Source organism: Seriola aureovittata, chromosome 15 (genome assembly GCF_021018895.1).
Source record: "Seriola aureovittata isolate HTS-2021-v1 ecotype China chromosome 15, ASM2101889v1, whole genome shotgun sequence".
Classification (NCBI taxonomy): domain Eukaryota; kingdom Metazoa; phylum Chordata; class Actinopteri; order Carangiformes; family Carangidae; genus Seriola; species Seriola aureovittata.
The window spans coordinates 18,927,102-19,430,987 of NC_079378.1; the positions used below are offsets into that span (position 1 = coordinate 18,927,102).

Consider the following 503,886-nt stretch of genomic DNA (forward strand, 5'->3'; position numbering starts at 1 on the left):
AATTTTCCACGGAACTTTTGAATTGTTTCATACTACAGTTTACCTAAAAACTCACCCCTCCATCTTCCACCATGACCATAAAACATTAAATGAAACAACATATAAACCTTATTGCACTGCACAACCTGGAATTAGGTTAACTGATCAAACAACATAATAAACATTTCCTAAAGCTAATAGTCTATACATGTGGATTACACAGCAGTTCTTTGATTGTAATAGTAATAATATGGACATTCTGGATGTCATGTAGTGTGTGTTACCTTTTATGAAGGATGCTGACAGTATGGTCACATTAAGGACATTGTCTTAAAGTCTACATATTATATTGCAACCATTCTATACGATTGAAGTTTGGGATTGATCTAAGTATTACATAGAAACATCACAAGTTACAGAATAGTTAGATATTTAATTATATATTCTTCCTCAGATCTGTGTCTGTGAAGAGAGTTCTGCTGGTCACTACCCAGGATTGGAATGTGGGTTGTAGTTTATGACTCTTATCTAGAGGGGGACAGAGTTTGTTTGTTTGTGAGAGAAGGGTCCTTTGTCTCGGTTTCCTATGAATTTGATAGTTTGGTGGTGGGAAGAGTAACAAAGTGTCAATTTTGGGTCCATAACTCCGCATGTCCTTACAATGAATGCCAGGCCAGGTATGTCTGCTATAGAACTCTGTGGGGATTTTCAGTAGATAAACCATTAGATTTCATCATGCCAGTCTTTAAGATCTCTTGCAGTGGCCTGACATTTTAAAACTTGATTAGTATCCCTCTCTCTTAAACAGAGCAGCAGTAAATACTTGCCTGTGCAGAAGAGACTGAACAAAGGCACAGAGGATGTTCTTTAAATTGTTGAGTCTTGTAACTAAATATGTTTGATAGATGGTGATCTTTCATTCACTAAAGGCAAATGTTCGGGTAGTTGGTCTTCTGCTCAATGTAGCTACCTGCTGATCTTAAAATCTCTGCTATTGACTCTCTTGACCGTCTATCTGCAGACTGAACCAAACACAGGCAGTCAGATCAATGGTGTCTGTATAACAGTTCAGCAAGAATGCTGGCGTTCTGATCAAGGCACCTGAACCTGAAGGACACATTTATAACTTCTGCTAGATTCAGGAAAGCGAGGATTTTATTGACTTCCACCTGCAGCTGCAGTAATTGAAGCAAGTGATAGCTGGGGAACTCGCCATCCATAACATATTGAGAAGCCCTTTGGTATCTCAAGCAGGGCATTTTACCGTCTCATCAAAAGACGCTTGGAAGCTATTTATCAACGGCAGCATTGCTGAGGAGGTGCTTCACCTTGAGGAACGGAGAGATCAAACAAAATTAATTCTGTTACTGGTCTTCTTGAAGTAAAACTTGCCTGCTCTCATTCACGCACACATACACACACAAACAAATTAATGTTCTTTCACATTCCAGAGTGTACAGCCTCCATGGTCACTGAGAGCCATGACAAATATACCATCCAAGACTACTTAAAATGTTTGAGAGTAGAGATATTATATGGCAACAAACTGCTTCTTTTTCTTTTCAAGGGCAGGCACAATTTATCCCCTGCAGAAGGCTATTGAGATGGGATGGATTTGAGTTCTTGTATACAACCCAGCATCATAATTCTTTGCAGTTTAAAGACTGCTGGCACTATATCCTCATAGAGAGGAGCATGCATCTTTACGCAAATTTAGACCAGTGGTCCATACAAAACATCAAAGTTTCTCAATTTTTCTATAGTGGGGAATCGATTGAAGGATTGGGTCATGTGGGAATGTAGCCAGAGCTCATGACAGATGCGTAAGAGTTTTCAAAGGAGCTCTGGGACCAAAGGAGGCAAGCATACAAATATTGAAAAGAATACAACAGGACAACAACTGGGTGTAAATAAAGGTGTTTATTTAACTAAACTACTATCTACAGAGTAAATGCAAGGTGTAATAATCATAAAGATGAAAATAATAATGAAATGAGCAGTGTGATGAGTTGGCAATGGTGGGAGAGAATATGTTATAGCTATACACTATGGCTATACAGCTAATGATACTATATCTACGAATTAGGTTTGATGATTAAATATTGCTACATTTTGACATGAACCCATTAGCGGTTCAGCTCTGGTGGAGTTTGCCAGGAGACTTTGTGTCTCGGGCACTCTTGATTTCTGCTCGGCTTCTCTGCAGGCGGTCGTGCAGATGTTATCTGCTGGTGTCTCTTGCGGGTTGATGCGAAATAAACTCTAATGCTCTTCACTTTGGCTGGATAACTTTATAGGAGACTGGCGTTGACCAGATGACTCTAAAGTTGTCAAAATCTTCAAAAAGGAAAACTTGATGATGATTTAAAAGTTACAAAATTACTCTGAGGCACTTCTGTTGTTTTGGTTCAGTTGGTTTTGACTTGGCTTATAAAAATAAAAGATTGCGCATGTAAACAAAAAGAATGGTACTTGGAGCCTGTGGCAAAGAAAAATAAAAGACACGAAAAGTGCAAAAATGACTAAGAGCCATGAGTTTGTGGCTAGCAGCTTAGAGCTAAGAGTTTACATGGCTACAGAGCCGGGCTTTGAGCCGGGACTCTGAGCTTTGAGCAAAGTTCTCAGGCTCTAGTTTCTGCATCGTTTTTCTAGCTTCAGCTTTTCAGCCTCTAGCTTTTAGCTTCGTTTCTCGCATCTTCTTCCTTCTTAGCATCTCGCCGAGTTTCTAACTTTTTCTCGTTTCTAACATTTCTGACCCCTTCTAACCTTTTTCTGTCTTCTCTGACTTTGTGTGAATTGTTCAAGACTGCTTTATGCCCTGGGTTGCTGGCGCATGTTTCAGGGGCGTCACCCGAATTCTCCTGTGTTTCCACTTGGAGAAGAGAGTAATTTTCCACTGAACTTTGGAATAATTTAATTCTAGAGTTTACTTATAAACTCGCAAAACCATCTTCCACCATGACCACAAAACATTAAATGAAATAACACATAAAACTACTTGCACTAATAATGGCAGAGAGGAGTCATAGGAGTGTTGATTTCATATTACATCCTTCAAACCTGGAATTAATCATGAAACAAGTGGTTAATTGATCAAACAACAATATAAACATTTCCCAAAGGAAATAGTCTATAAATGTGGATTACACAGCAGTTCTTTGACTGTAATAATAATAATATGGACATGCTGGATGTCATGTAGTGTGTGTTACCTTGTGTGAAGGATGCTGACAGTATGGTCACATGAAGGACCTTGTCTTAAAATCTACATGTTACATTTCAAACATTCTATTGGATAGAAGTTTGGGATTAAACTATTACATAGGAACATCTCATGAGTTAGAGAACAGTTAGATATTTAATTTTACATTCATCCTTTGATCTGTGTCTGTGAAGAGAGTTCTGCTGGTCACTACCCAGGATTGGATTGTGGGTTGTAGTTTATGACTCTTATCTAGAGAGGGGCAGAGGAAGGGAGGCTGGTGTGTGTGTGTGTGTGTGTGTGTGTGTTCATGCATGGCACAGAGAGGCCAGGATTCACACCTTAGTGTTAATCAGTCCTTTTGTTGTTACTTATATCATACTATATCATTAGACAGAGTCTTATTGTTACAAACTGGAGATTTTGCCTATATTCTCCAGTTACCTGGTGTCGATTGGAGCTGACCCTTTGACCTTTGGTCTGGTTCTGTGTCGTTCGGACATGCTAACAGCATGGTCTGTTTGTGGGAGAGGGGTCTTTTGTCTCTGTTTCCTATAAATTTGATAGTTTGATGGTGGGAAGAGTCGCAAAGTGTCAATTGTGGGTGTGTAACTCTGCATGTCCTTATAATGAACTTCCTTAATGGCTTGTGACTGATGCCAGGTATGTACGCTACATGCAGGATCTTTTAATTTTATAAGCCAAGTCAAGACAGCCACCTGGGTTCCAGCTGAGGGTCTTCAGCTACAGCGCAACTCACAGTAGGCCGGTCTTAACACTCTGCTCATGACTGGGTTGATGTCGAAATATAGCAATATCTAATTATCAAATCTCATCCATAGATGTAGTATCATTAGCTGTATAGCCACAGTGTATAGCCATAAAATATTCTCTCCCACCATTGCCAACTCATCACACTGCTCATTTCATTATTAGTTTCATCTTTATGATTATTACACCTTGCATTTACTCTGTAGATAGTAGTTTAGTTAATAAACTCCTTTATTTACACCCAGTTGTTGTCCTGTTGTATTCTTTTGACGTAGAGACTGGAGATCCATTGAATCGAGAAGTCATGGCTTCTGATATGAGATTGATAAATTTATCAATGAAGCAATTCATTGTTGTCCTCCTAGAGGACTGGTGCCCCATTTCAACGAGAGTAAATTCTAAATTATGGCGTTAACACTAAAACACTGAATTAGTACAATCGTGATAGAAATTAGTGAAGCAGATCATCTGATATTCATAATATTGTAGGAATGGCACTGCTTCATAAGCAGCTTTTTGAACTGGCGTTAAAAATGTGATGCGGGTCAGTTCACTGTACCACTGTCCGCCCTCAGCCAGTATTGTAGAAAATGTATTTACTAAGGCTAGAACTGTCAGACTGAGTTCAACCAGATTTATAGCCACTATATGTTACAATATAAATCTTACTTGTTGTCCCTGAATTGAAAATATCTAAAAGTAGTATACTGTATATCTTTATGGTACACAGAGTGGTGTACACGATTAAAGATTAAAGATGTAATGTGAAAGATCTGGCCAGAATTTTAGTTTAAAATGAAAGAATGAACTAACACTATCAATACTATGTAAAAGAGCCACAGTGATGATGTCATGACCAAGACCTCCATCTATTGTATTTCAGAGATATCTATTGAGATGAGTATGCTAACCATTTACAAGTAAATGTGGTTTCCCCCGCTGGAGACAGCTCTTGGTAAAGAGATGCGGTTTGATGCTGAACTCACAACTTTTCTTTTAGACTGGTGTCTAACATCTAATGTTGGTCTGTAGCGAAAAGTATCATAAGTGCAAATGACAAAACCATACTGACACACATTTCAAGTGGCATAAATGTATAATTGATGATGATGACATACATTTTAGTGATTTAGTAGAATTTAGCCTGTTCCTGCAGCTGTTGTCCAGCTACATGCGTCAGTAACTTTTTTTACAAGACAAAGAGACTGTTTGATCCAGAACCAGGAGGTTCAGGATCCACTGCCTAAAACTGTATTTCTCTTAGCATATTCATATCTATCCTCACTATTTATTAAACACACACAACAGACCTAACATGTCTGAATGTAAAGAACGTCTATGATCTAAACTAATTGTCCTATCACATGTTTGTCTGTATCAGGACCAGATTTCCAGTGCAGTCATCCCCTGTGATGGATCAGCACCTGCTTTTTCTTCTGCGTCTGGCCTCATCAATCATTAACAACCACATTACAGTAACATCTTGGAGTATTATCCCTGCACATTATAAATATTGTCTATACTGTGATATTTTGCACATGCTGCTCAGCAGGAGTTTTACCAACACCTTTGTACATAGTTTGTGATGATGTCATCATCCCTTCCTAATACTGCTATAGCCTGACACCCATGTGTCATGCAGTATCCCTTTGCCTTCATATTTTTATGGGTAAATAAAAACATACTGTTTGTATTACAAGTACTCACAATTTGTTTCAGTACTATCAACAATTTTAACTATCAACAATAAATGCACATATATATAATAATTTATAAGCTACATGGGGAAACCGACTGGACAGGGCCAAAGAGGTGAAATCCTGCCCCCTATGGAGGAGGAGCAAGTAGCATGATCTTACATTTAAGATAAACACAAAGCTTGTGCTACAGAAAATGGACCAGACTCAGTGAATAGCTCCCTAAGCTTAACATGTCCTATGATAACTATTAATTTAGCTATACAGACTAATGAGCAGTGATAACTAACATGTCTTTGGGGTCATCAGGTGGGAACCTCCTTTCACCAGTGTTTCGTCTAGTTGGTCCCACGACACCTCCAGGAGGCTAGACAGTGATCACTGGCGTCCCAGAGTCACTCCCCTAATGCCAGCCATCACTGCTTCTCACACCAAGACTATTTTCTTTATCTTGCCTATGCTACCACGAACAACACCATCATCAACTCTGACAAAACACACTAACAGATTAAGCAGATTCAGCAAACAAACTCCCCTAAACAGTTGGAGAAAGTGGCGGCCATTTTGAATGAGGGAGGTAGAGTCAAGGAGAGATGCCTTTTTGAGCTAAACTCTCCCCCGCCGGGTTAGGCTGTGCTCTACCCCCCTACTCCCCCACTCTCCAAGACATCAAACAAACAAACAAACAATCACACTCACCTAAACAGCCAAAGACACACTGCAAACCAATTCAATACAAGCAAACAATACAGGCCACCTCACCTGGACTAACCGCATGGTCTCAAAGAGGCTCAAACAGGCCACACCCCCACTTAAAAACACTTCCTCTTCCTGGATTTCTTCCTTGCTTCTCCTAAGAGTCTGTCTATCCTAAGTGCTCCCCCTGCTGGGCCCCCAGCTACCATTACTCCTTCTCATCCAAATCCACTGACTGGATCTTGCTGCCTCATCTGACATGTCCTTTACAATTTTCCTCACACTCTGTCCACTTGCTCCTAACTTCCTTACCAAAGAGACAACAGACCTTGCTACAAATCCTCTACATCCTACTTCCACTGGACAAATCCTAACTTTCCATCCTCGCTGCTCTGCTTCTGCCCCTAACTCTGCATACCTGAGCTTTTTCCTTTCATATGCTTCTTCAACTAAGGCCTCCCACGGAACAGTCAGCTCTATGAAATATACTTTCATTCTACTCCTAGACCACAAGACTATATCAGGCCTTAGCTTTGTAATGGCTATTTCCTGGGGAACAACAAGCTTTCCTCCTAAATCTACCTGCATTTCCCAATCACAAGCACCTTCTAAGCTGCCTTGCCTTCTTGTTGTCTTACCAACTTTCTCTCCCTCTTGAACAAACTTGATTGCACCTTTCTTTGTTTTAGGTCCTCCTAAATTTGCCTGCCTCCGTAACTCTTCAATTCCTGCAGCTAAGCTTTTTAGAACCTGGTTATGTCTATGTATTAGACTTTAATGACAGGATGATCATCACACTTACAGCTAATGCACACTGACATTAAATGCTAATAAAATGAGATTTGTTGTTTCTACACTACTGTAATCTGCATATTTCTACTGTGAATGGCCCAGATATCAAGAGGCTTACAGAAGACAGAAGACAAGTATCTTGGCTTGCGGTTTGATGACAAATTTAAATTAAATACCACATGAGGAAAAAAAAAACAAACAACAACAACTTTCATTTACAGTAGGGGGATTGTTGAAACAGTTTTCCTACCAGTTCTGGCCTACGGGGATGTTTTCTACAGACATGCTGCTGCTAGTGATGTGTAATACCACTGATTTCCTTTCTGATCTGATACCAAGTAATACCCAGGCTGGTATCATCGATAATGATAAGATACTGATACTTTCAACAAAAGCTTAATATGTTCAGAGAAGGAAAATAATAAGTAGGCAATAACCATTTCAAATAAGACATCAGACTACTCTTTCTAATTCTTTGATATAAAGAAAAATACATTCAGTGCACCATTCAGCACTTTCAAAAGATCAAAAGAAAATGAGAGATGTCCTACATGAAGTCCTATCAAAAGTTTCTTGGTCCGTAGGACATCTTCTTTTGATCATGCATTGCAAGAAAAAAAAAGTTGCATGCTAATTGACATTTCAGCATTTGGATCAGGCTCCATTGAAAACGCTTACCTCAACCTTTTTACAAAACATTCCAGATTCACATTTATTTTTTTTTAAGACGTTCCACACACAACTTTGTTTGCGTTCGGCCATCCTCAATGTCAACACTCTGTTCAGTGGCTCATGTAGTTATAGAGCCGTAGTTCATAAGACTATGACAGGTGGAAGGAGAAGTAGTTCCTATCAACCAGGTATTATTTGGACTACATCCCAGTGATAGGGTTGTTACTTTCCACTGTGTCCCTGTTGATAATAAAAACACATTTACCCAAAATAATCGAGTTAAGGAATCAATCTTTTAATGTGACAGAAACGTTTGATCCGTATTGATCCGCACACCACTAGCTGCTGCCTCTCAACTTAAGCCCTCAGATTCTCTTTACCATTCAGCCCTGAGGTTCATTATTGGTGATAACAACAACACTCATCATTGCATCCTCCACATTGGTGTCTGTATATGTATAAAGCCCTACCACTATACATCTATGTTGCACTGGAACCCTGGTCCACTTTCACTTCTTTAGATACCCTGTGCTATGACTGACCCTTGAACGACTGCTCTATATATGAGTGCAGCAGAAACTTGAAATCTCTTGCAATGTGACCTAAAACTGAACACTGTTATTCTGTATGGACACTTTAGGAATCTACTTAATGACCATCCATTACCAGCCTGCAACTGATTTTGTTGTATTTTTATTGTTGTGCCACCTATGGTGATTTTGTTGTATTTTTGTAATCTCTGCATTATTGTAAACGAGGGTCACCCTCAATGATTTCTCCAACAATCTTAAATAAAAGTTATAAATAAATTATTAGCTGCACACATCTTCTCTGTTGCTATATTCTTTATGAAGATGTAGCCTATTAAATTCTTCTTTTTTTAAGATACTTTTTGGCTTTATTTGACAGTTAGTGTGAAGTTGGAAGAAGAAGGGCTCAGACATGCAGCAAAGGTCTGTGGCCAGAATCAAACCATGTGACGCACACTATAACCAGCCACCCGAGCACTTGATTGAATATTTCTCTTGTCATTTATTTTACCTGAAAACATGCACATTTGTTTCATTCAATATTAAAGGATAACTGGGATTTTTGAACCTGGGCCTTATTTTCCCATTATACTGGTACTCTGAACCTATCAGTGGTAAAAACAAGCACATACTGTACATTGCAATTGGTTCACAGCTGAGCAAGAATGGAATACATGGCAACTGCTAAACAGCTGCAGCAAAGATTTTTGTCCCTTGTAATTGTTTACATCCAAAGACATAGGAAAATAAGGCTAAGGTTTAAGGTTTTGTAACTCTGAACACTGAATATCCTGTAGGGCTAACTTAAAATTATATAACAAGGAGGTTTTTGCACCACTTATTTTGTTTGAACAGTGGATATGTCAGTCTCTTAATCCCCATCAAAATGCTGTGGATTTACTCCGTGCCCTAGTTTTATCATTGCAGTTGAAATACAGTCCATACAACCACCTCCCTGCTTTGTGGTATTGCAATGTGTGGAGGAAAGGGCCTCCTTTCATGGATTATCATGTTAACTGCATTAGCTCACATCAAATCAAGCTGTGTGAAGGACTGGTGGTGATAATGTCTGGTTGTCGTTAAATACTAATTAAGTAAAAAAACATTTTGATTTCAGCAAAATTGTTGGAGGCAGTAAAAAACCAAAATCAAAAAGTAATTATATAAAGGAACAATTAAGAATTTTAGCACCTCGAGTGTGGCGGTATTGCATCTGCCTGGGTTAAAAGGATTGTTTATCAGTGTTGGGGACTCAATCTTCACTTGATGCGCCTTAGGCATTTAGTTCCAATGAACTTTAAAACAAGAATAGGTATAAACCTATAGTGCACGGCTGGACCGTGTACGAGTCTGAACAGTCGGCCATTGGGCAGTCACCCAGCCGGCCTGGCTTCCCGGCTACTCAGGAGCTGCAGGGAAGCAGAGCTGTGCTTCTAATTCACTGAGCCTCATCTCCATTATGGTAAAAAAAAAAAAACTGCATTTATTGCGTGAAACCTTAGCACTAAAGGTGGCAGAGGAATAACTAAACATAAGACACATCAAACGATGAGAGAACGAAGCCATCAGTAACTGCTACGATAAAGAAACTCTGAATAGTATGTAATCAACAGAAATGCCAGCAACCGGACATGATATAATACGCTTCCTCCAACACAGCAATAAAAGCAATACACTTAAATGTGAACATTAAGTAAGTCCAGACAGTTTATTATATGTTTATAGTTTATTTATGAGAGATGATTTTGTTTTTGATTGATTGAATTACAAATGTCATGAACATAATTAACTTTAAATTGGCAAAATAACAAATCACCTTTCAATCTTTTTGGATTGTAGGAGGAAACGGAGCAGAGTAAACCCACATATGCAAATTTAATAGCATTAAAAGGGAATGAGAAGGGAAAGCTGGAGGGTAAGGAACGGAAGGGGGTGGCAGGAGAGGGCAGATCAGGCTGGTCAAGATCATTCATTTTTGGAGTGACTGCATTACAGATGGGCAGGAGGCGGGTGCTTGATAATGCTGCAGAGGCCCGCTGGAGCTTGCAGGATTTGGAAATGGGTGGGAGGCAGGTTGGCCTCAGGTCAGCCTCACTGGTTTCTTTATACCTGATTGGCATGTTCTTTTGTTCCTGACACTTTAGATTCTGAGAGCAGGCCCTCACCTTTTTTTTCCACTTCCCTGCAGTATTTTTCTGAGAGTCACATGACCTTGAGCTTCTTCAGCTAATTCTTGAGCTCATTGCATACGTCTTTGCTGGTTTTCTATGGTCAGCTGATCAGGTTACTTGAAGATCTCTCTGCATCTGGCTGTGGCTGAAAGAACACGTTCCCTCATCTGTTGTTGGATGGTCTCAGCATGTCACAGTGCTTCCTGATGTTGCTTCTCCTCTTCCTCCTTCTGTCTGATAATTGCTTCCTGCTGCACCTTCAGCACCCTCTGAAACCGGACATGATATAATTACAGCCCTCTCCAGGCCAGCCTCGATCGACAGTAAGTGCTCTTTGTAGTGAACCTGGTCCGAGCGAGTCAACATCGCTTCCTCTTGTACTTTCTTTATAGCCAGCTCTTTCTGTTTTCTCCTTCATTCTCTGTCTGTAATTTTTTGGATCCTCCTAGCATGGAGCACATCCTGCTCTGCCATGTGGTCGTCTGCTTTTTCTTGCCGGACCGTCAGCCTGGCCATCACCAACTTTCTCACGTCTGCCACACCTGCATGTAAGGCATGTTATATCTGTCATAAAAATTAGCCTGATGCTTCCCTTCCAGCACCTGGTCTATTTCCTGCTGACAGTGCTCTGAGAGATGCAGAAAAAAATTAATAATAAAATAATGATAAAATAATAATAACAGTAACCTAAATCTCCATAGCAGCATTCATACAAGCTCAAATTGCTTCACAATAAAATAAATTTCATGCAGTTTTGCATGAGTGTTTCACATGAAAATAAAGATAAAACTGACATTAAAACATGAATTAAAAATGTCATTATCATTTATTTTTAAAGTTCAAGGGTAAATTTTAACTTAAAATAAAAATGAAATCCACTGAACACTAGTGACGACACAGACATGACAAAGAAAACTGAAGAGTAACTTTGAAAAACACATCATAATGCATCAGTGGAAGCTTTTTCAGTGCCAGTACAACTTTCATTTCCTTTTACAGTTCAGGTTTTGTTTTCAATGCTAAATTTATTTTCAATGCCAAAATTTTATGTCACCATTCTAGCCTCATATAAGCATCCCTCCTGAAAGAGCAACAGCCACTGGTGAACCTCCAACTTAGTCATGTGCCATTCGGCTGACTAATGGTGGAATTGTAATCAGTCTTTCAGTCAGCCAGTAACAGACATTCGCAATTATAGAGATGTCCCCACTGTTACAGTCTAGCCAAAAATGCTACGGGCCAAAAATCTGCGTAGTGATTTATAATACAATGAGCAAGGATTTTACAAGTGGAGTTATCACAATTTGTGTCTCCAGTGACCACTTATGATCAGATCTCACATCCTACTTTATGTGGAAATAAACAGGTATGCGTTGTTGTTTTTAGAATGATGGCTCTGTTGTAAATGTATGTGTGTATGTGTGTGTGTGTGTGTATGTGTCAGTCAGGGAAGGAGAGAGAGCGAGCCAGAGAGAGAGATATAGAGTGCAGGGCACGGAGTGGTTGAGTGAATCAATGCCCTGCACACAGCTCTCAAATGAAATAAGGTTTTATCCATTTGAAATAGTAAAATATTTTCGTTTCATAATGAAGCTGTGTTTGCGACTAATCAGACTGTGGCAGAGGATGTCAGTAGAGAAGGCGGTTCTTCAATGTGGCCAGGACGCATTTGCGTTCATATTGCTAAAAGAATGTGGCCACATGTGCCCCAGACCACCTCCGAATGTGATCTGAGTGATCGGATCTCAAATGCGTCCTCAATCCGTCTTGGGTGCATTCACTCCTGAACTCAGAGCTGTCAACTTGTGATCGGATCACCCGAGACAGATATTAATACCAGGTCTGAACAGAGCCTCAGATTTGACTCATAGGACAGAACCAGCAGGAGGTGTCCCGGACCTTCATCATCATGGAGACAGTAATTAACATGTGGTTAAGGTTATGGAATAATGTTTGCTCAGGACCGGGGCACAACAGCTACTTCGTTAGGTCTAGGAACACACAGTTGTGGATAAGAGAAACAACTGGCTGTCGGTTTCCCACAGTAAAACAGCAGTTAATTTCTTTTGTGAAAGTCAGCTTTGTCGACCCATCCATCCACCCCAACCTCCTTCCAACATGACCTCTGTTGCTCTTTATACTACTTTGCTCCCATCATAATACGGTCAAAAAAGGTCACCTAACAATAAAACATAACAAAATGGGTTGTAATAAGCTGCTGCACAGATGACCTATGGGGTTGCTTCTTAAGTGGACTCATGATGTACTGTAGACCAAAATAGCAACTGCACAGCACAAAACAGAGGCAGGAGAGCGTGGAGGTATTAATTAATTATGCCCATTTTATTGTAAGAAACTCCTCAATATGTTATTAAAAATAGGTGCAATTAGCCAACAGGGCTTTAAATCTAATTGTCTGTGCATGTGGGTGTTGGCAACTAAAGGTTAACACATGGATAATTACAGGAAAATTAAAGGTTTTACTGAGAAAACAAGTTAAATGGGAGCTTTTTTTTAAAAGGACAGGCTCATGAATGTGATGTTTTCAAAATAGCCTCTAACATGAACTTGAATATAATTGTTGGGGAAAAAAAAGAAAAAAGTAGGACTTTACTGATGAATAATTTTCACTGAAAGAAGACTTACACTGACAATGGCCTCCAAAAATCCAGCGCATTAGGCTGTAGCAATGGGAGATTCAAGGAGACCTTTTAGATTACTTTGGCTCTGGCTCTACAGCAGATTGATTCTATGAAAGGGAAAAAATATGAAGCAAAACTATATATAATTTATCTTTTGATACTTCAAGCGATTAAGAAACAAAAAAGTTCTTAATGATTTAAAGTATCCCTAAATACAGTCAAACAAGAACATTATAGATGACAACCCTTCAGTGGTGGTGTATTAGTGAACTGAACTCTACTACCAGGGCGAGTTAATGTGTCTCGCTGGGTGTGACATCCTACATGGACTATTTTGAAAATTACTTGCCTAATGTGTCCTTTGTCATTTCTTGCCTTTATATATTTTTTTGCCAGTATTTTTTTTTGTCACCTGTGTCTTGATAGCCAATTAGTTTCTATATATATAGTTCTTCCACCTTTCAGTTACCAGATTGCCTTTGTTGTTGTTGACTGATTTCCTTTGTATGACCCTTGGCTTTCAAGTAACTACTTTGATTATGAACTTTTTCCAGATCTCCTGTGATCCCTGCTCTTGAGTCAGTTCTTGTTTGAAGATTATTACAGTGAAAGAGGCTGACTGTGATTTTAAGAAACTCCTCCTCTGCAAAAATCACATATACCTACAGTGAGTTTGTGGTATCATACATGAAAACATCTATGCCCAAGTCCCGATGGGACACACCACTACAAGTGGTTGAGAACATAGAGCTAAGATCCTGTGGGACTTCAAGTTCCTGACTGACAAGCAGCTGCTGGATAAACAACCAGACGTCATGGTGGTTGACAAGGAGCAGAAGTGGGCAGTTGTGATAGAGACAGCTGATAGTAACATCAGAAATAAGGAGCATGAGAAGATAGAAAAGTGCATGAGGGTGAAGTAACAGTTGGAACATGGAAAGTGAAGTCAAAAGTGGTAATAGGAGCATTAGAGACTGTGAAGCCCTAACAGGGTACAACATGTGAGATTTTTGACCAGAAGAGTGCAGTCCTAGGAACCGTATTTGAAAAAGTAGTACAACACACATCACTGTGCTTTCTTTGGATTCCCAACCATTAGAATGGATTCCAAAGGCAACAGGTTGTCACAGCAGACAACATCATTAGATCATCCATACAGTCCACTTCATGCTTGCTTTCTGTCTGTATGAATACTTTGTTTTAAACAATCATCGTTTTAGCAAAGTAGGACTAAATTAACTTAAAGCTGGAGTAGGTAATCTGGGAGATGCTAGCCTAGATTTGGAAAGTATCCAACGGAAAAACTCCAACCCCTTCCCTTCAGGCATCCCTCCAAAGCCACTCCCCCTAAACACACGAGTTGACGAGAGAGAGAGAGAGAGAGAGAGAGAGAGAGACAGAGAGAGACAGAGAGAGCGGAGAGGAGTAGCGTTGATTGTCGTTGTGATATCCCAATATGAAATGGCTCATTCACAAGTAAGAAAACATATAATATTACCATAATGAATGTAAACAACCAACATGACTATTGATCATACTCAATGCTGTCAAGCTAGTATGTTTGGTAATTTATTGTTGGAAATACAGTTAGATGCAATAACTCAGCTAGTAGCCACCTTTGGTAAGGTTTGATATCAGGCAAAGCTAAAGTCATCAGCAAAGTTAGATATACTACTAGTACAGCTAACATTTCTTTTGAACATTTACCTTGAATTTTTAGCGGCATGTCTATGAAAAAACTGCAGCATCTTCCTAGCTATACTGTCATTTTTTTCTTTCACCATCAGTGACACATCACATTGTTTTGCATTTTAGAGCTTCCACTCCAGAGCACTTCATATCACAGATGCCAGGCTTGGGGGCGAGGGTGAAGCAGAGGAGGTCGTGAGAAAGGGAGAGCAGGTGTAGATGAGCAGGTATCTATAGTAGCAAATTATTTCAGTTTTTTTTTCTGACCTAAACCACCAACACAAAATTCAATAAAGCTCTTAATTCTATAATAATATCTAATCGTGTTTGTTATCTGTTGCTGCACAGGCCAGAATTCGAAAACTGGAGTTCTGTGACCCAAGACTGATGTTTGAAATGTTACAAATGACATCAGCAGATGCTCTTCAAACAGGCCCTCTGGTTACAGGTCATTCTACCTGGTGCATTAGCCAGAATTGCCGGGAAATGTCCACTGATGTGGAAAGGACACCATGACGTCACACCTCCTTTGTTTCCATGCTGCCACAGGGGGGGGCTGCTGGAAGGGGGTCCTGCGCATTGCCAGACACATCTGGAATGACATGTGGGCAGTGGCTGATGATCCAGATCCAGGGGAGAGCTACAAACAGTTCAGCTATGCAGCTTTACAGACTGTTTGTTGTGTAACAATACAGAGCGCTAGGACGGGGTCACAGTTGTTGTCCCTAGTTGCTATGTCTGGAAAATATGTGACCAGTACCTGGATCCACATGGACAGTTTCAAGGTTTAAACCCTAGTAGAGTGTAACCTGCAGTAGCACTGTCAATAATAGTCACATAGTCAATAATTTGTGCATTATCATTCAATACATCAAGTATTTTGGTGTCCTTTTTCCCAGGAGGATGTAGCAATACCAAGTAATATTTTTTTCGTTTCATACATTACTTGTGTAAATATTTAAATTAGTATTTAAATTATTATTTTGTATCCTTATTTATCTACATAATCTGTTGATTATAAGCAGAGGTGAGTGTTGGCTGACAGGTCAGGCGCTGCATGTGGCATCATGTGGGCACTGTGGCAATCTTCTGTTTTGGCAGCGACTGTCCTTTAGAAAGAATATCACAATTGGCCATCATCTGGCCAAAAATTACATTTAAATCTTAATCTCTTTATAGGACACGTAACAACACAACAAGGACTATTGCTACATAGAAATACAAGTCTCAGGTTACTTTGACTGAGGGGAAGATGGTTTTGTGACTCCATGGAACTGACCAAAATGTAAATGTGACCTCAGACCAACACCAAGGAAAGTTGTAGGGATATTAAACTTTCCTACAGGGATGACATCCAAGGAAGCAGAGGTGGCACAGCACCTGAAAAGATACATCAGGGAACTTAATGAGGAAAAGCTTGGGAGATTTCGAGGTTCTGCACTGGCTCTGATTTGTTGGTATCTGGTGTTATTAAGGTGGAGTTTACAATTCAGACCAATTTCACAAGAAGACCAATTGGACGTACATGTGGGATGATCTTACAACTGTCTGACAGCTACAATCATTTCCCTGACTTCCGCAGTGAGTTCAATACCATTCTAGAGAGCAATGTCTGGGTAATGGACATTGTGTAGTCAGGAATTATGATGTTAAGTGTTGCAGTCTGAATGCTTTCACTTTTAAATAGGGTGAAACAATTCTCATACCTTCGTACACACTGCAAACAAATGCTTTCATTGAACCCAATACTATATGCTTCATATAAACATACACATTCAACCACACACGTTTGTTAAATTATAAAAGCTGTTCTACGACACTCACTGTTCACTATCTCGATTACAGAGAAATTGAGTGAATGTTCAGTTAGGTTACGTTGCTAATGATTGAAGCAGGTAAATTTCATTCATGGTCAATGATTAGAAAAACATTTCACAGACAATTAGTTTTCTTCAGGTCATTTGCAAATTCCTTGTGTAAGGAAGTTTTATAATGAATGTCCATTTTTTTGTACACTTAAAAAGTTTGTAATAAATGTTTTTAATATCATTGTTTTATAGTTGATTCATTTCTTAATGATAAAATTTAAAAGTACTTTAAATGACAATTTCCATTGCATGCTACTTTATACTTCAACTCCACATCGATCCAGAGGGAATTATTGCATAACAACTCACGGGGATCATTTCTTTTGCATTACGAGCACTTTTCTGTTTGATACTTTAAGTACATTTTTCTGATAATACATACTTTTACTTGAAAAACAAAAATAAGGTCATTGCTAATCTTACAGCAACTCGATATAGATTTAAAACCGCGTTAAATACAATGGTTAAGCAACAGTTACAGCAACAGTTTTAATAATGAAGATTCCATTGTACTTACATTGAGCTTTAGGGAACTCACAGAAAAAGATTGATAGTCGGACTGTTCTACCTATATAATAAATGCTTAGCCCTGCACTTCAAACTCCAATTAAATCCAAGTTGCTGTCACAACGGTCCCCAGGCCTTAGTGTTTTATGTCTGTCTTGTCATTTCCTCTTTTATTTTGGTAGTTTCCCTCTTGTGTCTTTACTTCCTCCCGTGTGATTACCTGACTTCTCCCTAATGTGTTTTACTTGTGTCTCATTATTCCCAACAGTATTTATGCCCTGTGTGTCCCTTTTCTCTTTGCCAGTTTGTTTTCTTCCCCAGTGAGTTACTTACCAGCGTTTTTCCTGACTGCCATTCAGAGAGAGACCGTTTCTGTTTCCTGAGATCTGCCTGTTCCCTGTCGGTACCGTTGCCTTCTTCTGCCTGTCTGTGTTTTGACCCTGCCCGCCTGACCACATCTCCCAGTTTTCCCCCCATTGAATTCTTTACCTGTTTCCTTTGGGCTTGCCAGTTTTTCTGGAACGCCGTTGTCAGGATTCATTGATTTAGATCAATAAACTGCCTTATTGTTAATTGCCTCTCTGGTCGTGCTTTTGGGTTCAACCTTTGCGTCCTGAGCCTGACAGTTGCATTGTTTTCATTACTCCATCCTTTTACCAAATGAAAAATTGGGAATATTTCATGTTTCATCTATACACATTCCCATGAAACTAAGATGTCATATTTGGAATAATATAGATTTAAGATTAGTCTTTTCCTGGTAATACAAAAACAGTGTGCACATTGTGAAGGCCAATTTAAACATTTTCAAGTATCTCATTTCTTAATAGTGAATACAGCTCTGCTGCAGTATATGCATCCAGAAGAGCATTCCAACCATTTTCACCCATAAGGAGAATGCGGAGCTCAAAAACAGTTTCTTCACAGGGGTACTGCCCTTTTGGGGGGCACTCCTCCTTGCAAACAGCAACCTCTTCTGGCAGAACAGGCTGGAGTTTGTCCTCTGCTGCTCCATAGAGTTGTGGCATGCAGAACATGAGAATGGGGCGTCCTCCGTGCATCCCCAGGGCAGGCCTAGGTCTTATTCGGTGTGTATTCCATGTTCTTACAACCTGCTCTATGAGAGCAACTCTAAGGTAAACCAACACAGTGTATTTGCGTGTATTTGTGAGTGTGTGTTGATGTGTGGTTCTTTCCATAATTGTGAGGACAATTTTGATTAAAAAAACCTTATTGTGAGGTCATTTTGTCCAGTCCTGACAACTTCAAAGGGCTGTTTGAAGGTTAAGCTTAAGAAGTTCCCAACACCACGCACACACATACATTGAAAGACACACGAACACCATGACCACCATATGGATATTAACTGTATAAGTGTCTCAACCTGGTAACACAAGCTTTTTGGAGGCTCTAAGGTAGACAAAAAAAGTAAGAGCCGCAACCAGGTAAAAAGAACTTACAGGAGGCTCTGGTGAGCAGCTCTATCATTACACACACACACAAACACACACACACACACACACACACACACACATACATATATATATATATATATATATTGACAGAAACACACAAACACCATCTCTACGATTTGGATTAACCTTCAGAATAAAAATCTTAATATGGTAAAAGGGAATTATTGGCTCTGTTGTACTAAACCTTATGCAATTTATATTGCCAAACACAGAAGCACAGACACTTTCAAATAAGAGTCTCAAGTAAGGTAGGTCATAAAAGTTCAATCTAAGAAGCTATCGTCTATATGGGGATACAGTGGTATAGCTTTATTGCAGATCAACTTCTGTTAGGGCATGTACATGTGTGTATATATGTCTTGCTATGATTGTGGGGACAAATTTGGGTTTGAAACCATCAGTGTGAGGTTATTTTGGCCAGTCATGACAGCTTCAAAAGGCTTTTTGAGGTACACCTGCAGTGACTGAGGTCAGTGCCAGGATCTACGACATGAATGAGACTGAAAGTAACGTCCTTTGTACTGATTGAAACGTGAGGAGTGAGGTACACGCACCAAGGTGCAGGCACATTCAACATTTCTCCAGGAATTTTCTAGTTTATATTATATAATTTCAGAAATTGTAGAGAGGAAAATGCTGGCTTCTCGTCAGTACTTGAATGTGGCTTGTGATTTATGATTCTGTTCTTCAAAGAGTGACAGAAAAACAGCAGGAAATATTATTGTGTGTGTGTGTGTCTGTGTCGGTGTATGAATGTGAGTCCAGGGTTCACACCTTACAGATAATCAGACTCCTTTTGCTGTTATTTTCTCTAGATAAGTGATATTCAAATGTCAATTCAGAGATAAAGTCTTGTTACTGAATTGAGATTTTGGTTGTTTTCTCCCATTTTGCCCCCTTTGGCATATGAACTGGTCATACATCTGACATGCTAGTCTGTTTTTGAAAGCAGGACTCTTTGTCTCCGTTTCCTATTCATTTGATAGTTAGATGGTGAGTAGGCTGGAAGAGTAAATTCTTTTGGGTCCATGATCTTAACATGTTCTTACCATGAAGTCTTTTTTAGCTTGTGACTGATGCCAGGCCACGGATGGCCACAACAATACTGTGGATAAAATAATTATTTTTATTTTATATTTTCATTATTTTTATAGTTCATGTTGGTGAATAGAGACTGAATAATTTTACAGAACAGCAGATGCTTGAATGAACATTCAGTCATACTGTACTTCTTCAACAGAGCAAAAATGACCTTTTTACATCAGTGGGGGTATGCGTTGATTTATGCCAGTCATGCCACTGTTACATTTATAGCTGCTGAGATGTCAGTTTTTCAATGTTTTTTCTCTTGACTCTCGGGTGCAGGAATTGAACATGGCAAATAGAAAGCCCTGGTCTCCAACTATGCTCCAATCACCAAGTTGGAAGGCTTTATTCACTCAGGCTTATTGTCGGTGTTCAGCATCAAGTCCAACATGCTTGGTAAATGACACCCAACCACACTCTACAGCAGGGACCAGCAATCGACAAGGTTCGCTTTAGTTGTTGTCTGCTCTGCCTCCTGCCAATGGATGTATGGCTGTAGCTGCTCCTCGTTAGACTGTTAAAATGTGTAACCTTCATCTCCACTTTCTCACAGCAGCATTGGCGTCATCAGCCCTGGGCTTCCAGTGCTTTAGCCGGGAATGTTCTTTGACTGGACCCAAATCCTTCTGACAAAGTAAAAAATTTATAATCATCATGAAATGTAAATAATTAAATTCCTGACCACCCCTAACCCTTGCTGCTGCCTGTGTGTGGCTGTAGAAAGACTGACAGGGTGGGCAGAGAGCTGGGTAACATCCTTATAAAAGCTCAGTCAGTCCTTTGCACAGCTGTTTTTGGTCTGAATCCCTGCTAAGGAAATGCATCCATCACACAAACCACAACTGTCCACACAGTCAGCAGCCATTCAGAGGAAACACATTGAAGAGCAGCTGCATATCATAATTAGCAGTGGCATAATGATCAAGAACCGGAATATGCCCACAAGAAGTGGTATATGACAGTTTTAAAGTTCTGTAAGCTGATGTGTGTTGTCTGTTTCCCTATTGATATGATTCACCTCACCTTAACCTAAACCTAACCATATCATAAGTGACATACCAGTCAGAGTCAGTATTTACTGCAAGAACAATGGTGCCATCAGTATTTTTGATTTCAGCGTCACTCTTGAATAAGGGTTTTTGCAAGATTTGAAAAGTCTTACTTGGAAGGTTTTGCCACATCCTGAATTTAATTTACAGTGTTAAATATTTTCTCTTGCCTGACGGAGGTAGTAATGAACATGTTTTTGTATATGGGAGCCTGTTCAATGCGTCGCAGTCAGCACCATCAGACCTGTAGCAAACACTATCACTACTGCTGCTTCAGTGGTAAGAAAAGTCACCAGCTGATAATGGGCAAGTCAGGATTTTAATGATAAGAATTTCTCAGCCATCTGGCTGCTGGTTTATTTTATTTGTATTACATAAAGGGCCAAATATTACAGCAATCAAATAAGAATGTAAAAAACAGAATAAAAAAGTCAAGTGGCAATTAAACACTGGTGGCATGAGTTTGTGAATTCTCAGCTGTAGGTGTCCGTTTTGTCCACAGTAATTGCCTTATCATTATTATACATACATACATACATATTAAAAATTTAATTTTCAAATAAAATGTGATGTTTGCAGTAGTCATACAATGCAATAAAGTTAAATGAAATGTAGATAGAAGTGTTACAGGCAGAACAGCAGGGACCATCCAAAACAGATCTGGCGTGCACTTACACCCTGGCCTCAGCCCCAGATTGTCTGGGCTTAGCCCCAGAATTTGCATGTCAACTCCCAGAGACGCCACTGCACAGCAGTAGGCTTTATTGTTTCCAAGGCTTCTCTCCATCAGACAGGATGTTTTTTTATTCTACTATGTTGTACCATTCAGGCGCATATGAGACTGTGTACTTGGGCATGTAGCAGTTATGGATTCATTTATATTTATTTAAGTAGATGTGTTTGTGGTACCGGACGGAACCAGCCTTTAACCAACAAGTGAGCCTTAAAGGGTTTCATGTACGAAATACTGTAGTTACATATTGTAACTCCATATTCTATGAGTATAGGCACAGCCCTTAAACTGTGGGCCTCACTGGCTCCTTCAGTGGCTGAAGAAAAAGTTGTTTTTGCAAGATGATTGCCTGGTCTCAGTCTAATTTATTAGACCAAGGTGATGCCCACATAGTTTTTTCAGTTGTACACAGGATAAACCCACGAGCAGTAGTCTTAAAGGGCTGCTCATACACTTTGGGTATACAGTTCACAACTAATGTTCTAGTGCAGATGCTGAAAACAACTGCTCAGGTGGAACAGATGTCTGTGGGATGCACAAATACTGGTGCCATCTTCACTAGCCCAGGCGATCTTTTACTTTACCTCCAGCAGTAGAAGGGGAGATGTTGCTAGGAAGGCTCATAGCTTTTGTTTTCATGTTGTTGAAAATGATGCTATCCTTGATGTTAGCATCATGCTCTCAGCTATCTCAACCAATGCTGCACGGCCGGCAGTGTTTAAGATGTTGTTAGCTAGTTAAGAGGAGTTAGTTAGGAGGCCAGATTATTTTTGGCTGAACAGCACCAGTGGGAGTAGAGTTACACAATTGGTCAGCCAACCAAGTGTTGCAGTTTCCCCATTAGCTTTTGCTCTTTCAACACAAATGCAAACAGTTTCTATTACATCGTCAGGGGGCATTTACATGCAGCATTGCAAACTTAGCACCTTCTGCTACATTTAACCAATTTTCAGAACCCTTAAGCAACTTTTTTTATTAAAAGCACCCAATGACAAATCTAGTGACTTTTTTGACAGACCTTAACTGTTTACAGAGTCACCAGTATTGCAATGTTAGGCTCTCCCTCATTCAATTTACTGCATGGCAGCTGACATTGACATGAATGAGCGTCTAACTCTCTGAGTGATCATCTTACAAGTAAAAGCCAAAATCACAGCATAGTCTTTGTCTTTAACTTATGTGTTTGGTGAATTTGTCAGATGACGTCGCAAAGTGACTGCTGGTTAACATGAAGTTGTAATTACGTTGTGAGCACAGAGGAGAGAAGCAAACAGATAAAGAGCTGAAACCAGCTGACACTTGGCAGAGTGTAGATATAACACAATGATGTCATGAATATGCTAGTTAGCATCATCTAGTAACATTTAACGACTTTTCCAGCAGCTTTAGCTATTTGCCAGTTAAAGTTGTTGTTTACAGCTGTTTCACAATAGTTTTCAATTATGTCCTCAATTTCGAACATTTGCCAGTTTTGTTCATAAATGGAGAGCAGAGGAAGAGGGGCACACTCTTCTGCAACGTTAATAAATATATTTTTGATGATTTTTTATCATTATTAATGGTGATAATCAATCATTCACTGACAGACCTAAATAATAATAAATAATAATAATTCTGAGCACTTTTGTGTATTGAAAACAACAAATTCCATGTGACATTGTGCTCAAATGATAATTTTATTATAGAATGTTCATGCAGCATTGATTTCCAGTGCTTTGAATACATCTTACAATACAACAAAAAAATCTGAATGGAAGCTGCATTAAGTTGTAAATGGAAAATGGAGGTACAATTTAACTTGGTGGTATGTTTTTTTGGGCTGCCCCCTGCTGTGGCCACACAAAATAACAGCATGACATACCTAGCAACATTATAAGTAAAATGAAGGAAGCATTGCAAATAACATCCCCAATGGAATTAAGTCAGAGATAAAGATCCTCCAGGGTGCAGACACACAGAGCGAAGTCAGAGCTAACAGACAGCAAAAGCAGAAGACTGACTGTGAGCTTGCACTCATTTAAATAGACCATCACTACTGTGACATGCAGTGTCATCCAGGGACATGCCTGTCAGATCAGTGGTTCTCAGATTCTTTCTGGCACGTCTGTTCGTTTATTTTCCCTACATTGATCATATCCATTCAACTTAGTTTCACTCCATATTTTTCCCCTGGTCATTGACAACCCTCATCAGCGCCACACATACACACACATACACACACACACGATTTTTATCAATCATTAATAATCAATAATCAATCAATACTCAATCATTATAAATGATAGGGAGAAGCAACAAATAATTTTGAATTTTAATTAAATAAAGGTTAGCATCAGCAAACTCCTGTTTGTTTATTTTCCCTACATTGATCATATTTATTTAATTTAGTCTCACTACACATTTTTCCCCTGGTCATTGACGACCCTCATCACACACACACACACACACACACAATGGGATGGGACATATAAATTGTGTGTTTATGTGAGGAATTTAACTCTGTCATGTCTGATGTTGGACTAAACTCTATTATGGCAGAATGGGACAACTTTTGATAAAACTGCCACAGTATCGTATTGATATGAAAACAAGATGCTATTTTAATACACTTGCCTGTAGTTTAAATGATGGATTGCATTTGTCAAACAGTCACTGTGGACTATTTCTTCTGTTTTACTGACAGAAATACCTTCTGACGGGGGAATTCATGAATTCATGAATGAATTTAGAATTTTTATTTTATGACCACTGATGGCAATAGAAAAACAACCAGCTGTTATTCTTTATTTCCCTCTGCTTGTCTGTCATAAGAAGTTTCTACTTTTATTGAAGCTTGTTGGAATTCAGAAAAAAATGGGCTAAAATGACAGATGTATCAGAATTTCTTGTACATGTATACGATCATTGATCTGCTATTTGATTTTAAAGTCACCTGGTATTAACATGCGTCCTGTGTCATCCAATCACAAGTGGACAGTTTCATCTATGTGAGTTCATACCCACCTTTTGCACGTGTCTCATGTGGCAACTTGTGATCACATATCACTTGCAAAAAGTGGCGGTTCTAGCTTGTATGGTGCCCTTGGCGAATACCCCTTTCAGCATATGTATATATACATATACTGTGTATATATATATATATATATATATATATATATATATATATATATACACACACATACATATAAAAATATACAAATTACTAAACTGTACAAATCCTTCACCGTACAAATAGATTAACAAGAGAACCAAATTATTACACTATTACACACTTCAAACATGACACACACATTCTAAATTACACAACTGTCATCTAAAGCCTGACAAGCTTTCTTCCTTTCCTTGATGCAGTCATCAATTGGTACCAAAAGGATAAACAATCAATACCAACAGTAAATACCTAAAGTAACAAGAATAGAAACAATATAGACAGATAGATAGATAGATAGATAGATAGATAGATAGATAGATAGATAGATAGATAGATAGATAGATAGATAGACCTAACAAGACACACGTGGTGATGAGCGTAGTTTATCATTCTTAACAATTTCACACAACCCTGAAAAATTATGTGTAAGAAACTACAGGTCTGTATTCACAGTATTATGAATGAATTGAAATGATTTTACAAACTACATTAGAACTGTACAGAGATAGATGTGCGCTATTTGATAGATTGCCCCTCTCTAGTGGGGAGAGCTGTGGTCAAACTAACCCCCCCCCCCCCCCGAGAGTGAGAGAAGAAACCTTCACAGCAAGCAGAATTCTGCACAAACAAAGGGCCCCTGATCTGACCCACATGGTGACATGATATAATTGACGTGCATATGAGCATAGAAAACCAATCGCGCAAATGTAACGATTTTTTTATTTTATTTTTTTTTCAGCAAGTCCAGTGATTGAGTTAATGATCACTACAAACAGATGCAGACAGCTGATATTACCGGTATCCAGTCTGTTTGGCTTGTGACCAAGCGTAACCTCGAAAAACGAAGCCGATACAAAATTGCCAGAAACTGCAGTTCCTTTAATTGTCCACTTGACACTGGCTCCAAAAGCCAGTCAATCCCCATAGAGTCCGATGTTAAAAAGCCCTACTTTACAGCAGGAATAGACATGTTTACAGCCTGGTACAAAAACGGTTTTGGTCCCTACATCTAATTTCCCCCTTCATGACAACTGTACAGAGGGTGTATTTTCTATACCTCACCTACTCAAAGTTTTATAAAGGTTTAAAGTTATGTATAATTGAGGGCGTGCCAATTTGAGTGACAGGTGGGGGAGTGTATGCTTGCCACAAACCTGCAGGCACATTAGTCTCAGCTCCACACACACCCATTTTTGGATTAGCTGGGAGTTAGACAGAGTCAGGCACTGCGAAGACGGTCACAACCGTGCAGCCCACTCCGAGCTTCAAAACCACTCTTCAGTAACCTATGGATGATGTTATGGAGGTCTGCTACATCCGTCCTTATATACAGTCGACCTTTCAAAGTTAAGCAATATTGAGCAGTTCAACCCTGGTCAATCCCTTTTCAGTTTGTTTCATTCGACAGTTTTAGAAATATGGAGATGCAAAACCAGAAATAAGAGAAACTAGAGAAAAGTTAAATTGATTTCCCAATTTTTATTATACATCTTGTGATGCCTTAGATTTATTTTGTGACCCTGGCTGAGGGTCACAGTCTGGCCAAGAACCAGTCTGGTTTTAAATGCTAGTCACTGTTGGTTTTAGGGCTGGAAATCTTACTGGACTTGTTGCATGTTAAAATTAGCCCTGATAATGAATCATTATTAAGCCCACTCACTGGGTTCCACTGGAAACTGAAAAAAAATAAAGAACTCCTGAAATAGAGCCTACATGAAGATCCTGCGTCACACCTCTGCTCGCACTTAATATCTTGAATGAAGATAAATACCCGCGATAACTGAGTAAATGAGGTGGAGGGACTGCGGGAGGGCAGCGCCTCGTCAAGAAGTCACCGCTAATCGCCACTTTAAGCTCGCTACATACAACCGGGTCCGGACAGGAAGTGGGTAGATGTTTCCTTCAAATTAAAAGCGCTTCTACAGCTCGATGAATACACGACCATGTGAACATAGGTGAGTATCCTTTTCTTGAAGGAATCCAGACTGCAAGTGGTGCTGTTGAATGCCGCTAACTTGCGTGTAGCAGCGCTGCCAATAACCTCACAGTTGAAGGAGGGACTTTGTGAAGCGCTGCGTTGGTGGATGCTTTACAGTCAGACAGGAGCACCGGGTACTTGAAGAAAAAAGCACTTTTCGGGATTTTCAGAGACTCGCAGGCTATTCTTTCCTTGACGACATCACACAGCAGACAAACAGATCGATAGACATGAAGAATCCTCTGTACTGGGCTATGCTGGTCGGGATGACCATCCTGCTGATGGAGCAAGGTAAGTGATGGATTTTGTTCTCCTCGGAGCACTTGTTATCGCTGTCTTCGACTCTGTTCGGATGCGCCTGTTTGTTAGTTTATTAAGTGGCTTTTTGTGCATGTCGCGGACAGTCTTTGGCTCGATGCTTGCGCTCTAAACCGCAGCTTAAATTAAGCGATTAGTGAAGTGCAGTTGAGCTGTTTTGGCCAGTGGCGTGACTCTAAGTACCGAGTGTGATTTGAATGTATTTTTATACTGGTTATATTAGGCTTCAGCCTCTTCTCTTCTGTCAAAGTTTAATCCTGCCAGTGTAATTCTCAGCAGTATCAGTTTTGCTTCAGTTGTTTATTTTGCGTCAAAAAAAGATAAACAGGACTAATATGCCATTGATCATTCTGGCTTTATAGCCTCCAGTCACACAGCTCTCTACTTTAATGCACCTGCACTGTGCAATTGTCCTTTTTGCGCTTGTGGCTCCTGCTGCCCGCGGATCATAGAGACGCATGGTAAATCTTCCGGACGGGAGGTCTTTGCTGCAAAGTTGATTAAGCATTAGTTCTTAATCCATATTGACTGCGTGGTCAGGTCAACAAAGTTAAGCCCTGTATTCTCCGGGCAGGCAAGAGTTCTGTGCTGTTGGAGCGGAGAGCAGTGAAGCAGCTCAGTCTTCCTGACCTTGTTTACACCTGACATTAAAAATTCAATCCAATAAGTAGATTGTGGCTGGATAGAAGCGCGCCTAAAACATGCAAATAAAGGACACATAAGGAGAATGAAAACGGCATCTTTATCAGCCCTAATCAACTGCTTGTGTATTTGTCTTTGCTTTTCCTCTAGCTCCATCATCAGTAGGCTACACAATATAATGGGCACTGGAGGACAGATTAATGTTGTGAAATCCTCCCATGATAATGACCCTTGAGGTCTGGAGTAAACAGTTAAATAAATGTGTGAACAAACGAATGAAGTGCATGAATCAACGAATAGGATGGAAGGAAGGAGGGCTGTTTTTCCTTAACACCTCACTATATTTAATTTGGCCAGCAGCCCCTTTGCTCTTTATAGATGCCCCCCCCCCCACCCCACCCCCCACCACATACACACACACACACCCGAAGTCCTCCCCAGTATGTGACAAGTCAAATTCCTGCATAATAAAATAGAAGAGCCAAAGATTTTTGCTTAAATAGCTAAAATTATGATACATGCTTACAGAAATGAATGTTGAAAATAAATATCGATCTGAAATAGAATCACATAAAAACTTTATTGATCCCTGCAGGGAAATTCCTTTGTTACAATTCTTCAACACAAAGTTAGGAGGGAGGAGGTAAATAAGTAAAAGAGTATAAACTATAAGTAATGATACAGTAATAATTACAAAGACAGAATGGAATGTACATATTTGCAAAAATAAAAAAGTAATCACACAAAATCATAGCAAAAATGGAAAAGTGAAAAGTAAATTAAAAGTAGATTAACATTAATTTAACAGTAAATTAACCATAATGTACCAAGTTAAACTGAATGAAAAGTGTAATGTTATCAGTACTTTGATAGCAGAGCACTGATGAAGATGCCGAAATGAATAGATTTACATTATTTTAAACAGAGTTAGAAGAAGTCGCAGTAGAAGTTGTAAAAATTTAGCAGAAAGGGGAGGAACTATACAACTGGATGTCACAGGAAGGAAGCAACTGCTGTGGCATTCAGTGCAGCACTTAGTCATTGTGAGTCTCTGTGTGAATGTGCTCCTCTGGCCAACCAGAGCATTGCGTAGAGGATGAGCGATGTTGTGTATGACGGAGAGTAATTTTGACAACATCCTCCTCTTTACGTCTACATGCAGTCCCAGGACTGAGCCGGCCTTCAGAATCAGTTTGTTGAGTCTGTTCGTGTCTGCCACCCTCAAGCTTCTACCCCAGCAGACCAAAGCGCAGAAAATGGCGATGGCCATAAAAAATCTGCAGCACAGTGCCACAGACATTGAAGGACCGGAGCTGTGGTCCTTTATGTTCCTGGTCCAGCCCAGTTTGCTCCACAAGTGGAGACCCAAGTATTTATACTCCCCCTCCCAATGCATCCAACAAATGCAGAGTCATCAGAAAACTTCTGTAGGTGGCAGGTCTCTGTGTTGGACCTGAAGTCTGATATGTGTATAGGGTATAAAGAAAAGGTCGTCTGTGGAGTTCCAGTACTGCTCCCCACTGTGTCTGACAAACAGTTCTGGAGACGTCTGGTAAGGTAGTCCATGGTCCAGGACGCCAGAAAAGCATCAATCGACATGACAGTAATTTTCTTCCTCAGTATGGCAGGGTGGATGGTGTTAAAGGCACTGAAGAAATCAAAAAACATGATTGATTAACACAAACAGATATGGTCACAGCTTTACCTCCTTGATAATGATGTTTTCTAATTAAAATAGAAATAGAAATTTAAAAGAACTGCCTCTTTTCCCATATTTTATTCCATCTCCAGCAACGCTAAATGAGGGTTGCGCTGAATACAGTGAACCACTATGGTAAACTGAAACTGTGATGTTATGTGGCACACTGTTTTAGCATATAAAACTCTGCACTTTTCAACCTAATTATGTATTTGAGATGTGTCAGTGCTAAGAGAAAGATGGAATTAATCAAGTGACTCACTCTGTGTGGTTTTTTTTTTAGACCAGAGAGAACTTGCTTTAACCCCACTTAATATATGGTATTGACAGTGACAGTATGTGCTGAATTACATTATTACTTATGTTGCAAAGTAGCGTAGTCATTATTTTGCAGGCAAGAAGAAGTGCCAATTGAAAGAAGACCTTTACTTACCTGACAATATTTTGAAAAATACACAAATTTCCACTGAAACAAGCAGCCAGGGAGATGCCGTTTTGTGTCACATTGCTGCACCATTAAAAAATTCTGCTTTTAATACACCTGGATAAATTGTCCCTTCCATTTCAAGTCCAATCCATTCTTCAGACAGCATCGAAACTGTGCTGAAGTCATTTGCATATCAGCCGATCTCTTGCAGAGTCAGAGATGTGTTAGATTCGATTAGATGAAACTTAAATGGTGCCCATGGGGAAATTGGGTCATTGCAGCAATAGAATTGGGCACAGATAAGGAATGAGGCAAATTCTGATAAGATAACAAATAAACAGAATCAAAGAACATATGGAGGATAATAAATCATGAATGAATTGAAAAAGGAGGATTTACAGGTGAGCAGAGGGATTCAGGGTGAATGAATCACTAGTTCTCATAGAAAAGGCAATATTTAATTCCTAAAGTCATTCTATGAGAATCAATCAGTCATTTTATGAAACCCCTATTAAACCCAATTGTTTTTACTTATTATTGTTGTTGTTGTTATGCAGAATTGGTGAGCTGAAATGAGCTAGAAACATGAAACTAGGCCAAATAAATTGAAATTATGTGCATGTGCTGTAATTAAGGCCAAAAGATTGAATTTTTGGAAAGGCCACGTCCCTCACAGAGCAAGTCCGATCGAATTGAAATTGGACACACAAGTCGAGCACAGTGTGCTCTTCAAAAAAAAACTTTTTGGGCCTTTTGGATCATAAATCTTGGCAGATATCTTGATGTCGTGTTTGGGAATAGGGGTTGTATGTACCAAAAATATTTACATCAAAACCTGGAGGACAGAATCTCACCAAACTTTCACCAAACAAGTCACCTTTTGAGAAGACATTCACATTCAGACACACAACAGTTTTCACTGGTGGCCTAATTCATTCAAGACGACTTATCTAGAGTGGGGTTTCTTTGCAAACAGACGATCAGTGGCAAGCTTGCAGAGAATAACCAGACAATGGCTACAAGTTTCATTTTGGCCCACGTTAATTATTTGCTGTATGACTAACATGCCTGCATGTTTGATACTATTGAGGTATTGTTGTCATCCAATATTAAATTGATGGATGATGGAAGAGTAAATGAGTAAATGTCAACAGCTTCAGTGAGCCAATCACCATGCAGCTTGCTAGGACCAAGATCTAATAATGCTGGTGATTGGCTGTTTATTTACATGAATATGTTTTAAGTGTGTAGAGACCGAGCTTCAAAATAAAACTAAAGTAAAACTATAATTTGTATATTAATGTGTATTGTAATTTTCTTTTTGTTAAAATGGATTTGTTAAAATTAATTAAAAAAAACTGGTATTGAAGTCAAAGTATTGGTATCAGTACCGATATCGAAAATGTTGGAACAATACAGCCCGTGTTGGAAATCTGAACGCAGGTAATGTAACAAACTGTCAGAATACAACACAAGTCATGTTAAAAGTTAATTCTTCCTATTCTGTAAGTAATTATTATGAGTACATTTCCATTACTAAGTTCAAGTACTTTGTATCAGTATAAGTTAAGCTGTCATGACTGTTGAAACATGCAAGACTGTGGGTCTGTTTTTAAAATAGAAAGTAGTTGTTACAGTAGCTCCTCTCATGATCTGACCTGATTATAATCAGGAATGAACGCATCTTGTAAACATTGTGACTGTTCATGAGAGAAGTAATGATGTTTTGGCTCATGTACAGATGTGTAGAGAGATATGCAGAGGAACCTGCCGGTCAGAAAGAAGATGGTGGGTTGGATGTAGAGAGCAGGGAAGATCACAGGACGAGAGAAAAACAATCCGGAGCGATTGATAGAGACAGTAAGAAGCGCCTGGGCTGAAGCGCTCTGCTAGTTGGCTGGCTGAGGCTCGAGCCACTGTGGCAGGAAGCACTGTACATCTGGATGGCAGTCGACACGAGCAAGTGCTTGAAGCGAGCGCACCTCAAGGGGATGAGCCGCAGGCTAAATTTGCTGTGGGGCTGCGTCAGTTCACTGAACAGAAGGTGGGAGACTTGGTCCAAAGTTAAGATTAGTTCAGTTTCCTGTTGATTTTCCACCTCTACTTCTTTTTCTTTCTTTCATTTTTTTAACTTCCAGGAGACAATGCAGAGTACATGATGGTATCACACTATCCTTTGGCTTTCTCATGTGCCATGGTAAAATATGTGTGAATGTGTCACGGTCAGCTTCACAGGGCCCCTCACAGAATTCAGCCCTGTATTATTTTCTCCCATCTAATATGCTTGGCACAGAAGGTTATATGCATTCACCATGAAAGAATTTATTCACACTTGACACCAGAGTCATACATGAAAAAAAGCACTTCTACATGGAATATGTGCTGGGAATAAGTTGGCCATATCCTTTTGTGTTGTCCGTAAGGTAAGCAATGGAGTTAATGCAGCTCAAACAAAGAGTAGCTCTTGCTTTTCTGCAGCTGGTTGTACTGTTTCTGTCGGTGGGCTGAATATGGAAGTAGCTTCAGAATGTTTGCTGAAAGCAGGTGGGATCTAAACCTCAACAGTTGATCATCCTCCACAAGAACAGAATGAACAAACTGCAACATGTGAAGGGAAGGTGATAAGCAATCAAACATTGACATCAGTGGGTGTTGTGTGTTTCTGCACAAAGGAAACAAAATTGCAAACAAAAAAAACAAAAAAAACTGGAATACAGCAAAACATTCCAACATGAAACTGCCCCAAAAGATGCAGAACATGTTATTTTCTTGACAAAGGAAAAAGGGCATTTCTTACTGGAGTATTAATCCAGCTTAAGATAAACACTGGTAATGAGGCAGCTTCATTGTCTAAGCGGGCTGCTTCCCTCCCTCTTTCTCTGTATGTGGCTAGGAGAAGACAGTGCTTGCTGTGTTGCTAGGGCGCAGCACAAACTCTTGAGGTTTTTTTGGCCGAGACTCTTGCAGGCCTGTGTATTGTGCCCTTGTCCTTCCTCCATCAGCCCGTGTCAGCCAAAGACGAGAATTATAGCCGGTTAGATCGAAATTTGGAGCAACAGCTGTTCTTGGATGACCAGCTGAGAGAGCAGAGATGGATAGGGGTGGTGGTAAGGGAGCCATGGTGTGCTCGTTGTATGCAGTCTTTTGTTAAAGACATTGGGATCATTGTTGATGGGTAGAGTGTGTTCTCTTCTTATCGCAGGGCTACAGCTATTCAGTAGGGATCTCAAGGAAAAAGAGGCAGAGCTGTTGCCATAAAAAATGTCCATGTTTGTGTCCGTTTCCCCTGGTGAACAGTCCACATGAAGTGCTGCAGAATATATGGACCGAGCAGGCAGATGGCAGACAATGTCAGGTAGCTATCACCATCTGTGTTATGTAATAAATGAGTATCATGTAAATTGGACATTAAAGAGATGCCATTAAAGCCAGGGGCTTCTTAGCAGAAAAGTAAGAGTTCACCCTTATCCTCTCTTAGAATAAAATGCACTGATGTTTGCATCTTTCTTCATCTACCTTTACTACAGATAGTGATTTACTACCCCTCCCTGAATAACCCCCAGAGACTGGCATGAACCTGCTGTATACAGCTGTGAGCTGCAGTATGCATATCATTGGCCTGTCATGAAAACAATCAAGTTTGAATGAACGAGAACAGACATGTAACTCCTTCAAAATAATTTAAATGTAGGCTAAATCTCCTCTGTAGAAGAGACGTGTTAATCTGCAGGGCCTCACTTAAACTAACAGGTGACTCCTCAGATTTGTTGTCATGGTAATGTTACTTTAAAGGGCACAGTGCTTTTTCTAAAAGTTTCTTGAGTGTTACTGACATTTGTCAGTTTTCGGTTTCACAGGACAGATACTAAGCTTCCACTTGTACAATGGTAGAAATCAGTACTGATACTCATATTGATTTCAAATGAGTAACATCTCAATTCATTGTAGAGTTGTGCTGTCAGTCTCTGTTGTGAATGTGGTTATAAATACCTAGGTGTGCACCTGGACAGTAAACTGGACTGGTCCCTGAACACGGATGCCATCTACCAAAAGGGGCAGAGCCGGCTCTTTTTCCTCAGGAGGCTCAGGTCCTTTGATGTCTGCAGTGAAATGCTGCACATGTTTTATCAGTCAATGGTGGCCAGTGTACTGTTTTATGCTGCAGTCTGCTGGGGCAGCAGCATGTCCGACATGAACACAAAGACTGGACAAGCTGGTAAAAAAGGCTGGGTCTGTGCTTGGCAGGAGTCTGGACTCACTCAGGACTGTTGTGGAGAGACGTATGCAATGTAAGATGGAGGCCATCTTGGACAATACCAACCATCCTCTCCACAATATTCTGGCAGGACAGAGAAGCAACTACAGCTGCAGCAAACGTCTCATCTCACTGCGCTGCAGAACAGAGAGGTTCAGGAGATCCTTTGTTCCCACTGCCGTCTGGCTATAAAACACCTCAGCCAAAGGAAGTGGACTAAACTAATTATTATTGTTTATTTATTATCAACTGTTATTATTATTATTATTATTATTATCAACAATGAGATAATGGACACATGAATTTCCCCTAGGGGATACATAAAGTATCTATCTATGTTTCTTTGTTTGAATTAGTCTATAGAATAAATGATAAATATTATTGTTTTATAATGCATATATAAGAAATGTGTAGCCTGCTAATAGTAATAGTTTATCACTATGAACAGAGTTGAAAGGAAGTGCTTTTATTTTGAAATGCAAGGAAGTAACCTGTCGAAGTTTTTGATGCTAGCTTCAGTGATTTTTCGAAGTCGAGGTGTTATTTAATTTGTTCCTTGTAAAACGGCAAGCAATAGTCTGTTGCTCTTATACGTTACATTGTATGAGTTGAATTCAGAAAAACAGTTACAGACCCCATCTTTAAGTTTTTCCATATACTACAAACGGTGGGATATTGAATAAAAAGGGGAGCCCTGGTGTGTAGATAGATAGAACATTAGAAATAGGATGAAAATAGTTTTTTGTGATGCTCCCTGCTCCTGAAATACATGCTCTCTCATGGCCGCATTGTATTCTGGTCTGTTGAGTCTGCTGTTACAGGTAAAATGAGTTTTTCTGCTTCTTCTACATAGGTTAAAAATCTGGACTTGCCATCCATGAATTAAAAAAAAAAAAATACAGGATGAAGCAACAGTGAAAGATTGATCACCAACAGCAATTTTTGTATTGTTGTTCCACAGCTGAGTCGAGAGGTTGTCGTATGAATATATATTTTTTTCAATTAAACTTAATGGTGCTTACTTTCACAATGTAATATTAAGGCAATTACAGACATTATGAGATGATGAGTGTCTGTAATTGAGAATTGTTACTCCTCAGATGTGAAATTGCCACTTTGCCTGTTTCATGGAAACAGCAAGGGGCATTATTTGTTTTCTGAAAAGGCAAATTGCAAATTGGAGGTAATTGTTATCCAGTTGTCTTTTTCATTCCTGCCATGGGAAGCAATTTCCGTGTTGCTTTCTGTTTCTGTATTCTGTATTGCTGCTTTTTTTCCCTGTTTGTTTGTGTGTGTGTTTGGTATTTTCACAGTTGCATATCCCAAATAAATCATTTCTTGGTTGTAGAAAATTTGGTGTAAGAGTTTAATGGAAGCCTGATTGATTTACTCATTCTTAGTTTTGGTCAACAGTCAATTTGCAGCACTGAAATTTCACTGAAGGCTTTTAGAGCCAAGGCTAAGCAGAGAAGGAAAAAAACAAATCTCCGGAGACGCTGATAGAAACATATTTTTTGAATATCATATTATTACTCTATAATTTACTTTTTCCTCCTAATGTATAACATGACAGACGGACAGACTTTAATTCTGAACTTTCAAATTTCGGAAATGCTGATATTTGAAATGCAAATAAACATCACCATGTAAACATATCATGGGCAGAAAATGCTACTCGAATCTGATTTTTGTTTATTTTTTATACTGTAAGTGATGGAAATGTGCTGAATAGTTTGCACATGGCTTCTGCTGAACTTCCTGGATAACAAATAATGCAGCATCATCACGCAGTGGCAATACCTACAGTTGCACAAAAGTAAAGGCAAAGCTTATTGAGAAGCTTTTTCTCCCCCACATAGTTTCCCAAGTCCCAGTGAAGTGATCATGTGACCTGGTGGCCACAGGGGACTTTGCCAGGGAGGACTGATTAATAAGCAACAGGGATAGTGACTTTAGACTGTGTCCATTCACCAGGTTGTCTTGTCTGAGGAATGCTACCTCCTTGAGAAACACAGCTTGCACATTGCACTGTGTGTTTCTCTGGAAGCATCTTTATAAAAAGTATGCCGAGTATGCCATGTTGATATACACTGTTGCTCATAAAGTTGGAATAAAATATTTTTTTACCTCTTTCCATGAAATGATTGTGACAATGTGATTTATTCTTGACAGATAAAGTGTATATCTTCTCAAAACTTTAGTAGTCAATCTCTTCCAAACATATCACAATGAAAATTAAACCACAATTAAACTGTAAACAATTATTCCAACTTAATGGACAACAGTGTATGTGTTCATACCTTTAATACAAAACAGTGAGGTGGAATAAAGGCACGGTTTTCTCACCTTGAAAATTCTGTTTACCTCATGTTTTTTCATAGAGGCCTGAGTATTGAAAACTTAACGATTCCTGATCAATTTTCTGAGTGAAAAAAAGTTTTTACACAAGTTTTTGGCATACAATCACACCTAACCAGCTTGGAACTGGTTCTCAACTGGATCTGGTTCTTGAATCCCATCCCTGGCCATAGCTGATACTTGCACTGAGGGAATGTTTTGGAACTGGAGTGGCCAGAGGATAATGAAATAAGTTGAAACAACAGATTATTGAGCAAGAAGCCAGTGGGGAACAGTATAGATAATGGATGATATCCCCAACATTAACCCTGTGGTGAACAAAAAATCTCAGTCTAGCTATGTGACCTGAGTGGTTTTGCCATGATATGGAAGATTCCATTGGCTGCATTATAATCAGCTCACCTGTAGTTCTTGTGTCTAGCTTTTGTAATAGCTTCCTCCGATGTGCAACAAAAATCCCTGTCTTGCTTACACTACCGATACAATCAACACGTTTCCTGCTTTTATTCTTTACCCACTTGATTGTGGAGGCTTCCCAATCTTTCAGGAGCATTTACAGCCTGTGATACTTCTCTAAAACTTCCATATGTTCTTTTTATCTGATTGAAATCTCAAGGGAGGGAAACAGATATATAATTTAGGTGGGCAGGCAGTAGGTACCCACATCCATCATACACCTTCACCTGCCCAGATCCTTCACATCGACACTGTGATAAGGCCTGCCCTCGTGCATTAACAGCAGGGAGGCATCTCACAGTGGGGGAGTTGTTGTGTACTGTGGGTGTTGAGCTGGTGCAGCAGTATGCTTGCAATTTTGGAGCAGATGTTCGAGTTAGTGTTTAGCAAGCGTGTGGTCTGTGGAATAATCTGTGTGCAATTATTGGGGGCTTGACTGGGCATTTGTGTGAAGCACAAGAGATAATATTTCAATTAGTGCTATCATTGATTGGGCTGGAAGCCCCTTGGCAAAAGTCTTTGTGGTAAAATCTTGGAGAGTGCTAAAAGGAAACAGGTGAGCCTCCTGAGAGCAGGAATCTTCATCAAAGATGCAGTTGTCATTTTTTTGCTCCTCCTGAAAAACCTCACAGTTGAGCTGTAAAGTTGTTTGACCAGCTCCTGCAAAAGCTGTTGTTTCTGTGTCAACTGAGATGATTTGTAACTACTACAAACAAAGGTGACATAATGCCAGATTTCCCACTAGGGGAGGACAGAGTATGCTGATGTTATCTGAATCGCTGCCTTAACCTTGTGATTGATGAATTCAAAGTTAATAGATTAATACAGCTGATATAGCTCAAAAAGGACCTAAAGGCTCTTGCAGTGTCACAGAGCTGATAAGAGAGCCGACAGAGAGGAGTTATGAGCCTTCGGAAGCTTTGTATCTCTGTTTGTTGTTCATGCATTTGCAGGTCCATGTCAGGATATGTAAACTCATGAATATTTAACTAGGATTTTTAACTAGGATTTTCCAGATTATGATTGTTATGACATTCATGTTTTAGTCTTGAGTGATGCAGCAGTCATAGGCCCATCCTGTATGTGAATATCAATGAATATGTATGAAATATAGATTGGCCAAGGAGCCCTGCTGTATTACAGTGTAAACCCTCACTATCGGAGAAATGTTGCTTCTTGGCATCTGGCCTGGTGAGTTGTTTTGTGTTGTGGTTGAGCGTCTGCACTAAAGTAGCTTTCTAATTGTAATCACATCAGCAGCAGCTGTCTAAGATGAACCCTAGTGCCATTTAAAAAGCTGATGAGAGTGAACACGTGCAGCTCAGTGAATGTGCAGCTTTCAGTCTGTTTGTGCTTCCTGGTGGTAAAACATCACTGATGACCAACAGCAGGTTTAATGTACCTGGCTGTGATAAGAACTACTCTCATTCAGTTTGCCTAATCCCTTTTACAAAAAATAGCAGGAGATCATTTTTATCTAGGTTTCACATCAGCATGAAGTAAGTGTTTTTATTAAAATAATGTTACAAAATGCTGTCTGTAAATGTCTTTGAGAAGATCTAATTGTTCAAAAGAAATATGCTTTATTTGTTATAATGACTGGTTGTATGCAATGACAGTTATGAGTCTGTATTTTCCCAGTATTTTTTTAATAATTGTGAGCAGTGAGTGTGTATGAATAACAAAATGTTTTCTGAAAAAATAGAAGAAGGTATCATTAGTATGTGCACTGAAAACAAACTTGGCAGGGAACGTTTAATGTGGCTGGCGTTTCAGGACTTTATTTACCACCTGATTCTCTACAAAGCTCCTTCCATTACTTTAGACTTTACAATGCTCATTAAATTTCATGGAAGCTTATGTAGGCCTGCTTTATAATTAATGCTCAACGCTTGAGTGGCAATCTTAATAGTCTTTTAAATGGTCAATACAAAAATGAATGTTTCTCATTAATCAAAATCCCATTGTTGTGATTTCTGCTAAGCCCTTTTCTTATTCTTGCTATAACACGCTATTTATTTAGGCCAAAAAACACAGTTCCAAATGTAAAAATCACTTTCCTCCCTGGTGCTGCTACAGTATTATATATATATTAATATACTTATATATAGTATGTGTATATATATATATATATGTTGTTTTCCTGAAAATCCAAAGTGTACTTTCAGTGTGAAATTAAGCTTTAATGATCTAGGCATCCTGGTCCCTTTTCAAAGCTCCAGGAATCCCACACTTCCAAATATGAGTGCAGTGAAAATATAATAAATTATCAGCGACTATTTTGTGATTCTGCCCTGACAATGGCCAACATACATACTCAGTTTAGAATGGTACTGCATTAACAACGTGCACGGTATTCCACCTGTTGTGAGAAAACAACAGCTCAACCTGTGAAAAAGAACAACTGAAAGATGAAAAAACTAAAGAAAACTCAAAAGTCAGCTACTACTGTCTGCTTGCCAGTCTCCGTACTCAAGCCAGCAATTCATTAGCAGCTGTTAGCTTAGAAAGTAGCTAAGGCAGTATAACTCAGTTTTTCTCTTCTGCTGCAAACCCCTGAGGGGGCTTCACAGGCTGTGAAGTTTTGTCTCCAGGTGACCCAACTGTGAACCTAGCCTAGCTATAAATTGCATATTGGATTGGCTTCTAAATTAGTTGCAATGTAATAGAAATCCTACATAAAAGTGTTGAACTCAAATTTAAGGTGAGCATAAATAAAATTCCCTCCCTTCAGCAGATGAATGCGAAAACAACCATTCATTATCAAACCTTGCACACATATCATTCTGCACAGTGAAGCCCAAACGTCATAGTTAAGTAACTATAAGAAAAACACATATTTGAATGCAGGAGGACTTCAAATGAATAAGTTTGTATTAAATCTGAAGAAGTCATTTTGATGCTATGCATGGACAGGGTCTTATATCTGACTTTTATATGTTCCAACATATAAGTTTGTAATGTAGACTTGTAATAGTTTATACAAATGAGTAATTGGGTGTATTACATAGTATAGACAGCTAGTTAGAGACAGAATCACAGCACTGGAACATGAAAAATCCATTTTGAATTCACATCTGCAACATCTCAGTGTGATGAAGCAAAAATGATTCTTGATTTACCTGCAGTGGGTTTATATAATAGCACAGACTCAAGTACCTGCAAGAAAGCTTTTGTTAGCATAATTTAAGATGGATTTTGGTCATTGAAGACTGAAGACAAGTGCATGAAATTTCATCAGTATGCAATACTTAGCTATATACAGCAGAGTTGAAAATGTTTAGTGTGAAAAATAACATTGAACCAGCCACAAGTTATTAGATTCGTAGGAACTGTTTGACCAAAATTCACATAGCCACAAAAGACATGTTTAAATTATTTGATAATATTCCTGCAGTCTGTTCCTGTACCACTGTGTTTCTGTCATGGAAGTAAAAAAAAAAATCCTTCTTAACCCACATTTTAGCATTGTGCTATAGGTTGGAAATAGCTGTTTATATGCTTCATATATACAGTGAATGAGTCACTGTTATAATGAGCAGCTAACCAAGTGAAATAGATTTTTCTGTGCCGTATGATAAGTACTGATGTCTGTTTGCAAGCCTGCACCGCTGAGTTTAAATGTAAATCTGACTTTTAAACTGCGGAGCCTGCAGAGATAAAAGCAGTGCACAACACACAACTGCTTTCTTCTACTTTATTGGAACACCACCATTTGAGCTTGTTTTTGGTGAGAACAAATGTCTAATTTACATAAATGCCAAGTCCATCTGGTTGTAACAAACAGATCGACTACTGTATGTTTATAGTGGAACTGACATGTTGCTACTCTTCAGTCACAGTTTATGCAATGTAGTGTTGTAATTATCTATTACTTGCTCTGTAAGTGTCAGCTACATACCTGAGGCATGCTGTGACAGGCAGCTTTCAACACGGTTTATATTAGATACAGCCTGTTGTTTTCAGCCTGATAATGCAAACATTTCAGCCTCAGCAAGAGCATCACAGTTCTGTATTCACAGTGAAGGGTCACTTCAGGCAGCAGAACAAAAAAGGATGTGTGCTACTTTATTTGGTGAGACTCTTAACTTTGGGACCAGCTTATAATTTATACAGTATATGCACACAACACATTCAAAATACTCTGAGAAAATCAGCATTTGCAATTCATTTTTACCAAGTGAAAAAATAGTTTTTGCTTCAAACTTAAGGGTGAGAAATTAAAAATATCCTATTGTCTTAACCTGTTCAAATGTTTGATTTTGCCGTTTAACTAATGTAGTATGCTGCGATTACATGATCTGCTCTCCCACACAGTAATTGTGAGACTTAGTCTAGTTGTCTTCTTGTGCAGTATCCGGTTGTCAGTGCACTTGAAGTGGAGCCTTTGATGCAAGACGTTTAATGTTGAGACAGCCAAAAACAAACCTGCCACAACAAACCTGCTGTTGGACTGTATGAACCTTTTATTCAGTACATTGTATTTCTTGCATAGTATGTCGTGCTAAAACTCTTAATAGCCAACAAATTTGTTTTGGGTTGGACAAAATGAGCAGTTTGAACATGTCAGCTTGGGCTCTGGGATATTGTGTGTGCATTTGTCGCTCCTCTGAGATTCAGTTTACTGTATGTACTAAATTAGTAAATAATCAGCAAATCAATGGTTAACAGAAATAACTAGGTGGCAGGTCCAGACCAGTGTGAGCTTCAGCTCAAGTCCGTCAAAATTAAGTCATGTCGCACAAATATAATTATTCTAATACTATTATTCAACAAATGTTTTTTAATCTACATTATCTCAGGGTGGTGTGTGAGGCTCTTTCTTGTTTCCATAGAGGTTTATAGATACACAATAGATATAAACAACACATATTATAAAGTACTTTTTGCAAATTACCATATTTACTCCCAATGGATACATAAATTGTCAGGAAATACAGTAAATGATCATAAATACAAATCATATGATATTACAGTCAGTCTTTTTGAATATTATACAGCAAATACAATCTTTCATCTTCACCAATCAGTGGGTAAAAAGCTTGACTTCAGTTTTTCAATTCAAAGCAGAAAATTCTGCTCTTTTGTTTCATAGAATCCTAATTTCAAAGTTAATCTATGAATGAACCTAACATGTCCATTCCTCCATTAAATGTCCTGTTGTGCTTTGAGAGCAAACACTGTATAATCCACTGGAATGTAGAGAAATTGAAGCTAGTCATTTAACCTTGAAACAAAAAGTAAAAAACAAAACTACACTGTAAAGACTCAAAACAAAAATAAAAACAACAGAAAACAAAGGATGATAAAATAATAAAAGCAATTCTCAAAATGGGTCAAACACAAGGGACTAAATGTTTTAAAATGGGATTTTGAAAACAGGCAGCGGAAGGGCAGCCTAATATGCAGAGGCAGCTTGAGGGCTACAACTGTAAAGGCACCATCTCTCCTGTGCTTCAGCCTAGATCCTGGAACAACCAGAAGCAACTGGTCAGATTAAGGCAAGAAAGCTTGAAACATTTGGTGACTAAAGTGTGGTGTGCTGGAGAGGAGCTGAGGACACAGAGTGTGTAAGCCGTCTTAGACACTGTGTTCCTCTGTGTTGACTGTACATGTCGGCTTGTGTCACCGCTCTCATAGAAGCGGTGGAGGTTGAATAAGTGCCACTTTGTTTACACAGCTCTGTATACATATGCTACATACACTTTCATTAAATTCACTGTTAAATTCAGTTGTCTACTGTCTGTTTTATACACATTCATTTTCTTGTTTTTAATATCAGACAACTCCTGCAGTAAAAAGTGACCAAACATATCTATCATGTCAGTGTTGTTATGGTTCTGCACTGGCGGCAGCCAGGGCCAAGTGGTAGTAAATTTGGTACGGACATTCAGTTGAACTCAAGGATGAACTGATTAGAATTTGGTGGTGTGACCTCACAAAACACGTTTTTGGCCATAACTCAAGAATTCATGGGCTAATTATGACACAATTCAACATGAAAGTCTAATAGGATAAAATGTTGAAGTGATGACATTTTATATCCAAAAGGTCAAAGATCAACTTCACTGTGACACCACAATGTTCTGCAAAAACACTTTATTTAACGCTGTAACTCAGGAAGGGCAGATTGTGATCAGATTTCTTGCAACTTAACTGGTTGGCGGAGGCATACAGCTGTGAGGTGGTAATTCTAGTTTATGAGTGGTTTAATTTTTTTTTCTTGTTTGTCATCATCATACCGGATAATATGTTTCAGAAGAAAAATACATTTAGTACAGCTTTGGACTTGAAGAAATAATATTTAAGCTTTTGTTGACCTACAGCCTATACCTGTCAGTCACATATTGTGGTATGTGCGCTCAGCTGTTTCAACCAGGCCCCAGTTTGTTGTTAAAAAACCCACTAGAGACCATGTTGTGATAGGATCACACTAGCTGTGACACCCATCAACATGTTGATGTTCTAACCCATGAGTACTGAGTAGTACGTTATTACATGAGTACTCAGTACTCAGGTCGGCCCACACCCATCGTTCATTCTTCATTTTGACCTCAACTACACACCTTTGACGTTTCATGACAGACAGACGTATAAACACCTGCCAAAGAACTCAAAACCACCTCTGTGGTCGTTCCTACTACAGTCGGTGTCTCCAGGACCACATTTTACCATGAGACAAACACACACACTCATGCAAGGTTAAAACAATACCACGTTCTCACGTCTGGTATAAACAAAGTGAAATACATGCGTCCAGTTTGTGAAAATAAGAGCTTTATGGTGAAGAATGTTAAGAGCAGACTCATCAGTCGGGTTTTACCGGCCAGCCAGCCAGCACGGCTTCACAATTAATTCTCTTTTTGTGCTCAGTATTTTTGTTTCAGAGTAGGATCACAACATGCTTTTAACAATTCATACCTGCTTCCTGTAATTGACTCAGAAGTGAAAAAAATAATGTGTACTCGTTTTAAATGATTTGTTTTGCACAGTTTCTTTTAAATAGAAATATTCTGATAAAAAAAAAATCATGACTTAAGTCATATCTAAGAGCTGAGAGCTGTGTCATCTCCTCTTAAATGGGTGACTTGGATTATTTGGCTACTTAGCAGATGCGATCCGAAATCCAGCTCCAAATATTGGCCTCCAACTGCTCCACCTTCTCCTCCAGCTCACCTGCTGCCATCTGTTGAGAGGCAGAAAGAGAGCAATAAGAGACTCGTTGTTGCAACCTGCCTTCTCTTTCATCTCTTTGTTTTGGAGTATATTAATTGCACATCCTGTGCTCATAGACCCAGTGTGATTTCAATGCTTCCTCTCTCCCAGATCTCTGATCTCTTCTCCATTACTTAACATCTTAATTAAGTTTTAACCAGCTAACACTGAGAACAGGAGAATTTTGGAGCAGCATGAATGTAGACAGATGCTGAGCCAGTTGTGTGTGTATTCTGCTCATGGCCTTTTGTTTGATGTACAGTACATAAATACAGGATATGTCTGTAGGTGCCATCCGCAATAACATGAGCAATAGTATATTAACATCTAACCTTTAGGAGTTTTCTTGCTCTTTTTTTATTTTGCTGGGATGAAATGAGACTCTCCTTCATATTAGAGAGCGCATTCAGTTGGAAGTGGCCTTCTTGGCTGAAAAAGTTACTGATTAAATTATAAATGAATCTGTTGATTATTTTTGTGATTTATTGTTCAGATTCTGTATCAAAAATCAGACCAGTCTATGGTGATTTCTACAAAAAAAAGGAGTTAAGGATCACACTGAAAGTGTCAGGGTTAGTGGTAAGTAGGACCCAAATGCTGCCAACACATGGGAGACGGTGCACACAGATTTATTAAACAAAAGAACGTAAAAAAGCACAGGGAACCACACGGAACAGCAGGGAAACACAGGAACAGGCAACATGAACAGACCGAGGGTAAAGCAGACATGAACAGACTGAGGACAACCAGACGTGAACAGGAGACGTGGACCGATGAGGACAAACCAAGAAATCAACAGACGAACCAACACAGACAAAGGGAAGCACAAAGACTATATAGACAAGGGAGGCAAGGGTGATTGAACACAGGTGAAACACATTAGGGCGGGGCAGACAATCACCACACAGAAACAAGACCACGACAGGAAGCAAAACACTGAGACACACAAGGAAACCAATTACAAAATAAAACCGGAAGTGAGAAAGTCCAAAAAAACAAAACCCTGGAGCCTCCAGGTTGAGACCATGACAGACGGACGTGAGGGAATGAGGGAATACCATTTGTTCATCCCTCCAGTAGAGTCTAGAAACTTGGAGAATCAATTGAAGCTGTTGTGGTGGTACATGCTGGCCCAACACCTTACTAAGACACTTAATGTTTTTTTCTGCCACCAATCTGCATGAAGGTACAGCTAGTGGGCATTTAGATTAGATTAGCATAGAGACTGTAAACCAGGGCAAACAGCTAGCCTGGCTCTGTCCAGAGGTACACCAAAGCTGGATTCTTTTTTGGCAAGACAACAGTTACACTGTATGAATCCTTTGTTCTTTATTTGTTCTCATAAATCAGTTACAAATCATGGATCACACTACATAAAATCCATTTTTCTATTTGAATTGTGGTCAGTGTGTTGGAACTGTTGGCCTTCAAGACTTGTGATGTGTGTGAAGATCTGGGCTGCTTCTATGAATTCTTTAGAAATATTCATGGCTATTTTACTATTGAAACTGTTAATTACTGATTGTGTTAAAATTGCATAATAGTTATACTCATAATTGCCTTGCTCTGTAATAGGCTAAGTGTTGAGTGTGGTTAGCAGAAGTTGATGTAGTTTTAAAAATGAAGCTTCATATTGAGGGTTGCACATTGTTTACAGTGGCAGCTCCCTCGAAACAACGGAGACAGGCTCAGGGAGAGAAAGAGCAGAGGGAGACAGCTAAAGGAAGTTTTTCAAAGCTGGTTTCAAAGACGCACCTGGCCCACAGCTGACTGAAATATCAAGCAGCCAGTTTTTACACATATTACCTCCACTGGGTATTTTTTTTTTACCTCAGCCAAACAGGTTATGTTTTCAACCTTGTCTATTTGTTTGTCAGCAGGATTGTTCAAAAAGTATTGAACCAATTTGTACTGAACTTTATAGAGAAACAGGGCAAAGGTCAGGGAAGGAACCATTAAATTTTGGAGCAGATTCAGATCATTTGCTATGAATTTGAATTTCTTTCCCTGAGGTCTGGTGTTTGTTGAAAATAGCCTTGGTGGAGGCCTGAGGTCTCTGAGTACCATACTAGTTGTCTTTGCATCTTGGTGAAGATGAAAGTACTGTAAGTATATTTCAATGGTCTGTAAAATAATATTATTAGGGTATATTTGATCTGCATTATAGCTTATTTTGTAAAATGTGCAATTTTAACAATGTTGTAATTGAACAATGCGTTTCCAAATGGTGACGAGTGAGATATTGTAACATTTTGTACTTCCTAATGTATTTTTATGCATGTGTTGCAAAATCAGGATGAGGAGCGGGGACACTTCAGAGGAGAGTAGGCCCTTCTTTCAACTGAGTCTTTGCCCCACAAAGTATAGTTGTGTGGTTGTGCGGCTCAGCTTTTACCAGTAATTCTGAAAGTAACAATAGCTACTGTCTTTTGAGGAATTATGATCCCATCCAATCAACCAAAAACAAACACACTGCAACAGCTCCAGAACTGAAAACCATTACCTGGTTTGGCCCATTGGAATCAAAATCATCTTTGTTTCAAGGCGTCGTACACACACTAACTTTGGATGAAAAATTCTTTAATTGTGCGTTTAACTGTCTTAGTCCATGCTCCTGCATATATTCAAGGAGTTTAAACTACTTACCTTTATCTGTCTCTTCTAAGTTTAAAAGTCACTCAACTGAACCATGTTTTTATAATTCCTGTTTAATAGTGTGGATCTGTACTCGGATGAGGCAGATTTATCATCCTCGCCAGCTGGATGGCACATGTGGAAATTATTACATTTTTATAGTCTTGCTCATTTCCAACAAAACTGTACCAGATCTGTTGCATCTGCTTTTGCAATTAATTTGTCAATGTTTACAGCTAAATTGTGAAATCTTGTAAACCATACATGCACAACTGCGTGTCCAACTCCAAATGTCTGACCTTTTTAACATGTCATCCTCTATCTCCTCCTCTATCTTTGCTGCTGCTTCTCACTGCATGTGATGTGTATACTTGAAATAGCTTTCAGGTGGAACATTTTTTTTTTGTTTTTTGTTTTTCAACAATTTTGTTATTAACCTCAATCCAAGTGCTGGTTGACCTTGAGTCAGCTCTCTACATCATCCGTCTGTGCTCTGACTCGACTGTTTGAGAGAACACACATCTAAACATGGTTTAAACATAGTAGCATCATGCAAATTTCCACTTCTGCTGTAAAGTAAAAACACTGGTAAGTGCAAAATCCATGAGAAAATTTTCAGACCCTATATTAAAGTTTAATAGAACCATTGTGGACCTATACTGTATGTATAGGTATCACTGGTGATAACATGAAAGCTCTTTTCTGTGTCCTCACCACTCTCTTGAGGAATCCCTGGATTTCTTTCTGAAAGTAAAAAAAACAAAACCCAAAAAACTAATAACGCTGATCCAGTAATTTATTCACACAGATATTTAAAGCAATTTAGAAAACGGCTGATGCAGAATCAGATTTAAACTTTCTCAGATTGGGACAGTCATGTCTTTGAGGCTACCCTGCGGCTATACTGAAGGCCATGCATTGGTAATGCCCTCTGGGAAAGTGGACGCCAGCTGGTGGCATCCATAATTTTTTTTTTTTTTGCTTGAGTGTCCCAGACAGGAAACACAGGAAAAAAAGGCTGATAGAGTCACCTTTTGTGTGTTTATCTAGCTCAATGTTGGAGATTGACAGAGGCCTATTTGCTATCACAGTAATAGCTGTGGTGCGTGTTGCTGTATGAAGGCTGACTGGCTAATGGTTTCGGCATGTCTGATTTCCTCCTACAATATGCTTGCACTCCTATGTCTCCCTATCATCAAATGTCAGCTGAGACCCATTCAGAGCAGCACATAGTCATATCATAAATGGTGTAATGCATCCTCATCGTCCATGCTTTTTGTGCCGCATTCCCCTGCTCGGTGTACATCCTCCCACGCAGAGCAGATACGGTGGACAGGTTCATTGGTATGTACACTGTGTTCTTAAATAAGGCAAGCCCACACTGGGATCATCAATAGGCTGACACACTGCTGTGGTGGTGCAGCCAAGAGGTTAAAATAATATCTAAATCAGGAAATTCTGGGAAGTGTGAGACTGAAATGAATCACTACTGTCTCATAGCATTTTCTCCCGCACCTCTTTGAGAATCCTTACATGCTGTATCTCTCCCACCAGATGGTGGGCCTCTTGGAAGTTGTTTTCACAGGGGTTCCTTTTGCTCTATAACTAGGTACCACAAGCCCAGAGAAATTATATCGCCATTAGTATGCAAAGAAATGCTAAGGCCTTCTTTTTTTTCATAAACCTTGGGCTTGTTTGCTCTGACTCATTGTCAGATTTCTGCCGAACCAAAGTGTGTAATTCAAAAGAAGCCGTCCTACGGGGGGAAAAACTGCAACATTAAAATCAATACTGTATAATATCTGCACTTATTGGGTTCTAGTATTTGTGTTGTATCCAGCATCCCAGGATACTTATACATTCAGTGTGAAATATGCAATGTATGACAGCTTGATATATACAAGATTACTGAAATTAGTAGGGAAAAAATGATGTTTGATAGCAATTTTAACACATATGTAAATGGAATGGAATGGAATGTGTTTCTTGTAAGCAGTGCAGGGACTGACCTTTTCCTGTTTAAAAAAAATATGAGATAAAACTCTTTAATTTCAGGACTGTTACCTTATTTTTCCAATAACGCCCTTCACTGTCAAAATAAGAAGAGAGTGGGACAGGCACAAAAGCAAAAGCAAAGTGGGGGATTACACCTAGAAAACCAATATCATGGTCAACAGACGTTAAACCATTATGTGGAGGTCTTTATTATGTTGTGATGGTTTAGGTCATCTCTCCTCAGAGGGCAAGTAAACACTGATAAATACTATATACCATTTCTGAGTGAATGCCTTTATTTTATGGTGAAGCATCTCTATCCACAAAATAAGTCTTGCTCTGCACAAATGTTTTGATGAGCGAGAGCAATCTCTTGAAAATTGCAGCCTTATATATGCTGTATATTAGGCCAAAGGTTTCTGGAATTTGAACTACTTTTGGCAGCACTCATTCTGATGGAACCTCTATAGAGTGCTGCAGGAATGAGTCCTAAAACCCGCAAATAAGTTAGCATTTTAGCACTTCACACATTGGGTTTTTTGATGGGCTGAAAGAAGGCCTGTGGTTAACAAAAACTCTAGAGATTTTATTGTACAAATAAAATATGTTAGTAAATACCCCAGTCATGATTTCTTAAAGATTTATACATCTCTTAAAAAAAGGCTTGTTGCCAACGAGTGTCAAAATGAGACTACAGAGGTTGTGGGAAACATTAAACGTCATCATGCCAAACATGAAAACCGATCTACTCACCAGTCCACCTTTACAGCCTTGTGTTTATACTCGCGCTTTTGGAAACTACTACTTGCATCATACACCTGTTGGGGTGCATACCGTAGCCTTCAGCCAGGAACAGATTTCGTCAGGTGGTACCCAACCTTCAATGACTGTTTCGGCCCCAACCATAACACCCTCCAATTGGTGGGCAGGCAGCGGTGGCTGCCCATCTGCCCCTGGCCTCCAACTTCCCTCCTCCCACCAGCCAGCAGGAGGCTCATTCAGCTTCTTCCCCTATCCTTCGAGCTGCTTGTTTCTTGCTCCTTTCATCCAGGCCCAGAGCTGATAAAAGCCACCACGTTGATCTGGCTGGGAAACCTCTGCAGCCTTTCTCCACAGGGAACAACCATGCCTGTCATCCTTTTCCCCTACACTCCTGGACTGAGGGCTGGTACTTCAAGGCCCTTCTCTCATGGGCCTCCTTATAACTCTCCTCTAATGGCACTGTCAGCTCAACCATTATTATTTTTCCGCTTTCAGTTAGGGCCGTACAATTAATCAAATTTTATTTTAGATTATGATTTTGGCCTCCAATGATTACAAAAACAAGATAATCGAGAGAAAGCGATTATTGTGCGGTGTTCTGTTTCACAACAAATTTCAGCCTCCCTACAAAAACCATCCGATGTTATTGGTTCCGATCTCAGTATTGAAGGAATTAGGAAAATACATTTCACATTTGATCTTGCAACATAAAAGTTCTCTTTCACATTCACCAACTCTGTTTCTGATTAAAACATTTGTCTATAATGCATTTTCGCTTTTCCCTACGCAGAAGTTCATCTGCATCTCTCTTTGACCCTGTGTGTGAGGGGCAGGGCAGCGCTCTCACACACCTTGGAGCACTGTGAACCACACACACAGACCCTGCACTTAGTGACAACGGAGACAGCTAAACGTTCTGAAGTGTGGTTCAGGCTTTTACACTAGAACCGCCAAGACAGTCTGACAGACCCTTTGAGTTTTTATTATGTGAATAACTTTGTTTGAATAAAAACTACAGGTCATCGACTTCCGTAGGTCTAGGCCCACCCTTCAGCCAGTCAACATTCGAGGGAAGGACATTGAGGTGGTGCATACTTATAAATACCTAAGTGTGCCTCTACATGTCAGACTGTCCCCCTCACTGCCTGTTTTTAATGTGTCTTAAAACACATTTTAGTCTTTGGCCTTTGACTCAGTATGAGAGTTGTCATTTCTGTCTGTTTTCACCAGTTTGTGTTCTTGCTGTTGTTTTTATGTTATTGATTGCCCAGCACTTTGGTCAACAGCTGTTGTTTTAAATGTGCTTTATAAATAAATTTGATTTGATTTGATTTGATTGATTATTATTATTACTATTATTATTATCAACAATGAGCTAATGGACACATGAAATTCCCCAAGGGGATAAATAAAGTCACTTTCACTTTCTCAGGACCTTAGCGAGGGGGAAGCTGATGGTTTAGTGATGAGGAAAGTCACTGTTGGCTGGTACTTCTGTCAGCATGTCCACTCATGACGCAACCACTTCGCAAACTTTATTTTGTGAGCACAAACTAGACCTTGATTTTGTAAATAGTCGGCTTGTAGGCTATAAACAGTAAGCAACATCTAAAATCACCCTCATAATGAATAAAGAATTATAATGCAGCCTAATAAATCTCAACTGTCTAGTCTACTGCACATGCCACACTGGTCTCTGTGAGAGCTTGTAGGCTAGGTCAGATCTAGGTGGAACAATTGTAGAGATCCGCTTTTGTCCAAGCGTCTTGGAACCTTGTTCCACTGCTTTTCACCTCTGCCTTTCCTCCTAATGAGACTGTATTTCTGCTTGATCATGTCTCGCCTCTTCCTTGCACCTGCATTTCCCCACTTCTGGAAGTTTGAAGGCCTTGCCGCCTGACCCTGGAGTTGCCAATGATGTTTTGCAGTTTTAGTGAGCTGATTGCCTGCTCTACAGCTACAGCTGTGTGGCTCCCCATTTGTGCCCTGATCTGATTGTGATGCCTGCTTGCTTTACCAGTTTGTCAGCAGAGTCTCTCAGGCTCAGTAGGACTCTGCATTCTGCCACCTTGAATTGCTCCACAACTGATGACAGGAGAAGTTGAAGTTGCCTTGATCGGATGAAAAGGCCCACCGAGGAAAGCTTTGGGAATTCCTAGCCATCTCCGCAGGTGCTTGTTGATTTTCCTCTCAGTGCCCTCTACAGCAGTCATGGGAAACTCATACACTGTAAAGAGCCAAAGGAGCCTGGGAAGAAAGCCATACTGGTACACAAAGGTCTTAAATTTACTTCTTATATTTACTTCTATTTACTTACTGGCCTCACCCAAGTAGCTTCATTGACAAGGGTTTCCAACACCCATCTTGCTTGGACATGCAACACAGTTGTTATTGTCATGTCATCCATGAACCGTCGTAATGCCTGCTGGGCAATGCCCAACTCAAGTGTGGGGCAGTGAGTCACACCTTCTGCTGCTGTTTTTAAGGTTTGTGCCCATTATAAACAAGATGGGAGAGATGGTGTACCCTGTTGGATTTCCCTTTTGGAGGTCCTGCCAGTTGGTTGCTGGTCTGGGGTGAACCTTCCAAGGTAGCTGGTGATCATGTCTTGAATAGCCACCGGAATGTAATAGTGGTAAAGTCCTTCCTTGATGACGTCGTGTGGGATTGACTCGTAGGCTTTCGCAAGATCTAAACAAACAACTGTTAGGTCGCCTTTCTTCGGCTTGGCCTCTCGGATCAGTTGACTGATCACTGATGTGTGTTCCAGACACCCTGAAAAGCCTGGGATACCACCTTTCTGAATGGATTTACTTTGTAAGAGGAGAGGCATTGTAAGTGGTGTTAATTTGTGAAGATTATCTTGATGAACAAAACGTGTCAGTATCATAAATTTTGTTTGTGGCAGAGCTTATTTTCTGCAGTAATTCAAAATCCAATGAAAAAATCTTGTTGGTTTTTTTTGTTGAGGCAACCAGGGTGATGCTAACTTCTGGGTTGGCCGACAAAAATACATCATCCCTGCGGCGTTTGTCAGCAAACAAACAAACAAATGAACAAACAAACAAAATAGAACTATATGGTCCCTGCACCATATTTCTGCAGGCACACATATAATCTGTAGTTTTATTGCTCTTGTTTAATTTTTTTGGGACACCTTGGTCCTTTTCAATCTGCTGAAATGAGACTGCATATAAGAAATATGCTTTGCCTGGGCAGCAGCTACAGAGAGAAAGCCATCAAGCAGATTATTGAAGAGGCTAGACAAAACGGTAGTAAGAGTCCTTAATAGCAATCAAATAAAAATATAGAAGATTTCTGGTTAACACTCCAAATCCAGGATCGTTGGATGGTGGGTCCAGGCGTGTTGTTCTGGGGGCATGGCTGAGGGCGGTGACTGTTTTGTGGTTATGTCACAAAGTCACAAAAGTCCTGACGGCTCATTTTAAGGCTCAGTTTCTGTGCCTTTAAATGAGCCTCTGGCCTGTGCTTTTCTCTGTGGACTGAGCATTTTCATACTCGCACAGTATTTCTAAAGCAGCTTTTTTATAAAAAAAATACAGTAGTGGGTGGAGAGCAGTCCAGTGTCCGGAGGACCGGAGGATCCAGGACGGGGTATAGGGGTGGAGGAGGTCAGGCAGGTAATGGGGTGTGAGACCACGGAGGGATTTGTAGGTGAGGGAGAGGATTTTATACTGGATGCTGGCTTTGACTGGAAGCCAGTGAAGTTGGATGAGGGTGTGCTCTCTGACTCTATAGCAGAGACCCTCATCCATGCCTTCGTGACCACCCGTCTTGATGACTGCAATGGAGTCCTGTTCGGGGTTCCAAGCAAAACCCTGGACAAGCACTAGTATGTCCAGAACTCAGCTGCCAGGGAACCATGGCCTGGATGAGTTAGTTTTTGAAGTGGAAGAAAGCAAATTTGGAGATGGACTTGACATGTGCCTGGAATGCGAGAGTTGAGTATAGGATGAACACCCAGGTTGCAGACTTCTGGGGATGGGGAGATGGAGAAGCTGTCAATGTCCAGAAGCAGATGTTGATCTCCAACCTTCCGGAGCAGGGCCTTTGCAGCCACAACCATGAGCTCTGTTTTATTGCTGTTGAGTTTGAATAGGTTAGATGACATCCAGATTTTGATTTCATGCAGGTAGCTGACAAGTGACTATGGGGGTAGCTGGGTGGAGGGTTTCGTGCTGAGATAAAGCTGTGTCGTCAGCATATGAATGGAAGCTGAAACCCTGCCAGCGGATGATCCGACCAAAGGGGAGCATAGGTTAGGCAGGTGAGGAGGATGATGTGGGAGACTGTGTCAAAGTCTGCTGAGAGGTCCAGGAGGATGAGGATGCTGATGTGGCCAGAGTCAGCATCAATGAGAAGGTCATTAGTAATTGTGATGAGAGCAGTCTCTGTGCTGTGGTGTGCTCTGAAGCTGGATTGAAAGGGTTCATAGAGCTCATGGTTGGACATGTGTTGATGGAGTTGGGCGGCCAATGCTCTTTCCAAGATTTTACTGAGGAAAAGAAGGTTGGAGATCGGTCTGTAGTTGTTGAGGTCATCAGGGTCTAGACCTGGCTTTTTAGGATGGGAGTGACCGAGGCAACTTTGAAGCTGGATGGTACCAAACCAGTTTCCAAGGAGGAGTTGATGATGTCCACCATGAGGGGGCACAGAGCAGGTAGACATGCCTTGACCAAAGCTGTGGGCATGGGGTCCAGAGAGCAGGTGGAGGCTTTGGCCTTAGAGACCAACTTGGCAACCTGAAAGCATTCCAAAAGGGAGAAGGAGGAGATGGAGTACTGGGGCAGATGAACAGTGAGGGCAGCAATGCCGTGATGCTGAGGTGGGTGTGGAAGGAGGGGGGCAGTGCCAGAAGCTGCAGATGGATGAAATCAACTTTTTACGTCAGAAAATGAATGACTAATAGTGATGGCGCAGCACCGCAACAACTGCTGATGATAGCTTAGTGCCGGAAAGCTACCTGTCACCTTGATACTCTTAAAGTGATCTGAGAAGATATTTTCCAGAGTGCTGGTTTCTTATGTATCTAAGTCATTGGCTCGGACCATGCACCTGAGGAAGATTGAGTGAGTGAAGTGCTTGTATCCACCTACCATTTTCTACATCAAACTATACCACTGCTTACCTCTAATAAGGTTTGATAAGATGGTGTCCACATCAATGGGTCCAGACTTGAAAGCAGGTCAGACAGAGTCTCATAGAGACATGGTACAATTTTCAGGAAGCTGGCACTTTGAGTAGTTGTTTTTCATCATCGCTTTACATGATCCTCTCTGCAGCCAGAAGGAACAAAGAAAATATTAATAATATTAACAACAACAATAATAATATAATTATTTACATCCTACTTAAACAGTGGAAAAAAACTAGACATTAAAGAAATTAAAAAAGAAAACACATAATTATTGATGTCAGCACTAAAGGATTTGACAAGTATGGGGAAAAAAAGCACATTTAAGGGCAGTACCAGTTCATAAGTCTATCAATTATATTTACTCACTGAAGCTGAGAGGTGGTAACGCTGACAACGAATCAGACAGCTGGCCATTCCGCATTCCTGCGAAGTTTGCAGCCTTGCAATCTATAGTTGCACTGTGCTGAGGAGAGATTTAAAAGATTTTGTAGTGTTAAAAAATGTATGGCTAGGGAGTTGGAGAAATTATCACGATAAATATTGAAGTCTATTGAAAAATCCAGCCTTTAAAGTAACAGAAGAGGTGGTTCAACTAAATAATAGCTCGTGGACAGAAATTTGTAGCTAGTTGGACAAAGTAATACTAGGGTGCAGCAATTTGTTGGTTTGAAAAAATTTCCCACAAATGAGGAATAAACTGACGTTGCTCCATCTCCTAAGCACTTAAATAAAAAACGTGGTTCATTACTCTGAAGTTTGCAATGAAGTATAACCTCTCAATGTCTGAACTGACTTGCCACAAAAATGGCAGCTAAACATTTTACCCAACAATGGGTAATGTTAGCTAACGACATGAGACAAAAGTCAACTCTCGACTCCTAAGACGGCCAACGTTAAGTTAACTTACCCTTAAATAAGTACTTTGCTTAGATAGTTTTTTCAGTGGCAACACAAAACTGCAGAAAAGACTCCGTTAAATTCAAAGTCAACTAGCGTTAATATTTACCTCAAGAAGAATCGTTGCAGCCGCAGCATTCAAGATGTTGCGGTATCGTCACGCGGTCGAAAATTCAAAATTCGTCCTTGTTGAAGTTGAGTCTCTTTCTCTGCACCGACTCTTAGTTCTGTCTTTCTCTCCGCCTGTCTTACTCCCGCTTTCCACCTGTCTGTATGTCTGTCCACTCTATCTTTCTCTCCCTCTATCTGACTCCCACTTTCAGTCTACCTGCCTGTCTGTCTGTCTGTCTCTCTCTCTTTCCCTTGTGCCCTGAACATTGCTTCAAAAGCAAGCAAAGGAGTTGGTGAGCAATTGGTGAATCACTCTGCAGGTGCATGAAAAAGAATATTTGTAGGCTGAAGAATAAAATATAAACCAATTCTTTTGCAAATGTTTTATGCAAAAACCATAGTATTATGAATTATGCCCACAAATTTTCATAAATTTATTTTAAACTGTATATTTTGATTTTGTTGGGGAGCTACAAGAATGTTGTCTGTTGTGTTGTTTTGTCATCCTTGCACATCTTTTCCTTTAAAGTGTCCTTTATTTGTTCTATCCCATTTTAAGACAGTATACTGTATTCAAAGACAGGCTATGTGTTTTACCTTATGGTATACCATATTTTTAATATGTACTTTCTGTAGAAATTAAGATATGTTTTTGCTGAATGGTGAAAGGTTTTGGACTGTAATTTTAAATGTACACATCGGCAAAATATGTAATTTAATCAGAATAATACTGTTAATTTTAGAGTAATTACATGCTTTTGAAATTAGGGTATTTTCTCAACAATTTTATCAATTTTTTTTTTTTTTGCAGTAAAACTGTGTTTTTTACATATTATGACAGTAAAAATTAACATGATGTACTGTGTCTTGGTTGAGGATAATATATTGTATCTACTTCGGTAATATACTATTTTAGATTTTATGGTCTTTTACTGTTGCTGTTTGACAGTTTTTTACCGTATTTTCTACAAATATTTTTTACAGTGTAGCCTACAAGCCGACTATCCGACAAAATCCTTTTATCCTCAGAGAAAAATCAAGGTCTAGTTTGTACTCACAAAATAAAGTTTGTGAAGTTGCTGCTGACAGATGTGCCAGCCGACAGTGACTTTCCTAATCACTAAATCATCATCTTCCCGCTCACTAAAGTCCTGAGAAAGTGATTCTTGCTGTATCTCCAGATCCGCATATAAAAATGTAGGCCTAATGTTAAATGAATACAATAAAAAATTGACCGCAAAATAGAAAAATTGTAATAATTACTATGGCCACAGCTTGCCACAGCTGGCCACAGCGGTCTATATGAGGAAAAGTCATGGGCTGAGAGACCTGTAGTTTTTATTTAAACAAAGTTATTTACATAATAAAAACTAAAACAGTCTGTCAGACCATCTTGGCGGTTCTAATGTTAAGGTACGGAGTTCAGTGGTGAACCAGGGGGCAGAACGAGTATAGGAGACAGTCCAGGTATTGAGGGGAGCAAGGGAGTCGAGGTTGCCGTCAAGGTGTTGGGGGGATCTGAGGGATTTAATGTCAGCGATGCAGTTTGGAGTGAAGTGGCAGAAGAAGTTGAGGAGCTGCGGTGATGAGTATTTTAGGAACACCATGTCTGGAACAGAGGAGCGCCAGCTAGCTGCTGGAGCCACAAGCTGTGGAGGAGGCACTCAGCCTCGGGCCGAAAGCAGCAGTGAGCAGTGTAACCAGAACAGAGAGACAGAACCAGGAGAGAAGTTGTGGATAATCCTGGGGTCATGGTATGGAGATGTCCAAACAGCAGAGAAGGATTGACAGTGTAACATCCAAAGTTGGGTGGTGGAGCCGAAGGATCACTTGCTAGCAGGGCTAGGCTAGCAGCTGTTCGGTGAGGCTGACATCTGGCTGGCGGTGAACAGCTAACAGCTGATCGGCCAAGAAAGTGAATACACAGAGCCAGATGTGTACAATCCACAAACTGTTAGCAACACCAGACTGGGAATTGTAGAGACAAGATGACTAGTTCCTACACGCAGTGAAAATATGAATAGAAAGCACAAAAAAAACAAGGTTTTGCCACAGAATGAGAAGCGGCGACATACATGCCGGCGTCCTCTCACATCCGTGACAATGACAACAATCTCTTTAAATATGCTTTTTCACAGCCTTTGATGATTACATTGTGCAGCGTGGAATAACAACAACATACACATCAACATATCAATTCATAAATAAATAAAATATTCAAAATAAATATGAAAAGAAAGATTCATAGATAGATTTAAAGTCAGCAATGATTCCTGAAACGGGTTCATTTTCTATTGAAATGTAATTTATTTACCATATAACACGGAGAGCTACCTTTGTCTTGTTTCTCCTGACCGATGTTGTGTTCTGGCCCTCCATACATACACAGTCCACCCACACACACTCAAAGGTTATTCAGTGTGGGAAACCTTCAGCATGGCAAATTTAAATTCATACAAGTCAAATACAGTCTCCATTGCTTCTAATTTCTTTCTTCATGGGGTGTCTCACCTGGCAAACAGAGCTTTAGCTCCTGCCTGTGCTACATGCCTCTGTTACATTTCATATTTTCCTTGTAAAAATGAATGGGGCTCTTGTAAAATTATGGTTAAAATGGCTTTTGTGGGGTTTTTGTGTGGGCTGCATGTGGGGTTGGGGTGTTTGCATGTGCTTAACTAAGCCAAGCAAGTTGGTTGTAAAGTTAATTAACAGTAACTCCTAAGTGGTTGTGATTTTAAATCCCCCAAAAACCCCCTGCAGCAAGCCGGAGGGGAGGCTTGTGATTAGGATTTCTCTTAAGTGGCTCTCCCGCCTACGTGCTCACATGAATCACTGCATCGTTTTGGCTTCACATCAAATCCTGCATAGGGAAAACTGTGCAGGGGCACACTACATCACTAATATCACATTTTAGGCTCAGGGAAGTCATATCCTCATCCATATGACGAGGTCCTCCATTGCAGCCAGTGCATGTTATTGGCACGTGGACCATTTACAGTGAATTTTTGAAGTTGTGTCACAGGCTTCCATCAGGGGGATAAAGTAAAAGTTGCTTTAGTGTAGTGCTTGGCAATCACCCTTCTGTCTGTTCACCAGCTCAAGCCAGAGGTAGAGGCTTGGCCATCAATATTTTGTCTCCCATGCTGTGCCTCCTCTTGTCCTTTCAGGCTTGTCCCAATCAGACACTTGTTTTATTAGATAAGGAGCAGTGGACTCACCAGATCTAAAACTGCACCTTGTTCAAAGTGGGAAATAGCATATTCCCAACTGTACAGGTCAACAAGCTCCAGAAACCTGTGAAAAACAAAATTTTTCAAACAGCATTTGGCAACATAAGCTTGCTATACGTAGAGTTAGCCGCTTTACAATAATAAAAACATTTTAGTCTGAATGCAGTTTTAATAAGCAGTTCATAAAGCAGGTTAAAGAATGCTTTGATAAAAATGGTTACATTGTACAGGGAAATTAAGCATTTGCATTTGACCTGGATGGATCGTGATGTGATAGAGTTAAGTTATTTTTTCAGTGTGGCAGAGTGGATCACATACACCAGGCCTACATCGTAACTTTATGTCAGAATGCTCATTTGCTCCATGTTTTAGCATTGGGGGTAGTAAAATTAAATGGACAAATGGTTAACATTTGCAAATGTACATGAATAATTTTGCATCCAGATTGCTCTATGAGAGATGGGCAGAAGCTCACTGTGCTGTTCAGCTACTGACCAGTGAAAGTGTTAAAAAACTTCATGCACACATATTCAGTTTAAAAGCTTCCCCCACCACTTCCTTTGGGCATGACTGTACATTAGAGTAGTGAAACTGCAGTGTTACAACAGCCAAATAAATTACATATAGATTGCATAAGTAATCTATTCAGAATTTAAGTATCGATGAGTACATCACCTATTAAAATCCATGAACTGAACTCAAAAAATACAAAACTATGACCAGACTCTAGATATAAAGTGGCTTCAGACCCCTTCACTCTTTATTGTGTTGTAATTTTAATTCATAATGAGCAAAATTGCAACATCTGCTCATGAATCTTCGCTAAATAATCCATAATGACTGGATTTTTAAAAATGTATTCCTGTAAAAATCAAAAACTTCACCAAAGTATTCTGGCCCTTTACTGTGGCTCCACACTGTGTTCAGGTGCTTCATCTTTGCTTTGATTATCCTGGGGATGTGTCTAGAACTTGAATGGAGGACAAAAGGAGGACCTTGATAGGACAAAAACCAAACCCAAGTAGTCCAAGTAACTCTGGTGGTGACCTATAGTGACCAAGCACAGATCAGGGGAATCATTTCTAAAGCTTTAACTGTTTCTAGGGGCACAGTGGCCTCAATAATTGTGATTTGGGAGAAGTTTGGAACCACCAGGACTCTTATAGAGTTGGTTGTCTGGTCAAACTGAATAAGTTGGTAAGAAGAGTCTTGGTCAGGGAAGAGACAAACAGTCACCGAGCTTCAGAACCTTCAGAACCTGTTGGAAGGTCAATCAGCAGCTCTTCTGCATCAATCAGCTCTTTATTGTAGAGAGGCTCAACAGAAGCCACTTTGAGTAATAGTGAGGTGTATGATAGCCTGCAACACGTAAAGGACTCTGAGAGCAGGAGGAAAAAGATTCTCTGGTCTGAGAAAACAGAAACTGAACGCTTTGGGCAGAAATCTAAACACTACTGTATTGAACCATGTTTGGTTGGTTTTTGAACTTACATTGTTATTGTTGCAACCATGACTACAATGCTCTCAGAGGACTGGTGCCCCCTTTCAACGAGAGCATTCTAAATTATGGTGTTAACGCTATTTACCAAACTTTAACTTTAACTATACGTATGTGTTTAATTGAAGAACCTGTTGCGATACTCTCTCCAGTGCTGAGTCAGCATCTAGCAGACACTATACATATATTGTCAGCTATTGATACAGCAGATATTGTTGGGTTTAAATTATACATGTTAAGGTGATAATTTCTTACTTCCTGTACATTGCTTGTACAACTTATTGAAAACTGACTAATTTTGCCTAAAGCAATTTTGACAAAATACAAGTAATTGGTATCTCTATACTGGCACTATTCATTCATTTTATGACCTTTCTCTGCAAAGATAAATTGGTTTGGTTGCGTGGTTTTCGACTTTTGTTTTATGGAAATAAATGAGTGTGAATCTGAAGTGGCAGAAAAGGTTTTCAAAAGTAGCTTACATGAACTTTGACTAATATTAAGGTCAGATAGTGATGAAAATGTACTTAAAGGTATATACTATGCAAGATTCGCCGGTTATTGTTTGGAAACACACCACTCAAAGTCGGCCCCTCCTCCCCTGCTTGAAAAGCAAGAGAATTGAAACTGCAAATATAAAAACCAGCAAGTCTAAACATGTTTTTAGGAACATCCTGCATAATATACCTTTAAGACTCTTGAGAATTATGAAAGTATTATTAAGTAAATGACAATCCCATTTTATTTTTCATCACACATCAGCTGTATTTCAGGTCTCAAAGCTGTGTGGGAGATCACTGTGGTATTGTCATGTTAGAAACAAGACATTATCTTGACACAGATGAGAGGAGAGAGGAGAGAAAGCCAGGGAGAGAAAGCTGGCTTGTTTTTCTGTTGGTAATTACAATCTCAGCTTCAGATCAATCCAGCTCTCACATGCACTCTGCTGAAAATGTTTCTGAAATAGGTCTCACACTCCTGAAAATGAGACGCAGGAGATTCTTGCATCGGTGTTAATATTTTGTTCAGCAACTACAACACGTTATAAATAATGATATAATAAACCATAATAAGCAGGAACTGTGCTCGTTGAATTCCCAGACTCAGATCACACTCAGAACAATTCAAACACAAATTATGGCCAATTTATCATCTTTGAAATACCAGCTATTATTTCTTATCCCCAAATGCTGAAGAAAATTACATGATATGATCAACATTTTTTCATTATGGTCTCACACACACATGCTGTCTTTGTCAAGCTGAAACTGAAAGTTGCCATTTTCCTTTTCTTCTTGGGAGAGGTACGTTTTTCTTGTTTCATGTCCCCGTGTATGTTGTATTCAGGCCTTCCACAAATACACCGACCACACACACACAAAGACACATGCTTGTGTGCACACAAACGCACACACACACACACACACACACACACACAGATACACACACACACACACACACACACACACAAACACACACAGACGGGAGCTGAACAGCATGTCTTCTAATCAAGTGTTAGGTTACACTGTTTTTGAATGAGAAGGCTTAAAATATGGGTTTATAATAGGATTTTGTTGCCATGCATACAGTGTCTGCAGTAGATAAAGTTGGTCAGTGATGTTTTAGGTCAAACACACACACACAGACACGCACACACACACGCTTTCGTGCGTCTCATGCTAATCCAGTGCTTTCTGCTTTTACCAACACAAAAGAGCTCCACAGCGTGCACTCGAAGGATGAAGCAGGAAACTGTCAAAGCTGCAGAATGGTAAACACAGAGCTCATCAGGCCTGGATGCTGAAGCTTGGTATTTTTTTTTCTGTAGAGGGTACCAGATCAATATCGCCAATTATCAGAACATGTTGAGGTAAACAGAGTTTCTCTGGCTCAGACTAACTCAGTAAGAGCTTGTTCTTCAGGAGAGCTATTTTGTCATTTTGTCATTTGGTGTAGACTCCAGTTTTTCTCTTAGAAGTTTACCTTTTTGGGAAGGTGGTGTGGAAATAATGAATACAGACGTCTTGTCTCTCATGGTACTTTGCAAAGACCTCGGAAGACACCAGAAATTAAACACTTTAAATGATAACCCCTACTCCTTGCATACAGGTAAGAAGCACACTTCTTCTAACGACATAAGTCACTGACAGCGTCAGTGTGCAGCTTTAGAAGTAATCCCACTTCTAGGGTTTACTTCAAGGTCAGTTTTTCCACAAATAAAAAAAAAAAAACTAATCACAAATCTAAATCCAAGGACTATAAAGCAAGTCATTTCTTAAAAATATGAATTTTAGGAATTGAATTATTTCACACACAGGTGATTATGTGAGTTGTCTGTGAGAAACCAAAAGCCATAAATAGTCACATGGCTGGTTGAGTGGAATTGTCATGAAGTCTTGGCTATCGTGACCACTGCACATACTCTGCTGCTGGAAATTAGTGTGATCAGAGCAATAACACTGAAGCCATAACAGTAAAGTTGTGGTGCCATAAAACCAAATCAAAGAGCTGAAAGAGGCTGAAATGCTCCAGAAAGCTGAGGGTAACTGCAGTCAAATGATAATTCTCTGCTGGGAGCAGTAGATTGGAATCACATTACACATAGTCATTTGGTTAATTTTTAATGTACAAATATTGATGCATGTAGCTTTAAATCTAAAGGAAAAAAATACTGACAATGACAAATGCCGTGGATTTACTCTTAAAGAGTCATGGATCATCTTCTGCTCCATCATATTTTACATGAGATGGGATGTTGTTTATTGACTTAGATATCATTCCTTACAGATGACTGCTTATCAAATAGGAGAGAATAGCTTAACCCCAAGAAAAATATGAAATGTAATATTTGAAAAAGCAATTTGCAAACCACGAGAGCACCTGTCTACAGCAGCAGGGCATAGCAAATGTTGTAATCCTATTAAAAGTGAGCAGACTTCATGCTGCAGATCTAATAGAGGGCACTCTGTGTGGAGAGTAAGCATTTTATATCTCACCTAACCGAGGACTGCTGTGTTTGCTGGGCGACAACAGTTTCTCTTCACTGTCCCATCTCCCGTTGAAAGAATTCACACAATGCACATTGCTCTTTGTCAGTTTGTTTATGTGGGATAGATCCACTTACGCTACACACAGTGGCTTCCAAGTGGCCTGCAATGTAAAATATGAGTTCAAAGGCTTTTTTTTAATCCATAAAAAGCTTTGTCTGCTCTGCATTTTATCAACAATTTTTACATTTTCCTCAATTATGTCTTTCCAACGCTCTGATGAAACTCTTTATTGTAATTTTATGTTCCTTTTCCTATCAACATCACAGAATTGTATTATCTTTTAAATAAGTGCCCCACAAATTTATCCCTTAATCTTCTAGATTTATGCGTTTCAGAGAGGGAATTATTCACAAATTTGTGTATTTGAACAAAGTAACGATTCTATTAAATAGTAGCTGAACAGCATTTCATTTTTCTGTTTTGTTGTTTTTGTTTTTTCCCAAAAAAGAAATTGCTGTGTTGGTCTACAGCAAGTGCAAGATAACAAGCTTCCCACCCACTGTATAATTGAATTACTAAATATAACAATCAAAAAACCAAGGAGATGACTAGATTGTTGTTCAAATGTGCATTTGCATGGAATATTGACACTAATGCTTCCCAAAAATACACAAAATCATTTGCAATGAAAGTATTTTATTTCAAAATATGCTGTTTGCAGCTCTTGCAACATGACTGGACATGCACAGGTGATTTAAACCTAGGTTGTACCTGTTGTTTTTGGTCTATTTTTCAAGGTCTCGTGGTTGAAAAAAGATTGTGCATGTTTAATTATTGAACCAAAATCTGTCCAATCAAAAATAAATCATCCATCAATCTTCAGTCTAGGCTTGGGTTGATATTTGATCTCATTGAATATTGCGACATTTCCCACCATATGCGATATTTTTTTCTTTTTTTGTACATTTTACTTCTTTTGTCAAGTGACAAATAAAACTTACTGAACTGCTGTTTGGTGGCAGCATAACGTATACAATAAACATAAAATACAATAATATCATAATGTAAAAAATACATGTATTAATACAATAATATCATAGATCTCAATGTTTGGACTGGACTCTATCAAGGTGTTATATTTTGGATATCTTTCAAGTCTACCTCAGTCAGTTTCCTACTTTCCTATTAGACTGAATCACGGCATCTTTCCTTCACATTTCGAAGAACCACTCTCACTGATGAGCTTTTCTGCACAGTGTGACTTGACCTGGGTTAGTTTACCAATGTGAGGAACAATATAGCGTGAAATCCTTTCCATCAAAAATATCATCTCTTGTCATTATCTTGGAAAGCCCTTTAAGTCCAGGTCTTGCTCACAAGGTTGACTAGCGGTTCACTGCCCAGTGGCATACAGGGGGATTAGACGGAGAAATTGAAAATGGAGTTGTGCAATTTCATACTCGAAAGACAGAGAGAAAGATAATCATCTTTAGTTGTGTACCCTGTTGTTGTTAATGCAATTCAAGCTGCATAGAAAGTTATTTTGAAGATCCTAATCAATCCAGTGTTCGTCATTTACTCCTCCGAGACTACAGGGAATGGATTACTGCCATCAAACTGAGAACATCTGTATGCAACAAGCGGACACGGTGCACATAGTAGCTCTACTGGTGTGTCCTTAAATTATTCCCACTGCTCCCACACACACAACCAAACAAACAAACAAATATCCACCCAGTTAACAGGCAAGTTAAGGTCATGGATCTCTGTGTGCTCTCCCGGTGCCTGTCAGACTAAAGAAAAATTAAAGCTGTTGGGAGAAAGCTGCAGAGAGGTGCTTACTGCATGATGCTGATAACGTCCTCTCGCCCAATGCTACTTGCTCCCTCCCACCACTCCTTTGTTGTGTCTTTTAAGATATTGCTCGACGGGATCAGGGGGATCCCTCACTTTCTCAGCAATGACACGTGTGCGTGTGACAAGCCTGCGCCCAAGAAATTATAGTTATATACAACTAATTTGCAACAGCAAATATGTTTTGTAGGAAACATGGGATTTTGGAATTGTTGTCCAGCTAGCTTAGTCTCGCCCTCATCAGAAGGGACCTCACAGTGCCCCCGCCTCGAAGTGCTTGGGTTCATAGCAGAGGACATTGAACATTTTGATCCAGACAACTCTGATCAACATATTGAACTAACATAATGAACTACTTTAGGGAGTTAGATCACAACCTAATAAATTTGCCCCATGCAACCCAAAGGGAGAAAACTAAAATTGTGTGGAAGACCAGCTCAAAAGCAGTCCACAAGTTTATGCAATCACTGCCTCCCAGTGTCAGAGATGACTACAAAGAGCTCCATCAAGCACGGACAGAAGAATTCTCTTTTGCTGCTGATGAGATAGAATCTGTGGTTGCAGCTTCTCAAATTAAACACTCCCGCCATGAACATCCCAATTACTTTTGCAAACGTTTGAGGCATGAATATTTTCAGGGTAGGAACACACCAGGCTTAGAGGAAAACTCCACCTTCAAGTCTTTGTTCCTGCAGAACCTCCATCCCTGTGTACTCACTCACGTTACACTGATGATGCATCAAGGTAAGCCCACCATGCAGGAAATAAAGAAGATGACAAAAATGGCTTGGGAAACCATGGTCACTTCCAAGGCAAGGGAGAAAACAATTGAGCCTGGCAGCTCAAACACCTTAGCGTCACACAGACATGTAACCTCAAAAGATCACCCTCAGAACAGATCGAAGAGGGGTGATAAAAGGCCACATATGGGTGCTGAGCGTAACCGCCACGTCCACCAAGTGCGTAGAGATAGGCAACCCCACAATAGGAGCAGGAGACGGCCTTACGCAGAAATTCTGGCTCAGACACAGGACCAGTCAACTCATGGATCAGATAATGACCACGCCATCTCTGACCATGTTATCACAGACAGTGACAATGCTTCTGAATATTCTTGTTTCAGCTACTCAGAGAGTTACAGATTTGTGCCACAAGTTAGGGAAAACTTAAAGCACCGGCGCTCCAGAGTTTGCCGCACCGAGTACTGACAGTAAGTAGGCTCAGGGTACCCTACACTCCTACAGATGGACACAATGGTTTGTCAGCAGCAGCAGCAGCAACAAACCAAATTCAGAATTGTATCAGACACTAACGTCAAATTCTGCAGGTAGGTAGGTAACTCCTTAGTCGTACTTTACAGGTGAGATTAGTAAGAATGTCCTGTCGTCTGATACAAGTTTAGAACATTGCATATACATGGCACACTCACCCAGACACTCCAAACCTTGTCATTCTAGGTGCCGCCCTCTATATCTCACCTTAACAAACTAACATCACTGACTTTCCAGTCCTCACTAACACCATGAGTAACTAGGAAACATGATAGGTGTTTTACACTATTCCATCATTGTGGTTATTATCTGAATTCTGCTTTGTAACCTGATTGTTCTTGCTTAGCCAAGATAGATAGTGTGGATGTAACCGGATGTAACCCCTTGAATGAACTGACAAATACATTACATTACATTATGCTATCAGGATGACACATCAGGTGGCATCCTCACAACAAAGGGGGGACTGTTGGGACTTATCATTCAAGAGACCAGATGTTTCTTTGCTCCAGTGGACAAAAGAACTCACAGTTCCTCACTGTTCACACCTGGGGACGACCCTTCTCCCCACGGACCTCACTGGCCAGCCGGTGTGGGTCAGCGTGTGACATGTGACCCCCAAGGGTTCAACCAAACAAAACCCGATCTCCTGCTTCTCTTCTCTCTTTTCTCTTCTTGGCTTGCTCTGGAGAGCAGCTCCTGCTCTGTCCTCTCGGCTCCTCAAAGGGCAACAAGGCCCCAGCCCGGGTCAGCCTTGCTACCTGAGAAACCAGCTCTCTTGCCGGCCTGCTCACAGCAGCCTGCAAAAGCTTTTCTCCTCAACAGCAGTGACCTGCTTCGTATTAACTGAGAGTGAACCAAGTTCTCTTCAGAATCAGCAGCTACGACACAAGGCCAGCTGATTTTCGCTACAACAGGAGTCATAGCAGAGTAAGCGTGGAACAGCTGTGAGTTAACAGAAAAAGCAACACAGCCAGACAGGACTTCACTCCACCAGGAAACCACCCAACTCACTGGACTTTACAAAAACACTTGAAAGGACCTCTTGGTTTGTTCCAAGGACTGGGTAAGGTTAACTGACTGGGCCTAACCTTTCCCAGCACAGCACAGCATAGCTAAACAGCAGAAGTCTTAACTTTGTTAATGTACTTGTTGATTGATGTCTTGTTGTTGTAATGTTTGCTTAGGTTGTGGTCAGTCATACAGTTAATCGGGTACTCGTATGTTCACACACATAGTACGTCTCAGTTCTAGAACCTGCATGAAGCTTACCTCCCCCCTCTAACCTGGTACCTTTAGACTACATGAGCTAGGCTAACAAAGAAACTCACACCTTCCTTCCCACACACACCACGTGGTCTCAGCAGCCATTTTGAGTAGTTTCTTTGTTTACCGCCATCTTGTGTTGTCTTTGTTCAGGTCATGTGGTCACAGTGATCACTTTGAATAGGCCATCTTGCCTTTGTTTGTGTCCCCACAGACACACACACATACCCCTACACACACACCTGTATATACATGATTAGACATTGAGTTTTACTCTGTTCCATTGTAAATAAATGCCTTTAAGTATAACTACTGGTGTGTTTAATGTTGCACAAGCGTGAATATTGCCAACCTCTACTTTGTAGAATTCTAGTCCTTCAACTTTGATTTACTGTTGATATGGTAATTTGGTTATAGTTAGTAAGCTAATGGTTAATCAGAGTTCCAGATTAATGGTAATAAATTGAGACTGAAACCATATTGGCTATTTTGCCTATTAGTTTAGGCTGGTGCCCCGCGGACTTTAATAAATTTCAAAGTTATTATTTAACATTAATGTTTTTAATATTGATATTTTTCTTAATTTATGATAGCCAATAAATTGATAGACAACCGAAATCCAACATATTTGGTGTCCAGCTCATGAGGTAGAGCTCAAACCCAACAGACGATACATCAGGGTCAAGTTTGGGGTTTAGGGTCTTGCCCAAGGATACTTCAACATGAGGACCGGAAGAGCCAGGAATCGAACTACCAACCCTCCAATTTGTGGGTGACCCACTCCACCTCCTGATCCTGAACTGGGAAACAGTTTAGCAGTATATTAAGGTCATTTTCAGTTGAGAGTGCTGGTGTGACATGGGTAGAGGCCTTTATTTAAATCAAGATGTTGAAAAGTGGGGAAAACCTTCAGAACCAGAGTTCAGTTTGTTTGCAGGGGGTTGATATTGATGTGGAGTGAATGAGGATGTACTATACGACCTGGTCGTATATGGTCTCTTGATGACATAAGAGGAACTTGGACGTTAGTGGCATATTAAACGGTCTGCGGTACGTGCTCATAATGTTGTGGGACTCCGGGTGGATCAGGTATAGTAAAGGAGACAGGGTTGTGTCTGCTTATTCTGCACTGCTGCAGCCAGCACTTTATACAACAGGATTTACCCGAGTGTTCAGCTGAGAGCAGTGTACTGTGCAGTTGTTCAGAGGGTCCCCCGCCAGCTGTTTTTTTTTTTCTGCATTTTAATTCATGTTGTTTGTGCAAAAAAAAGCAGACACCAGGTCTGGTAGAAAGGGAGCTTTAAATTATTTATGCCAGTTCAAGCTCAGAAAATAGAGACTAATAAAAATCTGAAACATAAACACCATGATCTTAAATATACAAAACAGCAAATGTACATGTCCAGGGGTAAAAGGGATTGTGGAATTCAGATTTTAACATAATATAGCAAGTATAGAAATGGATATAGCACTACATGTGGATTTCTTACCATCATATCATACAAGCCAGTCCTGGACATACTAACGCATATTTTTTGTGTTGGTGTACATTATCATTTCATGCTTGTGCTTCACTTGTGTCTGCATTGCATTGGTTTGGGTGGCTGTGTATACATGTGTATGTGAAAACAATGAAATGGTTGAGCACAGTTAGCCGTCCTGAAGCAGAGGTTTTCACGTGCAGAGCTGATTCACAGCGAGCAGGCAGACAGATCGGAGCACACTTGTTTAACACTTGATGGACTGGTAAATAACGTTCACTGCACACTTGGCAAGCTCACTGATTTCCTTTTCCTCAAGAGACAGGTAAGAGAGGCTGGCTATAGCCTCGGTAGAAAAAATGGCCATGTCTCTGGCTGTGTGGACATCGTCTGTGTTTGTTATTCACTGAGATGTGCTTTTGTATGTGATCAAAACTGAGAGAAGAAATAAAACAGCCTTGATTATTTGACAGCATGGTGCTTTTCTTTATGAAAAATAACATAGATTCTTTCTTATCTCGCTCCTCCTGCACCCCCCCCGTCACATATCATAACAAATACCCAATCAAAATGGCAATATACATTTGATTAAAAACATAAATAGATATTACTCTATGTCATAGAGGACTCACCCCTTGCTTGTATCCTCCAAATTCATTTATTTGGGCTGTGATATAGCTCAATAACCATAAAATACAGAATGGTAATGACTGAAAGGTCAGAGGCATAAGTCCTGGAGCTGGTGCCATTTGTTTCTTAATACCCAGAGAACTCTAACATTATTGATCTCTTGCACTGCATGACTTTGAAAAGTAATTACTAGGTTATATATGATGAGATCCCTCCCCCAAGGGACAACTTTATTACTACAATATAACATCCTCTCTCTACCCCTAAAGATATACAAGGTAGTCAATATTGCACGCCTGTTGTTTGCATAGAGAAAGGATGGGCATGTTCAATGACAGGACCAATTTATTTTTCGTAGGTATAGATGTAAAACAATGGAGTGTAGGTGGTGAAATAGGTAAAAAGGTAGCATTCTCTTTACACACGTTTTTTACCATAATGTTGTTGATCACCCGACCACTCCAGAGACAGACCATCGAGAGTCAGAGGCAGTGGAGAAGAAGAAAAGGGGAGAAAGGACCAGATGCAGCGGAGATAAAGAATGTGTGAGAAAAGGAGAATAATAGAAAGAGAGTGTTGAGAGAATGAAAAGGGAAAATGGGGTGGAGCAAGGCGGGCAAAAGCAGGGGAGTTGTGATTACTATGCTCCATGCTGTTTCGCATGGCTCCTCTTCCCAATAGCCTGAAGCGACCACAGGCTCAGATTTGGGCTGCCAACCAAAAGGTGGATATCAGCATTCCTTTGAGCCTTCCTGCCTCCTTCCCCCCTAACCAGACTTCACACACGCTGCTTCTATCAACTTAGTACATGCTCCTCTTTGAAGTGTGGGCTACGAGATGCTTTCATGCAGTTTTAAATTCCCTTCTGCAGGTTATGGCAGTGGTATTACAGTAATTGTCAGTTAGTACAAGGTCCTACAGAGCCAGTTGAATTGATTGCACATATGGCCATCGAAACCAGCTCAAATTGGCCACATTTTAGGAGGGATATTTAGAATTCAGCCCAGTTAAAACAGCTAAATGTTGCAATTTGAAACATCATTATAAATGACAAATTTATGGAAATGCCGCATGAGAAGGTGGCAGCTGTAATCTCACACAGCTGGTATTGTTGTAGACCAGTGTTTATCCAACTTTTTCATGTAAAGGACCCCTAAACTGGCACAAATTAGACCATGGACCCCATCTGATAAGACTTTGTCCCAAGGTCCCCTACTGATAAGATTTTTGCTTGTATTACAGAAAGTGTTTTTAAACCCCTTACCAAAACATTCATACATTCTGTCATTGTGTTACTTATGGATGGAATTATAGTGAAAATAAATGATTCCCATTTTTGCAGTGGACCCCCAGGAACCCCCCACAAGGACATCTGGTGGTCCACTTTTAGAACCACATTTCCCATACACCCATGTATGTATGTATGTCCCATGCTGCTATTTAACCCTTCCTCTTTGACTGTGCTGCTCAGTGTACCTTTGCTTTACCTTTAACTTTACTGACACGGGTAGACTGAGGCTTTCACTTCCATTTATGCAAGTAAAACAAATCAATCTTTGTTTGAGCCATAAATCAACATATGAGACTTCCCTGCAAATCTGATTCGATGGCATATGGTGAAAAAATATTTCAAAAACCAACCCTCTCTCTTAGAAATGGCATTAGCATTAACATTTGCATTTGCTGTTACTAGTTTGTAACAGAAAATGTATTTCTAGAAAATCATACACTCAAGATATATGTATTTTAATTGTATAAAAATATTTCCACACATTTGGATTAGACAGTTAAACTTATTTTGATGAATATTTGTCACTCAAACAAATGAAGCAAGATTGAATAAGATATATGTTATGTGTTAATAAATCGAATGTCTTTAGATGCTTAATAACCAGTTTTATACTACATCAACCAATAAAGGTTGTCTTCTTAATGATAATAATTGTTTTGATAATTCTTAAAATAAATGTAGTAACCATCACATTGTTGATACTTATATTATCCAACAAAAAGCTGCATGGATGAGGTGTTTTAGTATAGGCAAGAAGCAGTGTATAGTGGATGTTGCCAGCTTTAAGATAAACTGATATGATCATGTAACCGTGTTGTTAACTTCCTGGCCCTTGCTGGTATGAGCTCCACCTTTGTAAGGAATTACCAGTATTCATCATCCACACACGTATTGGATAAACACTCATATTATGAAGGTGTGTGTTGTTCTGCAACTGCCTCATAAAATCTCAGCTCTGCTTTGCTTTTCCTACACACTGCTCTCTCTCTATACTCATATTATGGGCTCATCCCCAGAGAATTCCAATTTTCCACTGAAAAACTTTGTTCCTCATCGTTAATTACAGTAGGCCAATGTTTTCTCTCACCCTATAATTACAATTCAGAAAACAATTACATATCATTCAGGCAGCATGATTACCTCCTGTCACTCCAGCCTTCCGTGCCATAATTTAATATTTTGCTCAATGATCACTCAGAGGATTCATAAAGGCAAAAGAGGCTCCCACTTACAGTGCATTTCCTAGTCATCAGCCACTCTGCTTGTTCGTCTGATAAATGCTGGGTAGAGGGAGGCACTCTGGTTTGACAATGTGCCATTAAGCCATCCACAGACCCACTCTTGCAGGCTCTGGGTGATTAATGTCTTCTCCTTCTCCCCATTTAGCCCTTCAATAATGAACCTGAATTAACAAGGCCTTGCTTCTGGTGACAAAAGCTGCAAACAGTGACACTTTCCATATGAACACAAATCCAGACACAAAAAGTTGAAGCACCTCTTTTTAAAGTGGATAGAAGTTATGATGGATGACAACATTGGACACAACATTCAACATTTGCTTTAATTTGTGATTTGAAGTATTAGATAAAAACAAAAACTAGGAAACTACACTAAACATTATTTGCCATCGGGCATGTAAGTTTGGCTTCTGGTCGATTTTTTTCTAAGCCATTAGATGGCGGGCCAGAACATAATCAAAGGATAATTTAAGACATTGATTGATAAAAATGCAACTGGAATTTACTGTTCACATGTGTGGCACTGTGACCACAGTCACATATTATATGTTTGACTGATTTACTGAACTGGTGTTGTTTTTTAATATCATATATGTCAAATGTCCACTATATCAGATCTGTCAAAGCAACAGAACCTTTGGAACTTCCTATCAGAACTTTTCAGAATAATAGCTTGCAGTAGCTCCAAATATGGCATTGCAGCAAAGAAAAAAAAAAAAAAAAGCAACCTTTATTTCATTTTTTTTAATTTTATATTCATATTATTTACATATATATTTTTATTTTATTTTATTATTAACACTTTTATTGTGTAGGCAAAATCACTACAAAGGAAGTGATTCTAAGGGTGACTGTTACACTCCTTCTATTCGCTCACACATCATTCACTCGCAACATGGATAAAAGCATAATAAGCATTCTTCAGGTGGCGGTAGATTCTGTGTTTGGACATTATAATTAAATGTGGAGAGATTATCAAAATAATATGACAGGCCAGATATTATTGCTGGTGGGCCAGTTTTGGCCCACAGGCCGCCAGTTGCCGACCACTGATATATGGTTTTGAAACTGAAATGTTAGGAAAGGAGACTGTCAAAGGATACTGAGGCAGGGTGATGTTTCCTCATCTGTTTACTTCATAAATAATTAAAAAGAAAAAAAGCATCCATGTGATTATTACCTAATCTGTACCAGTGTTAGAAAACTGAAACACCTTGGGCCTAATTACCATAGCAAAGCAACAAGAGGCTTCAGATGCACTGTGATGCAATGAAGACATTATACTGCAGTCAGGGAAAGCTGTAACAGAAACAAAGGTATTTCATCAGCGTGTGCATACCTTATTATTTGGAAGTTGACATCATGCACAGTGCAGGTGGAAATGTACATTTTATGCACAAAAAATTAAAAATGACATTAGCCTTCTCTAGTGAGAAGTCAGTAACAGGGTTTTACATGCTGTGACAATTATTGTTTCTTCCTCCATCATTTTTGATTTTGGCAGCACTTTGAAGCTGCTGTCAGGATGTTTGGTGACGCTGCATATGTTGAATGTCATGTTATGCATAAAATTGGATTACATTTGGCCAACAGGATTAGGTTAGATATTAAAGTTCCACTGCTCAGAAAGAGTATACCCTATAAGATAAACAAGCTGTTGCTTCGCTGTATTGTCTTACCGCAGTGCAGCTGATGTGTGGTACTGTGACCTAAGGTTTATAAAGCCTCCTACTCTGCACTCAGAACCTTCCGATGTGATAAACAAGCTCAGAAGTGAGAGAAGAAAGTTTTCATAAGCAAAGAAACAGCATGAAGTTGAAATAGCTGATGTACCGAGGTGTTTTCAATGCTGAGTGAAAGACTGTGATGGAAACAGGACCTTTATTTAGCAGCAATGTTTTTTTCTCCTGCAGAATAGGTTCTACTGGATGTATCAGATGTTCATAACGCTATGTGCTGTATTCACTACTAAATAATAAACCTCTCAAGCTCCTACTAGAAATCGTTTTCATTATTGATTAATCTGCTGATTATCTTATTTTCAATTAATCAAATCATTTTTTGGTCTACAAGTCATCCAACGCAATGACCATATTTGTTTGGCTGTACCTACGCATGGATACAACCCATAAGGGTTTATCAGTGGCAGGTGTACTGCACCTTTGTTATTTGTCATGAAGCACTGCCTTCTTTGTCTGACCTACAGTCCAAAACCCAAACATATTCAATTTACTTATAGAAAAGAAGTAAAAGCTGTGAAATCTTGTATTTCAGTCACTGGAAAAACTATATTTAGTAAATTTTTGCTTAAAAATGACTTAAATGATTAATATATTATCAAAATAATTGTCAACTAATTGTTTCAGCTCTACTGAATTCCATAACTTCACATATGTGTTTCCCTCTATAGTGACCAAGAGTCACTAGCCTGCAGTTTAACAGTTTTCACTTGCAACTGCATGGCCAGGCCACCTTACTTTACCCTGTCTCGCAATGAACAAAATAGATTAACTGTTAAAGACTTTATTCAGACTAGCATCTGAGGAATTACATTCATATTGATTGATTTCATCCCTCACACTTTATGTCTAAATATTCAGAATATTGCAGGAAGTAGTCCAATCCCAGTGAACGGGTATGTAGCAGGAGATTGGAGTTTGTTTCCTATCACAGACAATAAAAACTTTTGTTTATATAACATTTTTTTGTTAAGATAAGCCTCTGATGTCAGCAAATAATCGAAAGTATTTTATTGAATGTAATCCATTCACATCTCTCAGGACCTGTATTCTTACTGTGCTGCCTGTAATAATTCATGTTCTAGGGCTCCTCTGTCGCTTGTAACCTTCATGTCTGTAGTGAGGATTGCTGGGCTTTGAGGGATAGTGCAAGAAGAAGCTAATTTTCCCACTCTGGCCAGCCTCTCTGAAGCATTGGCCAAAGCCCTTTGCAGTACACCATTTGGAGGAGCCCATTATTAATGGAAAGGTCAGAGCAGGGTGGGTGCTTAGATAGCAGCAAGGAGATACTGTCAGTTCTCTTGCCTTCACTGTCCGATGCTGAGGGAAGTAAAGAATAAAGGAACAAGTCTGTAGAGGTGTTGTAGCACAGTATACCCTTGGTGTTCTTCAAGGAGGACTGGATTTCCATACATGCTGGATTGTCTGAAATATTCTTCAGCTGCCACTCATTGCAACGGACATGCACACATCTGCTCCTTACTGGCAAATTGATAGTGCCCATATGAAAAGTGCTGCTCATTTTCTTCCGCAACAAAGACAGTTTTTGTTTTCAGGAGTGCTCTCAGATGTTGTCATAAGTATTAAACTGCCTCTGACGCTAATAATTATTTCCTAGGTTTGAATATAAGGATCCTTGTGGTTTATACTCTTTCATTGCTCATTATGTGCCGCTGTAATAAAATTAAACTACAGATGTCAGCAGTTACCCTGAATAAAAATGCCCCCCCCCCAAAAAAAGAAAGTAACAGTGACTCAAAAAGAAATTCAGGACTGTAATGAATTCTCTGTAGTTCATTTGTTCTACTCAAATTCAAGGAGGTACTCAGATGATTGACTGATTGCTTCGCCAAGAAGGCATATTGACATTCACAGGAAATGAACGCATGAGATAATGGTTGTTTTGGGAAACACTGCAGCCATGGAAACTAGGAGGTATAATTGCTCAAAACAATATTCTGTCTCATATTTGCCTCTGGTTATTGGTGCATCTGTACTTTTGATAGGTTGAGAAAAAAAACAGCAGAAACTTATTAGCTGCAGCCTCACCCCTGTTACCCTGTGTCTCATTTGTCAATCCGTTGTCCAATGCATCATCAGATACCACAGAGAGTATCAATAACACCTTCATACACACCACTTCTGCAATTGCTGGATATGGACCAAGCACCTTTATGAATGTCATTTAAACTTTCAAAAATGATCTGTTCCCTTTGCAAACATCCAGCTGCCAGCAGAAATTTATCTTCGGTTGTCAAGTATCTTTCCATAGTGCCTCGCTTCTTTCAGGCATTTTAGGCATCCCCCTTATTTTATGTACTGCCATCTATTTTAACTGTTGTGACAAGGTTAATGGTCTCATAAATGTCTGTGTCTGAGCAAATCCTGTGGGCAAGATTTCTTCACTGGAGGAGTTTTCAGTTTTTTTTTGGCACTGACTGGTGCAGGAGGGTTCCCTGCTTTGATCTCAGTGGTTCAGTTGACTGGATGCTGAAGGCATGACACAGGGGATGGCAATACCATGCTGCATTCAGAGCTGCTTGTGTCAGGGTGTTTGAGTTACAGTGCATCATGGGAACAACTATTTTGCCCCCTCACTTGTCTGTAAGTATTTCTGTGATTGAGCAGCGGCTTCGACAAAAATCTATTTAGCTAGATATGCATGAAGTGCATCAAGTATGATGTGTTCTGTCAATATGTTTGTGTTTTTCACTCTCTAAGCAACAGGGAAGAAGTGGATTATACAAATGGCTTGCATTGCAGTAAATCGCTCTCAACTGTATCTTTCTGTCATTGGTAAATGAATAAATGGATATGAATAGGTTCCCATTTTGCGGGTGTATTAATCGAATTAGAGATGCAGATTACATCTCTACGTGTTTTTATAAATTATTCATGTCATTTTTATATATGGTGCACATTTTCAAGTAAACCATTGTTCTAAAACATAATGTTATTGGGGCAAAAGGGGTTTTCACAGAGAGGAAAACAAGGTATATATATATATATATCGGGTCAAATGTTTGAGACCACTTTGGGCTATACTGTATATACTACATGTGCAGGCGCGCATGCGTGCGTGTGTGTGTGTAATGGTTTGACCAGCTGCTTTTTGGCACACTGAGCTTCCAGACTCCCTCTGGTCCTCTCACACTGTGAATTGCTTCACCATTGAGCCACTTTGAGGGAGAATGTCCAGAGTAGAGGGAATACAAATGCAGCACTTCACGAGGTATCACCTTGGATTCAACCTTGTAAAAAAAAAAAAAAAAACAAGTTATGATCAAATGGTGAAATGGGACAAATCAGCAGGAGTTTGAGATAAGCATCAGCTGTCACTGACTGAGAGGATCCAGAGCGTGCCTCCTTTCTGTAAAGGTGGATAAGAACATAAAGCTGAATTTATAGACACATGCATTTCATCTTGAGACCTTCCTTAAATGTGAAACTTTATATTTTCATAGCCTCTTTTTAGGTTTTATAAGAGCTATCCTTTTTCTCTTGTAACTTCCCACTGGCTTGACATGACTTGAGAACACACAACCAAGCCTGTCACTCAACCACTGTCCTCATTCTGCACATGCATTGTTTTGTGTTATTCAGACTGTCATGTAAGACATTACTGTGCTGTGTATGAAATAGCTCATTTACAGTCAGCAGTGATGAATGTAAGCAAATATTTCCAATAGAACAAGAATATTAATGTTCGTTAGCTCCGAACCCTGATATAGGATATCCATCCATTTCTTGCCATCCATCTCTTGTGCTCAGGGGCTGGAGCCTGTTTCAGCTGTCACTAGGCGAGGGGCGGGGTACACCATGGACAGGTTGCCAGTCAATCACAGGGCTGTCACAGAGAGACATTTTTGCTCACATTCACACATACAGGTAATTCAAAGTCGCTATTTAAACTAACCTGTATGTCTCTGGATTGTGGGAGGGGAACCCAGAGAAAACCCACAATATAGGATGTATGCACATAATGTCTACTTAAATGAAAATATAACTCCAGCAATTTATGCCAGAGTGTTACAGTCATAGTATAAGAAAAAAACAAAAACAAAACATCAAATGTGGAAGATGTTCAGCCTTACATGAAAAAAAATGCCAAAGACAGCACAGTAAGAGTACTGGAATAAGCACAATGACAAAAGACAGATGCTATTTAGAGACTCACCTTCCAATTATTTTACTGCTCATGTAACACTCTGCATATTACGTTACAGTCATGAATCCAATGGAAATGAAGCTACTCGACAAAGTGTTCCAAGAAGACTAAAACCCTGCATCAGCAGCCTTTTATCAATTATTGAATGGTTGCTATGGCTCAATTTTCCATTTTAAAATAAGATTTTGCTTGGGTGTCTAAAGTGCTTTTAAAAATTTTCCTTTTTTAAGGTAAGTTTTGGACTATCTCATCACACGTAGACTGGGTGTATATCGCTACCCCAACAAAGACACTGTTAAAAAATGCTCAGCTGATGGTTTCGCTTTTGAACCGTCTCTGAACTGTCACAACAAGAATTTTGTCACGCACTAGGCTCGCAGATGCTGTGAGCGCATGTAAATGTTGCAAATTATCATGGTAGTAAAATCTTCAATTTAATATTTAAGGGTGGTATTTTTAATTGAACCACCTGGTGTTGATACTGAGAAGTGAACACAAAAGGGGAACAATCAAATTACAGTGACACAAAGAAGCCGGTGGGAAAAATAGTAAAGATCCCAGGGTTGCCTGTTCCTCTAGGATGTGGTTACTGAGTTCAGTATTCTCATTTAGAAATGCTCCCAACACCCGCTGTTGAAATCTGTGGTAACAGATGACCTCTAATCCCCACTGGGATGTCAGACCCAACACAGTCAATTGTAATTTGGTGGCGCTACAGGAAAAAATAAAGCTTCTTTTGTTAGTCTTAGCAGGCTTTATCAGTCTGTTTCCAATTACAGTTTCTGAGCCCTGGGCTAACATGCCCATAAGACAATCCCTTGCCAAGTTCAGTGGCTTCATTAAATGTATTAATGCTGTTGCTATCCTGTAAATCAAGTCAATGTCTGCATGTACAAATGCCGGCCTAATAATTCTGACAAAACCATCTGTTATTTTTGTAGATGTACTACTAAGTTTTTATTTCAAGGAGAGGGCTGCAGGACTTTTGCTAACAAGACAAAGACTCTACATGCTAGATGATCTGTGGGGCTGACCTTAGGTACAACAATGCTTGGGACCATGAATGTCTGTAGTTGTTGCAGCAGCTCGGGGTGGGGCTAGCTCTGGTCACAAAGGTGGGGCTCTGTCAGATAGGGGGCAGGGGTCAGTAATACAGTGACTGCCGAGGGTGGGATCTTTCATCACTAGCGTGTCCTTTTTCCCTCGTAGGGGCAGGACTGTGACTGTCACTGGGGTGGGGTCTGTTGCCATCTCTGGTTGGATGGGCTGTGTTGCTGTTACAGTGGGTTTACATCCTAGGGGCAGGTACAGATTCACTCCTGGGTCAGGCTTGGGCTGCATTGGAGCCTGATGATTGTTTCAGACTGCCAGATCACAGTATGTGGGTGAGGAGCGTATTACTGAAGGTCCTCCTTGGAAGCTAAATCCAATCCAGAGAGAATTTTTCCTGGAATTGCAACCTGACCTCTCAGTCCTCAAGCAGGGACCTATCCAAAAGGTATGGAAGCAATGTAATAAACTTCAGATCAGTGTAGTGTGGACAGTATGATGTCAATGGAAAGGACATGTGATCAAATAAAATTCTTGTTTTTTTTTGTTTTTTTTTAACAAAGAAAATATAGACTAATCTTATAGGTCACAGTGGTCACAGAACTGGTTCACTCATTTGGTCATAAAAAATTTGAAGGGTTTCTGAGCCTTAGATAGCGGCACTGTTTATGGCTCATTTGTATTCACAACAACAAATGAATGGTGAAATCATTGTATTTGTTATTTGAAAGAGATGCTGACCTTAGTGAGACCATATGTTAAAAACGCACAGTATGTGATTTTCTGTTGTTAGGGGTCTCTCAGTCAAAAGACGCACAAGAGACAGACTTTTATGATGTTGTGAAGTAGTGTGGGATCATGGAAGTTTTCTTCCTCACCTCCACTGCAGTCAGCTTCTCCCAGTTAGGATTCCCTGAGTGTCAGTATCGTTCAGAGGGGCTGCAAGCCGAGCTGCTGCTAATGATTGCTCAGCTTGTTTCTCTAATAGATGCTGATGTCCAATTCCTTCATCCAGTTAAAATATATATCATATGATATATAAAACGATCAAGATCTAAAATGTGTATCGTAAAAATGTGGCTTAAAACTGGGTAAAAGTTAGTTTTGATCCTTCTGGCAGACAATCACAACATATGTGCATAGGGGATGAAACAAAACCATGATTAAAAATCACAGATTTCTCCAGGTTTTGAAATTCATCTGGACATTTATCCATTCTTATTGTGAAACTAAAATCTTTTGAATGTGGAAAATCCTTACCAAACTACTGCATGTGCTTTCTTGAATGGCTTGAAAGGACAGATGTTCCCATACTTTCAAATTGCTCACAGTGACAGTGCTAACATGGTGATGTTTAGCAGGTATACTGTTTACCATCTCAGGTTAGGATTTTACTAACATTTGCTAATTAGCATTAAACACAGTTGTGGTATAAAGGAATGTCCTAAGTTTTGCAAATATCTGGTCATGAACTACAGAGAAATTTTGAACTGAGGATGTTGCTGGATGGAAAGTAAGGGATCTGCAGACCAAGAAATCAATCAAGAAATGTTATCCATTCAGTAGTTGTTGAGATATTTCAGCCATAGTTTTAGAGGCAGACTGAAAATCAGCAGATCATTATGACATTTTTATTTAGAATATTTCAACAGTACACCAATTCAATGTTGAGCATGAACATTTTAAACAACCTTAGATTTGGCTGTGAAACCTTGTCTCTGTTATGTTACTTTTTAACCAAGTTTCATTGGCTAATTAAAGAAATAAAAGATATAAAAATAAAAGGTTGTGGATACAGCTAAACATCAGGATACTGTACATATTTCCAAAGGTAGGGGAAATGGTGTAAAGTGTTATGAGTTATTTTTATGCGGTGGGAAGAATTTCACACCAATTTCTTAGTGCTTTTTTACCCATATCTCACATATACCAGGTGTGTGTATACGCCCTTCAAAAACTTTTCTTGCAATCTGCTTTACCTCTGGCATTGTATCAGATCTTCATCTGTATATACCAACTGCTGAAGTCAGAGTGTTATTGTGGGTAATACAAGAGCTGTTATAATGAAATCATGCCTTAGGTAGCAAAACTGTCAGAGCCCACTTGAGCCTCATTGTATACATAAATGACTAGCTACTGTTGCACCTTAATTGAGCTGTTATCTAAATTTGCATCAGTAATGAACTTTAACAAATGAACAGTGCTTTTTAATCTATACAGTGCCTGAAGAAATATCCACTCTATATTACAACTATTACGGGAGGGAATGGGAAATTCAAATATGTGGCCAAATAAATACCCAGCTGCCAATGCATGTTTGCAATTCTAATGGCAAAGGATATTACCACGGTCTCACTGGAAGACACTATTTTAAGCTGCCAACATAAACACGTTAACAAAATAATTCACAGCTATCTTGGGTGCACGGTGGGGCTGTGCGCTCAGCAGCAGAAGTGAGAGGGGGTATCTGCTGTCTACTGCTACAATAACTTGGTGGACACAGCAAAATCTTGGAAATGCAGGGGAGCAACACTGTGTTGGACCAAGGCAAAGGATCAAAATAAGCAGCTGCGGTGATATTTTCTTATTGTGGGTTCACGCCGCTGTGCCTGGTGGCTGAGTAGCACATCCATTCATCATGGAGAAAGTCTTAGCTGCATCGCTCTACTCTCTCTTTCCTTCTGCTCAAAAAGTATGTTTGAGAACAGGCCGCAGGAGCTGATGAACCTGGCCTGGATTTTTTTTTTGCCAAAGCGTGCTGTACACTTCCACCACAAAGGAAGACCTAGGACACCGTGATAGATGTGACCTTTCCAGAGTTCGTGAGCATTTTATGCAGAGGATTGCAACTTTAGCCGACAAGGACATCTCTGATAAGATCAAATGTGAAGCGCTTTACGACTCATGATATTTGAGTGAGATAATCGCTGGAAGGACAGCTGAGTGATAGAGATATCTTAGCAGCTCTCTCACTAAGAGGCCATATTGACCTTTCAGTAATGGTTGCTGCATGCTCAGCACAAAAACAGATGCCTTTCAAGAGCAGCACAGAGGGTCCTGACTTCCCTGCATTGTTGTGGCCCGGAGAGATGCATTACTTCCTTGCCGAACACAACAGTCTTTGTAGGTGATGTACTGTAACTTGCCATCTGCAGCCGGCTCTCGGGGTGCCTGCAAATTACTGATCATGGTTGTTCTTACAACTTTCAAACAAAAACAGAACTGGAGAGTTGTATCATGTTTGTATATTTGTATTATGTGTTTGTACTCTCATTGGTTGCTAAGTATGTAGGGGCTGTAAATACAGTAATGATAGTATTGATAAGATTTAGGGCCTCATAGATGTTTTTTAGTTTCAGTTATATTCTTTCTGCATGTATGAAAGTTCCTCTCCAGACATGTTTTAAACTATGTAAAAAATTCTCTACTATGATTAATGTTTTGTTTCCCACATAAAAAGTAATAAAAAAAGAGCAGAGAGTATCAGGATGGTCTGAGAGACATCAGATAGACTCAGCCACATGTTTGAGCTTCAATCAGACCCAGACTCAGGAGTTTGTTGAGGAGTTTGTTGTGCACCGAAACTGGCGACTTACTTGTTTATGTTGTTTGTTAGCTTGTAATTGGCAGTGGCTGACGCAGTGTTAGTGGTCGTGGTAATACAAACTCTCGTTCTGACGAGGTTTCAGGTTTATTTTGCCTGCCCTCCTGTCCCCGCAAGTTGATAGGATTGGTTCTCTAGGTTATATGACGTATGAATCCTTGGCTGTCTGAAACTGTTTCTATGAGACTGTCATTGGTTCACTGCAGTTCCGAGGTAGAAATATTCAGTCAGGTCGTTGAGTGCTTATTTCACTCTTATATGTCTTGTATTATATAAAAACCACCAAATGGACATGTTGACAAGGTTAAAAACTTTTTTTGAGATGAGTGTTGAAGTCTGAATTATGTGCTCAATGTGTCATGCACACTGACTAACTGCCTCTAGGTAACTCCTGTGTTTTGTAACCGCCTTTATTATAATTTTTGTGGACATGAAAATTCTTTATTTTTAGAATTAGATGCTAATCCGTGGGTATTAAGCTGTTGAGGTGTCACAGGGAGTGGTTTTAAATGTAGCCTGAGGGTACAGTGTAAGTCAGATTTTGAGGAAGGAAAGACACCATATTCATCCACATAAGGGGCTTTGCCAGTTATTTAGCCATTCACCCGAAAAAGCAGGGAGATACACTGTTAGTCATATATGTTTTTTTCTGTGTAGCCGTATTTTCGGCTAGCAAGTAAATGTCATGGTTCATTTTATCATTAGTGCTCAGAGCTGTCACTCACTGACAGTTATAAAAGACACGACATAAATATCGGTAGTGAAATAAATCTAATGTAGTTATTTCCGCTAAATTGCCACCCAAGAACATCAGTGTGTTATATAATAAATGTAGGCCGAGCGCTATCAAACGAGTGCTGGCTCTCCCCTGGTGTTCACAGTCATGTCAGTCAGGGTCAAACTGCTATAAAGGATGTGTCAGGGCTTAGCATGAAGACGGGCAGGGCCATGCTTCCACAGATCCTTACCAGTGGTGAGAGTCAGGCAATCCAATTCTCAATGAGATCCCACCGGAGCCTAAACTCTCAGCAATTCGCCTCAGCCAAGCCTGTAATTGATATTTGTCAGAGGAAAAGGGTGGTCCATGTGAGCTCCAAAGCTGCTGGGAGATGGAGAAAAGCAGAGGGGCACGCTCTAAGCCGAAGATAGCGGAGGGATATGTCTGTAAGGCATCATATGACAAGCCTGTTGGTATTTGTAGCACTCTGTTTTATCATTGATGTATTCATTTCTGCTTTCTTCATGGGTGTGGAGTGTTGTGATACAATTTCAACCTTTGTTTTATAGCCTTGTGTGATTCATACCTTGTTTAGGTAGTGGCTGCTATAATAGGTGGTGTAACATTTTTTAGCACTACTGTTATTTGTGCAATTAATAATAATAGTAATAGCATCAGCATTTGTAACAGCGCTTTCCTCTGCACATCAAACGAGCGCATTTATTACTATTCAGTTCCTTCGCTGTTAAAATAAACATGCCTGACATAAAAGCAATATTGTAAACAAGACTTCGCTCTCATTTGGATGAAGATAGCAGGGGTGCAGAAAACCTTGCAGGCAGTAGTACTATGGAGGAGAGACGGTCAGAGTCAGCTACAAAAGATACAAAATGGCAGGTGATTACAGAAGTAATTATACTGTTATTCAAGACAGGAGCGGATACTCTGAATGTAAATGAACTGGAAAATCTATCCTGAAACTTCACTTTTGTTACTACTTTGCCTGTAACTTCAGCTAATTCTCTGATTTTCATAACAGATCTGTATTCAGACCACCACACACCTGATGAGAAATAGTTTTTTTATTTTGTCAGTGAAAAAAAAAACAAACTGTAACTGCCTGTTGATGAGACTGAATATCATCCTGGAGGAGTTGGCTACCACTGCTGAATAAATGTGGAAAGTGAATACTAATTCCAGCAGTAGTAATGGCAGTGATAGAAGTGGTAGAGGTTGTATTAGCTGTAAAAGCAGTGGTGGTCCCAGTGGTGATGTGTACTTGCAGTACTCAGCAGTGGCAGTAACAGTGTTGGAGCTTTGTCACTGCTTGTATGCACATATAATCTCTTGGACAACGGGCAGTGCACTTTTTCAACAGCTCAACAGAGCCAGCATGAAGATCCGGGTGTGCTCCAAAAACCAATCCTGTCTCTTTGAAAATTACATTCATATTTCCTGCAAAATATGTTTTGAGAGAAACATAAACACTGCCTGGATTTTTCTGATTCTTAATAATCATTTTGTTTGTGTACCACACACAAATAACAGCAAGGAGGTCCAGGTGTATGATGGGTGTATGATGGTCAGAGACTGGAGTCAAGTCTGTGGTTAGATTAAGACAACAAAATTAATTTGGTTAGTGGTAGTGAAAGATTGTGGTTTCAGTTAAATGTTAATAAAGTTAACTTGTCCTGTCTCGTGCTTCATGTCACCCACAATCCTTTCCAAACCTTAAAGCGATAGTTGCGGTGATTTGATGTGGGGTTGTGTGAGGTACTCATCTATAGTGAGTGTATTATGTGCAGTAGATTTAGATTTTTACACTCCCACTTTGGAATCGCTGAAGAATGATAAGTACCTCACACAACCCCCTGTCAAATACTCAGACCTGTCACCTTAATCATCTGATTTCAGTGCCTAAACTTAACCGTGGAATCCAAATCAGAACTGTCCTCGGATGCTTTACCTCCTGAGCCACAGCTGCAGTCCTTATCAGAATGACCATGACAGGTCATTTGTGATGAACATGTAAAAAAAAAAAACACGAAAATTAACACTTATGGTCATGTGAACAAACAGCCCATGCTGTCTCCGGTACATGTTACTTACAGCTGTATGCCGGCTAACAGTATCATCAGAGAAAAACGCTGCAGAGGATGACAAGCTATGTTCTCCAGCTCCAGTGTGAAAGTCACAGCAGTTTCCAATTCTCTGAGCATCTACCTGTTCCATCACAAGCCTGTTTCAAACACTACACTCTCCAGAGGTCACATCTTGTCCTTTTGCTTCCCCCCCTCCTGTCGTTCTCAATTGAAAAACTCAATGATAGACACACTAGTGACTGACAAGCCAGTGGGAAAATGGCTTTGGGAAAGCAACAGGCTGAATGCTGAGTACTTGTTCTGCTTTTTGCTCTGTGTTGGTCATCCTAGTTATTTCTTTAACTGTTGACCTTGTGGAAATTGCCAGTTGCTCCCTAGAACCTCGGCGGTCTGGGGCACAGCAGACTGCATCTCATCGGCTGAAAGCCAACTCTCAATGGACACTACATTAAGTGCTGTCGATACTCCACAGACCACTCACTGTGGGGACCTAAGATCAGTGAGTGCTTCATAGGTCTGCGCTTATATGCATCAGAGTGAGAAATGAAGCAGTTCGGCATGAGTAAGCCACAGCAGTTTAAGTTCTGACACTAAAAGACAGAAAATGGTTACACAGAGTAGCTCTTTACTTCCACCAGTATTTTCACCACACGTTGCAAAAGAACCATGTTTTGTATTTTGTCACATTTTATGAAATAACATCTGAAATGTCTTTTGAAAAGTTTTTCCTGCGTCTCATCTCCGGAACTCCCGCGGTTTGTTTCTGCCTGTAACCCCTAGAGGAAGGTTTTGAGGCGGAGATGAACTGATGTCACAACAGAAGACGAAAGTAGCAAAAGCAATAAGTAAAAGTGAGGCTCTGATCAGTTGGATTATGAATAGGGTCATCTATGAGGGAAGCCTGCAAGATGGCAGAGGAAAGGTGATCTGCAGACAACAGGCAGGGAGAGAAATACATTTATGTCAGTGGCAACCCCCACCACCCACCCACCCACCCACCCAGCCTCTTATTGTCCCTGTCATAAATAGAGCAGAGCAGATAACATCAGAGAAAGTTTAGTGCAGATAGAGGCTCATCTCTTTATTTTCCCTCATCCTTATTACTAATGGCTGCCTTTGATACATATTGAAACAATGCACTCAGCGCTTGAAAACCACTCTGAATAATTCATGCAATTGCATCACAGAGTGCCAGTGATATACTGGTCCTACAAGGATCATTGATATCTCATAAAATTCACAGTGTTCAATCTCAGAGGGAACATTGTGAATGAGGCTCATATTTTTGAGTTAAACTAACTGTGGGCTCCTTTTGGAAAGAAGACGAGTGTACAGACCTAAGCAGAGGTGCGATGGTTGTGTAGTGCAAAGCTCTACTGGCACTGGAAAAATAATGGTGAAGATCATTAGTGATTTTATTTCTGTGTAAAATTGATGTGTCTGTCATTTGCACACTACAAATTTTACTGCAAATTGCAATTTGTGGAGGACATGTCATTTAGGAATCCCATGTGAAGATTAAGGCTGATTTGTTTTTGGCAACTCTTTCTTTTCTCCCTCCTCATGTTATTTCATCTTTTGAGGCAGCAGCGGATTCTGTAGACGATGCTTTTGGGTGCAGATCCGTCTCATCACTGTTAATTGTTGGAGGAAGGTGGAGCAGGAGACTTTACTGTCAAGTAGTCTGGCGGTGACAGAAAATACCTCTAGCATGCAGGTTAGGTTTCTGGTTTCTCACATTAATAAATGGCACAAATGATGCTTATATGAAATGTTGTATTTGAAAACAAGAGCAGTTCCTCCTTTCTGTGGTCCAATACCTAGGTAAGTTTCTAAATGGATTAGGAACAGGTTTGTGGTTTTTATTCATGAACCAATGTCTGAGGCACACAGCCCTTGAAACCTAACCAAAACAGAAGTGTTAAAAAGTTCTCGCCGTAGTCAATTTCTTAATCTAATCCTGTGCTGGTTTTGAACAGACTTGAGCAGCGACTTACTGTGAAGAATACAAATTGCTTGATAAAATGAAATGAATTTCTTGATGCCAGGTTATCTTCAACAGATAATTGCTAAATCCTTTGGCTGCCTCCATCAGCAGAAGGTAGTACAGGATGGATGTAACTTGCATTAAGACCACAGTGTCTGTGTCAGTTGTGTTTCACAGTAAAGTAATTTCATCTCTCGTTTTTTCAGCTGTCATTGGTGGCAGCGGGGAACAGTTCAATGCTGATGTCAGATAAATGTTACGTGCTTTGGTTGTGCAGACTAACCGTATATGAAAATATAAAACCTATTCTCCAAAGAAACAACGGAGCCTCATCAGTGTTCACCGCCTCCGGGCCACCATATGCGCCATAATACCAGAACCATTAATTAAAATTACATTAATAAAGTACCTTAATTATAGCTTGGATGTTTTCACAGTAAGAGATAATCCAATAAATAATTTGAGAATTCTTTGAGTTCTTGTAGTTTTTAAGACATTTTATTTAGATTTTCTCCCAATTATTGGTCATATTTAAAAAAAACAAACATTTTATTGGACATAGATACACATATACAATAATAAAATAAATTGCTATTTTCATTATATTCATTTTTTGTTGACATTGTGCGTTAGAGGCATTGACTCAACTCTACTAGTTACTGGTTTGTTATGCTGTATTTCTTTCAACATTATAGCTATTGGATGGCCAGAGCAGTAAGTCAAATATTAGTGTGCTGAACTGACTATACATTGAATTTTACATTTATGTTTCTATTACTCCTTTTTACAGCCAGGTACAACACGTGCCGTCCTACTCATAAGCATTCATCACCGGCCTTCCATGCAGACCATAAGGTTAGAAGCACTGTGGCATATTACAGACATTAATCTCACAAGAAAATGATGTATTGATCTTTGCTGCACCACAGGTGGATCATGAAATGACCCCTGACGCATAATTGAACAAATTCCATCCAGACTTTTGCTACAGTAGAATGAAGAGGTAAAGCTGAACAGTGGCTCATTGTTCAGAACTAAACCACAACAAATGGTACCTACTGTCAATCACAGTGACATTTAGCCTCTTAGCGACCAGCACTCTCAGTATGTTTTTGCCCATGTCCTAAATATCACATATACTTTGTCACAATTTACTTTTCAAGCAGCCATTTCTATGCAGTATATGAAACCAACTTGAATGGACTTGAGACTTTTTTGACATAATCCTTTACATTATTGTCAAGGTTACATTAAGCCTCATTATCATGCAGCAATAAAGTGCAGATAAATATTAGTCTGCTGTTGTGCTGTGGCTTGGGCTGATATTCAGTAATATCGAATATCACAATATTTTCCACCATATGCCCTGCTACTGAGTCTAACCCTCATTTCACTGCTTTGCACTCTACCTTTCACCTCGGCATGTAACAAATAAAACTTTGAGCTGCTGTTAAATGGTTGCTTCGCTTATACCTGCAACATAAAATACAATAATAAAGTTAATAATATAATATATATATAATCTTATATTATATAAAAATTAAAAAATATCAACTGTTACATAAAAATAAAACAATATTATAAGCCCACACAATATTGCGATATATCGCAATATATCGTGACATATTGCAATATTTGCACTGGGTATCGGCCAAGCCTAGTGTTCAAGTATGGAAGGAAATTCTCTAAGTCTTGATTCAGTCAGCTGTTTTACACCTTTTCATTCACAAGAACATCAAACATATGACTATAATCAGTAGCTAGATGTCTTGAGAAGCGTAGTGTGTGTTTGGTAGTTTCATTATCAAACCTTGCTGTTCAGTAGCCAACATGTCTTAGGTGCCAGACAGTATAGGTTCCAGATTGGGCATGGATGCACCACACTGCCAGATCAAAATCACTAAAAATGCATTTTAGATAGACGAAAATGATACTTTATTGGACCTATTATACCACTAATTTGACATTGGTTACCATATGATAACTGCAGTATACCAAGAGACAGAAGTCAGCTGATTGAGGGCAGTGTTGATTTTCTTATGGATGTGACAACGATGCAAATGTAATCATTTTACAATGTTTGAATTAGCAGTGATAAGACACTGTTGTTTGCTGCTCCCACAAATTGTGGTTGTGGATGATAATACTTATGTTACACAAACCTCCCATAATTTAGCCTGACAGGATTTCAGCATAGAGAATCTGGGATGCCATGGGCTTCTGCAGATCTGGCCATTTCTGGACTCATCATACCCAGCAGTACTAGCAGGATAGATTAATACAACAGTGACCCGTGAACTCAGGTTGTTTCCACTCTGCTCCCTTTTCATGGTGGAAGTCTCTGCCTTTCCTATGCAAAGAAAAAATATATACCAGTGCCCTAGAAAAAATTTAATTATTTCAGTCGGTGGAGAATCCCAGTGAGGAAAAAATCTCATTTCAGCAAGATAGCAGACCTCCTGTAAAATATGCCTCTCCTTTTCAAAATCCAGACAAATTGAGACAGTGAAGACCAGGTGCCACACGAGGAAACATTATAATCAGACACTCATTTATGATTGCAACACAAAGACATCAACTACATGTAACTTTTCAGTGGTGGCGTTTGGAATTGAAGGATCCACCAATTTGCCATCCATTTCTACATGTATTCAAAGCTTTCAAAGGCAGCTGTTTGTAGACAGCATATGACTTTTCTTAACTTTGATTTTTTTTTCTTTTTTAATGTTATGTGGTAAAGCCTGGTGTCACTCTCACATTCAATGTCCAATGGCACTGCCCCTTCCTATGTGTATACAGAAAATAATCAAATCATACTCATGACTTCATGTCTTCTAAGTAAAAGACTGTGTATTAAATCACTCTGAAGGATATCTGAGGATATGAGAATTTAAGAGAAGAGGATCCTGAAAGTTTTCCATCTGAGAGTGGCCATCGGTTCACATTAAACAGAGCTTAAGTGAACAAAGAGGAGTATAATGGTCTTCCTTGCTGGGATCCTGCAACGAAGGACATTGGACTTTAAAATTTAGTTGAGGATTAGAGCGGGATTAATGCAAGCATGGCAGATAAAAAGGAGCAGCATGTGAGTTGATTCGCCTCTATTGTACAGTGTTGCTATGTGTGAAATGTTCCTAACACCTCCCAGCTGTAATTCACAGATGCAAAAATGTGAAGATCTGTCTCTCCCTGCTATGAACAGTGATTTAGAGGCCACCATTTTCATTAAAAACATGTTGCCATATGATGATTATGTACTTCAGTGAAGCACTGTGGTGCTACTCTGTGGTAGCTGAATTCCTGTTTCTCTTCATTAGTTTCTAATGTACTGAAGTGTCGGATGGGTAATTTGACAGACTTGAATTGCTTTGTTCATTTACTTCAATATTTTTCACTGCTGCATTTTTGAGAAGCAGACAATCTTTATTTCCTCATCACTGGATGTTTGAGAAGCCTCACTCTGTTTGTTGTACTAATGGAAGGTGTTACGACTAATACAAGCTCTAACCTACATGCCTTCTCCTTTTTTGGCACATTAATAATGCAGTTCATCCACAACTGACTCAATACTTGACATTGAAACTCATGTGTTTTGTCCAAAAATGCAAATTAAGTGGTAAAGTTTGCATCTTTATCCAAAACGTGTCCTCACTACCTCCCATTTTTCAGGTCTGGTTGTGTGTTTTTGTTGATGATCACCCTGAAAATAATTATCTTTAAAGCTGCTCTCCTCCTACGTCTGGAGAACAAGCTGTGTCATGTAGTTCTGATCCTGTTCACCTTCCCCTGCATATCAAATGCCACCTTTAGGCCCTTTCCTTCCCATTATGGAGATATGGTATGGCAGACAACACACCTCAGCAACATTAAAATCACCTACTCCAGGCTTACTGGTGCTTGGCAGTGTTGTACATGTAATATTTTGTGTTTGCCCAGTGAAATTCTGCTCAGTTTTTGGTGTTGTGGGGTGTTACAGCACCAGTCTGTCCTTTTCACTGTATGTCAAAGGCCCTGCACGTCTTGCTGGTTATAACATGTTGAATCTGATTGTTTCTGACATTAAAAGGTCCAGGTGGTTGTTTTGAGGCAGCTGCTGTAAATTCTGTGCAGTCTCTTCTGTATTTTCTTTATTTATTTTGTCATTTGAAAATTGTATAGCATTTGAGCTGGCATTTACAATATATATACAAGCCCTTCAGTCATTACTTTCTTATTTTAAATCAGGTTCAATGCGATCGCTCCTGCTTTCAGGAATGACAATTCTGCTGTAAGAGGATATTTTCCCCAACTTTCCCAGTTTTAATGTTGCAGTGTGTTGGGTACACACTCACAGGAACTGTCTGTAGACTAAGGGAAAAAATAATAAAAATCAGCCATGCACTCAGAGAACGAATCATGAACTGTTAAATAAGATCAAATAAATTCGGTTGCCTCAGAAAGATTGTGTAAAGTTTATCTGCTCATATACATCAGCCTGAGAACAAAGCCTGCACAGAATGAGAAAAGAGACAGTTTTGTTCTCTGGAGGGGACCAGCACTAAACTCAGATATGGATTAGGAAACATATTCCCACAACACAGATTGTTATCATGGCATTATTAACTGGCTAATGACTTTTTGTCTTTCTGGCTATTTGCTTTCCGCAGTCCTGTTTCAGGGTGGCACTTCAATGAGCAAATAAATGTAAGTGCATATGCCTTCTGCTTTATCCACTGGGCTTTGGCTGAGGGAATTATCTGAGCATATTGAATTCATAGATCATTGTTGCTAGCTGGGGGCTTGAGAGTGTCATTAAATATTCTGATTCTGGAGATCTGTGAACTGCTCTCTCATTCCCTCTCTGTTATTACAGTGTTGTTCCCAGGTTGAAAAGAGACTCCGCTGGAGATTTTAAATAACTTTTTGTGTACTGACTTTGGAGCGTGCCACAGATAGAAACAGCAAACAACTGTTTTCTTTTGCCTTGTGAGAATGCAACTCATTGAAATGCAATTATTTTCAAAGCAGATGCCTTGTGTTGACTGGTGTGTAATCAATGCCCTGATCGAGGTTGCCGAAGTCCTGTTATATCTTCATGTAGAAAGTCAGGTCGGCTTAGGAAATGTCTCCTGAGAATCAGTGGCTGTGATAGTAGGGTTTGTCAGACTTAAGCAGACAGGATTTATCTCTGTGCTCTTCTAGGGATTTGAATTCATCAACAGTTCAGACTTTAGATTTTTATTTGATCTGTTTTAGTGAAATTAATTGTTATGTTCTTATTTTTGTTTATCTCTTGTGATAGAGGCAGTGTGTTTTTAACAGAAATGATGTAAATATATGAAATAGCAAAGTTTTTTCCCATGACAAATTTTCTGCTGTGCCATGCGTCAAAGTGGCAAACACATCTGGCTAACATTAGGATTATGTTGAAGAATGAATAACAACTGGCTTAATGACGGAGTAGATTTTTACCACTGCGGCTGGTATTTTTTTCACCTTGTGAGTCTCTCTCTCTCTCTCTCTATCTGTGTGTGTGTGTGTTTGTGTGCGTGTGAGTGTGTATGTGTATGGGTGTGGGTGTGTTTGTGTGTATGTGTGTGCCTCATCATGTCAAAATGTAGTCCAGGAGACACTTACTGTAGCAGGAACAACCACATAGGTCGTTTTTAGCATTTTGGCAGGTGTTTCTATGTCAGATTTTGTCACGAGCTGCAATATTAAGTTACGAAACTTTACAGGTGTGTAGTTGAGATCAAAATAAAGGCTGAGTGCTGAGAACTCACGTACTATAGTAATTATCATCACATGATGGTCTCTAGTTGTGTAAATGTGTATATCTGGATCCTTATATATTGCAGAAATATCGCTGACTCTGACTCAGAGTCTGTATTTGCATTTTTAGACTTTATTGTCATTTATTAGAGTTTCAGGACTTATATAAGATTTCAAGCTGGGTCAGATGAAATGGTCGCACAATCATCCCCTCAAAGAGAATGTAACAGAAAAGAGTGAAAAGAAAGTATTGTTAGAAATTTCTCTATCAAACAGAATATAGCTGGGATGAAAGAGGAAGAGTTTGCTGGGAATTATACATTCCTTTTAGTGTTTCTTTGTGGAACTGTTGTCTTGCTTCATAATGACAGCCTCAAACTGTCATTATGAGACAAGGCAGAGACTAGTTGAGTCCAAGCTAGTCGAGTCCAAGTTGTCCATAGTGTCCCACTATCAATGTGATGTAATCCAACTAAAATCCTGTCTCTGTAGTGTCGAGTGTTTTTTTCAAAATGCAAACTAATGGCAAAATGTCTTACTTGTTTTATATGTGAGCTGTTGCAATGCACTGTGATATCAGGGCTGAACAATTAACCAATATTAGCAATATCTCAATGTGGCCAAGTGCAATTTTATGATAAAGGTGTTACAACATTCCATTATACATGAATCACTCTCATGTTTTTTTTTATATTCTCCCCTTCAGATGTAATGGAATATGCTTGTGTGGTACAAATGAAAAAAGTCCCACTAAAATTGAATACCAAACCTGGACAGTTTAATAATCTTGACTACAACTCTGCAAAACAAATTCTAACTCATCCTTGCTCCACAAAAAGTGCTAAGAATTCGGAATGTGGCATGGGAGGTGTTGATCCAACTGAAATGTCAATGTTCATCCCCATAAAGTGCATCTTCCCCTATTCTGCTGAAGATCACACCTAACTTTGATTCAGTCCATGTCCATGATGGCGCTTCCTCTTCCTCAATCCTCAGATATTCCGTGACACTTCTGATTCACTTTGAAATGCCATTAACATAGATGTGAGCTCAACCCTTAGCTGTGAATGCTAAGGCTCTTAAATTTGTGAAGGGAGGAGTAGAGCTGAGGAGTGAGAGGAGGAGGAGGGTGGTGGTTGGATTCACTTCGACTTTCATCACACTTTTTTGGTTTTGCTCTTTTCCATTAATCCGTCAAAGGGAGAGAAAAAATAAGTTTTCTACAGGAAACAAGCTTCCATCATTTGGTACGTCGATGATGGCTCCCTTGTTCTCGTATTCTGTGGTATTTGGTTGGGAGACATTGGATTAAGTGAAGTGGCAGCTTACATGCCCATCACTTTATGCTGCTCTTTAAAAAAGGCCACTTCTCTCAGAAGATTAAAGATGGGACATCTCCCCAGCTCCTGACTCCCTAAGAATATCCTTTTGTATGTCACTTGATCGACACATGTGGCCACTGTCCACTGCAGAAGTATGTGAAGCCTTTAAATGATGATCAAATCATAAAATAAAAAAAAATAAAAATATATACACAGTGGCCTCAATTATATACATGCAGAGTTTATTTGCATGTTGTGATAGTTAAAGGTGAACAGCAGCACAGAAAAGGTGAGTTACAGGTTGCAGACAGCTGATGTGTTTGGTGTTGTTGGTGCTGTCTGTTACAGTTGCACAAACTATAAATGTTGTCTAATTATTACATTTAATCTGTGTGGTTCTGTGTCTCATCTGCATATTTATATCAGCCTCATTCCCGTCCCTGAAGTCCAACAAACATAATTAAGTCTATCTAAAAAGATTTCATTCTTTACTTGTCCAACACAAAAGTTTTTTAACAGTCCCTTAAATTACTGAATAAGGTTTGGAGATAGTTAGTGTAGAGTTGTGTTGAACAATTAGTAATGAAAGTATCCAGCTGTGCAAGCTGTGTGTAAATTGTGAAGAATTTTGTAAGAGTTCAAGTGTGAGCCACTGCACTACCAGTTGGTCTGAGCAGTGAGGAAACACAAGTGAACATTATCCACTAAAACACAGAGGGGGGGGGGGTTGCCTCCACAATATGCACGTGTACATGCATCTTTTTTCTTTTTCTCTTTTTCTTTTTTTCTTTATTCATACATTTAGCAGCTCTAAACCTGTATCTGATTACAGGTCAGGTCTTCTTTCAACAGGCCATGCTGGGTCTTATAGTTATAGGCTAACTGCAGCAGATGGATCTGTACTTTGCGTGAAAGACTATTTGTTAAATAATGAATAACATAAAATTGAAAATAAAATAAAAACACATTGATTGACAATACATTGATTCTTCAATCTAAAATGTCCATTGGCCACTAGGGGTCTGAAAACTGTTCATGGATCATTATGAAAGAGCAACACCCAATGGGAAAAGTTCAACACAACACAACAATAGTGCAACTTCATCACGCAGTCATACTCAGTCACACACATTCGGGGATGTAGCTCTGGACTGTGGCTGGTCCAGTACAGCAGCCACAGTTGTTGAACTAAATTGAAATTAAATGGATGTACTGCTTACCTGCTCATTAGGCTGGTGTATTTTCGTCACAAATTTGTACCTGCATTCATAGAAAATGAAAGGCAGCCAAGGAATATAATTAGAGTGTGAAACACCTTTAATTAAAGTGTTCTGAACAAAAAAATTAAAAGTGAAGTGACAGAAACTGCTACTTTATGATTCTCTAAACATCTTTAGAGGTCAAGGTATGAGTGAGTTTGTGATGATTCAGGTTTAAGTGGTTGTATTCAAAAGGAAATACATGTTAAGCCTTAAGCAGTGATGATCAGATGTACTGTATGTTACCCAACATCTGGTTGTTAGAGAGAAGTCAGTGGGTTCATGTTAAATCACAGAAATATCATTGCTATTAAGTAATGCAGTGAAGCTCTCATCACAGAGACCTAAAGGCCATAAAGGCAGAGAACTGCAGTAGGTTACTGTGCATGGACAGGATATATAAGGAATTAGGCCATCCACATAATCAATCATTCACATGTTGACTCTCATTCTCTACTGATTCCTATTTTGAATTATTATAATAATCAAAAATTAAAAACAGACATCAAACTCTAAAGATGTGGGTCAGGCCCTGGTACACTGAAGCTTCACACAGTACAGAGGCTATCTCCACTGTGTCCTCGGTGTCAGGACAACTGGATCAAATACTTTTAGAAGATGCAACTCAGCATAAGAATAAACCTTTTTTTTTATCTTTGAGCACATGGTAGTGACATGCAATCTGATGAAGGTTACAGGGAAATATCTCATTCAATGCCACTGGCCCTTGAAATGTTTCGGGAGAAAGTTTTTCAAAGATTTAAAAGAGTTTGCGCATCACTGCTGCACTCAGTGCTAAATATCAAACTTATACAAACATTAAACATTAACAATTACATCAATGCACAGCCATCATTAGCAGGCAGGTGCTGTTTGGTCACAGGAAAAACCAAACAGAACCACAACACTGACAGGACTTCACTGTGACATTTACTGAGAGCAAACAAAGTTAAAATGATATCATCACCTTCATTTTGGCATTTTTCAGTGTTTAAACATTTTAAAATTATAAACATATTAAGAAAGGTAAACAATTTCCAAAAACATGAGAATAATAATACACATTGTAAAAAATCACAGCATTATTAATGTTACTTGAGTTGCAAAAGTTATACTGTTTTGCACAATATTAACAAAATTAACTCCTATATACACAACTGGCTGCATGAAAAAAGTCCAATTTATTCACAGAGGTAGACTATAGGTCCGACAGCCGTCCCTTTACATCACTAAGTGCGGAACATATTTGTGGGGATAACAGCACCGACGACATTGACTTGAAACTAAATTGTTGGCATTGAAGATAAGATGATAAGAGTTTTAACTGTGCAGGTTTTACTTGTTGACTCATTCACTTATCCAGTTCCTCCATACAAAACACTGAAATATCTGTGGTTGCGTTGCATTTTGCTTTCATACAGTGACATGCTGTGAGTAACATGTGAATAGACTTCACACACAATGATAAAGTTCAGTCGGCTGAGTCGAAAACCTGCTGCTGCTGTTTGCCTCCATTGTTCTCTAGAAGTAATTAATGACTTAAGAAAGCCACAGAAGAATCCCAAGGAAAACGGGCAACTGTGGTTGTTTCAACTATTTTTAGTGAGTTGATAATATAATATGAGATGGTTTGAACATGGCAGTCATGCATGCTGAACTCCGTAAAGTTCCTTAATAAAAGTACAAAACTTTTCCAGCAGTGTGGCTGAAGTCATGGAGGCAAGTGTCTGCAGTTAGAATAATGAGAGGAATTATAAGCTTTAGAGAACCAAACTTATCGTACAGGGGTGATTTTTTTGACTGTGTGCTCATACTGTTATTTCCACAGGCCAAATTCCATGAATCCCATGAATTTGAAATGCTATTACAACAATTACTAAACTAGAGAACTACGGTCGCGCATTGAATACACACGTCAGGAGCAGCTGCAGAGACAGAAGGATTCATATACCCGCCACCAAAGTTTCATCTAGACACAGATTTTGTGTTTCTTAATCACTGAAATTAAAACTCTTAACCACCGCTCACAAACTTCACTTGTTGGGTGTTGGTTAATTTAGCTGTTGTTTATGATATGTTCAGTAAAATTAAACTGTGTTTATTCAGCAATATATTTTTGAGTTTTGAGAACAGCTCAGTATTTAAAGGTCCCATATTTTACAGTTTCTCTGTGTTTTAATTGAAGTGTTGATCCCTAAGAAGATATATTTGTGGTTTTAAGAACCAAAAACCATCTCATTGTAGTTTTACATCTCCTCTCTCAGGCTTCCAAATCCTGCAAAGTTGGATGGTGGGTCCTGGTGGACTGAGGTTGGGGTATGGCTGAGGGTGGTGACTGCTTTGTTGTGACATCACAAAGTTACAGAAGTCCTGGCGGCTTGTTTTAAGGCTCAGTTTCTGAATACAGGCTGTGTGCATTTCTCTGTGGACTGAGCACTTTGATACTTTCACAGCATTAATACAGAACTTAGACCTGCTGTATAATCAAAAAAGACATGAAAATCTCACTTATACAATATGGGATCTTGAAGTGCCACTTATGATACATTTCAAAAGCATTTACAATTTATAGCTATTATACTGTATGTATCCACCATGGATGCTATTGCCATTTCATTGCTCTGATCAGATTAAATGTTATTATTATTATTACAGTCATATTATTTCATCTTCTTCTGTAACAAATGCCTATAACTGAATCTCCACCCCTGCAGGTTATCTCTTCATTTTAACTTTGCTGCTCATCGTTTACTGTGCTGAGGTCACTCTGCAAACAGCATATGGATGCATGTCGGCGCAGGTCACTGCTCCAGATGTGCATGAATTTCAAATTTGTCCCTGAAGTAAATATTAGTAATTAGTGCCTCGCTCCCATCATGTTATTTGATAGTGTCACTTGAGAGAGACTGTCCTGTCAATTATGACATCTTTTGATCTGAAACAAAAAGAAAGAAAAGATCATCCATGATTAAAGTAAAAGTTCACCATTTTAAACTAATTTGCAAACAGCTGATTACAAGAGAAGTTATGAAATGAGGTAAAGTAAAGTGAAATATATATATAATATGTGAAGTATATAATATTATGTACACAGTGCTGCTGGCTATTGAACACAGCACTGATTTTGCAAGCATCTGTTATTGTTCACCACGATGTGTGGACTGCATTATAGTGCGGGTGGGTCATATGAAGTACCATTTGGATTCATTGCTGATACTCCTGCATTATCACCTGAGTGTACTGTATGCACATAGTGATTAGTAGGTCGCATTTGTATTTCAGGGCAGGTCTGTGAGCCTTCAAACTTTTTCTGGAGGTCACTTCCAAACTGAGATGATAAGAAAAGGAAACAGGGGGACAAATAATGTCATTAACTTTAAAATGCCTCGGTAGCATATGAACACACAGGAGTGTTCAGTTCGCAGCCCATACGCCATCCCTCAGCAAATTACTTTCGTAGTCTGAGTTGCTTAATTGTATTGATCCAGCTGTCTTTTGCTACTTGGGTGTTATTATTTTGGGCCAAATCGAGACCAAAAACGAGTCAAGATAATTAACGACAAGCTCAAATACCACAAATAGATTTTTTTCACAAGGCTGTCTGAAAAAACAAAATAAGTAAACAGAACCACATTCAGAATAGACTGATTCCTATAGTTTAACCAACCAAATGCCCTCCAACACCTAGCAACCCCATAGACCACTGTACTGAATTTGTAACCTGTGTGTTGCATAAAAAAAAGTGACTTTTGTCTGGTATATTTTTATTTGTGTGTGTGTGCATGTAAGATAGAATATAATGAAATTATATTAGGTACATGGCTGTTGTACAAGATTGTAAACAAGATTGTATGGTGGATCAGAGCACTCTCTGCAGTATATATGAGGTCAGTTGAAGTGAGGAAATGCTATCTATAAGGGCCCACTCATGTTGAGAGTCCATCAGTTAAATGCAGTGTGTAATGGCATTGAAGAAAGTGTAGCAGTTGTCTATATAAAAGTGGTAAGTGGCCAGGCATGGCTGTGGCATATACTGTTTGATAGTATGTATGTATTAACTTGGCAGAGTGGGTTCAGTTCGAGGAGTTCATGAGCTCTATAGCTACTGGGCAAACTGTCCATGGCTGGGTGGCTGGGGTCCATAATGATCCTCTGGGTTTTCACTCTGATCTTCTGGACCTAGAGGTCGACCAGCGAGATCAGTCCTGCCTTGGTTTGTTGTGCAAGGCAGCTGCCGTAGCAGGTTGTGACACTGTCAGTTAACCACAAACTTGGAGTGGAGTTCAAAGCAGAGTAGCTGTGCCAGGTTGTCAGACATTTAGAGGATGACTCCTAATCTTTTGGAGACCTGGACTTTAAGTCTGACTTTAATCAAAAAACTGAACCTGCCACTCGTAAACAAGTAATAACAAACTATAACTGACATGTCATAAAAATTCATTGTTCATGCTTGCCAGTGGATGATCACATTTTGGACAGTCACTGACCCTTCCTCAGGTACCAAAATATCAGCTTTACAGGCAAAATACTTTACAGTCTATCAGCCAGATATCCATGAACGTTACTAAGCATATTCATGCTCCCAGGAGGATGAACCTTTAGGCATTTATCATGCAGTTGCTTTTTCTTTCAGCAACATTCATAGGAAGAACATTTTTACTCTTCAGGGTTTGGGAATAGTGTACTTGAGAGTATATTACTTGTTTGCAACTGGGATGCAATGATGACATTTCAGCCTCTAGGAGCTACAGACTTTCACTCGTGAAGTCACAACTTTCAGTCATCTTCTTCACAGATTCTAAAAATATTATTCTATTCTTCCTAACCCCCAGCTGATCTCAGATACCGACTCTTAACAATACTTTTTACAGTACCAATTTCATAAGATCTAATTGGTCTCTTCACATACTTCAGCCTTGTTTGATGTCAATAACTATTAACAGGTCTTTGTCTATTTTTGCTGGGAGCCGCGTGTCACACGTGAAGAATAGGCACGAATCTAATCTCTAGGTCATGTGACTCAGCAGCGAGGCGTGAGACACAGGCAGTGTGTCTGCTGCAACCCGTTGACTTGGGCACCAAAACGAAAACCAAGATGTTCCGCAGCTGCCATACAAACGCCACGCAGCCAGGGTGTTCCCGGCCTTAAAGTATCAAAATGTGTGTATCTGTGTGTATGTGTGTGTGTGTTCACTACTCTCGGATGGGTTAAATACAGAAGTCAATAAAACATACTTGGACAAATAAAGAATTAAGTTCTTTTAAATTAATCTCAAGAGTGAATATTGTGAGGTCAAAACTTTACACTTGGAGTAGCAGAATATTCTCATTAATGTTGTATGTTTTTACTGAACATATAATGTTGTATTGAACTAGTTAAAGCACCTTTATCATAATAGTTGATGTAGTTTAGAAAGGAATGAGCTGACACCAGGTTCGAGTACATACTATAGTTAATTCTGCAATTTTTAATGTGACCTCATGTTAAACAGGTTTGAACAAAAAGATTATATTTTGATTGGATTTTACAATAAATCATAGAGGTGTGGATAGATTTGGCTGAAGGAGTTCTCTTGAAGATTCAGTTCTGTTCAGCTGTGATGTTGATTATTCTGCTCTATCTCCCACCTATCAGTCTTTTTCTATACACATGCTGACTGTGCTTTCATGCACTACTGATAATTCTCCTAAAGTACATAACAAAACATAACAATTTCCCAAAACAAATTATTCAGAAAAAGAATTAGCAGCTGGAATAGACTTTTTTATCTGACTGTGTGGTGGTACATTCACATATTTGAGCCATCTAAAGGAAATGCACTTCTGAAAACCTTTTCAGCAGTATCTCATTCACTCAAAATATTTTTGCTGGGAGTCAGTCAGCACTCTTTGGAACTCTTTTGCTTTTTTAACAATGGTGGCTGTTAGAATGGAGGTACAGTGCTGTCTGCTGGCATGTCGCACTTACTCAGCCACAGCCATATTTTCTGTTATAGCTTTAATTTTGACCAAAGAGAATCATTGAGCAGCAGCTGCAAACCATAAGGAATGTGACATAAATAAGTAGCATATGAGATAAAAGGGTGTCCTCTACATTAATGCATAGCCTTTTGAGTCCTTACTAAATATGGTATACGGTCATATGATCATGTCTTTTATTGAACAAATGACTTCTTACTCTAATTTATACAAGCATAAATTCTGAGCTGCATCTTGCAGCTTGTGATTTCTGACTTGCCCCGCCTTGAATTTGGGCTGTCAAAGTGAACATTCTCAGATTTTATTTTGAATTTATGAACCAAAGTTTGTGACAGATAACTTGAAAGTTATGCATTTCACATTTTATGTTGAAAGTCACTTGCACTGTGTTTTTTTGGAAACTCTTACCAAAGTAAGAAAAAAAAACAGGCGCTCGATTTCTGGGGAATTCCGAAACTTCAAAATACTTCCAAATAGGATTTTGATGTACGACTTTTTTTCCCTCCCTCTCTCTCTTCCTGGTTGCCATTTGAAAAAAAAAAAAACTGTGATGTAAAAAAAAATATATTCCTGCATATAATAACTCATGTACCTCTTGGTACCTCTTGAGCTTAATTAGCACCCAAAAATAGAGGAGGGTAAAACAGCACAGAGAGAAAGGGATGAGATGCTGAATTCAAAGAGGGATTCACTTCTATAGCCTCAGGCTTTTTTGCATTTGGGGTAACAGCAGGGTTCATTTGCAACACCCAAGGGATCTTTCAGTGGATTGCCAAGTCTCAGGAGAAGAGACTCTTAGAAGGGGAGTGTGGGGGTTGGGGAGGTGAGTATGTGAGTGGCAGATCTGTAGCTTTGCTCTCAAAAACCAATGATTAGAGGAAATTGTAGATACAAATATTGTGCTTCCAACCCTGCCACAAGGGCTCAGTGATTCAGTGTCAATGGTAAGTATAGATCAATGCACTGCAGAAAATATAGCTTTGCTGTACTCACAAAGTTATTTCTGCAACGACTGCATCCTCTGCCGCAGAGAAACACACAAACACTCTGCTGTAAACTGTCATCTAGGTGCATGCTGCAGCAGCACAGCAGCGCTAATTAAATAAAGCTAATAATCAATGCTCATTGTTAATAGCATTAATTGTTCTACTTGTTTACTTCATGACTAAGCCAGATGCACTGACCTATGTGATGGAATTCACAAAAGTGAGAAGACCTTTAGACAGCTGTTACCATTAATTATCATCTCCATCCTTTTGTGCTGTCGCTAACTTGCGAATCTGCATATTTATTCATTTATCAGGCTTATGTTTGAATCACATTTGAAAAGTGTTGAAAATATTCAGTCACATGTTGGTGTTACCCTAATTGAGAGGTTGTTCTCTGGAATTCTAACAATGTGTTTTTGTCGTGTAAATTTTTTGTAATGTAGAATCTCTTTATCCACACGGACGCTTAAAGACACAACCACACACACACACTGGGAAACCCTTGGCTGTCGTAGACTGATCGAGTTGGACCCTAGTGTGTCACACATCATCTGGCTGGTTTTCAACACAGTTCTCAGCGCAGTGGCAACATACGCGCAGTGACTCCTGACACTACTCACTGAATAACCACACACACACGGACACAAATAAAGGGGAAAAAAAAGAAATCTTTCTTTGCCCCCACCTTCTCTACCTCTCAGCTCTCAGATACTTCTTGTTAAATCTCACAACCCTTTGACCCACCTCACCGCCTCCACATCTAGTGCGCTTACCTAGCAACTTCGCAGAGACGCTAAGCCAGACCAGTGGGGATCCGTGATGGATGTGGCTCGACAGGAGTCAGGAGTTTTGATGAGTTTCCAGCAACTTGTCAGGGGAGGGTTGCGGAAAAAAAAAAGAAGAATGAAAAATGACTCACAGAGAACCACAAACAAGATAAATGTGGAGAAACGTCAGAAACCTTATGTACTGGTAGGAAGCTCATATGGTCATGAAAGCCTTATTTCCATACGCCTTAGTGCAGTGTCTTAGCTTCATGCATCATTTTCTATACTGCTATGTTGTGCATTTCCGTATCTGCTGGAGAGCTGAACAGTGCTTTACTGGGGATTACCTCTCCTAAGATGATCACATCTGAAGGTTTGGTTGAGTGTAAACTGCAGCATGGTGCTCTAACTGTTAAAGGAATTGTTATGGCATATTTGGAGGACACGTTTGTGAGTGCTCAGCATTGTTTTATCACTAACTGTAGCGACGGAAGTGGCATAGACCCAGAGTTACATTTGTGGGATTGTTGCTTCTTTAGGGAAACTGATTGGAAGTATGTGGTGGCTGCAAAGAGGGGAAACTAATCAGTTTTTATTAAACTGAAATGTCAGGATCCACTCGCTATGCAAATTTTGTTCCTAGTATACATTTAGAAATAAATGCTCTGGACTGAGAAATAAAAGTATTACCAGTGCATGTGGTTGTTAATGAGAATAAGTATGAGGTAGATTTTACTTAAAACATTTCGTGATTCAGAAATAATCTGTTCTGTGAAATTAGAGCTAATTTAGATCTAAATTCTCAAATAAAGAATTTCTCAATCTTCATAATCTCCTATTCATTATCAGTGAGTCATGCTTTTAATCAGTGATATCAGAGATCAAAGTCTTAATTCTCTCATTCTGATGTATGTTTTAGTGTGGACTCAGTTCACAAATGATAATTGAATTGTCCCAAAGACATGAAGATAATCATTTTGGAAATATTCAATTGTCTTTTTGTCAATTCTCTTCACACTGAGCTTGGTTATTGAAAAAGCAATTTGCCTTAGACTGGGTTTAATGTTTAATATTGTAATGTGGTAAAGAAATGCCAAAACCCCATAATTATTGTATGATGTGTGCTGCTTTCCTTAATACAAATAGCCATATGGTACAACTTTCAACTTCAACTTCAACCTGCAACTTTTATTTGTTCCTGGGGCCAAGCCTGCACAGGGTGCATCAAATGGTCAGAGGGGTTGGGATGTGTCTGTAAAAAAAGAAAAAAAAAGAAAAACAAGTAATAATAAAAAAAAGCATTGTCATGTTTCACAGATGCCCCAGCCTTCAATCATTCTCTCCAGATGTAAGGGAACATGTTTGTTTGTTTGGTACAAATCCAAGAATTGCAATATCAATATATATATCCAGGACTGAAAAATGAAGCCAACACGGAAGTGCTAAAAAGTGCAGTTCTTCAAATGACCACTTGAAGTTGGGTCTTTCAAATATGTCTGATGTCATGCGGCAATCATCAGTATAAAGATTGTAGAGGAGTGGTGAGAGGACACACCCCTGAGGAGACCCTGTAGAAGGATGATCTTAAACATAATTTCTCAGTTGTGGCATAAATCAATATGATGCTGATAGAGGATATAAGAGCCAGTGAGAATGTGAAGGCACAGTTTTTCTTTTAAAGAATGGATCCCATCTTTGCCGGTCTTCATTGATTCTGTGTAGCATATTTGACATTATCCTATGACATGCACTTATATTTTATTACCAGTACTTATAAAGAGATATCACCATTTATTTGCCACTATCAGTACAGAATCAATTCAAGCGTCTGTTATTGTGAAACCTAAGCTCAAAAGAATGGATTAGCCCTTCCATTTACTGACATTTACTACTTATGGGATTTTGAGATGACACTGATCAACAAACATTTTAATACTTTTATATTTTTAATTCCAACTTTGCATGAATTGTTGTAGGATTCACACTTTTGCTGAGGCTGGTTTAGAAGCTGAGCATTCTAAAATAGCTGTCAATAAAAAAAATGTATTTTCTCACATTGGTTTTCTAAAGGATCTATAGAAATAGAAGTTTCAGATACCTGGAGAAAATGTAATTATTGCTCAGGACATGAAAATTAAGTGATTACTTAGTCTCCAGTATTTGTTTTGACATGCTCGTTTTAGTTATTTTGCATTTTAGTAGATTTGATGCACACATGCCTGATGATTAGGGTCCGGATCTTCAGTGGCATACCCTCATCTGTATTCACAATGTGTATCATCTACACATTTCTCTGCTTTCATACCAGTAAGTACAGGATAATTTAAAAAAAAAAAAGCAGGCAGGAGAAATTACATTGGACACTGAATTATAGGATTTTATTGTATTGTGCATCCTTAATGTGATGGAACTGCCCACTCGGTGGGATGTGAAAGTGATAATTCAACACAACAATAAAGGCTACAAGGTTATAGCTGTCTTCCTCTTTGTTTGTTAGTTGGCTGCATAAAGACGAATGGATTTGTTTTTTAATGTTTTTTGCTATTTTTTTCCATGAAAATCAGCTCTCACTTAAAGTCACTATCTACATTTTAAAGTATTTTTTTTTTTTTGGGCTTTTATTTGATAGTATAGTGGAGAGAGACAGGAAACAGGGAGGCAGAGAGGGGGAATGACATGCAGCGAAAGGCCGTCCGATGCGGGATTTGAACCGGGGCCAACTGCAGCGAGGACTGTAGCCTCTACACATGGGGCGCCTGCTTAGACCACTACGCTACACGACGCCCCACTATCCACATTTTAAAGATCCCAGCGACCCTAGTGGCAACATTTTTGAGGACAGGCTTGCAAAATAATATTCTTGGAGGTTGAGATGTATTTATTTTCGTTGTCGTTCTCACTAAATGTTTCATTGGTTAATTGTTCGGTTTCATCTGTGTATAAGATATGCTGAATCATTTTGATGTCATTTTATTCTGTTGTTGAAGTAATCATGTCTCAATGGTTTGAGATTCTTGATGTAACTGTCTTATTGGGCTTTCAGACAGAACGCGAAAGCGGCACCACTGTGGTCTGAAACCCCTTATTTCCAATGGCCTGCGCCGCGCTACAAAGTTTAACCTAGTTGAACTCTGACTGCTGCGTGCTGTGACCAACACCCAGGTGGCCAATAGAAACGAGGCATCCAGCCAGGCAGGGAAAGTAAACAGAAAGTACACCTGAAACTAGTCGCTGTGGAAACGGACCTCCTTCATGAGCCTAAATTCCCCAAGTTGACCTCTGTATCTGAGGATCTAATGCACCCAAAGCCTCTTTCATGCTGCTCCCCTTCTTCGTATTATTAGCAGGGCTAGTGCTAATATTTGCTTATTAGCATGGGAACGATAAATCTTTGTTGCTGGAAACATAGACTCTAAACACAGTGGGAGCTTCCCCCTTTTGTATTGACGTCTCTGACTAGAAGATTGGAAATCTCCACCTATGTTTGCTTTGTCCTCCACGGCTCCCCAAACATTGGGCTGACAAATCGCGTTCTTTCTGAAAGCCCCATTATGAACATAGCAGGAGTATCTATAGCGAAGTCATTGTCAAGTTGCATTATGGAAAATGTAGGAACAATGGCTATTGAACCAAGTCCTCTAACCGAAATGACCATATACATCTTTTGTCAGATATGATCTATAGGGACATACCAGTGGCAGGTGTACCGAACCTTCATCGTCATGGAAACAGTAACAAGCACATAGTTAAGGTTGTGGAATCGTAAGGGTTTGGTGAAGGTTCAGGAATAGATTGGTGTCTGGGTTAAAATAAGGACTTCCTGCAAGTACAATGACGTCTGTTGCCATACTTACAATAATAATGTACACGTGTGTGTGTGTGTGTGTGTGTGTGTGTGTGTGTGTGTGTGTCTGCCTCCCAACTTTGCAGAACTGCAGTACTAGATTAAAACTATACAATAGACTATGATGTCTATTGAAATGCAGCATTGCGTTAGCTGGAGCCAATCAGTTAGTGCTCTGCCTGAGCTGTTTGCAGCATGCTTTACAATAATTTTTTCATTCAAAGCCGTATATTATCATCCAATCATACTCATTCAGGTGTACTTCAGACATTATAACCTGACACTTCCTCACTGTTACTCTGATGATCATGCTTTTATCTGCCACAGCTCACTACACCACACCAACCTACTCCTTATATGGTGTTTAGTATTGTTGATTTAACTAAGATTCATGTTCACGTATGGAGGATTAGCTCTCTCAGCAGAATCCACATGGCTGCTTCCCCAAACAGCTGAGCATTTCCTCCAAATCTAACTGTATAAGCATTTGCTATAAATGGTTACTCCCTCGATCTAAGTGTCTCTGACTGGACATGTGGTTAAAAAGAAGAAGAAATCAAACATATTCCAGTATATGTCTCAGAGATATTTATAGTATATAGCCCTCTTATATCTTCCAAAGTTCTTTGATTGGGTGACTATTGATCAGTCCCATTGCAATGCCATTATTTTTTTTATTAGACAATCTCTTTTGCATATGCAGTCATGGAGACTCAGCTGTCTGTAAATGATTTTTCCTTTTTTCATACCTTTGTAATGTAACTGTGAAGTCCGTGTGTAGGATTTTCTGCACAGGGTGGTGTCTTGGCTTCAGTTTGGATATACATCCTTTTAGAGGAACGCAACCTTAGCAGAGGATGGAGTTATTTCCTCTTCTGACATTTACAGCTCTACCTTACATAAAGTCACACCTTGTTCACTCGATTCGCGCTAACAATCCATCCAGGTTTTGGCCGTTGTCATGACCGCTTTAGCAAAGCCCAAGGCATTACGTTTTTTTAAGTTAATACTTGATTCAGTGGGGGGCTGAGAGCAGCTGAGACTGAGGCCAGAAAAACTTCTTCAGTAACAAATTAAAAACAATGTATGTCTTTCCAAATGCAAAAAAAACAAAACAGGTATAACGGCAGATAAATTCAGGCTGGACTCACATGTGTGCAACAGAAACTCAAATCTTTGGTCTCTTTTAAGCTGTCTGGGTTTCTGGTGATGAGCTCATGCACATTCTTATTCGAAAGCTTGTGTTTCTCCCCTCCTACAGATTTATTCAGTGACATTGATTAAAATCTTTCCAAACTCATAATGGAGGTAAATGCATATGGCTGAGCTGAGATCATTAACATTAAATGAGTTACTAGGCTTACAGGATGATGTGTGTCTTCATAAGCCAGCTGCATTTCCTTATCCAGGGTTTGTTGAGGTTAAGCTTATGAGACATTTACTGTTTACAGAAGTGGCTTTGCAGTACAGAAGCTGCTAAAGGCTGTATAGACTATAGTCAAATTAGTAAGGAAAAGCAGCTTTATAGTTTTACAGTTTATAGGTATTCTGTTCTTCTCTTTATATGATAACAAAAGGTAAAAACCAAGCAAAGTTTCATGAAATTTTAATGACCACAAGAATAAGCTGGATAAGCATTACAAGACATGTTTCGATCCACTGGTCCAAGGGTTATGGGACCAGCATGCATCTCTGCACCACAGTGCTGTACGTGGTCCCTAATTCAATATCCAGGAGCAGCATTAATGCAAGAGAGTGTGGTAATCCAACTCAAAGTCTCAACAAGAGCTGTTTGTATTATCTAATGGAATAAATTGTATAATATATGTATATTTCTATATATATACTGTATATGTACACAGTACCTGTCCACAACAACCATTTACAGTAATGCATGTGATGTGTGTATGTATTTTAATGCTCTCTAAACATGAAAGCCACACTAGTTCCCTCACAGGACTGGTTTTAGGTCTCTTTGCTTATGAGATTCTGAATTTATGAATTCACAATCATGTGCTCTGCATTTAATCTCTCATTTCTGTGCCTACATTATTCTAACACAATACCACACTCGAGAGAAGTGCTTTCCAATGCAAGTAATACTGCAGGCGTTGAAATATAAAGGGGGGTTCTGTTCCTCTCCTGGTGATTCACCAAGCTCTGCGACTGCAGAATTATGCTTGTTTCACAAATCGCATTCTTATTAGTCAGTTCTCACAAAAAGGGGGATATAAGAGTCTGACTCTGCCAGGTGATTCGACATGCTGGATGTCGGCCTCTGCAGACAGTCATTTTTCACTAATGTCTCCTAACTTTGCTTCGGGGGAATTTACTCTCGCCCAAGAAATGAGACCCTGTGTTTTTTGGCAAAAGAATGAAAATTATTCAGCAGCTCTTATAATGGGCCGTTTGCATCAAGTCACTGGAGTGTCCTGACACCTACGATCTGGGGAAATCTCTGCAAAACATGGCTGGTAATGATGAATTTAAATGCAAATGGCAACTTGACGGGGGAAACAAATTACACCCATCACTTGGCTAAATTGCTTCAAATTGAAGACGAGTCCTCAAACCTGAGCATATTGCACCAGTGGTTTATGAAAAAATAGAATATGGAAAACAAGGTAATAGCTAATTTCACCTCCTCCAGTTACCATGGCCTGGGGAAATAAATGGAAGGCACTGTTTTTGATGTATGATTACAGATCATACATACAAATTTGAATTGTTACTCTGGTTGTTGTAATGTGAGGACCAATGTCCATTTCCCGTTAGACAGGATGGGAAATCTTACATTTACATTGTCTTTTGTCTGCCTGAATATCAATGGGAGAAGTACAGGCTTGTGTCAGGATCGTTTCCTCTCTTGGGCACCCCATCAAAGTGCCTCCGCAGAGTAACGGGCAAATCATAGCCAATGTTTATAGTCACATTCCTTCTGGCTCTGTGCAAATGCAGTGGTTGTTGCAATGAAGGATTGAACAAGTATCTTGGCTTTGCCTGGTAGATCGACTTTGTGACACGTTGTTGACCTTTCTCCATCCCACTCCAGCTGCCAGTCATTTATTTCCTAAATGAGCGCTTCATTGAGAAGAGCTAACATGGGAGGGGAATATTGTCTCCTTTTCCCCATTAAGCCACAGGGGATAAAAGAACACCCCCCCCCCCTCACTCCTCTACTCACTCCATGTTATCCTCAGAGCAGAGAATGCAGGGAGACTTAGAGATCAGTGTGGGAGTCAGGTGCAGAATACAGATCAGCAGCAGTGAGAACTGATGCCCAGACTATTTAGCATACCTAATTGACCTCTAGCTCAGAAACCCCTGGCTGTGACTAACCCCACCCCCTGGCCCCAACACCACAGAGAAGCTTTCACTATAATATTATTTTCTGACTCAGTGCTTTCAGCCATTTTTAGTGATGAGTGAGCTTAATCATGGTTCAAGCCATCAGTATGTTTGTCTGCTGCCTGCATTGCAACAAAATGAAACCCTTGTGAGCCTGTGGTTTATTTTGTCCCCACCCCCCCACCCCCCTCCTGCTGCCTCCCCGCTGACAAACCGAGAAAAGAATCAAGTTCCCCCGAGCCTTGACTAGAGAGGCAGTTACATTCAGTTCATCTCCAAATCTTTCAAAGCTATGATTTGTCAAAAAATTACACAAAGTAAGAACTAGACCAAATCAGATTTGTTAGTCTAAATTAAAATATAAGCAGCGGTCCAACCGTAATTAATCATTTCAAACTTCATCCTGTGTTTAATATTCCAGCCTGTATCGATGTTTAAATTCAAACTCAGCGGTTGGAGTGAGAGTAGTTGGTTTTATGCTTAATGAAGAGATTAGGGACTGAGCAGTGTTTCAGTGGAATTATCAGCAACAGTCTTCCACTGTCGCAAATAGCCCAGCAGCGGCAAAGGGATATCCCAGGAGGCCTCTAAAAATATGCAGTAATTAAGTGCTCACCTCATTCTGATGGGATCATTGCTGTAAAAATATCCTAAGATATATTTTAAAGCTAAAGAAGAGAAAAGAGGAGAGGAGCTGATACCAGCTATTTCACTAAAGAAAAGATACACAGATGTCTCTCACCAAGACTGTTTGAGTTATAATGTAATTATATGTCAAAGTATAAAGAGGCTGAATTACTTAAAATTTGTCACTCAAACATTTACATTAATTGTAAATAAATTAAATTGTGGGTGTCTTTTTAGTCAGTTCATATGATAGTATGAATCATGAAATTCCTTGTTAAGATGAATCACTATGATCTACTCTAGTTTTCTATTCGATGAGAGACTATTTCCACTAGTCAAGACCCGCTAAGATCAAGCTTTTGTCAGCAATGGAAATGGTTATGACCACACCCGGGTAAACACACTAATTTTTGCACAAACACTGTAAAGAGACCTGTCACCTGCCCAGCAAGGTACTGTTAAACCAGGAAACACTGCGGCTACACAGCGCTTGGGGATGAAAGACTGAGCTGCAGCACCGAAATAAGTTTAAAAAGAATAACAATCACCCATCGAAGCGTCACACAGAGGCTCTGACACTTACAGGAGTACCAACCCCGGGATGAGATGCAATTGATCAGTTTTACCAGTCTGCAGAGCAGCTACGTCTGTGTGTGTCCTCTCAGAAAGGCAAACCCGTCTGGCAGTGTAAAAGGAGTCATTGCCTTTTCAGTAGGTTTACTCAGGTTTTATTAGTAATTTGTGATATTAGTTTCAGATGAGTTCACTTTCAGTTTGACCTCCAAATGAAGTGAGTTACATAGTAATTATTGGCTTGTTTACAACTCTGAGTTTCCAGGATCTCAGACTACAACTGATATATGGTAAATGTCTGGAATTACAAAAATAAGATCTGTCCTTCAATTCTATTTATGACTAACTCTGTCACACTTCAAACAAAAAGCTTAGCAAAGCTTAGCTTTGTGTCATGGATGTCAGCCTACCAGGGAGCACACAGAACACTCAGCTGAGGTTGGTGAACCAGTTTGCTGAATTCCTTCTTAATAATAGCAGAGAGAAACAAAACTGTCTGGTCAGTGTCTGCAGTTAACTACCCCAGCCTTCTTTCCACAGCTCTGAATGATGTTTTGCATGGGACACAGTGAGCATGTCCACTATTTCTTAATGGGCTGTCATCCCCTTTTTATGTGGTTTTGTGACATTACCCATTGCAATTAAGAGATACAGAAAAAAACACAGCTACAGTTGGGATAAGAAGCTGTGCATTGGTATGTACACAGCGATTTGCAGTAAGTGGTTGGTTACAGGGATGTCCTGGCCACTTGGGATTTATAAACTACTGGTTCAGATGTGTAGCAATACAAAGCATGACTTAATTGAGATGACATGTCAAAAATACTGAAATCAAGCCATACTTTGTTTCCTCCTGCTAAGAAAAAAAACTCATGAATCTGCCAGTATCACATTCATGACAATGAGCCACCAGTAAGATGGACAGTGAAGCCGTGGTTTGATGGACCCTGGGCTGTAAATCTCTCACTCTGATCCATCTTTGTAGACTCTCACACCTAAGATGTTACACAGTACATGCACAGCTTCATCAGTGGAACGCATACTGATAGCTGCATCATCATGTATCTCTCCAACTGCTCCATAACTATTACATTATGGGCTAACTTAAACCTCTTAAGGATTATTGTCATAATGGATCTGTCTCTAATTTATGCTTCAATGACATCATCACTGTCTTGACTCACCTCTTAGTCTTGGCTAAGATCACAGGAGAAGGATTATGGTTTGAAGTAAAATTTTTGAATGGATGGTTACGTGCAAAAAAAACAAAAAATAAGTGTGTCACCAGTGCAGCACACTTTGCACAACTGTTTTAAAGCTGGTTACTATACAACATTTGGGGATTTAAGGTGTCGATAGCCAATATTAAATATATCTCCTTTGATAATTTCCACATATCTACATTCTGAAACCCACAGGAATGCATGAATGTGGCTGGAACTTCAATCCTTTAGGTTTTGCTTTTTTTAAAGGACCTAATATGTCCTTCTTTATATACACACACACACACACACACACACACACACACACACACACACACACCCACCTACACACACACATATATGCTGTGTATATATGTACTTATATATATGATTTTGTTACTAATGTCCATTAACAAATCATCTCTGGAAACATTTTTAATATTACAACTACATTCACTGTAAAACGCAAGGTAGATGTGATGTAACCTCTTCCTGAAAGATTCAAATATAGTGATTCCAGCCAGGGCTACAGTCCATTTACCATAGGAATGACTGGGTTCTACATCCCGTCATGTTGTTAAAGCATGATGTATTCATTAGGGTTTAATTTGTTTCATTGTTCTAACACTAAATCTTTATGATACCAAACCTACAGTACCTTGAAATCAAACAGTAGCAACTAGGCCCTAAATAAGAAGACATGAACATGACATTAAGGATTGTAAGGCAACAAGTTTTTATGGTTTATTTCATGGAAAAGACTTATTTTTAACCTGTTGACATCAGATGATTGACAGTAAGCAGTGCATAATGTAATGTTCAGGCTGATTTGTGAACATCAGAACTAAGCCTAACAAAATTACAAGAATTACAAACTATAAGACTTTGTGTTTGCTGTGGTAGATTATAGGACTGTCACTTTTTATTCGAACACTTGTTTGAACATGGGGGGGAAAGTTGTATTTGAACTCTAATGACCTGTTTGTATTCAAAATGTAGCGTCTATAAGTGCAGCAAAGTGTTTGAAATAGTTTGTCCTGTGATCCAGCAGAGCGCGCGCTAAAGTGCGTGTCATTTCATATTCAAATTCATATTGAAAAAGTGATGGTCCTGTTATCTAGTGTAGCTTGAGGAAACAGCTTCTTGTAAAAGGATGAAAATAATCCATTATGTGCTCAGCTAGACTGCCTGTAGAGAATACTGTAAATGAGAGGGGAAACTTATGCCACATTTAAAACGGCGGTATCATGTCAGGCTGGTTAAGCCAAGTTAAGGTTTCTGAAATTAAATAGTTTTTTTATAAATTGACCTTGTCGTATGAAAGACTGTGATTTGCTGTGATTATAAGGCTCATTAGCGGGTTGTGTCTGTTTGACTCCATCTTGCTAAATTGTCCTTTGCACAGGGATTCATTGAAAATCCATGTTCCTCGAGGGACATTTGACTTTGGACACTGGGATTCAAGTTGTCTCAGTTATTTCTCTGCATCAATAGGCTGATGTTCCCTTTGCCTGTGCTTTTTCATACCGGATGGGGGATTGTGCTCCTGGTGAGAGAATCTACACTATAATTATAAATTAGGCTTTGAATATGCTTGACGTTTTCACCCCAGTGGTGAGTAGCCATCATGTTGTTTACTGCGCTCTAGCAGCAGTCAGTGAGTTTACTTTGATATTGTATTGATTGTGAATGGCCCCAATATAAAAATCATCATTCATTCCTCTCTGATATGCTGGATATGGTTTGTTTTATTCTGTTCATCACCGCAATAAACTAAATTATAATTTGAAAAAAATATTTTGAATATTCTAATATTAACATTAGTATGTGTCTGGATATACCAACTTCTTCACATTCAAAGATGGGGTGGGTATCAATAAAAAAAGCCTTTAGCACTACATCACGTTTTGGCTAAAAGCTTTCACAAGGGTGTAGAGCCAACACTCTGACTTGCAATATTAAGGGCTGTTTATTGTACCTAACAGTTGGAGAGCCTTGTTTTTTTTTTTTGTTTATTTGGGAAAAAAAGCCAAGGATTTGTCCTGGCATGCCCCATGGCCATTTTGACTCTGGCTGTAACGGCTCTAACGCCATTACTTTGGACAGGATGCTTTCCGACTGTGTTTTGTGGAACAAAGGCTGGGGGGTCGATGGAGCGTTTTAATCAACAGATGTTGCTGGTGAGCTTTCCAGCCATTATATGTAGGTTTGTAACAATTATAGCTTGGTTCCCAACCAATCCGCCCCAAATTCCCAAATGCTTGGGCCCGGAAGGGTTTAACCTAGACCCAGAGGAGTGTTGTTCTTGGAATACGCTGTCAAAAACCCTAAAGCCATGTGGAGGCTTTTTCAGCAGCCTCTGTGATGTCCAGCATTGTGAATGGTCTCTGCAGTCAGCAATGAGAGAAGCCTCTAGGTCCCACTTGTGTGGAAATACAGTAAAATCTCCTTTCCTGCCTCTGACAGTGCTCTACTTGCTCCTGATAGTCGGCCCTCTTCCCCTTATAGTCCTTCCTGATACAATCTTTCCATGTCTCCATTAGATCAAACATGATCACCTACTTTAAGGCTTCAGACAGTGGGACCACATTGCGCCTCAGTGATGTTAGTGTAGTGGTGTCAGGGAACTTGCAGCAGCTGAAAGTGGGTTCCTGTAGTGAGCAGGGCTGTTGACACCCTGGACTGTTGGAGCTGCCCTTCAGAAAGCAGAATGCTTCCTGGGTGGGCAGAGGTGCTTGCTTTCGGCATCTGGCCATGCCAGCAGCATTAGTGCCCTCCTTTTAAAGCCTCTGGGCAGCTGTTCAGTTTGTGCTCCAAGGGTCCTCCCTGTTGCCCAAGGTGTGGAGGTTTGATGGGCTGGAAAGCATCATACATAGCCTGGATCACAAACTCAATATGTTTAGGTTCTGACCGGCTAAATTTCAGTCCAAAAACGCTTGAGCTGCAGCTTCTAGTCCATGCTCTCTGATGCCACATACTTGCCACCCTGGTGGTCTGTATTGTTCCATATCAATGAAACTGTATGTTTCGTTGACTTGGAACAGAGCATTTCATCTGTTAGTTACTCGGAGATGAATTAAATCATCTGTCCAGCTGCCTACATAAGGAAGTGGCAAGTCTTTAAGTTTGTTAAATAACCTCATATTTCTGAGATCACAAACTTAAACATTATATTTGATTTGTATTGTTCTGCGGTCTGATGTTCCTGAAAGACATATTCTCAGAAATAGGAATTTTTACAGATAGTATAAAACAATAAAAGGATCATGAATCAGAGCAGAAAATAGTGGCGCCCAGACCGAGGAAACGTGGCATCACGAGCCCTCCCTTCATCACTGGCACATCCTCAGAAAAGACAGTGAAGAGGGTATAGTCAGTGCACAGTTCCTTGTCTCAGCCACAGTTTGCTTTCTAATTCTATAATAGTGTTTTTTTTGTATCGCGATTGACAAAGTGTCAAAAAGCTGATGTACCACACACACAGATACACATTTTGGCTGCCGACTTGCATCAGTCATCTCGCAGATCAGTCAGATGCAGTTCAAGTGTTGAGGAGTAGAGCGGGGATGATAAGTTGTGAAGGCTGGCAGCATGTCTGGCGATTAGCCTGGCATTGGTTAGCACTGTGCCATCAGAGGCTTTTCTCCTGTGCCAAAGCTAGCATCACACAAATAACAGAGCCAAGAGAGGCAGAGATAGCAGCAACTGGGAGATGGAAACCTGCTGAGCGATGCAGACACAACAGGAAAACAAACAGAGGGCCAGGAGGCTACCTATCAATCAATGCTTTGTCATGAATGGGATAGGCTCAAGTGTCGTTGAGCTGAATATGAACTGACAGGTGTGTGTGTGTGTGTGTGTGTGTGTGTGTGTGTGTGTGTGTGTGTGTGTGTGTGTGTGTGTGTGTGTGTGCGAGCGTGTGTGTGAGTGCTCGTGTATGTGCCTGTGTGTAGGGGACCGTAACACGACTTTCTGCAAAGGTGTACCCTGCCTGTTACTGTCAAGATTGATTGCATCACCATCCCACATGAAAGATGACCTCGCTCAGAGGAGGCAGACAGAAAATAACAATTGCGATAATCAGATAGCTCTCAGCAGACGTGGTCCGAACACGCACATTAAAAAAAACACACATGCATACTCTGTTTTACTTTTACCATTCAGTGTTTGTTTAAGAAATAATCTGAAGGTGGGGAAAACAATGCACCTTCTCCTCTCCTCCCCTTCACTCCTTTGTCCTCTGGGGATATAATCTCAAGGTTTGATCCTCAGACAAAATCAGCGCTGATCGCACAGACACCTCTGTGGTGCCCGTGTTTCCCAGTATGTTGCTCACAGAATATAAAACATGTGGAGAGCTGAATGATGAGTGGACACAGCAGTGGCAAGTGCTGTGTGGGGGCTGCAGGTAGTCTGTTATCTAATGAGGACACAGACATGCAGGAAAACATTACAGTGAGAAAACTTGTTTCAAAGCCCAATTGTTAGTTGTATTGTAGTTTATAGAATGTAAACATTCTGCTGTTGGTTTTTGCTGTTGGCAGCGTTGGAGACGTTACTGAATGACTTCTTACTCCCCTTTTATAGTTGCATTACTTCTCCCCTACTTTTATTCTGCAAAGAAGTTCATTTATTTATTAGTTGAAAAGAAACCTATGACCATATATCGGCAGCGTTCATCACAATAAGCTGTAGCTAAAGCACACATTGTCTGAAAGTGGTGCAAGTGTTAGAATTGCAACAGCTTTTTACCTTTTTACTTTCTTTGCCTGTAGGAGGCGACATCAACATCTCTATGTCTGCATTTCAAAACCACTGCTTTTACTTTCCTGTAGGTGGCACAGGTTGCCAGGTGTAGAAGCAATCAGACAACGATGTAACAGCTCCTTGTGGAGCGACAGTAGCCCGCTGAGTGTGAGTGAATGAGTTTGCGAGTGAGTTGTAAGAAAGTCCCATGAGGTGCTTAGCCAACCATTATATTTGGACAATAACAGTTGATAAGAGTGATTGTGTGCTGTACATATGTGACCGTGACACAGATTTTTGTGTAACCCTGCACACAATGGGCTATGCAAGTGCTGCTATAGCTGTAATTTAATTGCTCTTTTCCCGATTGACATTACCATACGCCCTCCTACACACAGACATACTTACAGATGTTATACACATTCTGCCCTTTGTTCAGTTCTTCATATAGCCTTGGCACACTAACAACCTTACTCTTCTTTTTTCTATATCAAATTCCCTCTGCTGATTTTCATCTGTAATAACCCAGTCTATGTGTATGAATGTGCAGGAACCACTGCAGGACACCTACTGATAACCCTGTCAAACAACCCAACTGTCTCTCTCCCAGCTCTCTCAGAAGCTCTGCTCCTCAGCTAATGGAGACTAACTCTGGCGCCAGAGAAAGAGGTGTGTAAAACACCCATTATCTTCTTACGAAAAACACTGGCACAGTACAGAAACTCTTCAAAAACAAAGTTTGAACATCTTCATAAAGAAGCAATAATTTACGAGTGAGAAACTGCTTCAGAACACTGTCCGATATAATTATATTTCAGATAAGTGAAAGATCTCATTAAGCCATTTAAATAAAATGCAGTCTATGTGATATGAGTCTACTGTCCGATAATTAATCAATTATATTAATTAATTACGTTGTACTAGAATATCATTGCTCAGACAAGGATTTGTGTTTGTTATAAGTGAAATAAGTTCCACAGTTAAAAGAAAGGATGATCAACTAACTTTTACGCAAGTGAAAATATTAAAGGGAATGAACTTATAATACAAGACTCCTTTGGCTACTTTAGTGCTTAGTGATGAAAAGAAAAGTAGATGAAAGATCGGAGTAGGCAAGAGTTCAGATTCGAGAGGAAATATGCACATCTTTTTCTTGGTTTAATTGCCAGCACTCCATCAGGTTTTGGACTTCTTGGATCTTGACATGATGAGAAGCTGCTTAGATTTACAATGATGTTGTAGTGAAAGGGATGTGCCTTCATAGTTTCTTTGTTTACCCTATCACAGGGCTAAATCCAAAAATGGCCATTTACTTAGTGTCCAAAATGCCAAAGGTGGCACACACACATTGTAATGTCAGTGATATTACTTAAAAAAAAATGAAATAAAGATGAATGAAAACATCAAGGCTGTTTCTAGTTCATGAAAGGTTTAAAAGGCACCACTATTACTGTATAGACAGTGCAACAAAAGCTGATTTCAAAGTGCTGTCACTGTCAAGGCATCATCACCTTGACCCTGTCCTCTCCACTAACAACCATACACCCAAATTCAATTCCATTGAGATATGTGAATTAAAACACAACCTTTTGATACATCCGCTGTACTGTTCTGCATAATTTGCAGATGTCCTTCTAACCTTGTAAATTGCTCAGACCCTTTCTGAAAACACATCCTGGAACAAAGTATTAAAGCGATTCTTTATCCTCTGCAGGAGACTGTCCCTGGACCTCATTAGGAATCCTGTACTCTCCACCCACATACTTTTCATATGCCCACCGTGTTCAAGCAGGCTTGATCGAGCCCACAGTATATCCTTGAAAATGACATTCATAGCACTAATAATGGTGGCAATTCACTGCAGATTGACAAGAATGAAGTGGTCTTTCATATCTGTTGACATTGGACCAAAGCATGCATATTAAGGCTGCTTTGAATGATTTAAAGCTGCCCCAATAATTGTGATTTTAATGGCTGAATTTGTGTTAGACACATGTTCCTTGTGTGTTACACCATATGATTTCAGACTTTTGGTTCGAATTTTAAAACCTCCTGGGATTTTAAGACGTTTAGTAATCTCACACTCTTGCAGTACTCATCATTGGTTCAGGATGTGATTTATAATCAGTGTTTAGGATTTATTTTACCACTCTCACTTTGTGTCCTCATTGACTTCTCATCCTCACCATTCAAAAGGTGTCATGGCAGCTCAGTGGGCTAAGCCGGATTCCATGTTCTCCGCAGTGCCATGAATGAAGCCTGGCACTTTGTCTGCCTTACTGTATCTCATCCATCTCACCCTTTTCTCTTAACTTTCTCAGTGTTCTGTCTTGTTTGATCACATATAGCAAAAAAAAAAAGTCTGCTCACTTTTTTTGCTGCAGAGGTCTGAGACCTCAAGCCTGGTCCTTTACAAATAAGATAAATATTTAAATGCACAGTATGTTATTTTCTGCCTCTAGGAGGACTACTAGAACATGGGTGTTGTCTTCTTCTCCATCGCTATCATTGCATTCAGCTTCTCCTGGTTAGGATTCCTTCAGTGTCAGGAGTTAGGGGGTTAATTTTGGAAGAATTCTCACAGGAGGTTTTGTGGCCTTTATCTAAGTGCAATAAGATCTGCAATCAGGCGTGGCCTTATAATGGATATTTGTAACTGTATGTTTACCTCAGCTATCATACACAGATTTTGCAAAACATAAGAAATTTGAAAACATTGTCGTTAAACATAGACAGACATGTCAATATCTGGCTAAATGAATAAAACAAACCCTGTTAATGAGAAGCATGTTTTTTTTTTATTATTATTATTATAATTTTAGCTATTGTGCCCATTGCTTATAGCAATAAGTCTTCCCCTCCTGGACTGACACTGGTATCTGCTGAACATTACCTTTATCTATAATGACACAACATGTAGCCTTTTGTAAAACATCATTATCAGCCACAATGACGGGGCTGCTATTGTTTTCACCTGTGTGTGTGTGTGTGTGTGTGTGTGTGTTTGTGTGTGTGTGTGTTTACATGTCTTTCTATGGTTGTGAGGACAAACTGATGTTTGAAGCCATATGAGGAAATGTGCAGCTTTGTGAGGGTGAGGGTTAGAATTAGGTTTAGGTTAAGGTTAAAATGCACAACCTGCAAGATGAAGTCATGAAACCCTACAGTGTATTTGAGATCAAAATGAAGACTGAGTTTGAGGAAAGGTGTGTGGTCCGACCCATGAGTATGAATACTCATGTAAAAAAGAAATAATAACTGCTAAGTCAATATGTTGATGTTGATGTTGATGTGACATGTTGGCGTCACGGCACCATGGTCTCTAGTGATGATTTTTAATGGGAGTTTATTGTCTTTTCCATGTGACACACTTGGTGCATGGCATTTCTTTGCTGTAAAGCACTTTGAGCTGCATTTCTTCTATGAAAGAACCTATACTAATAGAGTTTATTATTATTATCACTAATGTAATGACTAAAAATCAACTAAAATGGAGCAAGTGGGGAAGGACTAGAACAGGGGTCGGGAACCTATGGCTCGCGAGCCAGGTATGGCTCTTTTGATGATTGCATCTGGCTCGCAGATTTTGGCTTTTCAGATACAACATAAAATATTATCACTTGTTTTAATCCATCCATCGATTTTCCACTGCTCATGTCCCGTTCAGGGCTGCAGTTGGCTGCAGGAGCAATTGTCCATTATTTTAATTGGATGATAATAGCCTACGTTGGCCGTTGCTTGGTAAACAGGTAAACGCCCCCTTTTGAATCAGTCTGCTCGGTCATTAGCTCAAAGCTAACCCTTCGACGAAGAAGATGGCGAAAAGAAAAAAAGATGATGAGTGTCGTACATTTCAGGACGAATGGACTGAAGAATTCGCCTTTGTGGAGAGAGCAGGTTTCTGCGGTGTGCCTAATTTGCAATGACAAAATTGCATCGATGAAACGGTCAAATGTAAAGCGGCACTTCGACACACGCCATGCTACCTTTGCATCAAAATACCCTGCGGGAGACAGCAGGAAGAAAGCGTGCCAAGAGCTACTGAGCAGGGTGCAAGCTAGCCAGCAGCAACTCCGCGTATGGACCCGGCAAGGTGACTATAATTCCGCTAGTTTTGCTGGATCTTTAGCAATAGTGAGGAACGGAAAACCATTCACAGATGGCGAGTATGCTAAGACGTTCATGCTGGATGTAGCCAATGGACTTTTTGATGATCTTCCGAACAAAGACAAGATAATCAAACGGATACAAGACATGCCTCTGTCGGCAAGAACTGTTCATGATCGTACCATCATGATGGCAAACCAAGTGGAGGAAACGCAAGTGAAGGACATAAATGCAGCGCCGTTCTTTTCCCTGGCTTTGGATGAGTCAACAGACGTAAGTCATTTGTCGCAGTTCAGTGTGATTGCAAGATATGCTGCTGGTGACACACTGCGCGAAGAAAGTCTTGCTGTTCTGCCAATAAAAGGGTCCACAAGAGCTGAAGATTTATTCAAGTATTTCATGGAGTTCGCTCATGAAAAAAATATACCTATGGATAAACTTCTCTCAGTGTGTACTGATGATGCTCCGTGTATGGTGGGGAAAAACAAAGGATTTTTGGCGCTTCTCCGTGAACATGAAAATAGACCCATCCTAAGTTTCCATTGCATTCTACACCAGGAGGCACTTTGTGCTCAGATGTGTGACGGGCAGCTTGGCGAAGTGATGTCGCTGGTCATTCGTGTGATCAACTTTATTGTTGCCCGAGCCTTAAATGATCGCCAGTTTAAAACACTGCTGGATGAAGTTGGAAATAACTATCACGGTCTGCTTTTGCACAGCAATGTGAGTTGGTTGTCAAGAGGGAAGGTGCTCAGCCGTTTTGCAGCTTGCCTGAACGAAATCCGGACTTTCTTTGAAATGAAAGGCATCGAGCATCCTGAGCTAGTGAGCACACTCAAAACTTTGATCTCCACCAGCTAGCTGGCTTCACATCCAGTCTCCTACAGTCGTTCAAAGCACGCTTTGGAGAATTTCGTGAGCACACTCATCTTTTTAAGTTCATCACCCATCCAAACGAGTGTTCACTGAACACAGCCGACCTGAGTTACATTCCTCATGTCTCCCTCAGAGATTTTGAAGCAGGAGTGGCTGACCTGAAGGCCTCAGACATGTGGGTGAATAAGTTCAAGTCACTGAATGAAGATTTGGAAAGAATCGCACGACAGAAAGCGGAGTTGGCGAGCAAGCACATGTGGACAGAAATGAAAAAAGTTCAACCCGAAGACCAGCTGATTATCAAAACTTGGAACGCGCTTCCTGTCACATACGACACACTGAAGCGTGTGAGTATTGCTGTATTGACCATGTTTGGATCTACGTATTCATGTGAGCAGTCATTTTCACATCTTAAAAACATCAAGTCCAACCTACGATCACGTTTAACGGATGAAAGCCTCAACGCCTGCATGAAGCTTAACCTCACCAAGTACCAACCAGACTACAAAGCCATCAGCAAATCCATGCAGCACCAGAAGTCGCATTAATGGTGAGTATTATAACAACATTATTTAAAAGAATAAATTCAGAGGCTTATTATACTCACATTTAGTTGAATTCAGTCTTAAAATATATTATATGGCTCTCACTGAAATAAATTCCCAAATATTTTGCTTTCATGGCTCTCTGAGTCAAAAAGGTTCGCGACCCCTGGACTAGAACAACAATCTTATAATTTCAGCATAGTAAGTCACTTAAGCATGCATGGTACCAAATCATGCTAACCAATGTTTCCATTGCAACTAAGCTAACCCATAAAATAGCTTTCTGTTGTCCCTGAATCTTTCACCTCTCACCAATTACACAACCCTGGTTTGGTGTCTACATTAAAAGCCACCACTGAGAACAGGAAACAAACATGTTGAAAGCTATTTCAACTTTGCTTTTTAACTTGTTCCACCATTCTTCCATTAATTTATGCTAACAGTTTATGCTAAAGCTATCAGTCTGACTCTTTCTACCAAATCAGACCCCATGGTGTACAGAAGATGAAGCTGTGTAGAGGCTGGTGGAGCTGTGAATCCTTTCACCACTGGTCTCACTTTTACACAATAATGAATTCTCAGAATTAATAGGGCAATGGTTTCTTGAAATAGAAACGCGAAACAAAATATGTATATATAGAAGCCTTAACTGAATACTGAAACCCAAAGTTGCCCCCATTATATCATCAGTGTGTGAATGTGCGTATATGGTAGAAAAGCGCTGTATGAATGAGTGAATGTGGCTTCCATTGTCAACCACTTTGAGTGGTCAATATAGAAAAGTGCAGTCCATTAGGTACACTCACATCACATTGAAAGCATTGTAACCAAAGAGATGAAGGGAAACGAATGATTACTTCCAAAACAGGTTGCCATATGATCACAAGGAGAAATTGAAATGGAATCCATGTGGTGCCATTATTGGACCAGGTAATGTGTCATTATGAGCAAAAGCCCTCCAGGTATTCGCAACATTTATTGGAGGAGGGGAAGTGGGAAGGAAAAACACTTGTGTTCGCCAGCTAGTACCATCAGTCTTCTTTAACAAAGTATATTAGTAAGATTGAACAATCCATCATCACATCGCTCCTCTGTTCTCATAAAGTAAATGAATAAGTGCCTTTCCTCATTCTGAAGGTGTCCTTTCACCACGTTTTCTGCTGCAGTTGTTTTTGCTCTGATACAACGGATCTGTCATTGTTCTTCAGATGTTTTCTGTTGTTTGGAAAGCTGTGATGAAGCAGGGGATATGGATTAGTGTTCGTCTGTGGGCTAGTTACACTGTCACGCAGGGTATTCCGACAACTATTGATCCAATTTTGACCAAACCTGGATAAATGATGTGTCATGTCACTGGAGGCTTCTGTGACATTATGCACAATTCTGTCAGAGATAACTGGGCAAAAATGTCAAACGGTCCTTACTAAAAACAGAAAGAGAAAGGAGTGGATGTCCTGCTACATGTGTTCTATCATTTCTTTTCTTACATTTTCAGACTATAGGATAGTTTTCAACCTGAAATATTTTTTGTGATTGTACAAAAATTCACGTCACACACACGCACACACACATAGGCATACACAGAATTCTCCACTGAAAATAAGCTGTGATTACTCTGTTTCATCCATCACCCTCAAATAAACATGGACTGATTTTTGAGGCCGTTCACCCCCTTTAAAAGGTTGTGACAACTGCAGTTCAAATACTAATGCTGTTGCTCAATATTACCTGCAGCTCTGGCTTTGCAGAAAAGAGGAGCGTGTGTCTGTGTGCTACTGCACACAACTTTGTAAGAGGTAATCTAAGGCAACTTCAGATAATCTATGGTAAGACTAACTGTCAGGCACCATTTGGGCGAGACATCCCTGGCTTCTTTACTTTCCCTGTGTGTATTCCCTCCTAAGCTTAACACTGAACATTCATGAGCCAAAAAAAACCTTAAGATTTCAACGCACATTCTTGTCGGTTTCTGCATGTGTTTCTGTGAAATGCAGAACAGAGTTGACAATTCACAGCAACACAGTAGCTGTAAACTGCACTAACCTGTCAGTGATGGCCTTACAGTCCAACTAACCTGAATACAAATCTACTCTTCAAGTCAGTGTGTTTTTTCTCTAATTGTGCATCTGCTATAAAGACTACATTTACCCTTTTCTTCATAAACCATGATCTACATTTTTTACACCTCAAAGAATTTCACCTGTACATAAGTGCACATTTTTATTTAGCATTTGACACTTACTGTGGATTTTTGTAGATTTGTAGATTTCTTCTACAGAACATGACCCCTTTTTGTTTTTTTGTTTTTTTGTTTTACCGGTAATGCCAGTTAGTTAATGCAACACAGATAGTTTTATTTAGTCAGATACAGCCAAATTGGCCCTTGCTCTGCATTCAGAGACCCTTGTTTTAAATAACATGGTTTAATTTTTATTTTGTTTTGTAATGAATGAGTGCCTTTCACTTTTATTTTTGGAAAATATTGCCTCTTTGTTAGGCATCCACTCATTATCAAGACTAGAGGACACATGCCTAATTATATATGGAGTTGAAAAACCATCTGTACATGCTTACATACAGTATACTTGTATACACCCTAATAGTGACATTGGTTTTGTGTGTGAACCAGTTTAATAGTCAGCTTACAAATATAGCTGCAATTTCAGGATGCAATGTATGCCTCAGGATATATTCATTTATGTTTTATTTCACATTTTTTGCTCAATATTTAAACATTCTTTAGAGTCTTTAAGGCAGTGAAGCTTTTTTTTTATGATAGTCTGATTAAAACTAAACATCCCTCAGTGCGAAATGACAGGACTTTGACTGAAAAACAAATAATAAATAAAAGATGAAAAGGATTTATCTAACTTAACCACAGGAGATGCTGCTCTTGTGTGTGTGTGTGTGTGCGTGTGAGCCATGGCTATTTTTTTATTTTATTTATTAATTTTTTTCCTCATGCACTCAAACTTTTATAACTTCTGGCAGAGACATACTGTATATGTTAATTCAGTTTGGACCACAGTTATCTCAGTAGGACAGCTTCATGCAAGCAAACAAAAAATAAAATGGAATAATAAAACAACAAAACAAAACATTGCTATTTATTTATTTTAGAATCATTACTTTCTTGATAAGCTACCCTTGTTTTTCATATTCTTCTGGGTGTTCAACTCAGACAGCCTCATGTATAAAGCCCCTTATCTCTTCTTGTTCGTTGTTAAATATCTCAGTGGCCGTTCGCTCCATATTCTATTACCTCTTGAAAGATCTTTTTTTTCTCCTGAGACATGAGCAAGGCTGTTCATTATCTAAATAATCAACTGGTGTGTTATCTTGAGACCAGACCCTCTAGGGAGATATATGGATGATTTTCAACCTCAGATGAAACATTATACAATTTCATTAGCATGATTAAGATTACTTTATCTCTTAGCAACAGGTTAGGACATCTCCATAGTGGGAGAGAACCTCCAAACAGCCTTATGTGGTGTGAAAGCCCCAAATGGAAATTTAGAATAATTCCAGGAACTTATTATTGAGTTAAATGATGGAGGTTTTCTCCTTGACTAGCATTCTGTGTTCATTAGTTGTGTTTAACCCCAAACCCTAAACATTTTTGCACATGTCTGACACAGTGTGAGTCAAGAAATTCTTTAAACTGCAATTAAACTCTTTGGCTTTTCTGTGTTCCACCTTATACACATTTTGTACCTGAAAGAATGGCCTGGTCACTTGATTGGTGGACTGTCATATCCCCGCAGTGTGCCGTTAAAGTGTATAGCTGGAGAAGGGGAGCTTATTGGGGCAGTGACAGAACCGGCGGTGTAGCCAACGTTGGCTGGAGCTGAAGCACCAGACACAAAGTGGCTCTCTTCAGGAACACAGACAGACTGGCTACCTGAAGCAGGTGTAGATATGGAGCCTTGCTGTCCTCTTTCCAACTTTTGTTGGCATTTCCCAAATAAATCTGTTATTTTCCAGCATTTCAGAGACTGTCCTGTAAAAACCAAGCCCAGAGGTCGTTTGTGCAGCAGGTTTTTATGACACATAGTTATGTTTTGTTGTTAGGTGACATTTAGCAGCAGTAGTAATTGTGACACGAACAAAGAGGAAAGAGAAGTCTTCGTTAGGAGGAGATTGTGGTGTATGGATGGCTCAACAAAGACAGGAAGGGTCACATCAGACCTACGGTTGTTCAGGTCAGAGGACTTGTTGTTGGCATTTCAACATTCAGTAAAAGCTAACTAAATAAACAAAAGGTAAAGTGGCACATTCATTGTCTTAAAGGAGCAGCATTGGTATGTTCCGATTCACGACACATGACACAATTAGCCAATACATTATAAGATAACAACATTTGTTGCTTAGGGAAGCAGTGTATGATACATGTGGCTACTGATTGATCAGAATTTTTTAATGTTTTATATTCCAAAGTATACAGGGCCCGTGTTCAGGAAACAACAGGACTCTTCCTAGAGTTGACTGTCTGGCCAAACTGAGTAACTGGGCAAGAATGGCCTTATTTCACCTATAGAGTGGTCAATAATCTGAGTGATTGTGAGACTACTGGGATTCCCACCAACGGGATCTGATGAATTAGTAATAAGTACTTTTTTTAAAAGGGGAATATGAAGCTGTCCCATTGTTGAAGCTTTAATGACATGCATCTTGGCACAACGTGAAATGGTGCTGGCAGAAGGACAAAGGTGTCCTGATGTTAAATGTTGCTATTAGCAAAGATTTATAGACAGAGCAGTTTTGGTTTAAAAGAGGAGACTTGGCTGTGCACACTGATTGCCATTCTGTTTTATTAAGCACAAATTGCTGCACTCTTCTTTATCTCTTCACCTTTTCTCAATCAGCTGATTTTATCTTTTAGTCTAGTATAAATCAGCTGTCTTTATCTGTTGACCTGTTCTGAATGAGGTGTTTTTTATCTCTCAACCTACTCTAAGCTTTAAAAGACAAAGGAACATATCCGTCTGATACGTACATCACCTAAGATCTGATAGATAGAATTTCCAAAGGGAATCTTCACATTTTGGGATTTTGGGTGGGATTTAACAGGGATGCATTTTACAAAACCCTGTAAAGAAGAGCTCCTATATATGTATATCTTCTTAAAAACATTTTTCTTCCCTCTGCACTAAATCCAGAATATCAGCTCTCTTAAGCTTGGCCCAGTTTAGTTGTGATTGGTTAAATGTATTTAAACCAACTGACGTATCTCAGAGTGACTGATTTCACCCTTTTTGCTGGCACAGTTTGGATGAATAATGTTTGTTTCCATTATGTATGAACTCAACTCATTTATGAACAATATGAATCCACACCAAAGAGCGTTCAACTTCTGGCAAATTCTGTTGGGCTTCTTTTGTTTTGCATTTGGCATCAGATCTAACAGTTTAGTTCTTAAGTACTGAGGTGATTCAGTTGTTAAAATGTAAACACTGCGTAAGCCACTGCAGTAAAGAGAACTAGCCAAATAGGCAGTGACAACATAGAAATGGAAACAGACCTAAACATATATTAACCAGTAAAACAATGTAGCCTGCCTCTCTTGATTTAGATGTATTTATTTATGTTTTAATTTTGTATACCTTAAAAACAAGTTACGCATTGGAAAGAGGCCAGAACAGTAGTAATATTATTAGATCCTAGAAAAGGACCCAGTCTGCTCATCATAGACAGTCTGTGCCTGTAGGCACTAAGCTAAGCAAACAGTTATGCTTGTTTTTGCTGCCAAGTGACTTGATTGTGATGGTGCTGGGCCTGTGGTTGATTAGTGTGTAGACACATGTACTGAGCAGATTATGTGAATGTATCAGACTCCAGAAGCTTTTCACAAGGAGCAGCTCCATGACACACTCAGGAGAGGAGGTGATTAGGATTCATGTTTTCATTACACATTAGATAATCATGTCTTAGCTCATGCGCTGCCTGATTGGAAATTCCATCTTATTCTGAAATTCTTTTGGAGCTACTCATACACCACTGAACATTTCTCCGTGACTTGATCATTTACTTCACTGTACAGAGCCTGAATGCGGTTTCTCTGTTTCTTCCTTGTGGCAGCATTTAATTCCATTACAGCCAAGAGGACCACCTGCATTGTCCATGCTGAGTTTGCAATGTGCCATCCAACCGCGTACGGTTGGTGAACAGATTCTTCTGTGACTATGTGGCGATACCAGATCAAAATATGGTCTGAACCAATTTAAGCCAGTCGGCCCGGCGAGGGGAAGGTATAAGTTGTTACTCAGGGGTCACTGGTTGGCTGCTGCAGGGGGGGTGGCCAGATCAAAGCAAGCAGTCTGACAGGTTGAACAAGCAGAAGAGGGAGAAAAATACAAAAAGTGCCGTACTACTCTCCCGAAGCAAGTAGTGCTTGGTCTCACCAGGAGGTGAGGCTCTCTCTCTCTCTTTCTTGTTGCTGGGCTCCCTGGTGGTCAGTGCTGCGGGTGGTCTCTCTGCTCACTGCAGGTCACGTGAGGTTGTGATCAAATACAATCTCAGGAAAAAATAAAATAAAATTATATTAAATGAATTTAAGTAAAATTATATTGTAATGCATATAATTATGCATATAAAATAATATAATCAAAATTATGTAGCATTAATACGTTGCAGTAACCAAGAGTTACTTTCATTATTAATCTGCCAGTCATTTACTCAATTAATTTGTCCATTAAATGTCCCATTATATTAAATTCCCATTATAATTTCCCACAGGCCACGGTAATGTGTTCAGATTGCTTGTTTTATGAGACAACTCAAAACCCCATTTATATTCAGATATGACAAAGGACAGCAGTTTAAAAACAGCAAATGTTGGGAATTTTTGCTTGAAGAAATTACTAAACCAATTAATAGATTATCAACCAGTTTCTCTAAAATATTCTGTTGGTCAGACTAATCAAATGATTTGTTTCAGCTCTGGGGCAGTGCAATGATTAGCCACTCTACATAAAAGTCTGTAGTTTTGGGAAGCAGTAACCTTGGTGATAACTTTCTGACTTTCCGATAACTTTGACTGACCCCACAGGGATGGTTTAGTGCAGTGGATTCAGATACAGATTACCAAAAACCCAGAATACCCTTTTTACACCAAAATTAACAGGTATAAGTTGATTTTTTTTTAAAATCTGGGTATACCCCACTAAAAGGGGGAATGACTCCTTTTACACTGCTAGCTGAGTGTACTGGAGAGGACACACAACTGCAGGGAGCAATCACACACACACACACACACACACACACACACACACACACACACACACACACACACACACACACACACACACACACACACACACACACACACACACACACACATACACACACACACACACAGATGCAGATGCAGGGGAGAAAGAGTGAGCTGTTAGCTACCATAGACTGTTGAAACAGATCTGTTGCGTCAGATCCCTGGTTGGTGCTCCTGTCAGTGTTGGAGCCTCCGTGTGAGATGCTTTGATTGGTGATTGTATGTTTTTAAAACTTACTTTGCGGCTGGAACTCACTCTTTCTTCACGGAGTGCAGAGTAGCCACAGTATTTCTAGTTTAACAGCACTGTGCTGGACAGGTGACAGGTCTTTTTTTACAGCGTTTGTGCTCTGATAGATGCCACGGCTCAGAAAAGAGGTTCAAATTAGCATTTTCACCCAAGTGTTGTGTTTACATCAATGCCAATCAGAGCCGGAGCCGTTAAATACCCGCGTCTACTGCAGAGTCATTTGAGCGGGTTGTGAATGTCGATTGTTCCCTTTTTGCATTGCTGACAAAGGCCAGATCTTACTGGGTCTTAGCTTTTTTTTTTGACCAGTGGAAAAGGGGATAAAGACAGAGAGTCTGTCCTGTCTTCATTTTTATTTAAATTCATTTTAGTCTCCTGGTGGTATTAACATCTGCTGCAATTGACAGCAATGTGGCCTTTTTATCCCAGTCATAATTTCTAATAGAAGGTCTTGGAACCCTCCGTATTCTAATGCAGCATGAGTGTTTTCTTCCTGAAGCATATCAATTGGAACCAACTCTGACCCTCACATCAGACCAGAACACAAAGCACACAATCTGTAGGGCACAGGAGGTTGCTGTTTACCAGGCTTCTTAATGGTCAGTTGCTACAGGATCTGAAAACTTGCTCTAGCAGCTGAACACTGAGACCATGCTGAGGACCTCTAGTTTTAATATTTTGCTCAGATTAAATAGCAAGAAATGCAAACCTTGCCTGTCATCCTTGTACCTGCCAATGGCTTGTTGGTTACAGCAGCCTCTGCATGCTTTGCCTGTGGATGTAGTTCTCCCTCCCCCTGCCTTTTATCCCATTCACTTGGCTTGGGGACAAAAGGGACAATGTCACAGGCTGCTTCCCCCCAGCATCATACTGTCACCTGTCATTTGAGAGAGGGGCTCCAGAACACCTTTATTTGCTCAGCAAGAGTGTGTGTGTGTGTGTGTGTGTGTGTGTGTGTGTGTGTGTGTGTGTGTGTGTGTGTGTGTGTGTGTGTGTGTGTGTCTGTGTCTGTGTCTGTGTGTGTGTGTGTGTCTGTGTGTGCGCACCCTCTCTCGGGCCAATGTTCCCAGGAGTCCGGCTAGTGCATTGACATTAAGTATTAAAAGCCCTGCTGGGCAAAATAACATTAGAGGTGGAAGGTTTGCACAAGGCAGGGGGAGGGTAGAGGAAAGGGGAAGGGGGGGGGTGGGGGAACCCAAAGGCAGAGAGAGGGCAGTGGGCTGTGGCTTTCCTTCTTGCCTTCCCCTCATGGTGTGTTCAGGAATTCTACTGTGCAATCATAACTTTTTCTGAAAGTGTCCTACCACACATCCTCCACCAGGGACTGAAATCAGCACTCACCATGTGTCAACAAAATGTGTCTTTGGCAGATAAAAATCAATAGTGTCACATGCCATACTGGTAACGTTTTCCTTTTTCCACATTTTTTTTTAATTTGAATGACTCAGTGATTTAGAGTTTTTGGCCTTAGGGCTCTTGGTCTTGTTCTTTTTCTAACTTTTTTCCCTTCTGACCACTGCAACAGACTCTGATTGTAAGCCAATCAAAACAAAGAAAAACTATGGCTCTGTATCAGAACAGGCTCGTGATTGGCAGCCTGTTCTACTGGCTGCCAACATAGTGATATTTTCTTGTGTTTCAACACCGCCTGGAAAGTTAACTGGCATAACATTACACGATTATTAATATCAAAATGTGACATTTTTACCCTCGAATGGATGTGTGTGTGTGTGTGTGTGTGTGTTGTGTGTGTGTGTGTGTGTGTGTGTGTGTGCGCTATCATGCCTCAAAGTTCTCTGATGTGAAATCTGTTTCACTTCATAATGAGCTGGTGGATCAAGTTTAAAATATCAAGTTATTCTGTCTTTATTAAATGTTTCGGTCATAAGTGTCAAAGTGATTCTTCTCTGGGTTATTTTTAGTTATGAGTCCTTAGAAAGTGAGCCAAAAAGCCACCCACAGCCCACCAACACCAAGGCCTGGGTAGTTAACTGCCCCCACCTAGCAAACACACACACACACACCTAACTCCTATGTGCCATTGCCATATGCTGACTCATCTGTTAATACATCTGTCCTCACATAACATTCAGTTCCACTGGTGGAGGGTGGTGTGGGTGTGGGTGTGGGTACATCAGGGCTGCTGCTATTCACATCCACAATCATGTAAATTCTAACAGCGCTCACAGGTCATCATTGATCTGCCAATTTCACTCCATGTTTTCTTTCTTTTGATATTTGGTCTATCACTTTGTGTGCATCACTTTCTTGCTCCTATGTCCCCTCCTCCTCCTCCTCCTCCTCCTCCTCCTCCTCCTCCTCCTCCTCCTCCTGTCCTCTCCTCTCCTCCTCAACCATCATTCATTTTGACCAAAAGCACATTTTCTACATCTGTCTGCATTCACTTGCTGGAGCTCAGCTTAAAATTGGTCTAAGTGCCTGTGTAATGCACCATTTGCATCAGTTAGAAGTGACTCAGAGATCTACAGTCCGGCTTTTTTTCTTTTTTCTTCTCTTTGACAGAAATATAGAGAGGCATCAGATAATACAGTGAATCTGCTGAAGTGGAACGCATCATTAGAAGTAACTGTATTTATGTGCAGTACAATTCAACTACATTTTTCCATAAAATTGTATATACAATACCTGTGGTATGTCTCCCCTGTCACTCTTTCCTTTCCTTTCCCTGCTTTCTCTTGTGATTTTACACCACAGAGGTTTTACATTCATGTTATAATTTTTTTCCTTGCCAAGTGTTCACGTACAAACTAGACAATTCAGTCTTTGAGAACGGTTGGTATGTATATATACTCAACCTTATTCAGAGGCCACAACACTGTTCATCTCATAAAGAAATAATTACCACAGACACCTCAATGTGTTCTTCGACCCCTTCTGCTGTCTTCAATTTATTTTTGTCAACTTTTCTTTTTAGGTTCAGTCAACTTGATATCTGCTCATTTCTCCTCTATATGAAAATGATGGAAATGGAAAAGCAGAAGTGTATATTGTCATCTGTTTGCCTCATCTTGTTGAGAGTTGTGCCGCAGTGTGAGTGGTGTGCTGAATAGTCACAAATGCCTGGCTAAGGGTGCTCCCTGAAGGCACCTCACCAAATCAGTGTCAACATATCCGGGGGGGGGGGGGGTACTCAGTACTCGTTTAACAGAATACACTGTTATTTGCCCAGATGGCACACTCTCAAACACATATCATATATTCCTGCTGTTTTTCACAAGTATTGCGGCCCTGATGCATTCAGTGACATGTTGTGGTTATTGCTTTTCACAGGCTAGAATGGATGATCACTGCATTTTACCAGCATGCAATGCAGGCAACTTCTCTGACTGGCTGTTGGATATTAAACATACATCTACCTGAGATGCAGGGGATATTTCTCTTCCATATAGCACCACTGCTGCGTAGCACACACATTGACAGTTGCACACTTGAGCAGAGGGAGTGACTTTTACTTTTAAATTTCTGAGCGTGTGAGGGCACACACACAGCTAACCGTTAGAATGTAGAATACCTGCTTTGTTAAACCAGCTCTTTCCAAGTGAAAAAAAAATGACATCACAATTCACATTATCAATAATTCATGCAACTTTTTTTGATCAAGCTTAGTGTCTCTCAATGTAATTATGTAAATACTCTCCCCAAATGCAAACCGCTTAAGGATTTAGGTGAGCAGAGCTCAGAAGGTGTCTCTACACTTGGAGAAAAGAAAAATCTCAAAGTTTGTTGTGGCAGGTATTATATAAAGCCTGAACTCATCCAAACTCATCATGTGCAAGACAACATGGGACAAGAATGGGGGAACATTTAAGATGATAGTTGAATCTATACGGTAGCGCTGTAGGAAATGTGCCATACCTAGAGTATTTTCAGTTTATACCCAGCAGAGAAGAAAAATCAATGTTTTTCCATATGAAACGATTCTGTAAGACGGGCACATCTGCAGCTTTGCCATCAGAGAATCCTGTCATCCGGAGAAATTATCTTCAAAAAGGGGAACCGCGCTTGGGTATCCAATGTCTGCAAATCATAAAATACTCTGAGGAATATATCTGTAAATGGATTTATATCAATTCTCTTTGACTCTAGTAATGGCTGCACTATTGGATTAATCACTCCACTAATATGTGATTTGACATTCACTATTAGGAACTAAGAATTTTTTTTATTTTTTATCACAAATTACGTTTATATACAAGTAAAATGCAACAGCAAATACATTTTGTAGGAAATGTAATTGTGACTGTTACATTTGCTGTAATGAGGATATATTGTTAATTTATGTACTTTGGCAAGTCGCAAATATGTTGATACTGAATGTATGAGTAAAATGTTCAGACACCGTATTTGTTTTCCACCATAACATATGATAGACAGAACAATATCCACTTGTAGTGACTCAAGCCACAGCACTTGCTTCAGGTTAGAAAACGTTCACAGTGACTTCCTGTTTATTTACATTTAACCAAGCCTCTCATCATCTTTCACTCACCTGAACTGAAGAGCTTCTTTCATTCAGAAAGACATTGCCTCTGAAAATAATCCAGTCAGTAATTACATTGCCACTACAGTATAATAGGGGGAGCAGTTTATTTGTATATGAATGAAACTGGGTTGTCATATTCAATTGATTATACCAGTGTAAAACACAAAGGAGTGGGAGGTTGTTTGAACTTACACTATGTATCCGTCACATCAAATATAAGATTTATGGTCAAAACCAGTGGGTCCCACTCTTTTTTAAATCTTGGTCCATCTTCATAGGGATTTTCTTTTTCATATCATTCAACATAAATAACATATTTAGCTGTAGCATAACTGCATTTTACAGTGTATGTGTGTTAATAAAAATTTTGTTTATAATGTAGTTAATGTAATGTAGCCAGAAAACATGAACAGTCAAATGGATTTATTCATACAATACTTCTATTCATTATGTTGTTTTGCTTTTGTTATATATTTTTGGGTTATATATTGTTCTCCATATGTCTCACATTAATATAATATACTGTATGTTTGCTGTATATAGTTGTATGATTTGTATGTACTTGTATGTATAGTTGTGATAGATAGACTTAATGATCTGAGCGATGAGTGATTTAATGTTGGGAAGGGGCCTGAGAGGTTTGAAGTGAGATTGCAGGTTGATAATACATTCAATACACTCTGTGCTGCATTTACACAACTGCATTTTTTGAACTGGATTTCTTCTACTTCATGCAACTTTATACTTCATCAATCGTTGCCCATTTGATTCCTGACATGTTCTATCCTCTAAATGATATTATAGTTTCACAACTGCTGCCACAGGAGCGTTTCATTAAAATACAAATTAGTGAAACAGTTTATATCAGTATGACAGCTGTTGATGATTTCCTATATGTTTTATAGTGTGCTGTAGTATTTGTGGGAGTGTCAGAGTGGATCTGCCGTGGCAGGGGTCTTCGGTAAGGCCAGGAACACACTGGCTGTGTGGCGTGTGAGTGGCGGCTGGGGAATGTCTTGGTGGGAGGCCTTTAACATGTCCGTGCCCAGAGGCCTATTGTCTCATATGTAATTTGTCCATGGTCACTGTACAGTAGCATTAAACAGTGGGCTGTAGCAGCTGGAGTCAAAGCAGCTAATTCATTTCACCAGCATCAAACGGCCCAGTTCGTTACCTGAGGTTCGTTCTTGTGTTTGATTGAAGCTCCTGTGCTAAGCTTTATTGGAGCTTTGATATTGATACATTGAACAGTAAATGGCTTCAGATGGTCAGGCCAGCTCCACCATCACCTTTATACTCATCCTCCTGAACTGCAGATGGTTGGAAAGCTTTGAAACCCCCCCCCCCCAACACCTTTCCGACGTCAGATATATGGGGGTGTCTGTGTTCGACCATTTCTGTAAAACAGATAATGCAACATTCAAACACACTGTGATTATCCATCCGTGTGGAGGAGAGACAGGAGCCAAGACCTGACTTTCTCGCTTGAGCTCTCTTTTCATTTGTTACTATTTGTAGCTCTTTTCATGTCTACAACTGAGCGCAAAAGTGCAGTTATTCCCATTTTTAAGCGATATCACTGTAAGTGCTGTCCATTTGTCATTTACCATTTGACGTAACTGGGACTAAAAGCAGTGAAGAGAGGATGAGAAAATTCAACAATTTTTGACACCGCCAGTCAGACCTTGAACCCTCTTCTAGATGTAGATGGTGTCACCACAGTCCCTTGTTGCACTCTGTGGTGTTACCGTAGCCTGCAGAGGCTGCTGCAGCTGCCACTTAACTATAGAGACAATATGAGCAGGCTTCCAAACTCTAAAGAGTGCATACTACTAAATTAATAATTTATCGTCAGCAGCGTACTGGTTTGGACCAGATGAAATGATTCCATAAGTGATTTTACCCTTGTCATCCATGACAAAATCTTCCTTGATAAATAATAAATAGATAAAGTTTAGAAATTAGTTTTAAATCTGACATGACAACTTCCAGCTACCGTTCTAATTTTATTATAGAAAAAATAAATATAACTAGTTTTGTTTCTTATCACCTCCATGTTCATTGCAAATTCTCCTTTTGTCCACTGGCTCAGAGCTAAAACTGTGTCCATAGTGGGAACCATGATTAGACCTTTGGAACTCTACATACAGTATTTACACTGTTGAAAAAAATGAATCCAAGTCAAGTTAAACATTATGGAAATAAACACTAACATTCATGAAGAAGTATTTGTGTTTTATGACCCATCCTCTCCCTCTGTGCGTTCATCTTTCCTACTATGCCACCTTGCACCTGTGAAATTTGGAGTTGAGAGAGTGGCTGCGCTAAATATTACTCGGCAGCCCCCAGAAATGAATGAATTATTAATACACAAACACATTAGCGGAGGATTATTAGCTGTGCATTGTGCTGTCAACCGGCTGCAGCTGTGATTGGCAGATTAGTGCCCATTTGCCTGTGCAGGGATTATGATATTAGCCGGGCTGCCAGGCAGTGTATGCTGCACTTGGCAGACATGCAGATATGCTATGGTATGTTTACATTTGGCTTTTCATGCTTGTATGCGTATGAGTTACAGTTTCAATTTAGGTAATCCATTTTCTTTGTTTGTGCGGTGAGAATCTGACCATGTTTGCTCTCATGTAGACTTTATGTGTTACCTGCTGGTCTTCTCTGCTACATCTGGAAACTCTCTCTGATTGCCAGATACTGTTACTCCTTCATTGTATTGCTCCTGCAGCCACATGCTTTGAACTATGTGTGGGAGAAACAAAGGGCACTGGCAGTCTCCTCTATGAGTGTACTCTCATCACATATACCCCTGGAATTTTACCAGCTCTACTCCTGCAGTAGTCAAAATAGATACAGCAGATCTGATGCAATCCGATACCGGTTTCATCCTGGATTCATATCTATCCATAGGTGAACATATCTGTGATGTCTTTACTTGAGTAAATATCACAGTATCGCTGATAGAATCCTAGCACCTGGCCAGAAAAATCCTAGCTCCTCCTCAAAGGGGTGAAGCAGACTATCAGATACAGTCTGCCTGTGTGCCATTCTTGTCAACATGTCTTGTTATCACTCTCAGTTTGGGTTGTCTGCCTCTCTGTCACCACACACATCCTCGCTCCCCATCTCACCCTGTCCCATCAGACATGGAAACAGCATCCTGTGACAGCACGCTTCACAAGCTGAGAGGCACACTCTGCGCCTCATCCCTCCCCAGCATGCAACAGTGTCAACTGTGGTTCCATTCACGGCCCATTTTTCATGTCTCCTTCCAGGCTTTAACCTTCTCTTCTCTTCCCGCTCTGTGAGGTCACTGACACCCACTTTATGAAAGCCGTGTAAATGCTCGTTCATGGACCTCTGCGTGTCTTTTTCCATTCGTCCTCCCTGTTTTCCCTTCTCCTTCACTACATTTGTTCTGCTACAGTATAGCGGTGCAGTATTTTCAGAAATGGATCTGAGGAGGGACGAGCGGGGGTGTGTGTGGGGGGGGCTGAAGGGGTGGAAAGTGAAGGGAGGGGCAGGTTGCCGGAAGGCTCTGCTCTGTGGCTGGCCTTGTCAAATTGATTGATGAGAAAGGCAAGCCTGTGTTCTTGGCAGGCTGGGGATTCATCCTCCTGGCTGTGCTGATACACTTATCTAGGTTTAAAGTGGTGGCGGGAGGGGTTGCCATCACACTGCAAGGGTGTTAAGAAGGAGATTAGGTTGCTGCGCATCATGCCAAATGAGATCGAGCAGCGGCTGATGCACATACTACAATGTCATGCGAACACATGCACACGCTCGCCGGTTCTGTCGAACAAACGCCCAATCAAACGGCGTTGCTGAGTGATCGAGAGCCTGGTGGGGAGATAAAGGAGCGCATGTTGGAAGTCCATGTTTTTTTTTTTCTCCCTGACACTGGAGTTTGAGAGGAACACATCATCAGCGACCAAATGGAAGACAACAAAAATGCAGGAAAGCTTCTGTTTTGACAAATGATGTTCCACCTCAGAGGCTTTATAGTACTCCAGGTCCCCCTCAAGTTCATTTCTTCGCTCGTTTTTGCGGAATGACCCCGAGGTCTCTTAGTATCAGTAGAGTGAATCACAAACCACTAGAAGCCGTTCTCTCTTGTGTATGCTGTTGACAAATGCAGCATGAAATCTGTAGGACACATTGGAAATTCAGTGCAGCTGAATTTATGGTATAAGCCCGTGCTGGAAATAAACCAAGCTTATTTAATTTACCCAGGGCCTTAACCTCTCAATGTCAAGACCAAAGGAAGAGAACAAAATACACCTTGTTAGTGACAGACATCATTTCACATGAGGAAATTAGATTTTCTCTTCCTGGCTGGTTATTTTTATGGTTTACAGTGAGTCTCTGCGTTTCAGTTATTTCTGTATTCCACAGCGGCCGCCCTTAAAACAAACTTTGTACCACACTAAGAAAGCTTTGATATCCTGCCTGCAAACAATGGAAATTTGGAAGTCCTTAGTACACATGATCAAAGGGAATCTGCTTAGTGCAGTGATGGCAACGCACCCACAAGCACACAAATATGTGCTCAGACACACATACAGGCAGATCAGCACATACACAAACACACCCTTAGTCTTATTTTTTTAAGGGCATCAAAAACTCCAAAACAGTTGCACCGAACTAACACCTTTGTTTATGAAACTCTAAAACGCAAATGAAATAATATAAATGGTGGAAGCAGGGAGCAGAGTGAATATCAGGTGTAGCCTTTCATGGGTTTTAAAAAGTAGATTTTGCAGCATTTGGAAATGAAAACCTTCAACTTTCATCTCAATTCGACAGCTGCTGTGTTCACAGAACAGCACTGGAGGGAGAGGAAAATGTTCTTTCAATTCTTTCACCATGAAAGAAAGTTCAAATTGCATTGCCACGCCACAGCACTGAGGGGGAAGGGATTTGTCTTATAGATGTGACATTATCTTAATTCACTGTCCAGATCCCAGCGTGGAGAAAAAGATGTCAGTTATATTTTCATTCTTGCCATATTCGTATGACTTACCACAACATACAGTGCTATTAATGCACTGTCTGAGAGGGTTTGATGAATAGTGACTGCAGCTGACTACAGTGAGCTATGTGAGTTGCATCATGCTGAAAAGAAGAACACTTTGAACAGAACTTCTCTGTCCAAACAATCATTAGACATCTTGTATTTCACAGGTGCTTCTGTAAAAGCACAGAAATCAGAAAAAGGTGTTCAAATGTCTGAGTTTGACTAAAGGGAAAACCAAAAACCTTCGAGTACTGAGTGAAATCTGCATTGGTGCATCCATTCGGCTCAGTACACACCCCTGTGGCCGGAGTGTAAAGCAATGAGGTCAATCTTCCCACCAGTGATAAATGAATGAATGAGAGCTTTATTGCTTCCCATTACATCCAGCCCCGAGAGAAGAGCGAATAAATGCATACAGCAATTTCTTTTTCAGCCTTTATTTATCCAGGGAATGCTGAGTAGAATAGTATTTCGGTCTAGACTAGGCTCTTTTTCAGTATTGCCACCCTACACAGACCTTTAGCAAGGCATTATGGACCCTGTGCCCAGGGGGGGTACTGCAGACCCTATCCCACTTACCTCTCCTCTCTGCCACCATTACTCCAGCTCTAAAAAAAAAACATCAGTGTCAAACCGGCTGTGCCTTAAATACATAATAAAATATGTTTACTGATCAGTTACAGAGCAAACCAGACGTTATAGCCGCTTTTTCATCTGTCATTCCTTGTTCCTTTGTTTCTTTGGGTTTGCACATGAATAAATTAAATAAGTACATTTTGGTCCTACGTATTCTTGTTACTCAGATCATGAAATCAGAAGTATGAATTTTTACACACACACATTTGAGCAGAGTCGTACCGAGGGACAGACAGTTGTTACCACTATATGTAGCCCCAGTTACACTCATATACCAGTGGGAGTTGTCCAGTACATGACAAGGCTCCTACTGCTAGCACTGAGCAGCTCAGCGGATGTAGTTTTACACGGCATTCAACATTCATACAACATGAATAATTGAGGCTTTACATTATGATTCAGGGAAATGTAGGTGGAAAAAATGAGTCAGTAAGGGCCTTTAAGCATTTAACCCTCAGAAAATCTCCATTGGAGACGAGCAGCGGATACAGGATTATAGGAATATAGTTATTTGTGTGTTTTAATCAAAGGTCAAGATTCAGGTTTAGGATTGACATTTGGTTAAGAAATAACCTGAATAATTCATTTATTATACTTTATGTGCAGCAAAATCAGCATCATCCAGTGCCAGTGAAATTAGTCTGGTACATTGGTACAATATAACTAAGCACATTTACTCAAATACTATAATGAATCTTGTACTTTGCAATATAACAAATAATGTTCTGCATTATTATCTTATCACAAGTGTTCTCAGTTACTTTGACTTATTACACCTCTTGTCTGCTTTGAGGGGGGGTGGAGTCATTTTGGGTTTTTATGATGACACCAAACTCTAACTAACAAGACTGAAAATGGGGTAAGTGGTCCCGCCCTAACAGTAAGGGCGACCTAACAGTCCAGAGAAGAGGCAACATGAGTAAAAACCACATTGTGTAGACATGGGAGTGCAGAGGCTGCAAGATTTTGCAGACAAAATACATTCTCCTCCAATATGATGCAATATTATTGATAAAACTATGTAATTAGAAACTCCCATACCTACACCAGCAAAACATCAACATACTATTACATACTTCTTTATATATTTATATAAATATTTATATTGTGGTATTGCTACTCTTACTTCAGTAATAGTAAACTGTAGTGTCAATGACTGCTGTATTTTAGTCACAGAAACATTCTGATGTACCGATGTAATATATAAATGGGCATGGTAAACATCAATCAGTTCAGTGGTGTAGGAACACAAAGCTGGTTAAAATGTCAGCTAAAAATAATGAGTGATATCATCACTGCCATCAATCTTCCATTTGGGCCTCTTGACAACAGGAAATTGGTTACAGCATAAATTTGTTTAGCAGCTCAACTTTAATGACTTTACAAAGCATATAATGAAAAACATGAGCTGACATACAGGATTTTATTATTATTCAGTCCTAGTTTTTGGGGAAAAGGGCAGGACAGTTTATAGAAGTAGTACATTAAACCACCACAACAACTGGAGTGCCTAAAGTTTTCACTCCCGTGTACATGATTATACACCACACTGTGTGTATATATTCTCAAACTTAGAAACGTAATGAACACTGGTAGAATTAGTCATGATTAGTGGTTGAAACACCATGTATTCATGCAGTGAAATAGCAAATTTGGTCTTATTGTACTTATTCCTGCAACATAATTTTTGATTCATGGCTAGTCTGGCACATTCACATAATTCCTTAGAACTAACGGCAAATTTGCTGAACATTATGAAATCAAATGTAATTCAAATCTAATCGGTGGAGTCCAAATGTTGGCAAAGATTTGATTGGAGACTTGTGTTTTACTCATAAAAATGATTCATCCTGGGCATGGCTTCCCCTGTGGCGGGAATAATCTTATTGGTTGAGCTAAATATCAATTGGCAGAGCCAGAGAAATACAGGCCAAGTATAAATTCCAGCATTGCTGTTTGGAGATGTGGCATGTGCTTGAAGTAGAATGTGATCAATTAAGATTCACAGCTGGTTATTCCCATCTGTCTTGGATTGCTCTCTGCTATAGATTATAACCCAGTTTGCCTGTAATATATTTTTCATGGAATGAATGTCAGGGTTACCCGTGGGCATTTCCATGTGTTCATGTGTGCCAAATCATTATTTGATGTATCTACAGGAATCCCTTCAGCTAAACTGCTGACATTTTTATCTGTTCTCCATTTTGCATTCTTTTGTTTTGGATTGTGCTTGAGAACTTGCAACATGAAAAATGCAGGGTGCAAACAAACTGAGACTGGCACAATTTAGCTGCTACAAACTGATCTACACGTAGATAACTACAACTGGAAGATGCAAAACCTCAGATTATGTCCAATGTCAAATGTTTTTACAATTCGTTTTCTGGTTAAGGTCACAGTGAACATTAACACTTGCTCTTTGTCTCTGTAACGCTACTTCCTCCTTTGGCACTGAATGTGAACAGGTTGTGGTACCGTCCTTAAATACCGTGTTGCTTTGTATGGCTACACTGCCATAGTTTTCACCCAGAAGAAAGTTCATTTCACTTACAATTCCCTAAGAATATCACAGTAGGTGAACTGCTGCTGCTACTGCTGATGTTAATCTCTCAGCGAGATTACTACTTGAAGTTTTGCCTCACAGAAATATTTGTGTAACTAAAATCCCGATATGTGCAGCTCCACAGGCAGATCGGACCGCCGCATGCAGCAGTGTATTCGTGATCTCTGCTGAGAAAACTGATTGGCTGTGGTCATTGATGAGATGAGCTTCAGTAGTGGTGCAGCTGAACAACACTGTCATTCTCTCACTGCCTTGTTAATCATATTTTTTTTAGATATATGAGGAAAATGTTTAGCTGAAGGACAACAGATGCCGGTGGAACATGACATGTGTCTAAACATCCCATCTGTGTTATTTTCTATGTAAGTTCATGTGCCACTGCTGTCAAGATACAAAAGCAGCAGTATTATCACATTTGCTTGACTACTTATGTATGACACAAGACCAGGCTGGTGTGTTCTGCCCTTTATTCAAATGCTCTACCCCAATGAGCGTTATTCACTGATTTTAAAGACCTTTTTTTTTTTAAAATCAATGGATACATGATGCAATTAGAATTTTCATACCTGCTTATTCTGCTGGCGTTCATAAAATGGTTCATAAAAAGGACCACAGACTGCCTTTCACTTATCATCATATACAAAAAAAACAAAAATCTGCTTAGCAATAGTAATTTGGTAGTATTAGTAATTGTTGTTTGGGTAGATCTTTAATCTATCGCATTGCAGGGTCCAATAACAATCAAATTAACATAATTATTCATTAATATGCAAATGAGTCCAGATGTTCAACAAGCAACAGATGTGCACTTCTTGTACACAACAGCTCAATATTGAAAAATGACACAGACTAGAGTGGGTAATTTAATACAATGCACTTAATTCACACTTATTATTGTTTCAAACGAACATTAATATTGAGATCTACACAAAATTAGATTTCTGTTTCAGCACCAAATCAAAAAGCTCATCAAAAACATCCCGTAAATGATGATAAACAAACAAAGGGAAACAAAACAAACAAAGGATGATTTACATTTAATGTTATTCATCAAAATAATCTTTTCTTTAGTAACTATTCTTTAGATGTAACACATTACAGAGCAGCGAATGTGTACATACTACAGCTACTGTATATAGATATGCTCGGCCAGCCCAGTTTTCTGCAGCATTTGCTGGTTCACAGCTATGAAATAATGCTCTATGGACACAAGATAAAATAAACATATACCAGAAGTCCAGGCAATTATTCGTCTGTTCACTTCCTGTAGTGCTGCTCCAGGTCTGTAATCATTTGATTATAATAATGAAAGAAAAATTTAGGAGTCTTGAGGGTTTTGCCTTTGATGCAAAGTCTTCTGGGAGAACAGAAGAAGAAAGAGAAGAATATGTCTTCTTTTGAAATTGTTCTGTTTAAAGAACCAGAATGTAAATATGCATTGTTTACTAAAAACGCACTGTGTACTGTACGGTACTGTGCATTTGAGACCACTCTCCAACTGGACCCCACTGTACATATATTAATGTTATGGTAATACAGGGCCCTAACATACTGTAGTTCACTTAAACCAAGGCTTAATAGTAAAAACTGGGCAAAGAAGGAAACTGCTTCAGGTCCCCGAAAGCTGCACCATGTCGGGATGCATCACTACATCCCGACATGAACTGTAACAGCACCATCCTTAAATGTATATCCATATTGTAAGAAGTGAGACGTCCATGTCTTTTTTGATTATAAAGCAGGTCTACGTACCACATAAATATTTTGTTACTACCAAAGTGTGCAGTCCATGGACACAATGCACACAGCCCGTATTCAGAAATTGAGCCTTAAAACAAGCCATCAAGACTTCTGTAACTTTGTGATGTCACAAAAAAAAAACAGTCACCACCCTCAGCTATGCCCCCAGCACAGCCCACCTGGACCCAGCTTACAACCTTTCAACATATGATTTCCTTAAGGTATTCCCTGAAATCTGCTATTTATTTTTTTTAAATTTATTTCAAAGAGGAGATGTAAAACTACACTGAAATGGTTTTTGGTACTAAACAGCACAAATATATCTTCTTCAAATAAAACACCAGAAAAGTGTAAAATATGGGACTCTTAAGGTAGCCACTGCAATTTTGTCTAATGTTGAGGCACTGTTTTGTAGACACCAAAATCATGTTGTAAAATGATGAATATTTTAGTTGAAATGATGCAGTGGCACAGCAAACATGGGCGGGGTATTATTCTGCTTGGTTTGTGAGGCTCAGTTGGTTGGGATGCTTGATATGTAGCTCATTATTGCTATTGTTAATCTGGTCCTGCTTAGAGATGTTATATTTTCAAAATATTTTCCATGTTTTCTTCTTCTTCTTCTTATAATTGTTATTATTATTATTATTATTATTATTATTATTATTATTATTAGTGATAGTACAACTTTTTTGAAACAGATTTCCTACAGTTCAGCATATGTTGCCTTACAATAACGTACATTTCCAGAACAAGGATATAGAACTTTCTCCAGATGTACCTGAGCTACTTTTGCAGCTGAAGCGCTGAAAGTGCTGCACTGACCAATTGAGATGAACTAAAGATCACCGGAACGTTTTTTTTGGACCTCCACTTCTTTCCTAATTAAATGTCCCGTTTATTAATGTTCTCTTGACTCACTCCTATGAGCTCAAAGCAAAACAAGAAGACAACAGTAGTCTTTCCAAACACCAGCAACTCCTCATTCACCAGGACAGTGGCATAGATAGTATAACTCCTAGCTCATGTACATAGCCTGGCTGAGCTTCGAAGAGATGAAAGACTCCGCCTATTTTCTCGTCTGCCATTCTGTTTGAAAGTGATGTTAATATGCATTGTGTGGGGCCTACTGGGGTATTGCAGGGCATAACAAACAATGTGGCTTCCCTCAGGATTTTTTCATCTGTACGAAATGGAACTCATCAGGGGGATTTCGAATAACCACTGTAATACTACTGTTCCTGTTACACTCTTTTTCTGTCTTCTGTCTCTTCCCTCTTCCTCTCAAGCACCACCAATTATTTGACTGGCATTGAGCAAGCTGCTTTGTGAGCCACCTGCTCGTTATTCATTGTTACCCCGCTGCATCTCTCGAGTGCCTCGTCCCCTCTCGAAGAATTTCCAAGACCTCAGTCTCAATCAATGAGCTTTAGTGGCAAGAGGATGCATCAAGGAAACAATAGAGCATGCACAATGGTGCACTTATTTTATGCGTAAACAATTTCTAGGTGAAAGGATCCCTGCTGCCAGAAACAATTTGCATGCAATAAGAAAATACAAAGTGTAAGTTTCACTTGAAACCCTGAAACCCTGTCTTACATGTGGGGATTTACTTGAGCTGAAGAATATGCAGCTGATGGTTTCTGAAAGGCAGCGGACTAGGCAGAGAAATTATTTCAGCACCAGATAAACACATTTGAAAAATAGTGCTGGTTAATTTGTGTCCATCTGCATGGTAGATATCTCTCCCTGCCTGTGTTATACACACACACTGAGCAGTAATTCCTGTGGTGTATGATCACACGCCTAAATGGAGGGGATTGAAGTGTCCGTGTGGATCATTCTCTCACTGTTTTATGGGGACTTTTGTTTGGTGTTTGTCTTGTGATATCATAGATGTACTGCTCACCATCTTGAAACGCATGCACATCGGTTACTCAAGTAGTCAAATATTATGTTTTTAAGGCAACGCATGCACATAATTAAGATGCTTCGTGTGGCAGATCGGATACATATCCAGTCTCAAAAAGCTGCGTACATGAATGAATGCGTGCAAGAAACACTCAAGATAGATTGAAAAGCAATTGCTCAAACCACCTCCTGTGGTGGTGTCTCTCCAAGATGCCTTTGTAATCTGTGCTCCACCCGTAGTGTAGCTGTGTCAGTGATCAGTGTGCGGAAATAACCACTCACTGTCTGATTTTCTTCATACATCCACGGTCTGTCTACTCTGTACTTTTGATAACAGTAGCTTAAGTTCCACTGAAATGACAATAAAATGAGGCATTGTTCTGTCCCACCCAGGCAGCTCCAGCCATATACCAGCAAATACGAGGTGCACCAAGCTGCATTAGCATTCATCTGATCCCTGTTCAATTCAACCACTGAATGGTCTGTGTGGGTGAGAGACCATTGATCTGTATAAGTTGAGGTATCAGCATGACTTTGAGCTATGGAGATGATAAGATTTTGGCCTCACTGGTAGTTATAGTTGTTAGCAAATGATAGTTGAACTGTTGACGTAATTTAACTGCTTAAGTGTGTAGGCCTATGTTCTTCTTTAAAGCTTCAGGAAATGTTACCTATGCTTACTGTATACAGGATAAAATGGACTACAAAATAAAGGTTTGTACAAAAGAACCAATCCAATGAGATACTGTGGGTAAACAGACAAAAACTCAAACGCAACAGACGTAAACTCAATTAAAGCTGCATATGCGGGCCCTCCCCCTGTGCAGAGCAAACTTTGGTGAAGATTATTCAAGCAATTAAAAGCTACTTTTTAACCATTACGGTTTAATTATCATAGCAAGCTCATGATTATCCCTCCCCCTTTTTTAAAAATTATTCATTTTCATAATAGGCTTATTGCTTTAAAGTTGCATGTCCATTGGGGATAAACTCACCATTCATACACCAGTATTATTCGTGCTATAGCTATACTGGTGATCCCTCATGTCTAACAGTGATCAAACAGTGGACACAGTGGAAATACTGTGGATAATAATTGTAGTGAAATGCAGGAACCTACATAAAATGAGACTTCATGAATCCATAAATCTACTACACTGCTGTCACATGATAAGCTCTCAGCCAATCAAACAAATGCTCATCATGGTATCAACTCTCTACTCATTTTAAGTTCAAGCACAAGATTACTTCATCCAGGATTAACAAATAAATCTTCAGAGAACCAAATTCGCTCAATGAGAATTGATTATTTATTTTAGCCTGAATTAGTTAAGTCATATTAGAGGAAGCTAGTAGATCCAGATTACTGATATGTGCATGAACAAATTTCCTGAATACCCGATAACAGAGATATGAATGTGTATGTAAACGCATTCAGTGATAGAGTGTAATTATACAGTGCATTTAATAACATAACACCGTGATGGTCATAGTGCAAGGTGAGTATTTTAATTATAATCTGATAGTACTTATGTACTTATACTGACGTACAATGTTGAATGCAGGACTTTGTTGTTAATGTTTTTTTTAGGTTTCAGTGAGCGACATACACAGCAGAAATCACACTGTGTATAAAACACACCTATTGCTACTGCTATACAAGTAGCAGTGGAGTCTAAATAAACCCTCTGAACCAATTCTGTAAACATATTAAAGCATTCTGGAAAAACAGGTTATTCTGTGTGGCCGTGCCTGTGAGGCAGCTTTGAAAAGAATAGATAGAAAAGCACACTGACCAAGAATGCAATGACTGTCACAATCCCTCTCATTTTCTATTGTGTGCTGCTGTGTAGGAAGACAGAGCAGAAGGAATAGTTGAAGCATGACCAACTGTGGATCTATCAGGACATTGTTTGTAAAATTAGCTTGACCTTTTTACATGTAAGGACAATGCTCATGTCCGTGCAGTCGTCCACACAAAACACAAAAACCTTCTTGATGACAGCCATTGTGAACAGTACGTGGATACTCAGTGCCACATCTCCACTACCCATTGTATGAAGTTCAGGTTTTTTTCCTTTTCTCATTATGATCTACTACATGCAGGATCAGGCTGGCCTCATTTATCAATACGGTTTATTCTGCGTCATTAAAGCTTTCTCTCACAACAGTGAGAAATATATTGTAGCACATAGATCACTCTCCGTTTCCATCTTCATGATTGAATTGCCATTAGTGTTGTACAGATTACTTTGCCTTTCCATCTTAATGATCTAATGGAGAATTGACCTCTTAGAATGAATTAGCACATCAATGTAGTTCATTGCCACCCCAGCAAATTGTGTCAAAGAACAAAGTCTAGCGTTTCACTTCCTGCTGATTATGCAAAAAATAACCCTTTGTTATAAGGATTTTATACCTAATGCAAAGTGTTTGACATCCTCTGCTTTCATTTATGCATCTTAAAATCTATAAAAAACAGTTCTGACTTCTGTCAGGGATTAAATGAGCATGAATGTTAAGGTAAGATGAAAATCTGACCTCAACATAATAGCATGACTTTTGAAGGTATCTCAAATAAAGTTATCAGGATGAGCAGGTCACTTGGGTAATGCGAAAGATTATCATTTTTAATAAATCCTTCCTGTGTTGCCACGGGAAAATTCACACTGGCAAGATTTCAGGCTTAGTAAGCCAAACTCCAGCAGACTGCTCTGTCTGTCTCTCTGGCTGATCTTAAGAAGCTGAATATACTTCAACAATCTTAGGTAAAGTAAGTTTTGCTCTTCCCTCTTTTGAAACTTTTTCAGGTACAAGGCAATTATAAGCTAATCGTTAGTCATTTACCAGCTTCTAGGAAGAACCTTATTCATTTTGTCAATGTTCCTTGGGCCTTATTATTATTCTGGACATCTTACAGTCCCCATTTGACGTGAAATGGGTGTTTACCATCCTGAGGACCCTTCCAGCAAATGAGGTCAGTGCATGGTCCTCACCTGGAAATGGATTAAATTGTTGCTATATATTACAAATGACTTGTCAGCTGTCTTGTACCACACAACCCCTGTGTGACACAACTCTACCTTCTGGTCAGTAACACTTAAAGAAGCAGGAGGATTGTCGCTCGCTGACAATGTTTAGGTTGATTAGATTGCAAATCTCCTCTTGGAGGCAATTGTGAGGTGCAGCATTGGAGTTCTCTTATATGAGTTCGTCAATGCTGTATTGGTTGTTCCTTGACTGCAGACTTGACCCTGAAGTGAGCTTAAGAGAATATTTGATCAAGTTTAACTTACTTTAGCTGCCTGTGATGCACATAGAGGAGGCTTTGTTGATGCTTGATGGTAACACTGTCCTGCGCAGGTGAAAAATTTGTAAAGACAGCTGTTATTATTATTTTTTTATGTTTAAAGGTCCCATATTGTAAGTGAGATATTCATGTCTTTTTGATTATAAAGTAGCTAAATGTCCTTTACTAATACTGTGAAAGCATCAAAGTGTTTAATCCACAGAGAAATGAACACAGCCTGTATTCAGGAACTGTGCCTTAAAATGATTAGTCCGGACTTCTGTAACTTTGTGATGTCACAACAAAGCAGCCACTGTTGTCAGCCATGCCCCAAACCAAGACCCCCTGGACCCACAATCCAACCTTGAAGGATTTGGTTTCTCTGAGTGTTTACCTGAAATATTCAATATTTTTATTTGATTACCCAGAAGAGCTAGCCAATGTGGCTCACCAACCTGTTTTTACTAGGGCTCCAGAGAGAAGCCGGAAAGAGGAAATGTAAAACTACATTAAGATGGTTTTTGGTTCTTAAAACTTGAAATATACCTTCTTATGAATCAACACTTAAAATAAAACCCTGGAAAAGTGTAAAATATTGGACCTTCTGGCATAGTCATGTGACATGCTTCCCATCTGAGAACATTTTAATAAACAAGCTGTCTAGATTACTTCAAAGCCCCAACAACAAACATGGTGACCAGCCACAACTGCTGGTAACAAGGCAGAGACACACAGAAACAAACAGAACAGGATGCCGCTGTTCAAACTTCCAAGTTTTGAAGAGAAAAAATAAGAATAATAACTGGAGTAAACACACACAGCAAGCACACAGTGGTATTCTGTCCTTAGAAGAAGGACTAAGGGCGAATTCTGTCAAGCAACACTTCCACAACAATTTGAACTGTATATGCGAAATATGTAAAAATCAATCTTCCGGGGGAACGGCACTGATAGCTGCAGTAACTTATGGACCATCAGTTATAGTATAAAGGTTACCACCATTGGCCTCACAGACACATCGGCTAATATATGCTCTTTAATGGTGTCACTAAATGACACTGCTGCCATATTCATGATTTGCCGGCTGAATATAGGGGCAACATCATGATAATATTCCACCTGCAATAGCTGATGTTAATACTGTCATAAAATGACACAGTACAGGAAGTTTCCATTTGACTACAGCAATACAAAGAGTGAATCAGTAAAAGTTGTCAAGTTTAAAGTATTACCAATGGTCACAAGCACATTTGAGGGGTAATTTGTGGTGTTAATGTTAAATAACATCCTAAAAAAGATATATTTCTTTCATGTTACCAAAAGGTTTTAAGACATCCCCCCACCCCAATTTTTCACAGTGCAGTCAGATCACATTGGTTCAGTCTTCCTTTTATTTTCTGAGACATTTTATACAGATTTTAAAAAACATATCCCACCTTCCAGCCTTCTGTCTGTCTCCCGGTGATTGACTAAGCTACAGACTGTTTGTGGGAGCGGTTGAGGCCAGCTGTTGACTGTTTCTTATGGAAATGTGATAAAAGTGTATCTTCACTTTCATACTGTTGTCAGTGTTGTTCACAGTTTGTAGACACAAGTTGAAAATAACTTGTTTAATTCTTAAACAACTGATGTAAGTGGGTTTGACAAAACTGTAATGATGCCTGGACTGCAGTAATGGCTTAGTCATGTAATCGATTCACTGTGCTGTGTGATGAACAGTATGAAGTCTACACTGAACTCAGACGTCGAGGTTTTGATATAACACATTTTAATTTGTGATACATCCTGCAGGCAACAAAGAAAAAAAAGATAATTATCATCATTATTATCATTTTTAAATCTCTGGACCAGAGTCCTGCATGGATCCAGTTTTGTTTACCTGCTCGATTGCACCCACAAAGCTCAGGACTGGAACTGACCTGTTGCCCGCAATCATGTCTTAATTAATTCTGACCCAAAGCAAGTACCTGCGGCACCATGATGCCTCAGCTGGGCATTGTCAGTTTAATTTTCTATGCAGCCCCCTCACCTGTCTTCATTTCAGCAAGCAAGTAAACTTCCCTATATATATAAACAGAAAAAAAAGGTTAGTTAGGGGTTAATTAAGGGGTGTGAGACCCTCTGAGACCCCCTGTGTATCAAACTCTGGGAATCATAGCTATTTATAGTGGGTTTGATTTGGATCTTTATCTATGACATTAGTCGTAACTCCACCCTGAACAACCACATAGGTAATTTCCAACCCTCTTATACAACCCATAGCAGTGTCTGCTGAAATAGACTGGACCTTCGTTATCATGGTTACAATAATAAATGGTCATGGCTTGGTTAGGTTTTGGAAAAAAATTGTGATTTTGGTTAAAATAAGGACTACCTTAAGATTAGACAATCTTTGTTGTCATGGTTACAATAATAACAACGTGGTTGAGGTTGTTGAACGGTCAAGAAACAACATAAACTGCTGGTCTCACGCAGGAATTGAACACCGGTCTCCTTTGTGAAATTGCTGTATTTTGTTGACCCATTCATCCACCCCATCCTCCTCCTAATGTGGAATTTGTCATACTACGTCACCTGACTTCTTCATTTGCTCCTGTCATAATTACTACAGCCTTGAGAGGTCACTTAACAATGAAATGTAACTATGGCTCATAATAACCTGCTGCATAGACGACCTATGGGCTCATTTTTTTTTTAACAGATAGGAAAGTCATTGGAAAATGGTGAAATTAGACTTTTCTGGTTGTGACAAGGCAAGTTTGGTCATTTGACATTATTGCCTTACAGTGGAAATAGGAAGAGGAGAAATTTAAACTTTACAATCCCACTGTGGCATTAAAGGTTCCAAATAGTATAAAGTCAGATTCCCATGTCTTTTCTGATTATAAAGCAGGTCTATGTTCTGTATTAATACTGTGAAAGTATGGAAGTGCTCGGTCCACAGAGAAATGCACAGAGCCTGTATTCAGCAACTGAGCCTCTCTTCTGATTGGCTGAGAGAGGAAATGAAAAATTACATTGACACAAAAACAGTTCAGAGGCATAACGTAGGCTTTGGCTCACAAGATCATTGTCACTATAACTAGTTGACAATAAATACAGTAATAGTTGCTCTAACATGAATGATGAGATGCCCCTGTGCTGATTAAACATGGTGTAGTAGATTCAGCAGTGTGTCATTATCGGACCCTCAGCTGCCTCCATTTGTCTCAAATCTGTTTTTAAATCTTTCAAATGAAAAGAAATCTCCATCTCACAGGTCTCAGGTTCACATTTATTTTTAGTCTAAAATTGTCAGAGGAAATCTCTTACCGCACAGCTGTTAGATGTTTCCTGATGACGAATTAATTCATCCGAACCAGACAGGCTTACATGGCTCATATGCTGCATCTTGAAGTCAAATATTGGGTTTCGGCAGAATTTCATAAGCCAGACTTTGTGATGTTTTTCTTTTTCCTTTCTCCTGCTTTTTGTTTGCTATGCTCGGAGCCTGAAATCACAACCCACCAGGTCAAATTATTATCCAGAGTGTCATGATTGACTGACAGGCAAGAGTGGGGAGTGTGCATTCTCACAGTCTTCGGGAAAATACATTTTCTCAGGCTCTAAAATGCTTTATGTGGAGCTGTCTGTGAAGGGGCAGATCTACTACGATTTCCATCTCGCATTTCCCATCTGTCCTCTGTAAGTTTTGTTACAGTCAGGTGAATTCGGGCTGGTTTGGAATGTTTCAAGTGAGATATCATGGCTTTACATTTTGCCTAGCGGCTAAAACACACTGCACATTGCTTCATCTGGATTCATTTGTAATTCTGCACCTTGCGCAGTGCTGCCAAGTCATCTTTAACTCCCCCCTGTCTCCAGTCACCTCCTATCTTGAATGTATTTATCCTCACTTTACCATGCGAGTAGTCAGATGTGCACCATGCAGCTTCATTTCCCAGTGGCCACAATTCTGCTAACACAGTAAGAGAAGTCTGAATTGGTTATAGGTGAAGCATTTGTTCCATGAGAGTGTGCCTTCCTCACCTCAAGGCTTTTAATGCTTGGGTTTTTGAAGATTCCCCCACGCACTAATTACAGGTTTTTCAGTGAAACCACAATTGTGTATACATGCATTACATATACGTATACACATACAAGTCATCAGCCTTTTTTCAGCCTCCAAGCATCTCATGCAGCCAGTTTGTAGCTCCAGTCGTTCGCTGCTCTTTCACCATTTGTTTCCTGATAGTTCAAGTTGAAAGTTTGCCTCTCTGTTTGTTATCACACATTATCTTTGCTCCTGAAAAATGCTAATAGCTAAATACCTCCAACACAGACCTCATGAACCACCAACCAGTTTCTCCATTACAGCTAATTTGTTATTTCTTCATGTCTTGGTGTTATTAATGAAAAAACCTCTCTATTAAACAAGTATTTGCTCATCTCTTGAAACCGAATATTTGGCATGTTTCAAACATTCCTGCAGATGCAGGGAATGGAGATGAAACATTTCCACCAAAGGCCCCTCATATTTTCAAAAAGGGAACAGAAGGCTGGGAAATCCATAATGGATTATTACCTAAGCGAAGTGACTGAATGCCTCCACATGAAGAACCTGGTGCTGTGGGATCCGAAAGAAGCAATTTTCAATAGACACGCTTCAAAAATAGTGTCTCAAGGAAAGGACAAATGCAAAGAAAGCTTTTGTATTTGTCCTTGCCCTCTGTTCATGTTTAGAAAGATTCACAGTTTGTGTTATACCATTGAAAAAAATCATAGAAATCACAGCTTATCTTTGGCTCAAGGACTCCCTTCGACCTTTTGATGTATTTTTTTTTTTTTCAGTTTTTCAGAGTTTAAAACATATTTTAGCTTTACTATAACAATTTGTGGTCATAAAGGAGATCAGTATTATGCGTTGTTATATTGGTTGGTTTTATATATAGTTTTGTATTGATTTTAAGAAGCCTGAAAGGGTCCAAAGCACTTTGGGTAGCAGCCCTGTATGTGTTGTATCTTTTGCTTGTCAATAGTTTTAGAACACAGTTTTCTATTTGTGTTATTTTTTTTAATCGCCTTAGGGAAATGCACATACTACTACTACTATACAGCTTTAGGTGAGACTATCTTGTGCTTTGAGTGTGGTGACTGGATGTTTGAAGCCTTTAAAGTACACACATGCTGCCTCTTTGTCTGTTTCTCCCAATGTATTGAGAATTTTTACTTATGGTCCTACGAGTTGTGTAATTATCACTTTTCTTTCTTTCTTTTTTTATTTCTTGCTCTTATCTCTCAGACAGTCACAACAAATAACAGCATCTGCACTGATATTGATCTCTGCTCCCACACACATAACACACACACACACACACACACGTCGATAGCCACTAGTGTGTGTTCCTGCATGCAACAAAGCACTTCATTAAATAACTTAAAAACGTCCCCATCCTGAAAAAAAAAAAAAAAATGGCGGGAGGCTCTCAAGCCTTTGTTCAATTGATTTTTTTAAATTGTTTTTATTATCTTGTTGTACATGTACAGCAAAACATGAGTTGTGTGTTCTACGTCAACATTTCAACATTTCAGGGAATTTATATCACTATGTGGAATTAATAAAAAATTCCTTTTGCGATGTTGTTGATTCTCTCCGACTAAACCATCTTCATCCGTCAAGAATACCTCACACTCACCTTAGTTCAGCTGTTTCAAATATTCAGCTGAGACCGGACGTGTTGGTTGAGAGTTACCGTCATGTGTTTCCCCAAGCAACAAGGTGTGAGGAAAGGATCCTGCATAAAAGCAAAGACATTGGTATGTTAGCTTGTTAGCTTGTAATCTGGCTCATATTCAACAGAGCTCCAGGCTACCGGCCATCAGACTGTTAGCTGGTCATCAACAGAGCTAAGCTATATACTAACAGCCAATGTGTGTCTGCAGGATCATGGCGATGGATCATAACATTAGTGCAGTGGAGGGGTATTCAATTAAAATTCAGTAAGACAAAATTTACTCAAGCAAGGTCATTTTTTTTTTATAACAGCTGTAACACCTCCTTTTCTCTTTCTTTCCCTTTTATATTCCACTCCTCCGCTTTTCACACTTCTCTCTCTGACTATTGTCACTTGTCTCATCTCTAGCCTTTGTGTGTATCTCACCCACTGACTTGAGTCGCAGTGACTGAGTAGTTTCACCTGACATGATTTACAATGCGTGCAACCTGTCTGTCTGAGTTTCCAGGGCCGCTAAACCAGAGCTGTAAAAACTAGAAAATCTGTTCTGGTTAAAATAGAAACGCTCCATCAAAATTTAATAATTCTCAATAACTTACAGTTTATAAGTCTGGGTGGTCCCATCCTCAGACACCCTGGTCCCTGTAAATGAAAATACAGTTGAGAGGCTTGTTGTATTTTCTCCTACCTTGATATAGACTTTCACAGTATCATGAAGTCTGTGAAGTCACATAAAGAACCATTATTTCATGTATATGTTGTCAATTCCGTTGGAATTACAAAGCATTTGACTCTGTTGCTGTATGTGTCAGAGGGGATGAACAGAATATGCAGTCAATGCTATCTAGCGTTAGCACGAGTGGTTGCAATGTGTCACACAGATGAAAGTCAAAACCCAACTTGTGTGTTCAGGGTCAAGTGAAACGCATCCTAAGCTCAACGCCGGGTGCAGTTTATCCAGGGTTTACTGGGCTTGCCAAGAGTCATCGCCGTCCAAATCCCCACTGAAAGATGGCTTTAAATGATGAGCAAGAAGCGGAAGACACTCTCACAGAAAAGTCGGAATTAATAAGGCTCTGCTGCCCTGCAGAAATAGGTTCCTGCACCACTCCTCCCTCTCCTTATCCTGCCTGTCTATCTGTCCATATATCCGTCCGGCTATAATACCTTTCTGTGTCTCTGTTTGGTTCATCGGCCTCACACACTAAAAGCTCTTCAGCTGTGGGGATTTATATTTGATGCTGTCCAAGCATTGTCTTGCATGCAAGTTTCCTTAGTGTCAGATACTGTCTTTGCATCCCTGTGCAACCCCTGCAGCAACGAGTGGCCCCAATTTCTTTGGCCTTTGCCTGTTGTTTTCCTGATCTTACTAACAAAGGTTTTGCATTAGTGGCCAAGTTTTTAGTAGCAAGTTTTTCCAATCAGCTGCAGTGAGAGCAAGTCGTGTAGAGTGAATGGGCTGTGCTCAGGTAGCTCTGGGTTAAGTTATTTTAGCCGTACAGAGTTGGTAGTAGGGAAGTCATGAAACTTATACTTGTGTACGTATTAGGGACAAGTTATTGACGACCAAAAGCCAGTATGCAAATGGTGCTGCTGGAGGAAACACCTCAAAGACAGACATCCAGATCTGTAGTACACTAAGTTCAGGCTGAGTGAGCTTCAGTTGTTAACTTTATATTAACAATATGTTTAGTCTGTCAGAATATAACAGTGACTTTTTAAATTAACATTTTCACACCCAGTTAGTCAACTTAAACCACTGCTGTAGACTGATTATAGGGCACACACTGTGTGAGCAGATGCATCTGTTGTTTTCTATTTTTTTGATGTAATATTGAGAATCATGGAATTTCATTGGTATTGGTACCATAGTCCTGGTATCATGACAAGAGGGGCCACTACACATTAGAGCTAGCTAAATGTGGGCTTTTATTTTTTATCTTTATATTTTGCAAGTTTAAGTTGTATTTTTTTGTTGTTAGAGATGAGTATCATTATTGTTCGCCCATACGAGAATTTCATTTTGACACAGCAGCACAAGGTTTAACATCAAAGAAATACATTTACATAAATAACTAGGTACTTCAGAAATAAGTAAAACATAACATAATATCAGATAAAATAGGAATAAAAGATACAATGAATAGATTGGAGTGTATAGATGTGCAATTTTAACATGTATACACTGTATAAGCCAAGCAGCCGTGGCACTAGCCACTTTTGTCTTATGATGAGATAGAACCAAATGGAGCTAGGCCCTCACAATAGTGAGTTGAAACTCGATACTCAATAACCAGTTTATTAATTCTCATCTGACCAACGATGTTGTTCCTACAGAGAAAGCTGAAGCTGAGTAGAGGCAGAGCTGAATTCTGATGAGGCTCCATTCACATGCACAAAGCCAGCAAAGAGACTATGATCTGGAGAAAGCACTTGATGAGGAATGTGTTCCTATTGTGTGCAGCCGTCTGTGTACTCAGATAATTGTTTTACTTCATATAACTTTCCACTTACGGCTTTGATACGGGGAAAAACAATGCACAGGTTAGAGCCATCAGTCTGCGTTGAACAGAATCAGAAAGATTTTGCATCCAAATGAGCCAAAAATGAAGCCAAAACAAAGCAACTGCAGTCCTCCTTCATCTGTGAGCATTCAGACAGGTCATGCAGTGTTGTGTGGTAGCAGGCAACTAATCACCTTTACATTGTCTTTGTTTTGTCTCATTTTACAATCCATGTTTGCTTGTAGAGATTGTCAGATATCTCTTACTACAACCCACCGGTTTATATAGGCCTACTGGTGTATCACAGGACTGCTCCATATTGATGTAATTGAGGTAAATCATCATAAGTTAATTAATTCTTGGACATCGGTTGCTGTCTGTCTGTTCTTGCAAACAGCAAAACAGCACAGCTACAGACAGGTGTTATACTGAAGAAAAACACATCCACGGTTAATAACAGTAAGCTGGTCTGGTACACCACTCCATAAAGCCAGAGGCACAGAATACAAATAAACTGTAACAATACACTTCTTCACACTTACATCGTAACCCCCCGGTCTGAGTGAAAGATGTTGGAATAAAAATACAGAAGCTGTTCATCGTAGATAAGAAACTTTAAATATTCATGCTGTTTAAAAATCTCCAAACTGCGGCTCAGTTAGCGTGTCTACGTGGCTGGTTTGAAGGTATCACTCTTGCATCTTCATGACTGCTGCAGACTCTATGTGACCTTATCACTGATGTGTTTAAATGGTTGTCACTAACAAACACCACATGCCACAAAATTAGTCATGTTTCCCACCTGTCAAATCTTAGATCTGCAGGACGTTTTTATCTGTGATGTTGTAGGTTTTTAATGACTTCTGTTTTTATTTAGAGGAAACTATGTTCAAAGAGTTGATTTTTGACACTTTTGATTCATTTTCTTTTATTTAAATCTGTGATTTAATAGGCCCCCAGGCATCAACAATTTTACATTTAATCACTTAGTTTATTCTCATCTTCTGCCAATCTTTTGGTTTCTGCATTTAAAGACTTTTTCAGAGACTTCAGTTGGAAGTTTCTTCGCATTCAAAATCACATAAACTCATTGAAGTGCTTTGGACAGCAGCTGAAGTCCAAGTGGGCCAAAGTTCCCTGGCAAAGTGCATGTGTCGTGCCCCGGGTACACCACCATCAGCTCTGCATGTAGAATTGAATGAAAAGTGTTCAGTGATGAACAATGCAGATGTGTCATCCGTTTCCTCTGGGGTACACTGGCCTCCGCTTTCAGGCCAAAGCAGTTCTTAAAGGGATCTCTGTCAAAGGGTTCAGTGGCTGCAGGCTGGTTTTCAAATGTAACCAACCATGCCAGCCTGAGTGTATATGATAGAAATTGCATTTGAGGAAAAATTCATGGGAGACAGAGCTCATGCTGTGAAGGCTTCTTTAGAAATTGTCAGGAAACTGGGTCAGGGGGAATTCACAATCGCATGGCTTCTATTAAAGGGAAAATGATTACAGGGTACTGGTTTAGAAGGGAATAAAACAAGATGAACAGGAAAAGTATGAAAGGATATTTTTTTGAAGTTCAACAGGTTAAGCAACAAGTATGACTTCTTTTCATAACTCAGGTTTTACATCAGATGTGTTCTCACTCCTTAACCTTCAAAATTGCTCCTTATTGAATTTTCTATTTTTAAAAATCATTGGTTTCAGGGTTTGCAGGATAATCACCGACAAGACCACCAGCCTTGAGTGGGCGTGTAACTGAAGTTCACATCACATCCCAATTGACCTTTTTATTACCAGTAACCATGTTGTTTCTTTAACCTCAGCTAAGTATTTTAGTTGCCATGGTGAAGTGATCACAAGCTTTCGACAAAATAAAAGACGCCTTACTGTAAATCACGTGTGTGATCCCATGATTTTCAGTGCCCTCATTAACGAATTAACAGCTACTGCATAAAATAACAGCTGTAATATTAATGCAAAAACAGATAGTTTAGAATGATCTAAACTCCCACTGGATTGTTTTTTCCTTCCACCCCCATTTATAAACAGAGCCTATACTGTTGGTGAACCAGGCTTTGATTCTGATCAAACTTGGTTTCAATAGTATATGAAAAGTTTCTAGGCTGTTTAATATTAGTGTCTTTAGATGACTGTTTGCCTGCTCCGTTCCAAAATGATGGTGGCCGTGAGAACTCAACGCACTGCAACTTAAGAAAACACATGTAAATGCACAACAACATGTTGCAAATTCAGAAAACATTCTCACCGACTTTGACAACACATCAGCTGCAAAAAATCACAACACATGCCAATGAACAAACACAACACAACGCACTTATTCAGTGCTTTTAACTTTAACTGGGCATTGAACAACAAAACATCACTTTACTGTCCCCTGGAAAAACTTCTGTTGTGTTGTATGAATTTGCAGCGCATTTGTTGTCACATTGATAAAGATGTCTTCTGAATTTGCATCGCATTTGTTTATTTGCATGTGTTTTCTTAAGTTGCAGTGCCTTGAGCTTTCAGGGCCGCCGAACAAAATACTGTCAGACCAGACCAAAATAATAGAGGAACATTTTTTTTCATAAATAATTACAGAGCTTCTATGTAAATTAAAATGGTGTTATCCTGTGCTTTTAGTCTGATTATCTATAATGTGTGTGTTTCTCATTATGCAGATTTTTAATTTGTCTGGGACTTGATATTTCGATAATTATGTGACATCATTATACAGTACCAAAAACTAAAGAATATTTTAATTATTCAAATTGTGATTTTGTCAGTAAAAGTATGGTCAAAGTGAAGTTTTAATTTTAGGAAAATGTTTCATACACTCAGTATAAAGATTTTGCGGACGATCTAACTTTGGAATATGATCTACTTTTCAGATGAATCATACAGATTGCGTCATTAAAAGATGCTTTATTTAGATATTCAATTTCAAAAGTTCAATTACTACTAACTGGAAATCTTTTAACGGTGAAACAGCTAGCTCGCTAACTGCAGCTGGTGATGGCAATCCTTGTTTTGACTGACTACTGCCACTTATTGCCACTTTTGTCAGTCTACCAGCACTCACTTTATGCTTTAGAGGACATAGCTGTATTATCATCTGTATGTTTTATGGTGCCAGGCTTCACTGGCTCTCATAAACAAGTAAGAGACAGGTAAGGATGAGAGACGTTTTCAACAGAATGCAGCAGTGAGTGTGGAAACATGGCGCATCGTCGGAAACACACAATACCGGTGTTGCCTTGAGATGTTTAAAAAGAAAAACACACCTGTAGGAAAGAAAAATATCCAAAGGATATTCATGCCCACGTACCTGTAACACTCTGGACCAGACCGGACCATACTGACTTTCACTCTCTGAGATGAAATGATACATACGTCCCCATCGAACTGCACATAAATATTAAATGCATGAACAAAGATGAAGTAGCTCTTGCACAGTGCTGCAAAGTGCAAAACACTCTTGGGGATCTCTTACCTTTTCTGTGTTGTTCTTTCCTTTGTAAACCTGTGGTTTGAAGGCCACCGTGGGCTCCCCGGTGCCAGCTGAATAAAGGGAAATCACTTGCCCTGTCATCTAGATTCACCTCGCAGCACCCAGAAGCAGGAAGACGGGGGAATTCAGCTACAGTGTGTGTGTGCTGATGTTTTTGTGTTTTTCTTCAACAGCAGTGGCTCAAGTCAGAGAGAAAATCCAGTCACTTTAGCTCCTGCACTTACAGCTGATTGAAGAAAGCCACATGTTGTAACTTCTTGAGACAGTTTAGTTCAAGTTTATTTATACATAATTTTATCATCATTTCCTGTGCTGGTCCCATCCGTCTGTTTTCAGGTTGCTTATCCCGGTCAGTGTTGCATTGGCAAAAAAGGCGAGCAGAGTAGGCCAAGCGTTCTCTTCCCCGGCATCTTCCTCCAGCTCTCCATCTGGCATTGAAAGAGGAAACAACAGGAACAGAGAAATGTCAAATTAAGAGGCTTTCTGTTGTTCTTGCTGTGACTTTCTGTGCTTGTTAGCTACAACGTGGAGCCACAGCTGGCCACCTCCAACACAAGTAGTATGCCCGGAATCAATGGAAAGCCAATTCTAGGCATACTAGGGATTTGCACATGGGTCACACTGATGCTCAGGCTGATAACATACAACACATCTTTTTTACCATTATTATTATCTATTACACATATTATTGCATTCTTTCCATTTTCCCATGTGTATTTCTTTGACTTTCTTGCAAGTTCTTTCCAAAATGACATTTAAGTGAGGTGAACTCAGCCTTTAAATTGTCCACAGATCAGGATGATGTTTGTCTGTCTATCTGTGTTAGCAGTGTGATGTGGGCAACCTGTCGGATGTAGTCTCTCTCCCTTCCATACGCTTAATGCTGGGATTGTGCTCCAGTCCCTGATGACTGTGAGAAGGAACGGGCAGACAAAGACAAATGAATGGATGTTTCCTCAAATCCTGTTTACAGGGTAGTTGCTACTTATTTCCCACTTACCTTCTCTCTGGAAGGTTCACATCTTTGAAAGAGTCCGGGGAATGCTTTATAAATATCAGGTCAAGGCCGTTTCAGATGACCTTGACACAACATGCAGCTTTTTTTTCCCCACATATTATCATAATGCCAGTGAATACTATTGACCCATTAACCCTGATGAAAGTGACACTTACAAAAATAACAGAGCACAGATAAAGGTTTAGTCAGCATCGGTATAGTTACTAATGTGCAGCGATAGCTTCAAGCCTCATATAGTTAATCAAATCATATCAGTGCTTTCCTGCACTCGTGTATTAGCTGGGCTGAGCACATTTTTGTTTTGTTTTTTTTATCTAGCCATGGGAGTGGTGTGGTTGGTCATTTGGTCGGTCCATCTTTGCGGTCAGACTCAAGTATGTAGAGAAATATCTGATGCCATTTACTATGTACTGACATAAGGGGTGGATTTTCAGGGGGGCATGGAGAGAAATGCCACCCTCTACTATAGGATTTTTTTAAATCACTATCCTATCCAACATTGAGAGACAGGGGATTATCCTACACTTTTGTCAATATCTCAGGAATAATAGTTGGACCTTGATGTAAAAATGTGACATTTATGGTGTTTGTTTGGTTTGGTTCAGATCCAGATAATAATCCAGATATGGTGGAAGAAAATGTAAAAGGTATGAGGAAAAAAAGATGTCTAACAAAGTAATCAAAAGAGACACTGGATGGATATTAGGGTAGTTTTGAGTACTCACTTGAGGTAGAGTAAAAAACATTTTTTTGCTATAGGCAACCAAACATTACTGTTCTATTATTGGACTATTGAGAGAATTCAAGAAAAAATTGTGAAAATGGAAAAATTATAGTGTTTAATTTTTTGTTATTGGTACACTTGTGTAGCTCCATCCCCTCAGCAAACATTAATCTAGATCAACACACTCATCATGTTTCTTTACATCTCCTATTCATCACCTAATCTTTAAGTGACACTGATATTGCAGATGTACATTTTATCTTCACCCATTGAAAATGTTTGCTTGTTTGGGTTAATGGAAGGTGTTTTCTTTCTTTCTTTCTTGGAGGAGATTAACATGATGATATCTTTGTCCTTTGAATCTGACTCAGATTCTCAGGCAGGATTTTACTGTGTACAGTGCTAGGTAGAAGCATGGCTACAAGGTTTACTAATTTGACTGCAATTCTAAGTAGTGGAGGTGGTAACGTCACTGTTTTCAGAATCAAAAATATTATCACTAACGAAGCTCTTATATTGAACATATGGTGCAGTAGCATCCACACCAGATTCATTTTCCCAAGCATTTCTGAAGATCAAGCACATCAAGCAGATCTTTGTAATGCGTCTGTTTGACATCACCACCATGTGTGGACATACTATATGTGACGGTGACATCACATACTAGTCCTTGGGCTGGTGCCTACGACAGGGGGGTAAGGGAATACAGACACTTGGAAAGATGACAGAGGGAACCTGTAAACTTGGTTACTTCTGATGTAGTGAGCTACTGTTGCCATGTTGGTAGCTTAGCTTGCTACATATCTCTGGGGCTAGGTTCAGTGTAGTGAAGGCTGAGTCGGAGTAGAGTAACTGGAGCTGAGCTCACTACACTTTTCAAGTAGCTCACACAACACTGACTTTGAAACGTGATGTAAATGCTGCTGCAGTCATGTTGGAATTACTTCTCGCTAGTTGTTGGTTTTTATTTTGCTGCAGGGTTCATGAATAAAGCTGAAATGACAAACTTATTTTTCTAAATAACCCTGTCTCCTAGATATTATGTTTATATATCACAAAAGTGTCTCCCAATTATGTTGTGTTTGCAAATATAATCTCTGACTGGAATATTTTCTGATAGACGTTTTTTTTTTAATGAATAATTAACTGCATTTATGAACTGTAGCATCAGGAGGTGGTTGGGGTAGATGGCAGGAATACAGGACTGTAGCACCAACATGTTCTCACTCCCACCTCGTCACATAAAGAGACTTGGTCAGGACTCCGTTAGCGTAATTTTTCAATGTGCAGAGGCAACATGTTTTTTGAATGAATGAAGCACCACATTAAAGGCAGTGGAGTCAAGGGGGGGGGGGGTGAATGGCATACAACGCCTAAGACTTTCACACCAGAGAGGAGGGTTTGCATCTAGAGACCTGTCTATTGTTAAGTTTAGGCAACAGAAGAACTTCAGTTAAAGACATGTTTAAAGCTATGTTCAAATACTCTGCTATGTAAAACCTGGTTCACTTGTGCTGCTATTGGGTTCTCTCTATACCCGTTACACTTAATATTTTGTTTTAACATAGTTTTAAAACTGGGGCTTGAAGCTCATCTACACTTACTTCCCCAATGAGAAATTCTGGATGAGGTCTTTTGCAGCGCCCACCACCACTGCTTGCGCTAGGTTGACAGGTGAAAGAGCAGAGAGCATCAAGGTCAGCCACATGTTTGAGCCTCCATCAGACTCAGGAGTTTTCTGAGGAGTTTATTGTGCACCAAAATCAGTGACGAACAGGTGTAGAGGAATGTGTCTCACCTTTAACAACCTGAATTTGGCTTTTGACGGACAACTTTAGTCATTTGCCTTTTTAATCTGTCTCTGTCTAATTATCTAATCTCTTCTTTATAAAACCGAAAACCCAATTGTCTGCGATTTTACCATATTAGTGTGTGGTTCATGCAGCATGGTACAGTTCTAGCATGCATGCTGCTCAGCTTCACATTGGCTATGTGCACGTAGCTGACAAGCATTTAAAGTGTTTATTGGTGTCTCATATGAGAGATGGGGGAAGAACGTCTACAGCACTTGGCAAACACTTTCATTTGCTTTTGAAATATGTTTAGTCATATGGGATTTGTTTGTGTGGCTTATGCTCTGAGACTGTTGTGACAGCAGCTTGTCTTGCAAAAGGAAACTGCTATGAGATTATGTGAGGATACCTTTTATATTTTAAATCAAGAGGAAATGGTGAAAAGGAACCTTTTTGTTTTAAAGACATAGCATTTTTCCACACATGATGTATGATTAGACTCAGAAATCATGAACTGACATGATACATGTTGATTATAATTGCATTTTTATGGATTTTTTTAGGACAATTAGAACTTTATGTAGATCAGTGACATTGCTTATATCAGGGTTTCCTTAATTTCTTACCAGACACCCCTAATTTTATGCACAAGCCTTTAAGTAATGTTACCAAAATAAAAACATGTCAGTTCTTCAGTCCTTTTGATTATAGTCATAACCATTGTCTCCTTTGAAAGGAAAGTCTTTACATTTTACAACCAAACCAATTGAATGAGTATAAGAGATACTGAACCAAAGTTATAGAGGCACAAATATGGCAGAAATATCCATTCTTTTTAATTGTACTGGGAGTTAAAGTTGATGAGGTGTCACCTGTCGTAGCAGCGTTACGTACAACCAAGTCTGAACCAACAGATGTTGCAGTGGCATCATGATCCTCAAATGTTTTGCACAGATAGAATCATGAGACTGGCATAAATGTATAATTTGTCAAGGTTGTGGGAAGATTGAGTCTTGTACAGACTAAAATGCACCTAAAAGAAGGACTATCATGGTCAAAGTGTCCCATGGGTTGGTCGATGTATTTTAAAAACCTATTCCAGACCATGAGGACGAGGATCTGTGTTGATTGTTTTTACACCAAAATCACTTCTTACTTGTTTTCACCTTGCCCTGCAGGAAACTGCCTCTGCATCCTGCATTGAGATACTTCGACTACTCTCCCCAATGGGACCACCAATCACTACACATGTCAATACCCTTGGATGTGTTTTTCCACTCTCATTAAAGACATTAATGCATTTTTGCATGCTGTAATTAGGTGGTCTACTCAGTGCTTAATAAAGCCATTTTATTCAATAGTTGAATAGTTCTTCTGTTGAATAGTTGAATAGTTGCTGCGGTAGATAAGATAGAAGTTCCCTTCCTGAAGCACAGCTCAAGTTATTCATAAAAAGAAATTGGTATAAATAGAAGACATTTGACTAAAAAGTATCCCTTACGTCCTCGTAGGCGGGACAGCGAAATGAAAAATGAGCCTCATACTCAATTTCACCTACTGTGGCTCACACAACCAGCGCAGTCCTTCCTCCTCTGCAGTGGCTTTAAACCTGCTGCTCTCTATAGGGCTAACAATAGTGTTCCTCAATCTAACTGTGAATATTTGTTTTGTTTTTTTAATTATACTTCACATAAGTTTTTAGGTTTTACACTGTAGCTTTTGGTTATGAGACAATAGGTTTGTAATTTTTGTTTAGACCATAAAACATTTTGCACTCGATCTCCTGAATTTCACAAAGTAACCAGTTACGAAACGTGAAAGATAAATCATTCAAATAAAATAAGGATTTCAACTCATTAGCTGAGAGTCGGCCGTGTGAAGTGTTCCAATTAAATATCTTTTTATCTGGTGAGACATCCTCACAAGTATGTGAGCATACTTTGCATTTGAGATTTATGTCTGATGTTTGGAGGTTCCCATCCCACATCTCCAGCAAAGGCCAGAGCTCAAATAACTGTATAGACCCCCCCCCCCCAAAAAAAAAAAAATTGAATACTTCTTGATGAACAGTTTTACAACTTGTGTGTTAACCTCAAATACCAGAAGCATACACAGGACACACACATGAATCATAGAGCTGTGTGTGAATCCCAGATCATTGATTAATTTAGTTCAGTTCAGGTCCCACTGGTCTAAAACTAACAGCTTCTTTAAATGTCATGTGCTCATCTAGCATCAAGCCAAAATATCATTACTAATCAGCATGACACAGCACTACTGAACCAAGCAACTTCTCTTAATTTTTTTGTTTAAAATGTTTCTTTAAAATTTGTCTTGATTCACCACTAGTCTCAATTTTACTGCGCCAATGTTCAGCACAGTCTGCAGATCTTTTTCATGCTCAGGAGGGAAAACTACTTCATCCACATATCATAATAACATGCCCACGACCTGATCGTCAAATTTAACTCCAAGCTAGAAACTTTAATTTGAAGATGTATTATTGATATAAATGGAAAACAACTTTGGAGACAAACATCTCCCTGCTAAACACCAAATTGTTGGTTTTGTGTTCATTAATCTGAACACAGGCAAAAGGTGCTTGATAAAGGGACAAAGTAGAAAAAGAAAACTTCCCATTGACAGCAGAATTGAATCTATATTGAGGAAGATCCCTTCCAGTCAAACAAACCTGTAATATCTACGAGCCTATCTATCTATCTATCTATCTATCTATCTATCTATCTATCTATCTATCTATCTATCTATCTATCTATCTATCTATCTATCTATCTATCTATCTATCTATCTATCTATCTATCTATCTATCTATCTATCTATCTATCTATTTACTGTATCTGTCTGTCTGTCGAATCAATCAAGAATAGAAACACAAGACATAGCTTTTTATTTTTTTATGGAGGGGAGGGAGGATAGACAGGGAGAAGGAGTGAAGGAGGGATTAGCACAGGAGCCCAGATGGTAGAGGGAGGGAGTTGAGATGGAGTCCTGGGTAGCCAGAGCTGGGAAGGAGAGCAGAGCAGATGGGAGGATGAGAGGCCTCATAAAACCATATTACCACCAGCATTATCATTGTCATGATCACAGGAACCAGAGCAGCGATGAAGCTTATTATGTCAAACATTGGATGCCGAAAGACCCAGAGCTGACTGATGGGAGTGGAGGGGATGGGGGGACTCGGAATGAGAACATTCACTCTTTTGATCTAGTTGATGGGAATTATACAGAGACAGTTGGCAATAAGTGACTTCGGCGAACGTGATGCTTGAAAAACGGCCTCAGAGAGAGCATCTTCCTGCTCTGAGAAAATCTGTGGACTGAATGCAGCGTGGCTGTGTGAGAGAGCCAGGGTGCCGTGTGAGAGCAGGATGTGATGAGCAGATGTGGTTCATAAGTCTTACACTGATATCCTGTCTACATGTACAGGCGCGCCACATGCTCCAGGTAGCAGCGCTTCATTTTTTTTACTCACAGAAGAAGCAAAAGCAGATAGAATTAGACAGAAAAAGGTCAGGTTTATGTGATATATGTAGAACTTATTTTGCCCATGTTCAGTGGTTGTAAGAAAACAGGTTATCACACCTATAACCAATTGTGCCAAAAGCTTGGGGGCACATAATGGAAATGACCTCATACATCTCTCAAACATTTTCTAGATGATACCATTTCTGAGAATCACCTATTTCAGTTTCTCTTTTGCTCAGTAGTTGAAATCATGATTCTCAAAACACTATGTGAATCGATAGCTCATTTTCACACAGCAGTGAGGACTCCTTGTTCCACTGAAATCAGACGTACTAGTATAATTATCTTTACAGTAACTGACCCAGTTATTGCGCTGCTTCTCTAATGAGCTATGTTACATTCAAATATGTTTCTCAACAGGCTCTTTGTGTTAAGTCTCTTGTGTAAAATATGTCACAACCTTTCAAATTTAATGAACAGTATGATGGACTTCAGTATATGGTACAAGATGATACAAGATTAATCTCAAATGTTGAGTTTTTGGTGAATCTGATGTGTTTATATTCATATTTGACTTCACTGTTATTGTCTTTAATGTACTTTTGTAGTCGAACAAACACTATTTTAGTGGACTCTTGTTTTGACACCCTGCCTCAGACTTGAGGTCCCATATTGTATAGTGAGATTTCCATGTTGTTTTTGATTATAAAGCAAGTCAAGGTTCTACATTAATACTATGAAAGTTTCAAAGCACACAGTCCACAAAGAAATGCACACAGCCTGTATTCAGAAACCTTAAGCCTTAAAACAAACAGTCACTGCTCTCAGCCACACCCCCGGCACTGCCCAGCTGGACCCACTGTCTAGTTTTGCAGGATTTGATTTCTCTGTTCTCTGTTTACCTGAAATCTGCTATATTTTTATTCAATCACTCAAAAAACAGGCTCAGAGCCTTTCTTCTGAATGGCTCACAGATCTGTTGTTACTACATTGAGATGGTTTTTGGTGCTTAAAACCACAAATATATGTTCTTATGGATAACAGCACCTCAGATAAAACACAGGAAAAGTATAAAATGTGGGACCTCTAAAGGGCAAAGGGTATAAGTTCTGTTTTTTTTGACACGGGAATGAAATATGTTGCACATCAGTGGAAACGGATATGATGATTGATCATAATGTTTTAGAATCTGCACCAGTTTCAGCAAATAAAATGGAAGAGAACTGTAAATGAACCTTAACCTTATTAAAGATACGTTTATTTATAACACACAGAGTACTTAAAGTAGTTTTCACGCCTCCATGCCAGCAACAGCTGAGGGCGTTATGTGTTTGGGTTTCTTGGCCACAACTCAAGAATTAATTTGCTAATTATGACAAAAGTTCACAAAAATCTCTAATAGGATAAAATTGTGACATTTTATATCCAAAAAGGTCAAAGGTCAGCTTTACTGTGACATCATAATGTTCTGCAAAAACACTTCAGGCCATTATTCAACGCTGTAACACAGGAACAGAAGGGGAGGTTGTGACCATATTTCCTCTACCTACCTTGACCTTCTGGGAGAGGCACAGAACCACGAGGCGGTAATTCTAGTTCTGACATAAAATCGGTTTGCTGGATCTGCTAGCCTCTTTTTCATGGCTGTTACAAAATAGTGATTACGGTGGCATAACGAGATCATCGAAGCTATTAATTATCTGCTGCAGAACACTTTGGGCTCTGTATTTGTGAACCTGTGTGCACATGAGGCTTGCAGGGGTGTGTTCGATACATTTTTGGTTTTGTTTGGTGACAAGAAGCACAAAAACAAGTATAGTAGAAAGTCTGAATCCGTTTGATGGCAAATTTTACTCCTGTTTTTATCAGCTGAAATAAAATGGTTTCTTACTGTCGTCAAGCGGTTGTGGACATTATTTTTAATAATCACCAACTAATCTAAGTGAGTGCAACCCCTTTAAAATAGAATTTTTTTGTGCATTTAAATGTCTGAACTAGATGAAATTATTTCTATTAAATGAAAGAAGCAAAAGCAAACGTGATTTTGAAGAGGTCTGTGTTTGCTCCTCCACCAGCTAAAGCAAAACTAAGATCAGTAATTGCCGCATACTACTGTAATCCAAATCCAAGAAGTAACGTTCAAGCAGTGGACACACTGTTGGATTGCTTTGTGAGCTCTTGGCACAGCAATGGCAGCTTACCATCAAATATGATGACAGCTTAAGAGAAACTGGGATATTGCTTGTCTATGATGGCTTTCTGTCAGCCAGAATGACAATAAATTTCCAAAAGCTCAAGGTAAGCTTGTAATGAAAAGCAGCACAGGAGACTGAAGAGTTGGCACCTGTGATGTGACGGCATATCAGTGTAGCACTTGTGTATTCAAGATGAAGAAAGGTGTGTATGCGTGTGTTTCTTTGTATAGACGTGCTCCTGTAGCTTCACAAGGGTTGTCAAAGAATAATGGCTTTATATTTCCCTGACAAGGTGCATAAAACATGTGTGCCAATATTTAGGTATGCATATGACTTTGTGTGTGTGCATGTGTGTGTGTGTGTGCATGTGTGTATGCCAGAGAGACTGCATGTGCACACATCTGAGCGTGCAGCCTAAGCTATGCCAAGAACATATTAAGATATTTGTCATGTAATTGCATTGGGGCTGCGTTCAGCAGCATTAGAATGTGGATGGGGACATCCTCTGATGAATAATACAAGAAGTTCATAAAAGGGGCTTCCAATGAGCTTAGCTACCTAGCATTAACAGAGCAGAAAAAAGGAAAAGAAAGCTGGTGAAGGAAATGTTTGAGAGCAGAGTGTCATGAATAATTGAAGAGGTTTTTGAAAAATTCAGCACTATCTCACCTACTTGAAGGTCACATCCCTGTCGTGATGTCTGTGCCCCTTCAAAGGGGAAATTGAGTTACCGCTCATTGCCTAGCTTAGATCAGTTACCAGTAAGGGCAGTGTTGTTTGTTGTTGTGTACAACTGGGCGAGTACCAATGATGGGCCAGCACAGAGTGAACTGCGACAGAGACCTCAGTTTAAATCTGGAAACATTTTCAGCCTGTGGCCATTCGCCTGTCAAACAGCATGGAATCAATCAAATTAAGCAGAAGTCTATTCACAGGCATTACTGCATATATTTTGTAAAGCCACCTAGAAACCTCAATCCATAATAAGACTGAAGCTTGTTCTTGGATAAAAGCAGATTCCAGTTGTTTTAAACTTTGGTCTTATCTGGTCTGATCCCTCACCTCAAAGGCTTAAAGCTTCAGATTGAGACACACGAGGGTCAAACAGTGATAAAAGAAAATAAAGAAAAAGAAATAACTTCTTGCGTGTCTCTGACTGACTTCAACTGGTTGTTTCTGTCGTTGAATACACTCGTTTTTTTTTCTTGTCAATGAATTAGCAGTGTTATGATGAATGTAAAAGCAGTTCCTCTTTGAAAAGGCTGGTAATTAAGCCTGTGCAATTATTCATCTGTGCTTTTAATCATTTCAGCATGAACCTTAAGATGTCTTCTGGCAAATGTCTTACAAGATAATTACTAGTTTTGGAAAATGATCGATAAAAAGCAATTAGTAAGGGATTTTAGATCTTTTTAAATTATTGATCACTCTCCTCAAGGGTCTGTGCCACACATTAAAAAAGAATTTTGTTCACCAAATATTGTCACACAGAGCTGGGCCTCTTTAAATTCATTTGATTTGGTCAGACTGCTCTCTGGGCCTCTTTTTAATTGAATTATCAGTGTTTTATTCAGCCTGCATTCAACTGAGGCAGACTGCTAAGATCAGTTACAGTGAAGTGAGAATAAGGAGAGGAGACGGGTCGGACGCTGCAATCATCATCATGAAGAGAAGCGTCACATGCTCTGATTTGCAGAGGGTTCTCATCTTCCTGCTCCTTTTTACATTTGTTATAGAGGAAGAAGAGTTGTGATATTTTACGGGCGGGGATGCAGGCGATGGCAAGCAACTCGCAAACCGTCATTTATATATAGTCTCTTTTGTTATCGCTCAAACACAGAGGCTGAGGATCGAAAATAAATTACACTCCTACTCCATGCATTTTTTTGCTCTAAAGCATAGTGCAAAATGTGAAGCTTTTTAAAGGCCTTTCTTGCACCACTAACTTTGATTGCTTTTCTTTGGCCAGCTGTTATGGCCACTCAGTATCAGTTTTAATGATGGGTAGACAAAGCTGGGACGGAATAGAGGTTGACCACACTGCGGAGTCAGTCAACTGAAAACGTGGTACTCCATTGAAGGTCTGAATTGAGTCCCAGAGGAATGTTTTTCAAAGCCTTCAGTCTACAAAACCATGTCCCTCACCCTGCGCAATAGCAATTATTTCACCGCATTACGGTCCAAAGCGTAAATAGTGGTCTTGAAAACTACAAGCATCCTCTCAGTGTAACAGTCAGTTTAACAATAATCCTGTTTTATTCTTAACTGGAGTTAAAGGAAAAGTTCAACATTTTGGGAACTAAGCGTCTTTGCTGGTTTCTCTGACAGTGACATGAGAACACAGGTATCAGCCTTGTGTCTGTGCATGACACACCGAGCTACTATTCAGGATGTGGTTAGCTTAGCTTAGTTGAGAGAGCGGGCCAAGCGGGGGAAAGTGAAAGGATGGACCTAACAGCAGCAATAAATCTGATTAGCACATTTATTTAACCTGGATATTAACATAAATGTAAAAAGGACCATTTGTGGTTTCAGGGAGGATGGTTAGAACTATTTTTTGGCAAACAACAGCCAGCCAGCCAAGTGTTTGCAAAGCAATGACAGAGCTTCATTGTCACACTGTGGTTGCCAGATTTGGTACAATTGTGCAAAAACCCAAACCTGTACTCGCTGACCTCATATGGAAAATGGAAACTGTAGCTGGAGACACTGCACAGAGGCACAAGGTGAATGGATAAACTGTTTTTTGTTCATTCCTGACACATTCCGGCACATAACTTCCCTGAAATCTCAAATTGTTTTTATGTTTCTACACAGATACACAGTGGAAATAATTCAGCTGTAGAGGTGTTAGTATAGAAGCTTTTCTGAACTATAGACAGAGTCAGGCTAGCTGTTTCCCCCTGAACCCTGTACTTAAGCTAAGCTAAGATAATACATCCTGACTCCATATTTAATGTCACATTCATGTCAGATTGGAGTCAGTCATTTAATAAAACTTAGGAAACCTCTGATATATAAGTTTTAATTTAATAATATTGAAATGCCTTAAAACCAAACAAACATGGACGCCTCACATCAACCAAGGCTTGTGGTTAAATAAATTTAATGTGCAATATTTTCGAACCATCACACACCACCAAACCATCCATCTCCTTCGACATGAATGTGAAGACACCAGATCAGTTTCTATCATCTCACCTCACTCACTGATAGAAAAGCAAATAAACATATTTTACAAAAAATGTTAACACCATCTTTAATCTGATAGTGTAAGACTGTCTTTTAGTGTCCTACATGATTCTGAAAATGTCCTTAACCTGAAACAAATAATTGTGGTGCAAGTAAAAGCTAAACAACAGTTCTCTTTGTCTTTGTCTTTTACAGTTCAGTATAAGTTTAATAAGTAAGCATGAGCTCCCTTGTGTTATACTAAAAGCAAAAAAAAAGTAATCTGTATCTATTTGGAAAAAGAAAACACCTGAATACTAATGCAACTTAAGCAAAAGAGCTGAAGACTCAGCTAAATTGGATACATAAATGTCAAGTTGTTTTTCCAACCCATCCTGGCTATTAATAGATCGACCTTCCCACCCCCTGTTGACTGCTCAATTATATTTCATAGGTGACTTTACAAACAGCTATTGTTGCTAGTTGCATTCAGGGCAGAAAAAACAGTTTTCACTGCATTTTACAGTTGGCACCTCCCTCAGCCTGCGTACTTTTGCAAAGGCTCTTAAGATTTCACCTTGTGACGTTGTCTCCTTGCAATAATTTCTATGTGCATGAAAGATTCAGGAAATTGGATATGATTAGGGGAGACAAGGGATGGTTGTAACATTTTTGACATTTCTGTCTGTGGCTTGGAGCTCTTTTAAGCCAGTGTGTTCAAAAATGGAATACAAACTAGTTAGACGTGTCTGCTATTAAATGGTGTCGGTGGTATCTTTGCGACACAAACAGAAAATGCATGGTTACACAAAGAGGGAAATGTTACGATTTACCCCGTGTTCTACCTCCATGTTAGTTGTAACATATCCTGGGGTGAAATGTAACATTATGATACAAGGATTATGACACAAATGTGATATTTAATGATTTTTATTCAACACTCAAATGACTATTTAACATTGTTAGTATGCGTGTGTGTGTGTGTGTGTGTGTGTGTGTGTGTGTGTGTGTGTGTGTGTGTGTGTGTGTCAGCCAAGTGTGTTACTGTTATTGTTACTGTCAGTCCTAGTAGTGAAGTGATAAGACATTTCAACATAATAATAAAACTGAACAAAATGTGCAAATGTTCACCAGCTTCAACTGAACATTACTGTGTGTGTGTGTATGTGTGTGTGTGTGTGTGTATGTGTCTATGTGTGTCTGTTATTATTGTTAAAACTAACCAAGACTCTTGTAGCCATGAAGTATATTACCTCACAGCTAACAGCTGAAACTGACAACTTGCATGAAAGACATAAATACACACACAATAAACATGATTTAAGTTTCAAGAGTTTAACTACAAGCAGGGAAGCAGGTAGGCAATGCTGAATTGTTACAACTGACCCGTGTTAAAACCATCCTGGAACCAACTGGAAGAGGGAGCTCATTCATTTTACAGTCATTGTCATAGCTGCACACATAGTGTAAACCTCAGATAAAGAGTAGGCACAAGGTGTGAAAAAGTCTCAAATGGTCCATGTGCAACCATGGTTTGAAGAAAAGAAAGATGTTGATTGGTCGATGATATCTTTCTTGTAGGGGTGGTGACATAGCTGCGCCAATTCTCTACCCCCTGGGGATGCGGATTTGCAATGCTGGGAAGATAGATTATCCCGGCAGGTTCTGAAAACTGTCATTTTCCTCTACCTGGGGGCGATGTCACCTTTCTGTTTTGCTGTTACCTTATGGAGGCTGAACAACAAGGCTTATTTCTTGTGAGGCAAGAAGGTTGGCAAGGAGGATCCCCTAAGGTATGCGGATAAGGTGCTATGAATGAATGCAGTCACCCAGGAGCCAGCTGGGTTACAATTGCTATTGGGCATTAGAGCAGAGGCACTTAAGCTTTTTTTCTTTTATCCCAGTAACCAGAGAATATTAATTCAGTTTCACCCTGGGACCCATACTCATTAAAACCAACAGATAATTTTCTTATGCAATATTAACAGGTCGCAGGCACTAGTTTGGGTGCTGACCTCAAGGTGAAGAGATGCTGCAGCATCTTCTGTGAAAGTTTGTTTTGACACAAAGTAAATGTGAACTAATTACAGGATGTGGGGGGGGGGGGGGGGGGGGGGGGGTGGGTCTGTAATGTCCAGGTCATAATCCATATTGAGCTAATTAAACTAGCATAACTTTTGCAACAGGTGTCATCACTTGATGGTTGGACCAAACCAGCCACATGACACAGTTGGAAGACAATAATATTTACAAAATATACAGCTTTCCCTAACTTGAAATAGAATAATAATTTCGTGATTTACATGTGTTTTATTGTTAATTATTAAATTGAAATTAGTTTTGTTTCATTAGAAATGTATTGAGAGCTCAACAGGCTGTACCTCCTGTGGTGGCAGCCAGTTGGATTTGAGGAGGAGGGGTGCATCACGACATCGTGGATATTTGTATCAATTTCAGAATTGTTACACCCCTAGTACGTAATGTTACAATAATGTTACATGTTTGTCGAGACTGCATCAAAGAGGTGCTGAGTTGATTGCGTCACAAAATGCGTTAGTGTTGGTGTGAGTGTTGGTTAGAGTTGACTGGTGATACCACTTTCCCGCTATTTGTGATTCATGCTTTTGCCATAGATCTGAATAACAGCAACTGGGACTATTTGAGCTGCACTGACATTGTGCAAGTTTTTTTTTTTTTCACCAGCACAGCAGATAAAAGGTAAAAGGTGTTGATGTGTTGGAGGTGTGCTGCTTGGCACTAAGCACAGTACAGCATGTTGTCTGCAGCGCATCATCCAACAGCTCCTGTTAGCTGTTTCCTCTTGCACTGTTCCTCTCTGAAATATTTAAAGCTGATCTGCAGACTGAACAGCAGGGGTGGAAAGAGCGCTGGAGGAAATGTTATTGTCTTTTAACTGCCATCCTGCAGTGCCAATTCTACTGGTCATGTTACTGTTATAATAGTCACAGTGACTGATGACAGTGTGTTAGTGTTATAATGTGTTCATAACTTTATGATTTCATAACAGAATTGCTTTTCTGAGTGGCCATTCAAAATTCAATATTTCTTCATCCATCTTCATCATCTTCATTAATTAAGATTAATTAGGTCAATCACACTTTTACACACTCCAGTTTTCCACAACATGGGCTTATTATTGTGTAACAAGCTAACTATTCCAAATTGTATTGGAATTATGTATAATTATATTAATCAAATGCAAATTATATATATATATATATATATATATATATATATATATATATATATATAATGTTAATAACTTAAAAACCTGCACCATCATACTTATAATATAGTACCAGAGCTCTTTCGGTGTAGAAACAGCCAGGTCAATACAGTAAGCTAGTCGAGCTAGTTGTAAGCTAGTTGATACAGAACATTATCATGGCAAAAAAAATGCCTCTTTGGGATATATCTGTGGTAAATGTGTTGTTGTCAAGCCACATGACCTCATCTAAATGTGGTTGTGTGTAGGGATGTAATGTTTATAGATTTTGATGGTCATAGTGTGAGGAATAATCACAGTTTCACGATTATTATGCATTGATTTATTGAAGATGTGTTAAGTCACATGAGCATTCTTTAGAGATTTTAATGTGTTATTTATTGGTGCATTTTGAAACAGAAATAATACAGCAACCAAATAATACAGTACAAAATAATAAAGATTAAAAAAATCTTTTTAAATTATTTAAAAATAATTAATAATAATTAATTAATATAATTTACCATTAATTGGTAATTATTTAAATATTTAAATTATTATTATACATATAAGACTAAGATGAACTTTATTGATCCCCCAGGGGAAAATATAACTACTGTCAGTTATAAACTGAAATGTTCTTGTCATCAACTGTCATCCACCATTTGTTTGCAGTTTTAATAAAAAATAAAGAAAGAAATTGAGTATCTTATATGCAGTGTTCATAATAACTGACATGTAATTAATTAAAACCCATGGAATAATGCTGGAAGTTTACAAGGTCCTAGTGTTAAGTTAGTGTTTTACACCTGGCATATTTGCCAACCTGGCGTTTATTCAACACGGACGAGAGGAAGCAACATTAAATGGTCAGAGTGACTGAAGCCGGTTTGCAGCGTTTTTGTTTACTTTACTTCTAACCAAATGCTCACTGCTATGCTGCTGATTGTAAGTGACACATTTATATATAAGATCAAGTTTGATGTGTTTGACCCTTTAGCTGCACCTTTTTTTCTGGCAGGTTTTGCAGACAGAATAATGAATGAATAATCCCTGGTCATTCTTGGTGTTAATGTTGTCAGTGTCCATGTCTCCCTCTTCATTCTCTTGATAAGTGTGGGCACTCAGAGTTGGTGCACCACTGGAGTAACTTTTTTTTGTTCCGTTCAGGTTGGGCCAAAATTAATGTACCGCCATGATGTTCCTTTTTCAGGTGAAAACAGACACCCACTCGGTGTGGCTGAGCCTTTACGATCACATAACCGTGATGTTTTAAAGCGTGGTTAATGGTGAAACCGGTTAATCGCTGAATCCCTAGTCATGTGCTCGCAACGTTGAGAAATGTACATCAGTCTTCAAATTTTTTTGTTTTTACTGAGGCTATCCTCCTAAAAAAGGAGCCCAAAGGTCATCTGTGAAGAAGGTAATTAGGAGCCATACTTATGTTTTATTGTTAGGCGACATCTAGTGGCCATAGTAATTATGACAGGAGCAAAGGGAAAAGTGCGGTGGCACGGTTTATGGAGCAACAAAGTCTGTGGTAGAAGTAGCTTGGGATGGATGGATGGGTAGGTCAACAAAACACAGGAGAGCAATGTTCTATTCAGTTAAAGTAGCTGTTTATGTTGTTTGTATTATCCATTACCATTACCAAAAGAGTTAACCACACTGTAATTATTGTAACCATGACAACAAAGATCGTCTAATGTTGAGGAAATACTTATTTCAACTCAAATCACAATCTTTTCCCAAACCTTCATAAGCCATGGCCATTATTATAGTAACCATGGCGATGAAGATAGAGCCACTTTTATGAAGCACCCCTCAACTAAAACAGTTCAATGTATGATAAACCTTCCAGATAAGCATACATGTACATTATTAAAAAGCAAACAATGGTAATGTCAAGGAACATGAAAGTGACAATAAGCTTCCATTTTAAATCTGAACTAAATTATGTGTGTGTATTACCACTGGGAAGTCAGGTCAGAGCATTGCTAATGTGGCTGGTTCCACTCCATTGTTTTCTGCCCTGGTATGCAGGATGACTGTGAAAACATCAAGGGTGTCATTGTCTCACTTCCCCCGCACTCATTCTCATTTCTGCCTCTTCACACTGAAATGAAGAGAACTGATACAAAAAGGCAGTGTCCTTGAAAAAATGATGGGGTCAACAAGGCTGTCTTTGTGTACAATAGGAGATGACGTGCAACACTTCTTTACACTTTTTTAAAGATGCATTAAGTGATGCCTGCGTCCCACCGACCTCTGTCAGCAACCACTCCAGAGCTGCTGGAAGTGTCAGAGGATGAAGTTTTTTTTTCTCTTTCTTTTGGTACTGTTTTTAAATCAAAGGCTAGAAACCCACCTTTGAAAGGCACAATCTCAGAAATCAAATCTAAGCAGCTGGATACGAAACAGTTGAATCAGTGGTATTGAGAAACAATCCTGTCAACCCCTGCAGATATACTGAAGCTGTTTGTGCCATGGGGCAGCAAAGGTCCTACAATTTTCTCCTGTAACTCACTGCTGCTTTCTTTAACTCTTGTTTTCAGTGAGCCCAGGGCCTCTGCTTGCGCATTTCAGTTGAGTGACCTGAGCCCTCTAAATACAAAGACAATGATATTTTTTTCTCCATAAGAAGATAGAGGGCAGTGTGTCAGGAGGTAAAGCCTATTCTGAAGGTTCCTGCCTGTCGAAGTCACTGACCCTCTAACTACACATCAGTGTGTGAATGTCTTTGTGAAGGGGTGAATTTGACTCACAGTGAGAAATGCCTCGAGCGGTCGATAGACTAGAAAAGCACTATATAAACCCAGTCCCTTCACCAGTAAGATTATCTAATTACACTTCATTCTGTTGTTGAACATTTAAAATATTATTCTTTCATTAAGAAGATAATAAAGATTATAAAGGGGCTATGGTAAATAAGTGGATCGACTACTTGCATGTGAGAAGTGTCATCCATAATGACAAACCCATTGAGAATTATTCACTCTTAGTTAGCAAATAGCCGGTGAACGTAGTGGAGCATTTAGCAGCCAGATATGCATATGTAGTTGGTGGAGAGCAAAACAGAGGTAAAACGAGAATGGATGTTACAGTTGTCAAGTGGATACAAAACTAATCATCAGATGAGTGCTAATGTTTTTCTGTGTAGGCTGGATGTGTAAATAAGCAAGTTTGCTAACAAGTTCACATTATTCACTTATAAGGCGATGCCAGTGTTGTCATCGCAGCAAATCCACTAATGCAGGTTTCATTTTAATGTTTGGGTCAACGGTTCTGACATGTTTTAAACTATGTAAAATACTCTGCTCTTTTTGTTTGACATGATTTTGCACATAAAAAGTGAAACAAAAGGAAAACTTTGGCTGGAAGCATATCTACATGTACTTTACTTAAAAAAAATTCTGGATCAGGCCTTGTGCCCCACCCACCACCGGTACTCGCGCTAGATTGACAGGTGAAAGAGCAGAGTATTGGGGCGCCTCGGTGGCTCACCTGCTGGAGTGTGTGCCATTAAGGCTTAGTCCTGACCGCAGTGGCCCAGGTTTGGGTCTGACCCGTGGCCTTTTGCTGCCTGTCATCCCCTCTCTCTCCCCGACTTTACTGTCCCTCTCAGATAATGAAGGCATAAAAAGCCAGAAAAAATAACTTTAAAAAAGAAAGAGCAGAGATTATCAACATCAGAGAGACCTGAGCCTCAGTCAGACCCAGACTCAGGTGAGGAGTCTGCTGTGACCAAAATCAGAGAGACTAGAAGACGTATCAGAATGGTTAGCACCTTTTATTTGTTTATGTTGTTTATTAGATTGTAACTGGCAGTGGTTGACACAGTGTCAGTGGTTTTGCTAGTGCAAACTCTCACTCTCTGTACTGACATGGTTTCAGGTTTATTTTGCCCCCCCCCCCCCCCCCCATCCCCACAAGTTGACAGGATTGGTTCCTTAGGTTACATAACGTATGAAACCATGGCTGTCTGAATCTGTTTTTATGTCATTTGCACACATGTGGACATGTTAACAAGGTTAAACGCTTGATTTTCATTGGAGGGGGTTTTTAATGAAAAGGCGAACATCAAATGTAAGTCTGTTATTGGATGCAAACTCTCCTGCATGAAAGTCTGATTTGTTATTCACTCACCCACCACTGTAACCTCAACACACTTTCAAACACACCAAGCACACACTACAGTATGTCCTGCACTATCATTGAATGTTGACACTGGATATGCATGTAAACATGAGGTGTTGAATCATCTAATATGGAAGGTACTTGGCTGGTTTGGAGTTTTTATCTTGACCAACACACTCTCAGTCTGTTGCGCTTCTGCTATGTTGTCCAAATTTTGGATTCTGTTTGTTGAAAGTGGTAGATCCAAACCAAAGCTTCATTCAGAAACCTGTTGTTGATGTAAAGAGTATGCCCAGCCTATGTACTGCTGCCTGTGACCTGGCAGTGACTCTGATGCTTTTCATTCAAGCATATTCAAAATAATAATTCAAAGTAGTTTGCTTGATTACCCCTCGACAGTAAATAGACAGTAACTGTTTCTGCCCAGCATGAAGAAAATAAAAACATGTTTACGTGTGTAAAGCAGAGAAAAGTTAAGAAAATGCACAGGTCTGTTTTTTACTGTAAATCAAATGAGTGTCAGCAGGGAAACATTTGGGCTTCAAGCAAGACTGTAGAAAATGCAGGACATAATCAAAGCCACTGTGATGAAGGTGAGAGGTGTGACACAGCCCTGCCTGCAATTATGACTCCCACACTGCAGCTCTCAGTGGCACAAAGTTGATGAAATCCAATTTATCACAGAGCTACTGTGTGACAGCGGGATGAAAAGAATAGAGTCCAAGCAGTTGAAGAGTAGACAGTTAGCAATCCTGTCTCTTTTGAGATAGTAATCCAGATTAATGCATGTATTAAAGTGGGAATTAATTTTTCATACATATTATAATGTGAACAGGGGAAACTGCATAACATGGCTTGTGATGATAGGGTGCTGGAATTACAGAGTAGGATTGCAACAGGATATTTTACCCATGTTGTATGTGGGAACGTGGCATATTGGCTACTGAAAAAATTCATTTTAACTTTTTTTTTTGGCATTTATTTAAACAACTGAAAGTGTGGAGTCATCGGAAAAATAATTGAATGCAACAATGTGTAATGAAAGATTAATTCTTTTTTGGAATTTTGGTAAATATTATTATTTAAAAAGTAAGTTGCCTTTGGATGACTTCATTTTTCCAGATAAATTAAGATCTGAGTGTGCTGTGTGACCTTGTAGAAATGGTTAAACTAAAAAGCTCAATTCAGCTGATGGGCTCTGACTGTGGGAGAACAGCACACTGAGCATACAGCTTGTAACATATCGAGGCACAGATTGCGGGCATGTTGCTACCGTCTTTGTGAAATTGACTTTTAATTCGTAATGAACAACTGCATATTAAAGTACTAATAGCCTCTAATGGAAGCTAATTTTGTCCCCCTTGGGACACGATATTAAGCTGCATCAAATGTTATGGTGGAACAGGATTGAAAGGATAATATCAAAGATTCTTAAAAGTTGTAATTGTTTGATATAATCTGCCGCTGTGGTTTAGATATGCTTCTGATTTAAAGGATTATGGGTGGCTGAATTTGCTTTGAGACACCCACAGAGGACAGCTTAAGACAATTTCGCTGCAGGATCTGAGATACGGTATAAGGTCAAATTTAGACTGCTAGGGGTATGGACTAATTGAATGCACTAAAATTACAATAGCAGTTTAATAGCTTGATTAAAGTACAGTAGCCCCAACATGGATAAAATATAGCCCGATGCAAACAGAGGGAAATGCATCTCAGCCAGAGGAAGGTATTCTTCAGCAGTCTCAATCCCACAATAAACATAGATGATGCTGCAGCTTTGTGCCTGGTGTTGTTGCCTAATTTCACTTGTCATCAGCATTTCTCAGCATTTGTGCTTCTTTCAATGAGGGAAATGATTAATATCAACAAAGCTGGGCATGATGCTTCATAGTTAATGGTCAAAATCATGCGCCCGTGTTTCTGATGGTTTATTTATCAAATTAAATAAGAGTTGATGTTAAAGTGGAGGAAGAATGAACAACAGGTTAGTTACTCCTGGTTGAGGTATGTGCTACAGAAGTGAAATATGAGTGCCATGAATTACTGGTTACTTGTACATTACTAATAAAGGATAAAATATAATTTTTATGCTATATGAAAACATATCACTTTCCACATATAAAGGAGGAAATAAAAGGGTTCCTCCCATGAATCTTTCTCAGTCGGTGGTCCAGGGCTCATGCACTTGTCATTAATATGTAGCTTTAGCTGAATGGACTCATTCTTCATGTTAAAGGTTCGTATTATTTCCTAACTAGCTAATAAGTTAGCTTGACACTTATTCCATGCATTAATCACCTGCACTGGATGTTTCATTCAGTTTAACCTTGGCTGTGAGGAGAACAGAGGAAACTCTTGTGTATAGTTCATTGATGTTCCTGAACAAGTGATGGTCAAAAGGGTTTGTTACTGCACTGTCTGTCTGGGATGGGTGTTTTCTCATTGGTTAGTATATGCCTTAATAACTGTAAATGTAACCTAGACAGACACACATAAACCCCACAAAATAATGAAGCAAAAACCTGCAAAAGGTTTTGAAAGTTGAAGGATGACTGGGAGGCGGATTTAGTGACATAAAATGGAAAATCCATTCTGTTTAGTGTCCAGGTTTTCTAGATGTAACAAAGGATAATGTTTTATGTCTACTAAGTACCAATAATCAGAAAACTAATGAAAGAGGAATGTTGTTGATGTCATCATCAAAAACAGCTAACTTTCAGAAGAAAAATATATTTCCTGATTTTCTGACGACAAACAAACTCCAATGTGACGTCAAGCAGACGTTAAGTTTTGGTTGGAAATAAAAATTGGGTTGACATCTTTATGTTTTGCTCATGACCAGAATGTCTTTTGAATGTATTTTATGATGCTTATGTTGGCGTCAGACATTTGGAAGACGCTGGATTTTGGTTAACAACAACAACAACTTAAAACCAACAAAAATATTAACATCAGCTGCAGTTTTCTACATCAAATTGAAGTTTGCATTAGATGTTGTCCTGACATTGAACTTTGGTACCTAATTGGTCACACCCTAAAAATGTCTAACTACATTGGTGGCTACCTGCAGGGAAGGTGTCAAAATACAGCGTTTTATAAAAAGCATGTTAATAAGCATTGACAGCTAAAAGCCCAGATTTAGAATAATCTGATTGAAGTTTAACAGATGATATATAAAGGTTAAAGTTAAATGTGAACATTGCATGTATATAAACTTGTATTCTACACTATCTCTGAAAGTTTAACATACATTATTTTCATTTTCATTTCTTACCCCCAAATCTGTCTTGGATACACCTGAAACTGATAACCTGAAAGCAAATTTCCAATCTGAATTCACATAGAAGACCTTGATACTTCTTCTGCCAAGTGAAGCTATAAGGAATCAAAGTGGGAATGATGCCTGTCATCATTTAACCTTTCATCTAGAGATTTGCTTGACTGACTACAAATGATGTGTGAAACTCAACCTGAGTCTGTTATACACTGCTTTGAATTCCCATGAGACTGTATTACTTCTTATTTATGGCTCAGATCCACTAATTCAGGGAATGATATATCCTCATTTGAATTTCAATGTGTAAAGTCAAAGAGTGATATAGTGACAAAAAGCAACACTGCTTTGGCAATTCAAACATCATCTGACAAGAATATTAGAGATGTAAAGTGTATGAATGTTGCTCCATTTCTCTCATAAAGCTTAAGACCTCTTTTTATGCACATAGTTTAAACTGAAAAGGTGCTTTTTCTCTATTAAATAATATTAATATGCAGAAAAGAATCTCCTGCTTACTGCATAAGATATGACGGCACAAATGGAAATGTGCTGCAGGGATGAGCTAAAAATTGCTCCCTGCAAAGTTATGTTTGCACACTGGTATGATCTTTTTGGGGAGAAAATCCCTCCAAGATTAGAACCTTCAAACTACCATTACAAATCATTATGTTTTTTTTATTTCTGCCCACACACACCATTGAATTTCAAGTGGGGGACAAAAAGGGAGGACAAGCTTTAAATCCCTTTATTATTTACCGGATGCAAGTCACTGACCTTTAACAGGACAAATATCCCTTCCCCAGTTACACATATATGAAAATCATTGCTGTTGTCCGGTACCCAACAGATGAGATGGGTCCCTCTCCTGACACAGGCAGCCTCAGGTCCCGGTCTGACAAATGACCATTTGAGAAAAGGCTCATGAGGCTGAACCTGAAACTCAGCTAAGCATCTAGATTCCGTTATCGTAAGAAAAAACTGTTATTTCCTCTTTCAGGTTGTGAGAATCGGAGCGAGATGAAGTGGCTTGAATGTTGATGATATCAGCCATAGGTGCATTCAAGCGACAACATGGACTAAATCAGGCATAAAATTAATTTCAAGACTGCCTTTCAACAGGGACCTGTATAATAAAGTTAATACCCATTGTAGCTGGGATCTGTCATCTGCAGTGGGGATCTGTCACTTGATTTGTCTTTCACAATCATCAGATGTTGTTGTACATCTCCATCAGAGAGGTGCTCCCTTTGATGCACACATGTGGTTATAACAACGAGGTAGACTCCGTCTTGCCCTCTGTGTGTGAGTGGGTTGTGCTGCAGGTCGGCCAGATTGCTGCTCAGCATCCATATGCTCCTTAATTAATTTCTCTGTCCAGTGTGGCAGATGCTATTCATCTTATTTTGTAAGGATTCCAGGAAATTGTTTTTTGTTTTTGCTTCATGAATGATTTCAACAATTAATCAGTTTTTCAGATTATATTTATAAACGACAAATAAATGACAAATAATTAGCCATGCTAGCAACATGGCTATAGGGATGTTGGTTGGTTGGTCAGCCACTAATCGAAAGATTGCCATGCAAATTACCATTCATGGTGCCCAGTAGATGAAGCCTACTGACTCTTCCTCTTGCACCACCATAAGATCAAAGTTTTCACTTGGAAGATATCAGCATGAAGGAACAGGCACCAAGTTTTGCACAGACATTGTCCTCTGAGGAAGAATCCTAATCGCTTCAATGATCCCCTTACTTATCCTCTAGAGTCACCACACAGCCCTGTCTCCTAAAAATTAAGTTTCCGGGCTATTTCAGAAAATTATACTGAAATATTTTTTGTAAATTTTCCATTATAGTTTTTTACTTTTTTAAAATAAAAAATCATGAAACCACATTTTCATGTCTCTACCAAAGCACTGTGAATTTCAGACCATGGGCTGAGACTGATTGTAGCCACACCCCTACATTTTTGATGAGGAAGTACACCTACATTCCTCTTACTCACGGCTGCATCGGTAGTAGATAGGTCATAGGTTATTTTGATGAAAATCAGTATGGAACTTAGTAGTAATTTAGAATGTCACCTATTTTCTTTAATTAAGCTAATGTTTCTGGATGTTATTGCAGGATATCTTTTTTTGTGTGTACAACTGTCCAGAAATGTGCTACCTAAACGTGCTCACCAGCGTCTTTGAGATAGACTCAAAATAATCTGACAAAGGCACGACTGAAACATGTGGTGCCGTTTTGGTTTTGACATGGTTGTTAGAGAAATAAATCTTACACTTATGGAAAATCAAAAGTATTTTAGAATAACCTCCATCACAGTTAAAATTATGTAATGTGATTTGGTTTGAATACCAGTTGAAATATAACACTTACTTAAAGGTCCCATATTGTATGAAGTGAGGTTTCATGTCTATTTTGAATATAAAGCAGATCTAGGTTCTATATTAATACTGTACTGTCTCAAAGGGTTCAGTCCACAGAGAAATTCACACAGCCTGTATTCAGACACTGAGCTTTAAAATGAGCTGACAGTAACTTGTGATGTCACAACAAAGCAGTCATCGCTCACAGTCATGCCTCAAGCCCTGCCCACCTGGACCATCCAACCTTGCTGGATTTGGTTTCTCTGAGTGTTTATCTGAAATATGCTATATTTTTATTCAATCACTCAGAAAACAGTAAGCAAATCAGAGGAGAGGCTCAGAGCCTCTCTTTTTGTAACATGTTGTTACTAGAGCCCAAGGGGAAAACCTGACAGAGGAGTTGAAAAACTACATTGAGATGATTTTTGGTTCTTAAAACCACAGATTCATCTTCTTATGCATCAACACTTCAAATAAAACACCGGAAAAGTGTAAAATATGTTACCTATAAAGGTGCAGTCTGTGACTCCAGCAAAAAGTTGTTGATTCGAGATCAACAGCCAATCTAATTACACTCATCCCTTCCATGCTCCTGATTGGCTGGGATAGTGTATGGGTGAGGTTAAGTCACTGTCTCACATCTACAAAGCCAGGACTGTGTACAAACAGTGTTTTTGAGTGCTCTTTTTGTTTATGTGTGGATGTCATGGTTCATCAGTCATATTTTCACGATATAAGTTTGCTTGGTGGGCAAGAAAGCTCACAGATTGTTTACAACCGTTTGTATGGATGTTTTTGTAAGCTGAACTTAAAGTGGTACCACAGTTGTGGATTTGTGAGGCTGGTGTTGAACATGATTGTCAAAGCTCCCTTTCCCCTCCCTCCACTTTTTATATACCCTCACCCTCCAGCTACGCTGTCTCTCGAACTACAGTATTTGCCTTCTCTCTGTCTCAAAGCCTAATATTTCATAGCTGTCAAGACCCATTTCGACTGAGCCATGGTCTCCAAGTGGGATCATTCATGTTTAGCCCCCTCACAACTACCAACAACAGTGGTCTGTAATTCAACATCTACCCTTTGAGAACTTCAAAAACTGTGTTGCTTATGACCAGGTGTTCATACTTTTGAGTTAAGCAGCAGGGTCTTGCCCAAGGAGGAGTACTTTGACCAGCCAGACTTTTGTTTGCATAGCATTACATTTATTTGTGAAAGTGTTAGTCCATACCCATGATGAGTTTTCTCATCAGTGCCAGCATTGTGCAACATCTCCTGCAGTGTTTTTTAGTGGAAGTGCTCTGCCTTGCCAGAAATAAAGAGCCCCCCCTGCTACATTCTCAGCAGGTGACTGATTGATTGATTACATCGTCGACATTCATCAAAGCAGGATGTCATTATATCAGGAAATAAGAAAAATGTACCACGGTCAAAAGATCAAGAGAAACAGCTTAATCAATCAGCCTGAAGTGGGTTTTTTAAAACCATTAGTTGAGTAGTAGAAGTTCTGCAGAGAATTGACGTGTTTAAATTTTGTGTTTGACCAGCTGGACTTGTGTCTACCATGGCTGTGGTCAAGATGGTTGGGGCACTTACCTCTACCAATCAATTTCCTGTGGGAAAACCTGTTGTGAAAAAAAAAAAAAACTGGACCTGCCTCACAGTGGACATTATGTTTATAACAGGAAAGCCACATGTGTAAGTAGTGACATTAATGATGGCTCTGTTCAGTGTTGCAACACCAGGAACCTGCCAAGACACACCAAACTGGAATCTGGCCATTTGCTGCAGATGTCATCTGTCGCACATGATGGTATGTGGTTTGGATCTTGAAAGGACGTGAACAGCAGCATGTCCTTACACTCTGACCTGAGCATTTAAGAATATTATGTGTAATGCAGCTACACTGTAGAGTTTAGTCATTGTAATGCTGGTAATGTCTTTACATGCCTCAGTTCTTTCAAGTGTTCAGGAGGAACATTATTCCTATTCTATTAACACCTGTTCTTATGGTCTGTATATTGTCTACGCAATTACTCATAGCTTGTTGCCTTTACAGAGACATATGGTCTTAATGTATTCAGCATAAACAATGTTTACTCAAGTGAGTTAATGTCAACAATGAACAGATGGTGGAATTTAATATGGTAGTTCAATGCACATGATATAACTAATGGGCTAGCATACCATATGTGTGCATGAAATGTCACATCATGAGCTGTTGTCATTATTTCATGTACGTTGTTACAGCCCACAGTATTTCCCTAATTAAGCACAAATGGTTCCGTCTGATTCTTCAAACTGCAACTCTGCCAACTACATCACATGTGTAATTGTGATGCATTCAGACAGTTAGAGAAAATCAGTTGTTTTGTAATCATCAGTTGTGACCTCAGCAATATGAACAGTTAAAATTCAATCGGGGCCTGTTGGTAACAATAGAATCAGCTATGGCATATTTGATTACACTTGATTCCTATCTAATCACATTGTAATTATGTGAAAGAGCAACAATTGTTAATACCATCTGCATAACAATGCTTTTACCTCCAACTCTACTCATCACAGCACGCTCCCCACTGATTGTGTGAAAAAATGCAGGGAGGGAAGAGGATTTTTTTTCTCTACACACAAAATTGTCAAGTAGTGCTTCTGTAATCTGACAATCTTCAAGGACCCAGCCAAGACTGCATTTGACTTTTTGAGCCCCATATCAGGATGATGTCCAATTTCCATCACTGCCAACAATGCGGGTCGGCTTGAAGGATTTGATTATATCTCAAAAAGCAGGAATATCAACCAGGCTAAAAATAACTGCCTAGAAATCAGTGATGTTTGTTCTTTCTTTCAGCTCTGTCACAAGCAAATCAATGGATCAATGACAGACTATAGATGCAATGTGATAATTTATGTTCATGTGTGGCTCAGTACAAAGCAGTTGCTCTCATTATTTACGCGCAGTTGTATATGTCAGGATTGTTCATTTGTCAAGCAGCAGTGAGGCCACAGCGTTTCCCTGACACAGAAATGAACAAGTTAAACTATAGTTTTGTAGCCGTGCTGGTTTCAGTAGCCACCTGTGCAGTTTGACCGAGGAAAACTGCTTATTGCAGCACACTGAAGCTGCTCCACTATATATGTTAAAAATAGCAAGAGTCATACAACACTAAAAGCTGCAGGGTTGACTTGAGCATGACCCCATGACAGAGTGGGTAGATATTACAGTAGCCAGTGTGTGTGTATGTGTGTGAATATATGTGTGTGTATGTCGTACCACAGACAAAAAACAAACACAAAACCGAGTATATGATCAAATTCTAATTTTATAACCATGACATCGTCTGACAAAATGACCAAACACATAAATTAAAGACAAGGACTGTGCTGTGATTTCAGCCATATTAATTTATAAAATGATCACTCAGAGAGAAAGTTAGAATCAACAGAATATCTTTCTCATTTGTCTCTGACACAGAGCACAGCCTCCGTCTTGGATCCACAACAGTTTAGCCTTTATTTACCTGAACTCCAGAGCGTAACAGACTTTTATTTGGGGCAGGTTTTTATGTCAAACTCCCTCTGTTTGATGTGTAGAATTGGCTTCAGCGGTATTTTAGAACGAAGCCTCGTTTTCAGTCACTGCCATTTTGCAGTGTTAAAGGTAATGCATTACGTGTTAATACAAACTCAACACTTCATGAAATTGTTTCAAATTTAAAGCCCTCTCGCGTTTCGGTGGGCAGAAACCCTTTATTTCTTAACAGAGCTTTTATTGCTGTGCTGCAGTAAGCGTATGTTTCATTATTTTTCGTATTTTCGCTTTTTTATTTTTCATTTCCGGCTGCTGGTGTTTATGTTGTTTAAATGCTATTCAGATCTGTTAGTTTCTTTTGCAGTTACCGATGACCACTCACTTTCCCTCCCTCTCTGCTGCTCTCTCTGCTCTGTGTGTCTTATGTTAAGTTATTCCTACTTTCTTGCATGTAATGATACATACAATGAAAGTAGTTTATTTGCAGTAATGGAGGCAGGGCTCAGTTTATTGGAAGCGCTCCTCTGTTTGCCTGCAGTTTCTGCAGCAACTGGGAAACCCTGCTGTTGTAGTGAAGTCAAAAAAAACAAACAAAAAAACATGCAAAGCATTATAGAGATGTTGTTTAGACATATGAGCAAAACTTACAGTGAAAGACTTCCTCACCGTGTTAGAGCACGTCCCACATAGGTTTAGTCCTGACCGCAGTGGCCATGGTTTTGAGTCCGACCAATTCTCTCTCTGACTTTCTCACTGTGCTATCCCAATAAAAGCAAAAATGCCATAAAAAATTACTTTAAAGAAAAAAAAAAAAAAAAAAAAACTTGCACTGACAACAGATAAAGGTGAAAGAATAACATTTAAATCCACTGTGAGTGAAGTTATCTTTCTTGGCTAAAGTATTTGCCTTGCATAGCCAAAGATCTCACATGCCCAGTTAAATATTAAATATTCTCAGAGAATTGATAAAGCCCAACAAATATGTCCCACATCAACCAATAAACTGTAGGTAGTCTTTGATTAGTCATGTGACTTTCCATCTCCAGAATTCCCAAATGTCTATAAAAGGGCCTCAGATATACAACATGATGCCTGATCCTGCATCATTCTGCAGGGTTTGACACTTATTTTAAAAAACTGATTTTCTTGGACAGTTAATTAGGAATAGTTTAAAACTACTAACTGAACTTTTTTGGCCACTTGGGGGCAACAGAAACACTTTGTAAATGTAATATTATTGTCACCTTTTGAGTTTTTATGGCGAATTTGATAGCAAATAGTTGCTTATTACACATCTAACAGATACATAGCAACACTGGCATTCATTTGAAGTTGTATTCCTGGCCATCTTGCAAATATCCAGTATTCAAATCAGTAGGCCGTAAAACCAAAATATTGAGCTGAAAAAGGCTGAAAATCTTTGAACAGCTGAAGGTTGGGGTATAAAAAGTGTTTGTCACTATGATCAACTGCTTTCATATTTGATACATTGTTCATATGAAAATATTGATTAACAGCCTTTATATATGAGGAGGCTTGGGTTTGGGAAGAACTTTGTTGATATCCGATTGAACAATTCAACTTACTTTACTTTACCAGTGTAACAGCACAGTTCTATCAATACCATGACACAAGCAAATGGACTCAATGCACATCCAAATATCCAGCAACATATAACAAATACACACACCACAACAGTTACACATAGTGCATTAGAGGGCAGTGATTTATCACACTTTCCAGGGGGTAACAGTGGAAACGGGTGGTGAGATGGGTGAAAGGTATCATTTTAGATGACAGAATTAAATTGAAGTATTTTGTGGGTTTGACAATCTGAACTCTTGTATCAGATGATGTCAGAGTACTAACCATTTTAGAGTGTATAACGAGAATTACTCTCACTCATCTATTGTACAAGAAAAAAATAGAAAAGTCTGAGGCTCATTATTAATTTTATGTGACAACATGCAGGATAATAAACTCCCTAATAGAACAGCTGCATCCAAATGTCTAAAGCTCAGTGTCCATACCAACAGAAATTTGTTTTGCACCCAGCACCTGCTTCATCCTGCTTATCAGCCATAATTCTTTTAATGGGACTGTGATATAGATTTCAATTTCTTGAAATTCAATGATTGAGTTTATCTATGATATAATCACCAATAAATGAATTCATGACCTTGACAGAAAAATTGGAGGATGTAGGACGTTGCAGCCTTCTGCTTTCTGTGTTGCATTTTAAACACTCGGGCTTTCACATACAGTAGATCAGTTTATTCAGGCTCAGATAGCTGCGCGTCACATACTGTCACATACTGTCACATACTGAATGGCTTTTCAGTTTAATCAAGTTGTGAGTCCCCTTTGGCCAGTCAGTGCCAAAGCAGATTGCAATAAATCCACTCTTGGTGCTAATGCGGCAAACTCTCTGAATGCATGATGTAATTGTTTGTTTTTCTCCTTTCTCCCTCTCTCTCTAGGTAAGTGAAAGAAATTGCTGAGGTTGAATGAAAGTGGACTGCCTTGGGGTATCACATTCCCCAACACACCCGGCTCTGGTACAGTACCCAGCCTTCATACTGAGGGAGCTTTTGCTTCTCTCAATTAACACACAGCCTGACTGAAAATCAAAAGACTGAATGTTACACATTGTTTTGCTTTTTTGTTTTTCATGTTTGCTACATTTTGATTAGAGTAGTGGAGTGGCTTTGGAGGTAATTTAGTGTTTTTGACAGGTGATGAAGTTCATTGATTTTATTGGAAGTAGTGGGGCTCAAACTGTTTGCAGTGTTGTGATACTGCAGTGATTCAAATGGAAAAAACGCTGTCAGTACTCTTAACCAGAAGCTGCATCATAGTGGACTTTTATAGTAAAGTGTGGTACTTTAAATCAAATGTGTCATTAATTGGCCTTAAGTGTGATTAAAATGAGAGAGACTGCTTCTAACAGTCAAGGCAAATGAATTATCATCTTGAAATATAGTGCGTAACGTTGCTGGGCGTTCTGTCTTTACCACCCACCACTTGTGGTCAGTGTTGTGCTTTGCCCTATACTGAACAACTGAATGAGCAGCAGTTAAGATTTTTCATTATGTGACAAGAGTTTCCTTGGAGTTAGACTCTTTATTTTTTTTTTTCTTTTGGCACTTTAATTTTTTTATTCAAACAGTTATGCACAATTTGAGGTAGTGGTATGCATTAAGAAGTAGTTATATGGACAAAAATCTGAAGTTTTAGTACTCTGAACAGGTGTACACTGCTTAATTTAAATTGGCATTTTCTACTTATCTATTTAACTAGGAAAGTCTTGTTGATTTTTTTTTAGTGTCATGATCAAGATACATCTCATTAGAAGCAATGAACAGATTTTGTATTTTATTAATGTAGATTCTATCTTATACACAGTCTCAGCAGCATCTTAAAAAAACCCACAAGCTGTCTAAACCCCCCCCCCCAAAAAAAACAAGAACTAAGATAAAACATCAACTTAATGAGAATGACATCCAGATTCTAAAATAGCCCAAAACATCGACAGCCTGAAGAAGAGCACACAGTTTCCGCAGCAATGAGTTAAAGTCACAAACAGACCAAATACAATGCAAGCAGAAATTCTACAGACATAAATGGACTGCTTTATTGTCCATTCACAAAGAATAACAGCAGCAAGGTGCCGATCTGACCATCAAGGACACTTCAGCAGGAGAAGCAAGGGATCAAACAGCCAGCTCCGTGTTCAGTGGAGAACCTGCTCTACCTACTGAGATTCAACTACTCCATATTTGAACCTCCAGCTGTTTGAACTGCCCATATGAAAACCTGCAGTTGATATGAATGTAAAGGAGCAAGCTCATGGCCAGTCTTTGAGAAAATTCGATCTTTTTTTTTATTGTGTCACAGCAGTATCTCTTTCCTCTGGAAAAATGTCAAACAGTTTTCACTCAGTTCTACATTAGCAATCTTCAGAAAAACATCAGTGCAATAGTTGCAAAAGTTGTAAAAGTTGAACTTCTGTGTTTTGTAGCATTTCTGTGTTTTTTGGCTAAACTGTAACAATGGAGCTGGCCTTATAAACATGAATGTCCGTGACTGACTGACTGACTGATTGAGTTATGAAGTTACACCATTGGTCGGCCGGCCAGGTGTTGGAATTTCCCTATTGGTTGTTGCTGTTTGAAGATTATTTGCTGTGAACAAGCAGTGCAGCCAATTTACCACCTTTGTCATTAGATTAACTGACTTTTCAGAACCCTTTACTGACTTCTTTTCGAAAATCACCTAGCGACAAATTGGACAAACCTTTCCACAGCTGTGCACTGTGTGAGGTGTGAGAGAAAAAACAAGAAATATATTCTGTCGGTTCCAACTTTCTCTCTAAGTGATAATTTTTAAGTCTTTGTCTTTAATTTATGTATTTGGTAATTTTGTCAGACGACAACATAGATATAAAATCACGATTTTAGCAGCAGCAGAGCAGCAGCTTGGAAGTGACTGCTGGTTAACATGTAGTATTAATTAGTTGTGTGTCAGTTACTGTTTCATACTTGATTCATTGTCTGACAACAGAAACAAAAACCATGTAAATGAGAACAGCGAAATTGTGAATTCAGCTGTATTAAAATTGTAGCGTGAATACCACAATTTAGAATTTGCTCTCGTTGATAAGGGCGCACCAGTCCTCAGGGAGGACAACATTGGAGCATTTCATTGATTAATGTGATCGATCTCATATCAGAAGCCGTGACTTCTTGATTCAATAGAACTCCGGTCACTACTTCAAAAGAACAAAACAGGACAACGACTGAGTGTAAATAAATACGTTTTTTAACTAAACTACTATTTACAGAGTAAATGCAAGTCAATCATCAAGATCAAAATGATCATGGAATGAACTGTGTGATGAGTTGGGCAATGGTCGGAGAGAATATGTTATCGCTATACACTATGGCTATACAACTAATGATACTACATCTACGAAGGAGATTTGATGATTAAATATTGTTATATTAACGTCAACCGAGTCATGAGCAGAGTGTTAAGACCGGCCTACTGTGAGTTGCGCTGTAGTTTGAAACCCTTGACTGGAACCCAGTTGGCTGAGGTTGCCGTGGTAACCCTGGAGACAGGGGATCTAGGTGGATTTTCCTGGAGGCTGTGTCCTGTTGTCATGGTGACTCTGCCTGTGTCTCAGCAGTTCAGCTTTTGTGGAGTTTGCAAGCAGACTTTCTGTCTCGGGCACTCTTGATTTCTTGTAGGCTTCTCTGCAGGCGGTCGTGGGCAGATGTGTTATCTGCCGGAGTGTCTTGCGGGTTGATGCGAAATAAACTCTAATGCAATTAACTTTGGCTGGATAACCTTAGCAGAGGCTGGTGTTGACCAGATGACACTAAACTGTCAAAAATCTTTAAAAAGGAAAACGTAATGATAATTAAAAGATACAAAATTACTCTGAGGCACTTCTGCTGTATTGGTTCAGTTGGTTTTGACTTGGCTTATAAAAATAAAAGATTGCGCGCAAAGAAAGAACAGAGCTCAGACAAACAATAAAGGAGGAAGTGCAAAATGGCCAAGAGCCGTGCCTAAAAGCTCTTGCAAGAGGCTTAGAGCTAAGAGCTAATGAATAAGAGCCATGTGTGAGTTTTTCACAACTGTTTTATCCCCTGGGGGCTGGGGCACGTTTCAGGGGCGTTACCCGTCTTTTCCTTTGTTTCAACTTGAAGAAGAGTATTTTTGCACTGAACTTTTGAATTGTTGAGTTTACCTTTAAAACTCATCCGTCTCCCACCATGACCATAAAACATTAAATGAAACAACATATAAAGCTTATGGCACTAATAATGACAGAGATAAATAATCCACATGTGGACTTCATGTTACATCCTTCAAAACCTGAAATTAATCATAATACAAGTGGTTAACTGATCAAACAACATAATAAACAATTCCTAAAGCTAATATAATATAAATGTGGATTACACAGCAGTTCTTGGACTGTAATAATAATAGACATTGTGGACGTCATGTAATGTGTGTTACTTGTGAATGATGCTGACCGTATGAGCCATTCTTGAGAATAGAAGTTTGGAATTGACCTATTACATAGAAACATCTCATGAGTTACAGAACAGTTAGATATTTAATTATATATTCTTCCTCAAATCTGTGTCTGTGAAGAGAGTTCTGCTGGTCACTACTCAGGATTGGAATGTGAGTTGTAGTTTATGACTCGTTCATCTAAGAGGGACAGAGGAAGGGTGTGTGTGTGTGTCTGTGTCTGTGTGTGTGTGTGTGTGTCTGTGTCTGTGTGTGTGTGTGTGTGTGTGTGTGTGTGTGTGTGTGTGTGTGTGTGTGTGTGTGTGTGTGTGCAGTCACGCATGGCACAGAGAGCTCAGGAATCACACCGTAGTGATAATCAGTCCTTTTGGGGTTACTTCTCCTATACAGAGTGTTGGGACTCGTCATTCAAGAGACCAGAGCTTTCTTTGCTCCATTGGACAAAGGAACTCACACCCCACAGTTCCTCACTGTTCACACCTAGGGACGACCCTTCCCCCCGTACGGACCTCACTGGCCAGCCAGTGTGGGTCAGCAGGTGACATGTGACCCCCTAGGGTGTCACCAAACAAAACCAGGTCTCTTGTCCCTCTCCTCTCTCTCTTCTCTTCTTGGTTTGCTCTGGAGAGCAGCTCCTGCTCTCTCCTCTCAGTTCTTCAAAGGGCAACAAGGCCCCAGCCCAGGTCAGCCTTGCTACCTGAGAAACCAGCTCTCTCGCCGGCCTGCTCACAGCAGCCTGCAAACACTCTTCTCCTCAACAGCAGCTACCTGCTTCGGATTAACTGAGGGTGAACCAAGTTCTCTTCAGAATCAGCAGCTACGACACAAGGCTAGCTGATTTTCCAAGCAACAGGAGTCATAGCAGAGTTAGTGTGGAGCAGCTAACTCTGTGAGGAGAACAAAGGAGATAACAGCAAAGCAACACAGCCAGACAGGACTTTACTCGCCCAGGAAGCCTCCCAACTTACTCGACTTTACAACAACACTGGAAAGGACCTCTTTGTTTGTTCCAAGGACTGGGTAACGTTAACTGACTGGGCCTAACTTTTCCCAGCACAGCATAGCACAGCACAGCACAGCTAAGCAGCAGAAGTCTTAACTTTGTTAATGTTAACCCAACACAGAGTATTCTTGTTAAAAACTGGAGATTTTGCCTATGCTCTCTAGTTTGCCAGGTGTCCATTCGTTGATCCTCTGGAGCTGACCCTTTGACCCTTGGTCTGGTTGTGCATCCCTCTGACATGCTTAAAGCATGGGCTGTTTGTGAGAGAGGGGTCCTTTGTCTCGGTTTCCTATCAATTTGATAGTTTGATGGTGGTAAGAGTAACAAAGTGTAAATTTTGGGTCCATAACTCTGCATGTCCTTATACTGAACTTCTTTATTGTGACTGATGCCAGACCAGGTATGTCCACTACAAAATACTGTGTATGTGAGCATAGTGAGGAGGACATAACAGCTGAAACCAGCTGAGATTAGGCTGAATGTGAATATGACACAGACATCAGTCGTTTACAGTGGTTCCACAACAGTTTTCAACTACGTCCTTAGTCACTGACCATATGCGGTACAGCCATGAACCAGGATTTGATTTCATGTTAAACAAGTGAATATTTCTTTGTAATACCTCAAATCCTGACCAAAAAATGGGAATTTGACAAAGATAAGCTGATTTGTAATCCACTTGGGCCTTTCTCTAATGCCTAAGCTACACGCAGCCGAAACATTTTTGCAGCTTTTCTTGCCTTAATTGTTAGAAATGTCATCTCTTAGTCAGCTTTGCAGCCACTGGCTGTGAGGTGAAGTCACTGTGTTTGACTCCTGGCAGTGTGTCATGCAGCATAATTGAGCTCAAATTGAATATGAGCTACCAATCAGTTCAATTAATAGAGGATTGGAGTGTGTCTTGTGAGGGCACGGGGTAGACAAATCTCCCCAGTCCTCAGACACTAATACCTAAACACCCATACAAGCACAGGATGACTCTCCTCTGATTGGTCATGCTCACAGCGAAGAGAGGAATGGCTGCTGTAGGTATGAATTAATTACAGTCAATGCATGTGCATATTGTGTTTTTTTTTCATTGTATATTCCATGACTTTAGATAAAACAGCATGATTAGTAAGTGCACTATACACTTAAATTGTACACTATAGAAATATCTGTTTTCATGGCAACTTTCTAGAATATGTTGTCCATTACACCAAGTAAAAAATAATCAAAAGTCTTAGGTAATTCATGACTCATAAAATTCCTAGTTAGCAAGGATCAAAAAATATTGTATTTGGTAACTAATGAGGAATCCCCACAGAGAACATTTTTTGTATTAATTCATCCAGCACTGGCTGTGCTGCCACCTGGCATGCCACAGTATTTTCCTGAAATCCTTGTTTCAATTGCAGTCTTTGGCTCCTGATAACATGTTTGGATGTTTTTATTGAGGAGGGACCCACATTTAATATTTTTCCTCATGTTTATTATCCACTGTAACATGCTGTTATGTGACAAACAGTAATGTGACACACTGACTCACTGATTTCCCCTCATCTTATTTAGGTTACTACTGTAGCTTGTTAAAACCAAGCAGCAACCTCTGAGGCTGAAAAATGAAGCCAACACAGAAGTACCAAAAACTGCACTGTAACCACGACAAAAAAGATTGATTAATGTTGAGGAAGTACTTTAACCCAAATCATGATCTTTTCTTAAACCAAATCATGTTGTTTTTGTGCCTAAACCTAAGGCAAGGGCATGACTGAGGGTGGTGCTCGGTTTGACATCACAAAGTTACAGAAGTCCTGATGACTCGTTTTAAGGCTCAGTTTCTGAACGTGGGCTGTGTGCATTTCTCTGTGGACTAAGTGTCTTGATACTTTGACAGTCTTTATAGAGCAGCTTGACTTACTTTATAATAAAAAAGACATGAAAATCTCACTTTATACTGTATGTGATATTTACAGGCAGTAATGCAGAGTAAAGAAAACCTTTGATATGTTTTCCTTCACAACAGCATGTACAACAAGAGACTCATGTTTGTCATACCTATGTGTTGAGATTACATTCTTACATTGCACACCACAATTCTTAAATGGCCATTAGGCTGGAGGATTACTTCCTGAATGAAGCCTGTTTTTTTTATTGTAGGTGTTATATTCATTTTAATGTTCAGTTCAATTCTTCATTCTTCGAGTTTGACAGTGAGTTCTGGCCTATCTTTTTTTTTTTTTTTTTGGGGGGGGGGGGTGAAAATTGGTTCCATTACAGAAATGTGATTTGTCGTGGGGACTGGAGAAACTGCTTTGAGAGAAAAAGTTGATGATTTTTTGATGGTTACTTGCCTCAGTACTTCAGTCCTTCTTGTTCTGCTGCCATTATCACATTTTACTGTTTGACAAACTGCAGTAAACCTAAGGCGCTGGTAAGTTTTGCCACTGGCTACTTGTGATGAAAATAAAAAGCTTGGTTATTTCTGTGTATACAGTATGCCCTGCATTTTTTTCACTGCAGCATTACATCTTTGCATAGGTCTATAATAACTGTACCATCAACAGATAGCAGTGTTGTCAGGTGGAAAATCTAAAAATCTCCTCCACAATATATCACATTAACACAGACTATTGGACAAAACATCACAGCTTGGGAGAATCAGAGTACGTCTTCATGGCAAAACATGTCAGCATTTCACTTTTCTTCATCACTCTTTCCTTTTATCAGCTGTTTGTTTTCCGCTTCTGTTTTCTCTCAGGCTTTATGACCTCCTCCGTCAAAGAGGCTGAGTTGGCTCTGCTTCTTGCCATATAATAAGGGCACTTTGTTCTGCTTTATATCAGCATCAGAATATCATGGAGCCATGAGTCAGATGCCTCTGCTGCCCAGCACAAAGAAAGCATTGTAACCCCTGCTCTTTTGTTCTTGGCGGCGTGGTAAATATTGTGTCTAGGGCTTTTGCTGAAATCCCTCCATGCTGATTCAATGTGGATGTAAATGAAAAGAAATTATAAGAAACAACACAGAAAAAAAATAATAAATTGAAAAATAGATAAATAAATAACAGGCAGGTATTTGAGCACACACAGCCATCTTTCCATTATAATATAGTATGCTCCATTGGCACCTCCATTATGCTAATCTACAAGGCGATGGCATTGAAATGATTCGTTAGCGTAATGGGAAGAAGCTAATTGAGTGAATTCTCGCCAAATTACCAGACATGGTTAATTGTCCGCCATAAGCCTCAGTCAGATGTGAACATGTACACGCAGGTACACATGTACGCACAAACACATGCACTTGCACAAAATGCATGCAAAGGTGTCTACGAGAAGGGCGACTACACTTCATCTATGACAGGCACTCTATTTAGCAGGAGTGCTACACAGGTGCTCACTGCTCTACAACAGACAAGATCTTGGAGTGGAATTGACTCTGAGCTGACAAGAAAAAAAAAAAAAAAAAAGACATGAATACTGAGTAGCTCTCTCAGTGGCAATACAGCACAACAGTCAAAACCTAGTATGTCTTTTAGTTGTGTCATACACACAGGATGTGGTAGCTCCTTAAGGAATACTATCCAAGCCAGTGGCATTCACACAGCTGGCACGGGGACAGATAATACAGATGATTTTTGTTTCGAGGAGGTATGCAGCTTGTCAAGCAAATGCCTCAGACTTTACCAAAATAACTTGCTCATTTACACAGGAGCCTTTATGCCCGTTGCTAAAGAGCAGTGTTGATTAATCAGTAACAGTTACCTCCCTTCTCTGCCCTAATCTTGATATGTGTGTGTGCGTGCGTGTGTGTGTGCGTGTGTGTGTGTGTGTGTGTGTGTGTGGGTGGGTGTGTGTGTAGGTGTGTTGAGCAAGAGTACACTCCGGATAATGTCACATTAGCATACTTCTATGCCTGCGCTGTCACTCGGTGTAAAATAGAAGACATACCTGTAGAGTCAGCCTTATACTGACTCCACAAATATGTTTCTAATGTAATCAGGAGTCAGCCATGTGTTTCACCACAGTGGCTGACATAATAACCCTTTGTAAATCACTGCAGGCTGTGCCTGGATACATTAACTTTAATGGAATACAATAGGTATGGTTCAGCCAAGTAAAACACAATGTGGCTAAAGTTTCCATTTTCTGCTGAAATCATACAAAATGTTCGGCGTGAGTTGTGAATGCATCAGTATCAAAGTGAGACAAGCCAGAGGGACTGCTGCCATCACAGCTGAAACAAGCGAGAGAAACCTGCAAATTCCTGCTGTGAAATATTTTAGCCAGTTGACAGAGCAGCTAGACTCCATGCTGAGACACTGCCTGTGCAGACACCCCTCACCTTATCTGGTTAAGGCACAGTTTTCCCAAATGTGTATATTAATGTGAAATGATCATTCACATTGTAAAAGTTTCTAATATATAAGTTTATAATTATTGATGTTAAGGTTCTGATTCAACTCTTCAGTTGTCAGCATTCACCATAGATAGATTACTGTCAGAATTACTGGTCTCCAGGGTTGTTATCTGTACTGTCTGGAACTGAATGGGAGTGAATGAGCCTAAGAAGCTTAGCAAATGTGAATATTTTTATGTGGACGTAAAAACTGTCACAAGTAACAAAAATGGGGATAGAAAATGTAAAAAAAAAAAAAAACATAATCTCAAACTGCACCGAAAAGGTCCTTTAAATCCCTATAACTCCCTGGGCACGTGCTCAGCGGATGGAGCTGGTGCCCTCATACAAATGTCCTGGCAGGTAATGTAAATGTATGAGTGGTCAAGTATTCACATATTAAAATCCCACTGAGATTTTTTCAGGGATTCTGATATTGTATATTATGCTGAAGCATAAAATGAGGAAAAAAGCTTTAAGCTGAACCAGGCAAGATTTTTTTATGTAAAAATCCAGCAATCTTTTTGCAATATAATTCTCAATGTGGGGCTATAATAAGAACAGTATGCGAAGAGCATCCCTTCCTTATTAAAAGAGACCGTGTATAATCAACCTATTTGCCCCACTGAAATTCTCCTGTTAGGTACAGGCGCTTTTTTATTTCTCACAGGAAGTGACACGTTGACATTTTAATACTGTATAAACTCTCCTGAACAGCAGCAGGTGAGCCGTCCTCCCACAGAAAAGCTAGACTCACTAGATCCTTGGCCTCTCTTCTCTCTTTGCTAAAACATATCACGGACTGGCCAGATGAGTAAAAATGAGTTTGTGTGCGCAGTTTACAGATTTAAACTTCAAACAGCTGGTGATGCATCAGTGTAAAAATTAAGCTGCCTGTTACACTCATTAAAAGCCTGATATCAGGTTTGAAAGATTTGAAATCCTAATGAAAAATGACACTTCACATTGTCAGAAATAAAACATATTATAACAGACTCTAAACCAGTGTTAAACCAACGTATCATTTTATTTCAATTACAAATATTCAAAACATCAGACTTAACCACCCTCCCTGTGGGGCTAGAGGATAGCAACATCAGTCAGTCAATTGCTTTGGTCCAGTTATAATATCTCAGTAAATATTGGCTGGATTTCCATCAACTTCTGGACAGTCATTAATGCTCCCCAGTGGATTAATTCTATCCACATCCATCAGGTCCAACTCATCCAGTGCTTTAGTTCCAATGCCATTCCCATAAACCACAGCTGTACTTTGTGTTTACTGTTAATTAGCAAATGTTACCACGTTAGCACATGGAATTAAAGTGTAAAACATGATAAATACTAAACCTATTTATCATCACCTTGTTAGCTTTGTCATTGTGGGCATGTTGTTATGCTGATGTCAGCATTTAACTCAAACATCAACCTCACTAGTTGGCAAACAACAAGGTCAGACAAAATCGCTCATCTACTGTTGATGATGTGTACTCGTCACAAGTAACATACACAGGGGCTCGCCTCTTGGCTATTTGAGATCTGATTTAAAGCAAATTATATATTGCCTAATTCAGATGGATATGCTGTATACCACAGGTCAATAACAATAATAATAATCCTTCCTAGACCCAGACATATAACCTATATATTATTGAGAATAATCAAATTTTGATAGGGTTTCTATTTTAATTGGCACAGCATGTCTAGCCTGAACGCCACTTGTCATGTGATAAAATTCAGCCAATCATTGCGACTCGAGTCGGTGGAGAGATGAGAGGAGAGACAATGTCAGAGAAATAAGTTTGCAAAGTGAAAGTTTGGAAAGAGAAAAATAGGTATTAAGGCAATTAGATTATAAAGATCTGTAGAGATTGTTTATCAAAAAAATGGTTGAGACTGTTAAGATGTGAAATAGATAACAAAAGAAGAAAATGGGAAACTGGAGGTACACTTTTCAAGCCCATTCTTTTTAATTAAATGAAACACCATATTTAAAGATACACATTTATTAGCCAGCCTCCCAACACCACCACAACCACCACCACCAATATTCCTAAGGAAACTTTGCCCAACAGGACCTCTTTGAATTTTAATTGAAGACCCCCCACTGTGTAGAGTCCCATATCCTGACTTATCATCAGTATCATCTACTCAATATGTCCGGCACATCAGTGAATCAGTGAGTGTGAGATTTCTTCTTGCTGGGAGTCTTGAGGTGTGGGGGACCATCTGTGTGTTGACAGGAAGGTTAAACAAGAAGAACACTGTGCTACACCTCCTGCTTGCTTTGAATTGTGTAGCAGTTTCTGGCTGACCTGCTGTACCACAGTCGACAGTTCATTAGGTTTTCTAACGTGGCTCATTGTCATGGCAGGAGGTAAAGTACTGAATCCCTGTTAGAGGGCAAAGTTTGGCTGAATAGACTGATGGTTAGGAATGGTAAAAGTAGATATGTGATTGCATGCAAATAGAGCTGACGAGTTTTACATGTTGTTAAAGCTGAAGGCTCATGTTTTCACTGTTTGATACAATGTGGTAGAAGTTACATGGTTCCGCTCGATTAGCTGAATTTACAATTTTACAATTTTCAGTGTGCAGAAATGAGCAACCGCAGTCCTGTCAGACAGCTCTATACTGCAAGAAAACCATGATCTTTCACACGTTCACAGATATTTTCCCTAAGATCCAAAAGTAAAAATAATAAAAAAAATCATTTGACTGCCATGACATGCTGATAACATGTTTAACCAGGCAGTTTACCATGGTCCAAAACCTGACACAGAATCTCTCCTCCTAAAGGCCTTTCATTTGCAGAGCACTCAGGTACTAGATATGAATAACAAGGCTTAGCAGTGGGTTCCAGAGCTCTTGTTGGTCATACAACACAAAGCAAAACATCCATCCATCCATTTTCTGCTGCTTGTCCACAGTTGGGTCACAGTTGCAGCAGGTTCCTCCTAGGGGAGCCCAAGATGCAACCAGGCCAGATGAGATATATGGTCTCTCCACTGTGTTCTGGGTCTACCATGGGCCTTCTACCAGTTCAACGTGACTGAAAAACCCCCAATAGAAGGCACCCAGGAGGCATCCTGATCAGATCACCACCTCAACATGAAAGTGCAGCTCTACTCCGAGCTGCCTCCAGGCAGATCTAAGCCACCTCACATAGGATTCATTCAGGCCACGTTTATTTGCAATCTCATTCTTTTGGTCACTACCCGAAGCTCAGGGTCATAGATAAGTGTTCAACTGGTGAATCAAAAGCTTTGTCTTCTGGCACAGCTCCCTCTTTACCACAATGGTCTGGTATAATAGCCATATTACTGCTGACATCTGTCAATCGCAAGCTCCATTTTATCCACACTTGTGAGCAAGACTGCGGGATTCTTAAACTCTTTCACTAAAGGCAACAACTTGCTCCCAACTCCAGACCAAGAGCCCAGTCCCCCTCTAGGAATTTAGTTCCAGAGCCAGTGCTGTGCGTGGAGGTGAGTTTAACCACATCTTGTTGGTATCACCTCATGTTCTACAGCAACCCCAGTTCCTTCCATGCCCCAGGTTACACATCCCTAGGACTAGTCTACAATACCAGGGCTGGCACATCTAGGTCCCTGTCCTTGCTTGCCACCCAGGTTTGCATGGTACCCATTCCCACTTCCTACTCCTGCAGCTCCTAGCTATTTACACTAGAACCGCCAAGATGGTCTGACAGACTGCATGAGTTTTTATTAAGTAAATAACTGTTTAAATGAAAACTACAGGTCTCTCAGTCCATGAAATATATTTTTTGATGTTGAAGCTTTCTGAGTATTTATATATCCTCTGACCGCCAAAGTGGTCATATAGACCGCCGTCATATAGATCGCTGTGGCCAGCTGTGGCCAGCTGTGGCCATAGGAATTATAACAATGTTTCCATTTTGCAGTTCTTTTCACTTTTTATTGTTTTCATTTAACATTAGGCCTACTTTTTTATATGCAGATCTGGAGAGATAGCAAGAGAGATAGAGAAAGAGAGAGAAAGAGAGTGAGTGAGAAGTCACCACACTAGATTTAGCCTACCAGCAAAAACGGAAAAGACACGGAAAGAAAAAGAGAGAGGAAAAATAAGAAGAATATACAAAGTTCAAGAGGTTTTTGTCACTTTCTCAAGACCTGAGTCTGATGGTTTAGTGATGAGGAAAGTCGCTGTCAGCTGGCACATCCGTCAGCATGTCCGCTCCAGATGCAGCCACTTTGCAAACTTTATTTTGTGAGCACAAACTAGACCTTGATTTTATAAATAGTCGGCCTGTAGGCTATAAACAGTAAGCAACATCTAAAATCACCCTCATTTATAACGAATAAAGAATTATAATGCAGCCTAATAAATCTCAACTGTGCTGACAGCCCAGTGCACATGCCACACCGGTCTCTGTGCGAGCTTGTAGGCTACATCAGCTCCAGGTGGAATGAATGTAAAAAAATAAAACTCTGGCTGTTGATAATTACCAATAACAAAAAAATAACAATCCAATAAATCTCAGTGCAAACAGTGACAGTGGTTCATGATATGAGAGCGATTTTGACCTTTCCGTCTCAACTTTTCCAATGCCAACGCTTTGTCAAAATCCTCCTTCTGCTGCTCAAACTTTAGAGTCAACTCAGGCAGCTTCTGAGTCAAAGGATTCTCAGCCAACTCAGTGGAAGTAGGCAATGATTTTGGGGATAACAACATTTTCATTTCATTCAAATTTGCTTTTATAATTGCCCTCATGTTCTCCTTCAATCTCCTATCACTCACATATCTCATAGTAATAAACTATCTTAATCAGCTGCTCCCTTTTACAATGATCCAGAAACTCTTACGGCGGTGCTTTAAAGCAATCCTCTACCACTGTCATGACTCAAACAATCAATGCACCAATAGCTAGTCTCCAGTAACAAAAGAGTGTATAGTGCAGACCTTCCCAATGCACATAAAGCATCAGAGCAACCCCAAAAATTGAGTGTCCCCTCTAACTGCCTACCCTGATCGAGCTAACTCGACCCTGCTCTTCAGGGGCTTTGTGCGGTGGGTACTTATGCACCAAAACCCACTGACATGGCAAAACGAACAGAAAACTGGCAACCCTGCCAAAAAACACGGACGCGCTGAGACAATTGCTCCAACCGCTGCCACACCCCACTACACACCTTCCACAGCAAAGCCTAAAGGAGAAACGCTCTGTGCCAAACCAGTGAAAACAGCTTAATTGTGATACATTTCGATGCGGTCAGGCCAACACTTACCTTCCTTTGTCCTGTGACTCAACTATATATCACCACACACAAAACAACACAATCAATCTACCATGGTGAGCTTCCCACAAAAGCGCAATCAGAGGGAATCCCGGTGCTTATGTCACTACAAGGGAAACTGACTCCAACTATGTCACCTCTCAGCCAGCATCTACAGGAGGCGCCAACTTATGACAAAGTGCTCACAATAACAAGACAAAAAATTCCCCAATGTCTCAACAGCAACAAGATATCACTTACACAAAGTTAGCAACCTCATTTTCCAATGGGATGATCCCCCAATATATTGTGGCCCTGCTCTGAGACTGAGGCATGCATGGATGTAACTAAAACAAAGGAATTCTATTTAACAGAAATTAGTGTTGTTTTAACAAAGATAATGAAAATAGCAAATTCAACAAATGAAGCTGGCAGATGGACGTATAGCACGGGACTAACAAAATAAATACTAAATTAACTCAAATGGATAAAGGATATCCATACTGACATATTCATATATGTGCGGTCCAATGTGTCTGTGCTCTACTCTCTGAAGCTATTATTACTTTTAAACATAATTTAAAAAATCAATGAATATAAATGAAACTATTACATTACAGAAATGCACAGACTAGTGTATGTGGTATTTTTTTTCCTTTTTAATTTTCAGTAATTAAAAACTTCCATTAGATACAATCTCAGAATCCCAACCCTGTTGTTATATTACTGCTTTCCTAATTACATAGTGGTGAGAAATGTAATCCCAGGCTGGATCACATCTACATTTTTCTCTTTTCGAATGAATGAACCACCACATTTATTAACTTCAGTGGAGTCACTGGGAGGTGGTCAAGGTCGCACACAATTGTGAAACCAGCGAACAAGGTTTGCATCCACAGCAACAAAAGCACCACCTTCTTCAGAGCTGAATGACTAAACCAAATTACATCACATATATTTAAACCGTCTGGTGTACCACAGCTGTAATGGATATAATCTTATAGTACTGTACATACACAAGCAAGCATCATTCAACCATTGTGAACAGTATAATCTAGGGGAAATTTTATGTCACTCAAGCTGGCCGTATTACATTAAGTGCCAAAATAACTATCCTCTGAGAGCGGTGAATAATGAACGTAATCCTTACAGTTTGTACAGATCATATTATGAAATAAACACTTTTTATTCATTAATTTCTTACACTGAATAAATACAGTTTAACTGAAAATGCCCTTCATTGCAAGCTCAACTTAAATCCCTGGCACAAGATACCAGGAAATCCAGTTTAACACCTTTTCCTTGTTGTAATGAAAGTCCCCGAGTGTCATTATAGAAGTACAGTTACAGTGTGTACTGTTGTTCCTGGAAATTCATGTTAATCAAACTTGAAATGACAGCACTTAATTGTGCAAAACACTAATTTAGGGATTAAGTGGTACCTGCAGACTAGGGTATGTAGAGACATTTTTCAGGCGATTCTCCAGATACCTAACTAAACAGCACTGGGTGAGAGAGCTGTGTGACCTGACATGAAAGCCAGGGGATCAGTACAGGCTGCTTATTTTGTGGCACCAGAACTGAGTGCTTTCATTCTTGAGGATTCCTGTGTTAAAGAGGTTGTTTTTAAATCATCTTTTCAATCACTGTCTATTCAAACCATTATTCCAGTGTGCAGCTGGGAGGGCAGGGTGCACAGGCACATCAATTTAGAATAGGGAGAAGAAAAGTATTTGCTTGAGATGTCTGTTTCCATGTAAATAAAGGATAACCATCAGTCAAGTAGAGCTGAGTATTAACACAGATCAGACTGTCAGCATGCATTTCCTATTAAATGATGACTGATTAAATGACTGTATATAAAGATGGACAACGCTTGACGTCTCGACTTTTACCCATTGTGCAAAAATGAAGCCAAAACATCCTGGATACGATCGCTGCTGTCTTGTGCTGGTGACGTTATTTGGAGCTAGTGATCAGGGTGTTGGAGCCAAAGACAGTAGAGAAACTGAGAGACTTAATTTCCGTTTATTTCCTGTATCTGTGTGACGTGAGTTTCTCCACCGCCCTGCCCCTTTAGGAGACCGAAAGCAGGTCTGAGTGTATTCATTCCAATGGGCGAAGTGAACGAAATAGTCACCGTAATAAATATTGGACCCAGTTTTCACAAGCCACACGTCTTCAGAACATTCTGATATCAAAATGACATTTTTCATATCAACAGATCAGGAGAAAAATTTACTTTTTTGGAGACCTGCCTCTGTCCCAGTGCCATACTCTCGCGAGATCTGTCAACTGCTGAGATCGTTTGCCAACGGATAACCAGATGTTAAGATGGGCCAGAGTTATTTTAGGATTGACTTACTTATATGTGAAACCATGGATTAAACTTTAAACCTTAAAAGTTGTTTCATTGCTTAACAATTGCTAAAACAGATTATTAGCCTATCAATGTCAGGGTTAGTGGTAAGTAGGACCCAAATGCAGCCAACACATTGGGGACGGTGCAGACAGGTTTATTTAACACAAGAACCAGAGAACAACAGAGAGACAACAGGGATAAACAGACGAACCGATCATGACAAAGGGGAGCACAAAGACTATATAGACAAAGGAGGCAAGGGTGATTGCACACAGGTGAAACACATTAGGGCGGGGCAGACAATCACCACACAAACAAGACCAAGGAAACCTTATTACAAAATAAAACAGGAAGTGAGAAAGTCCAAAACAAAATTAACAAAAAGTGTCTGCCATAGCAAACCATGACAATTAAAGTGACTCTGTACTGGGCCGATCAGGTTCAAAAAAGGTGCAAATTTATCCAGGTTGTATCGTCTATTGTTGTATTCTTTTGGCAGTAACAAGTAATCCATAAATCGGTGTTAAAAATGCCCAGAGATTTGTGCAGCAACAGGCTGTAATAACAAGAAAAACGGATCTGTTTTTTTTTCCCCAAAGGATGCAGAGAGGTAAGTCTAGACACGGGTAGATTTTAATATTCGCTTGCGGGAGGGGTTGACCGACAGCGCCCACTTAGGAGACGTGAACTGTGTCCCATTTCATACCACTGGCACTGTTTGTAATTGGGGTATCTTCTGTACAGAGGATCTTTGTTGGAGTCACGGTATCAAGGTCCCGCCCATACACCTGCTCGACCCAATCACGAGTCAATCACAGCTGTCAATCCTGTCGTTAAACTACTGTTTTTATAGCATCAAATAACTAATCAAAACCAAAAAAATAAACACGAACAAACATCAGCGTGATAGGATTTACCTAAAATGACAGAAACCATCTTTGGGAAAACTTAATTTGATGTTGTACTTTGATTTGTTACTTTGTCCCATGTCCCATCAGCTTACATGGAAGGGCTGGGGTTTATGACTGCAGCCAGCCATCAGGGGCCACTCAAGATGTTTTGGCTTCACCTTTAAGCTGTGATGTCATCTGTCTTTATATACAGTTATTGAGACAGACCGACACATTTTATTGCAGTAAAAAACAGTTATGTAAATCAGCAACTTTGTCACTTCAGCAATAAGGCAATAAAGTAAACAGTCTCCCAGACCGTCATGTGTATTAACATTGTTTAGGTTAACAAGCAGTTATAAAATAAGTGTTAGTACTTCTCATTCTTCATATAATGTGTTGGGGGTCAAGAGGTGAGGGTGGGGTAGATTACGTTAGCGAATAATTGACTAGTAGTGACCCCGCAGCACCACCTGACTCACCTATAGCACACACCTGTATCTGGAGACGGTGTGCGCTCTCATGTCAAGAGCCGTTGGCTTTTTTTGGATTGTTATTTTTTGTTATTGTTTATTAGCCTATCAACAGCCAGAGGTTTTTTACAATCACTCCACTGATGTAGCCTATAAGCTCGCACAGAGACCGGTGTGGTGTGTGTACTGGACTGGACAGCAGCCGGCAGCAGAGTTGAGATTTACTAGGCTGCATTATAATTATTTTTCCTTATAATTGAGGGTGATTTTAGATGTTGCTTACTGTTTATAGCCTACAGGCTGACTATTTACGAAATCAAAGTCTAGTTTGTGCTTGCAAAATAAAGTTTGCTAAGTGGCTGCATCTGGAGCGGACATGCTGACAGATGTGCCAGCTGACAGCGACTTTCCTCATCGCTAAACCATCAGACTCCCCCTCGCTCAGGTCCTGAGAAAGTGACAAAGCCTCTTGAACATCGTATATTCTTCTTATTTTTCCTCTCTCCATTTCTTTCTGGTGTTTTTTCAGTTTTTCCTGGTAGGCTAAATCTTGTGTGGTGACTTCTCACTCACTCGCTTTTTCTCTCTCTCATTCTCTCTCTCTCTTGCTCTCTCTCCAGATCTGCATATGAAAATGGCCTACTGTTAAATGAGAACAATAAACAATGAAAGAAACTGCAAAATGGAAATAATTGCTGTTATAATTCCTATGGACACAGCTGGCCACAGCGGTCAGAGGAATAAATGCTCAGAAATCTTGTGTTTTTTTTATTTTAATACCTTCTAGGACTCAGAAAACATTGAAAACAAATATTTAGGAAAAGTCATGGACTGAGAGAACTGTAGTTTTCATTTAAACAAAGTTATTTACATAATAAAAACTCAGTCTGCCAGACTGTCTTGGTGGTTCTAGTGTTAACACACACTGCAGCTATCTGCTGACTTGTCAACAAGGATGTTGTGTACTTCTCAGTGTATATTAAATTGATTTACATTCTAGTCTCTCCCTTCCAAAATAAAACCAAGCATAATTGACCAGATTAACCATATTGAATTATGCTTAGTCTTCTTTGAAGGCCAGCTGCCAGTTTGCAAATAGCATCTGTCCTTATAACATCTGAGAGGAAACAGCAGCATGTGTTATTGAATGCATACTGAGCAATAAAGCATTTTGACCTATGAAATACCTAAACAACCAATATTTTTTCAGTACATTCAAAAAGAGAACTTTTTTTTTTTTTTTTGGTATTGCTATATAGTCAACATTAGCATTAACAGCTGTTTACTTACCTTTCTTGGAAGGAGCTTCAGCCATTGTTGTGTTAACAATAGGTTATAATACATCGTCTGAGCAGCGCTTCTTCTTCAGAGCAGACTAGACGCTACAGTGACTTGGTATCAGAAAGTGACAAGACAGTCCGACCAGGCCAGAGCTAGCTGGTTAGCGTGCTAACTTCAGAGATAGAAATAGAAGCAAAACTGCTTTCCACCATTGGATACATGCAGCTCTTAGTGAGTAAAGGAATGACATTTGATGCTGAACTTGCAATGTTTCTTCTAATCTAGACTGGTGAGTAAATAGCTGTTAATGCTAATGTTGGCTATGTAGCAGCAGCAAAACTTAATAGCTCCTTTGATATGCAGTTTCAAGATCAAGTCATGATTTATGTGAGGTATAATGTCAGTGTTGAGCTAACAGCTAAGAGAAAGCAGCTAACGGTTTGTAAAGCAAAATACAAACTGTGCCTGGTGACTTGGCTTTGTGTGAGCCAGTATAACAGATTTGACCTTTTAGTGCATTCTGACTTTGAATATGAGATGTGACAGCCAACACCAACATGGGAAATCTGTGTATACGTATATAGATAGTGAGATTCATTAGGCTTGTTGCACAAGAATAAACTGAAGATGAAAGTTGAAATACAGCATCAAAATTAAATTTGTACAGTGACCGAGAGGGCTTGCAGGGCAACACGCAAATAGACAAAACAGGCAGTAAGAAAACATAGGTATGATATGCAGAAATATGTTTGGGCAGAGCGTCTTCCACCTTGGAATCTGTTGCAGTTTCTCCAAAATTCATTTTCAGCTTTTGTACATATTAAAGACCCCCCCTCTGATGAAAATGAAATTTTTAACCTTGTTAACGTGTCTATATGATGTTTTCGATATAATAAAAGACATAGCAGGAGTGAAATAAGCAGTCAACGCAATGACTGAGTATTTCCACCTTGGAACTGCTGTGAACCAAAAATCTCATTCGATGACAACAGATTCAGGCAGCCAGGGATTCATATGTCATATAACCGAAGGAACCGATGCCATCAACTTGCAGCAAAATAAACACGAAACCTTGTCAGTACAATTGACCTGATTCAGGTTTTTCAATGAGAAAGTAAGAATAGATGTGCTTCCAGCCCCAGTTTTTGAATTTTTTTTTTCCCTTTTTATGTGGGAAAACGATGTTAAACTAAATATTAATCAGAGCAGTATTTTTTACATAATTTAAAACATGTCTGGAGTAGAAATTTAATTAAAGGCCGCGTGGACTTTGTGAATATGGACATTTTTCACGTTCATTTGTGTAGTTTGTAATGCTTAAATTCTTCATCTTGTAATTTCCTCCATGCTCCTAAAAAATCCCTGACTATAAATTAAGTGACACTTCACTGACTTGTACACAGAACTGCTCTACTACTGTGTAACTATTACTATTTCATGCTTTTATGATTTGACTTATTTCACAGTGAAAGAGTTAATGAGCTTTAACTAAAAGATGTGGCCCTCATGTTCTGTAGTTAAGTCATGCTGTCACAAGCTGCTCTGAGTTTCCTGTCCAACTCTTTTCCAGTGATGTATTATGCTGGATATTACACTAATATCATGCATTGCCAGAGAAGAGTATTTTGTAGCTCATAGGATCAAATCTGAGGTAATGCACCTTCAATTTTGACCAGATACACTCCACGGAATTGAGTGCAAAGCAGTTTTAATGTTTATATGCAAGAGAAAATACAAAATGCCAGAATGAGTTACCATGGCCCTCAGACTGTGGAGTGATGTTTATTTTGTTGCCTTTTCCACTCCTTGAAACAGTAACTGTCGTATACCAGAGAAATGAATGACTGCACTCTCCAAACAATTGGTTACACTAATGGGTCAATTTAGCTCAGAGGAGAAGTGAAAAACAAGCCACAGCTGATACAGGTTTACTGCAAAAGTGTTGGCAATTTCTGAAGTGATCACAAAATAACAAGAATAAGCTCCTCTGTAACTCTACACTGGCATTTAATGTGTTAGATACTAGCCACAAGTGTGTGTGTGTGTGTGTGTGTGTGTGTGTGTGTGTGTGTGTGGTAGTTGTAAGTCCGGGTGACCCATGTTAGCGTTTTTCATGTTATGATCTAATGCTTGCTTTCAGTCTCAGTAACCGTTTATAAAGCTTTCATACCATGAGCTGTTTTTATTCAAGCTGATCTCTGTAAAGGACCTTACTTTCCACGTCTTCCTATACTAACAGTAGGTTGTGGATAAACACAAGGTAGTTAATAGCTGCAAAGACATAACAACTGTTTGCACTTGAGGACCTCCTGTGATGTGGGATTTTAGTCCCCAAGTGTGTTTTGCTCTGTTCATTTGCAGAAGACCAAGAAAATATAATTCACTCAAATTGATCAATTTACTGATCTCAGCATAATTTCCCAATTGAGTCTCCATGCTCAGGGGCTCACATGAGCCTCAGGAAATTTTACACAAATTGCTCACTTTTAAAAATTTCTCCTGAAGCATTTAACTCTCAACCTAAAAATGCAGAGGAATTAATTGGTTCTGGTGCTGTCCTCTTTGGGTTCCGCAAAATCCGGTGAGAGTGTCAAGATGACGTACCATATGGAACAATCAACTAATAGCAAAACTAATTAGAAAAATCTACATAGTTAAAATAAGCCACCATGGCACAGAATAAGTTAAATTGCCATCTGTCAGTATGGCAAACATAACTAAAATCAAATGAATCGTAACTCAAGTTAGTCAAGGTTGAGCATTATTTTAAGTTTGACGAAGCTACACAGAGCATGCCTAATGTTAGCGGTGCTTTGTAGCCACCAGCATCGTTACCTCACAGCACATTAAGAGACAATATTCAACTACAAAGCTTCTGGGTTAATATCAGCTGCTGTCTTCAATTAATGACACATGCTATCATATCGTTAACTACTTGTGACCCTTTATTGAGTACATCTTTGTATCACTTATTTGTATTTATTTATCGTATTCATCAACTTAGTATTATTTCATTCGCATCTCAGTTTTTATCTCAACTCAAAGTGTCTCTTTGTGGTTGTTTAGTGTCCCTGTGGTTGTTTTGTTTCTCGCTTTTTGCAGTCGTTTTATCTTTGCAGTCGTTTTTCATTTCTTTGTGGCTGTTCAGCATCTCTTTGTAGCTGGTTTGTGCCTCTTTGTGGTCTTTTGGAGTCTGTTTGTAGTCATTCTACTTTTTCTTCTTAGTCTTTTCAACTCTGGACCAGGGGCCAAGGGAGGCCCCTGGGTGTGTGCCCAGTAGGCCTGTTCAGTAATCCCTCCATGACCACAATCTTTCCCTAACGTTAATCAAAGTGCTTTTGTTGCCTAAACTGGACCACAGAGTAGACTGTGGCTGCAAACTGCAGTTTCTGGTGTGACAGTCATTAGCTTTGCACATCCACCTCAAACACATCTGAGGTTCACTCACTCTGAACCTAACTGGGAAACAGTTCATTCATATATGAACCTAATTTCTAGGACAAATTCTCTCTGTTTCTAGGAGGCCTGGTGTAGTAATATGAGCAGTTCTACACATGCATTTTTTCAATCTATCGTTGCACCCACTTTATTAGAGCCCAACCGATATTGGATTGTCGGCCAGAGCTGATATCTGTATGAGGGAGTAAAAAAATTCCGATATTGATATATCAGCCGATATATAAACACTTGTGACAAAGATATGTAATGAAAGCAGGATATTTGACAGTTTAACAATAAACTTTATCGTCCAAAATGACATCAGTGCACTGAAACGGTAAATTTCATGGGGATTAAATACAATACCTATAAAAATAAATAACTATAAATAAAACACATGAGAACAAATATGTATGTATATAAATGTATATTTAACTTGAATGAAAACAAAACGAGTTTGTTATTAATATAGCAATTGCTAATTTCACTTGTAATGTGCAGATTGCTGGTAAGAGTTTCTTGATTTGTTTGGCCTTGGCCCATGTGAAGCTCTGAATCAGCAGTTTGTGCATGAACAACAAAGAAAACTGAACTGTAGGAGAGCTACTGATTTATGTAACACAAAACCAAGACAGAATTCATTCAGTCATTCACTCACGTATAGAGCTGTACTTATTTGTGCATAAGGAAAGGCAAATGTAAAAGACAAAAGCCAACAGGTTCCATCCATCTGTACCTAACAAAGGATTATTTTTTTTTACTTATTTGAATGCTGTCACAGTTTCTAATGCAAATGAATGAGCCTCTTTTGTTCTGGGCTTGCAAAAATGACTCAGTGAGCACAGGTGGGCCAGATTTGACAGGCATTAGCAGGGACTGAAACCGTAATTCAGGCCTGGAATTTGACTCCAACCCACCCCATGCCACAGACAGCTTGTCGGGAGCATTGTCCTGCTGTGAACAGTCAACACCAATAACATAGCAAACAGGAATGAGTTGACAGACCTCTCAGACTCAACGCATCAGGTGTGACTGTTACTCTCGCCACAGTGTCAAAAATGACATTGTCACATCTCTCGAAAAATGGACATCTATCTACACGCTTCAACATTTCAGAACATGTCACCTAGTGAAATGGACAGTTGTCATGGTCAGAAGAAAAGGAGAGGTGGAGAAGAGAAAAAAAAAAGAGAAAGGCCATTTCCACAGACATAGCTAAATGCTGTAAAATAACCAACATGTTCAAATCCAATTAATGTGTGAATTTTTTTGTTTGATTTGATTCTTGAATATAAAGTTAATGATTTTGAACATTTAAGCTGACTCTGTATCTCTGCTTTTTGTAAAAAAAAAAAAAAGTGTAGGCTAATTGTTTTGTTTGTCTTGCCCTGTACATTTGTACAGTTGTACATTTGTACAGTGTTTGTGTGTTTTTTGCAGATTCAGCTTTAGCCACTGGCACGTGCACAGATGGATCTCAAAGGGGCCTCGGCACCTGCTTTGCCTCCTAGAAAGAGAATGCCCTGTGGGGCACAGTCTGCCCTGGCTCACAATAAATCTAAAAAAATAAATAAATAAAAATAAAAAAATCATGATTTTATTATGATTTCCTATTTTATGGTATACGGTCGTGCTGCTTCTCCTCTCCTCTTTTCCCGAGGCAGGCCCTGCAAACTCATGCTCCAAACACACACATAGACACAAAGACTGGAGTGAAGAAAACTCAAAGATTACTCAACTAACCCTAACCCTTTATAATTGTGAGTGCAATCAAAAGTACGAAGTACTTTATCAAATCACCTGTTCAATAAGCACGTAGAAAAGCTACGGTGACCAGACGTACTGGTTTGTCTGAGATACGAGCTAGGTGTCCCGAGGCTGCCCCAATGCCCCAATGCCCCAATTTTTAACATTCACAACCAAATTGTCCTGGTTAACACAAACATTTAAATACTAATTATAAGATACTCGTTTTCAGAGATTAAACAGAAATTTATCATGTTCTGTCCCATTCATTATTACCTAACTCCGCATAAAAACAACAAAGCATCATGTGTCTGAATCAGCACGGATTGGTCTGTATGTGTCTCAATTAATCAATGTTTCGTTGTCAAGGCTATGAGTCATAGACAAGCATCACACTGGTGGCTCTTTCTGACAGAACCTGTCATTATGCTAACTGTTAGCTTCCACGCTGAAGAGACAGTCTGTCTTTTCTAAACAGCTCCAGGGGGCTTACTCCTCCTGTCGTTAAGTGGTGTTGAAAGGTGCGCTGTAGGTTGTGGTAAGTGCTAATCCCCCCCCCCATCATGATGAAAATGCCATTGGTGCACGATGAACAAACACACATGCTAACTCTAAGCCTAACCCTAACAACCTAAGTAAAAGGGATATTTACAGCTGTTTCAACCACAGGGCATTTTTACCTTTATGACATGCAGCAAAGGGCCGTGGGTCAGATTGGAACCCACGGCCACTATGGTTAGGACTAAGTCCATGTGGTACCAGTTGATCCCCCCCCTCTGCAAAAAACACTTATAAAGTCATCTGCCTGCTACCGCAGAATATCCATTGATGAGTGTTGTGAATGTAGTAGTAGCCTCAAATATGGAGATGAGAGAGGCAGCCATGCAGCCAGAGGAAGTGCATCTTTGTCAGTAGTATTAAGCTGAGCCGGTTGTCAGTGGGCAAGCTGAAGTAAGAGTGCGGCTGATTACATGTGAAGAGAATTTATTATACACTTAATTTGTTTGCATGTATCATTAATTAACTGTCATGTAGCAGTGCTTTAACACCCTCAGTCATAGGTTTGTTTTAGATACATACATTTTACTGTCCTTTTAACTGTGTCGCAAAGGTAGTCATTCTAGGCATTGGTTTATTTAATTATTTGTAAAAATTGCCTTCATGAATTTCAGCCCCTGCCCCTATAAACATCCTCTGCACGTCTCGACACAGCAATAACTGGTTACAACGCTTCACTTTTTGGATGATAAAATGAAATTAAACATTGTACAATTGATGTCCATCAGCAAAGTCAAACTCTGTGTTTAAAGACAGGGCTGGCAGGAGCAGCACTGCAGCGGCAATGCTGGCTGTGTGGACGACCACGGCTCACGTGTGTGTGAGCCGTGGTCGTTCAGCGAAGTCACGCACAGCTCAGGTAAGCAGTTTCATGCCTGAGGCTCATTCATCAACTCAGTCCTGCTCGCTGTATTAACTGTGGTCAAGTTGACTGTTCAGGTCAAGGCCAAAACGACCCAGAAGAAAAGTAGCTTCTGCTACTGTTAGCCATGTCTCAGCTGTGGGTGATTTTCAGAACTATGACATACTGTACATTAATCACTGCTGCACAAGGTTAAAATGCAAATCATTGTGTTAATCATGGTTATTCTTGGTCAGATATTATCTTCATGTAAACGTTCTCTACAGACAATTCTGCGATCCAAACTTCCTTTGAGGTTCCAGGTATGATGCATGCAGTTACATGTGCTCTGAGTTGTCGTCCAACCGAGGAAACAAAGGGATGTGATAGTAAAAATAAGCATTATTTATTTTGAAACCAAAGTAAATTTCCATCACAACAGCCAGAAAATAAACAATAAAGGTTCTATAGACTACGCCTCCAGATGGATTCCAGAAACTGACAAAAATATGCGGTCAAAAACCTGTGTGATACCGGTACCGCTCTACCTGGGGCCTAACTGAGCTCTGGAAACCTTCAAGATAAGGAGTGGTAAAGGGGACAAAGGGCGTGGACTCAGGCAAGACTCCATATTATGTTAGTTGAATGTAAAGCACAGTTATAATAAGAAATTCAATATCTTATTAGGCAACATTACATTCGCATAATACATTGATATTTGGCTCCTGCACATTCAAGTTTCATTAATATTAGGTGGCTAACTGTTATTATTATATTTATTATAATATATTATATTAAATTCATAAAATCAAATTTATATTTTTGCAATTGATTTTGAAAGCTATTTTGTTTAATATAATACTTAGTCATTGAGACTTATTTCTCCACTCCCAGTTCCATTACATGTAACAATATGTTTTCCACTCCTGGAAACACTGATAGGCATGAGAATGTGGCAGCACAGGATGACATTAAACATAATGAGAAATCTCTACAGTGTCGATTTGTAACATATCACGTTTTCTGTGGATTTATCCTAAAGGTTATAGAAAGCTGCTAATGACAAAAAGGGGCTCATTAGAGTTGGAAATGGTCACTATAGAGGAGGGGGGAGAAGTGGAAAAAGTGACTTGTTGTCATTTAGTAGCTGCTGCCATTGTGTCCTTGAGCAAAACTATGCAGGACAGTTGCTACTGTTCATCCCATTTCATTAAAACACATCAATTACTGACGTTCCTCAATTATTCATGTTCTGGATTTTGACAACCAATTCCTCAAATAACAGCAAACAGTAGATTTTTTTCACAGTTTTATTTTTAAACACAGAGTTATTCCTGCCCTCTTAAAGAGGTTTTAAATAACCCATGGAGGAAGGATTCAGATAATCTACTGAACACTACACCATTTAAATACTTAATTAAAAGTTAATGTCCAGAACTACCAGAAATAAGTGTGGTCACTTAGTTGTAAAGAAACAGGCTCAAATGTATTCAATTGGTGAAGTATCCATCCAATCCCTCCATCCATCCATTTTCTAACACTTATCCAAAGCCAGGTTGCGGTGGCAGCAGGTCAAGCTAAATCCATACATCCCAACGTTTTCCAGATCCTCCTGGGGGATCCCAAGGTGTTCCCAGGCAAGATGAGATATATAGTCTCTCCAGCATTTTCTGGGTTTAACAATTGGATGCGCCTGGAAAACCTCAAATGGAAGGCGCCCAGGAAGAAACTGTCCATGGTCAGAAACACGGACAACTTCACCCCCCACTCCATCCCTAATCTATATATAACTGCACTTAAATCACAGCTCTCCCTTGAAAAAGCTCAGGTTTTAAAATGATTTTAAAATAGAGTGAACATAATATAAGTCCAAATCCTGTAGCAGGGAACCACCTTGTCAAACTCGAAATGAAATGAAAGTATCTGAGCTGTCACTGTCTCTTTGTGGCCCTTAGAGTCAGTGCACGATGATCTCATACTGATAATGGTTAATTTACCTCCAAACTGCACATGTCGTAGGTCTATCAGAAAACTAAATGGAAATTTAGATTACTCCTCCATGTCTATTTAATAATCTTGGCAATCGGAGGCATTAATAAATCATGAGCAATCCATTATCTTAATTTCAATAAGATTCACAGGCTGTTCTAGCTTGTATTGTGCCCTGGGCAAATACCCCATTGAGAATATATGTATACATATATATGCTGTTTTGCTGTATATCTATATATAGATAGATAGATATAAAGATAGACATAAACAAGACACACATGTGGTGTGTGGTGTATTCTTACTCACAGCATTATGAATTAATTCTGGTTCATTAGCTTTTCCTGTTATGACTGATTGCATTAGTTCTGTACAGAGACAGAAGCTATTTGAGACCTGGGGTCAAACTACCCCCCTGCCTCCTCCCCATCTACCACTACCTCTGAAATTGAGAGAGGAGACCTTCTCAGCAAGCAGAAGCCTGCACAGACTAGAAAGGGCGTTGACATGGTGTCACTGACGTGTTGTGCAAATGAGCGATAAATGATCGTAAATGTAACAACCCTTTTTTATTTCTTTTTTTAAAAGTGCCCGTGCCACCCCTGACAAGATGTCACCCCGGGTGGCTGCCCATGTCGCCCCCATATCGAAATCCACCACTGAGGGCACACACATGCAACTGGAGTATTGCAAATAAAAATTATTGTTACTTTGCAGTGGGCCAGAACTCAGCCTGGTGGAAAACAAAATAAATCCTAGCAATTGCATTCTGCTGGGCTTAGAATGGCTCTTAAATGCAAGAATAATTTGCATTTGAATCTTCACAGCACCAATCACTCAGCGTGGTAACATGGTGAAATTACAAGAGGAGAAAAGGTACATAAACCCCACCTATAGTCAACACAAATCAATGACAGTTAATTAAATGGGGAGATGGGGTAAACAGCATATTGAAACACCTTTAAGCCAGCCCAAGCAGATTCTGCCGCTCAGGATGATAGTTGTAAATAAAGATTCACAAGCATTACAGTAAAGCCTCACCTCCAAGCAATGTCAGCCAACTGTTCTTTATTGTTTACAATGATTTAGAATTCTTATCTTGAGCCGTAAGTCCAAGGTATTGTGGCGCAAGACAATAAAGTCAATAAGTTTATAAATTGAACTAGATTCAGAGTTTGCTCAGCATGGTGAATAAACACTGCTTTCAGTAGCTTATCTGCAGTGTTTGATGGCATTGCGGTGTGTTTTAAAGGAAGAATGGTGGCACCTTCTCTGCTGCTGGTTTCAAATGCGAACGTGTTCTAACACCACATGCTGTATTAAATGCAACAACACTATCTCACTCCTTAAAAAGTGCCTCCAGCCACTACCACATTTTCCTGGAAACACGTAAATGCTAATGGTCCACTGAATACATAATGAGCTGAGTGAGTGGAAAATAGCATCTAATTGCCCTAAAACAATTAAACTGATTGCTCCTGCCTTACATATATTCAACTGCTTGTTGCCACCTCCAGGGTTTCTACTATTAATTGAATAGGTTGTAATGTAACGTGACATGTGACATGATATGGATATATTATGGCATAATATGACATGATATGACATATGTAGAGTTACAGTGCAGGTACAAGTGATTTATGACCTTTTCTGCATTACCAAAGAAATTAAAAGCAAATAGCAACCTCCAGGGCTGCAAAATGAATCCAACAACTGCAGTCCCTCAAATGGCCACTTGAGGCTGGTTCCAAAAGCAGGTCAATCTCCCTATTTCCCCATGTTTAAAGGCTACATCCATCTTTATGTCTATGATTCTCGTACATACATTTACAGTAATTCAGTGTTCACCATAGGTTTACTGCTTTTTATGTTTAGGTACATTGTTTTCAGGTTGTCACATCATGGTGAATGCAATATATCAGGAACGCCCAGAAGGAATTTCATTACTTCACAAATCACATTTTTGGCCATAACTCACAAATTCATACATTAATTGTGGCACAATTTAATTCAATTGTCTTTAAGTTAGATGATAACATGTTATATCCAAATTGTCAAACATCAACTTGACTATGACATCATAATGTTCTGTGAAATCACTTGTTATTCAATGCTGTAACTCAAGAAGGAGAGATTGTGACCATATTTCCTGCAACTTGGCTGGTTAGTGGAGGGATAACTGCGAGGTGGTAATTTAAATTTTTTTTGTATCTTTGTAGCTGTAACTGCAGGAGAGCTGCTAGGATACTCGCCACTGTAGCCAGATTGCATGTCTTAAAAAAACTGAGACATTTTGTCCTAATTTTCAGATGATCAGGGTTGATGTCTGTCCATCTTTGGTTTTATGGGGATGTCTAAACCGTGTTGGAAAGCTTCTATTGCACTTACTGTAACAAGATGTCAACCCTTGTCTCCTCTGCTCCGTGTGTGCACGGAGGGGCTAAGACACAAACTGTGAAACAGAAAGCAGAGGAGAGGAGAGAACCTGACCATAAACAAGAGCAAAACAAGTCCAGATAAATAAAATGTTTTGTTTGTTATATTGTTCTTTTAAGGGGAAACACTGATTTCCTTATTGTCTTAGTAGACTGTTTTTGCAATAATATACTGTTTTTGCATTTTATTTTTGCCTCATAGTTGAATTGTCGTGTAGCAGAGCTGTATTGTATGTAGCGTTAACGCCATATTTTAGGATTTACTCTCGTTGAAATGGGGCACCAGTCCTCTAGGAGGACAACAATGAATTACTTCATTGCCAAATTTATCAATCTCATATCAGAAGCCATGACTTCTGGATTCAATGGATCTCCAGTCTCTATGTCAAAAGAATACAACAGGACAATAACTGGGTGTAAATACAGGAGTTTATTAACTAAACTACTATCTACAGAGTAAATGCAAGGTGTAATAATCATAAAGATGAAGATAATAATGAAATGAGCTGTGTGATGAGTTGGCAATGGTGGGAGAGAATATGTTATGGCTATACAGCTAATGATATTATATCTACGAATTAGGTTTGATGATTAAATATTGCTATTTTTCGACATCAACCCAGTCATGAGCAGAGTGTTAAGACTGGAGTGCCTGAGACTTTCTGTCAGAAAAAGCTAAATGCATAATTAAGTGTTATTAGGGTATTTTCTATTTCATAGGGTGTTTGTAAATCTTTAAAGATCGCTCAGAATTCGTTTAGATTTTTCCAGCTGCAACCACATATCTCTTCCTTTTTTATGCAAAAATCTTCAGTAATGCATCAGACAAAAGTGTCCATGTACAGCATTCTCCAAATGAAGCATTGTTCAGTTTGAACACTGCACACTCAAAAGCTTTCTCTGTGCTATAGAGACAGTTGTCCCATAAAAAAAGACCCCATAAGTCGTTGGTACAAACAGCTTTTTATGACCCAGAGTTATATTTTATTGTTGAGTGTCATGAAGCAGTTATGTGAGACAGGATCAGCCTATTCAGTGAATGATTGTAACTGTTTTACGTTCACCACACAAAGCCCTCTAGTGGCTGTAGTAATTGTGACGGGAGCAGAGAAGGAAGTCAGGTGATGTTATAGAGACAGGATGTCTGTGTGGGGAGGAGGTTAGATGAATGGATGGGTGGATAAGGCATTGCTCTTTAACACAAGGGACCATTGTTCACTTCCCATTTCAAACCATGACCATTCTGTATCCGTATATGAGTTTATTATTGTAACTATGACTACAAAGGTCCTCAAACCTTAATGAAGTACTTTTTTGGAACCTGATCTCCTCCTAAACCTAGCCAAGTTTGTTTTTGTGCCTAAACCTCAGCAAACCTTTACACATTCTAGTTTATCAACTGCATTATCTCCTGCTGCTTTAAGGAAATGGTCCTATAGGTTGTATAAGGACAAGCAATGTTCACACTTAAAAAGAACTAGTTCAAAGTTCAGTTCAGACTGATGAAAATTAACTAGTTCACTTTCATAGTTCAGATATCATATATTCTTTTTCAACCTTCTACTCTTCACCAGCCTCAACTCTTTGCCACACCCAAACTAAATTAATTATTGTATTCCACTGAAGAATCACAGATATTAGTTACATTTAAAATCTGTATATAACTATAATCCATCTGAGTCTTCACTTGTTTGTTGCTCAAACAAACTGGCTTCAGCAGTAGTAGATGCGTCAGTACCGTCTGTACCGTTTGTACCGCTAGCATCAGCCAAGCTGGGCCGTGTCTACGGAGACGTGATGCAGCGTGCCGTAAAACATGAGCTAAAACTGGCGTAAAACGTGAGCAGCGTTCACTTTCGCAGGAGAGTTCACGGCCACCATTTGTAAACTGATTTGTTCAGTTCAGCGTTCACGAAAAATATGCATGTGATCACTGTTCATGCACAACACTGAGGACAAGCAACAACCTATATGGTCATTTAGGTTAGAGGACCTGATGCTGTAGTAAACTATTTGACATTTATTCTATGAAGTATACATTATGCACTGCTGATGAGCTCTGTTTTGCTAATTAAGGTAATAAACTGTTTAGTACAAACACTACATTATAAGGGCTTTGCACATTAATCAAAATGTGGCATCAGAAAATTGCTGCCACTTTCCATTTTCCAGGCCGAACAATAGCAAAATGCTTTTCCAAGGATTTATGTGTTTATTTTTTGTTGTCTGAGTTGTTGTTGGAGCTGTCCTCACATTTTGTGTCCTTTCATTCCAGCTGTGAGTACACGCTCTCTTTGTATTTGTACTGTCGGTCAATAGTGTCTATCCACCAAACCTCACATAAATAGGCTTTCGATTTGTGTTTATCTGCTTTTTAAGCATGCTTTATGTGGTCCCTTTTCCAGTGCCAAATACAGCTGGAATTAGAATATATTATGAATGCATAATTTTATTATTATCTTATTATCTTATTATTACCTTATTTACAATTTAAAAAGATAATTAAAAGATCATAATGATGTTCATGGGCACATTCTGCAAGAGTCGCCATTTGCTCTGAATAAGCCGACACTTGTTAGGAGACTGAACTGGTGGGTTATTCTCCTCTACAGCAGTTCTACATGAGTGTTTCTCAATGGCACCATTCGGGAAGAGGCTTGCTCTTATCAGAGCGGAGCATGGAGTGCTCCCCATGTGGTGGAGTAAAACTGTGGCTAAGATGACTTGCTGCAGTTGATGATACAATTACACCAGGCCCCTTAGGAAGCTGCCCTGATGAAGCACTGGCGTGACTTTGATTAGAATTACTGTAGCAGAGTTTATAATGAAGTCCGGGAATACGCAATTAGCATATGCCATTTGATGATGTGATATCAACATATTGTTTTATCAGCTGCAGCTTAATTAATATTTCATAATGCTCGGCGTACGCTTCCAGCTTGGTGTTCTTATGGGGGAAGAAAGAAAACATAGCAGCATAGTAGACTTCTTTCTTCTCTTCTGGAAGTGTGTTAGAAGCTCTGAAAACTGAGAATTCATAAGAGGGAGAAAATCTAATATTCAGCCGTTTTACCTTCTTTAAGGATTACTTCGGTGGGGTGGGCAGTTGGGGGGGGGGTCATTGAGTTAAGTCAGTGATCAATAATTAACTAAATGTGCTTTGTCCAAATTAGTTATTACTAATTAATTTGCACTTTTTTTTATTATTTAGAACAAACACAGAAACATTTGATTAATTACCATCTTCTAATTAAACTTTGTTGGAAGGATTAAAAACGATTTCATCTCCAGGAATATTTATCACATTTCCATACTGATTTTCAGATCATTTTCTCTCTCCATCTGCTGCATGCAGGCACACAGGCACACACATGGAGGTAAATCATTAGCATTATTAATTTTATTTATTTTTGTGTGTGTGTGTGTGTGTGTGTGTGTGTGTGTGTTGTGTGTGTGTGTGTGTGTGTGTATGTGTGTGTGTGTATTCTACTGCCTTGAATGGAGTTTGATATTGATAAGGAGGGACATCATATGATATGAGACTTCTACACATGCATAAGTCAATAACTACTAAAGCTGTGGGGCTGAAGGTCGGGGTCATAAATGTAACCAAATACATGTGCCATAAAAATGAGGTGACTCCCTTTGATGGGTCCTAAATGTGCCACTTTAAAGTGAAACACAGTGGAGCAGAAGGCATTGGATTCTCAGTAGGTGATGTCCTTCACTCTGATTTGTGTTGACATTGCTGCTTTTTATTGGAGGAGATGGGCTGATTGCCATTTTATGATCTCACTCCTGCAAACACTATTTTCAGAAGAGCCTTCAGTACAGCATGGACATCTGAGTAGTTTTTTTTTTTTTTTTTTAAAAACATTTTGGCTGCAAGCAAAAAAAATTATAAATACTTGTCCCTTTGGCGATGCTCAACCCGCCACAGCTATCATAGTTTTCTTTTTCAAATGTCACTGACACAAACAGTTTCACGGATGACTTCATTATTCGATTATGAGTAAAAGTAGAGGTGTGCTGGCGTCATAAACACAGACTCTGCTCACAAAAATAAAATTAAAAAATGAGCAGATGCGATCCAGCACAGAAAATGTATTTGCAGGTTACCACCCACGTAAGAAGGAGCTATGTGTCTAATCGCACCTCGTTCGGTGTTTTTCAACTCAGCGATCTCTTCATACATCTTCTCTTCGATTTTGAGATTTGTTGTATCTTGTTGCTGAGATACAGTTCTAGGAAAGTGTGTGCACAAAAAAAGGTATTCACTGTTGAAATTGTTCCATCACAGAATTCAATCAATTCACGCAAGGTCTAATTTGGTCCTTTGTAAATGGCTTTCATCTGAAATGCTGAGGTGCCTGTATGATTATATGCAGCAGGTATGACAGTCTTTTTTTAAAAAGTGGAAACAAAAATGCTTCAATGTAAAAACTCCTCTGTTGTTGATTAAAGGTGAAATGGTGTAAAAAAAAAAAAATGCAGTGGGAGTCCTAAACATGGGCCCTGAGCATCTTCTTTTCTTTTTTTAAATACCTGATTTGCCCGTTAAAAATTTACTTGTCGATAATTTAGTTTAGTTATTGAGTTCTACTCCGAGTTCTACTTACAAACTCTCAAAGCGACATCACAGTCTGTGTGACATGATAATTTATGTGTTCGTTTTTTTTCTTCACGTCGAGGAACATGTAGAAAAGCAGAGAACTGTTCATCCAAAAAAACTTCACAGTTGACAGTGAACTTCATCAGGTCCTCAGCAGCACATCCGCCACATCTGAAAGCGTTCGGATGAGCGGCTGTTGAGAAAATTGAAATACAGGCAGACAGACAGACAGACAGACAGACATATTCCTCCATTTATGGTTTGAGAATAAGTAATGAATGTGACAGGGGTTTTGAGAGAGTAGCCTGAATGATTCCTCAGTGCCCAGGTATTTACTTTTTCCGTGATGACCTGCCAGTAGCTTAACTATATTAACTGTGGTACAGTGACATTTTAATCATGCAATATTTCTATGGGTGGCTGAGGCCAACAGACAGGCTTGTTGTGAAGAAAAATCAGCTCCATTTTCGTCTGTGTTTGTTCAGCCATACACACTCACTACTCTTCTTCATGAGTTTAGTCCTGTCATCATCGTCTGTCTTGTCCAAACATGATGCGTCTATATCTCAGATCACTCAAATTAAAGCTGAATGTACAGTATCTGTAAAAAAAAACAAAAAAAAAAACGTGTTGATTATCATCGACAGTTCAGAGGAATTAGCACTTCCAGTGTAATTGTCAGTTTCCAGTCTCGTTGACGTGTTTAACAAAGATTTTAAAGCAGAGTGAGTTTCTTTGTTATGATGTTATGATCAGTGTTGTGTGTTCAGACGGCGCTGCAGGAAAGCTGACTCACATCACGATGCTCCTGAAAGGTACAGATTTGACAGATGCACAATGGCAATTTGGCAACCGGTTCTCTTTCTGCTTGACCTCGCTGTTGGCTGAATTCCTACGCCCTTGAACCTGACAACCACCGGATTAAATCCCAGCAAATAAAAGTGCATCGCTCTTTTTTTAACCCTTTTGCTCAGAAATCATTTGGCATGAGAGTGTACCATACACATTCATTTTTGATGGAAATGTTTTATGGAACTTAAAACATTTTGATTTCAACACATGGAAAATGGATGCTGTAAAGTCTGTACATGATTTTTAGAGGAGAATGTCAATGTTCCAGGGATAAGCGTCATGTTGCTAGGACAATGTGATGCCTAATTACAATAGGACAACTAATTTACATGTATTGTGTCACTCCTCTTGTTTTTTTTATTTTCTCTTACTTCTATATTTTTGAATGTATAGTATATCTAGTTAGTTTTGGCACTGCAGTTCCCATCATACTTTGAAATATGTAAATACAGCGTACCTTATGTTATTGAAGTATCTGTAGGTTCCTTTTTTTTCTAAGCTCATATCCATATATATTTACAGTACATCCTCCTACAGACATAAACCCTTTTGTGTTAATTTACTGGCAATTCATCCTGCCAGTCTCAATGTCTGAAAAAGCTCCCAAAGTCACTTTTACATCATGAAAGCAGTCTCACTGTTGATCGGACCTGTAACTTTAAACCGAGCACAGGTCTGAAGTGAAGTCAGATGAAAGGTCCCATACTTCACACTATTCTGGTGTTTTATATGAAGTGTTGAGATATATTTGTGGTTTTAGGCACCAAAAACCATCTCAATGTAGTTTTACCTCTCCTCTCTCAGGCCTCTGTCTAGAGCTCTAGTAACAACAGGTCAGTAAGGCAATCAAAAGAGAGGTTCTGAGCATCTCTTCTGATTGGCTGACTGTTTTCTGAGTGATCTAATAAAAATATAGCTTTTAAATTTTAGGTAAACACAGAGAAACCAAATTCTGCAAGGTTGGTCCAGGTTGGCGGGGCTTGGGGCATAGCTGAGAGCATGACTGCTTTGTTGTGACATCACAAAGTTACAGAAGTCCTGGCAGCTTGTTTTAAGGCACAGTTTCTGAATATAGGCTGTGTGCATTTATCAGTGGACTGAGCACTTTGATACTTTCACAGTATTAACATAGAACCTAGACCTGCTTTATAATTTAAAAAAACACATGGAATTCTCACTTTATATAATACTGGACCTTTAACATGAAGTCTGCTGCAGCAGCAGCACAAGGTGAAAGATTCAGAGCGAGAGAAAGAAATTAAATGTGTGTCATGTGCTTCCGTCCAACATCACTGTAATAAATTTCATTATTATTTCAATCAATCTCTCTCTCTCTCTCTCTCTCTCTCTCTCTCCTTCACCAGTTGCCAAGAGAAAGAAATAATCAAACAAGGTCTCTTTCTGTAAATCTGCTGTCATGTCTGAATGAAGCCTTAAAGATTAATAAGTCATCTTTGTCTGAGTGAGCAATGAGCAAGTGTCTGACAGATGAAACCAGTAATGTTACATATATTCTCTATCGGAAAAGGGCTTATATCTAAACCTATAATCATATCTAAAAGATAACACCCTCAATACATTATCATCATATTAAGATGCAGCTCTAATTGAAAAGTGAGTTGTCAAGCTTATCATTTTTTTTTTTGTTAAATAACCAACAGTCGGCGCATGGAGCAGTTTATAACCCTCTCAGTGTAGCTATTGAATAAATCTCCCTTTGTTTTTCTCTGCAAGAGGACACCTTTGGCCTCAACATGACACGAACCAAGCTCTTCTAATGACAGTGTTAATGGGCTTCACACTTGCAGGTGAAGTGCTGCAGAGTGTTAATGAAATGCACAGCACAGCCCAGACTGCTCAGCTCAGGGCCCTGTCGGCCGGGAGAGGAGAGGGAGAGCTGCCTCCTCACACAATAATTCATCCCTGTTTACCATAGCTCCAGAGTGAGGAGCCCAGGCAATTGGAGAGGCATAAATCCAGGCTGAAATCTTTCAGATTGCATCCGAATGGCCCTTTAAACAACCAGCATGGCTGCCACCGTGACTCCATCGGAGCAATCTATCGTCTAGCGGGAGCCGCGTGAGCCTCCTCTCCTATCACAGATAACAACAGAGGCAGGTACTCTGAGCAAATGATGTGAGGGGCTCCTTTTTCTATTTTGCCTTAGCACTTATAAGGTGTAATACACAAAGAAATTAATTGCCACACACACACACACACACACATCCACACACACCGTTCTATCTCGTTTTCTTGTCATCTCTCTTAGCGGAAAATTTGTCAAGGTCAGAGCTAAAGAGAAAGCAAGTGGGTGTTTCTCATGTAGGCAACAGTGAAGAAGAGCAGATGACAAAATATGTTAATGTTCCGCATATAATCATTTTGAGCGCCGCTGTGGATGCATCCCTGGCTCACTGACTTCTCAGCCTCTGGTGTATTTATGCACATCACACTTGTCTGAGTGTTTGAGATGTTACAGTATTTGAGAAGTTCACAGAAACAGCAGTGTCTTGCTGTTGTCATGTGATTTCAGTTTATTAGGCATTCTCAAGCAGGAGCTTGCTGACTTAACAACAAATGGCATTAAAGTGCACTGTTTGAGAATATCTTGTATTGCAGTTTAAGTCTAATTGAAATTTGAAAGTGGGTGATAAACTGAACTAAATATCTATTGGTGGCGTGTTGGAATGAGAAAGAAACCTATTAAAGTGAGGTAAATTGCAAGCCGGCGTTTTTTTGTGGAAAGAACTTCAGATGCCACGATCAGTGACGCAAGCATAAACTAAACGCTTTCTATGTGCTGTGACAGCTTGGTACGTTGTGACCAAATTTAAGAAAATACAGAATGTTTAGTAGGTTAACAACAACTTGTTATGCCTCTGCGCTCGCAGCAGCCATGGCCAGAGGAATTCGTTTTTCAGGTTGTCCGTCTGTACGTATGCATAAAACGTCTGTCCATCCCATTCTCATGAACGCAATCTCAGGAAAGCCCAGAAGGAATTTCTTTAAATTTGGCCCAAAATTAACTTGGGGTCAGGTATCAGACTTTAGTTGTCAAACAGGATAAAATGATGAAGTGGTGATATTTTATGTCCAAAAGGTCAAAGGTCAGCTCCACTGTGACAAAATAGAAGATGTGATCTGGTCGCAGTTACTTTTCCCTACAGAATGTATTTCCTGTTACAGTTTGATGTTTGGCACATTTAAGAGTCAGTACTCTTACTTAAGCAACTGTTAATGCAGCATCGGTGGGGCAGACACATCACTTCCTCCTCATTATTTATCATTTGTTCAGGACAAAATAAAATTTTGCCGAACAGAAACTGAAGTTTTGAAGTTAAACGAAATTGCAGACAACAAAATCCAACGTAAAATACAACACGGACAGGCAGGATGAGATAAACAAGCATCATTAATTTAATAGTTAAGTCAAGAACATGTAATAAGGTTATTATTCTTTCCGTAATATGGCATGAATCAGAGCCACCGCACCCAAGATAACTGAAGTCAGTGACAGGAGACGTGCAATTTGTGTTCTTGATAATGTTATATAACAAAAACTTGGCCTCCTCTCAATATAATTGTTAATAATAATGAGAAATGTTCTCAGTATAATTTGTCAAAAGTAAATGGTTTATGGAGGGTGGGCATGTTTTTTTATGTGCCCAATAAATCAGATAACAAAAAACCTTTCAGAATCCCTGGTACACACTGTGTAACTGGATATTTTCAGTGCTACATTTTAATGTCAGTGTTTTTATGCAATAATAACCAAGGCTTTGAATGTTACATTTCAAGGTTAGTTATGTTCAACAGTAATAAAACAGAATGTCGTATTTACTTTTAAAGTTTTTACTCCTGAAGCGAATGATCATCTAGACTTAAACAGCAGAAATACGTTTAAAAAAAGAAATACGCCTAAACATCTAAAATACACCGACACATGTGAATCACATCGAAACATCTAATCATACCCATATAGAGGATATCTGCGATATACCCAGTGCACACAGTTGCATTTAAAAGCAAATGGAGCACAACCATGTTGCCATTAGGGGAAAGCAGCCAGGAATCCGTCTGCCTCCACACTTGAACAGCTGCGTTCCTACTGCGGCTGTGTGCTTCATGTCACACTTTACCCGACTGCCATATGGCACAGACTCCGCCCCCCCCCCCCACCATTGAGCACATTTAATAGGAATAAATTGAACTCATTTATCTGTCCAGTTGGCGTGGTCCAAAACCGAGAAGACATTCTTATACAGAAAATTAATTACAGGGAAATTTGTGCCTCATATTTCCTTTTCAGTGATGGATCTTTGCTGCTGTGGCTGCTAATGGATGAGGCGGCACCAGTTTACCTCACCTCATTCTGTAGCGTTGCTTTGGTCATACTGTTGGTCATTTGAAAGCATGAGGTAGATATGATTTGGATCTATGACATGTATGAAATGATCAAAGGAGATATTATTCTTTAGTATGTGAGGTTTATTGCGGACCTTGGTCTGTTACTTGTCTTTCCTCCTGCAAAACGGTACTATGGGTCACATCGTCTTTACTGTCTAATCCTTAAATATTGACGGGGCAATGAGACTGACCGCTTAGAACTTTTTATCTTTAAAGATCAGACCAATTCATACCTCAGAAATAATAAGAGTGTTATAGCTGTAACACATGATAACAGCAGTGCATGCTCTCAGCTGAGCTTTCCTCTTTTTTATTTTTTTTTTTTATCGTTGTCTTAAGAAGGCTATTTTCAGCTTATTAACCTTTATCCAACTGCTCAAAGAAAGTCTTGTCACGTCCTAAGTCAAACTGTAAGGACACAGCAATAAATAGACCAGAGGAAGAAGCCGGGGAGTTGGATAGAGCAGTGGCTGCCCAACAGGATCGTGTGGTGGATTGTGGTTGATCGATGTGGAAAAAGTCTCAGATAGGAATCAAATTCTCATGCTGTCGGCTGCAGCATGCTTCATTAGGCACAGATTGCTTTATTCTTAATTTATGCCCCACCCCCCCACTCCCCCTTTTTATTTCTTATAACTGGCCTATCCAGCAAAAGACAAACACCCTGTGTTATAAACTGTGACATGTAAGATTCTTGCATATTTAGTTCACCCAAAACTGGGCCAGCAGTGTTTAACTTGTGCTGCTTGACTTCAGGGAGTGAGTCCATTACGACATTAACATCAGAAGAGATGCAGAGTTTATAATGAATACAGGCCCGCAGACTACAGGGTGACAACTAGAAGTTATGCATTTTGAGTGAACTATTCCTTTTTTCTTTAGTCCATCTACACATGGAAATTGGATTGTTCTCTCACCTTACAGGTTGTCTAAATTAACAATCAGTCAAGGGGCAGTTTGCAGATATTATTTGAAATATTTCAAAACTAAATTTGACAATTCTCAATACATGTTCACAAACCAGCCGTAGGGAAGGAAAGATTGTCCAGCTGCTGGTAAGAAATTACTGAGCGTACTTTTAAAGACCCCCTCCGATGAAAATCAAGTGTCTAACCTTGTTAACATGTCCAAATTATGTTTTTTTTTTACATAATACAATATAAATCACAAGCAAAATAAGCAGTCCACACCATGTGTCCACCGTGGAACTGCAGTGAAACCAATGATAGTCTCATAAAAACGGATTCAGACAACCAGGGTTTCAGACGTCATATAACCTATGGACCAATCTGGCCAAAATAAACCCAAAACATTGTCAGTACAGAGAGTGAGAGTTTGCATTAGCACAGCTACTAACACTGTCTCCTGCACTGACAGTTACAAGCTAACAACCAGCATAAACAAATAAATGACTATGCTAACAATTCTGATATGTCTGCTATAGTCGCCAATTTTGGTGACTCATCGTCTTTTTTTCACTTTTTATGTTGATAAACCATGTCAGACAAAATCACAATCATAGGAGAGTATTTTAACATAGTTTGTCTGGAGGGGAACTGTGATGCAGAGCAAATCTCATCTGCTGATTAAGGTTTTGTTTTAATGATCAATGTTTAATAAAACATGCGTGCTGATGAGTTTCCACGGAGTAAATAGCCTTTCTCTACTCATGTTCCCAATTTGCGCTGGCAGACAAGGACATACTGATCTATGATGGCTTCTAAATTTATCACAAGAAAGGTATTACAGTTGAATATATTCAGCTGCCATGCTGGAGCACTGAGATCGCAGTGGGTAGCTTCAAAGTCACAGTCGTTATTTTGGGATAAACTGTTGCAATTGAAAAAAAAAGGAGGGCGCTGTCACTCTTCCATCACTATGATGGCAAAAAATAAAATGAAATAAAATAAAAAGTAAAACTATCAAAAAGGCAATTTGAAAAAAAGTCTCCTCATTTCCTTCCACTACCTCAGGGTAGCAGTTAACGCCCTGCTTGTGACAGGTTGTGGATAAAGCAGCGCTGTGCGTCTTTATTGCCGTGCACCCTGTTTGTGTGTTATTCTGCAGCAGCTGGCCGGTCAGCCTCTAAAATGCGTCTCCCTCTGCCCCGATTAGGTTCAATAGAGTCATCAGCCGCACTGTGCTTCCATACCCCCGCTTCCCAAGGTCGACAGGCCCTCAGGCACTCAGACACACCATGCGATTAGCCTGAATATCACACACACTGTTATCCGGGGCAGACAGTAGACAGCAGACAGGAGGTGAGCAATGTGTATGTCAGTTGCTGTGCCAGGGTGCTGAACCTGTACACCAGTGTTAAGATTAAACCAAGATGTAGATATTTAGGGAGTTCTAGTAGCAGATATTCAACATCTTACAAAATAGATACAAGGATTCATTGTTTCCCTCAGGATAAAAAAAACAAAAAAACACTGAAGTCACAACATTAATATGGCACTAACATGGCGACAGCATAAGCGGCCTACACATTGCTCATTTTGCCTTTCAAAATAAAGGTCTTGCTAAAACCACCTAGAATTTCAGAGTAATTTTTAGTGTCCTGTTTATAATTTGGTGCAGTAACATACACACTACTACATTTACAAGTTTCTTATGCAGGGTGAGATTTACTCAGCAGATCTGAAACTTGCTTGAGTTGGGTAATTCAGCACAGTGAACATCATTTTTCACTAACTATGATTTAATTAAAGAGTCTGCTTGATATTGCCTACTCATGATAATGAAGCTGTGAGAGAAAATACTGTTTTTGTTTTGTAGTATGATGGATTACAGGATTTTCAAGGGAAAGACAAAAAAAACAAAATTTAATTTATTTATTTATTTATATATAATTGCATTGCATTTACATTAGCGTTTTGTTCTTCCTTAAGTGATAAAGATTATAAAGACTGTATAGGAGACATGTTCAATATCAACATTTCGTTATGACTGGATATTTTGCAGACACTTTCAAAAATCTTTTTTATATCGATTAAGAAAAATCAAACCACACAATATCATTTGGGAGACATGTACCCCAAAACATAATTAGCCACTGGAATTTAGTTGTATACAAGTGTTATTTTAATAGGAGAAACTGTTGGATAAGAAAACAGACAATAAAATCATCCATGCAACCCCATCAGATCAATTGCTCCAGTACCTCATGAATATGCTAGTTTCTTCTGTGTGTTCCCAGTAGAAAACCTGTTTCAGAGTTCAACTGCATCAGAGATGGATGATATTGACTGGCCAATATTGGATTTTTAAAATCAACGGACAGAATCGGCCCAAATCATCCCCCGGTGCAGATACTGTGCATGTGACCGAGTGTGTGCATATCCCTGTATTTTTTTGTATTTGGTTTTATTTAACTGTCCATGTTTGCAGAAGCAGCACAGTTGCATCTGGGTCAACATGATGGAAAAAAACAAACTAAATATTATGACTATTATGACAGTGACATAATCAGCTGATCTCGATACTCTGGTGACTGAAAAACTGACCGAAGTGGCACTGTCACGTAAAGAAGGGTTGATGTTTATGACGTCTCTCTTCGCTTCCAGCTCTGGTGGTTCTTCATGCTGTAGGATTTAATGTGAAACTGGACACAAGCAGTGGATGCCCATCTACATAACGCGACACATTCCCGCTTGCAGACAGGAAGTTAAAAGACAAAATAACAAAAGTTAAAGCACTTTCTTCCTGCTGAGACGCAGAAGGTCGACACCGCTCTTCTGTTTATTCCAAGCAAATCACTGCATCTCCTGTCCCTAACCTACGCAGACAGTATACCTATGTATACATTGTGGATATGTATAAGTTAGTAAGCACTCACACACATCACACAGCCTTTGACAGCATTTCTTTCAAAACAGTCTCAAGATGTCAGAGATAGTGTAATTGAAAGGAGAGTGTAAAGTGATTTGTTTGGTGAGGCCTTGCATCCCTGTGTGATTGGCAAAAAAGAAGAACTGCCACGTGGGGAAGTGTTCTTACACATCAAAGGAGTTAATTTAACCTATGTGTCCTAGTGAAAAAAAAGCATTTGTAGGTTGCTTCTACTTATAGACCTCCTCAGATATGAAAAATTAAACACAGCCATGAAATGATTGCTGACTGGCTTCTCCGCCTGCAGACGATCTGGATGGAAAAAGGGTGAAAAAAGGAAAAAGAAAATCTCAAACCAAAAATCAATTGATGTTTAACCCACCTGAGCAAGGGCTATAGAGTTGATCAAAGGTGCGTCGCTGGGCACGGCCCGCTCTTTGCAGACAGTTATGACCATAACTGCAGCTCTGTTGGAGGTGACTCTGTACGTCCCGAGGGGGAACAGCACAAATAAAAAAGAGTTTTCTCTGACGCTGTCTGCTCTTCGGCCAGGTTCCCAAGCCTCACTGGACTAGGGTTGAGATGTCCCCTGTCACGCTCTGACAGATTTCCACTGCTGAGACAGACAATCTGTCTTCTCCCACATTTGGATTGATGTAACAAAAACACAAAAAGCTCTGTTGCCAAGATACAAAAGAGGAAACAACTTGGTTCCTCTTCCTTTCTGTGTCCTTGCAGGAGGACGGCACAACTCCCGAGTTATTTCATGCATTGAGTGGGTGTGATACAACTCTTAGCATCCGTTATCTTACAGAACGCGATTACGTGTTTTGTTGCAGAGGAATCTGGTAAATTTGCAACATTGGAACTGGTTTGTGTTGCTGCCAGCTCCCAGAAGGCTGTTGATTGAGGTCCTGTCCTGGACTGAATCTGCATTCCCTAGAAAGGATGATAAAATATGTCAACACACACTGGCAACCTAAATTAGTTTGTCAGTGTTTGCGCTTAGGAAGGAACTGTATATTTGTCATTTGTGTAACAAGTTGACGCTAATACAGCCCAATCCGAGCGGGTGAGAAAAATCTGTGCTCTTGTGAATAAATATCCACCGGCTTCCAGTCCCTTTAGAGAAGCCAAATGTTTCTTCTTCTGCTCTCAGCACTTCATTTCTCTAGCAGTGCTGGAATTAGTTCAAATCTCCATTTCTTCTTTTTGCTGCTGTTAAAGGAGTCACACGTCTTTCTGCTGTCTCACCTTTTTAGGAGTCAATGGACACATTTCAATAGCGTTGTATTTTAACCCTGAGGGAGGGAGGTTTATTTAGATCTCTTTGCTTTCTGAATATCTTCTCTGGAACTGTTAGACAGCTGCCATGCCAGTTTTAGTATGCAGCGAAGTAAATAACACTGTTTAAATGCAGGAAGAATTTCAACAGAAACTCAATTAAAAGACAAAAAACAGCAAACTTCATATGACAGCTTAATCAGAGTCTCAGATAGTGATTATAACAGCATTTAAAGAGTTATAAATCACAATCACATTGCAATTATTGGATGGCTTTGTTCTTTCATTATCTAACTCTCTCGGTGTTAACAAGCCATCCAGTCACTCATGATGATAACTGTCTAACTACCTGTTCACCAGACTGTCATGCCTTTCAGTACGCACATTCTTGTTGTTGCTGGTTGTGCCACACTGCCATCATTGCCCTGCAACTGGAAAACATTTTTAAGGCTTTGGTAAGAAAACATCCAGCTCTCCACTCTTGTAGCATATTTTATTTTTTTAAGTAATAAATTAGGTAATAAAATGTGTGCATCAATATTTTTTTTTTCCACTGCAAGCTCTTATCTCAAATTTGTCATATGAAATGGGGCTTAATACGGTAACATTTTGTAGTCTGTGATCACTAAAATATATTGAGATCAATGGGCTCTCTCATTATAATTATAGCACATTCAATGTTTTGAACTGACTTTAATTTCTGTAAGCTGACCTCTGCAGCTTGGTCTCAGGATGCAGACTTTTTTTTTTTTTTTTTTGTTCATTTGTCGGTCTTTAACATGCTTTGCAGTCGACTGACTTCACTCACTTCCATTGTACTCGAAATTCATTAAGTGTTTACACCAGACTCTCCATTTCAATTGCACAGTGCTTAGCATAATAAGCTAATTAAAGGTACTTCACTCATGATGATAACATTTTAGATGAAGGCGCAATAAAATGCACCGTAGTCAATCTTCTTTATAGACTTTGATAATAAATATAACTTGCTTGGTGTTTACATAAACTGCAGTTCCATCATATTAAAAAGGCTGCTGTACAGTAACCCTGTATTAGAGTGGTGCAGTCGCCTGCTTTCCATTCAGTTACACAAAACAGCCACAATGGGATTCATATATTAAGGTCCACAGACATTTTCTGTTCTGATTAATCAAACATTATTTCCCATTTATACCAGGCCCTGGTTTGACTGAGTGTTTAACTGACTATATATGATTATATGACTATATATTAAAGGACTATTCTTAAAAGACGAGAGTTTGGCCCACCTGTCACCTTCTTCAATATCTGATAAAAGGCTTGACACCCAATTTATCTGCATTTATTAAGAAGAAAACGTGGGTGTGACACTTGAGTCATTCAAAGATGAGACTGTCATTGCTCTGTCATTTGTTCTTTTCCTATTGTTGAGAAATCCCATCCAAGAGACAAAACCGGTGGGCTTTCAGACACAGATGTTAAAACAATCAATCAAAATAAACTACAGTGTGTGTGTTCATGATAATGAAGGAACATGTCACCAAGTGTAACAGTGTGTGTTTTTAACCATATTTGGATGACAACACACAAAAGAAGAAGATATATCAGGCTGTTGGATACATACTGTGTGTTGACAATAAGAAAATAACAGGAAATCACCAGCTGATCCTCTGAATAGAGAAACCAATTTAAAAAGTGTCCATCAAACAACACTGTTTGTATCGATTATTATTCCATTTCACTATGTATCTGAATGATATGCCCAGTACCTATCGTTAATTAATCCATCCACTCATCTACACTCACTCACTGTTAAGTTGCAGAGATGTCTGTGTATCCTCTCAACTGCCAACACACAGTCTGATATAGTTTTAAATCTCCTCTTTATGTCCTGTGCTTAATATACTTATAAGTCACAAGATGCTGTGGTATGAAGAGGGGGATAATGCGCCGGGACGGGAAGCAGAGTGCAGGTCTCAGAACACTTGTGCGATCGCTGTTTAACATAAGGACATCAGACACAGATAATCTTCGTGCTGATTTGCCATGCCAAAGATTAGACTCTCAGAGCCTGCGCCTCGTGCCAGCACATAGGCAGGACGGTGTTATTTTGAGACAACACTGTGTGTGTGTGTGTGTGTGTGTGCTTGTGCTGCCGCAGAAGAAAGAGGGGGATGTCAGTTTGCATTAGTGGGTCTCAAGGACACAGACATCAGCCTCCAAATTAGTTCTATGGATGAAAGTAGCCGTATGTAGACTAACATGGTGCTGTGGACGGGTCTTTGGTCTTGGAATGGTTTAAATGGTATACATTATGTAGTTTTCTGATGGCTTTTTAAAAATGTGATTATTAGATGTGAAGGACAATGGTGTCTGAAAAGAGCTGTATGTTGTCTAATTCTTGTTTTGGCCATGTCCAGCACAAATTAAGCTCTTCTTATATAATCTGCTCCTCTGCTTTTGAGGCAAATATCCACGCTTAAGTCGCCACGGTTCCTTCCATCCTCTTTCAGATGGTAAAATACAGCCACCCCCCCCCCCCTTCCCATGTTTCTGCATTTAGCAGGGGACACCACACACAAGCCCCCAGGGAAGAAAATTGGTCCACTTTCATTGGAACATCTTCTTGTCTCCTTCCACTGTCACTGAACAAATGCATCCTTTGAGTTTTCCCATTTTCTTGTCTTTAGGGGGGAATAAAACTGACTGCCTTTTTTTTTCTCTCTTTGGTCCTTCTGTATTGTCACCTTTGTATGGCTTGGTGTTGAGTAAACCTTTGCTGTGCTGACACTGCAACCGCTGCAATAATCCTCTCGATTTGTAGGGGGCAGAAGCACAGAATCAGAGGGAATTAGGATTGGCACCCTTGCCCTCCTCTTGTGGGGCGGATTAATAGAAAAGTGGTAGCACAACATCAGCAGCCAGGCTAATGCTGTAGAGGATGCTGCTGTGAAAAGGAAATGATACAGGCTCTCAGAAGCTGTTGTGAAAAAATGAGTCATTCTCTGTCATCCTCTTCACTTCTTTTGATCTTATTCACTCGCATGAGTTGGAGTTTGTGGAATTAGCTGCTTTGCGGGTGGGCCGATTTCTCATGCGCCCTCAATGCCGATGAAGATGGGAAAATTCAAATCAATACGGACACAAACGTTCAGGCCCAAACGTACTGATGGATAATTTGGAAAGCAAACTGTAATATGGGTAAATGCACCATGTGGAGATGAGAAAACAAGAAAAGAGAGGAGTGATAGCCACTTGATAGAACACTCTTGGGCTCAACAATCTGAGCCATTGAGTTATTTGCAGCTCTACTGTCCTCTAGAGGAAAATGAAATACATCACAACTCATTTTCTCTGCAGTGTCTGCAAAAGCAAAATTGTATGACAAACCAAGGACATTTGGAAAGGTGATGAGGAGGGACATAGTGACTGCACACTAAAAAAAAAAAAAATCACTTTAAATCTCTTTATTTCAAAGTTTTCAGACCATCTTTCATTCACGCCACATTATTCCCTTTTCGACATTTCAAGTGTATAAGTTTTTTTTTTTGTATTTCTGTCAAGTGGACAGCACAATGCAGGGTGTTTTGATACAGCTTTTACAGAGTATGTGAAGCGTGACTCATTGATCACCTTAGTCCGTCTGCAGACACTGAACTCTGAAGGTCTCTTTTGATTTATCTGCTCCATCAGTCTTAGTCTTAGCCTTAGAAGATTACGTTTATATACAACTAATTTCATCTGGTTAAATAGAGAAAAAGTTCACAGTGGCGACTCTTAACCAAAGTGTTTCTGTTGCTTAAACCACAAACAGGACTGTGGATGTGAACCTGGTCTCTTGTGTGACAGCTGTGTGCTTTGTATGTCCACCATCCAACTATGCGACATCTATTAGACGCAGCCTGATGTCCAGGCTTTATGAAGCCTGTGTTAAGCACTGGAAAAAAGGCCACTCCAAAAATAATAAATAAGCAAAACAAAATTAATATAAGATATTTTTTGCTTGTAATAAGCAAAAAAATCTGCCAATGGAACAAGTGAAAATTCTCTTGGTAAGATTTCTTGAAATAAGACATTATATTTAATCCTTACAGGATAAGAGTGATCTTGAAATTAGCTGGGGAAACTCATTTTTAGCTATATTTTACTAGTATTCTGATGTTTTGTGTCTCATAATAAGCTTGTGATGCACAAAAATAGTATTTTCCCCTCACAAGTTTTTGCCATCCTGTTTGTTTCAAGTGTATTTAACAAATTTTTAGTTCTATAATTGTGACACTGTTCTAGATTTAACTCCACCACCTACTTGAAATAAGATTAGAAACTGGCATTTTGAGACAAAATGGCTTGAAGATAGCATTCCTGACTCGTATTAGGCAGTGCTCTTTTGCCATAATAGGCCATAATTTACCATCCTGTCATCATCTCAAGTGCATTTACCTTATTGTAAACTCTACAAAAGTAATACTGTTCTAGATTCAAAACATTCACCTACTAGATTCAAGACATTAGCTACTTCTTATAAGACAGAAAATTTCTTGAAACAAGACGATTCATCTTTTACAAATAACACAGCAGCTTAAAAACCTTATGCCATGTCAAAAAAGCTTGTTTCATCCGAGATATGACTCAAAACAAGATGTTTTCAGGACTGTTTCACTTATCAAGATATTCAAGATGCACTGTCTTAAAACAAGCTCCTTTATCTCACTTAAATCTTACTCTTTAGGTGATTTTGTCTTATATGAAGTGTGATGAGATATTTTGACTAGGAATTAGAAAAATATACTTGGTAAGATTTTGAGTTTTTGCAGTGAGAGCTTACTGACCTTTTAGAGAAGCTCCTCTGTGACACACGTAAGGTGACAAACACCTGCTGAATGTGCATTTTTATGGAGTTAATATTGTCTTTGCTCTGCGTGCAAGCCACCCTGTACATTTTGAAATTGTTGTTGATACGTCAGACTGGAAAACAGTGAAAACCAGTTTAATTGCAGTGAACATTTTGGTAAAGAAAGGCGCACTGAATTTACTAGTCTGGTTGATGTTAAGCCTACTGTGTGTCCAAGATAACACAACCAATAGGTTGGTCCCAGCATGTTTTCTGTGTATTAAACGCTTGCTTGGTTTTCTTTGCCTGCAGTGATGGTGTGGACAACCTGCAGTGTTTCTGATCTGCTGGAGAATCTTTAAAAAATAACATGTTTTCCAACTGGACATCTCAAACATTTTGAAGCATTTTGATACTGTAAGACTTATTTTTTCATACTTATAGCAAACACAGTAGTAACTGTGATTCTGTTTGTGCTGTATATTTACAGCGGATTCACAACAGTTTTCATTTTGAGACCCTTTTAGTGAGAAAAAAAGCAGCAAGCGACAAATCTAGGGTTTTTTTTGGACAAACGTTCCTACTTTACACAGAAGACAGTCTCCAGTACTACCCCAGGAGCGAGAGCCACACCTCTGTCTGTCTTTACTCTGTTCAGTGAGTGGCAGAGAGGCAGAGCAGCAGTTTGTTACCCAGGCGGGGGGCCTGTGTGTTGTGTTAGAGATAAAATAAGAAAGATATACAGTCACTTCTAACATTGTCTCTGAGTAATCATTTTACAAGTAAATATAGCTGAAATCACAGCACAGTATTTGTCTTTAATTTGTGTATTTGGTCATTTTGTCAGATGACACTATAGTTATAAAATCAGGATTTTAGCAGCAGCAGAGTGGCAACTTGGAAATGACCGCTGGTTCACATGTAGTCACTCTTTCAAACTTGTTCTGTTGCCTGACACACCGAAACAGAAATACATGTGAATGAAAACAGCTTTATTGTGAATTCAGCTGTTTTAAAATACAGTATATGTGAGAACAGAGAGGAGGAGAGAAGCAAACAGATAAAGAGCTGAAACCATCTGAGACTATAGGCTGTATGCAAATACAACACTCACTCAACAATCACTAATATGCTAATTAGTGTATTATGTCATCTAATCAACATTTTTCCTGCAATCTTTCAGAGTTGTTTTTTTGAAAGCTACAGGAACCTTATATATAGGTACAGGAGGTGATGTGAATCATATAAAACTATATCTTTAAAGATATAACTGTATCTTTTTCAGCAATCATCCCTCAGAGGGTTTGTTTTTGTCTCTGAGAATTCTTTATGTCTCCCACTTGTGTGTTTTAAACACAGCAGCAACAGCTCTATCACTCCCTGAAGCTTTTATCCTTCCAAGTTTTTGCATCAGGACATATTATATGTACACTACCAGTCAAAAAGTTTTAGAACATCCCAATTTTCCAGTTTTTACTGAAATTTCAGCAGTTCAAGTCCAATGAAAAGCCTTTAATGATACAAAGGTAAGTGGCAAACAGCCGAGGGTTAAAAAATAAAAAAAAAGATATATAAAAAAAAACTGTACTGCAGGAAGTAGTAGTGTGTGTTGTTATCAGAATGGTGAGAAAAAGACAAGTAACAAAGGAAGACAGACTGGTTGGTCAGAGGTTAATGACCCAAAACATTAGAAGAGCAGAACCAGACGGTGGCGTCACATGATGAAGACCAGCACAGTGACAAGACCTACACCCCACAGAGCTAGTTTGGGATGAACTGGAAACAAGGTGAAAGCAAATCAGCCTGCAAGTGATACACATCAGTGGGAATTTCTGCAGCAGTGTTTGGACGAACAGTTCAACAAGAAGATTCCATGATTCCTTGATTTTAAACTCTAAAACACTAAGGCACTAAGGTCAGAGTATATTTAAAATTCCTTGACAGATCAATAGACGAGACTTTTCAGAACAACACCCCTCACTGCCTCTGCCACAGAGACCCTCCACTTCCCTTGTAGATTTTGTAGCTTAGCAACAGCCTGGGTAAGAGGCTCAGAGCCGGAGAAAAGAGGAAGGAGGGTTAATGGACCAGCATGTAGAGTCTCTTGCTCCCATGTGCCTCCCATTGTTATTGTCTCTCTAATTTGACACAGTTTAATTGTGTCGCTGTGTCTTAATGACACATACATCATCCTGTCAGTGAGCAAATACAAATATAAGCTTGGCCTTTAGTACTGCGAACAGTTTATTGCTGGAGAGAGGAGCTTCTGCTCAGCAATTGGGAGGGAAAAGTTGACTTTTAACACCACGGAGGTAGAGACAGTCACTTCTCTGTGGCCTGTTTAAATCTAGCCCTTCTGCCATTGTTTTTGACATCGCTGTTAAAAAGCACATAAAATCATTTGGGAGAATGGAGCACAAATAAAGTTATATTATAGTTATGTTTATAGTGTTCACAAACATTAACTGCTGCAGTATCAGACACAGACACAGGGCTGCTTTAGGCAACAGCTTGGGGCAGACGTTTATATGTCAGAGGCAGTTTTGTTTGCCATAGGATCTAGTTATCATGTTTCAACTTACTCACTCCAACCTCTGTGAGATCTAAATTTGGTAATTCATGGATTCCTACTGACAAAATGACTTCTCTTATGCTGTCATTGGGCCGGGATGCCTAGCAGGGGGGAACCTGTATGTATTACTCTTCACAGGTGACAAAGAGCAGCTGGTGGCTCCGTGTGTAACAGAGACTCATAGCGATCTTCATTATAACATGGAGGTACACAGAGATCAGGAACAATTGTGTGTATGGTTCACAGTGAGGCTTGACAGTGACTAAATCTGACAGTTGTGACATTTTATCAAAAAATAATGAAAATGATTCCTTTGGTTCCCTAACTTTTACTCTTGATGCTATTAATGAATACTGAAGTCCAGGTTTAAGAGTTTTAACTGTGTTAAAGGCCCCGTATTTTACACTTTTCAGGTGTTTTATTTGAAGTCTTGATATCCATGAGAAAATATATTTGTGGTTTTTAGAACCAAAACCATCTCATTGTAATTTTACATCTCCTCTTTTAGGCTTTACCCTTGGAGCTCTGGCAACAATAGGTTGGTCAGCCAATCAGAAGAGAGACATAAAGCCTCTCTTCTGATTTTCTGACTGTTTTCTGAGTGAAAAATATGCCAGTTTTCAGGTGAACACTTGGAGAAATCAAATCCAGCAAGGTTGGTTGATAGGCCCAGGTAGATAGTGCTGGGAGCATGGATGAGAGCGGTGTGACATCACAAAGTTGCAGAAGTCCTGACGGCTCATTTTAAGACAATCCTGTCCATTAATACTTTCACAGTGTTAAAATTGAACCTAGACCTGCTTTATAATAAAAAATGACAGGGACATCTCACTTTCTACAATATGGGACCTTTAAAGATATAAAGAAAACTGTTTATGTAGCTTGGGTTACAGTTTGCTGTATACATAATTATGACCAACCAACTAGACTGTGTCAAAACAGCTGGTACTGTGTCATCTGCCAGTGTTTGTCCTAATTTATTCCATGTCTCAATGTTTTCAAGTATTTCTTAGTCTTAGTGTCTCAGTTCCAAAAAGGAAGCTGGGACTTCTTCCCCCTCTGCCCTTTCCAGATCTTTTGTTTTTCCATTCCTCAACTGAAGCAGATACTGTCTCTGCCGGCTTTTCAATCCTCCACTATAAAACTGTGCCAGCTCTAGCTCGGTTTGCGCTGGAGCAACAGTATCCTCTTCCTGTTTTGTTTCTGTAAAGCAATCACACTTTTTGTGGCAAATCAATACACCAGAATTCCCACATGGCAGGGTGGCACATGGCATTAAGTATTTAGTTTTTTTATAGTTTTCAGACTGGAAGACTTTCAATTGGAAATGACCAAAAAAATCAGTAAAATAAGTATATCAGAGAAAATACGTATAACCTGCTTTTAAACAAGAAAGAAAAATTACCTGATAAGACAAAACAATTCATCAATGAATCATTTTAGAAGCTGATCACAATCTATGAAACGATGTATAAAAAAATCTTAATCTGCAAAATATCCAGAGCTGTCAGAGAAATGTAGTGAATAAAAAAAGCACAAGATTGACCTCTAAATGAAGTAAAATAGAAAGTAGAATAAATTGGGAGCACTTAACTGTAATCTGTACTCACTGTGAGTACGGTACTTGACTTACTGCTCAGCTGTAAAACTAATATTTCTGAGAGGATGCTGTTGTTTTGCACTTGTCTTTTACCAGATGAAAAAAGAAAAAACATATACATATATATCTATCCCCCTCTCTCTCTCTATCCCTCTCTCTTTCTCTCTCTCTCTCTCTCTATATATATATATATATATATATATATATATATATATATATTTAAGCAATATCACAAAGGAGTAATGTTGTACTGAATATCAGCATGGCTGTAATTTGGTCATAGGTACGAGGCTGCTGACAGCTGTGCTGATATTCAGTACAGCATCACATGCTTGAGTGTTCTACAGTTCTACGAGCGCCATATTAGTTAAATAAGTAGCAATTGATTATTATTTCTTTGTTCAATTCATAATTTATTTGGCAACGCCAACACAAAAAGTTCTGCAACTGGACTGTTGCTAAGCAACACATTAACATTTTCCTGACCTGCACAGTGCACACTTGCTTTCCTACTTTGTCTACATGTTACCTCAGGTGTGCGCTGAAGTATACTGGCTTCTTCGTTTCGTCCTCTTCTGACGACCATACATCATTTAATTGAAATTGTAATTTCTGGAATATATTCATCTTTGCTTGTATCTTGCATCTTTGCTGATTAGCGGTTAATAGAACGCCTGTAAAGCCAAATGATAGATGTAGTTAAAAGTCCCAGTGCTGTTATACTCTGTATCAGCACTCATCGAATGCCTCTCGTCCAATCAAATTACTTGGTTGAAACTAACTGTTGTATAAATATATCTATATGCGTGTGTGTGTGTGTGTGTGTGTGTTACATTCAGCCTCAGTGAGTTCACTCGACGCAGCACAAATGTGATCACTGAGCCAAAGCATGGCCTTCGATCCTGTTTGCAACAGTCTGTGGAAGGCAGCAGTCTGCCTCTTGGAATTATACAGTAAATCTTGAGTGTGTTGATAAGCTGCAAGATCAGCGGGAAATGGAAGGAAGGCGTCGGTACGCGCTGTAGGTGTGTGCGAATATGAGCTGAAATGCAGCTGAGTGGGAAAGGCGCGTAAAACCACTGCAAGAATGACCACAAATACACAAATCCATGCCAGTGTTCTCAGCAATTGTGCAATAAAAGATTGTTTATAAGCCCGTTGGCACTTAATGTAACATTAAAAAAAGTCAACCCTGTGTAGTCCCGTAATCCAAAGCAAGACTTATTTATACCTCCGGCAGTAGACCTTCGACAAGACCAGAACATGTTTTTGCTGAGCAGTGATTGCAGAGCATTTACTTCTTATTCGCATGTATAAGATCCAGCAGCTAGTCTAGAATCTGTAGTACCTCCCAGAGTAAATCACATCCCTCCTTCAACTCCCTTCCCTTTTTTTTGGTGGATCAATCTTAATTGTCTGTTTTCCACTTTTTAAAAGTCCATCATCTTCTTCAGTGCATCATTATCTGCTTTGGAGACATGAGAGTGTGAGGCAAAGGCTAAAAGTGTGAAAAGCCAGATGCATTAGTGTTGGTAACCCTTTATTATTTCTGAAAAGGTGCATATCTTACCCTCCCCGTTTTTATCTAAAAGCAACCCATGTAGACAACTTTCAAATACGCAGAAGAGAATGTACGGCATGCGGTGTTTGGCATGGCAGAAGCTCACACCAGTGAAGCCTGTGGGAACTCAAAGTAATCCATTTGACTTGTGAACAAAAGCGCTTAAGACTCCCTGTGGTCTGGTGTATTGTTTGTGTCCGAGAAAGTATGTTTTTATCCTGATTGATAGCATCAAAATCTGTATCCTGTCAAGGTCTTCCCACACTGAGACATTCCTGTGCTCCCTGTGGGTTTATTCAGTGAGAAGGAAACACACATTTTTGATACAAATGCTGCAGAGACAGTTTTCAGGTAACACAAGGTACTTTTCCAGTCATGATGATGCAACTCCACGAATAAAGACATACATATCCTCAAACATCTGTCAAATGGCTGTTCTGACTGACCGGTGGGCAGGTGATCAAAAATACTTGAGATCACAGATATTTCTGCCTGAGGCGTCAAGAAGAAGACTCTTTTTTTGAAAACCATTTCCATCACAACATTTCTGTCTGTTCAGTGGTGCGGTGAAAACATTTATATCCATTCGAATAACTCAGAACCATTAAAGAAAAAATAGAGAAGTCTGGGATTCAGCCCTGTGGTTCCACTGAAGGGGATGAAATTGAATTAGAGGTGGATATGCAGAGGGTGTTTGGATTACTTTAGCCAGAGTCCATGTCGAGTTAGAGTCCACCTCAATAGACAGCGTTTTCATAATAAACATTGTTCACACAGTCGTGTAGGTGTGAGCTGCAAAGACACAAAATAGTGTAATGTTACAATGCATAATGTTTCAGTAAAAAAGAGTAGTTGTAAGCAGATATAAATTCTTGTTGGAGGCCCAACTTTCTATTCCAAATTATGAGACTTTCTTAGACTTGCCCTGGAACTTAAAAGACTCTCTGTTGATTTCTGTCAGTGATTAAGAACCTTTGTGAAAATTACGGATATCTTTAGGAAAGCTCTCACCTGTACGAACGGCTGTCTGATGTAGCGTTCAAACACACTGCAGGATTTCCAGTAAAGAGACAGAGATGATGTTGAAGTTTAGAACTTTATGGTCAAAGTCGAGCCCCAGTAGTAATTTCCAAAGTGCAATAATGAGTGGTTGTGTTTACATATTAATATTCACATCATTACAGATTCACCCACATCTCTCTAAGTTAAGGCACTGCAAATACAATTAGAGAATGTACACAAAAGGAAATTTCATTCTTCCTAATATCAGATATAAACTGCACACGCATGGATGTATTGCAAGAGGCAAATATGCACATAATGTTAGCAATCAGAGTAATATGCTTACAGTTAAAATTACAGGTTTGAACTGAGCAGCAACAATAACCTAGCGCAACTTAGTTATCACTAATAACAACAACCCAGCAAGAAAGAAACATTTACAGGGCGCCCCCGGTGGCTCACCTGGTAGAACGTGCACCGCTAAGGCTTAGTCCTAACCCCCCCAGCCTGGGTTCAAATCCAAGCTGTGGCCCTTTGCTGCATGTCATCAACCCTGACCTTCCTGTCTCTCTCTCACTGCAACTATTGCATTAATGGTAAAAAAAAAATGCCCCCAAAAAAACAATTAAACACCTATAAGTTTTACACATGCACCACACTTTAATATTTCTGTTTTCTGTTTCTCTGTGACCAGGATGAAAAGTTGAAACTGTGGGTGGGGACTAACTGCTAGGTGTACATAACGTGATTGGATAACCATGGTAATTGACTGGCAGCTGTGACAACCAAGAGAAGCCTGATAAACATGAATAAAAGATTAAAAAGAGAGGACTTGGACTTTTTAAACACTCTGTGAGTGGCACAACAAATACTCGTCAGAATAAAGCACCTGAGCAAGAGGTGCATATGTCTTTGATATACAACTATAAGAAATCAGCACGTCTCATAGGAACACATACATGCCTGGCTGGGCTCCCAGCTCACACCATTCGAAAAATTTTAACTTCTATTTACAATTCAACTTCGTGCCTCCGTCCTCTCTCTCTCCCCCTCCTGCTCTTTATGCAGTCTTGAAATATTTAAAACATCAAAGTGTCTGTTTATTAGGATATTTAGTTACCACTTCCTTCAGGGCACAGTTTTTGTGAGCTGAATTTAACAAAAATATTATGAGAGTAAGAGCAACAGAGTGCATGCACCCGTTCTTTTATTCATAATGTACATACAGGAGGGATGCTTGCTGTTGGATTAGACAGCACTCTCCAATCCCCTGCAGCTATCTGACATTGCTGAATAAATGCTGTTTTGTCTTGTTTTCATATGGTAGGGAGGTCCAGGCATTATATTCAAAACAAGACTGAATTGGACTGTTGGTTATAGTGAACGGTTATTGCATGTCAGAGGCTCGGATTGGCTGTGGTTGAATGCTATGGACAAAAAGACAATTACATAGCATTTGAAAAAACCCGCAGGAAAAGGGAAAAGTCCTGACTGACCTGAGGATATTTGTGGTAGAACACCAGCCCCATCTTCTGTCTCTGCCAAGCAAAGGCAGTGCAATTTATCTTCATCACCTGAACACAAACACAACTGTCTGGGAATGAAGCAGGAAAAATGAGTCTTATTTTGGTGTCAGTTTGGTTTGCATATTCCATTAATCAATGACCGATCAATACCGTATCATTTAATCCAGGCTCTCTGAATTTTGAATTTGAATCATATTTTTACTGGTGTTTGTGTAGATGGACAACAGTCTGACTGATGTGAGCTCAGTCTCACAGTTAATATGGCGTCACCTAATTGTGCTATGGAAACATTTTCTGCTTTGTGTTGTCGAAAGCAAGGCAGTCAGTCAGTCAGAGACATTTGTTATTATGGGGTAGGCTCCACTGTTGTGGTCCAACCAAAAATACTAAAAAGGCATAAAAGCAGCCATCGTGTTTAATCACTCTATTGTTGTGTCAGTTTCACAAATCTGATAATTGAGATTAGACAATATACATCAAAGTGCATAAAGTCTTAGCTTATTGAAATTGAAAACATGCTTTTAGAAATTTTTGTAAATGTATTAAAAATCAAAAACCGAAATACAAGTCGTACCAAATTGTCAGGTGCATCCTGTTTGCTTTTGCATTTGTCTAGAACTTGTTTGGCGTTCACCTGGGGCAATTTCAATTGATTGGGAATAGTTTAGAAACACACCTGTATATAAGGCGACACTCCTCTAATAGCCAAGAAGGGCCTTGGTCAGTTTAACATAGCTTCAGACGTCTCCCTCAGAGATGGGAGGACCAGGCACTGCTCATCACCTGGCTAACATCATACAGTGAAGCAGCATCATGCTGTGGGGGGGCTCATCAGAAGCAGGGACAGGGAGACTGGTCAGAACTGAGGGGAGGATGAATGCAGCCAAATACAGAGGTCTTTGAAGAAAATCTGCTCCGGAGTGAGCACAACACTAGACTGGGGCAATGGTTTACATTTCAGCACAACAATGACCATAAAGCATAAAGCCAACACAATTCTGTATTTCAAAACAGAACATGCAATACTGAGAAAACCAGCAACTGGACTTAATAACGATGAAGATGGTTCATTTAGGATCCTGAGAATCAGTGCAAATTACAAGAGCATGGAAAAAAAACACACCACACCACCAAACTGAATAGGATGGAAATACTCTTCAAGAAGTACAACTTATGGAGAAATTTAAAATAAAATGAGGAATATGAAAGGTTAATGTCAAGTTATTTAAACTTTGAATGTTTGACACAAATTAGATGAATGAAACCCCATTTGATTGATGACTGCTTTTATGTTTTATTACAGAAAGTGTTTGAAACCTATTACCAAAATAGTCATACATTCTGTTATTGTGTTACTTATAGATGAAATTATAGTGAAAATAAGTTATTGCCCATTTGGGGACCCCCAGGAACCCCCTCAAGGACCCATGTTCCCCAGTTTGAGAACCACTGAACTAAACTAACAATGAGCAAAAAGATGGTTTTTGGTACTTAAATCGACAAATACATCTTCTTATGGATATCAACACTTCAAATAAAACACAGTATAAGTGTAAAATATGTGACCTTCAACTTCTCTAATAAAAACTCTCTAGTATTGTTTCCAGTGCAGTTTCACATCTTTTTCCAGTTCTAGTATCAAGATGGACAGTTAATACAAGAAATCCTTATGTAAATGTTTTGGAAATAAATGGGATCTTGATGAGTCAGGTCCTATACCACAATGCATTTCCACTGTATCTATTGAATGACATATAAAGAAAAAAAGAGACTCGTATTGATGGATATTTGCAGCAGTGTTGGGCGTGTGAACTGAACGCGATGCACTCACATCACTTTCCACTCGCTAAATTAACTGCTTGCTCATGTGAGGAACCAAAGCTTGAAAGAGCAGCTTGTGGTTATGAAGATGTATGGTGGTTTGACACTGCAGGAGGCATTTTTGAAAGTTTGTATCACTTGAAACTCCCATCATGCATCATCATGGTGAAAAGATTCCAAAAATCATAAGTTCTCTCAAGCTAACAGCTACTTTTCGACTGAAGAAACTACTGCAGGCTCAGTTAGAGATGTTCAATGACGTAGACGTTATTAGCATCCATCAGGCTTGGGACCAGCTAACACATCATCAGAGTCTTGTTTTGCTATAAAGTTTTCGCCACATTCTCTCTCTCTCTCTTTCTCCCTCTCTCTCATTCTGTCTGGGATCTGCAGTTTCATATTTAATGTTTGGCAGAATGGCAACAGAGAGTAAAAATATCTCTTTTATGTCAGGTTTTCTTTGCCTCATCTTCAGTCTTGTAGCATTTCAATATTGATACAGCTATGCTAATTCAAACTTCTAATTCAATTTCACTCCCCCAGCTGCTGACACCACCCACTCCCTAAAAAGACAAAGGAAATAAATTAGTGTGCTCTTTCGCTCTCTGTTTCACTTTTCAGATGTGGAAAGCACTGATCATATCCACATTCACTGAGATGAAGCTCTCAGTTTATCCACCCTCCGCCATCACAGCACTTACTCTCAGTTTGCATCAGCTAATCAGACCCTGTGAATCCATCTTCAGCTCCATCCTGTGGCCTGTTAGCAAACCATAATGGGATTTTCTCCGGTCTTTCTCAAGCTTGAAGGCTGCTTACTGTTTCTGGGTCTTCCTCTGCTAACTTATTATTTATTTATCTATTTTTTAACAAGCTGCTGTGTAGAACAACCTTTGCAATGATAACAGCTGAACGTGCAGTTAAGTTCAGGTAAAGTTCAGCATGAGCTGGTGACTACAGACTGTGTGGGGTATCCACTGAGTTTTTAGCGCTAGCATATGTATAACTCAAGTGATTTTCAGAGACATTGACAAGTAAAGCTGAGCAGACATGACGAGAAATGCTTTGAACCTTCATCATCATTGTTAAAATAACAGACATGTGGAGTGTAAAGAAACGTCATCGTCATGGTTACAATGATAACACACGGTTAAGCTTATGGAAAGGTCATGGTTAGCTTCAGGTGCAAAAACTACTTGGTTAGTTTTAAGAAAAAAATAAATCAATAATTACTGCCTCAAGGTTAAAGGACCTTCATCGTCATGGTTACAGTAATTAAGGTTAAGGTTGTAGAACGGTGAATCAGGTTCACATGGGAAACAGTGGTCTCCTATTTATCTTCCTTGTCACTCTTTATACATCTGATGACAACAACAACAACAACAACAATAACAAATAAATAACCCCCCCCCCAAAAAAAAAAGAAGAAGAAAAAATCATGTCTGATATAATTTGCATTAACTTGCAGGATAAATATACAATATTCTATTAAAGGCCTTGTGTGTTTCCACAGAGATGAACTGAAATTTCTGACCCTGTAACTAATTTCTCAAGTCATATTTCTGATTGGTTTTTAACTGTATCAATTTTGATGTTATGTGCAGGTTTGCTACATTATGTAGTAGCCACAACAGATCTGATCAGAATGTTCTCCTTTGAATGAGCTGCCAAACACAATATTTTATCAACACTAAACCCTCGGCTGTGTCATCAAATACAGATGGATGAAAAACCATTTTTGCTTGTATTTTGCCTGTTCCTTTAGTCTGTAGCCTGTAGGCAATATGAAGACTTACTGCATCAATAATACAACCAAAAAGCAAAAAAAAGCAAATGTCTTCATAAATAAATATTGTAGATATTATTATTATTATTATTATTATTATTATTATTATTATTGTTGTTGTTGCTCTTGTCAATGTTGAATAGAAATTTGTCCAGAAAAGCAAATGCAGGTATCAGGAAGGCATCGCTGAGCTTGGCCAGTGCTTACCAAAAATGGATTGCCAAGCTATTTGTGGATGGGAAAGCAGCCAGATGATGCGTTTAATGTCAGTCTGAAGGAGTAATATTCACAGGAAATCTTTGTTTTTTTGTCACATCGTGTCGCATCTGATGAATATGAAATATGATGCACTAAGCAGGAGCTGCTTGAAAACAAAAGTATCTATACCGAGCTACAAAAAACTCAGGTCCCAGTTTAGTATACTGTACATAGAAATACATTCATCATTCATTTTCACCAGGGGAGAAGAAGAGTAAGTTGAGTTACAGAATCCATTGCACAGAAGACTCTACTGTCTATAGCGGCCAGAATTAATGGTTTTTGAACATCAATAGCATTTCTGCAAGGGCTGCAGTTTTAATATTGCAACCTGCCAGACTAAGATCTCAATATGAGTAAGAACAGTCAGTAGTGCAGGTCAGGTGACTGTGGAAAAAAAAAAAACACGGTCTATATCATTATTACGTTAAACAATTAAGACTTTTTATGGTCAGCTCGGGCACCACCTGAATGAGTTTCCACCTGTACATGTATGTACAGTCTGGGTTGGAAGTTAAGTTTTCAGATTCTTATTCTACTTGTACTTTTCTGTACAGAAATAATTTCTTAGTGAAATAAACTAGACATTTCACAGAATGATTTATTAGCTCTAACTACTAAAACTCCTTTATCATAGTTGTTTTATTTTTGAAATCACCGGCTCATTGGTTTGATGGACTGTACCTGCAGTTGGTGTGATAGCTTTAGCTTTTTAGCTTCCAGCTTAGTGCTGACCCCGAAAGATAAAAATAATACAATGTTCCTGTTAAATATTTTGTCCATATTAAGTGTGAATAGAATAATCACCCACTTCTTCTAATAAGTTTTATATTCTGAGTAACCTATAAGCTCCTCACAGCAAATGTTCTTAGAGACTCCTTCAGGCTTAATGTTGAGCCAAGTACAGCTTTAGTTAATTCTGCATTTGGTTTTGAAGCAGTCATGTAAATTAGTGAGGTTAGTTTCGGCGGTCATTCTGTAGCTATGATGTCTGTTCCTCCCTCAGAATAACATAAAAACAACTGTCTCTTTCTCCACAACAACATGTAGAGACAGAAAAACAAAATGATTAGATTCTGCAAACAGTGCTGAGGATAAATACCCCAGTGAGATATGTTTACTGGATTCACTGCTTAATGAAGCATACTGCACTGACTACATATGAGTTTTTGTCCCACTGACTCCAATATAATTCATCATTAGTGTAGGAAATCTTAGCTAATAGTTTGCTAACTTGGGAAATGATTACCAGGGAGTTGGAGAGTACAGCGACGCATTCATCTTTCTCTTAGACTATTCACAGGTCAAACAAGCATCACATGAGGCATATGTATTATTCACTCTCATAATTATCGTGGACTTCTCAAAGCTTGTTGTAGTTCTGTTCAGTGAAACAGCATTCATGACATCTGAATATTAATATGTATGACGTGAATTTTATTTATAGACAGCTGCACCTGTGAAGGCAATGTTTGAGGAACTCAAGGTTACCTTCAGTTGTTTTCTTGCATTCCATAAATGTTGCATACTGTATGTACTTAGGACCTAAATGGGTTTTTTGGATGTTTATCCTTGTAATTTCCCTCAAATCCAAAAGGAAAAAGCAATGAAAGGTTACCATGACACCGTGATGATTTCAGACTGAATTCATAGAAATAAAGGTGGCCAAACAAAGACCATTTAGTATCGCAAAAGTTGAAAAATTGGTGAAAACCATTAGTCAGGCCCTCGCAGTGCAGGGATCCTCTATAAATTTTGCATTCTGAGCATGATCCACAGGCACCAAATGTCGTACCGAACTCGTCGGCCCCGAGGCAGAACCCTCCCACCCTAGATTGCCTCTCCTCCATCCCTGAAAGCGCCCATTCGCTTCAAGTCCCATTCATTAGAGCAGATCATACCACCCTGTGAGCCGGCCAGCCAGGTCTCTGAAAGGCCAAGGGAGCCATCCTCAGAATCCTCTCGTTCAGTTATTAGAACAAGACCTGACTCTGCAAAGGAGAAGAGTGAGGGAGGGAGCAAAACCCATTACTCCTCCTCCCCTAATCTTCATCACGATTTTTTTCCCCTGCACACCTCCTTATTCTTCTGACAGCATGACTATCTGTGTGTGGTGCTTGGGCAGGGGAATAAAAACCTCTGAGTGCACCTTTAGGGGAAAAAAGAAATTGGAATTAACTGAGGTTCAGTATTATCAGCCTACATGCCATAGGTGGCTGCGAGTCTATCAGCCCTGAGGAAAACGACTTAATAACAGCCTCATTAAGAGCATAGTCCATTACAGATAAGGGTCCCCCTGAGACACGCTAATTAAAAGCGAAGGGGGGGGGGTTCAGAGTGGGCAAATTGGACACAGTCAGTGAAACTTTAAGTTTTCGTGGAGAAACAAAAGCCTGGCTAATCCGGGTGCCTCCTGTGTAAGGCTTTGTGCCTGCCCTGATGCACCTTACCAGGGTGCTTCAGGTATTTCTTACCGCTGGCCATATTAAGACTTAAAAAAGGGTGACTTTGCACAATGATCCTGCCAAATTAGATTTTTCTGTGTGTGTGTGTGGAGGGCATGTGTGTTTGAATGTGCACTTTGAAAACTGGACTTAAATGCAGTTGCCCACTTGGTGGCAGAAGAGCTCTACTGTGCTGCACACACCTCTCTTTGTCGTTTCCCTCCCCGTGCAGCAGGGAAAACAAAACAAGGACTTTTGCACCGGTGAAGACACAGGAAATCAGTTGTAGATGTCATGACTATCACACCGGTTCTGCACAGACTGACATACCCAGGCTGCTATTTTCACTATGTCAAATAAGTTGATGATGTATTGCGGAGGAAGACAATGAAATGTTCCGATTAGGGATTTCATAACAAAATGTTAGAAAACCTGCAGATGCAGTCGCACCTTGAATGACATCTTGGTTTCAGAGAGGTATTCTGTCTAATGTGATTGCTGGTGTTTTGATCTTTGTGAATGTTAGCTCTTGTATTAAAGCTTGAGGTACTTTGAGCTGGAGAGGTAATGACTGTAGTTAATTCTAATGTTACCTTTGAAAGTTAAAGCATGGTTGCAGCAACGGTGCTGGGCATGGTTAAAAGTATCCCTCCATTACATGAAGCCACAAATAATTTGTGCCATATGTTAAAAGCATTTTGATCATAGAGGAGCCCATTTAGGCCACTGCGAGGAGGAAGGAGGAAGGAAATTATGAGGCTTATAAAAACTGTGTCGCCCATCAACGTTCCACATCTCCTCCTGGCGTCATATTGTTGAAGCACTTCAAAGTTATTCTTTGTTGTTTCGCAAACAAAAAAGAAAGCCCTACCTCTCTGGATTTTATGTTGGGGGATTGAATGTTTCTGAAATTACTTTCATCCTTGAAAAGGGGAAGAATAAGTGACTGTCAGGAAATATTCTGTTTGGTGGCCCACGTGTATGTTTCCTCTTTGGAAACAAACATGCATGCCTAATAAAACGGCTCGAGCAAGCAGAAAATACATTTCCTGCTCCATGCACTCCGGTTGTCTCTGGTTTCATCGTTATCCATTTCAATGCTGCTGCTAGTGCTGTCATTGATAGTAAGGGCAAGGACTGTTCATACACAAACCATTTCTCTTCTGGGAAGAATTGATTTAATGACAACATCCAGTGGCCGCAATCGATGGGGCAGAGGGAAAGGTACATTATGAGGAAAGGAAGACAGATAATGGAGGATCACAGAGCCATTTCCATCACTCTAACCAGTATCCTTGAACACTCCTCCCCCTCTTATTCCAAAAGTACCCAGTGGAACAGGACAGTGTCTGAACTTATCTCATTTCCTTCCCCCCAGATCATATCGCACCCTTTACCTTTGACCTGGCTGCTGCTCGTGACACGCCGGTATACATTACTAGATCATTTCAGTTTATAACCCCACTGTTTGACCCCGTGTGGCTACTAAGCTAGCTGCTGTGACCGTGGCTGTGGATAGATATTAAGAGATGCTCAAGATCCAGCTGCTGGTTTAATATCGTCTCAGCTGTAGAAGTGAGGAGCCTCTCTCATTTGTTTCTGCATGTAAGGACGACATGCACACTAAGCACATTTGATGAGCCATCTCATCAAACTAAGGAGGCCTAATTTTTCTCACAGTGTAAAGATTAGTTGTGTGTCCCACACCCACCATGATGTTGCTTAGGCGCTACAAAAAGCTTTAGTTGCTTTCATGATAATGAGTGTCACTCTGCAGGGCTTTGTTTTTTTTTTCACTTGCCCCAGATATGATGATTTCTATTTTTATATAATTCAGTGTTATTATTTTACACAAGCATTGAAGAAATTGTTATATTATTTGTTTAACTTGTGTATTATCAGCGTACTCAGGGAAATGTGCTAAAATGTCACCGTTGGAAAGATGGAAAGTTAGAAAGGTTGGGAATGATTGTGCCTGAGCAAAATAAACTCCTGAATATACTGCCAGACCATGACAGAGCAGATACTGTACATACAGGAAAACTTCAGGTTGCTCTGAAGCCTCTGGGCCCTCAAAGGACCCCGAGGACCCTTAGCTGTGCTCTGGCTCCTGATGAGTTAAAATCTCAAAAGTTTTGTAATATAGTCTTCACATCAGCTATAAAACTGAAATGGAAAAAGTGTGATGCTGGGATAAGAGCCATGTGCTTCCTTGGGTTAAAGTTTTAATCCTCTAGATTTTCCTATATCTGTCATCCAGTAAAACCTGAATAAAATCCTGTCAAATGTGAAGAAGAATAGAGAAGAATATATTGTGTTGTGGGGTGCGGCACGATATACATTTAACATTGTTTAGTTCATCAACCCACTTACACAGACATGCAAATTACTGGCCATAATTTCAGTAACTGCTGCAATTCATGGAAACCTCACATTCCAACTGAAAAGTCAGAGATATAATTTTCAGCGGTCAAGCGTAGTAATAACTCCACAGTGTGACGGTTTCTGTTTAATGAACAAGCCCCGCTCTGACTAGCGGACTGCCCGGAGCTCCTCGCCTTTCTGTTCACTTCTTGTTGAAAATGAACGACATCCAGGTGGCAATCACTTACTGCATGTAACAGCCCTAAAGGTGAGCCATAATACGAGGAGTTGGTAGAGTGGTACAGCGTTAATGGGTTTTTTTGCCTTTAAAAAGGGGCTTGCTCAGCACTCCACAATCAGATGCACTTGTCCTGATTAAGGCATTTTTTCTTTGTTTTATTTACTCATTTATTCCGAACAACAATTGCATCTGAACACTGTTGAAACAAGTAATTGGACACAGTCTTCCTGGTATGTAATTACATTAGAGTGCTCATCAGAATACATAAAATCGATCATCTGTCTGCCCTCACAGCCCTGATAACCTCAAACGACACCCACTGCCTTCTGTGTCACATAATGTCACTGAGTTTCACTTCTCAGAAACTCCAAACTTTCCTCAAGTCCACTTGGCGAGTTAAAAGCCGCCATTGGCTGCGGTGTTTGTGTGTCTCTTCCCTTCATATTCCCCGAGCGCCGACAAGCCCAGGTGTTGGCAGCGAGCAGCTTGCGTGGCAGCAAAGTGATATTTTGATGAGAGGACAGTCGGCTCGCTTTGCAATTCGGCTGCGCCGCACAGCATTGTGGCCCCAGCGCTCCGGTGGGACAGGCAGATCCTTGGGTCTACACAGCTGGCAGTGGCGCCTGCCAACAGCGCCAGCTCCCCATCACAGATGTTCATGCAGCCACCGCATTGGCAGCATTGAGCCCTTTGTGTTGACCTTATTCACAAGCGCAGCTAGCCATGGATGAAGAGTGGAAGGCTGCAGCCATCAGTGAGCCTGTTAAAAGGAATATACTGACTTTATGGAAGATTAGCTTGGTGGGTAATATTAAGTGAACAGAACGAAGCAACTGGCAGGTGACTGACTCTTTCCCAGTGAAGATGTCAGTTCTTTCTGCGTATGATCGCCTCTTTCTTTGGGATCATTGTGTTCCTGGTGGATCAACAGACTGAAAGCTGTAGTATAGTATGTGAGAGGGCTCTAGCTAATTGTTGTTATTAGTATACATTTAATCAGTCCCTCGAGAATGTCGCAATGTCACGATCACAATTATAAATGCAAATTCAACCAAAAAACCCTGTGAATTCTGCACAACCTTGCATTTTTATCAAACCTCCATAACTTTTGCGCAAATTTGACCAACCATCATACTTTCCATATTAGTACCTGTGCAAAACCTTGAAGTATGTCACCAAACTCACTTCCTTGTTTGTGGTTTTGAGCCATGTTGTGAAGCTGCACACTGTGTGACATGAATGTCTCACATTTACCAACAAAAATGATCGTTAAAGACCTTATGAATCAATTCCCCGATGTTTTTGATGTTTATTAAGTTGTATTGATTGATTTACTATCACCAATTATTTATCAATCTATCATTTATTCTCACTGGAACAAGTTGCCTTAGATTTTTAATGAAGTATACGAAAAAAGACAATTTTTGAAATTTATATTTGCTCCAGTTGTTTCATCGTAAAAAAATATTTTTTTTAGAAAAGCTGCGAAGAAATCAAATCAAGCAAAAAATCATACTAAATGGCGCACTGCAATTTTATACTGATATTTTTTTGTTCCAAGTTGTGGTTCATTTATACCTGGACCTTCAACAGCTATGCAGCTTTAAGACAGGCTCTTTTGTTTGCTTGTTTATTTTTTAAGGTTGGCTTTGAATCAATCCTTTATTATGTAATGCTATTGTAAAGCTAAGTGGCGATAGAAAACACTTTAGTGCAGACTAACTGAATTCCAGTGTAAGTTACGACTGCTTTCGGTACAGTCTGTAAACAGATGAGAATACAGTGACGTAAACGGATGCAGATACACAGAGTAGCTGGACTGGTGCAGCAAGACCTCATATCTTCTCAGTATTTGCTATCCCGTCTCAACTGGTAAATACAGTAGGTCTCCTAACATCATCATATGTACTGTATAAACAGCAGCACTTATATCTTACTGCAACAGAAGGGGTTCTTTGTGCTGTATCATCCCAGTTTTCACTGCATGTGAGCTTGAAAATATGTTTTTTTTCACAGCATGATGCCCATGATAATCACTTGACAACCAGAGGAGATTAATTTTAAAAACGCATCTGATGGCGGTGGGGTTACATGAGCTATTTTAAGTGAACAGCTGTCCTTTTCGAATGGCTAAAATTCTTGTTTGCTGAAGGAGATTTTAGGGGATACACCGACACCATCGCTACCCATATAGTGAACATCACCACCACTATCCTCTCCACCACCCTGAACGCCTCCAATCTCATATGCACCGAGGCAGATGCAATTATTTTCACAGAGATAGAGGGAAATGTCATCAGGACTCTCCAAAAGCATCCACATTCTGTCACCTTCCCCCTCTTTTTTTTCTCATTTCCATGATTCCCTTCATCAATTAAGTCTGCTCTCAAGATTGTCTCCGGCAATTTCATTACAGTCAATTAGCCTGGAGAGAGAGAGAGTGAGCAAGAGGAGAGCTTTCCAGTCGGCGAGTGAGCTCCAGACGAACAACATGCATCTCAGTTCCTGCATACCAAATAGTGACAGCGGGAGGCTGCTGGCCAAAAGGCCCTCCGTCTAGCTGAGGACATTTAACTCTCTCAAGACTAATAATGTTTCTGAGATGTTCAGTGCAGACTGCAGAGACACACTGCTGGGCTTTTGTGCCTATATACATTTATATAAAGAAAGTTGTGATGGACATGTTGCTGACCACAAATGTAGTAGCTATGAAATCTCCTCCTTTGTTGGATGGTGCAACACAAGCCTAAGTCAGCATTCAGACATGTGCAGTGGGTAGCAAGAAAGCTCAAGGGAGAATATTCAATAAATAAAAAAAAGTTTTTTATGGAGACAGATTTTCAGCAGTCAGCAGTGTGGTATGTATAGAGAACCGTCCCTATTAATTTGACTGCTGAGATCAAGAGGCAATTAATAACTGACTTAAAGTGGCAATTTCAAAGATTTTCATTCAAATAAGTGTCTGTTAAAGAAGATATCTGTAACTTTTGTTATTGCTACATAGCTAATATTAACATTAACAGCTGTTTAGCTGTTTAGTTCATCATCAAATTTCAGTTCTTTTCGTCCAGCTGTCTCCAGTGGTGGAAAGCAACACCAATGTTAATTCTTTTCTCTTTTATTTTTTTTCTTCTAGTGAAGTTAGCATAACCAGATAATCCCAACCTGCCTCGTCAATTTCAGATAGCGACTCACTGTAGCCTCCAACCTGCCCTGAAGACGTAGCGCTGCTCAGAGGGCGTATTATATCCTCTTGTCTTATAAAAGCAACAATGCCCGAAGAGATCTTACAAATTGCCCTTTGAAGGTATAATATACAGGATTTTCCTAAAATATAAAAGTAATCCCTCTCAATCACAGGGGCCAACCTTGAATGGTGTGTTTACAAACAGCACCTGACAATCCTACATAAATCACTATCTATCACCAAATGAGGTAATGCAATAGTGATTCAGCTTAAAGTACTGAAAGTACTGCAATATTTATATATGTGCAGTATTATGACCTGGGTGTCTGTAGTGACTGGAAAAAAAAAGTTGTGTGTGTGTTAAATTGCCGCAAATGCAAACCAAACATTTCCTACTGCTGCGGTTTCACATTTAAAGCATTTTACTTGCGAAATAAGTGGGTTGAAGTAGTCATAGGAAATGCAACACTGCAATTGTTCATCAAAAATGCATCAAGACGGCGGCCATTTCTTAGACAGTGGATCAGTTTGAATATTGCAAGGAGTTACGGAAGAAGAAGGAGCAGCCACAATGATCTGTTAGATGAGGAACTGCAGACAAGAGGTTTGCACACCTTCAACTCCTCACCCAGGTAACTAACTCCTGTCACTGAGGCCTGCTGTTCGCAGACTAAAGCCGTGTGCAGCATAAAATCCGGTTGCTCACAGAATGATGGAAAAAGGCCAATTGTTGCCTGACTCCTTAATTTAATGTCAATAGATTGCTGTGCTGCCTCCAGAATTCTGTGACCTGTAGCATTAAACCACATTTGCTATTACCACCAGTAACTACAGTTGTCACCAAATCAGCCAGGACTGAAATCTTTCGAAACTGCCACTTTAACAACTTTGAATGTTAAATATATATATATATATATATATATTGTTGAACACATTTATAAAGACTTTGAAACATGTGAATGATCTGTACATGTGTATACATAAGCTATAAATGCTTTACAACACATTAGAATTGTGTATGTGTGTAATCACACAGCCCTTTTTATACAGTGTTGTTAAGCATTCATTAGCTGTTTAAACATTATTAATAGATGTTTAAGAAGAACAGTTACAAAATAATCAAAGCTTTAAAATGTCCTACTTGAATATAATTTCATTACAACTCGTAATCAATTTATTAAAGGTTTATAGGTTTATATATTGCTTATAAATGTTAAATGTGTAATTGTTAGTGCTTCCTCATGCCCACTTGTGTCTTTCAATTGACTCCCCACCTCTAAAATTTACTTTGCTTTCACTCTGAACAGGTTTGGTTGGAATTCTTTTCAACTTCCATGAACAAAATAATTCACTTGTGACTGCAACATTCATCCAAAATATTTCTAGGTCATATTATCTTACATGATGGAAATAAATGATTCTGCTGGTTGGTACAACCAGGGCGTCCCCTTTAATGACATCATAACATATGGCTAAGCTGCAGCTGGTTAACTCCCCTGCAGCAGATCAGCTTGCCAGAACTCCTGGGAATTCACATGGGTTCTTGGGGGAATAGCCAACATATGCCTGACTATGCAGTTTACTGCAACATTACCTGTATTCTGTTTTGGTACCATGCTGTCTTTGCAGTGGTTGGACCTGATGTTACTGTACTGTTGCAATTCCAAGCTGTTCTGTATTTTTGGTCCAGTTGGCCTTAAAAGTCAGCAGTATCTGGATTCTACACATGGCGGTCTTTTAATAAAAATATCTTCACATGACAGTAATTGCCAAAGAAGAAATAAATTAATAGTTTTTGCGAGTTGTAGGTTGGGATCAGTTGAAGAAGTGTATAATGAAAAGTACAGGTTGAAAAAAAAATTCTTTCCTTTCAGAAAAGGTTCAACTTTGTAGTTTAGCTGAAAGGTAGGCAGCATATATTTTTGATTTACAGGTTCGATGAAAACCAATTTAACTGGCCTCTCCTATTGTAATTAATTTAAAAAAAGCAAATTTTTAAAGCTTGTACAAATTGCTATTAAAATCACTGTAAAGTGACTTTGGTACATTCATGCTTTTGTCAACACATTCATTAAAAGAATCATGACAAGGTACAGTGCACATATAAATTGCTTTCATTTGCCATATGCTTCCTGTTAATAGCATACATTTCTTATTTTTCAAAGAGACTGTGGGTGGTAGACTTTGTTGTATCATGCAGTGTCTCACCCACACAGCAATAACAGGAGTAATATATGGCCCTACTGGGAAGGTATAATAAACCCACATTTTGGTACCATGAACAGTGTTTTGTAGTCTTGATGTCAACGTGCCACACGGGGTATCATAGTAATTTGTCTGTCCGTCTCATCTTTGCAAACAAGCACAACATCTCAAGAACAAGACGTTTACAGAGACATCTTATATTATAGATTCCTCCTACATAATAGATGATCTGATTAGATTTTGAGGCATCTCGCTGCATTAGTTTGCATATCAATTAAGGAAAAAAAAAATTAAAAACATGGCATTATATTATCCCACCTGAGTGATATGAAGGCTGGAGTCCTGACAGAAATAGCAGCATTTCATTAAGCAGATTAATGGATGAATGCTCTGTATTGTGCAACTTAGACAAATAAAAAGTTATGTTTACATTCAGTGTTACTCACTTGCACCAAACAGAATTCAGCAACAGTTGAGTTAAAACCAGACCCCATCCGGTGTGGGATCCCTGGACACATTAAATCAATTCACACAGTCATGATGAAACATATTAAAGGTCAGAGTAGGTTTTCAAAATTTGCAGCAATTTCAAGTCATTCCAATGGAATTATGAAAGTTTTACCAAAGTAAATCAGCTTTTCCCTCAGAGTTGAACTTTTAGCAGCAAATTCATCTTTAAAGGAACAGAGCGTGAGTGTCCAAAATAAAGGAAGATGGAGCTTGATGGGGGTTGATGACACATTTTTTTTGATAAACTGTGTGAACATATTGTAGCAGCCAAGCTAAGTTAACAAGCTGAAATTTTTGCTAACTGAGCATTAGCAAGCTTCTTAGCTCAAAGAGCTTTACTTTGCCTCTTCAGTAACTTTTTTACTGAACAAAATTAGGTACAACGATGAAAAGAAAAAAATTGCCAGGAGGGCAGTGAACAGAGCAGTAGAGTAAACAGAGATAATTTAGCCTGGTCAGCTAGAGAGTTAGCAGATAAATTGCCAGCTACAGCTGTTCACCAGCTGCCCCTGTGAGTAGTCACAATGTCACTAGAGACATCCGAAAAGATGTGCAGATTAATTTCACTGTATCGTTCTCTAGTGTGACCAGGCGGGCTTTAACCTCTTGTCTAAGCATATGTTTGATGTAGCTTTTCTTGCACACACACAGGATTTAATTTCTCTTCTTTTTGTCTGTGTTGTTAAAACGGAATCCTGGCAATCAGCAAAGACACTTATAATTTTCCACAATACAAAGAACTGATGAGATATGACAACTTCACTTTCCCTCACATTTGAAGGCCAAGCTGACACACTGATCATAACTTTATAGTAAAGCTGAATATTCATAGTATGGAGTACCAGCATCATCTGCAGCCCCTTGACTGCTTGACTGTAACACAGGCTCCCATTCTTTTCCTCTGCAAACGTCCACTTCAGATTCAGTGTTTCTGAAATTAGACACACCTCTGCACTGGGTTATTGTTCGCTCAAGGCAAATTTGTCTTGAAAGGGTCTGCAAACAAACCAACTGGAACATCTCCAAATAATGTGCAAGGTGTGATATTCTGTGTGTGGATTTGCACTCACTTATCTGAACAACTGTGAAATCACAAAGTTGCTCATGTTGCATCCTTCACTGCTATTGAATGTGGATAGTCATTTCTCTCATAAGTAATGCAGAACTAAGTGAAGCCTTCAGAGCCTTGGGTTTGACAGCAGCAGCTGCTTAAAAAAGATTGCCAAAAGTTTTCATGGATACGCTTCTTTTGCTGAGACAAGCCAACAAACCGAGCTGGTAGTGTTTGAGGACTTTTCAAAGGGTCAACATGTAGAGTGCAACTGAAAAAGCAAATTGGTGTGTATATTAAAATGGCAGGGCATCAATTCTTCAAATGAAAATGATTTTGTCACAATTTAGCCTGGAGCTTGCCTGTTCAAGATATATCTGCAAATGGAATGTGGCCCATTTTAAGGAAGCGTAGCAGCATGTTTACATCAATCATCGGTGTTACTCTATGCTCCTTTGCCCCCTCTTAGCATTTCTGCAAAGGTGCCAGTTTGTCGCATCTTTGTCAGAGACGCAAAGAGACAGTCTCTGCCCAGCATCATCAGTGTCAAAACCATCAGCATCACAGACACCGGCACCCGCAACACCTTCAACAGTCAACATCATTCAAGTTCTCCTCATGAATATCCTCACTGTTCTTCTTCCAATGTTCACACAGATTATGCATCAACTTTTTAATTGATCCCTCTGGGGTGGGATGCTCACGGTTGGGGGGGACTTGCGTACCTCGATCCTCTGATTACTAAGATAATACAGCATTTTGAATACCTAGCTCCAGGCAGGATTAATTGGTTCTACACTGCAGAAACCTTTAGTGGAAGATGGGACGTTTCAGGAGATGGGCACAGGACATTTAGTGTGTTTAAGATGAATAGTATGCCTTGCACATTCAGATTTTGCAGTATCCCTGTTAGTGTTGAAGTGTTTATGCACATCAACTAGGATGGAGAATCGTGAATACAATAATCAGCAATGAACTGATATTGAGCTCTGAACAAATAAGAACAGCATCCAAATTTTTGCAGTGAGTGTTTTTCTTTCACCAATGACCTCCACCAGAGTTACCACTTATATCTTCCCACTTCTTAGAGCCATAACTCGAATCAAATCTACATACACACATCATACACACACTTCTGTTCAATCAGCAAAACTTACTCTTCATATGATGGCAGCTCAGATTTTATCTCATAATCATCAGATTCCTTCTTTTTCTCCAGTGTCAAAGTGATGCAGGTGGTAGTTCTCTGTGCGGTGTGAACAGGAACAGGAAGCAGCCAGAGCAGCTGGACTGTCCATCGTGCATTTTTGCCAAAAATGGTTTTAATATTCAAACATTCAACAAGGTTCATCCTATATAACTTTTCATTAGTTTTCGCTAGGTTTGATTTTCAGTGCAGAATGAAGTTTGACTGACATTGCACAGCTGTTATTTTTACATGATGATGTGGTACAGAAGCTCAGCACTGTGCATGACTTCACAGTAGATGGAAGTTGAAGTTTGGGCAGTTATCTCTCTCTCTCTCTCTCTATCTCTCTCTCTCTGTCTCTCTCAGTCAGTCAGTACAAAGCACTGTTAGACATTTTATCAGATGATAGCTTTCCTTCACAGCCTTAATGTAAACATCTACTGGTTTCAGATACCTGTCAGTATTAGCAGACGTATGTCATATAAAATCTGTAAAACAAAAAAAGAAAAAAAAAAAGACATATTGTGGTGAATAATGCAGAGCTCATTGGTGATCAGATGAAGCAGAACAGAGTACAGTGATCCAGCAGGAGTCAAACTGGGTTCATATCCAACTGCCCAGTTAATTAAGCTGGTCCAGTGTCTTGATCTGTAGGACTCAAACATACCTGCTGTAGAAAGTGTCATTCTGTCATATCTCAGATATGATCAAAATCAGGACTAGCATGTATGTAAACACATTAGAGATCCTATAACTTTTCCTGTCAACTCATTTTCCTTGAAATATAGGGCTTTGACTCATGTCCTCATGTCCTGTCTGATACAGTATGTCTACAGCGTGTGCAGAGACGTTGTTGGTAGGTAAGGGAGCCTGTCCGTGCCCTCCTCCCTGACTATGACTCATCATCGGTGCCTTTAAACTCTCCCTTTCCCTATGGGATATTAAATGTCCTCATCCTTGTCTCCAGACTTTTTTGAGAGCAGATGATCCTCATTAATGGTGTCCAGATGGAGGACATGTGTCTCTGCAGCCTCTTCTGCCCTCACTCTAAGAAACCCAATCTGACAAATCCTCTTATAAAGATATCATTCCCCTGCCATCCCATCCCGGTCCCTGTTCTCATCAGACACCAATGCTTGATTCGTCCTTCCTTATTTGCACACAGCATTGATCAGGTGAAAGCAGCAGTGAAACTAGGACAAGCGGCGTGGATGAGTTGTAATGAATGATGAATATCCTTTGCTAAGCGTTTTTGCCGGGACCTGACACATGAGGTATGGCGATCACCGTTAATATCGTCTCTCCGGCATGCAAATGAAGGGTCAGGCTGCCATCCCATCAACTACAATAATTGAACTGTCATCCAAAACCACCGTGTTCCCCCAGTTCTCTCCTTGTATTCCCCTTTCTTATATATTTCATGAAATTTTCATCAGTTCAAGTGGAGAGTTATTTCCTGTCTTCATTTAGTCAGCTAGCTTGAACGCCGTTGAAGACTCTGCTCACAGCTGCCGCCATGTTTTATCAGATGAAAGCTGCGCGTTGATGAAAGAGTAGTTCAGCAGAGATCAAGAAACTTGACCTTTAAATGTGAACAAATGACAGCACACCTGTTTTTATTCACTTCCTGATGTTTAAACCCAACTGTGCTGCTCTACTGATGCCGCACACAGATCACAGCTGTTCCACACTGTGGGCTCAGAGTGCGGATGACACCTCAAGGTAACCGATTCACTGGCTGCTGCTGCGGTAGATCAATTTAGTGAGATAACATCATGATGCCAAGGCAGAATCTGAATTCCTTTGGAAAATATTCAATGTCAAGGAATTGTATTTCTCTCCAGCATAGAGGGAGTCGGTGTAGCAGCTCTGTCCTCCTGCCTCTACTACATGCTGTATCCTTTAACGTACACATGTCTAATAGTCGTTGTGAAACTGTAGATTACTGTGGTCTCATCAATCTCTGAGAAGAACCTTCGCCCTCCACTGGGAAAATAAACTGTGAGTTTGTGATGCTGCAGCTCGCAATTTTTGTTTAGTTGTTTCACCATGCAGTCATTTCCTGTCACTAAAGGAAGATAGTCATTCTTGACATTTTCTGAACAGATTTCTGTTGCAGTGTGCACTGAGCTCAGTGGTCTAAACTGCTGCTACTTGTTTCTATCTCCTAGCTGTGTATGAAATCATATGTAGTGTTTGATTGGAAGCTGACTCCACAAGCTAAATGTGCAAAAACCAAACTCTTTCTCCTTCAAGCGACGAAAAACCTTGAAGATAAAGGATAAACGGAGAATCTGAATATAATTTTTCTTTCTTTATTGTATTTTTGTAAAAGAAACTCCAGTAGGCATTTCGAGGCCAAAACAGCTTCTAGAGCTGCTGAAAGTTGCTGAAAGTGTTTCAATCAAGAAGAACTTAATTCTGAGTCAACGAATAAACTTTTATTGCCATGTGCGAAACAAGAGAAGGAAAGAGAGATGAGAGAGATGAAAGTCATCGGCAATTAAATCCCATCCATCACGATTTCATCATATGTGAAAAGGGGATGAGGCTGTGAGAAGTATAGGAAACCCCCCCACCCTCCCATAAGAGAATGATGGAGATCTGGATGTGATGTGGAGGGACCTTGATGAGCTCAACCTGAGCACTGGATATGAAGACTGGAGGTGAATGGGGTGTAGATGGGTCGCAGCAATATGCACTGAAATGACAGCTGACAGCAGGAGAGAGGAGAACAGATTGTATGAGGTATGGAATTTACATTCCAAATGCAGGATTGGGTCACAGACGAATAGAGAACATAGTCCTAGATATATCTACAACAACGTGGATGGTGCAGGTGCAACTTGGTGTGGGTGACATTGAGGAACAAAATACATCTTTCAGTGTCTATCTACACATAAAAACATGTATACTCGTAATATGCATGCACATACTGTACATTCATGCATAACAGCACACTGTTCCATGTTAAGAATTTAACCAAATGGCAGAACATTAAACATGAATGTATGTATGCACAGATGTGAGTTGAGAAAAAAAAGACAGGAGTGACAGATCTTTCATTTGGGATTTGATTTTTCATACACAAGCACTGCCAAATGTTGCAGAACAAAATGAAGTTCAGTTTTAAATGGATTTTTTTCATCTCAGTGTGGGTTCACTGGAGACTTTAGAAAACAAAATCAAGGTGAACTTCAAAACATCTATTTTTCCCTGATGTTCTGTAATGAGAGTAAACCTTGGGATTTTACAAAGATTCATAAAAGTCAAATGTTGGAAGGTAGGCTATGTTTGAATGCTTCTATTCATCTTAATATAGTTTACTTTACATCTGTACTCTTTGATATCAACCTCTCTAATGGGTAATAGACAGCTTGATCATTGTCGCTGTCTCATATAACTCATGCAAATGGGGCCAGTTACTTTGTGCATCAAGGTAAACTAGGACAGCTATGCCACAACCACTGTATATCAATTAGTTGAGAAAATAACTTTGGGAGTCAACATAAATGCCATGTGTGAAAGACGGAGGAGCAGGAGGTAAACACTTACAAGGAGAGCTCTCAACATCAGAGTGTGTTGTAGAGGTACAGTATCACCTCACTCAATTTTGATCACAATTACAGGTCACGTAAACATCCAACGCTGGCAGTGGGTAGATTAGCAGTGTGTGACATGCAGAGGAAGAGAGAGAGCGGTAATTAAACAGAAAGAAATATGCCTTCATATAAACATGTAGTCAAGTCATTTTAATGTCCACAGGCAGTGGCTTTCTTGACATCCCCCAGCTCTCTTCTTATTCCCATTAATCCTGGGCTCTCAGCCTGAAAAAAAAAAAAAAAAAAACATCTAGGATGCTTCAGCTGCCATCTGCTCGGACTGGTTAACAAAAGAAACACCATCAAACTGCTGTTAAATTATGGATTTTTATGATTATGATGGCAGGCTCTGTAATTATTGCTATAGACAGCCCCTCTGGTAGACTCAGTCCCATTACTATTACATTCTCTTTTTTTGAGGACTATTATGTTTTGGTCCTCCCTGTGTTATTGTCCAAAGTTTTCTTGAAACCTTGAAAGTTTCATTACTAAGCCCTGCAGTTGCTTTTTCGCTTTGAGATCATCATCAGCCACAGTTAAACAATACTTCTTTGTAACATCTTTTCTTGTTACAGTCCTCTCATAGGTCACCTGACCTGCAAGAATTGGAGTCAGTTTGGTTTACTTCCTGATGTAGATGCTGATGTGAAGCAGATAATACACTGCTGTCAGAGGAGGATATACTGCCAGGACTGGATTCAGGAGAAATGTCAGCATGATGGATGCCCACAGTCCGTCATTAAAAGACTTCAAAACTTGGCGGGGTCCCAAGGCTGGGCCATGTGTCTCCATAGCGCCCTGTAGAGCTGCTCGCATTACCCCAGCAACAAGTCAGGGTGGAAGATGGATGCGAGTGTCACGGCGCTCACTGTCGTACAGAGCATACCGGTTGACCGAGGAGGAGGGTGGGGTGTGTGGTGGGGGAGTCGGTCCAGGTCTGTGCTGCCCACAGCTTTTGTATGTCTGTCTCATTTCACAATTCATCAGCCGAGCGTGACTGTCAGGCGAGCCTTCAGCTCTAGCGATCCATCAGGACCTGCCACCCAGCCATCACAACTGAGAGATGAGGCCCCAGCATTCGAATTCCATTAGCCCCATCAGCCCCGGCTATACCGCCAGGCAGCCCAGTCAGCCAGCTAGCACCTTGTTCGGGACTCAGAAGATAATAAAAACGTATCAGCGAATTAGAAACAGCTCCCATCTCCTTCCTACGACCGCCACTCCCTCTGACTGGGATATGCTGCTGTATTAAAGACATGTTGACTGACATTTCTTTTCTTTTCCGTCCTTTCACATTTTCTCTCCTAAATGAAATTTTTCTGTTCCTTTCAACTTTTTTGATCCACACATTCTCAGCCAACCCACTTTTCTCTGGATCTGAGAGAAATAAATAAAGAAAAAGACCTGAGCTTTAGATTTGTAATCATGGGGTAGCACAGACATCAACACACAGCTGCCGTTTGACATTGGGGCTATTATGATGTGAGGATGGGTTGCCTCTTCATTCAATGATGTGACGATCATTAATCATGATTACATATGAGTCCTGTGGAATCATAATGGTGGAACAAAGTAAGAGATCATCTGACACTATTCTCTGAGGGCAGATGGCTCTGTATTAAAACTGCAAACAGATGATGTTAAACATATAGATATAACACTGTGAATAATAATTCATCACAGATAAGACAATTCTGTTGAAATTAAATAATTATGAATAAATTATAAGTAAATATAAAACTTCCCAATATCAATATCACAATATTACAAATGTATAATATATGGCATGAGTTTCCTGCATTTATCTATTTCATTGCTATGTTATGTTGTGATTGATAGAAGTTTGCAAGTTGACATATTTCCCCTGTTCATTTGTGGGGAAATAGATAATCACCTTTAACTGAAGGTTAAAGTTTCAAGGCCATAAACTTAGTTTTGGGTGTGACAATTCAATTTACGGCTTTGAGTTCATCCAACTTTAAATTTTTCCTTCTGTTACCTTATTACAAGTTTGAGTGACATGATTTTAATTCAATTTAATTCTCTTTTATTTATATAATGCCAAATCACAAATTACACTTTTCTCAAGGCACTTTACACAGTAAGCTCAATATACCAATAATAATGATAATGATAATCATACTAATAATGAGTGCTGTAGTGGCAGATCTGCATCCTGCAGCTACAGAGTCAGAGATACCTGCAGAATGAGGACAGATGGGATAAGCACAAACACACAGGTCTCCCAGCAACCTCGACCTATAGCATAACTAAGGGATGGTTCAGGGATCAACTGAGCCAGCCCTAACTATAAGCTTGAGAGGAAAGTTTTAAACCTTGGGTGCCTGCCTCATGAACCCAAACTGGGAACTTTGTCCATTTCCACAGGAGAGGAGCCTGACTGCTGAAGGCTTTGCCTCCCATTCTATTCTTGGAAAGTCTAGGAACCACTGCATTTTGAGACTGGAATGTTCTGTTGAGTTAATAAAGTACTATGAGCTCTTTAGATATGATGGCGCTTGGTCATGAAGGATTTTGTATGTAAGGAGAAGGAATTTGAATTCTATTCGGTATTTTATAGGGAGCCAATGCAGACAATGCAAGCTAACAGAGGAGAGATATGATCTGTTTTCCCAGTTCCTGTTAGTACTACACTACAGCATTTTGAATCAGTTGGAGGTTTCTCACAGAGTTATTGGGACATCATGATAAAAAGGAACTACAGTAGTCCAACCTAGTGGTCTAGAGATAACACATGCATGGACCTTTTGAGATAGGATATTTCCTATTTTCACAATATTGCGCAGGTGGAAGAAGGCTGTCCTAGCGACTTGCTTTATGTGTGAAGTAAATGACATGTCCTCGTCAAAAAAGACTCCAAGATTCTTCTCAGTATAACTGGAGGCCAATGTAATGCCATCTAGAGTAACATACTATCAGATAATGTATTTCTGAGGTGTGAAGTACATTAACATCAGTTTTGTCTGAATTCAGAAGTAAAACAATCCATGCAATCCAGGTCTTTAAGACATGCCTGAAGTTTGACCACCTGATTAGTTTCACCCGGCTTCATAGATAAACACAGCTGGGTGTCATCTGCGAAACAATTGAAATTTATGTGGTGTTTTCTTGATAATATTACCTAAAAGAAACACAAGTTGAAAAGTATTGGTCCTAGCACAGAACCCCGTGGAACTCCATGACTAACTTTTGTGTGCATGGAAATCATTGTTAAAATGAACAAATGGGAATTTATTTGATACGTATGATTTGAACTAGCCTAGTGTTGTTCATTCAATTCCAAATACATGTTCCAGTCTCTGTAATAAGATGTTGTAATCAATAGTGCCAAATGTAGCACTATGATCTAATAAGAAGAGTTCAGAGACGAGTCCATTGTTTGAGGCCAGAAGAGAACATCGATAACGTTTACCAGTGCTGTCTCTGTGCTTTGATGAACTCCCTATTCAAAATCTTCAAACAAACCATTCCTATGCAAACAATCACATAACTGGTTTGCAACAGCTTTTCAAGAATTTTAGGAGAGGTTGGATATAGGTCTATAGTTGGCTAAAGCATCTAGATCAAGAGTAGGGTTTTGAAGAAGAGGTTCAATTACTGCAACCTTAGAAGCCTGCAGCCTGTTAGTAATGATAGGTTGACCAGATCTAATGTAAGTGTTCATTAAAGGTAAAGCAGTATCTAAAAGGCAGGTTGATGGTTTAGATGAAGAACCTGAAGTTTGATCAGAGACATCTAGGAAATAACCGGTCTAAGTATAAATTACTCAAGTCAATTCTATGGCGGAGGTGAATTTTACATAATAACTCAGGCTCTATACTCACATTTTTTTACTTCTGTTAATTTGCTGTACATGCATCAGCAGTGCTTGTGTAATGACTCCCACTGCCAGAAAGGGGTGACAAAGGTTCTGCACAGGTTTAAATTACAGCAGATGTAGGGTGTAGACTGGTTGGTTTACAAATGATCTTAAAAGTCTTTTTTCGTAATTTCTTCTGTCAGACTTTATTCAAACTCAACTTGTGACAGTTCAAGAATTATGTTCCTACATCATGACCATAAGGAATAAAGGAAGGCTGCAGGAAGTACTATCTTCATCATGGAGAGAAGATGATGAGACACATGTATAAACAGTCGTCATCATGCAACTTTCTTCATATAACGAAAAAGAAGGATTTCTGGGGAATTTTAGCCATAACATAGTGTATGCTGGGAAGTATATGCAAATAAGCTAACACTGTTTCTAAACTACATGAATGAACCTAGAATGAAAAAATGTATCTAATTAAAAGTAAAAGAAATGTTTAATTAATATGTGATTTTTAAGTGGAAAAGATCAAGTAAACATGGAGTGAAAGTTTTCCTGTGTTCACAGATTAAGGTTCAAAGTTATCAGAACTCTATCACTTTTCACTTTTGAAACAAGAAATGAATTTGATTTGTTGGCAGAATTTTCGAAGGCCTAAATTGTAATTATGCCAAACATTATAAATTACAGTTTATACAGAGTGGAATGAACAGAATTAGCTGCATAACTGGCACTGATGAAACATGTAAGGTCTGCATACTGACTGGTATTTTGACCTGAAGAATCTTTGCTGAAGATCCAACTTGGATCGAAACATCATTTTGAATAAATGTGTGACTTGGAGTCAGTGCAGGCAGTAATTTATTCATTCATGCTGCTTTTCAGTAGCCTCACACATGTGTATGCGTATATGCACACATGTATCTGATGTGTGTCTAGTTATACCTTTTCAGTTAAGAGCATTACTGGCCAATATATTATATGATAGCCAGAGAAATTGAAAGTATTCAGTGTCACTTCAATGCCTTTTTATGTTTAGGTGTTGATAGCTTAAGCAATCCAAACCCCGAATTCACATGCAAGGTTGTACTTAACTCCACACATGATTTATTCTGAAATGATCCGGAGTATTGCTTTATAAAGTGTCTTTCTATACTTATCACATTAGTAAAATGAGTGCTTGTAATTACAGTGCAGGTGGTAGTATCATGTCAAGTACTGAACGCAGTCCTTTGGAGGGCTGAATTGTTTGTTTTTCACATGATATTAAAGCTACTAATGCTTTTAGTTAAGTTTTAATGTGACAAGGTGCTGTCAGAGGCTTCTCTGAGCCAGACTCGTTGAACATCCTGGCAGCAGAGTGGAGATATTCCTTCCTAAAGTTTCTGACTCGCCCTTCTAACCAATCAGAGAAGGCAAAAGTCGAGGGTGGGAGCTAGGTTGTCAATCAACAGGTGAACGTGCTTCTGGTCTACACCTCCTCTCACATCAAGGCTTCAAGCTAGTATAAGCTGCTGTAAGATGTTGCTATGGCTGACTCACAGGCTAGCAAGCTCCTGATTCCTGCATCAGTTGAGGATGCAGATGTGGCGCTGGGTGGAGCATAACCGAGGAGGGAGAGTTGGAGTCTTTGGCTTGATTTCCAGAACTTGAACATTTTAGCTTTAAATTATGCTAGTCTGTAATTAGGTTACAGTTAGATTTACAGAATGTCTGACACATAACATAAAACAGTTTACCTGAACTGATCTCACTGAAGACAAGGAACACACTATTCAAAAGTGACTTTGCCTTATATTTGACTTTGACCCACTTACTACTTTCCTCTACTTTCTATTGTACATTGATAGGACATTGATCCAAGTAAGTATATGCCCTCCCATTTAACCGACAATACCCTGAGTGGCAGGATTATGTCCTGTCACACTGCCTTCTCTTTCTTTAGCCCAGCTCCAGTATTTTCAGAGCACCCTGGGTTTTTAGTAGGTAGAGATGATGAGCAATGTTGTCTCATCTCCAGCATTGGCATCATTGCCTTTCTCCTTAATCCTTCAGGCAGTCAATTTGCAGCCAGCGAAGTGTGAAGCTCTATAATGATGGGTTATTGACCCGTTTGCTGTTTGGCAACGAGGACTGAGGCAAACTGAAAGGATAGTTCCTGTTTTTCCATGTGATATTCAGATGGCTCTCTGGCGCTGAGGGTAATGTAACTGAAATTGATAGCGTGGCTGTCTGATAATGGCCGTACAAATATCAACAAATGTTTTGCCAGCGGTGATGCTTAATGAATTGAATGTGTGTATGTGCAACTCTGTCATCTTCTCTTAAATTTTGGGTTAAATTAACCTCTCCCAGCAAGAGAGGCCATGCTGTTGATTTATGTTTTTGTACTGTTAATTTTAAAAAGAATTATGGATTAGTTCTTTTTTTTTTTTTTCCTAACCGCCCTGTAGCGTGAAGTTGACTTTAGTGGTTAAAAACACAAAAACAGATGCAATAACTTACACTGGTTATTTTATTTGTAATAAAATTTGCAAGAAAAGAAAGAAAAAAATAAGAAGTGTCTAGTAAATGTCTGGTTTTAAGGCTGTCAGGCACATTGGTTTACCATTAACTGTTGCTAAGTATCAGGTAATGCAAATGCAAGACTCATATCTCCATGTCCATATGTCTAGCTTCACTCCTCTCCTAAATCCAACAAGACAATAAAAAAAAGACATCTGTGGCATGACATCTCATCCTCTCATCTAGAAGAAATGACAACATATAGCCTTCCTAGAAAGCAAGTTTGTTTTATTTTGCACTTTTTCTGTCTGTCCCTGTTTCTCTCTCTCTCTCTTTCTCTCTTTCTATCTCTGGCTCTCATTCCATCTCTCTCTGCTTCCCATGAGGTTCTTGTGGTTATTTATCTTGACATGAGGGAGGGGAAGCCTCAGGGTAACACTTGACAGGGATTCCTCTCCATGATTCCTGGCATCTCTCTCCATTCCCCTGCTGTCACTGTAGGGGAATATAAGGGAGTCATAAAAGAATGCTGTCATGTCACTGTCACAAACACTGTATGGCACAGAGACGTCCGGCACCAATGCCGACTGCGAACAACAGAAATGTGTTGCATCTGTGTGTGTGTGTGTCTGCTGTATGTCACTGTGTGAAAAGGTTTGGGCAAAAAGAAACTGGATTTCTATGTTTACCTGCCAGTTTGAGTTTTCATATGAAGTTGTAGTGCTTCAGATTCTGGTCTAAACTCTGGACACGAAACCTTATTAAAGAAATAAATGTTTGTTTTAATTAAGATACGTCTTACAACTAACGCTGACCTTACACCAAATGACTTTTCAAGCAATTTCACAATCACAGGCAAATTTCCAATGTCGGAAGAAAATCATGAGAGTTTTATGAGTCATCTTGATCATTTGGTGTAAGGTGTTCATCCTAGCTGTCTTAAGTCAGTCTTTTTTTGATCTTGATGTTCTGATAAAATCAAATATGTTTAATATTATGGTAAGTCTTTAGTCTTGACTCATGCAGATAGTGATAGATGCAGATCGTTTAGTGTAAGGCCAGCATTAAATCTATAAGAGAGGCAAGGAAACAGGAAATCATATATACAAAATTGTGACCTTGCAAGAACTTTATGAAATCTAATACTGTGAGACTAAAAAGACTTATGATCCATTGTCTCTAGATCTGAAAGGGTATCAGACTGCAGTCTTTTAGTCTAAAATATTCTACGTAGGTATAAGGACACTTTACTTTCGGCTTTAATGGGTCATTGGTTGTAGCAATGACCAAACAAAATATTGAGATCTAGGACCATGTTCCTGCACTGACACTGAAGGTTGGCATTGGACATACATTCTGATGGACAGATCCAATATGGATGTAATCCTTCAAATGAGCCTGCAGTTTAGCAGGATTTTTTAAACCTCTTCATTTGGTGAGGATACTCAAAGGGTCGGTCGTAATCCCTCCCTGCACAGAAAAACACTGGAGACTCCCAAGCCAACCAGTTCAATGGTCAATCATTGTCTGACAGCTTCATATTATGAGAGACTAAAGTAATCCACCCTTAACTCAGATCAAAGTGGCCCGTAGTGAGTCGGTGGACCTTGAGGATTCATGAATAAGACATAGCGTGTGTCTGTGTGGTGATCATAGGCAATAGCATTATGGGCCAGACAGTCCACAGCCCACTGTACCATATGGTGTGTCTCAGTTCATAATTGAATATTTGTTTGAAATCAAAATTCTAAGCACAACAAGCTACAGTGTATTGATACAGCGGCTGTGGTCTGTATAGACATGAGAAGTTTCTGATTTACAGCTCTGTAAATGTTGAACAAAGGCACCATGCCTAAGGACTCTTTAGTTCATGTAAAAATTATCCACTATTGGCAAAACAATAAAAAAGCAAACATCATTAAGTATTAATATGATAATCCCAGCAGTTTTGGAAAGGAGAAGGAAGACATCATCTTCATTAAAAAGGCAAACTTAGAGAAGAGCTCACAGGGCACTGGTGTTCTGTATTATATCAACATTTCCAGCAGCTTTTAATAGTCTGAAAGACTTACTACAGAGGATAGCCCTTTACTTCAGGAAATTGTATGAGATCTTCATGTTTCACAGTTCCTCTTCATTACTGAGTGTCATAATGAAACCTTTTGTAACTGCTGCCTTAATTTTTTTTCAGGGTCCAACACTTGGTTTAATGATAAGGCAATAAGCCTCAGCAGCACATCCATCCGTCCTTATATCTGCACTTAGTCCCAGTGACCTTTGCAGCCGCTCGAGTTGTTACTTGGTGCAGGGGACTTTCCTCTGCATGGCTTCGTTCAGTGATCTGTCGTAATTCTCCCTCTGTCACCTTGACTTACCCACCTCCATTCTGCAGATCCTCTAATAACCGTATACAGCGGGACCTGTTTCATGTAAATGGGCTCCTGCTTTGAGCTTATATAGCAGAGCAAGTGGCTGGACTAGTATCTATCAGCAGCGGGAAACCTTTACCAAGGAAGGAACATGAAATTCAGTTAGCGACTGAAGCAGTTGCTGTGGTTGGGATGTGTCTTGAGGGGACAAACGTTCACCTTGGTCCCTCTGATCCATCAGGAATCCAAGGCTTACCACGCTCAACCACCCTGCAACATGTTCTGGCCCACATCTTTCATTCTTATGACATATTTCACTTTGATCTCTTCAAAGAAACCCTCAACACAACACACCATGCAACGGAATTCAAATCGTTTTCAGTAATGTAGAGCAGAAAGTACAGGTCCAACTCTGCAAAGCAGCTTCCAAATGAAGAAAATAAGCTTAAAAAAGAAAATTGTAAGAGATTAGGCTGTTTAATAGTTGTCAACAAGGAATATTGACAGTGCTGTCAGGGATCATGCCAGCTCACTGGCTTGGAAAGAGCTGTGATCATCTCAGAAAAGACCAGTCTGATTATGAAACACAACTGTGGGGTGCCGGACGCCACCTTGGGCTGACTTTGTTTTTGGATCGATTGCAGAGAGATTGCACATGACTTCATATTTTTAATTGAGCAGCACCGTGACCCCACTCACCCAGTTGGAAATGCCAGGAGCCAGCAAAGCAGGGAAAAGGAAATAAATTGGGCCAAGGTTATAGGAAAAAGGAGCATGTATTTAGCGCTTTGAGAATGTGAAGGAAAAGAATCAGAGAAAGTGTTCATCTTCCCTGCGACTGCAACTATTAAAAGATAGATGCTATGTGTGTGATGCCATTGAGCTTTGACAGCCAAAGCTGGTTTCCTTGTCAAACAAGGTTCGCAGTGTCTTTTTCTCCTCTAAAGCTGGAAATAAAAAGCCCAGTGCAGGGTATCAGTTCCAGTACCCAGAGGTAGATGCACTCTGGTTTATGCATTATTACTGCCAGGGACAGTGAGGAGAGCTTGTTATCTCTGCAACATGTCTGACCTCCCCCTGGAAAATGGCCCTGTAATACCTACTCATTATGTGTATGTTCGGGATATTAAAATGTGCATCTTTGATAGTCCACCACATGTATGCCAAATTATGGATGTACTAAATTTGTTTTTTTTTTCCCTCTTTCTGTCCCCCATTTAATGCATAATGGGATGGATTGAGTTTATTTATTTGGGAGGAATTTGAAGTCCTCAGAACTGAGTAATTTTGTGAATTAGTAGCTGTAAATAAAAATCTTGTTTGAGGATGTTTGGAGATGGATATTTTCCTTCATATTTCTTATTCCTCAGTGTTTTTAATATATGTTTAGTGGGACGAGATTGCATAATCTCCATGCAAACTCAAATATGACGGAGCTACCTGTAGCTCATTATAATGTCATTTAAATTGCATTGCCCTTGAACTGTGTCATTAGTCCTTGTCAGGCAGATGATTTCAGCAGCTATGATGTTGATATGCTCATGGTTACAACCATTATACAGTATAATGGCTCATTTGTCTCTCATCATTTCCCATCTACTGAGATTAAGTGGTTCCCCCATGCAGTGAAATTTATATTTGTTAACTGAGTAGTAAAGAAAGCTGGCATATTGTGTGCCATGCTGGCTGAGCTCTGAAGAGGATGTGGTTTGGAATTAAATATTAATTTTGTTTTTGACTCTTCCTGTTGTGCCTGTGTCGGAGGTTGTTACTATTCTCAGCCCAACTAATGTGGGAGTACTTCACTTTTAACACTACAAAACTGAAGACATAGCTTCTATTATGGATTTTAACACTACACAGCTTAAATTTTATTCAGTGAACTGTTAATTTTTCCTACAACTGAGCTCTCTCGTACCGAAGCTCTGAAGGTCTGTGTGATAAAAAAAAAAAAGAAAAAAAAGAAAATTTGGGTGAGCCATTTTCTAAATCTAATCTTAATCTCTTGTATTTATGATTTAGGACAAGATCAAAAAAATATGTAAATATGGTAGGTATGTAAATCTTCCTAAAGTTCCTTATTTTTTTTAGCTGTGAAAACGGGTTAAAAAAAGGTTAAAAAAATCCTTACACCAGGATAATTTTTCTAAGAACTGGTGATTTTGTTTTTTCCATTATCATTCAAACAGGTGAAACTGTTTTTTTTTTCTCTCATTTGCTTCACTAGACTTCCGGGAAAAAAAAAAAAAAAAAATCATTCTCAAAGCCATTTCCGAATGGCACAGCAAGTTCCAGTGACTTATTAGAAGTTATTAATTCTTTGCACCATTATCAGGCTTTCTCACAGAGTTAATTATGGGGACGTGTCCACCGAATAATACTGCACCTGACAAAGAATGGACATTCAGCAGCTGAATGTGGCCACATGGTGAGCTGACTTAATGAGAACTGAGACACATACATTGAACTTATTCAAAGTAGGCATTGTCCAACCTTTGATAAGAAGAGATGACATCAAATTGAAGGTTCAATTGTTCATGTGCAGGGTATTTCATAGTAAACTCCAGCGTACCACACATATGACTGGAACTTTCCAATGTGCGATGCCGTGTCAGAGCACATGAGTGCACATTGGATCATTGGATTTTATTTATTTATTTATTTTGTATGTCAAGTAGATAAGACATTGAAAACTTAGAGCAAGGGGGTATTTATCCATTAATATTACTGTAAGATTGCAAACAACAATTATTTTCATTATTGACAGCTCTGAAAATGATCTTCTTAAATAATCAAAGCCCAGGTTAACATATTTAAATGTCCATTGCTGTCTGAGCAGCTGTGAGACACCACAGACATGTTGAGTTTTCTATCACAGAAAAGTAGGAAAACTAGCAAATATTCACATCTTCAAGTATTTTCCAGGTATACAAGACAATTACCAAACAAATTTTTGGAGAGGGGGGTTTATTGTTTTTCTGACTATCTTTTGTTAAAACAGCTGGTGTTAGATATGGAAGCACTTAAACAACAGTTAAGGCTTAACCTTAAAAACAATGTAACCAATGTATGAGCAAACCAAACTCAGCAGCCTGACTTGTCTATCTCTTCTTCTTCCTTTCAAAGTTGTGGTTGACTGGACACTGTGATAGATGCATTATAACTGGCAGAGAGGAAGAGTTGATGCATTGAAATGTGGACTCAATTTTCATTAGGATAGAAATATAATCATATAGTAGTAGAACGTAGTTGTGCTAAAATTGGCCGAAGATTGGCCTCTTACACAAAATTTTGAAATCATCATCTTAAATGCTTATGCGCTAAAGTAATTAAAAAAAAAAGTGTGCATCACTGAGTTGATATTTTAAAAAAACTATTAAATAATTTTTCAACCATATTATAAAAATGATTGTTTGTCACTTTCAAATTATCCTTACTTTAAGCAATACTTGTGATGATTGTTGTGTCTAAACTCTCTTAGGTAAGTTAAGCAAATAGCATAACTTCTGCAAAATGTAGTTTTCTATTTGTAGCCTTTGCACTGTGAAAGATGGATTTTCCCCATCTGTTGAGGGTTTTAGCCTCCTCATCCTTTGTGCATCTTGGGCCGACATCAGACATATTGTCAGAGGCGGGAATGGCTGTGCACCAGGTTCTGCTGGCCATCCCCTGCCTCTGTGTCCATATCTGAGGGCAGATAGCTGGAAGAACACTCTGGTATTGTTGTCCTCGCTGTCTGGCCACCTCTTTCACTCTTGTGTGAGTGTGTGTATGTGTAGGTGTGTGTGTGTGTGTATGTGTGTCACAGTTACCACCAAGAAGGGCCCGATTCAAAGAGACACCAATGTGGTTATTTGCCAGATACTTCTGAAATATTTCTTTTCAAGATGGGCAATTATGTAGCAAGTGTATTTACAATGCATCTGTCCTTCCAGCTCAATAGGCTGAACAGATTAATTATTCTCCAAATATTCAGCAGAGACTGCTTTTCCTACTTCTTCGACAACATTCAGGTCTTAAGTGTCTGCAATGGTAACACGGTGGTGTTATTGGTCTGGCAATAGTTGCACTTAAAGAAGTGAAAGACTCGTTGATGTTTTTATTGCTGAGTGAATTTGTTTCAGTGGCTGTGTTGGGAGATAGCAGACAAGTATAGACCACACTGTTAATGTAACCAATAACAGCAGGAGGAGAGAGAATGGAACGGTAGTACCTGCAGACAAGCTCTCTGCTCTAAATCCAGTTCAGTGAGTCTCACTGAGGACACTGAAGACCTGTGACCTGCAGTGCAGCCTGGTATTAATCTTTTATTTTTCTTTTCTCCCTTCTACATTTATGTTCCTTTTTTTAACCCTTTGGAGTTTCCTTGGAAACAAATGTTTAGATGGAGAAAGCAAAAGAAGTTCATTAGAGTAGGATGCTACCTCAAAGAAAAAGCTGTCTTTTTTTTTTTAAATGAATCTGTTCTCCCCTGCAGAACTTCTGCCCATTTCCTTCTGTCTTTTGGTGCAGAGTTCAATTTTTTCTCTGCTCCACACCAAATATCCAATCAATGCTCAGTCCTCCTCACAGTTGCCTTCGAGACAAGATGTCCCGGTCAGTTGCAGAAACAAGCACAGCTCCTTCTCAGAGCACAGGTGTCATGCAGTGGGAAACCGCACAGATGCCCCGAGGGCAGCCGCGACTTTCTCCTATCTGACACAGACCTAATTCCTCTTCTGCTTAACGAGCCACTTGATCATTCTGCCAACTTGTGCCGCCAGATCAATTTGAACAGAAGCAGGGAAAAGCAAGGGTAACATTTCTCCCTGCTGGAGATATTTGAAGCTGCTTATCAACAACGGGCAACAGAGCAAGACAGGCACTGCTGACCCCAGTGGCCCCTTGTGTTATATGGTGGACTCTGGTATGAAATGATAGCCTGTTACTAGTGGGATTGGGGTGGGGGATTCTGTAGCTGTGGAGGATGTCAAAAGCCATTTTCCTTTCTTGTATGAACAATACAGGATCTGCAGCAGTCGCATTTTTTTTTTTTTTTTTGCCTAAATATTCAAGAGGAAGTTATAATATTAAATTTTGCCAAATTTGTTTTGAGGCAAACACTCATTTACATTGTTGTAAATGTGTCATACCTGTTTGACACAATATAATGCTGCAGTGTTGTGCCAGCATTTTTTGCCTTTGGTGTTGAGGCCTTGAACGCTCTCGTATTCAGCTGGAGTTAGAGCGCTCTGCTATTCAGTGAAAATGCCCAGCCTTGACCCGAGCTTTGCAATAAGCACAGCGGCCCAACTCAGCACATCAGCATTTACCATCTGTTCTGCGAAAACCAAGGTTAGCATCTCATTGGGAAGCTCTGTGATTTATCAGAGTATAGTAGGATCCAGTGGAAGGTCAGCTGGGACCCAGACGCTTTGTTTGAACTTTAAGCATAGAGATATGCATTAAGGTTTACCTGCTCTCGCTGCTTTGCAGGGATCTAAGGATGGTCTCTTGAGATGCCACTTAGGTACAAAACCTGAAAAGGCATTTTTAATCAAGATTGATTGAAGATTGATCTGGTTCACTTTCATATATCCAGCATTTTGCTTTTAGGCTAGAATTGTGCATGTGTGCAAGTCCTTGTTATTTCCTATTAAAGTGTGATGCTTGCCTGTGTTTGTATAGTCAATTATTGTTTGTTGAGTTAATTATAATGAAGGAGGTGGTTGAGAATGAGGAGTTGCACAGGGATTTTTCGAGATACGTTTTGCATGACAGAACAAAGTAAATATCTCTAGACCACAAATACTGTATGATATATACTGACTTGATAATTATTTATTCAGCTGCATTCAGCAACAGCCTCCAGCAGCACAATTCATCTGTCTTACAATCTTAAATCAAATGAATAGTATATACCTTACTGTCCAGCCAGTCCAGATGAGAGAAGAGTTGATGAAAAATATTGATATGTTCATTTAGGTCTCCTTCCCTTGGATTTAGTTCAAGGGCAGCAATAGGTAGAGAGTGTTTGTTTGTTCTTTTTCTTCTTTTGCCACGGGTTTCACTTCTCATACTACATATGGGCTGACCTATCTGTGTATACAGCCTGAAAGGAAGACATGCAGACTCAGTCCTGAAAGATTATACCGCCCATTTTGTTTTTCAGGTAAAGCAATTCAATTTTTTGAATTTTATTTTTATTTATACTTAATATTGTCCCAAACAGGAGCTGAATGAATTAAACATCTGCCAAAAATAACATAGTTAAGCTCAGCGCTCTGCTGTAGGAAAGATGCAGATACAACAGCTGGGCCTAATAAATTGGAAACTGGCAACTGAGCCCGTACATTCAGTACATACACACATAGACTCATGCAGTTTATCAGGAACACCACCCTAAATCTAATCTAATACCACAGTTCTGCAAAAAATCCTCCATGTAGGTTATAATGTTCAGTTTGTGTTAAAACTGTTGTAGAGAGTTGTGGATTCAATGGTCTGATCATTTTGGAGGATGGAGAGGATGGTGCTGGCGAACTCTCTTCCCTTACACAAAAGTGTTTCTGTTATCTAGCCTCCCCTCATTGTTATAAATGGGGAGGACAAATTTTTAGAAACACCTGTCCATATAACACAATGCAGCTTCCAGATTCAGTTTACCTTACCTTGGGCATTTTGGTCGTCACAGCAGTCAAGTTTTTGACTTCTGTCTCATGGTAAAAAAAAACAAATAGAAAGACTGCTATTCAAAGAACTGATACTAAATAAATAATCTAAATCATAAAATACAGTAATACACTGCAGCTTCAAGTTTATATCACACAATTTGGAATATGTCAGTAGATGAATAAGTGCTGATATGATTCAGGTTGTGTGGGGAACCTGAAACACTGAGTCCTCTCTGCAGGTCAAAGTAAGTTTGTCACAATTTCTTCCCTAATTTATAATTCATGGTTAAGGTGGCCTAATTCATCCCAATGATCGCAACCTCCTTTTCCATCGCCATGTCCACATGTATATTTGACAGAAATATCCCAAGGGGATGTTGCACCTTCAAACCTTCATACCAAGGTCTTTTATAGGGGGCTGCAGTGATATTTGACTAACCCTCATTAGCATGGCCTTATTTCTAAGACGAATGCCCTCTTACTGTTTTCAGCTCTTTCCCTTCGACGCCTGAAAGGGACCCAAATCTTGAGGGTAATTGTCACAATCTGCATTTAGGAACTGAGCATATGAATGATGACAAACTCTCTCTCTTTTCTCTTTTCTTTCTCAAGCATTAGAACAAACCACAAGTCTCAAGCTACAACTCCCTCTCTGCTTTTTAATTTGCTAAACACGACTTAGGTGCCACAATATTTGAGTGGGCATTTGTTTGTGTCTTTGTTTCAGTCACTCATGTTAGTGAGGACTACAGCTCTCTGTCAAGTTGAGTGTCTCTCTCTGGTCTCTAATCCTTGACACCTGTGTATATGATTGACATCCTTCTCCCCGGCAGGACTGATTCAAACGGGAAGCTTTAATTAGTCTTACAAATTTTTTATGGGGGATTGGGCAGTGACTGTCCCATCATTCCTATGGTTAACTGCCATCATCATTGTTAAGATGATATGAATATAAGGTTGGTAACCTTTCCTGATAGGAGACATTTATAAAGGTTTATAAGCTGACTGACTTTATTGATGGTTAAAAATCATTTGCTAATTAAATAATATCACACGAGAGGGAGTGATGTTGTACTGAATATCAGCACAGCTGTGATTCGGTCATAGGTACGAAGACAATCACAGCCGTGCTGATATTCACTACAACATCATGACCTCGAGTGTGATATTGCTTTTATACAACAGTTCTACCAGCCATATTAGTTAAATAAGCAACAACAGATTATGATTTGTTTGTTTATTTCATCATTTATTTGGATATGCCAACACAAATAGTTCTGCAACTGGACCGGTGCTGGACTGTTGCTAATCGACAAATAAACATTTTATTGACCTGCACAGTGCACACTAGCTCGCTACATTGTCCATGCATTACCTCAGCAGTGCGCTGAAATATCCAGGCTTCTTCCCTTCATCCTCTTCTGATGACCATACATCATTTAATTTAAATGTTATTTCTGGAAATGTATTCATCTTTGCAAAGTTTGTTGCAATCTAAGCTAGATAACGACTGTTAATGTAATGCTGATTAATGGTTAATAGAACACCTGTGAAGTGAGTGATCCATGTAGTTAAAAGTCCCACTGCTGTTGTATATATCAGCACTCATGGAATGCCTCTCGTCCAATCAAACTATTTCAGAACTAACTTTATAAAACCATTGTAAATGGTGCATTGTCAGAAAGTGGTACCATAAGGTTTGTTGTTTTCACTGTGAGGATGCGATGCTTACCTCTATCTACCTCGACTGCTGCCTGGGAGTTTAGTTCATGTCCCCCGTCAATGCTAATTATGCATCATCTGCCTACTTTATTCCAGCTCGGTTCAAAAAAAGGTTAAATTGTTCTTTAATACAGCTGTCGCTAAGCAATCATCTATTGTTTATGTGTAAATGTCTTCAAATGAGAGGTGATTGCAAACAGCTGACAGTTCAAAATCCATTCAGCAATGGAGGTGTAATGTTAAGTTTGTGTTCAGCTAGAGAGCCCTGGATCAATGAAGTAATGACAGGAAATTGGTAGCAGCTCTGTTGATGTATCAGTAATTACGTGTTAAACAGCAGGAAGGTACTCTGGCAGCAGCATGCGGTTTAAAAGCGCTGAGAGGTACATTTTGCCCATTGTTTCATGCCTGCTGATGAGCAAAAACCTTGATGTCTAAACTTTTTATGTGCTTTGCTTTTAACCTATGTGAACAAAAACCTTCCAGGTATTGTGCTATCAAGGTAACTGTCCAATTATGAAATAATAATGTCACTAGTATGAGGTCTTTATTACTTAAAGTGGCCGCTTATGACATTTCAAAAATCACTAAAGCAGTGTTCATATGGGAATTTAACAAACAAGATAATCTCTCTCAGCACTTTGATTTGCTCTGGTAAAAAGCGCATTAAAAGGCACTGGAAAGCTTTCCTCAGCCTCAGCCGTAGAGAGATTGGTTCAAGGTGAACGTTCACTGGATGCTGTGGAGCAGGTTCGGTTGACTTTACAGGGAGCGTTGTGTGGATGGCTGAAACTCAGCGGTAACGCTGGACACCCCAGGTTCTGCAGTGCATCTTCTCAGTCAGGAGACAGGAACTGTTCTATTTCCATCCCAGCTTGTAATGTGTTATCATCCTTTATTGGAGGATCTTTATCTTTATTAGATGATTTGATATTTGAGCCACAAACCAGGGAAATACATGGACACTGTCATCTGGGGATGCAATAGGTAAATACTGTACCATGAGCTATCATAGAGAGCAGACTACATGTAAAGCCCTAATTTAACGGTTGTTTGTGAAATACCAGTGTTCACAATCTGAGCAACAACATATACAACCTATGCTCGTTTAAAGTAACAATTAAACATCAGCAATACAGGGCAGTGCATGGCAGGAATGTTCTGTAAGTGACAAAAAAAGTAACTTTAGTTCAGAGAATTATTTCTCACAAATTTATGATTTTATGATTTCAGATTGTTGTATTTTTTTTTCTCATAAATTCACCACTTTTTTCTCGCAAATGTATGACTTTACAGTCTCAGAGAATATTCCAAGTCTTTTCTCATAAATCAGGCACCATAGAATGTGCAGCTAACAGAAAAGGCTAATTCCAAGAATTCTTCTTTTGTGTAGTTTGGTCAATTCTAAGCCAATTAACATTCAAAATAGAGAATTAAATCAATGTTATTCTTGTTCATGGATCTTTTAGATCTATTGTGGTTTGTCAGTTTGTCAGTCCACCATTTTTTGTCCAGACTGAAATATATCAACAACTGCTGATGTGCTGACCTCGAGTTTTGCACAAACATTCATGTTCACCAATTGTTGAATTGTGATGACCATTGTGATCCTTGGCTTTAGTGCCACCATGACGTTGATATTTGTGGCTTTAGTTCAGACATTCATTGTCCTCAGATGATGAATACAAATAACTTTGTTGATCATCTGACTTTTCATCTAGTGCCACAAGCATCTCAAGATTTTAATTTGTCTACACTAGGATGTAAAGTCTTGTGATTGTTATGACACTGTATAGTGGCGCAGTGTTGTCAGTGAACACATTAATAAAGGAACTTGTGCAACCAAATTAAGAATCAAGCTTGAAATGTGACATGTTAGTAAAAGTTGGTTTCAAAGAACAAGTTGGTAGTGTATCCTAATACAAGCCTTTTTCTTTTGTTGAAAATTCAGAGCTTAAAATATGTGTTAAAAGATACTGGAGGATCATGAACATGTCTTGTATTTGGCTAAAAATAACCACAAACAAGATTTCTAATTAGGATACGATAACATTTACTTAAGTCTTAATTGGTCTTTCATGGTCAGTGCAAGCTAATCCTTCCCACACCAAAAACAAGCCAGACTCGCTTTTAAATTTTTTAAATGGTAAATATGACAAACTTAAGATACTTACACCAACATTAAAATTGTTTTGTTTTGTTTTTTTCTCTGAAGATGCAAAGCTGCCAATTGCATATTTTAATTACTTGATAATATTCCATGATTCAAGGATGATAAAAATATTGTTCTTTCATATCTGAAATTTATTTAGGCAAGGTGTCATTTCAGAAAGCATGTGGGCCTTTGTTGGAAATCTCCCAAATCAAGAGTATTTGATTGGAATATAATTGTAATGAGCATATGCATATGAATTATGTATTCTTTAAATTCTAATGAATCCCATAGTCATTGACAGTGACAACAGTCTGTCATTGTTTCGTTGATTATTGTTGCTGCTGCTTCCTCTGTATCAACCTCCAAGTACCCTTGATGAAAATCCTAACAATCATTTAAGCATTCAGTCGGAAACATACTTTAATCAACATCATGAATTATAAACTACAGGACGAGACTTGAATGAAGTTTCTTTCATATGTTGCTCAGTTAATTTAATTTAATTTCAGTTCATTTAATTTAATATCAAATAATAAAGGTATTCAACAGTGTTTTTATGATCTGCACTAAATGGGTTGTGAGTGCAGCTGTCATGTGTGTGGAGATAGTGTAGTTGAAGCCTAGCTTGGGGTGCCTGCTAAGATTTAGGTGGAGGGGCTTCTTCTCTATACAGACACATTAGACAGTTTTAATACACAGACAGTGCATGTGTGGATCAATATAATGTAGATCAAGATGATGAACTGACTGCACCAAGAGCTGAGAGATGGTTAAATATTTAATCTAGTGTCTTTACAATTTGTCTCAGAATTCCCAAAGTGGAGTGAGACACTTTTATTGTGAAATCAACCGTGCAGCCATATTTGACCTCCACATGTTATTGCTTAGGGACCAAGAGACACCAGCGGTCTTAGATGCTCATAATCAGATTGTATCTATTTGACCAATAGAGAAATCAATGTTCTTACAAGTCTTGTGATGTACAGTTATTAATACAGTGTGGAATTATTCTATTGGAAGCAGCTGATAAATCAAACGCCAAGGAAAGTCTGAGAGATTGATGAAAAGAAAAGATCCCTGAATCCCAGCTGCAGCGAAATGCTGTCACCCATGCATAGTTCCAGGGTGTGTGTGGAGTAAGGGGGGGTGGTACGGTGAACTGTGGGGGTTGGGGTGGGGTTGGGGGCAGGTAAATCAAAAGAGGCCGGTGTGTGGATTTCCTAAACCAAACAAGTTGTTCCTAGCCGTGTGTAATTCACCTCACAGATGATGGGTTTTACAGCCTTTTCTCCTGTATTCTATCCGGTGGGGATCTGTAAATCTGTCAAGGAGAGAGTCAATTCCATTCCCCCTGCTGTAATCTCATTTGCCTCTGGTGCCAATGGTGCATCAAATGTCGTCACCAGCTCCTGTGGTTGGATGCAGCGACTGCCTGCCTGCCTGCCACGCTGCCGAGTCAAGCCTGGGAGTAAATTCCACCTGTCCCACATGAAGTGCTCCATCAACCACAAAAATCCATTATCCCAGAATGTTTTAAGGGGCTAATGGAATCCTTATCTTTATTTTGCACTGGAAGAATTTAATTACATGCTGTAGTAGAAGTTTCCCCAATTTATCAGCCCTACATGCATATCTGTCCTTTTTAAGGTCCCACACTGTTTGTAAGGATGTTCCCGGGCTGATGTCTGTGTATTGCAGTGCTCCCAATCACTGGATGTAATCATTTTATTATTCCATCATGGGTTAGCCCTTTTTCTATATATAGCCTGCACCAAAAGGATATATGGCAGTTAGCGATGTCCTCATCTTCCTGTACGCTGTTAGTGCATGTGGCATTTCCCTGCAAATTTGTGATGTGTTATTAGAAATAGTAAAAAGAGCCGGTGCTATACATGCGTCACCTTGGAAATTTGATCAAACTAGTTGTTTTTACTTTGTTTTCCTTCCTGAATGGCAATTTTATAACAAGCTTTCCAACACTACCTCCATAATTATTTGGGACTGAATGTGCGTGCATGTGTGTGCGTGTGTGTGTGTGTGTGTGTGTGTGTGTGTGTGTGTGTGTGTTTTTCTCTGTGTGTCATAAGCCATCCGTAAATAGTAAAAGAAAGCCAGTGAGGGTCTGCAAATGAAACAGAATAATCACTATCGTCACATTTTGTTTAGGCAGCAACAATGCTGGGATGTGTTTTGTTTCTAAATTGTCTGGGAGAATACTTTTGATGAGGAGTCCCTTTAAGTGGAAGCTGCAAATGTTACAATTGGAGCTCGTTAAAGCTGAGCATTTCTCCACTCCACTGTCAAGGAGAGCTAAAGAGGAGGCGTAACTGTGGCCTTTAGCTGCCGAACATATCCCACCACATAATTGAAGGCCGGCAAGTCACCTTCAAATCCAAAGAAAGTTACTGCAAGGTAATAATCATGGTTAATTTCATCAAATTCCAATGGTGTAAGATAAATAAATGAAATCCAAGTGCAAAAGGTCGTGTGAGTTATTAGAGAATGCAGCACAGTTTGGTTCTTGCTTTATTTTCCTCCTCATCAGGTTGAAATGACTTGAACTATCGATCTTCTGTGCTGTCATTTCTCAGACTGCGCTTGGATTATTATTTACTGTAAAGAAAAAACATAGCATAATTACATATAATAATAACTACATCAGAAAATGTCTAAATCAGCTCTGCTAGCTGCTGATTCACCACCCTGTCCTCCATGCACTTAATGTCTGCCTATGTCTGTCTATTGGTGCTGAACATTGGCATTGGATGTAAATCATCATTTACATTTTGTTAGTTTGCAGCTTTATGCTGAAATTACTAAAATACTTTTCCCCTCGTCAATCTGCACTCAATAACACTCAATGAAAACACCAAAAGGAAAACTTCTTCGACACAAGTATTCTGACACTTTGCTATGACTCTTGAAGTTTAGTTCAGGTTCCTCCCATTTCTTTTGATCATCTTTGAGATGTTTCTACACCATGATTGGAGTCTACCTGTGGTAAATTCAATTGATTGGACATGATGTGGAAAAGACACACACCTGTCTATATAAGGTCTCAAAGCTGACAATGCATATCAGAGCACAAAACAAACCATGAAGAGGAAGGAGCTGCCTGCAGAGACAAAGACAGCATTGTGTGAAGGTTCCCTAGAAAACAGTGGCCTCCATCATTCTTAAATGGAAGCAGTGTATAACAACAAGGACTCTTAATAGAGCTGGCCGCCCGGCCAAACTGAGCAATCGTGGGCCTTGAAAAGAGAGGTGTCCAGGAACCTGATGATCACTCTGGCTTAGCTCCAGGGATGTTGTGTGGAGATGGGAGAAACTTCCAGAAGGACAACCATCACTGCAGCACTCCACCGAGAGAGAAGCCTCTCCTCAGTGAAAGCTTGCAAAAAAAAAAAAGAACCTGAAAGACTCTCAGACTGAGAAACAGGATTCTCTGGTCTGATGAAACCAAGATGCAACTTTTCTAAGCATCATGTCTGGAGGAAACCAGACATGATGCTTAGGACTGGTTTTCCTTCTGGATGTTTCTCCCATCTTCACACAGGATCTGTGGTGCTCAGCACAGCCAGAACCCCAGAAGACTGTGTCTACGGTTCAGTCAGGCACTATCTGCTACTGAAAGGAAAAATATGTGAGGTGTGTACATGTTCTTTTTATTGATATGAAATGCCAATAAATTCCATGGTCAATTTGACTCAGTAGATTCTCTTAAGAGGTCGGTCCAACAAGTCCACAAGGGTTAACTGAGAATTTTCAACAAATATACTGCATTCACTTATATTCACCATGAAAGAATGAGACCTGAGTGATGTTGGTGACTGACCCTTTAAATATCAACTATTCTATAGGGGATGAATGCTACACTGTAAAATACTGTTGTTTCTAAACAGAGATTTTAAATAGCTGCAGACAATAAATCATAAAACAGATACAATTCTAGTTTCAGCACCTCCAGTATTTACTGTCTTCTTTTTCTTCTGACTACTGACATTAACTCCACTGAGGCATAAAACATTATCCAAAAGTTGAATGCAACCACGGATAGCATACATATCGCCAAAGACCGCAGTGATGACCTTATACAAGATAGATGCATGTGAAATTCAGTTAGGTCACAACTTTATGCTTCATTTGCACAAATAGCGTAATCAGAGTAGACACAGAGAGGTCAGTGGAAAACAGGTAGTGTATGTACCAATAGAATAGTATCAATAGAATTTTTCACTGGAGCTTGAGAAATGTCTTAATGCACAGCCATGTGTCCTGCTGAAGAGCCAATCTAAAGATTATCAATGAGGTTATGCAGTTACAATGGAATTGAGGAGGTTAATGATGTAATGTTAAACGATGATGTATTTGTCTATACATATGTAACAGTATTTATTTATCTATTTAATCATTGACTAATATTCATTTCAACTGTAACTTAAATTGAAGGAGAATGCTGTTTTGTGGTTTATTCAGAAGGTGAGACTACACACAGTCATGCAGGAGAAACTGTAACAGTCCTTTACTCATATGATTCACATTTGAGATATGATATCTTAAAAATCACAAATCTGTATTTCCATTAAAATTACACTTAGTCACCTGATGGTGGCAGTAACATTACTGGCTAAAGATAACATTTCTGGCTTCCTTGCCCCAAGCAGGACTGCATAATATTTACGGTATGGCTTGTTTGCAGTTGCCTTGTTAAGGAAATAAATTTAAGCCGTGAAGGTGTAGAAGTGTAACAGTTGGATAAGCCAGTGTTGATGTCTTTCACACAGATGGCGTGTTAACACCCAAGGACACCACACAACACAGATAAATTTAGACCCCATTAAAGATGACTAAAGGGAATACACTGAAAGGGGCTGAAAACATTAAGATAGCCGCCACAGATAACCACAACCATAAAATATGTGTTTCTTAAAATAATCTCTTTAGCTTGATGTGTCTATGTCTTCTATTTGCACTATAGTGTATTATACTTTTGTATTGACAAATACTAATGTGTCTTATTATAAAAGAAGAAAGTGTGAAAAGAGCTTTATGTGAGATAGAAAATACAGATTTGTTTTTCAAGGTGTCATTGATAACATCTGGAAGCAATAAGACTGCACTTTCAGTTTTAGTATCTAAATGTCATTGAAGCCAAGGAGTCATGAAATTAACGTGCAGGTTCTAATTTGAAGGTTATTGTTTTAAATAGAAACACTAATCTTCTTATTGGACAATCTGGTAATAGACCAACAGACAAAAAAGTTACTTTGCAATATACAGTATATACAACAATATACAATATTTATGCAGTTTCAGTTTTCAGTCTATATCATTGAAGTGGATATAATTCCGGTTCATTCATGTATACACATTTCAGGAAGGAGAGTTTTAATTAGCAACTAATTGAATGAAATGATAACATTATTCCATAAAGTTTTATGCATAGTTTATGCTTTTGTGATCCTCTGACTTTTAATCAAGCATCAGCATCAGGTCAGGACTTTAATTTGTCCAACACCGGATGACAAAACACCTGCAGATATAATGACCTTCCATCAACCTCCGCTGCGCTTCGTTCATCAGCGTGTTAGCATGTTGGCATGCTGATGTTAGCATTTAGCTCAAGGCAGCGCTGTGTTTGCAAGCTCAGCATAACAGAGCTGCTTGTGTGGCTGTAGATTCTTTGCCTGTGTCCATTTTTTGGAATTTATGACATTACTGACAGTTTCACTTGCTTTCTTGTCCAATGGAAAGTTTTAAAGGTCCCATGTTTTTGATTATAAAGCAGGTCTAGGTTCTATATTAATACTGTGAAAGTATCAAAGCGCTCAGTCCACAGAGAAATGCACACAGCATGTATTCAGAAACTGAGCCTTTAAACGAGCCGTCAGGACTTAACTTTGTGATGTCACAGCAAAGCAGTCACTGCCCTCATCTGCGCCCCACATCCAGCCCGCCCGGACCCACCATCCAACCTTGCAGGATTTGGTTTTTACCTGAAATATGAAATATGTTTATTCGATCACTCAGAAAACAGTCAGCCAATCAGAGGAGATGATCACAGCCTGTCTTCTAATTGGCTCACTAACCTGTTGTCACTAGAGCTCCAGTGAGAAGTCTGAGAGAGGAGATATAAAACTACAATGAGATGGTTTACAGTGCTTAAAACCACAAATATATCTTCTTATGGATCAACATTTGCATGTGCAAATAAATGTAGAAATAAAACACAGGAACTGTGTAAAATCTCAGATGTTTAAACAATTCACTGAGAAAATTAACTTTTTGTGTTGGGTAAACAAAACTCTTCAAACTTCTTTACAGTGTATCAGGAATCCCGACTTGACTGTATAGGTCTGTCTGTGTGCCCTTCACTCCTTGACTGAGCTAGAGGATTATTTCTAGGCTGTTATGTGGTGACAGCTGTCTGATACAGCAAAAATGGGTGGGGATGTAAGGGTGTTGGGGGGTCTTATTCCAGTGGGATTACTCACTGGATTACCACACCCCCAACCCAACGCCCTTCAATCATTACACTTTATAATTTGTGCATTTAGTTGATTTAACCTGTACCTTTACCAGCACAACTGTTATATATATGTATATATTGCAATGATAAGAACTGATTAAAGTTGTATGTTGATTTAAAGTCCCTTAACCCTGAGGAGTTCCACTTTAATTAACCACTTAATCCTATATGTCCAGCACTGCTGAAGAGTCTAGGAACATCTGCCCTAACTCCACACTGCAGAGCCGTATAATCTGTTGGCAGGCTGAGGGGATCTGACACACTTGTGTTCCTGTTTCAGCACTATTCCTCACTCTCCCACCACTTTGACAGGCCTCATCAACTAAAAGGCAGGTCTGAGGTTGGCATTTAATCTCAATGACCCCTCCGCCATGGCACAAGATGCAAGTAACACAGCAGCTGTATCATCTTTAGATAAGAGAGAATTGATGGGTAACCTAGACGGGGCAAAGTGTGTGTGTGTGTGTGTGTGCGTGTGTGTGTGTTTCTGTCACAGACTACCATTGGAGACAGATTTCAGAATGAAGACCATTTTGTCCTATTTAGGTCGCCAATTTTGGAAAAAGTTTTTTTCCCAAAAGTGAGAAAAGTAAACGTGTGTGGGTGTGTGTGTGTGTGTGTGTGTGGCAGGATAGGGGAGTGTGTGCTCTAGCACTGCCAGGGGCGGACTGAAACAATGATTCAGACCGGGAATTTGTCTCCATCCCAGCCACCTGGTTCACACAAACGGCCAGACTGTTAACTGATGTAACAGGTAACAGAATAATTAGAAATTTGGCCACCATGTTCTTGTGGGTGGAAAGTTATCCAGATTCGAAAATATAAACAATTGGGACTTACCAACAAATATGAAAACTGGATACTTGGTACTCAGTAGAACGCATTTGAAATGGCCAGCTTCTAGCAATGTTAAGGAAAGAGATTTAAAAAAAAAATCCTGGATGTGCCCTTTTAACCGACTTTGCCCCAAAATTCAATTGGTTCTTCCCTGGCCAATGTCCAATCCCTCCACCAAGATTGGTGCAAATCAGTTGAGCACTGTAATCCTACTGACAACTAAACACACACAAGTGAAAAAGGTAAGATATTTGGTGAAGAGCAGCAGTTTTTCAGTGCTCTCTCTCTCTCTTTCTCTCTCTCTCTCTCTCTCTCTCTTGCTCTTGCTCTCAACGAGGGTAAACAAAAGTCATGTGACTTCTCATCTGGTTACAGCTCTCCACTTTTTGGATTCTATTATTTATGGCCATCATCACAGGCAAACTCAGTATAGAGCAGGAATGCTAACGGTGCCAGCCGCAGCTTCAGCGCGGTAGCCGTCACACACCGGTGACGTAAGCGATGTTGCCGACGTGAAAGTCGTGCCTGACGTCCATTAACTGATTCCTGCTAGCTGTATTATCGCTGGTCAACTGACTGTTGACTGTTCACAGCAGCCTGCAATCCAGGCCACCAGGAAATGTTTCGGTGGTCCTGATTGGCTGTCTGCCATTGAGCAATGCTGTCAACTCTCGTCCTGTTCCCGCTTTCTCACTTAGAACTTCTTTTGTTTGTTTTTTTACCACCAGTGTACACAGAGGTTCGTAGACTTTGTCACTACTCTTTGTGCACACATATTTGTGTTTTGTCCAGTATTCACTTGTCTACCAAAAAATTTTTTCCAACAGTTTAAACTGGATCAGCATAGACAGTTCAGAGGGCTCAGTGTGAAGCCATGTGAAAAAACACAACACAATCCATGACCTTGACCTAGAGATGAGGAAGTGTTGCAGCACTCGAACTGCTACTTATTTTTAATTGCGCTTAATCACCTTTAGCAGTAAAGTCAAAAAAGGCCATAACAGACTGAAACATGTCAGGCAGGTCAGGTCACTGCGTTAAAGTAAAGTAAAGTGAGAAAATGGCAGGAATGTGAAATTGTAATTGCAGCGCATGGACAATGTTGGATATTTTATACGGGGGGATCCAAAGTGGTCTCACTCTGTGTAACGGTGTTTAACTAATCAAAGGTGACTTCATGAGACTAACCATGTTACATCATCTAACAGTAAACAAGGCAGCGGTTTCTGTGAAGCATTACAAACTCGGTGTTCGATCAAGGGGCTATTCAGGTCTTTTTATCTAGCTTTGTTTTGATAGCATGTTGCATTTAGAGTTCAAAATTTCTACCACAGCTGGGTGGTAAATTCCAGAGACATCGACCCGGTCCTAAGTGTGCCGCTGCAGAAGATAAACAATCAAATATATCATGTGGGGGAAGCATTAACTGTAGTCAAGGTCAAAAACAAGACACACACACACACACACACACACGCACACACACTGAACGAGCATCACAGTGTTCTATCAATCTCAGCTAAAAGTGGTGCAAAATACTGACACTCAGATTCAACAACATGTGTTTATCAGTGTCTTCTATGAAGCATCCATAACTGGTATGAAATGTTTTTATGTAACATTGTATAACCCAGGTGTGATCGTATATAATATATCATATCCAGGAGTGGACAGCAACAAAGTACATTTTCTTGAGTACTGTAGTTAAGTAATGTACAGATACTCAAAAAATACACTTGAGTATTTGTTACGACCCCAGTGGTTGTCTGGTGCTACTGCTCCCTCTCCCTCCAGGTGTTGCGCCTCCTCCAGTGACGAGGATGAGCTGCACACAGGTGGATCTATTTTGCTGATTGTCTGGAGGTGACATATGGGGAGGACTGAGGCCAGAGTGTGGCGGCGTGTGATACTCCTTGCATGAAGGAGGGTGTTTTTTTTCCGACTTTGCCTGAGGTTCCATTTTGTTCTTTGTTTGTAAACCCTGGTGATTTAGAAGCCAGCACTTTTTGTCGGGTCTTTTTGCAGGACTTTTGAGTTTAATAATAAAAATCTTTGGTTTCCTCACACTTTTGTTTTGCCTCCTTATCTTCCTTTCCTCCCAGAACACTTTTTTTAATTTGTTACTTCTCCTCATCCCCTGGTACACATCGGGGAATGTAACAGTATTCTTTTTTGCAAAAAAGAAAGATTGCTTTTAAGAAATATGAAAACTACAATGGCTACTTTTGTTGATTCAATTGTGTTATTATGGCCATTTCTTTTGGATTTGTATTATAGTCTACAAGCTTTTCATTACAGGTTCCACAGTACAGTACAGGTGTTAATGCTGATTGTTTCCATTGCAGACAAAAGCCCTATGTTAGCGGGTCTTAGCAAGGTTTTTGACCAGTGGAAAAGGGGTTTACACAACCCCCTTAAAGGTGCTTTATGTGTTGATGAGCACTGGCCTTAATTGGGTTATTTACAATGTGACAACATTGAAGTTATTTATTTAGATCTTTATTGTTCTTTACATTTATATTTTGAAAATTTTACTAATTTGAACCAAAAAAAAAAAGTGCGTCAGATTATTTATTACATAATGGTGAGGAACACTGATAGGAGGGGCTCTAGAACTGCAACTGCTAATAACTAATGGTGGCCAAAACAGCCAAAATGAAAGACGCAGTTTGTTATAAACTAGGATTATCCTTTGAAGCATATTTCACAAGTAGGATTGATGAAATTTGTCATTGATTTGTGCTGCACTTCTGGCTTTAAATGCTAATATAAGTATTGAGACTTGTAATATTGGAGTATACTATATTTGAGGCGCAGCTCCAACAATAATTCTCACACACCTTTCAGTGACATTTTCTTCTTGAATATGCATGAAAATCCTCTGCCTAAAAACTAAGTTTGTGTGGCCAGAAGGCTTTGCATATTTCTATGGTTAATGTATTATTAGTCACAGTAAGCTCCTTTTTCCATTCCTGTAGGAAAAGCTCATAGAGGCTTGATTTTGTCAACAAAAAGAATATAACCACATAATAATTAGATGTGTGCACCTTCCCGCCTAAAGCTGACATGTTATAAAGCTTTACTGAAAAAACTCCATAGAGCAGCAAAAATGTGTTTATTAAAGTGCCTTTACTCAAGGGAAGTAAAGTATGTGTGTGTGTGTGTGTGTGTGTGTGTGTGTGTGTGGGGGGGGACTCTTTTAAAACAGCTGTATTATCAGAGTGCGTATCCCCTCCAAAAAAACTGCTGAGATGAATAAACAAACAAGCCCACACCAATGCCATTAATAATTACGGCGTTGCCCCCCCCCACCTCACCAGATTATTAAGACATTGAAGATGAAGTGCTTTCTTCATATTGTGCATTTATGCCTAATACTGCTTTGACCTGTGTGAATTAGGGAGCCCATCGCCTGAATCGCTCTGTGTGACCATATCCACTTGTTTTCATGGATATTTTGCCGTATGATATATAGCCTCAAATCCATTTCCCTTCCCCACACAGCTCTCACACTGAAGCAAAGGACAAAATGAAATGCTTGCAAAAAAGCTGCTGGTGAGGCGTTGGTGAAGGGAATGTGTTTTTCCATCTCCCAACGTGGGGGGTGGTGGGGTGGGAGGGTGGGGGGTCGCTGGGACTGATAGCGGGGGGACATGACACTGCAAAAGTGCACTTAACATGCCTCGCAGTCAGGAAGCCATTCCTAAAGGGTGATGAAGACGACTTCAGCAGCATCAATCTCTTTATTAGAAAGTAATGGTCACTTCCACTCGGGGATGTCTAACACCTAAGGGCCACTTTGGTATTGATTGCTTGAGCCCACCGTGATTAAAATCTTGGCAAATGCTTGCTCTTGGTGAGTGTTGGGGACGAGGGGTGGAGCGGAGTGCGAGCCTCCAGGCGCGACTGTCCCCCTGATTCAGTGCCAGTTGGAAACCTCTCCCAGACCACAACCAGCCGTCTTCACAGCCACTCAACCACAGTGCCTCTCCCACAGCTGTTGTCACTACTGTTTGTTGACTCTTAATTATTGTTTTTCTCCAAGAGTCCAAACCCTAAGTCAAGTGCTTCCTGTCTGCACATCTGGAAGTGCTCCAGCACAATTACGTGGACTTGCAATCACTTGAATACAATAGGGAAATCTCACAAAAACACGTTCACGTTGTCTTTTTTTTTTTTCCCAGGCTCTCTGGAGATCCAATTATACTGTGAGCTTAATTCCACGCTGAGAGAAGTATGTGTGATTAATGTGCGAACAATTTATCTGGCATTTTACATCATCAAGATTTGGTGGCATTCTTCCGTTTGATCACATACAGCAGGTCAAGGTGTCCAGTTGTCTTCCTCACTGAGATCCTCCCTCCTTGTCAGCGAAGCTATATTTCATTAATGCCAAATGACTAAGACCTCATTACCTGAGCTTCCCTTGAGGACAAAGAGAGTCTTAAGGAAGGAGGATGACCATCTGGAAGTCATCAAGAGGGATCACAGTGCAGAGCAGCAGAGATAACTGTTTAACTCGCTGTCCAGAGCACCAGTATGATCCATTTCATGCACATCTGGCCAATGGCTCCCAGCTACAGTGTAAATTACAGTGTGAAAGGTGTTGCCCGCTGCAGCTGACCAGCGGCTGCTGTTTGCCATAGTGTGATGCTGTACTGAATTTGTTACTGATATTTTCTGAGCATCAACTGCATGAGGACTTCTTTCTAGATAATTGTTGGCATGTGTCTGTTACGACAACCAATGACACTATCATCTATGGGGCATTCAGCTCATTTAGCTCTCTATGACAATATGGTATTTGAAAAGATAGTAAAGCACCTTTCATACAAATATAGACACTAGGTCTGTGGATCACTGTTCTGATGCCCCACCTAGCACTGAAAATAAATTGTTTTGTAGAATCCTAATAGATAGGTTTGCAGGAAAAAGGGGTTTAGAATGTTAAAAAGAAAGCATCCTGTGATCTGAAGCATCATAGACTAATTAATCTGCCATTTATAGAAAATATCTATGGTCCACTGTTCTCAAGAGGAACCACATCTGAAGGCAGGCAGGAGATGGATAAAACGACAGATGGTACTTCCTCATTAGTTTGCCTTACATAAAGGCATGTTTGTATGCATGTATCCTATCTCCTAGAAATACATTTGCCGTGCAGGATATGTATTTTTTCAACATAATGAAGAAACCATAATGCACTTATTGTATCTGCCAAGTTGCAAAAATGTTCATACTGAACACATCTGCAAAATGTTCAGTGCCCATGTGTTTAAATCATTCTACAATATCTGTTCACAGCAACTGAAACATGATTCGTGTATTTCACTGTTCAAATTTAGCTGCTGCCTCAGGATGTCATCCCTAGTTTCAGGTGTCAAAACTCATGTTGTGCATGCCATCATCCACCAGTGTCCCTGTGACTTGCAAAAAGAAATGTAACACTTTGTTTACAATCATGTTTCCCACATTGACAAAACAAATTAGTGGCATGGAAATGTAATTTCTAGAGACAATGTTGTGCCTGCTGATAGATTCAGATGTGTCTGAAACAGGCAGCAAACATGATTATCCTAACTCAAGGTCAACTTATTAGTTTGATTGCTCAGTTGTCATGGAGATGGCTTAGTTGCCTGGGAACACCGACTAAAAACGCCATCATCAAACCAGTCACAGCATTGATTGGCTAGGAGTAAGAACCATTGATCAGGGTTCAATGGGTGGCTGTAGAAAACTCAAGGTGGGCATCACATATGACAGAAAAGATCACCTTTCGATGTGTTAACATGACAACAACTGACACATCTCCATGACAACTGAAAGAATTACATCTGCTGATGAAGATGCATTTGAAAACACATCGAGCTAAAATTATTTATTCAAACCACAATGTCCAAGATCAACGAGGAATTGAGTTTGCTGCACTCGCAGTCCATTTTGGTTCAGAGTGGGCTTTGATTGGCCACAATACTGAACTATGCAAGCAAAGCTGAACATGAAGCATGTTGTTTATGTACTTTTTTGTTATGTAACTTATGCTTCGACTTGCATTTTGCACAGCATTACATATGCATTACAGCACTACAAATGTCTGCAAATCTGGTGATTGTGTTGTCTGTTACTGTATGTTTGATCAGCGCAATGCAAATGTCGCTTTACGAGGTATTTCTCTCTGTAAATCGTAACCTCTCTAGAGCAGAGTTGCAGTGCATTTTGTACATCAACTATAACCAGATTAAATCCAGCCACACTCTCAACCTGCTGCTGGTCCAAGCATTTGAATAGCAACATTTTAGCCTGAGATCCACTTCCCCTCAAATGTTTAAAATCTATGAAGCTGCCGTATGAAGTGTTATATATAATTACATCTGAATGGTTCTGCAGTCTCAAACACCAGCCCCAACATTAATGCCTTTAATGCACATCACATCTCTTCATATCCACTAATGCACATAACGGTGCCTGTCTAGATTGGCAGCCATTTTGCTGATTTGACAGCATTCTTGAATTATGAGCACCTGCTCACATCCACACTCTGTCTGCTGTGCAGATAAATGCTGGTGAATGGTGAAAAATGACCTGCACCTGTGGTCAGTCTGACAATTTTTTTTCTGATTCCCAGTAATGGGCTTGACTGGTGAACCCATCACTTGTCCTCTGCTCAAAGTACACTGTAATATCCTTGTTTATATACCGAAGTTTGATTGACATATGAGGAGGAATGCTTAATAGTGGTCATTAAACTGATATTGACGATTAGAAAGCCAGTCCTTTGGAGAGCTGATGAGTGGTGACATCATGACACAACAAACACGGAAGACATTCATCTGTCAGTCTTTCTCACAAACACTCTCTGTCTCTGTCATTTCTCTGTCGATCATCCCAATTAATGACAGATAAAAGTGAACTTTGTTGCCTTCAGGCACAGTGGGAATCTTGTGTTTTCTAAAAATCCCAAATCAGCTTCACAGGCAGAATGTCAGTTTACTTTGTGGTGAAGAAAACGAGGCCCTGATGAGTAAATGTGGTTTCATACACTGCTTCACATGAGGTCATGCCGGGGAGCTGTCCCGTCTGCTCCAGTGCAGTCGTTGGAGGTGAGGCTCTTTGCTATGTGACATCTTGAAAGTATTTGAAGGAGAGAGTCATTTACTACCTTCGCCTAGCTTTTCCCTGTGGTCCTCTGATTCAAACCACCCAATTAGACCTGCGTGATTACCATTAGTTTAGCAAGACATCTTCATCATCAAGCAGATCAGGTGTTGTTTTCACTCTTGCTGTCTTTCTCTCTCTCTGTGGTCTTTATTTTCTTCATTACTTTACACAGCTGCCAAAGACACACAGTATCTCTGTTTATTAACCGCTGTCATAACTGAAGACAGTAACACTTTTATAAACTAAAACATATTCAGATTTGTCTCTTTTATGCTAAAGATGATAAAAATTATTGTTATATTATTGTTCATACTAATTAGATATTTGCTCTGCCAAATGCATTTTAGAGGAAATGTAATTGCATGGATAACTTTCACTAACAACTTTATTGTGAACTACTGTTTGCATTCTGTGTCTCGTGTACTGTTAGTTTTAGACAACCAAAATGCTTCATTAAGGTTAAGAATAGGTCATGGCTTTGTTTAATTGTTGAAGGTCCAGTATTTTACACTTTTCCTGTGTTTAATTTGAAGTGTTGATCCATAAGAAGATATATTTGTGGTTTTAAAAACAAAAACCATCTCAGTGTAATTTTACATCTCGTCTCTCAGGATTCTCTTTGGAGCTCTAGTAACAACAGGTTAGTGAGCCAATTAGAGGAGAGGCTCTCATCCTCTCTTCTGATTCGCTGAGTTTTTTCTGCGTTATCGAATAAAAATAGATTTCAGGTACACACTCCAGAGAAACCAAATCCTGCAGTGTTGGATGGTGGGTCCAGGTGGGCTGGGCTTGGGGCATGGCTGAGAGAAGTAACTGCTTTGTTGTTACATCACAAAGTTACAGAAGTCCTCGTTTTAAGGCACAGTTTCTGAATACAGGCTGTGTGCATTTCTCTGTGGACTGAGCGCTTTCATACTTTCACAGTATTAATATAGAACCTAGACCTGCTTTATAATCAAAGGAGACATGGAAATCTCACCTTATACAATATGAGACCTTTAAAGGAGTCAGCATATCCTGTCTCTAAACAAGGTTTGTCTAGAGTTTTTGGCCACTTGAGGGCAGTAGAACACACTGAAAAACACAATTTTGACATGTCAATGTATAAATACTGGCATCTAAATTAGTTAGTGAAATATGCTAACAAAAAGTTGGCTATTTCATCCAGCAAAAAGAGTTCTATGCCTGACCACCTGACAAAGCTGGAACATTGCCTCTGTTTTGCCATAGCTCTGTTTTAGTCTCCATCAGCTCCTGAGAGAGAAAATATATTTGTGTCTTTAGCAGCTAAATGCCCCACTATGTTCACCAGCTCGAACTGTGGCCTTTTCTCTGTGGTGTTTGCCGCTGGGTAGAGGGCAGTTGGTTTGACAGGTTTTGTTTTGTTCATCGAAAATATCTCCTTGCTGCAGCTGGAAATGAGTTTGAGGATGAGTTTGAGATTCAGGGCCTAACAAAACCAAAACAATGAGCTAAAGGTTAAAAACTCGATAGAGCTGAGGGGAACTGCTTAGTTGATGATGCCTCCTGTGGGTTCAGTACAATGAGCAAATCCATTGTTAATATAAAGATATTGGTGAGTGTTAACAATTGAACTGGAAGAATTAATTTTGCAGTCCCACTTCCTGCTTCTACTGTTTGTTATTAGATTACTCTCACCAAAACTGAAAGAGTAAAGAACCTGAAGCAAACATCCATGTGTTTAGGTCACATGTGATGTCTCATTTATCAGCTGAGCATAGTGAAAGACAGTGATAGTGACTGACTGACTAAACAGGTGTTTCAGATGGGGAACATTAGATGTCACCAGACGAGGCTTTCCTTCATTTCCTTGATAACTTCATTCAGGTGACATGCAGAGGGCTGCAGAGGGGTGCGGTGGCATTTATAATTTGTGTGGAAGTAGAGCTTCGACTATGAGCTGCAGCACCCTGTGTAAGTTAAGTGATGTGACTGGATAGCTTCCTGGGAATGTGCAGCCTGCAGGCTCGTTGTTCTGGATGGTGACATCTCATTCTCTTCTTTTCAAGATCTCGACTATAAAGTAGCTCAGGTACTGTCAAGCCTGAAGCACACCCCCTTCCTCTAGCCTTATAATACACTGCTTAAAGCTGCCAGGGAGGCATTTCATACAGGATATTGTCCATATTATCCACATAATATCACTGCAAAGTTAATATGACATGTTTTCACATTTTGAGTCTTCAGTTAAGAGAACACGTCATAGGCTTCTATTAAATGATGCTTTTGCAGGTGGAGAGAAGTTGTCAATGTGAAGTAAGAAAAGTTGGGTGAATTCCACCTAGTAATGAATGCTGGTCATCGTATTCAGATCTCTAATGGATTTTGACACTTACTGGCCAGATAGAGCTTGTTGAGGTGTTAGACACAAATGACCTACTGGCACCTCAGGCATCAAACAAATTCACACCTATTACAATTCCCGCCATGTGGATACCACAACCTAAAGGTTAGAAAACCTGGACCTGGATTTTAATGAGAGTCAAACTGATGAAAATTTAAAAATCATAAAAAAAAAAAAATTGTTTATCATAAGAAAAAAGTCAAATTGTAAATTCACCAGTAATATGCAGCTCTTGTAATTCACATTTGCATGACTTCATTACCTGCACTCTAAAGTGTGACAAGTTGAGGTAAAATAGCTGAGGGGCAATACATACAGTATTGAAAAGCACAGGTGAATGCTGGGATTAAATGAGTGAGAGCAGTAGTAGTTGTGAGCACAGGACTGAATCATTTCATGACTTTTTTTCAGTGGGGTGGTTGAACTGTACACCGTGTCATGAACAGGTAGGTAGAGGAGACTAACATGAGGCTACTGACAGACAGAGAGCCTAAAGGCATTAGGCTAAACCAGGCAAGCATGATTTCTTTTATTATTATTGGAGAAGAAGTCTCTCTACATTTTATTGCTTCAGGCATTATGAATATAGATCAATAATAGAAACATCATCTCTTTAACAATGCAGTTCATGCTTCAGCCATCCACTGATAAAAAGAAGCAACTTTTGGTATTCAAGTTATGAAATCAAGCTTTGAATAATAGTGTTAAAAATTAAAATTCTGCTCTTAAAGAGATTCTGAAATGTTTCTTCCTACGAAGAGCACCGATGGGTGCTGTAATGTTGGATGTAGTGACTCATTGGTCACAATGCTGATAACTGAGGAGCAGATTGGTACCAAAATGATCTCTTTGTCTCAAGAAGATACACTCACTCTATCCAGTGTGTGTGCATGTGCTTTAACACAGTAGCAATAAACAAAGAATGAAGACAAGGCTTTGCAAAGTAGAATAAAGTTTGTACACATTCCATGGGCAGTGGATTCATCGTATCGGAAACAAAGTCGCAGTCTTCTGAATGCCCACATGACTCAGCAGTGCAAATAGTCAATATGTCTGATAAATGACATCCAATTCCCCCGTTAAAAAAAAAAAAAAAACTGATGGAGAGATGACAAAATGAAACAACTCAAAATATTGCCATTGAAAATGCACTCATATTGTCAGATTCTAATGTAACCAGTCATCTAAACCTTGTCATTAAAGCAGACCCAACATTATGTTAGTGGAGGATTTAGAAGCTGAAAGGCCTGAAAACCTATTTTCTTTCCCCTCTCTTCTCTTGTTTTCTTTTTTTTTTTTTTTTTTCTATAAGCAGGTCTGAGACAAGCACACAGCCGCCTGCTAAGTTTAGAACACTTCTCTGTGCGCCAGAGCCAGACTCTTTCTCTAATCAGAGTTTATGGACATTGAAATGTGATGAGAATCAAGGTTCAAGATCTGTATTTGTCAAATGCACAACAATTACAGGCATGGCAGCCACTGCTGGCAATGAAATGCTTGAGCTTCAAGCTTTGCCAACAGTGCTAAAAATGAAAAAAAAAAAAAGTTACATCTAAGGACATATTTGCTATGGCCTTAATTAATTTACTAATTCGTTACTAATTCATTTTCTCTAAGGATATTTTTGTAGAAGTACCATGTGCCTTGGATAGTGCTTTATTGTCACTGATAGGCAGAACGCAGTCTGGATCCGGACACCCTCCTATCTGGACCCGGACCTGTAACTTATAAATTATTGAAAATGATTACATTTTAATGCATTGTTTCTATTTTAACTGGTGCAGCTTTTCTAGCCTTTACGGCATCGGTCATGTGATGCTACTCAGCCAATCATGCTGGACTGGACTGGAATCAGTGAGTGAGACACACACACACAGGGGAGAGATGAGACAAGAGACAAGAGTCAGAGAAATAAGTTTGGAAAGTGGGGGACGTGGGATATCAAAGGCAAAGAAAGAGAGAAGGAGATATTAAAGCTGTTCAGTTGTTGAGATATGTTGAGATTTTTTTTTTTATTATAAAAAATACTTGAGACTGTTCAGATGTGAAATGGAGTTAACAAAAAGAAGAAAAAGGGAAACTGGAGCTCCACGTTTCATTTCATTTTTCTTAACCACTTTATCTTAAGATGCACATTTTTCAAAAGCAACATGGCGAGCTCTGTTGGAGAGGATCTGCTCCTTATGTAGATATGAAGGGCTTATTCTAAGCTAATGAAAACAAATGGCGATTATACACTAATTAAAAAAAATAGACCTCCCTACACACTGGTCCTTTATTTGGCAATTGACCCCTTTTTTCCGCACATTGTTTGTTTCGTATGTTTATATGACTCATTGGCTTAAAGACAGTCTGTTCAGTTCACCTCCATGTTTACAAACCATATTTTGCAGTAGTTTACTCTTTCATATATCGAGCTTCATGTACTTTTCAATTCACTGTTGAGGTTAGTTACTTTATTGAGATAATGCATAAATGCCACAAATGTGACACTGCCGCGATCCAATTGTTTCAAGAAACAAGTTCTCAGTTTTTTTAACCATTGTTTATTTCATGAACTATAGATGAATCAGTCCTCTGAGGTTGTTAAGATGAAATCCGAGTAATCAAGCATTGACTGGGAGGGAGCCAGAGAGGCCCTGACCTATGGGCTTAAATTAGGGTCAAAAAGGTTCTGAGCTTGTAAAGTGATGTTCTGTGAAGTTGGGTTAGGGTTTTTAGTTGTAAATCAACTTTTGTAAACCTGTACAATAAATCTGCATGCTCTTTTCTGCTCTGTATCTGTACTCAGATGTTCACAAATCACTTCTTCTGTGTTCATAACTGTTCATAATGTTCATAATTGTTAATTGTTCATAAATTTATTTATTTATTTTTTATTCCTTTTACAAGTACAATTTTTTTTTTATATCCATGCAAAAACTTAAATTTCATGTGCAGATTTATTTTTACAGGTTTACAAAGGTTGATGTACAACTACAATCTTATTTGTGAGCATCACTTTACAAGCTCACATCACTTTTCTGACCCTAATTTGTCTCCATACCGATGCACCATGCACGGAGCAAATTCCCAACAGATACAAAAGGAGACACATCACAACATGAATCTGTGAATGTTAAGCACAGGCTTACAAATGCTGAATGCTTAGCTAACGTTTGTACATATTCATCTCAGGATAGCTACTGCTTCTATTACAAGCAGCATGGCTTCAGACTGAAAATGAACCGAATGGGAACTGGGAATGAATAGTAATATATGTCTGGTGTGTGTGTGTGTGAATGAGACGAAGGTAGAGAATTGCAGCTACTCAATGTCTGAGGTTATTCCTGTGCACATATTTTCTTTTTCATTGTAATTTGTTGCCCAATACACAGACACAAACAGAGATTTGATTTAACAATATGGGTATTTAATGGCAGCATCATGTAAAGGAAAGCTCTTTGACTTCAGCGGTTACTGTAATTCAACTACCGCTCATCTTAAAGCAGCTAGTAAAGACATGTTTTTATTTTTTGGAATAGAACAATGTGCACAGTGCTGGCATAAAGTGGACCGTGTATAGCACACTGTTTAACTTTATGATTGTTTCATGTTTTAGTGATTGTCGGTGACATAACATTTAGAAACCCATAGGTGTGTCTGCAGGAAGCTTGGTCTGTCACATGATCCCGCTTTTAGTCTGCAGAGGATCAGTAATGGGCTTTCTTCACTGTAGATATTCTGACATTACATAAGCACAGTGTCACTAATGACATTCACAGTGTTTCTGTTCTGTTCAAGTGCTCCAAGAAGCCATGACAGAGTAAGCTGTATAAAATTCACACCTCATTGATTTCATTATTTACCCTTGTGTTTTTCCTTCTGTTACATGTCAGTCTATCCTCCATGAAAAAAGGTTATTCCTTTTATTGTAAACAGGTGAGGGCCTTTAAAACAACAATGGGCATTGTAGTCAGACTGCTTGCTAAAAAGCATCCACTCTGGCCACTAGAAGCAATTAGCGATGGTGAATGCTGAATTGTATTGAAAGTAATTGCAGAACAGTAGAACCTGTAGAAGCTCAAGCAGTATATGAATCCATGGACGTGTTCAACACTGCAATGGTTGATATGCTTGAATGCACTGTTAATGTAATTTGTTTGATGCACGGGCCTGAGCACATGACAGAAATTACGCACAGCAGTGCACCTACATGGTGGAAAGTGTGATTTGGGCTTCACTAGCCACCACACTGGTCAGATCAGACGAAGTAACATTGCTGTGGTGAGACCCACTTGACAAGGGGTGTGCTTTATTGATTATGAATTCATCTTTTCAATTGTAAGAGAAGGAGTGTGCCATTTCATCTTTCAGAAGTGACAGAGTCTCACTTTATGGTTTCCACATCAGTCCCCACACTGAATTAGTTATTTTGTGGATTTTTTTTAATTTATTTCTTGGGTTATTTCTTTTATCCTGTTCTAACAAAAAGATTTAGGCATAAAGCATTATAGATTAGTTGATTTACTACAAGTCACTGACAGAAAATGAATCAACCAGTGTTTTAATCAATTAATTATTTCATTTATGTTTTAAAGAAAAATGCCAAAAAGTATCAAACGTGAATTTTTGGTTTATCTTGCTCTATGATGAATTTTCAACTTTTTTAAAATGTTTTGTTTTAATAATGTTAATATTAATAGTAATTAATATTTATTTTTTGATAATGAAAATAATCTTTGGTTACAGCCATCAATGCTTTTAGGAAAGTTTAGTGGCTTTCTGCATTTTATATATATATATATATATATATATATATATAGTAGAGGAAAAATATTATTCAATATATCATATGGCTCTGTGATTGCAGTGTATAATTGGTATGCTATGAAATGAACAGTAGTCCTGAGTAGCAGAGTAGCCCCTGCCTAAAGATTGACATGACATGATTTTTCCTCCTTTTTCCATGCAGGTGTAGTTCATGTAACAGCGATATGATGAATCCGTTTTGCTCACACCACTGTCCTTCTGTGACGTAGTCAGACCCAATGTGCTCATAACACAGAGCTGCTACAGAGAAACAACTCCTTGACAACCGATGCAAATCGCAAACTTGGCGCCTTCTCTTCCTCGTGAATATGACTCTCGTGTCTTTCAGTTGTCCGCCTTCTATTTAGGCTCATTCAGGCTTACAAACCAGTGCGGATACGTAATTTGCTTGTTTATGACTTGTGTGAAAAAAACTTAGTAGAGGAATCGGGACACCGTCAGCCGCCGGACCGCCAGTGAGAGATAATTTTGTTCCTTGTTCCCTTTTTAAACAATAAGCAGCGGGTGTCGTACAGCGCAGCCAGATAGGGTCGAGTGTCTCTCCTCCCCGGCTCACCGCGGCTACCTGGCGAGAAGATTTGGATTAAGACCAATGAACTGGGGGTAAATAATCTCCACGGGAGCGTTTACTCGGCGAAAACCGACTCTTTGTCTCGCTGTGGGATTTGTTTTCTACACCTCTGGAGGCTGAAGACGATGTCTGTCCGGGGATACTTTGTCGCTTTTTACAAATGCACAGTTCTTCTCTCTCTGAGGATTTTGCTTCTTGTGCCTGCAGGGTTGCCTGTCCGCAGCCAAGGGGATTCTCAGTCCGACAACAAAGTGATGGACAATATCACTGTCCGACAAGGAGAGACGGTCTTTCTCAGGTGAGTCAACATATTTCCTTTTTTTTTTTCTCCCCCTCATTTTCTCCCTCCCGCTGCTGCTTTTGAATCCTTGTCCCAAAGTTGAGCTGCACCTGCAAGGCTTCAGCCGGCTGACTGAAGTATTTAGCGGTGGGGAGAGACAGAAACATGACTGAAGTGCTGTCTGTTTTATCATGTTTCCGCCGCTGAAAAAAAAAGGGGGATTTCAGAGGATTAGTCTCTGGAAAACACTCAATTCAGAAGCGATACTCTGCTAATCTTTAGCAGCTGTTAACGACAGACTTAACGGTTTTAATTGTTGTGTGATGGTGCAGAACTAAAGGTGGAGGGAAAAGGTGTGTGTTCAGTCTTCAAAGTCTCTGCTGAGGACTGAGGCAGGTGAGAAAAGAGAGAGAAAGAAGAAGAAGAAAAAAAGAAACACCATGCCACAACTAGTGTAGTCTAGAAAATGGATTGACTAGCAATTTCTCCAAGATGGGAGATTGTCTGTGGTGACCTTTCCCCTCCTCTGCGCCCTCAGAGGCTTACTGGGTATAGAGGGATTTGTGCTGCTTTCAAGTACTGTCGGGAATGTCCAATTTAACATGAACAATAATCACAGTGGCTAAAGGAATTGATTTTCTTTGATACCAGAGCTGGCAAGATGCAATGTGTGGGAGGTAGAGGGCATGGGAGCAGTGTTAACAGCTGATGGCGAAGATGTTATTGTGGACTTATTGCATTTGTATTGTATGAATGTAACTGTCTGCAACAGTTGAAAATAAGCGTCAGGAAAGTAAGTTTGAGGCTGCAATGATTGACATTTCGTCCAAGCTCCTCTTGCTGACAGTCATTTTCACTATTTTCACTTGATGGACTTGAGGTCAGACTCAGACTGAAATAATGTTCAGTCAGCTGCTAAATTACCCCAGTGATGCATAGGTTAAGATTACTATGTTGAACTTCAGCTTTTAAAGGCATGCGGTCACAAAATTACATCCTTAAAAATTCTATATTTTAATGATTTTTTTAAAAAAAGAAAAATAATACATCAATTTTCTCAGTTGACTGCATTTGCTTGCGAGTGATGTAGAAGAGATTAATTCAAGATTGATGACCATGCATAAAAATTGATAAAACCTGGTTTCCTGAAAAGCTATTGTATTCTGAAAGCTGACACACGTTTTCATGTACACGTGGTGTTAATACTCCTTTACTGCCATGCAAAACTCAAATAAGAGCCTGTGAAAGTCTACTGCTGACACATAATCTGCTGTCGTTTCTGACCAAATATAGTTGATAATGCAACATGTTGTTGCTTGGACTTCTATTTGGCATTCTTTGCCTACCTACACGGATTGAAAAATTTGTAAGTGGGGAGGTCCAGGGGTTCCTGTGGTACCAGCAGGTCATGAGTAAGGTGAGGATGAGCTCAACTTGGTCTTTGCTTCATTTACTGTGAGCTCACACGCAGTGAGGGAATGAGATTGGGTGACTGCTCAGGATCAGGACCAAAAGCACAATGAGACAAACTAAACCAGACTGGGGTCAGTGCTGTGGTGATCTGGGTTCTTTTATATATATAATACGTTCAGAATCCCTGTCCAGCACCATGTTAACATTGATAATTGTTTTTGTCTGTCAACCAAATCAAATTTGAGTTTATTAATGTTTTATCAATGCAATATTTTGCATTGGTTTTCAGTTTATACACTGTGAAGGGCCTGCTGGAACAAAACAAATAAGTAATAATCCTGGCTGGCTTTGCAGACCTCAACTGGTAAATTCACATGTCCTTTGAAGTGGTCTTAAAAAAAAACCCTGCAGAAGATGAAGTAGTGAGGGTGGGATAATGTCAATGGAAGGCGGCAGAATTTAGTTGCATTTGCATGATTGATTGCATGATTGTCTACGTGATTGTTTGCATGAAGCAAGATTAAAAAATACACTTGTTAAATACATATAAATGGAAATGTTAAATAGTCACATTTTGAATTCAAAGCACATTAGGAACTATAGTAGTAGGCTCATGTTGGAAGTACTGGACAGTTCCAGTCAAGTACTCTACTGTCCTGACTTTCAGCCTTCACTGCTGACCCCCTACACAGCGTACTGCCCAGAGATGCACTGAATGCCGGTTTTCAGTGTAATCAGCTATGATCGGTGACAGGACTATCAGTCTCAGATATCTGATTCTATTCCGGTTAAATTTACACTTGTGCGCCGTACAACGATTCATGTTGCGCATGCAACAGTACAGATACAGTTACACGCACGCACAGGCAGGCACACACAAACACAAAATGGCACAAAAAGAAGTACAAAATGGCACAAAGTTTGCATTTTGTAACACCTGTAAGGCTAAAGTGAGCTGTGGAACAACCACGAAAACATTCAGAACAACAACAAAAGTCCAGAGACTTAAAAAACCATCACTCCGCTGAACAGTTCCAATTTTTAGAGGCTAGCAGAGGAAACGTGGCTAAAACTATTCCCACACGTCCTGTGATTTTTGTGTAGAGAGGGAGAGAGAGAGAGCCCTTCACCTATTTATTTAATATTCAATAACTCAATGTTTTGTTATGAACACACAATTGAATTGTCCATTGATGAAAAGTTGCAAAATGGTTGTGAAGCTGTCATTTATAGTTCTTTAAAAAGAAAATTAGATCGGCATCTACCACCATGTCTTTAATTACAGGCAGCTAACCTGTAGGTTAGAGGCTGCTGACCTTGAGACCAAGTCAGTAAAAAATCCCATGTTTCTGCTGTATGTTCAGGGTAAAAGCCCATTAATGTTTTCTGGTCATTTACATATTACTATAACTAAGACAGCCTGCACAATAGGGCTAGTATCGTAGATGAAAAGCACATTGCATGTCTGCTCCTATTGCTCTTGAAATTGGCGTACAGTGCCATTACCACTCCACAGTTCAGCCCTCCACAGGTCAATGGGACTGGCAAGTCTGAACTTTCCATGAAGTACATCAATCCTCCAGGCTGAGCAGCAATAGCTGTTTCAGTCGTAAATTGATTTACACATTCTGTGGCTGTACTTTCATGCTGTTGGTGAGTGCCCACTCATACACTCACACGGGCCTTTGAATCTAAACTGCACGCTGTTACGAGGCTGGATGCTTAACCTGCAGAGTTGCCCAGCTGTCTACAGTGGCTACTTCCAAATAAATTCAGTTTCTGCAGCTTGTGATTTGCCCGTGAGGTTAGACTCCTTTCTTTTTTCAAAGATGGACAGGATCTGAGGTAATGACTGAACTATGTTAAGTCCTGTGTCTAATTTTGATGTCAATAATAGAACAAATCACTTGTGATCATTAGCTTTTGACTGCATAGTACATTAGTGATAAGTTGAGATCTTCAAAAGACTCCTTTTTACTCATTTATATTGTGCTTTAAATCGCGCAACACTGTGTTTACTAAACCTTTATGCAATGTAAAGGAATTACAAAAGTGCAGAAAATTATACAGTGTGAAGATTCAACAGCACATTTGAGGAACATGAGAAACAAGATGAGGTTAGCAGTAGCATACAGGATGCAGGGAGGCCACCCCCCTTCTGCTGGCTGAGCCAATTTGTCTTACCTTTATAGTTCTTGGGAAATTTGGATGTATTGCGTTCCTCTGGCACAAATGATGTTAACAGACTTCAGACTCACCACCCCTGTGTCGCTCCGTGCTAACAAGCTCCCCATTGCCCTTTTTGACAAGTGCCAAAACTGAGGGTGGTGTCACATTTTATGTTAAATGAAGTTAAAGCTGCCATTTTCCTTCATATTTTGTGTTGTTTTGTGCTGTGGCCTGATCTGTGGAGATGAGGCATGAATAACACTTATTACATATTTATCTCAATGTGATCTGAGCTCATACTCCCCAGTTGAGCTGCTGCTGAAACCTCCTGGGGAGAGAGAACAGCAAAACTACAGTATCACAGCATTACAGAGTAAATTACATAGGCACACACTGTACATAAAACCAATACTGATACGAAAATGTGAAGTGTTTAAAATACTGTAAAAAAAAAAAAAATAATAATCCAAGGCACTGGCAAGACAGACACTTTTAGTTAACATTTCTGAAAAAAAACTCACAAAGCTGCTTCTCTATTTCTGTTTCCTGATTAAATGACTGTATAATTAGAAGGAGAACATGCTTGGAGATATTTTAGCAAACTGTAATGCAGTTTGATTGCACCCCGAACTAGATGAGTGTTTCTGTCTGATTGTCTGAGCTGAGCTTGTTTCACAAAGACCATGTCCTCACTGCAAAAGCAAAATATAAATTATTATTAATCAGTAATCATGTCTAATCCTTTTTAAAGGAGCTATTTGTAAGTTTTGCCAGTGTTACATAGCTAAAGTTAGCATTTACAGCTGTTTTCTTTCCAGTCTAGAAGAAACGTTGCGAGTTCACCATCAAATTTCATTCTTTGACTCACCAAGAGCTGTCACCACAGGTGGAAAGCAATACAAATGTTAACTCTCGTCTCTATCACGTCTTTTCTTCTACTGAAGTTAACGCGCTAACCAACAAGCCCTGGAACCATTGTCACTTTCAGATAACAACTCATTGTAGCGTACAGGCTGTGCTGAAGAAGTAGCTCTACTCAGAGGGCATATTATAACCTCTCGTCTTGTAAACACAACAATGGCTGAAGCTCTTGACCTGCTGCCAGCAAGAAACTGTATTTGGCAGCAGAGGAAACTTTCAAATAGCCCCTTTAATAAAGTGTCTACTGTAAATGTACTTCAATCTAGTGCGACAAGTTATTCTACCTTAAAATGTGGAAAACATTTAGCTTCAATAAACTATAAGTAGATAATAAAAAACTTAACTTACTGTATTATAAAAGCCTTCATGAAAGAGCAATCCATGTTATACTCACATTACTTCCTATATATTTCCTGAAAATTGAATGGCAATTACCCAATATTCCATTTGCTGTTCATATAGCCCTGTAGAATCAAATCTTTCAAAGCAATAACGATAAAGGGAAATATGAAAAGGCAATACCAATGAACTTAAACTGCCTTCTGTGTTGTCACTTTATTGGAAGGCTACATTTTTCTTCCTTCTCCATTCTTGGCTCTCTGTCGATCAGCCAATCTCGGCTCAAGGGATTTTCAGTTTGTCCCGATGTACAATAAGCTGATAAATGTGTCCATGGAATGTAAAGTTGGCAGTTAAATGGACAAAAACTGAGTATGATTTAAGTTTTCTTTACAAGCAAGATAGAGCAGTATTTAAAGTACACGAGGAGGTTGTCGTTAATGTATGTTAGCATGTTGGTAGCACTGTGCTTTACATATGACAGGCTATGACTGGACTAAATATGACGTACATTAATTTCCCAAGGCTCTGCCCACTCTAATGGACAAAAGAGACAAGCAGCCTCCAGAGACTGCGATTAATGAATGTCACCACAATGGTTGAGGTGAACCGACAACCTCCTGAGACGCTTATCTACCTGTGCAGACCATTCCGGTCTCAGAACCACGTCATGTTAACATTTAGTCCTTTCTCTCCTCACTGTCTGATGAAAAACATTTGTGATTGAGGTTAAATATTTCAGGGATGGGGCTCTATTCCAAACAGGGATAAGCATTTAATCGCCTTGATATTTAGTTGCATGTAGAAATGTTTGCTTGACACATGTATTAATTTGTTTTCTTACATGGGGCTTTCAGCTTGTTTGGTGTTGTTGTTGGGAATGGAACTACTGGTGCGCAAAGCTTTGCCGTCAGCCGTGAAGATTTTTCTATCTAGTCCATGTTAGGAGTTAGAGCAGCTCTCTTGTTAAGAGGACATTCCTTTTATTCCTCATATGCCACGGCCCAAGATTGGAAAGCTGATAATTTGATTTCACAGAGGGATGCTAACGATTCCCTCTGTAATTCCATTTTCTTTCACTTTCCATCGTCTAGCCAGACTGCCATCCATCAGTCCCATGTTTTCACTTATTGTCTTCAATGTTATTGTCCCAGAAAAGAGCTTTCACCGTCAAAATAAAATGGCAGCAGAATGGGATTGCTATACAATTTCCATCAGTTAACAAGATTTTATAGAGTCCTTTCTAATAGAGTTGTAATATAGCTGAAAGCATTTTTCCTCATTTAATTAAGCGCTATGAGATGGATTTTTTTTCTCTCTCTCAGTGTTTATCACTTAGCCTAAGTGGCAAAGAATGACTGAAGTCAGTTTGTGTTATCAGTGAAATAAAATATATAATAAAATATAGGTTGCAAAATGACACAACTGTTTTTCGACATTTAGAAGGTTCAGTCACACACAGCAATCATCACACAGACACAAATTAAAATATTAAGAAATTTGATTAAACTGCAACTGTAAAAACCTAAACTGTACTTTAACTGATTTCTGTTTTTGACCACTTGGAGGCAACAGATACATATAATTGACATGCCATCTCCTTGAAAGTTGATATGACAAATCTCTGTTGCTTATTTATACCCTTCAGTTTATAATTTATACCCTTGTTTATGTCCACCTGGTGAATATAAGTGCAATGTTTACTCTCGTTGAGTTCTGCTTTGGGCTCTTTAGCTGCTAAAGGCTCCACTATGTTCACCAGCTAGTTGCTGACTGTGTGTCAGCTGTTTGGTGAAGATCAGATAGTGTACAGTGGGCTTTTAGAGAGTTTCTCCCCCAAATATGTACTCGCTGCTGCAGAAAAAGACACTGATCAGAGTTAACTAAATCAGTGAAGTTTTGGGCTGGACAGCTAAACAATGAGCTGAAAAGCAATATAAAGTTCTGTTCAGTCAACAGGAGCTGCAGATTCATGTGATAATTCTCTCTAGGTTCATCAGCAACTCCTTAGACATGTCATTAGATTTCCATGAAGGTTACAGATCAAAATGAGAATATTAAAGCTTTGTGCTGCTGTGAAATTCAAACACTTAGTCTTTTTGGGGTTAAGAACAAGCTTTAAATGAACAAAAGACGTATAGGACTTGATTTGAAATCATGACACTGCTGGAGCAACATGTACAAAATCACTTAATTTTGGGTTGTCCTTTGATTTTTCACACAGCCTTTATATGAAGTTATATGTAGTAAAGGATAGGGGTATGAATGTATGACCTCTAGTTAATGATTAATTGGCAAAAAAAACCCATTTATAGCCAATTATTTAACAATTTTTCTGTCATTAAAAATCCCAATGAAATTGGATTTTGATATCATCTTGCTTCTTTAATTTGATTAATTTCAGGTTGAAACTGGATTTTGATGATAACACAGCTTTCATTTGAAACCTATGTAATATCAGTTATTCAGAGAAATTAGGTTTATTTGATGAAGGTTAGGGCAAGATGTTTGACGGTATGCTTAGCTGGAGCTGATTTATATTGCAGTCATCTTTAAAGATACTCTTCTCTAACTTAGGCAAGTTGAATAAACTTGAAGCCAGTTGAGAAGGTGTTTAATTTCTCTGTGATTTGAAGTACATCAGGCACCCAAAGATAAAAGACAGCAGTAAACTGCAGTTAAAAGTCACATTTTCCTTCAACAGATCTTAATCGAGAAGACCCAGAAGTAGGTGTCTCATGTTGTATTTCATGACATTAACCAGTGTGGATGCTCTGAGAACCAGCTTGGCCTACATTTAAGACAGCGGATTACAGCGAGGACTTGCTGAACTGCGGAACAACGGTGGTTCATTGTCAGTAATTTCTGGAAGATATCTTTTTTTTCTCAGTCCCCCCTCTCACACTTGTCTTCCTTTGAAGTGATTTAATTCCGCCTTGAATGCTGTCCAGGAAATTACAAAGCCACTGTAATAAAGTGTGGCTGATTGGACAAGTGCCCTTGTGTGAACATTCATTTTCCGGCTATCCAGGAATTTTGAAATGAGTACTGGGCAGGTTGGATAGAGCAGATTGATTTTTATAGCCTTAACCCTCAGCAGTTTGAAACTTTCAAGTGTGTAAAGTTAGATAATCATCTGATAGTGTTGTTACCTAAATAACTATGCTGGAGCTTTAGTAATTTCAAATAGCTTAAGCTTGCGATTGCATTGCAAATACTGTTCCACATAAAAGATAGTTAGTGCTATAATCTTCAGGCTATTTCAGACATTCTGAGATAAAACATGACACCAAACAAACAAATTAATTGTGAAATAACTTTAATAATAAGTTGTTTAAAAATATATGTAACGACCAGTGAACCTGCGTGATTCAAATGCACAGCTGTAAAAAGTAGAAAAACACAAAACGTGCACAAAAAGGTTCAATACACAGGAGATCAGTCAGAACAAAGCAAAAAGGTCTGACAGGGAGTGGGCAAAGTCAAAAACCGAAAATCAGGCAATAGGAGGAAACTGTGGCTGGAAACGCTCGACACAGGAGACAAAGATGATCTGACACATAGGGAAGCGAAGACAAAGACTAAATACACTCAAGGGTAGGATGCACGGAGACACAGGTGCAACACATTAGGGCAGAGTGGGTAATCACAGAGATGGGAGACACACTGGGGCAGGAGATAAAGTGTCTGCAGCGAGAAGACAGGTGAAAAAAATTATACTAAGAAACTGAAAACATGGCGTTTTAGACTGAGGATTTCACAATGAAGTTTTTCAAAAGGCTGTTTTTATTTCATGATTTTTTTCCCATAATGTCACTTACACTTAATGGTTAATATGACTTAATGCTTCATTACATGACAGTGTTGTCACCAGTGCCTGCCCCCTCTGCTGTCAGCCAATCACATGTGCCTACAGCCTCACAGCAGGCTTAACATTTACTAGAAATATTTTGCTAGCTCCTTTAATCTAGAGCAACAGCAATGCTAAGGTAAATCTAAATCAACCAACTAGAACCTGCTGCTCTAAATGCAGGTAGTGCAGCGACATAGTACTTACTACTATCTCTTTTATTATAACTTAAAAATGCTAAACATGCTACCTGTTGAGTTGGCTAACTAGAGCCAGTGTTTGCGGCAGAACTGTTTGGATTCACTAGCTGGCAGCTGTTGAACCTGTTGGAAAGCTGTCGGCATGTGATTGGCTGAGAGTGAGGGGGTGGTGACAACTCCATGAGCCTTATGAAATAGTGGTGTTTGGGGACAATACTGTTATGATATAAAACCAAATTGCATATATTCTATATTTTGTATTCATATATATGTATATTATTTTTTCATTATTTTAAACTCTATAAAGAAATAAAAATAAACTCAAAAATCAGTTATGAAAATTAGACATGATTCATAATAAGCATGACTCATAACTTACACTAACGTCTCCCACTGCACTGAAGCTTTAGCGATGTTTCTCACTTGTAAGTCGCTTTGGATAAAAACGTAAATGATACTCAACGATAAAATGAGTAATGTAAATATTTTTTATTTATTTTATGTATTCATATCAGTATTTATTCAAAATGTTACATTTATTTATTTAATATTGACCACTTCAGGCACCTGTATGCTTGTGCTACCAGTATGGTTTAAAGCAATGCTCACTTTGGTGGGTGATTGCACTAAACAGTGTGAGAGTATGAGTGACCCATGGGCAGCATGAGTGGAGCTTTCCTGCAGCGTCTTGTCGACTTAAGCAGGGCTCCAGTCCTGTCTGGGTATTAGAACAGGAGATGGGTGGGAGAGAGGTGGAGTGCTCAGGATTATGTGCTTAAAAGATTCTCAGCTCCCCCTCCCCTTTAGCACCACGATATCAATACCGCAGGGAACCAACATAGACACACATGCATGCTGTTTACCACCATCAGGATTAGTTATAGATATACCTCACAATTGCTTTGGCAGAGGAGACACAGGCACAGTGCAATATACAGAACTCCCACAGAGGACATAAATCAGCAAAGGTATGAAGCATAATTGGAAATAAAATCCATGTATTTCAAAGTAATGAACAAAGAAATGGTTAATTAGTTAGTTACATGACTAGAACACAGTCCACATTAATTGCACCAGACACACAGGGATAAGTGATACTATCAGCTTTAATTTTGGACAATTAGGTCCTAAATGAGTATGGAATTCAACAAAGAAATTGAAAAAACAGTTGATATTACAGGTATTTGAAGGCATCACCTTTGCATTAGGGAATTGTAACAGCCATTTTCTGTGGATCTATTGATTAAACAATCAGCATATTAATCAATAATGAAAATAGCTGTTAGTTGTAGCCCAATACAGTTAGCCGGTAAAGATTTTAGGACACAAACTGGCTGCAGGTTGTGCTTCTCTATCACTACACATATATTTTAAAACACTGAACATATGAATAATCAGGGATGAGGGGAAATCAGATGAAACCCATTATCCCCCACTGATGATACAGTTACACCACTCACAAACATTTTAAGAAGCAATTGAGATGTCAGACACTTAAAGCTGATATTTGATGCCTGGTTGGATTCTTAGAATTCTTACACGGCTCTTTATTATCATTATAATTATGTCATTATTCATTTTTTTAAGTTTTGTTTCAAGACAAAATTAAACTGACATAGTTGGGGAACTTAGACGATTTTAAAAACAACACTAAAATTTCTTAATCATTACTGAAGCTCAGGCATCATATTGGCACCAGTTTCTTTACAAGACTAAGTGGTTTTGCTAGCATCTCTGTGAGGCTGTACTTAGGCATAGTGGTGCTTTGAGCTAAAGGCTAGCACCAGCATGCTAACATAAGGATCTCTATCAGGTTGGCAGGTGCTGGACAAATTAAATTTCTGACCTGATGTTGGAATTAATAAAAAAAAGCAAGGAATCTGTGCCAAATGTCATGACAGTCGATCCAATAGTTCACTTCAGTCCAGATATTTCACTTGTAACCTAAATGGCCCAAGATGAAAAAATCAGTGTCCATGCAAAGTTTCATGACATTCATGGCATATATTTTAGTTTGAACCAATTCTGTCATCCAGAGCCACAGAGCTAAGGGTAAACTGAGAACTCAAAGGTGACATTGAAAATAAATATGAGCTGGTATTTTTCTTTAGACACTGTACATACATGATACAATGTTATATGTGGTGCTTGAATGTGAGACAGGTGATTATAGACCCATTTTCTTCACGGTCTGTATTCAAACTGAAAATTAAGATCATGCAAGCTTTTGCTCTCTTTACTTTCCATAAAAGGAGCCATTGGATAATAAAGTGTATCAGTGGTAAACATACACTGTAGCTGCTGTATCTGGCATCTCTCTCCCATGAACCATTAGCGAGAACAAATGAGTGATTGAATGAGTGCATCAGATCGATGTGAATGCCACACCTCTGTTTTCACTGAAAAGCTTGCTGGCATTCGGCTGGAAAACAAACAGCTTTATTTATTTTTCAGCTGTAATTGTGCCCAAGAAACTGCTCCTCTGGCTAAAATAAGTTTTTCTCTGACTTTACACTTCAAAGTGAAGCGACAGAGAGAGTGGAGTTAAAGGAGGCAGGGCTTCGGGCTGAAGCTACAACACACCCTTCATGGCTGATCAGAAACTATCTGCCTGCCTGTGTGTATTTATGTGTGTGTGTTTTGTGTGTGTGTGTGCTGGTGGTTATATCACTATTCTTATATAGAAAAAAATATATCCTCGAAAGGTTATCCAGGTTAGCAAATGCGACAAAATGACAGCATTTTGCTTGTCTATAAGTGCTTTGTTTAGGTTTGGGATTAAGGTTTGGGTGAGTGAAGGTAATTTCAGGCTTAAGGTTATGGTTAGAGTTCGGATAAGGAAGAGCAGGTAGAGTTGCAGCAATCTGGCCTCAGGACCTGTTTAAAGTTACAGGAATCATTAGGCATCGGTGGCTGGAAATTTAATAAATATGACATTTAGTATTGACAAATTGTCAATTATGCTACATACTCTGGCAACATTATAGTGTACTCGGGAGCTCCCTGACATTTTCCTTATACATACACATATTAGTGTGCAGCAAAATAATAGTTTTTTGTCTTTATTTTAAAAATAAAACCATGCTCCCTCATACTCATCCTCCCAGGGATACAGTGTCACTTTCAAGCTTTAAGGAACAAACGAATAAATAAATAAAAGTTGCTGCATGCAAAAATATTCTCATGCAGTGAGTGTCCTCTATGTGAGCACTTCCTATTTCATTTTACTACAGAGGTCAGCAGGGACATTGGATGTGATGAAGTCTATGCACTCTGCTAAGGGTTATGGGTGATGGGAAGAGTAGATGTGTATATGTGTGTGTGTGTGTGTGTGTGTGTGTGTGTGTGTGTGTGTTTGGGGAAGGGGAGGGGGCAAGGTCAACAACGGGTACCAAGTGTTATAAACCATAAAACAGCTAGATTTATTTGACAGGCAGTTTAAGTATTGGTGCATAAACATGTAATACACTCAGTGTGGTAGATCCCACTTATTCAGGTGTGGGAGAAAACATGGCTATGGGGGGTTTAACCTCTATCAGACAAAGGTTTTTCCACTGCAAGTGATGGGGCAACGAGATGTCAGACAGTCTGTCTGTCTTTCTGCCCAACACTCTTCACCAACAGTTTGGGTCCATATGAGCTACAACTGAATTCCATTAATTGGATCCATGTTTCCCTCAATTGTGTCTTGTCTGTGCATCAGGAATGGAGTAACAAAGGTGTCCTGTATTTATTCTGTGTACAGGTCAGTCAAACTACAGTTTATAAGTGGACTGCTTAAAAACGGATGATGATGATGATGGTGGTCCTTACTCCTTGCTCTTCCAAAAAGAAATAAGAGCATTGAAACGTTTTTCATTATGGTGAACATAGTTTACAGTTATAGGTCATGTAAGGACTGAGGAGCGGGGTTTGATCCAATAAGGGAATTGGCCTGTAACCATGGATACTCATGATAACCCAAAGGATACTGATACTGCTACTGCTTCGACCGTTGCCAAGGTAATCAACATTCAAATGGTAATCAACATCCAAATCAGTATTCGAATGCTGTGCTTTTCATTCTATTATAATAATAATTATTATAATTATTATAATAATGTGGATTACTACAAAAATCCCAGTAGCTCATGAGGTAAGAAATAGTAATCCCACATTATTCATTATACATTAACATTAATTATTTTTAGTTTTTTCTCAGACAAGGACGTTTAATTTTTGTGATAGTTTTGAGTTACAACAACATGAGCAAGCATCTGGAGGAACACATTTATGAAGATGACCCCTAAAAAGAGCCAGATTTGCCAAAGGAAATGGGTTTTTCAGAAAGAAACGAGTTTGTCAAATCACCTGAAAACTGTAAGTAACAGCTTTAGCTGTCACCGATGTTAATGCGATCTGCATGCTAACAAAGAATTAATGTTGAAGTCCAATTTTTGTCTTCATCTTGCTCTGCCCCTCCCTCATCGCGCTGTGCTGCAGCTGTGCTGCGAGGTAGCCCTCACGCTCAGGTGATGTCATCGGTGTGGCCCAGGTGTAAGCAGTGTGATATAAAGTACAGCTGTTTATTTGTTGACAGTGAGGATGGTGTGTGATGTCTCAGGGCAAATAAAAACGCAGCTCTTTGTCACCAGAAAACTAAAATGAAACAATAAGCAGTTAAGTTTCATTAACTGTTCCAAATTGATTTTTAAGATTATTTTAATGTACATGTCTGTGGATCATGCATTTTTATTGTATGTATTTATTTATTTTACTTCGTGAAATTTCAATTCACACTCATAAGAACAAATATATTCAGAACATTGTTGTTATCAGAACATTTGACCTTTTCTTTCAGAATCGAAACAGGGAATCAGTAAGAACTGGAAATGATGAATCCAAACGATACTCAACCCCGGTCCTACAGACCAATATAAGGAATCTCAGAATTCAATGAGCAGATTGCCGTGAACTTCCCAGAACCATTTCAATCCATTTGCTCTCTTTGGGCACGACACAGGTCAAAATGTCAACTTTTGAAGAAAAAAGAAACTAAACCACACACAAGATCATGAACATTCATTCATTTTGCTCAGCGAGTTCATGATCAAGCATGTGACAGTTTCGTTTTAACGACATTGTGGCCCTCTCTGTAGCACCAACCGGAGGGTCGTTTTTTCATTTCATTATTTCTATGTTAAGACATACATTGTCCATAATTCCAAAGAGTATTTGAAGAACTTACCTGAATCATCTAGTCTCATAAACTACTTGATTTTAAACTTTTACTTACAGGTATATAACAAACAAACAGAAATCTTCATTTTGAAAATCCCTTTTTAGCCAAGAGTTTTCAACAATTTGCTCCCCTCATATATATTTTTTGTAATACTGCCTGTGTACAGATAACAGTAATAGTGTCTTCTTTGAATGTTAACCAGGTGCCAGTGGATGAACTTCATAGGTAATGGGATGAGTAGATGGGAGTGTGAGTGCAGTATGTGTTGTGTGTTGCTCAATGTTGAGTGAATAATAACCTGAAATATCAGTTTCACATAATTTGTTCCTTGAATCGATTTTTGCCAAATGCCAAGCTTTTTGCAGATGCAACTTGTATCTGCACACATCCCATTTATGTACATTGCCCCTTGAGCCTTATTATATTTAGGGTCAATGATTTGTGTCTGTCTGCAACAAGAATGCCTCCATTCCTCCTGGGCACCACGGCTCCATTAACCAAATAGAGATGCACTGCTCTGAGTTTTCCTGAGGATAAAGTGAAATCAGGTGGTATTCAAAGCAGATTATCTTCCCTTGAGCAGCGGCTCACCTCACTTACCTAAAGCGCTCGGATGTCTGATTCTGTGGTGGGAGACGAGATCCACTGTACTCGAGATTAGGGAATTCTTCACCGTTAATGCACCAGGTAGCTTAAAAGAGGAGGTAAGGCAGGGATGTTCCTGCTCACCACTACTTTTGTTCAGACTCTCCCCTTGTGTCTGAGAGCATCTGCATCCCAGTGTAACACAATGCAGGTGTAGAGCTGCAGCAGCACCTTTATGTTCGTTCAGAGAGAGATACACTCCCGGTGTTTCAATCCACCCCTGTAATACAGTATGAAATGAAAAACAGAGTCCTGTTGTGCAGCATTTAGTTCAGTTTCAGCTCTATCGTTTGTTGTTGAAAATATGGCAGCAATGAACAGGTTTACCGTAGCATGATAAAGAATGCAGTGAGTTCTCTGATTACCAAACAATATTGGTTTTTCTAATGTAGTTTGTGTGAAGCACATTATTAAAAATGTATTCATTTTCTACAAAATCTCTGTCAAAATAGAGATCCACATAGTTCCACATAGTCTCACAAGATTAGAAATAGCAGGACTTACTATTGCACTTTTTGTTGGCTTTTTATTGGGTTTGTGGTTCAATAGCATTTTATTGACTCTAAATCCAGTTCAGATTACAGCGAGTCCGAGTCTGAGTCCTTTCAAATCCTTTGTCAAAGTAATTTGTTGTCTGCAAGAAATCACAAGAAATTTCAAATGTTTTACGTACAAAGATACAAGTCTGACATTTTTGACTGACACAAACACGCATTGAAACTAATGAACTCCCATATCTAGACCGCTTCATGAAGGTGAACTCCATGTTATAGGTGACAGGCTGAGGCCAAGCACTCGTCCTTCTCAAGTTACCACAAATGTTGATGGAAAATATTTAAGCAAAGGACGTTGTTTCCCCCTTCTGCATGTTCTGCATTTCACAGTTGTTGTATTGACTTCGGCAAAACATGTCCAGACTTTGCAAGGCTTAACAACAACATTGTTGAGTTTGTGTATGTCATTGGTCTTTTATTTTTAAAGAGAATACCTGCATTAATGTCTGAGATAGAGGCAAAAACCGAGATATTGAAAGATTTGATAAGGGATTCGTGCAGTGTTTAGAAAATCTGGGTATTTTACCCATTACCATCCTTTAGCCTCTCAAAATGATCCCACACTTTGTATTTCCTGCCCGACAGTATAACATTACTGTAACACTGTCCTGTGTTTACAGGTTGTTTTAATATTTGAGGAAGTGTGTCCCCTAAGAGTTGCTGTAAGGCAGGACTTGTGCCGTTAATTAAACTATTTCTCTGTCCCGTTTATTGTTTTATTACTAAATATATACCATATAATAATACCCAAGATGTTTGGTCATATTACTTTCTAATAACCACAGGGGCCAGCTGTGTAAAGGATGTCTGACTTTGACTGACTGAGTGTCACCACTTCCTGTTGAGTTTGTTAGTTTGTTAGTTTAGTTAAATTAGTTAAATTCACTCGTTTTTTTTTTTTAAACAATTTGTTGTCCCAAAGACACAATTAAGGTATAACAGAGAAAAACAAAGACAGTTTTAAACCCAAGTGGCTTATTCACACTGTCTATAGGCAGACAGCTGTAACAGTACATGTTGTATTGCAGGGCTCAGTTGTGGGTTGTTTGTGTGCAGGAAGCAGCCAAAGCTTAGCTGCACAGAGTAAATAGAAAATCACTGAAACTGTGTCCAGTATAGCTTCAGTGCTGTATGAGAAATAGAGTTAAGAGTTGGGGAGTAACACAAAGCTACTGTTGGAATCTGTATCAGTCTATTCATAAAAAATATAGCTGCATTTAGAGGGTGGCGGAAATAATCATTTTCATTGTTGATTAATCTGATTATTACCTGAATGAATCGTTTGGTTGGATGAAAATCGTGAAAGTTTTGTCGGACAAGCAGTTCAAAACCTAATAATATTGATAATCAAGAAAATGCAACAGAAGCCAGATGACAATATAGTTGGTCTGAAGTGCCTGTGCCAAAAAATGAGAAACCTTTTGGCAAAATTGTATCACCGGGCAATAAATACATAAATACCAAATGAATTACAGGTTACATGAATTACATGAGATGGAAATAAAGCTTAAGTGACAAAGATTAGAAACCCATGGACACAAATCTGAAAGCTGCCTTGGCTGTCTTGCATGTACTGTTGAGACAGTCCCTAACTTCAGCACGTCAGTTTTCTGTGTACTGTCAGATCACCAAGGTGTCAGGCTTCAAAATCTGACCAGGAGGTAAAAATAACACCCGTAGAACATCAGTCAAGCTTCATCCTTCACTGGCCAGTCACAGGATGCTGTGATTTCAGTTGCCAAAAAACTTAATTCTAATTGGAAGGAATACATTAAGCAATCTATGTGCACAAAATGTTTTTAGGTGTAGTAACAGATTCCTGGTTCCTGCTCAAAAATTATCTAAAATGTCCACCCCCCTCTCCCCTCCCGTGAAATGCAAAGAGCAGGCCGATACATACAGGTTTTCATGTTTATAATTAACATATTAATTCATGATATATTGTCCACAGATTAGATCAGGGAGCGGCTTAGTATCTCTGTCAGTGCTGTCTCCCATAATGCATTCTGAATAACCACTTTTGCATGCTGGGCTGATTGCAAGGTGTGTCCTCTCAGAACTGGTCCACAATTTGACAAGCTGTCAGTGTCAATGGAGAGGAAGCATGTCGCTGATGGCTGTACCTGTCTGTCTCAGTGTGTGTGTGTGTGTGTGTGTGTGTGTGTGTGACAGAGAAATGGCAAGAGCCTGAAAAAAACTTTCAAATATTGTGGTCTTTTTGTCAGTGCTTCCCTTGAATGCCATTTGTGAGTGCTGTCATAATCTGTTTGAGAAACCAAAATATATATTTTTTTTTTCCAATGTGCAATTAGCCTGTAATAGTCATAAAAGCAGGGTTTTATAGTGTATAGATTAGAAATTATATTCTCATGGCAATTTACTGTATAATTAACATACCTGACTGACAGTAGATCTGATCCACCACCTTATGAGTGTATTTTTTAAAGGTAACTGCATGAGACACGTACATGACTATTAAAAACACTTATAGACCTCCCTGTGCACCTGCTAAATGATATTACTTGCAGAAATTAAATTATTATATTAAGGGGCTTAAATAAGAAGGATTGATAAATCTTCTAGTAAAGAGAAAAAATGTTTTTTTGATACCTGAAACTCAGTTAATTAGTGAGCCCACATGGCAATCTCTGCTTGACTGGATACTGGTCTCACACCCAAATAGATTATTTTTAAAGCAGTGATTATGTATGACTTCCTCAGTGATCATGCAACCGTCTACTGTCTACACTCATATTAATCAGAATCAGGCAATGAGCATCAGTCAATTTATCAATGACTTCATTTCAATTAATGGGACAACTATCAACTAATACCAAATGCTCATGATGTTTGGGGCTCATTATATTCTGTATTCACTGCTTTTATAGATAGACATACTTTAAAACTTTACAAAAGTCAAGGGAAGGCCCTGGATAACTTCTGAACTTATAAGTATTTTCCGGGAGAGAAAATGCATGTGCCACATTTCGAAAGTCGAAAAATCCCTTTGACTGACAAAAGTACAGACAGTTGAGAAATACAAGACAAAATATGAACACAAATACCAAATCCAGTCATTTTATTTTCTGTTGCTCATGACTTTAAAAATCCAGAACAACTTTGGAATAAAATGAAAACTATAATTAATGTATCTGTTAATATATACCTAATCAGAAAAGCGTTAACAATGTTGTAATGCATGATACATTTCAAGCTTTAGGAACAGCTCAAGCATTTAATCAACTTTTTTCCTGATATGTTAAAGACTATTCTTTACTGTTATAAGCTGTTAAATGTGTAATATTCTACACATTTCATTTCAGTTTTATTAGAACTTTTGATCGATAATAAGAAAAATTTGTGGTTTTAAATCCAAAAACCATAGTAGTTTTACATCTTCTTTCTGGAGCTCTTTTAACAAGGTTTGTGACTGGTCGCTCACTGTTTTCTGAGTGATCAAATTAAAATATAGAGAGAGTAACCAGATCCTGCAAGGTTGGATGGTGTGTCCAGGTGGGCTGGGCTTGGGGCATGACTGTTTGTTGTGACATCACAAAGTTACTCAAGTCCTGACGGCTTTTTTAAGGCTCATGAATACAGGCTGTGTTTATTTCTCTATGGACTGAGCACTTTGATTCTTTCACAGTATTAATATAGACCCTAGACCTGCTGTATAATCAAAAAAGCAAGGGCACCTCAGATTAACATGACAATTGGTTAAGTACGTCTTTATTGACACCCTCAGATTTAAGTACCATGCAAGTCTTTTGGTGAGTCTTTGAAGAAGGTGACAGTAAAGAGGGAGAGTTGACGAGAGAAGTGAAAAAAAAAAAAAAAAAATCAATCCACAGGACCTCCATCGTCATGGTTAGAATAATAAGATGTGGAACGGTCATGGATAAAAGAAGCAATGATGGCTATTGGTTTCAAATGGGAAACCAAAAGCAGTCTCATATGTCAAAGGCCTGTATTTTGTCGACTCATCCTTCCACCCGACCTACTCATAATGTGGACTTTGTTGCTCTTTTTACTACGTCACTTGACTTCCTCGTTTGCTCCTGTCATATACCAACCCACAACCATGGGGTGTAATCATAAATATATGTATATAAAAATGAACGTAGCCTCTGTGACGCCTCCCATATGTTTCTAAAGAATCTCAAATTGGGCTGCCCTGCTGTCGCCATCTTGGCATTGTCTGACACCACGTAACTCCTGGCTAATCCAAAAACGGGCAAAGAGGTGGAACGTGTGTGGAGACTTCGGTGCATGCTGGTTTGTTGCAAGCATGTGCTCACCCACCTCCCACTCAAAGTGGCCAAGCCCTCAATTATGCATAACTTTGATAATAAAATTTAATCGGATGAGCTATATAAAAATTCACCTAGGTAGCATCTCTCTCGGATCCTGTCTCCCAGTTCCATATCATATGGTAATTTTATATTTTTGTAGTATAATGTTGATTTCTTCAGCTATTGGTTTCTTCGTTGGTGCTCTGTATCTGCTCGACCGTCCTCTGCATGTTTTGCTATCTTAACATTTTCTTAGCAAACTTTAATTAGTTGGTATAATAGGGACTCTACCAGAAAGCTAGCTTCACTTCTTGTTCTCCTACTTGTATTCATAAGGCACCTGTCTTTGTGAAGAATCATTTTTTTCTCCCTCTGCTTCACCATGGTGTATTTTGAATTTCTTCACGTTGGAACCATTTATCAGTTGGAAAGTGTAATTCAGGCAGGCGAGCCACAAGTGCACATCTGGTGAGGAATATTTATCGTCAGCAGGACTGTGGCTGGCGGGCAACAAAGTCAAGCATGTCAGCATTTTCGTGTGAGTGATACCTGATCTCGTCCTCAGGGTCCAGTGCTAACTTCATGCTACATATCTGTTTTTAACAAGATGTGCTCTTGTGATACTCCCTTTTTTTTTACATAACACACATCACACTGAAAGAAATGATAAGGAAATATTGTTAATTTCGTTCTTTGACATGACAAGCTAAGAAATAAAAGACCCTCTAGACTCTAGGGCTGAGAGCAAATCATTGCTAACACTGTGCGAGCGAGCGGCTATGCTAAGTAGCTAACGTTTGGCTACTGTCATGTTTAAAATGGATGGTAGGTGTGTTTATGATAGGTGTTAATCTGCATGTCATCTTTTCAAAATCATTTTCTGCTCAACAAGCCAGTATGTATGTATGAAGCAGTGTGTCTTAGACTTTTGGAACCTATTGTATATACTGTATATTCAATAGTTTGGAATTATTATTTCCTTTTTCCATCTTTCTAATTACAATTTTGTCAAAAGAGGGCATAACAAACTAGTAATATCAAACAGGCATTTTTTAAGAATATATAGTTACATATTTAAATCTTCAACTTTCTCTTTGTAACAATAGCTATTAAAACTAATAAGCCATAGTAATGCATATAACATGAATGAATGAAAATCAAATTTGTTTACTTGCCAGCATGTTGTATCATTTCATCAGTGAAATGTTTAAACCTTAAATGCAGTAGTACAGCTCATTTAGTCTCACAACACTGTAGTTTAGCAGACCTAACCAAGAGGAAGACATGAGCCTCTGACAATTTAGATCCAAATATTTACAGTGGAAAAATGTGTCTTTGCCTTTGAAGCTGCTTTGACACGGCTAATGTTTCTCCTCTCAGAGCTTTCCTGAGATGAATTCAGTGACAGATCCATCAGTGTTCACTGACAGTGTGTCTCTATGGAAGTGTATGGCAGCAGTGCTGCTCAGCTCATTTCAACTGCTGCACTCAGTGAATTTGGTAAGCAGAGTGGTTCAGAGCATGATGTTAGTAAAACTGGGAAACATCAGTGAAGAAGTTGTCATTTGACCAGTTGGTTTGCCCCATTAGGACATTTTGAGCCTCCAAAGTTTTGAGCATGGTATTTAGCTGAAGTGTCACTGTTACAGCAACAGTCCAGAAGTTCTCTGTGAATTGTTTTTCACAAACTTTAGTTTTGCAGTATAATGTTTTTATCTTTCAAACCAGCTCCCTCTTCCCTAATAACTACTTCCAGTGGTACAATGTCACACTAATTCCACCTGAGAATGGGCATTTATGAAACTCACCAGTACAAGGTCACATGGCAGGTAAATGTAAACTTCATTTCATGAGTTGACCAATGATGTCACTTTTAGTGCCTGTTTGCTTAACACTTCCCAAGATAGTGATGTAAGCATTAGCAGACAGTTTAAAGGGTGAGGCTGGTGTTATATTATATATTTTTCTTACTGTCAACAAATTCCACGAGAAGACCAAAACCAACGATGTGCTAGTTTGTCTCTTTTCTGATGTCCCTGTTCTCTCTGTATAACTCAGCTCAGATAAAAGATGTGCATCTTTGGAAACGGCTCTCACTAAACAATTTGGTAATTGTTCCACAGATAGAAGTGCATTGTTCGGGGACTGTTTGCAGCATGTGTGTGCCAAATAAACTCTGCTCCTGCATACACACAATAACATTTGCTCTCCACAAACACGTGCAAAGTTACACATCACACATAATCCCCACACACTCCACTCTGTCACTTTCCCATCATCATGATATTGCTCTATAATAATATCCTGGTTCTTGTGCTTTGTTTACATATTTGCTACTCAGAGTATTCATATGCTGATGTCTTATATATTCTGTAATAAGCATACTTAAACTGCTGCTGTATTACTGCGCATTGGCTCAGGTTATTTTTTATTATTCTTTGTTTAGTGGGTTTTATTTTCAGGTTGGCATTTAACAAGACTGGGCAATGTGCCATCAAATAAAGTCTTTTTTTTTTCAAGGTTGAGCTCAATTTTAATCTTTTATTTATTTCTTTTTTAATTTGCAAAATGCAGGAATTTTTAGGACTTAACACTTCAAGAATTTTAAAAGACGTGCACCACCTGCACGGGTATCATTGTTATGCATTTCAGAAATACAGCTTATCCCATACTGCTGTGGACTATCAGTACCAGAGGCATGGCACTAAACAGACAGTTTAATAATCAGATTCAGCACAGGTAAAACAGAAATGCCTGCATATTAATTCAGCAGCTTCTGGTGTTTGTTTATTCATTACAAGACATTAGTCTGATATCTGCAGAGTTTTAGCTGCAGGCAGTTTGGGACGGACTCAGCCATCAATTAGCCACCAAGAGGTGGGACGAACCTGCACAGAACCAGAACAACTTCACTCTGGATCGCTAATGAAGCAGCTGTCATCTATAACACTTTTGATTAAATGTAACATTTTTATGTACATAGTATTATCAATTCATGAATTATGAGCCAAAACTGTGTTGTGTGAGGTCACCCCGACCTTGACCTTTGACCTTTGACCACTAAATTTGAAGAACTTCCGTTACTGAGATATTGCATTCACGAGAATGGGACAGAAGGATGGCCAACACGAAATACGTAATGCCTCTGGTCATAGAAAAACATAATAAATGGTAGGTTAACAGCTTTTGAAGTCTGTCTTGAAAAAAAAGAAGAAAGTTGGCGTACCAATTTAGCTTTATTTTACTAAGTTTAATAGACCTTTTTCAATAGGTCAAAATGGTTTGAAAACAGAAATCTCTTCAACTTTAGAGGTGAGCAGGGAAATAAGTAAGTATGGTACCGGCCCAGAGCTCATAATGGCCATAATGCGTCCGTAGGGGTTTCATATGGTTATTGGTACATAGCAGTAATTTTATCTGGAGCTGAGAGGTCTGGCTTTCTAAAGTCATTACACAGAGGAACATACAGGTGGTGCAGGAGATTATCTATGTGACTAAAATGATACGCAACAATGCTTAATCATATTATTTATATTAAAGGATTACCTCAGGCAATTATGTTTTCTGCCCCACCAACAGTCAAGGACACAGATAGGGATACACTGGATAACCACATTTTCAATATTTCCCAACACACAATAGCATTTCTCATTGTGTTAGTACAAACTGCCATTGTGTCCAAAACATAGTTCACTTCTAAAGACATTTTCTCATTGTGCTGATGCATTTCTCATCTGACGTTTGTGGGTTCATCAGTAAGAATTACTGAACTCTCACTGTCCATCAGTGCGTATTTTTCTTTGCCAAGTTTCTGCTGCACTGTTCCATGTTTCATCATTTTGCTTTACTCAGTTACAGCAGTTATGTTCTGTGGATTTACAAGTACAACTGCTTTTTGACATTTTCTAAACTAGGTCTCATTTTTTCAAAACTCCACGCACAATTACAAAAATTGCAGACACAAAATGCAAAGTGCAGCAAAATGAAACACTGCATTGAAAATATCATAAAAAAAACATCTAAAACTCAAGTATTTGCAGCAATGCGAATACATGCAAATATGTTTTTGGATATACCATATTCTAAATCAAAAACTTATCTGTTTTCTATAGGCTTATATATCCATTCCCATACATATACATTATATCTGTCTCTGTTTTCTTTCTTTGTATTGTAAAAGTTGCTCATTGGGGGGACCACAGTTTAAGACTGAGTGTTTTAAACACTATCATTTATTATATATATATATTTATTTATTTATTTATTTACGTATTCAATCTTGAGTCAGTGTTTCTATTATCTGCCATGAAACCATTGTGTTGCTGATGGAAACCTCATCAGTGGCTTAGGTATTGAGTATTGAGCTCCCAGTGAAATGGATGGCGTGGTCACTGTGGTACGTTCCATCAAGGCTGAAACATTAATGAAAGAGAGGAGCTCACCATCATCTCTGAAAAAAGTATTCCAAATGATCAAAACCTTTTTTTTTTTTTTTTTGTACAGTTGAATTAAATTACACTTTAAAAGCTGCCTTAAATCTTCCTCTGAGCCTTTATCCCTCTGTGGTGCCATGTTTGTGTTTGACAAATGTGTATTGTCAGAGTGTCGCACAGTCAAGGTCATAGGTGAATTGGTTTTGAGGCACAGATGTGAACAAAGATGAATCATTTGCATGACATATTCACAGACAGTTATCTTTGAATAAGAGTGTACAAATGAAGACTGCCAGCTCAAACTCTTATTTCTTCTTTCTTTCTTTTCTTTTTTTGGGCCGACATTCCACGTTACATGTTGAAATTGTAAGTGCTTTATCGCTGTGATAGTCTCATGAGAGCTTTTGTTAGTTGGAGCAGATGTCGACCAAATCAGGAATCAACTTTGTATCTTTCCTTCACCATTATGTATTTCTTTTCTCTTTAAAGTTATTTAGGGCCTGACAATAGGTTCAGGGATTATCCTGTCATTCCATTGTCGCCTCCATTAAGCTTTTTTTTTTGTTGTTGTTTTTGTAAGTGGCCAACCTTAAAATAATAACCATTTTGAAAAATAGTTATTCAGAAATGTCAAAATCAGAATTACATGACATTGTTTGTGAAAGAATAATGTGGAAATCTAAGGTGTTTGTTACTGAATCTGCAGCCTGATGTTTGTGGAAGCCTTTATTTTGGATTCTTCAGGGTCGACTACAAATAACAATGGCAGAGAGAAAGAAGCCCTCTCACTTTTTAAAAGGAATGACAGCCTGTACATTTGCTTCACAAATATGGAAATCATGAGCAGTGTGCTCAGATTGATTATTCTTAACGCCAGGCCACACGAAGGCTTCATTTGTTGTCTCTGCTGCTGGAGATAGAGATCAACAAAAACAATTTTTTTTTTTCACTGTAAACAACCTGTGAGCAAACCACTGACACATCTCGTCATTACGTGTCCTAGACGTTGGTGAAATGATATTTCATACTGTGATAAGATTTACATTTGTCTACTGTCAGAAAAGAGATGTCAGTTAATCAATTATTGGTTAAATGACGACATTTATAATTCAATCAATAAGAAATATAGGTCTATTTATAGGCAGCATAGAAGAATAGGAATATGGTGGGTTTGGTTTAGGAAAAGTTTATGGCTTGGAACATCCTGGATAAAAGAAACCACATTCCTGGTTTCACACAGGAATCTGACAGCAGTTTCCCATCCAATCACTCTGACCTCCGACCTCCAACCTCCACAGACCTTGTCATTGTATATTCTACATCACCTGACTTAATTATTTGCTCCCAGCATAATTAATTTGGTCACTATAGGTCAAATAACAATACAATGCTAACTCATGGGTCTTAATAAGCTCTGCTGAGACCACTGATGGGCTCATATTTTACAGGAGGACAGTCCCGTTCTCTGCAGCTGCGTTTGAGATCAGACAAGCTTTCCTGTTTTTTGTGGCTGGACTTTCACTGGCTGGGATCAAAATGTGTCCCAGTTTACAAAACCTCTTCATAGCAAACTCTAAAGGCGCTCTTTAACTTGTGATTGCTTCCCTCAGTCCTTTTATCTGATTTATCTGCCACGCACACAAGCACCAACACACACTCACACACACAAGCACGCACGCATACACACATACACACACACACACACAACCCAAACCTAACCCCAACCTTAACCTAATTCAAACCCTAACCTAAAAGTAAGTCTTAACACTCAAAATGCTTTCTACTGAGCCACTAAAGGTTCTATAAAGAAGAAACTAAAGCCATGTTTTGTGTTCTCTGTGTGGAGCTGCTGATCCCTTTGCGTCTTTGCACTCTATTTCTGCTACTCGTGATGACCTCATGCATGACTACTGTCATATTTTTGTGGCACTGTAAAAAAAACTTTGGCCTCCAAATACTCCAGCATGTGAAAATAATGCCACTACAGTTGGCCAGGTAACTCATTCTGCATGGAGACAGACTTCACATTTCACACAATTACATACTTAACTGTGTGACTCATCAATTTAATGTGGCAACTTTTACACTGTAAAGCAAATAAAACAGAGATCAGTTCAGACTGCAGAACAAAGCAGGACTGGAGTCGTCAAACTGTAAAATACAGAAATGTGACATTTATTTGTAATATGTAAGCAAACCATCTGAAACTGTAGTGCAAACAATCAAAGACACACACACAAAAAAAATGCCAATAACAAGAAACAGAATTTTAATTGCACTGATGTGGAATTAAACCATTGGAAAGCAGACTGATATAAAAAAGCAGAGGTGTCCCCACAGACAGTGATTTAAACCTCAGTAAGCATATTGAATATGTCAGTGAGACTGCATTTGTTCACCTGAGAAATATAAAAGTTAAACCACATATTGTTTTTCCAGATGGATTATTTGCTGTGCTCCTATAAAAGGACTCAAAAGAATCAAGAGGCAAGCACATTACACCTTCTTTACCATCTTTACAGCAGCTTCATTTTATGTCTCAGCACCTCCTAATTAGCAGATTGTCTCTCCCTCTACACTCTTGTTATGAACTCATCAACCTGCCCACAAATATCCTTCGTGCAACGTAATAGATATCATAAGACTCACTGTTTTTGTCTATATCTTAAGTATGTGTCCAAGCTTTTACCGAGTCTAGCTGAAAGTTTATGTTAAATTCATTATTCTATTAATTAATATAATTTATAGGATGCTGTTAAAGAGACAAGGTTCTAACCTTTTTTTGCCCAGCAGCCCAATTGCCCATAACTAAAGCAGCAACAAGCTAAGTGACTGCAGCTAGTTTAATTCTGTTTAAAGAAGTGAGAGGAGTGAAACGAATCACACACTTGTCTCATCACCATAACGTATGTGGACAACAAAGCAAATAAATAACTTCTTCTAATCTTATCTACCATGTAGTAAATGCACTGAGGAGCTCATTGATAAAAAATGTTCTTCAATGCTGTTTATTTGTATTTTCCTCCAAACAATTTATCAAAATTAAATGCTTTGACTTAACTTAATGACAAGCTTATAAAAAGAGAAAAAGGGTAAAGCAACGGAAGATGCTATTATGATGCCAAACTTTTTTTTTTGCCGTGTTTCAGCTACATTTGATCCAGGTTGAATGTTTGATTTATTGTTATTTTCATAAGAACATAACGTCATTATTAAGCTTGTCGATGTGCATGTTGAGGACACAGTGACACAATGGCCGATATCCTTCTAAGCCCCGCCCTTTGCAAAATGTTTTGATTGATGGTGGCCATGTTTTCTGACCAATCTTGCTCATTTGTAATAGAATTGTTTATCATTCCCACAAGACTCTTTACTGAATTTGGTGTTTATAGAGTTGAGTATAAGTTTTTACTGTTTTGGTTGGTAATAAGAGTGCCACCATCTGGCCGAGTGGAATCAATCAGTATTAGCGCACTGTTTCCAGTTATGATGCCAAGTTTCATTCTGCTGTAGAGTGAATCTGGAACTGATCAGACGCAAGCCTGATGATGTTGTATCTTACATCTAAAGTGTCTAAAAGTTTTGCACAGTACTGTCGATATAATTTAATGTAAATCCTGCCAATGAACTGTCAGTGTCAAAGTAGACAAACAGCCACAACAACCTACACCCTTCAACAGGCATTACAATGCAGCTACACCAAAATAGAGCTGTCAAGTATTTAAGATGCCGACATATTAGTTTATCTGTAATTGACAGAACATTTAAAGTGAAGCGTCATAAAAATTGCTTATTCAGATTAGTTGTCTTTCGTACCTCCAAGCACCGGAATTTTCTACAGCACTTCATTTAAAGTACTTGATTAATACCAACTGGACAGGTGATCTGTCAGATAAACTGTTTTTTTTAAATTTATTTTTCATTTTATTTTATTTCAGAGACCACTGTGCTGGTAACGCAATGTGTGTTACAGTCAATACTTTTACACACTTCTTGTTTGTTCTTTGCCAGTAGTCTGAATGCATTTGAAGTACAGTACCCCTGAAAGGATTGACACTTATTTTGAAGTGAAGCAGTCTGAAGTGCGGTTTGACAAAAGCAGCTTTTCTGTTGCCTTCAATGACTCAGCCTCAAAGACAATTTTAGTGCCACATTCCCCGTGTGACATTTCAGACAGACAGACAAGGTGATGAAAGTATATTTCTCAGCAGCACAACAATTAAAATAAATTGTGATTGATATTGTTATCGAGCTTTGGTGTCTGGCTTAAATCAAACTATTTTTAGAACACTATCATTAATGGGACATTAGTCCTTTACCACTTCTCTGAAATGCAGCTTTTCCTGCCGTCTAAAACCCCAGCGGTGCATAACACTGATGAAGCAGCCAGAGAGATAATCAAATAATTATAAATGAGAAACGTTATGCTTCATTATGCTTCCCTTTGATAAATGCACTGACTCATTTTTTCCATGACAAATGTAGATTACATTCTATCAGAGGCTACAGGTTGTTTGGTGTATATTTAGCTGTGATTAACACTTTGATGGGAATGGTACACGAGTTTACAATTTGGTTTCCTTTACAGACATGTGCCACTATGTTGGTTTGTATTGAGACACTTATTATGGAGGGACACCCCCCCCCAAAAAATACAAAAAAAAAAAAAAAAAAAAAACAGCATTTCTTTGTCATTGTCCACTGACACAGAAAATAACACAGAGAACAGTAACTAAGTAGTTTAGAGCCAACTAAGGATCTGGACTCAGCCGACAAAAACAAATGAGAAGCAGCAAGTTACAGCAGCTCAACACACCCAGTGTAATCCTCTCTGGGTTTATTTGCTATTTAATGGAGGCAGAATATTGGGCACTTTTATTTAACTTCTTAATGCAAATTACATCAAAGTACTGTTTTCATAATAAAAATACATTATAGAACAGTCATAAACATTTCTGTTAAATATGTTGATAAATACTACTGTAAAAGCAATACTCCTTTTGAAGTGCAATAAAATAATACTTAAAATGATGGGGACACATATCATACTACATAATGGGGATACATATCATACTGGACCAATAGTTCTCAACCTTTTTTGGCCCAGTATCCAGCTCCCTTACCCACATCAAATAAAATGTAGGCTAATTCGTATGCACCCCCAAGAACACTTCAACACAATATTTTCAAAAATATTGCTTATGGCCCTTTGAGAAATACTGCACTGCTCCAAAAAATTAAGGAAACACCTAAATCACACATCGTATTTCGATGAACGAATTATTCAAGTTAAGAAAGAAAATCTTTACTGATGTACATTGTATAATTTGTTGCTCATCAACCTATTTAGGGAGGATTCACAATCACAGCAACTCGTAATATGACTCAGTAGTGTGTATGGCCCCTGCATCTGGGCATGCTCCTGATGAATCAGTGGATGGTGTCCTGGGGGATTTCCTCCCAGACCTGGATCAGGGCATCAGTGAGCTGGACAGTACGCGGCGGTACTTGGCGGCGTCGGATGCACCGATACATATGTCCCATAGGTGCTCAATTGGATTTAGGTCAGGGGAACGTGAGGGCCAGTCAATGGCATCAATACCTTCGTCATCCAGGAAATTCCTACACACTCTGGCCACATGAGGCTGGGCACCAGGAGGAACCCAGGGCCCACTGCACTAGCGTAAGATCTGACAATGGCTCTGAGGATTTCATCCCGGTACCTAACAGCAGTCAGGGTACCGTTGGCTGTGACGTGGAGGTCTGTGCGACCCTCCAAGGATATGCCTCCCCAGACCATCACTGACCCACTGCAAACCGGTAATGCTGAATGATGTTACAGGCAGCATAACGTTCACCACAGCGTTTCCAGACTCTTTCAGGCCTGTCATATGTGTTCAGTGTGAACCTGCTCTCATCTGTGAGGAGAACGAGATGCCAATGGTGGACCAGTCAGTTCTGGTGTTGTCTGGCGAATGCCAATTGAGCTGCATGGTGTTGGGCTGTGAGCACAGGTCCCACTGGAGGACGTCAGGCCCTAATCCCACCCACATGGCTACTGTCTGACAGTTTGGTCAGAAACATGCACACCAGTAACCTGCTGGAGGTCATGTTGTAGGGCTCTGGCAATGCTCCTCCTGTTCCACCTCGCACAAAGGAGCAGGTACTGGTCCTATTGCTGGTTGATGCCCTTCTACAATCCTGTCCAGCTCTCCTTGTGTAACGGCCAATCTCCTGGTATCTCCTCTATGCTCTTGAGACTGTGCTGGGAGACACAACAAACCTTCTTTTGACTGCACACATGGATGTGCCATCCTGCAGGAGCCGGACTACCTGTGCAACCTGATTGGGCTGCATGTACCGCCTCATGCCACCAGTAGTCATCAGTCATCATGCCATCAGTCAGGAACGATCAGGAGAGAACAATTGTAGGAGACAGCAATCATCTGTGGCCACCACATGCAAAACCATTCCCTTTTTGGGGGTTGTTTTTCTTTTGCCTCTCAATTGTACCTGTTGTCACTATCGTTTGCACCAAAGCAGGTGAAATTGATTCACAATCATTTGTGCTTCCTCAATGGACAGATTGATATCCCTGAACTTTTACTGACTTGGTGTTATACTGTGATGACCGACAAAAATTCCACGATTCTTGATACCTAATTCAATACCACAGCAAAAGACAGAAAACAGAGGCTGCTACAAACAGTTTAGTAACACATTCATGTGTGTTAATGTGCATGCAAGTATCGGCTCATGTGACATCCCTAGTTGGTGGTCAGTAACTACAACGTCAGAGTCAGAATCAGCTAATCATGCCAGACACAATACACTGTGGCTTGTTTTGAGACTCAACACTCTGTTGGCAGTACCTTGGTTTATTTTAAAATCACTTCTTAACCAAACAGGGATCAGTGTTATGATGCTTAAAGTGGGTTAATGTGATGAGACAGTTTTATTCATCAGTCTTGTTTTGGTATTTATAAGAACTTCCATCACAGAGACAATAACTTGGTCTTGCTGGATATGAGACTTATAAATCAGATGGGCCAGATTATCGTAAGTCTGATGGCATCTTGAGGTCGAGAGGTGAAGACAGCGCAGTGGAATATGAAGGGTGACATACAGAGAGAATTAACATTTTAATTTCTGTGGAGTTCATGACAATAGTACACTGTGCAGCCTGGGGTGGGTCACATCTTTCTCCGACAGTGACAGTGTGCTGCTGACAGGCTCTGCTGAAAGGCCAATAACAGTGCAGGGTTGAGCTGCTCTTTGTGGCACACAAATGTTGTAACCTCAGCCTCAGTGCCCGTGATAAAGACAGAGTGGTCAGAAGGTCATCTGGGACTCAGCTGCATGTCTGAGTCTCTATTATCATTCTTTATTAAAAGTGATACCTTCCACTCTTTCAATTATATAAGGAAAAGATTAGGACTTTTTCATTAACCTCCTGTCTCTCTTACATAATAAGAAGCTTTGGAGTGGTCACACAAAATCACGAAAAAATATGCCTGATAGCTGCCCTGTGCCGTTTTTACTGGGAGCTGATCAGCTGTGATTTATAAACCACTACCCTCTCAAATACTGTAGTGTGGTGTTTTATCTTTGGCGCTTAATGAAAACACATTGTTGTGCTGCTTTATACGTGAGGGTCCATGCATGAAATGCACACCCACCCATTACAAATAATTTTGCAAGCAGCTTCCTGAGCAACTTGTCACTTTGTGTTTGCCTATTTTGTCACTCAGTCATTTTCCCGTAACACAGCTTTCACAATGCGCTGGAGGCCAAATTTCCTGTTTAATGTAATTCATAAATTACAGTTTGTCTAATGGGCTCAGTCTCGGTTGGCGCAACATTTAAAATAAATGCCAAAGCACTAAAAAATCGATTGCATTTTAATGTACAGTACATTGAATTATTGTTTGAAACACCATCTGTGGTCACCAAAGCTAATATATCTTTTGGTGGTGTTTTGTTGTGCAAAATTTCAAGATTTACCTTATCTCTTTCAACAACACAACTCCACCCTGGTATATTTCTATCCACTGAATAACAATATCCTATCAGCAGCATCCATAATCATCTTATTTCATGGTAGTAATGATTGGTCATTATTCTGCCATTATCACCACTTCTCTGTGTGACAGCATTTTGATAGGGGTCCACACACACACCCCTATAGCCTGTGGACAGCGACGACACATAAAAATACGACAGGAGTGAAAACAGCTTTACAACGCTTCTCAATCAAACTGTTATATCCCCCTTATCATAATTTACAGAGTTCTGTGGTCAAACTATTTTTCGGAGCAGCCCCCTATCGAATATTACATTGGCCACAGTCAAGATTTCCAATAAAAGGACTTTGTCAAACTCAAAACAAATTGGAGCACAGCACAAAAAGTCCAAATGGCCTCAGAAAATGAGGCTATCAGATTACTGTTGAGCATTATCACTGTTTACACAGAAGCCTGAAGTCAGGCAGAATTATCTGTAACAGAACAATTGCAGCGTTTTGAGAATGTCAAGCTAGAGAAAATGATAAATATAATAGGAAACAAATTAGCTGCGTTCTTGTATAAATGATAAGAATAAACGTTCCTTCTCATGACTTTGCAAAAAATAAGAAATGTTTAAAATCAAGTGGGAAAATTAACATCTGTAAGTTTAGTATGAAGTTTAGTATATGTTTTCATATTAATGTCCATCTTCCAGTCTAGGTATTTTACAGAACACTGTAAAATATGTTGAAATATGAAATATAATACAACTTTTTTTTTCTTTGTCGTGGGGGTGTGTCTGATTTGTCCAGAGTAATTGTACTGTGTACTTGTATACTTGACTACTGAGGGCCAAGCAATGTTGTTGTCTAGTTTGGTGCACTAACCATATATTATACATAAATATAGAGTATACATTTATTCCTTCTAAACATGATACATGATTGTCTTGACTTGGTTGTGTAATCTTTTTTTCTGCGTTATGCTCAGTGGCCTACTGCTTCTCTAATGTTAGCACATGTAATAGCAGACATTTAGCTGCTGTGTCCAGGGCTTAAAGCAAATAAAATGTTTGTGCCTGAAAAATTTGAAAATGAACTCAGACTGGGACCACGCATGCAGCATGTTCTCATGCCCACCCTGAATGACAGGCACACAGAAAGGACTCGTAAAAACTATGGATTTTTTTATGGTGTACCAGGATTTGTCCTGGTTATACCGATGGCTAGTCTGCCACAAAAACATTCACCCTTTTCTCTGTGGTAAACCTTAGTCTGGTAATTGTATCCAAGTCCAGGCACAACTTTCAAAGCCATGAAGACTGTCCAATATGTCTTTCAAGCTTTTCAATGCTTGTAGCTTTGTTGATCTTGACAACAATGCCTGTTATCTTGACAAAACAGGCCTAGTTTTGTCAAACTTTTGCCAAATTAGCCCAAAAGATTGCAAGAATGATATGAAAACAAGACAAATAGCTTCTTCTTTGCTTGTGCTTTTTTCAAAGTAGCATGGGCAGCTGCATTATTGAGCTGACTCTTCCTGACCTAATTTATACCCACTTCTTCAAAAGTGGAATAAAGTGATTAAAATCTCTGCTTCTCCAAGCCACAGTAACTAACTGTTACTAAGAGTAAGTATCAGTAAGTAACCTTCTGTTATATAGATGCCACAATTAATCGGCCACTGATCATTATCAGCCAATTATCATAAAAAATACATAATCGGTAAATTGGAATTACAGTTTCTAGTCACTGATCACCTACAGTTAATACTCTGGTGTCTGTGGCTGAGGGAAGCACTGTGTGCTGTGCAATGTAGTCCCGCCTCCCACCTTGTTCATTGTTACAAGCAACAACAACATCTCGGTTATGTAGAACTTAGAGTGTGTGAGACTGTTATAACGTACATCATCTGCAATGCATGCCACCTACCATTTGAATATAGCCTGTATCTGACTTGAAATCCTATTATTCTTTAGTTGCATAATGCAACTGAGATAATGTTCTGAGACATATTGCCTTTTATTTTTTAGAGTATTTGCACTGTTTAGCCTGTTGAATAGGGTTAATTTTTTTTTGTTTTTTTTGTTAATAATTGTGTTAATTCACATAAATTAACACATGTAATTAATTAATTATTACATTGTGCAGTTCAGTTGTCCTTACTGTAGGGTACGTGTTGCATTGCTCCTTGCTCCTAAAAGCATGTTGATAACTGAATAAGGATGAATTTTTGTGGTCCTTTTATCATGTTACGCTGCTGCCTATTGGAGGTCCCTGTACACTACAAAGCTAAGCAGACTAACCAACCGCTACACCAGCTGCTTTAATAAAACACAAAAAATGATCAATCTCACTCATAGATGATCAGTAAAAAGACATGATCGTAGGCATTACTACTCAGTTACAGAGCAACCTTTTCCAACAACTTAATTTAAGTGCAACCATAAATGTTCTGTAGGAAATATTTTCCCTGGATGGATTACGATCAGAGGCAAGATATTTTTCAAATGAATAAATAGTTTACATTTACATTTATTAACAACCGTGGGGTTTCCAGGAGTTGGTCAGGGTGGATGGTGGATGTACAAAGTGCACGGCTGTTCACATCCACAGTCACGTCTGTGGTTTAGGCAACAAAAGATTTGCGGTTGAGGTCAGGGAAAGATGGTGGTTCTGGTTAAAAGTAAGTAAACAGGTTGTGTCTGAAGTCACTGTAAACTTTTCCTGTATAGAACCAAACCAGGATCTTTCCCTAACCTGAACCAAGTGCTGTGAGAGTCTGAACAGAACCATAAAAGTGTTTAATAATGCTGAGTTAATACAGGTGACTGTTGTACTGCAAGATCAGATATCTTGGCACAAAACTGATACATTCAGTATCAAGACATTTGCGATTTCCCAAATATATAAATTAACATTTCCGCATTTATGTTAATAGATAACTTGATCTGGTTGCAATTAAGTTTCCTACAATACACTTTTGCTGTTCCAGTGCAGTTGTATGGAAATGTAAATTTTAGGAGACAGGGTTCGTTTTTGATAGCGTGAGAAATACAAACAGGGACAGCTTCCCTTGTGTGAGATCTTCAATAGCTACTCAGGCAATCACTCATTATTCCGTGTGTTTCTAATTTTCAGGGCGCTTTCTTTTGTATTAGATGAAGGCAGGCTCAGGAGGAAGATGCTCAACAGGGAAGAGAATCCAAAATTTAGTCATTTGTATAGTTATTTTAATTTGAATATTTAAATGATTGAAAAGTAAAAATTGAAATATTTAAAAATAGTTTACTGGTTGGACACTGCATGTGTGCCTGTGTTCAGACATATCTCTGTAGTTTGCACAAGTCCAAAAAATTGACAGAATCCCTCGAGAGTCAGGTGGTTTACTCTACAAGTAACGATGCTGCAGCCAGAGTTAAACATAAATGTAATGAAACAGCTATTTAGACCAGGGAGTGATGGAAGCAGCATCTAGTTAACCTTTGGTTCAGTCCTCGCACCCACAGTATGTGCCTTTGTACCTTCTGCTTTGATATTACTGTTGTTTGATGTAACCTCCTGACTCATTTTTCTTCACATTGTTGGGCCTTATCATTTCTCCTGTGAAATGGGCCAGCATGTGCTGCTGTTTTAATTTCAAGCTTATTAAAAAGAGGGATGAAACTGAGGGAGTAGTATTAAAGGGTAGAATTAGCATGTGGAGACAATCCTCTGTGAAATTACTGCATATGAGGGCAGCTGAAGTTACCTTCAAACGTGCACTGTATCAAGCAGATTCACTGTGTTTACCTGTTTCCCCGGAGCCTTAATTAACCCGTCACTCACTTCTGAACCCCTTGTAATCATTGCAAAATCAGACAAGCCATCGTTCCCCATGTGTAATTGTGAAATATCATTTAATTTAGAATAGAAGATTATTTTCAAAAGAGTTGCAGGGGAAACACGGGCACTAAATCTACCATATAATATTTCTAAGTAACATGATTTGTATAATCTTGAAATGGAGGGAAATCTATTCCTTTTTCATGCTCACAGACAGAAAACATCACACTACCAGCTGTGCCTGCAAATGCACTTGGCAAACTGCGTCCAGCAGAGCTGTGCCTTAGTGTATAGGCTTCACTTTCAGGATGGTGAATGGAGGGACTTTGTTCCAGCTTTCGGGTATATTATACACCCATAGTTTTTATTATTCGTGTGCATGTTTGATGCTTTAAATGTCCCATATTGTATAACGTGAGATTTCCATGTCTTTTTTGATTATAAAGCCAGTCTAACTTTTTTAGCTAGACCTGCTTGATACTCGATACTGCTGTGAAAGTATCAAAATGCTCAGTCCACAGAAAAATGCACACCGCCAATATTCAGAAACTGCATCTTAAAACAAGTTGTCAGGAGTTTTGTAACTTTGTGATGTCACAATGAAACCCCCCCAGCATGGCCCACCCTGACCCACTGCCCTCAGGCAGTAATGCAATATGTTAGGATAAGACTACACAGTATTCACTGTATCCTACATTTCATTATCTCATTTAAAGGTTCTGTAAATTAGATTTCAAACAATGATACATAAGAAAATAATTTTCTATTTTAAGCTATAGTGGAGTAACGGCATCGTGAGCAGAGAACGAAGTCACACCCCCTCTGTGTGTGCTAAAATCTGAGGTTCTGTTGCCAGTCTGGCAGCGCATGCATGTCAGTGCATGGATCCTTCCTGTTGAACTGGTCCTCCACATGTTCATAAACACTCAGGCACCGCCCACAGGTGAGATGGCACAGTGTAGCAGATTTTAGGTGACAGTGACCTTCCACAATTTCCTCTACTGAATAAACAAATGTTTTCGTCTATAAAAGCCTCTAACAAAGAGATAAGCACAGGCCTACTCACCATGGGGACTACCAGCTAAAATCCTGGTGAGCCGGTGGACCGTCAAAACATCCAAAAAGCTTTTAAAATTTTTGCCGGCTCCGTCAGTGGCTTTACTGGCCCCATCAGTCATTCTTGCGACCACAGTCCCAGCGGATATGTCCAAGGCTGATTTTCTTTCCCAGTCCAAACGTGGAGTCAATATTGGTCTGACTTCACTGAGATGGAGAACCTTACAAGCTACTAAAGGGCTCCAACTTCACTCAGAACTGGCTTTTTTTCTCCTCAATTTGTAAGTAACTTAATGGCTACATAATGTTACATGTCTGTTTTCATGAGATACTGGCTACAGTAGCCATTGTAATGTTAGCTAGCTTGCTGTTACCCTTATTTTGAATGTGTTCGGCAAATGTTGCTATTAGCAACTACTACTAGCAACTACTACTAGCTGGCTAATTGTCAGCATTGCTGTGGAGCATATGACGGCAATTCAAACATGGGCTAATGGTTGTGGTTAGATTGTTTTTTGTTGGCTCTTGTGTAAAGGGTAAGTCTATTAAGTTGAGCTTCTTGTTGTGTGTTTAGTGGCCACTTTCACTGGGCTTAGTAACACCTTGCTGACTGAGTTGTGAAGGGAGAGGAGGGTGGTTGTAGCTGAATGGAGGCCGGAGTTTTGGCTGACCAAGCATTTGTTTAGGTCTGAGATGCTGGTGATTCTACTGCGACATCTACTTGCAGTGATCATTTACAGAACCATTAACACAAGAAGAAGGTTTAAAGATTTGATATGATATGCATATAAATATTGAATAAGTTAAAGAAGGATTCATTAACCATATGAAGTTACGGCCTTCTGTGGAGGTTCTGTAAGATATTTTTATATAAATCAAATGCACCCTTATTTGTTTCTGCTTAATTGAGGCCTACCCTTCACTTGTACAGGCAAATTTATATCTTGATTTCTTATGTTTTTTCTTTTCCATTCATCGTCTTTCAAACTCACAGACTAACATTAGCGGTGCAGATCGCACTGATGACGGCAGCATTCACCATAAAGTACTTATTCCACCTTAAGAAAGTCTGACATTATGAGCTTCACACTCTGCTGAATATGAATTGCCGTGTGTGTAAATGATTAAAACAACAGAGACATTGTATTCTCAATGCTGACAATTGTCTTTCAACTAAGGTGCCTATGAGAGGCCCCACAAGTCATTAGGAGTCACAGATGACACCACACACTAAACTGCATATGATTATATTTGCTTCAGTGCTGTAATTCTCGGCTTGTTGGAAGAGATGTGATCATTGTATTTGGATAAGACATAGAGTAAACATAAGGGAAATGACTAGGTATGCACCAGTCCAATCTTTTGGATCTGTTTTGTTCGACAGTATTCCCAGTCTGTAACTCTCAGGTGTTATCTCAAAATTTTCAAGTGAATATTACACTGATATTATATATTAGATTAATTTTATGTTAAAGTATTTTTACAATTCGTGAAGAGAATAAGGTCACACAAGTGATGAAATCAGTCTCTAATCTCAAAGAAAATGTCTAATATCAGACGACTCATTGAGCCAAATTACCTATTCACTGTTACCTGAGGAAGATCACATTAGTCTTTTCCTTTTTGATCGGTTTCTCTTCATTTGGCCACATGAGTGACCATAACCATAATAGGCAGAAGGAGGAGTGTTAATTATGAAGGATAATATATTGTTTATATAGTATTAAAATGTTTAGCATTAACACAACAGACTTTCCTACTTCTCTATGACAGTTCAGTGTCAGCTCAGTTCTCAGATGTACTGACCTCAGATCAGCGCTTGTTGCACTCTACGCTATGGTCTGTTACCAGTGGCTACAAGCACTATTTGAAAAGCCACTCTGACAGTGCAAACAGTGAGGTCAAGGGTGTTTCATTTCATCTGAATCTCCCGCTGGATTGTCCTTGTCATGGAATATGCATGAAAGCATGAAATAACACATAAAATAACAGCCTGTTAAATTTCTCCAGAGTAAAAATCATAATTATTTTGTCCGAAAGTGTATTGTAAAATATGTAAGTTGCTACTACCCACCTCTGATTGTAACAAACCATTTCACAAGCCTTTTATTTGAATTTGTAAATTAAATTTCCCACTTAGAGTTAAGAATTGATGCATAGTTACGGTCTCACGTTACATTATATACACTAAATAATGATCTCTGGGCCACACAGAAAATTTGTTTACAGCTCTGGCATCGGATCGTTACCAACAGGATCTTATCAGATGACAAATGCTTTAGGAATCAATTCTACCACTGGTAGATAAAAACATTTACAATAAAAATAGTACACATAAGCTTTGTTGAATTATCTTTGTACAATGTTGATAGTGATTTTGTTCTTGTTTGATTGTGACACAGGATGCCTTCATTGTTGAAATGACGCCCCAAATGTTTCAACAAATACAGAATATTCATTAGTTATTGCAGGAAAAAAAAATTCCATAGAGGTGTGTAATTGAAGTGTTGACTGATCTTCATCCTTCATTAGTCTGTAAGCTTAAACGAAAGATAGATTTTAATTTTGCCTTCACTATTTTATCCAAACAAACCCCATTCTGTCTTGATTTTTATTGATAACATCAGTAGGCACATCCCCAACAGGATCAATATGTTCTTATTAAATCTCATACCACTGATAAATTGGACATCTGTATTAATTGAGGCCCTGAGCTAGAAAGTTCAAAGCTTCATATCCGCTTGTGAATCCCTGATCGAAAAAAAAAGGTGTGAGGCTGGTTTTTATGTACAGCCTAAATAATACCAGAACCAGAAGCAGGGTTTTTTAATCCTAACACGTTGCGGGGAAATAGGAAAGCTATAATCTGGGACAATTAGACTAGTTCATAATAAAGAGGATTATTCATGTGTTTAAAAGGATCCTGAAGCTCATGCTTTACAGTACAATAAGCTCCATTCAGTTTGAGCAGAAACATGTTGAATGTCAAACCATTCTTTATTTTCCAACATTAAATTTTGAGCAGCTAAATCCTTTTAGATTTCACAAGTACGTCTCGATCCCTTAATTTAGACATGACAAGAAGACAGCCCAGCTGAGGTGTATGAGTTTGGACAGAGATTCACATGTTGCTTTTTAACTACATATGAGAAATGACTACCTCATTGAGGAGGACATTAATCTCTTGAAATGTTTTAGAGAATCCCTGAGGGACAGTGAGCAAAACGCTGTGTAGTTCTGTTCATCCTCATGCACTGATGAAGATCATCAAATGAAAGCCGACAGCCTGCACTTGTGCACTTCACTGTGTCTGTTATGTTACACCACTGTCAAACTTGTCGTTACCGAGGCCAAATATATCACTCCTTATTGTTATGACAATTGCATTGAAGATGTAAGTTGCATTTAAGGGCTGTTGGCAGGTGGGTCAGTTACATCATTTATATACAGTTACAAACCAAAGGATCTGAAGATGAAGTAGTGAAATGTTAAAAAACGACTCCATTACTATTTAAAAAAAAAAGTTACTTTTGTTATTTTACAAAGCATTATGGTCCTTTAAAATAAATGAACACTACATTAACACTTAAACGCTCGTTTGCGGCTCACCTCCTTCAGCAGCACCTCCACTTCAGAACGACTAACGTTCCTTTTGCGTTTTGATTCCGGTGCTCCAAATTTAGATTTTCGTTTTGGCATTTTCTCAACTTTCCCTTATGGTATCTCTTTGTGACTTCTGTCTGTGTCTGCACACGCCTCTTCAGTCTCATGCCCTTTTAAGGGCATTTTGGGGCATTTACCTATGCTAATTGCTAATTTGGGAGGATCAATCTAAGAACACAGGTGCGCACAATTCTACGGTTTAAGAACAGGTTCATGAATGTGATGTAGAGTTTTCTTAAGGACTTTCTTAAGAACAACTTAAGGAAGAATTTAAGAAAATACTTAAGATTATTGGTGAATGAGGCCTATGGCTGACGTCATGTCACGTTATTGACAACATTTTAGAACTGTGTTAAAAGTCATGAGTTAACACTTTGTGTGCAAAGGTCTTACTTGAATATAGTGAGTGATTTTGTTTATCTTAAATACCATGTTGATGACATATGACAGGGTTTCTGTAGCTACTGTTTTTTCTTTTGTGAAGGGCTTAAAACATTCTATGTCAGAACTTCCGGTAAATTGTAGGATGACAATGGCGCACTGAGTGCCTCAACTTTTCCAAACAGCCAGTAATTCTTTATATACAACTTTGCTTTGAAAAGGGAAACAAGACCACGGGATATAGACACGATATAGAAGTTGCTGGGACTGGAAGCTGCTGCTTTTTCATGATTAATGAGCGATCCTAAGACTGATTCCCCTTTCAGCAAACACTGCGCCCACATGTTAATTGTTTGCTGCTTACAATGTCGTGCTCAGGCCGCGCTGGGATGGAACCTGAACCGGCTTCTTTCACCGAAACACTACAGGGAGAGATCCGAGCTTTGGCGACAGGATTTAAGTCGATTTCCATAACATTTGACATGGCACCTCGACACTAAGAGCTAAACTGTTTAATCTCTCTGCCCGTTTGAATTCAGTGAAAAAACAGACTGAAGAAAATGTAATGAAGATCGACTCCAGCAGTGCATTCCTTTAACCAACATGCTTCAAAAAGAACAGACAACCTCCAAATTATCCAAACGCCTTGTCAAATTGAAAAACTCACCCTGAAGTTGGCTGATCAGGAGGACCAGGCACGGCAAACAATATACGAATCAGCGGGCTAAAGGAGGGAGCAGAAGGCAGTAACACACTTCAGTTTCTCTCAGTCCAACTCCCGCTACGGATACCTGCTCTCAGGGATATCCCAATGGAGCTGGAACGTGGCCACAGATTATATGGCGAAAATCACAATGACCTTCAAATGCCTGCCCTACAGCACCAGGGTGGCGAAATTAAGAGAAGCTCAACGGGCGAAACCAATCGTGTACGGTTGGAAAGAGTTGCACTTTTCCGCCCAGGGGAAGAAGGCTTTCAATGAAGTCCGTGGCAAGCTGAGTAAAAGGGGAATCACAAACTTTCCCCTGCATCCAGCAACTCACAAGGTAACCATTGGTAACGAAATCATGTTCTTCACAAGTGTGGATGAGGCAGAAAAATTTGCGAACAGCCCCAACCTGGACATCCTGCTGGTTCTGAATGATGGAGCAGACACATCGATGATGACCAGCCCGCCTTCCCAGGACAGTATATCATTTTTCCTTTTTACTAGATTTTACTTGTTGCTTTTTTTCCCCTCTTTTCTGAGTAGACTATAAAAGACGGTCATCATTTTTTATTTATTTTATTTATCAATTACCAAACTAAAAATTTTTTCTTAGGTAGTTTTTTGTATTACTGTGGCGGCTGTAAGAAGGGAAATAGGTGCTCACAGGACTGTTGCTTCATCCTCATAAAACAAGGTATTTTAAATTGTAATCCAACAATCACTAGATATAAACATTATTAATTCTGGCAATGACAAAGAAAGCAGAATTGCCTTTGTCAAAGCAGTAATATCTAACACGAGAATTGTTCTGGTCAGTGCTTATGCACCAGCAGAGTATGATAAAATTTTTTTAAACATTATCCAATATGCTCTTGAATTAACCAGATCATTATTATATTATTGGTACAGATATGAACACAATAATAAATCCAATATTAGATAAACTGAACCAAATGGCCAGCTATCTCAGCTATCCTGCTCTAAGGCTTTGCGGCGGTGTATGAAAGACCTCAGCCTGTTGAATATATGGTGGTTTTGTAATCCAGCAGCCAAAGAATATAGCTTTTTCAGACACAGATCATACTCAAGAATTTATTATATTCTTGTCTCTATGGCGCTTTGTTCAACAGTACAAACAGCAGACATTATTTTGGAAATTTAACACTACCCTAATATCAAATACTGATGATTTTTGTTCCCAGTTTAAATCTAAAATGAAACAATTGATCTCTATCAATGTGGAATCGGTGGAAGATTTTAGATATATTTGGGAAGGTTTTATAAGAAACAATGTTACATCTTTTGCTTCATTTCTAAACCAATCTCGTCAGCACAAGAAAGTTCCCTTTGCTCTTCACAAACACAAATATACCATCTGTCTGTCTTCCATCCCCTCCGTGGCAGCCACTGCGTTCAGCTCTGGAATGATGCAGGCTTCCCAACTTCTGATGAAAAGGTCTGTCTAGCCGATTGTCATTTTGCCAAACTTAATATCCAGCTTACACAAAGAGGAGACATCTTTAGAATATATTCTAAATCAACAGTGTTACTAACAATATCAGAACTTTTGCATTGTCTATTAAAATCTTAATCACTGTAGTATCTTAAGTAATGAAAGGAAATTATGAAAAATGACTGAGCTTCAATGAGACACCTACCAGACTTGGCATATCCAAGAAGCGCCGGTATACCTCAAAGATTTCAGCCATTGTGGGAGTCTCCTTCGATATCCATGATCTACACCTGGTGTATGTCATCTCCATTGCTGCTTTGATTGAAGGAATTGTTCTATGAAGCGGACCCGAGCCTTTTCATGAGGGTGATCCACTCATTGGTCACACTGCTCTCCCCCTGGTCCTGTTCTGATCCTGGTCCTGTGTCGCAACGACGCTGACCTGCTTCTAACTTTTTTTTGCGGATGTTACAAAGTCTCATCTCCGATAATCCTGAATGCGATGATGCGTCATAAAAATGCTCCTGAAGAACAAAATAAAATAAACAATAAAACATTTTTTATATTGACAAAAAAAAAAAAAAAACACATTTCACTCTTTTTGAGGTCATTTTTAGAAGTTATTAGGTTTTACCTACAAATCCATTCCCTTTTCCTTCAGTCTGAACCTTCAAGGCTGGGAAATCAGTGATGGTACTCTTTGACAAGCTTTTCAGAACATGGTGGGTGACAGTGGGGGGACAGAGAAGTGAAAAATCCACAGACACTGAACTCCAATAAAGCCTAAAATGTTGCCATTTTAGCTTCAGTATCAAAACTGCCATCTGTCAGGGCAAAGGCCCATTGAGTAAAATTCAAGGGGGTCCAATATTTTATTTTATTTATATAGTACTTCCTATAATCCATGCTTCTCTACTTATGCACTCCACTTATGCATATTTTGACAAGGAGCCTCCTTGACTCAACTTTAAGTGTTTTTTTTTCTTGTGTTCCTCAAGTACCACTGGTGCTTTGCTTTGAAGTAGAGACCGCATGCTACATATGGCAGCACAGGAGGAATTTTACCTTTAAAATACGATTCTGTACAATATAGAGCCCAGGGCTGGGCAATAAACCCAAGATTCACACATAATGGATCTCTTACTGACCCAATTTTTCCTATGTTGATGTTAGATAAATGTATTCCTCCAATACATAAGCCATTTCATTTTGTGCTCCTTTAATTCAACTGAATGTAAAGCAACTAATAACATGTTGAAAGACACACATGTTGACCGAGGGGCAACACGATATAGTACTTGTGCATTTGGAGTTTAAAAATACATTTTAATTTAATTTATTGTTACCTGGTACATGGAACAATATACAGTCATATGAATTTCAGGTCATATTGCCCAGCCCTAATAGAGCACTAGAATATGCTCACATGAACAATGCATATACAGTACAAAAACAAAATACTTATACTTTTAGGACAGTGCTTCTGTGCTTGATATGAAGATTTGAAATCTGTCAAAGTTCTTGATTTCTGTGTTTCTGTCAACATCAACAAAGTGTAATGTAATTTCTCTACCCACCCAAGTCAAAGACTTACTGGCATTTGGCTTCTGTTATAGCCATTTTCACTACGCTACAATATTGACGTTACCTAAGCACTTATCAACTCAATAATAGCCAAGGTCTGTAAAATCAAGCAAGTTAAGGTATATGTCAAAAGTTCTTGTATGATATCTTTATTTGTACAGTAATTCATTAATTGTTACAATATACTGTGATGGAAATGTGAAAGTGAACAGTCGACAAAATGATTAAGTTGTCTTTGTATATTTTAATAAGAGCTTCGCAAAGGATCAGTGTACAGTCACACAGAGTGCAATTGCAGACTGATATCGAACAAAGAGTGTACATGAACGTTATAGAAAAAAAGAAAGAAGGAGGCATGGTCAGGATGTGTGTGTGTGTGTGTGTGTGTGTATAAACAATTCTGGCTGCCATTCTGACTGTCTATCTGCCAGAAGAAGCAGCTGTGTGTTCAAGGTTAAACTACTCCCTAGTTTGTACTGGACAGTATCAGATAAGGAGCATACATGTGGGAACAGATTCACATTCATGGATATACAAAGCCATGTCACACAAAGTTCAAACCAGGTTATACAAAATGCAGAATACGATTTTTCTATTACAATATTATGAATGAATAAGTTTATTTACCTCAAAGCACATATGTATATATAAAGTACTTATACTACTACTACTACTACTACTAATAATAATAATAATAATAATAATAATAATAATAATAATATAAACAAAAAATACTGTTTTCCTTATGAGGCAAGTCTCTTGGGAAGCACTTGCACATCATTTCCAGTTATTGGGCTGTGTTTCATGTTTCTAGCTCATTCCAGCTTATAGGAATTTGAGCCGATTTGGCAGAAAAAAAAAAAAAAAATACTAGTAATGATAAACTGACACAAAAATAATGATGTTCTGCCCCTTTGGGACTTGAAACCAAAAACATCTCTCATGAAGTAACCAAAGCTGTTTTAAATTCAGCAGATTATTGTGTTCAATTGAAACACAATGTCTTGATTCTATATCGAGTACTGAGACTATAAAACATAAGACTATGTATTAATATTATACACTATTTCTGTAGTTAATATCAAAGAAATAAATGTACTTTACTATATTTTTAACTGAACAAAACAGAATATAAGGCATGTACCGACAGATGTGATGTCTCTCTAACGCTATCTTCTATTTACGTGATGTCTTATCTGCTGTTAGAGTTGCCCTTTTGTTTCTGTTGTGCATGGCACATTTTTACAGAGTGCACATGCTACATACTCAAAGCATGCAACTGGAACACAGATTTTTCCTGACCACAAATCAGAAATCAGCCCAATATTTTACATTGGTTAATATATTACTAATATTAATATCGGTAATGTAAGTGGGATTCTTTCCTCCGCTTTTGCTGTCACTTGAAGAGGCATTCAGCCCACAGTTTCCGAGCTCGATTGCTTGTTTGGAATTTGGAGAACAAATCAAAGCACTATTCAGGACCTGTCGGGAAGCTTTAATTTGGCAGCATGAGCTTTTGATTGCTGCCGAGGATTTGTGTGCTGTAGGTGTATGACGTGATTTTTTTTTTTTTTTTTTTGCTGCTTTTAAGCCGTGTCAAATCATGTTCTCTCAATCAAAATCTGAATATTTTCATGGCATATTTACTGTACCTCATTTGAAGCCAGTTACAGACTTGTGGGAAGAATAACATGAGGATAAATGACAAACCTTTTATAAACACTGATGAAGGTTCAGGAGAGGATGGACAGGATGGACACCACTCAAACTGTAATAGGAACAGCTTCATGAAACGTTAGTGGTGGTTGAGTGAACTGGAACTGCTGGGACACAGAGCGCTGCATTGTGGAGTTGAGCAGACGAAAAAGATACATCAGCATTGACACCTCAGTTTGCACTGCACACTACATAAATCACTGGCTGTGAACTGCACTTCAGATGACTGGAGGTTTTATGATTGAAACAGCAAACATGCAAATGCTAATATCACCTATCATCATAAATGCTGCCATCCTTAACACTTTAATGTCTACAGCTGGAAGTGCTTTTGCATACTAACTGGATGGAAAACAGTTTTCCACATGGGGCACTGCAACTTGACTTGAAGTGAGAGACATTACTTTGAAATGATTCTGGAGAAAAAAAAAAGAAGAAAAAAACTCTTAATTGCAGACGAGTGAAACCACTCAGCAGTGCTGATATCTTCCTGTGTGTCTGCATGAGTTTGTGTGAGTTTAGTACACCGGCAATCAGAATTTAATTATGACTTAATTTAATCCCACAATCAGGCAATGATGAGGGGAATGTAGCACATTGAATGTCAGAGCTGTGTTTCCCCACAGGCAAATAAACCATACACATGACAAAAGGATAGTGATTCAATTATGACCATAGAGGGGGGGCCTTTGGATGATAAAAGCTATTCAGGAACTCGTAAACATAACAATTTAAGAGCATCACTTCCATCTTCCCTAATGTTAGCCATTGCCTGGGAAACAGAAAAACCTGCACAGTTCATAAATCAGTTTTCGCAACAGTTTTGTTTTGCATCTGGAATCCAGAAGAAGACAGCGACATGCACTGAGGCACTGAGGAACAGGAGCAAGTGAGATAGTTAGTGAAACTGTACAGGTAGGCCTATAGTACACAGTGTGAAGATGGTTCAAAGAGATAAATACATGGAAAGCAGTGCTAGGTCAAAAAGAGTTAAGACACTCGGTGCCATTAACAGTACACAGCAACAAAACACCAATATTGCGTTAGTGATGCAATATTTTAAGTGCAGGTTGTAAAATGTCTTTCTGTGGCTTTCCCTACCCACAAGTTCTCCCTCTCGTTATCTTATTTTACAGCTGCTGTCAGCTCTCTTGTAGTTACACAACCTTCTCATAAAAAATAAAACAGCCTTTTCTCATATAAACAGACTAGCATGGAAATGTCAGTTGTTAACATTGGCATCTGAGCTACATGCTCTATTTTCTTTGGAATAAGACACTGCAGTTTACCTGACACCTTACTGAATCACTTGATATCAGTATTCCAGGCTCCTTTATAACTAAAGGAATCTAACTGAACCTGTGAGCGCTGTTGCCTAGCAACGGTGATTACGCAGATAGACAGTACCAGTTTCCGCCATTAGTGGCGCGTTTTAAGTTCGCCGCCTTTGCAGTAAAAGTTAGTTGATTTACGTGCTCAGTTAGCAGACATCGTCAGTGCCTCTTCTGTATGTGTTATCGGTTGTGCGTACCTGATAACAAGTAAGTGTTTATATTGAGTTACTGTCGTAATTCGCCATGTTGGAAATGAGTCGCGTTAGGCGGACGTTTGGTTTAGCTAACCGCTAAGCGGAGATTTAGCATCCCTGTGTTTCCTATGGTGTTATGCTAAAGTAATTTCATTCAGTTAGTCATGTCTAGTATGACTCATTCTGTAATGCAATGTAGTGATTTATTTATTTCTTTGCAGACCACACACACACACACACACACACACTCAAACACACACAAGGCTGTACGTCTGAGAGATCCTGTGAGGAATCTGATGCACATTAAATGGTTAAAGGAAGACTGCTTCATGTACTTTATCAGGTTCTAACCGACCTGCCTGAGCAACACCACCTCCAAACCACTTATACAGTCCAACCTTCAACAACAAATAATGTCTTGGACATTAGAAGCCATGTTTTCCATCAGCATATGGAGGACACAATAATTAACGTATCAGGCAATTTGCAATGTAATACATTTCAATAAAATGTTCACTGACAACATACATGTATTTCCTACAATTGCCATAACCTCCTTTGTTTTACAGTCTGCATTTTAAGTGAAATTTGGACATGTGGGAAAAAATTTGATATTTGAACTGTAATAACCTTTTTTAATTCCTAATTTACAGCCTGGGTGGTTTGATCCAGCAGAGGGCGCTCTAAAACTACACTATCAGCTTGACCTATGGCATGCCTTGTTGACCTATCAGTAATTTAAGCTAGTAATGTTACGTTGTTTGCTACGAAAATGGAGGACACCAGCGAGCAAAACCACCCTGAGCAATCAGAACACCAAGGGATCTGAGAAGCAGGGTTGTACGCCGTAGATGGCAAACTAACTACTTGTTGACTTAGTAAAAAAAGCAGCAGTCTTACACTGCAGCGGACTCACCTGCTAGCTTTCCATGATAGTGCAGCAGCGACGGCACTACAGATGCGTGCATTTGAACGAATCGTGTCGTTTCAAATTCATTCAAGCCTAGATTTTTTAAAAATTGAATTTTTTTTGACAGGTGTGCTTTTCATGGTTGACAAGTATGGTTTCCATGGTGGTTGCCATGAATCAACAGCTGGCTGTATGATATAGCTAAGGAATACTTTATTGTTGCTGCCAGCAGAAAACTGGACTCAAGCTACCCAGATTTGAGGCCCTCTGTGGGTTCAAGAAGTTCTCCGTCCTCTTGGGGTTATAAAAAAACCTTCGAAAAACCCAGTGGATTGACTGAAAAATTCATGGTTGTCAAGCTGTCAAGACTGTTTTTTGCCCATACTTGAAAAATTGTCATCTGTGGAGATACGATGATTTCATTCTGCAGCAGTGAATGTAAATTTGTTGGTGCCTTGCCTGAGAGGATTATGTTGACATTCAGGATTTTTTAAAGAGCATAAAGACTATGATCAGTATGATATGGATTGACAAAAAAATTACGACATCACCCTGGTTTGACCTCTATTTTAATTTGTGGTTGTTGTGAGGAGCCGTTCTTTCAGATGGGCCCAGCTGCTCTAACACCTTTGCCACAGGAGTCCTGGGGAAGTGATCCAATTTGACATCTTTATGTTTCTATTCTTGATAAATCGAAACACTCTAACAACAGCGTTTAGTAGCAGATCTAAATCATGAGCGGGTGGGTTTTTTTTTTTTCTTTTTTCCACAGGACAAATCTTCTTACTCCACAGCTTCTCACCAGGTGAAAGCTTCCCCACCTATCATGATGTGGAAACTACTGCAGAGACCATTACCTTTTTAATTTACGTAGAAGCAAATTCTGTTATGTGAAAATGGAGGAAAATGCCAGCACCTGCTTTATATTTTTTTCCCTCTAAGAAAAGACTTTCCTAATATTGTCAGGTGCCTGTTTTTGTACTTCAATTTCAAATGCAAAACATTATAAGATCTACAGCAAAGATGAGAAGGATCAGTCCTGAAATTAATGATTCATCTATGCTACAATAAATGAATGAATATTGTTTCCAATAATCTTTTTTTTTTTTTTTCTAACAGTGAGGAGACATCTCTCACTCTCTCACTGTTACTTTGCTATGTAGAAGATGAAGAGGGAAACCACAGCTGAGAGTAGCAACTGGAACATTGGTAGTGATTTACAGCACATAATGAGTGCAGTAAGAAGTGAGGATACTGCAATATCTTAAGCATCTTGGAGAAGCTGCCACACGTCTTCAGTGTTTCTGTCTCTTCAAGTGATCCCAGACGGACTCCATGATGTTCAGATCAGGGCTCTCTGGAGGCACTGTCTGTTGCAGGACTTCTTGTTCTTCTTGTCTCTGAAGATACAAGTTCTTTATGGCTCGGGCTTTTGTTTAAGTCTCATTGTCCTACCGCAGACCATGTTTCTAACCAGCCTGAAACTGGTTTTAGGTCACGTGTTTTAGGTCTTAAATTGGTTATAGTTCAGTGACTGTATGTTTTAAATGCACCTGAAAATACAAAAAGTATAAACTACCAGTTACTGTCACTCAGTTTTTCTGTAGCTGCAAATGGAACCTAGTTCAATGTCAGTATTGAATAATGAACCATTAGTGGTTTTAAAATGTCTTTAAGATGGAGAAAGCAAAACTAGATGTGAAAGAAATGTAAACTGGGTTGAATCTACAGATGAACATTAGCTGCTGTTGGAAAATAGGCTACTGTTAAAAGAGTACACCTTTGCATGTGTGTGTGTGTGTAGGAGAAGTCTGTCAGGTAAACGGATAGCACTTGCAGTATATAGTGCTTTTTTAGACTTAGAGACGGCGCAGAGTGCTTTGCAATACCTGCCACATTCATCCGTTCACATACACATCTTACACTGTTTTGGGCAATTTGGAGTTCAGTATGTTGCATAAGGACACTTCGACAATGAGTAGAGAAGCTGGGGATTTGAACTACTGAACTTCTGATGACCGACTATACCTCCCGAGCCACAGCTGCCCTGCGTGTGTGCTGGCCATCAGCGGAGAGTCAGGTTAGCAGTAAGCCATTAATATAACAGTAACAGTGAATGTTCAGTGAGCTATGCTTGTCACAAAATAAACACTACAGCAGAGCTCCCAGGTTTTATTTAGCAGCAGTTGAGCAGTGACGGAGGTTATTCCCAAAGTCAAAGCTGCAGTTCCAGCCATGAAACAGTGAAAGAGCTTTCTCTGCTTCCCAAACGCAGAAGAAGGATCAATAAACAACATGTTGTAGCTACAGCAGTCTAACATCAGAGTGAACTTTAAAGCATCCCACAGATGGAATTAACCAAAGCTGAGAGTTGTAATTTGTGATATGATTTATTTGGTTTTTCAAGAGATGGGAAAGAGGAACTATTTTTACTTAAAGGGCTCTAAATTGCTGAAATATTACTCAGAGTTATAACCTGTTTATTGTTAGGTAGAGAGCAATAATAACATGTCCACCTTGAGGACAGACAGGCTTGTGGATGGATGCATTTAACAAGATATTGTTTCACTAAACATTACCAAAGTGACATAAATTGTGAAATTAATTATTATGGGATATATTGCCCAGCCATAGGACTGACTCTTTTCCATATACAATTCTTTCATACTTTAGTTTGTCTAACAAAAATGACAAACTTACACAGGGCCGGTAAAGATCTATGTCTGTTTCTTGAATAATAAATCATTAGCACATAACTTTGAGGCAGGACTGTGATTACCATAAACAAATGAGAGCATCACTCAGAGGTTTGGCAGGCTTCATGTGTATTTTATGTTGTGAGCCATGAGGTCAGGTTTGGCAGGACATCAGCGGGACTGGTTCACAGCACATAAACAATAGCAGGGAGCTGTTCCTTTAGCACAAACACAGATTAAGATGACAGAGCTTCATCACATTCATGTTTGTGATGGTAATAAACAAGGTTTACTGGAAATGCAGTCTTGTTTTTTTGAGAATCGTTATTTATAGTAGGTGGGTGAGTTTCAGGCCATGCTGTTTTTTAACATGTGGAATCAGTTCTGGACGTTAGAAAAGATTTAGTCCATTGATGACATTATTTTTTCTCCACGCACCTCACTCTGGTGCACATTATCAGCTGTCTGCACACTCTGGCCCTCTAGACCGTCCCTGTCTCCAATCTCAATGGCCAGAACAACAGCTTTTTCTTCATGGGTGGATCCAATGACCCTGAGGCATCGAGTGTAACTTGCCGCCATATCATAATCAATCCTTCACTGTGATAGCAGTGCCACAGGGCACATGGGATATGGAGTTCAGATAAATGTTGGCTTTTACTTAGCTGGAAAAAAAGAAAGAAAAGAAAAACACAATAACAAATTGTTTACCTCTCAAAGGGCAAAGCTTTGGCATATTGAAAACAGATCAAGAAATTAGTCATGTTTACAATATAAATGGAACTGCCAATTGTCAAGCTTCTTCCTGCCAAAGTGATTCATGAAGGAACAGCTGATATTCTGCCGCACTGGTTAAATGAGTAGCACCAGCACCTAGCGATCAGACAACCCCTAGCTCTGTCAGGTTTGTATTTACTAAGTGTTACAGTGTTGCATCAAATTGCAGGTTTCAAAACACTACGATACTTGTGTGTCCACGGTTCTTCTGGAAAAAATTGGGTCAACATCAGGGTGGAGAATTTCATGCATCCATTCTAATGAATATGCACTGTGTGTTTTAAGAGTGGCATGAAGACCAATTCATGTTTTTCACATTCACATTTCTTGGGAACTTAGGAAAGGTAACTGTGACTATACTTACTACATTATTTATTTGTGGAACATGTGTGAATACACATATCTCTGACTGTATAAGCCATCAGAGGTCAAGCTGAAACCATGAACTAGCCTTTAGGAACAGAAGTGGAGGAAGACATTGATAGAAATTAATATCTCCAATTGTTATTTAAGTAATTACACATCCTAAATAAAACATGAATCATATTGCTACTAATACTGTAGGCCGATTTGGTGGAATAACAAATTATGAAATTGATGATCAATGAAGTGAAATGAATGGTAATAGCATGTTTATACGTGACACAAAACATTTGAAAGTTGAAGCTATGTTCATTTTTTATATATGATTTTATCTCTGGCTTACCTACCGACTCACAGTCTGCACTGGAGCAGTTTGCTGTTCATCCTTTCGTCCACTTGACATTGTCTTTCATGTATTTTACTTTTAAACCTGTATCTGACTTGATTTGCATAAAAACCCAAATTCCAAACAAAATAGATACTAATGCAGAGGATATCTGAAAAAAACAAATAATGAGAAATTTTTATTTTAATTAAAAAAATAAAAAATATAAAAACAATATCCACAAATTTGTGTTTGATACCCAGTTATCCACTTCAACCTCAATACACACTTTTGTTTGTGTGTGATTTTTGTGAGCCAACCTTTCATTATAAAAGCTCCAACCCCCAAAAGCAGATTGTTATTATTAGCCTGCGTGGTTTTAAATGTGGCCTTCAGTGAATGAACTGTAGCACATCAGCCCTCAGCTCTGTGATATATCAAAACCGACAGGAATGATCTACAGACACGATAAGCTTTACATGATAGTTACTGCCATTGTGTGTCACTCATTTCAGTCTGGTTTTCACCACTGACATGCACCAATTGTCACTGCACTTGTCTCCATCTTTGCCCGATAAGGTAACAAATAAACAGAATTTATAAAAACACTAAACAAAGCCACCCACTTCTTTTGTGCGTCTGCCGTGGCCTAGAAAGCTGCCGGCTGCCCGTCCCCGCAGCTGTCTGCTTTCCTTTGATTCTCATTATAATGGAACACGCTGGTGGAAGACAGATAAATACAGACTCTTCCCCGTCCTGCCATGTTTGTTCTCTGGGAGTTTTGTTTACCCACCCCAGATACCATTGCTCTTCTCCCTCGGCTTTTAGGTCCACTTAAGTCTGAATCGATGTTCATCAGCTGAGGCCAAGGGTGACTGTAAAGGCCTGACAATTGGGCACTATTGATTAGCATCCACCCAGACTAATTTAAACTGCATATGGCATTATCAATACCTGGTGCTGACCCAGATTCAGTATTACTATTCAGTGAGCGTTCATCAGGGCAGTGGATAGGCGGAGCAGTGTGTGAGAGCCAGCTGAATGCTGGGTAATTACAAGGGAGACTTGTGGAATCCCTGACGATACCATTTGCCAGCAGCTCTTTTGTTTGCTTGCTTGCTTGTTTATTTGAACTCCTCCTCCATAATGGACTGCTGGGTAATGAGGTCATGATGTAAAACATAAGGATGGATGTAGACCAGCAGCATTTATTTTTCTTTGTGTCACTGCCTAGTCACCCTCAGGCTTCCCATGAAAGTGAGTTTTTTTGTTTTTTTTTGATTTGTATTTCAGATTTGTATTTGTGGGTAACCAGAACAGTGTGGAGGACTTTATGACAGTTAGTTAATTGAACTGTTTGTAGGACTGTTGTTTTTTCTGAGAGACAAGAAGACCACTCCATGTGGATTTGAGGTTGACTGCAAGACTGCAGTTGCTCTCCAAAATGTGAAGTGTTAGTCAGAGCAGGATGCTTGACAGCAATTATCAGACTGAATGGGGCTGCAATTTTAGATCCAAATGCTCATACTCCTCTTTAAATGTTCTACTACCACTTATGTGGCGGCCCATTGTGTTACCTGTTAATGCCTCCGTCATCTTTTCTCAGTTTTTCTGGCCGATTTAAAGTTGGAAAGGTGAGCGAAATTATTACGAAGTCACAGAAGTGATAACTGCGTGATAATGACTTCTTAGGAGATGGCACCAATTCAATACCCTGTATTCTACTTTACCCACTTGATTCTGCATGTCCTTGTTATATGCATAAATCATCCTGTGACTGTATTTATTAACTTCAAGCTATTGTATATTTCTTATTATATTATTATAACTTAATTATTATTATGTTTTTTTATTTCAATGCCAGTGTTAATGTCACCTGCCCTCTGCTCTTGTTAAATCTGCAGACAACCAAAGCACACACAACTAAGGCAGCTAAGGTTATCACGTTGTTAAAGATCTTTAGATAGATTTTAAGAAGTAAGGAGATCTGAATGTGGATTGCATTTATCGATGAATGGCTGATTTATTGTTCATATTGTTGCGATACAGTCGTAACTTACTTTTGTAAATTATATCTCAATCGAGCAGGGGCTGAAAAATGAATTTATTAAGGCTTAAAAGAGTGACAGATAGGCGAACGCATGCTTGCCACAAACCAGCATGCACTGAAGTCTCGGCTCCCCACACGCCCCACCTCTTTGCTCATTTTTGGATTAGCCGGGAGCTAGGTTGAGTCTGGCACTGCCAAGATGGTGACCATTCTCAGCTTAAAAAAAACTTCAGAAACACAGAGGCTTCATCCTTCAAATCTTCATAGTTTATGATCTCAATATGTAGCTGTAGAGATTATAACACCCAGGGTTCTCCTTTTATGCTGTCTAACTATCTATCTATCTATCTATCTATCTATCTATCTATCTATCTATCTATCTATCTATCTATCTATCTATCTATCTATCTATCTATTTATCTATCTATCTATCTATCTATCTACTTACCCACCTACCTACTTAACTAAAGGGGATAGATAGATAGATATATGTACAGTATATATATGTATAAAGACAATGTGATATCTATAGATAGATATATGTACTCAGTGAAAAGTTCTATTGTTTTACTTTGGAGATAAGAAAGTAAGAGTGTCCTTGGTAGAACTTCCACATATGAATCAGTTCAGCTGCAGGATCTGCCTTCATGTAGCTTATTATTCTGCAGGGAGAAAAAAAAAAGAAAGCTGCATATTATTATTTTGAAGTAATTACACTATTAAAATACATGCTCAAAGTTTGCAAATGTAAATATGTTAATGTGAAAATCATCACAGTACACAATATGCACATACACAATGTGTGGGCATATTATATATTCATTTAAAGCCTTTTTTAAATGCACATAAAAAGTATCTCTGACTTTCTTTCTTTTTCTGACCTTTTTTTGTTGAGCTTCATAAAAAAAAAAAAGGAGGAAAAAAAAAAACACTTTTGGGAATATAAAGCCAGGACACGCTGTGATGTCCTCTTTCAACATTTTTTTTTTCATCAGACTAAAATAGGTACAAGAGAATAGACAAAGTAAACCATCTTTCTTATTGTCTGTTGATAGTTTTTACATGAACACACACAGCTTTGACTCACTTCCTTTTTATAACTGCCTGCTACACAAGCAGCATGTTACATTATTTAAAAATGACTTGGCATGGGAAACAAATAAAGAGCAGGTATTTGTCAAACCAGGTTTTCACTCTCATCTTTTGTGTTTGAGCTACATGATAGAGTCACACTAGACTTAAGAATGCCTTCTGGAGAGAAAAAGTAATAACAATGAGTCTATTATTTATTGGAACATATAAACAGATGTACAGTAGGTGAGAGCAAAGCCTACGCATATCACAGTTAGATCAGCAGAAAACTAGAGCTGTTGCTTTGTTATGGGTATGGAATAAATATATAATAAAAGTAAATATGAAAAAAAACAGATCTTCATATCTCCAGAGTGTTGAAATTCAACTTGTTTTTTCTTCTTTTTTTTCATGGTGCTGCTACTGTACAAAGAAATAGAAAATCCTTTGTGTTTGTGGCTCAAGTGCAATTTACTCCAGTCAACTACAGGTGTGCACCATGTGTAACTCTCTCAGAGCAAATTCTGACTGACTATGAGACACTCTGAGCCGCAGTAAGGTATAAAAGGCAACATCAGAGGATTTATTCTTTATCTTACTTTGATTTGGGAAATACTTAGCCCTATTTTTTGCACCCCGTTTGTTTACATGTTGGCAAATGGCACATTTAAAAGCATATTAAACTAGAGAACATGACTGAGGTACACTTTCAATATAATTGACACGGGCAAAAACCAGAAAATAGAAAAAAAAAAAAAAAAAAATCTGACATTTGAATTGAATTGTGGCATAATGAGTGCATGAATTTGTGAGTTATATCTTAAAACGTGTTATGTGAGGTCATGACAACTGTGACCTCCAAATAAATTTTTGTGAAAATTTCAAGAAGTTCCCTCAAGGCATTACTGAGATATCTTGTTCACGAGAATGGGTCAGACGGACAACCCGAAAACATAATGCCTCCAGCCCTCACTGTCATGTGGAGGGATAAAAAAAAAAAACAACAGAGATTCAGCTGGATTTTCCTTTTCCGTCCTTACTGACAAATCTACCAATGTTTCATTTTCATTGGTGGGTGGGCCTTCAACGCCCCCCTTGCTCTGAATACGCCATCATCCGATGCTCCTGTCATAATTACTACGGCCACTAGGGGGTCACCTAACAATAAAACCTAAATATCGTCTGTAATAAGCTGCTGCACAGACAAACTATGAAAGCAAACAGTACAAGTCAGTGTGCGATTGAGAAATGCAGCTGAGTACCAGGAAAGGGGTCGGTGGCGCACCTCGACACACACATGCAGTCTAGTAGTCCAGGAAAAGGATCACATTGAGAGAGAGATACTGACTCAGAAAGATCAGCATATATAACAATATAACATATACTGTATGTAGATAACATATATTCATTTTTAGCACATTTTGCACTGAATTTGGTTTGAATCTGAGTTTGTGCTCTTTGAGTTTCCACTCATAAAGAAGATGAGGTAGTTACTCACTTTGATAAATCATTGCTGCACAACACACTATCAGTAGTGACACAGAGGGTTGGTGGAAATATACAGATCCGTGTCATCAAACTACTGATGTGTTTAGTGTCAGAGAACCTCACTGGATGATCAACCAGAGCATCAAGACATATTTTAAAGTCAAATTTTTCCTTCCTCTGTGATGTGTGACGCAGATGAGCGGATAAATCATATTAACATTCCACTTTCTTTCAGTGTTAAATCTTCCCCACAGTCACACCCCGCTGCATTCTCCCCAGAGTGAAGGACACACACTGTGGTACTTAAGACGACGATGTGGCCTTTGCCCTTCTGTCTCCTCAGCGCTGGTGATTCCTAAATGGAAATCAGCAGACTTCCGATACACTTGTGCGCGGGCCTCTGACCCTGACACCCGACCTGTGTGAGCAAATTAAGATGTCAGATCTGCAAAGACGCTAAACCTACCTTTGATGAACAAATCATCTGACCAATTTAATGAAAGACAGTCAGTAATGATCTGATTTTTATTTCTCCAGATGCATTGAGCTTGAACTTCTCGTACTAAAGTATTCACTCTAAAATACACTTTGTCCACGCATTATAGTCTTTCTGAAGCCAAGAAACTTTTCAAGGCCAAAGATTTAGCAGTGGAGTTAGTTAACCTTGTCCAGAGTCAGTCTTTCGCCTATTTCCACGCTAGCCTTAAGTGATGGGCCTCTCATAGCAGCCAATTAGGCTGTGTCATTTCTCGAAGTGTACAGGGCCCCCAGTTTGATAGATCATGCACCAGAAGCATGTGGAGGGAAAGGCAGCCAAGCATGCTCTTAGGTCAGCTCTGTCCAACATACACCAACCCCCAGCATCAGTCAGCCAAGGCTCTGTGATCAATGGGGAGGAAACTGTGTAGCTATTATTTATAGGATCACCAGGCCATTAGACCCAACTATCCACTTAGCCTTTGCCACTGACTGTTTCTGTGTGCCAGACTAGAGAGAAGTGGAGATTGAGGATGGCTAGCCAGCCCATATTGTAGGAATTATTCTTTTCATTTATCTCCATCCACACTAAATTTACCCTGGGCTTCAGTGCATACGATACAGCAAGCCCAGCTGACTTTTAAGGCAGCCAATTCGAAACAACATTTACAAACCACACCCAGTGATGCAGAACCAACATTTCTTGTAAAACTAAGATGACCGTGGATTCTTTTTGTTTTTTTTGTTTTGTTTTGTTAAAAAGATGTGGGGACACGGTCATAGAAAGATGGCAGAGGTAAGATAACGTGTCAGTATTGTTTACTTTTTTAATAACAAACTGTCTTTGTCACTGAAGAGTATTATTTTTTATGCTTAAATAGCAATAAAATATGCAGATGATTCTGCTTTGGTAAACACAACACGAAGGACAGATGCTTCATTCCTACATCAGAGCGCAGACTGCCACAGGGTGAGCATCAAGTGCATAGGTAGCCTTAATGTTACATGTTACAACTGCCAAGTGACTACAGTTGCAAGTTAGCTTGACGCTATGATCTGGTATTGTGCATCAAATAGTGGCATCGTAGTATAATTTTTCCCTGGAGGGTCGGTGTAGCAAACATACTGAAGAAGGTGAGCAATGTGAGTCACTCATCTCTGAACCTGTCTCAAAGCTCGACACAGGACCACCGTTTTGAAACCATGATTAAATATGTCGCCACATTTCTCTCACTTTGGACATCTTTCATCTGGGACAGTCCCAAACTGCACAGTGTATACCTGCTTTAATGTGCTGTCCATGCTGCAGCTTTCAAGCTTGCCTTGCCTGTCTGGTATTGACTATACTGTCTGTTTTTAGATTTTGGATTTTGGATTTTGCCTTTTGCGTGGTTAATCTTCCTGCCTGTTACCAACAACTGCCCACATCTTGACTTCATCTGCCTGCTTCTGTTTAATAAGGGTGAACTGTGTCTCTGAGTCGTGCCGTTGAGTCCTCCTAAACCTGAACCATGACAGCCATTACTGATTTTATTTGCATCTAATTATGTCCATACATTCTGAAATCTGAACTCCTGTGAGATCATTCAAAATGAAATAATAAACTAACAATAATCCATCAAAAGCTTTGCCCTTTACATTACTTATATACCTGCTTAAAAACAGAACTCTGAAAAGGGTTTTCTATATCTTGAAAAAAAATCTCCATATAAAGACTTCAGACTGACAAACTTTGAGAAGTTATATTTGATCAGAGTTTCTACTCACTACAAAACAAATAAAAATAAGTATTCATGTTCTGTGTGTTTTCCCTCTGATCATAGAGTAAGCTGTTCAGTCAGTATGTGAACATGAATGTGTTTCCCAAAGCTATAAACCAAAGAACAAAGCCCTCTGTTTCTGTGAAATTAACAAAAGCCGAAAGTTACTCTATTCAGAGTCAGAGTTGTGAACTTGCATGAACGCTCTTTTAGAAGTTACAAAATCCTATTGGGCATTGTCTATTGTAAATTCTATTAACTGCCTTTGCAGCAGGAGAATGTTTTTCAGGATGACATTGTGAGACTTCTGTCACGTCTCACACTTTTGAAAGTTTTGCTCGTTTCCATCAGACAAGACCAAACTATCCGCAAGATAAGTATCACGGGCTTTAATGAATTTTGGCCGGAGTGGCCTGATAAATGAACCAAATGATTCCCTGCAAATAGGCCGGCTATTCGCTGACTCTCCCCAGACTGAAAAATGTCTGACACATTCTAACCATTAGGAAACCTAATACTTTAAATTAGCCTGTTTAATTTTCAATAGTTTTGTTGCAGGGGGGAATGGAAGCGCAGGACCGCTCTGGTCTGTGGCATCTGATTTATTGCAATTACTGTATGCTGTGCAAAAACGTTTATACAAGACAAGTGGAAGTGAGTGTGCCAGCAAATTTGGCCTGATGTGTAGAGCTGTGAGAGCGTTAATATTATTCACAGGGGTACTTTTATCCCTGGCTTAGCTTTGTGTCCAGCTCAATTAAGCAAAGCTCACACACTTTCTCAGACACTGAGTCTCGATTATCATCAGAGGAGCTGCCGGCCAGATTGTGTCCTTTCTCTCTCTTAGCTTTGTGAAAGCAGAGGTTGGGAGGCAAGTGGTGGAGGTAGTGGGGTTCCTATTTTCATGTGTCACTTTGGGACACACTGGACGCCTGTGTGTGGATATTTTCTTGGCTATGTCAATTGCTCTGAGCCTGCTAAGACTCCTTCTGGGACGAATCCTATACTCCCCAAACAAGTGTCCTCCTCTTTTTTAAAGGTCCCCTCAAGGACAAAAACAAACACAATCTGACATTGTCACAAGACCCATGAGTGACCCCTCCAAGCTAGAGGGAGATAAACTGGAGCAGCAATGTGGTTAACGATGAACGATGAGACAATAGACCCCTAGGCATGAATGGACGGCTAAAATGCAAGTCGTAACCCGCCACCATGAGGAGCACTTGTCAGCCTGTCAAAATAGTTGTATTGAACTCCTCCTCTAATCGACACAGTCGCTTCTTCTACTGTCAACAGCTCTAAATGTCAACAAGTCTCCAATTTCAACAACCATATAGGTCAACCCTCTGGTATGACCCTATAGGAGAGTTTCCTGAAATAGCGCCCCTATGGTGGCAGGAGTACCGGACCTCGGTTGTCATGGTTACAATAATAAACTATACCGAAAGGGACATAGCTACCTTCATAGCCGTGGTTACTATAATATCGGTCATGACTCGATTAGGGTTTAGGAAAAGATTGTGAATTGGGTTAAAATAAGACCTTCATCAGCAATAGACCATCTTTGTGGTCATGGTTACCATATGAACTGCTGGATTTACACGGGAATCGAACATCGCTCTTCTACGTCATATTCCTGTATTTTGTTCACACATCCATCCACCCTAACCTACTTCTACCGCTGATTTTGTCCCTCTATAAACTATGTCACCACGCTTTCAAGTTTGCTCCTGTCATTATTACTCCTTTAGATGTCACCTAACAACAAAACTTACCAATGGGTCACAATAACCTGCTGTACGAACTAGGGTTGTGCCGATGGACGATGGTATCGGTGATCGACGATCATTAGAACAATCGCCGATAGCTCCTGCCTTTGCAAACGTCAAGGCGTTATTAGACTTGTTTTCCGGTTAATGTAGTAACTTATTATTTCTAGTATTAAATTAATACTTAATTTAATTTGCCCTGCTTGCAACACGCGTGCACACGTGCTACTTTTTTCTCCAGATGAAATGCAATATCTATAGTTCACATAATCCGGTTGATATTTATACACATTCAGCTGTCAACTGATAAAAAGAAATTAAATACTCAAAGTTGTCATATTGGCATTTAAGGTGTATTCACTGATTTCCAAACATCAATCATGTGTTGAGTAACACGCAAAGAAACACTCCATCTTAAAAGATGGTTGTAACTGCCAGCAGCCTATAAACTGCTCAGTGAATTAAATGTTTTATTAGTAAAGATGAAAAGACAGAAAACATCCTTTCATTCATCATTCATTTTTTTTCTGTATTAAACCACAACACAGTCTTTCCCTCACCTTAACAAAAGCACTTTTGGTGCCTTAACCTAATCACAGACAGGACTGATGGATGGTGTTGTGACAGTTGTGGGCTTTATATGCCCACCATCTACCCCAACCTCCTCCTGGCAAGTTCTCTGCCATATGTAGCGCTTCATTCATTTAAGAAATATGTCGCCTTTGCGCGTTGAAAAATTACCCTAAAGGGAAATCCAGCGTGTTAGAAAGTGAAGCCAGGGGGCCCTGACCAAGCATCCGTATGTGACGAGGTGGGAGTGAGACCGTGTCGGCTCAGCAGTTACACTGAGGAAGCAATGTAGCGATGATGTGTTGACTGTTTCAAAGAGTAATGCTTCCTGGAAGATCTCCAAGCTCATATATTACAACTATTTATTACTCTCAAGTGTTGCAACTCTTAATCACTCCTTCCCAGACTAAATAAGTATATGAAAAAGCAGACTTCCTGCTAGCAAGGCAATTCAAGTGGAATTACCATACGAGTTCACATATACTATTCCTATGGGCCATGTAGGACAGTTAAGACGGTTAAGTTAATAATTTTTGACACATTAAGATGCCATTATATCACGGAAATACAGAGTAGGAAGCTGCTCTCAGATATGAGGAGGAGGAAGCAGTTGGCTAAGGATCTTGATACACCCAAGAGAGTTTATTAAAGTATTTATATATATATATATATATATATATATATATATATATATATATATATATAATGTTTTATTTTTTGTTTTTGTTTATGTTTTATTTTTTCCTGTATTTGCATCTGTCATTGCTATTGTGTTTGTAGACTGTACCTCTCAGATTCATTCATGAATCAAACCTATCAAGGTTTTTCAGAACAAAACCCATTGTGCTGTGTTGGAGAAAAAAAGGCCAAGTCCAGGCCAGAGTCTAAGTCTAGACTTCTTCAAACAACATTTAACTTTCTACAAAGTTGCACATTTATTGGAGTCAAAAATAATTTTTAAAAAGAAGACCCTGGAGATGGTCAGAGTCCAATGCAATAGAATTTATTCTTTCACAAGAATAAAACTGAAGACAGAGTGTCTGTGCACCACCATATATAGTTAAGTAATCCCTCCTTCTTAGGTGGGCTCTCCACCTATTTTCTTAGGTGAACCTATGAATGCCATGGACAATGGTGTCCAGCCCCGCATGAAATTTCCCCGATCCAAGCATGCTAGTTAATAGTAGTAGTGCCAGGTGTTCAGAAATATCTATCCCCAACCTGGGCCTCGCCACGGCTGCTCTCTAAGACCATTTTTTCCAGGGCACTTCAGACCATTTAAAAAAAAAAAAAAAACTTTATTCCCTCCAGATTCCATTCTATAAAAAATGTATTTCAGCAAAACATTTGGTATTGTTTTAAAGGTATGTATAAGTGTAAATAACTAAGGGGTAGGAAAACAAATGCATTTGAGTTTATGGAGTCAATGTAAACTATAATGATGCAGATGACTTTGAAATGTGTGGTGTAATATAGAAATTCAATAAAAGGTTTTTTTTATTTTGGTGATTTTGCATCGTGGGAAGGAAAAGTGTCACAAGCCTCCATCTTTTCGGCCATTGTTTGGAAACTGATTCACACATGTGTTCTCTCTATCATTATTAAAATTATTATTCAAATAAACTCAAAGACAAAAAAACAGGGGTCCTGTACAGACAAAGTGCCAAAATACTAATTATGAAATAGCATTATAGCGAAACAGTATACTGTACTGTATATAGCTGGCTGATTGGCACGGGTCTCTGCCCTGACAGATACAAAAGACTGACATTGATCATTGATCACATGACATTTTTCCTTCCCTGTATCTCAACCCTGAGCACCTCTGCCATTTGAGAGGGTCCGATACCGCAGTCTGAAACAAAAGCATCCTCATTCATTCCTTGATCCATGGCTCAGGTAAAAACATTGGCAATACTCCAGGGACAGTTTAGTCAATCGTTTTAATGGATCTCACTCTGCATGACCTTCACACAGTGACATAATACTATTTATTTTAGCTCACCTGCTTCGTACTGTACAATATAGGACAATGTCTTATTACTGCAAGTGATGCTTCATTTTGTTATATGGCTACAGGTTAAATGGAGTGTGACTGTCTGAACAGCTTTATCAGCTGTTCTTTAGTTACCAGTGATAATTTCACGTCACATTCTCATACAATATTTGAAGTAGAATAGAATCAGAATTGTAAAAAGAAATATTAATGATAACAATGTACAGATAAACAATTACAAAAAACAAAACATTATATAATTAAATAATAGTAATGTAATAATATAATAATGTAGCCATATAAGTGTTACAATTCAAAAGTGTATATCAGATCTTTGCATCATTTTCATTTTTACGCCTGTGTCAGTGAAAGCCAGAACCGGAGGCTTTATGTTTCAGGGAAATTTATCAGGGAAATCGCTTCAGATTTGGCACAAATGTTCATTTGGAGTCAAAGATGAACTGATTAGAATTTGATGATCTGATTTGATCATAAAATCTGATCTTGATCTGATTATAATTTTTCAAAGTTAAAGGTCACAGTGGTCACGTTGTTGTGAATGTGATAATTGAAGAACGCCGAGAGGGAATTTCATTACATCTGGCAGAAACATTCACTCGGACTCATGGATGAACTGATTAGAATTTGGTGGTCAAAGGTCAAGATCACTGTGACCACACAAAACCTACACATACACTAATTATGACACAATTTAATACAAATGTCTATGATGCGATAGAATGATGAAGTGAAGACATTTTATATCCAAAACGTCAAAGGTCAACTTCACTGTGACATCATAATGTTCTGCAAAAACACTGTTACGCAAAAACTCTATATTCAGTGCTGTAACTCGGGAAAAGGGAGATTGTGACCATATTTCCTGCAACTTGGCCAGTTGGCCGAGGCATACAACTGCAAGTAATTGGATTGCACTTTTGTAGTGCAATCGACCACTAGTGGTCAATTACTAAGTTATCAACCACTCAAAGCACTTTACACCACACATTCACCCATTCAAACGCACTCACACCGATTACACACCAGAGGCAATTTGGGTTTCAGTATCTGCAAGGCAGTAATTCTAGTATAAAAAATTAAAATGTGCATATGTCACAGTTATAAAGAAAACTATACAAAGAAATTACAAAAAATGCGTAATTTCAGGATTCACAGAGGACAATGTGCATGACAAAGCTGCGGACAGGTCAGAGAACAGAGCTCACCATCCTGATGGTACGAGTTGTTTTTTTTTTTTTTTTTTTACTTTCTCTTTTAAACTTGTGGTTACAGAAGCATTTGTCTGAGTGTAGAAGCTGTAGAAGGGAGTCTCATTCATACTGTATCTCTGGCTCTGCACATTCTGGTGTTTAAGTCCTGCAGAATGGGTAGTGAAGGTCCACTGGTGCACCACTCTCTGTAGGGCAGTTCCCAGACCAGTTGTTGATGCACCCTGCTTTCCAGCATCAGAGTAGCAGGGTCTAAAGGACCCCCATTGAGATTCCGGGGAGGTAAAGGCATTGCATCACTAAGATGTATGTTTGTGTTCTCAGTGATGTGGACTCCCAAGTACCTGAAGGTGCTCACCTGCTCCCCAAGTGTCCTGTCAATTCCCAGGTGTGTGTAGTTCTTCTGCTGCATCCTTTATTACCATAGTGACAATAGCAACCACAACCTCTTCCAGGCAGGTGTTCTCATAATTGTTAGTGATCTGGCCTATGCAGCTTTCTTCTGAAAGCATGACTTTCATTTGATCTTCCTGAATACAAAGCTTGTTAATCCATTTTACTTAGTCAATTTTCCCATGAGCTGATTTATATTGTGATCAGACCCGGCGTCTCCCAGAAATGATGTTTATACAGTTTAAAATTAATTCATGTTTTTAATGACATTGAGGTGCGAAACATAATTGCTGCCTGGATTACATTCACAAGCAACACTTTTTGTGCTGAGTGTCTAAACATAACATAAAAAGTTTCAATATGCTTTAGTCAGATTGCAGTGCAACAGTGTCAACATCCGCCAGATTCTTTAATTATGAAAAAAAAACAAAAAAACATTTTATTTTATTTTTGAATGACGTCAAAAAAAGTTATCTGGACAGCAAAATAAAGTCAGGTTCTAGGAGACAGGGTTGCAGGTGTAGTGGTGCGTACGACCTGCACTCAGCTCTGGGCAGGAGAATTTGTATACCGACTTATAAGAGCTACAGATACAAATCAATGGACATCTTGCAGAATGGGTCTTTCATTATTTTGGTCATTCACAGTAAACAAGAGTTTCATTCCCTGACTTCAGCCTTTGAGGCGGTATTTCCTCCTAGACAACATGAGTGCCCTCCTGAATGGCACCTGGAAAGAAGTCTTAAGCAAATTTCTCCATTGCATTTGTTGCACAATGAGCGTGCTTCATGTCTAATTGGACACATACAATTACAAATATGATGCGAATACAATGGCACCACTGTATACCCACCTACCAAGACACCACTGGGAAAGCTCCTGTCCTAAGAACAATAAATACATAAATTAAAAAAAAAAGTGTCCAGACATCAGTGATTGTGCTTTAACAGGCAGCCTAAAGTAATTTTGGCTGAATACCAGTGAGGCAGGTTCAGTGATTACTCCTCAATTAAACCAGTCTAATGAACTGCCCATGCACCATCTTACACCCCATGACGCTTCTCAGTTTGGTGTCATGGAGGCATATCTGCCGTGATGTGAAAAGAACAGATTAGAGCTCAGCCAAGATGCAGAGTGCAGATTTATTCCACCCACATGTTGCATGGAGACGGGTATGCTGACACAGAAATGCTTCCTAATGAATGCATGGGTTAATTAATGGCCCGATCAGCATACCTGCTGAGGCCTAATATATCATTGTGATTATGGTGGGACATTAGGCAGCGCAAGTGGCTCTTTTTCCATCAGGTCATGGCAGCACTTGTTTATCTGCTTTGTTCAACACAGAGATGGAAAACATGAATACTTACTCATAGCGCATGGACATGCACCTACAGCTACCGCACATAGCTGTTCTATGAAACACAAAAAGACAAGTTGTTTCTGTGTCAGTCACACTGAGCAAAACATTAGTTGATTCATTTCTGATATAAATTTTGTCATGACTTCTTAGCGGTACCAAAAAAAAAGGAAATAGAATAGATCTTTATTGTCATTGATAAAAAAAAAAAACAGCAAAAGTCAATTTAGCAGTTCTTAATTAATTTGCAGCAGAGGATATTTCTCCCAGATACAGTAAAAAATCGGACATATTTATGGTGTTGAGATCTACAAGTCTGTCCAGTTTGGTGCAGACCCAGATAATAACCTGGATAATAATCAGACGTGTAGGATTGTTTGGCCTTCGAGGCGTGCACTTTACTGAGTGCAATTCTAGTTTCAGCTTGTCTTTAGTCTTGGGTGTTGTTCATGTTCTCCAGAGCTGTGCTATATTGTGGAAATAAATACATACACACACTCAGTTGGCAGTTTAACTATACGTCAAGCAAAAAATGCAATAAATCTGCAGTAAATCCTGCCTTGATGATAATTACAATGTTCATTTTGTGTTCAAACTTTTGTAGGTTGTGATGCTGTTGTGTTTTATGCATTATACTGACATATGCTTCTATTATTTTGTCAATGCTGTTTATATCAATGAGCACAGGCTAAATTACAGAAACGCCCTCCAGTATGATCATACCGCTGAAACAACACCTCTCTGAAACAGTTTCAACAAAAACCCAACATATGTACTGTAGTTTTTTTTCTTATCGTTCAGTAAGCAAAAAGGTAAATTTTAGCAAATTGTATTTCTGTTTCCAACATGTTTTAATTGAATTCGGTGTAACATTCAGTCAGACCTCTCACATTTATGAAATATTCAGAATAGAGTAATTGCAGCTCTGTAACACCATCAATTACTGTATTTTCTTTCTTTTTGTTCCTGCTATTGGTAACATTTAACCACCAGATATTTATAATTTCTTCTGATTGCAGAGAATCACTGTGTCTAAGGTTACTCTATTTAATTACTACATAAAATAGCTTAATTATTACTGGCTGGTGCCCCAATCTTTCTCAAATTTAACTCTATATTTAACATATTTATACATATATTTTTTTACATTTTATCCTGGATAAAGTTTCATTTAAACAACAGACAGTAAACAAAAACATATACCATACCATCCCATCACATTTTATTCTTCAGTGCCGTACCACTTCAGGATTTTACATGCAAAAGCCCAGAACACTTTCTGACAAGCCTTGACAGGTCATTCAGTTGGAAACTGACTATCATGTGTCTGACGTTTTTATGACAGCGAACACCAAAGTTTTGGCTTCAGTTGCAAGTAGTAACTTCAGACTCCAGGTTGTGAGGAAGCTACTACAAGGATAATTTCAGTGTTGGAGCAGCCTGTTTATGAAACACTTCCTAATAAAACTTGCTGAACTGTTGGTTGGGACTGAGCCCTGCTCGTCGGAATCATATGTGGTTTTCAACATAGAAAGCACCTACTCGATAACTCCATAAATACACACAGATGCTGAAACCAAGAATACCACAGTTTCCAAAGTCCCTGTGCTTGGATAATTTTAGCCATTATCAGTTCTGGCTTGTGTTTCTCTTCTGCTTTTTAATAATCTGATTCATGAATATCAAAAAAAAAAACTAATTCCTTATCATCAGTAGCCTCAGGTGCATCTTCAATAGCAGAACTAAAGTAATTAAAACCCCCCGATATCAAAGAAGATGTTGTTCTGCACTAAACCTGTAACTGCTGTGCAGCGCCATCATGTTACTGTGACAATAAACTATTAAAAACAGGCTGTGTGTGTATATATTCATAGTAACAGTGAGACAACATTGCCATCAACATTGCCATCATGAAGTCACTCATGAAGTCACGCTAGAATTAGACTAGTGGTTCCCTACCTGTGAGCCTGGCCACAAAGGTATTTCAATTGGGCTGATATTTTCAAAACAGTACAATTTTGGTGAAAAGATGTAATAATAATAATAATAACAACAATCTAAATTATGTTGTGTAATGAATTTTAAAAACAAATGATTAAAAACTATTGTATTATCTTTTTCTTGTATTAAGGCATATCACTGTGATACACCGATGGAACTTTTATACTGCCACTGGCCGGATCACATTGTATACTTGCTTCCCACTAAAATATTACATCCATGGCAAAAACTGTATCAAAATATCAAAATGGATAGCTGGCCAGCAACAGGAGAAAGCTTCCCCTGCTTTCAGTTCAGTCCTGAATGTTCCATTGTTATCATTAAAATAAAAAGCACTGGGAACATATTATTTGGCCTGTATGTTGTTACAGGGTTGGATGGGGGTCGCCTTCATTTTTGAGATTGTCAAGCGGGCCATGAGAAAATGGGAACCACTGAATTAGACAGTGTTGCTAATGACCAAGGACTATATACAAAATGTGTTAAAGTCTAATATTTGTCACCCACAGCATGGGAAAGTCGCCACAGACACCAGATTTAAAATTCTTTTATACTGCAGAAAGATTTACCTGGTGCTGACAGACTTTGTCAGCATTGTGTTTACTCTTTTCAGAAGGGCTTGATGTAACTAATGTTTCACATGTGTTTTGGAAGCACTCAGAGCTTAATACATAATAAGATTATGTTTTTTTATTTTTTTTTTATTTTTGAATGAAGTCACATATTCAATATTCAACAAGGATGAGGCTAGAGTCGTCACTAGGTGTACAAAGCGCACGACCGTCCCACGAGAGACTGGAGTTGACATCTACATTTGTTGAAACAAACAAAATAATTCAGGATGGAATGTCTCACTATTTTCTGAGTGGCAGATTTTCTCACCTCCTTAACACACATTAATACTCAATTTCCAATAATACTTAATTAGTATCGTATTAAATCTACCCAGATAGTGGGTTGAAATGGAAGTAAAATGTTTGTGAAAAGAGCTTGAACCAATATGACATTTGTTGACAAGTCTCTTTCATGTGAAATCTGATAATTTACACATTAAATATATGCACATAGTGATTGAACTTTATATTATGAAATTCTTGAAAACAACACTTGTTTTTTCCAATCACTGAACTAAGCCTGCATTCTATTGTAGCTTTGAAAAAGCACACCTTGAACATCTCCAGTTCAAGTGAATGTGAGTCATTATAGGGTAATGTTAATGTCTTCAGTGACTAAATGTTGAAAGAGATGAAGTAAAGCTACTGATGATATAACATTAAACATTAACTCAACTAATCCACAGTGCAAACAGAGTCTGCATGGTGACATCTAATTGTGGAGCAACAAGTGTAATGTATTTTTAATGTTCTGCACACTACTGTCAGAAAACACATGAGGAAGAGAGGGGGAAAAGCTGTTTGCTTATGGATACAGTTTCACCTCCCAATCTAACATCTCTCCTTCCCATCCTCCTCTCATGCTTTGGTGAGGATTGACAGTTTATTTGGATTAATTCTTTTTACCATCTGTGCCGAAGTGATAAGGAAAGACTATATGGTATGTAAAATATTTATCCCTTCGTTTTTCTTTTTGTTGCTCTCTGGGGGGATTTAGCTGGTGAGGCATATAGTTTCTTTAAGAATGAGAATGGCACTCAGTGGAACGGATACATTTGCCCAGGCCAAAAAAATCCTACACGTGTCTGTCAGATCCAGATTATTATCTGGATCTGCACCAAATTGCACAAAGTCATAGATTCCAATGCCATAAATACTGTATGTCTGATTTTTTTTTTTTTTTTTTTTTACATCAAGATCCTGGGAAAACTGACAAAAATGTTGAAAAATCTCATAAGGTTAAGGAAAGTGATAAAAACATTCCTGAATCCACCCCTTTAAAGGAGCTATTTGTAAGGTTTTCTATTTCTAAATTGCCAACATTAGCATTAACAGCTGTTTACTTACCAGTCTTGCCAAGAGCTTCAGTCATTGCTGCATTTACAATACAAGAGGTTATAACACACTCTCTGAGCTGCGCTTCTTCTTCAGGGCAAACTCGAAGCTAGGCTAGAAGACAGGCTAGGTAGTTAGCATGCTAAAAAACAAGAGCATTGCTTTCCACTGCTGGAGACAGCTCTTGGTGAGTAAATTAATGGAGTTTAATGCTGAAATCGCAAGGTAAATAAAATGTTGATAAAGCTAATGCTGACTAGCAGTAGCAGAACTTACAAATAGCTCCTTTAAGCAGATATACACCAAAATTAAATGGGTTCTTCCTTGACTCATGTCCCATCCCTACACCGAGTAATATTGCTGACAAATGAAAAAATAAACCTCTGCCAAGGCCAAATAATCCTATACACATCTGTCCAATCCAGATTATTATGGTGATGTGCACCAAATTGTACAGTCATAGATCAAAACCATTTTTTTTTTTTTAAATCAAGATGCAAACATTAATTCCTGGGAAATTTACAAAAATGTCAATTATGGTGCCGATGCTTTAATTCTTCCTCTGGATCTGCAAAATTTAATGGGTTCTTCCATAGGCCATGTCCAATCCTTTGTTTCAGAGTTTTCTTTTTGCGTAATCCGCTAACAAACAAACCAAAAAACCAACAAACAGACACATGGTAACTCCTTGGCTGAGTTAAAATAATTAGAATAATTGGAATAATTCCAATTAGCTGTTTTCCCTTCTTGTGGTATCAAGAATGTTAACACCAGATGATACCAGTATAGGGCTGAAGAGAATGTAGTGACATTCGTGCAGATATGTGTATAAGAATTTCTGCACATGGAGACTCAGAAACTTTACCATTGTACAGCAAAACTCAACTAAAGAGGCACAGGAGCTTTACTCTCCTCCTCTTTCCTCCTCATCTAATGACTATTGAGAGATCAGCAACTGCAATTCTATATCCTATGACTTGTTTTGTACTCTTTTATCACACTCAAAGAATCAGCACTCCCACTCAACACAACTGCACAGAGTTTCTCATAAAATGGGAATTGAAAGTCAGTGTAAACACCGTGCTAGGATACCCTTAACTGTGTCACTGACCCTCTCAAATTAAGCCAAAACCCCTGAAGGTGCAATTCTGTAGGAGGCATTGACCACAGCCTTGACACTGAAGACTAATAAGTAAACAGTAAGATTTCTACGTTTTTTAAAATTCATATGATCATGATTTTTTTGTTAAAAGTTGTACACCAATTTTGCCCTCTAGAGTCCTTTGCACCGCAGCCTGTGTCAGAAGTCTGCATATCTCAGTGGTTGATAATAATACAGGGGTAACTTCAAGAGACACTTAACCACTTCATACTCTAGTCTTTTTAAAAATTATTTTCAAATATGTGTTTATTTATTTATCTTTTAAATGATGGTTGTATTTTGTACTGTTGCCATGGTAAAAGTCAGCACCTCTTTCTTCCCACCTTGGGGGAAGTACAGGAAAGCTGGAAAAAGTGATATGAAAATTAATCATACAATTCACCTATAATATAACTAACACCGAATATCACTGTAATATGAGCATCAAAATGCACAAGTACATATGACTGAACTAGAAAGGCAGGAACTGACATCCCTCTTATCAAATGTCTTCTCAGTACAAAAGCAATCTTTTCTGTCTGAGCTATTTTATTTCAGAACATGGAGGCAAATCTGACATGGCCCATATTTAAACTTGTTGAAACATAATAACTTCTCTTTGACTGGGTGTGAGTGACAGCTACAACACATCTCCTTTACCATTCACTGGTTAAAAAACAGAGCACATTTTTATATTTTGGATTGCAAAAGTCTTGTTGATGGGGAAGTACCCTCAGCTACATTAAGATAGCCTTACTTGTGAGTCAGTTTTTGTGTTGTGCTGCTATAAAGTTATGTGGCTTACAAGAAGACAGAAAGAAAAGGTCAAAATCAAAGGAGTACAGCAGAGATATTCAGACCTTGAAACACTAATATGGATGAGGGTACAGGAGATGTGGATCCTACATTTCACATAATGCAGCTCAATAGCAAATCAAATCATGAGTGATGTTATACCTTTAGTGAATGGGCCAAATATTTACCATTGTTGGGTCTGAGCTCCGCCTCACGAGCTAGACACCATAAATGTTGGGTCTGTAGACACAGGGCACCATATGTTGGACCTTTGGTTGTTTATCAATTTATAAGCTATCATACATTAAGAAAATATCAGTATTAAAATAATAACTTTAAAATGAATTGAAGTCCTCGGGGGCACCACCTAAACTAATAGGCAAAATAGCCAATATTAGTTCTGCCTCAAATTATTACGATTAATCTGGAACTCTTAATAATTAACTTAATAACTATAACCAAATTACCATATCAACGGTAAGTTAAAGTCAAAGGATTAGAGTTCTGCTGAGTAGAGGTTGGCAATATTCACACTTGTGCAACATTAAACACACCAGTAGTTATACTTAAATACATTTATTTACAATAGGACAGAGTAAAACACAATGTGTGTATGCGTATGTGTGTATGGGGGTGTGTCTGTGGGGACACGGACAAATGCAAGATGTCCGATTCAAAATGGTCGCTGTGACCACATTGCCTGAACAAGGAAGACTACCGAAAATGGTGATAAAGAAAGGAACCAATCAAAATGGCCGCTGAGACCACCTGGTGTGCGGGGGAGGGAAGGTGTGAGTTTCTTTGTTAGCCTAGCTCATGTAATCTAAAGGTACCAGGTTAGAGGGAGATGGTTCGCTGCATGCATGTTCTAGAACTGAGATGTACTACAGGTATGTGTGTGAACATACAAGTACACAACTTTGACTAACCACAACCTAAGAAAACATAACAACAACAAAACATTAACCAACAGTTACATATACAAAGGTTTAGATTTCTGCTGCTTAGCTGTGCTATGCTAGGTAAGGTTAGGCCTAGTCAGTTAACATTACCCAGTACTCGTAACAAAACAAACATCCTTTCAAGTGTTGTTGACATGTCCAGTGAGTTGTGTGGCTTTCTGGTGGAGTAAAGTCCTGTCTGGCTGTGTGACTTCCGCTGTTATCTCCTTAGTTCTTCTCACAGAGTTAACTGTTCCACGCTAACTCTGCTGTGGCTCCTATTGCTTGGAAAATCAGCTGGCTGACCTTGTGTTGTAACCACTGATTCGAAAGAGAACTTGGTTCATGCCAGTTAATCCTAAACAGGTCGCTGCTGTTGAGGAGAAGAGTGTTGCAGTCTGCTGTGAGCAGGACGGGAAAAGAACTGTTGTCTCAGGTAGCAGGGCTGACCTGGGCTGGGGCCTTGTTGCTCCTTGAAGAGCCGACAGGGGAGAGGAGCTCCTGCTCCTGAGCAAGCCAAAAAGAAAAGAGAAAGAACAGAGAAGGAGATCCGATTTTGTCTGGTAACACCCTGGGAGGTCTCATGTCACACACTGACCAACACTGACTGGTCAGTGAGGTCCCTGTGGGAGGGTCGTCCCCAAGTGTGAACAGTGAGCAACTGTGGGGAAGTGAGTTCTATTGTCTGTAGAACAAAGAGCATGTGGTCTCCACCACTTGAGTCCCAACACCATGAAAGAAAAAAAAAAAAAAAATCTTGTTCTGAGCTCATTTTCATTTGCACTGTGAGCTTGTGTATGTACTGTTGTGTCTTTTTTGCGTTGTGTATTCATGAAGTTACTCATGAAACAGGTCATTTTAATAATAGCAAATAATAATACATTTTATTCACATAGCCCTTTTCAAGATACTCAGACACTTTATTTGACAAATGACACGCAACACTTTGACGTCTGAACAGAGGGGCCAGTGGCCTGTGGTACCTGCTAATCTGACACCTCCTGTGAAAAACAACCTCATAGGTCATTTATGCAGCAGGTTATTATTACACATGGTTATGTTTTGCTATTAGGTGACATCTAGCGGCCACAGTAATTATGACAGCAGCAAATGGAAAAGTGCGGTGATGTAGTTTATAGAGCGACAAAGTCTGAGTCAGGAGGCTGTTGTGGTGGATGGACGGGTAAACAAAACACAGGAATATGACACAAGAGAGCGGTTTCGATTCCAATGTGAAGGTTGCAGTTCATGTTCTTCCATGACCGTTCAACAAAGTTAACCATTTGTTATTACTGTAACCATGACAACAAAGATTGTCTAACGTTGAGGAAGTAATCACTTTAACCCAAATCATGATCTTTTGCTAAACCTTATCAAGTACTTTTTTGTGCCTAAACCTAAGCCAGCCATGACTGTTACGACAGTAACCATGGCGATGAACATATGTATGCCACTCCTGGTACAGTCCGTGTGTTTATTATTATAACCATGACAACCAAGGTCCAATACGCTCCTATGGGATCGTATCAGAGGGTTGAAAAACACGACCTGTATCGTTCAGGTTGGAGGACTGCTACTGGAACTGGAAGTTGATTCAAACAGAATCAGGTTTGAATTTGAATTGCTTTTGGCTGTATTGTATCTTCCATGTTTGTTCGAAACAGAGAACGTTTGAGTTCTTGTGCACGATTTAGCAGCTGGATGGGAAATTGACATGTCGCTTCATCAAGAATCAAAAACAGTTTCCCTCCTGTATTGAAGAAAGCATGTCTCTTAAGCTAATGGCCTTACAAGGACACTGAGGCTGACAGTGTAGATATGCCTCTCACTAAAGAGGTTGCATGCTGGATCTCCTCCAAGAAATGTTTCATCCTTCAGTTTTTACACCTGAGCGAGCATCCATGTATATGCAAGCATGTGTCCTTGTAGGTGTATGCGTGACCTTAAACTCGCTACATATCAATTCTTGTTATTTTCATCTTAAATAAAAGTTACAGGGTCAGTGCGGTTCAAACCCTGCTGCATTTACAGCTCAGAAATCAATTTACTGTAGCCATTAGAAATACTCTTTTTGAATCTACTTTATCAAAGTAAATAAAGCAAAGTAACCAGTAAATTGATAACCACTCATAGACTGTGAAAGCTTGAAAGCTATTGCTCACACACACACACACACACACACACACACACACACTCAGTTTTTTGTCCTCTTTCCAAGTACCACAAATGCCCCAAGGATGCCATTGACCCTACTGCAGTCGCTGAAGTGGAAGTGACTAATGCTCTAACAAAAGCTGTGGCAGCGTAAATGGAGCCGAGATTCTTTCAGCTGCAAAGCGTCAAGCTCCTATTACATTGCCACCACTCTAAACTGTTTAAATGTAGAAAAATCTCTTGTTCTTCTGTACATTGGAAAATTAGCCAACTGAAAGTTAAATAAACCCGGATGATAAACAGGCATTTGGCAGCCAAAAGTAGAGTTTGTACAAAGTATGAATTTATTCCTCCGCTGGCACACTCACTTGTAAGTTATACTTTTTTTTCTGTTTTATTTATTACTTTTCTTCAACTCTGTTGGTGCTTTCTCAGCGGGATCCAAAGATTTGTCTGAAAATATAGCAGAAGTGTTGCTCTGTGGAAACAGTCAAAGATCGGTGACCCAGCTCCTGTATCAAAGCTGCATTTGGTGACTGGTGAAACCAATCTCTTGTAATTGTGCAGAACTCTGTGGTGCAGTTTCAGCTCATTGTCTCCATCAGTTTTGAATGTCACAAAGCAAGCGTGTGGGCAGATTAACAAAAGAAACCTGATGACTGCTCGAGAGCTGCATTTGCATTCATACAATGTGTCTAGTTACTAAGTGTATTGAAAAATTCTCAAATGTTTGAACAAACATGACTGCTAATAATTGAAATGGTATTAATATTCCCATTTTGATGCTGTTAGAACATCATGATACATGAAAATGTCCTCCTTTTTATAGAAAAACTGAGAAATGCAGTTACTTTATAATGGGACATATAATTATGTGAAATTGTAGAAATTAATTACATTTTAGTGAAGTTGATTCTGTAGTGAAGCAAAAGACACATGGTTATTTTCAGTCATAACACACCAATAGGTATCTACTTATTGTACCAGTTTTATGCAGAGCATGCTTACTTAAGATAAGCCTGTAAAATTCAGCTGATCCAGGTCCTATTCACTACACTGTCTTGTGGTACAGTTACATGCTTTTTATGTATCAGTGAGCTTTTAACAGCCGTGGTGAAAATCATGTGAAACGAAGAACCAAACACTTCACCAGCTGGTTCCCCTGATTAGTTCCTCCTTTCTTGTTGAAGGTTTGCTGATCAGCGTGATGAGCCCCCATTCAGACAGGAAAAAAAAAAAAAAAAACACTGGAGTTTGCAGTAAAATGTAGAGAGTCCTCATGTAGGAACACCTAGCTGTTATGTAGCCCACCCTAACTGATATAAATGGGGAAGGACAAAATAATAGTAACACCTGTCTGTTATATTAGGCTAGGATGTATGTCTGGTGGTCCGCATCATCACAGTTGCCGCTTGAAATCGTTTCTTTCATTGTTTTCTTTTTTTCTCTCAACATGATAAATCTGATTATCCAAGTCCAATTTGACCCATATAACATTTGTAATATGGATACTAACATGTTAATACATTAATATACAGCTTGTTAACTGTTATATTAATTTTAGCCAGTTGTTCCTAATAAACTGGCGACTGAGTGAATGTTCTCGAGGCAAAGGAGTAATTATTGCATTTGACAAATATGGCATTTAAGTTGTTTATTTGACCTGATTGTTTACATTTTGTCAAGCAAGAATATTGGACATAAATTTTAGATATCTATCACATCCATATGTGCTTCATATAACTTCTGCTCCACTTCAGAAAAAGTCAGACTTTCACCGTTATTTTTTATTCCTTTTATTACAGGTGTGCACAGGGGGACGTTGTCACACACACAGCATGGCTGAACCGGTCGAGTATACTGTACGCTGGAGAAGATAAATGGTCGGTGGATCCCAGAGTGAGTCTGGTGACCCTCAATCAAGAGGAGTTTACCATCAAGATTGAAAACGTGGACATGACAGATGAGGGGCAGTATGTGTGCGCGGTCCAGACAAGCAGTCGACCAAGAACCACCTCTGTTCACATCCTCGTCCAAGGTAACACATGTGTACCACCTCTGCTATTGCTGAGGCTACTGCTACTACTAAATACCAGTACTAATAATATGAATTTTGAAGGAATTCTATAAAACTGCTGTTTCCTTTTAACCAGCTGCCAGTTATAGACCTGTATGTTGAATTTTCTATAGGCTCAGCTTGACAGGTGTCTAATGTAATAATAATCTGATGCACAATTACTCATATCACACTGAGGTGATCTGTTTATGTCACACAGTATAAATGATTTACACTGTGTGATTGATGGTTGTGTTATTCCTGTGCACCAGCACATGAGGGCATGAGTGAACAAACCAGAGAGTAAAAACAGACGTGCTGTCTCTCTTGAATCTCATTTCCTCATTCATTGCTCCACTGGAGCAATTAGGGGCTAAATGCCTTGCTCAAGGAGAGGGAGGGGAGTGTGTGCTTCATTCACTACGTTGGGTAAGGTTAATGGGGAATACCAGATGTTAAGATGCTTTGGCTAAAATTATGTGTGGAGTTGTAATAGTGTCCTCATGGAAATGCAGTGCACAATGAAGTGCACTGCGCTGTATACACATAGCATAATGAGTAAGTTAAATGCAACCAATTAAATATGCAGATGAGCCGTGCAGCATAAAGTGCTGCTCGCAAGGCGCCGACCCCGATTTCATAATAGAGAAAGAACCAGATATTATCAGCCGAGTTTGGATTCTCAGTTTTCTTCTTCAACCTGATGCCAAACAATAATAATGCAACATTTATGACACAGAAAAGAGTCAGAGCAACCAGCACCACCTGCATTTTAAAACCACAATTACCATTAAATTGACTCCATCTTTTTTTTTTTATTCATAATTTCTGAACTGATTGTAAATGAACTCAGAAAAATCTCCTCTTGAAACAAATGATTTTTTATTCAACTAGTGAAAGTTGTAAGGATGGTAACACACTTTGTTGTTGTTCATTTTATTTTGTAAACTTTTACACTGTTAGGGTGCATTTATGTAAATGACATAATTACATCTTAATTCTACTGCCGTGTCTACTTACTTACCGTGTCTATTCCTATAAGTCACACACACATATTCAGTGTAGTTAACAGGCAGGTCACAGGGGCAGGAGAGAGCAGATGCGCATGATCTTGCTGAAGAGCACTTTGACTGATGTGGACACTGAGGTCACTGCAGTTCAAGACTAAGATAACTTTCACCACCAGCTCAACCTTCCTCTTCATTAGAGAGGGTGACTCACATCATGTTAAGGCTAAAGACAGTCTAATATATATTTATTTTTTTTATTTATTTTTTTTATCTCCTGAGAACTTTTACATACAGAATCCCAAAACTCCTGTGCACAAGTTGTTATCTGAAAATAAATATTCAGCCTCGGCCAAAGTCATGTGGTATGTAGTAATGGGGCTCTCCTCTAATAGTCAACCAAAATTTAGTGGATGAGAAGAATCTTTGTCAGTTTTAATTGGTCTGTTGGTTGCAGGGCAAACAATCTAAATTAAATTCCATTCTTCAGATTTGATGGAACTACATAGTTATGCAGTGAAATAATACTAGGGTAATAAGATCGAAGAATGAAGGATGAAATGAAAACTATATGCTAAGAAAGACTAAGAATAAACAAAGAAAGAACAAAAGATACAAACAACATGGTAATTTGTCAGATAATCCCCAAGGATTTAAAATTATAATTGATGACAATTTATATTCCTTGCGACTAGGCTTGGATTGGTCATATGTCAATGTTGCAGATATTTGTTTTGCATTAAACTTTCAAAATTGCTTGAAATTTCCTGCAGTCAGAAAGTAGTTACCGTACCTTTTTCCTCTTATATCATTAGTCAGATGCTCAACCTTTGGAACATTTCACATTTGAACATTTTTTAAAGACAAACTGATTTCCTTGCAAGGGATGTTATAATCTGTAAAGTATCATCCAGTGACCTCGAAACAACGCTTCTCTTGAAACACTTGTAAGAGGCATTAATGTTAGGTAAACTACCTTAAAATGATTAAAACCATCATCAGAAACATGCAATGAATAGTCAACTAATGGCTTGTACTAAGTCAACCAGGACAATCTTTGGTTGATGGCAGTCCTAGATTCTACCCTTCTGTGGAACTAAAACAGTCACAGTAACATTTTAACATTGAAAAATAAAATTTAGCATTGAAAAGAAAATCAGAACTGAAAAAGGAAACACTGGGATTGAAAAAGCTGTATTGGAAAAAGTTATATTGGCACTGAAAAGGGTTCCACTGAAAAATAAAACAAAGAGGCAGAGAAAAGTAGACCTACCTGCGGTGCGGGAGTTGCAGGTGAACTGGTGTAAAACCGTTGCCTAGGTATGCGGTCCTGTCAGGCTTCTGAGTATAAACAAACCAAGCGCTCCTTGCTCCTCCCCTCTAGCCCCCCCCCCCTCTATGCCAAAACAGTGAAAGAAAGTTGAAACTGAAGACCAGTGACACAGAAAAAGTAGTGACAGTGTAAAATGTAATTGCCACTGAAAAAAGACAGACACTAAAAAATCACATCATAACACAAAAAAGATGAAAATTAGAAATTAAGATAAGATTGTAAGATGTTGAGATGTGTGAATACAGCTTTTCCAGTACGACTCTAATTTCTAACCTCATAATCTTCCACTTAAAAAAATAATGTTTCTCTGAAATAAGTTGGTAATTGGCACCCACTACTATCTAGTCTACTGTATAATTAATAGACTAAATTATATTATTATATTACATTATCTATATTGACAGACACATTGCTTTTGTAACATACAGTATATGGCATGGGCAAAAATACCAGGACCATTAACCTAATATTTTGTAGCACTGCAATCAAGCACCTTTTGTAGCACTTAATGAGACTTCTTCACTTCTCAGCTGGTAGTTTGGTCCACGCCTGCTGAGAAAACAGCTCCAGTTCCAACCGTGAGTTTCAGCTCTTTGCATGGATGTTCAGTCGGATTAAGATCAGGACTCATAGCAGCCCAATTCAGAACGGTCCAATGTTTTCTTCTCATCTATTCTTGGCTGCTTTTAGATGTATGTTTTGGGTCATTACCCTGTTGGAGGAGCCATGACCTGTAACTGAGACAAAGCTCTCTGATACTAGACCTTCAAAATATTCTGATTTCATTGTGCCCTGCACTGATTCAAAGCTCCCTGTGTTAGACGCGGCAAAACAGCCACAACTGAGAGTTTCACAGTGGGGAAAGCTTTTTTTTTTTCTTCTGTGAAGATTGAGCTGATGTTACTTACCAAACAGCTCTGATTTAGTTTAATTAGTTTGCAGGACATCTTCCAAAAAGCCTTGTGGCTTGTTCACATGAATTTCACCATACTCTTCTGAGGCTATGTTATAATTCTCTTTCAAAAGTGGGCTCTTCTCCCATTTAGCCCACTTTCATTGAGGAAGCAGTGGCGTGATGAGACAATGTTGTATGTCGATCCAGGAGGTCCGCTTGTATTAGTTTTGAAGTTTCCCTTTGTTCCTTTACCACTATTTGAACTATCCTTCTGTTCAAGGGAGGTCACCCGGTGGAGCTAAAACTTAATATTAGCAGCTGCGGCCACAGGAATATGAAGCTGCTTTGAGATGGTCTTGTAGCCTTTACTTTGACCATGCTTAGCAATTATATTCATCCATCAGACTCTCCTTTTCTTTCTCTTGTCCATGTTCAGTGTGGTGCACCTAATGATACGAAACAGCACAAAGAGGAAAGGTTTTATAATTTAAAATGTTTTTAAAAGATAGAAAACACCTGTGATATTAATTGAAGAAAACATTCTGCTTGAAATATCAATCCAATTTACTTATTTATCATCACTTCTAACAGGTAGCAGTCATTTTATCTGGCCATTTTAATATTATTATTATTATTATTATTATTAGATCCTTAATTTAAACAGATAGTCTCACTGAGTTCTAGATCTCTTTTACAAGAGAGACCTGTGTGCAAAAATAGACATACGATTTATACACAAAAAGGCAGTTAACATGGGTGCATGCAGATAATTCACAGGCATACATTACAAATTTTCACATTAAAGAAAAGCATGTGTACGTGTGGTTGTAGATATATACATAAGTACAACCTTTAAAATGTTCCTATGAAATGAGAAAATGTAACTTCATATTTTTTTAGCTCATTCTATTTGTATGCAGTGTTTGAAGCCATTTTTTTCAGAGTTCAGTGTGAACAAGAGGTACAATGTTAAAATGTCCTGTGACCTTACGTTGTAAGCGCTGTGTATAAATGTTATGAAGTAAATTTTAGAAAGTCTTTGCAAGAATTGAGCTTTTTTCACAGCTTCTTTGTTTTATTTCCAAAGGCACACAGGTACACATAACAAAAGAGCTTTTGATTTCATTACTCCTCAGGAGTTTGGTTTAAATGAGGTGTAAGGGCACTAATACTTTTTTTTGCCACGTCTGTATGTTTCAGGACTTTTAGGACTTTATCCCATCTCTGCCTTCAAAGCTCAAGTTTTAAGAAACTGAGGAACCAAAAGTTTTCATCTACAGTAGTTTCTGAAATGGTCTCAGACTTTTGGATCCCACTGTATGTTTATCACATTATGTGCTGACACTTCCCTGAATGGGAGGCTATTTCTGTGGATGATGGCATTTGAAGTACAACCTCATATATTTAAGCTGAAAATCTGTCTGAAATGACATTAGTCTCAGTGATTGATCAGACATTATCGGTGTGACATCAGTCATTCAGCTGGGATTTTATCCAATAAAACAAACTAGAGGTAATGCATTTAAGTTTTCTGTGTTGCAATATTCTTTGAACTGTTAGTTATACATGCTGCTCAGAAGTTGACAAGTAATACTGTTAATGTAAACAGTGCCGTCATTATCAGATTGTCATTTTCACTTGGTAATTTATCAAGATTGACAGGAATAAGACAGTCACAGTTACTTGAATAGTTTTTTTTTTAAGTACTCTATATGCAAGACACTTTAATTGTTTCAGACACTAACTTGATCACCGTATTTATGTATGCATAGTTATTTAAAGCCATAAGCACATTATGCTGTCAGTGCTGTAAGGTTATCTTGCTGTTACAGAGTGTAAATTAAGCAGCAGCTCTAATGAAATGATCAGTGAAACTGTCTTCATAAGCGCAGTGATGTCAAGTGTTGTTAAGGAGATTTACACTTTTAAAAAGAGCCCGTTATGTAGAAATGACTCTCGTCCCTTTCTCTTAGAATATTTCATGAGAGGGTCTTCATGGCTCTGAGAGGCCAGTCTCTGGAACTATCGGATCTAACAGCAGTGTGCGATTATCAGTCCCTCGATTTTGTGCAAGTAAACAATAAAAATCCATCAGTTTATCCAATGAAAGTTACCCTATACTGCGTAACAAAGGGTCTCATTTGTGAATGTTTTCTATTTTCTTCTCTAAAATTTGTTAATGAACACTGCATAAAAAGAAAAAAATCTACCAATAAAACTTGTGCAGACCTCATAATTGTTCTTTCCTGCCTGCAAACCTTTGTAAGGAAGGGTTTTCCTTAAACTGGACGTCCACTCCAGATGATCAGTCTTTAGCGCAAGGAAATGAGGAAGTTAATACATTTATCTCGATGAGATCACAGCATGCTTTGCAAAAAAAAGATGAAAGAAACACACATGGTAGAGATGCAAAATAGAGACATAATATAAAAGTAATTTATAGCAGTAAATGAAAAAATTCAATAAAATTCAATAAAGCCAAATCTTAGCTGCTTTTTAAACATGTCCACAATGTCCACACTTCAGTCCAGTGGGAGGGAGTCTCACAGCTCAGGAGGCGCCATGACTCCAAACACATTCTGGTTTAGTTTTGAGCCTGGAACCAATCAGACGACCTTAGAAACGTACTGATGAAAAATGGTTGCAATACTTCTGATCAGCTCTAAGTATCTTGAATTGGATTTTGGACTTCATGGGAAGTCACAAGACAAAGATAAGTGAAGAGGAATTATGATAATCACCTCATTATGTGTGAAAATAGAAGCAGTCTGAGTTAAGATTAGAGATTTAGTCATAGGTTAAGGTCAGAGTGATCTCACAAAACATGGTTTTCTTCAAATTTGGCACAAACATTCATTTGGACTCAAGGATGAACTGATTAGATTTTAATGGTAGATGGTCTAGGGTCAAGGTCACTGTGACCTCACAAGAAACGTTTTTGTCCACAACACACAAATTCATACACTGATTATGACACAATTTAACTCAAATGTCTATAATGATAAAATAAATTGATGACATTTTCTATCCAAATGGTTAAAGGTCAACTTCACTCTGACATCATAATGTTCTGCAAAAACACTTCTGGCCATTATTCAATGCTGTAATTCAGGAAGGAGAGATTGTGACCATATTTCCTGCAAATTGGCTCGATGGCGGAGGGATACTTTATTTTTATTTTAAGCTACATTTTGAAGATGCTACTTGTTTTAGCTACACATTTGAAAAAGGTAAAGTATTTCCGTAAGACTTAACAATCTTAAGTTGCTGTCAGCTGGATGTTTCTGAAAGGACTGCCTCGACTGCTGCTTTCTTTGCTAGGTTAGACTCGTGGCAAAGCTAGCCGGTCACAAACAGATTTTACTGAGGATTTTAAGAAGTTTTTAACCCTGGATTTTACTCCTCTATCCTGGTGGGCCACTTGGAAGAATATGTTATTGATGACAGATCCTTCAGGGCAGAGCTTGATTACTGAACTACTTAAGTGGCAAGCTACACTGCACGAACGCCTCTATTCTTCACATTTTAAACTGTGTCTGAATTTGGTAAAACTGCTCTTGTTCAACCACTTTAAAAAAGGCCATCTCTTCTTTCCTCTGATCCTAACAATTCTTCACCCATTTCTATGCCTTTATTTGATAGTGCAGTAGAGAGAGACAGGAAATGGGGAGGCAGCGAGGACTGTAGCCTCTACACATGGGGTGCCTGCTTAGACCACTACGCCACATTGCCCATTGCCATTTCTAAGCTCCAACTTTTAGCTAAGGTTTTATAAAAGATTGTAACTACAAGATTTTATGCATGAAAACAATATTTTTGAAACATTTCAATCCAGTTGCTGAAAAAAAACATTGTTCAGAAACTGCTCTTCTTAAGGTTTGAGTGACTTTGTTTTTATCACGCTTGGCTCGTTGTGTCAGAACTGAACTAGGACTTGAACCCAAATGCACGACTCCGAGACAAAGTACAAATTAACAATATTTTAATAACAAAGTAGCAAAGAAAAATCAGTCTTACAGAGGAATATATATTCAAAGGACCCAAATAAAAATCACTCACAGAGAGGAAAAACTGTAGAACAAAAAAAACCACTCTTTCAAGGAAAACCAACAAAGATTCAGGACAAAGGCAAAGACTAAGTATCAAAATAATGTAAAGCAAGGCCGTGGCAAAAAACATAACACAGAATTCAAAACCTGACTTGGGATAACATGGCTGGCGTGGTTCTCTGAACTGGACAAGACAAACTGGCACAGGATAAAGAGAAATGCAGACTATATACACACACAAGGTAATGGGAAACAGGTGGAAACAATCAGGGCGGGGCAGACAATCAGACCAATGGTAAAACGCACAAAGGAAAGGAGGAAGTTACCTGAAACGAGAGGAGAGTTAGGTTTTCAAAATAAAACAAGAAGTCACGAGACAGACAAAACTAAACATAACTTAACGTTTCTTCTTGGACATGACACGTTGCTGGATCCAGTCCTCTTTTCCAGTTACATGCTCCCTCTTGGCCACCTTATAAGTATACATAATATCACTTTCCATTGTAACTGACAGTACTCAGATCTGTCTGAGCCGTGACCCTACAAACAACAAACAAACCTGCAAAATACAATCAACACACTGTCAATCTGCTAAACTGTCCTCATGACATTCACAAAACGGATGTCACAAATTCTCCTGCAGCTAAATGGTGACGAGACATAGACATTAATCATAGGTCAGGATAGTGAAAATACCCAATTATCAAACAATCTTGGTTTACTGTCTCATTCAGTGACAGACATCAGACATCTCTGTGTCGTTCTTTATCAAAATCTGACCTTTGAGAAACATGTTAAATGCATGTTTCAATCTGGCTTCCATCAACAGAAACATTTTCAAGGCTCAGACCATTTATTTCTACTGAAAATCTGGCAACTGTTATCCACATCTTCATTACTAGTCGATTAGACTATTGTTAATTCCTTGCTCTCTGGCATCGATAAAAACAAAATCCCTCTCCTGCCTCCAGCTCATCCATAACTCGCCAGGTTTTTAACTCCCTCTATGAAACATGATCCTGGCTTCCTTACATTGGCTGCCTGTTGATTTTAGAAGTGATTTTAGAAGATTTTATTGATTGCTTACAAAGCCCCACGAGGCATCTCCCCAAATTATTTATCAGAACTCTTATTGCATTATGCCTTATGCCTTATTCCGTCCTAATCCCAGAGATCCGCGGATGCATCACTCCTTGTTTTTCCACGGTCCAGACGAATACAGAGAGGTTACAGAGCTGTTGCAGTCAGGGCTCCTGGACTTTGGAGTGACCTTCCCGAGGAAATCAGGTCTCATCTTTTAAAAGACTCTTAAAAACCCACTTTTTTAAAAAATTGCATTTTGGTGATTCTTTTGATATCTTATGACATTTCTATGACAACTTTATGACTATTTTTGACAAGTACTGATTATAGAGAGCACACAAACCGACAACAGCCAAGTTTAATTTAGGCCTGTCATCATGTTACTGACTGAATAAACATTAATTAGTGACAGCTGATACCTCTGTGATGTTTGTCACCACTGCGCCCAGCTACCATTGCACTTTCACATGCTACTTTTCATTGGTTCATGCAGCAGCTGCAGCTGTTGTAAAGCAGATCATCTTTGAATTCAGCTAGCAGCAGTCAACAGCAGGACTGCACTAGCAACAGTGGTCCAGCTCAGTGACTGAATTATTGTGGTTGTTTTATCAACTTTTTGGGCTTTGGATTGAGTTTTGGATACTTTATATTCACACACGCTCCTAAATACATTTTACATTTTACACTTTGCACATATTCTATTCTTTTTTGCAAATGTAAGTGAAAGGCTCGCACTGGAGGAGGAGAAGCCATGTGGTCTTTAATGATTTCGATGGATCGAGTGTAGAGAAAAACAACTCATATGTTTGTTTATGTTGGAGGACTATCTTCAACCACTGTGCACATGATCGCTGTGAAACATTTGCCGACTATACGCAATCAATAAGCTCAAAACCAAAACTTGAATATGGTCTTAACTCACTGTTGCCTTGGTGACAGCAAAAAAACAGGAGAGAATACAGGAGGAAAGTGGGTTCATTTAGGCAGCTGAGAAATACTGGGATAGTAAAGGTCAGCCATAATGTGTGGGGTTGCTGTATGCGTTGCTGCTGCGGTTGTAACTCTACCAAACAACACAAGCAATGATGAACCATTTCTCAATCACTTTCCCATACAACCTATTTAACTACTGTAGCACAAATTCAGCAAAAAATATAATAATAATAATAATAATAATAATTATTATTATTATTATTTGTACTTGAATTTATATATAATGAGATTTGACCTGCCATAGTTTCACTTGCTTGCAACACCGGCATGCACACACACACTCTGACTGGCTGTCACTGAAACGCTGTTTGTTGTGTGTAGGGCTGTTATTAAACAGATCGGAGGAGATCGATAGACAGGAGACGTCACTTCGTCGCAGTGCCTATAACAGGGAAGTGAAGGGAGGGTCAACAAGAGAGGGAGAGAGAGAGAGAGAGAGAGACAGAGCTGCAAGCCATAAACAGCTGTTTCTATGCGCCTCCCCCTGCTGATTTTGAGTGATTATTGTGAATGCTCTGATTATTAAATGCAATAGCCTAATTAATGCTTTGTTTGTGATGACAATTTTGTTTCGGTTAAATTTATGTTTCTTATCTTATTGAGGATCCTTTCGTCTATTGGCAAGTTCACATGGTGTCTACAGGGCAATCTGACTATGGATAAGATTGCACAGCTCCCTTTTTCCAGTTTCTAACACACCAACTTAAAGAACTGACTGTTCACCTGCTGCCTGATCTATCCACCCCTTGACAGGTGCCATAGTAATGAGATAATCAATTTTATCTTCTTCACCTGTCAGTGGTTTTGAACGTTGTGGCTGATCAGTATACATATTTCTTTCTTCAGCTGCAGCTCCTCATAGATTATTTCACAAACTAACAGACTGGTTGCCATCAGCACATTTATCTTCCCAAACTGTTAAACTTTTTTTAGAATTGTGAATAAACAGGTGGCCTGAAACATTTATAAATATACCTTTTTCAGCCACTCTGTTGGCATGGCTCAAGGGACGGTATTGATGGACTGCAGCTGATCAATCAGTCTTTTTGTCACTTTGGTCCAGACTGATGTCGTTCAGCAAATGTTGGATGGATCCCCATGAAATTTGGTTCTTATAACAACAGTGTCGAGAGCAAAACTCCCAGTGTTTTTTTTTGTTTCTTTATTTTTTGTTTTCATGTAACATAAACGAAACAAGTTAAAGTATTAATGCAACTGTATTTTTCATTGCATTTCATAGACTATCATTGTTTTTTCCTCTCATACAAGATAATCTTAAGGTCATTTTCATTTTCAGGCTCTGTCACTGCAGATCATCTCCTCAGATTGCACTGACTCTATATCATGATGTCTGCAGGTTTGCTATCTGTAAAATCAAATATTTTTTGGACGTAATCATACAATCTTACATTACTTACTGCCATGCAAGCGACCAAGTGCCTATCAAACTAAATATCTAGAGATCAGTGGCAATGTTTTTGCAAAAGCTTAAAGTATTTTCAGTGGTGCACATAGATGTGACCAAAACAAATTCATGTTTTAAAGCACCAAAGTTGGAATCACAATAGAATCACCCGTCTAATGCTAACCAATTACCAATTATGCAGAATATATCAAATAAAATAGACGTTTTTAATTATTTTGTTCAGTCTAAAAATAGTTTTCAACTCATCCTGCATTTAAATTAAATCCCTATTTGTAAGTTTTCCTTGAGGAAGTTTTTACTGAACTTGTGAAAAGTTTGTTTTTCTTATATCACCCTTATTTTATTTTTTATTTTTTTTTATTTTTTTTTTACCAAACTAATAGGACCAGCAAGTTAAGCAGTTTTCTTTTACTGAAATATTCTTCCCATGTTTAATGCAAACTCTCTTGATAGCTTCATGAAAATAAATTGTGACATAATTGTCATCGCTGTGTGAATTTGTATGCTTGAGAGGATGAGCCAGTCACTGTTGGAAGTGACACAGTAAAACAACAACACAATAAATCGTTTCCCTGTGTCCATTCAGAAGATTCTGCATTAGGTGTAGTGTGAAATAATGAGCAAGATGCTGCTGAATCCTCCTTTCATCCCAGCTACAGAATGCTCATTAATCCTGGAAAATCACAGCACAGAATATCTTCACTGTGCTGTCTGGACAAACTCTGATCCATGTGAACAGTGTAGGCTTCATCCCTGCAGTTAATATGTGAGGCTCAATCAATCCCTGTATGAGAAATTCACTATTAATTCACCACCCCCTGTTGGAGGTGAGAGGTCAGTGTCAGCTACAGAGCAGCAGCAAATGACAGAGATTTACTTCTTGCATCAACACATCTCAGCAACGTAGGTGTCTGGAATTTGAAGTCTGGTTATCCAGCTGAAGGATGAGTGACCGCGACATGAGTGATACGACTGTGATCACCTGATCACTCCATTCAATTACAACAGAGGGAAGTTGTCATCTAAAATATATATAACTGTTATTTGGCTGTTTTGTCTTATAAGTTAATGAAAATGTTCCATGAATATTTGAGAGCACTCAACATACACTCAGTACTTTAGTGTCTATTGTTTAACTATAAATAAATTGTGTGTCTATCTGAAAAATCCTTACAGTGGGTGTGTGAAGCACAACATGGAAAGCTTTCTGTATGAACATTTAGACACACACAACTCTTGAATCTTGAGGTGTTGATTTTCATGGACTGTATACTCTGCATTGTGTTGACTTCCTTATAGTTCCTATAAATCATTTGTTAACAGTGTGAAGTCTTTTTATGATTGCCTACCAACACATTCAATTCAAAAAACTTTATTTGTCCTCAGTGGGCAATTTAAAGGGCTCATAGAGTAGACATGAAAAAAAATAATGAGAATGACAATAACATGGGAAAATGACTTTACTAGTGCAAATAAATAACTGTACACATAACTGAATAACTGACTGTATTTTTATAAGCTGTATGAGAGAAAATGTATGTTACATATATTAAGTATAGACATCATCGAGCAGACGAGGAGAAACACGAACTATTGGTGTCATGTAATAAAGACATGAAAAAATATTTTTTTTAAAATTAACCATTTTAGCAGCTGCATGCAGAGACAGTTACATTTTAGTGACGTTTTCTGCCCCAAAAAAATAAACTAGAAATGAAGTTGTATTGCACAGTGTAACTCACTAGGTGGGTTTACGTCCACCTGTTTTTTTATGTTGTTACACATTAAAAACCAGAAGCTGAAAAAACAAAACAAATAAAAGAAAAACATTGAAATACCTTTTTTTTCATGCTTGGCTGAGATGGAAAAGTTGGCATATTGATAAAATGGAAACTTGAATGATGTACATGAAGCATTTGACACACCCACCAGGCGTTTAACTCAACAAACTGTCTCCTAATATTCACTTAATGGTAGTGGAAGGAGTACCCACATTAATTTCCATTTTCTTTCGCTGATTTCCTTGAAATTCAGCTATAAAGTGCAAAACATTTGGACGGAAACTCACCTAATGGCTCCATTGAAACGTACTTCCTGTTGCCATCCCCTTAAATAAAATGCGAACTTTAGTCCCAAAACTTAAAGCATGATATATGCAGACATTTTTCCTATGTTGAAACACAATTCTACATCTACATTTTCTTTCCATTGTTTTTTTTTCTGAAAAATAATTGCGTTAAAATCTGGATGACTCAATATTGCTTTGACAGATGGTATGAGATTGTACCACCGCTGTGGTGGATACAATATATTTTTACAATAGGCCGCTGGTTGACTCGGGGCAGTCTTTGATGCACTGCAGTTCTCTCTCAGAGACGACGTGAGGTTGCACCTCTATTAAAAAGGAAATTTAACATGCTTTATAGGAAATTGAGGCCAGACAAAACCAATCTGATGGCTCAACACACACATTCACACAAACAGTTCTCCATGCACCTGTTATGTGCACAGATATTTTATTGGAAAAGGAAGAGGAACACACTGCCCAATACAGTGGGTAATTTGTTGGTGTAAACAAAACATCGATGGGAACGTTTAGTTTTGAAGTATCTAGCTGCAGGCCGGCCGTTAGAAAATATGCACAGGGGGACAGTTTTTTTCTAAATACTGCTCTGCTTGCTGCCAGTCCCTCCTGTTGCTTCTGCCCTGGCTTCCTCTCCCACATCAACATGTTGGCTGCTGTCCTCCTCCTCCTCATCCTCCTCCTCCTCCTCCTCCTCCTCCTCCTCCTCCTCCTCTCCTACACTTTATTGACTGCTATCCCTTCCTGACACTGTCTTGCTGCTTCAGCTGCCACAGCAGCTCTGGTTATAGCCTGGAAATATTGGAAACAAATTAATTGGCTAGCTAATCACACTGGTCGGACTGTTCACCTTTCCCACGTGTGTTTTCTTAACTTCCCATGTACTCTGTTGCGCTAATATACCTCTGGTCCGGGCTGTCTTTGCGCCTCCTCAGGACAAGCCCTTTTGAGTCTTTGAAAGTATTTTTTCAATATTCATCTGGATTGAGGGCGCAAACATTGAGCGTCCGTGTTAAAGAGTTAACATTAACATTATCCACTTGCACACAAGCAGTCAATACTGACTAGCAGCTATGCCAACCATCTCCTCTGTGGGGAAAAGCCAACAACACTCCTTCCTCCCACGCACGATCATGTTTTGATTCGGCTCGTCCACGGAGAGGAAGGAGGAGCTGTGCACAGACGGACCCGTTGTCAATGTGTTTGTAAGAGAGAAAGAGACAAAGAGAAAGTGAGGAGGGGTGAGGAGGCCTGTGTGAATCAATATGCTGCGCACAGCTCTACAATGATTTTACCCATTTGAAATAGTGAAAAAAAAATAGAAAATCAATATGTAGGGTCAATGTTGATATTGTGGAGGGCTGCCATATATAAACCAATGAGTGGGTCATACCTGTCATACCTGGTGCTTCTTCACATGTTGTTTTGGTCAGAAATTAGACTGTGGCCTCTGTGCTCCCTTCAGTCTCTTGTTCTCTCTGTAATCAGAATATTCATTTTTGAGCCCCTGAATGTTGGTAACTGGGCGTTTTGAGTTAGCTAGAGGGGGGTCTCAGTTTTCTACACATATTTATTTCAAAATAAATTGTATAGTCAGGGACATGAGTCAGTAAGTAAATTGCCATACTTGATCCCCAACTGCACACCTTTGCATCACCTTTTCATGGACCCTCCTGGGCCTTGGGCTGAGGTCATCTGTGCCATTTGACCCCTCCCCCTGACAGCAGAGCAGTTTAGCCACTACAAAGCTTCCAGTACAAGCAGGCATCAGCATATATGCATTTATAATTCAGCTTTATTTATTCAAAATCCAGTTTGATTAGCCCCACTGTGGATCAATTCAGTATACTGGATTCATTTCCTTTCCCACTTGACTAAGGAAGCAAGTGCCATGTGTTTGTTTACTTGTATGGCTCTTGTCATTGTTTGACTTCAAACCATTACACTGTTAGAGTGAACAAGGATTCCACTTTTAACAGTGTATTATAATTAGAAATATTACTATAAAAATATTCAAACATGTCATAACCTTACACTTAGAATTGAATACATCTGAACATCTGTTTTTTATTTCACAAAGAGAGGTTCTGCCTCGGCCTCTCACAGCAAAGCAAAATAGAAGCAACGCTGACACACTTGCTGTATGCTTTTGTCATTCAGGAAGGGTAAATGGGGATTAAGCTGACATCCAATAAATTATTCATAGAGATTTTGTCTTACAAACAAAGTCTGATGAAACTAAAACAAGTTAACGCACTGGTGACACTATATTCATACACCAGCTGATCATTCTGAAATGTTAAAGTAGAGATGTGTCCTTTATACTTTGAAATGGAAATGACAAAACGATCGCTTGGACAGATGTGTCAAGGGTAGCAATAAAATAAAAAAAATTAAATAAAAAAATTAAAAGAATATTTATTCGAGAAAAACCTAATAAATGTGAGATGCAGAAGAAAAAAAACATTACTGTCATACACAACCACCACCTAAATCTTCAGATGTTTTTAATGTCTTGATGTCTTGTCATTCAGAGACATCTTCAGATGTAATTTTCTAACATGAGCAGTGTCTGAAAGTGAATGTTAACACACCACACCAAACAACTATCATTTATGTAAAGGCAGTCACATCAGAATGCTAAAAGCTGTGGAAGATCAAATGAACCAAAAAGATATAAATCTGTAAATATGTAAAAAAAAAAAAAAATAATAATAATTTTATTGTTTGTTTTCTAGAACTGTAAGATACAGAATTTTTCACCTCAATGCAAAAATTAAATTAGATGTAAATTCACCTTGAGTTAGAAATGAGCCCTTATCCCACAGCTTTATGTTTCTGCTTCAGAAAAGTCATTGTTAGCTAGACATTATCTGTTCAGCTAACATGAACAGTTCATTCACTGTTTGGGGTGAATAAATACAAACGATGAAGCGGTCAAATCCATGCAACTGACACAAGATAAAAATTCACTTTTACTTTTTAAACATTTTGAAAATGAAGGGATGATTCTGCACCTCATGATTTACATTCAGTGTGTGTCCTTTGGCAGACCGTAAGAGTGCTGGGTGGTGTGGTGAATGGGTGTGTAGTGAGTGACACATTGTAATTGAAGTGATCAAACATAATCTGGGATTTAGCAAAATCGTCTCATATAATATTTCTTGGTTCTTGGTTCTTGGTCTGATGTTTGGGTTGTTCCTGTGTATGCAGAGGATAAACCGAGGACAAAATCCACACAAATTTAGTGGGTATTTTTATTTTTAGTTTCACTCTTATGTTTGGCCAAAGTTTTTCTTTGCTGAGCTGTGGTGAAGGGAAAGTGGCTTTAGCTGAACATCTGAACGTTGGAATGGTTTTTAAAGCAGGACTGTGGATTTTGTCCCCCATCTTTTACATTTACCGCCAATTCAGAGGAATTATTACAGCAACTTGCTCAGTGTACTTACAGTATGGAGATGTGTGTTGTATTAAAGCATACACTGAATCTATTCTAGGATGGGATAACTTTTCCTCAGTAAAGTGTTCTTAAAGGTGTGGCATCATTAAGTTTCATCTCAAAATGTAAATGAGGTCATGACTTTATGTATTTTTTATTCAACAATTAAAATTCAGCATTGACGTCCTTGGATGTCATGGAGGCAAAATACTTCATGCGCAATGTAGTCACAATTAAAATTCACATTATCACAAAAAAAAGGACATGTAGTTTCATTTCAAATCAATCAGGTTAAAGCAGGAACTGAGGGAAAAGTGAATTTGACACAAACATCATTAACATTTTGATGAGAAAGCATATGAGGACATTCCTTCATTTACATAATAAAGTTGAAATATAGTTGAGGTGTGAGAGCTTAATATATTATTTTGAAAAATATGTGTGAATTTCTCTTATAAATTTACAATAATCAACTTAAAATCAACCACATACATAGTTTTATAAATGTGTGTGTTATACACAAATAACACTGTATCTTTATTGTATCTTAATATCAATATCAATCGCCTCTTCATCGCTTATCCTTCTCACTTCTCTGAGCATGTTGCATCTTTCTCCCAGTCATGCCACATTGCATTATACAACATCAGAAAAAACTCAGTATATCACCAAACTCTTGGTCCAGGCCATTGTTATTTATCACCTCAACTACTGGCGGGCCTCCCTTCACATACAGTGAAACCCCTACCAAAGGTCCAGAATGTGACAAATACAATTGTAACACAAGGTAAATGGACTTGCACTTTTTTTCTTGCTGACCACTCAATTCCCATTCACTCACACATTCATACATCACACTCATACAGTGACGGAACAGCCATCAGGGGCAAATGTGGGGTTCGGTATCTTGCCTAAGGATGCTTCCACATGTGGCCTGGAGGAGCAGGGGATCGAACGACTGACCTTCTAATTAGTGGACGACCCGCTCTACCTCTTGAGCCGCAGCGGCCCAAGGCAATCACGGTGCACACTGTTCTCGTTTGTGTTGACCCGATGGTGGAACGAGCTTCCAAATGCTATCAGAGCAGGGATGCCCCTCTCTATCTTCAAGAATCACTTGAAGACTCATCTCTTCTGAGAGCACCTCTCTTACACATCTAACACCCTCACATGCTTAACTAGCACTTACTATGCACTTTCATTGCACTTCTTTATCTGATCTCCTTGCACGTCACCTTATTAAACCAATGTAGCTCTTAGTAATTAAACCAAGGTGTCATACTGCACTGGAACTTCAGTGTTGAGTTGCTTTGGATAAAAATGTCTGCCAAATGATTAAATGCAAATGTAAATGCACATTTTGTTGATCTCCCATATCTATGTTTTTGTCTGTTTTTTTGTTTTTCTTTTAATTTTCCATTGTGTAGTAGAATATTCTGAGCTGTACACAAGAGGACAAGTATGTTCTTGGAGCAGGAATCACACCAAAATTTGGATTAGTGTCGACATTATGTTCACAGTCACTGCAGGAAACTCTGATCTAAAGAGACTCAAATTAGTCATTCGTTACGTTACTTGTCAGTGTTTTTTACATCACAGGTATCATCAGGATCCTTTGGCAGGTGTGATTTTATGGTATCACATCAGACTTACTGTTGACTTCCTTCCATGTTGGTTTTTTTAGACAAACGTGAAGGTGGCATGTCTGTGGTTTTATTTTTTTTTTTTTTTGGAATTCAATGGAACAGCTATTTGATCTGCTTATTAGAGAATTTCAGTAACTCTTCTGAGTGATCTATAAAGATAGAAAGGGCATAACAAAGGCTGCGATCCATGTAAGCGAGGTTTACACTCTTGATTGTAACCATCTGTCTTCACCTTGGAGCAGTACTCTCAAAGGAGTTGGTAATATCTGTCCTTTACAAAGTGCTCTGTATTATAGATCTATCATTTTCTTGTTCAGAGGCAATTTACTCTGAACATCTTTAAAATTGCTGTGTAAAGTTTAGCATTGAGCAGCAGAAGAGATTTTTTGAAAACAGTTTGACGTCATCTACATTACTTGAAATAACTGTTATTATTTGTTTCCTCAAAAGTGACATTTATTTATGTGGGGATGCTTCAGAAAATGAATGTCTTTTGCTCAGTTAGTACTGCCAGTGAACATTATGAACTTGGAAATAAAACACATATTTTATAGACCTTGGTTACTGTAAGATTTTATCTTTTAACCACCTCTTTTCATGTACTGTGGATAGGTGGCTGCCTCAGAGTTCCTTTGTCCAATAGCTCATTTAGAAGAAAGCCTGATTAAGCAGCCTGCCTTGAGAAAAAAAAAAGACTGGCAGCCATAAAATTGTCTGACTAAGAGATCAATACATTTTTGCAGCTCTGGTTTATACAGCGGAAAGTGCACACAATGCAGCTCAACCTACTTTGAGAATTTATTTTGGATCAATTGATAACAAGTGCAGTAATCCCTCTGTGAAGTAGCACTGCATTGAAAACAGGTGAATTCACCTCACCCCATTCAGAGGTTATTTGTTTCATAGACAACAATATCTTTAGACTCACAGAGCGTTCTTATTATCAGAACTTAATGAGATGTGCTGTGCCATGAAAATATGTTCACAAGTTCTGAACATGATTCCACAGCCTGGGCCTAAATAAAGTTGTTAGAGCCTAAATTTGGCCCCGTACAAGGTGACATTAAGGGCCCTATTTTCAGGGAACCAGGCAGCATGGCACAGATTGCAGTCAAATGCACACTTTGATATTCCTGTGGCCAGGCATGGTTGGCATACCTGCAGCCCACTTGGAAACTGGGTAGGATCAGAAAGAATACAATATGAGCATGTCAGAGGCTGTGACAATAAGGGTCTCTACTTTTTATCCCCTCTAAACACAGGACTATCCACGTTCTGATGCACTGACTCTCCTGTGGAGAGTTTTTGTCAGAGGCAGCATTTGTTGTCTATGTCTATAGTTATGAATACGGCAGCAAAAATCTGTTGCATTTTAGTAGAATTAACTTCTCGGTTTACTTTGACTTAACTACCATTAAATACAGCCATGGTTCTTTATGTACAGTTAAAGTAGAATTAAAAAATTAAAAATGTGGTCTGTTTTTTTATGTTGTATTTATTTTATTTCTGAAATATTTTTTATGTATGAGTAGACGCAAATGAAAAATTTAACCAGAGGCTCTGCCATGTGTAATTGTGGTTTGACAGTGTACAACATCAGTCCTGTTAGAGACTGCAGATGGAACAGATACCTGCTGCCTTCAGACAGCTGTAAAGAGAGTCACCACAATAGAGGAAAGGCTTTCAGTATAGTCTACCTACTAACTGGCATGGCTTATAGAGCTGATCAGAGTCGTTCATCTCATTCATCTTTATGTTTTTAACTTTGTTGGCGACATGATCACATGTCAGCTTTATGAAAAATGTACAATTAAACCAGGAAGATAAGCAAAACAGGGATGAAGGCATTGAGTGATTTTAGCGAGGGTTATATACTGTATATGTGTGTGTGTGTGTGTGTGTTAACCAAAAGAAATACTAGAGAACAAAAATGTCCTGAGAAGTTGAGCCTTCAGACAAAGCTAGCAGTACGTGTCAAAATTCAAGCTAGTAAGATGCCACGTGTAAAACAAGCGATTTCTTAAGAAGCTATCAATGCTCCAACCACTATTCTGCTGTGAGTCACCATTATCAAAAACTGCTGCCGCAAAATTATTAACAGCAAGTTGAAGAAAAGTAAGAGGTGCAAACCCTCACCAGTGTTTTGAAAGACTGTTTGAAGCTTTTACAAACCCAAATGAGCTCCTAACTTGCAGCTCCAAGCTCACCCTCATTATGCCCTCAGCTTGCATTAGCTGGTCGGAGCTCCACAACGTTTGCTGGAGGAAGACGACGAAGCAGAACATTTAAATACAAGTTTTACCAACTGAAAAAGAAAAAAAAATAAAGGCAGTTGGAAACACTATCTTGATAAATTCCCTACATTCAGGTTGATGTGACAAACTGGTAGCAATTACACAGCAACATCATCATTCATTTGGAGTTGAGTGTCTGGCCAACTGATGAATTTGCCGTCTCTACCAACTCCTAAGGGCAAACATTTGGAGCCTCTAAATGCTGTACTGTGTTTACCAGGCAGTCTCCAACTGTGTCCGTCTGCTGTTTGCTGCTATGAACAAAGAGTAATGTTAGGGACAAGACAGCTGTAGTCACCCCCACTTACATTGAACGCTGGTTTTTACATTGTCAGCTGATACATCGTTTGTTTGATTGTTATTGTTATTATAACCCCTTAAAAGAAAACAGTGGTTGTTGAAGCTGTTGTAGTTCCCATAGTGGTTTATAAGATAATAAAAAAAATATGGGGTAAGTAATTAATTTTTTTTCAAGATGCAGTTAATAGCATTTGACAGCGTTGGGCTTTTACTGTTTCCACATGTATTCTCTGAATAAGGTCATGTAGGTTTCTGGGAGCCGCTCATCCAAAAATCTTTACAGTTGACATTCCACTTTCTCAGGTCCTCGGCAACACAGCCGCCAAGACAGGCAGGCAGGCGGGGAGACAAACAGACTGGCAGACAGACAGACAGACAGACAGGCAGGCAGGCAGGCAGGCAGGAAGTCAGATTCCTCCAGTTATAATTAGTGGATGTACTCTAATTGTATTGGTATTGTGAAGTAGTATGTGTGTGTGTGTATTGCTGAGGACCCGAGGATGTGCAGTGTTGACCGTGGATGGATGAACAGTTTTTGAGAAAAGCGACAGACATCCCTTCTCTTGTTTCATTTGACGTGAAGAAAACACTGATGAGCTTCATAAATAATGATGCCAATTATAAGCAACTAATTCAGTCTGGATGTGTGTGTTTTCTTTGTTGATATTAAATACTGTCTACCATTCAGAAAAACTGTACAAAAAATGTTATTGTCTCTTTATTTATTTATTTATTGTTATTTATAATTTTTCATTCAGTTCACTAAAACACTTAACTTTTACTTCTTACAACTCCAGCCATGGCTATACAGACTTTAAAGGGTTTACTTCCTTAAAGCTGGGGGAATGTACAGATACAGCCTGACTATTTGTTAGCCTTTCCAGCCTGTTAATTGTCAATGTCTGTCAAACTCACATTTTGCTCATTTTCTTTCACAGTACCACCAAAAATCATCAACCTGTCAAGAGATATTGTGGTGAATGAAGGCTCCAACGTCACCCTGATGTGCCAAGCCAGCGGTAAACCAGAACCTTCTATCAGCTGGAAGCTCATCTCCCCTTCAGGTAACTTGTTTGTCTATAAAGAAGTGCATTACCTACACAGCAGTTTTCTGCTGTATTCATAGTCTCCTCTTAAGTGTATCACATTTCCTCTGCTTCCTACTTTATTTTCCTCACTATCCTCCTCTCTGCCTCTCGCTCTCTTCCTATCACCCCTCTGTGTTTATAGCCCCATCTTTGACTTTGTTTGACCCCTGGTGGATTTTTCGCTTCACTTATTACCCATCATTACCTGTTCCCAGATCATCATTACAACGTAATTGTTCACAGGAAAATAAACTGGCCCCATTGTAATTGAACTAATTAATTAGGATAATTGGATGGATGTAAATGTTGTGGAGGCACTTTGAATGACTGGATTAATGCAGGGAGCACTAACACGGTGTGGAGAATTATGCATAGACAAGCAAGTCTTCGGCAAGTATGTCCAGAATTAGGTTATCGTATGTGCTTCATGGCATTTACTCCAATATTCCTTCCTGAAGACTGAAGGAAACCGAGTGTTGCTTGCTGTTGTCGCTGTTAGTGTACCCCTGTGTGTCCACGCTTCACTTAATCGGATGCGTGCATTGATAATGAACTACATTTAAAAGCCGGAGCTGTTGTGCTTTCATCTGCGCTGTCCTTTGTGTTGAAGCAGAGATCTGGCAAATAAAGTGTGGACATAACATAAGTGTGACTGACCTATCTGCAAGGAGGAAAACATTGAAAGGGGAAACCTATTGGCTCCTATTTGAGAAATACTACGTGTTTGTGCTTGGATCACTTTGCAGTCCTTATAGAGGAGACTGGAGAAGCTATCATCAGTGTTGTTGGACTTTTTAGTTTTCTGTCCGACTCTTTGGGTCAAGGATTCAAATGTTGAAGGACCTGATATCTACAACGGCTGTGATACTAATGAGGCAGTTGTTGTGCAAATTGGAGTATCTGCTTGTTGACCTGTCTTGCTGTTCTGTGATTTGGTTTCCCACGAGCTTGACTTTGAATTTTATTTTATCTATCAATGCAGTAAAAAAAAAGTGCCAATTCAGAGTTTGCACAGAGGTGAGATTTTACACACACTACATAATTAAAATATAGTATACACTGTAAATATGGAAATACAATGACAATGACAAGAAAGAAAAGTAATTTAGAGTAAAATAAGGTAAAAACAGCTACAGCTCTGGTTTGCTTTTAGCTACTTTGTTGTGAGAATTTTATATCTCTTATTTGATTTCAGCTGCTTGAGTTGATGGCCCCTTATGAAGGAGACTGACTGTCAAAATTTTGATCTACAATGTGGCATTTTTTCTTCTTTACCTGTTTATCAAATGTGAGCTGTGATTATTCCCTTTATGTCCTCTATACCGTATCCCTGTTTTCTGATGGAGAAACACTTTTAAATTCATTACAAGATGATTATATTGCAGCCAGTGATGGACATCATCCAACTTTTCAGTCATCTCTGCTGCCTTGCCAGGTGACTGAGCTGGTTCATATGACCACGCCATTTGCATAAAGCTGGCAGCTGGCCTTTGGGCAACGTTTAGGTAGGTCATTTATAAACAGACAGAAAGGAGTGGGCCCAGGATTGAACCCTCTCCTTTTTTGGGGCAGTTTTTGCCTTTATTCGGATATGGAAAGTGAGACACAGACAGGAAAGTTGGGGAGAGAGAGGGGGGATGACATGCAGCGAAGGGCCATGGGTCGGACTCGAACCCATGGCCGCTGCGGTAAGGACTGAGCCTAAGTGGTACGCACTCTATTACTTGAGCCACCGGGGCGCCGCCAGGATTGAACCCTCTCTGTTATCTGTGCAGAAAAACTCAACAGCTCCTGCATGAACAGCAGAAATACTGTCCTCCATCCTGATATAGCTTTCGTAAGTCTGGATTCACAGCTTAGTACATAGGTTGAGTATCAATATTTATGTTGCCCATGTTGTTGTACATCGTACATTCTTGGGGTTCAACAAGTTAATAACATTGTCCCTTCTCGATTGAGTGATACACAATCTACTGACTGTACACCAGTACTGTATCTACCGACCAATGAAAACTATGTGTCAGTACAAATTTCATGCGAATCCATCAGATAGTTAATTTAACAGCACTGACTTTATTATAGGGAATGTTACAAACTTACACACCTATCTTTGTAACCATGTCATATGAGTACACTCCACTCAAATACATACAGAGTCCAATACTTTTATGGTAATCCCAACAATGTATAGCATCCCTCCTTTGGCTGTTATAGTAGTAACCTATATATAAAAATATTCACACACGCACACACTCACACACACACACACACACTCACACACACACACACACACACACACACACACACACACACACACCACACACACACACACATATATATATACTGTATATATACATATATTTCTGTCCCAAAAAGAAACATCCTGCACACAACACCAGCTATTTCTGTTTTGTCATCTCAGCCAGGGATAGACCACTAACCAGTGCTTCTCCCTCTAGACTGCGGATCCTCAGTCGTGGGTTTACAGTAAACATAGATGCTGAAGGAGCCTGCTCATTGTCCTGTCACATCATGAAAACATTGTAATATTTCATGGCTGATCCATAAAAATGTCCAGGGGAGATGAAGTAGTATAACCTACTTTCTCGAACAGCACTGGTGATGATTTTATATGTGTGCATACATGTGCAATACTAGGGCAAGCTTCAAAAGGAAAGGGTAATTAGTAAGCATGTGTCCTCCAGTGTGTGACGACGCTGCCCCCCCCAGTCCAAGATGAGTTCAGTGACAACAGTATATCACCAATTCAAATCTGAGTACTCTGCATGCATGAAGAAATGTGACTGCAACTGCCTCTGCTGCTCCCAGTCGATTCTTTGGAGGCTGTAGAGCCAAGAGATCATGTCAGTTGTTACTGTTACCAACAGTTGACTTTTCTGCAGCTCCTTATACTGTATTGTCTTTTTTTTTTCTTAAGGACAGTTGCACTGGAGTTGAGCCGATCTGTTTGACCAAGAATGCAAAAATTTGAGGCAGACATGCTTTGACTTAGAGTGATTAACAGTTCAACAAAGCAACAACCACAACTCACACTGGGAATGTGGCAAAGGTGGTAGTCATGCCATTTGAGCCTACGTGAGACTTAGTTATTATATGTGGACATGGTAGACAAAAGCTGCCAAGGCCAGGTGCTGACAGCTCGTGTGAAAGGGCATCGCTGCCTGTGTTACACAAATAACTTTGGTAAAGGTGCAATAATTATCGATTCTTACTGTGTGATATAATTTCCGAAGGTTAATTTGACATTCATGTCATGATCAAATTCACAGGTCAGCTGTAAAAAATGGCTTGATGAGTAGATTAGGAGGTGGAGTGTTTACCAGCAGGAAGTCAGAGGAGTGAGGACCGCTGACTCATTGTAAGGCGGTGATGCAATGTGTCTCTGGAGGATTTGGCTTGCTGTTTCATGTGGGTAAACATAACATTAGTTTATGCATTAGAAGCAGTCAGCTCTCAGTGGAGCCTTAATGGCTTACCTTGCACTTTCACTGTCTGCTATCAACCTGTGTGCAACATTATTGCACACAATATGTCATATCCTTTACCTGTCTGTTTGCTTGGCATATGACATCCCATGTGAAATAAATATTAATCATATTGCAGCTTATGTTGTATTTGATGTCACATTTGATGTAAATAACAAGTGTTTTTCTCTTGACTTTTCTTAGACATGTTGGGTTCAATACAAAGGCTTACGAAGTTTTACAAATTGCTATCAACCACATTTGCTGCTTTTGAGCACTAGCTTTCCAAAGGAACTAATTTCTGGCATTATGACCAAATCATAGTGTAGAGCAAAATTTGGAGCATGCTGAGCAAACAGCTTGACCTGGACCTGTCCTGCAGGAGGCCGCAATCTGTCAACGACCCCTATAGTTCATGGTGGTTTGCTCAGCTTTTGGAGTGTACCACTCATCCACTGTCTTTGCAGCCCTTGGTTAGCTGGTCCCAGACGCTGTACACTTTGGATAAGCCCCCTGCTAGGGCCTTAATACAGTATGCTCCAACAGAAGTGCTTATCAGATGGTCAAACAGCATCTGAAAGCCCCTTCTTCCCACACCTTTCCAATGGGGGACACTGTGTGTGACTTTCAGAAACTAACAAAGCAACATTATCTCCCACTTCAGACATTGGTCAGAGCTATACAGGAGTTTAAGTTCTCTCTGTAAAAACAAGTGCAACATTATGGATGCCGTTTAGGAAAGACTGGTCTGAAAGTGTTCTCTGTTATGCCCATATTTAAACCATTAACACATCACACCCCATTCTCAACAGCCTTTTTCAGCCTGCCTTCAATTGTGGCTATGCAGAACATCTAATAACATGTTATAAGAAGATCATGTTATATTCTCCATCTCTGAAAAAATTCCTTGGACTTAAAAAAAGTTGATGGCTTCATGATCAACACCCAATGTTTTGATCATAAATAGGGTCAAAATTTTTCCGGCCTTAGAACTCAACTATCTGGCCGTCTTTGGCACTAATACACTTTCTCTCTCTACCACTCAGACACATTTATTTCTCCAGCTTAGTAATGAAGTTGACTGAACTTTGACTGAACTTGGTATTTCTCAGGGACCTAATCATTGATCTGAGGGGTGGGTCACTGATTTCAGGTCAACTGTATCTACTTTCTGTTTCACTGCCTGCAAATTAACAAAGCATTAATCAGAAATTTAATGACTGTGCCAAATGAACAGTGAGAGGAAAGTATGACCGGTTCATACTGTTATCAAAAAAAAAAAAATTGACAACAAAACTGGCCATGCAATACAACATAATTAACCCATATTGGAATATCAGTTCGATGATGTCATGTCTAGTGACAATCACACATAAATTACTTTAATGACTATATAAAAAGTCTAAGAAAGTAAAAGTAATGCCTAATTAGGAAAAGCGGCCTCATTAGCTTTTTCTCCTGAACAGCGAATCAATAGCCTTGTAATTTTTTTAATTAGGCAAATAGTGAATTAGACAGAGGAGAGAAAGGTCTGACAGAATTGACTGATTTCTGAGGCATGGGACTGCACCACTCAGGTAAATGTGGGAACTATTGTTGTCAAATCTCATTAACTTGATCTAACAGCTGGTTTCATATTTGCCTTAACTTCCCGCCCTGATGTGAACAACAGAGTTGTTGTCTCCTCAGACCTCCTGAAGGTGCGGCCTGTTATGATTGCCTGTAACTTCATTTTGATGTGGAATTGAGATAGCTAGATAGAGTCATCCAAAAGCCAAATTATACAGTTTTGCTTCAGTACACCAAGAGCAGAGAAGACTTTTCACATCTCTTCATATGTTAACTGCTGTCATAAAAAAAAATAATAATAATTATAGCTGCAAGTGGAAAATTCCTATGCGATCAACAGAGAGAAGAAGCCGAATTTTAGCTAATTAGCTAAAAGTCCATTAGGGTGGCCTCTGTCATCACAGAGGCTTTTTGTTTAGTATATTGCCTTGTAGGTGTGAGTTAAAGCTGAAGTTAATAGGACTTGCAATGTGGCATGGGTAGCCTTACAAAAACTTTTTACCTAATTGTAGTGCCACCATCGGGCTGATTGATATCATATTTTTTGTGAAGCATTTGCACATCATTTCTAGGTTTATTGTGCCAATTTTCATGTTTATGGCTCCTTCCGGCTGACTGCACAATGGAGCAAAGATGGCAGATATTGATGAATAAGCCACACTCACTTTCATCAGTCAGTATAGCACAGACTTTGACTTTGACTTTTAATACTTGCCCCCAGAACATGTGTACCAAATTTGGTGAAATTCTGTCCACCAAATTTTGAGGGACACATTTTTAGTATTTGTGGCGCCTCCTATGGATCAGGCTGAAAATGCTCTGGTAGACCCGTTCCCTATAGCAACCTGGATATATTTACCGTTATCCATATTTATCATGTTTGGAAAAATGGTTAATAAATTAGGGACAATATTCAGCCCCGCTCATTGCTAATATATTTTGTTTGATGGCGGCCATGTTTATTGATGGATCTTGCTCATTTGTAAGAGAAATGTGTTTCTCACATCCCCAAGCTTGTATACCAAATTTTGGTGTTGCTAAAGTCAAATTCAAAAAGTTCAGTTAATTTGACAGTTTTCCACATTATGCTATTTAGCAAAAAAATCCAATATGGTGGACTTTTATGGTACTGGATGGAGGCTTTGTTGTAGATCACATTGAGCTGGATATATGAATCAGATTTCAAGTCAATTGGCCTCGATCATAGCGCCGCTTTGTGGCCGATTGAGCTAATATTTCCTGGGAAGCTGAAGGACATCATTTCCAGTCATTGTCCAGTCAACTAACTGGAATTTTAGCAAATCTGGCTGAAAAATAATTATAAACCAAAAAATTTATCTTTTTGTTTATGTGGGAGAAGAGCCAATTTGGCCAACTGCATAAATGTGAACTGAAATCAGCAATTATATAGGGTATCATAGTGACTGACCACCACAGGGTGCCCACCATGTATTTGGGACATCAATGTTTTTTCATGGTGTTTTTTTTTTCCAAGCAAAAGCCTTAAAACTAATCTTTTATACAGACAGCTGAGATCACAAACTCTGATCTCTGCTGTGCATATGTGCACTGTGGGATAGCTGAGGAAGAGCGTGTGAGTGTGTGCCTGTGTGTTTGTGCAGCATGAGAATACACTTCCACCAAGTTTGAGCTTTTGTGCAACACCAATCTGATTGAGAATCTTTATGTAAAACAAGCAGTTTTTTTAGGGCTGCAGCTCCATTCAAAGGCATTCTCTATTCTGTGTTCATCTCAGCACTCTTCATGATCAAAATGGATGCAGTGACTGGTTGCTTATGTTTATTTATCTGTTTAAAATCCATATCTGAGACAGTGCATTGAAATTCATAGTGAAATTCTGATGCAGGCACCAATAAAACTACAATTCAGGGATATCTATTGGCTTTCAGTTTTGTGTGAGATGTAAATGCAAATAGACTAGCGTTAGCTTGAGAAGCTGTCGTTTTGATTTTCCTCACACAGGATAAAAGACAGTGATTCAGTCTTTTTCTGTTTGTTTTTTCTCTAAAATTGTTCACATTCAATGTGTTGAATTCTCACTGCTATTTTTTAGATACCTTTTTCTTGTCAGTTCCATCTCCAGTATTCAACTGACTTGATAAGGAATCTTGGTGAGAATACACAGAGTCACACAGCACAGTTGTCAGAGAGAGCGGCAGAGCAGAAAATGTCCCAGTACTTGCTGAAGTCCAAACTTATGTTCCAGTATCTCCCAGCTGCAGAGAAACTCTGCTCCAGCCTGGGGCCATTCAGTGTGGGCCCAGCTATTGCAAGCACTCTGGGGTGTTAAAAAGAGTGAATTAAATAAATAAAGATCTTGCATGTGTGTGGCTGTGTGTGTGTGTGTGCGAAAAGATTGATGAATTCGGGCTGAGGCTGGGGCTCTCACACAGCCGTGACCCAGCTCCTCCTCACCTTTGATAGATAGATGGCTTTAGGGGCTTGTGGTGGATCAGAAGTGATCCTTGGTATCTTCCACAGACCGCACAACCTGACTGCAAAGTTTGTCAGCCCAGGTGGCCAGCCGACGCCCCGGTGCATTAAAGCAGCCGAAATGAACATGCACATGATTGAATTTGGCCTAGGAGCAATAAAAGTTTTGCAAATTTTGCACAGGCCTGGTTGCTCCAAAAGATTAATTTGAAGTTGGAAGTGATGGAGTTGGTAGTCGAAATAAATTGAAATCTTTTTTTTACTAGGCAAAGAAAGAATTTACTGTAATTCCATATTATTAAAGTTTTAGATGTTCAGAATTGTTTTTTTGACTATATTTGTATTTTATTTTGATGATAATATATTTTGAGTTTTTTTTATCATTCGACCTTCATGTTTACAGTTACCATAGTTACAGGTATTGTTCTTGTCTATAGCAACATATAGCAGAAAAAAAACACAAATTGAATGGACAGCTGTTGCTGTTTAGAATTTTAATGAAGATTTAAAAGACTATAGATTATTGTGTAAGTTGTTAGAGGGTAATGCAACTGCAATGACAGCATTACAAGTTCAATTTTTAGTTAGATTTTAAGGGAAACTAAGACATATTGGATTACTCTGTACCCTGTCTTCCCTTGCACAATCTGTCTTCCCTTTTTTGTTTGTTTTTGCCATCTTAACAGCAGCATCACACACAGGACTGAGGACAGATCAGCATGGAAGCTGTTCTTTTACAAAGTATTGTGACTTGAAGCACGTTTTGTCAGAGCTCATGTAGCTAAAACCCAATCCACTGAGGTTCTTCTGAAAGCTGCTGAAAAGCTGCTCAAATTACTACTTTAATCTTTCCAGAGTAAACAACCTCTTGGCCTACCACTTATACTGACCCTATACATCCGAATATACAGGCTACTGCTGTTCAATATATATCTATATACATACATACATGTACACACACACACACACACACACACACACACACACACACACACACACACATATGTATACAGTATATACTGTCGCCTATAAAGTTCCTATTTAAATGCATCAGTAATCACTTTTGACCAGGTGCAACATTATGTGTCCCAATTACCCAGGTGAAATGAAATGAAATAAATCAGATTGTCACAATCATATCATGGAAAAAGGAAAAAAATATTTTATTCCAACTTTATGAGCAACAGTGTATATATATATATATATATATATATATATATATATATGAGAGAGAAAGGGAGCATTTATTTTCTTTTATTCCTATATTTTAATATTGTAAAAATATAACCCATCTTTTCTGTGTTTTTGAAGATTTTGTCAGCAGGTATCTAACTATTGAAAAAAAAGACTGTTTAGTCATTAAAGACACTCTTTGATGAAAATCAAGTTTTTAACTTTGTTAACATCCATATGATATGATGATGATTTCATTATTATCGTTAATTATTTATTATTAACTATTATTTTTATTATTATTACTAATAAGCTGCTGAACACCTGAATTTCCTCTAAGTGATAAATAAAATATCTATCTATCTATCTATCTATCTAACTATGATGTTTTTTCTATAACACAAGACATATTATGAGCAAAATAAGCCATGACTGTGTATTCCCACGCTGGAACTACAGTGAATCAATGAGAGTCTCATAAAAACATTTTCAGACAGCCAGGGTTTCATTTGTCATATAACCTACAGAACCAATGTTGTCAACTTGTGGGGACAGGGGGGCGGGGCTAAATAATCCTGAAACGTTGTCAGTACAGAGAGTGAGATTAGCATTGGCACAAACACTAACACTAACACTGTCAGTCACTGCCATTTACAAGCTAACAAACAACACAAATGATTAAAAGATACTAACTATGCTAATAGTTCTGATATGTCAAAGTTAGGCATAGCACTGAACTGTGCTTTTTTTTTCTAATTCTTATTGAAAGTCCTTTAATGCTCACTTGCAGATTTAGGTCTGTCTGTTTTCTCTAAGTGGACAGATACAAACTCTTAAAATTACAATCAATGCAAATACCAATTTCAGTAGTTGCTTTTATACCAGAAGATTCATCTGTGATTTATAGATCATTCTGACTCTGTTTTACTGAATCAACTAATTGGATTGGGTTGTAAACACTTCTTTTTATTGGAGAGACATGAAAATGTCCAACAGTCAAGGAATGTATTTTTCTGTAGGTGTCCTTTGAAATTTAATGAAATACTGTAAATTCCTTTTAGCTCAAATACTGTATCTGTCTCACAGATGCTACACAGCTGCTTCTCCTATACTATAAGTGAGATACAAAAGGACTTGTGCCCTTAGAGATTAGTAGCAGCCATGGTTTTCATATTTCTTTGTATTCTCAAAAATATGCATGCTATTGACGGGTCAAATCTAAACAGTACTGTCACAACAGATTCAATAGAAGTAAAGCTGCCTTAATGCATCCTGGTAAAATGTAGAACCTCAAGCTACTGTATTTCTATGATTCTTTTTCCGCTCAGCCCTTTTATGTTTGTTTCCTTCAAAGAGGATGATTCATCAAAGAAGGCCTGGCACATTAAGAAATTCCATATGCCGAAGGCTAATAATCAGTGGAAAAGTAACTATCTATATATTTCCCTTTGCATAGCGGCAGCAGCAGAGGCACAGTTTAAGACTAAGCTGCAGCAATCAGTTGCTCTCCATCAGTTGCCTTTATGGACAGATTTGAAATAAATAATCTTTCTCAATGTGTGTCTTAGAGTGGCAGATTTAGGTCTGGGGTCCAAAGGTCTGAGACCATTTTCCCAAAGTAGGGACCTGAGAAAACTTTCCCAAATGGGTCTCAATGCAAATTCAGGGGCACTTCTGAGCACCCTTTTGACGCTGGTGAAACATGCAAGAAACATGCAAGTTATTTGCTGACTTCACATGATGGCCGTCCTTGATAAGCATGAGATGGCACTTATTAAGTTTGAGAGGATAAGATGGAGCAGGGCGTTGACACATCCGATTGCTTCTGTGCAGTCTCTTGTAATTAGATACTGACCCTAAGGGGACACACAGAAACACTGCACTCTCCATTAAATGGTAATTTCCTCAAAGAGGTTGAACTGATGGCACAATTTGATCCAGTCATGAAAGAGCATCCTAACCATGTCCAAAAAGGGACCTTGAGTCACACCAGCTCCCTTGGCCACCAAATACAGAATGAACTCATTGATTTGTTCAGCAGCAAGGTCATTTCAATAATGGTGAGTGACACCAAGCTGGCAAAATTATTCTCTATCATCCTAGATTACACTCCAGATGTCAGCCTCAATGAACAGCTGTCAGTAGTTGTGACTAATGTAACACTTAAGGAAGAGCCACACGTTACTTTGGCATCCTACACAAATTGTACACCTTGTTCTCAGCCTCCACACGCAGCTAAGGTAGCAGGCAGCAGCAGTGAGACAGGCACTGGTTGAGGTGAGGTATCAAAGCAAGGACCCTGGGCTCAGGCCTTGCCAGAGGAGGTGGCATCATACTGCTTCAACATCTGTACAGCGGTGTGGTATGACATCCTGAGCCAGATCAAACATGTAAGCAAGCTTATGCAGTCTCCCAGTATGGATGTGGATGCTATAGTCAGTCCTCTTAGAAAGACAGAGAGAGGTGTCAGCAGCTACAGAGAAACAGGCATCATGAAAAACGTCAGCAAAGGATTATGCATTAGGTTCTGACTGGGGTGGCCGTCCTACAACAAAACAAAGCTAAGGTCCACAAAGCAGCTCCTTTCATACGAATCACTTGATAAGGCTTTGAGTGACGCCCTGAAGAAGCTGTAGGTGACATTTTTTCAGTGTCACTGTTGATTGCTGCAACCTCGGGCCTCCAGGAATAATTTTCCACATTGAAAAATGTGGGAGAGAAGTTTGGAGTGTTGTCAACCTCCCAAAATCTCTCAAATGAAGAGCTGACAGAACAATGTGAGGCCCTTAGACACTGTACTATAAAGAACACTCACTTGGATGGCAGAGAGCTCGCACAGGAAGTCAAAACCTTGCCGGACTTGCCATTGAAGGCCTTACCATGCTTGAGCTGCTGAAATTCATACACAAAGGGACACACTCAAGAATTTATCAAAATTTGTCACAGAAATACTTTCGTGACCTCGCACGCAATTGCAATTTTGTTATCATGATGTGATTGATGACTTTGCATCAAGGAAGGCAAGAAAGGTCAGGGTTTCAATGGCAATTGTTCAATATAGTTTGTTTCTTGTTTGTGTAATAATCAGCTTCTCTAGTGTGTGTTATGTATGTACATAGGGTTTACGCAATTTAGTTTTGTGTTTTTTTGTTAGCAGCAGGATAATGGTATAACAATTTAATTCTCTTTTTATTTGTATTTATAGACTACAACGTGTCTCTGTTTGTCTTTGTACTTCATTTTTGTCTCATTGTGCTTGTCTTGTGCCAAATGTCTGAATAAAAAATACAGTTAGTACAAGATGGTGTTTTTTTTGGTAGTGTGTGTGTGTGTGTGTGTGTGTGTGTGTGTGTGTGTGTGTGTGTGGAGGGACAGAGGTGCCTGAGTTAAAAAAGCTGTGTCGCTTCTTCAACACATTTCACTCCGACTACCTTTCCCTCCAGACAACAGTGGTAACAGCATCCCCACTCCCACTCTCTCTCTCTCTCTCTCTCTCTCTCTCTGTGCTTCTGTGTGCTCTTTCTGTCTATTAACAGTTCAGATCTGCTATTCGCTTCTATTTCTTTCTCTCCCCCATGTTTGGATTCATCAATTTAAATCCTACCTCTCCGCATCCCCTCACTCCTTCTCCTTAAATGCCTCTATCCCTCAAGCATCTGCTCTCCTGTCTTTTTTTTCCTCTCCAAAGTTGTTCCCTTGCCCTGCACACAAATATCTTCCCCTCTTTCCATTTTCTATCCCATTTTCTTCTTTGCCCATGAGTTTGAGGATGAATTTATTTTCAGGGACACAGAGAGGGTACACATTCTTCTGCTGGTCTCTCCTGAGACGTCCTGGCTCTCTTTACATTCTCCTCCTGACCACCTTCTCTTATGCGCTCTCCCCGATGTCCTGCCATGTCACTTTGATGGCAGTGCAGGACACATCACTATCTCACTAATGAGTTGCTCACAAACCCAGCTGTTGTCTTTAACAAAGACTCAGAGATTAGAGGGGCAGCTCACTTGTAGAGCTACGAAAAATATTCTAGGTGGAAAACCTGAAGAAATTTAAAAATATCAGCAGTCCTGCTGTTGTACATTATTGTTTTATGTGAACACAAACCCATTAAAATGAAATAATTCTATAATGAGGAGTTATTTGTGTACTCTTCAGAAATTTGGTAGTGCTGTGTATGGGTAACTGAAGTGTCCTGTGAAAGCTTGGTTTCTGCTGAGATAACATTTATTCTCTCTCTAGTACACAGAAAGAGAAACTTTATTCTTTGGCACGTGGCACTGTTTTCATTGGCTTCGTTCACACAGTTGGCGGACTGGTGGTCAAAATGACACCAGCAGCACATGAAGAGGCTAAGCAGTGCTACCACAAGAGGACGGACCGACAAGATAATAATGATTTATCATTTTATCTTTAATGCAGGGTATTTTGGCAAAAACCCTGGCACTGGCTCAAACACTCTATTTAAAGGGTGTGAACCACTGATGCTGAACCAGACAAGACTGTGGATAATGAGGGTAGGGCAGCATTGTGTGCACTGAAACACAATGATATAATGATGATAGGTTGTAGGTGTGACAGGGTTAGGGTTAGGACGGAGGGGTCTCAGGAAAAAAATGCAAATGATCAGATTGGTTAAACGCACAGTATGAAACTTCTGCCGCTAGGAGTCTCTCTATCAAAACAATAAGAAAAGACGGCGTTGGATGACATCATGAAATAGCGTGGGATCATGGGAGTTGTCATCTGTCAAGAGTCAGCGCTGAGATTGCTGCTAACCTTTGTTTCGATTGTATCTGTGATAACTTACGAATCAGACGTTCAGGAGGTTTTCACCAGCACCCGAATTACCCACAGGGTGTCCTCCTCTCCATAACAGCAGACCAGGGGATCAAAACCGGCAGAACCACCAAAAAAGCAGTTTCACTTTAAAAATCAGTCCCTGGAGGCTCAGCTGTTCAGCTGGTAGAGCGCAAACCGCAAAGGCTTAGTCCTACCAGCAGTGGCCGAGGTTTCCAGTCTGTCCCGTGACATCCCCTCCCTCTCTCTCCCTGACTTTCCTGTCTCTCTCTCTCTCTCTCTGTAGCTATCTGAATAAAGGCAAAATGCCCTGAAAATAACTTTTAAAAAATCTGTGCTCACCGAAGCTTGTCAGCAGACACATGATGTCAAGAAGTAACTGGAAACTGAGACTGCTTACCATTGATTCTTTAATAGATGTTTAACAGGTTTTTCCCGGTAGCCGAATTATCCACAGTGATATCCTGCTTTCCATAACAAACGGACCAGGGGATTAAAACTGGTAAACGAATAAAGTAGTCTCACTTTTTTTAAAAATCTGTGATTTGCCAATGCGCTTCGGCAGACAGGGAGTAGCTGGAAACTGAGACTGCTGATCTTTGTTTCTTTAATAAGGTATGAACCAGACTCCCTTTGATTTCCATGTGAAACAAGCAGTTTATTTTGTTTCTATTATCCATGACCGCTTGAAAAAGTTAACCACATCGTTATTATCGTAAGAAAGATCAAGACAAGAAAGATCGCCTAATGTTGAGGAAGAACTTATTTTAACCCAAATTATCATCTTTTCCTAAACCTAACCAATGACCATTATTATAATAATCATGGCGATGAAGGTAGGTATTCTATTTCAGGAGACACTAATATCGGTTGTGTCAGAGGGTTGAAAAAACGACCTGTATGGCTGTTCAGGTCAGACAGGTAATACGCACGAACATACACTCAAGTGATTATTTACAAGTTCCACATGTATGTACTGTACGTTTGTACGTACTAATACGTGTATGCATGTATTAATACGTGTTTTGTTAGTACAACTCAGCCATGCAGATGCACATGTGTGTGCACATGTGACTCCTAACACACAGGCATGTGTGTGTTTGTACATCTGCGTGCACTGTGCACATCCTGTGACTACACGTGCAGTAAGAATTAATACAGGTAGTTACTATAATAATGAATTGATAATATTGGTTATAAAATTGGTTATATTGGGTTGTTTCAGCAATAATTGTAATGTATCTCACCATGTGCATAGTTTAGTAATTAATGTTACAAAACAGGATATCGCTCTAATGTGTTTCATTCAGAACATTAGAAACTACTTTTGCTAACAGTAAAGCTGGAAAATGATGAGCTGGTAACCGGTTATCTCCTACACAACAAAGCAGAATATGAAGTTATTAACTGACCAGTCTTATGTGTGTGGAGGTCTGTATGGTTATACCGCAGCCTGGTGTCGTTTCCAGGCGATTTAATGAAGGTGAACACAGTGAACGGCCGTGCATAACAGCACTGTGCTCTGCCGCAGCACTTCTTCACTTTAACAACATATCAGCCCTCCTGCCTTCAGATGCAGCAGGGATTTAATGAACTGAATGAGAAGCTTTTCATACACTATGAAGCAACTGGGGACAGTAGACACTGTCTTACAGTGTCACACACATTCATTCATAAAACAATGCAGACTGATTTACTGACTTTCCTGCTTTAACCACATTATTTCAAGCTAAATACAACAGATTAATCCTGTATAAATAATTTATATCAATTAAAGACATTTAATGTGGTGTGATTTTTTAATGACAGTGTGACACAAGATACATCAGATTGTGGATGGATAGCTGCAGGTGTTGACCTATCATGATCACACATGGCAGTGGTGTTAGCAACAGTGTAATCATGTGTCCATTAGTATCCCATTGTGTTTACCCAAAGTCCTGATGTTGCTTTTGTTCTGCACATCAATCATAATAGTCACCTGCGTAAGTCTGGAACATAAAAGAGAAAAAGCGGTAAAATTAGTGATTGTGACAAGTTTCAGACAAGGGGAGAGTGTGGCAGTAATAAGTGGCATGAAAAGGATACTGCAGTGTAGAGTATGTAGGCGCATGCGTGCGGTAGATGTGTGATGGCCTACTTTTTGATAATTGCAAGGGTAATGTGGAGGAAGATATGGAGTTGTTACCGTATATCATGGATTTGGAGATGATCACTGGGCTCCTATAAACAGAGAGGTGTTTCCGTGTTATGAATACATATACAATTCAAGGCAAAGCTTGAATCCTTGTGTGTGACTATTTGAATGAGCTCAGCTACATGAAATTTGACCTTTCGCTGGTGGCAACTGATGAAAGTGTCACCTGGTTGCTTGACTGGTTTCAATCCTCCATGTATATCTGCTAAAAGTCAGTGGCCAATAATGGATATTTAATCTATGATCAATATTTCTATGTTGTTTTGCACATAAGGAGTTCATTTTTTCTTCTATTAAGTTTTCGATTGGTAGTAACAAATCTGTTTATATTGAAGATGTGTTATGTATAATATTTTACATTTATTTTGTAGGCAGCCACACCCATTGTGCTGTTCGTACTACAGTAACGAGGCATCTGATTGATCCGTCTTGAGTCTTTTTCGAATTCTGGTTGACTCATAATAATGTGCTTTGATTCAATGATGAAATGAATACTTTGAGTTGAGAATTCTCACCATTGACTTCCTGCAAAAGCCAGTGTTGAATTTTTAGAGAGAATTGCAGACTATTACTTATTTAAAGATCAAAGTAATTCCAAAGCATCTGCTCTTGTTATTTATGTTGTATTAGCCTCAATTGTGTAAAGAGATTGTTTGAATGCAGGTCTGTGATTTTGTCATCACAGGAGTGTCTAGCTCTCCTTCTGGACAGATCTGTGCTTGTGTGTCTTCCACTTCACCATTGGCTGGTACCATCTTTTCAGCATCAGCTATTTTATCAACTTCTTTCTCAAACAGAGCTGGTTTCCATCCACAATAGAGCTGAAAAAATACCATGCACTGTTCTCATTGTGCACAGCAACATGGTCATAAATGTCTTTGTAAGTTTCAAATGGAGAAGGTTTCAGGAGGCAGTCCATATAATGGGGCACCAGGGCTGTACAATTCATCGAAATATAAAAAAATCACTACATGGCCGAGTGCAATATCCAAAAGCTGTGATTTTTTATGAAGGTTAAATGTGTCACAAAAGACCATAAATGAAGCATTGTGGTCTTGCAGAGACCTCAAGGCCTACAAATCATATTCTCCTGATATAACTGAAAATGATTCTTTGGTACAATCCCCAGAAAAAAATCATATCATCATCACTTTTCGTGAAATGTAAAAATTACTATCCCAACATTAATTGTGACTCACTGAAATCGCAATATCTGTCATAATAATCACGATATGATTTTTTTGCATAGCGTTCGGTCCTAGGGGGCATATACTGTATAACTGCAGTATGTTCCAGTAGTGGGAGTGTTTCATTGTTGACAATCAAGCATCAGAGTTGCACCATCAGAAGAGGCGAGCAGGCAAATGTTTGGGTCCCCCAAGGGGAAAAGGGATCCTCGATGTCCCAATGTCAGATTGGCACATTTTGCAATGACAACTCTAAACCACCTCAGACTTCCCATAAAGATACTATACAGTGCGCAGCTTTTGATATAAACACCCCCTAAGTGGAGCCCCTGATGATGCACGCTGCATGTGAGGCATTCAGGGAACATCTGTAAATTTTATCATGTACTGATTGTCTGTATGCGAGGCATTTAGGGGACATCTGTAAGTTGTATTGTCTGCCAATAGTCTGCACATGAAAGGGAGGGGCCTCTTTGATGGGCTATGATGGGCTTTGTTGCCTAGGGCCCTATAGAGTCTAGGATCGCCACTGTCTAGCATATTTCATGTTTTTTTTTAAGATGACTACACCCATTCTGACAGGAATTTCACCAGTTGCAATGAACTGGGTTCCATGTAAACTGTGTTTAAATGGTAGGCTGGATTATTTGTAACAGCATTCTTGCACTGAAACATTACAAGATATTTACAAGACAATGGTGCCAATTTGTTAATTGACTCATTGGCTTGTGAATTTCTCCTTTTAAGCCTGATCGAGCGGTAGTCCCATTTCACATTTACTTTTGAGGGCTTATGAAAAGTACAAGTAAAAGTACAGAAGTATTAGCAGCAAAATATTGATAATGATTCATGGGAGAAGCTCTCTGTTTACTATCTGAGAGATATTTTTTTGATAATTTAAAATATATATAAAAAAAATCCTCAACAGAGTGGAATTTTTGTCTATTTTTTCAGAATTTGATTGGACAGTTTTCATTTTTCAAACATTTTTGGACCACTCTAGATGTCAGAGCAACTGGGTCATTTTCGGGCAATTTTAGTTCCCCCTCCACTTTTTTCAGAGCCAGCATCTTTTTGTCCCTCAAATTCTACACCAATGCCTGGTCTGGCTGCTACTTCTACTTCTAGTTCTATGAATTTGTTTTATCAGAAGATTTAGTATGGTATTCACTGTTTTTGCACATCCATTATTTCCAATTGTTCTGGATGAGACAGCATTTGACATGTGGCATCACAAAATTGTACAACCTTAGCATCAGAATCTTAGTCTACTTTTGGAGCTTCATCAGCCCAAAATATGGGGGGTGTGGGGGGACCCATGCATCTTAAACTTGTTGAAATAAAAGTGATCTTGCCTATTGGTGCTGCAGGGCTTTGTAGAACATCATTTTTTTAAGAAGCATTGCCCTCAGAAGTCAAACATTCTGGCTGCAGTCACTGGATTGTGCTTTAATAATTCAGATTTTTGTGCCCAAAAAAGGCTGTCCAATTCACTTGCTTGCGTTCTTGCCGAAGCATAGCATTCAACATTTCAGGACAGCTCAAGTAAGCAGAGCTAAATGAACAGAACCATGTGGGAATTCTAAGCTGCCTTATCATTGCAAATCTTTTCTGTGCTGATTGCCAAAATGGAGGTGTTCCTCTGTTAGGCCTGTTCATTTGGGTTCATTTATGGCATCAGACAACAGTCTAATTGGATAATTTTCTTCTTCTTCTTCTTCTGATAGATAGATAGATATATAGATAGATAGATAGATAGATAGATAGATAGATAGATAGATAGATAGATAGATAGATAGATAGATAGATAGATAGATAGATAGATAGATAGATAGATCTCATGGCAAAATGCTTGTCACATGTTATGATTGGATTGTATACACACAGTTGTTCCTTGCACAGAGTTCCTGCCTTTCTCTCTCTCAAAGGTATGACTTTGATGAGGTGAATGTGCATGGAAATAAACTCACTGAGACATTGTAGCTCATGGGGGAAGTTGTTAACAACACTCTTTCCAGGCACTGTATCTTTGAGATCTCTATCCGTGTGACAGATCAATAGCTTCGTCTTGAAAACTGTAATTCTTCCCACAAATCACATACATGTTAATAAGTACTTTATCAGCAGGTGCACTGCCATCTGTAGAATGTGTGTTCATCCTCCTTTTCTAGAAAAGAAGTCTACGGCATCATCAGCAGACTATGTATTGTTTTAGGGAAATCTTCAGTAAAACAGGTGAACTTCCTGTCAACTTCCCTGTCCTTTTTACAGCATTCTGTTTTCAGGTTGTCCACCCCGACCGCCCATCCTATCATTGTGAACTTGATATCTCAGTAAGACCTTGAGAGAATTTCTTAAAGTTTGGCACTAATATTCACTTGGATTAAAGGATGAACTGCAGATGAGTGCAGTGAATTAAATATCAGGAAGGCCTCAAGAGAATCCCTTCAAATTTTGCATAAAAGTCCACTTGGTCTAAAGGACGAACTGATTAGATGTTAGTGGTCAAAGGTCAAAGTTTAAGGTCACGTTGACCTCAGCTTTCTTGTGATATATCAGGAGTGCCCAGAGGGAATTTTGTTACATCTGGCACATACATTCACATGGACTCATGGATGAATTGCTTAGAATTGTGTCTCACAAATTCATAGGCTATTTCTGACACAATTCAAGGTTATGTTTTTTTCACCTGTGCTGTTAGTTAGTTAGTTAGTTAGTTAGTTAGTTAGTTAGTTAGTTAGTTAGTTAGTTAGTTAGTTAGTTAGTTAGTTAGTTAATTAGTATGCTTGTTTGTTTGTTTATTAGAAGGATTACTCAATAAGTACTGACCTGATTTATACCGAACCTTTGCATGGCATGGGCCATGGAAGAATCCATTAAATTTTGGTGTTTATCACATTCAATGGGGCGGCTGTGGCCCACAAGGTAGAGCAGGTCATCCACTAATTAGAAGGTTGGTGGTGATATATGAATATGTGAATGAATGGGTTAATGTGGCAAGTATTGTAAAGCACTTTGAGTGATCAATAAGATAAGCCCTATATATTTGCAAGTCCATTTAACATTTCATGGACGGATCCAGCAATGTTATTTTATCACTTTCCTTAACATTTCTCAGGAAATAATTTGGATAGTTTTGATTTAGATGTAAAAAGTCTGACATACAGTATTTATGGTGTTGAGATCTATGACTTTGTACAATTTGATGCAGACGTCTAATAGATGTGTTGGATTGCTTGGCCTTGGTGAAGGTATGCACTCTACTGAGTGTCATTCTTGCTGAAAAACTGTATCAGGCATATATTTATTGCAGCTTTGTTCACCCACACATGCTTGAACGGCTTCATACAGACAATATACACGCTGTCTTTCTTTGTGCACACGGTGTTGAAACTACGCTACTTTCTGTGACTTGCGTTTACAATAGAATTCCTGTATTGCACATTTGTACCATATTTTAGTCTTGTGTTTCTAGATGTTTAGCTTTGCTTCTGACATATCTCACTTTTCTTTTCTCTGAAATGTCCCGTCTATTGGCTATGTATGTTTTCTCCACAGCCTTCAATTGCTTCTTTCTTGACCAACGGTCTGCATGATGTTGCCAAAGTATCGTAATGATTGCCATTCTTGTGATTCAGGTAAATAGCCTCACCACCTTCTGCCACCTGCTTGATGATTACCGGGTGAATTACATGGGCAATAAAATCCATCTGTCTGCATTGTAAGTGTATACAGTATGTCAACCCGTAGTAGGTTAGTAGCTGCCCTGATTTCAGTCTCTGTTGCAAACAAACCTGAACATTTTATTTTCAACTGGTGTGGAATAGAGGACTGTATTTGTGGAATTCGGCTGCTTGGCTTGCAAGGTGCCTGCATTTTCAGTTTGTGAAATTACATAAGATAAAGCTCAATAGAAACAACTGCCATCATGCTGAATTGATTTTATTCCAGACTCAGACTTCATATTTCCACTGATTGCAGCTGCTTTGGATTTTCTTCTCCGACACCCATCTCTAAACAAAACCTTCACAGCGCTCAGCAGCTTGTATGTGAAATGGATCATACTTAAATTGGTTATTTTAATATCTGTGTTCGTATTGGTTACATTGCGCCTCACAGTTATTTACTTCCAAAGCACATCTTCTCTTTTTAGTCACAGGTTCACGTACAAATTTGGTGCATGTAGCAGTTCTCGTGTTCACTTTTCAACACGTTGCAGTAAAGTGGTCTGCCTTCTTGTTTCAGTTAGCATTGTGGTTTTTAAAAGCTCAGTCTGCCCTGGATGTTGCGTCATGTTACCTGTGAGTCTCACCTTGACTCCTCTAACCTCAAATGACATGGCTTGAAACGTGGTAATAAGGAAGCACTTATGGTTGTACAGTGGCCTGTACCCAGAGTGATACACAACTACAGCACTACCTGTCTCTGCATCCAAATGACCCTGACTGTTGCATTTATGAGGATCAACCACAGTCATATTGTGCCCTTTCTTAACAAGCATGTTTGTTGGTACAGCATCAACACCATTTTTTTTTCTCTATCATCCCTCCATGTTGTTATACTTTCCAGCACTTCCATCTTTACTGCTGCTAAACTGTTGCTACACACTGTTTGCCAGCATTATATTTAAATCACAGGTGCTAAGCATGGCAGTTTCTCCTTAGTTGGCGTCTGAAAACCAAATAGATAAGGCAACCACTTACTTACAGCAAGATATATTTACACTTTAATGTTTTCTCCCATATCACACAGGATCTCTGAAGCTCAGCCAGAGTGACCAGTTTGGCTCTAGGAAAGTTCACGCTTCTTCCATTTAATAATTACGGAGGCCACTGTGCTCTTGGAAACTTTCAATGCAGCAGAATTTTTTTTGTATCCTTCCCCAGATCTCTGCCTCAACACAATCCTGTCTCTGAGCTCTGCAGGCAGCTCCTTCCTCCTCATGGCTTGATTTTTGCTGTGATATGCAGTGTCAGCTATGAGACCTGCCTTTCCATCCAATCAAATGAATTTACCACAGATGGACTTCTGAGCTTATGTCAAAGTGAAATTAGTTCTTCCTTTTGAAATCTAAAACAGTGATGCTGCTTATATCTGGTATATATACATTCTATATAATAATTAAACACTGATAGGGAACCTTTAAATTGAGTACATTTTTCCATCTCAGTTCATAGTTACCTATAACTTTGAAGACTAGTTTCCAAAGCATAATGTTGATAGAGGATACCCATGAAAAAGAGAATAAGCCAATTAATGATGGACAAAACCTGCACCAAAACACTTTCCTGTGAAGTGACAAAGACAAATGAAAGAATATACATACTAGTCAGAAGCTGCCTAGTAAGATTTTAATCACAACTGAACCATTGCACTAATCTGAATTAACGGGCTAATTCAGATATGGTGACACAGCTCTGAGCAGCACATTCAGCTCTGATTCCAAAATGCTTCTGTCTGATGAGCTTGTTATGATCAGTAGATTCCACTGATACCTGAATATGGAATTGTTTCAGGACATCTGCTTGCTAGGTTGTGTGTGACTTCAAACAGCCATCTACTGTTAGAGCCAACATTAAACATTCATTAAATTCTCAGAGGCTACTAGGCCTTTGTTTATATTAGAGACATCCTTTATATTGAGTTCCATCAGTTTGATAAATATATTTGCTCATATTTTAGTATGAAGCCTTGTGGTATTCTGATCTTCCCCTGTGTGCCCTGTTAAACTTATGTAACTGCATGATGCTGTTAATACAAACTCAATGCTTCCTGAATAATTTTGCAGGCTTTAGTCATAGCTGGCTGGCTTTGCATAATGCATGCATATGTGCATAATATTGCCCAGCCATGCACAGCTCTCTGGCAAAGCTGGACTGAGGCAAGGTGATGGTACCACTATAATGAAAGCTAATGCAGTCGCTAATGAAGACAGTCAAAAAAAAGTGCATGTTAAAACTTTCTCACAGCCTTAAACTTCATTTGTTTACTTAATACTTAATATACTATAATCATCAAATAAACCTCATGAACAAATTCAGCCACAACGTAGGGTGGTTTTCCACTGACATTTGTCACATTTGATTAAGTGTATAATCATGTTACAAAGCCAAACTTGAGAGTGGACTTCACTCTTCTGTGTCACTGTAATTATGACCGGTTGACTGCGTCTGTGTTATATGTATCCAAATGATTTAATTGAATGTGCTTTATTTCATTTTATTAACAACAGTACAACATAAGCATTTGCCCTTAACATGTTATCTTATCTTGTTCTTTTTTGTAACACATTTTAAGGATTCAAAATAATTTACAAAATCCACCATAAACAAAGTATATGAGGGTTTGAAGCCTTTCCACCTTGATGTGAGAATATTGTATTTACTCAACATTATTATTACATTAACCAAGTCAGATGTATTTAATAGAAGACTGATAAAAGAATATAATGTGGAAAATACTGAGAGAACATCAATTCTGAAAGATTATTCCAAATGTGTTTTACTTGCAGAACATGTAAAAAAAAGATTATCTGTTTCCATGGTGAAAAAGGAGCATGGTTCATGTTCAAATCTGAATCTATACTGTTGCAATGTCCCAGAGTTTTCTAATGAGTTTCTTGAGCTTGGGGGACAGCTGCATGGCTCTTCTGAAAATACTCTTCTTTTTAACACCCAAAATTAGTTTGTTCTCAACTTTCCTGTGGAACCAATCCAGCTCTTCTTTAGGGTGAGTAAGCTGTTATTGTTAAGTTGTTATGATATTTCTTTGGAAACATTTATCCCAAATTGATATTCGCAATCATTGTAATAGTTAAGCTCATCAAATAAATATGAATAAATATGAAACAGTCAAGAGGCCACGCCCACATCAATCAATCAATATGACCCTTTGCATATTGGTTAAAACTTGCCCCCAGATCATGCGCACCTAATTTGGTGAGCTTCTGTTGATGTACACATTTTTGGTGTTTGTGGTGCCCCCGTATGGTGAAACATGAATGAGTTATCGCCAATTTCCTTCTAATCTCTGCCCTTTTGCAAAGTTTTTTGATTGATGGCGGCCATGTTTTTTGACCGAGCTTGCCCATTTATAATAGAATTAGGCCGGCAAGATGTATACCAAATTTTTTAATTGATTGATGGATAGAATCACAATCAATAGATTCATGCATTTTACTGTTCATAACATAATTCAAATTACTAACCCTTTCAAAATTAAGATTTTGGCGTGTAATTACAGCGCCACCATCTAGTCGATTGGGCTCATGTTCCTAGGTCATTCCAGCTAACAGCAATTTAAGCCTCAGCATAAGACTCCACAGAAGGAACTACCCAATCGCCCTAAATTAAAGCTGCGAGCAGCAATGAGTGAGTTTCAGGCCTGACAAAGCTGAGCGAAGTCACTGCAGCTACTTTCGTTCTGTACCAATCACACACTTGTCATCATCACAAAGCCTGCCACGTTGGTGGTTAGAGAAACGCTTTGTTTAGCACGAGTGCTGCATGAAAGTGTGTTAATGGGTCAGTGTGACCTGTGGTGTAAAGCACTTTGAGTGGTTATTAAGACTACAAATGTGCTAAATAAATGATATTTACAGATGTGAAGGAAACTTGGCGTGTGTGCTCATATTGCAGGATGCGCCACCATCTGACCAACTTGGCTCATATTTCTTTGTAAGCATTTGCACATCATTTCCAGTTATGGGTCCAAGTTTCATGTGTCTAGCTCGTTCCAGATCACAGCAATTTTAACATGAGATGACAAATACATTTTTTTTTTTTTTAAAGTCTCTCAGAGGAACGAGTGTGTCTAATTTCAGAGTTTACGGAATAGTTGGATCACCAAGTCAGAAATTTACTCAAAATTAAACATCAAAATATGTTGTTCGTCAGCATTTCCCACTCTGATGCCCCATCAGCTGGACATCATTTATCTGTGCTTTCCAAAAGTGCTACAAATTACATTTGAAAAATACATGTTTTATGGTGATGGTTTGGTAAGGCAGGTTTAGGGAAACATAGTGGATTGAGTTAAAATGACAACTTTGTTTATGTTAAGGGACCTTTGTTGTTATGGTTACAATAATTAACTCTTAAATGTTCAGGAACAGTCAGGGTCACGGTTAAAAGAAACCAACACTGACTGCGAGAAATGAGTAACAAACAGTGATCTCTCGTCAGGTTGTGTTAACTATTAGTTAATTTCTTAAGGCTTCAAATTAACACTAAAGAAATCAAATTAAGTGTTTTATTTTGTTGTTGTTGTTAGCAGAGGCTCTCTGAGTTTCATGTGTCACACATATCAGACACAACATTACTAGTCATGAGTGAGGAGTGTTAATTTTTTTTTCTTTAATTTTTCCTCCATCAGTTATGGAGAAACACTGATTTCACGTGAGTCTGAAGGACAGCTGCTTTTGCTGCTGCCTGCCATAAAACCGAAGCTGGATGTATGTACTTTGACATTGTGCATCAGCTGGCAGCGTGGTCTTGATCAACTCTCCTCAGTGGATTACAGCTTGGCTATAACTGACACTGTGGTCTCTGTTGGCGAGATGTTGCCTCTTTTGAGAGAAAACTGAGCATCAAAAAGGAACAAGAGGCGCACAAATGGAACGGAGTGGAACCTGCACACCTGTACAAGTCCTGCTCATACGTTTCCTCAAGTGATCAGTGTGTCACTGAGGACTGGTCTCCATAACAACCATCCCAGCAAAGTGAATCCATTTTCAATTTATTACTGTCACCTACCAACATCTTGAGAGAAGGCTTGAAGTCAATTATGTCTTTTGTTCTTTATGTTGAGTGCTGTATTAAGTGTCTCTGTGAAGCGTGTCAGATTGATACAAGACAAAGTAGCCGTGCTGGCATTTTCTCCCGTTCATGTTCTCATATCTCAGTTGTAGTCTTGGTGTGCTTTCAGGCGTGAGAGACACAAAAAACAGGACAGTATGAAAGTTCTGACAGACGAGTGATAATGAGCGGAGGCTGAACAAAGCACTAATCACCAAGTGTTGTAACACCCCCGAAAAATGTCGGAAAAAGAGACAGAATTGGGCACATGTCATGATATTTACTAGTGTAAGTTTTGACACACATGTAGCTGTGTGACATTTGCCTGTCATACCAGATCAGGTTGCTACAAGACTTAACAGGATCTGTCACTGATGTTGCTGCTGAACTCAGATCTTCGATTTCTGTTAGGGGGTTAGATCTGAACGTCTCCCTTTGTTTGGTTAATAACAAAATATTATTTTTTTCCCTTTAAACGCCAGAATTTTTTTTTTTTTTTTGTTACTGCAGTTCATCACAAATCCAAATAACTAGATAAATATAACTGTAGCAAATGTCCATAATTAACACCTTCCTTCCTTCCTCTCCATGCACCAGTGTGACGATGACTCTCCCAAAGGCCACGCGGGGGACGCCGAGTGTGAAAATATCAATTGAGGCCACAGCTGTTGACTCACCGTATTAACTCTGAATGACCATCTCCACTTTCTCCCACTTTGTGTGTGTGATCTTTCACAGGGGACCTGGCGTCAGATGACGAGTACCTGGAAATCCCATCTATCTCCAGGCAGAGAGCAGGGACGTACGAATGCACAGCTGTCAACGATATTGACACAGATGTTCAGACTGTCGACATCACCGTCAACTGTGAGTCAGCTGCAACAAACATGTATACTAAAATATAGTGTTTTTATCAGTCTGTTAAGAGAATTCAGTATATCCGATATGTTTTTATACTCATATAATTTTTGAATTAATTTCCATGCAAAAGTACAGGTTCCAGCTACTGAGATATGGGCCTTTGTTGCTTTTCTTGTGAACTGAATGGCACTGAATGTGCGACTGTTGATTTGATGTTGGGCCTGTGGAAAATTGTTTTGGGGATTTTCTTTACTAATTTCTACCATTAATCAGCGCTGATTAATCAGTTAATTAAAAACAATATTTTAAACACTTATCAAAAATGTATCAAAAAGCTGTAACCCTACCGATAAGCAAAGTATAAGTATTGGGTACAAGAATGTTTAACTCTAGAAATTTGAACACAATCTTACATAGCCTGGTGAGAGAAATGGGTTCTTCATCTGTCTTCATGTATCGTCCCTGTTAAGAAACATGTGGTAAAGCAATGTTTGAAGCTTTTCTCGACAACTGCTCTTCCTCAGATCCTCAGCAACACACCTGCCAAGTTTAGAATCCTTCAGACAAGCGGTTGTCAAGAAAATCCAAATACAGAATGTTCCATTTATAGTGAGATATATACAGCGTGTTTACATTAAATGTATTAATCAAGGTTGAACAATTTTCTAATTCCCAGCGAAATGAAATAGCTGTAACATACAATGTTGGTTATATATGGAGGTATCTTATTTTCCTTTTCAATCAGGCAGTATATGTTTTTGCATTTGCAATCCTATTGGAATTATGGCTATTCCCCCATGCCCAATAATCTTTTCATCCTGGAGAGGCTTGGAATGATTTCATAGTTTGAGCTCATTTCATTTGAAATGCCTGTAGTGCCACTTTAAAAAGTAGACACAGGTTTATTTCTAATAATTTTCTGTACATAGTTGATACAAACTTATTTTAATATGTAACCATTTTATTATTGAGTTTCACTTTTTAAGCAAAACCTAATCAGAGTTTCTCAACTGTAATGATGTGCTTCTTCTTTGAAACCGAAAACCTTTGGCTTTTTGGCTGTTGGTTTGATTAAAAAAGACATTTTGAAGTCATTATATGGGGTTTAGGAAAATTTTCTATTTTTGTATATATTGTATTGTCCATTGATTAATTAAGGAATTTATTGGTGTATTTATTGACGATGAAAATAAGTGAAGCCCTAACATATAGAGCTGCATAGTTAATTTTTTTTTGCATCATCTTTTGCATGCCATTTTTCAGCCCATACAGCTGCAAACACATTGTGAATTTGTGGGTTAGCCTACATTTCTAGGCTTTGCTCAAACAGGAAAAAAGTCTTTTTGATAAATTGCTGTGCCTTTGCTGCAGAAGAAGGAGAATAGATTGTATCACATTAAAACCTGAAGAGTTAATTCCCTCTCATCATATCCTGACACTGTGCAGTTATACGCAGTGTAATAAATATTATACTTAGTTCATAATTCCTGTTCACTTGTGGTCATGGTGTCGATCCCAGCCCTGAATCAAAACTGGGACAGAAGAGGAGAAAATGCCGTGACCCCTCTCCTGATATCCTGGACTTGTGTTGCTCTGTAGTCCTGATCACAGTGCTCCTATGTTTAGATGCTCCAACCGTGTCAGAGGGCAGAGATGTTGGAGTGACTCTGGGCCAAAGAGGAGTGCTGGAGTGTGAGGCTGATGCAGTGCCTGAGGCAGATTTTGAGTGGTATAAAGATGACAGAAGGTAATGGGTTTTACATTTGCATTTTAAGTAGACAAACGGACGAAGTATGTATATATGTGTGTGTGTGTGTGTGTGTGTGTGTGTGTGTGTATTTGTATGCTTACTGATCAGTTTTCACAGTTACTGATTGATCAGCTGCCAGTCACACAGGCATTAAGATTATAAGATTACTGCAAAATTGCATGTATTAAATAATATTAATTAAATTATTGTTGTTGCGCTCAGTAATTTGGCGGGGGACTTAAGAAAACATAGACAAAGCAAAAACATAATTAACTGCTTACATGCTTAGTTGCATTTGTGGTTTGTCCATGAACATTTTTTCTCCTGTGTAGGATCTTCAATGGCTTTGACGGCACGGAGATTGTGAACACTGGATCACTGTCCAAGCTGACATTTTTTAACGTGTCTGACGGAGATTACGGGAACTACACCTGTGTTGCCGTCAACAAACTTGGGAGCTCAAACACAAGCTTCCTTCTGTATGGTGAGTACAGGAATCTGTTACATTTATACTACAGAGAGGACTATTTCTATGTTTCAGTGACAAATAATTTAATTTAAAATTTTTAGTTGTACCTGATGGTTTAAATTTCGCTAATATATTTTGTGAAATTTACAGTTTAACTTCTGTTTTCCTTGTGGAGGAAATAAGTGGAAAAAAAGTCTTTAGCCGCTTAGACTTGCTGCAGCCGCGCACAGCAAAAAGAAAGCCTGCACAGTTTTTGCACAGACTGTAGTACAAAAACAAAACGCTCCATTGCTAGACAACACAATAGCTGTTGATATTATCCTCTGAGCAGTGATTTACAAAAAACATTTTTTGTTGCCTTCCCTTGTCTGAATGTCATTCTGTGAGTCTTTGCCCTGCAAAGTCCACAATCTGCTCTAGGTTTAACTCCTCTGCTCATTCATTCTCAATGCAAAATAAAAGCCGTCCACTGATGCTCTCTGTCTCACTGCGCTCCTTAAAATTCTCAAACACTGAATCCCTGAATGAGCTCTGCAGTCACGATAGCAATTGTCAAAAATAGCAGAAAGGTCACTGAAGGTGGATAAGGGTGGAATACGGCACTGAGACTCAGTGTTGCTGCTAATTTGTCCCAGTGGCCGTTCATGGTATTACAAACAAAACATCTTCCCCACAGAACACCATTATAAAAGACACATCCATAAAAGTTTAGTCAGGACACGTCCAACTGCAAGCAAGATTGTTTTTTACTTTTTATTCCTAGAATTTTTAGTCCATGGAGGTTTTTTTTTATTTGTAAAACTTTCCCAGAGCCTAGAAAAGTGAATTATGTTTTGTATATTTTTTTAAGTGTAAGGGCCTAGCAGGAACACTAATGCATATGTGCAGTGGGTCGTATAATGCAGTAGTACACCTGGATGATAAAAAAATGTTTTGGGTCATGCACCAGGTGAGCAATTTTCATTCAAGTGAAAGGGCGCCATCTGTGAGTCCAGTATCAGACTCCACCAGGTAGAAGATCCTGAGTGAGCATAACAGTCACACACATCACTGGTGTGTTTGACTTGGGTCCTTTAGCATCATCACTAAGTGATGCATTAAATCAGTGATTAATTAAGGCATTTTTCTGCTGTTCACAAACTGCTTGTCCAGGAGTGAACACACCACTCGCTCCCCCTGTCACTCGGTCAGTGAATGTAAACATTTAAAACATACACTATATTGCCAAAAGTATTGGCTCACCTGCCTTGACTCGCATATGAACTTAAGTGACATCCCATTCTTAATCCCTAGGGTTCAATATGATGTCGGTCCACCCTTTGCAGCTATAACAGCTTCAACTCTTCTGGGAAGGCTTTCCACAAGGTTTAGGAGTGTGTTTATGGGAATTTTTGACCATTCTTCCAGAAGCGCATTTGTGAGGTTACACTGATGTTGGACAAGAAGGCCTGGCTCTCAGTCTCCGCTCTAATTCGTCCCAAAGGTGTTCTATCAGGTTGAGGTCAGGACTCTGTGCAGGCCAGTCAAGTTCATCCACACCAAACTCTCTGATCCATGTCTTTATGGACCTTGCTTTGTGCACTGGTGCACAGTCATGTTGGAACAGGAAGGGGCCATCCCCAAACTGTTCCCATAAAGTTGGGAGCATGGAATTGTCCAAAATCTCTTGGTATGCTGAAGCATTCAGAGTTCCTTTCACTGGAACTAAGGGGCCAAGCCCAGCTCCTGAAAAACAACCCCACACCAAACACCAAAATCCCCCCTCCACCAAACTTTACACTTGGCACAATGCAGTCAGACAAGTATCGTTCTCCTGGCAACCGCCAAACCCAGACTCGTCCATCAGATCGCCAGATGGTGAAGCGCGATTTGTCACTCCAGAGAACACGTCTCCACTGCTCTAGAGTCCAGTGGCGGCGTGCTTTACACCCCTGCATCCAACGCTTTGCATTGCACTTGGTGATGTATGGCTTGGATGCAGCTGCTCGGCCATGGAAACCCATTCTATGAAGCTCTCTACGAACTGTTCTTGAGCTAATCTGAAGGCCACATGAAGTTTGGAGGTCTGTAGCGACTGACTCTGCAGAAAGTTGGCGACCTCTGCGCACTATGCGCCTCAGCATCCGCTGACCCCGCTCCGTCATTTTACGTGGCCTACCACTTCGTGGCTGAGTTGCTGTCGTTCCCAATCGCTTCCACTTTGTTATAATACCACTGACAGTTGACTGTGGAATATTTAGGAGCGAGGAAATTTCACCACTGGACTTGTTGCACAGGTGGCATCTTATCACAGTACCACACTGGAATTCACTGAGCTCCTGAGAGCGACCCAATCTTTCACAAATGTTTGTAGAAACAGTCTGCATGCTTTGGTGCTTGATTTTATACACCTGTGGCCAAGGAAGTGATTGGAACACCTGATTTCAATTATTTGGATGGGTGAGTGAATACTTTTGGCAATATAGTATATCTAGACTGAGAGTTGAGAATGTGAACTCTCTGGACATGAAGCTGGGTCTGCCTCCTGCAGCCGCACACTCACCATCATCTTCTTCTCTGATGCAGATGCTGATTCGGCTCCTCTCTTTTGTTGCATACTCACATGGTTTATCATGACTTTATTATGTGACTTGGTTTTAATGATTGCATCTTTAATTGCAGCAAAGTACCATACTTGACATGAAAAAAAATATTAACCCCCCCCCCAAAAAAAACAAAACAAAACAGTACAGTAAAGTAACGAGAGAAAATGTAAGTCATCACTTCCACCCCTGGCATCACATGTTGGCGTCATTCCCGGGGCCTTGTTTCACACCAAAGAAATAACCACATGTCAAAAGTCAAAGGTGTCACAAAAAAACTGAATCGTGCATATCATTAACTTATCAACACTGTAGTGTGGTAGCCGTAGTGAGAATTAAAATAGTGTAGTGTTAAACCTTTGAAATGGACTTGTGATTTGATGAATGGCTGTTGGGACTATTATCAGTTTGACCTCTTCAGTACCTGTTCAGCACCAGTTTAAAGTCCATTCAGCAGCATACTTTTCATGCTTTTCACAAGTGTTGTCAATGATATGTTGCTGTTCTGTTTCCAATATGTTGCTCTGTTTCATTTGTTCCCCTGGTGTAGTGGTAATTGAACCCACTAGCTCAACGCTATTGCAAGGTTAGTATTCTGCACCAGCATGCACTTCAGCTGTTGTGGGTCGAAAGCATTAACCGCATGCTCGGACATGACAAACATTGCCATTTTCACAATCAGGAAGTCAGGCTCCAGTGTCACTGGAGTTATAGCGTTGTGTTTCTTCTGTATTTGACAAGAAGAGACAAATAATTTCTTGGTTCTTTATTCCTATCAGGACTGTACTGTTTTAATGACTCTTTGTTCCCTTTATGAATTCATATTTTAGAGCTGTTTGGTGGCAATCTTTGTATCTTTGTGAAAATGGTCAATGTAGCCCATTGCACTAACCATGTTTCATCTTTGTCCTTTGCAAACCTAACTGCCTCTCTGTGTGACATCGGCTTCATTTTGATTTTTGCATGCTCTTTTTCCCATGTAAGTATTTGTCATATTTTTTTATCATCATTTGTGCTTATGTGACTGTTTCCACCTGCTGTATTTGAACTGTCCATCCTACACAGAAAACGTAATAGCGAAAGCAAACACAGAGAGAGCTCCAAAAACTCACTGTTGGCACAAATGTTTCTTGTATCTGCAATAGTGGCTGTAGATTGTAGATGCCTGGTGTAGATTATTCCTTTACATGTTTTTAGAACCAGTTTTTAAACATATGGATCTGTGGTGATAGTGCAAAGATAAACACCTCCCCCATCTTGTCATTTAATGCGTCCTTGTGAGTTCTGGTTGCACCATCTTGTAAGGGAACTCACTCCATTAACAACACAGAACTGTATTAATGGCCTTGATTTTGACTATGAGTGAACGTCATTATTCTAATTAGCCATATGCAGGATTAGGGATAATCCACTGTGGCAGGGTAATTGGATAGATGCCCCAAAGGAAACTGGTGAACTCATGGAAATCCAAGGGAAATGAGTAGTCATTGTGTGACAAGCTTCAAAGTAAAAAGTTCAAATTTGTCCTCAATCCTCATACAATGCGTTCATTTAGATGGAACTTGCCTCATCCCTGAAAAGAGCATGATGAAAATATTATGTCTTTTCACTGTTGCATCATACAATTGTATTATATTTTAGTAGTAGATGAATTCCCTGTGAATTTCTTACGGTGTTCTTAAAAGCTGTGCACACACTAGTAATACTAAAATACTGCAGGTGCATTAAAAACTAAAGGATAAAGCTTAAATTTAATGTAAAGTACTGAAAGTCTGGCTTACATTTTTGTTACATCTAAGAATTATTTATCTGATACATAAAAGAGCACCAGGCACAAAAGCCGTGTTTCCAAAAAGCGTGCTACATCACTGTATGTTCTGCACATACTTTATTTTACACTCTATGTAGTATATATATTATTATATGCGTTAGGATCTGGGCAAATATTCAGGAAACATTGATAGTAGCACTATATTTGCTGACAGCCAATCAGCTACAACTGACCAAAGTAAACCTGCAAGTCAAAGCATCATTAAAAAAAGCCTGTGGGTTAATAGACCAGTTCTCAGTCCTTATTAAAGACAAGATTATGGTCTAGAAGCAATAAATGCTGGGCAATGACCACTTCTAATCCTGTCAAACTCTAGTACAGCATTTGATGCTGCAGACCATGTCATTGTGACCATCACACCCAAAAAACAGGTGCTATATGCAGCACTAAATGTAGTTCACATTCTGCTTCCTAATCAAAGCTTTTACTGTATACGTCATTGTCATTATATGTGCTGTTTATTTATAGTTCCCAACAATGATTGCTTCCTGGATATGGTTTACCTGCCTACATGAGAGAACAATATTTCACAACATGATACCTGTCAGTTATGTACTGATTGTATCACAAAGATCCAGACTTTAGCTAGAATAAATCTGCAAGTATAACGCATAATATTATAAAACCAAATGGGTGATGCTCTTATGACCTTTTTATATGAAATAAACTGTTTTACATATACAAGCAGCTCCAGCTGCATATGTTAAGCACTAATAATGATGTCAACAGGAACATAGATTGAAAACAAAGGAGAACCTAGGATAGAACCTTGAGCTACTCCACATCATCAGTGTTGTATATGTCCTTTTCCAATGAAGGAAGTGCCACATGTTTTTGTGTTGGTGGTATGATGGGCATATGAAGTTCAGGACTTTGACACCAGAGACTTGGATTCTCATCCTGACCCCCCATCAGTGGTTAGGTTGATACAATAAAAACACTTTAAGATTAGGAAAAAATCATGGTCTTAGTTAAGTAAAAAACAAAAAAAACAAAACAAAAACAATGTTGACTTTATTTAATTAAGACCACAATATTTGCCTAACCATGGAATGGAAATGCATTCATTTCATACATTCAGTATGGACATTTTGCAACTTGACAGATATGTTCATTAAAATGTTTGTTATTTATGCTGAAAGAAAGTAAGACCTCATTCTGTTTACCTCAAAACATACAAAAATCAATTTTTAGGAGACAGGTTTGCCTAATTTACAGATGAAGCATAGTGTTACTCTACAAAATGGACATAATGTACATACTGTTTTTTATATGTTAAACTCTGTGGAGGCCGATAGCTCCGCATCACAGCTGCAGAGCAGGGATGAAAGTAAGGAAAACATCTGATAACTTTCATAATCTCGTGTTGATGCCATGTCACTAATAGAACCTTGTTATCCATACCTCCAAATCCCCAATAATTCTAAACATTAATTGTAATCAGTGACTCAGCTATAATCACTAATTATGTACTCTGGTTTTTATGCAGAAAATACAATGTGAAGCAGTCACCTTGTGTTCTCATGCAAACATCATCAAACTACAAGTCACAGTAATCACAAATGCTGTAAGGTTATTAAGCCAATAAATTGTTATCAGCAGATAAGAACTTAATTTAATAATTTACCCCCAGTGGCGCTAACACAACAGAAAAAAACAATCACCAGTGGAGGAACTTACCCAGGTGTTATTTTTTCTTCTTCTTCTTCTTCTTCTTCTTCTTCTTCTTCTTCTTCTTCTTTCTTTCTTTCTCCCTCCTGTCAGGGCCGAGAGCAGTTCAGGATGGCAGCGGCGGCGCGATGGGAGTGCACTCACACACCTGTCTCCTCTTCATAGTGTTTCTGCCATTCCTGCTCAGGTTTTGAAGAGGAATGGATTTGAACACGAGTGATGTGTGCGTGTATGTGTATGTGTGTGTGTGTGTGTGTGTGTGTGTGTGTGTGTGTGTGTGTGTGTGTGTATGTGCGTGCGTGGGTGCGTCTGTTTTTTTTGTTTGTTTTGAACCAGAACCATAAACTGATGCACAGTGAGTGCATGAAGTACCAAGCTACGTCATGATGTTGATACACTAGATAAGTACATAACAAAATGTTGTTTATTTTATTTTATTTTATTTTATTTTATTTTATTTTATTTTCCTTTTTAAGGATGTAACAGAAGTTTCACACCTTAACTGATTTGTGTTCAATATTTTTCTCTTTAAATTATATTACTCTGGATTGTCTCTTTTTACGTGTGTCTCGGGAAAAGAAAGGATTTTCTAAAATGAGGTGTCTCTTATTCAGATGGATTTGTCTTAATTTTTAACTGCATTGCATATTCATCTCAACTCCAGGAAAAGGCAAATTTATGGCACGTATGAGAGGTGAATGTTAAATACCTCAAAGTCAAACCGAGACAGTGAAGCAGTAGGAATTTAGGTTACCCCGAGGCTGAAAGCCTGGTATTATCATATTTTAATGTATAATAATTATCATTCAGTCTGGTTGTTGAAAGCAGAATTGTTTTTGACCTTCATGTATTTTTGTTCCCAGCATTATAGTGATATACTTGCGGTTGTGATATGCTAATCTTTTAATTTTCTTTTTTTTCCAGTCATGTTTAGTTTTAAATTTTTTGACAAAGGAAAATATAATGTTGTAATTAATTAGGATTGAATATCCTAGTTTAACGTCTTTGTTGTATTTTTTTTTTCTTTACCAGTACAGTTGTACACAATAATGGTGTCAAGAATAATTATGTTATAATTATGTAGTTCAAATGGAGCGAGAGTTTACTCCACGTGTGGAGTCAATGTCTGACTTAAGTAATGCAAATTTATTAATGCGTTTCTACTTGTTTGAACGTCATGCAATTTCTACACGACACAGTTATTTGCGAAAACGTTCCTGTTCATGTTCCAAACCAGCAGTGTAAGGTTAGAGACAACTCAGTAAGATCATGTTAAAATGAAAATAAACACTTTATGCATGTAGTTAGACACCAGTAACCCAAAGACTTTACACATTTAGTTACCACCTTACTTCACAGATTTGTTTCCTTGTCTCAACACCAACCAAAACACCAACACTTCCATAGTATTGTCTTTTCACAAACAAGAGGGTTAACATGCTGTGTTTTCATAAGGGTTTAAGATGGGGGTTAATTGGGAAAAAAAAAAAAATCTAAATTCATTGATACCTTTAAACCAAAATGTACAGTATGTGGTTCATGACTGTGAAATGTCCATCTGAACGTGACATTTCCAGCTTTTATTGAAAAGAAAAAGATAGAATTGCAGGCTCACTGTGCGGCATGTGAGCCAATTGCAATAACAGAGATTGATCAGAGGACTGAGCGAAAAGGCTACAACTGCTTTTTATCACTTGATATATAGCCTGCATTATCAGGAAAGACAGGATATATAAGAAAAGAAGAAAATCATATCTCTGTGTTTTATTGTGGAATAAAATCAGTGCAGACAGAGCATCAAAGAGGCTGTAAACAAACAACAGACCTGTTACCTTATTTTCTTGTGAACGTCAGGATTTTATGCAACAATCAGTAACCTCTCACAACACGGCAGCGAGAATTGAAGCCAGTATCTTGTATCTCTTGTGTTGGCAAGTGATTCACAACAACTGCCAGGCCGCACTCAGGTTCAACCCAGCGGTGGAAAAGAGCTGAGTGACAACAACAATGAAAGCAAGATTTGGTGTTAGGCTTCTGGTATTGTAATGTGGAAAAGTATTTTTTAAATATCATGAATCTCATGATGAATGCATCAGTATCTGTTTGTCAGTGTACATCAAACACAACACAACCATCTACTGACTGAGCTGCACTGCACATCACTGGACTATGTGCAGCACTAAAACACATGTAGGATTGCATTAAAACAACATCAAACAGGAACAGTGGATTAAAACCAATTGGTGTGTGTCTGTGTAGTGGTGGGGCAAGGATTTTTAAATTAATACGACCTCAGTTGACACTGAGCAGGGTCTGACAGGACAGAGCGAGCGAGACAGAACCAGTGATCTCGCTTCCCTTCACGATCACATTTCCTCTTTTAAAAGAAAATACTGATCTTTTTCTTTTTCCTGGATTGCCTTGTGCTCAGGTGAGGTCTTAGTCTGTCGTCCATGTGTACCTCAATTTTTCCTTTATAGCTCTTGGGGATAACAACGTTTGTGCTCCTTGATGTGAAGAAAAAGAGCCAATATCCAAATCAAAAAGGCATGAAACAGATAGGGCCATTATTGAAATTGATCAGGGTAATCATCAGCTGAATCTGACAGGCTAATCACCGTTTGTTTTCACACACAAGACAAAGGAAGAGAGAGAGAGACAGACACTGCGGACTGTTATTCATCTCCAGCACAGTGATGTTTGGAAATGACACTGTAATTATTCCATCTTGGCTTGAAGGATGGCGGGACTGATCTCGCATCTATTTTGTCATTTTGCCACAAGATTAACCACATTTAAGACCACCTCCCAAGGAGGTCTGTGCTGGAGCCCTCCACAGATGAAAGTAGTTGCTATCAATATTCCCACAAACAATCACAGCCTCATCACTCCGAGTTCACTTGAAAGGCTGAAAAGGAACTGAACGTGAAAAAAATCTTGCTTAATAGTTTGCCTGGAAATATCAATTAACACACATACACACACACACACGTACGCACACACACACACACACATTATCCTATATCTCTGCCTACATTTAATTTGTAGAACAGCCAAGCACACATTGTAAAAACTGGGTCATTTATTTTATTTTTTTTTTACTACCTCTGAGCAGTTGTTCAGCAATGTGTCGAATTATTTACCACCTTAAAGTAATGTCAAAGTAATATTTAGATCTAGTTTTTGGATGTCCATTTGTGTGCATTGTAACGACAGTGTAAGCGATGCACATTCACAGAAGTCCCATGCGATGCCACACAGCTGTATTAGTCAGTAGGTGTATCTTAGAGCTCCACAGGTTTCTGAAAGGACAGCACAGACAGCTGAATGTTTATGCAGTTTATTGCTTTGTCCTTGATAATTGTGTTTTTTCTTTTTTTTTTCTTTTTTTATGTCATTTCAAATGCAATAAAATATCATTTCTCAAGTCAAGCACACTATTACTGAGGACAGACACATATAAGTTGCTTAGCTTTAGAGCACAGGCAGATTTGTACAAACCAGCAGGGCTGCTGGCAATATATAACATGTTATGCATTCCTAGATTAAATGGAAATGAAAGTTTTTTTTTTTCATATATAACCAGATGTGTGGAGTTGGTTGTACAGCTGACTTAACTTAATAATCCACTCAATAATAGAAATGCCATATGGTCACTATGGTGGCACATTAATATCCTGATGAACTCTGATGAGATATGTGGTCACAAACAAATTGTTGCACACTGAGCTGAGGAAGCAGGATGGAGGCAAAGAGTGGTCTGATCTGGGATCTGAGGATGTGGTGTCCTGCCTTTCCATTGGAGATTGAAAGCTGTCACTGTCAAATCGCTGCTGGAAATCCCACTAGATCACATTTCCTAAGGTGTAGGCCTTGGTTGGTCTGAGCGGCGCACAGCCAAAAGAAAAGCATCATCTTCATTTCCTTTTTTCACCTGCTGTCCCAGACATGTATTAAGACTGGAGAAATCCTATGCAGGCTGCTTCTTTTTTTTTTTCTGACCTGGAGCCTTTTATTTTACTTAGCACCAGTGTTTTCGATGTATTATGGGAGAACTCCGCAGCAGATAACATACATATTTCAGTGTGAAATAAGCAACTTCTATAAGTGAAAATAATTCATCATTTCTCAGACAAACAGTTGACAGTTGTACTACAGTTTCTTTCTGCATGACATTAAAAAAAGTCAGCCTCTCCGCTGTCTTATTAGAGCAAATGCAAATGTTCCAAATTCCCCCCAAGCTTGACTTTTAAAAAAGGATATGCAAGACACACTGTAAGTCCCATTCAAGCCAAACTTATAATGATAAAGCCTAGCAACCCGGGGAGAGGATCTCAGAAATACACTGGTAAAATATTTCTGATTTGCCTCCAAAGTTCAGCTTGGAAACTGCACTGAAAAGGCCTGAATACACATAAATTCTCCTGTTTCTGTCTGACTCCAGTCAGCCAATTCTGAATCACAGCCCATGAAGGCTTATATTTTGGCAGTAGCACTGCATATTTATGTTGATATGACCAATTCCACTCTCTGTTTGAAGACTGCATAGGGATTGCAGGGCTCATTCTTTCTCTCAGCCCAAGCAAACATGGGTCCAGTTGGAACATGGACTGATTTTTGGAAAAAAAAAAAAAAAAAAAAAGCTATGGGTACATTTATTTTCTTTGTCTTTATGTGTGCAAGGCAAGAGAGAAGTCTTTGAAGAAAATTTGATACCATTTAAGAAAAATGACTGAGTTTGTGTTGCACCTATCAGATAGTGCTATTAATTTTAGGTGTTGTGACATTTGTGTGATTTGCATTGCAGTCTGGAAGGGATCATTTTTGGATGTGAACTTTGGTTAGACATGAGAAATCAAACCTTTGTCTCAGCGTCCAGGGGGGTTATTATCATAGCAGACGCATGAAGTAGTCTCATGATACCATGAGATTTATTTTGGATGATTCACATAAATAAAATTCTGCCCTTTGCCTGGCTACAAGTTCACAGAGCTCTCTTTAAACCGGATTGTTCACAAGTGGAGGGAGACGTCATGCTATTTGACTCCCCCGCATTGTAAAGGATTGTTGGTTCTTATGTATTTTCTTGATGAAAAGTGTGTGCTCATATTTAAAACTGATAATAAAATGTTGTATCTTAAGATCATGCTTTGATATATTTGTGGTGTTTTTATTCACTCAGATTAAATATCCATAGGAACATATCAGATGTTTTGCCAATAGACTTTCCCAAGGTGCACAAACAGCAGCATTCCCCACACTGGCACCTATCCAGTAACAAGGCAAACCTATTGATTTCCATCTCCCTCAGAAGTCCTGACCTTGAACTGAGCTCATTGTGGTCTGTCAGCAACCAACAATGGCTAACTACAGTTCTCTAAATGACACCAGTGCGCTTCAGCCTCGACATGTTGTTTTAAAAGATTCTGGTACATCTATTATGAACCAAAACAGCAGGAGGTCTGCTATAAAGCACTGAATCTTTTCTCTTCCTGCACAATGAATGTTAATTGCACAGTGTAGCTGCATGCGAAAAAAATTTCCTATTCTCATTCATCTGCTGTATTGATGATACATGTAACAAGACTCTGTGGTTTCTAATGTGAATTGTCCATGGCATTGACGTTTGTGACCTGGAGAGATGCACTGTGATAAATAATGTAAGGCATGTCCATGATGAGTACACTAGTTCAGGTTTGTGCTTTTTATTGCATTTTTTTTTTTTAAGCAGGGACAAAAAAAAAGGGCTTTGCAGTTGATACCCTGCCGCTCTACTTCAGCCTCAAAAAATATTTAATTCATGCAAACATCTGCTCGCTACAGCTGAGAATTGCTCCATACACCAGAAACCAGAGAATGTAATGATGCTGTTAGAAAAAAAAAAAGATTTTTCTTTGCCTTACATTAAAGGCCAGTGTACCTAGATTCAGAGCTAACACAGAAATGCAGAGACAGTCCTCTCATGTGAAAAACATTCCAATAGGTCATCTGTGCAGCAGCTTATTACAACTCATAGTTATGTTTTCTTGTTAGGCAACGTCTAGCTGCTGTAGTAATTATGATGATAGCAAAGGAGGAAGTCAGGTGACATAAAGGGGCGACAAAGTCAGTGTTAAGAGGAGGTTGGGGTGGATGGACAACACACAGGACATTAACACAGAAGACTGCTGTTAGTTACCCGTATGAAACTGACCTTAAGGAAGGTGTTTTAACCCAAAACCTTTTCCACAACCTGGACCACACCTTTATTCCTGGAACCATGACGACAAAAGTTCAGGCCAGCAGAAGGGGCGCTATGTCACCGTACTTATATCAGAGGGTAGGGACGAACAACTACTGAGGATAGAGGACTCTCCCAGCAGGCGGCGGCCATCAGTGTAACGTGGACACTCCAACAACTCTCACGTCAGACAGATGTTAAATTTTGTAAATCAAAATTGGGTTGACATCAAAACCCAACGCTGCCAAACCGATATTGTGATGTTTAGCAGATGTTTTGCTCAGGACTGTAATGTTGATATTTTATATGTCAAGATGGCATTGGCATGAAATATATCAATGTCAGCTGTTGTCAATATTCTATGTGAAATTAACCTCAGCATTAGTCATCCTGACATTGAATTTGGTACCTGATGTCATAACCTACATTCAACCAAACATCAACAACAATGTTTAATAAGGAAAAAAGGAAAAATGAAGAAAAAGGAAATGCATTCAACATGTTTTCTAGACCTCAAGGATACACATAATGTTTTATGCTGTGTAAAACTGTATGTACTGCTTACAAGGATGCTCCACACTTACTCCACCAGCGCATTTAATTTGAATTCCAATGGGTATTTTCACTTTAGGACTGAATCCTATAGAAATTGCACCGTTTGTTATGGTTCTAAACAATCATTTATTTTTGAATAAATAACTTGACACTCTCCACAACCAGCACGCTACAACATTTATTCTTATTAGGCTTGTGTAAGGCTCTGCCGTGTAGCTAGAAAACATGTCAGTGGTGGCAAATTGTGTAAAGCTGCTCTTCCGCTTTTCCTCTGCATTCTGCATGAAACAGAGGCACTTCTTTTTTTGAAATATGTTTCTGTCCTGGGACTTTATACCCAGAGTTAACCACTTTCATTAGCTTTTGAAACCCAGTTTATCTACTCCTCTGTCTATAATATATGAAACTGCACTTCCTGTCTCTCTGCTTCTTTTTGAGCTCTTATCATATGGGGCACTGACTGAAAAGGCAGACACGAGCGACTGCTGCTGGCGTTTGAGTTAATGTTACCACAAGAGGCTTGTTCGCAAGCTCGGCTGCTAATGCTGGTGTGGGAGCAGTTTGAGAGCACAGGCTTTCTGTATACTGGGGTGATGGATGGGTAATGTTACTTTTCTAAATGGTGGAATTGGTTGGTTTTGTTTCTTGTCTGCATCAGCACATGTCACCTGAACAGATATCACTCCACCAATTATCCAGCTTTAGAAACCAAAACCATTTCTAAACCAAAATGTGACCGCTCTTTGCCACAGATTCATCATGTTGTGCAGCAGTGTGACTCTTCTCACAGTCGCTCATTTTTACTCTTTTTTTTTTTTTTTTATTTTGTTCTCAAAATTATGACCCTACGCAGCTACATAAGCCAATTGCAGGGTGATTGTGCAGAGACTTGACCCAAATGCAGAATAGGTACAGAACATTTATCGAAAATTATTATCATTATCATCCAACCTTGGCGCCTGATCACACCTGAAAATTGCAGAGTGAAATCTCACAGAATAGGTGGAACCGCAGACTTCTTGCAGCTTTTGAAAAAAGGCTACCATTGGTTGCTGCTAGTTTCATTCATGATTACATACAATCACATGGTGCAACACAGCTGCTACGACAGCTTCCTCCATTATTTTACCCTCTGGTTCTACTTTGAAACGCGCTTAGTCTCTATAAGATAATCTACTGATTGGGGCACCTGCATTGAAATGTATCGTTTGCAGTCCAAAATCTGGTGGGACCTAGCTGGGACATTTATTCTCCGGTAAGGAACATTTGAACAAGAGTGGCACCAGATGAGTGCACTAACATACCTGGTGATGGGAGTAAGTCCTGCTTCAGTTTGGTCCAGAGACTTTGAAGATTATTTTAATTGAAAATTCAAAAATTTGACTCACTGCTCAGTCAGTTCATCTGTTTTAGGTCTTGCATACCATCTTTAATATAGATTTAAAACTCTATTACACATTTATTCACTGGTTTGTATTTACATACCCCTTTGTTTGGTTGTGTTTACTATTTGTCACTGAAGTGTGTTCAGTTCATCTCAATCATGTCACAAGATGTTTAAATTACAAACAGTAATCTAGATTAATAAGGAGACATGCTTCAATAAAATTATGATAAGATGAATAACAGTAATAATTCTAACTGACCTCTCTTGTTTGTCCAGAAAGAAAGATGTTTCTGTTATTATTATACATCTTGTAATATGAGTTATCTCATTGGACAAATTCATAAATCCCCCCTCAGAATCCTGACACTATTTCAGCATCACAAATTCTCATATTCCTTTGGTGGATCAAGCAGACATGTTTAAATGTTTCAGAAGCAAAAATAAGCATAAGACTTCTCTGTTGCCTTTGAGTTTTTTTTTTCTTTAATGTTATGATGGGTTTGCCAAATTCCTTCAACTTATATAAACTAGATACAAGTAGAGATTATCTTGCGGTGCACCTGTCAACATGTTGCCATTGCCACCCATGATAACTGAGTCATGATTACATTAATACATTCTCACACTCATCTTTGAACTCGGCCTTCATTTTGATCCCAACTACACACCTGTGGTTTCATGACTGTATCTTGCAGGCTGTGACACTATCATGCTGAGTCAGACAGACATACTGTATAAACCTGCCAAATTTTTCAAAACCACCTCTGTGGTGTAGTTCCTGCTACAGTAGGTGTGTCGAGGACCTCATTTTGCCATGTTGACACAAACACACACACACACACACACACACAAACACTACGTCAATGTGCTAATATGCTCACAATAACAATGGTAATGTTTCGATGGTATCATTTTTGGTAAAAGTTTACCATGTTCAAATAAAGAATTAGCATATATCAAAAATTAAATAAAAAAATAAAAAAACTGACACTGATGGGGATGTCAGTATTATTTGTATTTAAGGTATATAAGTATTGTTAAAATTAGATTTTGACCTAATGAATGAAATTATTCAACCTGATGGGAACATGAATGTATGTATCAAGTTTCCTGCCAATCCATCTCATTGTTGTTATAGTCATTTCGCTCAAAGCTACAAATCATGTCAACATCATGGTGGAACTGAAGGATAACTCAGGGGGAAAAGGCATTAGGCTTCATCCTCTGGGGACCATAAATGTCCGTATAAAATGTCATAGCAATGCATCCACTTGTTGTTCTGAGAACTGATATTTACTGTAAAAGCACAAAGGCAAAGTGTGCTGAAACATATGTCATGCTTAAGTAAAGTTACAAGAACTGGTGAGTGATAAAACTTTTTGAACTCACTCTCTTGCCAAAACTCCAAGTGTGAATCCATGCGAGAAAACGTTTTATTAACTATAGTTCAGATCAAAGTCAGAAAGCTGTAGGTATGATTTAACCCTGTACTCTGTAATCCAAGATACTTCCTGAGTTTTGACACCTTAAAAACTTTTTATTTTCATTTAAGACCTTTGTGTGTACCTTGCTATCTGATTCTTAGCCCCGAACTCTGGTTATTGTGTGGTATCACTTAAAATCCAGGGTCAGCTATGTATGAAAAGGCTTTCTACTTAGTAGTACGGATTGGTGTACTAGCCAGAGGTCACCTTAGTTATGTGGCCTTTCTCAAGCTTAAGGGCCCAGTTTCTTTATTTTTCCACTTATGTGTCTGTTAAAGTTTTCAATGACTTGTTTTACTGGACTCATGATGTTTTCCTGAAGTATTTTATTACTTTTATTGAACTCCATCAGTCACCAGTTGCTGGAAGATTGACCTGACTGATGAGTCTCTGCACAGTTCGTAGTGGTCTGGACCAAAGCCCGGGGCTGTGGTTGTGTGTTGAGACGTTCTATACCATGCAACTTGGATAAACACATACAAATGAACAAAACACAATAAAACTAAGAAAAACATTTGACAACCAATTATGCAACACATGAGCAGCATTTAGACAAAATTCGGGCAACCACAGAAAACACAACCAAACATTATTTACAGGTGCAAATACTGACAATACAATCAAACAGACACATGCTACAAATACATAAAACACAACCAAATGCAGAAAACATTTTCAAACATAGACCATTGTCAAACAACATAAACCAGACTTCAAAGAAAAAAGTTAAAGTCATACTAAATGATTCGGATCTGCCCATGTCCCATCCCTCCATCAAGTTCACTGCAAATCGGTTCAGTACTTTTTGGGTAATCCTGATGATAAATACACAAACAGGCATCGGTGAACACATCACCTCCTTTGCGAAGGTATTAAATAAAAATTCTTGAGTCTCAAGTCAAGTCTCAAGTGAGACTTGAGTTGAAGTTGTAAATTCAATTAATTACAATACATAACCTCATCGGCCAAGTTAATAAAGAAAACATGCTGAAAATACAAAAATCACATTCCAATACCGAGACGATTTTTAAACAGAAATACAGAAACAACATGAAAAAAAAAACAGAAAATTCAACCAAATAGGCTACACAAATCTCTACCAAATAAAAAACACACTGCAAATACAGAAAATAAAACCAAATACAGAAATGCTCTGCAATTAGGGTAAAGTGTTGAAAACACAACCAGATACAAGAATTGATGCAGTTTGGTTTTATTTATTTGTTTGCTGAATCTACCGTGCATTTCTGTATTTGGTTGTGATTTATTTACCCTCTGCTAGCACGGCTGTGGACTTCATTCAAACTGCTTAACCTTGCAAAAGAAGACATGAGGAAATGCTTCTATGATTATGGTTAAATATATGCTCTTTTGTACATAAGCTACACATCATTGATTGGGTGAAGACAGGTCAGGTTCAGGACAGTTCAGGTAGTAAATAATTCCTATTTGCGTTTTTGTTTTTCCCCTTCACACCATATTCTGCAATATATGCTTTATTCATTTTATTGTATTTTTTTTATTAATCAAAATAACTAGCAAATGCTTTCACTGTCAGTGGATTTTATTGGTTTAATAACTGATTCCTGTAGCGCTCTGTGTTAAGTCTGGGAAAAGATGATTCAACATTCATTACCATGCTAAGATAAAGATAGAGATTGAACAACCAGACACAGTCTGCCGGCAGATTTACTTTGTCAAACAGTACTCAGGTGAATTTGCAACACTAGGCTATTTAAGGTTTCAGTGCTTTCATGTATATGACTGCTATATAGCAGATAGCTTGGTAACATATAAAGGTGAGTAGGAGGGAGAGTGTAAAATCGATTCATATGGAACTCGCATTACAGGTATAAAAGATTTGTTTGTTCATTTTGGGACGACACTAAGTAATATTCATTGCAATCCCATGCTGATTAGAAATTTCTTTGGATCATTACTTGGAGACATCCAGTGGAGACCATGAATAATGACGGTCTATTAAGTTATGGTTGAGATATGACAACCTTATCTCCTAAAAAATGATGTCGATAAACAACAAATTTTCATTAGTAGTAATACACTGTGTATAAAGCTGCACAGATATTTACATTTTTAGTCATTTATTTATTATATAAAAAAAGTAAGAAAATGCAGATACATTTACTTAATGTCCCTGCAAACTTTCACTCTTACTGTTTTTTATTGGTTTAATAACTGCTTCCCTCTAAAGCTCTTAGTTAAGACCATTCCACATTCATTACCAACAGAGATCGAACAACCAGACACACTCTGCCAGCAGATTTACTGTAAATGCAAGTTGTCAAACAGTGGGTACAATATTTGTGTTGCAGAGCGCCCACTTAGAGGCCCATGATAGACATTTAAGCACTGGAGAAATGTCTTGCCGTCTACCTTAAAACTCCCAGTTGGAGTAATCTTTTCCCTCGTGCTTTCCTCACTATATTTCAACCTAATTAATGTCAAAATCCTGTAAAAATAATTAAGGATCTGTCTCTAAAAGTTGTTGATTTTTCTTTCCACTCTCCTCATTTCCTCTCTCATTGAGGCGAGCAGAAGATGTTAATGGCTGGTAAACATCGTTTGATTGGCCTGATTGTCTCACAGGACTGTGAGTGTACTGTAGCTGAGCAGAGAGGAGAAGAACTGAGGAGGAAGAACGCAGTGTTTATCAAAACCAAAGAGAATAACATCTGTGCTGAAAGGAGCCAGACTTCAGCTTTCTCCATGTAAACTCAGATCAAACAGTGTTTTCCAGTTTCACAATTAGATGTTGTTACATTTCCCTCACTGAAAAAGGACTGCTTACAGTGCAGTCAGGAACTAATGATGATTTACATACATGCAAACAATTTCAGGTTGTTAGGGTTGTGAGGGAACAATTTCTGGAAGGTTTTAATTACAACAACAACATATTATGGAGAATTTTGTCAAGAGTTTGAACAAAGTCAAAGTGGGTTTAACTAATCGTCTCTCAACTATTGGCCGAATTATGGGAATCAATACTAGCTTTCAATGTCTGACAATGTTCATCCTCCAAGTTTTTTTTTTTTATAATCAGAATATATTTGGAACAACACTTTTCTTGAGTGCCCCAACACTATGGTCGTATGTCACATCTTAATTTCCAGATCTATTATTGGGCTGTCAACATATGTTCACTGTTGTATTGCTTCAGCCTAGCTCTCCTGCCTGTGTAAAAAATGAAGTTCAACTCCACACTGTATGAGATTATATCATGGTTTGAGCCACCCTCCTTCAGTTTTATTAAATCTGCCTGGAAACATATCCTTGGTGTATCTTTAACAAATGAAATCTGCAGCAGCAGCTTGGATCTGAACATTTAACTTCCGCACATGTACAGCACTCATATCTGTCTATTCATCAGTGAGTATAGTGTTTTATTAATAGTAACAGACTTCCATTTTGAGTTTGTGCTGAGGACACCATGCATGTGGGTAAGGACAATTTAAAATGTGTTCACTACCGTATCTGTTATTTAAAAGCATGATTTCACACATTTCTCTTTTTTAATTAATGGAGTATTTAGCCTGTGATATGGTTTTACTGCCTGAAAGAATAGAAACGATCTATCTCCTTTGGTCTTTCTTAAGGGGAGGTTTTGTGGAATCTCCTACTTCGTTACATCTGTGAAAGTTTGAAACTAATAGTTTTCAAGAGCAACCATCGGTGGCTAATTAAGACGGAATAATGATTGTCACTGATTAGGCTAAATGACACCTTTGACAGAAATTGAAATTACTGGTAAATGAGAGTTATAGCAGTGTGAAACATGTTTTTGATTTGGAATTAGGACTTAAATGAGATAACAGGATTGTAAGATAACCGCAGCCTATGCCTTGAGCAAATTTGGGATTTTAAAAAAAAGCTGCTTCAGAGTGGTCTCAGATTTTTGGACACCACTGTTTCTTACTGTTGATGGTCTTGCTTCTTGTTATCTGAAACTTGATTTGGATAAGTGTTTACCTCTTTTACCAAAACTAGCATGTTAACATATATTACATGACATGAAATAACAAAAATTAAAAAAAATAAATAGAAAAAAAAGGTGAACTAAAATGATGATTATTAAACTGATGCATGCACCTTACTTATCACTTTACCTATTTGTCATTGTACTGCATGAAAAGCTGCTGTGGAACTAAAACACAATGACTGTCTCAGCCAATTTAAAGTCAAGCCTCTTTTTCCACTGGTCAAAAAACCTGCTTTCACTGGGCTCTCGTCTGCAATGGAAAAGGGTACATTCACATGACTCTGACGCAGGTATTTATGGGCTCTCGCTCCAATTGGTAGTCATGTAAACACAACACCACATGAACAGGCTACTTTTTGCCCTTTTTCCTGCTGTGACGTCTTTCTGAGCACAGGTCCAGCGGTGCTGTTAATCCAGAAACACAGCAGCTATACATCTTCCACCGAGAGTAAACTGGAGCCCCGAAACAAGTTTTAAAAACACACAATCATCGATCGAAGTGTCACACTGTGGCACTGATACTTTTACAGCATCTAACATATCTTGGACCAATCTTTTTACTGAACATATTGGAACAAACTGGTCAACCCTCCTATGCAGCTCCTGGTAAGACAGGAATTCCCAAAATGTTACAGTTGCAGAGCATTACTGAGATTAGTCATAGTGATACTGAATTTCAAACTGTAATACCTTACACTACCTGTTACTGAAAAATGTAATTACCTCATTGTAAGCTATTATTAAGTAATACTGCTAACAAAAACAGTTAATAACCCATGTAATATGCAAGGCTAAAAAAAATCAGATTTTCACTTCCATTGTTTCAATCCATCAGAGACAGAAAAAAAAAAAAACGAATTGATTTATTTAGATTGGTTCACCATGCACACAGTATTGTGTGTTTCCCTTGTGGAGAGACATGGGAAAAGCATCTTCTAAAAGGACTCTCCCCCTGAAAATATGATTAATGAACTGACAGCCATCAACCTTCACAGTCCTCACTGCTTTCATCCAAGGCCAATAAATGTGCTTTCAGCAGCAAAATGTAAAGTCTTACAAATGGTGACACTTTCCCAATGTAAATCCAAAAAGAAATTCCAGCAACCGTCTTCTGAGTACGCATGTATTTTTATAATATCAAAAGCAACTACCCTGGGGCCAAATATGCAAAGCAATATGCAAAGCAAACAAAATGCAAATAAAACAATTTGAGTGGTTTCAATTGCATAGGGTTGTAATTTCTTTCGCTGAGTGAGAAATGTGACGTAAGGCACAATTACGTAAAGATGAACTAATTTAAACCATCTGAATGCACAGGGCTGACATCCAGTGCTGCTAAATAAGTGATAAATTAATGAATGAGCTGTTGAAAAAATATGGATTTTATTCAATTACAAAACCATTATTTAGCAAGCCTTCTGTGGTGTTTATGTTCTGAGATTGAGATTGGAGCTACATAATTATGTGTTGTAATCCAAGCTTCTCTGTTGCGCGTGCATTTTAGTGCATGTGAGTCCTACCCTGTTAAACCATTAATCCTCCCTAACCCTAACCACAGGTAAAATGGCATTGTTCAGGTGAAAGCTACCTTCCAGAATTTCCTCAACTGAAGAAACCTTTCTTTCTGGCTAAAAAAAGCCTCAGGCAAAGAACGAGATGACGCCAGAGCCCAGGCAGACTTATCATGGGGGCCAATGGCTCAAATCACATCCTGTTTTCTTTTTGTTTTTGTTTTTTTAAGTTGCTTTTATTGGGATAACCATAGTGCAAGCAAGACAGGAAAGTCATAGAGAGAGAGTGGGGATGACATGCAGTAAATGGCCACAGGACAGATTTGAACCTGGGCACTGCAGGACTAAGCCTTTACCAGGTGAGCCACTGGGGCGCCCAAAACATCCTTAAAGTTTTTAAAGGTTTTACTACCTCCTCTCTTTGTACCTGTCATTCCTGCGGCCGGTCCAGTGGATAAGTTGCCTGAATTTCTTTCTAGTGTGACCTTGAACCAGAGCAAATACTGATATGGCTTTACCGAGATGGAGAACCCCATGAGCTGGTAAAGGGCTCCAACATGACTCAGAACTGGCATTTCTTCTCTTCCATGTGTAATTAACTTAATGGCTACATAAAACAATTTCTTTATTTTATTTTAAAAATTAAAATTATTATTGTTTATTTATTATTACCTGTTATTAATATTATCAACAATGAGCAAATAGACACATGAAATTCCCCTTGGGAGCAAATAAAGTATCTATATAGCTATCTATCTATCTATAATGTTATATGTCTGCTAACTTATATTAGTAACCGGCTACTGTAGGCATTAGCTAACTTGCTGTTACTGATTTTATGAATTTGTTCTGCAAATATTTCCATCACTAGCTGGCAAACTGTCAGCATTTCCGTGGAGCATATTGTGGGTGGATTGTTTTTTCTCTTGTGTCAGTAGTTTTAATCAGTTGTGCTTCTTGTTGTGAGATTAGAGTCTGCTTTCACCGGGCCAAGTCCAAATGGAGTCCGGAGGTGTGGCCAACAAAGTATTTGTTTTGGTCTGAGTGGCAGCAAATATCATATATAGAACCTTTAAATCAAGTCTTTAAAATGGTGTGGACTCTCAAGAAGTCCAACCGAAAGAAAGAATTAATATGACTATTTACTGAACTGAAGTAAAAATGAACTCCTGACATGAACTGGAATTTCACTCTAAAAATCTTCTGTTCCTCGTATGGCAAATATGCAGATTGAATTTTAAGCCACAGTGTCTGTCTTTTATCAGCCCATAGTTTAATACTGGATATGGAGCAGCCATGCATTTTATGTGAGCAGAGAGCAGTGTGTATACTTTACCCAGTCATCTGTGTCATGGCTGACAGTGTACCTGAAAGAAACATTTTACTATAGTAAAACCAACTGAGATCTCATCGTGACTTCATTACATACATTAAACAAGCTGACATACTCATATATACAGTACCAGGCCTGCTGCGCATATGTGTTTCACATGTGAATTCATAGGTTCATGCCCTCTTACTTGTGTTCCACAATATGTGATCTAATCAATGCTCAGTAGTATATAGAAGAGGTGTTATCATCACAGACATGGAGCACAGGGAAAAAAACACCTCTGCTCTGGAAAGAGTGTTAGCTTCACAGACACAGCGCAGACCTGTGAAAAATCACAGTATGCATGCACTAAACCTCTGATTTATACCATCACATCCTTCTGCCCAAACATGATATATGAGGGAAGCAAATTGAAATTATGATACTTATCACACCAAACAACTTGTTAGGGATGAAAATAGTCTAAAAGACTGTTTTGAGTGTAGAGATTGGTATGTATTGTTGGAGTCACAGGAAAAACAGCAAGGACCCTGAGCTTGATAGAATGGTTGAATTTACCATGGACTACATTAACTTCTGTATGGACACTGTAATACCAGCAAAGACTGTACACTGCTTTCCAAACAACAAACCCTGGATCACCACTAACATCAAGACCCTCCTCAACCAGAAAAAGGAATCCTTCAGGGATGGAGACAGGGAGAAGCTCAGGTGTGCAACATGAGCTGAAGAGGAGATTAAAGCAGGTGAAGGAGGACTACAGAAAGAAAGTAGAGAGGAAGTTGCAGAACAAAAACACCAGAGAGGTGTGGAAGGGGATGAAGACCATCACTGGCTATAAAGAGAAGAACAGCCAGGCAACATCAGGTGATGTGGACAAGGCCAATGAGTTCAACCTGTTCTACAACAGGTTTGACACAGCCTCACCTGTTCTCTCTCCCACTGCTTCAGCTGCAGCTGCAACTCCCTCCACACTGGGGTCAAGTCTCCTGTCCTTTACAGCGCAGGAGGTGAAAGAGGAGCTCAAGAGGCTACGTCCTGGAAAGGCAACAGGCCTGAATGGTGTGTGTCCGAGGCTGTTAAAGGACTGTGCAGCCCAGCTGGCTGAGTCTCTCTAGAGGACACTTAACTTAAGTCTACAAACAGGGAGGGTCCCGGTCCTGTGGAAAACATCATGTCAATATGACCACAGTACGTCAGGCTGGGTAACTGTGTCTCAGGGACAGTGACGAGCAGCACTGGGGCTCAACAGGGGACTGTTCTGGCTCCGTTCCTGTTCACCCTGTATACGACGGACTTTAAATACAATCCTGCCACATCTAGAAATACTCGGATGACACAGCTATTGTGGCGTGTATCAGGAACAGGCACGAAGAGTAATAATAACTAGAAAATTCCAGGGAAATTTTGAGTGCCACGGGGGCTACTGCCGGGATGAGTACATGATTTATTTCCAGTGTTCAAAAGTCACCCTGATCATATTCTGGTTTTGAGAAATGTCTTGATATAAAAGACTCTGATATAAAACAATGTCACATCCCTCCATCATGTATTATGTGGGAAATATCTCATATTCTATCTTGTTTTTTTTAATAAAACAAGAGGCAACATGTCTTCAAACTGGCATTTAAAGGGTTAAAATCCTGAAAACTAATAATCATTTGGTAGGTTTGAGCAGAACTGAAGTGGTTTAAGAGATTTATGCAAAAAAAGCAGAAAAAAATATTGATATATGATGATTTTATAGCATTTTCTTTGTGTGTCCTTTTTTGGACGCGAGGAACCCCAGAGGGTACAAAATGTGTTACCAGTGTATAATAGACCTGTAACAGTAATTGACATTAGATTTTAAAAATATGTAAAAAAAGACACTTTCTTGCAGAAATCCATACCTTCAGCTGTAACACAGCCAAAATGATCAGCAAATCAAAAAAGAAAAGTAAAGAAAATGTCCAAAAAAGGACAGAGGGACCCCTGAGGGTTAATAAATCCCATGAACCGCTATTTAAATTACCACTATTATGTTTTTTTCTGTGCTAAATTTAACATTACTGGGGAGGAGAGCAACGCGACTAGAAGTGACAGCGAGAGAGGGCTAGTAGCTTCTCCTCTCCTCTGTCTCAGCGGAGACCGTCACAACTTCATTCACTCTTTTAACAAAACAAAAAAAAAAGCAACGAAGGAAGCAGTAAATGGACTTACATATTTAAGACCTAACTAAATGTAATTTAAGACCTAACATGCGGCTAATGTAAACCTAGCGGAGCTTGGAGAGTTGGTTATCTGGTTGCTAGGCGCACGCACGCACGCACGCACACAGGTCAGGAGCTGCCGTTGCCATGGCAATGTGAAAATCTGCCCAGAATTGGGCTTCTACATGGCTTCAAACAACTGCAAATTATGAGAAAACCGTTACTTCTTTTCATAAACCGAAAAGACCGTGCCAGACACTGAAGCCAGAAGTTTCTACAGTCTCTATTTTATTCAGATATTCCTTAAAATGAGTGAGGAAGCTCAGTGCGAAGACAGAGTGAGATTCTTTTGAAAAAAAAAGACGATTACATTAGGTGTCAATGAGAGTGAGACAGGTATTGCTGCCAGACTCGGCACCCCCGTTTAAATTTTGTGCAGACCCTGCCTGTCAAAGTTACATTTTATGAATCCCAACAACTATGTCTACATTTTCAGAAAGAATTATTTGTCTCCTTTTTATGGTTTGGCCGTGAGCTCGAGTTAAATATAAAAATAAAGGTTATTTTTTACTGCTTCACGCACTCTAGCCAACTGACGCTTTCACTCTAACTTTGAAGAAAAAGTGATTTGCACTCCTCCTTTGAGTGCTCACAGTTTGAAAAGTTTACATGTTATGTAAAAACAGTTCCCGTCTTTTTGAGAGAGCAGAAGTTTTCCTCCGTTTTATAGTTTGAATCACATTTCTACGTGCAGGTATGAGAGAGCTGGGTGACTCAGAAAAAAGGTGCAATTTTGTCAAAAAAAGGTGGGTTTCTAAAGAAAATTCCAATGCATTTCTAATGCATTATTTATTCCCAGTTTTTTGGGAATAACTTTGGGAAAAATTGGAATTTTAACACCAAAAGTCATAGCACCCCTTGCGGGATCAAGACGCACGTTTTGATGTATATATTACCGGGGTTTTCTCAAAGCTGCGGGACGAGTTACGCGCCGAAATTTGGCGGAAGAATAATAAACCCGAAACAGAATATTAATAGATGCCTCGGAGCTGAGCACCCGTGGCACTAATTATAGTAAGTTATAAAAACGTCATAGTATAGTAAGGTTTAGTATAGTAAGGCATAAAAAAGTCATAGAATAGTAAGGCATAAAAGAGTAATAGTTTAGTCAGGTATAAAAATATCAAAGTATGGTGAGTCATAAAAATGTCAGAGTAAAGTACAGGCACTCCTCTCAGCTATTCTAGCTGTAGAGGAGTGCCTCGGAGCTGAGCACCCGTGGCACTTGATGCCATACTATGATATGATGTTTTTTGACGTTTTATGCCTTACTTTACTATGACGTTTTTTGATATTTTTTTCCATGATTCCATTATTATGTTTTTGACGTTTTTATGCCTAACTATACTATGACAAATTTTAAAATTTTTATGCCTTGCTATACCATGACGTTTTGTGCCTTACTATATACTATGATGTTTTCATGCTTTGCTATAGTAGGAGCTTGTGATGGGGCAGCATGGTGATACAATGGTTAGGACTGCTCCCCAAAACTGGGAAGGTCTTCGGTTCAAACCCTGTTTTGGGGCTTTACTATCCTATTTCGTTTTTTTTGCATTTTTATGCCTTACTATACTATGATGTTTTTTGAAATTTTTATGCAATACTATACTATGAGGTTTTTTTTACATTTTGACATCATACTATCCGATGAATTTTTTGGGCATTTTTATGATTCACTATATCATGACGTTTTATGCCTTACTATACTAAAACTTTTTTTTGACATTTTTATACCTTAGTATACTATGACGTTTTTTTAGCATTTTTATGCCTTATTATAGTATGATGTTTTTTGAAATTTTATGCCATACTATACTATGATTTTTTTTTACATTTTAACGCCATATTATACAATGAAGTTTTTTTGGCATTTTAATGCCTTAATATACTATGACATTTTATTTCTTAATATACCATAATTCTTCTGATATTTTTTTGCCTTGCTATGCTATGGCGTTTTATACCTGACCATACTATGATGTTATTTGACATTTTTATATCTTAGTATGATATGACGTTTCTTTACATTTTCATGCCAGACTATACTATGAGGTTTTTATGAAATATTATGCCATCCTATACTATGAGGTTTCTGAAATTTTCACGCGATATTATACGATGAAGTTTTTTGGCATTTTTTTGCCTTACTATACTGTGACGTTTTGTGCCTGACTATACTATGACGTTTTTTGGGAATTTTCACGCAATACTATACAATGACGTTTTTTTGGCATTTTTATGCCTTACTATACTATGATGTTCTATGATATTTCAAGGAGTAGTATACTGATATTTCATATATCTTGCTATACAATGACTTTGCAATGCAGCCGCATCGTGGTGCAATGGTTAGGACTATTCCCTCACACTGAGAAGGTCAAGGGCTCAAACCCTGGTTTCAGACTTTATAATCCTGTGATATTTTTTGATAGTTTCACACTACAGTACGCAATTAAGTTTTTTGGCATTTTTATATGCCTTACCATACTTTGATGTTTTATGCCTTACAATACTATGACGTTTTATGATATTTCACAGAGTAGTATACTGATATTTTATATACCTTTCTATACAAGGCGTTCATAATGCAGCAGCATGGTGGTAGAATGGTTAGGACTATTCCCTCACACTGAGAAGGGCAAAGGTTCAAACCCTGGTTTCAGGCTTTTATATACTGTGACATTTTTGCGCCATCCTATACTATGATGTTTTTTGATATTTATATGTCTTACTATACAATTATGTTTTCATGACATTTTATGCCTAATGGACAATCTTTTGTGATATATCATGGATTAGTATGCTAAAATATCCTTAATATCATGCTATACCATGAGCTTGTGATGCAGAAATGTTGTTGTACAATGGTCAGGACTGCTGCCTCACACTGGCAAGGTCATGGGTTCAATCCCTGGTTTGGGGCTTTACTGTCCTATGGTCCTTTTTGATATATTTTTTGCCTTACTATACTATGATGTTTTTTGCCATTTTTATACCTTATGATACTGTGATGTTTTTTGGCGTTTAATGCCTTACCATACTGTGACGTTTTTATGACCTTTCATGCCTTTATATACTATTATGTTTTTGTGACATTTTATGCCATACTATACAATGACATTTTTTGACATATTCAAGTCACGCTATATGATTACGTTTTTTGACATTTTTTTGCATTACTATACTTTGATTTTTTCATGACATTTTATGCCTAATGGACAATCTTTTGTGATATCTCATGGATTAGTATACTAAAATATCCTTAATACCTTGCTATACTATGAGCTTGTGATGTAGAAGTATTGTGGTACAATGGTCAGGACCACTGCCTAACACTGACAAGGTCATGCGTTCAATCCCTGTTTTGGGGCTTTACTGTCCTATAATGCTTTTTGGCATTTTTATGCCTTACTATACTATGACGTTTTTTGAAATTTTATGGCATACTATACTATGACGTTTTTTGACATTTTCACGCAATAGTACACAATGAAGTTTTTTGTCATTTTTATGCCTTAGTATACTATGACATTTTTTGAAATTTTATGCCATACTATACTATGACGTTTTTTGAAATTTTATGCCATACTATACTATGACGTTTTTTGCCATTTTTATGCCTTATTATACTATGATGTTTTTTTGAAATTTTATGCCATACAATACTATGACGTTTTTTGACATTTTTATGCGCTACTATAATATGATTTTTTTTGGCATTTGTTTGCCTTACTATACTGTGACGTTTTGTGCCTGACTATACTATGACGTTTTTTGCCATTTTTATGCCTTATTATACTATGACGTTTTTTTAAATTTTATGCCATACTATACTATGACGTTTTTTGCCATTTTTATGCCTTATTATACTATGATGTTTTTTTGAAATTTTATGCCATACAATACTATGACGTTTTTTGACATTTTTATGCTCTACTATAATATGACTTTTTTTGGCATTTTTTTGCCTTTATACACTGTGACGTTTTGTGCCTGACTATACTATGACGTTTTTTGCCATTTTTATGCCTTATTATACTATGACGTTTTTTGAAATTTTATGCCATACTATACTATGACGTTTTTTGCCATTTTTATGCTGTACTATAATATGTATTTTTTTGGCATTTTTATGCCTTACTATACTGTGACGTTTTGTGCCTGACTATACTATGACGTTTTTTGCCATTTTTATGCTCTACTAGAATATGACTTTTTTTGGCATTTTTATGCCTTACTATACTGTGACGTTTTGTGCCTGACTATACTATGACGTTTTTTTTTCATTTTTATGCCTTAGTATACTATGACATTTTTTGAAATTTTATGCCTTACTATACTATGACGTTTTTTGCCATTTTTATGCCTTATTATACTATGATGTTTTTTTGAAATTTTATGCCATACAATACTATGACGTTTTTTGACATTTTTATGCTCTACTATAATATGACTTTTTTTGGCATTTGTTTGCCTTACTATACTGTGACGTTTTGTGCCTGACTATACTATGAAGTTTTTTTTGTCATTTTTATGCCTTGGTATACTATGACATTTTTTGAAATTTTATGCCATACTATACTATGACGTTTTTTGCCATTTTTATGCCTTATTATACTATGATGTTTTTTTGAAATTTTATGCCATACAATACTATGACGTTTTTTGACATTTTTATGCTCTACTATAATATGACTTTTTTTGGCATTTTTTTGCCTTACTATACTGTGACGTTTTGTGCCTGACTATACTATGACGTTTTTTGCCATTTTTATGCCTTATTATACTGTGACGTTTTTTGAAATTTTATGCCATACTATACTATGACGTTTTTTGCCATTTTTATGCTGTACTATAATATGTATTTTTTTGGCATTTTTATGACTTACTATACTGTGACGTTTTGTGCCTTACTATACTATGACGTTTTTTGCCATTTTTATGCTCTACTATAATATGACTTTTTTTGGCATTTGTTTGCCTTACTAAACTGTGACGTTTTGTGCCTGACTATACTATGACGTTTTTTGCCATTTTTATGCCTTATTATACTGTGACGTTTTTTGAAATTTTATGCCATACTATACTATGACGTTTTTTGCCATTTTTATGCTGTACTATAATATGACTTTTTTTGGCATTTGTTTGCCTTACTAAACTGTGACGTTTTGTGCCTGACTATACTATGACGTTTTTTGGGAATTTTCACGCAATACTATACAATGACGTTTTTTTGGCATTTTTATGCCTTACTATACTATGATGTTCTATGATATTTCAAGGAGTAGTATACTGATATTTCATATATCTTGCTATACAATGACTTTGCAATGCAGCAGCATCGTGGTGCAATGGTTAGGACTATTCCCTCACACTGAGAAGGTCAAGGGTTCAAACCCTGATTTCAGGCTTTTATATACTGTGACATTTTGCGCCATCCTATACTATGACGTTTTTTGAAATTTTATGGCATACTATACAATGACGTTTTTTTGGCATTTTTATGCCTTACTATACTATGATGTTCTATGATATTTCAATGAGTAGTATACTGATATTTCATATATCTTGCTATACAATGACTTTGCAATGCAGCAGCATCGTGGTGCAATGGTTAGGACTATTCCCTCACACTGAGAAGGTCAAGGGCTCAAACCCTGGTTTCAGACTTTATAATCCTGTGATGTTTTTTGATAGTTTCACGCCACAGTACGCAATTAAGTTTTTTGGCATTTTTATATGCCTTACTATACTTTGACGTTTTATGCCTTACAATACTATGACGTTTTATGATATTTCACGGAGTAGTATACTGATATTTTATATACCTTGCTATACAATGAGTTAGTGATCCAGCAGCATGGCGGTACGATGGTTAGGACTATAGCCTCACACTGAGAAGGGCAAGGGTTCAAACCCTGTTTTTAGGCTTTTATATGCTGTGACATTTTGCGCCATCCTAAACTATGATGTTTTTTGACATTTTTATGCCTTACTATACAATGATGTTTTCATGACATTCTATGCCTAATGGACAATAACCTTTTATGATATATCATGGATTAGTATGCTAAAATATTCATAATATCTTGCTATAACATTAAGCTGTGATGCAGCAGCATCGTGGTACAATGGTTAGGATTGTTGCTTCACAATGAGAAGGTCATGGGTTCAACCCCTAGTTTCGGGCTTTACTCTCTTATGATGCTTTTTGATATTTTCACACCACAGTATACGATGAATTGTTTTTCCATTTTTATGCCTTACTATACTATAATATTTTATGCCTCACAATACTATGATCTTTTATGATATGTCACGGAGTAGTATACTGATATTTTATATACCTTTCTATACAAGGCGTTCATAATGCAGCAGCATGGTGGTAGAATGGTTAGGACTATTCCCTCACACTGAGAAGGGCAAGGGTTCAAACCCTGGTGTCAGGCTTTTATATACTGTGACATTTTTGCGCCATCCTATACTATGATGTTTTTTGACATTTTTATGCCTTACTATACAATGATGTTTTCATGACATTCTATGCCTAATGGACAATAACCTTTTATGATATATCATGGATTAGTATGCTAAAATATTCATAATATCTTGCTATACCATTAAGTTGTGATGCAGCAGCATCGTGGTACAATGGTTAGGATTGTTGCTTCACAATGAGAAGTTCATGGGTTCAAACCCTAGTTTGGGGCTTTACTCTCTTATGATGCTTTTTGATATTTTCACACCACAGTATACGATGAATTGTTTTTCCATTTTTATGCCTTACTATACTATAATATTTTATGCCTCACAATACTATGATTTTTTATGATATGTCACGGAGTAGTATACTGATATTTTATATACCTTTCTATACAAGGCGTTCATAACGCAGCAGCATGGTGGTAGAATGGTTAGGACTATTCCCTCACACTGAGAAGGGCAAGGGTTCAAACTCTGGTTTCAGGCTTTTATATACTGTGACATTTTGCGCCATCCTATACTATGACGTTTTTTGAAATTTTATGGCATACTATACTACAACGTTTTTTGACATTTTCACGCAATAGTACACAATGAAGTTTTTTGTCATTTTTATGCCTTAGTATACTATGACATTTTTTGAAATTTTATGCCATACTATACTATGATGTTTTTTGCCATTTTTATGACTTAATATACTATGACATTTTTTGAAATTTTATGCCATACTATACTATGACGTTTTTTGAAATTTTATGCCATACTATACTATGACGTTTTTTGCCATTTTTATGCTCTACTATAATATGACTTTTTTTGGCATTTGTTTGCCTTACTATACTGTGACGTTTTGTGCCTGACTATACTATGACGTTTTTTGCCATTTTTATGCCTTATTATACTATGATGTTTTTTGAAATTTTATGCCATACTATACTATGACGTTTTTTGCCATTTTTATGCTCTACTATAATATATATTTTTTTGGCATTTTTATGCCTTACTATACTGTGACGTTTTGTGCCTGACTATACTATGACGTTTTTTGCCATTTTTATGCTCTACTAGAATATATATTTTTTTGGCATTTTTATGCCTTACTATACTGTGACGTTTTGTGCCTGACTATACTATGACGTTTTTTGCCATTTTTATGCTCTACTAGAATATGACTTTTTTTGGCATTTTTATGCCTTACTATACTGTGACGTTTTGTGCCTGACTATACTATGACGTTTTTTGCCATTTTTATGCCTTATTATACTATGACGTTTTTTTAAATTTTATGCCATACTATACTATGACGTTTTTTGCCATTTTTATGCTCTACTATAATATATATTTTTTCGGCATTTTTATGCCTTACTATACTGTGACGTTTTGTGCCTGACTATACTATGACGTTTTTTGCCATTTTTATGCTCTACTAGAATATGACTTTTTTTGGCATTTTTATGCCTTACTATACTGTGACGTTTTGTGCCTGACTATACTATGACGTTTTTTGCCATTTTTATGCCTTATTATACTATGATGTTTTTTGAAATTTTATGCCATACAATACTATGACGTTTTTTGCCATTTTTATGCTCTACTAGAATATGACTTTTTTTGGCATTTTTATGCCTTACTATACTGTGACGTTTTGTGCCTGACTATACTATGACGTTTTTTGCCATTTTTATGCCTTATTATACTATGATGTTTTTTGAAATTTTATGCCATACTATACTATGACGTTTTTTGCCATTTTTATGCTCTACTATAATATATATTTTTTTGGCATTTTTATGCCTTACTATACTGTGACGTTTTGTGCCTGACTATACTATGACGTTTTTTGCCATTTTTATGCTCTACTAGAATATGACTTTTTTTGGCATTTTTATGCCTTACTATACTGTGACGTTTTGTGCCTGACTATACTATGAAGTTTTTTTTGTCATTTTTATGCCTTAGTATACTATGACATTTTTTGAAATTTTATGCCATACTATACTATGACGTTTTTTGCCATTTTTATGCCTTATTATACTATGATGTTTTTTGAAATTTTATGCCATACAATACTATGACGTTTTTTGACATTTTTATGCTCTACTATAATATGACTTTTTTTGGCATTTTTTTGCCTTACTATACTGTGACGTTTTGTGCCTGACTATACTATGACGTTTTTTGCCATTTTTATGCCTTATTATACTATGACGTTTTTTGAAATTTTATGCCATACTATACTATGACGTTTTTTGCCATTTTTATGCTGTACTATAATATGTATTTTTTTGGCATTTTTATGCCTTACTATACTGTGACGTTTTGTGCCTGACTATACTATGACGTTTTTTGCCATTTTTATGCTCTACTAGAATATGACTTTTTTTGGCATTTTTATGCCTTACTATACTGTGACGTTTTGTGCCTGACTATACTATGACGTTTTTTGCCATTTTTATGCCTTATTATACTATGACGTTTTTTGAAATTTTATGCCATATTATACTATGACGTTTTTTGCCATTTTTATAATGTACTATAATATGTATTTTTTTGGCATTTTTATGCCTTACTATACTGTGACGTTTTGTGCCTGACTATACTATGACGTTTTTTGCCATTTTTATGCCTTATTATACTATGACGTTTTTTGAAATTTTATGCCATATTATACTATGACGTTTTTTGCCATTTTTATGCTGTACTATAATATGTATTTTTTTGGCATTTTTATGCCTACCTATACTGTGACGTTTTGTGCCTGACTATACTATGACGTTTTTTGCCATTTTTATGCCTTATTATACTATGATGTTTTTTGAAATTTTATGCCATACTATACTATGACGTTTTTTGCCATTTTTATGCTCTACTATAATATATATTTTTTTGGCATTTTTATGCCTTACTATACTGTGACGTTTTGTGCCTGACTATACTATGACGTTTTTTGCCATTTTTATGCTCTACTAGAATATGACTTTTTTTGGCATTTTTATGCCTTACTATACTGTGACGTTTTGTGCCTGACTATACTATGAAGTTTTTTTTGTCATTTTTATGCCTTAGTATACTATGACATTTTTTGAAATTTTATGCCATACTATACTATGACGTTTTTTGCCATTTTTATGCCTTATTATAGTATGATGTTTTTTGAAATTTTATGCCATACTATACTATGACGTTTTTTGACATTTTTATGCTCTACTATAATATGACTTTTTTTGGCATTTTTTTGCCTTACTATACTGTGACGTTTTGTGCCTGACTATACTATGACGTTTTTTGCCATTTTTATGCCTTATTATACTATGACGTTTTTTGAAATTTTATGCCATACTATACTATGACGTTTTTTGCCATTTTTATGCTGTACTATAATATGTATTTTTTTGGCATTTTTATGCCTTACTATACTGTGACGTTTTGTGCCTGACTATACTATGACGTTTTTTGCCATTTTTATGCTCTACTAGAATATGACTTTTTTTGGCATTTTTATGCCTTACTATACTGTGACGTTTTGTGCCTGACTATACTATGACGTTTTTTTTTCATTTTTATGCCTTAGTATACTATGACATTTTTTGAAATTTTATGCCTTACTATACTATGACGTTTTTTGCCATTTTTATGCCTTATTATACTATGATGTTTTTTTGAAATTTTATGCCATACAATACTATGACGTTTTTTGACATTTTTATGCTCTACTATAATATGACTTTTTTTGGCATTTGTTTGCCTTACTATACTGTGACGTTTTGTGCCTGACTATACTATGAAGTTTTTTTTGTCATTTTTATGCCTTGGTATACTATGACATTTTTTGAAATTTTATGCCATACTATACTATGACGTTTTTTGCCATTTTTATGCCTTATTATACTATGATGTTTTTTTGAAATTTTATGCCATACAATACTATGACGTTTTTTGACATTTTTATGCTCTACTATAATATGACTTTTTTTGGCATTTTTTTGCCTTACTATACTGTGACGTTTTGTGCCTGACTATACTATGACGTTTTTTGCCATTTTTATGCCTTATTATACTGTGACGTTTTTTGAAATTTTATGCCATACTATACTATGACGTTTTTTGCCATTTTTATGCTGTACTATAATATGTATTTTTTTGGCATTTTTATGACTTACTATACTGTGACGTTTTGTGCCTGACTATACTATGACGTTTTTTGGGAATTTTCACGCAATACTATACAATGACGTTTTTTTGGCATTTTTATGCCTTACTATACTATGATGTTCTATGATATTTCAAGGAGTAGTATACTGATATTTCATATATCTTGCTATACAATGACTTTGCAATGCAGCAGCATCGTGGTGCAATGGTTAGGACTATTCCCTCACACTGAGAAGGTCAAGGGCTCAAACCCTGGTTTCAGACTTTATAATCCTGTGATGTTTTTTGATAGTTTCACGCTACAGTACGCAATTAAGTTTTTTGGCATTTTTATATGCCTTACTATACTTTGACGTTTTATGCCTTACAATACTATGACGTTTTATGATATTTCACGGAGTAGTATACTGATATTTTATATACCTTGCTATACAATGAGTTAGTGATCCAGCCGCATGGCGGTACGATGGTTAGGACTATAGCCTCACACTGAGAAGGGCAAGGGTTCAAACCCTGATTTCAGGCTTTTATATACTGTGACATTTTGCGCCATCCTATACTATGACGTTTTTTGAAATTTTATGGCATACTATACTATGACGTTTTTTGAAATTTTATGCCATACTATACTATGACGTTTTTTGCCATTTTTATGCTCTACTATAATATGACTTTTTTTGGCATTTGTTTGCCTTACTATACTGTGACGTTTTGTGCCTGACTATACTATGACGTTTTTTGCCATTTTTATGCCTTATTATACTATGATGTTTTTTTGAAATTTTATGCCATACTATACTATGACGTTTTTTGCCATTTTTATGCTCTACTATAATATATATTTTTTTGGCATTTTTATGCCTTACTATACTGTGACGTTTTGTGCCTGACTATACTATGACGTTTTTTGCCATTTTTATGCTCTACTAGAATATATTTTTTTTGGCATTTTTATGCCTTACTATACTGTGACGTTTTGTGCCTGACTATACTATGACGTTTTTTGCCATTTTTATGCTCTACTAGAATATGACTTTTTTTGGCATTTTTATGCCTTACTATACTGTGACGTTTTGTGCCTGACTATACTATGACGTTTTTTGCCATTTTTATGCCTTATTATACTATGACGTTTTTTGAAATTTTATGCCATATTATACTATGACGTTTTTTGCCATTTTTATGCTGTACTATAATATGTATTTTTTTGGCATTTTTATGCCTTACTATACTGTGACGTTTTGTGCCTGACTATACTATGACGTTTTTTGCCATTTTTATGCCTTATTATACTATGATGTTTTTTTGAAATTTTATGCCATACTATACTATGACGTTTTTTGCCATTTTTATGCTCTACTATAATATATATTTTTTTGGCATTTTTATGCCTTACTATACTGTGACGTTTTGTGCCTGACTATACTATGACGTTTTTTGCCATTTTTATGCTCTACTAGAATATGACTTTTTTTGGCATTTTTATGCCTTACTATACTGTGACGTTTTGTGCCTGACTATACTATGAAGTTTTTTTTGTCATTTTTATGCCTTAGTATACTATGACATTTTTTGAAATTTTATGCCATACTATACTATGACGTTTTTTGCCATTTTTATGCCTTATTATAGTATGATGTTTTTTTGAAATTTTATGCCATACAATACTATGACGTTTTTTGACATTTTTATGCTCTACTATAATATGACTTTTTTGGCATTTTTTTGCCTTACTATACTGTGACGTTTTGTGCCTGACTATACTATGACGTTTTTTGCCATTTTTATGCCTTATTATACTATGACGTTTTTTGAAATTTTATGCCATACTATACTATGACGTTTTTTGCCATTTTTATGCTGTACTATAATATGTATTTTTTTGGCATTTTTATGCCTTACTATACTGTGACGTTTTGTGCCTGACTATACCATGACGTTTTTTGCCATTTTTATGCTCTACTAGAATATGACTTTTTTTGGCATTTTTATGCCTTACTATACTGTGACGTTTTGTGCCTGACTATACTATGACGTTTTTTTTTCATTTTTATGCCTTAGTATACTATGACATTTTTTGAAATTTTATGCCTTACTATACTATGACGTTTTTTGCCATTTTTATGCCTTATTATACTATGATGTTTTTTTGAAATTTTATGCCATACAATACTATGACGTTTTTTGACATTTTTATGCTCTACTATAATATGACTTTTTTTGGCATTTGTTTGCCTTACTATACTGTGACGTTTTGTGCCTGACTATACTATGAAGTTTTTTTTGTCATTTTTATGCCTTGGTATACTATGACATTTTTTGAAATTTTATGCCATACTATACTATGACGTTTTTTGCCATTTTTATGCCTTATTATACTATGATGTTTTTTTGAAATTTTATGCCATACAATACTATGACGTTTTTTGACATTTTTATGCTCTACTATAATATGACTTTTTTTGGCATTTTTTTGCCTTACTATACTGTGACGTTTTGTGCCTGACTATACTATGACGTTTTTTGCCATTTTTATGCCTTATTATACTGTGACGTTTTTTGAAATTTTATGCCATACTATACTATGACGTTTTTTGACATTTTTATGCCTTACTATACTTTGACGTTTTATGCCTTACTATACTATGATGTTTTTTGCCATTTTTTATGACTTACTATACTGTGACGTTTTGTGCCTTACTATACTATGACGTTTTTTGCCATTTTTATGCTGTACTATAATATGACTTTTTTTGGCATTTGTTTGCCTTACTAAACTGTGACGTTTTGTGCCTGACTATACTATGACGTTTTTTGGGAATTTTCACGCAATACTATACAATGACGTTTTTTTGGCATTTTTATGCCTTACTATACTATGATGTTCTATGATATTTCAAGGAGTAGTATACTGATATTTCATATATCTTGCTATACAATGACTTTGCAATGCAGCAGCATCGTGGTGCAATGGTTAGGACTATTCCCTCACACTGAGAAGGTCAAGGGCTCAAACCCTGGTTTCAGACTTTATAATCCTGTGATGTTTTTTGATAGTTTCACGCTACAGTACGCAATTAAGTTTTTTGGCATTTTTATATGCCTTACTATACTTTGACGTTTTATGCCTTACAATACTATGATGTTTTATGATATTTCACGGAGTAGTATACTGATATTTTATATACCTTGCTATACAATGAGTTAGTGATCCAGCCGCATGGCGGTACGATGGTTAGGACTATAGCCTCACACTAAGAAGGGCAAGGGTTCAAACCCTGTTTTTAGGCTTTTATATGCTGTGACATTTTTGCGCCATCCTAAACTATGATGTTTTTTGACATTTTTATGCCTTACTATACAATGATGTTTTCATGACATTCTATGCCTAATGGACAATAACCTTTTATGATATATCATGGATTAGTATGCTAAAATATTCATAATATCTTGCTATAACATTAAGCTGTGATGCAGCAGCATCGTGGTACAATGGTTAGGATTGTTGCTTCACAATGAGAAGGTCATGGGTTCAAACCCTAGTTTCGGGCTTTACTCTCTTATGATGATTTTTGATATTTTCACACCACAGTATACGATGAATTGTTTTTCCATTTTTATGCCTTACTATACTATAATATTTTATGCCTCACAATACTATGATCTTTTATGATATGTCACGGAGTAGTATACTGATATTTTATATACCTTTCTATACAAGGCGTTCATAATGCAGCAGCATGGTGGTAGAATGGTTAGGACTATTCCCTCACACTGAGAAGGGCAAGGGTTCAAACCCTGGTGTCAGGCTTTTATATACTGTGACATTTTTGCGCCATCCTATACTATGATGTTTTTTGACATTTTTATGCCTTACTATACAATGATGTTTTCATGACATTCTATGCCTAATGGACAATAACCTTTTATGATATATCATGGATTAGTATGCTAAAATATTCATAATATCTTGCTATAACATTAAGCTGTGATGCAGCAGCATCGTGGTACAATGGTTAGGATTGTTGCTTCACAATGAGAAGGTCATGGGTTCAAACCCTAGTTTGGGGCTTTACTCTCTTATGATGCTTTTTGATATTTTCACACCACAGTATACGATGAATTGTTTTTCCATTTTTATGCCTTACTATACTATAATATTTTATGCCTCACAATACTATGATTTTTTATGATATGTCACGGAGTAGTATACTGATATTTTATATACCTTTCTATACAAGGCGTTCATAACGCAGCAGTATGGTGGTAGAATGGTTAGGACTATTCCCTCACACTGAGAAGGGCAAGGGTTCAAACTCTGGTTTCAGGCTTTTATATACTGTGACATTTTTGCGCCATCCTATACTATGACGTTTTTTGACATTTTTATGCCTTACTATACAATGATGTTTTCATGACATTCTATGCCTAATGGACAATAACCTTTTATGATATATCATGGATTAGTATGCTAAAATATTCATAATATCTTGCTATACCATTAAGTTGTGATGCAGCAGCATCGTGGTACAATGGTTAGGATTGTTGCTTCACAATGAGAAGGTCATGGGTTCAAACCCTAGTTTGGGGCTTTACTCTCTTATGATGCTTTTTGATATTTTCACACCACAGTATACGATGAATTGTTTTTCCATTTTTATGCCTTACTATACTATAATATTTTATGCCTCACAATACTATGATTTTTTATGATATGTCACGGAGTAGTATACTGATATTTTATATACCTTTCTATACAAGGCGTTCATAACGCAGCAGTATGGTGGTAGAATGGTTAGGACTATTCCCTCACACTGAGAAGGGCAAGGGTTCAAACTCTGGTTTCAGGCTTTTATATACTGTGACATTTTGCGCCATCCTATACTATGACGTTTTTTGAAATTTTATGGCATACTATACTACGACGTTTTTTGACATTTTCACGCAATAGTACACAATGAAGTTTTTTGTCATTTTTATGCCTTAGTATACTATGACATTTTTTGAAATTTTATGCCATACTATACTATGATGTTTTTTGCCATTTTTATGACTTAATATACTATGACATTTTTTGAAATTTTATGCCATACTATACTATGACGTTTTTTGAAATTTTATGCCATACTATACTATGACGTTTTTTGCCATTTTTATGCTCTACTATAATATGACTTTTTTTGGCATTTGTTTGCCTTACTATACTGTGACGTTTTGTGCCTGACTATACTATGACGTTTTTTGCCATTTTTATGCCTTATTATACTATGATGTTTTTTGAAATTTTATGCCATACTATACTATGACGTTTTTTGCCATTTTTATGCTCTACTATAATATATTTTTTTTTGGCATTTTTATGCCTTACTATACTGTGACGTTTTGTGCCTGACTATACTATGACGTTTTTTGCCATTTTTATGCTCTACTAGAATATATTTTTTTGGCATTTTTATGCCTTACTATACTGTGACGTTTTGTGCCTGACTATACTATGACGTTTTTTGCCATTTTTATGCTCTACTAGAATATGACTTTTTTTGGCATTTTTATGCCTTACTATACTGTGACGTTTTGTGCCTGACTATACTATGACGTTTTTTGCCATTTTTATGCCTTATTATACTATGACGTTTTTTGAAATTTTATGCCATACTATACTATGACGTTTTTTGCCATTTTTCTGCTGTACTATAATATGTATTTTTTTGGCATTTTTATGCCTTACTATACTGTGACGTTTTGTGCCTGACTATACTATGACGTTTTTTGCCATTTTTATGCCTTATTATACTATGATGTTTTTTGAAATTTTATGCCATACTATACTATGACGTTTTTTGCCATTTTTATGCTCTACTATAATATATATTTTTTTGGCATTTTTATGCCTTACTATACTGTGACGTTTTGTGCCTGACTATACTATGACGTTTTTTGCCATTTTTATGCTCTACTAGAATATGACTTTTTTTGGCATTTTTATGCCTAACTATACTGTGACGTTTTGTGCCTGACTATACTATGACGTTTTTTGACATTTTTATGCTCTACTATAATATGACTTTTTTTGGCATTTGTTTGCCTTACTAAACTGTGACGTTTTGTGCCTGACTATACTATGACGTTTTTTGGGAATTTTCACGCAATATTATACAATGACGTTTTTTTGGCATTTTTATGCCTTACTATACTATGATGTTCTATGATATTTCAAGGAGTAGTATACTGATATTTCATATATCTTGCTATACAATGACTTTGCAATGCAGCAGCATCCTGGTGCAATGGTTAGGACTGTTCCCTCACACTGAGAAGGTCAAGGGCTCAAACCCTGGTTTCAGACTTTATAATCCTGTGATGTTTTTTGATAGTTTCACGCTACAGTACGCAATTAAGTTTTTTGGCATTTTTATATGCCTTACTATACTTTGACGTTTTATGCCTTACTATACTTTGACGTTTAATGCCTTACAATACTATGACGTTTTATGATATTTCACGGAGTAGTATACTGATATTTTATATACCTTGCTATACAATGAGTTAGTGATCCAGCCGCATGGCGGTACGATGGTTAGGACTATAGCCTCACACTGAGAAGGGCAAGGGTTCAAACCCTGTTTTTAGGCTTTTATATGCTGTGACATTTTTGCGCCATCCTAAACTATGATGTTTTTTGACATTTTTATGCCTTACTATACAATGATGTTTTCATGACATTCTATGCCTAATGGACAATAACCTTTTATGATATATCATGGATTAGTATGCTAAAATATTCATAATATCTTGCTATACCATTAAGTTGTGATGCAGCAGCATCGTGGTACAATGTTTAGGATTGTTGCTTCACAATGAGAAGGTCATGGGTTCAAACCCTAGTTTGGGGCTTTACTCTCTTATGATGCTTTTTGATATTTTCACACCACACTATACGATGAATTGTTTTTCCATTTTTATGCCTTACTATACTATAATATTTTATGCCTCACAATACTATGATTTTTTATGATATGTCACGGAGTAGTATACTGATATTTTATATACCTTTCTATACAAGGCGTTCATAATGCAGCAGCATGGTGGTAGAATGGTTAGGACTATTCCCTCACACTGAGAAGGGCAAGGGTTCAAACCCTGGTTTCAGGCTTTTATATACTGTGACATTTTTGCGCCATCCTATACTATGATGTTTTTTGACATTTTTATGCCTTACTATACAATGATGTTTTCATGACATTCTATGCCTAATGGACAATAACCTTTTATGATATATCATGGATTAGTATGCTAAAATATTCATAATATCTTGCTATACCATTAAGTTATGATGCAGCAGCATCGTGGTACAATGGTTAGGATTGTTGCTTCACAATGAGAAGGTCATGGGTTCAAACCCTAGTTTGGGGCTTTATTCTCTTATGATGCTTTTTGATATTTTCACACCACAGTATACGATGAATTGTTTTTCCATTTTTATGCCTTACTATACTATAATATTTTATGCCTCACAATACTATGATTTTTTATGATATGTCACGGAGTAGTATACTGATATTATATATACCTTTCTATACAAGGTGTTCATAACGCAGCAGCATGGTGGTAGAATGGTTAGGACTATTCCCTCACACTGAGAAGGGCAAGGGTTCAAACCCTGGTGTCAGGCTTTTATATACTGTGACATTTTGCGCCATCCTATACTATGACGTTTTTTGAAATTTTATGGCATACTATACTATGACGTTTTTTGACATTTTCACGCAATAGTACACAATGAAGTTTTTTGTCATTTTTATGCCTTAGTATACTATGACATTTTTTGAAATTTTATGCCATACTATACTATGATGTTTTTTGCCATTTTTATGACTTAATATACTATGACATTTTTTGAAATTTTATGCCATACTATACTATGACGTTTTTTGAAATTTTATGCCATACTATACTATGACGTTTTTTGCCATTTTTATGCCTTATTATACTATGATGTTTTTTTGAAATTTTATGCCTTACTATACTGTGACGTTTTGTGCCTGACTATACTATGACGTTTTTTGCCATTTTTATGCTCTACTAGAATATGACTTTTTTTGGCATTTTTATGCCTTACTATACTGTGACGTTTTGTGCCTGACTATACTATGACGTTTTTTTGTCATTTTTATGCCTTACTATACTGTGACGTTTTGTGCCTGACTATACTATGACGTTTTTTTGTCATTTTTATGCCTTAGTATACTATGACATTTTTTGAAATTTTATGCCTTAGTATACTATGACATTTTTTGAAATTTTATGCCTTACTATACTATGACGTTTTTTGCCATTTTTATGCCTTATTATACTATGATGTTATTTTGAAATTTTATGCCATACAATACTATGACGTTTTTTGCCATTTTTATGCTCTACTATAATATGACTTTTTTTGGCATTTGTTTGCCTTACTATACTGTGACGTTTTGTGCCTGACTATACTATGACGTTTTTTGCCATTTTTATGCTCTACTAGAATATGACTTTTTTTGGCATTTTTATGCCTTACTATACTGTGACGTTTTGTGCCTGACTATACTATGACGTTTTTTTTGTCATTTTTATGCCTTAGTATACTATGACATTTTTTGAAATTTTATGCCGTACTATACTATGACGTTTTTTGCCATTTTTATGCCTTATTATACTATGATGTTTTTTTGAAATTTTATGCCATACAATACTATGACGTTTTTTGCCATTTTTATGCTCTACTAGAATATGACTTTTTTTGGCATTTTTATGCCTTACTATACTGTGACGTTTTGTGCCTGACTATACTATGACGTTTTTTGCCATTTTTATGCCTTATTATACTATGACGTTTTTTTAAATTTTATGCCATACTATACTATGACGTTTTTTGCCATTTTTATGCTCTACTATAATATATATTTTTTCGGCATTTTTATGCCTTACTATACTGTGACGTTTTGTGCCTGACTATACTATGACGTTTTTTGCCATTTTTATGCTGTACTATAATATGTATTTTTTTGGCATTTTTATGCCTTACTATACTGTGACGTTTTGTGCCTGACTATACTATGACGTTTTTTGCCATTTTTATGCTCTACTAGAATATGACTTTTTTTGGCATTTTTATGCCTTACTATACTGTGACGTTTTGTGCCTGACTATACTATGACGTTTTTTTGTCATTTTTATGCCTTAGTATACTATGACATTTTTTGAAATTTTATGCCGTACTATACTATGATGTTTTTTGCCATTTTTATGACTTAATATACTATGACATTTTTTGAAATTTTATGCCATACTATACTATGACGTTTTTTGAAATTTTATGCCATACTATACTATGACGTTTTTTGCCATTTTTATGCCTTATTATACTATGATGTTATTTTGAAATTTTATGCCATACAATACTATGACGTTTTTTGACATTTTTATGCTCTACTATAATATGACTTTTTTTGGCATTTGTTTGCCTTACTATACTGTGACGTTTTGTGCCTGACTATACTATGACGTTTTTTGCCATTTTTATGCCTTATTATACTATGATGTTTTTTGAAATTTTATGCTATACTATACTATGACGTTTTTTGCCATTTTTATGCTCTACTATAATATATATTTTTTTGGCATTTTTATGCCTTACTATACTGTGACGTTTTGTGCCTGACTATACTATGACATTTTTTGCCATTTTTATGCTCTACTAGAATATGACTTTTTTTGGCATTTCTATGCCTTACTATACTGTGACGTTTTGTGCCTGACTATACTATGAAGTTTTTTTTGTCATTTTTATGCCTTAGTATACTATGACATTTTTTGAAATTTTATGCCATACTATACTATGACGTTTTTTGCCATTTTTATGCCTTATTATACTATGATGTTTTTTTGAAATTTTATGCCATACAATACTATGACGTTTTTTGACATTTTTATGCTCTACTATAATATGACTTTTTTTGGCATTTGTTTGCCTTACTAAACTGTGACGTTTTGTGCCTGACTATACTATGACGTTTTTTGGGAATTTTCACGCAATACTATACAATGACGTTTTTTTGGCATTTTTATGCCTTACTATACTATGATGTTCTATGATATTTCAAGGAGTAGTATACTGATATTTCATATATCTTGCTATACAATGACTTTGCAATGCAGCCGCATCGTGGTGCAATGGTTAGGACTATTCCCTCACACTGAGAAGGTCAAGGGCCCAAACCCTGGTTTCAGACTTTATAATCCTGTGATGTTTTTTGATAGTTTCACGCTACAGTACGCAATTAAGTTTTTTGGCATTTTTATATGCCTTACTATACTTTGACGTTTTATGCCTTACAATACTATGACGTTTTATGATATTTCACGGAGTAGTATACTGATATTTTATATACCTCGCTATACAATGAGTTAGTGATCCAGCAGCATGGCGGTACGATGGTTAGGACTATAACCTCACACTGAGAAGGGCAAGGGTTCAAACCCTGTTTTTAGGCTTTTATATGCTGTGACATTTTTGCGCCATCCTAAACTATGATGTTTTTTGACATTTTTATGCCTTACTATACAATGATGTTTTCATGACATTCTATGCCTAATGGACAATAACCTTTTATGATATATCATGGATTAGTATGCTAAAATATTCATAATATCTTGCTATACCATTAAGTTGTGATGCAGCAGCATCGTGGTACAATGTTTAGGATTGTTGCTTCACAATGAGAAGGTCATGGGTTCAAACCCTAGTTTGGGGTTTTACTCTCTTATGATGCTTTTTGATATTTTCACACCACACTATACGATGAATTGTTTTTCCATTTTTATGCCTTACTATACTATAATATTTTATGCCTCACAATACTATGATTTTTTATGATATGTCACGGAGTAGTATACTGATATTTTATATACCTTTCTATACAAGGCTTTCATAACGCAGCAGCATGGTGGTAGAATGGTTAGGACTATTCCCTCACACTGAGAAGGGCAAGGGTTCAAACCCTGGTTTCAGGCTTTTATATACTGTGACATTTTGCACCATCCTATACTATGACGTTTTTTGAAATTTAATGGCATACTATACTATGACGTTTTTTGACATTTTCACGCAATAGTACACAATGAAGTTTTTTGTCATTTTTATGCCTTAGTATACTATGACATTTTTTGAAATTTTATGCCATACTATACTATGATGTTTTTTGCCATTTTTATGACTTAATATACTATGACATTTTTTGAAATTTTATGCCATAATATACTATGACGTTTTTTGAAATTTTATGCCATACTATACTATGACGTTTTTTGCCATTTTTATGCCTTATTATACTATGATGTTTTTTTGAAATTTTATGCCATACAATACTATGACGTTTTTTGCCATTTTTATGCTCTACTATAATATGACTTTTTTTGGCATTTGTTTTCCTTACTATACTGTGACGTTTTGTGCCTGACTATACTATGACGTTTTTTGCCATTTTTATGCCTTATTATACTATGATGTTTTTTTGAAATTTTATGCCATACTATACTATGACGTTTTTTGCCATTTTTATGCTCTACTATAATATATATTTTTTTGGCATTTTTATGCCTTACTATACTGTGACGTTTTGTGCCTGACTATACTATGACGTTTTTTGCCATTTTTATGCTCTACTAGAATATGACTTTTTTTGGCATTTTTATGCCTTACTATACTGTGACGTTTTGTGCCTGACTATACTATGAAGTTTTTTTTGTCATTTTTATGCCTTAGTATACTATGACATTTTTTGAAATTTTATGCCATACTATACTATGACGTTTTTTGCCATTTTTATGCCTTATTATACTATGATGTTTTTTTGAAATTTTATGCCATACAATACTATGACGTTTTTTTGCCATTTTTATGCTCTACTATAATATGTATTTTTTTGGCATTTTTATGCCATACAATACTATGACGTTTTTTTGCCATTTTTATGCTCTACTATAATATGTATTTTTTTGGCATTTTTATGCCTTACTATACTGTGACGTTTTGTGCCTGACTATACTATGACGTTTTTTGCCATTTTTATGCTCTACTAGAATATGACTTTTTTTGAAATTTTATGCCATACTATACTATGACGTTTTTTTGTCATTTTTATGCCTTATTATACTATGACGTTTTTTGAAATTTTATGCCATACTATACTATGACGTTTTTTGCCATTTTTATGCCTTATTATACTATGATGTTTTTTTGAAATTTTATGCCATACAATACTATGACGTTTTTTGCCATTTTTATTCTCTACTATAATATGACTTTTTTTGGCATTTTTTTGCCTTACTATACTGTGACGTTTTGTGCCTGACTATACTATGACGTTTTTTGCCATTTTTATGCCTTATTATACTATGACGTTTTTTGAAATTTTATGCCATACTATACTATGACGTTTTTTGCCATTTTTATGCTCTACTATAATATGTATTTTTTTGGCATTTTTATGCCTTACTATACTGTGACGTTTTGTGCCTGACTATACTATGACGTTTTTTGCCATTTTTATGCTCTACTAGAATATGACTTTTTTTGGCATTTGTTTGCCTTACTATACTGTGACGTTTTGTGCCTGACTATACTATGACGTTTTTTTGTCATTTTTATGCCTTAGTATACTATGACATATTTTGAAATTTTATGCCATACTATACTATGACGTTTTTTTGCCATTTTTATGCCTTATTATACTATGATGTTTTTTTGAAATTTTATGCCATACTATACTATGACGTTTTTCCATCCATACCTTCAGCTGTAACACAGCCAAAATGATCAGCAAATCAAAAAAGAAAAGTAAAGAAAATGTCCAAAAAAGGACAGAGGGACCCCTGAGGGTTAATAAATCCCATGAACCGCTATTTAAATTACCACTATTATGCTTTTTTCTGTGCTAAATTTAAATAAATAAATTTAAAATTAAATTAAATTATATTTACTGCTTTACTGTCCAGTCTTAATTTTACTCTTATACTCTATAGCTACTATTTTACATAGAGGAAAGTAAAAAGAACAGTTTAATGTGCTACTTGTTCTGTTTCATGTATTATTCTACCTGTCCTCTGTTTACTGCATGATTCTTGTAAAATGTGATTTGATGGTGTCTCCTGATGGGTTTTGGGGCTGATTTTTATTGCCCTTATGGGTTGCTATGGGTAAGTAAGGAAACATGTTGTTTTTTGTTTTGTTTATTTTCATTTATTTTTTTATTTTATTGTTAATTTGAGTCACCTGACCCCTTAAAGCAAAACCCTACTCATTGCTTCTCAGTGCTCAACTGGGCTGATCGCCAGACACATTACTACTCCTGTGTATCGGCTACTTCTCTTTCATGGCTCTTGCTCCTCGTCCCTCTCCAAAAGTGCCCCACCATCGGTGTCTGGTGCTGGGGCGACTGCGGCTCCTCGGCAGATCTCTGCTCCAAAGAGTGTTCATTGCTCATAATCTCTCACACCAAGCCCGGATGTCAGCTACCAGCTTGGCTCTCGCCCTTCTCCTCTTGCCACACACACACACACACACACACTCCTCCCTTGCTCTAACCCCCCTCGGAGGCACACATGAAGGCTCTCCTATGCTTTTTTGGCTTTCTCCCTTCCTACTCTGTCTGTTCTTCACAGCCAGTTTATTCAGAGCTCCTTGGCAACACATTCACAGCTTCACAGCTCCCTACTTCCAGCATTCTCTGTTGGACAAGCAGCCCATCCCTGCTGCCCACCTCTGCATGAGACAAGTTTCTGATGAACACAGACTCACCATCTTCACAGCACCTCAACTCCCACCACCTCCCTTTGCCCTCTTCAGCAGCACTGTTTAGTGATCATATTTTTATGCACTGGTGAACCTTATTTACATCCAAGTAAAGCTACAAATGTGTAATCCAGACCATAAGTGTTTAGACAGTTACATATATTTTGTGCTTCAGCACATTCAATTTCAAACAAAATAATGGATACAATGGTTAAGTAAGTCTCAGCTTTAATTAGAGAAGGTTACATGAGTATTCAATCGCAAGGGAGATATAGCCCTTTGAACACGTAGTGCTCAAACTGCAAGGGTTCAAAAGTAATTGGGTACTTGGCTAATAAATGTTTCTTGGGCCGTTTTAATGTTAGTTCACACAGAGTTGACTGAGAGTTGAAAGTTGCCATCTGTCAACATGAGAGGTAAAGAGATCACCAGTACTTTTATATATTATAATTATTTGCATTTGCGTTGTGGCTTTTGCATTGTGTTGACCCATCTGGGCTACCATATTAATCTCAAATTCAAGCTGAGACTTGGCACTTGTCAGTAATGTAATATCCATTATTGTAATTCACACTGAATGTGCTGAAGCTCATAGGATGAAGAACAAAAGATGTGTAATTGTCCAAATACTTATGGTCTGGACTGTAGGTTGCAAAAGCTACTTGATCAGTGTAGTGAAAACCAACTAATTCTTTGCTTTCATCTTGAAACCAAAGCAGGCCCGCATAGTGTCGTGTGTCATTCTCCTGAACCATTACATCTCTTTAAAAGCATCAGAGTTTCTCCTTGCTTTGCTGCGAATGCACTAATGGGCAAATTTTACTTCAATCCAAAAAGAATGTTATGGAAAACACTGAATAATAAAGCAATTAAGAAACTACCCAATACACTGGCTGAGGTACTATAAGTTGTGGTAAATTTTAACTGAATGTGCAGGAACAACATCATGTTGCTAAAATAAGCAGCATTGGGCCAGCCAGTGGTTTGGCTGGTTTTTAATTAGGTAGGGGACTAATAATGTCTTTACAGAACCACTGCAGTGTTGTATGAGTTTTAGCTCCTTGAGTGCAAGTTATGTATAGTTTATAGTTTTGCTGAATATTTTTTTCTTGTACTAGATTATATAACTGACCTCTAACCCCCTGCTGTCCTTACAGAGTGCGCAGAATCTCCAACTGGGGTCTTCTACCGTAGCTGTTCCAGAGTCTAGGTCAATAACTAAGGGTACTATGCAGCGTTGAAGGCTGCTCAACTGAACATTAGGCTGTTAACACAGTGTATGTATTTTTTTCTTAGAGCCTACCATAAAATTGGGAAAGCATTTTTTTCTTGCTGATAAAGGTCAAACTCTATCACACACAGAGATGCAAAAATGTGAAATATTAATACAACATATTTACATCCAATTTTTATTGTTTTCATTTAACATTAAGCCTACATTTTTCTATGTGGATCCGGAGAGAGAGCAAGAGGGAGAGGGAGAGAGTGAGAGTGAGAAAAAGAGAGAAAGAAAAAGTGGGTGAGAGAGGTCACCATGCACCAGATTTAGCAAAAACTGAAAAGAAATAGAGAGAGGAAAAGGAAGAAGAAGATACAATGTTCAAGAGGCTTTGTCACTTTCTCAGGACCTGAGCGAGGGGGAGTCTGATGGTTTAGTGATGACGAAAGTCGCTGTCAGCTGGCACATCTGTCAGCATGTCCACTCCAGATGCAGCCACTTTGCAAACTTTGTTTTGTGAGCACAAACTAGATCTTGATTTTGTAAATAGTCAGCCTATAGGCTATAAACAATAAGCAACATCTAAAATCACCCTCATTTAGAATAAATAAAGAATTATAATGCAGCCTAGTAAATCTCAACTGTGCTGTTGTTCAGTCCAGTACAAACGCACACATCTCTGTGCGAGCTAATAGGCTACATCGGCTCCAGGTGAAACGATTGTAAAAAACCTCTGGCTGTTGATAATAAACAATAACCAAAAATAACAATCAAATAAATCTCAGAGCGAACAGCGACAGCAGCTCTTGACATGAGAGCACACACACACTGTCTCCAGATGCAGGTGTGTGCTATAGGTGAGTCAGGCGGTGCTGCGGGGTCACTACTAGTCAATCATTCTCTACCGTAATCTACCCCACCCTCACCCGTTGACCCCCGACACGATATTAAATGAAGAAGGAAAAGAACTAACACTTATTTTTTCCACTTCAAGAACTGCTTGTGAACCCAAACAATGTAAATACACATGACAGTCTGGGAGACCGTTGTGGTGGCTTGAGGGAATGTTGGTGGTCTTAGAGTTAAAGTTCTAGAGGCCTCCAGCCTGGAACAGGCAAGGATAGCCAATCTTGGTTCAGTCTCAAATTATTACTATTAATCTGGAACTCTGATTAATAATTAATTCAATAACTATAACCAAAATTACCATATCAAAAATAAGTAAAAGGTTGAAGGATTGGAATTCTACTGAGTATAGGTTGGCAATAGTCACATTTGTGCAACATTAAACACACCACTAGTTATACTTAAAGACATTTATTTACAATGTAAAGTAAGAGCAAAACATAATGTCTGAGTACATACAAGTGTGTGTGTGGACACAAACAAAGGCAATATGGCCGGTAAACAAAGAAACTACGCAAACTGCTTGCTGAGACCTTGTTTTTTAGCCTTGTTCTTGTAGTCTAAAGATGCCAAGTTAGAAGGAGAAGTTTAGCTGCATACAGGCCCTAGAACTGAGATATGCTACTGTTATTTTTGTGTGAACATACAAGTACCAAATTAGCTGTGTGACTAACCAACATCCCAAGTAGACATTAAACAACAAAGCTAAGTGGACACAATAACCAAACATGTACATGTACATTGACAAAGGAAAAAACAGTTTTGATGCTTAGCTGTGGGATGCTATGCTGTGCTAGTATAGGTTTGGCACAGTCAACATTACCCAGTCCTTGGAAAGAGAAAATGCCTTTCCAGTGAGTTTGTTTATCTGCAGTCATGGAATTAATTTCCATTGTTATGCTGATGATTCTTAGCTGTATCTGACTATAAAGGCTGATGATTCCTCAGATTACGAATGTAGAGGTCTGTTTGTCTGCTGTGAAAAGCTGGATGTCTCATCATTTTTTGCTCCTTAGTTCAGACTAAACCGAGATGCTGGTCATTGGCCCGACCCGACATAGATACCAGTTTGATCAATTAACAATAACTCTTTCTCATAGTGGGTCACTTTCAATTATTCCCTCTCCTTTGATCAGCACATTAAAGATATCACCAAGACTGCCTTTTTTCATCAATGTAAAATAGCTAGGATTCGGTCTTTTCAGTCCAAGACTGATGCTGGAATCTTAATTCATGCTTTTGTTTCATTTAGACTTGATTATTGTTATGTTTTGTTTTCTGGCCTGCCACATGCTCGTATTAAATGTCTTCAAATGGTTCAGAATGTCCCAGCTAGCATTGTACTAAATCCACCAAATTTGATTATTTGAAATTTTATTACACCGATTTTAGCTTCCCTTCATTGTCCATATCAGATCAGATTTTGAGGTGCTTTCGATGGCATATAAGGTTCTAAATGGATTTTCTCCTTCGTACCTGTCTGATCTGATTAAACCTTATATTCCATCTCGTGTTCTCCGTTGCCAGAATTTAGGGCTCCTGTCTGTTCCCAGAGTTAAAAAGATGTCGGCTGGATGCCCAGCCTTTTCCTATCGGGCCCCTCTGCTCTGGAAAAACCTCCCTGCTGATATCAGACTGTCTGACTCTGTTCAGACTTTCAAATCTAAACTTTTTATGCCTTAACTTTCAGTTAGCTTCTTATTCTTTTACAAACGCAGGCTCTGTAGCTATTGCCATCCTACCATTAGCGATTGGGCCTCAGTCTCAATAAACCAGTAAACTCAGTACAGTATAGTCCAGGTTGTCCTGCCGATGAGATCGCTGTAAACTTTCTGAAAATCACTGCATCATTCTAACCGTTTGTTTTTTCCCTCAAGCACATGAGTGCCCAGAGTGTGTGCCTCTCTCTCTCTCTCCCTTCTTCTCTATCTCCTTCCTGTTACTCTCCGCAGGTCCTCCTACCTCCAAAGCTGCAGCTGTACAGTCTGGATCTGCAACTGCAAACCACCTACTGCCCCCATGATCCTGTTTAACACCTGCTGCTAAACCTGCTAAAATTTGCTATGATTAATAATGATAATTATTAATGTCATTAGCTGTCATTACTTTTTTTTATCAGTAGGAGCACTACACTTGCCATTGCATTACTATTGCTGTTACTGCCGCTACTATCACTATTATTAATATTGCTATAATTTCACGTTCTTGATCTTTTCCTCTGTGCTCTCTTTTTCTCTTTCTCTCTTTCTCTCTTTCTCGCTCTCTCCCTCTCTCTCTCTCTCGCTCTCTCTCTCTCTCTCTCTCCAACCAAACCGTTTGAGGCAGATCGCCGCCCATTCTGAGTCTGGTTCTGCTCGAGGTTTCTGCCTCTTAAAAGGAGGTTTTTCCTTTCCACTGTCGCCTAGCGCTTGCTCTTGGTGGGAATTGTTGGGTCTCTGTAAATAATATTATAAAGAGAAGGTCTATTTGTTAAGTGCCTCGAGATAACTTATGTTGTGAATTGGCGCTATAAAAATAAAAATTTCCTTCACTTTGTGTTGCTTCCTGATGGAGTGAAGTCCTGTCTGGGTTGTGGCTTCTGTGTTGTAGAGGAGGCTGCTGGTTTCTCCCTTGTTCTACTTACAGAGTTACCTGTTCTATGCTAACTCTGCTGTGGCTCCTGCTGCTTTGGAAATCAGATGACTGACCTTGTGTTTTAGCCCCTGATTCTGAAGAAAACTTGGTTAACTCTCCATTAATCCTAAGCAGGTCGCTGCTGTTGAAGAGAAGACTGTTGCAGTGTGCTATGGGCAGGCCGGCAAGAGAGCTATTGTCTCAGGTAGCAAGGCTGACCTGGGCTGGGAGCCTTGTTGCTCCTTGAAGAGCCGAGAGAAGATAAGAGCTGCTGCTCCTGGGCACGTCAGGAAGAACAAGAGAGAGAAAACAAAGAAATTGCTGGTTTTGTCGCCTGTCGTCTGTCGTCTGGTCACATGTCACACAATGACCAACACTCACTGGTCCGTCCTTGGGGGAGGGTTGTCCCCAGGTGTGAAAGTGAAGAATTTTGAGGAAGTGATTTCTTTTGTTTGTGAAACAATATCTATATGATGAATTTGTATATGGCATAATATGTTGCCACTATATTTGCTAACAATATATATTATAATTATAAATGCAAGTTTATTTAGACAATATAAATATAAAATATCTATATATTTATACATGTTTTTTCTTTAATTTTAGACATTTTTATCTTCTCATTCTGGGAAAGATGTCTCAGACATTTGCACCCCACTGTAATATCAACACATGTAGACAGGTTTTGCGATGGATATTTATGTAATATATGTCTACAATACAAGCATACATACATAAACATACATATTTATATGGACTAGAATTATGTATCAATGATTAAAACTGTTCTGATTTTCTAATACATTTCATATAACATAAATTATACATTTATGCTTTTATTTTGTATACACACATTTCATATATAAAAATCCAATAGATGTATATATATTACATTTGCGTATGGGTGAAAACTGTTAGTGAAAGGTATATGTATGAATGTTCATTAGACTGTTGTGTTGTGTGTCCTATCTAGCTTCAAAAGAACTAACACTGTTCAACAAAGACCAGTAATGTTGGAGAATTAGGAGGAAGCAGCTGTTTTAGTGAGTGCTACTTGTACTTGAGTAAAGACAATAATCCCCTGCACAGATATTCCTCTAAAAGTGTATGATCAATAGGGTTATTAATCAATAACTAAAACTAACAGAATAACGAAAGCTACATGTGAAAAAAAAAATTGTTGAATGAACTAAAAACATAACTAACTGATACTCTGAAACTGTATTATGTTTATAAAACTAACTAAAATTAACTTAAATTATAGGAAAAATGTCTTTAGTTTTCGTCCTTGTATTTTGGGTGGCTATAGAATCTATCGTTCAGTTTTTTCAGCTGTGCCAGATGGAGCAGTATCTTACAGCTGTCAGGCTCTCAGTGTACGACCAGTACATGTTAATTTTAAGCGTGCAACACTTCCACTGTATTAATGATGATAAGTATTTTATTGTTAATTAACTGCAATGATGTTCCATAGAGCTGCAGTACCGATGACTAGTGCTGGACAGTCCGATTCATTGATTGAGTTAATTTTGAGTTGGTTCATCTAAATGAATTAAACCTGTAAAGTTTGTTGGATTGTTGTTTCTTTTTTTTTCTCACATTGAATCAACCTGCACCTCATCTCAGAAGCAGAATTACACACATTTGAAACGTCAGGCTGCATCTTGTGTCAACTGTTCATATATTTGTGTCCATACCTACATTTTAGGTAATGAAGCTAATCGTAAGTTCAATCATCTTTATGCCTTTTACTTTCACAATTCTTTCTTTCTTCAGTGGATCTCAAGTGTTTTTAGTAAAAAATCAGATTTCGCCACAATCTCAAACAGCCAATCACATTGTCGCTGTCAGACTTTAAAGTCTGTTCTCATACACAATACTTTTTCTGACATTTTTGAATCTCACCCATGACAAACACCCCATATTACCAAAAAAAAAACTAACGACACTTATAAAAACTAAACTAAAACTAAATAATTTCGAAAAATAAACCAAAAAATAAAAACTTACCTAAACAAGCAAACCTCCCTGAGTCAAAATTAAATAAAAATAAAAACTAAAAAAAAATACAAAACTATTACAACCTTCATGATCAAGTATTTTATACGGCAATGTGAACAAGTGATATTTGAGCCGTACTGATTCTCATTCTCCGTTGTTCATGAAGGGCATGAAATTCAACCACGTCTTCTTTTTCTTTATGTTATTGAATGGTGTTTGAATTCATTACAGAAAACATTTTTTTTTTTTTTTTTTTGGTCGCAGATTCACAGTTCACATTTTTCTTCCAGAAATTAATTAAAAATGAAAAGCATAAAGTACTTTAGTCAGTGAGTACTCAGCTTCTCGGCAGTGTCACTCCTAATTGCGTCCAAATTCTTTTGAGTGTCCTTGAGATTGCTGACTCACATTCAAATGACTTGACTTGAATTAGAAGAAAACAAATACAGTTAAGAGATAGAACTGGGGAGACACACACTCACTCATCATACACACTAGCACGCATCTGGGTGAAGCTGCAAAACAACACATTGACCCAAAGCCAAATTAAAACTGGAAAGGCTTCAGACAACCATGGAAGTTTTTGAGAGGCCCTGGTCTAAGCCCAAACTTCCTACAGAGAATGACTTGAAGATAACTGTTCCCAAATACCCCCCCTGTCCAACTTGATCGAGCTTGAAAGAATCTGCGAGCAAGTCAGCCGCCAAAGATCCCTCTATAAAGTAATGAGTCAGGGGAGTAAATTTTGTAAAATAAGACATTTCTGGATTTCAATTTCAATAAATTAAAGACAAAACGAACAAACAAACAAAAATGGCTTGCAGTTTTACATTGGAATTTCACACAGACTTCTGTGAATAAATGAATAAATATCTGACATGAATCCATTTTGCTTTAAGCTGTAAGACCAGAACCAGAAATGTGGAGTACATCAGAGGGCTGCCCTTATGCACGAAGTGCAGAGGCAGAAATCAATGATCAATCAAAAGCACAGAACAGCCTGCCACTGAAGCATTAATAGTTGACTGTACATAGGAGATTCTGCCTATTTCAGGCATGTTTAAATTTATTATACAGGAGGAATCTGGATTTGCATCACCTCTGATACTGACAGTAACGACCATAAATGATTAATCCGGTTAGGCTGAATAGTGACTTAAATACATGTGTTATGTGATGCTATTTAAATGTAGTTTGTGGATCTGAACTGTTCCATACTGATGAATAAGAACCTGGTTGGATTTTCTTCCTCTTTCCTTTTTTTCTTCCGAAGGGATCAGCTGTGGTCGTCCTGGGTAACTGAGCTAGCTTTGATTTTATTATTGATGATTTGATGCGAGTCTGGATTTGTTTGGTTCTTCAAGTCACACATTAGATTTTACTTGCTGCTGTTGTCATAGCAACAAGATCTTAAAGACAAACCTGCGAAAACCCATCTTATTCACAGATAGCTGAATCATGACCATCTGCAGGTACAACTTGCTATACTTAGTATTATTTCAGAACATGTGTTATTGAGAAATGATTGCAATCTGTTGGTGACATTTTTACAATTTGGTTTTCACAGTGAAGAGTTACCTATATATGAAAATAATCACAACAAAAACCTTTAAAAAAGAACCAAACTTACAAACAAATTAGAAAAAAAATAACTCAAATCAGACTTTCTGACTGATAAAACATGGAGCCACAAATCATTGTTCAGCAAAATTTGTTGCCTCAAATGAACAGACTGTATGTACTTGGACTGCAAGTAGCACATTGTACATATTTGTATTATATTTATATGTTCACTTTTTTATGGCAAATATTATATTGAAAAAACAATCTATTTATATTTAAGTTACCTGACCTGCAGCACTTGCTATATTTTTTTATTCTGTTTATTGTTATGCACCAAAACACACACAAAAAAAAATTTTGTTTGCCTTGTTTGTTAAAACGTACTTGGAAATTAACCTGATACTGATTCGAACCATTGAGTTCTATGTTTTGAACTGAGTAAATCTGCTCAATTATGTACACATCATCACTGAATGGCCCAGCTGCATTCAATCATAACAACTAATAGGTTAACCAATAAGTCCATCAATCTGAACTATGTAGGTCATTTGTCCTGTGTCTGGCGTACTAGACCTTGTCATCATGGCTACAGTAATAAACATGGGTTAAGTTTGTGGAACAGTCATGGATAAAGCAAACAACAACGACTTGTTTTCAAACGGGAAATGAACAGCGGTCTTGCCCAGTGTTTTGTCGACCAATCCGTCCACCCCAGACCTCCTCCCTCCTCCTTTAATTAATGCAAACTTTATCGCTTTATATATGACATCACCTGACCTACTCCTTTGCTCCCGTCATAACTACTATGGCTGCTGGAGGTCGCCTAACAATAAAAACTAACTATGGGTTGAAATAAGCTGCTGTACAGATGACCTAAGGGCTCATTTTTTACAGGACAGTCTTGTGTAACAAAAACTGAAGTGTGGACACAGTCGGAGTATGGAGTTAAATGCTGCTCATGGTTTCAGCTCTCTACCGATGAATGCACCCTTATTCATTATAATATCATATAGTAAAGTCTGAGACCACTTTTCCATTCAAGTGAGTGGGAAATACAGAATATTATAGACACATGTATATGCAAAAGTTCAGGCACCCTTCTACTTGTAAAAAACTTTCATTAACTTGTCAGGCTATAACTCTCGCTTCAGTTCTCTACGGTCAAGAATTCTTATTAGGAATTTTCAGCTGATTGTCTGACTCTTCAAAACTTCAAAACTTGCAGTAACACTCATCAACCATGGGCTCCACTACGCAACTGACTGGGGATCTTCAAATTAAGCTAATTGATACCTACGAAGCAGGGGAGGCTGTAGACTGCTTTTTTATTAAAGAGTAATTCTGTCTTGAAATTCTGACTGTCCAAAATATCATTAAGCAATGGCACTAAGGGGAACTGTGAAAGTCAAAAAAAGATCTGGAAAACTCAGATAAAACTGCCACATGACCTCAGAGGAGCTGCAGCAAGGTTCAGCTGATACAGCCGTGGTGGTCACTGTGCAGCCAGAAGGATAACTCTTCCACAACCTCATCTGGATCAGCCAGAGTCAATATGGAAACAAGTGTGTGGACAGATGAAGGTGAAACTCAGCCCTTTGGACACAATTGCCAAAGGTGTGTGTGCGGACAAACAAAAGGAGTAGCATTGGATGGAAACAACACCTCAACAACTGATCGGCAAGGCAGTGGAAATGTTCTTGCTTTGCTGTTGTGTGGCAGCCAGTGGCATAGGGAACACTACACACACTGACACAAGGGAGAATGGATTCCACTAGATATGAACAAATTCTGGAGGCAGAAAGTGCATCCGAGAAGAGACTGACTTCTACAACAGAACAATGATCCAATATCCGTCATGAACTACTTGAAAACACACAGGCTGGAGCATCTGGGTTGGTCCCCACCACCCCCTGACCTGAACATCACTGAACATTTGTGGGCAGATGTTAAACCTACTGTGTGAGCAGGATAGACTGAAACATCATACATGAAATGATCTGCAGGAAGAGGTTGAACATTCATCAGTCATTAATAGAAAGAGTCTGAGCTGCAACAAAAACTGTTAGCCAGCTGTGATATCCGTCTGTTTGCTGCAGGCTTGGATTTATTTCTTTTCACTTCAAAAATCAACTATGTATGGGATTTGCTCAGGGGTAGGAACATTTTTGCTTACAAATGGTAATTATACATACAGTACACACACACACACACACACACACACACACACACTCTTTGCACACAGTGTGTTGACGAAATATGTCAAAATCAAAAAATCATCATCATAGTTTTCATCTGTTTTCATTTCACCTTGAATAACTCTGTTAAGACCTCGCAGATTCCTCCTGTGTTTATCCTGTTTATGAAACTGAAGAGTCTGGTCAGATCACAGCAGAGAAGCAGCCGCTCCACTCACAGCTTCAGAAGAAGGGGATGATCCCTCCGTCCCTGCAGGTGTTGGGAGATATAGCTCAAAACCCAGAGAAATGAATGTTGTGGCGAGCCGCTGGCAGTGACTGATGTTGTTGTTCCACCTGGTGACGGGTGCACAGTCAAGGGCAGGGATCTGAGTGTATTTATATGATATCTGTGAGCGGATGGCACCTCGAAGGTTGAAGGAGGCACTCACCCAGAATGACACCTGTTTTTCGCCAGACAGAAAGAGCCTCTTCTAAGTGCTCCAACACCCTCATTTAAAGATTTATTTCATCTGATCATGTGACTCATGTCGGCACAGTTTGCATTCAACATGACAAAAATTTTTTTCGAAGGCTCACACAGTGCTCGTGTTTTTGTGCTGATGCTGTTTAAAGTTGAGCTTTGTTATTTTGATAGTTTTGTGCAAGAAAAAACTTCAAAAGGTTTAATAAAACTTGAAAAATGTAATATTTTCTCCACAATTTCTTTTTTGTTGAAGCCTCTAAAGAACATTTAGACCAATATGAGATAAAAAACACTTAATACATGTTATAG

At 38.7% G+C, this 503,886-nt stretch overlaps 1 protein-coding gene across 4 annotated transcripts; it reads left to right on the forward strand.

Moving 5' to 3' along the window:
• The first annotated feature begins 26,766 nt into the window (after positions 1 to 26,766).
• On the forward strand, positions 26,767 to 454,552 carry ntm (neurotrimin). Of its 4 annotated transcripts, none has more exons than XM_056396544.1 (9): positions 26,767 to 26,979; positions 314,646 to 314,736; positions 392,699 to 392,931; positions 414,436 to 414,561; positions 440,981 to 441,109; positions 442,730 to 442,850; positions 443,186 to 443,337; positions 446,455 to 446,490; positions 449,500 to 454,552. In XM_056396544.1, exons 1-9 carry the CDS (start codon positions 26,919 to 26,921, stop codon positions 449,598 to 449,600), a joined length of 1,050 nt encoding a protein of 349 aa, XP_056252519.1. In that variant the 5' UTR covers positions 26,767 to 26,918; the 3' UTR covers positions 449,601 to 454,552. The 4 variants fall into 4 exon arrangements, with proteins under 4 accessions (XP_056252519.1, XP_056252520.1, XP_056252518.1 ...); XM_056396546.1 differs by lacking the exon at positions 26,767 to 26,979 and adding an exon at positions 313,911 to 314,470; XM_056396543.1 differs by lacking the exon at positions 26,767 to 26,979 and having other exon boundaries at positions 313,909 to 314,736.
• The last annotated feature ends 49,334 nt before the right edge of the window (positions 454,553 to 503,886 follow it).

Excerpts from the sequence above, each read along its gene's own strand:
- ntm (XM_056396543.1), top strand. The coding sequence starts at position 314,564 with ATGTCTGTCCGGGGATACTTTGTCGCTTTTTACAAATGCACAGTTCTT. Across the intron at positions 392,932-414,435 it reads TGTTCACATCCTCGTCCAAG|TACCACCAAAAATCATCAAC; the intron begins GTAACACATGTG and ends TTTCTTTCACAG. Across the intron at positions 443,338-446,454 it reads CACAAGCTTCCTTCTGTATG|TGGTAATTGAACCCACTAGC; the intron begins GTGAGTACAGGA and ends CCCCTGGTGTAG.